The sequence below is a fragment of the Homo sapiens genome, chromosome 6 (assembly GCF_000001405.40).
Source record: "Homo sapiens chromosome 6, GRCh38.p14 Primary Assembly".
Taxonomy (NCBI): Eukaryota; Metazoa; Chordata; class Mammalia; order Primates; family Hominidae; genus Homo; species Homo sapiens.
Genome location: NC_000006.12, coordinates 33477609 through 34018169, shown reverse-complemented (window position 1 = coordinate 34018169; position 540561 = coordinate 33477609). Strand labels below are relative to the sequence as shown.

The following is a 540561-nucleotide window of genomic DNA, read 5'->3' as shown; positions in this document are numbered from 1 at the left end:
AGGGCTGTCTTTTTGCACCAGGAGATGCATTTCCGTCATTATTTTGGTGCTGGTGAGTGGCAGTGGGTGATCCTTCCTTGAGCATCTGAAATCACTCTCCAAGCCTGCAGGCCAGCTGGAACAGGCCGGCCAGCTGCCCACATGGTTTGAGGGAGCCCGCTGCCCCCAAATATCTTCCCAACTCCAGCGTCAGTGCCCAGAATTCTGCAGTTAAAGCCTCAGGCTTCTGAGCCAAGGCATGTTCTCCCAAAACACATCAACCAGCCAGCAACCATACTGGAATTCAGCATCAAGACACCAGCTGCCCTTAAGGTGTGGGACAGGGGACAGGTAAGTTTTGAAAGATCTGGTGTTGAAAGAGCTCCCCAAATTACCCCAGCTCAAGAGCAGGTCCTCCTCCACTTTCTGAATGCCCCTTCAACCCTAGACTTTATCCTATATTCAGAGGGCTTGCTCATAGTGAGAGGTGACAACGTGCTAGCAGCCCTCGCTCGCTCTCAGCACCTCCTCGGCCTCGGCATCCGCTGTGGCCACTCTTGAAGAACCCTTCAGCCTGCCGCTGCACAGTGGGAACCCCTCTCTGGGCCGGCAGAAGCAGGAGCCGGCTCCCTCTGCTTGCGGGGAGGTGTGGGACGAGTGGCGCGGGCGGGAACCATGGCTCCGCGCGGCGCTCGCGGGCTTGGCGGACCCCGCACTGGGAGCCGCCGGCTGGCGCCGCCAGCCCCAGGCAGTGAGGGGCTTAGCACCCAGGCCAGCAGCTTCGGAGGGTGTGCTGGGTCCCCTTGCACTGCTGGCCCACCCGCCCACGTCGTGCTTGAATTCTCACTGGGCCTCAACCGCCTCCCCGCGGGGCAGAGCTTGGGACCTGCAGCCCGCCATGCCCAAGCCGCCCCCCACGCCCCAGGTGGGCTTCCACGCGGCCGGAGCCTCCGCGACAGACGTCGCACCCTGCTTCGCGGTGCCCGGTCCCATCGACCGCCCAAGGGCTGAGGAGTGCTGGCGGACGGCATGGCACTGGTGGGGAGCTCCGCCCTCGGCCGTGATCGGGGATCCACTAGGCAAAGCCAGCTGGGCTCCTGAGTCGGGTGGGGACTTGGAGAACTTTTATGTCTAACTGGAGGATTGCATATACACCAATCAGCACTCTGTGTCAAGCTCAAGGTTTCTAAACGCACCAATCAGCACCCTGTGTCTAGCTAAAAGTTTGTAAATGCACCAATCAGTGCTCTGTGTCTAGCTAATCTGGTGAGGACTTGGAGAACTTTTATATCTAGCTGGAGGATTGTAAATGCACCAATCAGCACTCTGCGTTTAGCTCAGGGATTGTAAACGCACCAATCAGCACCCTGACAAAACAGACCAATCAACTCTCTGTAAAATGGGCCAATCAGCTCTCTGTAAAATGGGCCAATCAGCTCTCTGTAAAATGGGCCAATCAGCAGGATGTGGGTGGGGTTAGATAAGGGAATAAAACAGGCTGCCCCAGCCAGAAGTGGCAAATTGCTCAGGTTCTCTTTAACGGTGTGTAGGCTTTGTTTTTTCACTGTGTGGGATAAATCTTGCTGTTGTTCAGCATTTGGGGCCATACTGCCTTTATGAACTGTAACACTCACCATAAAGGTCTGCAGCTTTGCTCTTGAAGCCAGCAAGACCACGAAACCCCCAGAAGGAACAAACTCCTGACGCATCCAAACCTCAGAAGAAACAAATTCTGGACACACCATCTTTAAGAACGGTGAAACTCACCGAGAGGGTTTGTGGCTTCATTCTTGAAGTCAGCGAGACCAAGAACCCACCAATTCCGGACACAATAGTTTTTACCCACTGCCAGACTGTCAGCCCCCACCAGGGCAGGACATTTCATTGCTGCTGAATCTCAGGGTGTAGGACAGTACCTGGCACATAGCAGGCATACAACAAATGTTTGTTATGGAATGGATACTTACAGGAGCCTATTTAGCTGTATCTCCACCTCTAGCACTCAGCAATATCTGAGTCTCTGCCCGAAGTTAGTTTCTTCACTTAAGCTTCCCAAGGTCTTCCCCAGAGGCCTGATGTAGAGCACGGATGTAGCACGCTTGTCATTGGGTAGAAAGTGACCCCCATGTCCGTCCTAGGATGACAGGCACGCTGGGGTAGAAATCAGGTGACCTGGATTGTAGGTAAGATTCTGCGACCAATGTGCTGTGTGCCCTTGGGCAAGTAGCGTCCCCTCTGGGCCTCATTTTCTTCATCCTTAAAATAAGGGATTGAGCTCTGAGTGTTCAGAGCCTGAGTAAGCAGCCAGCATTCCAGCAGTGCAGAAAAGGGAGGCTACTGCCAAGAAGAGTCTTTTGGGCCAGTTGCTATGGCAACTGTGCATACACTAAGGGGTTGGGGAGGGGCTCAAGTATGCAAATGAGGCCCTTCCTTTGGCTTCGCCAGCCCAGGTTGTCTGTGACTGGAGAAAGGTTTAACGTTTGGAGCAGTGGAGGAGGATGGATAGCCGGTGGGGGTTGTTGGTGGAGGGGATCAGTGAGGATGGGCCCGTCAGCCCTGCACTCTGCCACTCCTTCACTGGCAGGTGAAGAAAGCGTAGAATGAGGGGTAAGCTGGGTGAAGCCCCAAGGACCATCCACTATTCCTCGTCATACACATTAACAGAGGAAACTGAGGCCCAGAGAGTCAGGAGGCTTGTCTAGACTTGAGAGGTCTCGTAAAGCCCCACCTCACATCCTGATTACCTGCCGTCCCTCAATCCGGAAAGTTAGGGGAGTGCATGGTTTTCAGAGGGCCCTGTAAACACACTTCTTTCGGAGCTTGTAATATGCTCTTGGGGAAGCAGGGAGAGGAGCCTGGAGGTAAGGATCCACCTTCGTCCAGCCCATGAAGGTGGTCGGATGCCCCGCTGGGCATAGGCAGGATCTGGGGCCATGCACAGATAAGGCCAACTGAGGAGTCAGGTTAGAGACCCTGGCTTTAGTCTTTTGCAGGTCTCTGTGACTTGGGTACCTAAGCCTCTTAGCTCTCCAAACTTCAGTTTCCCCATCTGTGAAACAAAACAGTATCTACTGAAAATGATTTCAAGACTACAAAATCATTGCATGACCACAGGAGATGGGGAGAGGACGTGAGCCGTACCCTTGACCTTTGGCTGCCTCTCCTTCCAGAGCAGCATGCTCTCTGCGGTCTTCCTACCCGGATCCTCCCTCCTCTGTGGTTTTGGGCTTCTTTTCTTCCACCCACTCCTCAAATGCTAGGCCTCCCTCTGGGGCTCCAGGCCTGGAACTCTTTTCTTCTTTGACTTCAGAAGTTCTATGGCCCCTCTCATTTAAATTCATGGCCTCAGAGCTTTCCAAATATCCCATGTCCTCCTCCTACATTTCCCCGCTTCCCTTGCAGTTGGATTGAGGCCATGTGACTGTTCTGGTCAGTGACCTATGGGTATAAATAATGCCAGTCACTTCTGGACTGAGGCTTGGGTACACCCCTCCACGTCTCTTTCCTCTTGCTGTGCTGACCTGGGAAGTCACATGTTGAAATGGTGGCGCGTAAGATGGAGGATACCTGGGTCCCTGAATCACTGGATGGAGGAGCGCCTCTGCCAACCCACGGTGAACTTTCTATAAACAAGAAATAAACTTATTTTATGCTAACATGCTGAGATTTCAGGGTTTGTTACTAAGTTATAGCTTTTTCTTTCTTTTTTTTTTTTTTGAGATGGAGTCTTGCTCTGTCACCCAACTGGAATACTGTGGCACAGTCTTGGCTCACTGCAACCCCTGCCTCCCAGGTTCAAGCAATTCTCCTGCCTCAGCCTCCCAAGTAGCTGGGATTACAGGTGTCCACCACCACGCTTGGCTAATTTTTGTATTTTTAGTAGAGACGGGGTTTCACCATGTTGGCCAGGCTGGTCTCAAACTCCTGACCTCAAGTGATCCACCTGCCTCGGCCTCCCAAAGTGCTGGGATCACAGGCATGAGCCACTGCCCCCACCCAGTTATATCTCTTTTTTTTTTTTTTTTTTTTTTTTGAGACGGAGTCTCACTCTGTCACCCAGGCGCTGGAGTGCAGTGGCGCGATCTCGGCTCACTGCAAGCTCCGCCTCCCAGGTTCACGCCATTCTCCTGCCTCAGCCTGCGGAGTAGCTGGGACTACAGGCGCCCGCCACCACGCCTGTCTAATTTGTGTGTGTGTGTGTGTGTGTATTTTTAGTAGAGACGGGGTTTCACCGTGTTAGCCAGGATGGTCTCGATCTCCTGACCTTGTGATCAGCCCGCCTCGGCCTCCCAAAGTGCTGAGATTACAGGCATGAGCCACCGCGCCCGGCCCACTTATAGCTTTTTCTATCCTAACTACTATACTATCAAACGAGTGCCAAATTTATATATCTCTCCCAGCTTCCAAACCTCCTTTTGAGCACTCCACTGACTGCTCAGAACTGTCTACGGTGGAACCTATGGTCTTCTCTTAAGTCTTCTTCTTCCTGTCTCCCGTGATCCCCATCTTGGTGACAGCAGCCATGCAAGCCAGAAACCTGTGCCTTATTCTAGGCCCCCTTTCCCACCTCTCATCAGTTGCTAATCCCCAACATTCCCTCTGCCTGCTTCCATGCCCAGGGCCACCTCCTGGATTCATGCCTTCATCACCTCTCTCCCCTGGACAGCTGTCACTGTCTCCCAGCTCCTGCTGCAGCTTTCAGCCTTTATTCCTTGTATATGTATAGATGATTGATAGATAGATAGATAGATAGATAGATAATTGATAGATGACAGATAGATGATAGATAGATAGATAGATAGATGGATGAGAGCTTTCCATGTTGCCCAGCCTGGCCTCGAATGCCTGGCCTCGCCTCCTTATGTGCCAGGAGAACAGACCTGGGCCACCCCGGCTCCCAGCATAGCCTTTATTTCAATGCTTTAAAGGTGTTGCTCCCTGTCTTCTGAATGGCATGGTTCTCAAGGAGCATCCCAATATCTGCCATCACCCTTACTGCTGTCCCTTTGTATATAACACGTTTCTTTCTTCTGGCTGCTTTTAAAGTTTTCTCTTTCTCACTGGTTTTAAACGATTTGGTTATGATGTGCCTTGGTGTAGTTTTCTTCGTGTTTCTTTTTTTTTGAGAGAGTCTTGCTCTGTCGCCAGGCTGGAGTGCAATGGCACGATCTTAGCTCACTGCAACCTCCGCCTCCTGGGTTCAAGTAATTCTCCTGCCTCAGCCTCCCAAGTGGCTGGGACTACAGACGCCCGCCACCACACCTGGCTAATTTTCCTATCTTTAGTAGAGACGGGGTTTCACCATGTTGGCCAGGATGGTCCCGATCTCTTGACCTTGTGATCCGCCTGCCTTGGCCTCCCAAAGTGCTGGGATTACAGGTGTGAGCTGGCCCTCATGTTTCTCTTACTTGGATTTTGGTGAACTTCTTGGATCTGTGGGTTCAAACTTTTCATTATTATTTGGAAAATGTCTGGCTATTATTTCTTCAAGAATGTTTCCGTCTGCCACTCTTATCTGCTCACCTCCAGAAACTTCTATTATACATATATCAGGCCTCGAAGTTGTCTGACAACTGAATAATGCTCTATTCATTTTTTTCCTGGCCTTTTTTCCTTCTGTGTTTCATTTTGTATAGTTTCTATTGCTATGTCTTCGAGTTCACTAACATTTTCTACTGTGGTATCCAACATGCTGTTAATTATATCCGGTGCATTTTTAGAAATATCAGCATTGTAGCTTTCATCACTAGAAGCTCAATGAGATCTTTTCTCTGTCTTCCATATTTCTAGTTAAAAGTTCTTTTTTTCCTTTAGCTTCTTGAACATGTGCAATACAATTATAATAACTGTTTGAATATGCTTGCCTACTAATTCTATCGTGTCATTTCTAGATTGATTTTTTTTTCTCATTATGGGCCACGTTTTCCTCCTCGTTTGTATACCCAATATCTTTCAATGTCTTTCCTTTTTTTTTTGAGATGGAGGCTTCCTCTGTCGCCCAGGCTGGAGTGCAGTGGCGCAGTCTCGGCTCACTGCAATCTCTGTCTCTAAGGTTCAAGTGATTCTCCTGCTTTAGCCTCCCAAGTAGCTGAGACTACAGGCATGCACTACTACGTCCGGATAATTTTTGTGTTTTTAGTAGAGATGGGGTTTCACCATGTTGGCCAGGTTGGTCTCGAACGCCGGACCTCAAGTGATCACCTGCCTTGGCCTCCCCAAAGTGCTGGGATTACAGGCATAAGCCACCACGCCTGGCCCCAAGTAATTTTTTTTATTGGATGCCAGACATTATGAATTTTACTTAATTGGGTGCTGATTATTTTTGTATACGAAGAAATATTCTTGAGGTTTGTCTGGAATGTGGTTAAGTTACTTGGAAATGGTTTGATGCTTTCGGGTCTTGCTTTTAAACTTTGTTACACAGGACCAGAGCAGCATTGAGTCCAGGGCTGATTGTGCCCCACTTCTGAGGCAAATCTTTGTGAGTTCTCTAGCCTGTGCCCTGTGAATTATGAAGTTTTCCACTCTGGCTGGTGGATCATGTGTGAGCTCCAGGGATCGTTCCCTCTAATCAGCCTCAGACAGTTTCCTTACTGGAACCTGATACATGGAGCAGTATTCAGCTGAGAGTTCCAGGAGGACCTGGGGGCTCGCTCTCTGTGAATTCTCTCCTCGCTGCACTCTGGCCTGTGATCTCTAGCCCCCTCGGCCTCCCTGAGCTCCAGCTCAGTCGGCTCTGCCTGAGTCCCCTCCCCCTGTGTACTAAGTGGGACAATGGTAGGCTCATCTCATCTGTTTCCCATCTCTTAGGGATCACTGTCATTCACTGCTTAATGTCCAATGTCTGATGTCCTGAGAACCATGGCTCCATGTGTTTTTTGTTGTTGTTGTTTTGTTTTTTTTTCAGCTGTTTCAGACAAGAAGGTAAATCTGGTGCCTTGTTACAGACTGAATCTCTATGTCCTCCCCAAATTCATATATTAAAATATTATCCCCCAAAGTGGTGGTATTAGGAGGTGGGGGCTTTGGGAGGTGATTAGGATTAGATGAGGTCACAAGGGCAGAGGCCTCAGGAATGGGATTCATGCCTTGTAAGTATCCTGAGAGAGCCTGCCTCTTGCTCTGCTCTCTGACATTGAGGATACAACAAAAAGTGGCTGTCAGCCCTCACCAGAGCCTGACCATACTGGCACCCTGATCTCAGCATTCTAGCCTCCAAAATTGCAAGAAGTAATTTTCTGTTGTTTATATGCCACCCAGTCTGTGGTCATTTGTCACAGCAGCCCAGACTGACTAAGACATCCCTGTCCCTTCATTTCAGTTGGCACTGGGCGTGTCCTCCTGTCTTTCTGGGACACAGATCCCATTAGGCGATTCCGCTGCTCGGTTTCACCTGAGCTTTCTCACTGCCCCCAGTTTAATAACAAGAAGGGCTAATGCAGTGCCAGGCACTATTTTAAGTTTTACATGTATTGAACGGTTTAATCTTTACAACAAGTGTATGGGGGAAGTACTCTTTTTGTTCTCATTTTACAAATGGAGACACTGGAGCTTAAAAAGGTTATATATCTTGCTCAAGTGCACGCAGCAGGAGGAGTTGGAGGTGGGGCTGGGATTTGAACCCAGGCGGTCTGGCTCCAGTCCTCACCCTTAGCCTCTACTCCACACTGCCTCCCTAAGACACTCTGGTTGGTCTCTGCCTCCACCATTCATTTCTCCATTCAATTGTGTTTCAAGCACTACTGTGAGCCCAGATATACTGCAGTTCTTGGAGACATGGAGCAACTAGCTTGAAGAAACAATTATAAAATATGGGGAAGAAGAGAGTGGCTACACACACCAGCAGCTCAGAAAAGGGTCTCTGAGTCAGCTTCCTGAAGGAGTTAACACCTGAGCTTATCCCTAAAGGTCCATCTGGTGGAATGGAGACAGGGAAGGGATTTCAGAGATGAGCAAAGGACAGAGATGATCAACAGCGTATTTGGGAAGAGAGGCCCAGTAGAGATACTGGGAAGACCAAGATGAGCACTCCAGGGGTGACAGATGAGGCTGAAGAGGCGGGCAAAGGCAAGGGGAGGGGGCCTGTGGGCTACACCCAGTGGCCTGGACTTTCTTCTAAGAAGGGAGTGACCTAGGTGGAGCTGTGAATTTGGACAACCTCTCTGTGGGTGGTGGGTTGGAAGGGTCTGGCCTGGAGGCTGGGAGACCTGTTACGAGGCCATTGCTATGGGCCTGGTGAGAGATGAGGGCCTGGGGACGAGGGACTCGGTTGGATGCAGAAGATAACTGAGCAGATGGAGTGGGGCAATGCTGGCATGGATGACTGGATGGTGGAGCTGCCAGAAGGGGAGAGTGAAGACTTGTGCTTCTAGGTGATATCTTTAAAAGGAATGGGCATGTACTCCTTTCAACCCTTTCCTCTCCCCTCCTGCTGGAATGCAGATGTGATGGCAGGAGTGGGAGTAGCCACCTTGAACTCAGAGACTGAAGTCAAGTTTAAGGGATGGCAGAGCTGCACTGTAGCCTGGAAGTACCAAGCTCTGGGCCATTGTGTGTGGAAGAACTCAAGTTCTTACTGGTTTAAGCCATTCTATTTTGGAGTGTCTGTAAGAGCAGCTTAGCATCTACTTGAACTAATGCACCTACATGCCACTGATGCACCAGTGGCATGCTGGTGCACACTGCATGCACCAGTGTTGAGCTTTGTGTAGGCTAATCCCTGTGCCAGGGATGCCATCCCTTCTGGTACCTCCACCTCTACCTGCTTGGACAACGGGCACCATTAAGTCAAGATTGGTGGCTCAAGACTGTAGTCCTAGCTACTCAGGAGGTCGAGGCAGGAGGATTGCTTGAGGCCAAGAGTCTGAGACCAGCCTGGACAATATAGTGAGACCTTGTCTTTAAAATAACAACAATAATATTTTTTGAAAAAAGATTCTACTTTGGCATTCCCTCTTCCAAGAATAGTCCTTCTGCTGTACCTCCACTACACTACATTTTATTGTGCTTTCTTGGCTATTTCTGCATCCCAGACCATAAGCTTCTTGGGGGCCATATCTTATTTCTGCTTGTGGGGTCAGTGCCTTCCTCTCCTAGGGACTCAATATGTGTTGGTTGAATGGTTCTGAGCAGTGGGTGCAGACAGCATGTCACAGGGTTGCTGGAAGAATTAAATGAGTGCAGTGTTATTTGTCATGTGGTCTGGGTTATGCTGTGTGACAGTCAGAAATTCTCAGTGGCTTAAAAGCACAAGATTGTTTTTCCTCACTCACACTATCTATCCGGGGAGGGGGGTCTGCTCATTATAGTGACTCGGGGATTGCAGATGACGCAGGCTCCTCCAATCTTCATGCGAGGCTTCCCTGGCAGGGGAAGAGAATATGGAGAACTGCACGCTGGCTCTTCGTGCTTCCACCTGAAAGCAGCACATGTTCTTTCTCTCATATTTCATTGTCAAAGCAAGTCCTGCAGCCACACCTCAAGAGGGGTGAGGATATGTAATCCTATTGCCTAGAAGAGGAGAACTGGAGCTATTGGTGAGCCATGACAACGGCTACCACAGTTGGGTATGGAAAAGTTTGGCACGGTATCGAGAACATAGCATACCATCAACCAGTGTTTGTTTTGGTTCCCCAGTCACTCATCCAACCGTGTCACAGTGGTGAAAAACAGTTAATGTTCCTTGTCTCATGAAGCTTATGGTCAAGTGGGGAAGAGGGGACAGACATTTCTCAAATCAACATACTCATATCCAGATAATGACAGTTTGTAATAAGAGCTTTAAAAGACATGAACAGGGTCTCTTGAGAGAAAATAATGGTGTGTGTGTGTGCATGTGCGTGTGTGATTACTTTAGAATGGGGAGTCACAGAAGGCCACCTGAGGAGGCAGCGTTTGAGATGAGACCCACAGAAAAAGGAAGAAGTCAGGGAAAGCCCGGGAGAAGGTGTTTCAGGGAAAGGGGATAGCATGTGCTAGGCCCTGGGGTGGGAAGGGGGCTGGTCTGGCAAGTTTAAGAAATTGAAGGAGGCCCGTGAAGCAGCACAGAGGGATTGGGGTGGAGGGCGGAGTGAAGTGAGGGTGGAGAGGCCGGGACCTAGGCATCCACTGGAAGGCCGCTGGGAGGCTTTAAGCAGGATGGGGCCTGACACACACCCTTAGTGACCTGTGAAATGTTTGTGTCTCTGGGCTCAGACCACAGAATCCTTTGCTTCTCCTGCGCTTGCTACCTGGGGGATCTCATCAGATCCTGTGGTTCCAACTCCGAAGTGTGCCTCTCCAGCCCTGTCCTTGCACCTGAACTTGACCCGTGTGGCCCACTGCCTACCCCCAGCTCTGCCAGGCACCTCCAGGTGACCCTCCACCCCCTTTTCCTCCTCCTCCCTCCCCTCCTGCTCTCAGTGAAAGGCCCCACCACCCTCATGGGCAGAAACCTTGGGGCCAACCTTGGCTCCTCCCGCTTCCTCACCCTCCTCATCCATGTGTCTGCAGCTGCCCTTGCCTTGCCTTAGGACACCTCCAGAATCCAACAGCTTCCCTCCACACGGTCCCATCACTGCCATCCTTAGCCTGGGTTCTGAGGGGCCCTCCCAGCGGATCCCCGCTTCAGCTCTTGGCCGTCAGTCAGACCCCCACACAGCAGTCAGAGGGATCCTGTGAAATGTCAATGGATCCTTCCACACTGCTGCTGAAGACCCTCCATGGCAGTCTATGAGACCTTAAACCCAGTCTATGAGACTGCAGGGCCCAGTCCCCGGGCATTTCTCCAGCCTCATCTTCCTTTTTTCTCTTTCTCACTCCAGCCACTTGGGCCTCCTCACTCTTTCCAAACACTCGGCTGCTGTTCCTTCAACAGGGAACGCACTTCCCCCCAATTCTGGCAGGCTCTCCTGAGCTAAGTTGCCTTCACAGAGAGGCATTTCCTGACTGGCCCACCTTAGACAGCACCCACCCCGCATCCCTGCAGCCACCTATGGCTTCATCTTCCCTCCTAGATTTCATCACTCCCTGACAGTAGTTACTGTGTCGCCCTCCCCCAGCAGAACTTAGCACTGCACAGGTAGGAACTTTGATCTGTTTTCTTTTCTTTCTTTCTTTCTTTTTTGAGATGGAGTCTGGCTTCATCACCCAGGTTGGAGTGCAGAGGCACCATCTTGGCTCACTGCAACCTCTGCCTCCTGGGTTCAAGCAATTCTCCTGCCTCAGCCTCCTAAGTAACTGGGATTACAGGCATGTGGCACGACACCCGGCTAATTTTTTTGTATTTTTAGTAGAGATGGAGTTTCACCATGTTGGCCAGGCTGGTCTCGAACTCCTGACCTCAGGTGATCCGCCTACCTCAGCCTCTGAAAGTGCTGGGATTACAGGTATGAGCCACCGCACCCGGCCTGCTTTCTACTGAACTTCCAAATCCTGAAACCGTGCCTGGCACATGGAAGATGTTTTATAAATATTTATTAAATGAATGAATGAATGAATGAATGAATGAAGCAAATGCCTGAAATTCTAGGCGCCATTAGAAGGACAGAGACCTTGCTTTGTTTTATGGAGAGAGAGGCCAACTGGGGTTACTGAAAGTCTGTGTTTCTGGAGGTGCAGAATGAACTACTTTGGAACAGATTCTGTTTGCTTTTTCTTCACTCCAGGTGGGGCCCTTTAGTTCCACACAAGCAAGCCAGAGCCCACCCCCATTTGTTTGCAGAGGAAACTGAAAAGTCATCCACCACAAATTGGAATGCAGATGCTGCAGTTTGCCGCGTCGAGTGTGCTGTTTAGTCATGTAAATTGGGAGCGTCTCTATCCCGGCTGTGCCCTTGAAGCATTAGGGAAATGCTTTTCTCTAAATGCACATTTAGACTGAACTGTGGCTGTCCCAACATGGTGTCACTTTGATGTTGAACAACCAGACTCTGGAGATGTATTTTACAGTTATTATGATTGCCTTGCCTAGTCCCAGAGGCAGTCCTCATTCATTCATTCATTCGTTCAATCATCCATTTATTCATTCAACAAGTCAGTACTGAGCACGTTGTGTGGCCCAGAGTGAACCAGGCTGACACAGACTCTGCAGGAAGCAATGAGTATTCCTGCTGCAGGCATCGCTTGGGTCTAGAGCCATGAGTAGGGAGGGGGGTGCAGGAGAGGACAGCCTGAGGCTGTGAGCCAGGGAGGTGAAGAGACCTGGAGATCTGGAGAGGCAGGAAGTTGTGGAATCAGGCCTTGGCTTCATGGAATCTGGCAGGGGCCACAAGGAGGGTGGGATTTGTGGGTTTGTGAGCCTCAAGAGCAACTGCTGCTGGCAGGCAGGTCACACACTCTCAGGACCCTGCTGATTGTCTCCCAAACCTTCAGTAGCACATGCTCTGGGCTTCCAGCTGCACACTGGTGCAGGGAGAGGGGGTGAAATAAAAAAGGTGGTTACCAGGCAGAGAGAGGCGAGCTGGAGCAGTAAACATTAGAGAGAAGGATGCAGGCACGAGGGACAGTGGATGCCTTGAGGAATCGCCATCCACAGAACACCCAGAAGTGCTCCACAAAATGAAACAACCATTCTTTTTCAATACATGGCTGGGTTTGTAAAATGAATGAATGAATACAAGGAAAACCTTCAGGGTGTCAAACATAAAGAGGGTGCTGGAAGCCTGAGTGTAGGGGACTCTGAAGCTGTTGGGAGGCCTCAGGTGGTTTGCAGATCATGCTTCTCCAAGAACCAGATCCAGGTTTCCCAACAGCAGCATGATGGGCACTTTGGGCCTGATTATTCTTTGTTGTGAGGGGCTGTCCCATGCATTGTAGGATGTCTAGCAGCACCCCTGGCCTCACCCACCAGATGCCCGTAGCACTTTCCTCCTCTAGTGTGACAATCAGAAATGTTGCCAGACTTTGCCAAATGTCTCCTGGGGGACAAAATCGTCCAGGTGGAGAACCACAGGCCTAGAGGCTTGGTTGTAAAGGGCCCCACAAGGAAGAAGGGCTGTGGGCCCAGGGCAGTGGGCAGTTGTAATTGAGAGCTCCACAAAAAAACTAAGACTTTCAAAAGTCTACACTTTTTGTGGAAGGATAGAGAAAAACATCCATTCGGTGGCAAAGAGAAATGATAAGAACATTTGTCTATTTTGGCATGTGCTCTTTGTAGGAAAAAATAAAAGCCTTCTTTAAATTTTGTAATCACAAGCCTGACCACACAGGGGTATAGGTAAATGTTTGCGTTATGTGTGTTCCAGGAAATGCCAGGTGGTGGAACTAACTCCAAGTGTGTTAGTAGCACCTAGCCACCTGGCTGGCAGAAGCAAAAGCAAATTCTCTTGGGAGGGACACACCTTCAACTTTTGCTGTACAAGATTCCCATGGATAGAGACCAGCTAAGCTCAAGTTTACAATACAGAATTACAAAGCATACAGGGAAACAACTGATCACAAGGAAGTCAGTAAAAACCACAAATGGCAGAAGTAGACCTTCAAGACTTAAGATATTGGAATAATCAGATCCAGAGTATATATATGTATATGTGTGTGTGTGTGTATTTTAGAGACAAGGTCTCCATCTGTCACCCAGGGTGGAGTGCAATGATGATGTGATCTTGGCTCACTGAAGCCTCTACCTTCTGGGTTCAAGTGATCCTCTTACCTCAGCTTCCTGAGCAGCTAGGATGACAGGCTCACATCACTGTGCTTGGCTGGGTTTTTTTTTTCTTTTTTTGTAGAGACAAGGTCTCACTATGTCTCATTATGTTGGTGGTCTCAAACTCATGACCTCAAGTGATCCTCCCACCTCAGCCTCCCAAAGTGCTGGTGTTATAGGCATGAGCCAACTGCATCTGGCCCAGAATATTTCTTTTTTAAATATCATATTTAAAATGTTTAAAGAAATAAAGATGCTATCAGGATAACCAAGCAAATTATGAAAATGAACAAATAGACTCAGAAATGAAAATGATAATATTGAAATTTAAAACCCAATAGATGGGTTAGACAGCATATTAGATACACCTGAAGAGATAATTAGTGAACTGGAAAACAGATATGAAGAAATCATTAGCTATAATGCAGCACAGATAGAAAAATATGAACAACAGGAATAAAAATATGGAATACAGAAAGGGGAGTTGAACAAATGTCATCTAGGAATTCCAGAGGAGATCACTGAGAGAATGGGAGAGGCAATATTTAACAATGTGTTGATTAGAAATTTTTCAGAAATGATAAGATAAATCCTGGGAAGGAAATATAAAGATCTGAGCAGAGTAAATAAGGAGAAACCCAGACCTACAAACATCATAGTGAAACTGCAGAAACCTAAAAAGATCTTAAAAGCAGGTGGATAGAAAAAAGTCAGATTACAATGACCCCAGGATGGATCTATGGGACATGAACACTGTTCTGGGGTGCCCAGAAATGACCTAGTGAAGGGGACCCTAGGAGAAATGCTGGATTACTGCTAGCATGAGCAGGTGGGGGCTCAGACCATTACTATTAAAATTAAAAATGTATATCATCTTAATGATCCCTCAAATGGGGCCTGGTGGTTTCACATCCACAGAGGGAACCTCTCACATCCCTTTGGAACACGGGCTGTTGGGGGTTCCTTTTGATTGGAGAGGGTGAGGGCTGCCTTTGCAGCACTGCCTGGCTACAGTCTGGGGAGAGCAGTGGGAGTTGGGGGACTTGGAATTGACCCTAAAGGCAGTGGGAGGCCTGGGGCTGACCCTAGACCTCTGATCTTGCTTGGGACTCTAGTCCCCCCTCAAGGGACTCTGGAGAACACTAAGGGCTGCCTTCCCATCCACAGAGGCTTCATGGAGGAGGTGATGGGCTGTAAGAGGAAGCTGGGAATGGCGGGATGGGGAAAGGTGGGGTGGGGCTAGGGTGTGTGCAACAAATTGGGGACGACAGGGGAGAGGCTGAGAAGGAGAGAGTGCTGAGGGGAAACTCAGGGACTGTCTCTATTTCTGGGTAAAGACAGCACCTCCCCTGGTCCCACACCTTATGCGTACACACCCCCTTGTCCATTCTTGCTATGAATTTCTCACCAAACAAGCTTTATTAATCGTCTAATAACCGGATTAATTAAGGACGCTGAAAGTAAACAGCAAGAAGGTAATTTGCTCCTGAGTACTGTGTAATTGTGGGAGGATGCACTCATTTGCATATGCAAAGAAGGCTCCAGACAGACATGATGATAACGGAAGAAAGTAATTGTGTACCTAAGCGCCAGACCCCAGCTCTTCCTCTTATCTCCCACCTCCTCCAGAGCCCTCCTTAGCCTCAATAGAGAGGCCAGCCCAACTCCCCAGCCCCAACCATCCCAACTCGGGCCCCAGCTCCCCAAGCCCTGTGGCCCAGGCCGGCTCCTCCAGCTCCTTCCCCTAAGGGAAACTGGGAATTCTGGCCTTGACCCTGCCTGAATGACCATGGCAACAAGCCTTTTATCCTTAAGGCCCCCCAGTCTCCGTTTCCTCAACTGTAAAATGGGCTCCTAATTACTCCGCCCCTATCATCATGAAGAGGACTAAGAGCGAACCAGAGAGTCGTTTATAAATTGCAAAGCTCTGGGCAAAAGCTGGCTGGGTCTTATATTTTACCTGAGTCCAGGATTTGCTGAGTGTACCTCTTCAAAGGCCCCTCAGAATCCTACCTCCTTCAGGAAGCCTTCCGGGATTGTGCCCCTCAGGAGACCTGGCTTCCCTATGGGCCGCAGTTTGCTCAATTCTGTAGAAGAGCTGGCGCACAACTCCAGCTAAATCCACGAACCCTGGGGACGGGCGAGGCGTAAAGGCCCTGGAGAGAGGCCACCCTCTCTTCGCCTCACCAAGGCTAGGCTCAGGCTTGGTGGGGGGTACCCTGCGCTGGGGCGTCCCCTTCCCCCCGAGGGCCTCAGACGTCAAATTGTTTTCTTATGGCGGCTGATGTCTCTCCTGAACGCAATTTGCGTTTTCAAAGCAGCTAATAGATTTATTAAAAAATCCATTTCACTCGGGATTGAGTCTGACTGGAGCTAGATCTATCCGGAGAGGCCTCTCCCAGCGCCCTCGCGTCGCCATGGAGACCGCGGAAGCCAGCCCGCCCCACTCTGGAAGCCCGCTCCCAGACCCTGCAGAAAGGCCCCTCAGCTCCAGGACCCCTCTAGCTCTCTTCATCCCGTGGTCGTGGCCCTCGTCCACACCCGCGAGGGTTAGTTAGCTTGCCTCTTCCCATCACGCAGCCTCTTCCCATCACGCAGCTTGTAAACTCTTCTTGAACCCTCCCTGGACAAGTGTGCAAACCAGTTGGAGGGCGAGGGGGAGGCGGCTTGATTTATCGATTGAACTGCCCCCCACCTTTGATTTCAAACCACCTCCTTCCTGCCCGGCCAGATGTGGTCATTGCGTGGCCCTGGGGTTTGAAAGGTCCCCATCGTGCCCCGGGTTCAAATCCCGGGTCTGCCCCTCTCCTTGCCATGAGACCTTGAGCAAGTCACTTCTGCTCTCGGTCCTCATTTTGTCCTCTCTAAAAGCAATACCAATACCTCCCTGCAGGATTAGGGTGAGGCTGAGGGGAGAGCCATGCTTGAGACAGCATAGAAAGATTCTCAACTCTCCCTCTGTTGCTTGGGGGAAACAAGTTTTGCATGTTTATAGACACAATGTGAGACAAGCACGACTTGAGGCAGCCTCTCCCCTACATCCTTCCTAACAGAGGAGCCCCTAGATTGTGATCTTGGTGAAGGCCAAAGATCCTACGTAAATACTTGTGGAACATTCAGTGATGATAGAGGTTCCCCACATTCTCAAATGACAGAAATCAGAAAGTAGGCCAAGCTGGCTACTTGAGTCTGAATCCTGTCTCCATCACTTACTAGCTGTGTCTTCATGCATGTCGGCTTTTTTTTTTTTTTTTTTTTTGACAGAGCCTCTGTTGCTCAGGCTGGAGTGCAGCAGTGGTGGGATCACAGCTCACTGCAGTCTTGACCTCGTGGGCTCAAGCGATCCTCCCACCTCAGCCTCCCTAGTAGCTGGGACTACAGGTGTGTGCCACCATGCCCGGCTAATTTTTGTGTATATTTTCTGTAGAGATGGGATTTACCATGTTGTCCAGGCTGGTCTTGAACTCTTGGGCTCAAGTGATCCTCCTGCCTTGGCCTCCCAAAGTGCTGGGATTACAGGTCTGAGCTACTGTGCCCAGCCAAATGATCCTTATGTGGTAGTTTTAGGGGAGGAGGAAGGCCCTATCCCCAGCCTTCGTCTCTCCTTTTTCCTCTATCCTCTGAGAGCAGCCTCAGCCCAGGAGGTCCTGGCCTCTTGCAGCTTCTCCTTCCAATTACTCTTTGGCCAAAAGGACAAGGCAGGCAAAAGTCTCTAGGGGTTTCCTTCTGTGTTTCTCTAGGGCCTTCCTTCTGTGTTCTAGTCTTTGGGGAGCAGGACATGTGTGGGGGCAGGGCTGTGACCTCCTGTTCCTGTCCACAGCTACTCTCTGCCTCCGACTCTCTGCCTCCTGACTGTCACACCCTCAGCCCCCTGTGCTCCCTCAGTTCTGCCCTCAAGCCCTCTCACTGCCTCTGAAGTCTCTGGGTATTGCTCTGGTCTCCAGAGAGCCCCTCAGTGGGCACGTAGGTCTGGGAGAAGTGGGGATGGAAGGAGGGATGATGGACTTCGCCTGGGTTTTGGAAGAGGCAGTTTCGGGAGCTGGAGAGACATGGAGTGCCCAGGGCAGGACCCTGGTGGCAGTCCAGCACCCCAGGCCAGCACCCCTGGTGGCGGCGGCCCCTTCATTAGCAGGCACCATTGATTTTGTGTGCTCAGCCTGGCACAGCAATTGCCCAGTGTCCCTCCTTGAAAAAAAGCTGCCTTTGAAGGTTCAGGAAAGTGCTTGGGCCTCAGGGCCTCCCCAAGCCCAGCAGGGCTCCCCAGGCTCTGCCTCAACAGGAGGGTCAGTTCCACTTCTTCTGTCTCCACACACCCAGCTCTTTGAACCAAGAACAGGGTGAGTCGCCTTCCCTCTTCGCCTCCTCTCGCAGCCCCCTCCCCTTCCTTCCCTCTGGGGCTCACCATGGGACCTCCAGCTTGGCGGGACAAAGATGTTGGGATGGGCAGAAATACCTCACCAAGTTTTTACCCAGGACCCACAAGTCTTTGGTCTTCACCAAGATCACCATCTAAGGACTCCTCTGTGAGAAAGGGTGTGGGGGAGAGGCTGTCTTGTGTCTGTAAGTATGCCAAACTTATTTTCCCCAAGGCAGAGGGAACTCAGCTTCTGTGAGTAGCCCCCATGCGGTGGCTGCGGAGTTGCTGACCCTGGTGTGAAATGGACATTGAGACATCTAGAGAAGGTGGTAGAAAGGGAATTGGGGTAAGAGAATGTTAAAGAGATCATGACTTTCATGTAAGTAGAAAACTAATACATGTCAAAGACTTTAGCTTACTAGGTAATGAGGGAACCAGTAAGATGTTACAACCAGTTCAAAGGAGAGTCCGAAGAGTAGATCCATTATAGGCCACCAGGAAATGAAGTTGCAAATAGATGAAAAACAGGCCATATCTACAAGCCAATAGTCAACGGCACTTCTATCAGACAAACTTCAGGGACATTTCTATGGACAAGAACTATTTACTTTACCCTCAGTTTTGTGCAACTTACCAAGTTATAAAAGAGCTCAGAGGCAATGAAAGGCAGAAGCCCCTCAGAATCAGATAGCCCAGAGCTGTGCACCAGATGGAACACTTGGTAGACTTTCTCCGATTTCAGAGCCGTTCACCATTTCTTGTGAATGGAGGATGAGTGGGGGACAGGCTAAGGACTCATGAAAGGCATATACCCTCATCTGCTCTCAGGTTTGCCTGGGCTTCCCTGAGCTTTGAAGAAGAGAACCTGAGCCCCGGTTGCCTTAGCATCTATAGCTTCTCTCCTTTCTTTTTAATTATTATTTTAAAAAATCAAATTGTAACGTATCGACCAGGCACAGTGGCTCACACCTGTAATCCCACCACTGTGGGAGGCCAAGCCAGGCAAATCGATTGAGCTCAGGAGTTTGAAACCAGCCTGAGCAACATGGCAAAACCCCATCTCTACCAAAAATACAAAAATTAGTGTCATGATGGTGCACGCCTGCAGTCCCAGCTACTTGGGAGGCTGAAGTCAGGAAGTCAACGCTGCACTGAGCCATGATCACACCGCTGCACTCCAGAGCAAGACACTGTTTCAAAAAAAAAAAAAAAGTTATACACATTTTACAGTAAAGTGCACAAATATAAAGTCTACCGCCTCATGAATTACAGTAAAGTGCACAAATATAAAGTCTACCGCCTCATGAATTTTTACACATGTATACACCCATGTAACCATTATTCAAATCACAGTATAGAACATTTCCAGAATTTCAGAAAGTTTCCTCATGCCCCCGCCTAGTCAATAATTAATCTCCCTGGTTGGGTGCGGTGGCTCACATCTGTAAACCTAGCATGTTGGGAGGCTGAGTTAGGAGGATTGTTTGAGCCCAGGAGTTCAAAACTAGCCTGGGCAACATAGTGAGACCTTGTCTCTACAAAAAAATTAAAACATTAGTGGGGAATCATGGCATGCACCTGAGGCAGGAGAGTAGGGTCTGGAGGCAGGAAACCTAAGGCCAATTCATGCTGATATCCTAGAACTAAATCATAAGGAAAACTCCAACTTTCCACACCCAAGTAACAAAAGGACCAGAGGCTACTTCCCTTTGCAACCGCCCATCCTTTTCTGCATGGCAGATGAAAAATGGAAAGTACCTCTGATTGGTCCCCTCCCACACCCAGTCAGAGTGGTCGTGGGCCTAGTCTTCATATGCATAGGAGTATAACTTTGTAACTTTACTTTAATCAGACTGGTTGTGGGCCACTACTTTATTTACATAGGGTGTACACCAAGTAACCAATGGGAAACCTCTAGAGGGTATTTAAACCCCAGATAATTCTGTAATCAGCACTCTTGAGCTGCCTGCTCGAGCCCAGTCCCACTCGAGTACACTGTGGAGTGTACTTTTGTTTTAGTAAATCTCTGCTTTCCTTGCTTCATTCTTTCCTTGCTTTGTTTGTGCATGTTGTCCAATTATTTGTTCAAAATGCCAAGAACCTGGATGTAACACACCTGTAGTCACAGCTATTCGGGAGGCTGAGGCAGGAGGGTCCCTTGAGCCTGGGAGGTAGAGGCTGCAGTGTGAGCTAGAATCATGCTATTGCACTTTACCCTGGTCAACAGAATGAGATCATCTCAGAAAACAAAAACAATAACAACAACAAAACCCTAACCTCCTTAAGAGGTAACCACCATTCTGACTTCTATCACCACAGATTATTTTTGCCTGTTTTTGAACTTAACATGAATTGAGCCATACGGTACATACAGTATGTATGATTTTGTGTCTGGATTGCTTCATTATAATATTTGTGAGATGCATCCATGTCATTATATATATGAGTAGTTTGTTTATTTTTATTGCTGAGTAGTACTCCATTGTATGATTATTTCATCTCCCTTTGATACAGATTTAGGTTCCCAGTTTTGGCCTGTTCTGAGTAAAGTTGTGGTGAACATTCTTTCATATGTCTTTTTGTAAACGTATGTTTCAAATTCTCTTGAGTAATGTCTAGGAATGGAATTGCTGGGCCATGTATTTGACATATGTTTAGGTTTACTAGACAGAGGCAAGTAGCCCAGGTGGTTGCATCAATTTATATTCCCCTAGCAGTGTAAAAGAGTTCTACTTGCTCTACATCATCACCAGTACTTGGTGTTGTCAGTCTTTCTCTTTTTAGTCAATCTAATGGCTGTATTGTGGTCTCTTATTTTGGCCTTAGTTTGCTTTTTCCATCATTTGTGATCAATGATGTTGAGCATTTTTTCATAGCTTATTGAAAATTTGGATACCTTCCTTTATGGTGTGCCTCCTAAAGTCTTTTGGTCATTTTTGAGTGAGTTGTCTTTTCCTTTTTGATTTGTAGAAACTCTTTATATATTCTGGATATGAGTTTTTGTCAGATCCACATGTAGGTAGATATCTTCTCCCACTCTGTGGCTTGTCTTTTTGCTCTCTTCGTGGTATCTTTTGATGAATAGATGCTTTACATTTCAATGAACCCCAATTTATCAATTGTTTCCTCTGTAGTATTTTCTGTGTTTCAAAAATGTTTCCCTACCCCAAGTTCATGAAAATATTCTCTTATAATCTTTGTCTAGATGCCTTATTGTTTTACCATTCATATTTAGATCTATGATCTACTTAGAATTGTTATTTATGCTATGAGGTGGTCTCAAGCTTCTTTTTTTTCTCTATGATCCAATTCATCCAGCTGACCCAGCATCATGGATGGAAAAGTTGCAGTGGTGTCTTTGTTGCAAATCAATTGACCCACATATACGGGTCTATTTTTGGATTCTCTATAACCTCTCTTATTGGTCCATTTGTCTACCCTTAAGCCAATATCACAGTGTCTTAATTGCTGTAGTTTATAGAAAGTTTTAAAATCAGATAATTTAAGTCGTTCATCTTTGTTCTTCCTGATTGTCTGGGCTATTTTAGGTTCTTCCCATTTTTACATAAATCTTAGAATAAATAGGCTTGTCAATTTCCACAGAAACCTACTGGCATTGTGATTGGGATTGTGTTGAATCTACAGATCATTTTGGGGAGAATTGACATCCTACCAATACTGAGTCTTCCAGTCCAGGAACACAGTACATCTCTTCATCTACGAAGTCCATCCCTAATTTCTCCTGGCATCTTGGCTCATCTTCTAAACCATACTGCACTCCGGGACTGGGTAGGCATTAACTTCCATTCCTTTGACTGCTGTAGGGAGTTCACTATCCAGCTGCAGCACTTCAGGGGGAAACTCAGGCACAAGGCACGAGAGAGGGAGGGGGCAGGTAGAGAGATCTGAGGAGCTAAGAAGGCAAGGGGTCAACGAGGCCCCCAGCCGCAGTCCTACCCCCAGCGCCCCTTCTGAGGAAAGCCTGCTTGGTGGGAGGAGACCTCTAAGCCAGCAGTTGTGCAGAGCAGTCATCTAACCTCCCTGAGCTTCAGTTTTCCTAGTTGTGCAATGGGAGTGTGGTCTCAGCATGAAGAACACATGTCAGGAATGAAGAATGTACATTGCAGGGCACCTATTAGGCGCTCAATAAATAAAAGTGGCATTTGTTTTGCCCTGAAGGGAAGACTGATCTCACCAATGTGGACACAGAACCAGAGAGGGCCAGACCCATGAGGCCCTCTGTGCCAGGCACACTTTTGTCCCTTTTAAGGGCAAACTGAAAGTGCGCCTTAGTAACAAAGAGACGAGAAAAGAAAGGTGATGTGTGTCCAAAAAACTGGACTAGACAAGTGGTTGGTGCCCCAGACCAGAGGGGCTGTCCGGTCCCAGGCTGATCACTCTTCCTATTTGCACAGACTTCCGGATGAGCTCTAAGTGCTAAAAGGAACTAATTAAACCCCTGGCGACTCCTGCTTTGTTTCCCAATCATTGATTTTTGCTGACAGAAGCAGTTTCTTGCCAGATTATTCTTAAAGGGGGCAAACCCTTTTCCTACTGAACATTTTAAATACAATTTCGTGGGAGAGAGTGATTTTAAAATACACTTTACTAAGCACTTTCCTTTTTATTTAAAAAACACTTTTATAGCACTTGTCATGGGCTAAGCACCTTGCAGATCTAATCCCATTTAATCCTCACACTAACCTGTTATTATCATCACCATCTTATCACCTACAGGGTAACTCACTTGCTCATGGTGGGCAGTTAGTGGGCGACAGAGCCAGAATTCAACCCAGGCAGCCTGGCTCTGTGGCCTTGTGATTAACCTGGCCCTGGTGGCCTGCTTGGGAAAGGTCTTTCTCAGATGGCTGGCCTCCGAGGGACATCATTTTAGAAGTCCCTGGGGCTTCCCCTCCTGTAGCCCTCTGCAGCGCCTTTGGCCATGCTCCCAGCTTGCTGCAGAGACCTCATTAACCAGCACCTCCCAGGGCCCGGGGGTGGAGCACCTAGCTTCAAAGTCCTCTCCTCCCTCCCACATCATATCAGGGGACTTGGCCTGCAAATAAGGCAGTGTTATGGATTCCTGGCAGGCAGCAGCAGTGTGGCTACCAGTTAGCCAGGGGGCGCGGCCAGGACTGGCATAGGAGCTCTGGGGCTGCAGGTCGGGGGGACTCAAAGGGAGGAGGCCCCAGGGCAGCCTGCCTGCCTTGTTTCCCTTGAGGCTGGTTCAACATAGTCCTTCTTTCTAGCTGCTGGAGATTGAGAGAGAGAGACCCCCAGGTCTTGGTTCCAGCCTCAGCATTCAGGATACAAGTAGATTCCCACCTCAGGGCCTTTGCACTTGCTGTCACTGCTGCCTGGACCACTTTCTCCAGAAACCAACATGGCTCACCCTTTTACTTCCTTCTAATTTCTGTACAAATGTCACCTCCTCAGAGAGGCCTCCCCTGACTATCCTGTCTAAAATAGTACACACTCTCTAGGCCTCTAGCCCCTGACTGCATTTTCTTCATAAGTGGTATGAAAACATTCTCTGTGTCTGTTGCTTTTTTGCTTCCTGTCTCGCTCTCCCCCAGGAGGCTATACGCTGCCTGAGGACAGGGACTTTTGGCCTTGTTCATCGTTGTATTCTCAGTGCCTAGAACGTGCCTGACGCAGTATGTGCTTGATAAATACTTGTTGAATGACTGATTGGTGAGTGCTGCGAGGCTGGATGTGCTGCCTTGTGTCTCTACCCTCGAGCCTCCTCGTCTATGTAAAGACGAGACAGTGGCTGTTCTCCTATCTGACCAAGGATGTCAGGATAGGCTGTGTTATGCTGCGGAAACAAACAACCCCAGAACCTCAGTGCTGTGCTGACTTCCCTGCCTCTTTCCTCTCCTTGTGATAAGAGAGGTAAGGCCAGTCACATCTATAGGTTGTGAGTCCCTGGATTTGCCCTGCCCCCTCGCCTCGATCTGGTACTTAGAAACAACTCTGGCTTCTTGTCCCACCCATAGGCTTTAGATTCTGGCTTGTGACAGCTGTGTCCTCTTTTGAAAGAAAGCATAGAGACATAATGGTTTACCAGCAGGATGCAAACTGGTTTATTGGCTGAATAGTTATCAGTGAACTCAGCACTTAATTAGGAAAGATGGGCCATGCAGGAGCAGGGAGAATCCCTCCTTCCTCTGTGAACAAGCTCACGATTATGGGGCCCCACGAGTAAACCACGCTGCAACAATGACAGGGTAGGTGTGGGGATGGAGCCCACGGCGGGAGGGCCAGGTAGGGCTTCCTGGAGAAGGCGGTGCCTGGGCTGAACCTTGAAGGATAGAGCTGTAAGGCTGTGAGGGGTGGGGAAGCTGCAGCCTCTAGAGAGGAAGGTGCTGCAGGAGGAAGGGCGGAAGGGAAGAGGAGGCAGGGGGACTGAGCTTCGGAGCGGTGCCCTTAGCGACCGGAGGATTGAGCGAAGCTTCTCTGCAAACTCAATGGAGGAAAAATCGATACCTGGTTGGGTCTCCAGCATCACGCCTGAGTGCCGTGTTCAGAAGCTCCGTGAACAAAGCAGGCCTCAGGAACCTCGCTGTGCAGGGAGGGTGAAGCTGCCACAGCCCCCATGGCGGGGCGGGGGTGGGGGACGGGGTGGGGGGGCGATTTGGCCACACCTTTCAGAATTAAAAATATCTGTTTCTCTTGGCTCTGGCATCCAACATGCCTGGGCGCTGAGGAGAGAGGCACCAAGGCCTGGGCGCCTGAGGCTGACCCAATCCTCTCCAGCCTCACTCTGACACCCCTCCTAATAAGCCTGGCTTCCCCCGTGGCCCCCACCCTGCAGACACTGCAGCCACGCCAGCCCAGTCACCGTTTCCCGAAGGAGGCTGCTCCCTTCCACTTCCCACTCACTCAGCCTGGAACGCAGTTCCTGTCTCCACTGGAGAGCCTGCCTATCTTTTAAGACCTCACCAAGCCATCCCCTCCCTGAGGACTCCCTCCCAGACCCCGTCCGAGTCCATGGCTCCCTCCTCTGGAGTGGGTCACCAGGAGGCCCAACTAGAAAGGGTGGCAAGGAAGCCCATGCACCAAGACCTAGAAGAAACCAAGAGGACCAAGAGCCCAGGCGGCGCACGGGAGGATTCCTCCCGCGCATTTATCCTGAAGCAGGGGGAAGGATAAGGGATTAACAGGAGATGGGTTAACAGCTTTACTGGGAAGGAACCAGCAAGGTTTCATAAGGCCCTCAGGTGGCAGGAAGGTGCTTAGAAGAGGGGATTGCGGGGGAGGGGGGCCCCAACCTCTATCAAGATACAGAAAATTATCATTGCTTCGGAGAGCTTCCCCTGGCCCCTTCCTGGAGAATCTCTGCCAAGAGACCATCCATGGTCCATTTTTTCTAAGACGGCCACCCAGGTAAAGACTACATTTCCCTGTCTGCCATGTGGCTCAGATTGTGGAGGATGAGGGATTAGATTCAATGGGGCTCAATGAGCAGGAGGGTGAGGGTCTGGGGCTGATGGGCAGCTGGGAGGTCTACAGAGGGGCTTCCTCCTTTGATTGCTTGGGGCAGCTCAGGGGGCAGCATTTCAACTGAGAGGTTTCCTTTTTTTTTTTTTTTTTTGAGAAGGAGTTTCATTCTCGTTGCCCAGGCTGGAGTGCAATGGCACTATCTTGGCTCACTCTAAACTCCGCCTCCTGGGTTCAAGCGATTCTCCTGCCTTGGCCTCCCAAGTAGCTGGGATTACAGTGTGCACCATCATGCTCGGCTAGTTTTTTGTATTTTTAGTAAAGACGGGCTTTCACCATGTTGGCCAGGCTCTTCTCGAACTCCTGACCTCAGTTGATCCACCCGCCTTGGCCTCCCAAAGTTCTGGGATTATAGGCGTGAGGCACTGCGCCCGACCCAATTGAGGGGTTTCTCTTAATCAAGGAACAAACAGAGCATGGAACAGTCTGGCGTTTGGGTAAGACAAAGACTGTTGTGTGTCCTTTGCCAACTAGACTATTGCCAACGGGACACGCGAGAAGCTGGTAGGAGGATTTGGGTGGCCAGAGAATAGGATGGAGGCAGGGGACACATTTTCCATAAACATTTTGTTATGAAAATTTCTAAACATAATGGAAAAGTTGGAAGAGTTGAACAAAGAACACATCCATTTGTCCATCACCTCAATTCTACAATGAACAGTTCATGAGATTTACTTTGTTCCACGTATCTCATCCACCCATCCATCTTATTTTTTGAAGCATTTCAAAGTAAGTTGCAGACATCAGTGCACTTCACCCCTAAACATTCAGCATGTGCACTGTTAACTAGAGCTCAATATTTGTTTCCAGTTCCTTTTTTGTGTTTGGTGTTTGTTTAGAGATGTTTAGAGATACTTGCATGAAGCGGAATGTACCAATCTTAAATGGATCATTCCATGAGCTCTTAAAAATGCACCTGTGTAATCCAATCTGTTTTTTTTTTGAGACAGAGTCTCCATCTTGTCCCCCAGGCTGGAGTGCAGTAGTGCAATCTCAGCTCACTGCAACCTCTGCTTCCCGGGTTCAAGCGATTCTCCTGCCTCAGCCTCCAGAGTAGCTGGGATTATAGGCGCCTGCCACCATGCCTGGTTATTTTTGTATTTTTAGTAGAGACAGGGTTTCACCATGTTGGCCAGGCTGGTCTTGAACTCCTGACCTCAAGTGATCTGCCCACCTTGGCCTCCCAAAGTGCTGGAATTACAGGCGTGAGCCACCGCATCTGGCTCAATCTCTATCAAGATACAGAACATTATCGTTGCTTCAGAGAACTCCCCTTTGCCCCTTCAATCTCTGCCAAGAGGCCATCCTTGGTCCATTTTTTGTAAGATGGCTGCCCAGGTGAAGGCTACATTTCCCCATCTGCCATGCAGCTCAGTGTGTTTCTGTGATTAAGTTCTGGTCTACGGAGTGTAAACAGATGCACCAAGTGGCAGCTTCTGAAAACGTTCCTTAAAAGACCTGGTGTGCTCTTGGCCCTTCTTCATCTTCCCTTCTTCCCATTGCCATGGCTGTGGTCTTGGACCATGAAGAAGGGGACACACCCAGGTATGGTGGAACAGTGAGCTGGAAGGTCCCTGACTCCTTAAACTCTTCATGGGTCACTGATCTATGATATTGGTGCTTGGGGGAGGGAAGTGTGGGTGGACAGTCTGGATCGCTTACTCCAGATTTTCATGTGAGAGAGAAATAAACATCTACCTTGTTTCAGCCTCTGTCAATAATAGTCTGCATTCCAGTCAAACTAGTTTTAATTACAAACTTACCTACCTTGTAAATGTTGTACTATATGCATGTATTACCTATTCAAAAAAGTGAATCATAATACAAAATTACATGTAAAATAAATAAAGAGAGGGTCTGCTGCAGAGACTGCCTGCTCTTCCCAACCGGTAGTGGAGGGATGGAGTCACAGCTGGTTCTGTGAGTTAGGACATAGGATTGATGTCACATGGCACAGACTCAAATTAGCAGTAGCTTACACAAGATAGAAGTGTATTTCTCTGCACGTAAAAGCCAAAGCAGCCAATATCCCAGATTAGTGACCCAGCTCCCACCCTCCCATATGTGGTCATCCCATATCTGTTCAATGACCATGGTTTCTGAACACAAAGCCTGAAAATCTCCAGGGGACCCAGGCACCCTCCAGGAGACATAGGCAGCTCTCTGGTCCACACTATAATAAACCCTCTGAGACCTGCCTGTAATCTGGGCAGGGGCTTCTCCTGCCCAAGACAGAACCTCCCACACACGGGGGGCTGCCAGCATCGGGCATCACAGGACTGGACCAGCTCCCCAACCTATGTTTGTGCCCTGGCTCCAAGCTGCCATCTGTGTCTCTAGGTAACCCCCTAGGCCTCCAGGGCCCCCCACCCTGGACCTGGGGATTTGGAGGCAAGTTCTCTTATCTGGCATTGCAGCAGGCTATCCACCAGCCTCCTGCCCTCTCGCTGATGTCCGGTGATGTTGACACACCAAATCTTAATCTTCTTAGGCCATCCTCACTTGCAGCTGTTAGATTCCACACCTGCCACCCTCTCAGCCTTGTGCCTCAGATCCCAGTTGTCACATTTCTGTGCTCCCAACCAAGTCGCAGGAGTCTGACCCTTGGCTAATAGCTCTCATTCTGGGGCCCAGGGGCCATCAGAGGGGCTGCTTGTCTGGCAAATCCATTCCCTAAAAACCATCCTTGGATTTGGGGCTGTCATTAGACTGGCAACAATAATAACTTTAGTCGTAGTAGTAGTAATAATAATAATAATAGAGCTACTGCTTTCTCAATACCTATCAGATGACAGATGCTCTCATTATATTTGTCTGAGGTGGGGCTTGTTTGTCCCCATTTTACAGATGAAGCAAATGAGGGGGCCAGGAACAGTGGCTCACGCCTGTAATCTCAGTACTTTGGGAAACCAAGGCAGGAGGATCGCTCGAGCCCAGGAGATTGAGACCAGCCTGGGCAACATAGTGACACCCTGTCTCTACAAAAAATACAAAAAATTATCCAGGCATGGTGGCGCACACCTATAGTCTCAGCTACTCAGGAGGCTGAGGTGGGAGGATCACTTGAGCTGAGGAGGTAGAGGCTGCAGTGAGCCTTGACTGGGCCACTGCACTCTAGCCTGGGAAACACAGCAAAACCCTGCCTCAAAAATAAAACAAAAGAGAGAGAGCGAGCAAGCGAGAGAGAGAGAGAGAGAGAGAGAAACGGAGGCCCAGAGGTGTTAGCAGACACTTCCATGGCCACATAGCTCAGACGAGGGTGGAGTCCAGGCCTGGCTGCCTCCAGAGTGTCCCAGGCTCTGCAGCTATGTCCTTCCCAAGGTCATGAAAAAGGTCTCGAGTTCAGTCCGGCCCAGATACTCACTGGCTGTGTCACTGCAGGTCAGGCCCTTAGCCTTGCCAGCCTCAGTTTCCTCACCTGTAAAGTGGGAAGGATGATATATGGGGCACAGGGACATATTGAGCCCTTCCTCAGCCATGGTGTGACTGCTTCTCTTCCCTGTATTCCTGGGCTCTTAGGGCAGGGTGCTCCCATGGTCTGGCCCTGTGCCTGGCACCCCCACCCCAGACCTTAGCAAAGCAGAGTTGGTCTGAGCTGCTAGTGCTTCTGTTGGTAGACACGCCTCGGAGGGACCCAAAGGTGGGAAAAGTGTCACAGGGGACGGGGACTGGAAGGTAAGAACAAGGAGGGTGTGGACACCGGTGGGGAGGGTGGGACACAGATTGGGGGCTGAGCCAGAACAAGTTTTAAAGCAGGGCAGAGGTGCTCAGGGCAGGCTGAGGGAGGTGACCTCCAGTGACACACTGTGAGAGAACATGCCGAGATCCAGGGCCAATGGCATGGAGTACGGCTCCTATGGGAGCCACCCTTTGGCAGAGGGTCCTCTGGTCCTGGCTGGCTCTAGGTCACATCTGCCCCCCACAGCCCTGCCCCTCAGTCCTGCTGGCTCCTTCTGAGCCTTGGGCCCTGCCCTTCTCAGGCCTCTGGAACCTCTCAGCATGGTTCTGGCCCTAATGCTCTGGGTAGCTCGTGCAGACACCTTTCCCCCCACCACCCTGATGGCACTCTGGGAGGGGCGTGGGGTGGGCAGTGGGCGGCAGGGGAATGGAGGGAAATGAATTCCAGATGAACCGTCAGCCCTCAGGTGCATCCAGCCTGGGGGCGGGGTGGCAATTAGGAGAGCAAACTCTGGGCTGTTTACCCGCTAGAGCAGCTCGGGTGGTTATTTACTTTTCTGAGATTCTGGGAGAGGAAAAAAATGAGCATGGGGCCTCTAGGGGCCTCAGCAAACAGAAGAGAGGCCTTCGTGTGTTAACTGATTCTGTCAGCTGGCTGCGCTGCTTCCCGGAGGCAACTGGCCTGTCAGCAGGTCTCAGGGAGCCTTGGGGACAACACGGAAGGCCCAGCATGGGCGAGCCAGAGGGAGCAGCGGGGGTCAGAGAAGCTGTGCCACCACCTACCACCCCACTGTCCAGGTGGCCCAGGGAGGGGAGGCCACACAGCCCAACCAGAATGGGACCTGTCCACAGGGCCTGGGTCCCAGGACCAGGAGAAGGAGCTTGGAGGGGAGGTATTACTGGGTGGGGTGGGGCTGGGGTAGCTGGGGCTGTTCAGCCACCAGGTACCCGGGGCCAGAGGGGGCCCTGCTGCCAGGAGCACTGGGCCGTTCTCCAGCTGATCCCGAAGCTCTGGTGTCCAGGACCCTGACAGACCAGAGCTCCAGACCTGGGCAAGCCCTTAACCTCTCGGGGTCCATGTTTCTCTGACCGCAGCCTAGGGATGAGGACAGCTGCTGGCTGTCTCCAGGGGGTAATTGACAGGTCACGGAGCGCAGTCATTTTCCCGCCTCATTTCTGGAGGTTGGCATGATTCTCCTTTTAACAGAGTATGAGGCAGCAGAGTGAGGCGCTGCTTTCTTTGGGCTTCAGCGCCCTCACATGTGAAATGGGTTTGATGACAAAAGCGCCTGCCTCCAGAGTGGCCGTGAGGGTGACATGCGCACAGCAGTGTTGACTCATATTCTATGCATGTGTATCGGGCATCGCCTCTGCCCCAGGACACAGGACAAGTTTATATGGTCCCTGCCTTCAGGGGCTCAGTTCTCAAGGTGTAATCAGAGGACCTCTGGCGGTTCCTAAGACCCTCTCAGGGGGAGGCCTTGAGGTCAGAACTGTTTCTTAATAACGCTAAGATGCTATTTGCCATTTTCACTTTGTTCATCTTTGCCACTGATGCTGCAAAAGCTACCTGCTTCAAAGTGCTGTGGCTTAGCAAGGGTCGAGGTGGTGGCACCAGACCCTCCTAGTAGCCATGGCGTTCTTCACCATCACACGCCTGGAGGCAAGAAAGAAAAGCCAGTTATATTACGAATGTCCTTGATGAACCAATCAAAATAATTAACTTCATTAAATCTCTATCCATGAGTATATGTCTTTTTAGTATTATGTGTAGAGAAATGAGAAGTACATGTGAAGCATTTCTGAAGAATGATGGTTGTCTAAAAGAACAGCATTCATGAGATTGTTTGAGCTGTGAGCTGAAATTGCCATCTTTACCCCCATTGAACACAATTTTTACTTGAGAAAAACAACCGTAGACCAACTATAATTATTCAGTCTTGGTTATTTGGCATACATTTTCTCAAAAATGAATGAAGTGAGCATGTTGCTTCAAGGAAAACAACTGACAGTATTTGTTGCCAATGACAAAAATTTGAGTTTTCAAGCAAAAATTAGAATTTTGGAAAACTTTTATTTGCTGCTATGAGCTTGACAGCTTCCCAATATTTTAAAGAGTTTTATTTCCAAGTGATCAATGCATGCATGATGTTATAAAGTCATGCTTGGGTAAAGATCCATTCAGAGTATAAGACAGACGGATGGATTTTAATATAGCAGAATACGAAAAGTTTGTTGATGAGGCTTTAAATTCCAGACTGCAGGTAACCCTCAAAAATCTACTACTTGATGAGGTTTGGTGTAGTATCAAAGAAGAACGTCCACAACAACTGAAAAGGCCATTAGAATTCTCCTCTGTTCTAACTCCATATCTAAGCAAAGCCAGATTTTCTTTATGTACTTCAACCCAAACAACATATTGCAGGAGATTTAATGTAGAAGCAGATAACAGAGTCTAGCTGTCTTTCATTAAGCCAGACACTTAAGAGATTTGCAAATCTGTAAAGCAATATTGCTCTTCTCTTTTGATTTTGAAAACAGTTATCTTCCACAAACATATATTACTTATATTAACATGAACTGAGTATATTGTTTTTATTTTAAATGAATTAATAAATGAGTATTTAAAAGTTTCTCAGTTTTAATATCAAATATGGCAACTATCAATAAACCCACATAAACCAACCTTCTTTGTGGTCCTCAATAATACTTAAGAGTGTAAAGGGCTCCTGACACCAAAAAGTTCAAGAACTACTGATCTAGTACTGTGGAAACAAGCAAACAGTTATTTGCAGCTGGGTGAGTGTCAATGTGGGTCTGTACAAGGCAGAAGGAAGGTGAAAGGGCAAGCCAGGGTGCCTCCCAGGAGGAGGTGTCCTTATAACACAGCTAAATGTGGCTGACAGGAGATTTTCAGGTTGCTGGAACCGAGAGAGAGGCTGGCATGAAGAATCCCTGGAATAGCAGAAAGATCCTCAGAAACCCATGAGCAGGTGACACCACAGCCATCTGAACAATGATTTGAGCTGTTGCCCCCAGGCCAAGATACCTTGGCACTAATGTACTCATGGACCCAATAAGACTAGGGGTCCCATGTCCACATGTACCTAATGTGGTCAGATCCAGATGCTAGTGGCAGGGACCCTCCCTCTGACCTCTAGCGAAGAGGCCTGCAGGACACCCTGGCTGAAATCAGGGAAGGGGCCATCCACCGACACTATGTCCTCTCCCCTAGTCCTGCCCCCAGGCCCTCACACCAGGGCCAGCACAGGTCTTGCCTTCCTCCTTCCAAGGCCCCCTTTCCCCAACACTTTGTCCATTTCTAATTTGCAGCTAGCCTGGGCTGGTGTGAATGGGCGGGGCCGGGGGAGGAGAAGAAATTCGAAATTCTCGGTGGCAGGAGAGGAGGCAGGCCTTTCCTCACTCCGAGTCACTGGGGCCTCCATCTTCAGCTGAAGCATGAGGGGGCAGACCCTGTGCTCTCCAAGTTGCTCACAGCCCCAGACTCCGCATCATACAAACCCGGCACAGTCGCAGGGTTCCTTGCCTCTCACGGTGGGGCCAGCTGAGTTATCTGCCCAAGAGGGAGCAGCAACAGGAAGAAATCCGGTGAGGCCTCAGTGTCAAATATGTGCGCTCTCACCTCTCTCCGACCTCCCCCGTCGGCTTTGGGAGCCAGGACTCCACAGTCACAGCCTCCACTTCCTCATTTCCCACCCTCCTCGCCTCCTCCACGCGGCCTCCAGCTCCCACTGCTCACTCCAGTGGCTTTAGTGAGTCTCCAGTGACTGCCGACCTCTCGCCCCCAGGGCCTGCCCTTGGCAGTGTTCTGACTTACTTAGACTCCCTCAACTTAACCATGCGGTGCTCCCCAGCCTCCACCCACCATGCCAAACCCCCACCTCTCCAGTGCTTTTGTGAAAGCCCCACCCTCTTGCTGTCTAAATGCTCCAGGACCACCCTTGACCACTGAATCCGCTAGGAAAGTGAGCAGCTGCAATTCAGGAAGACTTGAGTGACAGTGGCGTTTTATTTCTTGCATAACAAGAAGTCTGGAGGTGGGGGTCCTGGGCTGGCTCAGCTGCCCAGGGATGTCACAGTCATCTCTGGCTGCAAGGGAGGCTGTGATGGTGAGTTGCGAGTTTGTTTCTTGGGCACATGGTGTGGATGTGGGGCGGTGGGAAAACTAGCCAGGATCTTCTCTTGGAGAACTAATCCTCCCCTGGCCCCCTCGACACGGATGCCTCCTAGCTTGATTTGAACTACCAGCCTCTCTCCGGGGCTCCAGTTCAGCACTTCCAACTGCCTGGTTCAGTTTTACCTTAAAACCACAGCCCTAACCCAACCAACCCAAACGAGCCTCTCTTCCTAGGTCCATAGCCCTGCCGTCCTCCTGGTTGCCCGAGTTGGAAACAGCAGCCCCTGTTCTCTCTGCTGCACCCGCTGTATGCATGCTGCGCTTCTGCCTGGGCAATGTGGTCCCCAGAGCGGCGGGCCTGAGCCTGCTTCCCCCAGCGCCCCTGGCCTGGCTCAGGCCCAGGACATCTCTGTGCCACTACCATCCCCCGACTCCAGTCCCTCCTCTTCCCTGGGCCAGATCTGTCTAGGGCACACACCTATCTGACCGGAGTACTTCCTGGAATCTGGCCACAGCAGGCTTTCTGGTCTCTTATCGTATTCTATATACAGATCCTCCACATCTCTGAACTCCCCCAGGGACACAGGTGGGCTTCCACTGCCTCTGGACTGCACTTCATTCTCCTCTCGTCACCAGCCAGCTTCCCACTCACTCATGACCCACAGAATGTGCTGCCTTATGGTTTTGATCCTACATGGATCTGATGCCCCATGGCCTCCCCGAGTCCTTCCTCTGCCCCTCCTCTGCGGATCCACTAGTGAATGCCCCTGCACAGTGCTGTGGACAGGTTAATCTCCTGAGCAGATTCCAGGCCAAGCTACGGGGCAAGGCAGCCTCTTCACTAGTTATTGGCTGTCTTGGGTCAGGTGCCTGCCTTGGTGCCATCAACCGAAGCCATGGGGATCATGTAGTTCTCACCAGGCTGACCTTCCAAAGGAGCTTGGGGCAGTGCCACAGAGAGGTAGGGGCAATGACAGACAGCAGTCCTGTACCCATCTCTCCAAGACCTCTGCTCTGCCACTTCAAATGCAGTCTCCTCCCAGAAGCCTCCCTAGACCACCTACCCTACTGCTGAGCCAGGACCCCACAGCTTGGTTCCTCCTGCCCAGGCACTGTGGACACCTTCTTGTAAGAGTGTGCACACCAGTGGGGCCATCTCTGAGTTGTTTACCTTCCTAGCTGGTTTCTGAGCCTCCTCCCACCCACCTATGCAGTGAATACACTAGGTACTCAATAAATGTTGGGGAAGTGATGTGAACAGAACGCCTGACTGCAGGGAACTGACAGCATGTAGTTGCAAACCCAGGGCTTGTGTGTCAAAACCAGCTCTCAGACTGGTTTTGTTGGGCCCCCATTGAAAACGGGCAGATTTCCCATCCAAATCTGGATTTACAGTTTCTCTTGCACAAGCTGGCTCGGGTTCCCCCAGAGCAGAGCCCAAGGCGAGGATAGATTTGTGTGTTTGGGAGACGAGCCCCAGCAGCAGGAGCGAGGGAGGTGGTGGAGTGAGCAGGAAGGAGGAAGAATGGCGAAGGTGCAGGACGGAGCTGGCACTGCTGTGGGCACCAGGGTTCCATCTGCCGGTGGAACTGGAAGCCACGCCTCAGAACTGACCACAGGAAGGAAGAGACTGGGGCACTTGTCCACCAACTCTGTCTTCCATTGGTTGAGAGCTGTCCAGGGTGTTTACCTTCCTTGAACTTCCTGGATGCCTGTCATAAGGGCTGGCTTGGAAAGAAGTCCCGAGGCAGGAAGTGAGAACAGCGCTGGGCTCTCGTGCCTGCTGGGAGAACCTGCAGAAGTGGAGGTGCAGCTCCCTCTTTTTTAATTTTTAATTTTTTTTTTGGTAGAGGCAGGGTGTCAATATGTTGCCCAGGCTGATCTCCAATCTTGGCCTCAAGCAGTCCTCCCACCTCGGCCTCCCAAAGTGTTGGGATTACAGGCGTGAGCCACCCTGCCTGGCAGCTCCCCTTTGGACAGGCACTGCCTCCACCCTGGCCCCATGCCTCATCTTTGTTTCCTTCCATCCTCTGCATGCTGCTGAGTTGGTGAATCTGGTAGGATCCATCAGATCCTTTTATAGAGGGCCCTGAGGCCCCAAGAGGGAAGACCCAGAGACCTCATCCAAGGTCTTGCAGCCATGCACACCGGGCTGGGCCCGGGACCCCTGACTCCTGGGAGAGTGCCCCCTGCCACCCACTTTCCTTTCCTTCCCACCCCAGGCTTGCTGGGGGCTTGACTTCTCTGCCTCAGGAACGAGGCCCTCAGACAAGGATTGTGGGCTGTGAACTCTAGCCCAGGCCTTTCCCCTCTCTCCATAGCTGGCTCGGGACAGGAGCCAGTAAATAACATGCTGCTCATCGATCGAGGTCACTCAGGCCAGGGCCGATCGATGGCCGCAGACAGCTGGGCAGGCGGGTAATGAAGTGCCAGCTCCTTGGCGGGGGCGCTGGCAGCCCTGGGATTTAATCCCCTTGCCTCCTCCATGTGGCTCCAGCTTGGGTGACAGGAGGGAAGACAGATGAGGCTCTGAGGCTGGTGGTGGGGGGTGGTGGGGGAGTGGGATCCAGGAATAGGGATGGGCAGTGGGGGTGTGAAGTTGGTGAGGCTCGCTGAAAACGCAGGCCCTGTTTCTCCTGTGGGCCACCTCCCCAGGCAGGCTTCCCTTGGGGTCGTCCCAGAAGGGCCTGCATCCCCCATCCCCCTTCACACACAAAGCACTTTTCACCCTGTGTGCTTGTGCCTGCAGGCGTAAAGCTGTCTACCCTTCCAAAATGAGGGCTTTAGAGGGCAGAAAAGGGCACAAGAGACTAAATATTGTTGAACACATAAGATGCGCTGACTCAGTGTCTTGGGCTTTGTATCTGTCATCTTATTCGATGTTCACAGCCATCTGGCTTGATAAATATTATTATGTTCATTCCAATAGATAAAGAAACAGGCTCAGAGAGGAAGAGATGGTTAACAGCTAGAGCTGTCCAACAATGGACCAGACCAGGTGGCCTCATGAGGTGGTGAGTTCCCTGTCACTCTGGGTATTCAAGCAGAGATTGAAGGGCTAGCTGTCAAAGGGCTATGGAGGAAATCCTGCAGAAGGTGGGCTTTGGACTACATGGCCATGGGGTCCTTCCCAACTTTGAGCTTGTGTGAGTCTTTGGGAAAGATGGACTAAGCTGGATTTCAGGGGCAGGGCCCCAGGCCCCAAGCGGAAGGATGGCTAAGTGAGAGTGGTCACTACACTGGTGGCTTCCAAACCATGGCTGCAGACCCCTGGGGCACTCTGCAGGGACTTCAGAGTCCACACATGTTTGACTTAAAGTTCACTTTCCGCCGGGTGCGGTGGGTCACGCCTGTAATTCTAGCACTTTGAGAGGCCAAGGTGGGCGGATCACTTGAGGCCAGGAGTTTGAGACCAGCCTGGCCAAGATGGTGAAACCCCGACTCTACTAAAAATACAAAAATTAGAAGGCCTGGTGGCACATGCCTGTAATCCCAACTACTTGGGAGGCTGAGGCAGGAGAATTTCTTAAACCCCGGAGGCGGAGGTTGCAGTGAGCTGAGATGGCGCCACTGCACTCCAGCCTGGGTGACAGAGCAAGACTCTGTCTCAGGAAAAAAAAAAGTTCATTTTCAATACAGTTTTTATGATGAAATAGTATCTAAAAACAAATACAGGCTGGCAATTATGTTATACAATTTTTAACCCACATAAAATCACTAGAAAGGCTGCTTTGGGTGGCTCTGGGGCTAAAGATTCTCCTACATCTGCATTTAATTGAGAGCCTTGCAAGGAGGGAAAATATTGAAAAACAAAAGCCCCTCTTTTAACTTGCACTTCCTTATCTGTATGAATAAGTGATGGCGTACAACACAACACAGTGCAGAAAGAACTCGTAGGCCGAGCCTGATGCAGCATGGAAACCGTCACAGTAATCCCTTATTTCTGTCTCACAGTCAGCAAAACAGCCTTGTTCGCATCTGATCTAATCTTATTATAATGCTGTCTTCTATTACAGTAAGAATAAGGCGTGCATGTGAACATATCCGGCGTTCGTATTCATAGAATATGACTTTTATCTGTTTTACACATTGTGATTCCTCTTAGACTTCATTTGAGAAAAGAGTTTTACTGTTGAACATACTGGGACGCCCCCATGGTGAAGTGGCTGATGCTGCCACTCCAAGTTCTTTCTAAGCAAGGTGGGGTGGGGGTATGGGACCGGGGCCTGCAGCCCCTGCCTCTCCTTACTCTCAGGCCGCCACCTCATGACAGCACCCATGGTGGACGCCTGTCCCTGGGCCCCAAGCCTGACCCCACTGCTGTGGGTGCAGGGGTGAATGGGGTAGCTGGAGCCCCTGGCTGACTCTTCCCCAGGAGGGCAGTGTGAGGAAGAGGCAGTGGTGGTGATGGAGGATGCTCAGCAGCCCACCTGAAGGCCTATGTGATGCCGCGCACGGGAGGCCACGTGTAAGCAGGAGTGAGGCGGGAGCAAGGAGCCACAGATACAGCAAGCATGGGAAGACGTGAGTCCTCGGCCAGGGTTGAAGGGCCGGTGGACAGGAGCTGGTCTCCACCTGGGTGGGAAACACCTCCGCTCCTGTTCCGTGGATCTGACCAAGAGGCCCAGAAGTTGTGCTGCCCTGGGCACTGCACCATCTCCCTGCTAGAATTCCCTTCGGATCTCGCCAGTCTGCCAGGGCTGTTTATGCAGTCTGATGATGCCTATGGCCTCATTTCTATCACATGTGGCTGCCCCTATCGACTCTCCGACCCTCATACCAAAATAACCCACCTGGCCTGACCAGTGAGACCCAAGGCCTCCTCTCCACACAGGCCCCGGGGATGGCCCTGATGAGCCAAAGTTTGGGGGTCAAAACACCAACCTTATCTCATATAATTCATTCCTCTCCCTACCCTTGATCAACCCTGGTCTTAAGTCTGCTGCTCCAACCCCCCAAGCCGCCTCCTGCCCCAGGGCCTTTGAACCTACTCAGTCCTCCTGGAGCTTCTTTCCTTCAGAGCTTTGCACAGTGTGCTGCTTCTTAGCCTCAGGTCACACCTCAGGTGTCACCTCCCCAGACAGCCTCCCCTGACCACCTCTTCCAGTGTAACTACCCCTACTCTGTCACCATTCACACATCCACTTGGATTATCTTTTTTCCATGGCAGCTCGCATTTTCTGCGATTATCTTGTTTACATCTTTTCTAGGGTATTTTGTTTTTCTGCAGCAGAATGTCAGCTCCACAAGGAGCTGTCTTGTTCATTCCTGTGTCTGCTGTCCCTAGCACCATGACTGCACACAGTAGGCACCCAGCCAATGTTTGTGGAGTTAAGGAGCTCAGAGGCTCAAAGCTGTGTGCGCTTTGCAGGAATCATTTCCTGAGAAATGGGTGACTTTATTTTTAAGCACAGAAGTGTGGAGGCTTGAATGAGAAAATAGAGAAAGGGGCTCAGGGAGAGAGGGAAGGTGCTGGTGGGCCATGGTATTTAGGGGTGGCGGTGTTCTGGGCTATGTGAAGATCTAATAGCTGATTTGAGGGGAAGCCAGATGCAAGTGGAAGCATCCATGTCTCAATGATGTGAGAAGAAACCTGGGGCAGAGGGCACAGACAGGGGGAGAAGACCGCCCAGGCTCGGGAGCTGCCTGAGCAGGTCATCATCAGGCCCTGCTCCCCAAGGCAGGGGAGCCCGGAGCTTGCCACTCACTTAACCGAAAGAAACAGGAAAGAGAAATGCAGGCACATTTTTAAAGATCTTTTAAGATCTCAAAATATGATTCAGCCACGTTATTATCCAGTGGACATCGCATTCCTCAGAACCCAAAAGGGAATGTTGTCTTTCCTTGCTGGTGCTCACCCTGCTGAGGAGGGGGCCACCTGCTCTGCTGGGGCCTGGGAGGGTTTCCTTAGAGCTGTGGCTGTTGGTGAGGCCTTGAAGGATGAGGAGTTTTAGCTGGTGAAGGGAGAATGGCATCCCAAGGTGACAGACTGCTGGGGCATGGGCCCACAGGGGAGCCAAAGCTCTACCAGGTGTGGGGAGGTTTGGGGACTCAGGCCTGGGTTCTCTCCCACCCCAGGCGGTGGGGGAGGTGTACGATGCCAGGGCTGAGAGGAGCTGACAGAATTTTGTTTTATCTGCCCCCGCAAGCACCACCCCACCGCCTTCTCAAACACAACCATCCTTTCATCTAGGCTCACCCCGCCCGCCTCCCCACGTCTAATCTCATTTAGAGCGGCAATTAAATTTTAAAGGCCCATCAGCACGGACCCTCAAATGCCAGGTTCTTTCCAGATAGAATTATTTAATAGACTGGATGGCAACTGTGCGGGCTCCGGCTGGCACTGCAGACCCACCGAGGCAGAAAATTAATCAACACAGCAGCCTCTCCCCACCCTCTTGTGGCCAGGCCTGGCCTGCCTCCACTCCCTCTCCCCTGCCTACCTCGGCTGCCATGATCAGTTTCCTGAGCAAGGCGCATCTGTGTTTGTAGGAGGAGGGCAGGAAAGCCTCAGGAACCTGGCAGATGATCTCAGGGGCCTGCCTGAAAGCCCCATTCTGCCACTTATTAGCGAAGCCAGGTGGGACACATTACTTCACCTGTCTGGCCTCAGTCTGCTCATCCGTGTAATGGGGTCACTAGAGGCTCACAGAGGCAATGTATGTACAGCACTCGGCGTGATAGCCAGCTCATTGCAGGAGCTCAGTACACAAAAGTTCCTTCCTCCTCCTTCACAAATAACCACAGCTTGTGTGCTGATGTGTGCTGGTGTCATGGACACCTGGCTGGGGGACAGGGAGAGGAAGGTGGGAGTGGGCCTGAGCGTTCGTGGGTCTGTGGGCTGCCTGCACCTTGGGCATGTGGCATCAGGAAAACGGGTCGCTGAGGTTCGGTGTCCTGGGTAGAATCTCACTTTCTGTGTGTTCTTGGGCAAGCCTCTTAGCCTCTTGGGCCTCAGTTTCCTTGCCTATAAAACAGGGACAGAGTATCTACTGACTTCGCGGGGTCATTGTGGGGTCTGGTAAGGTGATGCGGCTGAGTCCCTGGCACAGCAGTAGGTGCCATGACAGTTCTGCCTGTGTCACCCACTGGGTGCCAGGCAGCCCTCATGCGGGGCAACCCCAGGGGAGAGGAGCAGCCTGGGTGAGCTGGAGAGAGACCAGGTGAGGGTAAGGCACATACCAAGGAAGTGAGTCTCAAGACTCTGGGGACAAGGGCTGTGTCTAAGGGCAGTGGCTCTCCTCGGACTCCCTCCCACCTCCCCTCCAGATCCAACTCCTGCTCGTTGGTGGGGGCTTGAGGATGAAGATGGTGAGAGGGGCTATCTGTGACAAGGGAATCCCGACCTTGATCTCATATTCATCTAACAAATATGGACTGAGCACCTACCCTATGTCAGGCACTGCTCTAGGTGCTACAGGTGCTGAGGACACAGCAGTGACCACAACAAAGATCCTGTCCTGGCCAGGTGTGGTGGCTTACGCCTGTAATCCCAGCACTTTGGGAGGCTGAGGCAGGTGGATCACTTGAGTCCAGGAGTTCCAGCCTAGGCAACATAACAAGACCCTGTCTCTACAGAAAATACACACAAAAAATTAGCCAGGCGTAGTGGCATGCACTTGTAGTTCCAGCTACTCAGGAGGCTGAAGTGGGAGGATTGCTTGAGCCCGAGAGATCAAGGCTACGTTGAGCTTATGAAGCTGGTATTAGACAAATGCTAAAATGACAGTGAGTGCTGTGGACAGGGAAGTGGGGCTGTGAGCAGGGTGGTGGCAGGAAGGAGGTAAGCTTTTTAGATGGGGTGGTCAGGAGGGCCTCTGTGAGACGGTGACCTTTGAGCAGAGGCCTGAAGCAGGCAAGGAGCCTGTGGCTATCTGGGGGAAGAGCATCCAGGTAGAGGGAACAGCCAGTGCAGAGGCCCTGAGGCAGGAGTGAGGTTAGCTGCTTGAAGAGCAGCAAAGAGGCTAAGTGGAAGTTCAGTGCTGGAGGGGAGCGGGAGAGGGGGTCAGTGACGCAGGAGGGGCACAGGCCTCAATGGACACTGTTTCACTTGCCAGAAGTGGACAGCAGGGCAGGGTTCTGAGCAGGACAGCAACAGTATTGGACATGCTTTTGCCAGGGTTTCTGAGACTTCTGAGGGGAAACTGAGAGCAGAGCACAGGCGAGGAAACCAGGGACCAGTGAGAAGACTATGACTGTCCAGGGGGAGGTGGTGATGGGGTCCTGGGCTAGGGTGGGAACAGTGGAGGTGTGGGAAAGCCTGGGATTCTGGATATGTTTTGAAGGTACAAGGGACAGGAAGCGGAGACCCAGGGTTGAGTCTGGGGTGGTCTCCCCAAGACCTGCCACCAGGCTTCTGGCATTCAGCTCCTCCATGCAGCACATCCCCCTCCTTGGCTCTGTTGGACTCCTCCTTGCTGGAACCTTCTGGAAACAGCCCCACGGTGGAGAGGGACTCTTCCCCGCTAGCTGCCCTGGTCAGCTTCTGCCTTTGCAGTCCTGCTGCCCGCCTGGTGCTGAAAGCTGCATTGAGGCTGGGCGGAGGCTGGGCCTCCAGAGCTGGAGGAGGGGATCTGCGTGATTTCTGCCAGAGTGGGAGACCCTGAAGGCTGAGGAGGGGTGATGACAGCAAGAATGAGGAAGCGCAGCCTTTCGGAGAGGCGACCCCCATCCTGACCGCCCGCGGCCTGGGCTGGGAGACCAGAGACACCTCTCCCAGACTGCAGAAGCGGGGCGCAGGCGGGGCGGGGAGGGGAGTGCGGTGCGCCTTCCCCACGTTCCCCCTCCCCAGCCTGCGCGGTCAGGGTTGAGCTCCGCAAACAATCGCGCCGCCGGCCCTGAAATTCAGCAAATTGCCTGGTGTGCTCAAGCCTGCCATTTCCTGTGCGCTCCTGAGCCCCGGCGAATTATCTGAAGAGAAATCAGCCCTGTTTTCCCCTCTCCTCACAAAGGAATAAATGAAAAGGTTTTCAAATTGCTTCTAAATAGAGGGCTCGGCCTCGCTCCCCGCGCAGACGCGGGTGCTGTTCCAAGGCGTCCCACCTGGGCCCCGCGTCTCCCCACCCGCCCACCTGAGAGAGGGAAGGGTGGGGCGTGGGGAGGGGGGAATGGGGACATGGGGCGGTGCCTCCCGATTGGTGGTCCCAATCCGCCTTCCCCTCCCCAGGCCTTTGGGATCATGTTGAAATACAGATTCCCAGGCGGCCGGGAATTCCCAGGCCGGTTCCTGCTAGAAACTGACACCTGCGTTAGTCAGACCCTGTGTGTTCTGAGGTTTACTTTATAATCTAGGTTTTTATTTTATTTTATTTCATTTATTTCATTTTATTTTACTTTGAGACGGAGTCTCACTCTGTAGCCCAGGCTGGAGTGCAGTGGTGCGATCTCAGCTCACTTCAACCTCTGCCTCCAGGTTCAAGCAATTCTCCTGCCTCAGCCTCCCTAGTAGCTGGGATTACAGGCACCTGCCACCACGCCTGGCTAATTTTTGTATTTTTAGCAGAGATGGGGTTTCACCATGTTGGCCAGGTTGGTCTCGAACTCTCGACCTCAAGTGATTTGCCCACCTCGGCCTCCCAAAGTGCTGGGATTACAGGCGTTAACCACTGCTTCGAGCCGACTTTATAATCTAGGTTTTTAAAGACCATGGCGGCTGGGCGCGGTGGTTCACGCCTGTAATCGCAGCACTTTGGGAGGCCGAGGCAAGCGAATCACCTAAGGCCGGAAGTTCAAGACCACCCTGACCAACATGGAGAAACCCCGTCTCTACTAAAAATACAAAATTAGCTGGGCATGGTGGCACATGCCTGTAATCCCAGCTACTCGGGAGGCTGAGGCAGGAGAATCGCTTGAACCTGGGAGGTGGAGGTTGTCATGAGCCGAGATTTTTCCATTGCACTCCAGCCTGGGCAACAGGAGCAAAACTCCGTGTAAAAGAATAAAATAAAAAAGACCAAAAAGACCATGGCAAGTTCAGGGGCAGTAGGAGCAGGGGAGGGGAGGGCTGAATGAGGTGGGCATGGTGGGCAGTTGCCCACTAGCTCCTGGGGCAAACAGGTCAGAGGGCACCTCTCCACACACTTCTCCCCAAAACTCACAAATGCTGGCTGCAGAGGAGCAGAAGGGAAAGGCTACAAGGAAGGGGACCCAGCATAGGCAAAGACCCAGAGGTGGGAGAGAGCAGATTCCTTCACAGAGCAGGGAGAAGGCTAATGTGTTTGGGATGCAGAGTGAAGAGCTGCGGGGGGTGGTGAGGCCGGCAGGTGGGCTGGAGACTCTGCCCATGAAGACTGCCTTTTGTCCAAGACCACTAGGAAGCTAGTAAAGGTTTTCAGCAGCAAAGTGATGTGGTCAAGTTTTTTTAAAAAATTGTTTTAAAAAATTAACATAGTAAAATTGGCTTTTCATAGGGGCTGGCAGTTATGTGAGTTTTAACATAAGTACAGATTCATGTAACCACTACCTCAATCAGGATATGGAACAATTCCACTAGCCCCAAAACTCACCCTTTGTAATCCACTCTCTCCAGCCCCTAAACCCTGGCAACCACTCACCTGTTCTCTGTTGCTATAGCTTTGCCTTTTCCAGAATGTCACATGAATGGAATCATATAGCATATATCCTGTTAAGACTGGCTTCTGTCACTCAGCATAGCGCCTTTGAGATTTGTCCAAGTTGTTGCATGGATCAGTAGTCCCTTTTTATTGGGATTGTTGGGTCATATGATACATGTATATTTAACTTTATGAGAAACTGCCAAACTGTTTTCCCGAGTGGCTGTATCATTTTGCATTCCCACCAGCAATGTATGAGTGTTCCGGTTGCACTGTATCCTCACCCGCATCAGGCATTTTTTTATATTATTTGTTCTGTAGTTATGTAGTGGTATCTCATTGTGGTTTTAATCTGCATTTCCCTAAAATGACACAGAGTAGCTTTTCATGTTTTGTTCTTTTCATGTTCTTTTCTCTCTATTCTGTTCCATTGATTTATATTTGCCATCCATATATCCTGTTTGGTGAAGTATCTAGTCTTTTGACCATTAAAAAAAATTGGGTTGTGTGTTTGATTATTGAGTTTTGAGAGTTCTTTACATATTGTTGATACAAGTCCTTTGTCAGGTATATGGTTTGCAAATATTTTCCTTCTAGTCTGTAGCTTGTCTTTTCACTCTCTTCATAGTGCCTTTCATAAAAGTTTTTAATTCTGATGAAATCCACTTTATTAATTTTTTTATTATATAAATTGTGCTTTTTGTGTCATATCTTAAAACTCTTTGCCTAACTCCAGGTTGTGAAGTTTTTTTTTTCTTTCTTTTCTTTTTTTTTTGAGACTGAGTCTTGCTGTGTTGCCCAGGCTGGAATGCAGAAGCTCGATCTCCGCCTTCTGGGTTCAAGCAATTCTCGTGCCTCAGCCTCCCAAGTAGCTGGGATTACAGGCACGTGCCATCACGCTCTGGTAATTTTTGTATTTTTGGTAGATATGGGATTTCACCTTGTTGGCCAGGCTGGTCCTGAACTCCTAACCTCAAGTGATCCACCTTGGCCTCTTAAAGTGCTGGGATTACAGGCATGAGCCACTGTGCCTGGCCGTGAAGATTTTCTTGAGTGTTTTTTTCTAAAAGTTTTATAGTTTTACTTTTTTCTTTTTTAAGAGACAAAGTCTTGCTTTGTTGCCCAGGTTGTAGTGCAGTGGCATAATCATAGCTTACTGCAGCCTTGACCTCCTAGGCTAGGCTCAAGCGATCCTCCCACTTCAGCCTCCCGAGTAGCTAGGACTACAGGCAGGCACCACTGCACTGGCTATTTTTTTATTTTTATTTTTTGTAGAGACAGGGTCTTACTATGTTAACCAGGCTGGTCTCGAATTCCTGGCCTCAACTGATCCTCCCACTTCAGCCTCCTAAAGTGCTGGATTACAGGTGCCAGACACCGCTCCTGGCTCAATTTTTTCTTTTTCAAAAATGTTTTGGCTATTCTAGTTTCATTGTCTTTATATATACATTTTAAAACCAACTTGAGGCGGGAGAATAGAATCTGTAGGCAGAGAACCTAAGGCCGATTTGGGCTGACTTCCTAGAACTGAGTGAAAAGGAAAACCCCACCTCTTCATGCCCAAGTAACTAAAGGATCAGAGGCTACTCCCTTTGCAACCTGCCCCCACAACCCTGCATCTCAGATGAAAAATGGAAAGTACCTCTGATTGGTCCCCTCCCAAAACCAGTCGCAGATTGGCATAGGGTGTAACTTTGTAACTTCACTTCAGCCTCTAATTGGTTGCCTTTCACAACCAATCAGACTGGTCATGGGCCACTCCTCTATTTACGTAGGATGCAACCAAGTAACCAACGGGAAACCTCTGGAGGGTATTTAAACCTCAGAAAATTCTGTAACTAAGGGCTCTTGAGCTCCTTGCTCAAGCCCACTCCCGCTCTGTGGAGTGTACTTTTGTTTAAATAAATCTATTTGTTTAAACAAAATCTAAATTTTGTTTAAATAAATGAAAAGAATGTTGCTTCATTCTTTTGTTGCTTTGTTTGTGCATTTTGTCCATTTCTTTGTTCAAAACGCCAAGAACCTGGAGGACTCATAGTCAAGATCCCCCACCAGTCACAAACTTACTTATCTCTGCCAAAAAATTCCACTGGGATTTTGATTGGTATTAGGTTAAATCTGTAGATGAGTTTTGAGAGGACATTGAACTTCATTGAGTCTCTCAATTCATGAACAGATAGGTCTCTCTATTTGGTTTTGGATTTCTTATATCAACATTTGTAGCTCTCCCCATACAAATCTTGTATATGTTTTATTATGTTAATACCTATGTATTTTGTTTTGGGGAACAATTATAAAAGGTATTGTTTTTGAAAACACTTTGGTTTCCAGATGTTCATTGCTAGTAGGTAGAAATAGGATTGCTTTTGTGTCTTAACCTTATATTCTGTAACCCTGCTAAACTCCTATTCATTCTAGGAGCTATTTGGGTAGATTCCATGTTTTCTACATAGACAATCATGTTGTCTGTGAACAGGGATCATTTTATTTCTTCTTTGCCAATCTGTGTTGCCTCTTATTTCTTTTTCTTGCCTCATTGCACTGGCTAGGACTTCCTATACCTTGAGACTGTCATTCCTCGAAACTCTCATTGCACTGGCTAGGACTTCCTGTACCACGTGTAACAGGAGAGATAAGAGTGGATCTTCTTGTCTTGTTCCTGATTTTAGAGAAATGCATTCAGTCCTTCACTATTAAGTATGATGTTCGTTGTAGCGTTTTTTCTTTTGGTAGGTACCCTTTATCAAATTAAGGAAGTTCCTTTCTATTCTTAATTTACTGAGAGCTTTTATTATAAATGGATGTTGAAGTTTGTCAAGTGTTTTTTTCTGCCTCAATCAATATGATCATGTGATTTTTCTTCCTTAATCTGTTAATATGGTGAGTTACATTGATTGAATTTCAAATATTGAATCAGCCTGTATTCCTGGAATAAACCCCACTCTGTCATGGTATATTATTCATTTTATATATTACTAAATTCTGTCTGCTAATATTTTGCTGAGGATTTTTCTGTATTCACGAAGGATATTGGTCTGCAGTTATCTTTGACTGTACTCTCTATGCCTGGTTCTGATACCAGAGTAATGATGGCTTCATAAAATAAATTGGGAAATGTTCCCTTTTATTCTGTACTCTGGAAGAGATTGGTGTTGTTTCTTCTTTAAATATTTGATTAAATTTATTAGTGAATGGTTGGGTGCAGTGGCTCACACCTGTCATCTCGGTACTTTGGGAGACCAAGGTAAGAGGATCACTTGAGCCCAGGAGTTCAAGACCAGCCTGGGCAACATACTGAGACCCTGTCTCTATTAAAAATAAAAAGAATTAGCCTGACATGGTAGCACATGCCTGTAGTTCTAGCTACTAGGGAAGTGGGAGAATCACTTGAGTCTGGATGGTTGAGGCTGCAGTGAGTTGTGATTGCACTACTGCAGTCCAGCTTGGGCAACAGAGCAAGACCTTGTCTCAAAAAAAAAAAAACAACAACCAACAACAATAATAACATATATATTTTTTGTTAGTGAAGCTGTCTGGGCTGGGAGATTTCTTTTTTGGAAGGTTTTAAATTACAAAGTGAATTTATTGAGTAGATACAGGACTCTTCAAGTTATCTGCTTTTTGTGTGAGTTTTGGTAGTTTGTGGCTTTCAAGGAATTGGTCCATTTTATCTAAGTTGTTGGGTTGATGTGTATAGAGTTGGGAATAGTATTCTGTCATTATCCTTCTAATGCCAGAGTCTGTAGTGATATATCGATTTTCTTCCTAATATTGGTCATTTGTGTCATTTTTCCTTTGTCAATTTGGCTACAGATTTATCAGTTTTATTGCTTTCTGCTCTTTTCTTAATTCCCTCCTTCTCTTTGCTTTGGCTTTATTTTGCTCTTTTTTTTTTTTTTTTTTTTTTTTTTTGGTGGAGTCTCGCTCTGTCACCCAGGCTGGAGTAGAGTGGCATGATCTTGGCTCACTGCAGCCTCCACCTCCTGGGTTCAAGCAATTCTCCTGCCTTGGCTTCCTGAGTAGCTGGGACTACAGGTGTGTGCCACCACGCCGGGCTAATTTTTTGTATTTTTAGTAGAGACGGGATCTTGCCATGTTGCCCAGGCTGGTGTCAAACTCCAGAGCTCAAGCAATCTGCCCACCTTGGCCTCCCAAAGTGCTGGGATTACAGGCATGAGCCACCGTGCCTGGCCCATTTTGCTCTTTTATTTTTTTCTACTTTTGTAGTTTCTCAAGATGGAACTTGGATTGATAAGACCTTTCTTTTTTTCTAATATACATGTTTTGGTGTTATAAAATGCTCTTTAAACACTACATTAGCTGCATCTCACAAATTTCAGTTTGTTGTGCTTTTATCTTTGTTCAGTTCAAATATCTTCTAATATTCCTTGAGACTTCCTCTGGACCATGAATTATTTTTACGTGTGTTGCTTTATTTCTAGTATTTGGAGGTTTTCCAGTTATATTTTTGTTATTGTCTTTTAATTTAATTCTGTCGTGGTTAGAGAATATACTTAGTATGACTTCAATTTTTAAAGTTTGTTGAAGTTTCTCTTATGACCGAGGAAATGGTCTATATTGGTGAGTGTTCTATGTGCACTTGAAAAGAATGTGTATTCTGCTGTTGATATGTGGAGCATTCTGTAATGCTAATTAGATCCAGTTTGTTGATAGCGTTGTTCAGTTCTTCTACATGCTTGCTAATCTGAAAACTTCTCCTACCAATTACTTAAAGAAGAGTATTGAAATCTCCAACTATAATTACAGATTTTGTCTTTTTCTCTATTCAATTCTATCAGTTTTTGCTTCAGGTATGTTGAAGCGCTGTTGTTAAGTGCATTCTCATTTAAGAGTGTTATGTCTTCTTGGTGACTTGACCCTTTTATCATTGTAAAATGCCCTCCTCTTTATCCCTGGTAATTTTTCTTACTCTGAAATCTAACTTGTTTAATATTAACATTGCCATTCTAGCTTTTTTTTTTTTTTTTTTGGTGAGGCAGAATCTCGCTCTTGTTGCTCAGGCTGGAGTGCAATGGCATGATCTCGGTTCACTGCAACCTCCGCCTCCCGAGTTCAAGCTATTCATTATCCTGCCTCAGCCTCCTGAGTAGCTGGGATTGCAGGCACCCGCCACCACGCCCAGCTAATTTTTTCTAGTTTTAGTAGAGATGGGTTTCACAATGTTGGCCAGGTTGGTTTCGAACTCCTGACCTCAGGTGATCAACTTGCCTTGGCCTCCCAAAGTGCTGGGATTACAGGTGTGAGCCACAGCTCCTGGCCCTAGCTTTTTAAAAAAATTTACATTTGAAAGGCATTTCATTTACTATTATCGTATTTATATCATTATACAGCATATTGTTGGGTCTTGTTTATTTTTTTCATTCTGATAATTTCTGATTTTTAATTGATATGTTTAGATTATTTACATTTAGTGTAATTATTGATATTTTTGAATTTAGAGGTTTCATTATTTGATTTTTATTTCTGCCTTCTGTTATTAGTCCCTGTTTTCTCCTTTCTGCTTTCTTGTGGGTCGACTATTTTTTGTATTCTATTTTAATTTACTTATTAAGTTTTTTAAAAAAACTATATCTTCTTGTATACTTTTTAAAAGTGATGGATCTAGTGATTGCAATATACATACTTAAATTAACTTCATGGTCTACTTAGCAAATTTTGCTTGAACAAGGTCATCAGGCTACAATGTGGGGATGCAGAGAGATCAATTAGGATTAGGAATACCAGATTTAGCAAATAAAAATACAGGATGGTCCTTGAAATAGTTCAAGGAATTCATGGAATTTTAACTAGAAAAAAAAATTAAAAACAGATGTCCAGTTAGATTTAAATTTCAGATAAATCCTGAATAATTGCTTAGTGTGAATATGTCCTGTGCAATAGTTGGGACATACTCATACTTAAAAAAATCATTGTTTATTGGAAATTCAAATTTAACTGGACCTCTTGTACTTTATCTGGTAATCCCAGTTAGGTTGCTATTTTGAGTGAAGATGGCTGAACAAGGCTTGGTGGCGATAAGATAGGGAAAAGTGGACAGATGCAGGAAAGATTTAGGAAGCAAAATCTAGAGGATTTGGTGTAGATGGGATGTTAGGATGAGAAAGAGAAGAGTCCAGGTTGATCCCATGGTGGTGTGTGACTTGCGCCCTCTTTGGATGGAGACTGGTACCCCTGCTGCAATGGGGAATGCAGGAGGAGTGGTAAAAGCTGTAGTGGGAGGTTTTGGATGTACTGATTCTGTGGTAGCTTTGAGATACCCAAATGGAGGTGAAAGCCAGGTGGCAGATATCCGGGTGTTTACTTGAGGGAGTGGTCTGGGTTGGACACACACAGATGCAGATGTCCTGAAGCTACCAGCAAGGGTAAACTCCTAGGAAGAGAGTACACCACATGAGAATACGTGGACATAAGGCCCTCCCCAAGGAACATCAACACGTAGTAGCCACACCAGAAGGGTCTGGCAGAGAAGGCTGAGAAGAGGCATCCCAAGGGGAAAGAGGGAAACCAGCAGAGTGTTGGGAGGTGGAACGAGTGTAGGGAGTGGACAGTAGTGCCAAATACTCTGGAGAGATAGGGAAGATTAGTTCCAGAAGTTAGAGGGAAATGGAGTTGCTGTCACTATGGGCAACTGGTGCTCAATCCCACTGGGACCCTCTGAGGCACCACAGAGTTGTCCCTCAGAAGGATATTTATCTACCCACTCTCTCATCTAAGGAAGACAGGAGAGGTACTGACTCCCACTTGCATCTCTTGTGTCTGCACTGCATGACTCCTGCTCCTGCCCCTTGCCAGCCAAGAGAGTGGCGGGCCGGAGTGGGATGCTTCAGTCTGGAGGAGGAGAACAGTCTGCACAGCTGCAGTTGAAATCTAAGAAGGGCCGATGAGATGAGGAGCAGGACACACAGATCATCTGTTACAGTCAGGAAGCTGAGGGGGTTCTTTTCTACTGGCTTCTCTGGCTCTGGGTAGAAGGAGGGAGGTGCTCTGCTGAGGATAGGGGGAGGTGGTGGAAAGGTCAAGGGGCAGAGGGCAGAAGGTGTGCAGGATGGACCTTGTGTTAGTCTATTCTCACACTGCTGTAAAGAAATACCTGAGACTGGGAATTTATAAAGAAAAGAGGTTTAATTGGCTCGTGGTTCTGCAGGCTGTACAGGAAGCATGGCTAGGGAGGCCTCAGGAAACTTACAATCATGGCAGAAGGGGAAGGGGAAGCAGGCATGTCTTACACGGCCGGGAGAGGAGGAAGAGAGTGAAGGGTGAGGTGCTACACACTTTTAAACAACCAGAACTCATGAGAACTCACTCACTATCAAGAGAACGGCAAGGGGGAAATCCACCCCCATGATCCAGTCATCTCCCACCAGGCCCCTTCTCCAACGCTGGGGATTACAATTCAGCATGAGATTTGGGCTGGGACACAAATCCAAGCCGTTTCAGACCTGTTCATTGCAGAGTGAGAGAGGCCAGATAAAAGCAGGTGGATTTTTGGTCAGGTTGAGGCCAGCTGAGGCTGGTGACCTAGAACCCTGAGTGGTGACAGCTTACCACCTGACTGTGTCTCTGCAGCAGGTGAAGCTTGGAGAAAGAGCTAGGGTCAGCCAGGGCTGGAGTTCCACCAAGCAACTAGCCTGACCCTCTCCTCCTGATATGGGGGCTGGGCTGTGAAGAGTGGGAGTTCTCAGAGAGCCTTCTATGAGGCTCAGAAGTGAGTGCTCCCTGGCACCCTGTGAATGCAGCGAGTCTGGGCTGGAAGGGAATCTTGGGGCCATATGGTACACCCTGCCTCTCCTTGTGAGCAAATCCTGTCATCCCAACCTTTAGAGCCAGAGAAAAGGAAAAAAAAACACAATTCAATGGGGACCACTTATGAAGGTCAGCTTCCTGGAGGAGGTGAGTTTTTACCTAGTGGGAAGGCACAGATCTTTTCAGAAGAAGTAGGGGAAGGCATATCTAATTAGAGAATTTGCTTTTTGGCCAGGCGTGGTGGCTCATGGCCTGTAATCTCAGCACTTTGGGAGGTTGAGGCAAGAAAATTGCTTGAGGCCAGGAGTTCAAGACTAGCCCAGGGCAACATAGCAAGACCCTGTCTCTACAAATAATGTTTTAAAAAGTAGCCTGACATGTTGGCGCATGCCTGTAGTCCTGGCTACTTGGGAGGCTGAGGTGGAAGGATCGCTTGATCCCAGGAGTTCGAGGCTACAGTGAGCCATGATTGTGCCACTGCACTCTAGCCTGGATGATGGAGCAAGACCTTGTCTCTCTCTTTTCTTTCTTTAAGACAAGTCTCTCTACGTCACCCAGGCTGGAGTACAGTGGTGCAATTACAGCTCACTGCCGCCTCAACTTCCTGGGCTCAAGCGATCTTCTCACCTCAGCCTCCCAAGTAGCTGGGACTACAGGCATGTGCCAACACGTTCACGCTTGGCTAATTTTTTTTTAAGTAGAGATGGGGATATTGCTATGTTGCTCAGGCTCTTATCTCTTAAAAAAAAGAAAGAAAGAAAGAAAGAAAGAAAGACCGTGGCTCACACCTGTAATTCCAGTACTTTGGGAGGCCAAGGCGGGCAGATCACAAGGTCAGGAGTTTGAGACCAGCCTGACCAACATAGTGAAACTCTGTCTATACTAAAAATACAAAAAATTAGCTGGGCGTGGTGGCAGGCACCTGTAATCCCAGCTACTCGGGAGGCTGAGGTAGGAGAATCTCTTGAAGCTGGGAGGCGGAGGTTGCAGTGAGCCGAGATCACGCCACTGCACTCCAGCCTGGGAGACAGAGTCAGACTCCGTCTAAGAAAGAAAGAAAGAAGGAAAGGAAGAAAGAAAGGAAGAAGGAAGGAAGGAAAGAAAAGGAAGGAAGGAAGGAAGGAAAGAAAAGGAAGGAAGGAAGGAAGGAAAGAAGGAAAAAGAAAGAAAGAAAGAAAAGAAAGAAAGAAAAAAAGAAAAAAAGGAAAAAGAAAGAAAGGGCTCTTCAATGGTTTGGAGGTGAGACTGAGGCACACAGAGTCAAATCTTCCTGCCACCCCTGTGAACCTGAAAGGCCATCCTGTCCAGGGCTCAAATCCCCTCTGCAGCAGGCATCTGTTTGGCCCTTTGAGCCAAGACTGTGTGCTGGAATGCAACTGGTAGAGACAAGGGGTGGATGTCCCCTGATCACCCAGCCCCTGCAGACACCAGCTGTCCCCTCCTGGGGCATATCAGACAGCAGCACATCACACCATCCTCCTGGAGGCTCCAGGTCCTTCCAGGGTCCTCACATCCACCCCAGCCCTGACCCAGGCTCCTGCGTGCCAGCTTTTCAGCCCTGCCTTCTGCTGAAGGTGCTCATTCTTCACCACCTGAGTATCAGCCAGGATGCTTTTGGCTGCAAGTAACAGGAAAGCCACTCAAAATGGCTTAACCAACAGGAGTTTTTTTAATTACTTCTAGTTATTTAACACCAACAGTGGCAGACATCTGTGCAGGCATATTTTTAAGGGTTTTGCAAATAAATCACTTTTATTCTCATAACAGCCCTGTGAGGTAGGTGCTATTGTTATGCATTCTACAGATGAAGAAGTTGAAGTAGCTGGTTTAAGGTCACAGGCTTGCTTAACAAGATGTCAGGAGGTTGAATACGTCCAGGGCAGGTCCAGCGGTTCAGTACATTATCTTGGGTCCTATTTTTGCTCCTCCCTCCACTCTGCTATTCTCAGCATGTCAGCCATGTTTTTCCTAATGGTCACAAAGTGGCTGCCACATCACACGCTCACACCATAATATCCAAAAGCAGGAAGGGAGAGCTCCTCTCCTAGCATATGGCTCTTTTTATCAGGGAGTAAAATCTTTCCTAGAATCCTTCTAACTGACTTATTTTTATTGTTTATTGGCTGAAATTGGGTCACATGCACACATTTAAGCCAATCACTGGCAAAAGGGAGCAATGGGCTTGCCATGACCGGCTTTGACAATCATGTGTGGCCTCCCTTCTCTGAGCCTCCCCACCAGAAGAAGCGATCTTGTCTGCTGGGTGGGCAACCAGCGGTGTCTGTCACGGACCAACTTCCCAAAGAGCCAAACCCTTCTGTTTCCCAACATTTTGAATCAGTTGGGGAACTCAAAAAAATGTTTAACAGAGTCAAAAATGGCTTCTCCACCTGCATGGGCAACTAATGGTATATTTGGGAGAAATTTAATTTGACTGACTTGGCTGTAGCACAGACCTGGCTGCAGATCCAGGCCTCGAGTCCCCTCCCACCTGTTCAACTGCCACCATTCCTCCAGAATCAGCCCACAGTCCCCTCCCAGCCCCTCACTTCCTCCCACCTGTCCCATGGCATGTTGTATGTACCTTGGGTGTTCACCTCCTGAATTGTGGTAGGTGAGTTATATGTGTCTCTCCTCTACCATCCTCCTCAGTGGGGTTCTTACACACAGGAATGTGTCTCATTGATTCTGGTGCCCATGGAACATGGTGTGGGCACACAGAATAACAGCAATGGCTGAAAGGGCTTTACCCGGTGCCAGGTGCTGGGGGTTTATATTTATTGACTCTTTGGATCTTCCTAAGGACCTGAGGGTGTGTGGCAGAAGCTGCTCTTGGTCATTGATGTCCTCTCCCACTCTCTCCCAGGGCACACCACTGGACCACATCCCCTGGCCACCCTTGCAGCTAGGAGTACCTGTGTAACCCCCTTGTCACCAAAGGAAGCTGGGTGGGAGGGATGCCAGCCAGGCCTTCAGAAAAGTGTCTGATCTGCCTTTAGCAGGGCCCTGGCCCGTGGAGACCACAGGGACCATGGGGACAACAAGGGCAGGGCCCCTGGGGAAGGTGGAGCAACAAGACAGAAAGAGCCTGGGCCCTTTGGTCACTGCTCCGCAGGGGCCCGTCTGCTGGCGTAGGCTGCCCTGCACTGAAACAGGAGTGGGAAAGAAGGTGCAGCTGTGCTTGAGCCAATGCACTCAATGCGCCATGGGCCTGGTACGGCAGCTCAGCCCACCCTGGCTGGTGCAGGTGGCGGCTACAATCATCTCCCACAGGATTATCCCCATTCTAGAAGTAGGGGAACCAAGGCAAGGGGTAGTGGGGGTTGAGTAACTTGCCCTGGGTTACACAGCCAGTAAGTGGCCATGCCAGGTGACCCAGGCAGCATGGCTGCTGTGCTCTGTACCCTCAGCAGGCTCTGATAAAGGCAGGAGCAAAGATGGGGACAGTCAGGACCTGTGGGCTGCAAATGAGGTGGTGAGGAGACTCAGAGAAGAGCAAGGTCAGAAACCGAAGCTGAAGTCAGACCTGAGCTCTGAAAACACCCACAGGAAGGAGCAGGAAGGAGAAATGAGGCCTGAGGAGGGGGTGCTGGATTAGTCGGTGAGGGCCAGGGAGGCGAGAGTGGTGTCTTGAGTCAGCTGCTCCGAGATGCTGGGCCCCGTGGAGCCTAGAGGGCCCCTGGGTGTGGCAACCTGAGGGGGTGTCTGTACAGGTATGAATGTCACTTACAGAACCTATGCTTATAGGACTCAAGGAACCGGGGTGGGCATCCGGCCCAGCCCCTACTGAGGAGGAAACTGGGAGGCGTTAAGAGGCCTGCCAAAAATCCCAGTGTGATTTTTTTCCTTTTAAGTCCAGAAGATGCTTTGTGTGGTAAACATTGGCTCCAGAATCACATCTGGAGCCCAGGAAACCCAGGGCACCCCCGCCAGCCCCCCAGCTCATCGTGGCGTCACTGTGCTATTATTTTAACTATTGCACTCACTGAGAAATACTGCCAGCATGTAAAAGACTGTGTTAATTAATTAACCAGGCACTTCATTGAGAGTCAATGGTGTAATTGTTGTTCGTGGTGGATAAATACTAATTGAATATTAAGAACATATTTGTGCAGAAGGAGCTGCTTCAGGAGCGAGCCGTGCCCTTTGTCAGCCAGATGTTTGGACTCGTTATAGAGGCTGAGTCATTAGCGGGGGGTGCCCTGGCATGTGGGCTCTGCTATTCTGTGTCTGAGAAGGAAGGAAGGCCGCCTGAGGAAGGACTGGCTCCTGGGCAGTGAAAGGTAAGGGATTTCCACAGACAGACCTAGACTGGAAATAGGAGCTGTATTAAGCAGATGACAGGTAAGTGTTAAGCTTTGGCCTAGGCAGTTCCAGGTGTGATTTTTAAAACCTTCATACAGCTGGCTTAGTCCTGGCCAGGGAGGTAGGCAGGGTGGGACGTGTTGATTCCATTTTACAGATGGGGAAGCGGAGGCTCCATGAGCAAGGCCGGTGACTTGCTCAGGATCACAGAGACAGGATCACAGAGCCAGTCTCCCTGCTCCCACTGCAACAGGAGGTTACACAGGTATACCTAGCTGCAAGGGAGGCCAAGAGACGTGGCCCAGTGGTGTGCCTGGGGAGGGGGTGGGAGAGGACATCAATGGCCAAGAGCAGCCACTGGCACACACCCTCAGGTTCTTAGGAAGATCCAGTGAGTAAACAAATATAAACCCCCAGCACCTAGCACCAGGTAAAGCCCTCTTAGCCATTGCCGTTATTCTGTTTGCACCAGGTTCCGTGGACACCCGAGGCAGGCAGCTCAGACTTGGGGCCCCAGACCCCGGGTCAGCTAGGGGAGGTGACCCTCTCCCCCTGCTTCTCTGGAGTCCCTGTGTCCCAGGCCTGACTGGTGCCCAGGAGTTGGAGCCCTCCTGGGGTTTCTAGCTCTCACGATGGCTCTGCCCTGTCAAGGCAGTGTGAGGCAGTATAGTTAGTAATGCAGGCTCTGCAGCCAAAATTCTTAGATTAAGAGCTCAGCACAACCTCCTATGTGCTGAGAAATCTTGGACAAATTACTTAAACTCTCTGTGCCTCTACACTAAAATGGAGACAATGATACAGCTCATAAGCAGGGCAGTGGCTGGCTCACACTATATGGAAAGAACATAGGCTGCACTCTTGGCCAGGTTCCCTTGTGCAGTGAACAACCAACCTGCCTGACTGTATATGGCAGCCCCGTCTACAGGGTTGTTACGAGAGTAAACAAAATGTAATACGGTAAACACCCAATGCACGTTAATAATCTTCCACAGTTTTCGGATCCCATTTCCCTGAGAAGTGGGCATGACTTTGCTGCCACCCACCAGCTGCCAGCCCTTTTAGAAGGGCTGATAAGAAGACATGTAGACCGAGAACACAAGAGGAGATGGCTCCTGTCACAGCACCGACAGCAGCCGAATCTGCAGAGCCTGATAACAAAGTGTCTGCCAAAAGTCCTGGCCCCAGAGCCATCAGAGCGGCTGAAGTCAGACCTTGCCACTGCGCCCTCCACTCCAGCCTCTTAGTCACTGTAGTCACTGGGTCCTGCAGGGAGCTAGCTCACAACTGTGTAGAACTCTTAGTTGGGCCTCCCCAGAGGTGGGCCTTGAGGCAAGGATTCAAATCCAATTGGATTCCAGTTTAATTGGTGGATGTGGGGAGGGAGACAGGAGGGAAGGCAGCTGCTGTGGGCAAGTGGAGCGCGATGCTGCTGGGAATGCTGGGAGGCAGCCAGAACCTGCCCCACAGTTACCGCGCCCAGGGCCTCCCAGCTCCCACTGCTGGGGCTGCCGCGTAGGAGGGCAGCGCAGACTCCAGACGTGGCACTCTGTGAGACTGAGCGCCTGGAAGGCGAGTGGGTGGGCACTGAGTTGAAGAAGGGTGGAGGGGACATGGGCAGCACTGATGGGGTCTGCTCCACCACGAAGCACCTTCCCATTTCTGGCTCATCGGCATGAGGGACTCTTCCACCAGAGAAGCTGGAAGTGGAGGTGGGGCCTGAGTCATCAGTCCAGTCCTTGCCAGGTGCCAGGGGCTGTTGCCCGATGTCATGTCATTGTTGTGAGTTCAGTCTGAGGGAAGAGAGGTTGGTTCTTTCCCACTGTCACAGAGCTTGCAAGCACAGAGGCGTGTGGACCAGGGCCCGTGCTCTTAACCACTGTCCTGCAAGGGCCACACTGTTAAAAACACACTTGGCTCAAAAGGGTCTACAGGGAGCAGCCGACAGAGGCCCTGCAGCACCCTAGTTCCTTCCTTTGGGGACACTGGAGCCCACCTCTGGGGTGAGGGGTGCCATGTGGGCCCCTCCTAGCTCAACTCAGCCCAGTAGCTGGGGGAGGGAGGGTCTGGCCTCAGGTCACGGCCCAGTGCCTTTCTCCCACTGCAAGGCACTCCCGAGTCTGCTATGCAGCCAGGCAACCTGGTCTAACCTCACCATACCTGTTATTAGTCAGGGACTGGGTGAACCCCCAGCAGCTTCCCTCACAGAATCCTGCAGGGGCATCACCAGCAGGCCAAGTCTTCTCCATGCTGGGAGGGAGGAGGGATGGAACCCGAGGCCGCTCCAGGAGCTCCAGGCTGAGGAGGAGGCAGAGCCCTTGAGAATGTCCTGTCTGATGGGCCACCTGGTCCTCAGGGAGCTTCCCTGTGCTGGGGAAGGCACAGCGCCAGCCAGGGGCAGCTCTGCATTCTCCACCTTCCTGACAGGGTAGCATAGTGGGAACAAGCCCACACCCATCCTCAGGAATACCAGACAGGAGCTGGGAACCTGACGTGGGGCATGAGGGAAAGCTCTGTGCTCTCCTCCTGCAGGGGATGAGCCAGGTCTGAGCATCCAGGTAGGGCCAGGCCGAGGAATGTCCAGGTGGCCAGAGCCAGGAGCCATTGTGTCTGTCTCCAGAACCCTCTCTGTGGCTCCTTCCACAGCCCATCTCACAGAGTGGGGAAGCTAAATGAGGCTCCCATCTCCTTATGGTCCCTTGGGGAGGCCCCCCCATAGCTCAGACAGCCCCTGGGCCAGCGGAGCAATTTGTGGATGATGTCCAAGAAGGGTCCCCTTCTAGGTGCCTCAGTGGGGCTCAAGCCCAGGCCTGCACAGCCTGGGGAGTGGGCATCTGTGTGTCCCATGGCAAGACGAGTGGGAGAGGCCAGAACTGCCTGGGGAGTGTTGAGACCTCAGACACATCAAGGTAGCCCCCCTCACCCCTCACCCCCACACTTCAGCCTGCATCCCAGGTCCCCACAGGTACCAGCAAAGCTCTCCTGGGAAGCCGATGACATCAGAAGTGCCCCAGGAAGCCACCGCCCCCGGGGCGACAGACGGGACTATTTATATGGAGGAAGCAGGCCTGTCACCTCCAGCTCCAAGTTACCTCCTGCTTCCCCGCTCCCTCTCTGCTGCTGCCTATATTAGGAGCTTGGCAGATGGAAGGAGCCGGGACCTTCCCCCACGCCCCAAGCTCCCTACACGTGCCAGTGCCACCTTGAGCTAGCAAGGGCCTGGCTCACCCTTCCTCGGCTGCCTGTACCTGCCTCCAACCCTACTAGGTAAGGACCCAGTGCCAGCTGATTCTAGGGGACAAGCCAGAGGGATCCACAGAGGAAGGGGGGCAGAGAGGGTGGGACAATGGTTGGAAGACAGGGAAAAAGGAAAGGGTGGAGGGAACAGTGTGGAAACCCCAGGGGACCAATGAGCAAGGAGGGGAGGTCAGGTCTGAGACAGAGGAGTGGGGCAGAAGGAAGAGCAGGGGGTCTGGGCGCCCCTCCAACAGTGTCTGTGTGCAAATTAGGAAAAGGCGCCCTCTGCAGGCTGATGAATTAGAAGAACGCATAAGTCAGGGGTGCCTCTGTGTGAGGAAAGATACCCTTCTTCCCTGAGGACTTGGCCTCATGCCAGGTCACGGAGCTTGGGGAGAGGGGCATGGGCCTGCCTGTTTCCCCTGCTCCCTGTCATGACCTGCACTGCTGCACCTGGCAGCCTGGCAGCCCTGCTCCCAAGGCCCTAGCAGGAAGAGTGGCTGAGGAAGAAAAGCCTGCCTTGGGGCCTGATCTCCGGGCTGGGGGCCACTGTAGGTCAACCCCAGTGCTCTGCCAGGTTCTGACCCACCAAGTGGCAACTGGTTTAATGATGTTGGCAACCAGACCCCAGGCTCATTAGGAAAGTGCACAGAGTGCTGACCCAGCCAGGCAGAGTGCCCACAGGCGACGACCCGTGAAGCTCTAGCCTGGTCCCCCATGGGGTGACAGTCTGGACCTCCTGCCAGAATTTCCTGCATCGGTGGCCGCCGCTTATGTCTCCCAGCAGCCCCGGAGGGAGGATAAGCACCTGGCTCAGCATCCCAAGCCCACCTGGGGCCCACCCCCCTCTTCCCCATTTCTTTGTACACCCAGCAGATGGGGCCTCTCACCATCCTAGGCGCGGGGTCCTCCGGCTTTCATTCCTGGTTGTGTTCTGTGGCTATGGCACTCAGGAGGTGTCAGAGACTGAAGTGCAATTTGCATTTTAATAAAGAAAGTTGTATTGCAATCATTTGCATTTAAATAAGGTGCTGTTTCCTCCTCCCTTCCTCCCCTGCTGGTGGTGGCACCTTTGGGAGAAGAAGAATCCCCAGGCCTTCCGTTCCTTGTACTCCTCCTCATCCAGCCAACTTCAGTGGGGGATGATGGGAGCGGTGGGAATCTGCCCTCCCAGTACTCGGTCTCTCCCTGCAGAGCTCTTTTGCACAGGCACACACACTCACACACACACACTCACACACACATGTATGTGCAAGTGAATATTCACATGCATCATATGCACACGCATACACAATGCACGTGTGCACACACGTGCATAAGCACATACAAACACACAGCCACCAAAGGCAATAAGATGCCCTCTTGCCTGGTGCTTCCCCAGCTACCTAACCCCTGGTAAACAGCCTGAAGAGGCTCAGGCCTGGGCGGTGACACCCCTGGACCCACTGCATCCAATTTTTGCTGAGTCCTTTCTCTGGACTCCAGTGGGGGCCCATGTAAGTCGGGGAGGGTTGGGGGAGCAGTGGCCTAGTATGAACCCTGTGTCCCTAGGAGCCCCTTCCTCACCCTGGCTGGGCTCAGAGGTGCAGGTCTGCACACTGAAGCCACCTGAGTTCCAGGCTGTCAGCTTCCTTCTTCCTCAACCAACATTTTTTTAGCCAGTGCTTTGGCTTACTGGTGGTTCCCAAGTGGCTGCCAGCTTGCTTTCCTGGCTAAAGCTCTGTCTCCTGAATCAGCACCCGCCCTCATCTCCCTCCAGAGTCCCCAGACTCTACACACTTGCAGTTTCTTCAAGACAGCACTCCCTTTACTTTTTTTTTTTTTGGGGGATGGAGTCTACGCCTCCTCTTCATCCCTGCTCCCCTTCTCCCGGGCGGTGCTGTGGCGCACAGACCCACATCCTGCACGCCTGGCGCTGTCCCTTAGGCTCAGTTTCTCCGTCTCAAAATGGGACAACCTTGCCTGCTCCTTGACTTGTGGGGATTAACCAGTCACAGAGTCACATGCTTGGCACATGGTAGAGGCTCAATAAATGAAGGCTGGTATCCCCACAGAGCCCCCAAATTCACACAGCCTGATCACACTGGGCATAGAAATTTGGCCCCAATAGAACCTCAATAGAACCTCAAGCAATAGAACCTCAGGACCGCCACAGGTTGGTTTAAGCAGACACTGTGTCATATGACTCGGTCCAACAGGAAGGAATGCAGCCTGACACACAGTAAGAAGACCTGGGTGCCATGTCACCTCACCTCTCGGAGCCTTGGATTCTCTGTCTGTAAAATAGGTGGTATAACAGGACAGTGGGAGGGGCCAATGAGCTGCTGGGCATTGGTGTGCTTGGGAGGCTGCAAGGCAGGAGGGTAGGCCCCTGACTGGCTGGAGATCCCACCCCAGAACAACAGGCAGGAAGCCCAGGCAGAGCTGGGCAGGGCCACCGGCCCTCACAGGGCCCCAGTCTCAGTGTACCTGCATGGATAGCACCCTTGTCCTCACAGCCAGCCCCAGGAAGCCGAGCTACTGTCCTATTTACAGATGAGGAAACAGGCTCCAAAGTCATTCCACCACCCCAGCCCCCTGGCGGGACGTGGAGAAGGCTGGAAGTTGTGCCCACATGAGAGGACGTGGCGGCGACAAGCCCTGTGGGCATTTGGGTGTAGAGCATTCCCGGCCAGGGCCCAGAGGCAGGAGCATGCCCCCTGTGCTGGGACAAGGAGGCTGCCAAGAGGCGCGTCCTTCGCCCTGGGGTGCCGGCAAGGCTGGTGGCCTCTCGTGTGGTTGTCCTCTATTTTCTGAGTTAGCTGTGATGGGCAAAAGGTTGGCAAGCTGGGTCTGGGGCAAAAGGTGCCCAGGGGAACGGAGAGGCCAACCTAGGACTCCCCAAGCAGGAAGGGCAAGGAAGCTACCCCCTGGGATGGGGTCTCAGTGAAGAAACAGGGAAACTCAGGCAGCAGGCCAGAACTTGGCCAGTGGAGCCAGGTTTGCCCCAGACCCTCAGGTCCCTTCCTAACGAATCATCCCAGAGGCCTTCCTGGCATTGCCATCCCCACAAATGCTTCCGGACTCACAAGGTAAGGTCTTGGAAGCATCTCCTCCCAGGAGTATGATTAGAATCCCACCTCTGCCCCCCAGAAAAGAATGTCCATGCAGGTGTGTCCCCCAGCCCAGCCTGGACGGACAGTGCTTCCCTCCCCATTTGCAGCCCCTTCCTGTGGTCCAGCCCTGGCCGGCCTGCCCAGAGCCAGTGGGGGCCCTGTTGCCCTAGCATTCGCAGACATATGTAGAGGGAGAGCTGTGCGGGGGCGCCTTTGCCTTCCTGGCTGAGGGGCCAGAGCCATGGACAAAAGCCCAGCACTCTGACCAAATCTGTAGAGTTTATTGCGCACTCACTGTGTCCCAGGCCATGAACCAAGCATACTGTTTTATATTCACAACAACCATATGAAGCAGATGTGATTGTGTCCCATCTTGCAGATGAGGAAACTGCGGCTCTGGGAGGTTATAGAAGGCACCCAAAGCTCCACATTGAAGATGTGATGGAGCCAGGTTCAAACTCAGGGCAGATGGACACAGGCTCTGCCCTCACTGATGAGCTGAGTCTGTTCTGTGCTGAGTCCCTCCTGCTTCCTTCACCTTCCCTTCCTTCCACTGCCATTGATTGAGCTCCAACTTTGCGTTGGGCCCTCTCTGCACACAGTATAATTGCAGACAGGGAACCCTCCCTGTTGCTCTGCCATGGGCTCTTCCCCTCTGGTGTCCGGGGAAGCCTATGGACCCCTTCTCAGAATAGCATTTTTAAGTCCGCAAAATAAAATAGCTAAGATTCAAAGGAAACCAATTATATTAAAATACAGCTATCAAAATATTAGGAAAAAATGGTACTGGAGCAATATATGTGCTTCTTTATTAATGCACTAAAAGAATGAAATTGCGTAGTGGGGCTATCTAAAACCACATCATCTCAAAGTAGGGTTGAGCATGAGTGAGACTTCAAGTTTTCTGCTGCAATTATAATATCATTGAAACGATCTGCACTTTCTATGGGTGACAAAGTCCCAGATTCTGGGACCACCTCTGTGGTTTGTTGCTAATGCATGCAATGGAAACAGGTGCTACGTTCAAATAAAGAGGAGTGAAAATAATGATGTGATTCTTCCCTGTCCACATTCCCAGGCCCCCGGAATTCTATCCAGGGATCTGTAGGGGATCCACAGACCCCAGGTACTACCACTGCTCCAAGGGGTGTAGATGTGGGGAAGACAAAGGAAGAGGAGGGCAGGGAAGGGGCCAGTCCCTGAACAGGAAGTGAGAGAGGGAGGCCATGGCGCTGGGGGAGGAGTAACCAGTGGAGGGAGGTGAGGAGGCCAGCATGGCAGGCACGTGTGAATGGGGAGAGGGTGGTGGCTGGGAGTTTACAGAATGTCTGGCCATGCTAAAATTGTGGATTCAGGCTAGGAATGACAGCCTTGGGACCATGGAGACCAGAGCAGGGATGTGGTCTGATTGATGATCTCAGAGGGTCCCTCCCTAGAGGACAGCCTGTGGGGCAAAGGCGGAGGCAGGGGACCAGTGAGGGGTGATTGCTGTCCTCCAGGCCCCAGCTAGGATGGCAGCAGTGCAGCAAAGTGGTCAGATTTTGGGCACTTTTTTTTTTGAGATGGAATCTTGCTCTGTCCCCAGGCTGGAGTGCGGTGGCACGATCTCAGCTCACTGCAACCTCCGCCTCCCAGGTTCAAGTGATTCCCCTGCCTCAGCCTCCTGAGTAGCTGGGACTATAGGCACGCACCACCACGCCTGGCTAATTTTTTTGTGTGTTTTGGTAGAGATGGGGTTTCAACATGTTGGTCAGGATGGTCTTGATCTCCTGACCTCGTGATCCACCCACCTTGGCCTCCTAAAGTGCTGGGATTACAGGCGTGAGCCACCGTGCCCAGCCAGATTCGAGGAACTTTTTAAAAAATGGCTTTATTGAGATATAAATCACATAGCCTACAATTCACCCATTTAAAGTGTATAATCCAATGGTTTTTAGTATGTTTGCAGAGTGCAAGCATCACCACAATCAAATTTAGGGCATTTTCATCAGAAAGAAACCCCACAACCATCAGCGGTCATTCCCAATTTCTACTCCCCACCCCAACCCTGAAACCTTTCCTCTCCCTCACATCCTCTGGCCGCAGGCAATCACTGATCATTGAATACTTTCTGTCTTTGTACGTTTGCCCGATTCTGGACGTTCCCCCCTCTTATCTAACGGTAATTATATATCCTTTGATCAGCCTCCTCCCATTCCCTCTCCCCCAGGTCACCCCAGCCTCTGGTAACCAAACTCCACTTTCTATGTCTATGAGAATGACTTTTTAGATTCCACACATGAGAATCACGTGTCTTTCTGTGCCTGGTTTATTCCACTTAACATAGTGTTCTCCAGGTTCATCCATGCTGTCACAATGACAAGATTTCCTTCTTTTTTATGGCTGAATAGTACTCCACAGTGTGTATGTACCAATTTTCTGTATCAGTTCATCTGATGAAGGACATTTAGTTTGATTCCATGTCTTGGCTATTGTGAATAGTGCTGCAATAAATATTTGAGTGCAGATATTTTTTCAGCATGCTGATTTTATTTCCTCTGGGTACGTTCCCAGTAGTGAGATTGCTGGATCATATGGTAGTTCTATTTTTAATACGTTGAGGAACCTCCATACTGCTTTCCATAATGGCTGTTCTAATTTACATTTCCACCAACAGTGTGCTAGGGTTTCCTTTTCTCCACATCCTTGCCAACACTTGTTATCTTTTGTCTTTTTGATAATAGCCGTTCTCACAGGAGTAAGGTAATATCTCTTTGTGGTTTTGATAGGCAAAAGACCTGAATAGACATTTCTTAAAAGAAGACATCCAAATGACCAACGGGTATATGAAATCATGCTCAACATCACCAATCATGGGGAAAATGCACATCAAAACCACAATGAGACACATTTTAAAGATAGAGCCAGCAGGATTTCTGATGGGTCGAAGGTGCAGGATGAGGAAAGGAGAGGCACGTGTCCTGCTCCAACCCTGGACCAGCGGCTGGCTCTGGGCAGCTGGTCCCTGCTGTGACAATGGAGCTCTGGTTCCGCTACCTGCCCCCAGCCTGAGAGGTGCCCTGTGGAAGCTGAGGCAGGAGGAGGGACAGCTATGGAGCACCCAACAGGGACCAGATGGCAAGCTCACTTCCTGACTTTTCAAAGCCACTGCACTCTTTCACATCTGTCATTATTGTCTTTTACACCAAGGCTTCCAGGAAACCTTCCTGCTGCCTCGAACACAGTATTGGCTTCGCTACATGACTTTCTTTGCAAAAACACAGGAATTCCCTCAAGAAATTTACTTATCTGCTCTGTGGACCTGGGATGTCCTCTAGTTACTCTCACTTCCTGGGTGACTCGAGAATGTCCTTGGCAACCCCAAACACAACCTTTTTCCTCCAGGAGCATTTCCAAAGGCAGCTGCAAGACCAGGAGGCTTTGTCTCAAACTGAAAAATAAGCCGCCTTTAGCAGATTCTCAAAAAATGTTTGTTGATTGAATGAAAGAGGTGAATAGGGGTGAGGAGAGAAAGACAATTTCTGAGCTCCCTCTGAGTCCCTTCTCTTTGATTTGCTTTGAAGTTCCAGAATATCAGACATGTCCATGGTCCCATATAAGAGCAGGAAACTGTCCCAGGTCCAGGTGCTGAGGCTCAGCACCATTTTGGGTGGTCGTCCTTGTCCTGCCCCAACACAAGTGGGTCGTGGGGCAGCCAGTGGTCCCCCCTTGTCTGTCTCTCTGCTCGCACCCACCCACACCTGCCCCTCAGCCTGGCTCTCTGTCCCTTATGGGCCATGCTTTGTGGCCATTTGGTTCTCTGGTGGAACAGGGTCTGGCACCCCCATTTTTTGAGCTGGACGGAGTTCAGCTCCCAGTCCTCCCTCCCCTGAGGAGTCATATCCCAAGGAAGTTCCCTTTAGAATGCCCAAGACATCCCAAAGTGCTAAGGCCTAGATCAGAGATTGGCAAACTATGGCCCATGGGTCAAATCGGGGCCACTACGTATTTTTATATGGTCTGAGAGCTAAGAATGGGTTTACATCTTTAAATGGGTGAAAATGAATCAAGATAAGAATAATATTTTGTGACGTGAAATTATATGAATTTCAAATTTCGGCATCCATAAATAAAGTTTTCTTGGGACACAGCCGCACATTTGTTACGTATTGTCTCTGGCTGCATTCGCCCTGCATGCGCAGATTAGGCGGCTGTGATGCAGGCGGTGTGGTTGGCAGAGCTCAGTCACGTGCTATTCGGCCCTTTGTAGCACAAGCTTGGGGGCGCCTGGCCCAGAGCACGTGCGGCCCGTGGCACCTGCACCACCTGCTCCTAAGAGTGACTTGGGTTGTGGAAGTGAGTTCCTTAGACCCTTGAGGCATGAGTGTTTTCCCACCTGTAATCCTGCTTCCCGCTGAGGTCGGTCTGAGGGTTTGAGGATTTCATGAGATTGGCTTGTGCCATGAGTGGCCCCAGTGGCTCAGAGCGGTGCCTTTCGGTAGCTCATGCTGCAACCCCTGAGACTTGCCCTTAACAGGCAATGCTGCCCCCAGGCAGGTGGGCCCCTCTCCTGCATGAGAAGTCAAGTTACAGGGACCACGGCAGGTGAGGAGGGCAACCTGGCAAGGGAAATGGAGTCACATGGCTCATCCTAAGAGGCCAGTGACTGGAGATAGCTCCTTACCTTAGACGGGTGAGGAGACCCATCAGGGTGGGCCACTGCCCGGCCCAAGGGGCATGGAACACATGGTCCAAAGAGCACTGTCTTGGTCGGCCCAGGGGCCTTGGGCAAGTTCCTGCCCTCCCCTGGGTGTGTCCTCATTGGCGACTCGGCAGGGGTGGGCTTGCAGCCCCCACCTCCCCCAGTCTGAGGCCAAGTGGCCCTCACCAGCACTCTCCTCCCTGGCATCTTCATATCACCTCTCAGGCATTCATCAGCCCTAACCACCAGCCTCCAGGGCAGGGCCATCTGGGTGTGGCTGGGCCCAGGGGCCCTGGAACTGCTTGAACTCGTGGAGGCAAGGGGGTTGAATCCCTCCCTCTCACCTCCCACTGTGGCTTTATTAATTGTTTATATTGGAGTCTGTTAATTGGCAATAACCAGCATGCTGAAGTGTCTTTTAATCACCCCCTCTCAGGGCCCTGAGGCTGTGAAGAATTGGTGGATTCAATAAAGCAAGAAGGAATTAGCACCCCCCATCCTCTTCATTATCACAGTTAGATAAACTGCCAACACCTGTCATGCAAATGAGCAGGAAAGAAAACCCAGCCCCTCCTCCTGGCCCTGCCAGGAACTTCCCTGGGTGAGGTAAGATGCAGGCCAGGCTATGACAGGCATTGCACACACACACACACACACACACACACACACACTCACACACAGGCATACAGACCCACAGACTCACCTCCTGTGCCGTCCTGACCACACTCACTCACTCACTTAATAGGCGTTTCTTGAGCACCTACTATGTGCCTGGTGCTGAGGAAACTGCAGTTTATCAGGGGACCCAGACCCTAGAGGACAATGACAGAGGCCTCTACAGGGTGCTGTGGGGGCCAGAGGGACAAGGACTCTCTTTTTGGGATGCAGGGAAGGGAGTGAGGGGAGGTTCTGTTGTCCGTGCAAACCTACACCCTCGAGAAGAGTCCTAACATATTGCATAGTGCCCACTCCATCTGCGAAGGCACCTGAAGCTCCCTGACTCTGTCTGTAGGTGAAGAACCACCCCCAGAAGGCTCTGACACACCCACACTCTGGCAGTTACTGGAGGAGCTGTTGCTGGGCTTGGAGACAGGGCAGCCAGGAGAGCTTGCAACAGGCAGGGTTGGAGCTGCAGGTATGGCCTCGGGTTCGAGGGGCTGCGGCGGGAAGCTCTGGCCTGCTGGGTGCTGGTAGGAGGGCCCAGGCCCCTTGTCCTGAAGAATAGCCAGTGGCTCCCCATCACTAGCATCTCAGACTACATTGAAGTCCCTGCCACAGCTGAGTGGGCTCCGCCTCTCCACCAACTCTCCACTGTTCCCAGTGTTCCCATCACCTCCTGTAACACACACCTGAGCTCCAGCCACAGCCGGGCCTTTGCCACCCCACCCCTGGCTGCTCCCGTGCTGCCTCCTGCCCACCCAAATGTTTCCCATTCATCCTGCAAGGCCCTATTTGGTTTTTCTTTGTGGGGAGGGGTCAGTGAAGACAGTGGGTGGGACAGTAGTGGATACAGGATGGGGTCTGTTTCCTGTTCAGCTGTTAGATTGGGTTTGGACCTGATGAGAGGCAAGGGCCAGATGGTGAAGGGATTGTGAGAAGCTGAGGGACTCCATGAGCAGATGAGGGCTTTCAGATTCCGACAGGAGGGTTTACTCATCAATGTGACTATATATTTGTACCAAGAAATGGCTATGGCCACCAAGCTCCTTCTGCATCATAATTGTCTGCAGACCTGACTTGTCCTCCTGGTGGTAAGCTCCCTGGGGGCAGGGACTGAGCTTTATTTATTCCCAAGTCCCAAGCCAAAGTCCTGGGGTCTAACACCACAGAGGAGCTGACAGAGCAGGTTCCACAGCTCACCCATGTTACCCTGGCACCCAAGCAGGTTGGGAACCAACACTGACCCCTGGGTGAGGCCTTTCCCCAAAATGGGACTGCCCCCAGGAGGCCACCGTCTCCCTTTCTCGGCTCTAGCTCCTCTGGTGACCTCCTGTAGCTCCAGCAAAGTGGGAACATTACTGCACATCTGCGTAGAGGCTGAGGCAGGCACCTGGGAGGAAGAACAGAGGAGAGGTTGAGGGGCATCTCTCTGAGAGGCACCCACCCAGAGAGCAGCGTGGGGCCAGCCGGCTGGTGTACTGAGAACCTCTGACAAATGAGGGGCCAGGCCCCAGGCTTCCTGACTTTAAACTCCTGTTTCCTTGTCTGTCAAGCTGGGATCCTAAATCTGACCTCATAGCCTCCCACCTGCAGAATCCCCCAGTGGCCTCCATTGGAAGCTGAGCATCATCTGTAGGCATGCAAGACCCTGGGGGCCTGGCCCTGCTCCCCGTCTTCCTGCACCAGGCCCCCCACACTCCAGTCACGGGGAATTCCTTGCTGTTCCCTGAACGTGCCGCTCTCCCATACTCATCTTTGCCTTTCCCCCGTCTAGAACACTCTCTCCTATCTGGCAAATCCCGCTTGGCCTCCAGGACCCAGTTCTCTGACTTTCCTTCACACCCTGCACACTGCAGCTCTCCCTGCCTCTCATCGTCCCCTCTACATGGAACTTCTGAGGGGCCATGTCTCATTAGCCTCATGTCCGCAAGGCCTGTGTGGAGCAGGTGCACAGTACCTGTTTGCCAAGGGAGCGAGTGATGCTCTCTGGGGTCCCCTCCAGATACAGGATCCTGATGGAGTGGTCTGTGTGCAGGTGTGAGGGGGAGGTAAGAAGGTGGGGGAAGCTGTGTCCCTTAGGGCTGGCCTCAGGCTTTGGAGCTCCAATACCCCCTTCTCAGAAAAGCCCCAGTGCCCCATTGCCCCCAGACCCTTCTTATTGTGCCCCCACAGAGCTTGAGTTCAATAGGATTAGGCTGGACTGGGAGCAACAGGTGTGAACTCTGAATGAGTTAAACAAGATGAAACTGGATTTCTCTCTCATGTAAAAGTCCAGGTAAAGTCTCCCAGGGATGGCACCACAGCTCTGCCCTGTGCAGCCCTCAGCAAGCTAGGCCCTTTTTTTCTTAGTGGCCCCACGATGGCCTCCATCCCAGACCTCACCTCAGGTCACAGTTCCCGGCTTTTGACTGGGGGATCTCCCTACTCTTCTGAGACCACGTGGATTGAGCAGGGCTGATCTCACTCCTGGCTCCAGGTGGACTCCTGGCCCCAGCCTCACAAATTCATTAATGTCAGGGTTTTGGAGAGGTGCCCTCTTTCTGTGAGAGTTTTCTAGCTAGTAGAGTGAACACCTGGGGTTGCCAGGGGCCATCCCTGCCCCCATATGTGAAGCCAGCTCACAGAGGAGTCGGAACAGTCCTGTTGACAAGGCTTGAGCAGCGGGACCCAGCCGTATCTGGAGCTCCAAACTTTGTATTGACCTGGGCCAATACATCCACCCCCATCGTTTTATTTTTCTTTGTTTAATTTGAGTATAGTTCTGTAAAATTTGATTAATACGAAAGCTTAGAATGTCACCCCTCTGCGGATATTTGGATTTAAGTAAAAGAAACTCTGAGATGGAGACACATTGAAACCCCAAAGGAAGAAGCTAGTGAAAGGAGTGCATGAAAATGCAGAGAATAGGCCTGCCCTCTCCAGTGAGCCCTGCGCTGTCGGCTCCATTACCCTTGCTGGCTTCCCCCCAGCTCCCGGCCTCCTCTGTCTCTGCCCAGACCTCCCTCTGGACCCTGCAGCTATGTGCTATGCTCAGCTACCCGCTGGACATGTCTGCTGGGAGAGCCCACACACAGCCCACGTGCCACATCCAAAACCAAACTCATCTGCCCCACCCCTGTAGCCCACTGCCCTCTCCTCCCAGCCCAGTCCCCTCAGGGACACCCCTTACAGTTCTGTGTCCTTCACTTCCTGCCACCTTGGGCTGCTGTAATTCAGTGTGAGCGCCCTCACAGTCTCTCCCAACCTGCAGGCCTGCCCTCTCTCCGTCCACTCACAGCCCAGCTGCCAGGGCCTCATCCTAAAAGCATGCTGGTTTGGGATGGACTCTGTCATCCTGAGGCAGGCAGGGTGCTGTGATCTGGAGGAACTGTGCAGAACGCCCCAACAGGGGAGGCTGGGAACATGGGAAAAGCCTGGTGCATGGCTGCCTCTGAGCAAGAGAGGCCGTGAGTCCTGTCTCCTGCAGAGAGTGATGCCAATCCAGCTGTCATCTTGGGGACCTCCTGAGAGTAGATGGGTCCAGAGAGCTTGCCTCACCCTGCCTTGTTGGGCCCCACTGGGAACGGCTCTGGCCTTCCCAAGAGGCCTCAGCAAACTCAAAGCCCTTGGTCACAAGCTTCAGGTGCAGGCAGAGGTAAAGCTCAGGAAGTCCAGGATGAGGATACTCATCCCTCATTCAAGGACTTCTACTGATTTCTAAAAACCCTGCCCCTAAATGAAAAGCCATTAAATGAAGACATATTTTCATTAATTTTAGAGAAAAAATTACTGTGGTTGCTAACTAATGTCAAGGCATCTAATTTCTCACAGATAGAAAAACAGCAACTGAACATGGAAAACAAGTTTATATAAGTAATAAGTAGCAATATGAGATTAAGCACCACAGTTTGTAACTAAAATGTAATGTGATGAGGGTTTCTCTTTCTTGGGAAAGGAGTGGGTGGTGCCTGATGTCAAGATAGGAGGGGAAAGGGTTCAGTGTCTCTGAGGATCTGCTTTCAGGCAGGAGCTGTTGGGGGTCATGGTTATCTTGCATTGAAAAACAGAGAACAGAGAAGCGTAACTCCAGGGCAAAACCAAGGCTTAACAGAGAGCACTTCCACCAAACAGGTGGAAATGGCCGTGCAGGCAGCAGCCTGAGGAGCCCTGGAAGTCACTGCTCGCATCTCCGGCTCGGTGCCTGATAAAGCAAGGCAGTTTGGCCTGTCCAAACTTGGAACGCAATTCAGATGTATTCCGTGTGTTAACCTCTGCCGAGACACCGTAGAGCGCACTAAACAAGTGGCAATTAGGACTTTTCTCTGGAAGTGTCATGCCAGCCTCCAGGTGAAACCAGCCTCACTGGGAGCAGTTTAACTTTGTATTTTTAAAAATCATGTGAGCCAATAAATCCTCTCTACTGTTTAAGGCAGTATTTTCTGTTACTTGCAATTGAAATATGCACCTGCAGATTCCTCACCCGCAGGCCCTGCATCCATCTGCGGTTTGCCAATTGCCCATTGAAGGTGCAGTGAGGCTTGGATGCTTGTGTCTGTACTGACCATGTGCAGTCTTTTTTCCCCTGCCATTATTTCCTACGTAACACATATAACAACAATTGTATTAGGTATTATAAGTAATCTAGGGACGAATTAAAGCATACGGGAGGATGTGCATAGGTTATGTGCGAATACTATGCCATTTTATTTTTATTTTTTATTTTTTTGAGACTGAGTCTTGCTCTATTGCCCAGGTTGGAGTGCAATGGTGGCATCTTGGCTCACTGCAACCTCTGCCTCCCAGATTCAAGGGATTCTTGTGCCTCAGCCTCCCAAGTAGCTGGGATTACAGGCGCCCACCACCACACCCGGCTAATTTTTGTATTTTCAGTAGAGATGGGGTTTCGCCATGTTGCCCAGGCTGGTCTTGAACTCCTGACCTCAGGTGATCCACCCGCCTTGGCCTCCAAAAGTGCTGGGATTACAGGCATGAGTCACCTCGCCCTGCCATATGCCATTTTATATCAGAGACTTGGGTATCCTTGGAGTCTGGAATCCTCAGGGGTCCTGGAACCAATCCCTTGTGGATACCAAGAGATAAATTTATTTAATTCGTGGGTTTTGGGGTGAAAATGTTTTTATAATGAAAAAGAAGGTGGGAGGGGGAATTGTCAGAAAAGTGGTGTAACTTTTCGAAAGCCAATAGGGTGAAAAGTCGTCAACCGGGGAGCCTGAGGAAGGGTCTGTGTTTTCCCAGGACCGGAGGACTCCTTCCCAGCCCTGTTAGGAGGAATAGACATCTGTCCACCCTGGTGCCCACCAGACCGGGGGTGTGGGCAAGCCGATCCCTACGGTTGGGAAGGGTATCTGCTCTGGGAATCCAGGAGAAACAGAGCTGGGGGTGAAGCACTTGGGTTTCCCCACTGCCCTGCACGGGCGGGCCACGGCTCCCTTCCCCTCCTCATCCCTCACAGAGGCCCTAAAGAGGGAACAATCCCGTGAATGTGGTTGGACTCTGAGCGTTTATAAGATTCAAGCTGAGATATGGGACTATTATTCTGTAAGTTTGTGGGGAGGGGCAAATCTGATTCCCCTCAGCGCCCCTTCCCCCTGTGTGAAGCCTGCGGTTCTGGAGGCCCAGCGTCCCGGCCCCCACTTTACGGCAGTGAAGCTCCTCCCCCATTCTTGGTCACACTGTTTGGATAGGATTGGCTCTCCTCAGCCCAGGAGCGGGGCCTGGGTATTTGCAGCCAATCAAGGAAGCTCCTCAGTCACAGGATTTGGTCCAAATTGGGGACAGGACCCATTCAAGCCAATGAGACACAAGGAAATTGGTGTTGGGGGACTCCGGGGGAAAGGAGCCCCTTTGTTTTTCGGAGCTTTACCGGCAGAGCTGTGCTCGCTGCCGCTGGACTGGAAGGAGGGAGCATATGCCTGTAGCTCCACGAATGCTGACAGCCATCAGCGGGCGGAGCGGGCAGTGTTAGGATAATGCTGACGCCATGGAAGACAGAGAAGATAGATGGGAGTAGGGTCTCCAGTGACACCACTGGGTTGCTGGAGCCAGCCTCACCTGAAGCAGTTTAACTTTGCATTAAAAACAACAACAACAACAACAAAAACATGCCAGCCAATACATCCTGTCTACTGTTTAAGGCAGTATTTTCTGTTACTTGCAATTGAAATATTCCTTCCTGACAATGCCGGTCTCTGCTCCAGTATTGAGGGTAACACCCATGTGGATCAGAAAGAAGGGGCCCCGACACAGGGCAACAGGCAAGGTTACTGATGGCAGAGGGCTGCTGGGCACTTCCCATGCAGGGCTTCGGATCGATGATGGCATCTGATTCATGATGGACATCTCAGACTGTCGGCTGCTTCGTGACTCAGGGTCAGGCATTCAGTCTCCCTACAGCCCATGGTGAGACCCGTTTCCTCAAAGAAGAGTTACTCATTCAGAAGCTCCAGAGACTCCACTGGGAATTTGCGACTGGGGGCTTGTCTCTGGTGAACTCCAAACAGCATTGTGCCCCACCCTGGACATTAAACACCACCACTAGGAAAGGCTGAGGACAAAGGGTCCTGGGCCACAGCTGAGACCCCCTGTAGAGCCTGGCTTTGCTTGGGGCCCCACTCAAAGCTGGATGTTTTCAGGTTGTTTAGAAACCCCTTTTAAGTTGGTAAAAAGAATTGATCTTAAGGCTGCCTTCAAAATCCAAAGAAGTCATGGAGCATTGTGCCTCCTTTTAAGTTCTTCATTTGAAGAGAACTTTCCAACATGTCTCAGACCACTGCACCTGCAGGATCCTCTCTGAGGTGCCAGGGCCTGAGTCACAGCCCAGTCTCTGTCACATGTGCATCTTAACAAGACATCGAGGACACCTGTGACTTCCTTCCAGTTGGACACTATTAGTGTTGTGCGATCAATACAAAGTACGGGCCCATTGGCAGGATGATGCCCGTTGGGATGAGGAGCTGGTCCAGGCTGTGGGAAGAACCAGAAAGCCAGAATTTCCTGAGGCAGAGCTGTACCATTCTGTTCCTCTCTCTGCCAGGGGCAAGCAAACTGCTTCAAGTGTTTTCTGTTTGTCAGGTGGAGTACATTCCATTTTCCAGATCAGCAACTGAATGCCAAGCACAGGGCTGAATTAATTTGCTCTACCAAGGAGCCCACATCTGGAACAGCAACTGCAAATGGAGTGGCCACCCAATTAAGTGTACAACATGCCACTGCTGTTTGCTAAAACCTGGCTATTTTTGACACTAGCCAATCTGGGATAGAAAGGAGATATCGTCAGTATTGTCCCAACTACATCTTTCTGGTGTTGGGTGGTGACACTCAGCCTCGCAGTCCCCTGGGGTTGCAGTGTTGCTTTTGGTTTACTGTATTCATGGGTAGAAGGAGCTCAAGCGACTTCCTCCTGGCCCTTCCTATCACTAAGGCCTTAGTCTTCTGATCAAGAAGCTGATGTGGGTTTTCTCTCCTATAAAGACCTCTATTTCCTTTCAGGAACTTGAGAAGTCATTGCTGGAGGGGGTTGAAGTCCCACTGACCTACTGTAGGGAAGATTCAGGTGGGAACAGTTATCCCTGAGCTCCCAAAGTGCCAGTCTGCCCTAGAGACCACAGTGGCATTCCTGTTCCCAGGAGTTAGAGCTAGCTCAGATAATCCCCTAATCACCCATTCCTCCTGTGATCATGTCTTAGTTCATTTGTGTTGCTATAAAGGAATACCCGAGGCTGGGTAATTTATAAAGAAAAGAGGTTTATTTGTCTCATGATTCTACAGGCTGTAGAAGAAGCATGACGCCAGCATCTGCTCCTGGTTAGGGCTTCAGGAAGCTTCTGCGTATGACAGAAGGCAAAGGGGAGCCAGCTGCAGAGATCACAGGTCAGGAAGCCAGAGAGAGGGAAGAGAGGTGCCAGGCTCTTTTAACGATCAGTTCTCTTGGGAACTAATAGAGTAAGAAAGCACTCACCATGAAGACGGCACCAAGACCTTCATGAGGGGTCCACTTCCATGACCCAAACACCTCTCCCGAGATCCTACCTCCAACATTGGGGATGAAATTTCAACATGAGATTTGGAGAGGACAAATATCCAAACCATGTCAACTTAGTAACCCAGGTAAAGGGCAGCAGCTGTGTTTGGAGGAAGCTCACGGAAGATTTATCATGTCCCGTGTGTGCTGCTATAACAGGTTCTAGCTCAAAGGCCCTGTCTGCCCCTGCATTTGAGAAGCTCTGGGTCTGAACCAACCCTGGACTGGGAATTCCATCTCAGTTACAGGTACTCAAGCAAGCCCTTCATTCACCAAACCTGGAAGATTTTGGTTATAGAATCAAGACCTCAATGGGCTACTTGCTCATTTCATCCCTTCACTGATCAAGGGATGTCTTGATCAATTACCCATACCCAGGGATCACTGCTTTCGGAGTGATTCCCTTAGAACCCATTCCCTGCCTCCTTTTTAGGGGATGGCCATGACCACTATTTTCACATAGTTACTTAACCTGGGCTAGGCCACTAAAGCTCCTCCCACCCACTCTAAGATTAGAAATCCCATTGTAACAGCAGCACTTCTGCTATAATTTCTAACTATTGAGAGTGGGTAACTGAGCCCATTTTACAGATTTGGGAAGGGTTGATATGGAGTTTTATTGGCACTGACCACCAATAAATGGTTATGCATGGCCATGACAATGTGCCTCTCACATCACCTTTTGCGGTGCATGTAATTGACTGCTGGCCCCAGCGGCTGCACTCTGACTCCTCCACTGTGTTTGTACCAACACCACCTGCCCAGGCCTACCTGTGCCCTACAGGGATGCCAGGCAGGCCCAATCCTGTGAGATGCGGGGCTCCTCTTACAGGTGACTGTGGCTCAAGGACTTCCCATCAGCCTTGCGGAAACTTTCTCAGAGCTGCCCAACCACCTGAAACTCTCCTGACCCAGCCTTCCTTCCTTCCTTTGGTCCTTCCCAGTGGTCAGACCTGTGGTGCCATGAGGGCTCTGCCTACTGCCTCCGCCTTTCTCCCCATTTTCCTTTGCAGGAATTTTCTAATCCCTTCTTGGTGTCTGCATCCTGGAGGACCCAAACTAACACATTTCATACCTTAAGTTGGATAAGAGGTTCGTAGATGTTTGTTACATTATTCTTTATATCTTTTGTAAATCTGAAATATGCTATTAATTTTTTGATAATGAAAAGACAATATTATTACCCTTTTTCACTGAGAGCATTCTCAAGGGAAGGAGGAAGGGAGAGGCTCCTGGAATGGATGTGAATTGAGAGATCGAGTCAGCATTCCTCTCTCTAGCTATTTGACTTCTGTTCCTCTAATCATGCCAAGCATTTTCTGGGCCCTTTTTGCCAATTAGTGTGGACCATCATGTGGTCCAGGTTTGCATTAGTGACTTCTGCAAAATGTCAGAACTTCTGCCAACTGCCTGAGAGAACACCCTGAATGCAAAATTTCTGGTGACTGCACCCATACCAATACATGCAGCCAAACCTGTGCTTATATCCCTCCCGCCTTGATAAATGCCCCCTCAAAATCCATTTCTACACATATTCCTCATAACTTAGGAATATAAATTACTGAATTTCTGCAATCCTTTCTGGGTATAACTATTTCCCATCCTGATTCTGAATTTTATCATCTGGATCATGTTTAGTCTGGGTCCTGAATATTCTGGGAGAAACAGTGAAGAGTGAGTCATGAGGGAGCCCGAGGGTGGTGCACTGAGGTACTTGGATGCTTAGGGTCTCCTGAGTCCCTATAATCCTCCCAGATATCACTGTTCCAATAGGATATTGATATTTCCTGGCCAATTCCCTCCACTTCGCAGAAGTCACCTGGTGAGGCTGTGAATTCACTGACACCGTAGTTCACAGTAGCTTCGGAATCAATGTCTAAGTTCATTCTTCAGCAATTTCAGCTCCATGGCTACATGCAATAAAAGATTATTTCAGCATGGTCATATAAGGCTCTGAATTCTATTCTGTGCCTCGAGGTAAACATTTTGACTTGAGCCTGTCATTTTCTTGCTTTAAATTATCTAGTCTTAGGGACAACCATCCAGCCTATGGTCCCAGCACTCATCATCCTTTATAAATTGGTCCATGGCAGCTGCTATAGTCTTTCACTTTAGGTTGGCACATGGTCCCAGGTGACCGGAGGGTATAACATGATTAGTTGTTCACCACTGTGTACCATTGGCAACCACTTTCCTATCCACTAATATGAACCAGAGTCCGACTGATTTTCCCCCATGGAGTTATGAAAACCAATTCCGAGTAGCTCACATATCCCTAAGGGTTTTGCATGAATCCCACGGTTATTCGGCTGCAAGCACCGAAAGTTGACTCTGAAAAAGTGAAACAAGAACAGGGGACTTATTGAGGAGTTACTGAAGGAGGTCACAGAATAGAAGGAGAAGCTAGACAACGGGTCTCAGGATCAACAGGAACCAGGGCAGCTCTGGAGTCTTGAGTAACATTGGCAATCTCTCTAGGGTACAGCCACGAGATGCCTCCGTGCTTACCACCTTCCACCCTGTGTGTCTGCCTCAGAGATTCAGGTTCTGGAGGGAGGTTCTGATTGGGCTAGACTGGGTCATGGACCTGACCCTACCATGAGGGACATAGGCCCAGTGATTCACCACCTCACGGAACCAACACAGGGCCAGGGAAACTGTGGTTTCCCCTAATGAAAAGATGTTGAACAGACAAAACTAGTGTGTGAATTCCATACACCATTTTCTTTCAACTGTGAGCCTTTTCACATTCTGTTCCCTCTTCCTGGAAGGCTCTGCTCCCCTGCAGGCCTTGGCTTAGATGTCACTTCCTCTGGGAAGTTTCCTTGAGCATCCAAGCCTGGGATGGGTGCCCTCCTACGCAATGCCATAGCACTTGTCTCACTATATTGTAGTCGTCTGTTGACTTGTCTTTCTCTTTTGTTGGATGGTGAACTTGATGATCGTAGGGGTCATGTCTACTTTGCTCACAGTTCTCAGCCCCAAGTGACACCATTCATGGCACACAGTAGATCCTCAGGAGCTATTTGTTACATGAATAAACATAAAAATCTGGCTCTCTCACTAACCTGATGTGATCTTAGGGAAGGCCCTTCCCCTCTGGGCTTTAGTTTTCTTATTCCTAAAATGCAGGGTAGCAGTATTTATTGTTTGAGGATAGTTTGATGGCAGGAAACCAAAATCCATCTATGCTAGCTCAACAAAACAGGGAGGGTATTGTGAGGAATCAGGGGTGTCTCATGGAACCTGAGGGCTGTGCTAGGGGCTGACTCAGGAACTGGAAAACATTCTAGAATCAGCGTGGACACTTGTTCATCCTGCTCCTTCTCCTGGGGCCATGTGGTCCTGCCTCTCGCTCCTCTCACAGCACTACAGGTCTCTGCCTCTTCTCTGTTCATGGATGGTAGTGACCATTTCAGCCCACTTGTCTCAGGTCCTTCCAGCTCGTGTGTCCCGGGTTGGATTCCCTGAGGGGCAGACGCTGACATGGAGCTTGTGGAGGATGTTTACTAGGGAGTGTTCCCAGGCTCAACCCCTGTGGGAGGAAAGGGAAGGTGCAGGAGCGGACAGAGGGGGAAGCTGAGGTGTGATGCCATCCCCAAAATGTCCTCTGATCTCGTGGAAAGCCCTGGACCTGGGATAGTGAGGGGACTGAGCCTTTAACCGCTCCTCTGCATTCGGATGTGGGCTGCCCAGGAAAGAGAGCACGGCCATGGGCAAAGCAGCTCTCTTTGGCTGAGGCCATCCTTGATGCACTGACAGCTGGTGATATGGTTTGGATTTGTGTCTCCACTGAAATCTCTTTTGGAATCGTAACCCCCAGTATTGGAGGAGAGGCCTGGTGGGAGTTGATTGGATCATGGGGGTGGATTTCACCCTTGCTGTTCTTGTGATAGTGAGTGAGCTCTTGTGAGATCTGGTTGTTTAAAAGTGTGTAGCACCTCCGCCTTCGCTGTCTTCCTCCTTCCCTGGCCACGTAAGATGTGCCTGCTTTCCCTTCGCCTTCTGCCATGATTGTAAGTTTTCTGAGGCCTCCCCAGCCATGCTTCCTATATAGCATGCAGAACTGTGAGCCAGTTAAACCTCTTTTCTTTATAAATTACCGAGCCTCAGGTAATTCTTTATAGCAATGTGAAAATGGACTAATCCAGCTGGGGAGTGTCTTGTTTCCCAGCACTTTCAGCAGCTAGGGGAATATGCCCTTCATTCCTCAGGGAGATCTGGGCAGTGCATCAAATGTCCTCCACATGAGACTAAGTCCCAGGCCTGGTTCCTCTTCTTGAGGAAGAATCTGATTGGCTCCGCTATTGTTCAGGTGTCCACTCTAAAGCCAAGGCTGTCAAGTTATGTGAGACAGACAGCCCTTCAGTTAGGGATCGGAGGGGACCAAAAAGAGGGGATGTTCAAGGCTGGTGAGGATATGGAGCGACAGGAACTCTCATTCTTGCTAGTGAGAATGCAAATGGTGCAGCAACTCTAGAAGACAGTCTAGAAGTTTCTTACAAAACTAAACATGCTCTTACCACATTCTAGCAATTGTGCGCCTTGGTATTTACCCAAAGGAGTTAAAAACTTATGTCCACACAAAAACTTATACATGATATTTATAGCAGCTTTATTCATAGTTGCAAAACTTGGATGCAACCAACATACCCTTAAGTAAATGAAGGGTAAATAGCTGTGGTACATCCAGACAATGGAATATTATTCTGTGCTAAAAAGAAATAAGCTATGAAGACATAAAAAGACATGGATGGACCTTAAATGCATATTACTAAGTGAAAGAAGCCAATCTGAAAGGGCCACATACTGTATGATTCCAACTAGGTGACATCCCTGAAGAGGCAAAACTATGAACACGATAAAAAGATCAGGGGTTGCCAAGGGTTTAGGGGGTGAGGGGGAGGGAGGAATAGGCAGAGCACAGCAGATTTTTAGGGTAGCAAAAATACTCTATATGATACCACAGTGGTAGATACATGTCATTGTACATTCATCCAAACCCATAAAATGTATATTACCAAGAGTGAATCCTAGTGTAATCTATGACTTTGGGTGATAATGATGTGTCAATGTAGGTTCATTGATTGTAGCACATGTACCACTCTGGTGCAGGGGTTGATAATGGGGAGGCTGTGAATGTAGGGGGCAGGGGTATATAGGAACTCTCTGTATCTTTTTCTTTCGATGTGATCCTAAAACTACTCTTAAAAAATGTCTTTCAAAATAAGTTATGGCATGAAGAGCCTTCAAATTTGTCTTCTACAAACTCAGTGACAGGGAGGACAAGATTGCTAAGATCAGGGGCTCTGGAGCCAAACTGCTTATGGTTGAATCTCATCAGCTAGGAACATATTAGGCAGTAAGTAACAGGAAATGCCTGCAGAGAGACTTAAACAAAGGAGGAGTTTATTTGGCTTGTCCAATAAGAAGTCTGGGAGAAGGCAGTCCTGAGCTGATACAGTAGCTCAAAGATGTCCCTGGGGACGTGGGATCTCTGTTTTCCTGCTCTGTCATAGCTATACATGTCCTCCTCATGGTCACATGGTGGCTGCTGCACCTCTGGTCATCACATCTGTTTCCTGTAAATAAGCAGAAGGGAGAAGAAGTGAGAAACAGGAAGGGCAAAGGGTCTTCCCCTAGCTAGGCTTTGTCTTTTTATTTGGAAAGGAATGGCTGTTCCAAGGACTTTCACTTTTTGCCCGTTGGCCAAAATTGTGTCGCAGGGCTACTCCTAGCAGCAGCAAGGGAAGCTGGGAAGGTGAGCATTTTGGCTTTTTAGCTATTGAGTAAAGGAAGGAAAGAAAAAGGGGGCTTGACAATGGCTTTTGGATAGTTCATCCACTATATGTACCACAACCGCTTACTGCCTGTGTGACCTTGGACAAGTCACTTAACAATAATTTGTTGTTACTCTGGCGATCAGTGATTCCAATGGTGGCATCACAGGCACAGTGGCAGGTGTTGGGGTGAGGTGTGTGCTATGCCCCTTTTCCTGCTGGCATCAGCCTTGGAAAGCACAGTTCACAGAGCATGAGTGTCTTGCCTCGGGGAGGCAGGTGGGCGAGAATTTAGTTTCAATTTGAAATGTTTGAGGTTAGGGCCTAGAGGGGCCCTAGGGTTCAGGGGTGTAGCGGATATGGGTGTGCCCCTATCTTCTGGGGCAGGGCAGCTCAGTCCAGGTGAATAGGGGGTCGCACTGGTCCCCCCCTGCCTGGAAAGGGATCATTTTAATGAGTAAAATTTGGCCCTGGGGGCTGGTGCCGCATTTCTCTTCCTTACTGCTGGGGAATCAGAACAAATCGATTGTGAGCAACCCTAATAAATTGATTCAATTTGGTGACCAGAAAAGACAAAATGAAGGGGAAATATGTATCGCTCCCAGCCATAGCACCAGTGGTTAATCTCAGCTTCATAACCCTGCACTCGTGGTGGCTTAAATAATTAAGTGGAGTGAAGGCTGACTAAATTATTCCTCCTCCCCTGCCCTCTTAGAAGACCAGTGGCCTGAGTAGTCAGCCCACTGTTCCCCAAGCACGCGGGTGCCCTTAGCCACCCAGGGTGGTATGTGGCTGGGCACCCAGGTGGCTTCAGGTAGGCATGCACTTGTCCCAGGCCTACAGATCTGCACACATATATGCCTGCTCACATGTGCACACCCCCCACACACCCTGTACACCTGCATATATCACTGCATACCCACACACTTGCATCCAGCCAAGAAGGAGCCCCTCCTACCTCCAGCACGGAAGAAACAGAAGAGATGAGGGGATCAAGCTAGGGGGCCGGTGGTGCAGTGGCTGAGGGTGGGTGGGCTCTGAGGCCCAGGCGCCCTCTGTTGTTTACCTGCTGCCCTGGCCAGGAGGGCAGCTCCCCGCAGCTGCCTCTGCTGCAGCAGCTCCTCTCTCCCGGGCCCCGCGCTCCAGCTGGCGCCCGCCTTGTTAATAAAGGCAGATTGCTGCTCAGCTCGTCCCCAGCACTCCTGACGGGGCCATTAATATTCCAGGGAAGATTACCTCCCCCTCTGCTCCCGCCCCTGCAGCCACTGGGCCCTGCCTGACAGATGAGGGCCCTGGGCTCAGACAGAGATCCTGGAACCTAGGCAGGGTGCTGCCTGCAATGACCTCTGGAGGTTAGGGACGTTCCTGCCTCCACCTGGCCCTTCCAGGCTTCATTTGTGAAAGTAGCAAAGCATGAATGAGAGGGAGAGCCAGGCAGGCAGGTGGAACCTGGAATGGCATCTTAAGGGATCTAACTCAGTCCTTTTATTTGGCTCAGAGAATGCGAGTGACCTACCTACTGTCACATCGCAGGAGTGGAACCCAGGTCCACTCAGATCCAAGTTCCAAAAAGGCAGACAATGTCCACACACCTTCTATGGAGGCCATGGTGGGGCACAGGGGCAACGAGAATGGCAGCATGATCCTGCCGGGGAGCTGCTGGTGAGGCTGGGGCTCACCAAGCCCTCCCCGCTTCACTGCAGTGGTGGGGGCCTCCTTGTGGACCTGCTGCCGTCAGGAAGTGGGGAGCGGGGCACGGCTGCCCCTGGATGCTGAGCTTGACTCCTCCTCAGAGGTGGTCTCTGGTAGCTCTTTTCCTGCTTGATAGTGTCTGGCTGGGATTTGAAGGTGGCAGAGCTGCTGAAGGAGGAAAAGTGGGAGGCAGCAAAGAAGGGAATCCAGGCCTCAAGGATTCTAATTTAAAGACACAGCCGCCCTGAATCCCACTTCTCTGACAAGCTCCAGCTCCCTCCCATGTGCAGCCACCTTACCACTTCAGGCACACTGCATGTACCACACACACATGCCACCCATGTATACACACACCTGCACATACCACACACACTCAAGGACACACAAGTGTGCACCAAACTCATCCATTCTTGGAGTTTTGATCAGCACTTACTTGTAATAATAAAAACTAAATATTTGCTCTTTGTCCCTGTATGCTGGCACACAGATCCTAAAACTCTTGGAATCTCCAAAGTGGGAAGTGTCTTTTGTATGCTAATGCGATGAGTGGTGGCCCTAGGTAGCTTCAGGATGGAGCTGGTCACCAAAGACCAAGGCATGATTAGAGGGTTGGGACTTTCAGCCCCACCCAATACCTCTGGGGAGGGGAGAGGGCTGGAGGTTGAGTTCAGTCACCAGTGGCCAATGATTTAAACAATCATGCCTATAGGATGAAACCTCCAGAAAGACTCCTAAGTGATGGGACTTGGGGAACTTCTGGGTTGTCACACAAAGGGAGGTGCTGGGAGGGGACACAGCCAGAGAGGGCGTGGAAACTCGCACATCTCCCCTATACCTTGCCTTATGCATCTCTTCTGTGTAGCTGTTCCTGTGTTATATCCTGTATAATAAACCAGTACAGTAAGTAAAAGCGCTTTCCTGAGTTCTGTGAGCCGTTACAGCAAATTATCACAGGGAGGAAGGGGTTGTGGGAACCCCTGATTTAGAGCCGGTTGGTCAGAAGTACAGGTGGTGACCTGCGACTTGCAGATGAGGCCCCCCCGACCCCCAGCTCTGACAACTGAAGTGGGAGAAGTCTTGCAGGACTGAGCTCTTCCCGTGGGATCTGCACTAACTCCAAGGAGTTCATGTCAGAATTGAACTGAGTTGAAGGACATGTTACCGGAAAAATCAAACTGTAAAATATTTTAAAGAGGTGTATTCTGAGCCAATATGAGTGACAGAAGCCCAGAGGACACAGTCACAAGGGGTCCTGAAAAAGTGCACCGGGGCGATCAGGGCACAGATTCATTCCATACCTGTTAGGGAGGCAAAGACATAAATCAGTACATGGGAGGTACACATTGGTTCAGCCCGAAAAGACTGGCTATCTTGATGCAGGGCTGATAGGTTACAGGTAGATTCGGAGATTCCTTAATATACAATTGGTTTAAGGTGTAAGGCTCTGTCTATCTAAACTTGGAGTAAGCAGAAAGGAATGTTCTTTCTTTTGTTCGTTTGAGATAGTCTCCCTGTGTCGCTCAGGGTGGAGTGCAGCGGTGCCATCTCAGCTCACTGAAGCCTCCACCTCCCAGGCTCAAGCGATCCTCTCACCTCAGCCTGTAGCTGGGACCACAGGTGTGCACCACCACGCCTGGCTAATGTTTGTATCTTTTGTAGAAACAGGGTCTCCTTATGTTGCCCAGGCTTGTCTCCAACTCCTGAGTTCAAGCAATCTGCCTGCCTCGTCCTCCCAAAGTGCCTGGCCAGAAAGGAATGTTTTCATTTAAGGATGCCATGTAGTAAGATTGATGGCCTGTGGGTGTGACATAACCCTTGCCTGGCATGGCCTTAGGTCCTGTTTATAATCTTGTATCTTACTGCCACAAAGAGTCTGTTTTGTCAGTCTCGTGATCTCTATCTTAACATCAATGCTGGTCAGTTCTGCCTAAACTCTGAAAGGGAGGGGATATACTGAGGCGTGTCCAACTGCCCTTCCCATCATGACCAGGAACTCCATTTTTTAAGGTTTCTCTGGGGTCCCCTTGGCCAAGAGGGGGTCCATTCAATTGGTGTGGAGCTTAGGATTTTTAGTTTACAAACATCTGGTTGGGTGGCTGGAGAATAAGAGAACTGGCCGTTGAGTGGAAGAAAAACCCACGCATTTGATGTCAGAAGTATTGTGAGTAAAAACAGTCAAAACTCAAAATTTGTGTCTCTGGTCCAGCTGCCCTCCAAGCTACAGTGGCCTATCTTTATGATGGCTGGGTATCCAGTGAGCCATGCCTCCTGGTGTCCATGCCCTGTGTGGTTCCCTACTTTTGAACCTGGATCAGGCGAGCCATGTGTTAGAAGTGATGCTGTGTGACTTTGGAGGCTGGGGAGACCCTAGATTAGAAATGCCTAGGGAAGCCCAGAAAACCCATGCAAAATTGTGTGAAGCCACTCGGTTTTGGGGTGGTTCACAGTAGATCATCAACTACAAGGAGAGCCCAGGTGAGACTTAAGAACAGCTTGGACTTTGGAGAATCCTGGCTGTGACTTTTGTGTGTTGTCTTGTGGGGCCACTGCCAGGGATAGGATGGGTTTCTCCTGAAGTTAGTCAACATTCACTCATCCTGGGTACAGACAGATCTGGACAAAGGAAAGGAGGACTCGGGACCAGGTGTTAGACCAGGGGTGCTGGGGTTAGATTGAGCTGCAAATATACAGGACAGAAAATCCTCAGAGAGCAGATGCTCGTAACAAAGTATGATTCTCTCTCAGTTGCATGATGTTCAGAGGCAGGCAGCGGAGGCTGACGTTTTGCAAGCTTCAGGGGTGCCCTTCGCATGGTATTCTGTGACTGGCACCTTCTGGGACACACCACAGAATGCCATGTGAAGGATGCCCCCTGGAGGTGGGCAGCAAAGGGCACCACCAGGCTTCTGTCTTCTATCTTGTTGCGCCATTGTGCATGGCTTCCATTCCAAGGGCACACCCCTACTCCATGATCCAAGGTGACTGCTGGAGCTCCAGCCATTCCATCTGCTTTCGATCAAGAGGGAAGAATGATGAAGGCCACCCCTCATTCTTTTAAAGACAATTGTTGGAAATGACACTTCCATGTATACCTCATTGGTCACATGACCACATCCAACTGCAAGCAAGGTTGGGAAATTTGTTGTTCTGAATGGGTACCTGCCCAGCTTCAAATCAGGAGTTCATAGAGAAGAGTGGATACTGGGGGACACCAGAAGAGTCTGTGGGAAGAGGAACCCGTACTTTCCAGGTTCAGGGATCAGCCCCAGAAACCACAGTAGAGAGAGGTGGGGGTCAGAGGCCCACAGCCATGTGGGAAGACGCGGAGGGCAAGACTGGGGGTGATGTTGGGAGCTGGTCTCAGAAGAGACCCTTTGGGATGATCACAGTATAGTATCATTCCTAAACCTTCAAGGCCTGTTAAAGTCACACCTAAGACCATACAGGGAGGTGGGGCATCAGGGAAGGGTCTGTCCCATGCTCAGGACAAACAGATGAGAAAAGAGAGGGGCCCCTCCTCAGGTCAGTGGTGGCAAGAAGCCCCAGGGAGCTGTTCCTGAGGACAGCTGAGTCTAGCACCCTGGGGCTTCCCAGAGACAGGGCCTTTCTTCTCACAGTCTGCCGTGGGGCCAATGGGGTTTCTCCACAGATGCCTCAGACCCAGCATATCCAAATAGAGCACTCACCTCCTTCCCTGCTTCTCCCCACTCCAAACCTGCTGTCCCCAGTCCTCAACCTCTCTGGTGTGGCCAGCCACTCTTGAGCCCCAGACAGACACCTGGAGAAACACTACACTCCATCTCTCACCCGCTACCCTCCAGCCCTCAAGCCGGTCCCTCCACCCCTTAGCACTCCTCCCTGTGCTCTGCCCTCTCCCTCTGCTTCCCTGGCCCCTGTAACCTCACCTGGATTACTGCAATCAGGCAGATGACTGGTCTCCTCCTCTGGTCTCCCCTGCTCTACCCACCTGGAGAATGCTGTATGATCAGCGACCTGATACCCAGTTGTAGCTTCCATCCTTGACCATAGCCCTGGCTAGCTCAAGAGTCCTCCAGCCGCTTCTCACTGCCTCCAGGGTAAAGTTGCAGCCCCCATGAGCTGCCTGCTGCCCTCCTCACACCGGCTCATACCTGCCCTTCACTCCCCACACCAGCTGCCCTGGACTGTGGCATCTGGCCCCTTCAGGCCAGAGTCTTGATATGACATACATATTGCGAGTCCTCAGTTCTTCACCGTCTCATGACAGGGTGAAATTGGTTCCCATTTTACATCTGAGGAGACTGAGAGTCAGGGAGGTTAAGAATCTTGCCCAACATCCCAGAGGCTGAGCTGGAATTCAAGCGCAGAGCAGCCTCACTGGGAAGTCGGTGCTGTCTCCTCCAGCTGTGCCCAGTGTGGTCAACCTCCCTCCAGGTCACACACATTCCTAGTCTCTCATGTTCATCAGCACACAGCCCAGTGCTCAGACTGCCCTTCCCTGGGGACCTCATTCTCTTCCACAGACTCATTTTCATATTCTTGCAGGTGGCTCAATATAAAAAATCTTATAGGGCAGGGCATGGTGACTCATGCCTGTAATCCCAGCACTTTGGGAGGCCGAGGTAGGTGGATCCCTTGAGGTCAGGAGTTCAAGACCAGCCTGGCCTACATGGTGAAACCCTGTCTCTAGTAAAAATACAAAAAATTAGCTGGGCATGGTGGCAGGTGCCTATAATCCCAGCTACTCGGGAGGCTGAGGAAAGAGAATCACTTGAACCCAGGAAGTGGAGGTTGTAGTGAGCCGAGATCTCACCACTGTACTCCAGCTTGGGCACAAGAGTGAAACTCTGTCTCAAAAAAAAAAAAAAAAAAAAAAAATCTTACCAATTTCTTCAAACAGAGTCAGCTCCTCTAGCCAACAAAGCTTTCCCCCTTTCCTGGCGTCAGGCCTTCACACCAGCTGTTGCTCCCTGTCTGCCCCGGGAAACTCTCCCCCATTCATTGCATGACTGGCTCCTCCTCATCTGTTAGGTCTCAGCTCAAATGTCACTTCCCCAGGGAATATAAAACAGTGAGACTTCGGAGAGTGGCACAGTCATTTTTACAAAGTTAAACATAAATTCACCATATGACCCAGCAATTCCACTCCTAGCAAATTATCGAAGGCAAATGAAAACACACATCCACACGAGACTTGTGTGTGATGTTCCATTGTGTGGATGACCACATTTTCTTTATCCATTCGTCAGTTACACATTGGGGTTGTTTCCACCTTTTGGCTATTATGACCGATGTTGCTATAAACATTCATGTACAAGTTTCTGTGTAGGCACATGTTTCATTTCTCCTTGGTATATACCTATGAGTGGAACTGTTGGGTCATATGGTAACTCTAATCTTTAATCATGTGAGGAACTGTGACTACTTTCCAAGGTGGCAGTGCGGGGGGATTCGGATCCTTCCACATCCTCACCAACACTTGTTATATGACTTTTTGATACCAGCCTTCCTAGCAGGTGTAAAGTGGTGTCTCCTTGTTTGGATTTGCATTTCCCTGATGACTAATAATGTCAAACACCTTTTCATGTGCTTATTGGCCATTTGTATATCTTCATCAGAGAAATGTCTAATCAGACTTTTTGCCCATTTTTTTTTGCCTTTTTATTATTGCTTTGTGAGAGTTCTTTAGATACAAGTCTCTTATCAGATATATAATTTGCAAATATTTTTTCTTCTTCTTCTTCTTTTTTTTTTTTTTGAGACGATTCTCACTCTGTTGCCCAGGCTGGAGTACGGTGGCGCAATCTCAACTCACTGCAATGTATTGCAATTGTTTGAACCACCTCCTGAGTTCAAACAATTCTCCTGCCTCAGCCTCCTGAATAGCTGGGATTACAGGTGTGTGCCACCACACCCAGCTAATTTTTGTATTTTTAGTAAAGAAAGGATTTCACCATGTTGGCCAGGCTGGTCTCGAACTCCTGACCTCAAGTGATCCACCTGCCTCGGCCTCCCAAAGCGCTGGGGTTACAGGCATAAGCCACCACACCTGGCCTATTTTCTCCCATTCTGTGGGTTGTATTTTTCCTTTCTTGATAATGTCTTTGAAATACACAAGTTTTTAATTTTTATAAATTCAAATTTATTTTTTCTTTTGTTCCTCATTATTTTGGTGTCATATCTATGGATCTGTTGCCAAATCTGAGGTCATGAAAATTCCCCCTATGTTTTCTTTTAAGTTTTATAGTCTTAGTTCTTATATTTAGGGCTTTGATTCATTTTGAGTTAACTTTTGTATATGGTGTGAGGTAAGGGTCCAACTTCATTCTTTTGCTTGTAGCTAACCAGCTGTCCCAGCACCATTTGTTAAAGTCTATTCTCCACTGAATGGTCTTAGCACCCTTGTTGAAAATCAGTTGACAGCAGACACATGGTTTTATTTCTAGACTCTCAGTTCTAGTCCTTTGATCTCTGTGTCTATCCATTGATCCAGACCACATTGTTTTGATCACTGTTGCTTTTCTTCATGACCACATTGCATGGAACAGTGTGGTTCAAATATTTGTTGACTGTTCAAAGCCCAACAACCAAAAACCACCAGGAACACAACCATAGGATTTATTTAGCTTGCTGTAGCAAGGGAGAATGCACCCTGGAGAACTTCCCAAACATCTCAAAAGGAGAGTTATGAAAGGGACCTCTTCCAGGGTTGGGGTTGGTGCTGGGTGACTTTAGGGAGAGGGTGGGGAAGCAGAGGCCAGTCTGGGGTTGGGTGCTTCCAAGAAGTGGGCCAATTTGGTGATAGGGAACTTAATTTTTACATAGGAGGTAGGAGGATTAAAAGAGGGCCAGATTGTCACTAGTGGAGAAGCACTGGTCACTCAAACAGGCTGGTCAGTCATTTTTGTGACCCTGGAGCAGTCTTCTCTAATGTGCTGTCTTGAGCACTGTCTTTTGTTTCTTTGGTCTGGTTGTCAGCAAGGCTGTTTTCCACATTCTGGGAGTAAACAGATGGCCTCTGCTGTGGAACAACTAGAGATTCAGTAGGCCAAGGCAGCCTCCACCCATCCTGTGACATCTAATCCAATGCTTGCTTTAGGGACCAACACATCGGCCAGGGTCAGCTGGGGATAGCAGGAGGTGCCCTCAGTGTATGATGGCCTGTGCCTAGACCACTAACTCACCATGTGGCCTGGGCCTGTTTCCTCATCTGGAATATAGGAAGATTGGAGGGGACAGCACCCCAGCCTCCTTCCAGTTCTTCCTCTGTGATCTAACTGTCTTCTTGTGCTATTTCAAAGACAGGGAAATCTCCCACGATGAGTGTCCTTATTTCACCGGCCAATACCACGTGTGTGCACTCACACACACTCCTGCACACACAGGCAGCTGTGACTCACCCGCTTCAAGTCCCTGATTCAGTCTTCTAGCTCAGCAGCTCCAGACATTTGAATTTCATACCCTGGCAAAATTTCCAAAAAATATTTTTGGGACCAACACAGGGTTGCCAATATTTTATTTTGTCAAATAGGACATTAAAAATAGCAAGTACTACCACCTGCTGCAAACATTGAATCATAAAAGGATAATATAATCAAGGATAATACTTTCAAGTTTCCTGTGTTCTCCTCATTTTTTGGACAAAGATGAAACTCCTGCTGGAAGAGACAATTGTTAGTGTTCCCTGTGTTTGGGAATAGCTGTTTTATCTTTTGACTTTGGGTCTTATTAAAATGCAAATGCTGTCTGAGGGGTAGCCTCAGTTGGCCACAAAGGAGTGAAGGGCTCGTGGGGAGGGGGTGTGGCAGGCCGAAGGAGGGGACAGGAAGGGCTCCGAGCTGAGCCCAGGACACCAGTTCTCCAGAAGCTCAACAAGCCAGAGAGGGAAGAACTCACACCCATGTCCCCACGCACATCTCAACAGCCTCTTTAATTGAGAAGTTTGAAACACAGGCCTGGGAGAAAGTGTTGGGTAACTGGTGAAGCTCTAGTCAAAGGAAGGTTGAACTAGAAATCTCCCCTCTGGCCTTGAAGCTGCGCCCTCTTAACACCTCCCTAGCTGCCACATTCTACTTCCAGTTGTTTGCACCTGAAATGTTTGCCCAAAGCCTATGAGAAATACTGTGTGTGTGTGTGTGTGTGTGTGTGTGTGTGTGTGTGTGCGAGAGAGAGAGAGAGAGAGAAATCTCTGCAACCACCGTAAGTAGCTTTTGTAGAAGAGAGAAAGAAGCGGAAAGTAAGTTGTCCAGCCCCACAACAATGGTGTGAGTTTATTTTTAACTTTTTTGGGTCACAGGACAACACATAGCATTGGTGGTTCACTCTGTCTGGACCGTGCAGAGCCAAATTCAAAGAGTAGACCCCTCCTACCCCCCACCCATTCTCCTAGTGCCTTACGCACTGTGCTACTATTCCTTTAAAATGTGCTTCTGTGTCACCAAAGGGGACCAATCAGCATACAGGGGGAGGAGCTACTTGGGGCCCTGACCACCAGTTGTGCCAATAAAATAAGAGTCTATAGGGACTGCTCTAAGAGTGACAGCCTCCTGAGGAAGCTTGGTGCAAACCTGTTTAAAGGGACAGTGTATCAAAAGGGCCACTCCGGTGGTATAAAGAGTTCAGAGCCCCTGAACTGAGCAGTGCAGCCCCAAAGTGGCTGCCGTCCTTCTGGAAGATGATAATTTGCTGGAAAAGACAAGCGATTTATCTGTCTAATTGGGCTTTTATTTGCATTTTAAATCATGCTCTTTTGCTAAACTAATGGACCCCCTATTTATAGATGACTCCAACACAAAGTGACTACTAATTACTACAATTAATATCACGTTAAGGGCTTGCCAGCCAACTTCACAGCAACTTGTATCGCCTACTCATTTTCAATTAAGGCACATTGACAGGGAGAATACGTGGTTATTAAGAGAGGGCCCTGGGGTGTAATTACTGCTCATGAAGGTCATTAAGCAACTCCCCTGCAGGGTTGGCACCTTGGCGCCCAGGGGCTGGGGCCCAGGTCCACGTCCTACCCGGGAGCCATAAAGGCACAGTGCCCCAGGCTGCCAGGCAGATGGCAAGCCTGGCTCTGACTTGCCTGGAGGTGGAGCAGATGATGCCGGGACGCTGGGGCTGAGATAGCAGAGGCAGGGAGGCTGAGGGGGCCATCCCTCCTCCTCCTGAAGACAGCAGTTGTGGCAGCCACTGGAGAGTTGGCAGGAGCACCACAGCCTCCTTGGAGTGGCACGCAGCAAGTGTCTATGAGGCCTCCTCCGGGACAGACAGGGGGTGGCAGTAGGGGAGCAAGGTTCGGGGGAGGCTGGGAGGCAAATGCTTCAGGGCTGGGAGGGGTCCTGGGCTCCAAATGCTGGGGAACGGCCACTTCTGAGGAGGAGGAGGAGACACTGGGGTGAAGTGAAGCTGTCAGAGAGAGGAAAAGGCCTGGAGGGGTGGGGTAGTAGTTGAAGAAGTTGAAGAACGTGAGCATTTCAAGATTTGGGACCAGGGTGCTTGTGACCAACTGTCCACTGATTCTTCCTGACCTGGCAGCCACAGCCCACATGCCACAGTCAAGGCACGGGCTGTCAGCCCCAGAGCCAAACCCAGGGCCCAAGCAGGGGAAGGCTGGGAACCTATGAGGCACAGGGCCGAGACCTGCTGGTGGTGGGGTGAGGACCTGGGACCGGAGGCGAGCAGCCCCTGGCAGTGGGGTGCTGGAGCTGGGCCTGGGAGCCGGGCCAGGGCCTTCCTGACTTCAAGGACTCTGTGTTTACAACTTGGAATTGGCCAGGGTGGATGATTTAGATCACGAAACACTACAAACCTGCAACTGCCACAAACCAGGTGTTCTCCTTCAGAGAGCTGGGTGTTCAACATTTCCCAGCACACCACAGTCTTGGGGCAACCTGTCAGGGCACTGCGCCCTGGGGACTGCAGTGTGGGGCCTGGTTTATTTCCTTAGCACCTGAACCCACATCCATGTAGTGTACTCAGTAGGAGCTCAGTAGGCATTGACTGCACTGAGTTCGATGGGGATGGAGAGGAAGCCCGCTTCTAAGAAGCGAGCTGCATAGATAGCGTGGCTTCCCAGGAATCAGGTGGGGCTGTGTTCACCTCCAGACCTGGGGTCTAAATTTGGGACAAACCTGCAGGTATGGACAGACACTCCCTCCCCCATGGCCTCAGTCTCCAAGGAGTCCCTCTCTCACCAGACCAGCACCCACACACCACCAGCTGCCTCGTCCGGGAAGGGGATTGGGCCTCCATGGGGAAGTAGGCTCTGGAGTATTGCTGAGTATGGGGAGGGAGGGCCCTCAGCCCTCTGGGGAGGACTGGGTTGGAGGGCCCCTGGGGCAGTGGGCAGGCCCAAATCATGGCTGTCAGGTTCTGCTGGCTGAGTTCCTGGGAAGGCTCTGCCTGTCAGCCCTGCACTAATGAGTCCTCCCCAGGCTCTGTCCTCATGCCTCTGTCCTAGCCACCTTCATTGCCTTGTTCCCAGGTGTCCTCGTCCTTTTCAAATCACCTCCAGTGGCCTCTGTGTCCCTCCTCTATCCTCTCTGCATAGTAGGTCTTCGTCGGCACTGGGAGGGAAGGGAGAGGAGGAGGCAGGGTCTTGGTGCTGTGTGTTAGGATCAGGTTTGCTGCACGAGAATGATGGTGGCTCCCATAAGACGTTTCTCTCTCTCCTTACCATGGGAAGTCCAGGGCTGGGATTGGTGGTGCCAACGCTATCTGGTTGCTCTGCCATTCTCATAACGTGGCTCCCACATCATGGTCCAAGGTGGCAGCCATCGGTCCTGTCTGCCTCTGGCCAGCAAAGCAAAGGAGGAAAGGGCAAGAAGAGGAGCATGCTGGTCCCTTTGAGGCACTTCCTGAAATCCACAGGTGGCAACTATTCTGGCTCTCATGTTCTTGTACCTGAGCTGTGGCCCCCGTGCACTCAGAGAGGAACTTCTTTTGCCTCCAGGTCCAGCCTTTGTCCCAAGAAGGCAGCACTCCACCGGCAGGGGACCCCAGCAAGCCTTGTCCAGGTGCCAGGGGTACACGGCTGTGGGCTCACCTTCCTGCCTGTGGCCCAGGAAGCACTCCCATGTGACCACAGCCTCTGTGGCAGGATGCCAGGCCCCGAGGAGCACACCAGATGCTGGAATTGCCATGGAGCCCACCTTTCCATGGGGGGGACTTTCACATGTGCAGGCTGCCCAGGGCTGGGGGTGTGGAGGGAGCAGTTTACAGTGCCCACCATCCCGTGGGCTGGGTCTTGTGCCCTTAGCAGTCAGCCAGATTGTGCCTGGTAAACCATCTCTACTTCTTTGCTTTCTTCTTTCTAATTTCCTCCAGGAAACTCTCTGAGTGTTTGCTGGGCTAAAACCTGAGGAACTGGGGAGGTGATTAGAAGAGTTTCAGGAACCAGGCACCCAGGGAGGCAGGGCAGATGGTGACCTCCTTACAAGGCCAACAAGACTCCCCCACCTTCCAGGGCTGGGACTCAGCATGGTTCTCCCCAGCTCTGCAGATCCCGGGAGCATCCACTCAGGAGCCGGCCCACCCAGGGTTAGCCCTCCCAGTGGCTCGGCCTCTCGTGTGACTCTTTTTTTTTTTTTTTTTTTTTTTTTGAGAGAGGGAGTCTTGCTCTGTCACCCAGGCTGGAGTAAAGTGGAGCAATCTCGGCTCACTGCAACCTCTGCCTACTGGGTTCAAGCAATTCTCCTGCTTCAGCCTCACGAGTAGCTGGGATAACAGGCGCCCGCCACCAGGCCCAGCTAATTTTTGTATTTTGGTAGAGGTGGGGTTTCACTATGTAGGTCAAGCTGGTCTCAAACTCCTGACCTCAAATGATCCGCCCACCTGGGCCTCCCAAAGTGCTGGGATTACAGGCATGAGCCACTGTGCCCAGCCGAGACTCTTCTTCAGGCCCCATTTCTACCTCCCCCAGCTACCCTTTCTCTTCCCTCCCAAGTAGCCCTTGCCCGCCATCAGGGCTGGTGTCAGGGGCCTCTGTGGATTAGGAATGAGGGCAGCAGCGGGATCATGTCTCTGGGACCCCAGGTGGGCTCACATAGGCTCCCTGGCCTCCTGCTGCTTTTTTGCTTCCTCCACCTCCACTCCCCAGGCTCAGCTCTACGGGGGCTCAGTAGGCAGTTCAAGGAGGGATGCCACCAGGACTGCGCCTCCACTCCGGGCCCAGTGGGGGTTGTGTCTCTGGGCAGAGAGCTTCCCCAGTGGCTGTCCCCATGGGCCCACCAAGCTGTCTCATTCAGAGAGGCTGAGAACTGGCAAGGAGGAGACAGGCTGTCACTTCCCACCGGTTGGAGAAGGCACATAGTAGGCATTAAATAAATGCTATTCTTCCCAGCTTTCTCTTCCCCTGCATAACATGAAGTGCTTTGTGAAAATTTCTGGTTACTCATAAAAATCTTAAATAGCTCTCACTTTATAAGTGTTTAAACAACTTAAAAATGTAACCACCCCATCACCCAGTTTCCTTTTCGTGTGCTAGTTGGGGCTGTGTTTATATACACGGTTATGCTGCTGAAAGAAAGGGTCTCGGTGGCCACGACGCTACAAAGCCGGATGCCTGGGGTTTTGGTAATTGTCTTAGTGTATTTTGTGTTGCTTATAATACAATACCTGAAACTGGGTAATTTATAAAGATAAAGAATGTATTTCTTACAGTTATGGCAGCTGGGAAGTCCCAGGTCGAGGGGCCACATCTGCTGAGGGCCTTCCTGGGGCAGGGCCTCTGCAGAGTTCCCAGGCAGGCCAGCTCAGGTCTCTCTCCCTTTTATTATAAAGCCACCAATCCCACTCCAGTGAAAACCCATTCATCTACTAACCCATTAATCTGTTAATACATGAGTGGATCGATCCTTTCATAAGGGCAGAGACCTCATGACCCAATCACCTCTTAAAAGCCCACCTCCCAATACTGCAGCACTGGGGATTCAGTTTCAACAGGAGTTTCGGCGGTGATAAACATTCCAGCTATAGCAGTAAGGGTAGCTGGTGCAGTGATGTGCTTCATCTCTTCTTGGGCTGGCCTCCATGTCAATGCCCACTGCTGAGGCCACTCCCTGGGGCTCCTCCACTCCCTGATTCTGTCCCACCAGAAAGCGACCCACATCCACCCTTCCTCCTGGGTCCTTCCTCTTTCTCTTGACTGGGGCTCCTGACCTCGCTCTGGTCCTCTGTGCTTCAGGCTGCTGGGCCTGCCTCACCTCCACCCCGCTTGGCCATAGCCCCACACCCATCACATCCATAGTCCGGCTACCCAGTGAGCTGCCTCCATGGCCCGTTCCCAGAGCTGCTGGGCACATAACATATCCTACCTGGAGCAGGCCTATGGGCACCTAGCTGGCCTCTAGTTAGCCCCTTCTCATCCTCAGAGCCCTCTGCCTCTTGGCAGAAACCACACCTCCTATTTCACAGAGAAAGAGAAGCTACAGGAGAGGAACCCTGACCTCCCTCCCATTATTGCCCCTCTTCCTCTCCCCAACCTGCCGTTCCCACCAGTGTTTAAATACCTGAGGCCTCCCTTCCAAATGGGAGCACCTCTCCCAGCCCTCACAGGGCCTAGACGTCAGGGCCGTACTGAAGTCGAATTCTGCCATCACCCCCGCCTCCTCAGGGCCCATGCGATCGAGGCAGCGAGGCCTTGGCTGGCCGTGCCTCTGCTCTGCTGGGATTTCCCCCCTTCGTACCCACATGGCTCCCTCTTCCTCATGGTCCAGCGCAGCTCTGTCCAATTTTCCTCTGGTTTAATTTCCTTTGCTGCACCTGCAGCTCTTGGACATAATATTAACTTGTCGTGCGTTTGTTTTGTGTCTCACCCTTTCAGCAGAACATCAGGTCCAGGAAGGCGAGTGCCTGTCTGTCTTGTACACAGATGTATTCCCAAGGCCTTGGGTGCGTGATTGTGCATCACAAAAGACTTACTCCATGAATGAATGCATGAATAAGTGAATGATCATTATTCTGATTCTATAGGTAAGGAAACTAAAACAGCCCCTCCCTGGCCACTCAAGCCTTCCTGCTTCTACCTGGCACACCCTTCTTCCATCCTGGGCTGCTCTCCTGCCTCTGTCTGCACTCCAGCCCTGGGAAGCCCTGCCCGCACTGGGCTTACCTCCTTTCACTGAGCTCTTCATCCATAGGCTAGCTGGGATTCTTCCTCTGCACAGTCCCTGTTACCGGGCATGGTTCATACCAAAGCTCCTTGAGTTGGTGAAAGAGAAAAGGGGATTTATTAAAACAAACCCCAGTGGCTCACCTGCCTTCAGGAACAGGCCAGGGGTGTCTTAAATGGGCTTGTGAGGTGTCTCAGGACAAGCCATGTGCTGCAACACCCAGAAGCAGGGCTTAACCCTGCCCCTCTCCTCTCTTGGTACCTGGGACAACCCAGGCTGAACTCCTAAAACTCTTAATGGCCGCCTCTCAATGATTCAAAGGTCCTGCATTTTCTGATTCCTCCACCCCGTTCTGCAGGAGCCCAGTGAGAGAGTTTTCTGGGTTAGCCCTGGGGGTGGCTGAACTCATGTTGGAAATGATCCCTAGAGGGGGATGTGTCTGTGATGGGTCAGGGCACTGCCCCAAGCTCATTATTGAGGAGAGCCTGAAAGGCTCCAAGATTCCATCACCTCCTTCCCTGCTAGCCTCAAAACCTCCCAACCAGAGTCTGCTCACAATGAAGCCAGGATGGGCTGGGAGTCAGGAAGGTGCAGGGGGTCAAGGAGATGGGATGGGGCCAAGGAGGCAGTTCCTAGGGAAGGGCTCCAGACACCCACCTGCCACTGGACTCTGCCAGGGCCGGAAGGTGTCTCAAAGGAGAGCTGAGACTCATTTTGCATATTCCTTGCCTTTCACCCGTCTTCCTGGTTCCCAGTGGCAGGATGGTTTCCTCCCTTGCAATGGCCCCTGTACAAACAGCATAACTAGGCGGTGGCTGGATCTTCAGGGACCCTTCCATGCTTTTGGGCCAGATACCCACATCTTCCATCTCTCTTCCTCAGGGGCCTCCAGGGTCTTGCACGCAACCTTTGCAAATGGACATGGCCTCTTCTGCCTATAATTTGCCCCCTTCTTCCATCCTCTCCCTCTGCACAAGCTACCACTGTGCACCTGGTTTCCCCAGGCTCGCATTTTCTCTGTCTCTGTCCATCTCTCTCCCTATGTCTGTCTGTCTGTCTCTCTCTCTCTCACTAGCCACCTCTACCCCTTCATCAGTCTTTAAGCCTTGTGTCTTCCAAGTCTCTGTCTCCATCAGTTTCCCGAGCCCAGCTTCTGTCATCCCTGCTTTATAACCGAAATGGTCTCCTAAACAGCCCTCTGCCTCCAGCCTGGCCTGTGCCACCTGCAGGCCAAGGCCTTTCTCCAGCCCACACCAGATCGTGCCTCTGGTCACTCCTCTTTGCTGGGCCCACAGAGCCCTGTGTACACTGGCCTGCCTGCCCCCAACTTCTTCAGGCAACACCCCAGCTAGTTCCTCCCAGCTCCTAATGTCATCCGCTGCCCTCCCAGATCCTTTCACTTGGCTTGCTCCTGTCCACCCTTGAGGTCTTAGTTTAGACATCTCTACCTCCTGGAAGCTCCCTCTGCCTGTTGCCCCCTCTAGGCTGGGATTTGCTCCTCTCCTTTGTGCTTTCCAATGCGCTGTGTGGCCCCATCCTGAAACACTGCACTGCAGGGCCCTCTTGTAATGGCAGGGACCGTCCTTCTTACCTTCCACCGACTCTGCAGTAACAGCCCAATCGGCAGGAAGGTTGGTGAAGCCACGACTCTGCTCTCAACATGAGGGGCCTTTCCAGGGAGGGAGGAGGGGACAAGGAGGCCTGGGGAAAAGCTGATGGCAGAGGCAGCTACGTCAAGACATGGTCAGGATGCTGTGCCCAGGACCCCTCCTCCCTGGCCATCAGTAGTGACTGCGCTCAGGGAATGTCCAAGGTGGCACTGCTGGAGGAGATGTGAGCAGAAGGTGTGAGGCCTAAACAGGCCCAGCCTGCCTGTTGGCCTCTATCTCTTTCCTCTGGGCATGGGGCCTTGAGGAACATCAGCACTTGTGACCACGAAGATGGAGGTGACACACTAAGGATAGCAGAAAGATGGATGGGGTCCCGATGGCCTGGGCCCCAGCCCTGGACTGCCTACCTCCACATAGCAGTGGGCATGGCTGCTGTGCCTGGCCCATGGAGCAAGTCCCGGGGGAGATTTTCCACTCTCCTGGGATGTCGTGGCTCCTCACTGTGGACATGAGGCATCTCCTCCCCACCGCCCACCCCCCCAACCTGTGCCATCATCCCTGCTCTGGAGACCCCACTCCAGGCACAGTCCTAGGCTGGGAGCACAGTCAGGAGATCCCCAGGCTCTTTGAGTGTCTGTTATTTTATGGTGTAACCTTCAGTCTGGGTTGAGGCTCCCTTAGTTCTCCCCAGCCCTGGAGGAGGGGTTAGTGTGTGATCGCTGACTCTTGTCTGGCCCTACTCCCCTTGGTTGTGGGCTGCCATGGAAACCCACTGACCACAAGGCTTGTCCCCTGACCCTGAGGAGGCAGTCCCCTGACCCAGCCTCCTGAGGTCATCTGGACCCCGAGTTGGGGGCCGTGAGCTGGGGGGTGTGAGCTGGTGGTCGTAAGCCAGGCTCAGCCTCTGAAGTCCAAGCCCAGAGGTGCACATTTGGCTGATCCACCAGACTGTTGGGTCCTAGACCGTCTGGCAGGACACGGGACTTACAGCCCAAGGCCTGGCCGGGGCTGGGCCCCGTTTTTCAATGTCAGCACTTTGCTCCCTGTTTCTCAACACTAAAGACCCTGTCAACACCTTGGAAAAGACCAGGGGATGCTGGCAGCTAAGGAAGCCTCTTGGAGCTTGAAGAGCTACATACCCTGATAATGATGGTGGGCACTAGGCAGCCAGGTCTGCAACCTTTAACCAACACAATGACTGGGTAAAGAAAATGGCATTCCTTTATTTGGTTGACAGCTTTTAAAAAATTGCTCAAATGCCCAGTCTGGTTTAAAGTTCAGTCCCATTTGGAATCAGGAAGAGTCTCCCCAGACCCCAGGTGTGGCTGGCTCCTGTCTGCAGAGAGGGGCTCATTGTCCTCCTGGGTGTGGGTCTTGGCTCCTCCTTCTGGCCAGAACAGCACTCTGGCTGGCGCTCTGAGCTGGTTGTAGTTCCACGCGGTCCAGTCTAGTGTCCACACTGAAGTGACCCCCACCATGCTGGGCACCTCTGTAGCCACACAGCCTTCTGGGTCCTCCTTACAGCATGTGGAATCAGGGCAGGTCAGGAAAACCAAGCCTTAGTGACCTCCTCAGCCTGCCTATGCAAGGTGGCCAAGGGGCAGGTGTGTGCCCAGGTGGCCATAGGGCCACTCGCCCTTCATTGACTTTACTTAGCTTGTGATGGTTCTCCTGCTCTGAAGCAGAAACATGAAGAAGGGTTTTTCTCTTTATTCTCCTTCCCAGAATCCTTTGGTGCAGGCAGGGTCAAGTTTTTCCCTTCTCTTTTCCTACCCAGACCTCACTTAAATAAAAATTCCTTACAGAGTCCAACTCACCAAGCCTGGCCATCAGCAGACTCCTAAAAATGATTCAGGAAGGTAGACCCTCTTCTTTCAGAACCAAAGCCTAGGTTGCTACCTCCTGGGATTGCAGCAAAAGCCTTGCTACAGAACCAGGAGCTGATGATTACCTGCACCACCTCTTTCATTTTTTCTAGAACAAACCAGAATGCTTCCATATCAACTTAGCCATAATGTCAGGCCACCTCTCTCTCCACTTGTGTTGCGGGAAGTCAGGAACCCCAAATGGAGGGACCGGCTGAAGCCATGGCAGAATAATTGTGGATTGTGAAGATTTCATGGACATTTATTAGTTCCCCAAATTAATACTTTTATAATTTCTTACGCCTGTCTTTACTGCAATCTCTGAACATAAATTGTGAAGATTTCATGGACACTTATCACTTCCCCAATCAATACCCTTGTGATTTCCTATGCCTGTCTTTAATCTCTTAATCCCATCATCTTTGTAAAATGAGGAGGATGTATGTCGCCTCAGGACCCTGTGATGATTGCGTTAACTGCACAAATTGTTTGTAGAGCATGTGTGTTTGAACAATATGAAATCTGGGCACCTTGAAAAAAGAACAGGATAACAGCAATGTTCAGGGAGCAAGAGAGATAACCTTAAACTCTGACTGCCGGTGAGCCAGGCAGAACAGAGCCATATTTTTCTTCTTTCAAAAACAAATGGGAGAAATATCGCTAAATTTTTTTTCTCAGCAAGGAACATCCCTGAGAAAGAGAATGTGTCCCTGAGGGTAGGCCTCCGAAATGGCCGCTTCGGGGGGCGGCCGTCTTTTATGGTCAAAGCTGTAGGGATGAAATAAGCCCCAGTCTCCCATAGCGCTCCCAGGCTTATTAGGACGAGGAAATTCCCGCCTAATAAATTTTGGTCAGACCGGTTGTCTGCTCTCAGACCCTGTCTCCTGATAAGATGTTATCAATGAAAATGCATGCCCGAAACTTCATTAGCAATTTTAATTTTGCCCCGGTCCTGTGGTCCTGTGATCTCGCCCTGCCTCCATTTGCCTTGTGATATCTTATTATCTTGTGAAGCATGTGATCTCTGTGACCCACACCCTATTCATACACTCCCCCTCCCCTTTTGAAAATCACGAATAAAAACTTGCTGGTTTTACGGCTCGGGGGGCATCACGGAACCTGCCGACATGTGATGTCTCCCCCAGACACCCAGCTTTAAAATTTCTCTCTTTTGAGCTCTGTCCCTTTATTTCTCAGACCGGCCGACACTTACGGAAAATAGAAAAGAACCTACATGAAATATTGGGGGTGAATTTTGCCCTATGTCTGGCTGAATTTCCCCCAATACAGTTGTATTCCTGGGTTTGTTCCCTTGCTCCCAGATGGCTTTTTCACATGGAAACTGGCTGGTCCGAGACCTTTGTGTGAATTCTCCTTTGTGGAATTCACCATGGTGGTGAATATTACCCTAAGTCCATGAAGACATCAAAGCCCTATCCCACCCTGAAACCACTGGTCCTTGCTCTCGTGTATGGATTCAGAGCCCTGCTACCAGCTCCTCTATACCTCCACACTCTTCAGCCAGGGACAGCATTTTAGTCCCCTTCCTGTTCCCAGCCCAGTCTCCTGGGAAGCAATTCTTGCCTTCTCTGTTACCCCATTCTGCTAATAGGGTGCCCAAGTCCCCACAGTTACTCCTCTGCCTTCCCCACTGTCAGGGTCCCAAGTGCCTGGGTTTCTGCATTGGTGACTATTTTGAGCTAATTCTTAGTTCCCATCCCCCTCAACTTCACCTGCTCTAACTTCCTAAGTCTATGTATCCCCAGAAACCTAAACAGCTTAAGGATGCTTTAACCCCTTAACAAAGATGTTTTGCATCTCAGAAAACCCAATCCCTGATGCTTACAAAAGTGGCATTTCTGAAAACTTTTGAAGTCAGACACCTTAGCTTGGATTCCATTACCCCACCCAGGGGAACCTGTGAACCAGACCATAAAGAGGCAGGATTGTCCCAAGCAGGGCCTTCCTTTGAAGGCCTTTTTTGTTGGCATTCCTGCTCAGAAAACTCCCTCCTGCATCACCCACTGAGGTTTGCATAAGGCCCTCCACCAGGTCTTCTCTGACCTGTGGGAGTTGGGTCCTGAGGCTACTGGGGAGTCTGAATGACCAATACATGGAGCCTGTCACTGCCTCCACCCATCCCCAGCTCTATACCCCAGCTTCCAACTGGGACAGCTGGTCTCACTTTCAATGGGGCCCAGCTGTGCTGCTTGAGTCTCTGATTTTGGCTCCCGTCCAGCCCCACTGACTTCTTGCAGCTTGGGACTCCACATACAATATTCAGGACCAACAAGATTTCAGGTAACCTTCAGGAGACTCCAGAAAATCCAAAGTGAAAACAGAGCCTGAAGACCCATGAAGAATTCAGCTAGAGGAAATGCCCTTCTCACCCGTCGATGTTTCTGGTTGGTCAGAGACAAATGTTTTGTGATCACTTTTGAGATTTCTTGAATCTTTTGAATATCCTTATGCTATCCCCTTCTCTGTTCTTAGCTGAGAAGCATTTAAATTGCACAGGGACTCTGCATTTGACTGGGAGATAGTGAAAACGCAGGGAGCCAGAGCTCCCATCAGCAGCCACTGTGGAGGGGCAGGGAGAGGAACCGCAGAAGGTTGAGTAGGCGGTTGCAGCTGTGAACAGAAGAGGAAGCTGTGATGCAGGGGCAGGCGAGCCCCAAAATTGGGGCTTAGCCCAGGAAGGTTCTTGAGTTCGCTCAGGAAATAATTTGAGGGTGAGCCGGTGGTAGAAGAAAACAGCTTCATTAGGCAGCAGTTTTTCAGCTCCGTGACTGTCCCTGCAGAGCCGGGCTACCCTGTAACCAGCATGTCAAGAGTAGCAGCTCAGGGACAGTTCCACAGTCATTTTGACACCCACTTTTGATCACATGCCAATTGAGGGGTAGATTATGCAGAAATGTCTGGAAAAGGGGTGAGAACTTCTGGGCATTGCCATAGCAATGGTAAACTGTCATGGCACTGGTGGGCATGTCTTATGGAGAGAGAGGTGCTTTTGGTGCCTCTTCTGTGTCAGCCAGTCTTCAATCTGGTCTGAAGTTGAGTCCTGCCTCCTACTTCAACAGGCCTGAGATCCCAAGGCACAAGCAAGAAAGGGACCATGGGGAATGGACCCAAGATCAGAAACAGGGACAGGACCTAACTGGCAAAAGTCCTGTCACTCAGGGGGACAGGGGACAAGGAGTGAGAAGTGACTGCGATGGGGAGCTGGGGTGACATGGGGGCAGATTTGGAGAATGGCTGGTCCATGCAGAGGAAATGTCCAATGGGGCACCTTGTTCCGTTGGAGACGGTAATGTGGGAGATGCTCACCAATTCCGAGCCTGATGGACAAGAGTGAAGCATCCAAAGTCACGGCTCATTCTCCATTTCCTGGATCTAGACACCGAGTCGCAGAGGCTCCTTGAGGCTCAGACTTGAATGTTCTTTGGGGATGCTATGGGATGAGGATGGAAATTCCATTAGTGGTGTGGGGCCCAGCTAAGGCTGGGCAGGCAAAGAAGACGCAGAGGTAGGTGAAGGGCAATCTGCCCTCCTCCACCCTTTCTCTCCTTTGTGGAATTTTGCTCAGCATTGCCCAGCAGACACATTTTCAAGGGAAGGACTTCAGCCCCAAATTTTCCCACTCAGACCAGTGTCAGCTTGAGGCTCCTCTTTCCCAAGCCCAGAAATTTTCTCTCTTAAAAAGAAAAGATTCAAGCTCCCTAGCAAGCATAGAAAAAGGATAGGCACCCCTTAGAAGAAAGACACCAGTGTCATCAGCTAATTCCATGGTGAAGTTCTTAAGATCTTCCCCCGAGGATCCCTGCCCCACTCCTGCCTCCATTTACCAATACTTCCTGAACTCTGAGGTGGGGGAACCCTGTGGGCTGGCGGGTAGAGGGGGATCTCAAGGTAGCCTCTTTTCCTTTAACTCCTTATTGTATTGGGGGCCCTGATGTGGCAGTGATGGTACAGTTAGCTAGGAAAGAAAATGGGGCTGGGACTCTCGTGCTAAAGCTGGAAAGAGGTCAGGGTGAGCCACCATCCAAAATCCCCAAAATGCTCGGGGGCCGGGGCAGACAGGTGTGACAGCCCTGCCTGTGCCTGGGCACCTAACTAAAGGCCTGTCTGGAAACCCTGCTCTCTCCCTGCTGCCCATTGCTAGACAGGCCACTGTCTAGTAAACCCCATAGGTTCACTGTGCACAGCACCACACTTCCCACTCCATCAGAGGCCGGGGACCACGCCTCTCTCTCCCCCACCCTCAGAGTCCCCTCTGCACTGTCTGGCCCTCGAGGGCACCAGGCCTGTGCCTGGGTAGGGGAGCAGGACTACACATTTTTGGTTCTTCTTCTCCCTGCCTCTGGGGGTTCAGGCTCAAATGAAACTTGTGTTGCATCCCATTTCACAGATTGCTTAGCATACCATCTGTCAGGGGGCAAGCAGTGGCCGGCCCAGGCCCAGAATGGATTTTCTACCAGGGCCCAACAGGCCCTCTCCCCAGTGAGCAGCTCCCCCACAGGACAGCTCTATTCTGTCCTGGATGAGAGACAAGGAGGTTTGCTAGGACCCCACCCCAATCCCACCCCACTTGAGACTTGGTGCCTTCCCAAGTGCTGTCATCCACCCACTCATCCATTCAACAAATACTCACTGGCCACTGTCTATGTGGGCCCTGTTCTAGAAGCTGGGGCACAACATGGTCGAGAATGACCACAACCCTGCATGGAGCTTCCCTTCTAAGGAAGCAAGAGAGATACCCAACAAAGAGAAGAGGTGGATGAGATAAATTCAGACAATGATAAGTGCTGTGAAGAAAATACGGGGACCAGTGTGACAGGGCAGCCTTGGGCATGGGCCCAGGAGCCACAGGAACTCAGAGAAGACCTTTTCAAGGGGGATGTCTAAGCTGAGCTGGAGGCATGAGGATGAGCCAGTAGTGCATAGGAGAAAAAGTGTTTCAGGAGCAGCCAGACAGTTTTTGTTCTGGGAATGGATCTATACCTCCTGTGGCTGGAGTAGCAGAAGATCTCACAGGGAGAAAGGGAGAGAGGCCCAGGGGAGGAGGAATGGAGGGTGGAGCAGAGGCCTCCTCCTTAAGGAGAAGCAGCTGGCTGTCCTGGCCTCCTGAGAGGCCTCTCTGGACAGTGTCTGCCTGGCTTGTCTCTGATGGGATCCCTGCCCACGTCCTCTCACCAGGAGCAGCCCCTGCTGCCCTTGGCTCAAACTAGTATCACAAGAGAAGAAGCACAACAGCTTAAACCAAGCCCTGGCTAAAATCACATCTGAGTTCCTGTCCCCTACTTCCAACTCTGTTCTGTTCCCTCCTTAAACCATAAGACAATTTTAAGAAGAATCTATTAATCCCTCATTGTTCAGTTCAATCCCACGTGTCTTTACCGACCACCTGCGATGTGCCCTGTTTTCAGGCATGCCAGAGCCTGGCTGTGGTCCCCAGCTCTAGGCCCTGGAGGGGACGTCCTACCTTCTCTCCCTGTACCCTAAACCTGACCACTTCCCTCCTCAGTTCTGACCTCTGAGCTGAGCTGGCAGGGATAATGACGGATTCTATGTCCCCATGGTCTCGTATGCAAAGCAGTGACTCCAAAGCTCTCAGCCCATCCAATTTAGACAAGAGGTCTGACTTAGGAAGCCTCTTGGATCTGCCTCCTACAGTGTCCGAGCCTACACCCTTCCTGAGCGGACTTTCTCTTCCTGGTCCCCTCACCCCTGACCCTGGGTTGCCTGAGGCTTCTCTACATTCCCTTGAGGTCCCTTGAGGGCCCTAAGCACCCAGTCTAACCCCTTCATCGCCCCTGGAGAACTCATCGCTTCCACCCAGAGATGCCTGCCATCAATCACCCTGTCATCTGCTGTGAGAGCAAATGTCATCGCTGTCTCCAGCAGGTGCCAGGCTTATTCAGTATCCATTAATATTGAACCATCAGCCACCATTACATACGCAGGCAGGTAGCATGTAGGCCAGCTTCCCTGATTGCTACCAAAACCCTTCATTTATCCCCCCAGGTCAGGAGGGGGGTGGTGGGGCAGAACGTCTTGTCCTCAAGAAGTTTATCATCTTGCTAGAAAGAAAAAGAATGCCTAGGGAACTCTTAGAGAGTAAAACAGAGTGACGCCTAAACTGAGCATAATAAAGGCTAAATGAATCTGGGCTGCAAAAAAAGTGGACTGGGGAGACTGTGTGGGCTGGAGTGGACAAAAGGGGTTTCGTGAAGGGGAAGGGCTCCAGCCAGGCCTTAAAGAGTGGACAGAGAATGAGAAAGAAAAGTGGGAAGTCGCAGATTCCTAGATACCAAAGAATAAAAAATGTCGCAGCACTCTTGAATGACACCATGGAATCCCTAGCACCGGGCAGAGGACGATCCAGCGGGAAATGAGGCTCTGCCTCTGTGGTCCTCTGTGTGCCTCCAAAGCCTGTGGTGGTTGGCCTGTGAGTCCACACCAGCTGAGAGCTGCTGGGATAAGGAACGGGTCGGGAGAGGCTCTGGCTGCAGGAGCTCAGGTCACTGGATTTGGGGACAGTCAGAGGGAGACAGGCAGTGTGTGTCCACCTTAGTTTCCAGGGAAGAGGTGCTTACCGCCTGCCTGGGAATGGGCTGACATGGACTGTGGTTGGTGCAGGCAGGCAGGCAGCAGGTAGGGAGGGGAGGGCAGGAGTTGGAGCCACAGCCAGAGACAAGGCCCCCAGAGTAGGCAGCCTGCAGAGCTACAAAAGAGTGGCTGCAGAAGACAGGTTTCTACTGGATTGCTGATCCTTTGGTCACATGTGGTCCAAAAGTGGGCCTCATCTCCCAGGCATCCTTCCCCCCTGCCCCCCCAGGCCCAATGCCCGTCCCTCAGCCTCCCTGAGCTGGCCTGAACCGCCATGGAGGTCTGCATCTTCTCAGGCTGCTTCTCTCGGCCTCCCCCTCGCTATCTCCTTAGCCCCTTTATTCACTTGCTCCTGGATTCCAGGATCTCCAGCTCCAAATCAATCCACACTTAGCAAGCGTCCACTGCCGCCCTCTCCACAGGCCTGAGGCTGTTTCTGGTCACACAGCAGTTCCATTCTATGCCTCCCACCCCATGCCTGGAGATGTGCATTTCAGCCCCAGTGTTTTCATCCTACTCTCCTGTACATCCTCAGTTCCATTGCAAGCTGCAAGACACAGTGGGGCTCTGAGACCAAACGCAAAGGCTGGACGAATGGCTCTAAGCTGCTGGGAGTGAAGCGTGAATCAGGGCAGTTTTTCAACCAAAATAGGAAAAAAATACAAATCAGCATCAAACTGCATGAGATTCTGATGGCCACCAACCCTGTGACAATCAGTGATCAGGAAGACATGGAAAGGCATTCAAAAAGAGGGAGGCAACAACAAAATTGATCTGCCTAATCTGACAACTGACAGGCCTGGGGCGTAGCAGAAAAGGCAAGTATGTAATAATCTCTCCACAAGTGCCACCAGGCTAGAAAAGCAAGTGTTGACACGGAGTGGTTGGCGTGGAGTATCGATGAAGGCGAGTGGAAGAACTCAGGCGTTGGCCTTGGTCAGTGGTGAGTGGCCACAACAGAGTAAAAACTCTGCAGCAAGATAAGAGACTAGGAGGTGCCCACGGGTCGGGTAAACACACAGTTCTACTGTACGTAGATAAGCAAACAGCTGCAGCAAAGCTGTGTCTTCCTTAATCACAATATCCCATCTTATTAATTGCCCTGAAATGTCCCCAAAGCTTCCTAGAAGGCTGTCCTTCCAGGGGCATCACTTTTCTGGGTGATTAGTTCAATGCGTCGTCCCTGGCATGGCCACTCCCACCCACCCTCGGGATGAAATGTCCTTCTCTTGGCTCCGACTGCCAACTCTCTCATGTGGATGACACGCCGAGGTGCGGCTCTTTGTTAAGACACCTGGCAGCGTCCTCAAATATAGAGTTTTCAAATCCACAGAGAGAGGAAAGGAACTGGGCTCATTCTCCAAAGTGACAGACCCTGGAGTAGGAGGGCTCTGTGACGGGGCATTGAGGCTCCCGATGCCCACATAATAATATTTAATGCTGTGGTGGCAGAGTGGGCCCCAAATATACCCCTAAAATACCTCATTTCAGGAAGAGGAATGATGATGAAATGTGGTCATTGGTAAGGAAAAATATCAAAAGGAACTGTTTAAAGAGCAAAAACTCCACAGGAAGCCTTGGAGAATATTTGAAAATGAAAAAAACAAAACAAAGCAAAACAAAACAAAAAGTGTCCTGCAGAACAAAAAGACTAGGCCCATAACTGGATGTCACAGGCAGCTAAATGCAGAGCCTTAGAGGCCACTGGGAGCAGGGAGCCTGCTGGGAAAGAGGGCTGGAGAGGGGGCCTCATTCCCCACCCACACCTGAGGGGCTCCTCACAGACCTCAGAAGCAGGAATTAAAGAATGTTCAGGGCTACAGAAGGGTTCCATCAGGCTAGAATGAGCGCGGGACACACAGAACCCCAGACACACACATTTTGCAAATGAATGACAGACGTCCATCCGGTCTGCCGATGACACACGGAGGTGAGGGAGAAGCAACATGGAGCACCCTGTCCAAATCGGCCTTCTCACATCCAGAGCCTGGCCACCCCGGGTTGTCTTCCAGAAACCTTAGACACTTTAGCCAGGAGTGATGCCTCTACCCTTCTTGCCAGAACTTGGGCAAAGCCCTGGTCACAGATGATGTACACCCAAGAACTTTGAGCACTAGAACCCTCTTTACCCACCATAGGCACTGTGACTATTGTTAATTTAACACTATTATGAAAGCCTCAGAATCCTTTTTCTGGTCCAGACATTGCAAGGCCTCAGAAACATTTGCCCCCAAAACCCGCAGCAGGGCTGTTTTGAATCCACTGCACATCTTTGGGTATATTACAAAAAGGTATCCCCCTCTGGGTGGATCCAGGGCAGCTGGCACCCTGCTCAGCCTGCTGCTTGGGGCTGGGTCTCTGCCCCACAGATGAGCCCCCCAGTGCAGGGTGCAACTTGCAGAGCCATGGGTGGAGAGCAGAGGCTTCCGGAGGGGAAATGGCCTTTCATGTTTACGGTGTGGTTGACCATCTGGATGGAGGGCAGGGGACCGGGACAGAGGCGGAGGCTCTTTCCCCTGAGCAGGGGACAGGAAGGATCACCACCACTTTGACAGTTGCTGTTTCTGGCTGACCACAGGGTGGACCAACATCTATTACAGGTGACTGCAGAAGTGACTGGCCTCGAACCCCAGTGGAATTGCTTCATGTTAGTCTTTTTGGTTTTAAGTCAATTTTTGATGCAAGTAGAACAAACACACAGAAAAATGCACACACGTGTCATAAATTTCCAGGCCAGTGCATTTCAACGACTGACTAGACCCATGTGACTAACATCTAGGTCAGCAATCAGAATAGTACCAGCCTCCCTCCCTGGACTTTCCTGTGACCTCCCTCCCCAAACATAATCATTAACCTGGAATCTAACCCCACAGATTACGTTTGCCTGTTTTTTGAACCTTACACAAATGATTGCTAATAATATTTAGCCCTTTTATGTGGGACAGTTAGGTTTGGAAGCTGTATCATGCAGTTGTATTCCATTGTAGAAATACACAATTTATTTATCCATTATACTGTTAACGGGCATTCAGGCAGTTTGACTTTTCAACTTTTTTTTTCTGACTACAAAGATAATCAAATAGTCATTGTAAAAAAAAAAAAAAAGAAAAAAGTTCCCATTTTCCAACCTCATGGAGGGCTCCAGAGTCTCTCTGGGTTCTCAACATCCAGGCTTCCCTTCCTTCTTTCACTTCTTGGAGCTACTCTCACCAGCATCCACATCGCTGGGCCTTTGTCCCTACAGCTCAGCTCAGCCTCCTTACAATCCCCAACCCAGGCTAGTGTCCGCTCTGCCTTCCCACCCCAGCTCCACAGGCACTCAGGCTGCAGGAAAGCTGCTTCTGCACAGCCACAGCGCCAGGAACCTCTGCCTCCCTCTCCAGCTGGGCCTCGGGGCCTACCCTTCCACTTGCTTTGATCAGCTGCCTCACCTCTTGCAACCTCCTCTGGGCTTTTTGCAACCACTAGCCAGACACTCAGAAAATATCCTCAGCAGCTATTTCACTGAGGACAGTAGGGCCCAGAGCCCAGCGGCCTTCGCCTGCCTCCTGACCTTCCCATGTGCCAGTTGACAGGGCCTCCTCTCTCCCAAGGTCTGGCCCTGGACCCTCCTCCCCAGCCTCTCCAGGATTTGAGCCCTGCAGTCTTCTCCCTCGATCCAGAAATCCTCAACCCCTCTCCTCTCTAGGGCATCTTCCACTAAGGCTGCTAGTGGGCCACTCCTTCCTTCCCTCCTGGTGGCACCAATGCGCCCTCCACTCACCCCACAGCAGCAGCTTGTGCTGAGCTCACCAGCAGCCTTGCTAAATCCACAGGACACTGCTCAGGCCTCCAGCACATAATATTTAGGTGGCATTTGACATTGTCACCCATGCTCTCTGTTGAGACTTGTCCCTTAACTTCCTGGAGTGCCACTTTTCCTAATTGCTCTCTTTCTACACCCGACCCCACCACTTTTTCACCCTTTTTTAACCAGTCCCTCCACCTGCCTCTTAATGACAACTTTCTCCAAAATTCTGGGTTAATCTCTTTCCTTCTGGGGCTTTTCTCTTAAGACAGAATGTGGGAAACTCTCACACCTCTCCCATCCCTGGTCCCACCCTTCTCCCAGAATTCAGGCCTCCTATCCAGCCATTCTACCTAGAGGTCTCAGAAGGGCCTCAGAATCTCAGGGAGTTTCCTTTTGAATCAAAGCATATTAGAATTTTGCATTTAGGAAATAAGCCAACAAGTGTTTTCGCAATACAAGCTACCCAATGTAGAGCTCGGCAAAACCTTGGCAGATGGGCTGCAGAGCAAACAGCCTGTCCTTCCCGAGCCTCCAGGGCGCGAGTCATCCTAGGTGAGGTGCGCTTCCCAAAGTGCCTGAAAGGTGCATTAGAATTGCTGGCAGAGCATGAGGTTTTTCCATTTACGGAGAGGAAACCTGGATTTAAGAGGTTGAGAAACGACACTGGAGAGAAGGACTGTATCCGCCAGGGAGCCAGCAGGAGCCGAGACCCTACCAAACCAGGTATTTTTGGCAGAGCTCAGTGATCTGACTCTTTATCATGACAAAAGTTTGGACCTGCTGCCTTGAGTAGAAGACAACCTGAAAGAGCAAGGGTGTGCAAGGTGGGTAAAGAAGGTTCCATATACAATGAACAGACTCAGAGAGGGCAGCCAGGCCAGAGCCATGCCTTCCCCTGAGGGATGCAGGCAGCCCACGCCAGCCAGCAGGGAGATGCCTGGAGAGATATCTCTCCGACTTCATTCTCCTGGCGCAGCCAGTGCCTCTTCAATGCAAATGCAAGATATTGGGCACAGGGATCTTGCTGGGAACAGGCCCTGGAGAAGAATGTGAGAAAGAGCAGAAACAGGGGGACTATATCAGCACCATTCAAGACACCCAAGACAGACTGAGGATCGTCATGGACACTGCAGTAGGGACCAGGAAGTAAACTAGAAGGACCCAGTGACCTTCCTGGAGCCTTCGTCCCTTCCCCTTATTGACCCTCCTTTTGTATTGTCTGGACGAATTGCCAATGAAGCCCTCACTTGAAAGGGTCTGTGTGTTTGTACCACCGCAGGGAAGGCTAAGGGAAAGGCAGGGGTGGGCAGGATCCAGAGAGCCTGCCTTCCTCCCACCTCAATGCCATCCCTAAACTGTCTGAAAAGTGTCACCTGGCTAAGCAAGAAAGCCACTAGAGGCATGGGGTAAAGATGAAACAGGCAGGTCCCTGGGGGCTGGGTTTTTAAGGAGGAAGCAATCTGAGACAGAAAGATGATGTTTCAAAAATTTGTAAGGATAAGAGAAATGGTTTACCAAAAGCAAAACCCCAAAGCAGGGCTGAGCATGTGTGTTTCTGAGTGCAGAACTGTTACCAGTGGGGTGGTCAGAGGAGGCATGCTGGAACCTGTCTTATTGAATGCTATTTTCAATGGGGAAATGGGATACACAAAAGAGAAATGACAACAGTGGGTGGTTAGATTTTCAACCACAGGGAGAGAAGCTGCAGAAGGACCAGCCCAGGGCGCAGGGAAGTAGAAGACAGATTCCGAGTGGACAAGTGTAAGGTGTGGCCCTGAGATAAGGAGGAGGATCCGGGTGCCGCTGAGCACAGGAGGCCAATAGAATGATGGAGGACGAACAACCAAGCAAAATATAGCCTCATCTGACACTTCACCCAAGCAAGGTGTTTCCGCACAGGAAACCCACTCACTCTGTTGTCGGTGAAGCAAGATGTTACAAGGCTTTTTCTAGTCCAGAGAAGGGTGTCAGGCAGCTGGGGATGGGGGTGTTCTAGAAAGAAGAGGGCTGGGCTGAGCTGTGTGTAGCATCTATCCAGTCTTTTAAGGATATGTCGGCAGGGATCATGAATCAGCCTACGAATACTACAATATCAGGGCTAAGGCATCCCTTGGGCTGCAAGAACCCATTGAATAAAGCAGGTAAGCTCTTCTGTCTGTAGAGTATTCTATGCTAAAAATAAATTTGAAGAAGGGTTTAGATCCACTCAGAGAGAGCCCTATAAGGATAATGGAGGGAGCAGTGGGACCCCGCTGGGAGCTCAGCAGCAGAGAGGCCTAGTCCTGTGGCTGAACTGCAAGTCTGTCTTTAGTGCCCCTGCCCTGGCAGAAGCTCTAGCTATGGCCTTTCTTACAGCTCAGGCCACACAGTGTGCATAGCATTGCTAGCTGCAGGCTCTTCCTGTGTGTGGTGAATGAAAGGCAGGCAAAGGTTTGTGAAAAACCAGAATGGTTTCCAGGCAACTGTGAGACTGCTGGTCCCAGCAGAAAGCAGTGTGCACTCATGAGCTGAGCCCAAGGCTCCAGAATGGGCCGTGACCAAGGCCAAGCCCCGGGAGGGGTGGCTGGGGGGTGTGGCCAGGCAAAAAGTCACTCCACACTTCCAGTTCATGGCCCAGCCTCAAGACACACCTCCCAACCCCCAATAAACCACTGGTGCTATCTGCGAGGCCCTTCTGAGAACCCTAACTGCTCAAACCTCCAGCATTTGCGCAGTGGGGAGGTGGGGAGGAAAAAGGAAGGAGCCCTATTCTCCGCAACGGTGTCCCCTCTTTCTCCTCAAAGGAGCCCCTTGGAGTTTAACTGCAGGTGAGGTGAGCACACGTCCACGTTCCCACTCCCGACCTTGGAAGCAGATCCACTTCCAGGACTTTCTGCTTTCCACCCTTCCACCCTGGACCCTCTTCTAAGCAGCTTTGCACTTTCCCCGCCTGTAATTCTCCCCTACCATGACCTACTGCGGCTCCTCGGGGGCCACCTGCAGACTGGAAGAGTAGATCTTCCTTCCAGCGTCCTCTTTTCCCACCATTGTCTCATTCCCATGCCTCACTTCGTGTTCTCCTTCTCTCCCCTTCCCTGCTGGGAGAAGAAAGGGCAACACCCCATCACCTTCTGGCTGGCTTTCACCCAGCCCTGAGGGCATCCCAAAGGCTTTCCAGGACAAAAGGAGGAAAATATTTCCACCAGTGACTTTCCACACCCCCACAAATGGCTCCTGCCTCTAGCCATTCCAAAAAGACCATTCCAGACTCAGAGCAGCCCACCTGCCCAAGCGGATGTTAGGCGGAGAAGCCAAAGGCTCTAGGTCATCTCCAGCTTCCTTTGGAACCTAAAAAGCAGAACTTGATTGCAATTGTCATGCTGATGGACATGAGTGCATAGGGGACCTGCCACACCCACACCTCAAGGGACAGGGAATGAAGACCAGAATAGTCAAGCCAAATGACGAAGACCAGGATACTCAAGTCAAATGACAAGGTTGGTGGTAGAGGGAACGGGACCGGTGAAAAAGCAGCTGACACTAAAAAGTGGAGCCTCCATCTGAAAAGTAAAATGTGGGAGAGGGCCGGTGTGTCGAGGTGGAAGGAAAGGCAGCCTCCCTGAGAGCCACAGAGCGAGCCCAGGCCATCACCGCCCACCTCCACCCAGGCTCTTCTGCACCACTGACCCACCATTGCCCCCCGGACCTCTTCTTTCTCATGCCTCAGAGTGGCCCAACGACAGGAAGAAGCCATCAGAGGGACTGCTGCCGTCTAACGGGATCCCCTAAGACTTGGTGGAACCAGATGTGTCTAGTGATTGCCCTGCAGTAGCCCTGACTTCTTTGGGGGTCACATTTTCCTCGGGGTATGACTGTCTTCCAGCCCTGCCACTGTGTTCATCTACCTCTTCCCTCAGAAATGTCCTGGGGCTTCTGCTCCTCTGTGTTCACCATGTCTGGCTCCTCACGGAACCCTGTCTCTTGGCACTGTATCTGCTCCACCCGTTCCTCTTTAGCCTTCTTGTTTCTCTGTACTTGCATTCAGTGGGCGAGGGCCAAAATCCAGAGCTGGTCACAAAGGAGAGTGCCATAATCCTGGGGATAGAGCCTTGTGATATCTGAGGACAGATGTCCCCTGCTCTTTACCCTGCCCTTCCCCTTGGCTGGGTAGCAGCCTGTGAGCCCAGAGGGGATTGGGAAGGCAGGCCACGTTGCATGAGGAAGCCGCAGACACTCGCTTCCTGGCGTCTCTTCCCCTTATCCAAAACCTGTCTTTCCCTGAGGGTGGCTCCTCTTCCAAGTCTTCTGAAATTTACAGTAAGGCTCTTCTCTTTTCTATCTTCCCTCAGGCAAGGCCTCCAGGACTGTGCCTTACTGGCTTCTTTCCTCCCGCTCCTGACCATTCTAATTCCTCTTGGTGATGCTTCCTCTTCCTCTTGGAGCCCTCTCATGCCACATGACCATCTCCTTCCCATCTTCATCTATCAACAACCCGATGTACTTCCACATTTACATCCCCACAGGAGCTTATTAGAAGAATGCCTAGCACATAGTAGATGCTCAATAAATATTTGTTGAATGAATGAATGAATGGAGAGCTCTGGCCTCAGACTCACCAGTTTTATCTCTGCCCCATACGGCTCAGCCTAAACAATTGTATCAACCCCCAAGGGGACTTGTTGCTCATCTCCACTTCTGCAACCCATCCCCACAGCCAAACCTTGAACCCAGCATTACCTGTGGATCCCCCGCCTTGGCTTCCCACCACTCCCTTCTCTGGAAACATGTTATGGCTGCTCATCCCAACTTGAAGCCCTTCGGTTACATATCATGTTTTTCTCTACCTCATGGTCAATCTGTTTAAAACCCTTGGTTCCCTTTTCTTTATGCTGGGCTTGCCTTGCTGGTCTCCAGCCTTGGAACAGTGGAACCTTTCATTTTCTCAAGCCTTATACTGTAGCTCTGCTAAGAGAAAAATGCATAACTACCAGTTTCTTCCATCACAAATGTATAGTTCACAGCTCAGCAGGGCAGGGCCCCCTCTGCTGCTGCCTACCAGTCAGTTTTGCTAATTCATGCTGGCCCTTTTCCCCCAATTCCCAGAGTTTATCATTACCCTCAAACTCTCGTCCCTATCAGTTGACAACATCCACTCTTAGTTCACTGATAAACACCTCGGCCATCAATTGTGAACTCCCCCCTAGCCCTCCAGCCTCACGTCATCTGTCCATGTCTCCCATTACCTCCAATGTGCTCCTTGCCCTTTTGTAGGGTTATGCCTTTCCCTGGGCTTTGGGACATGCCAGCCTTTCTGCTTACCCCAGGCTGGCCCTGCAGCCAAGTATCCCTCTCCCCAGATTTATGTTAAGTTCCTTCTGCCCTCACCTCCCTCCCCGACAGCCTACCTCCCATTAGATTTAAACCTTCCCTCCACTACCCCCCTTCCTTAAGCTAGCGTCCTCTTTCAAAATTGCCATTTATCAGAATTATCTGGAGGATCTTCCCAATCTATGGAAGGCCCGCCCACCCTTCCTGTCCATTTCATCTGGCATAATTGGCCTCCTCTCCCACCAGCTCATGGGTCTCATCCCCCAGAGACTCAGTCCCCTCTTCGTTGCCACATCCTACAACCTTTCCTTTTCCTTTTTATTACAGAAGAAATCCATGTTTATTTCAAGAACACTGAAGAGTCAAATGTGTGAGTTCCTCTCACCCTGCCCTGAATGGTGTTAAAGGTGGAGCATGTGTCCTTCCAGAGTTTACTACACGCAAACATAATGTAGTTTTATGCACATAAGTAGGAGTTGGTTTCAAAAACATATATGAGATCCCAGTACACATATTATTCTGCAGCTTGCTTCATTTCAAGCCATGTACCAACATGGTTCCACATCAGATCAGTGTACATGCCCAGCCACACTCTGTGAGACTGCACTGCACCCCATTCTGTGGATGTGCCATGAGTGTAAGGGCTCCCCATTTAGCAGGCACTCAGGTTGTTCCCCGTGTTTTTAAACACTGCCAGGCTGCCACAACTATCCCTTTATGCTTATCCTCATGGCGTTCTGTATTATTTCTGTTGGAGAGAGTCTCAAAAATGGCTCTGCTTTTTATTTCTATTTAAATATTTTTTGTTAGATGGCCCTCCAGAAAGGCTGCACCAGCTTTAAAACCCTCGGTTCCCTTTTCTTTATGCTGGGTGTGCACTTTACCTCAGCCCTCGAGGGTGCCTCTGCCCACACCTGGGCCAGCACCCAATAACGTTTCCCTCGTGGCATCTGCAGCAACAGCCCTGCCCGCCCCTTCCAACTCTGCCCCCAGCCCCCAGCAATGGCACAGACATTTCTCGTTACGTTACTCCTTTGGTCTTCTTCTCGAACCTCCTCTCACTCCCCCTCCCCCGATACTGGGCCATCTTCCTCTGCCAGCCCTTCACTGTTGTTCTGTAAGTTTCTCTGGGTTTCCTCCCCCGTCACCTTTATGCCCATGACAGTCAGACGGGCCTCCCACTCCCTCTGCGCCTCATCCCTCTTCTCTCCCTGGGCCACCTCGCCTCGTGGTACAGGGCAGCCAAGTCATCCAAACCAACTGCCCAATGAACGAGGGCTACACAGGTGAGTGTGCGGAAAAGGAGAGAACTCACATCGACCCTGGCATTCATGCATTCTACAAATATTTATTGAGTACCTATTAAGTGCCAGAGGCCGGGAAAGATGTTCAGCTCAATTAGGTGAGGTCTGTCTTGGAGGCGAGGGAGACATTAATCAAATAATCACACAAATCAATGTTGGGTTTCAAATTGTGCTGGGTGCTATGAGGGAGTGGCTCACAGACATGTCCCTGGCAGCTGCCTTGCCTGAAGGAAACGTGTTATCCAGGGAATGGCATTGGAACTGAGACCTGAACAGAGGGCAGGGTTTGATCAGATGAAGCAGACGATGAAGAGCTCTCCATGTTGCTACAGCAGGCCTGGGCCAGAGGGCCGTGAGGCACTTCATAGAGGCCTTGAGAAGAGGTCTGGGAAGCCCGGGGTAGGACGGTAGGCGGTGGGGGAGAGGAACGTGTATTTATGAGACACGTGCTCTTGGCCCTGCCTGCATTTCTAGCCAATCTAGAAATAACAACAGGAAAGCACTCACTCCCGGCACTGGCCCCTCTGAGACCAGGAGACCTTGGGTTCAGCATGCACTGATGGAGAAGAAGCAGGATGCAGAGGCCTTTACCCCCTCTCTCACTGATTACATGGTTATAGCCCTACACTCTGCCTTTGCAGATGCCATGCTTACCCTTAGCTGGACACTCAGATGCCTCCTACCAGTAACTGGAGAGAGAAAGTAAGCCTCTGGGTCGCAGCAAGGGGGACAGGCAAGGGTCAGGACAGTTTGGCTTTTGACCAATCCACACTTGCCTAGCTAAGCCCACCTCTGGCTTCCAGAGGCATGCCCCCACCATGTCCGGGAATGTGTGTCAGGCAATGCTTTCTTGCTGGATGCATGGGGAAGGGTTCTAGTTTCTCATTCACTTCATGTGTTCTGCTCTTGGAGTAAGGGCACCTCTCAATAGAGGCTAAGAAATGCTGATCCCTGTGGATAAGAGAGCCACTTAACTTGGCCATCGGCCACTGAGCCCATCATCCATCTAAAGTCTCTCCAAATACTGGTCAGATGGAGGTTTCCACAGCTGCCATTCTAAATGACAGGACATGTGACCGAGTCTGGAGCCCCATCCCAGCTACCCCTCAGCCTTCCTTCCAGCCAAGGACAACCCACTCTGCCCAGAGAGGCCACATTGCCCTCCAGCCAAGGGACCCCCTCCTTTCCGCCCTAGGAAAGAAGTTCTGTCCTCTATCCCCAAGGAGACTGCATATCCTTCACCACCTCCACTGAAGTTTCTAATGTTAGATGGTCCTTCTCTTCACAGCACCTGCCCAAGTCTGTGTTTAGATGCCTCGAGCCTGATCCTTCCAACTAACATAGAAATGCCAAGGCCCGGCATACTTCCCTGGCCATCCTACACCCTTGTTGAAAGCCGGAGTCTCATGGACTTAAAAGTTCTTCAAAAATGAAGCCAGCTAGCTTCTACCCCCATGCCACAGCAGCCCTGCACAGATTAGTAAGCCCACTGTGACTCTGCTTAGTCCACCCTCCTGCCCATCCGCACTGATCACCAACCACTAAGCCCTGCCTGCGGGAGTCCAAGGAACTCACTAGGTCTCTGACTCAACCTCTAGTGAAGAGGGGGTTTCCCAGGAGTGAAGTACCTATGAGGGTTACTGCCCCTTCTTTCTGGATTTTGGCTCTGAAAGTGTGGAATAAGAGAGTGCACAGTGACTCTTCCACTTCTCAATCCAAGAGAACTCCATACAGTTCTGTTCTATTCCAATGACCTCTGATCAGAAGGAAAATGGCTATTGCAATAACATAGCACTGAGAGATTCTGAAAGAATCAAGCCAGGCCCTTTTGGAGATCAAAGCTTTCAGGAATTAATGCTCAGGTAATTCACGGAGAAAATGATGTGTGGGTAATTTCTGGAATCTTTTCACCTGGGCAGACACATGACTCCCACCAGAGCTCTCCCACCTGTTGCTTTGGGTGCCAGCCAGAAAGCATTGTCCCCGCCCGGGCTGGATTCTAGCCTTGGGTCAAACGGGCTACAGTGCCAATGAAGATGGTACTCAGCGACCTTGGTTCACCAGCAGAACCTGAGAAACCCTCTTCTACCTGAAAGGAGGAGCAGCCCCTTGAGGGCAGCACCTGCCAGTGAGTGTGGAGCCAGGCCACCCTGTCCTTACAAAACTCTTGCAATGTTTGATAGAGAGTAGACATCCGAGGGTATAAAGTACTTTTCCTGTGCATCTTCTCAATTCCCAGGTAGTCTCAGTGAGCTCGAACTATTCACCCAGAAAAGACAGTATGAACTAGCTTTACCCTGGGCCCCTGACCAGGCCTGGTGGTGGCAGCTCCAACTCCATGCAGACAGGAGCTGGGCTGCCCTACCTGGAGAAGCTAGCCACCTACTCTGCCCAGGAATGTCTTGGGTGTCCCCAGAAGGCCTGCTCCTTCCAAAGTTGAAAGCAATGGTGATCTGCTGAAGACACTGGAACTCCGCAGGAAACTGCTGAGCAAAGGAGGCAAGGAAAAGGATATTCTTGGAATATCCAGAAAACCAAGTCGGGAGGGAGATGCTTAAGGGAAGAGAAGGGGCTATCTCCTAGGGAGTGGTCTAGAATCTTCCCATCACTGACACCCAACTTCTGCCCATTATCGGAGGTGCATCTGTCCCTTGGTGAGGGACAGGTAAGGAGGACTCCAGCAGAGCCTCAGCAAACAAGAGCTGTCTGCCTGCTGCAGGGGAGGGTGTATGTGTGACAGGGAGGGTTGGAGAAGGGGCTGCCTTCCACCACTTGTAGTCCTAGGAATCCATGGACACCCTTATTGTGGCTGCGGGCCAGTGTTCCAGGGGCCCTTGTCCTGGGGTGGGAGGAAGGAGCTGTGAAGATGCCAGCCTACTAGGGACAGGGGTAGGACCAGGTGTGCAGCCTGGAACAAGGGACAGAGGGAGGAAGCAGCACCATCAGCACTTTTTCCTTAACACCTGGGTGTGGGTTTGGGTGTGCATTTCTTAGGCAAAGAGGCATCTCAGTGCATGTTTTAAGCTGCCATCTCCTCCTTTTAAGCCTCCTAGTTAATATCTGCTATGTGAATTATTTACTGGGAACAGATGTTAGAGTTTAAAGAGCACTGAGCAGAGATCTTTGGCTAATCAATTTATTTTAACAGGTTTAAGTCTTTACTACACACCCAATTGGAGATTTCCCTGCCACTGGAAGCCTGTGCTCCTACAAGCCTGTGTTACACATATTTCCAGCTCGCCCCAAGCTTGTTTCCTGCTCTTTAGCCCCTCCCCATCCTGGCCAAAGTGCCTCCTTCTCTTGGTATCCTATTTGATCTGCAGAAGTCTAATTTGACCTGGAGAAAGAATTTTTCCTCCTAACATCAGTCCTCAGGTTGGACTAAATGGTCACTCAGTGAGATCTGGCCATGTCCTTCTAGGCTTTGAGTCATGTTTGCTGAAGCCATGCCAGTAAAATATTTCTGGGATTGAGAAGAAGTCAGCCTGACATTTTAAACAAACAAGGGCTGCAAGACTAAAAGACCCATCTCTGCCTCTCCCCAGGGGCGTTTCTCACGGGGTGGGTAGGGAGGGCTTCGAAGCAGCCTGTGAAGTGTGGGCAGCTTGAAACACACGAGGCAGCAAATCCGAACAGGCAAAGGCCTCACTCTCCAGTGCAGTCTGGGAGGACTGATCAGGGAAGAACAGATCAGGGTGAAGAACAGAAAGGTGAGCTCTGATCCTGGAACTTCTTCCCTGCGCTCTGCCAGCTCCCACCTCGCCACCACCCTGGGTTCTGGAACCACGCCAAGCAGGGCAGAAACCGAAGTGCTTTTGGAAGTCCACAGGGATTCCCACACCCACCACAGCCCAATTTCATCTGCCCACAGTTGCTCCCTGAACTCAGTGGCTCTGCCGCAGCAGGGAGATGGTCTGAAGGACAGGCGTGGGGGCAGAAGAAGGTGAGTCACAGTGGGGTGATGCGCCTCACTACTAATCTATCTTCCCAACATCAATTCCACCCAGGGCCGTGGGCGAGGATCCCCTGGTGGTTCCGTACCATGAGGTTCTGTAGTTGCAGGGTGTGTTCTCCTCCTGCAAGTCCATCTTTACGCAGAAGGCTAAGGGAGGAGGTGGCCAAGAGGCTTGCTTCTGTTTTTGCCTGACCCCCCTGGGGTATCACTGTCCCAGGACCCCTTTTGACATAGCTATCTTATGTTTGGGGCTAAGGTTCATCTGTGGGTCCCACTGTAAATATTTATTGGAGACAAGTATCCAAGGAAGGAAGAAAACAGCAATAACTGAATATGTGGGTTTGCCACCCACAGGATGAGGCCAGGGAGGGTTTCTGTACAGGAACAGGTAGGTAGCTTGGGCTTGCAAGGGTCATACAAGGCGTGATGCCTTCAGACAGCTGACTCCCAAGTTCCATTTTCCCTGCACAGGTAAGGAACCATCACATACTTGACTTTGCCTCCCCAGAGGCCAACTGATGGGGAGGAATGGGCTTCCCTCGCTTCTTCTCAGGCAGAGCTGAGGTGACTGCATGGGGCTGGGGGCTCTGCCTCTCGCTGAAGTCCAGAAGAAAACATGCCTATGGCCTCAGACATGACAGAGTCTCCCTTGGCCTCGGCCAGTATTTGACAGTCTTAACCCCGCCTGTAGAGGTGCCTGTGAGAGGGGTTCTTGTTCCCAGCCCCTAACACAGATGCCATCAGGGACCACTGTCCAGAATTCTCTGATAGTTCTGGAGGGTTTTTGGAGCCCTAATCCCACTGTTTCTTTTCTGTTCTGCTTGTAACAGAGCTCATCTTCTGGGGACTTCTTTCAGTGGGCAAAGCAAGGGGTCATTGTCTGAGTGGGAGCCTGGGCCTCTGCCACATGGGCCAGGAAAAGCTCCCTAGGGTCCTTCTGCCCAGAGGGAATTTGGCCAGGCAGGTGAGGGAGAGTCTGCCTCCGAAGAGGGTCTGAGAAGCAGTCATATTGACCCAACCTTTGCGTGTGGCTTATTGACAGCATCAGCACCCATAGCCCTGATCCACGTCAGAGACTCCCCACTTCAAAGCTCTTAAAGCCCTCACAGCACACATGAGTTCCTGTGGTCCTGGGGCACCCAGTTGCCTCAGGTCTTTGCTAGGGTCTGTTTCCTGGGCCTTGTTGGGACCAAAGTTTCTGCCACAGCCAATGAAACAAGACCAAGAGGAGAACAGCACAGCATCCAGGGAAGGAGGGGGCCTGGAGGCCAACAAGGGCCATTGCCCCTGGTGGGCGGGCAGCTCCAGAGAGCACCAATGGCTGAGAGGCTCAAGTCCCCAGCAAGGCGGCAAGGCCCTTCACTTCTTTCCAAACCTAAGGCTCTATGCACCATCAGGACCATTTGATCCATGCAATTGGTTTCCACCTCAAAGACGTTTCCCTTTCAACTCTAAACTCGGCCGGGCAGGCAGGCTCAGGGCCCCTTTACTTTATGAAATTAACCAAGGCTGACTAGACAGGCAAGGATATGTAGTCTCCATACATTTTTTTTTAGGGAGCAAGAAGATACTTTTGTTGCCGGGGGGTCGGGGGGTGGGGGTCTTACGCCATGGCCCATAGACAATCGATGCCCACCCAGAAATACTCTGTGGTTCAGGAGGAGGGGAATTTCCTGCCGGCTCTTGCATTCCTCAAAGGTATATACAATTAGCTATACGTGTGAACAAATGGGGCCTTCTCAGGGGCCATTCTCCAGTAGTTAAAGCTCAAATTGATCTACTTCCTTGGATGCATTCTAAGATTTCACTTAGTTTCCCACCCTTTCTCTAACCCACTGCTGATGCAGATCCTATTTATGTGCCTCTGGTTCTGGTTCTGGACTTCTTTAACATCTAGTAAGTATGTGCATTGCCAGTGCCAACTATGTGTCAGTTCCATGCCAGGAGCTGCAGGAGGGCCCAGTGAGTAATGAGGCATTCCCTACCCTTTAGGGAGTCTGCTTTTGGGTTGGAAAAGCAGATAAACTTTAAGGGCACAGCACTGCCTCAGCGACCTTGCACGTATCCACATGTGCCACACAGGCAGTCTTGAACCACAGCTAATCTGAATCAAGGCCACAGGAGCAAGGCCTTGACATCCTGTGATCCTCCCAGACCACCAGAGGATGGGAGGCTGGAAGTCCTTGCTCTGAGGCCATCTCCTACTAGAACCTTCTCCCCTGGGAGGCTACCATGAGGCAGTTTCTTATCCTCTCTGGGTTCTAGCTAGAGAATATCACAATGGAAAGAACGACTTTCCAAATTTCAGGATGAAAAAACTGAGGCACGAATAGTCACACTGCTGGATTCAAGCCCTGGTACCCAGAACCTTTGGAACTCAGGGGCAGACTCAAATTTTCCTCTGGTTTATTATGCAAATGAAGGCATTCCTCTGGGTATCTTAGTAGAGAGCCAGTTAAGACCCCAAACTTCCCCTCTTCCCTTTGCTGACAGATTGCAGCACCCCTTTGCTGACAGATTGCCTGGTCAGGAACTGTCCCCCAAATGTAGTTGAGGACTGATAGCAAAAAGCTAATGAGACCACTGGTGCTGGGTGCCTTCTTGGAGCACGTCCCCTTCCTCTTCCCCTCCCCACCCTCCCCCATCCTGTCATCCTATGGCAGCCCCTCCTGTTATTATTTAATAGCCCTGGCTGGCACCTGCCCCCCAACTGGAGTTCATCAGTGTTGAAATCTGATAGAAGCCCATCCATTTTTTTGCTTTTCTCAACCCCCAGGCCCCTCTCTGGTGAGCAGCCACTGACTTCTGCTCTGTAAGAGCACGCTTTAATGCATTCTGAGTATCACACATTCTCCTTTTTGCCTCTTGCCACAGACCCCAAGGCATCTCCCCAAGATGACCACAGTTGTCCCTGAAGAAGCAGTCACAGCAAGCTCACTTCACAGGAACCAAGCTGTGGGCTGATCCTACAGACTTGAAAAGACAACTCAAAAAGGTATAAAGTTGCCAGATCCTCACCCCCAAAGTGTGGCACAATATTAACGCCTCTAGGCAGGCACGACTGCGTGCCTTCCATTTGGGGCGTGAGTCCTGCCTCCCTGGGCTGAGTGGCCTCCATGCCAACATGCTCTGACTAACGTGATGCCCCTGCAATGCCTGCGACCCTGCTGAGGCACAGCCCACCTCCTCTCCCTCTGGGACCAAGGGGTCGGCGAACTGAGAAGTTTTGGGGGTCTCCCTCCAGGTTTCTCAGCCTCCAGGAAAGCATCTCCCGGCCCCGCATCATCCCGCGTCCCCGGCCGAGGGCCCTTCTGGCAATCAAGGCCCGTATTCACCCTCAGAGAGGGAGTTACGGTTCTGCCAGCTCCAACCCTCTAAAGGCCGCGCGGCAGGACGGAGGCAGCCTTTAAGAACAGCAGTTACTCCAAGGCCGCAGCGCGTGGACAGCGGGCGTGTGGGGAGGGACCTGGTGGCCCTCTACGCCCCGGCCCCGCCCCCTCGCCCCGGCCCCGCCCCGGCCCCTCTCCCCACCCCGCGCCAGGCTGCCCCTGCCAACCCCGAGGGGGGAAGACTGTGCTCTGAGGTCCTCGGGGATGGTTGTTGCGGGCCTCGGCCTCCCTAGATTCCTTCCCATCTCCCCAACAGCAATCCTCCCAGGGCCATGGGCCAGGAACCCCTGGTGGTTCTGTATTCTGAGGTTCTGCAGACGCAGGGTGTAGTCTCCTGCGAGTCCATCTTGATTTGGAAGGCTGCGGGAGGAGGTGGCCGAGACCCCTTCCCTAGACCGCGAGGCAGGACGGAGGCAGCCGTTAGGAACGGCCCCACTCCACCAGCCGGCCCCGCGGGACGGTTACTCTGTTCCTGAGGTACCCCCCGAGGTGGGTGTATGGGGACCTCCGCCTCCCTAGACTTCTAGGCCAGGGGCGAGGATCACCTTAGAGGGTTTCCCCAGACGTCCCTGATTTCACATGTCCTGTCCTGCTGGCAGGCTGCGCCTTCTTTCTGCGCTTTGGGGAATGGTGCCTTCACGCACTTTGTAAAGGGTCTGGAACTGAGCTGAAGAGAAGTGATTGAGGGCTATTGTGGAAAGTCTCCGCTAATTCAGGTTTCTTCACCCACCAGATTGTCTGTGGGGTCAGAAACAGCTCTGGAGGGGTCTGCAGAAATTACTTTCCCAAGTCTTTGGGCTGGAAGGAACGAACAGTGCCTGACCAAGGACTTTGAGCAGGAGAGAGATGGGAGCAGAGAGGAGCCAAGGTCTACTATTTTCACTTCTGTCAATTAGATCAAAGCCCTGCCCAGAAGCTTTGAGCGCCGCTGTCAAGTCCCATTCCTCCCCTAAACCATCCAGGTTCCATCTGCCTTGAAGCCAAAGGATCTTCTTAGATTCCTCAAGAAAAATTCAGGCCCCGAGTTTCTCCACCAGCACTCTCCTCTCCCCGAAGGAGTGGGTGGGCTGCATTTCTCTTCATATTCTATTCCATTCCAGACCGTCTTGGACTACCAGCCTGTCCGCCACCCCTCGGGGCCCTCCCTCCTACTCTGCCCTTGCCCGCTGAGGTCCCAAGCTGAGGAGATGAGCCGAGCAGTAAAAAGAGAGGAGGTTTGGAAAAGCAATGTCCTCTCAGTCTTTAATAGGTGGCCCCCCTGGGAACCTGCTGGAAGTGGAAGTTAATAAGCTGAAGGTGGTCACAACCAATCTCTGCCACACTCGCACCCTACCCCACCCCAAATCATTCCTTTTAATTAATAGTGGAAGACCTTTTTAAAAATGTAACATGAATTGGCTATTTCTTGAGGCAAACAAAAGGTGGCTCTGAAGCGATATATTTGTACTCGTATAAATTCATTAAAATAGAAAGCTTATAACCATCCAGGTTTCACTGACAGCCCCAGTCCATCTACATGCAGAAATGGTCCCTCCAAAGCCCTCTACGACAATTATTCTCACAGATCGTCATGATAAACTGTAAGGGAATATACTAAGAAAGAGGGAAGAAGAGAGGAGGAGTCCATTTTTAATTAGTGGTTGGAAATAGAGTAAAAATTAGAGGGCCTTAGGTTTAAAACACAGATGTGCATTGTGATCGTCTGAAGGAAGAGCTGTTGACAGAGAAAACAAGGTGGTGAACTATGCCCTTGGCCTGTGACAGTTAGGTGAGGGTTGCTCACCGCAGAAGACAGACCGGTAGAGCCCAGCAGGAAAGAGGGTATCAGGCTGGAAGAAGTGCAGTTTGGCCCTGGCGGAGTGGTGGAGTGGCTGGAGCGACTGCAGGAGGAGGATAGATCTGGAAGCAGGTCTGGGCTATACTTTGGCCTCAGCCAGGGAGCCAGAGAAGGAAGGCTTGGGTTCGAGGGGGGAAATCATTCTCCCAAATTGCTTTCTCAGAAGCGCCAATTCAGATCACCTGAAGACAGGGTCTGGGCCCCATTACAGCATGGTTCCCAAATGGGAGTGTGCTTGGAAGCCTTGGTGATTAAAGGGTGCTGACTAAAAGAGTCAAACTCTGTAAAATATTTGAAGAGATTTATTCTGAGCCAAATATGAGTGACCATGGCCCATGACACAGCCCTCAGGAGACCCTGAGAACATGTGTTCAAGGTGGTCGGGGTACAGCTTGGTTTTATATGTTTTAGGAAGGCATGAGACTCAATCAAAGACATTTTAAAAATACATTGGTTTGGTTCAGAAAGGTGAGACAACTCAAAGTGGGGGCTTCCAGGCTATAGGTAAATTTAAACATTTTCTGACTGACAATTGGTTGGGTTTATCTGGAGACCTGGGATTAATGGAAAGGAAGGTTCATGTTAAGATACAGAACTGTGGGGACCAAGTTTTATTGTGCAGAGGAATCTCTCAGATAGCAGACTTCAGAGAGAGAGAGAGCAGGTTGTAAAATGTTTCTTATCGGACCTAAAAGGGTACCTGGCTCTTAGTTGATTATCTCCTGGATCTGGGAAGGAAGGAAGGAAAACAAAGGGGAAAGGAAATATTTCCTATAGAATATGGATTTTTCCCACAAGAGACTTTGCAGGACAATTTCGAGATATGGCAAGGAGATTTATTTTGGGGTAAAACATTTTGATTTTCTTCCTTGTTATGCCACAGTCAGATTGGAAAGTCAGTCATGATATACAGGGTCAGATAAAATCCGTCTGATGAGAATGTATGGTTGGTAGGGCATGACTCCCCAGACCCCTTAGATAGGAATCTGGGCAAGATAAAAAATCGGAGCTTAGTCCTCAAGGGAAGGGGCAGCAGCGCTGTTGGCGGGCTCACCAAGCATCAGTACTGGATCACCAGGCTTGGGAGAGTAGGGGTGTCAAGGCCCCAAGAGCAGGGAGGGCCTTGGCCCCACTAGGGGGGCATCAGAAAGCAGGGAGCACTTGTAGTTCACCATGATTCCCCTCAAAGCCCTGGGCCAGCCTCCTGCAGGGAAGGCGGGCAGGAAGTCTTCCCCATAGGGGCAGGCTTGCTTTTTTGGCCAGCCATCCTCTTCATATGAAAAACAGCATCTTGTCATTTCTAGATGTTTCTACTTTGGTTGACTCTTTAATTTTTCTGCAGTTAAAAGCCTTAAAACAGCAAGGAAGCAGGGGACAGGAGGGGAGCCCAGATCTCTCCCAAAGAAAAGGAGAAAGACTGAATCCTTGAGGCCTGCCGTACAAAGGAGTGGTGGGTTGGAGGAGGGTAGGCAGAGACTAGGGTGGTCTGGGACTTTAAGTACAAGGCCCCGTGGATTTCATTGGGGGGCAAGCCATGTGCAACAGGGAAGCTCAGGAACCGGGGGGTTTCGCACAGAGGTCTGGTGCTGTGAGGTACAGGGAAAGAATTAGTGGATCTGGACCAGTGGAACATTGGTTTAGTGTAATCTCTGATTTGTGTTGAGTGAATTTGAGTATAGTCCAACCACCACCCCCCTACCCCAACTAAACCATGTGCCCCTCAGGAGCTGGGACTCTTCTATTTTCTATTCCTTATAGCAGGCTCAGTGCCTGACACACTACGTTGAATTTTATTTTAAACATTTCATTTACATTAAATGGTATATTTGCAAGTTCATTCTTCCAGACCTCAGTTTATTCTTTTATCTAGTCATTTTAAAGGGATTCTCTCAGACCCTCCACTAGCTAAGAGAACCGAACTTTTCTTCCAGAATTGTCAGGAAATGGGACTTACTGACTTAGTGAGCTACTTATTTTATCTAGAATTAACTGTGTCTAATAAAATATATATGCACTTTGGGAATGGATGAGGTGCTACACAAATGAAAGATGGTATTATTCATCATACAGTGTTTTTGATTATAATAGATTATTCTCTGCCAAAACCCAGAAGGGCCAAGTCGAGGTAGGTTGCTGAAAGGGGAGGAAGTCTAAATAGCAGAATCAGACTTTTCCATAAGTTTGCAGTGGCGTATGGACAACACTCAGGCAACCAGCCCTCGGCACAGCAACAGGGGACCCACCTCCTAAGTTGGGGCTGAGTAAAGACATATTCCCGGGGCAAGGCTTTGCCAAGGCAGGCCTCTTCTGAAACATAAGTCCCATCTTTCTCCCGGCCCCGCCACCCCACCTCAGATGTGCTGTCTAGAAGCTGCACATCTGGGGCCGTTCAAACTCCTGGCTCGAATCACTGGAATCATCTGAGCAGGATAATTTTACATTAATGATTAAAAATTGCTCTTCTAGATATAGCCTTGCCTCAGGGTAGCCATTAAGAACATTACTTCGTAATTTAAGAAGCTCAATGTAGGGCGCTTTGGGCATTTGCAAAGAGGGAACTGTACTCATATCTTGATAAATTGCAAAATGTCTCCCACCATCTTCTTGTTCTGTATCTCCTCTTCTGCCTTCTGCCATTGCACTCTCTGGCATATAATCCTTTTAAAGAATAAGAACAAAAACAAAAAAAAAAGGAAGATAATGAAAAGCCTATTGTTTCTTAGTGTCCGCTGATGTTAAACACGCACACGCATGCACAATTATGAATTTTGTGTATTTCTTCCGGGGGATGGAGCCATAAAGGGTTACACTTTGGTATGTGATTTTGGAGCCTACACTTGAAATGGGAATTTGAATGTAGTTGAACAGACTTTTAACATTGCCCCGAGAAGAATGATACTGGCATTTGCTTGTCTGCGGTGTCACACCCCGGAGTGTGGAGGATCCTCACCGGCTCTGTGACTCACCCTGGAAGTTGCACCTTTCTCGGGGGGCAGGGTGGGGAGTTACTTTTTATAAGTAAACCCCAGAGAGCAGTGTTTCCGTATCAATCAGTTTCTCAACAAGTTTGAGAGCAGATTGTGCCTCAATCCCTATCGTTGGGGATGCTCTCCAAGCTCTCCGGGGTGCCGCCAAGCCAGGATCTCCCATTCTGATGCATCCTGGGTCTCCTCTTCCCTTGCCCCTCTTCCTTGTTCTCCACTCTGAGCCAGCTAGACAGGTGAAGCAGAGAACCTGTCTAGTCCAAACTCCTTATTTTACAGATCAGGAGCGTGAGGCCCAGAGAGGGATTGCCCTTACCCCATCCTGCATCCCCTCTCCTCCTCTTCTGCCTTCACCCCAATACCTTCCAGCGTGAATGATGCCCACCCTGTCTCTCTTCTAGCCCCGCATCCTGCATTACTCTTTTCACAATATTTTTGAGTAAGTGGCCTGCTGCAATCTTATATTTGGCATGGCAAAGGCAGACCCCTTTCCCTCCCTCCAGACCCCCAGCTCAGCCACTGTGAGTGCTGTAAGGCCAGTCCCCACCTGTGTCCTTCTATTCATCACAAACTAAGCACATGCTACTTTATCTTTTATCTCCTCGTGTCCACAAAACAGGCCACAACCAAGGTCATGCTGCCAAACAGATCTGGGAGAATGGTAATTGACAATTCACGCTAAAAATTGTGTTGAACAAAAATTCTCTTCTATTAGAAAAATGACAGGAGAGACAACTTTGCCATTATGTTGCTTTCTCCTCAATCGGGACACACAAAAAATCTCAATAAAAATGTTATATCAAAGGCTCGCAAACATCATTCAAATCTTCCCTAACCCATTGCTTTCATTTGAAAAACGAGCATTTCATTAAAGACACTTGACAGGATGTTAATTTGTTGTGGGAATCTGTCAGTGTCCAAACAAATACTTGCATGTTTTGTGCAGATGAGGTAACCGCTTGTAGAATGGCAAAACCAGAAGGCATTTGGGTGACCTGCTTTGGCCTTTTGACTTTACAGAAGAAGAAACTGTTGCCTGGTGAGAGAAAGAGACTTGCCCAGGGCCACTCACTGGTAGTAGAACTGGGACTAGAACGAGAGCCTCCCAACCCCCAGGCAGGGCCCTTCCTTCTCACAATGGCAGAACCACAAGATATTGACAATGGAAAGGATCTTGGAGGTCTCCCTAACACTTCTAAATACTGAAAGGTTGGACCAACCACATCAAGAGAGAGCCAACTACGCTGAAGAACGTGTCATCACCTCCTGAGAGCTGCCTGAATTGGAGGCGCAGGTCCCAGGAAGTAGTGACTCCTCTTCAGAAGCTGGGTCTGCAAGCCTGTGCAAATGTGAGGTTTCCGGTTCCCTCCCTCCTCTGGTGGAAGCTGCTAGAGGGCAGACACTACGTATCTCGATTCTTTGCTGTCACCTTTCAGCTGTCAGCTCTGATGTTTCTTCATCCAACGGGTGCTGATGGAAGCTCCCCAGCTGCTGGGTCAGTCGCCAGCCATCTGAGGTGTCGACAGAGAAAGAGAAAGACCAGGAAACCATTTCTAACATAGTTGGCCCAGAGCAGAGAGTGAATCACCAGAAACAGACTGGAAGAGGCTATAAAACGAAAATAAAACAGGATGGTAATTTATGATGAGCAGTAAAAAGGCCTGGGACGCTGAACAGCTAGTGAAGGTTCATTTCCCTCTACTCTGTGGATCTTTAACCATGCTGAGCATTTCCCTGTCCAGCCTGGCAGCCCCTAAAATTTGGAAAGCCCTCTGTCCCCCACATCAAGGTGAGAAAGTAAGGCTGTCTTGACAGCCCTTGGTATACTGGTTCTCCTCTGCAAAAGCACCTGCCCACAGGGCCCCAAAACCCTTACGATAAAATCCATTTCCATTGTGCAACACCATATAGATGGTGAGGCACATTCCCACCCATTATCTCATTTGATCCTTACAGAAACTCTGGGAGGGGACTTCGTTTTTTTTTTTTTTTAAGAGACGGAGGCTTGCTCTGTCGTTAAGCTGGAGTGCAGTGGTACCATCTTGGCTCACTGCAACCTCCGCCTCCCAGGTTCAAGTAATTCCCCTGCCTCAGCCTCCTGAATAGCTGGGACTACAGGTGTGTGCCACCACACCTGGCTAATTTTGGGAAGGGCCTTTTATGAAGACATAAGGGTACTGAAAATCACTCACAGCAAATCAAAGACCCAAGACCTGACAAACCCCAGACCTGGACTCAGGACGACCCAACAACCTATTTCAAGATCAAAGTCTTTCTCAAACCTGCCCCATGAGCCTTGCTAGGAGCAGAAGACTTTGAAATTTAAGATATTAAGTGTAGGCTGTTCCCCTACTTCTACACTCCTCCCATCCACGAAGCCCCAAAGGCTGGAGCCCAGGTCCAGGACAAAGGGCACCCACAAAGAGCCTAAAGAGCCTCAAGGTGGAGTGAGCCAACTTGAGAGGGAGGCCAGCAAACCTCTCTGATGTCAGAGCCTTCAGGCAGTGATTAGGGCAGGCTACCTCTCTGCCTCTCCCTGGCCCTATCAGGGTGGTCACCCATGAGTCACTGAAGTTTATGGAGCCCATGGGCTGTCCCTGCTCTGAGGAGCCCAGCTGGGTCTCCACAAGGCCTGGCCAGGTATCCCAAAGGGCTAAGCCAGCCTCTTCCCCACTTACTGGTGGGTGTGAATTGCTCCTAGCTGCCTGTACCTGTCGACCTCTCGTCCTGTGCAGGGGGGGTGGTGTGTGCCCTCAAGCTCCCAATCTACAAAGTTCAAAAGTGAGGGCATGCAGCAACTGGTGAGAGGGCATCCTTCCAAGCTGGGTTTAGAAGGTGTCTGAATGAGGAGGGAGGTGCCTGGAAGCAGAGCGGCTCTGGACACCCTCACATTCGTGTGGCTGTTTCTTGGGTTGACCTGGGGGTCTTCCTATGGGACTGTCCCTCTGTAGTATGGTGGAGTAGGAGGGAAGAGGGCCAGAGCTGAGAGCTCTGGGGTGGAGTCCAGTGCCAGTCCTACCACTGACTCATCATGTGAGTCACCTCTCTTGAGACCCAGTCACCTCTACTTGTCCATTTTATAGTACCCTTGGAAAGTTCCCATGAGTTAATGGGTATGGAAGGACCTGGTAAATAAATCAAGTGCCCCTGAGTTGTAGGGTGCTATAACTATCATTAGCTGAGCAAGGAGGTTACCAACAGCCCCATCCCATTCCTGATGCATCTTGGGGCTATTTATGGCGAGTCCCCAGGCCTGCTACCGCCATCGTGTCCTCAGCACATCAGGGCTTGCTTGTTCACATACCCCTCCCTGTGTACAAGCCTGAAACTCAGGGAAAGCAAATGCAACTCCACATCAGGCCAAGGTAGAGGACCCGAGGGTCACTGATCCCGAATATTCCCAAGCCCACTCCCTACCCCCACAGACATCCTTTCTTTTTAATCATCCTCTCCCCATGATTCCTCAGAGGAAGGAGGAGGCCACCCAGCTCAGAGCCCTGTTCTGCTCTCTGCTCATCTACCTGAAGCTCAAACTGTCCTGATCTCCATGCTTTTCAAGAACAGGTGTCAGCAAAGACCTCAGGCATCCTCAGCAGAAGGCCTGAGAGCTATGGTCTCTAATTGAGGCTGTTCACCGGACGCTGACTTACCGGTCTGAAGACCTCAAGACCCAGAAGACCACTTCTGGTTACTAGGCTGGGCAGCAGCTGCCCTAAGCCTCTCTTTGGTATTAATTTCCTAATCTGCCCCAAGAACCCCAGGTTCTTCTTAGGACAGTTTCTGCTGGCTGTTCCCTTTTATTTAACCCAGAGTACCCCTTGGGTCACTTGATACTTGAGAGGAGAATTCTTTGTTAAGCTAGAGCACAGATTTCAAAAGTGATTTTTCAGGGGCGTGGATGCCACCACCAGGATCTTAGGGGATGGCCTCCCCTTGCTCCCCAAATGCCCAAATTCTGAACTCTTGGGTGTCCAACCCCACCCAGCCAGTCCCCAAAAACTGCTTCTCCTTCCTCTCTCTTGCTCCGCAACACCTCCTGGCCCCAACAACGCCACTATTCCTTGAGTGGTTTGACATAAGTGAAGTAACAGGTATAAAACTGAGTTTTGAAGTAATTGACGCAAGAATTTGGACTCTGGAGAACTTCCCAGAGGAATGAAAATCAGCAACGTGGTGGCCTATTTGGAAAAGACCTGCCATGATGAACAAACCCTAACAATGCTAAGCAGGTCTGTCTGCTCCTTCCAATTCCTTTTTTTTTTTTTACATCTATTGTGCACTTTATTTCTATTATTACTACATTGTAATACATAATGAAATAATTACACAAGTCATCATAATGTAGAATCAATGGGAGTCCTGAGCTTGTTTTTCTGCAACTAGATGGTCCCATCGTGAAGAGATAGGAGACAATGACATATCATCAGGCATTAGAGTCTCATAAGGAGCATGTGACCTAGATCCCTTGAACATGCATTTCACAATAGGATTTTCACTCCTATGAGAATCTAATGCCTTTGCTGATCTGACAGGAGGCAGAGCTCAGGTGATAATGTGAGCAACGGGGAGTGGCTGGAAATACAGACGAAGCTTCACTCGCTTGCCTGCCACTCACCTCTTGCTGTGCAGCCTGGTTCCTAATAGGTCATGGACCTGTCCATGGTTTGCAGGCTGGGGACCCCTGCAAGGATCCAGATTTAAATTCAGAAGAAGCTTCATCTACTTCTGTAGTTCCATTTTCTTGCAATACCTGCTGCAGCAAACTTGAACATTGCAGGATTTTCTCAAGCCGCTCAATTTGGTCATCTTGCTTTTTAATAGTTTTTCTTATCACGGCATTTTCTACTTCAAGCCTTATTTTGTGTGCTGCTTCACATTGTATTTTTGTGCATGGCCTTCCGTCTCCATAGTACATCTTATAGTTGCTGTAAGTTGATCCTGTATTTCTTGAAAATTTTATTCTTAGCCTCAATTGCATAATCTTCTGCAGTCTTTCCATATGCATCTCGAGAAAACACATCAGTATTGTGCTGCAGAAGAAGAACGACTATATCTTTTTCTCCAAGATTAACAGCAAGTATGAGGGCTGATCTGCTAAGATAATCAATTGCATTTACATTTGTGTTTTTCTTTAATAAAACTTCCACCATTTTCAGTTTTCTTTGACTCACAGCAAGTAAAAGTGGTTGATATTCATATGAAGGACATTTTCCGGGGTGTCCATGGCCAGAGGACGCTGGCCGGCAGCGGTCAAACTTGAACCGCAAACTAGAAGCCACCGCCAATTCGAATCCCAATTCCTTTTTAAAAACACTATCAAAGAATGTGTGACAGAGAATCCACCCAGACTTGATGATCTGCACCTCTTCAGGGTAGCTGTGCCATAGAAACTGGCAAACTGCTGGCCAGGCGCGGTGGCTCATGCCTGTAATCCTAACACTTTGGGAGGCCGAGGCGGGCAGATCACCTGAGGTCAGGAGTTACAGACCAGCCTGGCCAACATGGTGAAACCCTGTCTCTACTAAAAATACAAAAATTAGCCGGGCATGGTGGTGCATGCCTATAATCCCAGCTACTCAGGAGGCTGAGGCAGGAGAATCACTTGAACCCAGGTGGCAGAGGTTGCAGTGAGCTGAAATTGAGCCATTGCACTCCAGCCTGGGCTACAGAGCGAGACTCCGTGTCAAACAAAACAAAACAAAACTAAACTAAACTAAACTAAACTAAACCTGCAAACTGCTTCTTGGTCTTGGTCTGGGCGTATTCTCCCAAATTCGCTAAAGGAAAGGATAGAAGTTTCTGTGGCCCAGAGCCCAGAACTGAGCATCCTGGAGCCCCTGCCAGAGGGTGCTGGCATCCTGCTAAGCATTCTTCTCCACCCTCCTCCCCAAAGTTCTGCAAAGGAGACCTCATCCAGGTGCTCCCCATGCTGGCTGTGGGCGCCAGGCTGATGGCCCTCCAGAACGGTGCCTTTGGAGGTTTACTGAGGCTGAGTGAAGCCAGAGTTAGTTCCCATCACTTGTGTCGACATGGATAGTTGGACTGCTGCCCTTGCTTAGGGGCCTTTCATTCTTCACTGGAATCCAAGTTACACTTCCGCTTCTTCGCTAGTTGGCTGCTGCATATCTAAGCTGCTCAGAGTCCGGCCACGGCAGTTCGTCCTGCACTTGCCAGGTGTTTGTAGCTCAAAGGCACCATGCTTGGCTCAGGGGGCTCCCACTCCCAGTACTTATGGAGCCCCAAGAAAGGAATGGCTAGGAATCCCACCCACAATGCTCCTGTAAGGCCAAGATAGAAAAGGCTGCCTTCAGGTGAGCCAGCTCGCCAGTCCTAGAATGAAGGCAGAATTCAGCCTAGGCCAATCTGAAGGCAGTTCTTTTTTTTTCTTTGAGACGGAGTCTCACACTCTGTCACCCTAGCTGGAGTGCAGTGGTGCTATCTCGGCTCACTGCAACCTCTGCCTCCTGGGTTCAAGCAATTCTCCTGCCTCAGCCTCCCATGATGGTGATTCTTAATTAGCAGGGCCTGAAGTAATGAGTCTCTCTCCCTTCTTTAACAATGCAGGTGAGACGCTCCCAGGAGCACAGATCCCGATGGGGCTGTCTGGCTTTTCTCTTTGCAGAATGCATTTATCCCCTGCCCCTGTTCCCCTCAACCTCCCTCTGTTTATGTTCAGGCTGATGTTTCTATTGATGTATTGATCTCTGCTAGCTGAGGAACATTTCTGCTGAACACACTCACTTGCTCAGTGGGGGGGCCAGAGGGGCAGGCTCTGCAGGGGGTGCCAGGGACAGCAGCCTCAAGTCTGGCCTAGGGTGGGGAAGGGTGACATCTCTGCCTGGGACAGAGATGTTGATGGGAAACAGAGAAATGATTACTTGTAAAGACAAAAGTGGGCAAAGGGAAGAACTATGATCAACAGCTGTGGCCTCCCATGGATGCCCTGGGGCACGGGGCCTCGTGTGGCATGGAGACGGACTGGCCTGGAATCGTTTTACTCCACTTCACTTTTGAGTGGATGCAGATCAGTCTTCCCACCTGCATAGGGAAGCTTTTTTCTCCTTACTCTTCGTCCATGGTTAAGAGACTCAAAATAACATGGGAATGTGTATTAAAACCTGTAAACTGCCAAAGGAATCAATGTGAGCTAGGATGCCTTGTTGCCACTACCTGAGGACCTGTGAGGTTTTTAGCTGAGTGTGATCTTGAGAGCATAGTTCTCCCCTTAGCAGCTGAATTGTTTGAAATGCTTGTTTTCCGGTGCCGTAAAGAAATCGTACTTGAACATAAATTTATTTAGCAAGGCCATTTTTACTTCCTGGAGGAAGGGTACACTCGCCAGCAGTTTTGCCACGAGTACACCGAACGAAGGAGACAGGGTCATTCATAACCTGACGCGTCCACCCTACTGCTGTATCCGGTTTCCACTGGCTGGAACGGGACCTCACGTTCTGTATTTGTCCTGATTGGCTAGCAACTGAGAACTTTTTAAAAGAGGCAAAGGTAGAGGAGAATAAAGGAAGGAGGAAGTAACTTGTGTAATGCTGAGAAAGGTAAAAACACCTTCAAATAAGGAAGAGGAACAGGCTATGACCTAATGCTTGCTTGGACCAGTATAAGCAACCCAGGACAAATATTTAGGCTAAATTGTGGGAGCTAAGAACATAAAGTATATTGATTTCTTTATTACGGCTAGCAGATATTTAAGAATGTTAGCACAGGTCTTTGAATAAATTTTGCTTCTAAGAGAAGTTACTATTTATTCCTAATTAGACGGGGAGGAAAGTGTTTGATAGAGGAACCTTTACTTTTTACAGGGACCCAGACGGGTCTGCAGCGACAGGCTCACAAAGAGGGCCCATCTGCTGTCCAGAAGAGACATGCTTGTCTCAGCTCGACAAAGCAGTTCCATTGCCACGCTCTCACTGCTGGAGCTCCCCGCCCATCCTCCACCCAGTGGAATTTGGGGTGATCCGAGCAAATCTCTCATTTTTGCAAAATTCCATCAGGCATTTAACCAAAGGCAGATTCAGGCTGAGGGTAGGGGAGAGTGAGGGTAGGGGAGAGGGTAGGGGAGAGAGGGTAGGGGAGAGGGTAGGAGAGGGTAGGGGCACACAAAAGAGGGCAGCTTCCTTGTCTTTAATGTCATGCGCCTCCCTGTGAAGAGACCACCAAACAGGCTTTGTGTGAGCAATAAAGCTTTTTAATCACCTGGGTGCAGTTGGGCTGAGTCCGAAAAGAGTCAGCAAAGGATGATGGGATTTTCATTAGTTCTTCTAGGTTTGGAATAGGTGGTGGAGTTAGGAGCAATTTTTTGTGGGCAGGGGGTGGATCTTACAAAGTATATTCTCAAGGGTGGGGAGAATATTACCAAGCACCTTCCTAAGGGTCGGGGAGTATATTACAAAGTACCTTCTCAAGGGTGGGGAGGGTGTATTGTCACAAAGTCAATTGATCAGTTAGGGTGGGGCAGGAACAAATCACAGTGGTGGAATGTCATCAGTTAAGGCGGTAACAGGCTATTTTCACTTCTTTTGTGGATCTTCAGTTGCTTCAGGCCATCTGGATGTATACGTGCAAATCACAGGGCATATGATGATGGCTTAACTTGGGCTCAGAGGCCTGACATTTAACTTGCCTTCCTCCCTCGAAACATTTCCTTGTTTTGACTTCTAGCTCTAGGTACCTGCTCACAGAGCCCCTGCCCTCAACACTGTGGTCTTTCCACTCAAGGAAGCCTCAGTTGGCTTTTTGTGGGGTGGTAAGACATTGCTTGGTCATGATGTGAAATGCAATGAGACACCACCTTAATTCGGACTCAACGCCATCTGGTAGCCTGGTACTTTCACACACATAACCTGGGAAGAGGTTAGCAAATTGCATGTCAGGAAATGCATGTTCTTATCTTTGTGGCATGAGAAGAAGAAGGAGGCAAGTCCTGGGTCCTAGTTTCAACTCTGCCGTCACTGAGTGGATAAGCAGTTACTTCATGACTCCAACCTTTGGTTTTCTCCAGGGCTGGACTCAAGGCCACTCCCAGAGTCTTTTCTGTGGCTCTGACTTCGGAGGCTTTAAGAGCACTGGGGACCCATTCATCACATTTCAAGTCAACTCCGTGAAGAATCATTTAGTCAGAATTATCCCAGGAGGCTCAGCTCGCCCCCTGAGCAGGTTTCCCAGCAGCACTCCGGCTGGGCCCATTGCACATGCCAGCCCAGAGGACTCATGGTTAATGTCCGGGCGAGAGAAGCTCGGGACGCTTATGGTTGGCAGATTAGCGTTGGGAGGCATGGCAGTGTTGATCAAAGGACAACCTTGGGCTGGGCTCAAAGTGGGAGCAATTGGGAGAAATAATTAGGCAGAGTCAGAAAGAAATGTAAATACACCTGGACCTGCCTCTCCTGTTCACCAGAGTCCTACAGCTGACGCCTGCACATATCTATGACCAGGAGCTAAGTCCCCCATTCACGCTCCTGACCAACATCTGCCTCCTGGGATGGAGTGGGCCCTCCTCCACACACTGGCATCCATTAGGCACACCTTTACACGCTGTACCCCACCCTCTCAGTGTGAGATGTCCTCAAGGTCACCTGATCCAGCAGCCTTGAAAGGAGGCCTCTTCACATGGCATTGTTCCAAACCCCAGCACCTGCAGGCTCATTTTCTCTCAACACTTAATTCCTGGTGGGTATGGTTTAAAGCTACTCAGAGCTCCAGGACAGTGTGTCTGGCCAGCAAGGGGCCAGGAAGCCAGCCTTCCCCTTCCTTATGCCGTGGCCTGCCCTCATTTCCCATATCCCCACTGCTCCCTAGCCCCTCCTTCCCAGGCCTGGCTTCAGCAGCCCATTTGGGCCCTCTTGCCCTCACCCCACCCCACACCCATCAACTGCAAGAGAAGCTTATTGGACATGAACGGTGTCAACACAGAGATGAACAGGACTAAAATTCTTGGGAGAAGAGCTCACGGGAGCTGATGCTTGATCTGGGTCAAAGGAGTAGATAGGAAGGGGGGGTGGGTTCCACTTATTGGCTCAGCCAAGGTGCAGTCTGCCTAGGAACCCTCCCAGAGAGCTGTGGTGGGGGTGGACTCATTAAAGTAGACCGCAGGGGAGCACCCCACCCTGGCCAGGGAACAGACGCAGCTCAAGTTAGCATAGTGCAGTGGCCAGCCTGCCGTGGACGGGTGTAAGGGCTGATCAGATGAGGGAACAATTGATTGTGCCTGACAAGGCCAGGCAAGGCTTCGTGAAGCTGGGCTCTGGCCCAAGTGAGGCCTGGATAGACAGGTCAGTGCAAAGCTGGAAAGGAGCAGAGCCAGCAACTGTTTTTGATGTACAGATGACTGTGCCACTCCCCAGCAGCCCCTTCTTTATTCTGGGTACCTGGACGTCACCATGACAACCAAGCCTCCCTCAGCCTGTGGTGTGGGCTGGGGGCCCACTGAGCTCAGGGTGGGGACCCCCAAGAGGTGGTAGCAGCAGACCTGGGGGAGAGGCAGGAGAAGGGAGGGTTAGAGAGGGCAAGCTGGCTCTGCAGGGGTGGTGGGGCTGGGTGGCTGGGGAGGCTGGAAGAGCAACCCTCTGGTGTGGGGCAGGGAAGTAGGACTGAGAAACACCCACGAGAGCAAGCGAGTTATGGGGCTCTCCTCCCAACCACTCCCCACTTTCAGCACTTGTGTGATGTCATTCTAGGAACACCACCATCACCAGCATGGAGAGCAGCCGGGACCCCATGGGCAGGTCCCTAACCTGGTCCTGGTAGTTGGATTCCACCTCTGGAAGTGAGCATATCTCTCTCTCCTTTGCTTCTGCAAGGAAGGCACAGTCCCAAGCCTTTTCCAGCAGTCCCCAAATTTCACTGACTGCCCCATCCTGACCTTCCTAGCTGTCCTCTACCCTACTGCAGCTTCCACTGCATGCGTGTGCATGCAGTGGTCAGGGCCTCCTGAAGGCAGTTCTGAGGAATGGCTCTGGACAGAAGAGGGAAGGGTACTACATGACTCAATGTGTCCCTGAGCTGTGGCCAGCAGCGGATTGGGGAGGGGGTCTGTCCTGGCCCACCCATGCTTCTCCGTGAAGGTGGCCTTCAGCCTTGCAGTCTGGATTCCTCCCCACTGGAGGGAATAGATTAGGGAATGGTGCATGATGATGGAAGCCGTGTCTGCAGCTGAAAGTCACTTAGGAGAGGGCCCTGCTGTCTGGGTCTCTGTAGCAGGTATAGGGTCAGCGGAAGAGCTCACCTTCCCAGGCACAGACCCAGGTGGTGTATGGTTCCTGCTTTCCAGCCCCATCAGCCTCCCTGGCCATGTGCTTGAAGAGGTGCTTTCCTCTGACAGGTGAAAGACCAGGTGGGTTGCTCCATTAGGGTCCTGCTGGGATGGAGTGTCCTCAGGTCAGACAGACCCAGTGTTGCCTTGTTCAGCAAAAGCGCCAAGATGCCATTTCATCCTGTGCATGGGAACAAGAGTGCCCATTCATTCCTCAGGCTTTCTGAGTCTCTACTCCTACCTGTCACCACTTTCTCCCCTACTTTCTCACCCATCCCAACCCTACCCTGCAGTGGGGAAGTTGTCCTGGCAATTAACTTTCCATTCTTCTACTGGGGCCCTTCAAGTAACGTTTGGAGCTTTTCCCTAAATCCCAGCTTGGATAAATGATCCCCTCACATGTCCCCAAATTCTTGTTTGGTTTCTGAAGTTGGTCAGATGCTGCTTTCTGGACCCCAGGTGTGGGAAGATGCATCCACCTCCTGCCTCTATCATTTCAAGCTTGTTTTCCCAGGGCTTGCCCTGAAGGTATCTGAGATTGCAGGGAAAGATTTCTGCATAGGGAAGGGTCTGCCAGGGGAAGCAATGCAGGATGCTGAGGGCAGGCGGACGTTGGAGCAGAGGGCCTCCCCTCCTGGCGCACCAGATTCTCTCTCCACTCAGGACTGCAGCTGCTGCCTCAGCCATTTATTACTCACCTCTTCCTTTTCTTTCCAGTGATCTTTTTAGCTTCAATGCCCAATGCTAATCACTCATGCTCTGAGTACTTCCCAGATCAACCTTCTGAGAAGCAGAACCCATTTGCCCTGTGTCGTTTCTTCATCCCAGACCACATCTCAGGTTGACGTGCCTTGATGGGCTGCCCTTAGGTCAGCTGGGACCAGGCACAGACAGAGACCTGGGGGTCTCCCGGTGGGACAGAGCAGCTATCTTTAGAAGGAGCCATGTGCCTGGCAAATCAGCAAATGGCATGTCTATTACATTTTCATTAACTTGACAGACACCTGTTGAGCTCCCTCATCACATGGCAAGCACTGTTCTAGGCCCTGGGTAAACCACAGAGGCAAGGACAGGCCCAACAGTGTCCTCCGCTGTGCTTTCCCCAGAGCACAGCCCTTTGGAGTCTAGTGGACTCTTCTCTAAGAAATAGGAGATGGTAGGCCTGGCAGAGCTGGATGACCTCACCCAGCCGCTGCCAGATAAGGAGACAGATGCACAGAGAGGAGGTGTGACAGAGCTCGGTGAGCGTGCAGGCAACAGGGGCTTCATGTCTGTGATGCTGGGGCCGGCCTCTGTCTGTTTTCATTTCAGGGAAGTGTCCCTCAGGCTTCTTCCTCTAGTTGGAGAAAGAGAAGCCCTGATCTCTTGATTCTGCAATTCTTCTGCCCTTGCATCTTCCTCCAACCCACTCTCCCTAGCCCTCTTGGATGGCACCCAGCCTTGGCTGACACTGGTGGGTGTGGTGGGGAGGGTGCTTCAGAACTAGGGCCCAGGGAACCCCACCTGCCAGCTGAGAAACCCAGGGCCAGCCCTCGGCCCTCTGGGAAGCCAGATGGGCTGTCTACCTGACGGTTCAGCCTCCTCCGCTGTCAGCTGTGGGGCCATTTCTGTCACCACATGCTGATAACTGAGTTTTCAACTCTTGTGGGAGGTTCCCTAAAACAGGACACCCTCTTGCATGGATTTGTATGAAAGACAGCTGTGCTGGAGGCATAGGCTTCTAGAAGTTCCTTAGCTCAGAGGGATGTGAGCAGAAGTGCTTTCAAGCGAATCCACTCACTTTATTTTAAGTCCCACATTCCGGGTTTGGCTTCAGCCCAGCAAGTTCCCTCCAACTTGCTGCTGCTTGTGCTTCCATTACAATTCTTCCTGCTTTCTGTGCTCAGCTCCCCAAAGCTGCCTCTGCCCTCACCGTGCTGCAGGGCTGTCCCTTGTCCCCCCAGCACCTCCTGTCCTCCTCACCAGCCTAGACCAGCCAACCCCACTGGCCTCCAGGGTGGGCCAGCAAAGGGAGATGGAGAAAGAATGAGATCCCCTGAAAGCCCAGTCAGCAACGTGGAGACTCAGGTCTGTGTTTCTAACCAGGACTGCAGATCAACCTCACAGGAAACTCTTTTAAAATAAAATACACACACACACACACACACACACACACACACACACTCACATGCCCACACATACACACGTGGGCCACCCCTCAGAGATTTAGATCAGTGGCCCATGTTGCGTCTATCTGTTCTAATTGGTGGATGGGGGGAGAAAAGAGAAAGCCCCCTCTCAGCATACAAATGGCAAAAAAAAAAAAAAAAACACACACACACACACACACAAAAAAAGAGGTGCAGAGAGAAATTGCATTAGGCAACAGTTGCCTGTAATTGTTACCAAACTTTTGGAAAACAAGAAACAACAAAGAAATAAAAGCAGTAGATAATTAAGTACATAATTGTACACACCACTTGTTAATTAAGCTTTTACTCCTAAAACCTGACAGAATCTGCTTACAAGGTGATAACGTGCAGGAACGTGGCATATGGTGAGCCATCTGCAATACAAACGCTTTGTCGATGAAAACTTCCCTGCCCCACAAAAAGAAGGAGATGCTAAATGTAGTTTTCCAGAGCAGAGTGATGTATCTTCATTCCGTGCAGAAAATGAGTTGACGGTACAGTGTGCAGATGAAAGAATGTCAGGAAGGGCCACGCGGCACCCTCTGTCCTCGCTGCGGCTCTGCGTGTTTGGTTTGTGGCCCATGCTAGGGGTTCTGAGAATCGCTCGGTTGGTGTATCTGGTGCCCGAGAGCAGTGTCTTAAGAACAAATGAAAAGCAACACTTCTCTTAAATGCTCCTGTTCTGGGTGTGCAGGGAGCTGAAAAAGACCTATGAAGGTCTTGAGAAAAGTGGGTTGAGGAGCAACGACGGTCCCCGTTTCTCAACTGTAGCCCACTACCCTCTATCCCACCACTGGAGCTGTGGTCTCCAAGCCTCCTAACCTCTTCAAACCTTCCTCGGCTGTAAAATGGAGATAAAGTACTTACCTTGTCAATTGTCCTGGGCTGATGGCAAGCCCTGGTGAGATTGTTCCTGGATCAAACTGAGGGTCGGGCTGCTATTTCTCATGGCCCAATAACGAGATGCAGGTGAACTGGGGAGGAAGAAGTTTTTATTTCTGTAACCGGTTTTAGGTAGAAGGCCTGGAAATTATTGCCAGACCAACTCAAAATTACAAAGTTTTTCAGAGCTTGTATATCTTCTAAGCTATATGGCTATGTATAAGTGCGCATTCTTCTAAAGACATAAGTGATTAACTTCTTTTAATCTATAACTAAGGTCTGAGTCCTGAAGGCCTTCTTCTGGAGCCTTAGTAAATTTACTTAATGTAAATGGGTCCAGGTGCTGGGGTGATTACCCTTATCTTGTCTCCTGCTAAATCACGGAGGTTTGGGGAGTTCCTTCAGATCCCCAACAAACTTGTCTGTGGTGGCCTAGGGAGTTTCTTCAGAACCCCAGTAACGCTTGTTTAATCCTAAATGGGTCCTATTAAGAATTCCCATGTCATGCTTTAAGACCCAGGAAAGGCCACGGCAAAACTCTTGATGGGCTTTTTGTTTCATTCCAGCCTTTGTATAAGGGCACTGACTTTTTTATCTTTTAATATTTCACCACGCAGTCAGTACTCAAACAGTTGTGATGGAGGCCAGTGTTAGTGAAACCTGGTCTGCCACAAGATGATGTAAAAAGCGTATGTCCGGTGTGAGATTTTACATATGTAGGGAATTATTGTTACTAATAATAAGCCCTTGAACCCTGAGTGAGCATACCTTTACTTCAGCTTGATCTTTGACTTGCACCCAGAGCTACACAGCAGGCAGGTCCAGGGCGACAGTCTCGATCCTTGATCTTCCTGGGCTCCCGGGGTCACTGAGGAGGGCTGATCTTTGGGAGATGTGGGAGGATGGAGCACTGGTGCAATGGAAAGGGGCCCTGGGCTCCCACGGTGCCTGCGTCTCCTTCATTCTGAGGGCCTTCCTAGTTCTGCTGCTTGTGTTCTAAGAGGTCTGACAAAGCAGCCCTGCAGAAACTGTGGCAGCTGCAAGAGGGGAGGGCCACCTGGGGGTTGGGGCTTTGGGGCCCTGTGGGCAGGCTGGCCTCCTGGAGATAGCTAGCTCGGAAAGCAGTGGGGCTGGGGAGGCCCTGCCTGCGGCCACCCCAGTCTCCGGGCCTCTGAGTCTCTGCCTTGCCTCTGTGACTCTGCTTCTCCCTCCACCTGCTTCTTCCAGGTCTTCTGAAGGAGGAGGCGTCTGGCCACGCCTGTTAAGAACACATCCTCCCCAGCCCCCACCTGTGGGCCTTGGCCCCTGCCTACCCCAAGAGGGCTGCCTTTGGTCTCACACTCATCCTCATCCCCATCAGTGGGGACACACACTCCAAAGCACAGTGATCCATGTGCATGGGAGCACTCCCACCCTCCTCTTGCCCTGTGGACCTCCTTGTTCAAAACTGTCCTCTGCTCAGACTCAGGCCAGGACCCCAGCTTTTTGCTTCCTGGATCCAAAAGGGGGGACCCCTGCACCTCTGCTGGGGGGCATCCATCATATTCATTGATGATTTTTTTCTCAAGTATTCCATAAAATCCCTTGCCGGGCTGTGGAGACAGGGCTGCGTTGCTCCTGAGCGCCTCACCTCCACCCCTACCTGCCTCTCCTGCGGGGCCCACTGCTCTGTGCTCCGTGGAAGGGCCCACTGTCCCTGGCCTGCTACTGCCCTGGCCCTTCCTTCAGTGATTAATGCTCCTACAGGACGCCTTGGGAAGCCTCCATAGCACCAAGCCTGCTCTTGTCACAAGAGAGGAGCACAGTGCAGACACAGTGTCTACTCCCTGGAAGGCAGGGCCATGTCCTGGTGGTCAGACCCACCAGGTGGATTGAACAGAACAGAGCATAGTCCCGAGGATCTGCATGGGCCTTCCTATGGGCAGGGCATCTGAAGAGGGAGCATCTCGTTTCTTCCTCTCCACAGCCCTGGAGGGAGGCGAGGGGGAAGGGAGCAGCAGGGCTATTGGGGGATGGGCACGGGCAGCCCTGGGTCCCAGGCTGGGATGTGTCTGCACATTGGCACCACTCCCTCAACCAGGGCGCTTTCTCCCTGGAAGTGTGGGTAACAGTGTACACCCCAGAACAGGCAGAGGGAGTGCTCTTGATACTCTATACTTCACACTTCTATGGGTTTCTTAGTCTCCACATCTTGTAAACAAAGGAAACTAGGTCTGCACAATCCCCAACATCATCACAGAAACAGATTCTAAAGCTGGAAGGAATCAGAGATGATGAGGTCCACTCCCCCTCATTTTACAGAAGGAAAACCTGGTCCCCAGGGCAAGAGTGATTTGCTGAATGTCATCAAGGCAATGGGAGGCGTTCCTGCCTTGGGGCCACACTCCTGCTGCTCCAGAACCCCAGTATAGAATAGCAATAGCAGGATGCCTGGTGCAATGAACACCAGACAGGTGGAGAAGATGGCTTCAGCAAGGAAGTAGAAATGGAAGAAAAGCCAATTTCTGGCCACAGCTGGGAAGGCGATGTACTAGGGCAGAACAAGAGGGTCTCCAGGCATGGACAAATGGCTGCTGTATTTCTAAGAACAGAAGCCTTTTTCTGTTGCTAGGGGCGAGAGCTCCTTTTGGGCAAGCTCTTACATGGAATAAAAAGGGTAGAATTAGGGCTTGATGTGGGCTGGGCGGTGAGAAGCAGGCGGGGGGTGGTGGTGTGGCTGAGAGAAGAGCCTGAAGGGAGGCTCAGGTTCTGGCTCAGGCTCCAGAAGGTGGTCCCTGGCCCTGAAGAATGACTGAGCAGAGCCATTGGGGGGCCCCAAAGCCCCGTGCTCAGCTCTAGGCTGGGCAGGGTTTGCAGGGAGTGTCCATCTCAAGGCTCTGCCCAGCTGTGGGGGTGGCATTGAATCAGCACAGATCTTGGGCCGAAGCACCTGGGACGTTCCCAGGAGGCCCCAAGGGCCCCACAAACCCCTCAGAGGGGAGGGGAGGGAGCATACTTGCTCCAGAACTTGGAGCCTCTTGGCTGAAGGGGCTGGAGGAGAGGAGCCCCTGGTACAGGCTTTCAAGTGAGGGGAGGGGCTGGAGAGGGGAAGGAAAGTGATGTGGGAGGAGGGGTGGGGGCAGCATTCTGGGAAGGTGTCCCCACGCAAGGGAGTGGAGGGACAGACACGCATGGCCATGTTCTTGCTCCAGGCCTGGGACCCTCTCCTCACCTTCCAACTCAACTCCTGCAGTTTCAGCCGTCCTCCACAGAGGAGAGGCTGCCTAGTGAAGGCCTGAGTTGGCCAGCAGCAGCACAGAAGTTCCACTGGCCCGTCCACCCTCACCCACACCCCATACTGGGGGAAGCGCAGTTCCCCAGGGCCATCTCACCAGCTAGCCCGGCACTACTGGGAGGTGCAGACAACCTGCCAGTATCCCCATTTTGAATAGACAGCAGAAGTATTTGGGGCTCACACCCACAACTGCTGCCACTGATGCAGTGGGGGGCTCATCCAACAGAGAGCTGGCCCTCGCCCGTGAGCACTAGGGAGTCAGGTCCCTCTCCCCAGCAGAAGGATATGAGGACATTCTCTATGGAGCACCTGCTTGCTGCTCTGGGCCACCTGCCAGGCCCTCTGCCCCTACCCCAAACTCCTCCTCTTGCACTGTCCCAGGGGTCCCTCCAACCCAGGCCTTGATGAGTGGGGAGCTCTGTCCCTAGCAGGACCCCCTGGCCATCCTGCAGCTTTCTCCCTGCACAGGGAAGCACAGGTAGGAGCCGAGGGCCACGTCCAAGAGCTGCTCAGCTGCCAGCCCTTCTCAGCTTCCCGCGACTCCCACCTCCAGGTAGTTTCTTTCTCAGGCCGGTTCTAACACAGAGAAACACGCTGGCAGGCCTGCGGCTCCTCCTGAGCCCCGCAGCTGGCCACAGCCCACCTGCCCTCTGTTCTCTCTCCCTCCCACTGTCCCACTGTGGCCTCCCTACCCCTCTCCTTCCTCTCCCCTCTCCCTTTCCCTCTGCTGCGGGAGAGCAGCACAACCTTTGCATTCCAGGCTGCATGCAGGCTCATTCATCCCACGGTCCCTCTTCAAGCTATGGGGCTTCTGCAGGAATTCCTGTTGGGTCTTTGAGCCCACAGGCCCTCCTCGCTGGTAGCTGCACAGAGTAGAAATGCTGGCCTGGTAGGAAGGATGGGAGGAGACCTGGAACAGGAGTGAAGCAGATGAGGTTGAAATAATGCAACCGTTAGAAGAAACTTCTTGAGTAAATTTGGAGATTAAAAACATTCTCCAGCATAGCCAATGTACTCACTCGAACCCTGGATGGCAGAGATTAATGAACTATGGGATGGAAAGTTAACCTCCAAAGATCTCGCTCAGGAATAATATAAATTTGTTGTCCTGGGTATAGTAATCAAATGGACAGCTAGCGCTATAGTACAAATACTTGTATCTTTTCTTTGGCGGAAGGAACAACATTTGAAAAAAAGGAGCTTATACATTTCCCTCTTTTCTCTTCATACATAAAGAAAAAAGCATTTGATGCCTTTGTTAGGCCTTTTAAAGCAATGCGCACAGGGCAGGACCATCCCATCCCCCGCTGCTTTAATCAATTCTGTGTCTGCTCTCCTTGTTTGACTCCAATCTTAAATCTTCGGGCATCTTCAGGAAAAATTCCCACAAAGGGATCCAGGAGATCATCCCATCCACCCACTACCTGGATTGGCCTCCCAGCCCCATCCCCAGCAAAGGAGCAGTCATCTTGTGCTCAAAAGATTCATTTACCCCTAATCCTCTCCTCACCCAGACTGCTGGACGCCTGTCTTGGGCTAGGAGGACAGGCTCTTCATCCACTTATTCACTCATTCATTCATTTGTCCATCCCACAGTGCAGAACTGGGAGGCACCCAGCGTTCAGCACATTAGCACTGAGGAGCCATGGGTTCTGGACATTCCCAGAGTCCCAATTGAATAAAATTTCATTGTTTTAAAGTGAAGGTTGATGTTTCAATAAATCCTTTAACGGGATTTTAAGCCTTTCTGTGAGTGAATCCACAGTCTACACGTTCTGATTTCTGCTTCTGCTGCATGGTAGCTAAGGAAGAGCCTGTGGCTGTGTGAATGGAAAGGCACCGATGGCTCATGGTCATGGGTGGTGCCAGCTGGGATCCCCACAGGAATCAGCCTTGGTAAAGGGGAACCTAAATGGCTGGCAGCTCAGAAGAACCTGGGCCTAGGGGCATTGTCCAATGGCTGTAGCCTCATGAGAGACCAATTTCTAAACTCAAAATACCAACTATGTCTTGTTTATTATTTTTATTTTTTGAGACAGAGTTTCACTCTGTGACCCAGGCTGCAGTGCAGTGGTGTAATCATAGCTCACTGCAGCTTGTATTTTTTGTGGAGATAGGGTCTCCTGTGTTTCCCAGGCTGGTTTTGAACTCCTGGCCTCAAGTGATCCCCCAACTGCAGCCTGGGATTACATGTGTGAGCCACCATGCACGGCCCCAGTTATTTACTTACCCTGAGAAATATAACTGTCATGGGGACCAGAACCCTCATCAGTGCATTCTCCCTGTAGATTATGGATGGGGGAAGGCGAATCCTAAGTGGAAGCTCAGGGCAGAAGTCAGATTGGACAGAGAGGTGTTTGGAGTTGCACTTGTATAGCTCTTCATTGAGAAGAATGTTGACATTAAACACAACAGCTGTGGAGGATCTTTGGCAACCAGGCAGAGAGAGGCCTGTGGCCACAGTGGGACTGTCTGCCCTTCTTTCTGACTCCAAGCAGCTGAAATCTTCTTATGTGTGGGGACGCTTCCCCACGCTCTATTAAACAGAAAGCCTGCCTCCTTTTACAGAAATGCAAAATCCCAGACACTCACTTTTTCTTTTTTCTTTTCTTTTCCTTTTTTTTTTTTTTTTTGAGACAGAGTCTCTCTCTGTCACTCAGGCTGGAGTGCAGTGGCGCGATCTCGGCTCACTGCAATCTCTGCCGCCCAGGTTCAAGCGATTCTTCTGCCTCAGCCTCCCGAGTAGCTGGGATTACAGGCACCTGTCACCACGCCTGGCTAATTTTTGTAGTTTTTTAGTAGTTACGGGATTTCACCATCTTGGCCAGGCTGGTCTTGAACTCCTGACCTCGTGATCCACCCACCTCGGCCTCCCAAAGTGCTGGGATTACAGGCATGAGCCACCGCGCCCATCCTGTACTCACTTTTTCATACTCCTTTGCAGGTTGGCTGTGATAGGTGTCCCTGGCCACGTCAGTGGAGCACCCAGGCCTCAAGCAGCATGCTGGGGAAGGGAAAACCCCCCATTCTGGTGATGGAGGTGGCCATGACCATGTCTGGTTTTCAAAGGCAGCTTTGTAAGAACAGAAACCAGCAGCTCCCCAACATCTGGCCCTATCTGCTGTGCAAACCACAGGGACCAGGACCTTTCCGGGGTGCCAGTGGCATCCTCTGGAACCAGCTTCTCAGTGGAATTTCAGATGCTATTCCTGGTCAATTGCCTTTGCTATGTGCTATCCTTTAATAAATTCTGTTTCTCCTCATATCCACCTGAGTCATTCTCTGTAACCTGCAAATAAGAACTCTGCCTGGTAGATGACCCTAGGCTCTGCCACTTGTCAGTTGTCCAGAGTCACACAGCTGGTGAGTGGGTAAGCCCAACTCCCTGGACTGCCCCACCTGCCCCACTGTCTACCCGAGGAGTCCTGGATGAAGCTGGTGAGTGCCACGCTGCCAGGTGTGGCAGCCAGAACAGGGATCTTGGAGTGAGTAGGCCAAAGGGTGAGTAAACTCTAAATGGGCTGAGAGCAAAAAGCATGTTTTTGGGGGGAAGAGATGTTCTACCAAGCCTGACTCTTTGGGCAAGGAGAGCTAGGAATGGTTTCAGGGCCAGGGACCCCAGCCTCTGGCTCTGAGCTGACAGCAATAAGGATCCCAAAAAATGAGCACTTAGCAGCAATTAATTGCTAAGATGCAAAGAAAAATTGTTTTGAATATTAAAATTATAGCTATAACACTATTAGGAGCGTGATTCAGAGTTTATGGAAACATTATTTATATTGATTTATTCCCAGAGCCATCAAGACTCCTTGAAAATAATTAATGTTGACATTTCCATTGCTGAAGCTAAATGTTGATATCATATAATGAAAATTATATGCTTGGGATGGGCTGTGCTCTAGAAAGCATTAAAACAAATACCAACATCTACAGATCCCTCCCTACCCCCATTACTAATGACCCAGTAACCAATGGGCAGGGCTCTGAGGCTCTTCACCTACAGGCCTCTAGCCCAGCATAGCCATCAGCCCATCTGAGGACTCTCAGAAGCAAGGGCCAGCACCCCAGGGTAAGCATGGGGCTCATCCAGGGCCATGAGCCAGGAGGTGGGCCAGGATCTAGACAGGAAGCCCCTTTGGCCAGATCCTGGTAGTGACTGAGCCACTGAATTGCTGCTGGCCTCAAGAACTGAGGGAAGGAGAAGGACAAGAGGAGGTGAGGGGAGTGATTTGGCTGTGACTCACTCAAAATCTCATCTTGAATTGTAATAATCCCCACATGTCAAGGGCGGGACCAGGTGGAGATAATTGGATCATGGGGGCAGTTTCCCCCATGCTGTTCTTGTGATAGTGAGTTCTCACAAGATGTGATGGTTTTATAAGGGGCTTCCCCCTTCCCTCACTCTCATTCTCTTTCCTGCCGCCATGTGAAGAAGGACGTGTTTGCTTCCCTTTCTGCCATGTTTGTAAGTTTCCTGAGGCTTTGCCAGCCATGCAAAACTGTGAGTCAATTAAACCTCTTTTCTTTATAAATTACTCAGTCTCAGATATGTCTTTATTAGCACCGTGAGAACAGACTAATACAAGGAGTGAGGAAGAGAGGAAGAATGAAGGGAGTGAGGTCCTCCTCCATGCTTTGGGAAATTCCCTACAATGTGCCTACAAAGCTGTGACCCTCAGGCTGGCAGCAGAATGCCAGTCTCCCCTTTTCTTGGGGCAGCCCATGGCCAATCAAGTCTTCATGGGCTGATGCCTTTATAAGAGCTAGTCGTCTCCACTCAGGGAGCTACACCCTCGCTACACTCTCTCATCCTCATCTCTGCACCTCACCTCTGCCCTTGTTCCTCCACCAAGCACACAGAACAGTTGGCTACTCATATTCACTCTTACAAAGCCCTAGGGAGGGGAGATGCTCAAAGATGATGACTTGAACAGCAAGATAAGAACCCATTCATTGGTGTGTAGTGAAATCAATTTCATGGGCTGTGACCAGCATTACAAAAAAAAAAAAGAGAGAGAGAGAGAAACAAGTAGAATATATCCAAGTGTATGAGTGTGTGACAAGCTGGGAGGAGTAAATTTCTATGAATCCTTGTTTAAGTTATGCGCATGGACATATGGGTCCTGTGTAATGTTTATTTTTCCTAACAGTCTGAAGGCTGTTTCTTGCTCTAGAGTTTTGTCTGGATTTTAACATTTCCATATCAATTTCTGAAGTAGCAGTGGTTGGTTTCGGGGGACAGAAATGGGTATGTTCAACCCTATTATCCCTGTTAATTTCTATTTTGATTCCAGATATGTTCCCAAGGACCAGGGATGGAGTGGTGTGGAGGGATGGAACCAGGTTAAACGACATATATATACACACACACACATTCACACCCCCCCCACACACACTCACACACATACTCCGTCTCACACACTCTCTCTCTCACACACACACTCATCCATACATTCACAACTGATGCATGATTTTTCTCAGCCCATTTCCCAGACTCACGGAAGAGGTGCCCTGTCTACTTGGCCCGCCATACTCAGCCCCTCGCAGGAGCGAGTGAGTGCAGGATCCAGCCGGCCACTCCAAGCACCAACACAGGAGCAAATTCCGTGTGAGGCCTGTGGCCAGACCAGGCGTGTCACCTCAAGGGGAATGCAGCAGCACCCAGGCAAGGATGCCCATGATCTCAAAGACCCAGAGCAGGTGTTAGTGTGCTAATTAGCTCTTTTAGTTCCACCATCCACAGCCTGATGGATGGCGGCATGTTACTAACTCAGTTGGCCCCTGGCCCCATTGCATGGTGTGGCTGGAGGGCAAAGGACCAGTGTGACAGCCTTTCTGAGTACCTGCAATCAGTGGGTCCCAAGCTCTTGTGCAGCATCCCAGAAGAATGAGGTCATGCTGACAGTTGAAGGGTGATGAGAGCAAAGAATTTTACTGAGTGACAGAATCAGCTCTCAGCGGAGAGGGGAGCTGGAGAGGGGATGGGAAAGGCAGGTTGTCTTCCCCGAAGTCAGCTTGTCTCTGTTCCAGAGTCAGGCTGTCTCTTCCCCGAAGTCAGGGTGTCTCTCTCTGAAGTCAAGTCGTCTCTTCCCTGAAGTCAGGCCGTCTCAGTCTCTACCAACTAAGTCTGGGGTCTTTACAGGCACAGGATCGGGGCAGGGCGGGCTGCAGGTAGTATTTGAAAGACAACGTTTGATTGGTAAAAAGGTATTATTAAAAAAAAAAGGCATTATTCAAAAAAAAAAACCAATCAGGAGAGAGCAGGCAAACAGGAGTAGAAGTTCTCACTCTGGGTCTCAGGTTTCAGGCTGTTTTTGGCTTGAATGTGGGGTTTCACCAGGGACCCACCCCTGTCTGCCTAGGATTTCTCTGCCTCTTGCCTCTATCACAACCACACTCACATACCCACACAGTCACACCCATACACCCACACATATACCCACACATTCACATACACACACATCACACATTCACACCCACCCACTCAAGCACACATTTGCACACAATCATCCACACACACTCATACACATATATCCTCTCTCACATATTCACCCACACTCACACCCACACACTCACCTACCCCCCACACACATTCACACCTACCCATTCACGCACACCCGCACACACACACAGACCAGCAGAGATTCAGAATCTGTGATTTGCCTACATGTTCTTCACGTGCATTTATTTTCCCTGCACAACCTCTGCAGGAAAGATTAGTCAAGAAAACAATCCAGGCACCTGGTTTTGTGCTCATTACAGCCCACAAACAAGATCATTCATAATAGACTTTCTCTGACCGGGGACTTCCATGGGCAGGAAGTGTAAAGCCAGCATCCCATGCTGCTGCTATAGAGTTAAGAAACCCCGTTGCCATCAAGGGTCGCCTGGAGGGCTTTGGGGTGGAGAGTGAGCCATCACTGGGTGATACTGCATGTGTGCATTCATTTTTTTCAACAGATTTGAAGCATCTACTGTGTCCCATGCACTGTGTTAATTTGGGGCCATTAGAGCCAGGCCCTGGCCTTGAGTTGCCTCCTGCAGTGGGAGACAGTAGCCAGGCGACCACGGCAGCACAGGGTCCTAAGTGTGGTTAGGGCTGGAGGCAGGTGCCAGCAGCTGTGGGTGCTCCGAGGAGGGGAGGGAGAGGGCAAGGGCATTCCTGGTAAGGGACCGCACATGACACGAAGGCCTGGAAGGCCTAGCATGGGGTAGGAGAGGGTACTTGGCTGACAGAGGCCTCAGGAGCCCACAGGAGGATGTAAGTCCACGGAGCCAGATGAAACCCTTGCAAGGACTGGGTGGCTCCTGGGCAGCATAGAAGGAGCGGGAGAAGGAGCTCCCCAGAGGGAGCAGCCGCTCCACTCTGCAGCTTTCAGAGATTAGTGGGGGGTTCTGGTGAGAACAGCTATCTGGGAGGTGCTCAGGCTTGTGGACAAGATGGCTGCCCTGAAGAAAGAGATTGCATAAATAAAGCGCCTCTCGGTGGGGGTGAGGCTGTGCAGGATGACACAGCAGGCTCCGTGAGGACCAGAGAAATCCACCAAGGGTCCCTCCTCAGAGTGTCTTAGGCCCTTCTCAGGTCTTCCTGTCCACAAGCCTACAGACCTGCCCTTCCTCCTCCACCTCCCCCCAGAATCCTTGTTAAAGCCATTAGGGGTGGGGGCAACGCAACAGGGGCAGCAGGCTGAGAGGGCAAAATGGGCAGGTTCTATGGAGACTGTTTGGCGTGAATGTGAAGACATAAGTTGCCTGAGGGGCCTCTTCCCTAGGATTCTGGGCCCCTCCCTTCACGGCCCTCCCACCCCCAGGCTGAAGGACTGGTCTAGACAGGAGGAATCCTACACAGTGGTCTCCGGGCATCCATGGTGAACACAGGTTCTTCCCCTCAACTTCTCCCCTCCGTCTTTTCCCTCTTCCCAAGAGCCCCTGCTCTCTTTGGGGGGATCCTGGACATCTGGGGAAACACTCACTACCCCCTGCGGTGGAACACATGACCTGGGCTAAGCCAATTGGTGCACCTGGACACCTGGCCCAGAGATGGAGCAGGAGTAGTCATGTGACCTGTATCTGTCCAATGAGAATGTGTCTTAGAACACTGGCTAGGAATGCCGGAATCAAGACTTGGTCCTACCCCACCAGGGAGCTCCCAGCCTGGTTGGTAAGGGTTGTGGGAAGGTGTAGCATTGAGAAGGCATTGAGAATTGAGAATTCTAAGCATTAGAGGAATGTGTACATGAGAAGCACTCCCTCTCACCTGGCTTGCTCTTTCCCTGCCTAATGTTTAATGAAGATGATAGTATTTATTGAACACCTAGTCTGTGTTAAGCCTGTGCTGAGCGTTCCATGTATTAACTCATATCTCCAACTTTATCACAGTCCCCGTGAGAGGCATGATAACAATCTTCATAGATGAGGACCCCAAGACACCAAGCAGAGAGGGAGTGGCTCCTCTCCTGGACCACCACCTTCCTGCATCCTCTTCACACTTCCAGTACCCCTGTCAGAACCTTCACAGTCTTAATATCAACAGGCTTCTTTATTTAAGATGCTGCTGTGGAAAATGTGCTCCTGGGAGTGGCCACAAGCCCAGTCTCCTCCCACCCCAACCTCCCCCAACTCTAGCACCATCTCTGCCCTGATCCTTCTAACCTGGCATCCATGTGACCTTAGGGAATGAGGCCAATGGAACCTGAAGCTAGTCCGGAGATTCTGTGGCCCCTTACTCCCTTAGGTCTCCTGGCAGCCTGTACCCATTCTAGTGCTCTTGAGAGGGCTCTGTGCTTGGCAGCAGACTGGAGCCTACCCCACAGGAAGCTGGCTCATTTCCACACAGGCACCACCACCTCCTGGTCCCTATGTGGACATCACACTTGCTCAGCTACATGCTGGGCTCTGCAGGGCTCCTGCTGCTGAGCATGAGGGCTCTTCTCTGTCCCTAATGGACTCACGTCTGCTTATATGTGGAGCAGCTGACCTGGGGCCCCTGCTTTTAACACTCTGCATCCCTAATCTGAATAGTGGTGCCACTGCCCTCCTCCCCCCTCCATCCAGAGCTGAATGCCGTACCCAACATCAGTCCCTTGGTGCTCCCAGCTCATGGATCTCTCAGGCCCCGGCTCGCCCTCAAGTCCTGCATACCCTGGGGATGTTGTCAGGAGTGGCAGGAAGGCAAGAGGGCAGATGCAACAGCTTGGCCCACCCAACCTGTCTTCCACCTGCAACAGTACTAAGACTTCCTTTACAGCTAGGGTTCCAGGTGTGATTTGGAGTCACCAATATACATGCACCTGCATGAGACTTGACTTTGGAGCTGAGTCATGTGAGGAAAGAGACAGGGTGTGGGGCACTCACTTTTCAGGTGTAGACAGTGGCAGAAGCAGCATGGTTTTGGAACCAGCAACGGTAGCAGCAACTTTTCGATTCAGCAGGTAGTTATCTGACTCAGCAGTTTCCTTACCGTGGCAGGCAGGATGTAATTCTGGAGCCAACAGCTGCAGGAAGCTTCTAGACTCTGCAGCTTCACGATTGCAGAAGAGGCAGCAGCTCTCTTGGCAACCCACTTCTGCATCAAGGCTTCAAGAATTGCTCCTGGAAGCCCAACCCAGAGTCTGTGTCATCAGCCCTTCTGACAATTCTGTGTAAACTAATACCCAGTAGTAAGTCCTTCCTGCTTAAACTAGCTACAGAGGAGTCTTCTCTATCCAATTAAATCCTGAACGACATCCTGTCTGCAGGTAGAAAGCCCATCTGCTTGTGAACTCTCCTAGCTGGAGCCCGGTGGGAACAGCTGCAGGGCTCCAGCATATATGCCCTTTGAGGAGTCTTACATTTCTATGGCTCTGGTCTTCAGAAGGTGTCTAGGGGAACAGCTGAGCACTGGCAACAGCCGTGAGGAAGTCTCTGCTGGGGAGGATGAAGCTGACTGGGCAGTGGCAGCAGGAGGGGCCCCCAGGCCAAGGGGAGGACAGATGAAGGTTGGGACTCTGCTGGGCAGGGTGGAAGGGGTTCTCAGATACAGGTGACAGAATCCCATGATTCTTGTTTAAGGAAAGGGCATTTATCAAGGGGTGTGGATGGCTCACAAAAGCACTAGAAGATCTGAATAAACGAACTAACTGAGCTTCCAGGAACAACTCCCAACAGCACACCCCAGAATGGGGCCGGCAAGCGGGCTGCTGCCTCTGCAGCCTCCGGAAGTTGCAGGATATAAAAGCGGCCTTCAGATGTCCGATGTCATGACTGGCTGTAGTAAAATGGACACCTCATGCCCTTCCTTCCTCCTCTCACAGCTCAGCTCCAAACCAAAGTCTCTTGTGTCAGGTTGGCAGAATCTCAACATGGTTGGAACCCAAGAACCCCAAGAAAGTCTGGGAAGTGTAGTTTTAGCTTTCCAGACTCCCAGGGCAGAAAGGGAAGCCCAGCTAGGGAGAGTAGGAATGGGAAGTGAGTGAGCCAGCACACCATACCCACCACACACCCCTTCCGCTGTCTGCACTCCTCGTCAGTCCTGCGGGGGCTCCAGGGTGGGGAGCAGGGTTGCAGGTTCGGCAGGCCCTGGCCCATGCCCCTCCATGTGGCTTGTGCAGCAGCCCTATGTGAGGTGGTCGTAGGATGAGGGCCCTACCAGCCCAGCTGCTGAACTACCACCCCTGCAACCACCTCCAAGTAGTTTAAGCAGAAAGGGAATTTATTCTAGGATACGTAGCAAGTCACAGAGTCACTGGGAGGGCCTGAGGCCCTTCAGCAGCTACACTATTAGGAATATCGTCTGAAATTACTGCAGGGCCAGATCACAGAGATCCCTCTGCCATGGGAGCAGGCCCCGGCATCCCATCTCACCGCCGTCACGGAGGCTTTGACACTGAAACCCCTGCCACGCCACTGTGCCTGCAGCCACCCTCGCCCCAGCAGCCTGCTCAGGGGCCCTTCTCTCGGGTCCCTTGGTGGAACGTGGCTCTGTGTCTCTGCCCTGGCCACAGCAGGGTCTGGGAAAGCAGCTGTTGGGATTCCACAGTGGGAAACAGGGACATATGGGGTGAGCAGGGGCTTCCTCCAACTTCTTAGGGTCTGAGTGGTCAAAGAGAATGACAAACATCCCCTCCAAAGCCTAGACCAGGTGAGGGTTAAACGAGAAACTGGAGTATGGCTGGGGTATGGCGGCCCTCTTGGGTATACTCTGCCCCTCCAGGACAGGCCCAGGGTGTGTCCTCCATCTTCCCAGCCCTCCTCTGCTCCCTGGTGCTAGCATACTGCCTGGCACCTCGTTGGTGTTGGCTAAATGTTTGGGAATTGAGCTGAACCGTCCACGTAGCTAATCTGCCTGGCTCCTGTCAACATGAGGGCGTTTGCCTGCAGTGGGGCCCAGCCTGTTTTCCACTCAGAAACGCTGTGGTGAGAAGATCTTGCCTGAGCAAGCTTCCCATTAACTGTCACCGTGAACTTAAAGACTGGAGTTGGTTCTGGTGACCGGGGAAGGAGAAATAATATAACACAAATAGCAGCTGCCATCCATTGGACACAGTAGAGCAGCCGCATGGACTGACTGGAGCCAGACTGCCTGAGCGTGCACCCCACCGCCTCCACCAGCTCAGCTCTGGGCAAAGGGCTCGGCCACCCTGTGCTTCCATTACCTCACACATCGAATGGGGATAGCAACAATGACAAAGTGGCAGTGAGTCCTATATGAGTTCATGCAAGAAAGGCCTTTGGAAGGAGGCCTGGCGTAGAGAGCAGGGTAGCACTTTAGTGGTGCCTTCCGGGGCAGTGCTGAGTGCTTGCATTAATACCTCTAAGCCTCACACCCGTCTGGGAGGTCAGCTCATTAGCATCTCTCCTTGAGGCTCAAAAAAGAGCAAGTCACTTACCTAAGGCCACCCAGTCAGTGAGTGGCAGAAGTGGGATTTGAACCCAGGTTTGTCTGACTCCAAATTCTTACCTCGAAGCCCAAGAAAGAGAAGGCATGCTCACACCATGCCCACTCCCCATGCACATCAATACCAGTGTGCCTCCCGCATGCCCGGCACCGCTGGGGCTTGGGGATTCCAAGGGGAAGGGGCCACAGGCCACAGGAGGCTGCCACGATCGGATATTAATAATCCAGGCTGGTTAATGTTGAGGCAGGAGTGGTCTAGGGTCCTGCTGGAGCCGAGCAGAGGGCTCTTAGCCTAGCCTGGGCACCCGGAATGGCTTCCTGGAGGGGATGACCTTGGGCAGAGCTCTTGTTTAAATTGATTTACTGGGGGTATGATTTATAAATAATAAAATGTACCCATTTTAAGTGAACAGTTGGATGAACTTTAACAAATGTGGATACCTGGGTACTCACCATGCCAGTCGAGATATAGAGCAATTCCATCTCCCCCAGAAAGTTCCCTCCGGAAAGTTCTCTCCCGCCCCTTTGCAGTCACTATCCCCCAACTCCCACCCCAGGCTACCACTGTGGGCTGAGCTTTAAAAGATGACTAGGCAGGGAGTGTCTCTGAACCTATTCTGGTTCAAGAGTTGCCAAAAAAATATGTATCAAAAAAAAATAAAAATAAAAGAGAGATGAGTAGGCTTCTTCCCCCTCATTCCCCATCCTTTTGGCTCCAGCTGGGGAAACGGATCCCAAACATCAGCCAAAAACTCCAGGCTGGCTGTGGGCCCTCAGCCAGAATGAGGGAAGCTGTTGGCTGCCCACTTCCTTCCTGGGCCTGACCTCTGACTCCTGCGGGCCCCGGTGCCCCCTCCACCCTAGCTCTGGGTCTCTGAGCTGCCAGCCTGCCCAGTGCCCACCAGTGCTCCAGGAAGACAGGGATGGTGCCCATAGAACCCGGTAGGGAAGTGGGAAGTGCTGAGTGAGTGGATTCAGGTGTGGAGGGGGCTGGGGAGGGCAGCCAGTCCTGATGCCCTGCTGAGTCAGCCTCTGGTCAGGGAAATACTAGGCACTTCTGCTGTATCCCTGCTCCCTACCACTAGGCCAGACCCCCTTCCCAGGCACCTTGGGGTGGGCGGCCTGGGGCAAGGTAAAGGGGTAGTCTCCGGTCTCTCAGCACCCCTTTGGAGACATTCTTGCACTTGGAGCAAGACGAGGGAACGGGCAGGAAGCCTCATTAGTGCCTAGAGCACTGGACTGGGGCTCCCTCATCTGCCACTGACTAGCATGAAGTTTGGAGCCAGCAACCTCCCCACTCCGGACCCCTTCAGCCACACATGGAGAAAGATCTCTAAAGTCCCTGCTAGCCCCAGAGGCGGAAAACCCTCCTTAACCTCAACCGTTCCCTCTGGAAGCCCATAAAGGCATCTAATCTGCAACCCTCCAGCTCGTTGCAAAATCCAATAGTTGGCTCTAGGCTGAGAACCCAGGCTGTGGAACCAAGACCCCATCCACCCTGGGCCAGCCAGAGAGGCAGTTTGACGTAGGGCAAGGCGCTGCTAATGGGCTGTTACAGATACTCAGTGTGCTGGCCAGATAGTTAATTACTCTGGAGGCCAGGGAGGGATGAATACTTCATAAAGCCAGAGCCACCCGTGAATTATTCATCCTCCATTTGTCATAAGGGGGAGAGTGATGGGGCAGCTCGGAGGATGCAGGTGCCCAGACTGGGGGGACGGGGAGCACGTGGTGCTGCCTCCCACTGCACATCCAGAGGGACTGGTTCCTCTCCCACCCCAGCCCTGGCCGGGCCCAGGGGGTCTTGGGCCAGCTGCCTGGGGGACTCTGGGCCCCTCCCTTGCCCTCTCTGGTCTTGGCAATGCATCTGGGCTAGGTGGCATGCTCTGACATGAGTGTTAAATACCTGTGGGGCATCTACCAGGACCCAGCCCAACATCAGGGGAGCCCAGGGGATACAGGGCTTGAGACCTCACCCTGCCACAGGAGCTAGCCACAAGCGTGATAAACTCAAACCAGACCACAGCAGGCAACCGCAGAGAGAGGCCTCAGTGGGGTGGAGAGGCGGATGTGGGCACTGCAGTGTGGCATGTGCCTGTCACCCCTGTCCCCAGCCCTCCCCATGCTCAGGGCTGCAGCAGGTAGGGAGGATGCCCCAGAGATCTCTCAGCCCCTTTCCCCACCCCGGCACTTGTCCATGGCTGCTCCAGGGCCCCCGAGGGCTTGCCAGAGCAGAGGAAAGTGCTGTGTCCTGAAAGCAAGTGCCACCCCTACCCCTGAGCTTCTCCCACTGCCTCCCCAGCCTCAGAACTACCTGAGGGGAGGTTCCACTGTAACCTCAGAGGCCGCTGTCAGCCATGGGTCCAGTTTATCCACCTAAACAACAACCTCCTTCCTTGTAGCCTTTTGATGGGAAGCAGGAGGCAGCTACACAGAAGAGGGCAGCCCACTCTGTACCTGCATGGGGCCCTGGGCTCACGCCAGCTCTTCCTGCGGGTTTCTGGTCTGGTCAGAGAGCTGCAGGTGGGAGTCACTCTTGGAGAGGCCCAGACCCCATCTGCACCAGCTGGGCAGCCCTGAAGCCAACCTTCCTCTCTGGAGATGGTCTCTCTGGACCCGAGGTCCAAGCTCAGCCCAGGGAGCGCTCTGAAGCCTAGGCCTATTCAGATCCTCCCCAGCCAGTGGACCTTGGCCCACTCCAGAGGAATGCATCCTCACAGCACAGAGCCTTGTGTCACTGGACCTGGCACCTCAGGGCTGCGCTGGACAGAAGGGAGTTGGGGAGACCAGGAAGAACTGAGCTCAGGGTGCAGTCTGGGGCCAGGGAGGGAGGGGAGGTTGTTTGGGGAACTCTTACTGCTTCCTTCCTTCCCGGCTGGACTACCATTTCCCTTTCACACCTTCCTCAGACAGTACTAGCAACCTTCCTTTACAGGAACTGAGATCTGGAGGGGAGGACTCAGCTGGGGGCAGGCAGGGACCCACCCTCGGGCCTCCTTTCTGGGGTTTCATTCCCTTCTCCACCACTCCCCTCCCTGCCCTCACCTGGAAAATGGACATTTTGGGCCTGGTGACCTCTAGGGCCCCTTCCTGATTCCCCTGGGGCTTTCTCCCTGTGGGTGAGCTGTATCCTCTCAGGCCCCCGTGTGGATTCCATTTGGTGTCTACCCAGCTTTGCTAACTCAGGTAGGATTTCAGCGTCTCTGAGCCCGTTCATACCTTGGACAACAGGGTAACACCCCTGCTGACCTTGGTTCCTGTGCGCAGGTTAGATGTTATCAAAGATGGGAATGGGGCTTAAAGTCATAAAGCTCCCTGCAGATGTGCAGTAGAAGGTATACATGATTCTGGGGTCTCAAAGTGACAGCCCAGCTCTGCTCTATTTGGCTGCCCCGTGTGATTTCATATTTGCTGCCGTCAGGCAGGACACGTGGCATCCGTTTGCTCCAGGCCTCCCCGTTGCCTACCTCCTAGACTGGTGGGCTGTGTCAGACATCCACCTTGGAGGCTGGCCCTGAGTTTGGTGGTGTCAGAACCCTCACTTCCACCTGGAAGCTTCTGGGTCCTGTGGACACCTCCCAACTGGGAGACCTCACAGCTGGAGTGCACAGCTGGCAGGGGCCAACCCATCCCACCTGTAGCCAGCTGCCTCTGCCCCTCCCCAGTATTCAGGAGCCCCAGCCTCCCGGGCCTGAGGGCAGGAAGGAGCCCACAGGTGCTGCCTCCAGCCACGGCTTATGACAAATTGCTTCCACAGGTCCTGAAGTGGACGCAATGTTTTCCCTATTTCCATTTAGAAATGTGCCAGTTCTCCCCCGGCCTGGTCCCCTCCCCAAATCTAAACCCTGCCTGTGCTCCCCAGACCTTAAAGAATATTTAACCACCTGTTAAATGATTTATCCCATTGAGGCTCCAGAGCTCAGGGCATCTCACGGGCCTCCTCGAGAATTAACTAGAGCCATAAATCAAACCGACATTTGAGAAATTTCCAGCCGCCTCAGACAGCAGGCAGCGGCTCCAGCCCAGACAGGGGAAATGGCATTTAGATGGGGGAAATGGTATTTAGAATGGAGAGGCAAGAGCACGGGCGGGGAGCAGCCTCCAGACCAGCTCAGACGGGGGTGAGGGCCAAGGACATTGTTTCAGAGGGCTCTGTGCCGAGGGAGCCGCAGGCATATCCTCTCCGCCCCTGGTGCATCCAATACAGGCAGCATCTTAACTCCTGGCATGTGCTGAGAGCCCTCCACGGTTGGCAAAGAGCTTTCCCACCTGTTGTCTCATCTGATTTCAAAACAGCGCAGGGAGGCAGGCGCTATGAATGAATACAAGAAGCTCAATGGTGAGGCTCCGGGCATCTGCAGGAGGCAGGGGCAGTCATGACTTGTGGCAGCCCGAGAATGGACGAGTGTGGCAGGACTCAGGGACCAGACAGTGAGATGAGCTGAGGCACAGTGGCAAGAGGGGACCAGGTAGGCTATGTTAAGATTCTGGGTCGGGGGAAGGAAGGAGGGTAAGAGGAGCTGATGTTGAAGACCAGTTATGTGCTAAATCCAGAGCCAAGTGGCAGAGGTGAGCCCTCAAATCCCACAAGAACCTAAGGAGGTAAGTAGTTTGTTTTTTGGGGGGTTTTGGGTTTATTTTATTTTATTTTATTTTTGGAGATGGAGTCTCGCTCTGTCACCCAGGCTGGAGTGCCGTGGTGCGATATCGGCTCACTGCAACCTCCGCCTCCTGGATTCAAGCGATTCTCCTGCCTCATCCTCCCAAATAGCTGGGATTACAGGTGTGCCACCACCATGCCTGGCTAATTTTTGTATTTTTGGTAGAGACGAGGTTTCACCAAGTTGGCCAGGCTGGTCTCAAACCCCTGACCTCAGGTGATCCTCCTGCCTCGGGCTCCCAAATTGTTGGGATTACAGGCATGAGCCACCGTGCCCAGCCAGAGGTAAGTAGTTTTTTAAGCCCCATTTTACAGATGAGCAAACTGAGGTTAACTGACCTGGTCAAGGTCACACAGCCAGCAAGTGTCAGAGCCAAGAATTGAACCTAGATTCATCTGGCTTCAAATTCTGTGCTGTTCTTCTCCACTATCAGATCTGCTAAACATAAGAACTAAATTTGACTGGGCACTTGGCAGTGCACCCAGCAGTGCCCTAAGGGCCTTACCTGCATTATCTCCTGTAGTCTGTCCAATAACCCCAGGAGGTGGGCTCTCCTACTCTTTCCATTTCACAGATGAAGAAATTGAGGCCTCCAACCCTCAGCTCTAAGGAGCAGTGCTAGGGCTTACAGCCAGGCAGGATGACCGCAGAACCTCCCTGCACCCACCACTCACTCAGGTCCCCTGTGCTTGGAGCCCTGAGCTAGCAGCTACGTGTGAAAAGCTTGGCAGCTGTGCTTTCCAGGTAAGAGGGAGACGGTTGAACCGTCAGGCCCTATCTTAGAGGGAGATAATTCCACACAGAGAGGGGCTCAGACCGGATGCTCAAACACCAGGCTAGGGCCAGTAGACAGTGCAGAGCAAGGTGCCTGAGGAGTCCCTAGGAGTTCCGTGGGCCCCCCAGGCCAGGGCTGTTGGCAGCAGACGTAGTGGGCCCCAAGTACCCAGCCATGACTGGCTCCAAAGCAGAGGGGCTGGGCCATGGCCTGGGCTCATCTCCATTCGGGAGCACCCTGAGGAGAATGTCAGGGCCAGCAGGAGCTCAGCATGACCTGTTGGCTCTCTGCAGGGGTGAGGGGTCACCCTGAACCTGAACCACCCTCTCTCCCATTCCTTGAGAGCAAAGGGTCTAGCCCCAGCAGTGAGGGCCTCCCCATGAGGCTGGAGGCAGGGTCCAGTGGACAAGAGTCAGGGCCCTCAATATCCTTCTCTTGCCCCCATTACCCTTGACATGTCCTGGAAAAGCCAGCACTGGGCACCCAGATTCTTTCTCCCACATGGCTTTACCCCAAGAGCAGAACAGAAATTCCTTTTCAGTTATTGAGCCCCAGTTTGTAATTGAGAAATCCCCAGGGTTTTTTTTGTTTGTTTTTTGTTTTTTCTGTTTTTTTGTTTGAGACATCCTGCTCTCTCGCTCAGACTGGAGTGCAGTGGCATGATCTCGGCTCACTGCAACTTGCACTCTGCCTCCCAGATTCAAGCAATTCTCCTGCCTCAGCCTCCCACATAGCTGGGACTACAGGCATGCACCACCACGCCCAGCTAATTTTTGTGTTTTTAGTAGAGACGGGGTTTTACCATGTTGGCCAGACTGGTCTTGAACTCCTGACCTCAAGTGATCCACCCTCTTTGGCTTCCCAAAGTGCTGGGATTATAGGCATGAGGCACCACGCCTGGCCAAAAAATCCCAAATTTGAGAGGATGTCTAATCAGTATGGTCTCTCAGAGGCCCCTGTCCTGTCACTGCATGGCACAGGGAGCGCGGGAAAGTGGCATTAAACACGAATGCTCCAGCACCTGTAGGGCAAGGCGCCCTCTGGGCGAGGTGGCTGCTTTCACCCCAGCCTTGCCCCCATATCTCCCCTCACCCTATCTGAGCCCCTGAGCCTCAGGGTGCTTCATCCCCACCAGGGATGACCCAAGGCTGGTGCCTCCAGGCAGCTGGGATGAGCCGAGTCCACTCCCACATGGGCGTGGTTAGGGGTCCGGCAGGCAGAGGCCCTGGGGCAGGGAGCCGGCTGCTTGCCTCCCACTAGGACGCTGGCCAGCCAGGCCCACCCACCCCAGAAAGCAGGACCTGAACTTGCCCCTCCCCATCTGCCCTTCCTGGAATGTAAATTCAGCCAAGTTTGCAAGGAGCCCAGTGTCCCCTAGTGTCTGCTCAGGGCACAGCCCAGGTTCCTCAGGCTGGAAGCCACTCGCCTGCTGGGAAAAAGGTGAGAGACGTCCCATGAGTCCCAAACACAATGGTGAGGCAAGACAGAGGGTGTCCTCGACCTCACCTCCCCACCTATGGGCCTCGGGCTGCCCTCCTACCACCACCCCCAAACCCCAAACCTCCCACTCTAGCACCCCCTTCACCCCTCCCATCAGATCCTTCCCATTCTGTGCCTAAGTTTTGCTGGTCTAATCCCAGCTGGTCTCTTGACTTGGAATGTCAGGGCCCGAAGGAGCTCAGGGACCCATCACCATCACAGATGTGAAGGCTGAGGCGACCGGGCCAGTGATGCCGGGGTTGGTGCAGGTATATGAAGCCCACTCCGTTGGCTGACACTCAGTTGGCGTCTGGTTTAGAGACGTGATGATGCCCCTGAATCAATTGCTGCAGCTGGGCTCACATGGCTCCCGGGGCCACCACCACCACTGGCCAGAAGGAATCTTTGTGGATTTAGGGTAGCTCATTTCTGCCCCAGAGCCCCTGAAAGTGGACCTAAGAATTGATACTTGGGGCAATAGCCTTCCAGGCAGAGCAAGCCTCCAGGACAAAGACCTTGTGGCCGGAGCGACCCAGGGAGGCCTCTCAGCTGGAGCCAGGTGACTATGCTGGGCTCCTGGGAGTGCGCTCTGAGAGCCGCCACCCTGAGTGATGATATCAGAACCCCCATGGAGAAGCAAACAATTCAGGGGCTTCCAGGCAAGAGAGAGGAAGATCATTCTCACATCGCCTGTCATCTGTCTCTGTCAGGAGAAGGGGCAGGTCTAAAGCCCTGAGCAGAAGTTGGGGTAGGCCCCATACCTTGGACTCGGGACCAGAAAGAAAGTCTGTTTTTTCATGGCTTCTGTCAGTGGAGCCCAGGGTCACCTCCCCCCCCACACCCCAAGAGTGGCTTTGAGAGGCTGACAGGCTGCGTGACACAGCTTGGCAGGTCTCTTAGCAAAGTGCACATGTCACTAGCATGCCAGGTGCTGGAAGGGAGGAACAGGCACCCAGCCCAGCTCTCCTCCCTCACCTCAGGGTTCTCTGGCTAGAAGCTGCACCAGCAGAGGGGATAGAGTGGCTAGAACAGTTACTGCATAGTGCCGGTCACCCTGGGTCTGGATGCTGCGATGGTCCCATTTAATAGCTCAAACTACCGCAGGAAGGGTCTCCAGAGGTCCTGGGAGGTGCTGGTGGAGCAGAGAGGTGGTAGCAGTGATCGGGGGCGGGGGGGTCCTCCCCACAGCCTCTCAGGAGACTGGGAGGCAGCTCTGGTTCCCTCTCCCAGCCCCAGGGCTCAGAAGGAGTGGGGTAAAGGAAGTGTCTGCAGCCAGAATCCCGCCCATGAGGACAAACTTCTATGTAATCTAGGGCACAACTGGAAGGGGCTGATTTTACCTGGAAAGCAGGAGAAACCTAATGCCTGACACAAATATAGAATTTACATATTTCCCAGCTAATAGCTGCTTGTAGCTTATGCTAATTTGGCATCAATTCTCTCTTTGTTATGATTAAAGACCATAACTTGGAGAGCATTAGCAGTGAGCCTAATGAGGAACTGCGGGATAGCATGGCAGCCAGGGTTCTATGAGAGCTGCAGGGCAGAGTGATGACCTCACAGATGAGAAGGCTGAGTCTGAGGCTAAGGCTGAGAGTCGCAAAATGTCTGGCCCAGGGTGGGTCAGGGCAGAGCTGGGACCGGAGCTCACACTCCCTACTCTCATTTTCCCTCCTTTCTGCACTGCCACGGCTCAAGTCCTGGCCTTCAACACAGCACCCACTCATGCAGCCCCCAACCCGGCCCTGACCCCAGTTCTTAACCAAGCAGCTCTCAGAACATATATCCCAACCCTGGCTGAAAGCTTCCTTCAGGTCTTGAATTTGACAGGAATTTGACCAGGAGGTTCTACCCCAATTCCGGTTGAATTTCAGTCCCTAAACCAAACCCTGACACCAATCTCCCCAGCCCACACCCGTCCCAGCTCTGGCCCTGGGCGCGGGAGTGTCCAGCACCTAACCATCAGCAAAGCCCTCCCTAGGATGAGGTCTGGGTCCACCACCCCCTCTCCCCAGGGCAGGGTCTGAGGGATTAGGTGACATATCTAAGGTCACACAGGAATAAGTAGCAGAGTTGGCTGTGGAGCTCAGGTCCCTGTGGCTCTGGAGTCTCCAGGTGGCGGTGGGCAGCAGGAGGCCTGGAAGGTGCCGGGGGATGGTGGCCCCTCCACAGGCACTCCTCTGACAGCACATGGCCTCACAGGAGCCCCACAGCGTCTCGAGAGGTGGGCAGCTCAGAGATCGTTCACCTCCATTTTGCAGATTAGAAGACTGAGGCCCAAGGGGAAAGGCTAAGGTCAGTGGCAGAGCAGAGCAAGAGACCAAGTCCCCTGACAGTCCACCCAAGGCTCTCCCATGGCACCACACTGCCTCCTTCCCACCCTGTAGGGGCTGAGCAGGCAAGTCAGGTGTGGAGGAAAAAATAACGCAGGAAACTGCAAGATCACAGACTCATTTCCAATCCTCATTCCTGGAGAAGTGCCCCAGAATGGCAATGCCAGCTCAGCTGCCTTTAATCGGGAGGCTGCCTGGGCTCCAGAGCAGCCAATCCAGAGTCCCTGCTTGCCAACAGTAGGGTATTGATCAAACGGGTTACCGCCCTGCACTCCCGCTTCCCTGCCTATAAGATGGGACCATGTGGCTCCCCAAGACGTTGCTGAGTGTTGAGATCTGATGATGGATGCACAGCCCCAGCTTGGCACCTGGCTCGTTGTAGGAGCTCCCTGACTTTAGTTCCCTCCACCATCTACACCACTCCGTGTCTGGGAAGGGTCACCTTTGGGCAACACCTCTAGAGCCAGCTGACCTCCCAGTACCATCTACTCAGTTCTGGAACTTGGGCTGAGGAGGTGCCTTGTTCATGCAAATAGTGGTGGGGTGTGAAGATTGACACCCTGAGTCCCTAGGAGCAACCTGGAAGACCAGCTGAGAGTAATTAGCCCTGTCTACCTGCCCACCTCTGGAACACTCTGGTGGGCCACGCAGGTGTATCTGGCAAGGCCCTGAGGCCTGTGTGGAAACATCCAAAGCTTGGAGTAGCCTTGAAGGCTGAAGAATGAAGAGTGACCCCGGGGCACAGGACCCGGCAGCGGGGCCAAAGAAGGGGCCCCTGGGGTGATGGAGACAGTGCTCAGGCCCCAGAAGGAGGAGCAGTAGCAGTCGAGGTTCCCTGGGTAGGCAGAGGGGATCCCACCAGGGAAAGACAAATGGCCAGATGGCAGAGGGAAGGCACCGGCTGCGGCCTCCACTGGGAACATTCATTAAGCCTTCAATTAGAGCAGGCCTGCCCCTGTCAGCTCCAAAGGGTGCCCAGGGCTCCAGTTGCCCTGCCCAAACCAGGAGTTAATAACTCACCCTGTAATGGACTCAACAGAGAAACAGCCAGGAGCACCCACTCATCCATCTGCCTGCCTACCAGGGCTCTGGACAGGAGGGAGAGCTGGGGACACCTCTTTGGATCCCTTTATCCCCCAGAAGCCACATCACAGGCCAGCTGGAGATGGGAAAGCACAGCAGTCCCTCTTGTCCCTCGGGACTGGAGTGTTCACGTACTATTCCCAGAAAAGAAGGAAGCAGAATCTCTGCATCTCAGGGCAGGGAGGCTCCAGGAAGCTTTATTTACTGTCCTGGATGATTTACTGTGTATGGTGCTGGGGACAGAGATGGGTAAGACCCCAGCTCTGCCCTCCAGGAGTCCACATTCAGCTTAGGCAGGGCTGGCCAGGGCAGGAAGTAGGAGGGAGAAAATAGACATGAATCTGACCATAACCATAGGCTTCTATGGCCAGTACTGTCAAGAATAGCAGCACCTTCCAAGAGGTATGAGAGGAGAGTCTCAGCTCGGGGTTAAGGGAGAGCCATGCAGAGGTGGCCAGTAAACTGAGAGGTCAGGGTCATATAGTCCCACTCCTTGTTTTACAAGTGGACAACCTGAGGCCCAGAGAGGGCAGGTGACTGGCACAAGGCCACACAGCTATTCAGGGTCAGAGCCAGAATTAGAACCCTGTCAAGAGTGGGCCTCTCCATGCTAAAGCAGGCAAACTGAGGCCTGGAAAGTCACTTAATTAGGACATTGAATGGAACCCTCTGTCACCCACCCTGTCCTGAGAAAGATTGGCCCTCCAAGGGTCATTTCACATGACAAGCATTGCCTGAGGGTACACATGCGGTCTGTTCTACTGAGAGCACTCTGGAGAGCAGTGGCTCCCCCAGCCTCCCCTGGGTGCCTGGCTCCTCCTGTCCCTTTCAGCCTGCCCCTTCAGCCTCCCCGTCTCCTACTCAGGACCCTCAACCATTCCCCCAGCACCTCAGGCCAAGGCCAACTGGGTGGGCTGCCAAGAATGGTCAAGCTCCAACCTTCCCAGAACCGGCCAGGGCTAGGACTTTTTTTTTTTTTTTTTTTTTTGAAAGGGAGTCTCGCTCTGTCGCCCAGGCTGGAGTGCAGTGGCACAATCTTGGCTCACTGCAACCCCCGCCTCCCGGGTTCAAATGATTCTTCTACCTCAGCCTCTCAAGTAGCTGAGCTAATTTTTTGTATTTTTAGTAGAGATGAAGTTTTGCCACGTTGGCCGGGCTGGTCTCAAACTCCTGACCTCAGGTGATCCACCCACCTCAGCCTCCTAAAGTGCTGGGATTACAGGCATGAGCCACCGCGCCCGGCCCAGGGCCAGGCTTTTAAAGCATGATTGTGACTCAGCCTGCACCAGAATCACCCAGGGAACTTATTAAAATGCAGATTCCTAGGTACTGCCCAGGACCTGGTGATTCAGAGTCTCTGGGAGTGGATCATAGGAATCTGCATTTTAGAATAAACTCCCTGGGTTTTTTTTTTCCCCAAAAAATGATATTAGTGGGTACATAAATGTAGAAAAGTGTAGAAGTAATAGGTGAATTGCTCCATGCGTTTTCACAAACTCCACATCTGCTTAATGTCTACCCAGGTAGAGAAATAGAATATTTACAGGCCCTCACAAACCCCTCATGTCCCTTCCGGTTACTAAGCTGTCCAAACAAGGCCAGTATCCTGACTCCTGACAGCTCAGTTCTGTTTTGCCTGCATTTGAATTTCACGTGTATAGAATTATACAGACACCTGTGTCTGGCTCTTTTTTACTTGACATTATTTGTGAGACTCATTCATACCATTATATGCAGTTGTGGTTTGTTTATTCTCAATGCTGAGTAGCATTCCAGCCTATGATTGTACCACAATTTGTATGCATTCTGCTGTTGATGGGCATTGGGTTGTTTCCAGCTTTGGGATATCAAAAGAGGGCTGCCATGAAAATTCGATGACATGTATCTCTGTGGACATTTGTATACATTTCTGATGGAGATATGTCGATCAGCAGAATTGTGGCATCACAGATAGGATTTGCTTGTGTTCAGGTTTAACAAATACAGCTGAACAATTTTCCAAAGTGGCTGTACCAATTTAGACACCCACCTGCAGTGTCTGAGAGTTCCAGTTGATGCACATCCTCGTCAGCACTGGGCGCATCTCTCTTTTCATCCCAGCCATGCTTGTGGGTGTGGAGTGATACCATTTTATGCTTCAACTTGCATTTCCCTGATGACTAATGATGTTGAGCACATTTTCTTATGTTTATTGGCCATTTGGGCATCCTCTTTTGTGAAGTGCCTCTTCAGATCTTTTGCCAATGTTTTAATCAGATTGTCTTTTTCTTACTGATTTATAGGAGTTCTTTATATATTCTGGGTTCTTGTCCTTTCCTGGCTATGTGTATTGCAAATATCTTCTTCAACTTGCTGTCTTGCCTTTTTACTCTTAATGATGTATTTTGATAAACAAATATTTTATTTTAATATAGTCCAAATAATTTTTTTCCTTTTTGGGGTAACAATGTTTGTGTCTTATGTCCAGGTGGTTCTATGCACCTGAAAGTTTGGGGGGTGGCTGGAGTTCTTCCAGATGGACGACAGGCCTTGTTATTGCTCATCGCCACTTTCTTCTCAGACAGACACAGAATTCCCTTAATCATACGGGCCACACTTGCTGAGCACTTGTCCTGCTTTGGGGCACTTTACATGTGGTAGCAGACATCCTTGTGGGCATCTATTCAGCCTGAGTCCCAGCTGGAGCCCGTTGACTGAGAACTACTCCTGGACAGATGGGCCGTGCTGTGGCAGTCGCACTGGTACGTGACCCTGGCACGCTGGCCACAGCTGATAGGACAGGAACAGACCCTTTCCAAGCTGAACTCATCAGGCTGTCTCTCCTGGGGATCTGGATTTGTCCTGAAGGGTGCTAGACTCAGTTCTGATTGTAGCAAGGAAGAAATGATGAGAACTCAGGAACTGAGGCTGCCATGAGGGCAGGAGAGGGCACATTTGGCCCCACAGCCCTGGAAGCCTGCAGAGGAAGACAGAGGAAGCAGATGTGAGAAGGGGTGGAGTGTGGACACTAAGATATGCTGCACCTTCTGGTTCTTGGCTCTCACGATGCACTCACGCCCTGGGGGCCCCCAAAGATGCCCAACAGCTTTTCAATAAATTCCCCTTTATGTTTAATATGAATCCTGTCCTTGCAACCAAGAAAGTCTTATCTAAGATATGGTTAGCATCTTGAATCTTCAGAACAATGAATTATTCCCTTTTTAGAGATAAAGAAGCTGATTTGGGCTCAGGGAATGATTGCATTTTAAAAAACGAATTTGATTCCATCGTCTAGCTTTGGATGCACTGAGCAAAACACATATGAAACAGGACACTGTTTACTGCAGACCTTTTCAGAGCCTTTGATAGAATGGCACATGGGGATCTGCCAAATGCAGAGTCTCTCTAACTTATCTGACTATGGAACCTCCTTTTGTAAGAGGCATTGTGTGAGACTAATGTTTTATGGAAAATGCTGTGAGGAGCCAAATTTCTCCTCCCTGCCCCAAGGTGTTCTCTCTGGAAGGAGGTGTCCTGGGCAAATACCTGGAAATATTCATCCCCCCAGGTACATGACCCCTCAGTAGATATGATGAGGGAAGGGATCTGTTTTCTAAATCTCTTTCCTGAGGGTTTTTCTAACCTGAAGCAACTGCCCTGGGCCTGGGCCCCGCTAGATTAGTCAACTATAACTGAATTTCAGAACTTTCCAAGTGGTCGGCAGGCCTCATCATGCCTGGGACTCCAGGCTCCACCAAGCCACTGTCATCCCTGGAGCCTGGTCCTTAACCAGCCTGCCCCTTCCCAGTAGGAATGAGGCCAGGAAGGGGCAAAAAAAGAGGAGGGAATCTGGGAAGAAAAGACAAGGTAGAAAAGAGAAAACTGAAGGAAGAGGAAAGGACCGGAGAGGAAGGAAACAGTGAGGAACAGACAGACCCTCAACAGGGGTGCCGGGAGGGTTTCATGAAGGGACTATTTGCCAAAGGTGTGCACAGGATTTTGGAAAACCAATAAAGATGGAGCAGGCTGGGTGTGGTGGCTCACACCTGTAATCCCAGCACTTTGGGAGGCCAAAGCGGGCAGATCACCTGAGGTCAGGAGTTCAAGACCAGCCTGGCCAACATGACAAAACCCCATCTCTACTAAAAATACAAAATTAGCTGGACGTAGTGGTGCACACCTGCAGTCCCAGATAATTGGGAGGCTGAGGCAGGAGAATCCCTTGAACCTGGGAGGCGGAGGTTACAATGAGCCGAGACTGTGCCACTGCACACCAGCCTGGGTGACAAGAGCAAAACTCTGTTTCAAAAGAAAAAAAAAAAAAGATGGAGCGTGCCTAGGAGCCAGCAGCATGGAGAGTCATGACCACCCCTAGGCCTGAAGGGCCAGGGATGGAGTGGACCCGGAGAGGGTGGGTGTATTAGTCTGTTTTCACGCTGCTGATAAAGACTTACTCGAGACTGGGTAATTTATAAAGAAAAAGAGGTTTAATAGACTCACAGTTCCACGTGGCCGGGGAGTCCTTAGAATCATGGCAGGAGGTGAAAGGCACGTCTCACACAGCAGCAGTCGAGAGAATGACAGCCAAGCACAAGAGGTTTCCCCTTATCAAATCATCAGCTCTCATGAGACCTATTCCCTACCACGAGAACAGTATGGGGGAAACCGCCCCATGATTCAATTATGTCCCACTAGGTCCCTCCCACAACATGTGGGAGATATGGGAGCTATAATTCAAGATGAGATTTGGGTGGGGACACAGCCAAACCGTATCAGTGGGTGTGGAGGAGCCAGCTGAGCAGTTGCTGCCAGGGCCTTTGGTGTTAGCAGGCCCGGATCCACCCCATCCGTTGTCCCCCTACCCTCTGATCTCCTGCTGGTGCCTCCCACTGGCCAAACCCCATCAGAGGCCCCCGGTCAGGGAGCAGCTAGTGCAGCCGCACACTCACACTTGCAGGGTAGAGATGGGCAGGAACAGCCGAGGGGAATGGAGACTGCCCGGCGTGGGAGGCTTGGGAGGAGGCTGGGGGAAGCAGAAGGGGAGGGAGGAGAGATGAAAATACAGGTCATCAAAAGGGAGGGCCTTGAAAGAGGCAAGAGCAGAGAGGAGCCTCCGGGCTGGAGGCAGCTTTTCTCTGCGCCCTCCTAGATGCACGGGCTTGTTGCCTCTCCCCAAACCCCCAGATCTCTGAGTATCAGAACGGCCCACACTGGGCAGCAGACATGTGAGCATGGCCCCAGGACAGACAGAGAGCCGGCCTCCTCCCCACTCCTGCCAGCTCCCACAATCGGGTGGGCGGACGGAGCTCTGCTGAGATCAGCTAAACAGGCCCACCTCTGCTGTGTGCAGCCCTCCCTTTATGCAAGCCATGAGTGCCTGAAAGGTTGGGAGCATAAATCAATGCCAGGCAAAGGAGTCCTCGTTGAAATTCACCAGGAAAAAATGCATCGCTGAGGATCCTAGAGTGAGTTCCTCTCCACAGACAACAGTTGTCCCCAACGTGGCTCTTGTCTACGAACACATTGGAGCAGTTGAAAGTGGGCTCACTCTGACTATGAAGCTTCATCAGGAGGATGTTCTGGCCACGCCAGGGTGGGTGATGGGCTGCATCTGCCTCCCAGCCCCCCAGGTTCAGGGAAACTTGCTAGCACTCACACTTCCCTCTCTGCTTCTCTCCTCCACCTTCTGGTAACTCCAAGGGGGGAAAGTGCAGGTGCCTCTCTCCACCCATTCTGCAGAGAGGTGTGCTGATGGGCAGGCACTCAGAGCCACCTCAGGCCTGCCCCTGCCACCACTGAGCCCGCCTCTCTCCACCCCCAGCTCCCCCAGCCTTATGAGCTCTGGGCCCAGCCCCTGTGTTTGAGGGGGCCTGACTCCCTCACTGGCATGACCTCTGAGGGCCTGGCTGGGTGGAGATGATGGGAGAGCCACCTCCCCAGTTCACTCGCAGCAACAGCAGCACTGGGCCTTTGGTGAGATGAACCCCGGAACACCAAGACCAACCCAGGGAAAGGGATGTCTGAGGCAGGGAAATCCTTCATGAAGGGAGGCAGCTACTGTAGATCAAAGCCTGTTTTCTGTGCCTCTACATCATCATTAGCAGAGGGCAGAGATGGGGGAAGAAGGGGGCAGGCACAGGACTGCAGGAGAGCTCTTTGCATCCCCTAGAGTAAAGCTGGTGCCCCTGAGGCATTTGGTGGAGGTGAGGGGGGCAGTGCCAATGCCCTCTGGGTCCAGGGACTTGTGGAGGCCAGAAGAGGGTCTCCAGGACCAGGTCACATGCCAGGGAAGGCTTCCTGGTGGAGAAAGCCTCTGAGCTGAGTCCTGAGGAGGCACTGGTGGTACCTAGGCCACACTTGGGTAGGCCGACCCTGTGTATTCAGAGTGTCTTCACCTATGGGGGACTTAACAGAAAGGCAAGACACCGGAAGGGTCTTGAATCCAGAGACCCACCATGAAGTACCCATTAATAATAGATGGATGCAGCAATCAGGGAAGGCTTCCTGGAGGAGGTGAGCCTAAACAAAGCTTGAAAGGAAGGGAGTTAAGAGAGACCATAGACCCTGGTAGACCCCTCACTTCCATGCCCTCATTGCTCCCAGGATCTTTTTCTCCTCAGCCACTGTCTTGGTTTGAAGTTGTACAATTCTCTAATTGTTTCGTTAATGTCACTGGACTACGGGCTCCAAGGTTTTGCTCACCATTGTGACATAGTGAATGTTCAATCAATGTTTTTGGAAGGAATAAGTGAAAGGATGAGTGAATGACTGTTTGACTAGTCCTAACTTCTATGGTCTGGAAGTGGCGTGGGTCTGTCCCATGGAGGGGTGGGAGGCAGTGGGAGGCCCTGGAGATTCTGCAACATAGCTGGAGCTGCACTGGGCTGGACAGAAGATGGTCTGGGGCAGTGGGACAATAAGTGCAGGGATCCTTGTTCTTGTTTCCAGGGGGAAGTGGGGGCTGGGAAGAGGGCACAAGGCTAGGACCCAATGAAGCATGCCATCTGGAACCGTGGGGTGGCTAGAGCTTGCAGGAGATGGGCTTGGAAGGAAAGGGGGCCCAGGATGGATCCAGACCTCACATAGTGTGCACTCCAACCCCACAGCCCCTCTCCCCAGCCCGGGGTCCTCCAGGAGCTGCTGGACCTCTTTCTCCTGTCTTCCCCACTGCCTCCTTGGTCTGATTGTGCAGAGTGATTTGTGGGCCTGAGAAGCTGAATTGTGGGTAAAGCGCTGTCCAAATGTGGAGCAAATTGGAACTGCAGCTCCAGCTGGCGGGCCATCCATCACAGGAAAGGCTCATCAGAACCTCACTGCCCTGCCCAGCCTGGGCCCCTCACTGTGCCTGCCCCAGGGGTGAAGGGGTCTCCTCCTCTCTCCACCTAGGGTCTGAGGGGGCCATGGGTAGCATGGGAGTGGGGGCCTGGGACTGGGGACCTAACTGGAAGAGAGACAGGGAGGAGGAGGACTGACCATTCCTTGCATTTGTAGGGTCTCCTTTAGGCTTTTCCATAGCATTTTTATGCTGATGAATTTCACAGAAGCCTCCCAAGAGGTGTATTATTTATAAGTTGGGAAACTGAGGCACAGTACAATCAGGTGACAGGCCCAAACTTGCACTGCATTAACAGAGACTGGAGCATGAAATTTACAGCTGGAATACCTGGAATTCTTAACAAAGCAGTAGTTTCTTGCAACACGGAAGAATTCAAAAGCAAATAAATATTCCATCTGGCGCAACTCCTAGTTCCTGGAGCTGACACCTTAGTGGCTCCATTACAGACTGATGAGGTGAAGGAGTCACCAAAACACCTATAACCTGCAGGCCCTGCCTTGAGGTACTGTCTCTCCGTGCCAGGAGCTGTTCCCGTTCTAGGAGAACCCTCTCCCTGCCTTTGCCCTGCCCAGCCTCAGACACCCCATTCCTCAGTCCATGTGACGCAGCTCCTGGCCACAGCTGATTAGGCCAGAGGCGGTCACGTGAGCCAGACTATCTCCTCATAGCCTGGCCCTGACCTCTGACTTGGGACCTGCCTGAAAAAGATGAGCTATGCCAATTAGATGCAAGGAATTTGGAATTGGGACCTTGAGCAACCCAATGAGGTAGCAGAGTGAGCCAAGCTGAAAGGTCCCAGGTAACCTCAGGACTCATCTTTCTGAGAGGCCAAACTATCCAGACCCTGCTTACTTTCCCCTGCCTCTCCCTTAACTCTGGATCCAGAAACCTCTGTGTGTGCGTGGAAGAGGGGAGGAAGATGCCACACTTGCTCTCTGTCATCCCACATGCCCCCAAGCTACCAAACTGTTTATCCACATGAGTCATTTCCGTTTCCCCTTGAGGCCTGGGTTTGGAAACTCAGAACCCAAGCACAGACTGCTGTCTCTCTCTTTATGCTGAGTCATCTCTTCCTTGAGACTACAGCTGAGCTGTCCTGCTGACTACTGAACGGAAGCGGCCAAGGTTGGGGATGGAGAGGAGCCGTGGAATATGAATTAACATTCCTATATGTTATCATGTCACACAAGGTTACCTGTGGCCCAGGACCCCAAATGCGGAAGCATCAGGAAGGGAGAAAGCTCCCCTCTGCATGGGAGGGGTGTGTGTGTGTAGGGGGGCCCTCTCTGCAGACCTCTGTGCTCCCGATTTCATTTTTGTGGAGCCCTTCCTGGTTGCCCTGGCCTGGGCCTCTCATGACCTGTTAGATTAGTGCTAAAAGTCCGACTGTTTGTACAAAGTGCGTTTGTATCTGTTTCAATCAGGGTTTAAGTGCAGGAAACAGAAGGCATGTGGGGATTTGAAGCAGAGAGGCAATTAACATGGGGAATTAGGTGCTTAAAAAGTCATTGGAGGTGCTGTAGCAGTTGGCATTAGGCTTGCACCCAGGAATGAGTATGGAACAGCTGAACTGGCCCCATCAGGAAGGGGAGGAATCAGAGCCACCACCGAACACACCACTCTAGCTGCCATCCATCGTCTGAAGCTGCTGTCACCACCATATGACGTCTGGGCCCCATAAAGCTGGTGCCTGGACATTGGAATGCCATGAAGGAAAATTCGTGTGTCCATGAGCCTACCTGCCACCGGCGAATAGCTAACGGATGAGGAAGCTGGCTCTGCCTCACTTCTGCCCTGCAGGCCTCATGTGGGTGTCTGCATTCAGCAGAACCTAGCTCATTAACAAAAACCCTAGGTGCACGGGAGCCACACTGTTGTTAGCTTTGTAGCCTCTGCAGCAGCAGAAGGCAAGGAATGGATGCTGAGTCCAAGCACATATCTCAGAGCCCAATTCCAGATTCCCAAGAGACCCCACAGGCCGACGTGGCCCATCTTTTGCAGCCAGTGTGGGCTGACTGCTCTCAGTTAAGGCCTCGCCTGGGGGGAAGCTGTGTAAACACAGGAGGGGCAGTGGAAGGGGAGCGAGGACTGAAGAGCGAGGTGCATGACTCTGCGTGTGTGCGCACGTATGCACGTGCATGTGCCTGTCTGGGGAAGAGGAGTGGGGGTGGATCTTAGGGGCTGTGAGATGAAGCCCAGCTCTCCCTACATTCTCACAGGGCCTCTTATAACAGGAGCAGCCAGCAGCCACGGAGGCTTCCATCCAGTGGGGAAGTCAGTGGTGGGGTGGACCTCACCCACTCCCAGTCTCTACCTACCCTGGGTCAGCACAGCCATCTCTGATCAGCTCTCAGGGGAGGCTGAAGTCTTTGTCTCTCCTTGAGCTAATTTCTGGGGATCCCAGCATCTTGTATTAATAAAACCGGAGTACCTAGAATGTCCCTCTCTTCAAAATACAGTTGTGACACAAACACTGTGGCTGCAGGTTCCCTGGGGGAACTTTCGCTGGGGTGAGGTGCACTGAGGCTCAGTTCCCCCTGACAGGGGGCCCTGCCTGCAGGCTGCTAGCCCAGGGCAGGACTGAGGGGTTGAGAGATGCCAACCCCAGGAGCTGCTCGGCCTTGTGGCTGCAGCTCCCTCAGCAGAAACCCTTGCCTGTGGAACTGCTCTCTCCCTTTTGCTTGTTAAAGAGTTCATCTGCTGCTACTCCCCGCTCCTGGAAGATGAAGGAACTACCACTCCGGCAGGCGTGGGGAGGCGGGGAGGTGGGAGGGAGCACACACTCCAGGCCAAACACCCGCCTGCCCTGGCATGCAATCCGCAGGGAGACCCGGGAAAGGGAGGCTGCATTCCACAATGTGTCAGGAAGACAAGACAGGCTCTCTCTGCTCCTCTGCCTTGGAGAAGATCTTAGCCCAGTCTGACTTCAGGGTCGACTTGGCCAGAGCCTCACAGAGCCTCACAGAGCCTCAAAAGCTAATGAAGGACTCATCTCCATCGCCTCAACTCAGGATGTCTCCAAGGGAATGACCCCTCCTCCCTCTGCCCGCAAACTACTGCCTCCTGCCGCCTTCCCTGTCTGTGTCACAGCCCCCTCCCCAGTCTATGAGATCTGCTGCTCCATCCCCTGAGACTCCTCTCAGATGTGGCCCTTGCTTGTCATTCCTACCTTTCAACCCACTCCTCTACCTTCATCACCACACCAGCCACCTCCCCCAGGCCTCCCTGCAGCTCCCCTCTCTCCTGTCCCTGGAGGGTTCCCCTGCTGAACACCCCTGGACACCTCCCATTCCCCCGTGACCTGCTAAATGGAGCCCCAGTGCCTCAGCCTTGTCTCGGAGGCTTTCTGAGGCTCACCCCTGGCAAACCGTTCCAGGCTATCTCCCACACACACCCACATTCTTGCCAAACTATATTATGCATCAATTCTCGAATAGTGGGCACATGATGGAAGCTGGCTAATTAGAGCCCTCTCCTGAGACTTTTGCCTGAACTGGTCCTCTGGGATTTGAGCTGTAAAGGACGGTGTGGTAGACTGAAGAAAATGCCTCTCTCCCAATGATATATGCACTTCCTAATACTTGGAACCTGCAAATATTACCTTACATGCCAAAAAAGCAAATGTTGCCTTATATGGCAAAAGATATAATTAAGTTAAGAATCTTGGAAGGAGAAGCTTATTCTGGATAATTTGGGTAGGTCTCGAATGCCATCACAAGTATCCTTTACACACACACAGAGAAGTTAGACACAAAGGAGAAGGCAATGTGAAAACTGAGCAGACAGAGATGTGGCCACAAGCCAGGACATGCTGACAGCACCAGATGCTGACAGAGGCAAGGCACGGCCTCTTCCCTAGAGTCCCCAGAAGGCACGTGGCCCTGCAGACAACTTGATTTCAGACCTGTGGCCTCCAAAACTGTGAGAGAATAAATTTCTATTGTTTGAAGCCACCAAGTTTCTTGTAATTTGTTATAGCATCCCCAGAAATGGATACAGATGGTGAGTGCTGGAGCTGCTGGAGCCATTTTGTGCCATGTGGAGAGGATGTGGGAAGCCTGAAGCAGATCCAGAAGAAAGCAGAGCTGAGGGATAGAGAGGGGCACAGGGGTCTGGGTAGAGCCCTGAGGACATTGGGTCACCCTGCAGGCAGCCTTCCCTCCCTAGCCTTTTCAGCAACACAAGCCAACATGTTTCCCGTTTTACTTAAGCCAGTTTGAACTGGTTTTCTGTCACTTGCAGCCCAAAGTGTTCTGACTAACACTCTCACCCAGTAATTATTATGAGCCTTAAAAATAGCTCAAATCTTTGACCCAGTGATCCCAGCTTTCTGCCCTAAGAAAATAATCTTTATAAGGACAGTCACAGCAGTGTGAAAAAATAGAAACAACCTATATATGCAACCACAGGACATGCATTCATAAATTATGGGGGGATATTATATAACTATTAAAACTACATTTTCATGCTTATTATAAAGTAATAAGTGAAAGGCAGGACAGCAATAAAAAATACATGCACACACATAAACATACATTTGTATATTTATATATAAAAAGAATAATCTCCATTTTAAAAAATTTTGCTTGAGATAATTTTTTTTTTTGAGACAGAGTCTTGCTCTGTCGCCCAGGCTGGAGTGCAGTGGCGTGATTGCTTGAGATAATTTTTAAGGCAACAAAGCATTACACATACAGTTGAAATCCTTTGTGTACCATCCCTCAATTTCTTACATAGCCTCCTTCCCTCTCCAAAGGTAGCTACCTTATCTAAGTTGGTATCATCCCCATGTATGATTTTAAATACTGCTTATGTATGTATCCATAAGTAATGCATTATATTTACACATCTCTACACTTTAATCTGTAGGATGAGGCTTTCTGCAACTTATCTTTTCTCCACCAACCATACATTTTGCTTTCAGTCCATCTTGATAACATGTTCGTTAGTTTTAGCTGCTGTCAAGAATTCCTTTTCTGAGTGTCCCACACTTTAGTTACCCCTTCTCTGGTTAATAAACGCTGAGCTCATTGGCAATACTTCTTACTCTAAAATGCTGCAGCTCTTATGGTTCCTTGTGTACACACATGAGATTGTCCCCAGGGGTTTACACCCCAAGCGCAGTAGCGGGCGCAGGGTGTGTGTGTCTTCTTCCCTACAATGTGCAGCTGAATTGTCCTCCTAAGGAGTGGTATTAAGAGTGAATAGTTGGCAGGGCACAGTGGCTCACGCCTGTAATCCCAGCACTTTGGGAGGCCGAGGAGGGCAGATCACAAGGTCAGGAGATCAAGACCATCCTGGCTAACGTGGTGAAACCCGTCTCTACTAAAAATACAAAAATTACAAAAATTAGCCGGGCATGGTGGCGCGTGCCTGTAGTCCTAGCTACTCGGGAGGCTGAGGCAGGAGAATTGCTTGAACCTGGGAGGTGGAGGCTACTAACCTGAGATCGCACCACTGCACTCCAGCCTGGGCGACAGAGTGAGACTCCATCCCCCCCGCCCCCCCCGCCCCCCCCCCCGCAAAAAAAAAAGAGTGAGTAGTTTCCATTTTCCATATCCTCAGTGGGGAGACGTTTTTATTTTTGACAATCCAACGGGTAGGAAATTGTATCTCGCCATGTGGTTTGATGTACATTTCCCTTTTTACAGGGCTCTCTATACGCTTTCCATACATTCATATCCCTCTCAGTTTCCTCTTCTGTTCAATGCTTTTGACCACTCTACTGAGGTATTTGTCTTTTGAATGGAAAACATATTCACATGAATTACACTCAAATGTCAACAGTGTCTTAACACTTTTTATTTCTTTTTTATAGTAATAGGACACTTCGTTTGCGGTGGCCCTGTCAGCGTCCCCTGTCTGGAAAACACCCCCTCAGCTTCCCACCTGCTCTGGCCATGTGGTCCAAATTGGAGCCCAACTCTCACCTGATCCTGCCCCACAGGCCACAGGGATTGGTCCAGGGTTAGGCATGTGACCCAGTCAGACCAATCAGAGCCCCTCTCTGGGCTTTTTAACTGGAGCTGGAGGAGAGCAATTCTTTCCTGGTTGATCATGAAAATATGAGGACATGAGGCCAGTATTCCTGCTTCATAGAGACAAACAGCCTGCGACCAAGAAACAAATACCAAGCAAGAGAGGAAGGGAGTGAAAATGGAGAGGGCCTGTAGGCAACCAGACCTACCACACGTGTCCAGACACGCCGCGGCTCTGAGCTCCACTGACTTGCACAGACTCGGGGGCTGAGGCCTGGCCAGAGACCTGCCCCTACCATCAAGGGTTGCCAGCCTTCTGCAGGGCGCCCGCCAGGCTCTGATGTGCCCAGGGTTGGGGAAGACCCTGGCTCTGACCCTTTAAATCCAGGGCTGCAGAGAAGGCTGTTCCTGATGCTGAAGCAGCAACACTGACCAATTCCCAGCAGGGCTTCCGCACAGCGCCTGGGCCTGCTCACCTGTGGGGAGGCGCTGGCCAAGGGCATCCCTCGCCGCTCGCTCCTACCCCCGCGGGCCTCGAACGGCGCCTTCCCACTGAGTCAGAGGCCTAAAATAAGAAGCGTGTTCCAAAAGATGTGGCTTATGGGAAAACTTCAGCCAAATCAATTAATGATAAAACCCTTGAGCAAACACAGCTACTTTTATCATTTTAGAATGTTGTGATTGGAGCAGCAAATGAAATTAAATTAAAAACACAGAGACTTCAGGTCAGAACCCCAGCCGCTCTTGTTGGTTTTTAATCTCCTATTAAACGATATATCTTCTGATGGCTTTTGTCAGCTTATTTAATGTAATAACCCAGGACATGTGGCCCACTGACCTCCTCATTCCCCCCACATGGCTAAGGGGGAGGGTACCGCTGGCAGCCAGGTCCACCCACAAGCTTAAAATGGGGATGGGCAGGTGGGCAACAGTCATGGGGAACGGCAAGGGGCCACAGAGGACCCTGGAGACTGAACTTCGCTAGAGCTCTGTAGGCAAACACAGGGCAGTGAGGTGCCCCGAGGCCGTCTGCTTAGTCCCCTCCATTACAGATGAGTCACCTGGAGCCCAGAAAGCAAAAGCTTTCCCAAGTCACATTCAGAGCCAGGATTGGAACCCAGGCCCCCTGACAGCCAGCCCACAGCTCAGCGTCCAGGAAAAGGGCTGAGTGCAGGGCTGGGAGTGAGGTCCTCAGTTCTCCACCGCCTCTCAGGGCATTAGTAGTGGGGCTCAGTCTGGAAGACAGAATCAGAGTCCCAGTCCCCAGGAGATCCTGGCCTGATGGGAGAGGCCGTTCCCATGCTCGGGGACTTCCCAGTGTGATGATGGAGACACAACCCTGCCCTCAGGAAACTCCCAGTGAGATGGAGACACGGGCAAATACAGATGGCCAAGGAAATTGTTTTGGTGACAACAAGAAAGGGTGGCTTGGAATGTATGTTGGCTTCACCAAGGAAGGCTTCCTGGAGGAGGTGGAGAAAGAGGCAATCTCAAGACAGCTTAGGCCGAGGATTTGTGGCAAGAGAGAGAAGATGCAGTGGGTGAGGGAGAAGAGACACAGGGTGCATTCCCTCTGTAAGTTGCCTGTACCCACACGCAGGCACACACAAACATACTGGCCTGTGTGCACACACTTATGCCTATGTGTACATACAAAACCATGCACTCGCTCTCCCTCTCCCTCTCCCTCTCCCTCTCGTCTCCCTCTCCCCACTGTCTCCCTCTCCCTCTCTTTCCACGGTCTCCCTCTGATGCCGAGCCGAAGCTGGACTGTACTGCTGCCATCTCGGCTCACTACAACCTCCCTGCCTGATTCTCCTGCCTCGGCCTGCAGAGTGCCTGCGATTGCGGGCACGCACCGCCACGCCTGACTGGTTTTCGTATTTTTTTTGATGGAGACGGGGTTTCGCTGTGTTGGCCGGGCTGGTCTCCAGCTCCTGACCGCGAGTAATCCGCCAGCCTCGGCCTCCCGAGGTGCTGGGATTGCAGACGGAGTCTCGTTCACTCAGTGCTCAATGGTGCCCAGGCTGGAGTGCAGTGGCGTGATCTCGGCTCGCTGCAACCTCCACCTCCCAGCCGCCTGCCTTGGCCTCCCAAAGTGCCGAGATTGCAGCCTCTGCCCGGCCGCCACCCCGTCTGGGAAGTGAGGAGCGTCTCTGCCCGGCCGCCCATCTGGGATGTGAGGAGCCCCTCTGCCTGGCTGCCCAGTCTGGAAAGTGAGGAGCGTCTCTGCCCAGCCGCCATCCCATCTAGGAAGTGAGGAGCGCCTCTTCCCGGCCGCCATCACATCTAGGAAGTGAGGAGCCCGGCCGCCCATCGTCTGAGATGTGGGGAGCGCCTCTGCCCCGCCGCCCCGTCTGGGATGTGAGGAGCGCCTCTGCCCGGCCGCGACCCCGTCTGGGAGGTGAGGAGCGTCTCTACCCGGCCGCTCCGTCTGAGAAGTGAGGAGACCCTCTGCCTGGCAACCGCCCCATCTGAGAAGTGAGGAGCCCCTCCGCCCGGCAGCCACCCCGTCTGGGAAGTGAGGAGCGTCTCCGCCCGGCAGCCACCCCGTCCGGGAGGGAGGTGGGGGTCAGCCCCCCGCCCGGCCAGCCGCCCCGTCCAGGAGGTGAGGGGCGCCTCTGCCCGGCCGTCCCTACTGGGAAGTGAGGAGCCCCTCTGCCCGGCCAGCTGCCCTGTCCGGAAGGGAGGTGGGGGGGTCAGCCCCGACCCGGCCAGCCGCCCCGTCCGGGAGGTGAGGGGCGCCTCTGCTCGGCCGCCCCAACTGGGAAGTGAGGAGCCCCTCTGCCCGGCCACCACCCCGTCTGGGAGGTGTGCCCAACAGCTCATTGAGAACGGACCATGATGACAATGGCGGTTTTGTGGAATAGAAAGGGGGGAAAGGTGGGGAAAAGATTGAGAAATCGGATGGTTGCCGTGTCTGTGTAGAAAGAGGTAGACCTGGGAGACTCTTCATTTTGTTCTGTACTAGGAAAAATTCTTCTGCCTTGGGATCCTGTTGATCTGGGACCTTACCCCCAACCCTGTGCTCTCTGAAACATGTGCTGTGTCCACTCAGGGTTAAATGGATTAAGGGCGGTGCAAGATGTGCTTTGTTAAACAGATGCTTGAAGGCAGCATGCTCGTTAAGAGTCATCACCACTCCCTAATCTCAAGGACCCAGGGACACAAACACTGCGGAAGGCCACAGGGTCCTCTGCCTAGGAAAACCAGAGACCTTTGTTCACTTGTTTATCTGCTGACCTTCCCTCCACTATTGTCCTATGACCCTGCCAAACCCCCTCTGCGAGAAACACCCAAGAATGATCAATAAAAAAAAAAAATTTAAAAAAAAAAAAACAAAAAAAAAACACCGTGCACTCAAAAACACAAGCTGACATACGAGGCATAAGGACACATGGGCCTTCTCTTACCATCATGCATGCACACACATGCACACACACACATGCATTTATGCACATACACCTATACATGCAGTCATAGACAGACCTACACGCTGGCCAGGCCCAGGCTTTGTATGAAGTTCAAATATGCTCTGTCTGCTCTGCTCTGCTCTGCACATAGGTATGGGGGCCTGCACTGCCCCCCGCCATGCTTGGGGCCCCCAGCAGCTGTATTGCCTGTTAAAAGTTCCTGAGCCCACCTGCCTGGGCTCTATCGGCATCCCTGCCCCTGCCATGGTCCTGCCCCCTGGTGTACCTGCTGCCTTCTCCCCAGCTCTATGGGTGGGCAGGGAGCTGGGCCTGGCCAGGAGGACACTCCTGGGGGAGCTTCCTAGAGCTACCCACAGGCTAGGGAGAGGTCTCCAGGGCTTGTCTGGGCCACTGCCCAGCCTTGGAGCAGGACGCTCCTTCCCTTGGCAGCCACTTGCTGCCTCCCTCCTTTCCCCTCAAGGTCTCTGACCGGTCAGGTTCTTTCGAAGACAATTCAGAGGAAGATTATGTGCAGGAAGTTTGCTGAGAAGAACACCTGTGGAGAGTGACGCAGGCAGGACTGGACAGACAGAGGGGCTGGGCTGCCCTGTGGTCACAGCAAAGGCCTCAGCCACCCCGGGGAGGACAGAGGAGGGGAGGAGGCCCTGCAGCCTGTCCCACATGGGGCAAGGGGATCTGCCTTCACACTGGTGCATTTACCAGCCGCTGGATGCTGGCTGTCCCCCGAAAATGCTGCAACCTCAAAGGAAGAGACCAAGGATAACCACGAGGAAGAGGAGCTCAGCTTGGCGCAGTCAGCCATTCACGTCCCCCCGTGGCTGGAGAGTGGGCACTGGGGTCCTGAAGGGAGGTACGTGGGCAGCACCTAGGTGGCCACTATAGTCTCCAAAGGATGAGGCGCCCGACCCCCTCCTGCTGTAGGCCTCACTCACGTCCCTCCTGCTGCAGTTGAAGTCTCCTCTCTTGAGTCTTTCTGCACCCTGCTCCCCGTCTGTCCGTCCCACTCCATCCCATCGCCTTATGCTGGTGTGGACGGCTCCACATTGCAGGCTTCAGATTCCCTCGCAGGAAGCCAGAGGGTGAGGCTCCCGCCAGCACCCTCTCTCTCGCCTCTCCTGATGCCCTAAGTCACCTCTGAACACAGGGGTGCTAAGTCATGGGCGAAGCGGTGAGGACACCCCCTCTGACTGAAGTCCTTCGTGAATCAGAGCAGCGGGATAGGGGCTGAGTCTGATTTGCTCTGGGCTGACAAGACAGCGGTGCGGGCTTGTGACTATCATTCAGCAGGCTCTGTGGGTGGCAGAATGACAGGATCCCCTCTTACCTCAGTCCTCTGTTGATGTCCCCACCACCCATTTACTCTCACACACACGGTGCTGGCAGGAGTAGGAGCTGAAAGCCTTTGGATTCGAAGCACACTTTTAATTTCTTCTCCAGGGAAAGTGTGAGCTAGAGAGTGCTGGCTTTGAGACGAAGGGGCTGTTCCACCTAGACTATATTTCATCTGTCCTAAGGAACACATTTGTTTCACACTTTAATATCCCTGAAATTGAAATCTGTCTAACAATTGGTGGCATATCCTAGTTTAATCAGCAGCATTTTCCCCCTTCATGGTAAAATAATGGTTCCTTTAAAAATCACTGGTATCTTAGATTTGATGAGACTGGTACTTTGCATCCACCTGGGAGGCAATGCCGACCTCTCCACCCAGGGACATGAGGGAGGCGAGGGAAGGTGACCGGAGGCTGGGCTGCTTTCAGCACCCAGGGCAGTGAGGGAGGGGAGGAGACAAGGGACTGGGCTGCTTTCAGCACCCAGGGAGGTGAGGAAGAGGAGGGAAGGAACTAGAGGCTGGGCTGCTTTCAGCACCCAGGGATGTGAGGAAGAGGAGGGAAGGAACTAGAGGCTGGGCTGCTTTCAGCACCCAGGGAGGTGAGGAAGAGGAGGGAAGGAACTAGAGGCTGGGCTGCTTTCAGCACCCAGGGAGGTGAGGAAGAGGAGGGAAGGAACTAGAGGCTGGGCTGCTTTCAGCACCCAGGGAGGTGAGGAAGAGGAGGGAAGGAACTAGAGGCTGGGCTGCTTTCAGCACCCAGGGAGGTGAGGGAGGGGAGGGGACAAGAGACTGGGCTGCTTTCAGCACCCAGGGAGGTGAGGGAGGGAAGGGGAGGGGACAAGAGGCTGGGCTGCTTTCAGCACCCAGGGAGGTGAGGGAGGGGAGGGAGGGACTAGAGGCTGGGCTGCTTTCAGCACCCAGGGAGATGAGGGAGGGGAGAGGAGGGGACAAGAGGCTGGGCTGTTTTCAGCACCCAGGGAGGTGAAGGAGGGGAGGGGAGGGGACAAGAGGCTGGGCTGCTTTCAGCATTCCCTGCATCAGGCTTTCACTGGGCAGCTTCGGGATATGGGCCCTCCCAAGGCCTCCTGCAGGCAGATGAAGAGCAGAACCATGTTTTGGAGCCAAACAGAAAATTATTTTTGGAGACTCAGGGCAGAAGTTTACCTCTGGTGCCCTGCAGACCTCAGCTGCTGGCGGCCAAGGTCCTCCTTTTGAAGCCTAAATAAAAGTAGCTGAAGCTAGTCCAGCCTCCGCAGCTGGGGCGATGACAGCGAAGTGAACGTGGGCGCGGATGTTCCAGGGAAGAGGGCTTGGGGCTGCAGCTCCAGGCGAGGCCTGTTGAAGTGTTAATGGGCACCATCTCGAAGTGAGAGAATTAGCCCCATGGGGCAGCCAAATGTAAAAAGCCTGGGAATTTAGAAAGAAAATGCTGCCCTGGAGGAGAGGCAAAATGGGAGAGCTCCGGATGCTGAGCTGAGTGGAGAAGCACGTTCTGGACCTCGTCTGGCACAAGCAGCAGGGAACCCCTGACACTGCACTCAGATGCTGGTTCTCACCGCTCCCCTAGAGGCTTGGTGAGCTCCCAGATGGCCATCTCAGCAGACTCCTGTGGGGCAGGTGGCAGGAGGATGATACTGAGATCCATGCCTCTTTCAACAAGCAGCAGAGACAGGAGAAAGCTACTTTGGCCACAGGGGCAGGGGCGGGAGCAGTTGTGAGCCAGCATCTCCAGAGGGAGACCCCAGGCAGAGAGGAGGCTGAAGGACCTGCCTGGCAATGTAGGCTGAGAGCCCCACTGTGTGAGACACTATGCTCCCTCCTCACCCCCTCCGACCTGAGCAGAAGCAAGAGGGTCTGGGAAGCCTGGTTTGCAGGAGAAGGCCAGGAGAGCAGGGCCCTGGAGCCCAAGCCCTGCAGGACGCCTGGCCAGCCCAAGCCAGCTTCGTTCATTCCTACACCTCATAAATACCTGCTGAGTAGCAAAGCAAACAGGCAAAACAGACTCCTCTGAAGGACTCTACGTTCTAGTGAGGGGAGAAATACATTAAACAAAGTAAACATAGAATGACATTGGTGCTAAGCGCCACAGAGAAAAATACAACAGAATGAGGAGGTTGGAACGAACAGGAATACCTCTTTCTACCACTTGGGCAGGGAAATCCCTCTGGACACATGTGACCAGAGACCTAAATGAAATGAGGGCAGGAGCCCTGGGGGCATCTATGGGAAGCTTCCTTCCACACAGCATGCCAAGCAGTGGTGCAAAGAGTCCTGCCAGGGCGGGACTCGGATGATCCCAGACTAACAAGCAGATCAGCGCTGGAGTGGAAGGAGGCAGTAAGCAAGAGGGACGTGGGCGCAGGGAGGGAAGTGGCATCCAACTCCACAGGGCTTTCTGGGCCATGGAAAGGACTTTGGCTTCCACTCTGAGTGGAAGGGGAGTCTATAGAAGGTTTGAGCAGAAAGGTGTGACCTGGCTTCAGTTTTAACAGGATAACAGACAGCAGGGGCAAAGGGCAGGTGGCAGGGACGCTGTTAGAAAGCCATTGTAATCTCCAAGCAAAAGATGACAGTGGCTGGATTGTGGATATATTTAGATGGCAGAGCTGATGAGATTTGCTGACAGATTGGATTCGGGATGTCTTCCAGTTATCTATTGCTATACAACAAACCACCCCCGATCCTTGGTGGCTTAAAACGACCACAGGCATTTATTTTGCTTATGAATCTGCAAAACGCAGACAGGGCTCAGTGGGGAAGGCTCCTCTCTGCACCACATGATGTCAGCAGGGTGGCCTGGGAAGCAGGATGAGTCCCGTACAGCTGGTGGGCGCAGGCTGATGCTGCAACTGGGGCTTGGCCTGGCCCATCCACCTGAGGTCTCAGCCCCTCCTCATGTGAGCCTCTCCTGGGGCTCCTGGGTTCCAAGAGCAAGCATCTCAGGAAGCCAAGGCAGAAGCTGCAGGGCTTCTTACCATCTAGCCTCAGAAATCCCAGAACATCACTTCCTACTGCCTTCTATTGGTCAAGTGAGTCGCCAAGGCTAGCCCTGATCAAGGGGAGAGGAATTAGACCCCACCATCTCTCAGCGGAGAGAACAAAGAACTTGTGGCCATCATTACTCTGCCACACAGTGTGAAAGAGGTGAGGCGAAGGTGACTGCGGGATTCTTGGCCTGAGCCACTTACGTCCTGGTGTATGCCATTAGTGAGGCAACTGCTTCTCTCTCACCTTACCCTCCAGAGGCCAAGCTGTGGGCCTTGTCCAAGCCCCCTCCCTCACAGGTCTTGTTTCTTCCTGTCAGATAAAGGGTTTGAATGGGAAGACAGTTGTCCCTTCCAGCCCTGGGACACTAGCAACAGGGCTGGGAGCAGCTTCCTTATGGGGCCCAGGAGATGAATGCCCCCTCCTCCCAGGAGCTACTCTTAGAACCTCGGGTGGGAGGCCTGAGACAGGGCTGGGGTGGCTGGCTGGGAGGCACTACAGAGCAGGGGCCTGGCCTGCAGCCGTTCCACTCAGTATCCTGCCTCTGCCTCTGGGCCAGAGCCACCCATGTGTCCTACCTACACTCAGGAAACAGGTGGACAGGCCCTGCCCATGAATGCCAGGTTCTGATTTCCAAGCCTTTATCTCTCAGGGCATGGCCAGGAATCAGGAGACCCAGAGGAAATCAGCCAAGCACCTGCCCACTGCAGCCCCACTCTGAGCCAGGCAGCCTGGGTGGAGGACTCTGACATGCTTTTCCTGATGCAGAAGAGCGCCAGGAGAGGGGGTTGCTGCCCATGGCTGTGAGCACACGGCTCCACCCAGCCTGGTCCCTCACCCTGCACAAACACCTGGGATGGCTGAAGGGTATATGTCTTCCTCCTGCAGGCAAGACTAGCAGAATAGGGACTCCCCACCCTGAAGAAAAGACTCCAGCACAAACTCTCATGTGCCCATGAATGTCCTGGGGTGTATCCTTAAAATACTGAAGCTGATTCAAAGATTCTGCGTTTCTACCCAGTCTCCAGGTGATGCCAACGCTTCTGGGCCACAGGGCAAGGGGCTGGTCTAGCCAGACCTGCGGCTTCCCAGGTGGACACCCCAGAGGACTGCAATACAGACAGCCTGGCTAGAGGGACGATTGTCCAGGCCTCGTCTCACAGATGAAATGGACAGCAGCTGTGGCACGCCAAGCACCTACAATGCTACCATCACCAGCTGGGTTCTGGAGCGAGAACACACAGGTGGATGGGCTCTGTGACCTTGGGCAAATTCCTTTGTCTCTCTGGGTCTCTTTGCTCATCTGCAAAATGGAAAGAACCCTGGAAAGTGGGAGAGAAGGAAGGGTCGGGAGAAAGGGGAGAGGAGGGATGGGGAAGAGTATTGTGCAGGAGACCTGGGGGAGCATTGAAAAGGAGAGGTGAAGGGAGGAGGGGGCAGAGAAAGAAGGGAGGGGAGGAGGGGGCAGGGCGAAGGCAGGCAGTCGGGGAACCTTGAAGGCAAGGGGACTCAACCAGAGTTGTAGCTGTGGGATGGCGCGAGAAGAAGAAAGTGAGGAAGAGTCTGGGGCTGGTTACCAGGGACGGCCTAGGTGTCATGGAGGAGGTAGGCAGAGAGGGTGGGCCCGAGGGGGATGCAGCGCTCTCCCTTCGTCCCAGGCTCTCAGGTGCCAGGGAGAAATGAAATTCTAGCTGCAACCCTTCTGGGAATCATCCTGCCTTTTCATTTATGGGGAATAAGTCGAAAAATGACTGGAGGAGGTGCCACCACATTATTATTATTATTATTATTATTATTATTATTATTATTATCATCATTATTATTATTTTGGCAATTGCCGCAAAAATGTCTCCACTGGGAGTGTAAAGCCTATCAGGATGGTTATGTAATGGCCGGATGCCTTCATCAGGCTCAGCACCCGCAAGCCTTCCTCCACAGGGCCATATTTAACCCAGGGTCTCTGCGGCCCAGACATGCCTGCAGTCCTGCAATGAGCTGCAGGGTGGAGGTAAAACACCCACCACCGGGCCTCTCTCTGGCAAGCCTGGCCCTGGTTCCACCCAGCTCCACAACACAGCCCTGAGAAGGGACACTGAGGCACAGAGACTTCTCAACCCCTTTCTGGACCACCAGACCCACTCATTTGTACTGGCTTTCCCCACCGACTCAGGGGCTTCCTGGGACCGGAGTTGACCTGGGGCCTCCTTGAAGAAAAGAGAAATGGCTCTCTGTGCTTCCTATAGTCCACTCTCCCAATGAAAACGTTCTCTTTTGATTTTTGTCCGAAACAGTTCTTTGTTGTCTAAGACTAGGAGGGGACAGAGAGGAGAGGGCGGTGGCAGTGGGAGGGGGACAGGGGTCCTTGCAGGAAACAGAGGAATGATGTCAATATGCTGCCAAGGGTAGAGGCTGTCATCAAGGGCCTTTACAAGGCACTGTGGCAGTGAGGGTGCAGTGTTACACAGGGTGTAATTCATAAGGGCCCAAACCCAGCAGTGCCTGCAGAGCTCAGCCCAGGGACTGGGGTGGCCCATGCCCTCCTCCAAGGGGGAGCAGCCCCTGCCACCCTTGGCGCACACTGTACCTTGACCTGGAGTGCCCTCTCTCTCCCGTGCAGTTATGACTTTACTCATTTCTCAAGGCCCGGCCCAGATGCCACCTCCTCTCCGGAGCCTACTCTGAGCCTTCCAGCCTAGGTCTCCCACCTTCCCCGCGCTGCCCGAAGCCAGCTCAGAAACGACATCCATGGAAGAAACCCACCATGCCCTGTGGCTGATCTGGCCTCTTTCTCCAAACACACTGGGAGCTCCTTAAGGGCAGTGCGGCCCTCGTCCTGGCTCCTGTGAAGAGCCCTTGGCAACTCCCTCTTCCTGTTTCATAGGAGGAGCCTCACAACTCCAGCACTTCCGCACCCAGCCTCCTGGCCCTAAGCACGGAGAGCCGGAGAGCCGCTGCCTCATTCCCCTTCACGGCCCTTAGCCCCCCTGGCTCTACATATTTTAGCTGTTTTTTGGTTTATTGTCTATTTCTCCTGACTAGAATGTAAACTCTGTCAGGGTGACTGTTTTTGTCTGTTTTCTTCTCTACTGTATGCCCAGCATCTGGAACAGTGCCCAGCACAGAGTAGGTGCTTAGTAAATGTTGGTTACACACAGCTCTTTACAGAGTGAATTATGCAGTAGAGTTTTTTCTTGCCTTGATCCACACACATGCAGCAACCGAAGGGAGGTGATTTGTTCTGCACTGGAAAGGGCAGGGGAGAAGGGAGGTCTTTCATACCACTTTGAGGTCTCATCCCCTTTCCTAGAAAATCTGGAAACTGATAGCATCTCTCCATAGAATTCTCTTTATCCAGAGCATAGGCCCTCAGAGAGCTCCAAGAACAAATATTTTTTTGCTCACATCTTTTTTGGAAAACATTCAGAGAACACCCTGCCTTTTTGAGAGGAGAGAAGTACAGTGACTCCCCCAGTGTCACCACTCAGCAAGTCAGTGGCCCAGCCAGAGCCACCTCCGGCGCCAGGCCAGGGCACTGGCCATGCCCACACTGGCTGTCTCTGCCACCCACTGAGGCTGAGAGAGGCAAAAGACCAGGAAAGGGGCTGACTTTGGAGTTTTGATCCAAAACTGGGGCTGGGGCTCTGGGGAAGGCCCCAGGCCTAGGAGCTTCTGCACAAATAGAGCTGGTTCTCAGGCTGGAAACCAGACCACCTGGGCCAGCGCTGTCACCTGGAGCCTTGTGAGAGCACCACCTCCTGGGATCCAAGCATGGGGTTCAGTAGGAATCTGCATTCCTAACACAAGCTGATGCTGCCAGGAGGAGGACCAGCTTTGAGAACCACTGGCTTAGAGAAAACATTCCCAGCTCTTCCTAGGCTCACGCTGGGGAATTCGACTGGGAATTAAGCTGTGTGAGGGACCTTTGCTTTGTATTTATCCACTTAGGCATTGTTATGAACATTTAAATACCTGTAGAGATTATTTTTGTAATAATTTTCAAAGTTTAAAAAAAAAAACGAACAATTCATGCATGGTATGAATGGCAATTATCTATTCAACCTAACAAGCATTTATTATGTGCCTACTGTGTGCAGGCCAAAATTTTAAATGAGTAAGAGGCAGTCCCCATTGTCTAGACACAAAGCCGTGATGGGGAGTGAGACAAATAAAATAGCATTAATAGAAAGGAGGAGGAACGATGCTAGAGGTGTTTACAGATACAATGGGGACACAGGTGGCAATTAATTCCACCTGAAGAATCAGGAAAAGCAGCCAGAGGAAAGGTAGCATTTTCACTCAGCCTTGAAGGACCCCAGCCAAGGAGAACAGCATGAACACAGCCTGGAGAAAGGCAGGATCTGCATTTTTAAGGAACTGGACCAAAAGCCTGGGGTTGGTCAGATATGGGGGTTGGAAGACGCTGGAGGTGGGCCAGAAAAAGCTGGTGGCGGGCAGGTGCTGAAAGTCCCTAAGTGGCTGTGACTTCACAGAAAGAGGAGCCATCAGGCATTCAGAAGCAAGGCTGAGGGTGGATGGGCTGGCAGGAGGAGGAGAAGAGAGTCTGGAGACCAGGGAGAAAGCAGGTGCAGACATCCCGGAGAGGGGTGATGGGGTCCTGGGTTGGGGACAGTGGAGCAGCAGCACTGGGAACAGACATTGTTGACTCCTGGCCTGAGGGAGGAGGAGGGAGAGAGAGGGGTCCATATGCCCTGAAGTTCCCAGCTTGGCCACAGGGATGTGCCAGCGCCGGGACCTGTATCACATGGTCCCGCCCTATTTCCTCAGCCACAGTTGGTTGGTCCATGTCCAGGCACCTGATCCAATTAGGTGACGAATCCGGGGGTGAGAGGGGCAGCACTGAGATTCTGCCAGAGGCCTGCTCTAGAAGATTCTTTGCAAAATATGTATAACTAAGGCCTCAGCCTTGATACCTGCACCCTCTTGGTCCCAGCACGGGACTGGGGACTCAGCCCTGTAGTCACAGGAAAGGAGGGCAGAAAGGGCTAGTGCAATCCAGGAGGACCTCCTAGAGGAGCCAGCTGGATTTGGATGGGCAGAAGGAAAAGCAGAAGCCATGCAGGAGCACAGGACCGGACAGGACCTCAAAGTCCATCTCTTCCTTTCCAGCCCTCTTCGGGGAGGAGCCCCAGTGCAGCCCAGCACCTCCGGGAAGGGGCTCCAATTCCCTCCTCCTCACCCCTCTAGCCTGGGGTCCCAAGAGTGGCTCTGGTAGGGAGTGTATGGCCTCTCAGCAGATGGGGAAATGAGCCCAGAGAGAGCAGTATCTTAGTTCATTGTGTGTTGCTATAACAGAATACCACAGACAGGGTAATTGATAAACAATAGAAGTTTATATGGTTCACTGTTCTAGAGGCCAATAAGTCCAATATCAAGGTGCCAGCATCTGGTGAGGGCCTCCATGCTGTGTCATCCCATGGCCAAAGGTGGAAGGGCAAGAGGGCACAAGACAGCAAGGGTAAGAGGGGGCTGATCTTGCCTTTATAACAAGCCCACTCGCGAAATAACTAACCCACTCCTTCAATAATGATATTAATCCATTCACGAGGGCAGAGCCTTCATGGCCTAAGCACTTCTTAAAGGTCCCACCTTTCAACACTGTTGCATTGGGGATGAAGTTTCCAACACATGAACTGTGGGGGACACATTCAAACCTTAGCAGGCAGCAACTCACCTCAGGTCACATAGCCAGTTAGTGGTCCTACAGGACCCCAAATTCAGGCCTCTTTCTCCTGGGGAGGTGGGCAGGCTGGGCAGACCTCCATGTGGCAAAATCTCCCAACCTATATAGGACATAGAGGATTGGCCCAGAAATGCTGACTGGGAGCCCCGTGTAGACTTCCTTGGGCACCGAGTCTGAGAAGCCCTGCAAGCCCAGTGCACCCCCTCCTAGAAACTCCTTCAGCTCCAGCCTGGGGTGGGGGTCAGGAGGTTAGCAGCACTGTAGTCTCACAGCATCAGACAAATGCCTTCCTGCTCCCACTTCCAGCTACCTCCCATCTGGCCTGGGGGTGGGTGGCAGGGTTCTCTAAACCCTCCTTCCAGAGTGCCAGCCACAAGCTGCCCGCCACATGGGGAAGAGAGGGAAAGCGGAGAGAAAAGAGGCTCTGCTTGTGCCAGCCCAGGTGCCTGTAGACCGCTTCTTGGTGGCAGGGAGCCACTGCTGTGTCACAGTGGAAGTGACAGCAGTGACAGGGACCTAGTCTGATCCACTGGGATGCAGATGGATGGTAGCATGCTGCATTAGAAGAGGACACAGATGCCCCTGCAACTGGAGTCTCCCCAGGTCAGGACCAAGCCCACTCAGGGCCTGGGTGACAGCAGGAAACCCCAGTTCCTCTGTTTCCTGCCTCGCTGTGTACCAATTCTCCCTCCCACCACACACTCTATCCTTCTTTCTTTTTTCTTCCTCCCATCTCTCTCCCACCTCCCTCAGTTCCCCTGCTTCCCTGCCCCCTCCCTCCTCCTCCATGGTTGTTATTCCTTTCGGTTAAGCAATGCCCTCCCCTTGTGTCCTCTTTGTAAATCCTCCTGGAGAAGTCCTCAGGTTGTTTCAGTGACTTCCCTGGAAGGACACAAATGAGAACACAAAATGGGGGGTGAAGAGCATCTCCCTCCATTCTCCCATTTGGCCTCTTGAGCCCTGCCTTGGGACTGCAACGACAGGAGAAGAAGCCAGAAAAAACAAAGGGGAGGCTGGGAAGCGGAGAAAGCACCAGCACCTGCCCACAGGGAGGAGTGGGGACGGGCAGGGGGAAAACTGGGTCGACCCCAAATTTCAACCCCGGAAGTGCCCAGAGCTCCACTCTGGCAGGGGCAGGGACCTGGGAGAGCCACCTTCCTCCACATCCCTAGCTCTCTCTTGAGCCTGAAGAATATGTGTCACCTGCCTAATGAGGCACAGCAGGTGGAATGGGGTTACGAGGTGTCAATGAAGCCATTCCCCACCATGCACAGCAACCATATGTGGCAGGTCTGTGGCAGGAACTGGCCCGTGATCCCTGTCACCCCACAGTCCACCTCCTGGGGAGCCTGAGGCCACTGCTGTTCATTCCCCAGTGGCTGCTGTCAGCCGGCACGCCCAGCCCCATCTGGCTCGAGAACTGTCAAAGATCTCCTACATCGCACGCCAGCTGAACACGGCCTGCAGACTGAACGTACTGTCCCACACACTTGCACTGCCATTTTTCAGATGTCTAAAGATGCTCTTGTGATTAATAAAATGCAAATGCATCCAAAACGTTGCTGAACCCATAGTGGATTTTTGTCATTGGGAATTTCATACACAGTGACTTGTACTGAAAGCTCAGTTGAAAGTTTTTATTTTCAAAGTGATGCTGGGTTTTATTCTTTTTTGGTTTTCTTTTTAACTTTTTTATTCTGGAGAATTTAAACACACACACACACACACACACACAAGCAGAGATAATTGGGGAGCCCCAGATACCCCTTCCCTAGCATCAGCAGCCCTCAGCTCTTGGCCGGTCTCATTGCATCTACGCCGCAGCCATGTCCCCTGCCTAGTTATTTTGAAGTAAACCCCGGACACCATATCATTTCCTATTTCAATCTTTTACTATAGATCACTAAAAGATAAGGACTTTGTTTTTAAACAGAGTCAAAACACCAATATCACACTTAAAGAAAAAAGCTTAATGGTAATTCTTTCACATCCAGTCGTGTTCAAAGCGGTTGAGACTTTTTTGTCAACCATGGATCTTCATGCTTGAAAAGGCGGGATCCACCGGCCTGTGTGTCCCTCTCGTTTGGTCGTAACTGTGCCTGCTTTTTATTCCTCCCAACCTCCTCCCCATCGTGGTGGGTAAGAACAATCCTGGGCCAGAAACCGAGTCAGAATCCTCTTCCCTTCCAAACCCCCAGAGGAGAAGCGAGTCAGGGCCGCTGCTATGGGCTCCACAGTGGCTGTTCCATAAACACGTGTTCAGTCGAATTGAGCTGCATTTTGATGCTGCAACACAGGTGTAGATCGAAGGCCTCAGCTCAGAGCATAGTGAAAAGCAGTGGGCACCCCACCCCCAGCAGGAGCAGACACTCAGGGAGAAGGTCCAGGTCCAGCACGGGGGTGGGGGCAGTCAGCTTCCCCCTCTAGGTGTCCGGAACAGAGCCCACAGCCTCAACTATTCTGCTGAAGGGTCTTGCCTGCCTGACCTCTGTGCCACTCCATCAGGTCCTGTGAAAAGTTGTGCCTAAGCACCCTCCTCTCTGCTCTACATCGAAATGCCACCTCCTCCTGGGAGCCCTCCTGGAGCCCATCTACCATGAAAGGCCCACTGACCTTTATCCTCTGTGTCCTCTGGACTTTGCCTGGCCCGCCCTTTACTGAGGTTGTGAATCATTTGCTTCCCCTTCGATGTAGCTGTGAGCCCCTGAAGGGCAGGGACAGTGCCTTGTCCATCTCCATATCCCCCATGGAAAGCTCTCAGCAACTGCTAACAGCTGAACAAACAGCAGACCATATTTCTACCTGGAGATGTGCCTTCCTTGCTGAGATATTTCCATCCTTATTGATTTTCTCTACCCCTTTGATCATTTTCTCCCTTTTTAAGCCAGAGCTTCTCACACACAAATCCATTTATTTTGCAAGCTCTTAGTAAGCACCATTGTGTCTCAGGTGCAGGGCTAGGCAGTCACTCTACTAACAGCGAGGCCAGCAGGGGTGCAATGACACGAACAGCGTCACGCATGTGTAGGTATGTATGGATGCAGGTGGCTTCTCCAAACCCTCCACACATGGGTTAGATCCTGCAACCCCTGGGTTCACACAACCCCAGGCCTGGCTCTCCTTCACCTTCAGGTGTTGGCAACTCAAACCTAAATCAGACAGCTGGTCCCGTCCTTGGTGGAGATGACATTTAAGTTGAAGAAAGATTTTCACATCCATGTCTCATTCAATTCTCAGGTCAACCAGGAAGTGAAGGATTGGAAGAGACAAATATGCCCAGTCATCAGTAGATGAAAGTGAAACACAGAGAGGTTGTGCTTTGCCCAAGAAGCACACAGCACAGCAGGGAGGGAGAGTGCCTGGACCTGAATCCAGCTTCAACACATTTCAGGGTCCACGAAGCCAGCCTCCAGGAGACCCCACGTGCACAGTGCTTGGTCTGGTCCCACCCCCAAGCCCTTTGTCATCACCCAGAAAACTCCCTCCTCCCTGTATCTGGTACTAAGAGAGTTGGGAGGGGCCTCCAAAGTCCCCAGCATGGCCTACCCCCTTCCTTACATTAATATTACAGTTGAGGTAACCGAGTCAAGATGGGGAAACGCCTCAGCATGGATTGAGCACCTACCAGACACACCAGCCTCTTGGCATCCATTGTCTATTTAATGCTCACCCCACCCCAGCAAGGCAGACCTTGACCCCATGATCTACATGAAAAGGGGCTCCAGCCAAGCCAAGCCCCAATATTTTTGCAACCTCATTGGCCAGAAATGGGAACAAACTTCTATATCAAAGCTGTCAGCACTTCTCTGATTCGTGTTGTGGAAAGACAGCTCTTCTGTTCTGAGAAAAATAATTTAGCAGATTTTTTTGTGTAAAAGTGCAGCTAAACTCCTCTTCTGGACTGGAGAGAGTGGATTTGATGAGAAGCACATGATTTTGGAGGCAATGTGGCCTCTCTCTCTCTGTCTCTCAGCTCAGCAGAGGTTGGGGATCTGGACCATGGGTCACAGGGTTAGGGCCAAAGGCGCTTTCACTAAAGGTGTAAGTGGCCGCTTGGTATCGGTCCAACCTAAAGTGAGAGCCACCCAGTGGGAGAAGGGTTGGAGAGGTGCCCGTGGAGGCAGGATCAGGGCACCTGCCAGCCAACTTTTCTTTACACTGGCTAAGCCCTAAGTAAAGCTTGTTTAAACCCCAGAGCCTGGTCTTTGCCAGACTTTGCAAATTAAGGGAATTAGGCCGTGTCCCAGCTTGGAAGGAAGGGGTTGAGGAGGAAGGAATTGACCTGAAAGTGCCCACAGTGAAGACATGGCAGGCAGAGACCAGGAACAGCTGTCAGTGGGAGCGAGATGCTGGCAGAGCTGCCACCACGGATTTTGGGAGATGTGCAAGAATTCCTTAGGGATCCCTAGAACTACTTGGGAGGGAAACCTGAAAAAGACTGGACTTGCCACATGGCGGGAATGGGAGGGGCTCAGAGTATCGTCGCCCTGAAAATCACAGACCCCATAGACCGGAGAAGTCGGACACATCTGGGTCACTACCGATGAGAAAACTGAGACCCCTGAGGCCAGATGCATTGCCTAACACTCTCCCAAAGCCCCTGCTCTTCTGGCTGGAATACGAATGCAGCTCTTCTGCTTCAGCCCTGCCAGTTCCTCAGGAGAACCAGTTTCCCCCAGGCTGAGCGGCTGGTTGGCCCAGTTCCTTTGCTCACCATCTCCTTGCCTCTCAGTCAGAGGCTCCTCCACCTCAAGAAGGCATGCGGTTCTTAGCAGGGGCAGCCCGCCCTGACATGCGTGTTTGCCCTCCACCTTGGCTCTGATTGACTTTTTACTTCCTGCCTGTCCAAGCAATAATTAGGATTCCTTTTTCCATATTAAGCAGCTGCTGTCATCACCACTTCACAGCTCTCCTAATCACATTTCCCCTTCTTCTCTTTATTCTGGAGGCAGGTTTCTGACAAGTCCCGTTTCCATTCCCTGCAAATAAAAAAAAAAAAAAGAAAAAGAAAGAAAGGAGAAGGATGTTGAAGATAGAGACTGGAAAGGTGGGGATGGAGGTGGCAGATCTGGGGGTGGCTTTCTTAGAATATGAACAAGTCCAGCTCTGACTTCCAAGGCAGACTCAGCCTGGATGGAACAAAGATCACATCCTGCAGAGGAACTAGGAGGGACCCTCATGAATCCATGGCCCCCAGACTCACCTGTCCCTGATACCCGAATCTCCTCATTATAGATTTATCCTTTTGAATAGGGCTTGTTAGAAATACAGATACTCCTGGGCCAGGCACGGTGGCTCATGCCTGTAATCCCAGCACTTTGGGAGGCTGAGGCAGGCGGATCACCTGAGGTCAGGAGTTCAAAACCAGCCTGGCCAACATGGTGAAACCCCATCTCCACTAAAAATACAAAAACTAGCCGGGCGTGGTAGCACACACCTGTAATCCCAGCTACTCGGGAGGCTGAGGCAGGAGAATCACTTGAACCCAGGGGCCGGAGGTTGCAGTGAGCCGAGATTGTGCCAGTGCACTCCAGCCTGGTTGACAGAGCTAAACTCTGTCTCAAAAATGAAAATAAAAAATAAAAATAAAAATAATACAGATACTCCTGGAGGAAGACTTGTCAAACTCAGAGTGATTTTTGGTGGCATCTGTGAGGATCCTGTGCGCCTGCCCCCTTCCCCTGCTCTGCAATGGATCACAGTGTGCTGCCCCCACAAACTACATTTCCCAGGCTCCCTGCCTGCTGGCTTCCTGTCAGGTTAGACCAATAGCAGTCACTGGCTGGAGGCTGGTAGGAGGGAGAAGAGGAGAAGCCTGGGTATTTCTTCCCACTCCTCTGATCTGTGGTGTCTCTGCCAGTGGCTGTTTATTGGCTTCCAGAGTTTGTCCCTCCACAATTCCAGTTCCAGTTCCAGCCTGGGAGGCCCCTGGGTAGCCCCTTCTCTGCATCCCAGCTCCCACTGGGCAGCCCAGCTCCCAGGCTGTCCCTATTCCTCCAACCTAGGGTGGAGCAGATTCCTGCCATTAGCAATCTTCGGATCTTTCTTTCCCCATCTCCTGCTCAGCTCCCCCAGCACCTCTGGAATTTTTTTGCATATTATATTCCCTGATTGAACTGCCTGGCGAAAGCTCCGTTTTCCTGCTTGGACCGTCACTGATAGAGCTTCTCACCATTAAAATATTCAACACGGAACTGTGGATGCCACCTCGCCTAACACATATCTCTTCCTTCCTCAGTTTTCTCCAGCTGATTAAATACCACCGCCGTCCACACCACACTCAAGTCAGAAATCTAAACATCACCCTTGATTCTTTAATCACCAAATCTGCTTCCAAGTATATATTCTGAATCTTGGGTTTCCATCATCACCATCCTCCCTCCCCTGGCCTGTGGCCTCCCGACTGAGGTCCCTAATTCTCATTTCCTCCCACAATCTTCTTTCCACATGGTACCCCGACCCACACCATGTCTTCTCCCCACCGTCTAATGTCCCTCAGTGGCACCCCCTTCAAACTATCCAGGGTCAACCAGGATGTGTGCCCCCTGTGGAACACCCCCTGCTTCTGGCTATCTTAAGAAAAGAAATGGGGGGCTCAGAAGTGATGACAGGAGGCTCTAGATTTGGAAAACAGGTAAGAGGCATCTGTTAGTGGGAACAGCCTATGCAGAACACCCCCAAAGCTCCCCCATTACCACTGAGAGGGAGCCTGACTTTTTTCCATCTTTGGCCACTTGAGACTCAAAGTCCAGGGCAGAAGTGAGCAGTCAGCCAAGCCAGGTTATGTGGCAAATCCTAGCTGAAAGGGAGAGAGAGAAAGGATGAGTCCAGTCCCTCTAGCTCTCTCCCTCTGCCCCCAGATGGGAGGAAGGGTGGCTGCTGACGGTGGTCAGGGAATGATAAGTGTCCTCATGTGGCTCTTGGGGCCTTGTGGGATGGCGTCTCTCTCCTCCTCTCCACAGCTCATCCACCCACCCGACTGCCCCCCCGGGCCCACTCCACACCATGTGGAATGTCAGTTTCTAGAACACAGCCAAACTCCTTCCTGCCTGTAGAGTTTCCCGGTAGGGCTGCTCCTGGCAGAGGAGTGGCACCCATGGCCCTGGCTGCCCACAGTCCTCTTGCTCGCTCCACTGCCCCTGCTGGAGGGAGCGGTAGGGAGGGTGGGAGGGCCAGGTCTTGCTGCGGTTGGCTGTGTGGGGTGACCCTCATCCAGCCTTTGGGCCAGTGCGTGTGTGAACCCTCAGTGTTGTCAGGGCAGCGCTCCGGCTGCTCCCCCAAGGGAGCGTCCTCTGGTGCCCTCCACCTTCCCCCAAGGCCTGGGATCTGCAGTTGGGGGGGCTTCTCCCAGAGGCAGGGCTCACCTCACTGGGTGTGGAAACCCTGCCTCTCTGTGTCCCATCTCCCAAACACATTCTCTCCCGCCTCCCCCAACCTCCTTTACCACCAACAGCTGCAGAATTTCAGCCCAGAGCATAAAAGACAGGTGATTGTCTTTGCCTTTGTTCTTTTAAGAAGAAAAACAATGAGGAGACAAACCCTAGGAAATCAAGTGAGGGAAAAATCCAATCCTGCTTTCTGAGGAAATGTTAAATCAGCGAACTGAAATGCCGACATGAAAGCAGGAAGGCCGGTGGAACCTGTCACACCCGGGCCAGCAGGTGGGTGGTGGTGGGATGGGGCACAGCTGGGGAAGGGGCCTGCAGCAGCACCAGGCTGAGGCCCCAGAGTTCATACCCCGTGGCTCCCCTTTGGCACTCTCTGGCCCCTGGGCTCTCATAGTCTCTCCCCACCCAGCAATACAGCGTGATTCAGGGAGAACTCTCTTGCTTCAGCCCCTCCCATCACCAAATTATGCTTAAGTCCCCTGCCCCACCCATCGTGGAGGAGAGCACTCCCTCCTGGTGGCCTCAGTGAGTTTGGCCTCCTTGGCCCCCCAGGATTGGCCCCTTAGGCTGCACCTCCTGAGAGAAAGTGGCCCTGTTGCTCTCCGTACCCCCCGAGAGAGTTAGCCCTTGAAGAGAGGACTGCATTCCTGTTTCCTGGGCACCCACCAATGCTCAGTGCCCTGGTCAGCACCTTACAACTTTGGACCTGCTGGACACAGGAGGGATCCGAGTGAAGCACACAGGGGCAGTGAGGAAGGAAAACGTGGCTGCGGTCTGTGAAGAGGGCACATCGGGGGTAGCCACTCAGTGCTAGGCTGTCGGATGGGGTGTGAAGGAGACCAAACGATACTTGGAGAAGAGAACAGCAACCAGGGAGGCAGCACCAAGACGGAGCAGGGTCAATGGGAGGAAGAGGAGGCTGGGGCCCCCTCCCTGGTACTTGAGCTGGGCCCAGGCCTGAAGAGGGCATGCGGGACCTCAGGGATGGCAGCTTGGGGGTGGGAGGGCGAAGGGAAGCCCCTCCGTGTGGTTATCGCCATGCCCAGGCTGTTTTGTCCTCTAACGAGCCATCTCCTCCCCATGCAGCATTGGTCCGTGTGGTTCTGTGTAGAGCTGGCCTCTGTGGGAGCCTCCACACACTAAGCCGGCTGGGGGTCTTTTAGGAGTCCTGGCCCTGTCATCATGAGCTTTTTGGAAAAACACTGGGGGGACAAACTGGACCCCTGTAACAACCTGACAAAGCCAGTGGCTGAGGGGAGGGCTGGACTCGCCATTTCAGCAGCCCCTTCCCTTGGGAGCTAACAGCAAGCCCCCGCCCCCCGCCCCCCGCCCCCCCAGAGGGAGGCTGAGCCCGCCCACGCTCCTCTCTCCAGCTTCCTGAATCTCTTGTTTTCCTGAGTACCCTTGAATGAGGGTAATCATTCCAGAGACTCAGCAGGCGACGTTTGGCTGCCCTTAGGGAAAAGGGAAATATGTCCAAGTCTATTTGTTTAAATTATTCAGCCCTCCAAGTTTCAAAGCTGCGTGAAGGGTGGCCGGAGCCATCAGCACCACGGACAGCGCACTCGGGCCCAAGAGGCCACCAGGTGCCCTGCAGGCTGGAAGCTGGGGAGGGGGTGGCTTCTAGGCCTAAGAAAACCTCACTGCCGAGGCCCTGAGAGCACATCCCTTTGACTGCAGCTTGAAGGGACATCGGATAAGGAATGTCACCGGCGGGCCCAGTTGCCTGGTAATCAACCATCCTCAGTGCCCTGCATGGAAAGGCAATTTAGGCAAGAATTAAAAAGCCATCGCATCATTTAAAATCCAATAACACAGCTGGCCTGAAATGTGTCCCCAGTCTCTGGGGAGGGTGGAGGTGGGGTGTGGGAGATGCTGAGGGCAGAGGGATGTGACAGCGAGGGAAGAGAGAGGCAGATGGGGAGAAGAGGATGGCATGGGCATGGAGGTTCTTGAGGCTGCACACCTTCTCACCACCCAGCTGAAGTCTGCTCACCAGCCCCCTCTTAAGAGCCCTTTCTGATGACTCCAGCCTTAACGATATTCTCTTTTCTGGAGTCCTTCAGAGCTGGCTGCCCATGCTAAGTGCCGTCTCCTTGTATTCAGCATTGATTCCTGGCTGTTCATCTTTCCTTCTCGAGCAGAACAAGTTCTCCTGCAGGGCTAGGCTGTGCTTACAACATCCGTGTGCACACCCTCACCCAGTGCCAAGCACAGAGCTCAACACTAGGTAGTAATTATTCACCACTCACCAGTGGGTCCATTGCTGCACCTTTTACATACTGCTCTGAACTGAACATAGTCCTGACCCACTCTGCATTACCTCTCTGCAACCCAGCAAGGCCATCCCCAAATGAAAATAATAAAACTTGTGTTAATCACAAGTCTGTGTGTTAAATGCAAAACAAGTAAGGGAATTTCCCCGTTTCATTGCCAGTGTCTAAAAAGGGTTCATGCACATTCCTTCAGGTAAAAGCTCTGAATTCACTTAACCCTCCTAAGAGAGCCAGAGAATTCCTAATCTACTAAGATGATGTTAACCCTTTTCACATCAAATAAAGCCCTCCTGCAGGTAATCTTCCTGTCACAAGCTGACTGCCTTGATGTGACTTGGAATTGAGTGGGGATACTCCATTCCCTTTCATATTCCATCCTCCTTGGTAAAACCTGAAAGCAGGAGGATTCAGGTTTGATTGGATCTGTTCTTGCAATTTATGCCTTCAGTCCCTCGAGGGCTTACACGTGTCTATTTTAAATAAACTCCCCCTTTTTTATCTCCTTTTTACAAAGAACAACTCAAATCTTCTCTGAGGAGAGCTTTACTTTGGGATGGATTTCAGTTCTGACAGTCCAACATTCATGAGACAGGCCCTGGGTGAATAATGATTGAATGAATCATCTCTGTGATGGAGTCTTGCTTGAGAGCTGGGGATATTCTCTCAAGGTCCTGCAGCGCTTTTGGCTGTAATTTCCTAATAACTTGGTTGCTCTTTCAAGGAAAATCTTATTCTAAGAAGTGGAGAAGGGAGAAAAGGGATGGATGGTGTCAAGGGAGGGAAGGGTGAGCTCTAATGCCCCTGTCTTCAGAAGTGCTTTGGGCAGCTCTTTCTTGTTTTAGATCTAGGTAAGAGGAGCTGAGGCTTGCCACTATCTAAACTGCTGTCTCCAAATTCATCCTGCCTGCGTCCTGGATGCTGCAGTGTGAACACAAGATCATGCCTCTGGCTCACCCTACTATCCTGCTTGAGATTTCCGGACCTGCCCATTTGCTGCATAGTTAGATGTGGCACACACGAGGCCACAAGGATTAGGAATGGAGGATTGTGGTCATTTATGGTGGCAGATCTGGCCTCTACTTAGCCAGACATCTGTGAAGGGGTTTGGGGCCTGAAGTCCCCAGGGAATGGAAGGTGAGACTGGCCCCTTATACCAGACCTGACCAGCAAACAATTTCACACTCAATTCCTTGGTGAACTCACCCTCCTCCACCAGCCTCTCACACTTCCCCAGATGTGGGGAAAAGCAAGAGAGATCAGATTGTTACTGTGTCTGTGTAGAAAGAAGTAGACATAGGAGACTCCATTTTGTTATGTACTAAGAAAAATTCTTCTGCCTTGAGATTCTGTGACCTTACCCCCAACCCCGTGCTCTCTGAAACATGTGCTGTGTCAACTCAGAGTTGAATGGATTAAGGGCGGTGCAAGATGTGCTTTGTTAAACAGATGCTTGAAGGCAGCATGCTCCTTAAGAGTCATCACCACTCCCTAATCTCAAGTACCCAGGGACACAAAAACTGCGGAAGGCCGCAGGGACCTCTGCCTAGGAAAGCCAGGTATTGTCCAAGGTTTCTCCCCTTGTGATAGTCTGAAATATGGCTTCGTGGGAAGGGAAAGACCTGACCGTCCCCCAGCCCGACACCCGTAAAGGGTCTGTGCTGAGGAGGATTAGTATAAGAGGAAGGCATGCCTCTTTCAGTTGAGACAAGAGGAAGGCATCTGTCTCCTGCCTGTCCCTGGGCAATGGAATGTCTCGGTATAAAACCCGATTGTACGTTCCCTCTACTGAGATAGGGAAAAACCGCCTTAGGGCTGGAGGTGGGACCTGCGGGCAGCAATACTGCTTTGTAAAGCATTGAGATGTTTATGTGTATGCATATCTAAAAGCACAGCACTTAATCCTTTACATTGTCTATGATGCAAAGACCTTTGTTCACGTGTTTGTCTGCTGACCCTCTCCCCACAATTGTCTTGTGACCCTGACACATCCCCCTCTTCGAGAAACACCCACAAATGATCAATAAATACTAAGGGAACTCAGAGGCTGGCGGGATCCTCCATATGCTGAACGCTGGTTTCCCGGGTCCCCTTATTTCTTTCTCTATACTTTGTCTCTGTGTCTTTTTCTTTCCTAAGTCTCTCGTTCCACCTTACGAGAAACACCCACAGGTGTGGAGGGGCAACCCACCCCTACACCCAGATCTCACCCAGCCACCCAGCCCAATCCCTGGACCCCAGAGGAAACAGAATCCTCCCCTTTCTCCTGCCACTCCAGAGTGGGCTGGTTGAAGGAGACCCATGTGACTGCCACCCACAGCTGTCAACGGCAGAGGCTGCATGTGGCCCGCTGTTTCCATTTGCAGCTGCTGGCAGCCCCCCAAATCCAAAAGTCATCAGCCCAGCAGATGTGGGGAAGTCAACAACTGAGGTTTGCTGATGCAATGGAAGAGAAAAAATTTGGACAGCTTGAGTGTTCTACCTGAATCCACCCTGGATAAGACTGACATTTGAAACAACTTTGGCTCCCATCCTCATGGCCTAAAACCTCTACCAAGACTTCTTTCCTTCTTAAACATGAAAGTGCAAACTTTTCTCAACCACAGACTTCAGACTTCCTTAATCATTTATGAAAATGTGTCAGCTGTCCCTGCCTCCTGTTCTAGCGCCTGGTGCCCTCAGGTCAGGGAGCCAGGAGCGCTGCCTGCCCTGAAGGGGTTGAAGAGAAAGAAGAGGCTTTGGCTTACAAGAGGCCAACCTTTCCTTAGAATTAATTCATCACTTCCAAAGCAATCTGCTTTCTCTTCACACGCATCCATCATTGCCATAAAAATATTAAAACTCGATTAAAAGGAGATCTGGTACCACAAGCTCAATTCCCAGAAGAAACAGAAAAAAAAAAAATCCCATAGAAGTCCAGTGCATAGACCCTGCTCTTAGCACCCACACCCCGTCCTTGGAAAAAAAGTTATGTGATCTCTTCTTGAAGTTTTATAGCAGCAGCTTTGGCGATAAGCCCCCATAAATAGAAAGGAAACCCAGAAGCAAGTTGGTGACGGGACATTTCTAGGAGTATTTTAAACCCCCAGGGAAATATTGACTGGGAAATCCGCAGGGATGCTATTGTAAAACTCAGCCGAGTCCCCAGGTTGTGTGCACACTGTCAATAGTCCTTGAGGCTGAACGAAAAAGAAAAGCATTTTATTGGATTGTTTCGGGTCCAGGTTGTCAGTGCACATTGAATGGACTCAACAGGAAATTGGAGATGCAGGAATGTTAATTCAAGTAGCAGATGTAACACACAAACAAGAAGCTCGGAAAATTGGAAATTAATCCTGGCCAGACCCTCTCTGTGTCAGTGTTTTCCTCTCCACTTGCACTGAGTCTGTATCATGGGGCTCTTGGCGTATGGTTTCTGCTGTGTGTCATTTCTCAACAATCATTTGTGAGTTCTGAAAAAAGATCCTGAGCCATAGAAGGAAAAGAATAAAAATACTCCACAGGTCACCAAAGCCTGTGTCCCCTGGGCCAGGACAAAGTCGTTGCCAAAATACATCTCTCAGAGCTTTGCTTGACCCAGTTTTAAACGTCGTCACCATCAACTCGTAATTTTGCTTATGAGTCCAGTTGCACACCTCTGGCTCTGTAAGGGACATCAAGGACTTTAGATGCGAGGGCTCAGCAACAACTCTCTCTCCTCCTGCCCTCCCTCCTACACCTGGGTTCTTTGCCTTGCTTTAGCCTTTGCTTAACATGAGGGATGCACATTTAATTGTTACCAGCGTTCTGGACAAGCCAACCTTTTGAAACCTTTCATTTTTCATTGTTATTCCTTCAGCTTTGGCACTCCTGCAATCCTTAGGCTGTTTTGGCTCCCCTGAACTCTGCCTTTGTCTGGCCGCTGCCCTCTGGCTCATTGAGGAACCCACCTGGAGAACAGGGTGGTGTTCAAGCTGCCCCGCCCGCAGGAGCCCCCAGTTGCACCTTTTCTTCTTGGCTGGTCCCTCCCTGTCACCCATATCCTCCATCCTGTGTCCTCGGGGCCTTGGTGTCATATGTCCAGCAGCCCACCTGGCCATTTCCAGCACGCAGTTCTAACTCCCGACATCTTCTTGTATTAGATCTCTGTCCTCCCTGATGTTTGCTATATCTCCCAATTTAGTATCATCTGCAAATTTAATTAACATGTCGTTGCCTCCCTGTTCCAGACCGTTAATGAAGATGTTATGGCGGTACCTGGCAAACAATATTTTCAAGGTCATGAGGAGAGGAGAGCTAAACTGCTAATACCTCTGCCTGCTGTGGGAGAAAGAAGCAATCAAGTGCTCACATGTGGTTTGAGCCATTTCCTCTGAGTTTTGTCAACTTCCTTTCCCAGATTGGGGTTAGGTTTCTACGCCTCCCCTCTGCCTCGGCTGCTGCATATCCGTGGCAATTCCCACTTGGAAAATGAAGAACATCAGATTATGCCTTCCTTTTATTTTTGTCTGGTTTCTAGCAGGAGAGAAACAGCCACTAATTGAGCATTTGTAGGGAGAGCCAAGGTACATGGTAAAGACAAAGTAGTGGTTATTAAGCTTGTTATCTACCCAGCTCCATTTCTAAAGCACTAATCGTGGCAGTGGAAAATGCCCAACGAGGACCAAGGCACAAACAGGGGAGAGAAGACGTATTCCTGGTGAGATGGTTCCCAAAGGGCTGGCTCACACAGCCTGCAGCCCAGAGGAGTGTGAGGGGAGGCCACTGCATCCCAGCAGCTTGTGACCCCAAAGCAGACCTGGAGCCCCCTGTGAGTCTACATTCCCCTTCTGCATTAGCAGGCATAGCTCATTGTGAACCCTGGTTTGCCTTCCTTCCACACCAAACTGCAGATGTCTCACTGTAATACTGCAAATTACTTGGGTCAGAAACACTGAATCATGGGAGCGATCCAGGTTAGTGCTATTCACGCCCAGAAAATTGATCCCGGGTTATTTACTGTTTCCCGCACTTCCCTTCTCCCCATCCCTCACTACAGGCCTGTCTTGGGCTTGGAGGCTCCTAATCATTTCTCAGACAGAGTGTCTTGGAGGCATCTCTGGACCAGAGCCCAGACTGGCCCAGCAGAGGCAGGGCACGGATCTCAGACCTCCAGTGTGGAGGGGCCCTGGGAAAGTGGCCTCAGATGTCTCCTTGTGCTCAGTGGATAGGCCTGGTCCGCCATCTGCAGTCCTCCTCCCAGCCCAAGCCTGGCATCTCCAAGCCTAAGGACACACAGCACAAGCGGCACTTGTTCCGGTTGGTCAGCTCAGGTTGCCTCATGCTCAGAGACCTCGCAGGGGATGGCTTAAGGAGAGAGTGACAGGTTTGTAGAATTGGTACCAGGCCACTGTTTTGTGTCTTCCCCAGCTATAAACATCCCTATGCACATTCACCAAACAATGAGGGGCAGGAGAACACAGTTATTTAATAAAAAAATAAAAACTTGATTCTGAAGCCAGACTCCCTGAGTTTGAATCCTGGCCTGGCCATTTGAATAGCTGTGTGACCTTGGGTCCGTTGTTCCACCTCAGTTTCCCCACATGTAAGTTGGGATAATAACCACATGAACCTCAGGGCTGTTGTAAGGTTTTAAAAAGCAGATACGTGTAACATCTGGCTGTTATTTATCACATGCTCCAGACACTGTTGAGGTCAGGACCAGCAAACGTTTTCCATAAAGGTCCACACAACAAATATGTTCAGCTTTGTAAGCCATAGGTCTCTGCTACAGCTACTTAAACTCTGCTGTTACAGCCCCAAAGCAGCCATAGGTAACCCAGAAATGAATGAGTGGACCTGTTCCAATAAAACTGTATTTATGAACATGGAAATTAAATTTGCATGTCACTAAATATTCTTTTGATATTTTAATTATTAAAAATATAAAAACAGTTTTTAGCTCACAGACTATAAAAAGAAGTGGCAGGCCGGTTTGGCCCATTTTGCCTGTCCTGGTCTAGGTGCTAGAGATGCAGGTGTGATGTGTCCCATCACAGCAGCCCGTGCTTATGGATGGAGCTCCCCAGAGCATCCCAGAGCTTGAGAAGCTGATAGACTACTTCCCAACTCTCAAGGGACTACTTTGCCCCCACCAAGGTCTGTGACCTTGTCTTTCGGTTTGGTTTTGTTTTTTTTTTCAGACACAGGGTCTCACTCTGTTTCCCAGGAGTGCAGTGGCATGATCATGGCTCACTCTATCCTCCATCTCCCAGGCTCAAATGATCCTCCCACTTCAGCCTGCCGAGTAGCTGAGACCACAGCGCATGCCATCATATCTAGCTAATTGTTTTTATTTTTTGCAGAGATGAGGTCTTGCTATGTTTCCCAAGTTGGTCTTGAACTCCTGGGCCTTAAGCAATCCTCCTGCCTCAGCCTCCCAAAAGCTGGGATTACAGGTGTGAGCCACCTTGCCCAGCCTAGCGACCTCTTCCCAAAAGCCCCTCTTGAAACAGGGACAGTCAGACTCCAATGAGGCCCAAGGTTAAGGGATGGTAACTCTGCTGCAAACCCCCGGCATTTGGAGCTTTAATTCCTGATGTAAGTCTCAGACTTCAGAGCCACACTGCACATCTCACAACAGCCGCTGGTCCAGTGTGCTGGAGTTCTAATGTGGGTGCTGTACACAGAGACCCTGCTGGCAGGAAGCGAGGACACTGAGCTGCCATCTGTTTTCATTAAGCCTTGCTGAGTAGGGAAGGTAGAAATTATCTGTGTTGGGTTTGAAGCACTGCAAACATTTGTTTCTGAGTGGAAGGGCCAGAGCAGACCCAAGGACTGGCTAGGCAGGGTCTCCTGGGCAAGAAATAGTGCCCCTCTGGATGTGTGAGGCAGCGTCTGGATGTGTGGGGAAGGTGCTACTGGCCAACGTATGTCGCCTGGGAAAATGGCCACTGCCCACCCAGACCCTCGGGATTCCACACCCAGACTGTACCCCACCTCAGCCTCTGCCTGGTCCATGACCGGTACCCAGAAAACTAGACATCTTCCAGAGTGATGTTTTTGCCCTAACATCCCCTTCAAGGTATCATGAAGATGCCCAATATTCCATTTCCTCCATCAAATCTAAATCCTTCTGCTTGGTTGCTAAGGGTCCCCACACTCAGACCCGACTGAGCGGCTCCCAGCCCACACAGGGGACCTCCTGTGACACCATTCTAAGCCTGTGTGTGCCCCAAATCTCCAGAAGCCCTCACTCCTGCCCTCTGCTGCACCTGGCCACGTCTGGCCTTCACCCTAGTATAAAGACACCTTGCAGAGGAGTCACAGATGAGCTATTTAGCAGTGCCTCCGTTTCCTTATCTATTGAATGGGGGAAATAAATGCACCCACCTCACGGGGTTGCTGCGTTTAATCAGAACGTTCGTGCTCAGCATTTCCTGGGTAATGCTGCGCTCTGGAATTGGCCCCGCCCAGCCCCAGCAACAGCGAGCCAGGTCTGACTCCAGATCACATTCACCTCTTCCCTCTTCCCTCTTTGAATCTTTACACATACTGTTTGAATTGCATGATTACCATGAAACATTGTCCAGGTAGGTGTCTTTCTCCCCGTTTAGGCTGCAGCGTGCAGACCTCCTACACTGTCACCCCTCTGCATTTCCTCGGTTCCTTCGCGGCATCTGGCCCCACACAGCCTTGGGTCTGGACTCAGTAGTTTTATTTTCATTAATCCACTGAAATGCTGTCACAAACTCCTGAACACTTTCTTTCATGAGGGGCTTCAGGGGGAAGACTGAAGAGAAGTTATCTTTCTAATACAGCGCTCTGACAGGCCGACAGAAAATCTGATCACTAGAGCATTGGCCTGCAGACGCTCACCAATGTCATATATTTAAGGAACAAAAAAAGAAAAGGCTTTGTTAAAATGACCTCTGAGAGGCAGCTGAGTTTTCAGTGGACGGGAGAATGCCATCTGGGTGGGGGCTAGCTTCCACCGAACCCTGACTGTCGCTGTTCCTTCCAGGAAAGCCCTGGAAGCCCATAGCGTGGCTAGCCCTGCCTGGAGTTTCCACGAGCTTCAAGAATCCAGGCTCCCCCTCTGAGGGCCCCCAAAGCTGTGGTCAAAGGTTAATGGGCTCCAAGGGCAGCTCCCAGGGTTGGGAGGTATATAAGAACCCGTCAGATCAGCCGGACACCAGAAGACAAGCAGAGAGACTCCTCCAGACCCACTCAGACCACGTGCACGCCGTAAGTAGCCCTTGGAGAAAGTGGGTGGGGAGTGGTCAGCATAAGCCCTAAAGCAGAACGCTGGTGCAAGCCAGAGCCAGCCTGGTCCAGGGCCCTCTGCCACCTTCCAGTGCCCAGCCGGGCTTCGCACTGAGTGCCCGCGCTGATTCCCAGGGCATCAGTGAGCAGAGGCAGGGCTGAGGCACAGACGCTGGAGGCAAGCAGGTGGGTACAACTCCTGGCAAAGCAGAGGCTGTTGTGGGTGGGTCTGGCACATCCACGGTGGGCCGGGAACCCAAGCCAGAGCTCATCATGGGCGCAGGGCCCCTCTTGGCATGGTGGCTTTGCTCTGGAAAGGTAAGAAAAATTTGGCCCTGCAGTGGCTCATGCCTGTAATCCCAGCATTTTGGGAGACTGAGGTGGGCGGATCACAAGGTCAGGAGTTTGAGACCAGCCAGGCCAATATGGTGACACCCTGTCTCTACTAAAAATACAAAAATTAGCCATGCGAGGTGGCACATGCCTGTAGTCCCAGCTACTCAGGAAGCTGAGGCAGAAGAATCGCTTGAACCTGGGAGGCAGAGGTTGCAGTGAGCCGAGATCGCGCCACTGCACTCTAGCCTGGGAGACAGAGCGAGACTCCATCTCAGAAAAAAAAAAAAAAAAGAAGAAAAGAAAAGGAAAAGAAAAAGTTGACCCCGAGGGAGAGCACATGGGGAGGCAAGGCTAGCCCGGCCAGGGGTGCTGCAAGGGAGGGCAGACGGTCACCCCCTTCATGCAGAGCTGGACACTTGAAGGTTGAAGCCCCCCATCTCTGATGATGGGAAAGGAAAGTTAGTGCCTCACTGTACAATGAAAAGCTCCTTCTCCCACCTCCAGCTCACCAGAACACACATGAACGTAGGTGACATGCCGACTGCCAGTTGGATCAAGAAAATGAGAAGCAATTGGATTTTGCCTTTTTTTTAATTTAAAGTTTTTATTGATTCCTATGGAGTGAATTAAATACACCAGAATGAAACAGGATCTATAGCCTCTCTGTGAAGGAAATGGGATGCCATAAATGTGACACATCCGTCTCTGCTGGGGGGAAAAGCAGGCCCCAGAGACTCTTCAGGGAACGCGCAGGAATGAGAAGGGAAGAACAGTGATGGGTCCCACCCACCTCAACCCATTCTCCGTTCAGCTCAAGCTCCTCTGGGGCTGCACACAAGGCCTCGGCTTCCTGGGAGGTGGTCTTGGGTGGGCGGGTGGTCCTTTCAGCCTGCTGGGAATTTGCATACAGCTGGGATGGGGAGGCTTTCGCTGTCTGAGCTCTGTTGTTCTTGTTCATGGAGTTTGAACAAAATGGAGAGAAAATAGGAAGTGGGAAGAAGAGAGAGCTGGAATAGCAAGAAGGCAGAGGGAGCGTCTGGCGTGGTAGGGTGGTTTCAGATGACTGAGGAGACAGGTCTTGGCTGAGAGGCAGGATGCAAGCCTGCAGCCTTGGAAGGTTCTGTTCAAAGGGGGAGCCAGGTTGAGACCTGCAGAGAAGCCCCGAGGCCTTTCCAGGGCAGACCCTCTCCTGCCGACAGAATCCAGGCTGCCTGGGGACTGGAGGAGCGCTTTATCTGAAACCTTGTAACTACCTCCACCCCTACCCCTACTGCTGGAGGGGCTGTCCCGGCCTCCCCTCCCTGCTTGGAGGCCTGGCCCCTGCACTCAGCAGTCCACCCAGCGCAGGAACAGTGGTGCCCAAGATGCATTCAACAGGCCTGCCCCCTGTGCCTTCCTCTGCCTACTATGGGCAGAGGCAACGTAGAGTGGGGTATTGGGAAAAGCACTGGGCCTCAAAAGGCCAAGGTTCCAGCCCCTGCTGCCTTTGAATGAGTCAACCTTGGCTGGCACTCAGCTAGGCCATCCCACCCCCACCCCAGGACCACCCTGTCCCTGCCCAAAGTCTGCCCAGTGGACCCTTTCTCAAGGCTCTGCACCCCTGCAGTCACCATGCCTACCTGCTCCCTGCCAGGACCCGAGCTCCAAAAGCCCACTAAAGCCCAATGTCCTACCAGCCATTCCACACATACCTGCTTCCTGGTCAGCAATCACTGGGTTCCAGGGTGTGAGGAAAGAGGAAGCCTGCTCCCTGCTGTTTCAGGATGGTGGCCAAAGGCAGCTAGATGCACTGGAGCACGGGGCGGGGGGCTTGTTCCCAAGCCATCGCTCCCCCAACGGGGAAGGGGGTGCCCTCTTGGCTCAGGGATACAGCTCCATGCTGAATTTTTCCATCTGGCTCATCCTTTGCAATGGCAGAGGCTCTACAGACCCAGGGTCCTGGCCTGGCACTTCCAGGCAGAGCCCTGGTCATCTGGGCTTGGGTCCACCCCTTTTGTCATTCTAATAGGCACTGGGGCAGGGAGGTCTCTCTGGGTCTTGGGGCACAGTTCTGTTGATAATCTAGGCATTCCTTCTCTGAAAGATGAGGTCCCTCCTGCCTTATGAGTCCAGCTGACCCCAGAAGACCTTACCTGTAACAAAAGAGAAGGGTGGACAAGTGAAATGATTCCTCCCTGGTGTGTGGCAGGGAGCTGGATGGCCTTTCCCAGGAGCTTGGCCAGCTGCCACAGCTCTGGGGCAGAAAGGTGCTCAGAGCTCATCTGCTCAAGCTCTGATACCAGGCCCAAATCCAGACAGGCTGAGCTTTGGCTGAAGATCACACAGCTAGAGGTAGGGCATGGGCCAGAACTGAGGGCCCCTGCCTCGGACACAGCAGTCTGCCACTGTACCCCAAACTTAGTGACAAGAGCTCCTTGTCATTGTCCAGCTCCAAGATGGTATCCCGTAAGGCTGTGGCTGCTCTGCTGGTGGTGCATGTAGCTGCCATGCTGGCCTCCCAGACGGAAGCCTTCGTCCCCATCTTCACCTATGGCGAACTCCAGAGGATGCAGGTAAGAACCCCCTGCTGCCTGCCCTGCTAGCAAGGCTGAGGTCACTATGACCTATGCCGGTGATACCAAGGAAAGTGTAAAGGACCAGGACCCAAGATAACCCCCAGTTCCAGCCACCTCTCTGGCCACCTTCACGCCTTCACTGGCATCACTCAGATATGTCAGTGGCTCGTATGAGCAACATCTTTCCCACCCCTGCCTATCCTTTGGAGGAAATTTTAAATTAACAAGCCAATAAATATTTACCGAGCTGCTCTGCAGTACAAGAGGCCACCCTGGGCGATGAGCCCGAGCATGCAGAAGAATCTCAGCACCTCCCCATCTCCAGGGAGAAGGCTGGGGTGCCAAGATACGAACATATGAAAAATTAACTAACAGTCGAAGACAAAAGAGAGATGTCACAGGCAGGACATGATGAATTGCCCCATCAGTGGTGCTGATGCTAAGTGCTCAGGTTCAAGGAAGGAGAATCACCAAGGGCTGGAGCGTGCTTGGAAGCCTGCAGGGAAAAGGTGGAACTCAGCTGGGGGCCTTGAGAGATCAAGAGCGAGGGACCAATGGGAGCCAGCGCCCAGAGGCGGGAAACAAGGCTGCGGTCCATGTAGCAGTGGCCAAAGCCTCCTCTTTAGGGCCCAGAAGAAAAAAAGGCAGGCCTCATGGAACTCAGGCAGTGGAGCCTAAGGAAAATGGAACTGCTGGCTCTGCCTCCCTGCTGCCTTTTACTTTAGACTTCAGGGGACGCTGAGTATCTATGCAGATGTTTGGTTCCCTTTAACCTAAGGAGATGAAGAAAGGGACTTTCATGCTCCACCCTGTCTGAAACTGAGACTCCAATAGGGATGAATACATGAGTTAGTGCCCAGGGAGGTCTCGAGGCTCTGGGGCACAGCCTGTCTGCAACTGCCCACTTTATGTGGGGAGGTGTGTGGGGATCCACATTCCCAGTGAACAGGGCTCTTTTTAGAGGCAAGGCTGAATCCAGCTCCCCTTCTGCAAGCAGACATGGGAACTGGGTAGGTACTGCAGCAGGCCCCAACACACTTTCCTCCACGCCAGCACACTCCCCACAGGATGACTGTTTGTTCTAGAATCACCACGTCTCAGGGCAGGCCAACAGCAGAGTCCCAAGAGTGTCATTAGAGAAAGCAAAGGAATGAGGATCTCAGTGCTCAGGGACCTGGCCAGCAGCATGCCGGGCAAGACTGGGGGCTGGACAGGAACAGTCAAACCCAATGGAACATAAACTAGCAAAATAGCAAGCAAAGGACACTGCATTAATCTGCTCCATGGCTTTTCTCCTCATAATTGCCAGGCACCAGGATTTTTATGAAGAAGCTACAAACTCCCTCCTCCATAATTTATCTCTTGTCTTGCCTCTTATAAATCACCTCCCAGGGACTCTGAGTTCCCGGGCCACCCCATGGCACCCTCCCAGGCTAGGCTGTCTCACTACCTTTTTTATAGGCTCTCTGCTAAGAAAGACACATTTTCACACTTAATATGCATGAAGGGCAGGCATTATTTTCAGCTTTTTAAGTTAATTAACAGTAACAATCTGGGTGCAATGTTTTAACTACAAAGGAATGGATTCCTCTTCAAGTTGACCTTGAAGAGCAAGGCCCTTGGTGGGCAACCTCAAGGGACATCCATGAGCCACTAGTTAGTATCTGAGATTCCTCGTGCAGGAGGCTCCTGGAGGAAAGGGTTCTTTCAGTCTGTAGGGAGCTCAGGGCAGACAGCACCCTGGGCAGATGGAGACAGGCAAGGGGCCATCAGCGTGGGTTGAGGGAGGGCGGTTTTGTGCAATTTTCTGTTCTGCCCCTAGGAAAAGGAACGGAATAAAGGGCAAAAGAAATCCCTGAGTGTATGGCAGAGGTCTGGGGAGGAAGGTCCTGTAGACCCTGCGGAGCCCATCAGGGAAGAAGAAAACGAAATGATCAAGGTGAGCAGACAACTGGGACAAAGGAGAGAAACTCAGAGCAGGGCATGCATTCCCCTGCCTGGCCTGGAGGCAGAGCCCACAAGCCACAGTGAGCCTCAGAGTGTCCTAGGATATCGCAGTGAGCAAGACATCCAGGCAATGAGCTCCATCCTCGTAGGGAGAGACGGACTCCAGCAACGAGATAAATCAACCATTTCAGGCACCAGATAAGGAAGTAGGAGAGTGACTGAGTGGGGTTTGGGAGACTGCTTTGTCCCTGAGACGGGTCAGGGAAGGCCTCTTGGAGGAGGTGACATTTGATTTGAAACCTGAATGAAGGGAAGGAGCCACCTGTGCAAACAGCTGGAGCAAGGGCCTCCCGGGAGAAGGAACAGTGAGTGCAAAGACTGAGGAACACCGGTGGGCGACAGGCCCTTGTGGCAGGGGTTAGTCGAGTGGGCGAGAGGTCAGCATGGCCAGCCCAGGCAGGGCCTGCATGCAGCGCCACTGGGGATTCAAAGCAGGGAAGCCACCGGAGCCCTCTTAGAGCTGGGGCAGCATGAGTGGAGGCAAGAAGCCAGGCAGGAGGCGCTACAGTCTTCGGCAAAGAGGTGGCGAGGGTGCCAATTCCTCCCCTCCCAGACAGAAACCCAGGAGCCAGCCACAGGCCTCAACACCCAGGGCCGATTGTTGGGGCTGGGGAGAACCTTGAGCTTGTCCCATGAGCTCTTTTATTTCACAGACTCGTTTATTTGGGTGATCAATAAATGAACCCCTACTAGGTCTGAGGCACTGTTCCAGGCACTGGGGACAGGGTAGTGAACAGACAAAATCTCTGCCCTTGTGGAACTCACACTCCATAGGAAAGAAGAAACAAGATCCTAGGACGACTGAAACAGACCACAAACAAGGTAAAGACAGGAAGCAAACTCAGCAGTGTGGCAGGCAATGACATGTGCTATGGAGGGAAACAGAGCCGCAAGGAGACGCGGTGGGTTATGGATCTCAGTGGGCGACAGCAGGTGTCCTAGGAGACGGTAGCAGCACAAAGACCAGAAGAGAGCAAGGCATGAACCACAAGGATTTCTGGGGGAAGAGCCTTCCAGGTGGAAGCAACAGCCAGTGCCAAGGTCCTGAAGCAGGAGAGGGCCTGGTGCATTCAGGAAGAGTGAGGAGGCCAGAGAGACTGGTAGAGGGGTAGGGGCAGACTGTGGACTTCACAGGCCACTGGACTCTCCATTCATTCTGCTGAAGTGGAGCCTTGGGGGTTTTGAGCAGAGGAGGGATGGGATCTGATTTACATTTTAAAGGGGTCTCTCCAGCTGCTGAGAACAGACTGAAGGGACCGGACAAAGGCAGATTTAGGGAGGCCACTGAGGAGGCTGCTATAGTCTAAGAGAGACAGAGAAAAAGAGAGAGAGAGAGTTCGGCCTCGGGCGGTCTTGGAGGAGGCAGGGCAAGGAGGTTGGATTTTTAAAATATTTTGGAGGTAGAAGCCCACAGGATTTGCTAAAGAATGGATATAGGATGTAAAGAAAAAGTGAAAATTGACTTCAAGGGTTTGGGCCAGAACAACTGAAAGACGGATTTGCCACTCATGGAGACAGAGTAGCCTGTGGTTGGCTGCAGGATGGCAGGAGGAAGATCAGGGAGTCAGATCGGGCCTGAAAACCGAGATGCTCTTGGGCATCCAGGCAGAGACATTGCCCAGGCAGGTGGACACACAAGTTTGGAGTTCAGAAGAGAGGTGAGGGCTGGAGGCTCACATGTAGGAGTCATCCGTGGTTAGAGGGAATTTCAAGCTAGGCCTGGGTGAGCCATTTGAGGGGACAGGTGTGGATGGAAAAGAAGAGGCCCAGACCTGAGTGTGGGTCGCTACCACATAAAGGGGCCTGAGGGGCGAGAAGACTGACATCCAGAGAGAGCAGGGGCCTTGTCACGGTCACACAGGAGTCAGGGCAGAACCCAGCTGGACTCCCACCTCCCACTGGACACAGGCCAGTGATCTTTCCCGGTGCTGTTGGGCCCAGAAAACAACCTGGGTGCTGTTGCCGCACTCTGCACTCAGCGAGGTGGGGCCCCTTTCCCCCCATATCCACTCCGAACTCCCTGGGCTCCTGAGGAGGGAGCTGGGAGGGAATCCAGCAGCTGGTGAGCAGGGAGCACACTCAGAATCACCTCCTAAATGCAGCTGAGTCGGAGTTTGAGGCACTAACTCCAAGGTTGCCCGGGGACATTGTATGTCCATGAAGCCTTCTTGGGGAGGCTTGGGTGGGGCACCTCTCACCTCTTTCCATCTCCTACAACCACAACATACAGAGCTGAGAGGGCCCTTTGGGATTGTCCAGTCCAGCCTCCTTGTGTTAAGTAAGGACCCTGCTGGAGGGTCTAGAGGGAGAGGCATAACCACAGCTGGGAACGGCACAGGCAGAACTGGACTGGGGCCCTTCAGATGCCCTTCAGGCACCCTGAGCCCCCAAGCGTCTAGGAGGCCCATTCCTGGAACCCAGGGAGCCCGGTGGGAGGCAGGGGAGCAGGTGCTGGGACTCCTCCAGGGCAACTCTCCCGAGAGGCCAGGAGTCTCCCAGTCTGCTGGCTAGTTTGTGCAGCAAGAGCATTGATCCAGGAAGCTCTGCGGAGCGGGGACGGGGAGATCAATCAGCGCCCTAGGCTCTGCCTCAAGGCTGCAACTACCTCTTTGGTGGAGAGTCTCCAGACAACAAGAGGAAAGGTAGCCTGGTGGTTGTGGGCACAGACCCTGGAGCCAGGCCCCTTGGGTGTACCGTCTTCTTCCTCTGCTCCTTACCATCTGTGCGGCCTTGAGCAAGTTACTCAATCTCATTGTCCTCAGTTTCCTCATCTGCAAAATGGGAACACTAACCATCCCTACCCCACAGAGCTATTGAGAGGTTAACATACATAAAGCACTTAGAATAAGTGTAAAGCTTAGAATACTGGCTAACACGGTGAAACCCCGTCTCTACTAAAAATACAAAAAATTAGCCGGGCGTGGTAGCGGGCGCCTGTAGTCCCAGCTACTTGGGAGGCTGAGGCAGGAGAATGGCGTGAACCCGGGAGGCGGAGCTTGCAGTGAGCCGAGATCGCGCCACTGCACTCCAGCCTGGGCGACAGAGCAAGACTCCGTCTCAAAAAAAAAAAAAAAAAAGCTTAGAATAAGGGTAAGACTCCACAATGTTGGCTATAATTGTTGAGGTGGGAGTGAATTCCCTCCCCATGAGAAAAGCCTGCTGGGGTTCCTGCTGACCCCACCCCTCCTGTCCCAGCTTCCCCGTTATGGAAGGTGTATTGATCCCCTCAGCAGGACTCAGTGACCTTCAGGATCCAGCCCTCTGGTTAGAATTAGGGGAAGGTGGCAGAATTCCCAGCCATCCCTAGAGGCTCTAGTGGGGTCTGCAGGGTGGTGTGGCTCCCAAGGGTCCCTCCTGCCACCTGTAGTGCACCCAGGGGTTAAGGGCCCTCTCCACCTCTCCCTCGTTGTTAACGCTGCCTTATTTCACAGCTGACTGCTCCTCTGGAAATTGGAATGAGGATGAACTCCAGACAGCTGGAAAAGTACCCGGCCACCCTGGAAGGGCTGCTGAGTGAGATGCTTCCCCAGCATGGTACGGGGAGGGCGGGCATCTCTGTGGCTTGGCCGGCCTCCGCCCACCCTGGCGTTAATACTCCAGAGGCAGGGTTTCAGGGTGGCAATTTGTTTGGCTGCTTTGCACTTGAGAATGTGGAGCCGTCTTCTCCCTGGGCTATGCTGTGATACCTGCTGGTGGCTGCAGCAGTTCTCCAGGGAGGCGGGTCTCAGGCTGGGTTCCCAGCTACCCACCCCACTCCCCTGCTCCAGATATTTTCATTCCCTTCCACAACATCACCACAGGGTGGCTGCTCCGAAGGGAACCTTGGTGAGGCTTTCCCTTCCCCCATTCATTCTGCAGATTAAAGTCCTGAGCCCCATTTGGCCTTGCCCAGTTCAAGGTCTGCCCGAGTTACCTGAGCAAAGCTACATCTCCTCTGACAAACAGCCACTAATTACTTCTCATAGTCCCCAGGAGGAGAGGAGAGACTCGAGGAAGTGCTGTTAGTGATGGAGAAACTGGGAGGTTAAATGACTTGCCCCAGGCTACAGACAGCTTGCAGGCTCCTTGCAAAACTTCCCACCTTCCCGCCCAGCCTGCCCTTGTGCCCCCTCCTCCCTCCGACCTGCAGGCAAGTTTTAGAGGGCAGTTTCATAAGCAGACCTGATGATGGTACTGAGCGCAAACCTCTGCTTTTCTCCAGCAGCCAAGTGATGGCCACGCTGGGGAGAAGGTGGACAGATTTGGGAGGCCCCTCCTGCCCAAGTGAGGCCCTGGGAATTTACAGAGCCTGCCAGCTGGGCTTGGAAGGAAAACACCCTTTCCAAAGCAAATTCCCCTCCAGCAAATAAAGCATGAAATATACAGAAATGACTCTTATTTAATATTTTAATTCCCAAAGGGCAAACTCAGGTCGCAAGAAAAAGGGGGGGAAAGTAAAGCTCAGAGAAAGTTGGCCATAAATGATGCTTACATTAGCATTGTGTGCCTTTTGTGAGGTCTAAGTTCAAATATTAACTCAGATCCAAATAAGTGGAAGAGTACCACTGGCCCTTCCATTATAGGTGAGGAAACTGATCATTTTTTGCCCACACACTGAGTCAGTGACAGAGTGAGGACTGGAATTCAGGTCTCCCGGGTCTCGGTCCATTTCTAGTTTACTGACTAGCTCAAGGTCTAACGGGCCAGAGAATTTTAGGGCCTCCGCACTCAACCCCTTGCCAAGTAACTTCCAACCAGCCCTTTAACCTCAATGAGCCTGTGCAAAACCAAGGTGGTAATATCTGCCTCGAGATCTGGGATGGAGGCACAAGCAAAGAGCAAATTACTATTAGCACCTTGTGACTACCAACTCCAGCATCCGCAGCAAAATTACACAGCCAACCCACTTATTTCTGCCTTCTAAACAAAACTGGATGGGAAATTTCATTCCAATTTAATTTTACATTAATGAATGTTCATGTATTTATAAACTGGGGCCACACTGGAACTGCAGCTCCCTCCATCCATAGGTTACCAGCAATTAGATACAGTGTCCATTCTGCATTTCCACCCAGGCTTAGCCACAGAAAGTAGTTACCAGAACAAGAACTCCACTGCTGAACAAGGCACCCTCATTTGAGGTACTCTGAATTCTCCTGAGAAACACTCAAACCATCCATGGGCTCCCACCCCCGCCACGCTGAACATTCACACGCATTTCCAGCACATATACCGATGAGCCCCAGAGCAGGTGCAGGTTCCCGGGAAATGCTGCCAAGATGCCCGGTAATAGAGAGAGAGGGCTGCAGCAGAAGGGCATGCGGGGGGCAGCGGGGGAGACACAGAAATCTATAAAGCCTGCTGCTGGGAAGATCTGGATCCAAGGCTCCTCCTTGCCCTTCCGAGCTCCACCACGCCAGTTCACCCCATTTTCTGTAACACACTCCAAGAAGCAGAGAAACGAGATGCTCACGGTGGTCCCTTTCCCCGTGGAAAACGCATTTTGTGTCCTTCCCTCACCCTCTGCTGGAATCTGCCTCTGTAGGGAGACCGCCTTCCCCTATCACCAGAGGGGGTGCCCATTTCTGGGTTGGGGGGGAGCCCAGCACTGGCTGGGGAATTTTCCCTGAGATTCTGGGTGTTGAAGAGCCTCTCACTGAAATAGACACCCACCATGGAGGGACATGGGGCCCACAGGAGACTCTGCCCAGGAGGTCTGCACTGTTTAGGTGGGAATGGGTTCAGCAACTACAGCACTGGGGAAGGGAGAGGGTGCTGTCCATTCTGCAGAAAAGCCCCGTTCAAAGCTCAGCATTGCCGCCCGGCAGCCCCAACCCTCACCCCGCGGCCTCTGATGTGCTTCTCAGTAATGAGCCGCAACAGGGACCCAGCTACCACCTACATCTGTATGCACAGTGCCCTGGCTGCTTGTTTAGATGTGTCGGCTCCTTTCTTCTCTCGTTTTCCTCCTCCTGCCACTGTTCGATTTCTCACAATTGGCTCAAATAATTCTTTTTTCACCAACAAGCTCCTCCAGTTTCCAGGACAGCCGACTTGATTGCTTATGGGATATCCACAGCTTTGGAAGAAATTAAAATTGGGAGGAGGTTGGGGAGGATTCTGTGAGCTGAGTGAAGAGAAAATGACTATGTTTTCACAAAACAGAAGAAAAGGAGACATGCTCCTGGTTAAAGCAATAGAATGAGTAGGACCAGAGACCAACCAGGATCAGAGACAGGGAGGGTAGCCAGAGTAACCAGGAGAGCAAAGATGCCATTCCTCTTCACATCTCACCCAGGCTTATCCAGCAACATCTGCAAGAATCTCTCCAGATATCTGGCAATTACAGAGAGGTACGGATTACCCCATGTTCATCTGGAATGTACTTTACACTTAACAGGACTACAGGTCATTACAGTGCAACTTGAACCTAGCTTCACAAAATGGAGATGATGAGGTATTTTCTTGGTAACCACATCGGTGTGATTTTAGCATTACTGCGCTATGTGGATTTGCCATGAAATTGAATAGTTAAAAGCAAAGAGTAATTGCCTGATATCTGTATGCTGTAATTTAGTGTAATCTAATCATGGACAAAGCCCAAAAGAAAATATTCTCAAAGCATTACATTTTTCTTCATACACAATTTGTTATTGACATTCGGTAATATATTCCATGCCTTTGAAGGAACTCTTACTCATGGATATCAAAGTGTGAGAGCAGTCAAAAGAGTGAGAGATTTGTTTAATTTTCAACAGATTATGAAATACCATTCTGGCATTTCTCTGTGACTCCATTTTCCCCCTTAGCTGATGCACCCTCAGACCTAGAGAGAGGAAAAGAGTGTCCTCCTCTTCCATAAGGCACTGAGATGGAGCAGTGAGAAGCTGGGTGTTCCTGGGTCATTCCAGTCAAAATATGAGCCCCACATGGCCCCCACTTTTCAACCACAATCTCCCGGTGCCCTGCCCCCACTGTAATGCCACCTATAATGTAGTTTGAAGGAAGCCCTGAATAGCTGAGGCAATACGTGAGGCCCTCCATGAGGTGGATCAAGGACGATTCCGTGGTCCCTGAGTATCTTTGAGGACCTGATAAATGTGTGCAGGGCTTTTTGCAGGAGGACGAAGAGAATGGAACCCACTAAAAGATTTATGGCTGTGATTATTATAAGGCTCTGCCAAGACAGAGAGAGGTCAACGGGACGGAAGGGAGTATGGCAGCCCCCCGGGAATCCAGAGCGTGCTCAGAGCAGCCCTTCACCTCTGATAAATGTGTGGATGTGGTTACTAAGTAGATTTAGATATTGGAGCTTGTTTTTCCTCTTCTGCCTTTAATACATCAGGAAGACTGACCACAGCCTAAGCTGCTGCTCACCTTAAAAAAAAAACCCACAGCAAAGTGATGAGAAAGGAGGGCATGCAGAGCAGCCTCTGACTTTGCAATATTGCCCTTTTCTTTACAATAAGCCTTCCTGCCATGGACAGGCCCAGCAGGAGAGCCAGGCTGAAGGCACAGAAAGGCTGGCTGCCAGAAGCCCTGGCAGGTTTCGTGGGTAGCTCCCGAAGGGGCAGCAGTGGCAAAGAAGAGCTGAGGTCGAGCCCTTCCAAGTGGAGGGCAGCATGTGGATGGTTGTGTGGAGGAAAGCAAAAAGCAACACGCCAACTTCACTAAACCAAAGAGGGGCTATAAATCTGGGCAGGAACGTGACTGGAGCTGGGAATTCAGGATGAAATGGAAAGGCCCAAAAACTGGGAGGAACGCCTGACTAACTTGTGAGGTTCCTTCTCAGAGGGGGTGGGGAAGGGGAGCATTGATCAGCAAATTTGCAGTTAAGTGGTCACTGGGTGCCCCTTGGTGCACATCCAAAGGCCTGCCTGTAAGATCCTGCAAGACAAGGCCATCCACAGCCAGAAGCCACAATGGAGGTAAAAGGGCTGACCATGGGTGGCCAAAGGCCACAACTCCAAGCACAGTGGGTTCTACACCACAGGGAAGACAACAGGGTTCTGGGGGAGGGGCTGTGGGCCACTTGACCCTACGTGTGTGGAGCGGCAGCAGTGTCCCCAAACACAAGGAAGCTGACAAAGCCCACATTGCGTGCCACCACTGGGGGTGGCTCCAGTTCAGTCCATATTTTTAAATCGCCCTGAGATCCATTGTTATAAAATAGACCATAACTCTGTGAAATGCTGTAACGATAACTTTGTTTAAGCATTAGTTTCAAGCCCTCTTAGAATACATGGGGCCAGTACTGATGCCGAAAGGCTCATTCTTTATATATTGAACCGCACAGCTGCAAGGAGTTGCACAAATGTTACCAACTCATTTGTCATGCAAACAGTGCTTCAGAAAGAAATAAAATACTATTATGTGGTATATGTGTTAGGCAATCACTATATCAAATTCATGGCATTCTGTGCAAACACATGCAGGGAAAAGGAAAACAACACTTGGTGAGAGAAATCACACCACATGGGAGCAGCTAAGTCAGGGGAGATGGGGAGGCTAACAGTGGAAGCTGACCAAGCCGAGGCTGTCATTTTCCCAGCAATTGTGGCCAGTGTTGAATACCCCTGAGGTGGAGCAAGTGGCAGGAATGCAAAACCCAGACAGAGGAGCATAGCATTGCCCAGGGTGTCAGGGAGGGGAGGGAATAAAGTGGGGAATGGGCAAGGGGGCTGTTGGGACAGATACGGGGCAGTTCCAGGGAGGAGGGGCCTGGGGGAAGGGGAGAATGGAATGGCAGGGGTAGAAATGGATGGAACCCATTGGGCCGGCAATAAATGTTTGGGAATGGGAGTTGAGGGATGTGGAAGGAAGATTATAAACTGGTTCTATTTCCAGTTGCCACATTCCCTTGCTTCCCTTAGGGGTTTCCTGCTAAGAGCCTTCATGTAACCAAATCACCTGCCCTGTGGGAGGCTCTACACAGCACTGACACTGCAAAGATGTGGGTTAAGTATAAACACGCATGAACGTGTGCCAGGCACTGTCCCAAGCACCTTAGCCAAACTACCTCTTCTAATCCTCACAGCAACTCTATTGAGGTTTACTGGCAAATAGGCTAACAATGTTAATTGAATATGATCACACATCTAATAGTTGTGAGTAGGGATTTGAAATCGAACTGTCTGGCTCCAAAGCCCACAACCTAAACCACCAGTGAGGCTGCAAGACCGTGTATCTCTGGAGTCTTCTCTCTCCCATGTCTCCTTGTAAAAATCCCATTACGCAGACACAGGCCCTCCGCAGAGAAGCCTCAACTGCCCATTCGAACCCAAGGGCATTTTGCTCCTCTGCCTCCACCATGGATGCTGCGTCTCCTCCAGGCTGGCGCTCCTTGGGGGCCAGTGTCTGTCCTAAGGCAGGGATCGCACCTACTTGGTGCTCAGTGTCGCCCAGTTAACAAGCCCGAAGTCGGGACAGGGTCTTGGAGCATGCCTGGAGTGTACTCTAAGACCCAAATAAAACCGGATCACACATCAGTCCCCAAGCCCAGAGAGGCAAATCATCCTGTCTCTCCATTCGTGGCAGTGGCTTCGTTCACCATTAAGCAATTCATCTATTAAATCAACGCTGACTTTACTGAACGCTTACCACCTGCCAGAGGCAGAGCTAGGGTTGGAGGACTCAGAGATTAATACCGCTTGATCTAACAAACAAAGGGAAGTGGGAGAGCGGAGAGAGAGAGAAAAACAAAACAAAACAAAACAAAACAAAAAATTTAATCCCCCTTGGACCTTCCCACCATGGCGGCTCTAAGAGCCACGTCAGACCGCCTCATCATGGCCGACCAAAGGCCAAGTGCAGACCTTCCCAACATGGCGACCGACCTTCCCATCATGGCGCGTGGCCCCGCCCGCTCCGCCGCGCCTGCGGGAGGGAGCAGTTCCGGGTGCGGTGCGCGCCAGGGGCGGGCGGGGGGCGGCGTCCTGGCCATGGCCGGCCTGTCGGACCTGGAACTGCGGCGGGAGCTGCAGGCCCTGGGCTTCCAGCCAGGACCCATCACCGACACCACCCGGGATGTCTACCGCAACAAGCTGCGCCGCCTGCGGGGCGAGGCCCGGCTGCGCGACGAGGAGCGGCTGCGGGAGGAGGCCCGGCCGCGGGGCGAGGAGCGGTTACGGGAAGAGGCCCGGTTACGCGAGGATGCGCCGCTGCGCGCCCGGCCCGCCGCGGCCTCTCCGCGGGCGGAGCCCTGGCTCTCCCAGCCGGCCTCGGGCTCGGCCTACGCGACCCCTGGGGCCTACGGTGATATCCGGCCCTCCGCGGCTTCCTGGGTAGGGAGCCGCGGCCTCGCCTATCCTGCCCGCCCGGCGCAACTCAGGCGCCGCGCCTCGGTCCGGGGCAGCTCCGAGGAGGACGAGGACGCCCGGACGCCCGACAGGGCCACGCAGGGCCCGGGTCTCGCGGCCCGCCGCTGGTGGGCAGCGTCTCCCGCCCCGGCGCGGCTGCCTTCCTCCCTCCTCGGTCCCGACCCGCGCCCGGGCCTGCGGGCGACTCGAGCGGGCCCTGCTGGCGCGGCGAGGGCCCGGCCTGAGGTGGGGCGCCGGCTGGAGCGCTGGCTCTCTCGGCTTCTGCTCTGGGCCAGCCTAGGGCTACTGCTCGTCTTCCTGGGCATCCTTTGGGTGAAGATGGGCAAGCCCTCAGCGCCGCAGGAGGCGGAGGACAACAGTACGTCCTGGGCCGGCGCAGGGGAGGGCCCTGGGCGCGCGTGTGTCCGCCGGAGGACCCCCCGTTCCTGTCGGCGCCAGGCCGCGCACTTCCGGCCTTGTCAGCTGCCTCTGACTGTCTTCTCATTTCCAGGCCTGCCTTCTTCCAGCTGTGGGAAGAGAGGGCCAAGGCTCCTGCATCTGCAATAATTTCTGCCTTCACTTTCTCCTGTTCTCCTTTTCTGCCCCAGCCCTCCCTTCTAACGTCTCCCTTTCAATCACAAGCTGTAGTCACTGCTCCTCCAACCTCTGGTTTTCTCCCTGGAGAGGAAGCCACACCCCCCTCTAACAGATTCACCCCATCCGTTTGGGTTCTTCCCTTTTGACCTCTGGCTTACACATTTAGTGCCTGTTTGAAGGCACTCCAGATTTCAGTGGCCCACAGATAGGATCTGGTTGGGGGTCCCACCTTTGTAGCACCAAAAAGTCCACTCTCCACTTCTTTGAATCACAGGGCCGCCGCTTTGTCAACAGGAGAATCTACCAGCCTTGCTTGCCAGACAGGTTAAACTGATCGCAACTGGAGGCCCTTATCATTGCTTGTAGCACCCTCATGGAGTGTGTTAAGAGAGAGACTACGACTCAAGGATGCTCACAGCCATCCTTCTGGCCACATTTAAGTTACATGGTTAGATATGCCAATGAGAGGTCTGCAGGATACAGTATGTATCCGGAATAGCTGAGGATTGTGTGTTTTCTGAAAGGAAACATAGAGATCATTTCATTATACATTTAGGTATAAAGGGCCACTGTAGTTCACCAACTTTTAATACTCTTTACAAAGCACGAATGTGACTAATACTGTTCCCAGCTTCCAGCCAAGGCCACATCCTTTCATGCCTAGCAGGAACTGCCAAAATACAGGAAAAAGCTAAAGTATGTCTTAGCTGGTGTGGCAGATGGATGTTTGGGAGTGTACAAGTCTGTGGGCAAGGGTATTAACAGACTCGTGTGCAAACACCCAAATGATTTCCCCACTATGAGAGCATTTATCAACTATGTGAATAGTTTGTCGACCTGCTAGAGAAATTAAGGAGACCTGGGAGTGTCATGGTACTATAACTACACTGGTGATGTCAAACAGTATCACACTGGTACTCACTGCTGAGATGCTTTAAGACAACAGCGCTAGAATGTATGCTGGTATTTACCTGGACTTCCCCTCCCATTACGGTGTTAATCTCTGTTTAACATATCATTGTTTACAAAACTCCTATATTTTGTTTTGTTTGGGCCTAACTCCCTGAGTTAAGCAGGGAAGGCCCATTTGATCCCGTTTTACAGACGAGGAGACAGAGGTTCAGAGTGGTTGAGTTGCCCAAGAAACTTGAGCTAATCATTTTCAGCTGGGACAAGGACCCAGCTATCGTAATTCCTAATCCAGGATTTGGATACCCTTACATTTTGCTGTCTGCATTTTAAAAGTGCCTTCCTTAGATGACATCTTTCTAATCCCCACCCTTGGCTTGGTAATGCTTTACTCCCTCCAAATGTTGTGAGTAGTCTCTTTTTGTATTCCTTTCTCAACCCACACTTAATTTCCTCTGTGTTTCTTTTCTTGGTCTCAGTGAAGTTATTGCCAGTGGACTGTGAGAGAAAAACAGATGAGGTGAGTTTGAGTTTCTCTGGTTTTTATTATTCTTCCTGAGGATATTAGCCTCCATCAGGAGGTAAACTTCCCCAGAAAAAGAATAGGATCATTTTCAGGGAGTGCTTCCTGTAATGTACCAGAGTCACATTGTGTTCTGTGATGTTCTTGTCAGGCTCAATTGTGGCAGTGAAGGAATACTTGAAATAGAATTGACCTCCCAAAATCCAACCCTGGGCTTGTTATGGACACTTTCCCATCAAATGTAGCATCGGGGACTTTGATCTGCCTGAGTCAATCTAGGGGGATGCAGTAGGTTGTTGTTGAAGGACCCTCAAGCTCCCTGGCACTGGGAGGAAGGGCCGGCGTTTCTAAGCATCAGGAGGCCAAGTTCTCAATTCCACATTCTCTGTCTCCAGTGGTGCAGCTGTGGCTCTGAAAATGCTGTTCTGATTTGAAACATAGGGAGTTTGTTTGGAACACATCTTAAGTGGAATTAGCCCTCTTAGTCTACATTTAGATTTGTTTTATGAAGCTCTAATATGGCGAGCAGCCCCATCCATTTATGAATCATGAAAGCAGCATTATCAAGGAGCTGGGATGCTGCTTCTGGTGACAGTCTGGAGAAGATATGGGGCAGTAAATTTTCAGGTCTTAAATTGTACCAGGAGGAGTCTTGTGCTGCCAGAGGGCATGACTTAGTAGTCTAATTAAGTGTGCAATGCCTGGCCTCCCAAGTCCTTAGTTAACATCTCTAGTAGCCCAGGGGCTGGGAAAGAAAATGACGCATGGTCCTCTGGCCAGCCCTGCATTGACTGTCTTACTCATGTAAATGAGGGGGCATCCTGGTGCAGATAACGGCTTTTATTTCTCTTTGGCTTCGGGTGTGTCATAGTTGGGGGTGTTTTATTACATCCATTTATTGGATTCATCCACCAAATATCTTTGCTTCCCAATTGTTTTGTAAAAACAGATTCATAGTAAGTTTAATCTGCCTTCTATCATAAAAACTGTAGTTGATGATGAGAGGAAGTGGCCCAGAAACACAGGCAGCCAGAGGGGAAACTGGAATTTGAAGACTTAAAACAAAAACAGGAAAAAATAACTTTCTGTAAGACTTCTCAGTGCTGTTAGTTTTGTCTTTTAATTAGAAAAAAGTTCCATGGTTTCTATTTCTTGGTCCTTCACATCTCTAAATGAATCAGACCCACAAGTGAATGGCACATTTGTTCCCTGGCCTTCTCTGATCTGGACACACTCAGGCTCCACTTGAGTGAGCCCAGACAGGTACCCTCCAGGTCCTAGCTACAGATGCGCTCCGTGGGCAGACGGCATTCAGCACCTGCCAGCGAGGGCTTCAGACGCAGATATCCCTATTTGTAACCATTCAGACCTTCATCAGAGCATCAGAAAGCAGGGGCTGGGCCATCTCAATGCAGGCTTTGTGGAGCTAAGATTTCATGGGGCACCCTTGGCCTTTCTGGAGGGTGGACACAGGAACAAGCAGGTGGGGACGTGTTTCTTGGCTTTGGTGAGGCTCTTGCTGAAAGTCTTATTCTTTGCATGGCTCCAGGCTTACCGAGATCACAGACGGGCATTTGAATTTCAGATTCATGTTCTTTCCCTTTTCGGTCGTTGAAGACGGTGACACTTTGTGTTTTTCTTTCTGCCTTTGTGCTGCTGAAAACGTGGGGACAGGCTGGGAGTGGGTGTGTTGTCTTAATCAGGCCGTCTCGTTGTCTGGTACCGTCTGTCCTCCTGTTTCCTTTAGGTGGTAGCAGCCTCTGCTGAGTGGTTTGTGTGAGTTCGCACTGAATCCTACCACAATCCTTACTCAGATGAGGGCTCTGAGATTCCACCTAACGGGAGACGAGATGGCAGCTGCTGACATTCTGCCCTGTCTGCAAGCTCTCCTAGCTCTTCCAGCTCTCCCATCTCTGCAAACTCCGACAGCAGTTGCTCTTCCTCTGAGGAAGCTGAGCGACTGCATCATCCCCCGACCACGTCGCCTCTGCTCAGCCCTCTTAATGGCCGTCATTCCAAGGGAAAGGCAGGAGCCAGGAGCCTCTGGGATGCAGCCCCTTGGTTACAGTGTCTGCTTTCAGCTTTGCCTCTGCTTCTCCAGGGTCTTTCTCAGGCAGTTAACCCAATATTTATCAACTCTCTCCCTAGGCCCAGCACTTGGCAGAATTTTTTTCTATTTTGTAAAAGTATGAGATATTCCTTGCTGTTTAGTATTTGACAGTGTGGCTGGAGAAGTAAAGATGGACAGACGGACCCCTCCCACCCACCCCTCCTTGCTGACCACTTGTCCCGTGCCTTTCCAGTTCTGTCAGGCCAAGCAGAAGGCAGCCTTGCTGGAGCTGCTGCATGAACTCTACAATTTCCTGGCCATCCAAGCTGGTGAGTAAGTCACGTAAGTCCTGAGATTCCTCTTGTGAGAGCTATGGGCGGCTGACCCGGTTCATCAGGCTTAGTTACACTGCTGCTGGCCAGCGAGACACTCCCTGGTTGTCTCTCAGAAGGCATATTCAGAAGCCGAGTCTCACCTTCTCGCCTCCTCACTCAGGCACATCTTTTATAAGCCTTGTGTTTGAACAAAACATATTTGATTCTTGCTCCTCTTTAAGGGAGGTCCTGGCATGTGAACAGGCCTTCCTGCAGCTGTTCTTCCTTCTTGGGGATGCCCACTACCTAATGCTTTGGGGGTCTCTGTTGGCATGGGAAGGGGCCAAGCCCCAGGTGTTGTCAGGATCTGTGTCCTTCACCCTAGAGGGACCCTCTGAACCAGGTGGTTGGCTGGGCCCGGGAGAGGCCTCTTGCCTGTGCAAGTAGCAGATAGTCTGTGTAGTGGGCCCTGGTGTCACATCTGGTCCTGATCACCATGTGGCTGTGGGACCTCGGACAAAGTCCCTGATCCTCTCAGGGTCTTCATCTCCCTGTCTGACCAAGGGCTCTTGGGTCTGTCTGTTCTCTACAAATGAGAGTCAAGTGCTGTCCTCTAAAGGAGGGCATTCTCAGCACCTCTGTGAAATGCCCCTGAAAATGCATCCAGAAGATGCATCCCCTACTGTTTTATTTGGTGAAGTTATTCCTTGAGGCCAGAGATACCACCTGCATTATTATGTCCTGCCCGACGCCTGGCATCCAGGAGGCTCTCAAAATCACTTGCAGTTGACATAGGTGAATATCAGCATGTGCGCCTTGTGTTAAATGCGCTGGACACAAGAACCAGACAGAGCAGTTCTATCTTAAGGGATATTCAAGAGGCGCCTCTTACCTGTGGGGTCAGAGGACAGGTCTTAGGATTGTGAGGTCAACCCTTGTCTAAGGTTTCACTGGGAAATTAGGGTCGGGTGGACTTCTCCTGGGCCCTCAGTCCTCAGGGTCAATCTCATGAGCATCAGCTCTTCTGCCTCCTCCCTCTTGAAAGTGAGAGATGAGATGGTAGGGGAGGCATCCATGAGCACTTGGAGGAGAAACAGGTACTGGGGCTCCTGCTCACAGCATCATAGGAATTCCTCTGTACGGCCCAGGTGCTTGGGATGTCAATTCTGACCTAAGAGAGTGTTCCAAACCTTTGTGTCTCAAATGTGGTCCAAGGACCCATAGCATCTGCATCACGTGGGAGCTCACTAGAAATTCAGAATCTCAGGTCTCATGCCAAACCCAGTGAATCAGAGTCTGTATCTTAAGATCCCCAGGGGATTTGAGTGCACCCTAAAGTTGAGAAGCACTGCTCGAAATTGGGTCCTAGTAGATATTTCTCCTCCATCCTACCCTCCATATGTGGTCTTGCCTTATGCCCTCAAGGGCCCTGGCACCTGTTGCCCTCCGACAAGCCTGGGGGGCCGCCTTGAAGGTACATATCTCATTGAGACAGGAGTGTGCCTCACAGAGGCTCCCTAGTAGTCCTCAACCCCTTCCATGCCTCTCCTGTTAGGGATCCGCTGTGGGCTGGGCACTGTGCAGGCCCTTGCAGTGAGATGACTCAGCTCCAGGTCCTGCCTGCAGGGCCCAACCCCGGCTTGGGGTCTACTGGAAGAGACAGGCCACCTACCTCCCTGACCACTGGGTGATATAAAATGTGATTAGACAAGAACCAAGAGGCCAGAAGTTCTGGGAGGCACAATGCCTTTTAGCTGGAGCAGTCAGGAGAGCGTCACAGGAGGTAGCATCTGTGCCAGGCCCTGAAGCCCAGGTAAGACTGGTTACATGTATGTGGGGAAGGACAAGGCAAAGCGGCAGGAAATTACATCTCGAGTGGGAAGCAGCACCTTCATGGAGGAAGGGGAAGATGAGAGAATGAAGTTTGGAAGTGTTGGTTGGGCCCTACCATAGATGGCCTTGGATGCCAGGCCACCAGAGCTTGATCTGGCAGGCAGTGAGGGCCAGAGAGGCTTTGAGCAAGGGAGTATCATGCTGAGAGCCAGGTGCCAGGAAGGTGAATGCGGCAGCAGCTTGAGTAGCACAGTTAAGCAGAATCATTTTCAAGTGTTATTGACAAAACAACTGGATTGGGAAAGGGAGAGGAGGAACCGAATCGAGAGGCCATCTACGTGGTCCAGGCAGGCCTGGCAAGGGCAGGAAGAGTCCTAGTGGGAAAAGGAGGATGCTAGAAGCCACCTGTGTCTCAGGGGACCCCTGGGGTCAAGATCAACTTTGAAGTAGGAGGATCTGGCTGTGTTAGGGGAAGGCGACAGGCTTCAGTTCAGTTTCAAAGTTTTAAAATATGACCTTCAGCTGCTCCCTTCCCCAGCATGCAGAAACACACTCACTGGCCACCCGAAGTCCCCCAGGCTGTGCTGGGTCAGGGCAGTCAGGCCACGCACACGTGTTAAATAGTGTATGCGTGCGTGGCCCTGCACCCTCCCTGCTCTCGGGGAGTCAGGCAAACCACAGCACAGGAGCGAGGACCAAGGGCTATGGCAGGTCACCAAATCTGGGGCCATTTCATCAAACAAAAGGCCCCCAGGGGCTGAGGGCTTCCCAGGGGAGATGGCCCCTGGGCTGGACCGGGGAGGTTGGGCAGGACTAAGTGGGAGGCTGCCAGCTCCATCCTATGGGAGCAGGCCTCCAAAGCCACTCGGGGGAGCTGCCCCTTGGCGTGCTGTGCTGAGGCCCCACTGCCCAGCACACAGACATCCTCTTCCTCCAAGGGGCCCCTCAAGACAATAGACCTGGCATTCCAGGTCGCCTGCCTGTGTCATGAGTCAGAATCCCCGTGGTGCCCATGGCCTCCCTGCCTTTCTTTTTTCTCAGGCTGTGTTTATTTATAGTGCCATTCCGGTACCTTCCGAAGCTATCTGTCTGATTCTTTTAGGGATCAATTGCAAAGAGACCTTGCTATTGGGCAGCTTTTTAGTCATTTAATGCAAAATGCCACACTGCTTTGCAGGTCAGGTTTTAATGATCTGGAATCGATCCAAGCTAAGTGGCTTTTGATCTTGCTGCAGAGTGAAGATGCCCCACAGAAGCCAGGAGCCGCTGGGCAACATGCTCCTTATTAGAGCTGATGGCTTGATTCTTGCTGCATTTTTTAGTCTGTTTCAGAGTGATTTTTCCTTTGTGTTTGAGCATGTGTGGTTTTTTTTCTCCTAGGTAATTTTGAGTGTGGAAATCCAGAGAATCTAAAAAGCAAATGCATTCCTGTTATGGAAGCCCAAGAATATATAGCCGTAAGTAGGCTTCAGTGCTTATACATTCCTGGGAGGGCCTGGTGCTTTCCTATTGGTCTTTCAAGCCCTGTTGGGGTTTTTGTTTTTTGTTTGCTTTGTGGCTTTTGTACTAGGCTACCTTAAGTTAAGGTTTGGTTTATGGCTTTTTGTGCTAGACTACCTTCAGTTAAGGCAGCCATGGTAGTGACTGCCCCAGAGCCAGGCCGCCATGTGCAGTGGGGCGGCTCACTCCTGACTGCTGCACTGTAGGTGTGCCTGTTACCTGCTTCTCCCTTGGTTCACTTTGCTCGTCTTGCCTTCGGCTTTCAGGAGAAACATGCTGTCCCTTCTCCCCCGTATGATTACCATTCAGACTGCCCAGGGGCCGTCTGATTTCCTGTGTGGCCTCAGGATGGTAGATTATAGAACTATGGAGCTGGTATTCCAGGTCGCCTGCCTGTCCAGTAACTTAGGGGTCATCTGGTTCCATTTGCATTTCACAGATGAAGAAACTGAGGCCTGGAGAGGGTCAGGGACTTGCCTGAGGCCAGACCACTTGCACCGGCCACTGGGCTCACCCACCCCCAGCCACAACGCTGTTATTCGCTTTACCCTAAGATGAGCTGCCAGCTCTCTGGCCTGATGCTTCCATCCTCGAGAGAATCATATTCTTTTGGCCGCCTCAGACCCGCACTGTTTTCCTGCTTGTGCTTCCGCATCACCTCCTCTGGTTATAGCCTCTTCCTTGGCTTTCATCAACCCCCGATTTCCTTCCTGCCACTTTGCTGTGCTTTTAGCAGAACAGGGTTTTGGGGCTGTGGAGGACACGGGAGAGGGCTTCCTTAATCCAGCAGCAGAATAATGTTCCAGCTGCTCCGCCCAGACGCCGAACTAACCTTCTCCCGCGCCCTCCCACAGAATGTGACCAGCAGCTCCTCCGCCAAGTTTGAAGCCGCACTGACCTGGATACTGAGCAGTAACAAGGACGTGGGCATCTGGTGAGTGTGGGCAGGGTGGCGACGCAGCATGGGTGCCTGCAACCACTGTCCTCGCTCGTCAGCTAACACCCGTGCTCCAACAGAGCTGTCTCAGGTCTGAAGCTGGAGGCTGGGTCTCCCAGCAGAATCATGTGGGTTAGGATGGAAGTGGGGCAACAAAAGCAAGAAGCATTTGGAATGCAGTGTAAGGAGCAGCTTCAAGATGAGACACAAAATCCAGGTGTTAGGATGTTAGCCTGGTGTTCCAGCTAAATCCTGTCTCAGGTAACTCAGTCTGTGCCTTTCTCATTCATCAACAACACCACATGGTTTGTTGGGGAAGGCATTTTTCTGCACTTCCCCTCCTCGGGAGCTAGTTTTTATTTGTAGATGAAATTATTCTTTCTGTATGTTGGTTTTACTTACTATGGAAATCGCATAAGGAAATACTGGATTTTATTCTGACCAGGCAGTTTCTGCCTCATTTTTATCACTGGTGAGCACTGTTAGAAAAGGTAGCAAACCCTTTCATGAGGCTGAAAGGCTGTATCTGGCGGCTCAGCCCAGGGGGAGGGGCGTGTCAGCCAACAGCCAGGCAGCCTTGAGAGACCTGTCCCCTGCTGGCAGAGCAGCATCACTTCCCCACTTCCCACTCTCGGTGTTTGTGGGGGTCTCTGTTCAGGTTATAGCTCTTGATATTAAAACGTCTCTAGAGTTTTGTTCTTTTCCTCTCTAATCCACCCAAATTACTAATTCCATCAGCACTGCATCCAGCAGAAGCCCCTCGGGCAGCTCCACCTCAAGCTGGATAACTGGATGCATGGCACGATTAAAATTTGTTGGCTTAAAAAAAAAAAAAAGCTGCCCTGAGTAGCTGAGCAATTTTCCTGTGTTAGAAAAGGCGGAGGAGAATACGGATTTTATCCTCAGCAGCAGCGCTCACTGAAGCTGCTAACACAGAAGAATGATGACACTCACCTTTTCATGTTGGGGAAGGCAGCCTGGAGGGTGGCAGAGCCGCTCAGGATGACCATATTGAAAGTGGGTCCTGAGAAATCAGGACACTTGGGATGCCAGCCATTCCAGCATGCAGCCTCAAGAGCATGATATTCTCGCCCTGGGTCACCTAGCTGGAAGAAGGCTCTGGTGTCCCCACCTCTGCAGGTCCTGACACCTCCTGGCCAGAGACCATGGTGGAGGCGCCGTGGCTGGGGTCTGGCCTCGGAGAGCCTGGTGGTTTTCATTCCCCATGAGCCTCACGGATTCCCCATGAGCCTCATGGATGCCCCATGATCTTTACACTTAAACAGCTTATGTGCCTCCTTGTCACCGAGGAAAAGTGCAACCTCCCAGATTCTGTCTTTCAGTTCTTGCCATGCAATTGCAAAGCTAGTGATTCAGTAAACATTTCCATTTCTCTATGCTGGGAGGTGGGAATCCAATTTACAGTTTAATCTCCTGCATGCTGAGAGAGGCTGTCAAAGACCTGACAGGGGGACGTTGCTTTAGCGGTAGGGGTTCAAGCCTGCTGCCGTCTTTAAAGCTTTATTCATTCTAAGTAGCCAATGTGGGAAATTTCTGGAAAGAATGCAGCCAGGATACCAAGCCTATTCTATAAGCAAGTAGAGGCCTTGCGTCCCCACTTTCCTTCGCTTCCTCCTGTTTGAAGTGGGGCTTGCACTGCCTCTCCTTGGAGCTTTCCAACATGTTCAGAGCCCTGTGTCCTGTTTCAGGTTGAAAGGAGAAGACCAGTCTGAATTGGTGACGACTGTGGACAAGGTGGTCTGCCTGGAATCTGCCCACCCCCGCATGGGTGTTGGCTGCCGCCTGAGCCGGGCCTTGCTCACTGCTGTCACCAACGTGCTCATCTTCTTCTGGTGTAAGTCCTCGGCCGCCTTCCCTCCCCTTCTGTGCAGTCAAGCATACTCCTAGGCATGAATGATGAGCTATAGAAATTCCAGGCCCGGAGGGTTCATTTCTGTCTAGTGAACCTGAGGTCTGTCTCATAAAACAGAGGAGATGAACAAGTCAGCCTCTGCCCTGGGTTGTATTTACCTTTGGAGATTGGTGGCAGGAATCCGTGAGGATAACTAGAAAATGTCCTTGATTCAGGGCAGGGGACTGTCAGATTTCCTGAGCGGGAGCCTGGCCTGAGCAGGAGCTGGGCCCCACCCCTTCTGGGCTCTGCAGGGATCCCAGTGTGGACCAGCTTCGAGCAGGAGGCACAGCAGGGGCTTGGCCTACTTTTACTCCCTGAAAAATATAAACATCTCCTGGAGAGCTACAGATACCTGATGAAAGCAAGAAGGACTCAGGGTGCTGCACTGAAAGGAGGGCACCAGTCTTATCCCCTGACATCGGGGGCCGCCTTTGAGCAGAGACCTCAGGGCGTCTCTGAAGGCGAAAGGCCAAGTCACAGAAACCACGGCTTTCCAGAGATAGTTGGAGCTACAAATCACAGACCGCCTCAGTGTGCACACAGCTCCCTCCCCTGTGCCATCAGGCACAGAAATCATTATCGGCAGCAGCATCTCGGAATACAAAGGGCCCCGGCATGTATATATGTATGAAACACTGTGTTCTGGTTCACAAGGGAGGAGATGAAAGCCCCAGAATGAGGTTGGGAGGAGCCGAGATCTGGACGGCTGGGGATGCCGCTGTGGTGACAGCCGGTGGGAGGAAGATGATCACTTAATAATCTGTCGTCCCTCTGCATTTCTGTATCTTTTGTTTCTCGCATGCTGGCCCTGAGCCTGACACATAGTAGGTACCCAAACCCATGTGGTGGATCCCCCACAGCATCCATCACAGCATCTTGTCCATGGTGAGACCCACTGCCAAATGAAGTGTGAGGGATTAACAGTGTTTTGTTCCCTCACAGGCTTGGCTTTTTTGTGGGGGCTCCTAATTCTCCTAAAATATCGGTGGCGAAAGTTAGAAGAGGAGGAACAAGCCATGTATGAGATGGTGAAGAAGATTATAGGTGCGTGGCCCCCTGGTGAATAAAGGGTTGCCGACGCCAGCCAGAGGGTCCTTGCCCTAAATGGTGTGCTCTCTCCTGCAGACGTGGTCCAGGACCATTACGTGGACTGGGAGCAGGACATGGAGCGCTATCCATATGTAGGCATCCTGCACGTGCGCGACAGCTTGATCCCTCCACAGAGCCGGTGAGTCCCTGGCTGGGGCGCTGGGTGTGAGGTAAGATGGGGTCCGACCCCACTGAGCTCCCCAGAAGGAAACCCAGAGCCTTGCATCAGATGTCAGCTGAGGGCAGTGCAGACCCCAGGGCCAAGAGTGGCTCTGCTCCCACTCCTGCTGCTCCCCAGCATGCTCGGCTCTTTATGGCAGGATGAGCTAGAAAAGACATATGAAAGCACAATCCCACACCTCTGTAGAGAGAACACTGGCAGTGGTGATACCAGTTAGGAGGCCTTGGGCTCCAAGTAATAGCAGCTCCCTCCCCCAGGGCACAAGTAGTGAAGGATCTCCTCAGTCTCTGTAAGTGGAAGTTCAGAGCTGCATGGGCTCCAGGCACAGAACAGTCAGGTCTCCGGTTCCATTGCTCTTGTGATTCTCGTGGTCCCACACTCCTCCATGGATGTTATCAACAGACTGGGGTCCCTCATGGTTGCAGATGGTGGCCAACAGCAGCTGGGGCACTGTCTGCCTTGTCACAGCCAGCAGGGGAAAAGTAGGCCTATTGTTGTCTTATAAGCAAGAGAACATGTTCCCAGTAGCCTCCAGTGACACACTCCTTGAGGCTTTATTGACCAGAATCTCTTACATGTCTGTTTATGAATCAGTCACTGGCAAGGAGGAGGAAATTGTTTTTCAAACTTTTTAAACCATGACCTGCAGTCAAAAACACCTGTTACCTGCAACATCATGGTCCAGTTCCCACACACGCATGCGTACACTCATGCATATACATGTAATTGAAAGCAAAGTTTCACAACATGAATGGGGTCAGCTTCCAGGGCACATAGCTTCATGGGAAGGGGTGGCAGGGCCACTGTCATGTGCAGCTGCAGGGCACCTTCCACATGGGCTGTGACTGCTGGAGTTGTACACTGGGGTCCTGACAGAACCAGGGTGGGGGAGGGCAGAGTCCCAGGAGACAGCCAGCAGGGCCCCCCCCAGTGTTGGCTCTGGTTGTGGTCCCTCCCTAGCAGACACTTGCTGTGGTTTCTGGCCAGATGCTGTCATCTGCTGGGTGATGCTGAGAGCTCACCCTTGCTGAGTGCTCCCTGGGAGCCGGGCACTACTTGGAGCTCTCCACAGATGCAAACTCACTCACTTGGTCCTCACCATGGTTCACGCACACAACAGAAGTGGCCCCATTTTACCTATAAGGGAACTGAGGCACAGGGAAGTAGAGGAATGTGCTCAAGAGTCCCATGGCTAGTGGCATTTCCGTGCTCCCGCCACCAGGCTCTACTGTCAACATCATCCCTATCTGCAACCCAAGAGGAATCAGAAAAATAGAGCCGTTAGCAGTCCACTTTAAGTCAGGCACAGTGGCTCACACCTGTAATCCCAGCATTTTGGGAGGCCAAAGTGGGAGGATTGCTTGAGCCCATGAGTTCAAGACCAGCCTGGACAACATAGCAAAACCCCATCTCTACAAAAAATAGATATTAGTGGGCATGGTGACACATGCCTGTAGTCCCAGCTACTCAGGAGGCTGAGGCAGGAGGATCACTCGAGCCCAGGAGGTCGAGGCAACAGTGAGCTATAACTATGCCACTGCACATCAGCCTGGACAACAGAGCAAGACCCTATCTCTTAAAAAAATAAAAAAAAGGTCCATCTTAAACATGAAGGTGCTTGTTGCCTGTCATGCTCACCTCACCCCTGGAAAGGTGGCAGGCAGGAAGTTTAGAGTGAGCAGACTCACAGCAGCATGGGCTGTGCTTGCTCTGAGGAGCGCTTGCTGTTGGTTTCAGCGTGAGGCCCTCTACCTCCCAGGGAGGGTGACTTGGGGTACTCAAACTCCCACCCAATTCCTGGCCCTGGCAGGAGTATCGTGACAATGAGCATCTCAGTCAACCTGTGCCACAGTTTCCTTATCCTAAAATGCAGGTGATCCCGCTGCCTTGCACAGGGCTGTGACGAAGAGACTATCATTCATTCATTCATTCATTCATTCAGTTCCTCCACAAATGTTTATTGAGCACCTACTACATGCCAGACACCCTACTGGGTCACAGGGAGACAGCAGGAAGTGGAAGAAACAAAAATCCCTGTCCAGCTGGAGCATTTGTTCTCAGGAAGGAGACAGATGACAAGATGCATAAGGAAAAGATGTGATATTAGGTAGTGACAAGCCCTAAGGGAAGGGGGGTTGGTATCAGGGTGGTGGCCTCAAAGTTCATTAAGTCACTGCCTAGTAGCCAGGCACGGTGGCTCATGCCTGTAATCTCAGTACTTTGGGAGGCCAAGGTGGGTGGGCCACCTCAGGTCAGGAGTTCGAGACCAGCCTGGGCAACATAGTGAAACCCCATCTTTACTAAAAATACAAAAATTAGCCGGGCATGGTGGCATGCACCTGTAATCCCAGCTACTCAGGAGGCTGAGGCATGAGAATCACTTGAACCCAAGAGGTGGAGGTTGCAGTAAGCCGAGATCATGCCATTGCACACCAGCCCGGGTGACAGAGCGAGACCCTGTCTCAAAAAAAAAAAAAAAAATGGGAGACCAAGGCGGGCAGATCACAAGGTCAGGAGTTTGAGACCAGCCTGGCCAATGTGGTGAAACCCCGTCTCTACTAAAAATACAAAAATTAGCCGGGCATGGTGGCAGTCACCTGTAGTCCCAGCTACTCGGGAGGCTGAGTCAGGAGAATCACTTGAACCCGGGAGGCGGAAGTTGCAGTGAGCTGAGATCACACCACTGCACTCCAGCCTGGGTGACACAGTGAGACTCCATCTCAAAAAAAAAAAAAAAAAAAAAGTCAGTGCCTAGCACGTGGGCATCATCCAAGGGTAGCCATTATGCCTTGGGCTTAAATGATATTCCACACACATATTTGCTTAAATAAGAGCATGAGACGGCACTGCAGCTTGCCTGCAGCCGGAGCTACCACCCAAGCCTTCGTGCATTAGCATAGATACCCAGAGCTGCTGCCACTCAGGTAGCCGGCCCTCAGGGTCAGAGCCATGTGAACCCCAGACGCCCATGCTCTGTTTGCTCTCTTGACTTACCTCCCAAGCCACCCAGTCAGTCCAGGCCAAGCTCCCCACGTCAGGAGACATTGGCTAGCCAGTCAGGTCTGCCCTGTAGATGAGGGCCTGCTTGGGAAAGACTGAGGGAGATGAGAAGAACTGGCCTGGGAAGGAGGGGCTGGAGTGAGACACTGCCCACTCAACACTGGCCGCTTCCTGCTCAGGGACCCAGCACCTTGGAGCTCAGTCCCCAGGGAATGTGTGGCCTCGGCCAGACCAGCCAAGTTGGGGCTGCTGAATAGGCCCATGGGGTTTGGTTGGTGACAGGTCCTGACCCCTGGGGAAGCCCTAGCCCCCCCCCCGCCTCCTGACTCACTGGCCACCTCCGTTTGTCCTCCCCTTCTGCTCCCATGCGTACACACTCACAGTCACTGTCTTTCCACGTGTGGTGTCATGGGGAGGTGGGCTGCAGTGATGAGAAAAGGCTGGGGGCTGTGCAATACCATGCTTCACAAAGGGAGAAGATCAAAGTGACCCTCCCCCATGGCTTTGGAACCTTCTTGTCCAGTCTGGAAGGGGGGAAGAAGAGATGAGGGGAAGGCTGTCCAGGGGGGTGCAAGGCCCTAGAGACCCAGCAGAGAAGGGACTCTGGCCACTGAAGGGGCCCTCCGTTGTGGCTCTGGTTCCCTAGAGCAGCTCCAGCTTCTTGGCCTCCCCCGTCTGATGCTTAGCTCATCCCATCCCCTGGAGTGCTGTGGAGCTTAGATGAAACAGCCCAGTGCTCACTCTTCAATGAGCCCACCCAGAGCAGCATCAAGATGCAGTTGGCGGGGTACTGGAACTGGCTTGGCAAGGGCTGCGCAGGCAACAGGTCCCAGCAAGAGTCAGCTAGCCTAGCACAGCCCTGCACACCTGGAGACCTGGGGGTGCTCCAGACACCTCGGCCCTTTAGCTCCCTTTAATTGAATGTGTTTGGATCAGTGAAGGTTGAGGAATCATTTCTCTATGGCCCAAGACGTTTTTCTCCTCTGCAGTTGTCATGTTAGTACCTGCCAGCTTTTCCTCTCTTACATAAATTCCATGCCAGAGCCTGGAAATGTGTGCCCTTTGTAGGAGGGGCATCCACAGGCTGGCTCACCTCGGCAGTGCCAGGCAGAGCCCCGTCCCTCTCATTGCAGGAGGCGCATGAAGCGTGTCTGGGACCGAGCTGTGGAGTTCCTGGCCTCCAACGAATCCCGGATCCAGACGGAGTCCCACCGCGTTGCAGGAGAGGACATGCTGGTGTGGAGATGGACTAAGCCCTCTTCCTTCTCTGACTCAGAGCGATAAGCCCCGGGCGGGGACTTGTTCCCGGTCAGCCTGTCCCAGGACAGCCCACTCCAGAGGCACAGGAGGGTCACCAGGCCTGCGGTGCTGAATTCACACTTGCCTTGACTTTCAGTCTCGTCCTGACACGATTCCAAAGGTCTGCCATACTCTTCAGAGGAGTTCGGCTCGCAGGAAAATGTGGGCTTCCTTTAAAGGGAGGGGGAGAAGCCAGGGTGATAGCCCAGACTCTGCCCTGTTGTGCTGGCAGAAACGGGGAGAAGGGTTGAGTTTTCATGAATAGAAAACAAGAGCAGCAGCTGTCAGGCCCAGCTGACAAGCGTGGGGCTGGTGGGCTGGGGCATGGCCACGCCAGGGAGTCTGTCACCTGGGAGGTGGGGCAGGGATGGTGTTTCGGGTGGCGGGATGGGGAGCAGCTTGGTCCATGTGCCTTCAGGGGGTTGTTACTTGAGAGCTCCAGGGTGAAGGGAGAAAGCCTGTGCTCTGGCTGGCTGGGCCTCTATCCTGAAGAGGGAAGGTGCTAGAAATTAGAACAAGTGACTGTAGGGGGGACCGTCTAGAAACACCAGGCCCAGACACACGGTCCCTCAGGTCAGGAGGAGTGAGCAGCCGGCACAGCCTCCTGGGAGGATCCCGAAGTAGGGACTGGGGCTGAGAGCAGAGAGGAGGGTCGGGCAGCCCCAGGGCGGGCGGGCCCGCCTCAGTGTTGCTTCTCACAGAAGCTGCGACTCTAGACCAGGCCTGCAGCCAGAACGCCGATTCCGGGAGCTTGGGAGCCCTGCGTCAGGGCCCAGAGCCTCGCACTTGCTGTGTGCGAAGATCGCCTTGCTTTACTGTGACCACAGCCCCGACGCGGGGCTGTTTAACAAGAACTTCAGCGCAGCCGGCGTTTCTGTTACCCCGGCCGCGGCTCTTGGCGGCGGGAGAGGCGCAGTGGCTGCAGGCTGCCCCCTGCCGGCCACAAGGGAGCAGCGTCCGCGCCGCCGCCCACCGGCCCTCCCGCCAGCTCCTCAGCCTGCTCCCTGGGAGGCAGGCTCCAGAAGCACCCCGACGGGGGGCCTTATTAAGTGCGAGAAGCCTCTCCAGCGAGTCTTCCCCGTGTGTCCTCATCTGCGGCAGGCAGGAGAGGGGGAGCAAACAGGAAATTCCACAGCTGCCTCCAGAAACATTAACCACCCCTCTCTAGTCTTACTGGTATTTTTTGTTTCCTTAATAAAGCTCCAGTCTCCCTCATTTGAGCAATACTCTCATTTCCTCTGATGTCTGGATGATCGGCAGGGCAGGAATCTGAGCGCTGGCCCCGTGGTGAGGCCATGTTCTCATAATCAGGCTCCAGCCAGAAAAATAAGAAACACCGCAACAGGCTTCAGTATCAGGGCTGAAACTGCTGGATGAATAAACTATTTATTAAAAACGGATGTTTCTTGCCCATGGTTCTTTCCCTTCCCCCAAAGCTATGTCTAAGGAATGGCAATGTGTGGACTCCTTAAGCACCAGCTCTGGGAGGTGGCTGGAAGGGAAGGTGGGAGAGACAGCAGGACGTGGGCTCTGCAGTTCCTCCCAGACCTCTGGCCTCTGCCACCCAGTGACCAGTTCTCGAGTAAGCTGCATAACTCTCACAGCCTCAGTTTCCACATTTGTAACGTGTGATGACCCTGTCTTACAGAGTGGCTATGAGGATTGCAGCATGCAGGGTGCCTCCTTGGTCCCAGTGGGTGGCCAGAAGTGGGGGCTAGTGGGGCCTTTTTCCTTTGGCTCCATTTCTGCCTCCCCTCAAGACCCAGAGGTTCCCCTCAGGTGCTCAGCACCAGCCCTGGGAGGAGGAGGAAGAAAGAACAGGGTGAGGTTGGATGGGGCTTCCCAGCAGCTGGTAGCGTCCCTTCATGAGGCCGACTTCTTTGTCTCCTCTGAGGCCCAACCATAGGGAAGCCCACTCATTGCCCACCCATGCGGTCTGGCAGGCACATGAGGGTTCCCTTGCCAGGGCTGCTGAGTGTGCTTCTGGATCTCACTGCTGTCCTTCCTTTTGCAGAGGCCCCAAGGTCAGTCACCCCAAGAAGGCAGCCAGTCCTGCCATGCCCCATGGGGCTTGTGGGCTGTTGTGGTCACCTTTCCCGTTCACAGTGAGCACCAGCCTGTTATCCTCGTCACTAGAGTCACACAGTTGGGTCCATAGTCAAAGGACCTGGAAACGCAACTCGGGAAAAAATGAGCCTGTCTTTCCCTTTTCTGTTCCTCATGAAAGACTTTCCCTCTGCCACGTTTTGTTTTAAGCCGAGAAGGGAGCTAATGCAAGGCTCTATTTCTGTGAAGCTGTTTGGAGAGCAGGAGCGAGATCAAAATAAACTAAATAACAAAAGGCCCCTGCCAGCCCAGCTTCTTCCTTTCTGGAACACAGAGCGCCTTGGCGCAGAGGCCCCGAGGTGTGTCCTCGGCCTCACTCAGGCTGCAGACATTTCAGAGCAGGCTTTCCACCTTCCTCAGCTTCTCAGGGCCAAGTCCCCTTTCAAGCAGCTCTTATTTCACAAGGGACAGTATGGGGCGGTGGGTTTGTCCAAGGGCATCTGTGGGCTGGAGTGATTGCTGAGATCCCAGTTTCTCTGCCCAAATCCCTTCAGAGAGCTCCCTGGGCTGCAGACCTGTCTTTTCTCGGTGACAGACGGCCCTCTCGGGCCACAGTGGACACCGATAAAGAAGCTTCAGGGGCAGGGAAGGGGAGGCTGTACCCCACAAATCTCAGCCATGGACATCCACCAAGGAGCTCCAGGCCACCTTCCGGAGTCTCGACTCAAGAAGATGGTAAACATGGCCATTTGTCACTGACTTATCATAAGAGCTGCGGTAGCAGCTGTTCCCCCTTAATTAATACACCATTGACTTTGAGCCTCAAAAAAAAAAAAAATCCCTTTGCTGAGGCAGGTGTGTGGACTCAAATCCATTATCCTGTCGGTCTCCCCCAAAAGGAAGGCGCGGGAGAGCGGTTATACAGTTAAGTCACCCAACTGTTCCAAAACAGTCCTCCCCGGGCAGCCAGGCCAGCCTCTCCACCCATCCCCAGAGAAAGTTCTAGACACAAGCAGAGAGTCTGAACAGAGGGTCCCATGATGTGCAGGGACACAGAGGCAAGGGATGAGGGCAGGTGGGAGGACCCCGTGGGCACCATGCCACCTGGCGCCCCCATGTTTTCCCAGGAGTGACGCTGCACACGGGTGGGGGTGGAGGCCTAGGGCTCAGCATCCTCAGGACCAGCTCTGGCCTTCAGTGGCTGGGATCTTGGGCAAATCACTTTATCCCTGTATCTAGGTGAGTTACTACACAAGCCTCTGTCTGGCTCATTCACTGCTGTGTCCCCAGCAATCAGAACACTGCCAGGCCCACAGGAGGCACTCAATAAATATTCAAGAAATAGATTAATGGAAACCTCGATCCCAGAAGGAGAAGAACCTGGCAATGAGGTTTTTTTGTTTTGTTTTTGAGACAGACTCGCTCTGTTGCCCAGGCTGGAGTGCAATGGTGCAATCACAGCTCACTGCAGCCTCCGTCACTCAAGCAATCCTCCTACCTCAGCCTCCCGGGTAGCTGGGACCACAGGCACATGCCACCATGCTTGATTAATTTTGTCTTTTTGTAGAGACAGGGTTTTACTACGTTGCCCAGGCTGGTCTCAAACTCCAGGGCTCAAGCAATCCTCCTGCCTTGGCCTCTCCAAGTGCTGGAATTGCAGGCATGAGCCACCGTGCCCAACCTGGCACTGAGTTTCTAACGTCTGGATTCCTCCAGTTTCCTTTCAGGCTGGTTTTGTTTACTCGTGTTTCTTTTTCCAATCTGAGTGACTCTGATCTGCCACAGCCCCAGCCCTCCCACTGCCTTGCAGCACACACCCCGCCCCCTGCAGGCTATCTCTGGGAAGGCAGCCTTGTTCTGACCACAGAGGGGACCAGGCTGGACTGTATGAGATGGGACAAGTCTCCCAGACTAGCCAGACAAATTGGCCAGGAGCAGCTGTGTTTACTTGCATTTCCTTGAGTGGAACAGCCAGGGGAGCCCCGAGGACCTGCCTAGCCCCCAGCACCACATGACAGAAGAAGCCGTGGTGAAGATGGTCTAGAGGCCGGGCACAGAACCACACAAACTCCAGGATTTGTATAAGACGCTGGCCAGGAAGGCCCTCTAAAACATGACTTCTCACCAGCCCTGTGAGTGAGAGCTTGAAGCAGGTTTAACTTGGTTTCTAAAGAAAGTGATGGGATGTTTCTTCCTGCCAAGAGTGTGGCCCAGTTCATCACTGAGGCTCCTCCATGAAGTCAGGGTGATTGTCTCAGCATCGTGAAGGTGTGGTGAGATTCCAGGGACGGATGGCTATATTGCAAACCGTGAAAGCGTTACCCACTAAGGGACCAGGACTGGGCTGCCCTGGCCGGGCAGATAAGTAGGAACAGTCCCGAGTACAGTCTTGGAACAGGGAAAGAGCTGAACAACAACCTCTGAGAAGAAAGGGTAAAGGAGGTATCACTGATGATTACAGCCCAATTTCTAAGCTGCTTCTGTTTAGTAAGGAGACAGAGGAAAGTACAGTAATTTTCTTCAATGAAAACAGGCAACAGAATTCCCTTTGCCTCGTTCCCCTTGCAATTAAGCCCTTCTCTGCAAATGAAATGATTTGGTTTTCATGGGGACTAATTTAAGCACACTGGAAGGACCGCTGAACTTTCTGATTGCAAACACCAACATGTGCAAAACAGAATCCAGCAGCTATGCCAGGCTGGTGAGGCTGTCCCACCCGTGGAGCTGAGGGCTTGGATGGGGTGAGGGTGGATGAGCCCTGGCTGGAAGTCCAGCTCTGTCCCTAAGTCCATGACACTTCCCATGTGGCTGACCCTCTTCCTGTCTCCAGCTGCCATCTCCTCATCCCAAGTGAGAAAGTTGGACTAGATCTCAGCTGACAAACTCAGAAGTCTCTGACATACTTGGCAATGGCGGTGGGTTGAAGATGCCACACGTTCCTTGCCACTCCTTTCATCAAGAAGTGGAGTCTATTTTGTCTCCCCTGAATCTGTGCTGGCCCCATGACTGCACTGACCAGTGGAATGTGGTGAGAAGGACACTGGCCAGCTCCGGTCTGAGGCCTCAGGAGGCCTCGTTGCCTCCCCTTTTGCCCTCTTAGGCCTTGAGTCTCCATAGAAAGAGGTCCAGCTGCCCAGCTGGAGATGCCTTGTGGGGAGAGATGCCTGGCCAGCCCCACCGTTCCAGCATCCCAGCTGACACAACAGATGCGTGAGTGCAGCTACTCTGTACCAGCCCAGATGCACCATGTGAAAAGATAAGCTGTTCCCACCACACACTGCCCAAAGGGTGGAAGCATAAGTAAATAATGGTTGTCTTATGCCACCAAATTCCTATTATTACTTTTTAACTTGAAATAGTTTAAGACTCACAAGATGATGCAAAAATAGTACAGAGAGTTCGTGTGTACCCTTCACCCAGCTTCCCCCAATGATAATATCCCACATAACCACAACATACTATCAAAACAAGGAAACTGACCTTGATACAATCCTATTAACTTAGGTGCAGGCCGTATCTGGGTTTCAACAATTTTGTGTGTGTGTGCGTGCGTGTGTGTGTGTGTGTGTGTGTGTGTGTGAAGTTTTTATGAAATGTTATACCATGAAGCTACTAAGTTTGGGGGTAGACTGTTACTCCCAATAGATAATTAACACAAGAATGGACAAGATCCCCCAGAAACACAACTCAGACAAACTTCAGCACAAGGTGAATGTGCTGGCTCACGTAAACCAATCCACTAGAGGCAGGGTGGCAGGCCTCAGAGAAGCTCCACCCAGGGGCAGGGGAAGTATCAGGTCCTGGGCATGAGCCACATTTTCTAGAGGTCCCTTCTAGAGGACACATATGAGACGAAGGAGGGACCCACTTCCCAACCAATCCCTGGGATGGAGCACCATGGTGGGGCACAGGCGGGGGAGGACCGAGCCCCGTGCCTCCGTTGGGTCAGGGCACAGAACCATGCTTGGCGGCTGGTCAGAATCATAAGGGCACAGGGAAGAGGAGCAACCCTCAAAGGAAGGGATGGGCACTGGGAGCAGAAGAGGAGAGGGGAGATATGCATTGCAGAGCAAAGGAGAGCACCCAGGGCAAACCCTGGGTACGCAGACCCCAGGTGGGAGGGGAAGGACATTCTACACTGGACCCAGAATGAGCATCCAAGAGGTATTGTGGGAACTGGGGGCAACCCTGAGGGATAGGAACAGCTCATATACAGAGTAGTCACTGAAGCCATTTGCCAAAATTCTGGCACCAGAAAAGATTAGATTTCCCCACCCCTTTGAAAGTAGGCATGGCCATATGACTTGCTTTAGCCAAAGAAATGTGAACGGAAGCGACAAATGGCACTTCAAGACACAACCATTAAGAGCCCCTTCTTTGCCTCTGTCAGGGCATGGTGCTGCAGCTGGGGGCTGCCCCTCAGCCTGGGTCCCAGAGCAACAGCGACTGGGAGCAGGAGCTCTAGCTGCCCCATAAGGTACCGTGTGATCAAGAAACCAACCGATGTTGTCATAAGCCACCAAGAATCCAGGGTTTGTTACTGCAGCACCCGATGGCCCGTGATAGCCGGCACAGGTAACTGGCCATCGCCATCTTCCGTGAGGGGAGGACACACACTCGCATTGCAGTAGGGGAGGCGGGGGAACACCTGAGTCCTCTACCCACCAACATTCAGTGCCTGGAAGGTGGGGAATGGATGTGAAGACTCCGGAAGGCGTATCCAGGCCGTAGGATGTTTTGGCTCTGCTAAGCCTTGGTGCAGAGACCAGGGCAGTGTCTGGCAGATTCTGTAGTGAGGCACTGCAGCCAATCCCTCCAAGCTGGCTACCCTCGCTGTGCAATTACCACCTACACAAGGTCTGGAGTCCCCTGAAGAGAAGAATGAAAGAAGCGGCGCCCAGTAGGTGCATAGGCAAGGAGTCCTCATGCCACGCAGCCATGCCAGCTCCACCAGCAGCAGCCAGAGCCGCAGCAGAGAGGATGAGGCTGCACGTTTGGGTGCTGCACAGGCAGGTTAGCAGTGAAGGGAGGGCCACACAGCAGTCCCAGGAGAGCCGGGGCCCATGCCAGCCAGTCAGCTTTGACCAAAGCTTGGTGGAAGAAGCCAGCAGGGCCCAACCAGGTCAGTCAGTGGAAGTGGAAGTGAGGTAGGGTGGACATCTCAGAGCGTCCCATCCCACGCAGGGACTCATGTGCACAGCATGCTGCTGCTCAATGCAGGCCCTGTGTGGAGCAGGTGCCCACGATCCCCACCAGGATCTTTTTTTTTTTTTTTTTTTTTTCTTTTTTCTGAGACAGTCTCGCTCTGTCACCCAGGCTGGAGTGCAGTGGCGCGATCTCAGCTCACTGCAAGCTCTGCCTCCCGGGTTCACACCATTCTCCTGCCTCAGTCTCCCGAGTAGCTGGGACTACAGGCGCCCATCACCACACTCGGCTAATTTTTTGTATTTTTAGTAGAGATGGGGTTTCACCATGTTAGCCAGGATGGTCTTGATCTCCTGACCTTGTGATCCGCCCACCTCAGCCTGCCAAAGTACTGCGATTACAGGCCCCACCAGGATCTTGAAGGTGACTGGACAGGAGTGAGGAGCCCGGGCCAGAGAGAGGGAAGTGTGTGCGTGTGCGTGTGTGTGTATGCTCGCATGTAGGCACACTGACACGCACGCGCACGCCTATGCTCCAGCCACCCAGTGGGGGGAGGGGCTTCCTCTGAGACAAACCTGCTCCATGTACTTTATCAAATTTGCAGATGCCACACAGCTGGAGGGAACGATGGCAAATATGCCAGATGACAGAGCTGGGATCTAAAGAGAAGCTGACAGGCGGGAGTGATGAGGTAGATCTAATGAGATGAAACTTAACAGGGACAAACATGTTTATTTCACCTTATTTATTTACTTGTGTCCTGCCTCCATGTGCTGAGGAATTGGGAGGAATGAGGCTCACAGGAGGAAAAAAGTGAAACACCCGCCACCGTCGGGGCCACAGACCTGACTGCACAGGCCTGAGGTGGGGAGTGGGTGGGGGGCTGAGGTTGGTGTGGGCTTGGGGGTTTAATGATGATGGTCAGTTCTATGGGCAACAGTGGCTGGCAGGGGCTGGCAGGGGCAGGGTTGGTCTGCGGCTGCATTAATAAAGGTGTAGCACCCAGGCTGGGGAGGGCAGTGGGGGCTCAGGAGTCAGGGCACCTGGGTTTGAAGCCCAGGATCTGTTGGGCAGGGACACAGCTTCCTCCACACCCTGTCTCTCCTTCCCTGTGGCCCAGGCACCACCAGCCCTCTCTCTCTTTACACATCTCCCTTGCAAGTCTGGCCTGGGCCTCTGAGATCCCCCAAAGTGCAGGGAAAACAGGTCAGTTTTACAAGAACTTTCTCTCCACTCTCCCACCAAAGCTGACAAGGCCGGGCTTGAAGTTTCAGCAGCAGCTGAGGGTTGGGAGTTAGTTACGTTAGATACCTCTCTCCCTTCTGGAGGGCACCTCCCAGTTCTCCAAGGGGGTTCTTACTGGCCCTCTCTCTTGGCTCTGGTTGGGTAGAAGGTTCAGCAGGAAGATGGTCACTTGTTCTAAACATTATAGGAGGGAGGGTTAGGCTGGTTCTGAGGACGCCTAAGGGGGCAGGGCTGGGCTTTGTGAGTGAACACCTCTGAAAACAAACCCCAGCTCTACAGGAGGAGGAAGGCTTTGGGCTGCCCTAAGAGGTAGTGAGGCTTAGGTCACTGGAGGTATGTAAGCAGAGTTACATGGTCACTCGGCAGGGACGCTAGCCCTGAATGGATGGATAGAGCTGGATGCATGCACTGAGGTCTTGCCCTACACTGAGATAGTGTGATTCCAGGCAAGCTTTTGATGAAAGCTGGGCCGAGTTTCTCACCCGCAGGAATCCAAATCCTCCTGAATGTGGTACTTCTCCCTGGGGAGCTGTGTGCCTGGTCTCCGTGTTAAATTGAGAAATGGAAGGGGTTTGAGGTAGCAGCCAGGCTGAAGTTCCTGAGCATGACTGCAGAACTGTGGCCCTGGAGTGTGGCCAAGGGTCACAAAAGGAAGGGGGACTCCAGACCTCTGGGAACCAGAACTGCCCGGAGTCGTCCCACCCCTCATGCTCCCACACAGCTCCTCACTCCGCATGTGACCTTGTGCTCCAGGGAGGCTGGAACCTAGAAAGCCCCTCCATGCCCTTCCCTGTTCCTTGTCCTCTGAGGGGCAATGAAGTCTGTACCCCAGCCCTGCCCTCTCAGCACTACTGAGACCCCAAAAGAACCTGGTGTCTGCTGGGCAGGGCCGGGGCACGAACCTGTAGGAAGATGTCACCCCCATTGCCGCAGCCATGGTCATCTTGCCAAGGGTCAGTGTGAGAGCAAGCCCAGACCAGCCCACCAAATGCAGACTCCCGGGGCCCTGCCAGGCTCTGAGTGAGGACCTCAGGTCTGGAGGAGAGGGGAGCAGTAGGATCAGACCCCTCTTCACTGAAGACCCACTAACACCACATGCAGATATGACCCCATTATCCCCTTCCCTCCTTTTCCCTCCCTGTCAGAAGATAAGGAGGGAGGGGGCAGGTGGCTCACTCCTCACTCTTTGCTGTCCCTGGAGGGCTTCCAGGAGGCAGAGTCAATCCAGCTGCAAGGTCTGGAGGAGGAGGAGGAGTGAGTTCATGTTGGGGCCACAGGGCCTGGTGGGGAAATAAGAACCAGCCAGAGAGGGACAAGCAGATGGTGGGTGTGGGATGGCAGTGCCGTCCACAGCACAGCTGGCAAGGCCTGGGCCCTGGATTCCAATTCCAAGTTCAGTGGCTTCCTGACTTCATGGCTGGGTGGCCTTAGACGACACGCTTTCTCTGGGCCTCACGTTCCCATCTGTATAATGGGAATGACACAGGCACCAATCTCACAGCTGTTGAATGGATTAAATGACATAGTGGACAGCGCCTGGCACACAGACAGTATCTGTTGTTGTTATTGTTATTATGAAAACATGTGACTACAGACAGTATAACTAAGAATAACAGATAGAAGTAACTAATATTCAGACTTCAGCTAATGATAAAGAACTTTTCAGAGAGGCAGAAGTGTCTCTCACTGGAGCAGGCTGTGCAAGGTGCTGAGCCCCCTGTGCTGGGAGCATTCAAGCAGCAGATCCTTGTGGAGAAATGCCTGTGTGGGGAGGGTGTGCGAGGGTAGCCAGCAGGGGTCAGCAGTGCAGCAGGAGGGGAGGAAGGCCAACCTCCCTACCAGTTCTGGGGACAGGAGTGACACCGGGGTCAGGCTGCCTTGCTTCAGGGCAGAGTCCCCAGTCACTGGCCCTAAGCCCAGGCTGACAGCTTCTCACAAGTGTCATGCAGGGGTCAGGCCAGGGCAAGGACAGCAGCCAGGCTGGGCTGGGGCCACGGGAGAGGGGAGCTCTGAGGCCTCCAGTGAGGAGCCCCAGGCTGAACACACAAGGGCTCCGGGCAGGCTGTGGGGCTGAAGCAGGGTTGCTGGCGTCCCAGGAGACAGAGCTCTGGGTTCAGGCCCCCAGAAGGGTCACTCGTGTGGCCAACATGGGGCCTGCTGACCAGGCTCTCTGTGCCTGAGCCTCCCAGCCCTCTGTGCTAGGGCTGAGATCTTCTTCCCCTTCTGAGTGCCACACAGCAGGCTGCCAGGGTCCGTCGAGCCCCATCCCCAGCACTGAGCCCTCTCAGCTCCACTGGGGGTCTCCTGGGGCCAGGAGACTGAGGATGAGGAGACTGGGCCCTGGGAAGGCCAGGGATGCAACCCTGTCCCCAGACCCTCATCCCAGCTGGCTCGGCCAGACAGAGACACCCAGGCTTCTCCCTCTTTGGCCCTGCAGGCCTGCAGAGCATGGGGCCTGAGACAAGGCTGCCCTGGAGAGAAGGTGACAGGCAGAGTATGAAACTGTCCCCCACTCTGGAGAGGAGGGGAGAGCCTGATACATCCCTGCAGCCTGCCCTGGTGCACAAAGCCCCCAGAGCCTACTACTGGGGGCCCCAGCAGAAGATGAGGGGCTTATTGCTGCATCTGACTCTTGGAGGCTCCCATTCAGAGAGAGCAGCTGCATCCCCAGCGACTGAGGTGGGCTAAGTCCAGGTAAGAGCTGGCACTGTCTCACAGCTGTGGAGTCAGATGCAGAGGTGGCTGGGATGCCCTCTGCCCACTGCGGCCTGGCCAGCCCCGGCCCCTCAGGAGTGGGGGTGGATCTTTCCTGGCCTCCCCTGGGGGAGGCTGTATCAGAGCAGGGCAGGCAGGAGAGAAGGGGACGGGCTGAAGGCTCAGCAGAGAGGGCATGGGTCCCTGGCAGGTGGGCTACTTTGGAGCTTAAGGAAGCTGATGTCCCCCACCTCGACTCCCACCCCAGGAAATGCTCTGTCGAAAGGGGAGAGTGACCCAGCTGACAGTTCCAGGAGGGATCTTAGGGCTTCAGGGTGGCTCCAGGGACACAGGGGAGGTTCCCTGCCAAAACCAAGCCAGAGCCAAAACAAATAAAACCTCCCCTAAGAGGAAGAGGCCTGAAATCCCACCGTTAAAGATTCATTCCTTTAGCTTAACACTTTGTCCTTTTTAAAAATGCAAACCTCTCAGAGTCTCACCTACAAGTAGGTTTGTCAAAGGAGAGAAGAGGATGCGTAGTCTCGTGGTGAAGAAGAATGGCAGAGGCCCATCGAGAGAGCAGGCGGGGGCTCCCAGGACTTCCTTTGTGGGCTACACAGCTCTGGCTAACGGCCAGCTCTAAAAACATCTGCAGGGGCCCAGGCGCGATGGCTCACTCCTGTAATCCCAGCACTTTGAGAGGCCGAGGTGGGCAGATCATGAGGTTAAGAGATCGAGACCATCCTGGCCAACATGGCAAAACCCCGTCTCTACTAAAAATACAAAAATTAGCCGGGCATTGTGGTGGGCACCTGTAGTCCCAGCTACTTGGGAGGCTGAGGCAGGAGAATCGCTTGAACCCAGAAGGCAGAGGTTGCAGTGAGCTGAGATCGCACCACTGCTCTCCAGCCTGGCAACAGAGCAAGACTCCATCTCAAACAAAACAAAACAAACAGGAGAAGGAGGCTCTGAGTCTCCCCATTCTGTTCCTGTGTGCAGGGAGTGAACAGACTCACGCCCCTCCACTGAAGACACCATTCACACAGGCACATGCCCTCACATACACGTCAACATGTGCACACCTGTGCACACACGTGCATATGAGAAACTATATATGCAAACCTGCACCCTCACCCTTCAGGTCATGCATTCAACATGGAACCTGGGAAACATAAGACCCTGAGCCTGGATGACCCATGGGGGAAGGGAAGGGGTGCAGTCTCCACTGAGCACTCCTAACACCTCTCCAGGGGTGGCTACCATGAGCTACATCCCACCCAGGGGTTGCTTTCTAATGTAGGGTCAAAGCTTCTAGCTAGTGAGTATATATGGAGCATCAGCAAGCTGCTGAAGAGCCCTTGTGATAGCTGAGAGATGGAGCAATTAACCCCTTAGTGCGGATTAGTTTTTCACATCGGCATCTGTCTCTGACCTCCCGCAGGCTCGCAGGCTCAGTCCCTCTCTGAGTCCTTAGCCATGCCACCTGTGCTGATCCACCTGCACTGCGCATCCTTTGGTGCTTCAGCAGGGCAAGGTGGGGGGTCCACATTGGTGCATGGACCCATATACTAGGGGCTTCTGTTTTTCCTTTCCCCTCCTTTTTTTTTTTTTAGACGGAGTCTCACTCTGTCACCCAGTCTGGAGTTCAGTGGCGCAATCTTGGCTCACTACAACCTCCGCCTCCTGGGTTCACGCCATTCTCCTGCCTCAGCCTCCCAAGTAGCTGGGACTACAGGCACCCGCCACCACGCCCAGCTAGTTTTTTGTTGTTGTTGTTATTTTTAGTAGAGACGGGGTTTCACCGTGTTAACCAGGATGGTCTCGATCTCCTGACCTCATGATCCACCTGCCTTGGCCTTCCAAAGTGCTGGGATTATAGGCATGAGCCACCACGCCCGGCCTTCCCCTCCCTTCTTTTTTTAAAAAGATAAGTTTGTTATAAAAGTGACACATAGCTGGGCACAGTGACTCACGCCTGTAAACCCCACGCTTCGGGAGGCCAAGGCGGGTGGATCGCTTGAGCTCAGGAGTTTGAGACCAGGTCAACATGGCAAAAACCTGTGTATACAAAAAATTAGCCAGGTGTAGTGGTGCGTGCCTGTAGTCTCTCCGCGGGAGGCAGAGGTTGCAGTGAGCCAAGATCGCGCCACTGCACTCCAGCCTGGGTGACAGAGCGAGACTCTGTCTCAAAAAAGAAAAAAGTGACATGGACATAACTTTTAAAAGTCAAATAGGACTTCATGGCTATGAAGAAAGAACATCTGTCCCTTCCCCAGCCCCAGGCTTACTTCCACCTCTGTTGGCCGACTCAGTTCTATGTAATATGCATACACGACAAATTTATGGCTCTTTTATTTTCGATTTTATCTATTGACTTAGCAAAGATTGTATTTTAACTTCCCATTAGGAGGATTTAACGGGCCCACTGCCCACTCCTCCTCCCCCATCCTGCCTCTGTACTTACACTACAGTTTTTATTAACTCAGCATCCCATGTTTACATTAGTGTTACGACACGTAAATATTATTCTAGCTGAGCCATACAGCATATTAGGATTATATTTCCTTTAATGTAAAACTTTTTGGGCAGGGCACAGTGGTTCACGCCTGTAATCCCAGCACTTTGGGAGGCCAAGGCAGGTGGATCCCTTGAGGTCAGGAGTTCAAGACCAGCCTGGCCAACATGGTGAAACATCGTCTCTACTAAAAACACAAAAAGTAGCCAGGTGTGGTGGCACGCACCTGTAATCCCAGCTACTTGAGAAGCTGAGGCAGGAGAATGCTTGAACCTGGGAGGCAGAGGTTGCAGTTAGCCAAGTTCGCGCCACTGCACTCCAGCCTGGAGAACAGAGTGAGACTCTATTTCAAAAACAAAAACAACAACAACAAAAAAAACTTTTTGGTTCCTAAAGTTTAATTTTCCTGTTGGTTGTTGTTTATTCCCTGAGGTTTCTGTTTTTGCTTTTGAGACAGGGTCTCACCCAGGCTGGAGTGCAGTGGTGCCATCATGGCTCACTACAGCCTCAACCTCCCGGGCTCAAGAGATTCTCCCAAGTAGCTGGGACTACAGGACTACAGGCACGTGCCACCACACCTGGCCAGTTTTTTTGTTTTGTTTGTTTGTTTGTTTTTTGAAGAGATGGGTCTCCCTAAATTGCCCAGGCTGGTCTCAAACTCCTGGGCTCAAGTGACCCTCCCACCTTGGCCTCCCAAAGCGCTGGGATTTACAGTCCTGAGCCACCAAGCTCCGGCCCCTGAGCTTTCTATGCATCTTCATCAGTTTATCCCCAAACTCTCTGACCAGACTTTAAACCTCCTCTCCAGGTAGTCACATACCTCCGGTAATCTGATCAGTCTGTTGTTCCTTTGGCGGCACCTTCCCTCCCTGGAGCGCTCTCCAGGCCTGCAGAGCCCTGAGGCCCTGCGACTCGCCTCCACCACTCTCCAGAATTGGACTTCCTGCCTCCCAGACGCCACGCCATTCTCTTTCTTGGCTTCTGTCCTCATTTTGGTGGAGGGCATTATCTGAGAGCTTTCAGCTGATCCCCCCTGCCTCGGATGTATGTGAGGCTTCCAGTTTGAGAGACTTTTACCTTGTTTCTTGTTGGATCCCTTGATGGCCGGCCCGCCTCAGAGTGGAAAAAGCTGGATGGGAGCTAGTTACCACCTGTCTGTCTCTTTTCACCTCTCTGAGCTGCAGTCTCTCATCTGCAGTCTTCTCTGGCTTATTCTCCCTGTCCTTGCAGGCACACACTTTTTCATCCTTTGCTATCACATTTAGTTGGGTTCTTGGATATAGTACTTAGTTCACGGTGGGGATTAACTGGAAGCATATCTCTGATTTCTTATTATAAATCCCACGAGAACTAGCACAGTGCCTGGTACCTAGCAGGTGCTGCATGGATGGATAAATGAACAAATGAAGGAATGACAAAGAGACAATCCTCTACCCTCAAAAAGCTCACGGCCCAATTGGGTGGAGGATGCAGATTGGAGGGAACCAAGGCACCTCTGTACTTACACTACAGTTTTTATTAACTCAGCATCCCATGTTTACATTAGTGTTACGACACATAAATATTATTCTAGCTGTGGCACCAAGGCGCCTCTGGAACTCAGCAGAGGGCAAGAACATCAGCTGCACAAGCAGGGAGGGCTCCCTGGAGGAGATGGCCTGCTGATCAGGATAAAACATGGGAAGGCCAAGAAGAGGAGAGAGGTGGATGGAGGGAGTCGCTGGACAAGGATATCTGGGCAGCCAAGTTCAGGGAGCAGGTGGGGAGGTGAGGGAGGAGGGGCTCTCAGACTGGGGCCAGACTCACCCCATCACCAGGGGAACTGCCACAGCCTGGGTTGGGGCATGAGGAAGGCTGTGCCTCAGAGAGGCCAGGTGTGCAGAGGATAAGGGTGTCCTCCACGTGAGAGGTGAAGGCTGAGGCAGTGGCCGGAGGGGCCTTGCAGCAGGCGAGCAGCAGTGCAGTGAAGACCAGGACAGATAAGTTAGAAGAGGAAGACCTGGAGGTACCTGTGGCCCCCGTACTGGGAAGAGTGCAGCCAGCACGAACCTACAAGTGCCCCGCAGGTGGCGGTGGGGCTGCAGACCAAGACGGTGTTGCAAACACAGCAGGGGACACGCCTTGAACTGGGTTTTCTTCCTGGTTTGGTCACTTACTAGCTGTGTGCTCTTAGGCTAGTGACTTACAGCCCCTAGGACTCAGTTTCTCCATCTATAAAATGGGGATAGTCTAGCCACATCTCTCTACCTCCACTGTCTGCACCCCTGTCACCTCCAGCCTGACAAATGCAAAACATCCTCACTGGCCCCGTTTCATTCCTTGACCCCAAGGCTGGCTTCATGATACACGAAATAAGTTCCATGCTCAGAAGGGCCCCAAGATTTCATTTTGCACTGAGCTTCACAGATTGTTTAGGATTGACCCCTGTCCACTCAAAGGAGAAGCCAAAGAGTCTCTCTCGCTCTCTCTCTGTCTCTCACACACACACACACACAGACCCCTCTGACCCTCTTCTCTACCTCTCTCCCCTGGCTTCCTCTGCTCCAGCCACACTGGCCTCCTGACTCCTGCCCCTGGGCCTTTGCACTTGCAGCGCCTCTTCCTGGCCTCCTCTTCCCACATCTACACACTGGCAATCCTACCTCCTCAAGTCTCTGCTCAAAAGACACCTCCGCCAGGCCTTCCCTGACCCGCTTATTTAACACTGAAACCCCCAATACACCCCATCATTAATTCACTGCATTTTTTTTCTCTACCACACTACCATCTACTTTCTACTTGTTTTACTTTTTAAAAAAATTTTAGGCTGGGCATGGTGGCTCACGCCTGTAATCCAAGCATTTTGGGAGGCCAGGGCAGGTGGATCACCTGAGGTCAGGAGTTCGAGACCAGCCTGACCAACATGGCAAAACCCTGTCTCTACTAAAAATACAAAATTAGCCAGTCATGATGGCACATGCCTGTAATCCCAGCTACTTTGGAGGCTGAGGCAGGAGAACTGCTTGAACCCAGGAGGTGGAGGTTGCAGTGAGCTGAGATTGCACCATTGCACTCCAGCCTGGGTGACAAGAGCAAGACTCCATCTCAAAAAATAAATAAAATAAAATAATAAAAATAAAAAAAATTTAGCTGTCTGCCAGTTAACATCAATGGTTTTTATTGGTTTTGTTCCCTGCTTAACTCCACTACCCAGATCTGTGCCTGGCCTGGAGAGGGAGTGCAGCCATGCGTGCGGAATGAGTAGATGTGGCGATGTCTCCCCAGAGCCTCACAGCGGGGGGGACCCCCAGTGGGTGTGGCAGGCAGCCTGTACATCGGGCTTGGCAGGTGAAGAAACAGGCCTGGAGCTGCAGGGAGGGCCACCACACAAAACACAGGACCCCACTGAAATGTGAGTAGCACGGGATTAAATTCAAATGTGACTGGGTGTCTGGTATTTCTATTTGCTCTCTGGCCACCTTAAGGACTTGCCTGTGGTCACCTCCAATTCAGTCTAGACAATTCAGTCTAGACCCAGCCTCCCAACCCTGCCCCCACACTCTCCATCTGCTCGAGGCTGCCCTTCCCGGCACTGCCTTGGGGACACTGTCACTGCCCCAGTCTGGGAAGGTGAACTGGCTTCTCGCCTTCTAGGCCTAATTTTATCTGCACCTGCAGGGGCTGGAAAGGGCACCAGAGGAGCTCTGGGGGCTGAGCGGGCCCAGGCCTGCAAGTGGCCTCCTCCGGCCTCAGAACTTGGGGTCTGGGTTTCTGCACTGGCCTTGTCCAGGGGTGCAGGCAGTTGGGGCACAGCTAGGCTAAAATAAGAGAGACGTGTGAGGGAGAAAGTCTGCAGGGCCTTAAGGGTCCTCAGGGCTCAAGAGAGCCCCACGACCCTCTGGGACCCCTGTGGCCAGGTCTCACTATGTCTCACCTGATGGCTGCGGCAGCTTCCCAGGGGATTCCCCAGAATCTCAGAACCTCCCAGGGGACTCTCAACCCTGTGTGAGGAGTCAGAAGCCTGTGTCTCAGTTTCCTCATCTGTGCAATCAAGGGATAATAATGGCACTTTCCTCACAAAGTTACTGGAGGATTGACTGAGTTGATACATATTCATGGTTGTAACAGTGCCTGGCACATAATAAGGGCTTTATATGTGTCTGCTGACGTTGTCGTTACAGACGTTGTGATCTGAACCCCTGCTCTCGCCACCAGGCTCCAAGCATCCCCTGCCCTCCTGGGTCTTCCCAGTCCCCTCACTGTCTACAGCAGCCTCCGGGGCCTTCCTGGGGCAGAGATGGGGCCATGGGGAGTGGGATGCCCAGAGAACAAATTCCCTGACCACCAACCTGCCCAGGTGCAGGGCCAGCTGCCAGGGGACAGTGTGTGGGCAGGCCAAGGATGGATAGCAGCTTCAGCCCCGCCAGCCCAGCTCAGCAGAAACCAGGGCCGACAGTAATGGGCTGGCAGCCCCCAGCTGCAACCAACTTCATTTTCTGCCACAATTAAATGATCGCCCGCATTTGCTCACCCTCACTTATTCAATTACTTTAGCGGCCCTGAAGGACTCTCAAATAAACAGCCATAAATAACACGCGTGGCCGCCCCCTAGGCTATCATCCCTGCCCAGCAATCACAGCCCCAGCCCCGCACCTTCCTTCCAGCAGAGAGATGCCGCCTTGCACCTCCCCATTCCCCAAGTTAATCCTCCTCAGCTCCCACCACCCACGTCTGAAAGTCCAACCCCCAGCAGGAGACTCTGCACATCTGGGTCCTCACCTGGCTCTCCCCCGGCCCAGCTGGGTATATCTGGGGGGCCGCTCCCTCTGGGGACTTCTATGTCCTCATCTGTGGAATCCATGTTATTAAAAATAATAGGCCACCGGGCGCGGTGGCTCACGCCTATAATCTCAGCACTTTGGGAGGCCGAGGCAGGCAGATCACGAGGTCAGGAGATCAAGACCATCCTGGCTAACACGGTGAAACCCCGTCTCTACTAAAAAATACAAAAAATTAGCCAGGCATGGTAGCGGGCACCTGTAGTCCCAGCTACTCGGGAGGCTGAGGCAGGAGAATGGCGTGAACCCGGGAGGCAGAGCTTGCAGTGAGCTGAGATCGCGCCACTGCACTCCAGCCTGCACGACACAGCGAGACTCTGTCTCAAAAAATAAAATAAAATAAAATAAAGTAAAGGCCAAGCATGGTGGCTCATGCCTGTAATCCCAGCACTTTGGGAAGCCAGGGCTAGGCAATCCCTTGTGGAAAGAGGAAAAGTCCACGTGAGCTATAAAGTGTTGTCTTGGCAAGGAGCTGCAGTCCTGGCTTCAGTTGAAATGGGCACCCCTGGAGAGGGAGGAGAGATGAGGTATCCTATCTGCCTCCATCCCCACTCCCACCCCAGCCACCTTGAAGCCTTCCAGAAATGCCATGCTCTTCCAGGCCTCTGGGCCTTTGTGGATGCTGTTCCCCTTGCTGTTCCCTTCATTCACTTCTCTGCTTGGAGACTACTACAGGAGTCCTTCAAGGCCCAGCTTGGATGCCCTCTCCCCTAGGAGGCCTGCACTCCACCCCCATGGCAAGTAGATTAATCTCTCCTACCCTCTGCTCCCACAGCAATTTACGTGTCTCTTGGATTTGGGGGACAATGCCAGATTCAAATATTCTGAGCCACGACATAACCATGTCAAGACATAATCCGAAATCACAGTTAGAAAGTATGACAACCTCATTTCCACTTCCAGAGACCAAGCCCCATGTTATTAAAAATAATAGGTCAAGCGTGGTGGCTCATGCCTGTAATTCTAGCACTTTGGGAGGCCAGGGCAGGAAGATCTCTTGAGCCCAGGAGTTCCAGACCAGCCTAGGCAACATAGTGATACCCCCAACTCTACAAAAAAATCCACAGTGGTGCACATCCACAGTCCTGTGTCCTTAGATGGCTGAGGCAGGAAGATCACTTGAGCCCTGCAGTGAGCCATGACTGTGCCACTGCAATCCAGCCTGGGCAACAGAACATGAGCCTGTCTCTAAAATATAAAAAAATTAAAAAATAACAATACTCAAGATTTTGGGGAATGCTGTTTGATACACTGTGCTAAATGCTTTTTACTTGCATTATATCATGGAAACATCACAACAGTCCAAAGAAAATTATCCCCATTTTACAGATAAGGAAACTGAGGCCCAGTGAGGTTAAGACGCCCAGCCATAGTCACATCACCAGGAAATGGCAGAGTGAAGAATGGAGCCCAGGTGAGTCCACATCCACAGTCCAGCCTGGATTCTGTGCAGCAGAAGGAACTGGCCATTCTGAGACTGGGGTTTAGTTCTGGCTCATCCACTAGCCACCCTGCAACCCCAGGCAGGGCCTCTCACCTCTTTGCAGCCTAACTTTGTCTCTCCTCTCCTGGAAAATGAAAGGACTGTTATCAGGTGGCCTCTCAGGGCCCCTCCAGCTGTGGTGTTTCAGGATTTTCTTTCTTTCTCTAAAGGACTGCTCTGAGCAGAGCCAACAAAGCTGTCAAACCAACAAGAGTGGCAGGCTCAGGCATGCCCTGGGGAGATGCTCAGGGCAGGGTCCTCCCAGTCTCCCCCTCGTGCCTGGAAGGCAGGTGGCAGCCTGTTCTCTTGAGGAAAGAGGCCCTCCACCCTAGAGAAGGCAGCAAAGTTCTCCAAGGACCAGTGGGCAGGGCGGGGCCCCAGCTGGCCACCTTCCTCCTGCAGTCCTTGATGTCAGCCACCGTGAAGGCCTTGTAAATGTTACACACAGATTGTTTGTGGGACAAAGGAGACACGGGGTGGAGTATCAACGGCGTGTAATTGGCTTCTCAATGTCACACATTGGCTCTTGCGTGGATTAAAAGTCCACAAGAACCTGACTTCTTGAGCACTGTCCTGGCCTGGGAGGTGGCAGCTTTGGGTCCTCTGCGTCCCAGCTCCCCATGTGACCCTCAGCAGGGATATCTTTTCCCTGGGCCTCAGCCAGATGTGGTGTGGTCTGGGGGGATGTGGATGAATGACCCAGCGCTGCTGGGAGAGCTAGCCCAGTGCCAAGTCCCCAGCCTGTGTCCACATGCAGGGGCAGTCATCTCCTCCCCTCCTCCCAGCCTTCTCCAGGCCCAAACATGGCGCCGGGCTTGGCTGGGGAAGTGGAGGGGTGACCCGTGCCTTCCCCGTTGGGTGGAGACGTGTCTTTGCACCAAGGTGTGACCGAGGGCTGCCGGAAAATGAATCCGTGTTAGGAGTGGGGGCCCCAGATTCAAATCCCGGCTAGGCCACTCTGTTTCCTCTGCTGTGAAATGAGGGGAATGATGGCCCCTCCCTCACAGGGCTATTGTGAGGACCAAACGAGATAAAGTGTGTGAAGAGCTCAGGGCAGGGCCGGCCCTCTGCCCCTAACCTGCTTCTACTGATCATGGCCATAGGGTGGGCATGGTGGCTCCCCTCACACCTCCCATTCCCGGGGCCAAACACACACACACACACACACACACACACACACACACGGCCTGCAGAGGTTGTCTGTCCCTGAGGACCTAAGTGGTAACACCCTTGCTTCCCAGTCAGTGGGGCCATCTGCCTTCCAGAGAGAGTTTATCACCTCCCAGATTTTGCAATCTGTGGCTCAACAGCTCATCCTCCCACATTCCCGGCTGTAGTGGTCTGGGCCGGCCCTTCTACCCCAGTATCTTCAGCTGTTGGGGAGCCCGACAGGGCAGGCTCTGATGCAACGACCTGAACTGGATCCAACACCCAGGCTGGAAGCTCCCAGGTGGGGCTGGGAGCTAGGGGCCAGGTCAGGCCAGCAGGGATGTGATGATAGGGAAGCCACAAGCCGCCTAGCCACAAGGCCCCCCCTTGCTGCAAAGGGCTGGACAGTGACCTCTCTCAGGGCATGCTCCATCCTGCACTTTCTAGGGAGTGGGGCGGCGGGGAGGAGAAGGAAGGGGAAGGTGCTATGCCAAGCTGGGGTGCAGCGAGAGGGGAGCCCAGCATGGGAGGAGGGGCTTTACTGGAACCTGGGCAGGTCTGTAGCCGCCACCCATGTTTACACTGTGGGAAGGGGTGATGACATGTCCTAGAATGAGGTGGAGGTTGTTGTCTCTAGGGCAGGAACACTGGGTCATGGGAGCAGGGACAGGGGCAGCTGTTGAGGAGGGATGATGCCACAGAGCCACAGCAACCGAGCCAAAGGCCCCCATTAACTGGGGTCAGGGAGAGGAAAGGAAACCGCTGTTGTGCAAGCCAGAGCATGGCGAGCCCAGGAGGGAAAGCCAGAGACCCAGAATGTGTCCACGTGTTTATCCACTCATTCATTCATTCACCAAACAAGTACTGGAAGGCTGGCGCTGGGTTACATGCTGAGGACATAGCGTTGAGCAAACTGAGCCAAGTCACCATCCCCAAGGAAGAGAGACAGGCAAGGAGCAAGTCACACACATAAATATGCAACTACAGCTGGCATAAGCACTTCTAAAAAAAGGGACGAGGTGGTGGACTGTGTCAGAAAGGGCGGGGAGGGCTTCCTGGAGGTGGTGACACTGGAGCTGGAGCTGGCATCTGAAGGATGAAGAGGAGTTAACCAGGTGTGAGGTGGGGCTGAGGAGGTGGGCAGGGGCTGAACGCTGGGGGTGAAATTTGGACTTTATTCTAAGGATGGAGCCACTGAAGAGTATTAAGCAGCAAAGTGACGTGACTTGAATTGTTTCTAAACATCACTCTGGGGAGAATGGCTTGTAGGAGCAGGCTTGTAAAGAGATGTGGGAGAACATGAGGAGCTACTGAAGTCATCCATGACCACATGGTGGGCCAGGCCAGGGCCATAGAGATGGAGAAAAGGGGACTAATTTGAGAAATGTTTGGGACATGAAATCCACAGGACATAGTGATGGATGAACAGCCAGGGAAGGCAGCAGTGAAGTGGGAAGTCCTCAAAGGTCAGTCCAGGCTGGGGAGGGAGAGGCCAAGGGGGAGCTGGCCAGAGAGAGACCTGCCCACCAAATAGTAAGTGCATGCCTATGAGCCCAAGGGGTTTTCTCCTCCGAATGGTGGCATCTAAGGGCTGGCCTAGGATGCTCCAGTCCACAGAATAGTGAGTGCCACGCTGGTCAGGACTGATTTCCAGAAGTCAGGACCAGGCTAGGCCACTCTTGTTTCCTCCACTGTGAAATGAGGGGAATGATGGCCCCTCCCTCACAAGGCTATTGTGAGGACCAAACAAGATAAAGTGTGTGAAGAGCTCAGGGCAGGGCCGGCCCTCCCCCTAACCTGCTTCTACTGATCATGGTCATAGGGTGGGCATGGTGGCTCCCCTCACACCTCCCATTCCCGGGGCCGCGCGCACACACACACACACGGCCTGCAGAGGTTGTCTGTCCCTGAGGACCTGAGTGGTGGCACCCCTGCTGCTTCCTAGTCAGTGGGGCCATCTGCCCCACTGACTAGGAAGCAGCAGGGAGCAAGGTGGGTCACAGACATGGCTATGGAAAGATGCATAGCAGCAGGCATCTTGGAAGGGAAGCTGAGCTTTGGGGAAACGACCATGGAGAGAAATTGGCTGAAGTTGGAAAACAGAAATAAAGTGCCCTATTTGATTGCATAAGGAAAGTACCAGTTCTGGACGGTGGGGCCCTGTGTGTGTTTACTGCTGTATGTCTCAGATCACATATTAAGGGCTCGAAAATGTTGTTACATAAATAGAAGAATAAGAAGTCAATATGGAACCTTGCTCTTTACAACAGCAGCAAAACAAACGCAGAAAGCAGGTGGTGGAATGTGGACAGGCCCTCCTGGAGACCTGGGGGCCAGGGCACTCACTGGCCATCTTGCTCAAGTGGGAAGTCCTTCCCCCTCTAGAACCTGAAGGGCCTCCTGCTCATCCCTGTGGTGGTTCTGGGATTCCCAGAATAGGGATGTGAGTCCAGCCTGATAGGGAGAGGAGAGGTGGCGCAGGGCTGGGGGGAAAGGAGGTCATACCCTCTTCCAGGGCCAGGTAACCGGAGCCCAGCACACAGCTGGGCAGGGGGAGGGACAGAGCACACAAGAGGCCATGTGCCTTCCCTGGTGAAATGTGATCAGTCAGTCACCCTGCAGGGGGGAGTCAGGGGGCAGGGAGGGGAGGATCGGATCCCCACCCCACTTTAAACCAGGCTTCAGGGCACCCCAGGAATTCCTGTTATTTCTGTGGGGCTCTTCCCTCTCTGGGTGTGGGGAGGCCCACGTCCATCCACACAGTGGAGATGGGAGAGGAGCTCAGCCACCCGAAGGCAGCTGGGCAGGTAGGTAGCCCCACACAGGCTGCAGCCTCCCCATCACGGGAGGCTTTTTTTTTTTTTTTTTTTTTTTTTGGAGACAGGGTCTCTCTGTGTCGCCCAGCTGGAGCGCAGTGGCATGATCAATTATGGCTTACCACAGCCTCAGCCTTCTGAGCTCAAGCATTCCTCCTGCCTCTGCCTCTGCCTCTCAAAATGTTAGGATTACAGGTGTGAGCCACCGTGCCCAGCCACCCCTTGTTCTCTTGCCGCTAACACATCTGCTGAGCGGCTCCTGCTGTGCTGAGCGTTGAAGTGGGCGTAGAGGGCACTGAATGGACAATGGCTGGCGGGTGAGGGCCAGGAGAATGGGTTCAGTCCACCTGCCCCATCTTACCTCTGTGAAATGAGCGGTGAGGGAGAAGGGGCCGTCCTGGAACATGTTCTCCATGGACATGTGGAAATGGAGTAAGTACTACACCAACAGGTCTGGAGGGACCAGAAGATGGGTAAGGGGGTCCTGGGGGATGAGTCCGAGAGAGGCTGAACCAGACCAGTGGGCAACCTGGGCCCGAGTGGAGCAAGCAGCATCTCTGGCCAGAGAGGAGGCTGAGCCCCTCATCCACATATGGAGCAGCCCAGGAAAGGCAGGTGGGGCACCAGTGCCCAGGGGAACTTCAGCCAGATGTCCAGGGTAGCTTGATCTTCCTAATACTGGTCCAGGGTTACTTGGACCTGAAGCCTGTCCCCTGATGAACCCTGTCCTTTGCTCCCACCCCCTCTCTCCCGGTCCACCAGCCTGATTCCTGAACATCTCAGGAACTCGCCGTCTCCTTCCCCACACTGCCCCCTCTCCCAACCAGGCTAGGACTCTCCCAGAGGACAGCATCTGTCTGCCCACCTTTGAGAGTTTTAAACACAAGCCTGAGCCGACTCTTCCTGGCATAAAGCACCTCAGTTCCTCCCAGAGGCTGAGGACAGAGGCTGGTGAGGCCACCTCGTCCCTGCCCCATCTCTCCCCAGTCCCACTCCCTGCAGCTTCCACCTCCCTGACCCTGCTCCCACCTGCCTCTGGGCCTCTGGGCCTCTGGGCCTCTGCACAGCCTCTCCTGTAGCTAGAGCCCCCTTCTCACCACCCTCCCCCACTCAACCAAATGACCCTGTTTCTCCTTCAGCTCTCAGCCGGTCAGCTCCTCCAGGATGCCCTCCTCACTCTCTGCAAAGTCCTCTATTCTCTCACCAGACACTTATCCTGGAGTTGCCCTCTGACTTGCTGAGCCCCCCAGCTGTAATCCCCTGACACTGGGGGTGCTTGGTCAGCCCTAGCAGGGGGTCTCAAAAAATGCTTGTTGATGGCCTGATTGTCCTCAGTCTAACTGACTGTTGACTGATGGAACGTCTTGCCGCCTGACTTTCCTTCTCTGGCAGCCACAGTATGGGGTAAGCTGCAGTGAGGTTCTTGCAGAGAGGATGGGGCAAGAAGCCCAGCAGAAGGGAGAGCATGAACCCCCCAACCCGAGACTCACCCCTTTCCTTTTGAATTAGGAATCAAAAAATAACCAGGGCCTTGGGGTGATGGGCCCTTGGTGCCCAGGTCCTGACATCTACGTGGGCAGCTGAGCTGAACTCTCCCCTGCCTCAGACCAGTCCTCCTTTCCTCCTCCCCTCTTCTCTCTCCTCCTCTTTGTCCCCTCCCTTCCAGCCCCTCTGGCCCTGCCCCAGAGCAGCAGAACACCCAGCTGACAGCTGGACATGCCAGTCCCCACCAGCCCTTCCCCAGAGGGTCAGGTGACCCTTCCCTCCCCAGGCCACGGCAGCCCGGCCCTCCCGGGCAGACCTCCCGCACCAGGGCTCTGGTGAACAGCAAATGCTCCACGCTGGGACGGGCCATTGCCTGATGCCTGTACATGGTGGGCACTGAGAGACAAGATTCCTGGGCCCTGCCTTCCATACACTCCCCACGATCTCGGAGGAAGCTCTGGTGAGTGCTGCCTTGTAGGCAGGGATGGGCAGGGCCAGCCTCTTTGACGGGGCCTGACTGAGGGGAGAGAGGGTCTCGTGTTCACAGGGCCTGTCTGTACCCTGGGGTCTTGTCTCCATTCCAGGCTGGCCAGGAGTCTGCCCCACGGAGGTGCCAGCGTCTTCGTGGAGGTCTGTCCATCTGTGTGTGGCGGGGGTGGGGTAGGGCGTTGGGACAGTTCAGTGTATAGGAATTCTGGCATCTGTTCCTCTTTCATCCCTCTCCCTTCTCCCAGGGGAATTCCACCCCTCCCCTTCCAGGGGTGCCTGGAGCCCTCTCACTTCAGGGTGGACTGGGACTACAGAGGAAGCTGGGGGGAGGGGCAAGTACCGGGGGCTGCGTTAACCCTTAACAGAGGCCGGTGTCCAAGAAACGCGGGCAGCATCCCCTGGGCACAGGAACAGCATGTCCTAGCCCAGCAGCCCCAGCTTTCCACGGGAGGGGGCAGGAGGCCGGCACCAGGCTGGATGACATCAGCATCTACAGCAGCTGCCTGGGGCCTGGTGCAGGGTGGTGGTAGACCACGGGATGGCGGTCATGGGGGTGGGAGACATGTCTCCACCAAACGGTGGTCCCTGATGCCCTGGGCAGTGGTGGAGTCTTGGCCCCCACCCATGACTCTTCTAGGTACCCTAGTGAACCTGAGAACTGAGCTTGCCTTGGGGGCCTTAAACCCCCCATGCCAGGCCCCTTCCCCTGAAATTCTGATCCCATAGGGAGGGACTCTGCCTTCTACATTTTTAAAAAGCTACCCATTTATTTTTTAACCTTTTATTATGAAAAACTTCAAGCATACAAATAGAGGGAATGATCTCATGCACACTTGTACATCCTGCGCCTGATTTCAGCAGTGGCCCGAGTTTTGTCGTATTTGTTTCATTGAATACGCTACAGCTAGAGTGTTCTGACATCACAGCACGCCTCTCCCCTGCACAAAGTCCTCAGCAGGTCCTCACATAACCCACTGTCCACTAACAAATGAACAACTACCCATGAGCGTCTGCATCCTGTCTGCAGTCTCCTTTCCCCAGCTGGCCCTACATGTCTGTTAATGTTTTGTTAGAAAAGGATCCAGTCAAAAGGCATTGGGTCAGCAGGTCTCTTAAATCTCTTTCAATTAGAAAGAGCCTCTGCCAGCCCCCCGACCCCCCACCATGGTGATTTTTCCCCACCACTTTGCCTTGCTGAATCAAAGGGGGGGTTGTCCCATAGGAGGGTAAGAACATGGCAGGGTCAGACAGCTCTCAGTACAGATAGGGAAGCTGAGGCCCCGAGAGGCAGGCTCAGGGAGCCTGAGGCAGAACCAGGTCTCCTGTCCCCTCCTGGGCCACTTCCCTGCATCCCTGCCCCTCAATGCTCCTGTGGCCTCTGGGGCCCTCCCTGTCCTCTGCTGCTTCCGGGGGTCACAGGCCAGGCCAAGCCCACCCCCTGGCCAGCGGCATCTCCTTCTTTCTCCTGCCCTCCACAGAGCCTGAATAAATCCTTCCCAGGCAGAAACCCGGATGGTTGCTCTCTTGTTCACTAGCAGCCACAGGGAACAGCAATAAACTTTATGAGCATCAGGTCCTTCAGGGAAGAAAGCACGTGCACTGGCTGGGGAGGCGCAGGGTGGCAGCGCGTGCTGGCCCGCGGGCTGCAGTTGCAGTGTGTTACCTTAATAATAGTTACTGCAACTCATCCGGGGCTGGGAGGCCCAGCTGGCAGCTGAGAGGCCTCACCCACCCACCAGGGTGCCACAGCCTGGGCGGGATGGACAGATGGGGTGGAGATCGCTGGAGACCCCATCCTGCTCTGCCCAGATGGGCTCTCAAGTGCCCCACCACCCCCAGCCCATTCCCACCCCCTCCCCTTCAGCCCCTGACCCTGGTTAAGCAGTGGGAGGGGAGGGCAAGAGATGTTATAGAACGTTATGGGGAGAATCCAACCTCAATGATGGCTTCTGAGCTTTTCAAAAACATCTGCCTGGTGGAGGCAGAACTTCAGCTGCCATCGAGGCTCTCTGGGACAGGTCTGGGCAAAGCCAGGCAAACCTAGGGCAGTTCCAAGAATGTGTCCCCCAGTGGCTGGGTGAGGAGGTGGGTGCTGGCTTTAGTTTCCAGTTAATCCCTCTCAGGCATTTGGGGCCTCAACGTGTGTGCTGCTGCCCTCTGGTGGGGAAAAACCTTGCCTGCATTCTCCCTCAGCCACACACTCCCACACACGCACAAGCATTCACACACACTCACACAAACATACAAACACATGCACGCACACACACTCCATCCCATTATTGTGTTTTGACCTTAAAGAGCTGTTCCATCTTGCAACCATAAAACTGCCATGCTAACCGCTGGCAACACCTTACGTCTGTGGCTCATAGGTCTCTTGCACAAGACAGGTGGTGGCTGATCATATTACTTAGAGGAAGGCAGCAGGTGTGGGGCAGGGTGTTGGAGGCTGGGAAATGTGTAGGCAGGTCTGGGTGTTTAGCAATATCCAAAATCCTGGGTGCAGCTTCAAGAGGCAAAGTCCGGAGGAGAAAAGCATGGCTGGGAGGGGCTGTCAAAGCAGTTGCTAACCATGGCTGAGGAGCTGCGTGTCCAGGGGTCAGGATCTATTAGGGGGCCAAGAGGGAGAAGCCCTCGCAGCCTCTGCCTCCCCCAGAGCAGCCCTTCCAGTGGCACTTGACTTCGTGAGTCATCTTGCCCCCATGTTTCTCCCACCTTGACAGCAAGATCAGAACATTGTTGGTGCTGCTAAGTACATTTGTCAGTGGCTGAAGGGTTTCTAAACTAATAATCTCTGTATTAAAATCGTATTTGGTCCTCAAGCTGGAGAAATGTTGGGAGATTTTAAATGTTAAGAAAAAAAAAAGAAAAAAAAAACCCTCTCAAAGGATAAAATCAGCCCCGAAATAAGTTTCTATGACTGAGGAATATGAAGTATTGCTCTGTGATTCTAGAAACCAAGCCTTCTCCAGGGAAGAGATGCTCTCCTAAGCCACATATTTCAGCCACGGCTGGGAAAGTGATGTGTGAAGTCCCCCAGCACTAGGTATTGATCCCACCGAGCCGGAGAGCCACACGGACAGAGGGCGCACCATCCTACAGCCCTTGAGTCATTTTTAGAATGGATTTTAAAACTCCATTTTTCCCCCTGGAAAATAAGCTTGTGCCTTCCAACCTGGATGGCCCCAGATGATGCACAACCCCTCAGCCATGTGAGAAACTCCAAATTTCTCCTGCCCATTACAACCTAAGTGGTTTTAAATGGTTTTTGGGTCCTCTCATCTCTAATAGATTAAAAAATGCTCCCTCGGGCATCACAAAGACATTGAATGGTACTTGTACCAAACCTCTGGCTCCGAGAGACCTGTGAAATGTAAGTTAGAGCTTCAGAGGTGAGAGGGCAGGCCATAAACCATGCTGCTTTGCCGTCTGCCACATTTTATATTACAGTTTTCTTTTGCTACAAGCTGTTTCTTAATTATCTTCTACCCAGAAAGCCCTCTCCCCACCACCTAAGATTTATCGGGATGTGGTCCCGAAGGCTTCAGCACCTTGGTGATCTCAGGGTGCCACCTCCCTGCACTGAGCTGGGGCCCAGGCCAGCATCTCCTCTGGCTGGCCAGGCTGGGCTCACTCTCCGTCCCCCTCCACTGCCGGCTGCCTCTGCAGACGCCCTGCTGCTGCAGCACTGGCAAGGCCAGCCAAGCACTCCCGCATCCTCCTCCTCCACACAACACTCCCCTCCAGCCATCGCCTCCCACCATCTCCTTGCCCTTCCCTATTGCTCCCTGTACACACACTCCCCAAAGCAGGCCCTCCCCAAGCTCCCCAAGGCTGAGCCAACATCTCCCCTCCTCCTGGACTCCTTCCCAGACCCCTCAAACCACCCTGATCTCAGCCAGGAGCAGTACCTCTCCTAACCTCTTCTCCAGGACCCATTTGTCAACACAGTTTTTTCCCTACCAGTCCCTATGCAATACTCATTATACTTTTAGGATCTGTTGATTGAGAAAAATAGACGATGACAAAAACTACTAGGAATTCAATAATGCCTTTAAATGAATTTGTATTTTGTTAATTACCAACATATTTACATACATTTGAGAATTATCGTGCCTCTAGGGGATTACTTTCCTACTCTGCAGATTGTGGTGGTGAGGATTTGGGTAAGGTCTTGGCAGGCCCCCCGGGTGGGAGCCCTCACCCAGGGCCCTAAGAATCCACGCTGCCAAGCACTTCGTTAGACACTGCCCACCAGCAGCATGCTGCCCCTGGGTGTGCGGTTCTTGCTGCCCAGTCAGGTGCAGCTTCTGAAAGCTCCCTATCCTGACACAGGTTACTGAGGCAAACAGCATAAAGAGGGCCCCAGACAGCACCCTGGCCCTAAGAGCCTGACTTGGGTCTTGGTCCTGGGTCTCCGAGACTCCCAGAGACAGCCAGAGCAACTCAGCAGCCACTCCCCGTCCAAGCAGACTGCACGTGGTCAGAATGGGCGTCGACTTCAGAGTGAGACAGACTCATCACGGCCGAGTCCCAGCATTGGTGCCTGATAGCTCTGGACCCCGGGAAAACTCTGCAACCATTCTGACCCTCAGTGTCTCCATCTGAAAATTCCTAGCTGGAGACACAGAGGTGTGATTGTAAAGCCAGGGGTCCAGAGTTGACCCTTAGGAGTGACTATGATATAGGATATGTTTGTGCAATGAACTATTTGAGTACCTGACTCAAGTGAAGTTGCTTTGTTTTTTTTTTTTTTGCTTGTTTTTGTTTATTTTTTTCTGAGATGGAGTTTTGCTGTTGTTGCCCAGGCTGGAGTGCAATGGCACGATCTTGGCTCACCGCAACCTCCGCCTCCCAGGTTCAAGCGATTCTCCTGCCTCAGCCTCCCGAGTAGCTGGGATTACAGGCACGTGTCACCACGCCCTGCTAATTTTGTATTTTTAGTAGAGACAGGGTTTCTCCATGTTGGTCAGGCTGGTCTCGAACTCCTGACCTCAGGTGATCCGCCCACCTTGGCCTCCCAAAGTGCTGGGATTACAGGCGTGAGCCACTGTGCCCGGCTTTTTTTTTTTTTTTTTTTTTTTTTGAGATGGAGTCTCGCTCTGTTGCCCAAGCTGGAGTGCAATGACATGATCTTGGCTCACTGCAACCTCCACCTCCTAGATTCAAGCAATTCCTCTGCCTCAGCCTCCCGAGTAGCTGGGATTACAGGCATGCGCCACCACACCTGGCTACTTTTTAAAATATTTTTAGTAGAGAGGGGGTTTCACCATGTTGGCTTAGGCTAGTCTCGAACTCCTGGCTTCAAGTGATTCACCCGCCTTGGCCTCCTACAGTGCTGGAATTACAGGCGTGAGCCACCACGCCAGGCAAAGTGAAGTTGCTTTCAACTTAAGAGCTCCATACTGGGTGCCTGGCTGTGAGTTAGTGCATCAGGCAGGATGGACTAGGTCCTGCTGCATAACAAGCCACCCCCAAATCTCAGTGACTTCATAGAGTGAAGATTTATTTCCATAATGCTATATATCCAGTATGTACAGTCACTTAGGGACCCTACTGACAGAGGCCACACCTCAGCATGTGCTTCCAAGATCACCATGGCCAGGGAAAGAGAATGGGGGGAACATCTCTTGAAGTTCCCACCCAGAAGTAACACATGGCACCCACCCACGTGATGCTGGCAAAAGCAAATCACGTGAGCCACGCTTACCTTCACAGCTGCAATCATACCACATTCTCACAGGGAAAAACAGAATGTTGTGAACAGCCCTGACAATGGCCACAGTCAGCCAGTCTGTTTGCGGATATAAGAAGCCAGCAGGCTTTGATAAGATATAGTCCATGACTAATCTATTCCTATTTTGAACCCCTACAAGTTTGATTTGTGGTTTCGTCTGCCACCTTCCCTAAAATGGGAGTGTGAGTCCTAAAAGAGATGCATCTTCCGTAATGTTAATGAACTCAGATTTAGCATGTGGAAAGCGGTTATAAGATACAAAGACTCTCCGGAAATAAAAATGTGCCGACGGGTTGTGACAAGTTATGATGCCCTTATCCGCCTCGGCTTGATGGGTGGCATCTGTCATTGTGTCTGGCATCAGCGAGGTCTTGGGGTCTTAGAATCACTGGTATTGTCCTGTGTCTCCACTCTGGAAGCCAAACCCACTCACGGCCCTGCTGTCAGTGACCCTCTTTTCTGACTGGGGAGTGTCTCACAGGCTAGCACAGGCTGGCTGTCACTCAGGCCCTGTGGGGCTGCGGAGCAGGGTCTGTACTGGCACAGACAGCCCAGGGCCTCATTTAACAACCAGCTCGGTGTCTGCGCCCCATCAGCAGAAATTAGCCCTGGAGTCTCCTGGAGTGAGGCCCAGCGTTACTTCATTCAGGACATGATGCAACGACAGGGCAGGAGGACACAGAGACCTGGGGCCATCTGTCCACTTCCTGGTGGTGGCAGGAGTTAGGCAGCCTTTAAGTTGAGCTCTTCTGGCTAGAGGCATCTCACCCTCTTCCCTGCTTTATTCTTACTCCCCCTATGCCTCCCCAAGGAGCCCTAGGGAAGGATGCTGGGCAAGGGGTCTGAGCTGTAGGGATGTGGGAGGAGATGTGGGCTGAAGACAGGGACAACTGTCTCCCTTCAAAGCACTAAAGAGAGCCAAGGATATTTGGCAGCAGGCACCTCACCTGCCATGCAGCACCCAAGTTGACTCATGGAAGTCGGTCCTGAGAATAATGCAGGCAGTGACAGACCCTGCGTGGTGGCAATGCTTGGAAGGAGGACTCCACAAAGGAGTGTCTTCACTTTGTCTTCCGAGCATCATGACAAGGCTGTGGCAGAGGGTGACAAGCCAAGCCTCAGAGCACTTCCCCAGTTCATCTCAGGCCTCAGCAAGCTCCAGGAGCGCCTGGAGTAGACCCTGGACTTCTGACTCTTGCCCAAGGCTCTTAGGAAACAGAACAGGCCCAGGGCGTTGATCAAAGGCAGGGCCCATGCCAACGGCAGAAGTGCCTGCATGTGGCAAAAGGAAGGTCTGGGCTGAGAAAGGTCCTGCCAACTTGAATGATTTAATTGGGACTTGCCCGTGAGGAATGGGAAAAACAGGGGCCTTCCCCAGCTCAATCCCACAGAGCTGGAGGCCACACACAAAGGCAGAAACAGATAAAGAACCCTACTCTTCCTTGGGAATTTGAGGTCAGCATCAGTGCCAAGGGGAAGCCACAGACTGCCTTCCCGAGCAGCGGCGAAACCCACCCTGCCCAGCCCCAGCTGAAGCTCCAGGGGCAGAAGCCACTGCTCCTCCCTCCTCCTTCTGCCCCTTCCCACCAACCTGTGTCAGAATTGCAGACCACACAGCTCAGGAGCAGGAGGCCCTGCAGATGTCACCTAATCTACATCCTAGGCTGACCCCCAAGAGAAAGGGCCTCAGTTTCCCTAGCAGCCAAGTCCAGGTTTTCTTTTTTTTTTCACAGGCTGGCTACCTGGTAGACAATCGCTGCCAATCCGTCCAAGTCCAGGGGCAAGGGAGTTTCCACTGCTGTGCCACAGGCTGCACTGAAGGCCCAGGGGTCTTCCCTGCTCACACTGCGCTCTCTGAGGAGGTACAGCCAGGGTTCCTGAGAACATCTGAGATCAGAGGGGAAGGTTGCAGCAGGAACCAGTTCCCTGCTGGGAATGACAGTGCCTCTCGGGTCTCACTGATACCCCCAGCCAGGAGGCTGTGGGGAAGGTCGATACCAACCCCTGCTCTAGATGGGCCTTCAGCCTGATCCCTTGTGGTGGTTTCTGCAGAGGTAGGAGACAGATGTGCTCCCCTCTCCAGCCCACCCACTCCTAGCCCATGTACTGAATGTCATCAAGTGGGATAGGGGACAGGCCAGGGGGTAGACCAGGCCTGGGAGACAGGAAAACCTGCCCCAGCACTGCCAGTGACTTACAGGTGACTTTGGCCAAGTCCTGGCCTCCTTGTGGCTCAATTTCCTGAAGTTTAAAGTATATAAACAACAACCCTCAGCCCCCTGCAGTGTGGCCGGGACGCACACTCTGGGGCTACCATGCCTGGGTTCAAATCCCTGCTCTTCCTATACTAGCTAGGTGCAGATAGGGAAGCTACTTAACCTCTCTGTGCCTCCGTTTTCTCATCTGTAAAACGGGGCTGGTAACACGAATTGCCTCATAGGGTTATTATGGATTGTAAGGCTTAAATAGGTTACTCTATACAAAGCACTAGAACATGGCTACAGCAAGCGCTGTATGCATGTAACCATTTATTGCCATTATTTCCTTGCCACACCTTGCCGCGGTGACATCCATGTCCTTAGAGCTCTTTGGGAATGTGAGCTGGGGAAAGACGAGGGGTGTGGACTTCCCAGTGCAGCAGCACGAGGCCCAGGTGTGATTTGGCTGGGACGCGGCTGTGGAGCTGGGCTGGCATCCGCTGAGGCCAGGTCTGGCTAGTGTGGGGCCAGCCCTGGGGATACAAGTGTGCGGGGCAGGAGTCTTGCCCCTTCCAAGAGTGGCTATAAATGAACTTTACAGACTAGATGTCCCTGTGGTCACCAAAAGTTTCTCTGCCTGGGGACAGGTCAGCTGGCAAAGGCCGACATGCCAGCAAGCCCAGCGAGAGGGGAGGCATCAGGCTGCCTTGGCTTCTCTGCTCTACTCCTTCTTGCCTTCTCCAAATTTGCAAGTAGGATTGGGTTTACAGGCAACTGGCATATCCTGTCCCATAACCAAAGGGTTAGCAAACTGAAGTTATCAGCTTTTTTTGTGGGCCAATTTTCCTCTGTGTCCAGATACCTGTCACCAACTTCTTTTCTCAGGTCCTGAAACAGCTTCCAGATGGGGCTCACCTCTGTGCCACACTGGAGCAGAGCTGGATCAATGCCTAGGCTGGAGTCTTAGGCCCAGCCCCCTCACCATTAGGCCTCCATCCTCCCACCCGAGCAGCCCCGGTTCACCCAGTCACTCCAGCTACGCAGCCAGCCACAGAAGGCTCACCCCGCATCCTACGTACCAGCCAAAAGCCACACTCCTTCTCCCTCCTATAGAGGCACTTCTGGCCTGTAGGGCAGTAGCCAATGTGGAAGAGGCCCAGTGTTGGGGAATGAACAGGCTGTGTTGAGGTTTTCAATGCCCGAGTGAGCTGGAGGTCCGGGCGGCTGGCAGGAGCCTCTCTGAGCCAGAGGCCTGAACAAATTGATGGGCACTGCTGTGCATGAATCCAGCTGGCTGTGCTCGTGGCCTGGATTGAAGGTCAATTAGAGCGTTAATCATGCCCAGCACTGCCCAGCCTGGTGGCATCCATGACCAGGAGTCCAGCAGAGGGAGCGAGTATTAATAACTCGGTGGTGACAGGCACCACTGTGGGAATGTGCTCTCAGGGCACCGCTGTGGGAATGTGCTCTCAGGGCACCGCTGTGGGAATGTGCTCTCAGGACAGGACGAACAGGGCAGGAAGAGCCTCCCCTTGCAGTGTCTCCTTCGCACTCTCCTGAGACAAAGTCAGGACGTCTTTAGGGGCTGTGTTTCCAGCCCAGAGCGCCAGCTTTTGCCTGAGACCCACAGGCCCACCCTCAGGGAGAGTAAGAGGAGTGGGAGGGGGAGGAGGGGGCCAGGCCTAGAGAAGAGCAGGCCCCGGCTTTACTTCCCACTCTCCTGGCCAGCCGCAACCCTGCGCATGGTACTGTAGGCCTCACTCTCCTCATTTGCAAAGTGGCCTGCCTGTCCTACAACCCAGAGCTGTGAGGAAAATAGGACCAGCATGGCAATAATGCTAGAAATAATGATCAGATTTACTGAACGCTTTGCTCTGGGTGCTGGGCTGTCCTTTCCACGGGCCTTATCTCAACCATGTCCCTAACTCCATGAGGTGGGTATCATTATTATCCTGTTCTACAGAGGGAGAAGGAGAAATTGAGGCCCAGAAAAGTTCAGTAACTTGTCTGAGGTCCCACAGCAATTATGTCATGGTATCATGATGTAAATCAATGATGCACACCCATGCTGTACAAAAATAAAGCACTCCTGGCCGGGCATGGTGGCTCACGCCTGTAATCCCAGCACTTTGGGAGGCCAAGGAGGGTGGATCACCTGAGGTCAGGAGTTCGAGACCAGCCTGGCCAACATGGCGAAACCCTGTCTCTACTAAAAAATACAAAAATTAGCCGGATGTGGTGGCAGGCGCCTGTAATCCCAGCTGCTCGGGAGCCTGAGGCAGGAGAATCGCTTGAACCCGGGAGGCAAAAGTTGCAGTGAGCCGAGATCACACCACTGCACTCCAGCCTGGGCAACAGAGTGAGACTCTGTCTCTAAATAAATAAATAAATAAAGCAAGCAAGCAAGCACTCCCGTACCCATAATCCCCTGCAGGACAGTGAGAGCCCCAGCAGCAGTGGCTCAGCTTGCTTCTTGTTGGGCCTGGGATGAGTGTTCCAGATGAAGGCAGGCAACATGTCAGGTGAAGTTAAGATACAGTCTCTGCACTCTAGAAGCTTAGTATGTTGCTTGAATTTTTAAAATGTTTTAATATTTAAATTCAAAAAGTACAAAACATTATTTAAAGTCTCTGGCTGGGCACAGTGGCTCACGCCTATAATCCTAGCACTTGGGAGGCCAAGGTGGGTGGATCACTTGAGCTCAGGAGTTTGAGACCAGCCCAGGCAACATGGTGAGACCCCGTTTCTACAAAAAATATAAAATTAGTTGGGCATGCTGGCACACACCTGTAGTCCCAGCTACTTGGAGGCTGAGGTGGGAGGATCATTTGAGCCCAGGAGGTCAAGCCTGCAGTGAGCCAAGATCATGCCACTGCACTCCAGCCTGGGCGACAGAGCAAGACCACATCTTAAATAAATAAATAAGTCTCCTTCTCATCCCTGCTCCATGGAGGCAACCACTGTAACTGGTTTCTCATGACAGATTATTCCAGAAGTAATCAATGGATATTTACAGTCCTGTTTAAGGTACCAGTGAGGAACCTGTTCTGGGGTCGAGGCTGTGTGGGCCCTTCCAAGCGCTGCCCTGCCCCAGCCACCACCTCCCTCATATAACTTCCTCCTTCCTCCCCTGCTTTCCAGAGGACCCCGCTGAGAACCCACAGACAGGAGGACAACTGCGCTATGACAGCAATAAAGGCCAAGAAGGAGAAAGTTGAGGACCGCTGACAGCCCCGTGTGCTGTTGGGAGCTGCCCTTTCTACTTCAAACCTTCCTCTAGCAGACTGTGCAGGGACCCCCCACCACCACCATCTGCCGCCATGGTTGTGCAAAACAGCGCAGACGCCGGGGACATGAGGGCAGGCGTGCAGCTGGAGCCCTTCCTGCACCAGGTCGGGGGGCACATGAGCGTGATGAAGTATGACGAGCATACGGTGTGCAAGCCCCTCGTCTCCCGGGAGCAGAGGTTCTATGAATCCCTGCCGCTGGCCATGAAGCGGTTCACCCCACAGTACAAAGGTGAGTGTCTAGGCAGCCAGGCCACGTCTGGGTGCTGCCACACGGGGGCCGGCTCATCCAATGCACCCACCACGTCCTCCTGTGGTGTGGGTGTGTGTAAGGGTTGCCACAGAGACGCGCCCCTCTCCCAGCGGGGCTGGCCTTCTCTGTCCTAGTTTCTCTGAACTCTTCAAGCCTCCAGGTCTGGAGTGTAATGCCGTTTGGTTTCCTTATAAATTAGCTCAAGTCACCAGGCTTTGAGGGATGGAGAGAATAAAACAACACCCTGGTCCCACCCAGTCTCCAAGGCGGCATTCTGGTCTGTGCCTTCCCGGTGCCATAGCCAGCCATCTCATGCTGGCTGTAAACACAGGGCAAAATGGGGCCTCCTTAACCTCCCTCTGAAAGCCAAGGAGGATGGCGGGACCCTCAGGCCTGGGACAGGGCTTGGGATGCTGCGATGTGGCTTGCTTGGGAAGCCAGAACTCCCGCCCTCACCCAGGAAGAGGCAAAGCCAGGGATACGGGCTGCCGCTTGCGTGTAGCTGGGAAACTTCTGCATGGGGCAGCATGTGTCTTGGATCTGAGCACAAGGTGGGTTCTGGGGAAAGAAAGTGGGTGGGGAGGGTGCTGCCTGCTGGCCTTCAGGCAGGGGTCGGGCTCCCCAGGACAGGCTGATTTGTCCACACCCAGCCTTCTGAAAGTGAGGCTCAAAGGGCTCAGCCACACTCTGCCAGGCAGCCGGCCCAGCAGTGAGGTGAGTGCTCAGAGAAATAACCTCTTTAGAGGACGGTAGACCCCATGACTGCAAGCTGCTGCCCTCATTGTCAAAGTATTGGTGGTGAAGGTGACAATAATATCCAAATAAGTCAGTCAAAAACACATTTGCATTTCAATGATTAAGATAACTGGGAAGGATGGGGCCTGGTGTTTCTCAAGTGCAATCTGGCCTGGGAAACCCACTTTACTAGAATCCGGCGTGTATGTGCACAAAGGCGCACAGGTCCCCACGCCCCATGCCAGACCTGTGAATCAGAATCCCCTGGGGTCTTGGGGTGAGGGTCAGGAATTCTCTTTTTTTTTTTTTTTTTTTTTTGAGACGGAGTTTCGGTCTTGTTGCCCAGGCTGGAGTGCAATGGCGCGATCTTGGCTCATTGCAACTTCCGCCTCCCAGGTTCAAGCGATTCTCCTGCCTCAGCCTCCGGAGTAACTGGGATTACAGGCGCCTGCCACCATGCTCGGCCAATTTTTGTATTTTTAGTAGAGACGGGGTTTCTCCATGGTGGTCAGGCTGGTCTCGAACTCCCAACCTCAGGTGATCCACCCACCTCAGCCTCCCAAAGTGTTGGGATTACAGGCGTGAGCCACTGCGCCCAGCCAGGAATTCTTATTTAACACGGTCCAGACCTAATGCCGGTAGGGGGACCAGGGCCTGGAGCCTTGAGCATTGCTTCCAAGCACTGTTTCACACATGCCTGGATTCCAGGCCAGCCTGCCAGGACCTCCTGAGAGTCTAAGACAAGACCGATCAGCGTCACACACGGAGAGACAGGGGAAGATGGTCCATGGGCTGCCTGTGTGGGCCTCCCTCTCCCTGGGGTCTTCCCGGCCCGCAGGCTGGTGTTGCCTGGCTGGTTGTGGGGTCACTTCCCATCTTGTCAGAGCACCCACTGGAATTAATGTCTGTTCCTTCACAACTAAACTTAGCCCAGCAGAGGGGTGGCAGGATCATGTGTGGGGCGGCCTCCTGCCAGCACCATTTCACGCTTGCTCCACACAGCTCTGGGGCTGAGATGGATGCCGGGCAGCCGCAGGCTAAGTGGGAGAGGCAGAGAGGCTGGCCTGGCCTTCAGGAGGCTGTCCTCATCCCCTCCTCTGCTCCCCATCTGCAACGGCCATGAGCCAGTGTGGGTAGGAGGGCCCCACTCTCAGTGCCCTTGAGCACTGATCTCTGTTCAGGCCTCTGCTCCACCCTGCTTTCCCCTTCAGGTCAGCCCCATCCCAGGGCCAGCCCCCTTGGGGCTCTGCTAACTCAGTACATTAATTTGAGCCAAGGCGTCAGAGCTAATTGTATCCATAGCTACAGGGGATGCCTCAGCATCTGCCTTCAGGCTTCACACAGGAGATGATGTTTCTATATAAGCCAGGAGGGACCTGGGTCAGGGCACCCCCTGACACCCTTCAGAAACCACCTAGCCGGCCACCTACTCTGCCTGCAGGTGGAGGCAGACAGAGCCCGTGGGCTGAAGTTTTGATGAAGCAGAAATGCTGATTCACTCACTGACCAGAACACGACTCACACAGGGCCACTGCCCAAGCACTAACTAATGAAATATGCACATTTAAGAAGACTCTAGGAAAAGGCCCAGAACCAGGACTCAGGTGCTCAGATGCCTGGGGTAGGGGAAGGAGGACAGGTGGCTGAGGTCTGCTCGTAGATGGGAAGAGTCCCTGAAAGGGCTCTCGGGTGGTGTAGGCTGCTGCTAAGCAAAGCCACATCTGCTAAACCTCCGTGTCTGCTGTGCCTGACACAACTATAAGCAGCTTCCGTGCACTAATTCACACAATCCTCGCAGCACACTGAGGCAGGGACCTTTATCCGCCCTGTCATAGATGAGGAAGCTGAGGCACAGAGAGGTTACCTGGCATGCCTGAGGCCAACACGGACACTGAGAGGCAGAGCCAGGATTCCAAGCCCTGAGGTCTGGCTCCTGACTGTGGGCTCTTGGCCACATGGGCCAGCTCCACTCAGCTACACTGTTACTAAAGGGGTGGACTCGGGTGTCAGTGTTCAGGGGTCATCTAGCCCAAGGAGGGAGGGGGCGTGACTTGCCCAGGGTCATTCAGCTAGGACCTCAGGTCAGGGGCACTTGAATCCCCACAAGGCTGCCACAAGGGTCTCCTTTTTCTCCCCTATAGGAACAGCCCCCACTGAGAGGGGCCATTTCTGAAGTGGCCACCACATGCCACAGAGTGCATGTTCTCCCTTCTCGCCACCCTGCGCCACGATGGCATCAGGGAGGATGATGGGCAGGGATGCCACTCCAGAGGGCAGCCTCTTGGGTCAGAGTTCGCCTGGGACCTTTGCTGGGCTCCGCAGGCATGATGGTGCCCTGGGGCTGCATCCCTCTCCTGCCAGGCTGCCGGCCAGCACTGGGGAATGAGGACATACTCGTAAGTCCAGTTGGTTAACAATTGACCCGATTCATATTACAGATGGCAGCAAGTAAATGCTCTCATAAACTTAAAAATAAATACATGATAGAATATTCACGGAGGCTCAGGAAGCTACTCGGCCAAACCAAAAGTGCTGAGATGCTCTGGGCATGCCAGTTGTGGCAGTAAGCTCTCTTGTCTGTCCAGCTGGCATGGTCTCGGGTTGAGATGCATGGGGAGGGCTGGGCAGGCAGGAAGACTCTGGCTGGGTCCCACACTCTCCTGGTCAGGAGAGCTCTGGGAACCCGTGGGCCTCCAAGGCCTTGTCCCCACAGACACACAGGGCAAGCTGGAGACCAGGCTGGAGCTTGCATGGCTCTTGAACAGGTCAAGCACCGAGAAGCCTGGATTCCACTGGCATGCTGCTCTGCCAAGGGCAGGCAACTGGAGACTGTTTTTAAGGGGGCTATCTACTTGGGGTCCCCGACTTCAGAGGGAAGGGCTGCGCTGAGCCACAGAGGGTGTGACAGGGAAAGACAGACAAGAGCTGGAGACAGACACAGCCCGTCAGAGGCACGCAGAAAGACAGAGAGGCAGAGATGCAGAGCCTGGCTGTGTAACTCTGACAATATGAGAAATGGAAATGACTTTTGGATTTTATTGGTTTTGGGTTATTTGCACCTCTGCTCTCCTCCATTTACTCAGACACTCAGAACTGATGAGATCAGACAAGTACTGGAGCCTGGAGGAGTGGGTGAAGGTCACGCTTCCTGTCCCTCCAGGGAGACCTCCTGGGCCTGGGGCTCCCAAGACTGTGGTTTCTGGCAGACCTGTCACCATAGCCTCACGTGTGGCAGGGCCAGGGTCACGTGTGGCAGGGCCAGGGGAGTGCTGGAGGGCAGCTTGAATTTTCCAAGACCCAAAAGGGCCCTGCACAGGACCGGCACACCAGGCTCCCCAGGCAGCTAGGAGGCCTCGGGGTTCCCCAGGAACTGCACGAGGCTGCTGGCTCTCTCCCCTTCTCGCACCTGGAAAGATGGGCTTGGGACAGTCATTGGTTTCTGAAAGGTCAGTTCTCCTCCCTAGAACAAAGCACTCCAATCCTCCTTCCCCAAGACACAGGCCTGGAAATGTAAACACCATCTCCTTGCAGCCTGGGCTCCCAGCCCTCAGCGCTGACGACCCTCCCTGAGGGGAGGGAATCACAGCGTCTCTGTTCTCTCCTATGGAACAGAATGACCAGAACAAACATGACAGGGGACACAGCAGGAATGTCCCTAATGCAAACTTGGGGTAAACAGCGTGACAACACCAGACCTTCTGGAACAGCCTGTCCTTTCCTCCATCCCCACGTCTGGCATGGCCCTCCCAGAGCTCCACCCCACACCGACCATGTGACCTTGGGCAGATTATCCCATCTCTCCGAGCCTAGGCGCCCACCGTCAAAACCCTTACAGGCGTACTGTGACTTAGTGGTAGCAAGGGAAAAGCAGCAACATGCCACCCAGCAGGTGGAAGACAGGGTGGCTATGATGCTCTGTGATTCCTTCCTCAACCTGCCGTCAGCCCCTGTCTCACGAGCAGGACAGCGACAGTGGGCTTGGCCTAGGGGTGGACGCTAGTGGCAGGTGAATGGTAAAATGCCAGGTTCAGGGACAGCGTTATCATTATCATCATGATGACTTCACAGGACACGGGAGCCTGGGATGGTGTGAGGAAAGGCAGCACCTTTTAGGAGATGGAGAGAACTGAATGTCACTCTCAGGCTGCAAAATTAGGGCACTGGGAATCTGAGATGACAGGACTGGCCCAGGGAGACCGCTCAGCTAGGCACAGGCAGCTCTGGAGAGTGACTTGCTAAATTATAGAGCAGCCCTGATAACGAGTGTCCACGCTGACCAGCCCAGGAGGGCCCGGCAGGCATGCAAGCCGAGAGATGAGCCGCCTTCACGGCTGGCTCAGCAGAAATTGCCACTTACTCTGAGAAGGTGACCACGTGGCTGGGGGGAGAAATAAACAGCTTGAAGGACATAAAAACATGCGGCCTACCCTCTTTCGGTCAGGGCCCAGCAGAAAACAAAAGGCACACTCAAAGGAGATTAAATGAAGACAACCTTAAAAAGGAACTGTTTGGCAGGGCACGGTGGCTCACACCTGCAATCCCAGCACTTTGGGAGGCCAGGGTGGGTGGATCACAAGGTCAGGAGTTCGACACCAGCCTAGCCAAGATGATGAAACCCCGTCTCTACTAAAAATACAAAAATTAGCCGGGTGCAGTGGCGGGCACCTGTAATCCAAGCTACTCGGAAGGCTGAGGCAAGAGAACTGCTTGAACCCGGGAGGCGGAGGTTGCAGTGAGCCGAGATTGCGCCACTGCACTCCAGCCTGGGCAACAGAGCGAGACTCCATCTCAAAAAAAAAAAGAAAGAAAGAAAGAAAAAAGGAACTGTTTGCAGAAATATATGCAGGATTCAGGGGTACAACCAGGGACTGGGGGGACCCAGGGACCAGCAACACTGGAAAGCTGTCACCACCCCAGGCCAGGAGGGCCACAGAGGAACACAGCAGGGTATGAACATGGTGAAGAGGGGTGGGAACCAGTGGAATAAACGCCCATCCTTTCTCCTCCCACCCTCCCATCTCCTGCCAGTGCCCCCCACTGGGCAAATCCACTGGGAAACTAGAGGGCAAGGGAGCCACTGGTATACTCCATCAGGTCACTCCTTCAGCATAAAGCAGGACAGAGGGGGTGCAGAGTGGGCTGCTGAGGGCAGGCACAGAGAGGGTGAGCGCATTAGGAGAGAGGACATGTATTCTCACCTCCACTTCTCCCAAAACCACAAGGGTGGCCATCTCCTGTGCTACTACCAAGACTCTGGCGAGGCCAGGCACCACTGGAGGCCAAGCTCCACGGAGGAAGGCCTGGGTTCTGCCACCACCAGAGGAAGGACGCTAAAGGGTGGCTACAGAGCTGCTAATGTGCCTGCCACAGCTAATTACTCAAGCCCGACCAATGTCCAGGAGAACACCCCTTAGTATGTAGGGTAAGGGCGTTTCAGATACTCTTCACTTTCACAACCAGTGTTTTTTTGTGCCTCAATGACCAACACCGATGGTAGGATGTACCACAGTTGGGGAAATCTCACAAGGCTTGTTTCATCAAAGAACCATGTTCCACCAATAATCTTCATGTGTGGATGCATCTAACCAGAGGAAATGGCAGGCCATCAGCTCAAGGGCAGACAGACGGGGGAGGGCAAGTGAAGGGGCAAAGGGGAGCCCTGAGCCCTGGAAGGCTGTGAGAGGAAGCCTTCCTGGAAGAAGCAGGTCCGATAAAGACACGTGGGAGGGAGAAGAAGGGTGCTCAGGAGGCAGAGGGCACGGAGGAGGGATGGGATGGGCCCAACTTCCCTCACTGGCACTCTGAGGTGGGCGGCCCCTTCGCAGAGGACCAGCTCCAATGCCCCCAGGTCAGGCAGAGCTGGGTTGGCTGTGGTGTGACTGGGAGGTGTGACTGCGCACAGAGGAACTGGAACGCAAGGACAAAATGTGCGGAGTTGACTTTGTTGAAAGCGCAAAGAGGCAGGGAAGTGCGATAAAGCAGAGGATGTGCCAAGATCAGCCCAAGGCTATTTTCTCCAAGCTCCAGGGCTCATTCTGGGACAGGATCGGTTCAGGCAAAACCAGGCCAGTCCCATAGCTCTTCCTTGAGAGAGGAGCTGGGGAACGGAGGAGGTGGACCAGGGCCATTAAGCTAAATTCCCAACTCGTCATCACTCCTGCATGTCCGTGTGGAGGCTCTCTCAACTGGCTCCTCCCCTCCCCTTCCCTGTGTGTTTGCAGGTACCGTCACAGTGCACCTCTGGAAAGACAGCACAGGCCATCTCAGCTTGGTTGCCAACCCAGTGAAGGAGAGCCAGGAGCCCTTCAAGGTCTCCACAGAGTCGGCGGCGGTGGCCATATGGCAGACGCTCCAGCAGACCACCGGCAGCAATGGCAGCGACTGCACCCTTGCCCAGTGGCCGCATGCCCAGCTGGCACGCTCACCCAAGGAGAGGTGAGGGCACTGGGCAGGATGACAGAAACCCTGTCCCTCGGCAGGGACCGGCACTGCTCCCACCTGTGCCCAAGGCCAACCACTCCCTATTAAGGCTGGTGCTGAGAAAAAGAAATTCAGATGAATGCTCTGTCTAGAATAACCAATGTGACCAAAGAAAGGAATGGATTTTCTTTATGTCACTCCTAGAAGGGAGGATTACGATGCATTTTATCCCAGAAGTTGATGCACAGGCAGAGTTGTCTACTGAGTAGGTATTCAGTACATATTTGTTTAATTAAATATCTGTTTCACTGAGACCATGAAGTGTCTCTGGGGAGGAAGTACACAAAACAGAAACCCTAGAATAGTGTATGTAGAGGAAAAGTGTGGCTAATTGCTCTCAGAAATCACCTCTTTCCCTAGCAGTTGGAAGGGGCCAGGAGGGAGGTCAATGTGGTGCTCAGAGGGTCCCTGGAGATGCAGGAGGCTCAGGTGCCTGAGGTCCCTATCAAAAACCTTTGACAATGTCAGCTGACCTTTCTCAGGTGAAAAGGCTCCCCACGGCTTTTTAAAACATTTATGGGAAACAAAAGGGAGCTAATACAATGAAAATATCTCCCTTCCCAAGGAGTGCTGCAGATCTCATTAAGCCTCTGGGCTTGGAGTCAGGAAGCAGGAGCATTATCTCCATTTCACAGATGGTGACGCCAAGATGCCAAGAGGGCAGGAGAAGAGGGCCGGCCGCTGTCCACGCTCACCACAGCTCCCACCCCACTCCTGTGCCCTTCTGAGGTCTCAGGGAGGTGACGGCCTGCCTGCTGGATTGTCAGAGTCCAACCCCAGGCTTGTGATTCCGGATAGGGCCACTGCCCCCTTAGTGTGTCGCCTCAATAATAAGGCCATTAATAATCCAGATCACTTACAAGTGAGTTTAAATCACCTCAGCCCTCTAAGGGGGCAACATGTTCTAATAAGTTCTCCAGGGTTTGGAGAAGCCCCTTGAGGGCTGCAGTGTGGTGAAATCTGGCCCTAGAACCGGAGTTGGGCAGGGAGGGTGCCCCAGCCTGGTGAGGGCTGCCCTGGAGAGCAGCTGGGACCACCCTTTCAGAGCCCATCTCAGAGAGCCCAGTCAGCCACAGGCAGCGGCGCCCTTCCCCAGACCTCTGCTCTGACCGTCCTGTGCTCCACTCCGCCGCAGCCCGGCCAAGGCTCTTCTGAGGTCCGAGCCCCACCTCAACACTCCAGCCTTCTCGCTGGTGGAAGACACCAACGGAAACCAGGTTGAGAGGAAGAGCTTCAACCCGTGGGGCCTGCAATGCCACCAGGCCCACCTGACCCGCCTGTGCTCCGAGTACCCAGAGAACAAGCGGCATCGTATCCTTGCCATCCCCCTCACATGTGGTCCCAAGGGCGGGGCGACAGAGAGACACAGAGGGGCAGAGGTGGGTAGAGGAAACACACACAAACACGGGGCCAATGGAGGGTAGCAGGGAGAGACAGATGTGAGGGATAGCTGGAAGGCACAAGCCCTCAAACCCGGGTCCTAGAAGAAATCAGGTGCCTCCAAAAGAACAGCTAGACAGTATGGGGAAGGCAGATGGAATTATACTGAGCGCAGTGCCCTGGGGGGGCCCTGGCTGTGTCTTTGCTACTTGGCAGTAAAGATGGGTTGGGATGGGCATGTCTGTGGTTAGACAGGAATAAGGAATGCCATGTTGCGTGGGGGCAGCAGGGGGCTCAGAAAGCTGGATGGGCCCCCAGCCCCAACCTCCCTTCCATCCCTCCAAATTCTCCCTGCAGGCGTCTTCCCATGGGGCCCACACAGTGAGAGGGAAGTGTGGCTCCTCCCTTAGTGGAGCACCCATGGGGTAGACTATGGGAGGAGGTAAGTCCCCCTCCCCTACAGAGTTTTCAGGAAGAAAATTTAGGTTTGAAATACCCCTTCATCACCACTGCTCTGCTCCTTCCTGCAAATGGGTGGCTGGTTTCATAGTATTTACCAAGACACATCTGCAATCCTAATCCCTAAGAAGCTTTTGCAGGATAATTACTCCACTGAAATTAATATTCCTGCAACTCATCTCCAAAGCTAACATCAACCCACTTCTCCCAAAAGGTATTGGTCCATTCAGCAGGACTGAAGGTTTTAGCCTTATGATTTTCTGCCGTAAAATGTAAATTGGGCATGGCCTGCTAGGGATTTCACACTTGCGTTTAAATTTCAACCTCGGAGCAAAATGTAAAAGGAAAAAAAAGCTCACATACTCATAAACTCCCCCTAAATAAATGGACTTATTAAAGCAGCCTGCAAAGCTAATACTTCAAATTCTTAATAGCAAGGATGAGCTTGTCTGTAAGGAAGGCAATGGGAGTGAAGAATGGTGCCCAGAATAGGGAATTTCCAGGCAGCTTCTGAGGCATGCAAACGACCTCTGGCGGAGCAGCAGTTCTGAAGTCCTCAGAGCCTTCCTTAACTTAGTGTGACTAGGGTTCTTGTTGCTGGAAAATGTAGTGTCACAGTACACGCATCCCTGTGTCCTGGATCTGAAGATGGGGACCCGGCAGCACGGCGATGATGCATCGGAGGAGAAGAAGGCCCGCCACATGAGGAAGTGTGCGCAGAGCACCTCAGCCTGCCTGGGTGTGCGCATCTGCGGCATGCAGGTAGGTCGCAGGGGACCCACCACAGGGGGGGACATCCCGGCACGTCCACGGTGGGGCAAGGATATCTCCCATCCAGATGCCACTGCCCCCCTGCAGAGCCCTTCACTCTGGAGGAGCCACAGAGGAGGCCAGGAGCCTCCAACAAGGAAATGCATACCCTGGTCTATGACACACTGGAAATTTTCTTTTTTCTATTTTTTTTTTTTTTTTTTGAGACGGAGTCTTGCTCTGTCGCCCAGGCTGGAGTGCAGTGGCACAATCTCAGCTCACTGCAACCTCCGCCTCCCGGGTTCATGCCATTCTCCTGCCTCAGCCTCCCGAGTAGCTGGGACTACAGGTGCCCACCCCCACGCCTGGCTAATTTTTTGTGTTTTCAGTAGAGATGGGGTTTCACCGTGGTCTCGATCTCCTGACCTCGTGATCTGCCCGCCTTGGCCTCCCAAAGTGCTGGGACTACAGGTGTGAGCCACTGCGCCCGGCCCACACTGGATCTTTCCAAAAGCACCCTTCAGAATAGTGATGTCAAAAACCATCACATTTGAACTTTGTCTCACAATCTTTGGCAGCCGAAACTTTCCACAGTGGCCATGTGGCTCCTGCTCATGTTGTGAGCAGACCTTTGATGCAGTGTGTGAGGCTGGGCTGGGGTAAGGACTAAGAGAAAGGGCTTCTTGGTGCACCCCGTGGCTTCCTGAGTCCTCCTTCTCTTGAATGATAAAGCTGAATTCTCTCCTTCTTAGATGCTGTATGGCAGTCAGCTCTTTAAATTTCTATTAGCCATTTCCCCTTCTTAATCCACCTTTTCTGCTCCTTTTTGCTACCAGTTCTGGTTAATAAAGTGGGAAGCTCATAACCTGCTAACCCTGCAAAGGAATGGTTATTTTCTATAACTCAGACTCCACGCCTCCTTTTTGGGGCTCTGATGTGGCTTATGACAGGGGCTGCAGGAGAACAGGATAAAATAAACTTCCTCTACTCGTTCCCTCTTATAGTCTGTCTGCTCAAAGCAAAACCAGACACTGATTTGACGGTAAACGTTATAGCTTTTCTTAATTGAAACCGCCACCCCTTGAAGCTGGAAGTTGAGTCTATAAATTTGTTGCACAGATGTCCTTTGGAAAGCCGGGAATGTAGTCCTCAAGAGAATGGAGTGTGATGATTTGTGGTGTAAATGGAATCTCTCTCTGGACCTCAAATCTTCTGAAATTGATCTGATTTATTTAGAAAGTGATGCCTGTCAGGTATTTTTGACGGCTGATTTAGCAGCCAATCTGCAGCCCTCCAAAGGCAACACTAAGGCTATCATATCTTTCCGATTTTTTTCAACACTGGTTTTCTATGAACATATCATGTAATCTGAAGGCAGGAAAGACCTGAGAAACTGTCTTGGCCAGGCACAGGCTGCCCCTTCTAGGTATGCCAGGCAGAGGGGTGCCACCCCCCCCCGGCCATGCCCACTGCTGGCCTTAGTTCAGCCTCAGCTGCTGCCTGTGCCATCTGAATGAAATGGGGGTTGCTGCCACTGTCCCCCATCAGTATCTCTCTTCCATCTGCTCCCTTCTGGTGGCCAAGACACAACAGGGGAGGGGAGGAGAGATGGTGCCAAGGAGAGGAGCCACCAGCCCCACAGAGCTGCCATGAACCTCCCTCCTCCACCAGGCTCCCCTCAACTGCACTGGCTGCCTAGAAACCCTGTCCACACCTGACCTAGCCTGTCTTTTTATCTTCAAACAATTCACCCCACTCCACTTCAAGAGGCATTACTGTTGCCTTGGAATCTGCAGAGAAAGGACTTTATAAACTTTGCTGAGGAAATTTTAATCTAGTTGGCTTTCCAAGGCCATTGGCTGTGATTTCAGATTCCTATTAAAGCTTTCTAGCTTGGGTTTGCTAATATTTGAATTGAAGAGGGCCAGGAGCCAGGGCTTAAATCATGATTTGGAGGTTGACATTGGAAATTCACAAGAAAGAAGATCCAAACGTTTTCCTCGTGGGTGGAGGGTCACCTCTGTGGGGTGAAGGATCTTTAGACCTTGGATTACTATTAAAGACTTGCACAGAAAGCATTTTAAAATGTAAAAGCTACTCTGGCACTTGATGGAAGATCATCTTCTGCTCATTTCAGTCACTCTTGCCCTACATCTCCTAAAAATCTGTTCATATATTATCCCAGCTTATGATGCTGCAACCGTACCAGATACAATTTGTTTAAGTTTCCAATCTTCACATTTTCTTTATTCTTTTTAATGTAAGGTTTATCAAACAGATAAGAAGTACTTTCTCTGCAAAGACAAGTACTATGGAAGAAAACTCTCAGTGGAGGGGTTCAGACAAGCCCTCTATCAGTTCCTACATAATGGAAGCCACCTCCGGAGGGAGCTCCTGGAGCCCATCCTGCACCAGCTCCGGGCCCTCCTCTCTGTCATTAGGAGCCAGAGTTCATACCGCTTCTATTCCAGCTCTCTCCTTGTCATCTATGATGGGCAGGAACCACCAGAAAGAGCCCCAGGCAGCCCGCATCCTCACGAGGCTCCCCAGGCAGCCCACGGTAGCTCTCCCGGTGGTCTCACCAAGGTTGACATCCGCATGATTGACTTTGCTCATACCACATACAAGGGCTACTGGAATGAGCACACCACCTACGATGGACCAGACCCTGGCTATATTTTTGGCCTGGAAAACCTCATCAGGATCCTGCAGGATATCCAAGAGGGAGAATGAAACTTCCTGGGCTTATCTGGATTCTTCTGGGCTATAGATCTCAAATAGAGACCTGTTGGTTGCTAGGGTAGTCCAGACACCCCTTAGATGTCTTCATAATAGTCCTATCTACCTTCAAAAACCATCTCTATATATGGCAGACTATATTAACAGCTGCTGAACAAATCAGCTCTGGAGGTGATTCCACATCCCCTGGCATTATGCTCTAATGCTGCTCATCGGAGAACAGACAGCCAGGATAAAGTGGCACCTTCTGGAGTACACTGGAGGGGGCAGCCCAAGTTAGAGGCCAGCATTGCTGACATTCTGGAATATTTGCATCTAAAAATGTTTACTCGTTGCCATGCTGCAGTCCGCACAAGCTGTGAGGCAGAAAACTTGACTTGAAGCAGCCTTGAAGAGTGAGTTCATGAGCTCATGGTTTTTCTCCTTGTATGGACTGCTCGCTCCAAGGGCAGGCAGAGCTCATGAATGCCTCTTATCTTCCTAAGCGGAGTTTTAGGTGACACAGGATGAAGCAGAAGAGATCTACCCATCTCATCTGCTCTGCACCCAGCTTCTAAGTGGACAAAGCCAAGCCCAGGCATGAGCTCTGGCAAAGCAAGACCCCAGATTCTCCATTTTTGCCTGTGGAAAGGAGGGTCCCTTTACAGGCTTTTTTTTCCTTTTTTTCCCCCAAAATCTCTTAAAATGAGGAATCTCTTAGCAGACTTTGGAGTTCCCCATTCTGCCACATTCTGACCATGAGACGCGGCTTGCAGTGGGGGTGAACGCACATAAAAAGGGACCACTGACGTCCTGCTCTACTCTCTGCTTTCTATTTATTTATTTTGGGGGTGGGTTGGGGAGTCAGAAGAACCTGGAGGACGGAGGAAACCAGGGGCAATGTTTACAAGACTGGTGGACAAGTGTAAATATGGAATAAGAACAAACAGTTCTAATTAATTCCTTCTTCTGCAGTATGGAAACCTATTACGATGCCCTTGAGTCAAGCACTGAGATACGTTACCCAATTAGGGAAATAAATTTGTTAATAAAATTGCTGAGGTCACCAGTGATTATTGGTGTGCCTTATTACCCTTTCCATTTGTTTATTCTGATCACACTGTGTGGTAGTTCCAATTTATGAGCGACTAGCATATACCACAAGAACAGTTCACTGATTTCCTACAATCCTTCAGGGAACTCGGGTGGAAATGGTGGCTAATAAAATATTTGCATGTATCTGCAAGGGAGGCACCAGACCTGAGAAGTGGTCCTTTTATTTGAATCTCATACAATGTACAATTAAGTAATTTTTTTATTCTCATGGATAATTACTATCCACACTCCAAAATCCACACTAATAAAAAGAAAGAATGGACTGGATAATTAAAAAAACAAAAACAAAAAAAACAAAACAAAACCTTTTGTTTAATTTTAGAACATACTCTATGGGTTTCTAAGCAGGTTCACTTCCCAAATTATGTTTGGCCAAGGCAATGATGTGATTCATTTGCATGCTGTGTGCCCAAGGTGGGAGAGTTGAGTCAGAGCATGTTGGGCGACAAAAGGGAGTCAGCCTAAAACTAAATATTTGCTAATGACAAAACAGAGCCCTAAATACTGCCTTTTCCAGGCCAGTTCCTTGTTTGAGAATCTGGAACCACATCAACCAAGTCCAAACCCCCTGCTTAGCTTCTCATTTCTCCACCTGTTCTCAGCTCTCAGTGTGAGGGGACTTGCCCGAGGATGGCACAGAGATGATCAGCTGGAATCCAAGTCTTTGGGGGCTGGCCCACCCAGGTCATTAGCTGTGTCACAACTATTCTCTGTGGCTGGGGTCCCAATTCTTGCCCAGGTGATGCCCCCTCTCTCAGCTATTCCTTTACCCCATGGCACCCCTCATGTATGAGGCCTTCTTCTTCCTCCAAATCATTTGAGGCCCAGCCCATGTTCCCATCTCCTCCTAAATATGTCCCTAAAAAAAGTAATTTGTTGTTTAAAAAAAAAAAAGTTGGGGGAACAAAGTTGTCTACTGGTTTTAGCGCATTCTTACTGGACTAACAGACTCCGAGGGGTTGCTGTGATCTGAAAATTTGCGCATGACTCTGCAGATTCAGAAACTCAATGAATTTAGAAACTGAATGAGCCCACCCAGTTGCTCCAATCTGGGAAGCAGGAGAGGAGAAAGGCATGGAAAGAAGAGATGGTGGGGTGTGTATGTTTTTGGTCTCCAATCTGTGTTTACTTGAAAATGGCAAAAAGAGTGAGGGAGCCCTAAATAATCTGGCAGTCAGCAAGAGTACACTGAGCAGCTATTCCTTGCTCATCTCCCGGCTCATGCTGGAGAAGATGCAGCTCTTGGGGAGCCTGTATTCTAGATAGGGAGGCAAGAATAACACACATGAACTGACACAAACCATGCAAGACAGGACCAAGTGAGACAGAGGATCACCTGTGTGGGGCAGACGATCAACCCTATCATTTACAGTTGAAGATGTTCGTTCAGAACAGGGGCATCACTAACACTGTTGACGGAGGTGGAGCTCCATCTGAACCCTGAAGGGTGACAGGAGTGGAGAAGGGCTGGGCGATGGGTGAGGGGAGGGCGGGTGGAGAGTGGGGGAAAGGAAAAGTCCAGCATGCCCATGAGTCTGTAGACAGAACAACCCATTTGGAATGGGGGTTTTGTGGTTGGAAGTAGTAGAAGAGAAATGGAATGAGCCCAGATGGTGGAAACACTTGAAAATCTAGTCAAGTAGATCGTTCATTTGTGATGTCATTATTCTGTCCTTCTTTCCTTCTTTCCTTCCTGCCTTCCCTCCCTCCCTCCTTCCTTCTCACCAAGTATTTACTGAGTGTCTGGTACATACAACACAGTGCTAAGCCCTTGAAAATCTGGCTAAGTAGCTCATTCATTTGTTTGTGATTTCATTAATCAGTCCTCCCTCCCTCCCTCCCTCCCTGACTCCCTCCCTTCCTTCTTGAGTGCCCAGTACAAACAACACAGTGTTAAGGCCTATACAGGAAACAAGGAAGCGTGAGGATCATATCGTTATTGCTAGGAACCTCATAATTTAACAGAGGAGTCAGACCTCCTTATGAAAATCTCACGGGTGCTTCAAGAGGGGATGAGGACCATCTGCTCAGCTGTGCAGTGCTACCCAGAGAGGAGCGGCAGCGAGGGCTCACCGCCTCATGGGGTGATTGCGGAGGTGGTGTTTGAGCTGCAACTTGAAAGAGAGTCAAGTCTGAAACGTGATGAAGAGGGGCAGGTGTTCCAGGAAAAGTATCAACAAGTATGGGAAAGGGGAATCGAGCATTCTGCCCAGGGAATGGCAAGTAACGGTTTGGAGTGGCCACAAGGGGTTGATATACTTGGGCACTGAGAGATTAAGATGGAAATGGAGAAACCCCTGAACATGAAAACTAAAAAGGACCTCTGAAACTTCTACCTCTACGGCTCCCTCTTGTCTGGAAGACTGTAAGAGCCTCTCGGCTGGCTTCCCTTACCCAACTGGGTAAGGGAAGAGCCCTCTTCTTTTTTGAATCGAGGTACACAGGTATTAGTAATTACTAATTGAATAACTGAATTAGTAATACACAGGTATTAGTTGGAGTTAGGCTAACTGCTAACAAACAATCCCCAAGTATCAGCAGCATAATGTTACAATCCAATGTGGTTAGCGGAGAGCCCCCTGCTCCACACAGTCATTCAGGAACCCAGGTTCTTTCCATCATGTGACACCACCCTCTTCAAACACAATCTACAAGGCTGCTGTTGATGGGTAAAAGTCAGACAGCAGGGAGAAGGCACATCTACCTCCCATGGGCAAGAACTAGCCATGTGGCCCCACCCAGATGCCAGGGGGTCTGATGTGTCATATAATTAACTGTGTGCCTAAAAAGAGGAAATAGGTTTGATGAGAACCTCTTTCTCCATAAACCTCAAGTCAAGTTGATACCTGACCTAAGGAGAAACAAAGACATACAGAGCAAGTGGAGAGCGTGAGGGGATGGCAGGGGCCTGGCAGTGCCAGGGCTGCAGGTTCTGACCTAGATCCTTCCTCTGCCCATGTCCTCATACGGTTAGTGTGCTCCGAGTGCTGGTAGATCTCCTAAGCATCTCCCCTACCTCAGTTTCCTCTTCGGTCCCACGGGAACTCTAACTTGGTCCTCCAGATAGGAGATGTGGAAGAGCAAACATGGATCCTTCCCATCTCTGTGGAGCAGGGGCTCAGGGCAGCCTGGGAGATATTCATCCCCCACCGCCACCCCATCCCTCCAGTGTCCCCTGTGTGATTAAAGAGGAGGCTAAAGAGTGGAATGTTATTACAGCTTTTCCATAATGCAATGTCATCAGGAAGCCCTGGGCCTCTGGGCAGCACCCTGGCAGCCCCATCACTCTTCCCAGCTGCACAGAGCTTTTAAACCACGCAGGGAAGGGCAGGATGCAGTCTAATAAAACAAATGGCAAGGCAAGACCACTCATCAGCAGCTCTTCAAAATGATCTAAGCTGACTTTTGATTTAAATCTGCATCCTCTGTGGCCAAAAACATAAAACAGAAGATGAGGAAAAGAACTAAAATGAAAGTGTGCGGTGCCAAGATTTAGAGGGGAGGGAGGGAGGGGGAAAAGCAGCCTGGGACAACACTGAGTTGAGCGCCAGCCAGGCAGGCTGACTTGCAGCCAGGCTCGGGCCATTTTTATTATGCATCCTCAGAACTTCTCCCTTCCACTACTAGACTGCCCTGAAATGGGACAGAAAGTTTGAGAGTCAATCCCAGAGCAGACAGGCGCGGTGGCTTACATCTGTAATCTCGGCACTTTGGAAGGCCGAGGTGGGTGGATCACTTGAGGTCAGGAGTTCAAGACCAGCCTGGACAACATGGTGAAACCCCGTCTCTACTAAAAATAAAAAAACTGGCCGGCATGGTGATGCACGCCTGTAGTCCCAGCTACTCAGGCGGCTGAGGCAGGAGAACAGCTTGAACCCAGGAGACGGAGACTGCAGTGAGCTGAGATCACGCCACTGCACTCCAGCCTGGGTGAAAGAGTGAGACTCTGTCTTAAAAAAAAAAAAAAAAAAAAAAAAATCCCAGAGCAAAACCTGGAAATCTACCTGCTCCCAATTTCCCTTAGCCTTTCTCCCCCAGCCCTCGAAGATGGGCAACTTAAAGGGGAAGGGCTGAGGCTGGGGACAGGGTGGTGGGGGTGCCAGATGACCTGGGCTTATATTCTCAGGTCGTTCATTCTCTTCAGATTCTTTTACTCAACAAATATTTACAGATGAGTGGGTACCAGGCCCTGCTGTCAAACAGTGACCAGTGCTTTGAGGCAAAAGCAAACAAGAGAGAAGAGGCTGCTACTTTAGATGAGGGTCAGGAAACCTGCTCTCAGGTGACATCTACTACGGAACAGATGCAGAGAGGCAGCAGATCCCTGGGGCAGATGACAGGCATCTCAGCAGAACTGAGGGGCTTTGGATATATTCGGCTGCACTTCAGGTCCCCATTGAGCCTATCCCAGCACACCTCAAACACTTACATGTCTTTAAAAAAAGCTCACCTCCAGAATAAGGCAGCAGTCTATTACCAGAGTGACCCTTCCAGCTACCTTTAACAGGAGGCATGAAATGACTCACTATTCTGATGCAAGTCCAGACCCACTTTTTGGGTAACATATCTGGGTATTGCAGCCAATCGTTTCCTCCAGTTGAATAAGGTGAAAGAAGAAAACTCACGCAGTTGTGCTCCACAATGAAGCTAAGTATTTAATTCCTTTTTAATGTTTACATTATTAACACCAGCATTACAAAACGATATTTTTTACTTGCAAGCGATTTAAATGTGCAATTCGGTGTCTCGATTACTGGGATCATTATAACTTGAAAAACCGAAGAAGTGCTCCCTCCCTCCTCTCTCCTCCCCCTGATGGTGCCTAGTTTCTATAAAGAGCAATCAGCGTTCCATAAAGCCCAAATACCCATTCCAAATGACTTGGGAGGTGAGGCCCTGGTGGGGGTTTTCAATGAGGCATTCAGTGTGGAATGAGTGACAGCCGGCAGGTAGGTGTTAAAATGGTCATCAACTCCCCAAGGTGCTGGCACCACCCAGCTGCATTCCAGGCAGTGCCTATTAATGTGCTAGGAATGGCGCTGGGTGATTGACAAGCGGGTCAGTCCAGACTGGCTGAAACCATCTTCAGGCACAGGGAAAGGAAAAGGGCCTAGAAAATGATCAATAAGAGCCACTGCGATGTGTTGGCTTACTTTGTGCTGGCACTGGCCAAGGCTACACCAGGTGTATAAACACACCACGCACATGGTTTACGATGATAATGCTGCAAGGGGGCCTGAAGAGGTGCCTGAGGGAGTGGCCAAGAGCACGGCTCTGAGCCACCCAGCCTGGGCTCAAGTCCTGGCTCTGCCACTTACCAGCTGGTGACCTTATCCTCTCTGTGCCTCAGTTTCCTCAGTTTCTGTAAAAATGGCAGGATAACAGTAGTACATAAATCTGAGAGCCATTGTGAGGACTAAATGAGTCCATACATGTAAGGCATTTAGAATTGTGCCTGGGCTGGGCACAGTGGCTCATGCCTATAATCCCAACACTTTGGGAGGCCAAGCCCAGAGGATTACTTGAGTCCAGGATTCGAGATCAGCCTGGGCAACATAGCGAGACCCCATCTCCACAAAAAATAAAACAATTAACTGGGCATCGTGGTGGCCACCTGCAGTCCCAGCTACTCAGGAGGCTGAGGCTGAAGCAGGAAGATCGCTTGAGCCCAGGAATTCGAGGCTGCAGTGAGCTATGATTGTGCTCCTACACTCCAGCCTGGGTGACAGAGTGAGACCCTGTCTCTAAAAAAGAAAAAATAAAAATAAAAAATTAAAATAAAAAAAATTGTGCTGGCACATAGTAAATACTCGGTGTTAATTTATCATCATAGTTCTCATTTTAAGATGAAGAAACTGAAGCTTACAGCAATTAAATAACCCGCCTGGGGTTGGCTGCTCTGAAGACCTTTGCCTTTGCTGCCCTGTTCCTGGAAGCCTCTCATGCCCATCTTCCCGTGGCTGCCCCCTCAGGTGACTCACAAGCTGCTCAGGGATGGCCTCCAGACCACTGACCCCTCCCCTGCCCCAATCACTGTGGACCCAGCACTCTGCCTTGATCTCTCCTTCGCACTTATCACATCTGAAATTATCTTGTTCATTCAGCAAATGAGCTAATACATATAGAGCACTATTATTATTATATGTTTGCTTGGTTGCTGTCTGTCCTCATAGGGGCAGGGCCCTCACCTGTCTTGTCTACCACATGACAGGAACTCAGAGCCAGCTTCATGGGTGTGTGGCCTGCACAGTCGCCCAGGGCCCTGCACTCAGAAGGGGCTACATTTGCTTTAATGCTCTGCTGTTATTGTCTTGAAATTCTTAACAATTTTTTTAGAGACAAGGTCTCACTCTGTCACCCAGGCTAGAGTGCAGTGGTGTAATCACAGCTCACTACAGCCTCTGACTCCTAGGTTCAAAGCAGTCAAGCCATCCTCCCACACAGCTAAGACTATAGGTGTGCACCACCACATTCAGCTAATTTTTTAAATTTTTGGGGAGATGCGGGTCTCGCTATGTGGCCCAGGCTGGTCTCGAACTCCTGGGCTCAAGTGATCCTCCCGCCTCCAAGTAGCTGTGATTATAGGCACAAGCCACCACGCCCGGCCTTAACAATTTTTTAACAAAGGGCTTTACATTTTCATTTTGCACTGGGCCCCAGAAAATTATACTGATAGAGTGATCAGGGCTATAGATCAGTGAGTAAGTGAATGAATGAATGAATGAATGAATGAATGAATGAGCAAGCCTACATTCCAAACAGGTCTCTCAGACTCCATAACCCTACTACTTAACTACCATGCCAAACAACCTCCATATGGAGGAAGAGAGGTGGGCAGGGCAGTCAGAACCAGGGACAACCACAGCCTGACGGAGAAGCTAGGGTACAGGGGAAGGGAGCACCTTAGGAGGAAGCATCTGTTTGCGCTTCCTCTGGAGCCCAGCATTCTTCTCAACCTCTCATTGTCCTTGTACCTCAAGCAGCATGAAAACCATTTGCTGCCACCTAATGTTACTTTTTGGTTGCCTAAGACAGAGGGACCTTGGCTCTGCCTCCTGGGACAGATGTGGACCAGTCAGGTGCTCTTCAAAGCCACGGCTATGACAGCGCCTCGGGGCACCCAGCACAGCCCTAGGTGCCTGGACCTTGGTAAGTAAATAGATACAATCCTTGCCCTTTGTGCCTTAGGGGTGTCATCAAAACTACATGGCTATGAGGTGAGGATGGAGCAAGGAGGGACTGCTGGGCTGGGAACCTGGTGGGGTTAATCAGGGGAGCTTTCTGGAGAAGGTGCCCTTGGGCGCCTCATTTTCCACTCCCCCTGAACTCTCCTTACCTCAGCGGGCATCACACATTCTGGTCCCCAGAGGTTTTCCTTTAATGGTCTTGACTCCTAACATCTTCGGAACAGTTAAAGCCATTCCAGTTAAAATCACCCATTGATCTTTCCTCAAATTAAACTCCTCCCTCTCTTTCCCATTGCCACCCCAGGCCTGCCTCTGGCTGTTCTTGGAGCCATCCTTGATCTTCTCCCACTCTCCCCTGAACAGCAGACATCTGTTTCTCCAAACTCTCTAGCATTGTCTAACACTTCAGTTAAAGCTCTCGTCATCTGTAACTTTGTGTCCTGGTTATGTACACATTCCCAGACTTGGCCATCAACTTCTTGAAGGCAGGACTCTCCTAGATTCACCTTTAAAATGTAGGTAAGGCAAGAAGGAAAAGGTTTGGAGGAAGCAAAGTTTTGTACACATTGGATGGTCTTGGCTAAATACAGGATAGTGGAGATATACGGGGGGCTGAGGCTTTCTTATGAAAAATGCAGATGGTGGGACAGTCTTTTGAGAACAAAAATTAGTCCACATGGTGATGTAGCTAGAGACATATAAGAGAAGACTTGATAAAACAAACACATTTTAATGGGAGAAAATATTCTGAAATCACATAGCTGTGAAGGGAGTAATATCTGGAATATACAGAGAACTCCTAAAACTCAATAACAACAACAACAAAAAAAAAACCCGATTAAAAACAGGTAAAGGACTTGAATAGATATTTCTCTGAAGATATACAAATGGCTGATAAGCACATAAAAAGATACTCAATATCACTAATCATTAGACAAATGCAAGTCAAAGCTACATTGAGATACAGCCCTCACCCATTATGATGGTTACTATCAAAAAACCAGAAAATAACAAATGTTGGTAAGGATGTGGAGAAATTGGAACCCTTGTGCACCGGTGGTGGGAGTGCAAAATGGTGCAGCTGCTGTGGAAGACAGTATGGCAGTTCCTCAAAAAACTTAAAATAGAATTACCATATGATCCAGCAATTCCGCTTCTGGGTATATACCAAAAGAATTGAAAGCAAGGTCTTGAGATGTCTGTACATCCATGTTCATAGCAGCATTATTCACAAGAGCTAAAACATGGAGGCAACCTAAGTGTCTATCAATGGATGTGTAAACAAAATGTGGTATATACATGCAACGGAATATTACTCAGCCTTAAAAAGGAAGGAAATTCTGACATATGCTACAAAATGAATGAACCTTGAAGTGAAAATATTATGCTAAGCAAAATAAGCCAGTTGCAAAAATACTGCAGGATTCCACTTACATGAGGTACCTAGAGTAGTCAAAATCATACAGACAAAATAGAATGGTCGTTGCCAGGGGCTGGGGGGAGAGGGGGAAATGGGGATTTATTGTTTAATGAGTATGGAGTTTCAGTTTTACAAGAGTTACGGAGATGGTGCGATGGCTGCACAACATTATTCAGTGCTATTTCATACCCATGAACTGTACACTTAAAAATGGCTGGCTGGGCACCGTGGCTCACGCCTGTAATCCCAGCATTTTGGGAGGCCGAGGCAGGTGGATCGCCTGAGGTCAGGAGTTCGAGATCAGCCTGGCCAACATGGTAAAACCCTGTCCCTACTAAAAATACAAAACATAGCCAGGCATGATGGCGGGCGCCTGTAGTCCCAGCTACTTGGGAGGCTGAGGCAGGAGAATCACTTGAACCCGGGAGGCGGAGGTTGCGCCATTCACTGAACACCAGCCTGGGCGACAGAGCCACAGAGCAAGACTCCATCTCAAAATAAATAAATAAATAAATAAAAGGTTAAGGCCAGGTGTGGTGGCTCACACCTGTAATCCCAGCACTTTGGGAGGCCAAGGTGGGAGGATCACTTGAGCCCAGGAGTTTGAGACCAGCATGGGCCACATAGCAAGACCTTGTCTAAAAAAAATGGTTAAGATAGTAAATTTTGTTATGTGTATTTTACCACAATACAAAATAATAAATTGTAAAGAAAAAAAAAGTTTTTCTAGTCTGAATCAACACAGTTGGCATTGCTCATGCTAGAAAACCTGCGCCTCCCAGAGAAAAATGTCTGGCTTATGAGGGGTAGGAAGGGGGGAACAGAAGGGATACTAACAGGGACTGGGCAGAGAAGAACAAGAACTAGGAAGCACTAAAGAAGGAATTGAGGCCGAGTACCAAGGGATAGTGACAGGTACGGGGGCACCCACGAACAACGTTCAAACATATTTTCATCCAGTAACCTGTATTTACATGCAAATATATTGGTTTATGCAAAACAGCGGAGGCCTCGGGGGAGGGTTTTTTAGTCTCAAGCTTGTGCAGTCATTGAAAAAGAGACGCAAAGCTGTCTCTGGGGTACTCCACGTCCGCCTTGCCCCTGGGAGCTGGGCCGGTTCCAGGAGGACGAAGACTGAATTAGCTCGGCTTGCAGAGAAAGGCGAGCAGCGCCCCTACACGGAGAGTAGCGGTGCGCCTACAAAGTCGCGCATGCCCACTCCGGCCTCCCGCTCCACTCCTAAGGCAGGCGGCGAGGCTTAGTGCGCAAGCGCCATTCGTCGGCGCCGACTCCTCCCGCTAAGGCGGGAACACGCGGGGCCCAAGATGGCGGCCAGCCGGTACCGGCGTTTTCTTAAGCTCTGTGAGGAATGGCCAGTGGACGAGACCAAACGGGGCCGGGACTTGGGCGCTTACCTGCGACAGCGGGTAGCACAGGCCTTTCGGGAGGGAGAGAATACCCAGGTGACCGGCGGGGAGGCGGCTGGGACGAGGGGAGGAAAGGACGAGGCAGGGGCGGGGCCAACGAGCGCGCTAGCAGGGGGATCTGCGCATGCGCGCGCCCTCTTTCCAGGCAGCACGTGAGCGCGGACCCCCTTTTTCCCCCAGGGAGCTACTGATAGCGACGCCCGTTGTATTCAGCGCTCTCCCCCGGCTGCACCTTGGAATTGCCGAAGAAGCTTTTTTTAAACTCCAGATGGGCCGGGTGCGGCGGTTCACACCTATAATTCCAGCACTCTTTGAGAGGCCGAGGCGGGAGGATCGCTTGAGCCCAGGATGACCTCCTGGGCAACATAGTGGGACTCCGTCTCTACAAATCAAAAAACAAACAAAAACTTCAAATGCAGAATCTCTAGGGGTGGGGTCTTGACCTCAGAGTTTTAAAAGCTCTCCAGGTGATTCAAGGTGCAGAGAGAGTTGAGACCCACACCACCAGTGGCAGCTGGTGACAGCCTCAGCTTTTTGCTTCCTTGTCACGGTAGCATTACCTCATTATTTCGCAGTGTTGTGTATTGACTGAGCTAATCCCCAGTTAACTCTGCAGGTCCCCGCTAAGCGTTTGCGTTCTTCCTGAGCCCCTGTAAGCCTGTGCAGCAGGTTTGGGTCCTCAGCTCACGCAGCTGTGTGTGAGTAGTAGGCCTATGTTCTTGCTTTCCTCCAGGTTGGCGCTGCAGCTCTGGGATTCATTCATTCATATAGCTCGTATTTATTGAGCACCTACCATATGCCTGGAACGGTGCTAGGGAAACAGCAGTGTTAAACAGGTGAAGTCCTGCCCGCATGAAGTTTTACATTGTAGTTCAGGACACAATAAGCAGGTAAGTGTACGTAAGACAGATAAGTACTGTGATCGATAGAAAATAGGGTAGCGTGATAAAAGGGTAATGTTATTAGTGGGGCCTTTCTGAGGAGATGACACATAGGTGAGACCTAAGGCAAGAGGATGAGCCAGCCATGTACACTTGGCGGGAAGGACATTCCAGACACTGCACATGTCCAGAGGCAGGAGGCAGATTGACATGTTTGAGGACAGAAAGAAAGCCAGAATGGCTGCAGGGTAGTAAGTAAGGTGGAGTTTGCTAAGGTGAAGGTCCGGAGCCAGGCACAGTAGGATATTATCTGTTCTGATTAGCTTTAGACCTCATTATAAGGCCAGTGAGAAGTCACTGGGGATGTTTAGTGAGGGGACTGATGTGCCCTAATTTACTTTTTAAAAGACTATTCTGGTTGTATGTGGTGAGTGGGCTATAGGGGGCAATAACAAAAAAAGAGGCTGGAGAGAAGCCGATTATGGTACTATAAGCGACAGATGGTGGGGGGTTGGATGAGGACGGCAGCACAGAAGATGGAAGTGGTTGGATTCAGGTTATGCGCAGGTTGAGTCAGCAGGACTTGCTGATATATGGGATGTGGGATAAAGGAAAAGAGAGGAACCAAAGATAGCACCTAGATATTTTTTGGCCTGGGCATCTAGGTCTAAGATGGTGCCATTTACTGAGGTAGGAATAGGTGAAGTGTAGGAAGAATATCTCGAGTTCGGTGTTAAGCAGGTTAAACCTGAGATGCCAAGTACACTGATTTCCAAGTGGCAATGTCAAGTAGGCAGTGCTATATTTGAGCCTGGGGCTCGGGCAAGAGACCAGAAATGAAATGAGATAATGAGATGCATATACACACAGTCTGAAGAAATGACTTGTGAAACTTGGCCAAGACTTGTTACAGAAGGAACATGGGTTTTTTTTTTTTCAGCTTAGCCCGAAACAGAGCCAAGCCAGCCCACCTAAAGGAGCAGGAGCACGCCCAGTGGCATCATTGTGACTGTACTGCTGATTGGCTGGCAGCCTGGGGAGTGTCTGGCCCAGGTTATACGATACCCAGGGCCCTCACATTATTCATGGTGGTCTTCACTGGCCCAAAGTGTAAAGATCTTTAAGGCAAGAATCTTATCTAGTCCCAATTCTACAAACCCGTGAACTTTCTAAAGCTGTACTCCCTGCATATTTTTAGTATGAGCTTCCTGAAAATAGAGATGATGCCATTTTTATCTTTCCCTCTCTCCCCTACGAGTGTCTAGCTAGTTCTTGGCCCATAAAAAAACACTCAGTAAATGTCTGAATGGATAAGTAAATAATTGGTTGTGGCTCATGAGACAAAGATAATTTGAATATAGTTTCAGATGTAGCAGAACTAGATGAAGAGAAGTTGTGAAGAGTGAGAAAGGAATATTTGTGTGTCCTGAGTGGTGAGAATTGATTTGAGAGCTTACCATGTTTGGGAAATTGCAGGATCTATGGAGGAAGGCCATAACCTGGCCTTCACCACTGAGGAGCTTACAGTTGAGCAGTCAGCGGCTCCATCCTTGGGGAGGTGAGAGAGCGTAACATTCACTTGCTTGATTGTTAGTGTAAGAGGAGCCAGCAAAGGAGGAAAGAGTTTTCTCTTTCGGAGTTGTCATCACCTAGGGCAATCGTTTCTGATCAGTCAAAGGCCCACACAGGTTTGAGTCCCAGCTGCAGATGCAACTCATGGCTGTGTTAGTGATTCTGTAGCAGCTGATGAATGCATTCCTGGTAGAGTGAACCAGTGCACAATGGCAGCAGGTGCATTACTCAGGACCACTGTTGCGGTACCTCATCCTAATGTCACCTGAGAATGCACCTGGCCTTAGTAAATCTTTGTGGTAATTTTTGAAGGGCGCAATTCCTTGCTGGAATTGAAAACACTATTGTGAGTCACTCCTACTGACACCCCCAGATCATTTATAAAGACCTTGAGAAAGCAAGATGATTCTGGTAGGCTCTTCATTAAACTGGCAGCAGGAGGTGGGGCTTAGATCCAGTTGACTGACTAGTATGGAGCTCCTCCTTGGTTAAGCCGGTTGCCAGAAGACAGAACTGGAGGGGAAAGTAGCTCTGCTCATGCCGTCTTTCCATTTCCGTAGAGGAGAGAGGCAGTCAGTCCTCCTCTCAGCCTCTTGGCTTCCTTCGTCCTAATGATCACCCTGAAAGGTGCACAGTGCACCTTTGCCGGCGTGATCTCATTTAATCCTTAGTACAGCTGAGTGGTAGCCATTACTGTTCCCATTTTACAGATGAGGAAACATCAGAAAAACAAGACAACGCACTGGGGGTTCCGTAGCCATAAGAGACAAGCCAAGTGAGAAACAGACCCAGCCCCTCTGGCCCTAGTGTGCATCGTCTCCTGGGTGCCTGGCCTTTCCTCAGCTGCTGTTCCAAGTTATTGTTAGAACAACCTCTTATTCCATGAACGTCAAACCACTTCCTTCCCCTGGTTGCCCGTTCAAACCTTTTTGGGCCATAGATAGTTTGGGCAGCAAATGGAACTCCCTGTGTTTACCCACCTATTCTTTGCCCCAGCCACTACCAGTCCAGATGGGAAGAAAGATGGTCCTGGGTGGGACACCAGGCGGAGAAAAGCTGGGTTAACTAAAGGGCAAATCAATAATTCATACACAAAACCAGAGTACAAAAACCACTGCCTCCATTTATTCCACCTCAAATTGCCCTCTGGGGAGTCTTGTGGTCCACCCTAAACCCACCAAGTGGGGAGGTGGTGGTGGGAGCGGGAACACATGTAACTCCTCTTACACCCCATATCCTATTGTGTAGTTTTAAAAAGTCAGTGTTTATGGGCTTTGCCAATTTTGAATACAGTTTGTCTAAGAACACGTGTTTCCTACAGCGCTGAGAGCTTAATAAAAGAATTGCAACGTGGGGGAAGGTGGCACAACAAATGTAATTGTTGACCTAACAACAGAGAAAGGAGCAGATCTTTCTAATGAGTTCATTAGGTGCTTCCTAAAAGATCCCGGACTGCACACCAGCACCCACTTATGTAGCACAAGGTGCAACTCCGAGGGGCGTCCTAGAAGAGCTGCTGCTCTTCGCCCACCAGGGAGTTCTAACTGTATTGTATGCAAGTTTAAGTATAATAATATTGGCCCAGTTTGAAAGAAGTTAAACTTTTTCTTGGGTTTCTAATAAGGTAAATGGTATTTCCACCTTCTCAGAGGAGAATTCAAAGGTTTTTTTGATTCTGTTTTCTCAGTCATCCATTTGAGGCCTGGTCCTTGGCATTCCTCAGTGTGGCAGGGAGCTAGCTCCCAAGCCACCTGGCATATGCTGGCCACGGTGAAGCCATCTCAACGTTGCTCACCCCCACTTGTGGGCCCCCTGAAGTTATGCTTTTGAAGAGTGTCCTAAGAACAGATTATCCTATTTTTAATTATGTATTGAGCCCATCGAAAACCTGGAGTTGTAAGGAGAATCATCTCTAAGAGGGAATACAAACATCTCCATCTTTTTTTCTCTCCCAATTCTGAATGGCGCCAGTGTGAGCTAGGGTAGTATTCACACCAAGGGGTGGCGTTTATCTCTGCATATGTAAAGCTGCAGTGCTCCACCTGAAGGGATAAATTCTTGGCCACTTCTGGTGGGTCACTACTTTATTCAAAGATGTTTGGGGTCTGCCCATTGCCTCCTGGGCAGGTGGCAGGCAACTTTGTGAGACCTGCAGTGCCTCTGATCCTTGGTCCCAGCCTGTGTTTCCAACCTTGCCTCGCACCACCCTAACATGAGCCCCAGGCTCAGCAAGGGTGTCTTCTCATGGTCTCCCAAACTGGCCATGGTACAAGCAATTCTGATCCTTTGAGACTTAAGTGCGCTGTGGATCACTGCACCCCTACAACCGCAAAAAACCCAAACACAGAGTTTGTCAAGAATTTGGTGGCTTCCCAGGCTCTTGGAGCCCTCCCTGGGTTCCCCTTAAAAGCCCTGTCTGCCTAAAACACTCTTGTCCTGTGCCTCTTCATGCCTCATCCTCCCAGTCATTTCTGGTCCCTGTGTCACTCATGCCCAGGTTGGCACTCCTCACTCTCTGCACTGTCGCTGCAGTGAAACTCAGCCCTTTCCTGCCACACCTCCCCATCAGCACAGCCAGGTGCCCAACTCCCACCTCGGGTCTCGTGCAGCGGCCCGTGCTCCGCAGATCTGGCTCTCACTTACACATTGCCCCGGGCAGGGTTGGTTTCTAATTCATGTGTATCTTGTCTCTGTAGTGTGCCTGCCAGCTTCTCCACAGCTGGCCTGGGTCGTCGTCTTTGTGGCCCCTCACCGTCCCCTAGTGGAGCACTCTTTCTATAGTAGGTGCTCAAGAAATACATTTTCAACTCAATTGAAGGGAATAGGCTCCCATAACAGAATGAACTCATTTCAGAAGTTCATTACCAAGTCTTGAAAACCTTTTTTTATAGATCCTCCTGGACCGAATCCAGCTCTACCTTAATTAGCAAAGCAATTTGCAACACCCTTTCCCAAAAGTGCTTATGCGTCCCTTTGTGTGACTAGAATAGGGGCCGCTGTACCAATTGCTGTCACCACCCAAAATTCAATTTGCAAAATCGAAATCAGTGCCTGCAGCACTGATGTAGATTTGTATGTATAAAAGTTTAATATGGTAAAGAGAAATTTACTGACGACTGAACAGGGGAAATGCAAAAGGAGCAAAAATAGAGCTATAAAGGACACTCGTCAGATGAACATCTATTTTATTCACATTTGGGGAGCAGTGCTGAATTTTTCATAATGTCCCCACTGCTGCCTTTTCAAACCCAGCACTGCTATTAGTCCTAAAACGTCTGTGATCTCATTAGGTGTGAATGCAAAATCAGGTAATTTAAAGCATGTATTAAGAATATTTCTAAAAATGCACCGTCCATTTCATCAGAAAAACTGCATTTCAGAGCTCAGGAATGTTAGTGCTGGAGTCTGTGAATAAAGTGTAAGCTATAGGAACGTGGTGAGGCTTCTGGAATTCGACAGATGTCTCCACTGACATCCTTTTAAGTAGTAAGCATGACTTTTTTAATTGCTGAGCTTGAGTTATCTGTGGCTAGGAACCCAGCATTGACCAAGGCTTCATCACTCCTCAAGCAGTAAGAACTTGGCTAGAAATGGGCATGTCTCAAACTCCTGTCACCTCCACTGAGCTGCTTTTACAGCCTCAGTTAGACACCTTCTGACCTCAGACGGGAAACTGGATGGCAAGTCTGTTTTAGGACTCAGGTGTTTGGTTTTCTTTCTCAGGTTACAGCTGAGTCCAGGAATTCTGGGAACTCTCTAGGAGACTGTCTCTTTCACACAGGAAGTTTCAGAAGTGAGAGTGGTCGGGTGCGGTGGCTCAAGCCTGTAATCCCAGCACTTTGGGAGGCCGAGGTGGGCGGATCACAAGGTCAGGAGATTGAGACCATCCTGGCTAACACGGTGAAACCCCATCTCTACTAAAAATACAAAAAATTAGCCAGGCGTGGTAGCGGGCGCCTATAGTTCCAGCTACTTGGGAGGCTGAGGCAGGAGAATGGCATGAACCCGGGAGGCGGAGCTTGCAGTGAGCCAAGATTGTGCCAGTGCACTCCAGCCTGGGCGACAGAGTGAGACTCCATCTAAAAAAAAAAAAAAAAAGAAGTGAGAGTACCTGAGGGTCACTTTGCTTTTTGCACTTAGACTTTGTACATTTTGCTCTTATAGGAGCAGCACTCTGCAAGGGTGACCCGCCCCCCATGCCCCTCCTGTCTGTCCTGCTGCTCATCAGGGATGGGACTACGTGGCAAGGAAGGACAGCACCTTATACCACACCTGCTTGAGGGTGTGATACAAGGTTGCTGAGCAACCTACTGGTGACTTCTCACTGCTAGAGAAGTTGGAGCAGGAAGGGAACTTGAGTTGAAAGGTATTTGAGGGTGGGGATCTGGTCAGAATGCAGGTTTATCAGGAAGCAGTGTTAGGAGCCCAGGAGAGAGGCAGAGGCTATGGGAGGAAGGCAGATCAGCTTGTGGACTCCTTTCCTAAGAGCTTGGTTGGGAAGGTGGTGGGGATGGTGGCAGGACGGGAAGGTCCAGATAAGCGGCCATCAGGTGAAGACCAGGTACAGCAAACAGCTGCTCTCTCGGCAGACCATGGAGAGCTCAGTGACTGCTGAGAGCCACCAGGGTCAGTCAGGAGTGAAGCCTCAGCAGTTTTTCATCCTTCCTCACTTCCGTTTCCAGCGCCACCCTCGGCAGTGCACACCAGCCATGCTGATCCACTGGTAACATGCTGACCCATTCCCTGGGCACGGGCTCCACCTGGTCCTGTGCCTGGAGCACCCCACTCCCTTGCCGGTACATGCGCCCATCCTCAGCCACTCATTGTCCAGCACTTCCTGCCTGGCCCCATAGGCCCATAGCACCTTGTACATGCCCCTTCATTCCACTCCCACCAGGGTGGTTCTGAACTGTTCTGTCCTTTCCCCTCTTATTTTATGAGACAGGGGCCTGTGTTTACTACAACTCTTTACTACTAATAACTGTGAGAAAAACTAATCGCTCACATTTATCGGCGTTCCAGGCCCGGAATTCAGAGCAGCCCAAGCGTCACCTCATTTATCCTCACACCACCGGGGACGTAGGGGCTATTATTATATTTTCTTTTAAAAGAAAGGTTAAGTTGGCCAGTATGCTTTAAAAATGTTCAGTGCATGAAAGACAAAGGCCGAGGAACGGTCCCGGATTAAAGGAGACTAAAAGATACATGACTGTTAAATGCAGCAGGACATCCTGTTTTTCCATAGATTATTATTGAGACAATTGACAGAATTGGAATATGGACTGTGCATTAGATAATAGTGTTGTATCGGTGTTAAGTGGCCTGAATTTGATCATTGAACTGTGGTTATATAAGAGAATGTTCTTGTTCTTAGGAAATGCACACTGAAATATTATGGGGTGAAGGGGCATTATGCTCCTACTTTCAAGTGGATCAGAAGAAGGATATGTATGTACAGATACAGAGAAAGATAAACTGTGGCAACTTTTTTTTTTTTTAAGTGTATTTCATGGGGAAGAGTGAGTGGTTTGCCTGACATCACATAGCTGATAAGGGATGGTGCCAGGAGTCAACCCAGGCAGTTTGACTCCCCTGCTCCCTACAGCCTTGGAGATACTCATTCACCCAAGCGTCCCCTGCTCATAGATGGGCCAATCATGCTATAGGGTCTCGATGAATGTCTGTTAAATTTATAAGTGAGCACACTTTGGGAGGCCGAGGTGGGCAAATCACAAGGTCAGGAGTTCGAGACCAGCCTGGCCAACATGGTGAAAGCCTGTCTCTGCTAAAAATACACAAAATTAGCTGGGCGTAGTGGTGGGTACCTGTAATCCCAGCTACTTGGGAGGCTGAAGCAGGAGAATCACTTGAACCCAGGAGGGGAGTTTGCAGTGAGCCGAGATCACGCCATTGCACTCCAGCGTTAGCTCTTGGCTGTGCGTGCCCTGCTGAAGAAATGTTCCAGATGTGTTCGCCCAGATGTGTGCAGAATTCCATTCTAATGGGACTTTCCCTGGACAAGCTGACCAGCAGCAGGGAGACCACAGCCTCATATTTTCCATTCATTCTGTCCACTCAGATAATGACTTTATTATTCAGCAAACGCTGGCCACCTCCTCAGGCCATAATCCTTCCTCTTCTGATGTATCTGGGTGTACATTCTCATGATGAGTAGCCTGAACGCAGGAATGGGTCAGGTAGAACTAAATGATGGATTGTCTTTTTTGTTTGCTGTAAAGTAGGGACCTCATTTGACATGCACAGAGAGGCAGCAGTGGAGCTGCCTATTAAACCACTTTACTACTGATTTATTTATGCTCTGCCTTCTCCAAGGAAGGATTTAAGTTAGGAAAAAATCCATCATTTGAATTCTGGGGGAAAAAATATAAAAGAGAAAGTTTTGTTCTGGGGAGCTTTTCAAAATTCTTGGCAGAAAAATATAAAGAACTATACATAAATAATAGGAAGGACAGAGTAAAGGGAAAGTTAGAAGAGGTGCAAGAGAAAAGACCACACCTCCTCTGTATGCTGCCTGTCTCCCTGAGAAGGTCCAGCAGGGGCACTGCTGTCTCTGGCACCAGAGAATTGACTTACATCACCCTTTCTATGGCAAGGCCTCAGTGTTCTGGGCCATCTCCTTTCTAGCAGGACCTAACTGTGGTCCTGGCTTGGTTCTCCTCAGTTTACACATTTTATCTTAAATGTTGCCTTCTTCATGTTTCTTTCCTTCTTGTAGAGTTTCAGCAGCTCCCCACTTATCATAGATTGAGAACTCAGATGATTTTTTTTTTTTTTGCCTTTGCTAAAAGAATCTGTTGGTCTGAGGCCGGGCATGGTGGCTCATGCCTGTAACCCCAACACTCTGGGAGGCTGAGGCAGGTGGATCGCTTGAGGTCAGGAGTTCGAAACCAGCCTGGCCAGCATGGTGAAACCCTGTCTCTACTAAAAAATACAAAAATTAGCTGGGTGTGGTGGCACATGCCTTTAATCCCAGTTACTCAGGAGGCTGAGGCTGGAGAATTGCTTGAACCCAGGAGGCGGAGGTTGCAGTGAGCCAAGATTGCGCCACTGCACTCCAGCCTGGGCAATAGAGTGAGAGACTGTCTCAAAAAAAACAAAAGAATCTACTGGTCTGGCCTGAAGCATCCCACAGGATTCCTGCCTCCTCTTCCTTGCTGACGGCATCTCCTCCCCCAGGAAGGCCTGCCCTTCTCCCTTCTGCTTGCTGACCTTCTGCTTGCTGACCTTCTGCTGTGCTTCCTTCAGAACCTAGCATTGTCTCACTTCCATCATGCACTGACCACTTGAGCATGCGGGGACTCCCCCACTGAGTCCCTGTAGCCCACTCTGCCCAGCACCCCCTTTGTTAGGCACGCCTTTCCAACCTTACATTTCTATTGTGGCATCTCCCACTGCAGCTGGTGTCGTGGCTCACAAGTCACAGATGCTCAACAAATGCTTGTTTGCTGATTAATTGATCTGATTTTTCTGTAGGTTGGGGAGTTGATGAGGCAGAGCTATGCCTCCAAAAAGTAGTTTCTAATAGCAGAGCTGTAGTCCAGGTTTGCTTCCCGCAGAGTGGAGAAGCCAGTGCTAGCTGCAGGCCTGCTTCATGTGAACGCTTTATTAAGTATGGTCTTTCCTCAAGGTACAGACACTGTGGGAGGCAGGACTCCTTTGCTCACCTCCTTTGGGATTCTTTGCTTTTCAGGTTGCAGAGCCTGAGGCCTGTGATCAGATGTACGAGAGCTTAGCGCGACTCCATTCAAACTACTACAAACACAAGGTGAGTGGGCCACAGTCTTTTATATACCCAGCTTTCTGACGGGACAACTAATAAGAATGAGTGAAAATCTGATTAGGTAATGTTTTGTAAAGACTTGGCTTTGCTGCGTTCAAATGAAACCAGTAATTTCAACCAAGCCAACAGAGGTGCCTGGTAGAGGCTTTTAGGCCACCTAAATAAAAGCTATTTAAAATTGTGAATATAGGGAAGAAACAAAACCAATTATGAATAGAAGCCATGTATTTGATATGCCAGTGTGTGCTCCTGGGAATGTCTGACAGCCATTGGATTTATACCTATTTTCCCATCCACTCTGACGGAACTGACACCTCCCCACATTCTGGTGATAAAGATGGGATGATTGGGAAAGTGCCCTCCTTTTACGGAGCTGGGCCCAACATGATTACTGTCAAATTCCATTTAGAGTGGTTTTTCCCATACTTGAAAAATATGCTCATTAACTCCACAAACATTTGTGGCCATATGCCTATGTGGAAAATTGATTTTTTCTAAATCCTCCCTGCTAACATGTGATCCATGAGCAGCAGCATGGGCATCACCTGGGAACTGGTTAGAAATGCAGAATCAGGGGCCCCACCCATACCTGCGTTTTCCAGGGAGGACTCACGGGTACATTATAGTTGGAGCTGCCTCCTGGAGACTGTACTGGTTCTTGCGAGGCCAAGTCTTGACCTCGAGGTGGCGCTGCTCTTCTCCTTGCTAGGCCTCCTGGCCTCTGGTTGCCCAGGGCCTAGGTGAAATGCAGTTAGAGAGCAGGGCTTGTGTGCTGATCTCTCCCCTCCCTTCACTTCCTTTCTGCCCCGGTGACCAGTACCCTCGCCCCAGAGACACCAGCTTCAGTGGCCTGTCGTTGGAAGAGTACAAGCTGATCCTGTCCACAGGTAATGAAAGCACAGCTGCCTTTTCTCATTGGTTTGCAAATGATTCTGAGTTTGAGTGGCCAAGGGGAATTGTCTAAGAAGACAGTTTTGCTTGATGGAAAGTCTTGTAGAACAGCCCAGAGGAAATTCTGAAGCTACAGGGCGCATGCATTTTGACCATATACTGTGGAGAAGGTCAAAGGCGTTATTTAAAAAAGAAAATCTATCTTTAGGGCTTTTAAATTCAAGGCTGGGCATCAGGGAACAGAGGAATACCTATTTGCCAAATGGAAGTAGTTGAAATCAGGATGGAAGGAAAATAATTTTATTTTTATGGTCTTAAGAGGGCTTTATAAACAATGAAGGTTTTAATTAAAACAAAAAACCATTCAATAAACGTGTTTGGGGATATCCGCCTAAGAGTTATGTGACCCAGGGGACGTGGTCTGTGGGTTAGATATGAGTTTAACTAGGTATGTTTTAGAGTCATTGATAGACTCTGATTATCAAGAAAGGAAACATCCTGCCAAGCCCGTCCTTTCCTTACTTCCCTATCTCCATTGTCCCTAAGGAGGGGGGCCGGAGAGCCAGGGATGAAGTAGGCAGGTACTGGAAAATTACTATTTTTGTTGCCAAGTATATTATATACAAAAATAGGTTAACCTTTTCTGGGAGGGCATGGCCCTGACACATTTCCTTCTGGTATTCTAGAAATGTGTCTTTCCTCTTCTTCTGGCAGCCTTCAGCAACTTAAGTTTTGAGGATTTGGGCTTCTAGAAAACTCTCTTCTGAGATTAAAACCTGGTGGTGTCACCTGCTATTACATGTCAACTCTAACCCTATTTTTATTCCAGTACTCTCTGGGAAACTGTGGTGAAGATATTTTGGCCAGGCAGAATCACTTTATTGGCAATTTTTTTTAATGTGTAAATTTACTCCTATATCCCTGGGTCCGTGTAATTAGCAGCATTGATGCACATTATTGTGAGGGCCCTGGACAGTTTGAGCAAAGTTTGAACTTGAAGTGAGGGCGGAAGTAAGTTCCAGAGGCCCTGCCTCTGCCCTCTGTTTTGTTCACCTCAGGGCAGCCTCTGCAAGTGGAAAACAGGCAGCAACGAAGGCTGGGAGATAGTCCCGCCATTGGTCCGCGCTGCAGCTTGTTCTGGCAGCGAGTTTAGTTCAGGAAATTTGCTGAGAATTTGTTTTCACAGCAAGCCTCATATTTTTGTTGCAAATTGTGTGGCGTAAGCTTACCAAATGTTTCCTCTGACAGGACAAGAAAAGACCTGCAGCACCTTGTAGTGAGAGGCTTTGAGGGCCTGGCAAGTCTGAAATGTGCTGTGTTCTGGGTTATGTGTGTGTCCACCCTGGGATTGGGGTCATGGAAAGCGCCTAAGGGAGGCCTCAGTGTCCACCTGGACACTGGAAACATGGACTTCTGGAAAAGCTCCAGAGCAGGGGCTTTTTTCTGTTACCTTTTTTGGTCAGAAAAGATACTCTTTTTTTCTCCAGTAGTTTTGTTAACGTGAAAATTTAGGCTGGTAAAGCAAAACAATATTATAAGAATATCTAAAATTTAACATGCACGTAAAATTAGATTTCATGGAACATTAGCCCTAGAGACTTTAGACAAATGGTTCCGTACTGGGGGGATGGTTTTGCCCCCCAGGGGACATGTGGCAATGTCTGGAGACATTTTTAGTTGTCACAACTGGTGGTGCGGGCAGCGGTGCTACTGGCATTAGTGGGTAGAGGCCAGGATGCTTTGAAACAGCCTTCAGTGATGCACAGGCCAGCCCACGACGAAAAATTATCTGGCCCAAAGTGTTGGTAGTGCCAAGGCCAAGAAACCCTGCTTTGGTTCCTGGGTGTAGGGACGTGTATGTTCTTAAACAAGAGCCCCTCCCGCCTGCATTGTGGTGGATGATGGCTGCCTTTTCATTGAGTGCGGGCTGTGTGCCAAGCGAGTTACCTCCATGCTTTTCTTTAATCCTTACAACTTTTGAGGTACGTGTGGTTTTTTTTTTCTTACTTTTTCACCTCTCCCCAAGTTGTCTGCAGATGTGTGTTTTTATCTTCATTTTACAGATGAGGAACCCGAAGCGTAGAGGGTTAAGTAATTTGCTTGAGGGGACCCAGAGTGGGAGATGATGGGCTCGGATTCAGGCCCAAGGCCATCCCCCTCCCAGTGCCTGCTCAACTCCACAGCATGTGCTGAGTCCACACACCAGGATTCAAATCCCTGCTCCACTTCCCAGCTGTGCAACCTGAGCAAGTTACTTCACTGCCTCCTGCCTCAGTTTCCACACCTGAAAACTGGGGACAGGAAGGGCTGTGTGGAGCAGGCCAAATTTTGCGATGAAGCATCTGGGTCTGTGGGTTGCACAGCGGACAGCGCAGGGCCATTTCTTTGCCCTCATACGGAGCAGGGCAACGAGCAGCACATCCCGCTTTGATGCCGAGGGTGAGGAGAGGGCAGGAGACCACTGACAGCGTGCTGGGCACAGAGTCTGGCACACAGTGCTCAGTCCCCGCAAGCGGTCACTTCTGTTACCTGTTTGATCTGCTCTTCAGGAGCTGGGTCTCCACCTTTTTCAGGAACACACTGTGTGAAAAGCAAGCCATGCTTGTGTCGGGAAAGCCCAGTGGGTCCAATCTATGTCATCAAGTTTTAGACTTCAGTCCCTCTCTCTTTTTGTCTTCCCCTTTTGCAGACACCTTGGAAGAGCTTAAGGAAATAGATAAAGGCATGTGGAAGAAACTGCAGGAGAAGTTTGCCCCCAAGGGTCCTGAGGAGGATCATAAGGCCTGAGCTCAGGCCTTACCTCGTGCACATACCTAGGTGTGGAGTCTTGTACATTGCCATCGTCAATAAAACTGCCCCAGTTTCCCCTTGACCTTACGGTTTGGGAATCTCCTCTAGCTTTCCCAGAAAGGAAGCCCTTGCTGCTCTAAAGAAAGTTTCAGCCTGAGAAGGGATGGTGATTGAGCTATCTGCTGTGACTGCTGCTCAGGGTAGGGAAATCTCCTGGGGAGAGGAAATGCAGGTTTCCCTCTGGGCCTGATGAGGGTAATGGGGCCTCGGCACAAGGTGCTTCCTGCATTGCCACGGGAGCCCCCGCCCCTCTGGCACGGGTCTGGTGTCTCCTGGCAAGATACTCAGGCTCCCTTTTGTTGTAGGAGCTCCTGGGAGGAAGCCAAAAATAGCAGTAAATACTGAAAAGGGCATCCTGTTGCAAACAGAAAGCAGTAGGGAGGTGTGAGGCCGAGAGAGGCAAAAAGCCTGCTTGGCCCTCATCCCCACTGACTCAGAGAAGGATGGACCTTAGGCCTCTATCCCTGACCTTGCAAAAACCCACATTGCCCAGTTGGCTTAAGGGACAGGGAAGCTATAGACAGGCCTTGGCCAAGCGGGGCCTCAGCTGCAGTTGGCTTCAGCACTGTGGGCAGGTTCTGTAGGTGGCCACAAGTCAGAGGCCCTGCTGGCTGAGGACACACACAGGGTCACCTCATTATTCCATGGAACCTTGGCTCTTACTGATATTGAGCATCCTTCTCTCTGGAACCGTGAGGGACAGGGCTGGGCCCACAGCGGCCCTGGTGGGTACAAAGTGGAAGTGGGTTCTTAACCTCGTCTGTGTCTAGACTCCTCAGGATGTTCTGAAATGCATAAAATAAAATCGACAGGACTGCCGTAGAAACCAGTTATGCCGAAATGCAGTTCTGGGTAGGCAAATCTCAGGGGAGGACCCTTGAGACAGGATGTCACTCAGCGTATCTCCTGAGAGCCTGAGAGGCCAGGCCAGCAGGGAGGGGCTCTTGTTCCTGTCTTCTGCCAGTGTGTCCTGTTAATCCCCACAGCCCCCGGGGGAGTGCAGGAAACACATCCCTTTTTAACGGACTAGATTTCTATTAATTTATTTAAGGCAATTAACATATTAGTTCTCAGGCCAAAGGATTTGTAAAACATTACACCAAAAGGAGAAAAACAAGCGGTCATGAAACAGCCACGCAAGCGCAGCTCAGCCCTTGTTGCCTGGGCGTACAACTCTTCCCCAGGAAGCCTGGGAAGAGGCAGGTCCTGGGAGCAAGATCGTCCATCATGGAGTCACCAGGCCACCTGGAGCCATGCCGGGGGTGGCATGGACACGACAGTGAGGTCTGCACTGGCTACAGCAGATCTGAGGCACGGAGGGAGCTGCACAGCCATGGGCAGGGCTGAGCACAGCACCCTTGAAATAAGTTAAATAACAAAGCCCTAAAATCACTAGTAACAGCATAACTGCCACCTCCCCCAGAGGCCGGCAGCCGCCAAAATGTAGTGCTTGGAGTTAAAGGGGTGACCCCACTCTTAACTACCCACAAGGAGGACTACAAAGAGTTGTCAGTTATTGCTTTAAGGAACAAAGGTCTCTAGGTAGGATTTATCTTCTGCTAAGGCATTAAGGTAAACTGAGTCCCAGTGAACTTTCAAGTCTTTTTAAGGGCTCTAAGCAGGACTGTCAGCTCTGAGGCTCCCCCTCCATGCTCTTCAAAGCCTGGGTGGGTGTCAGGGTGTCTGGCAGAGTGGGAGTGGAGGCTGGCCAGCTGGCTGGGCCACCCAACCCGAGGGAGGGGGCAGTGTTCTTCCCAGTCGCAGTCTCCAGTGATGAGCATCCCCTGTTGGGGCCTTCGGTGGCTCTCCTCAGCGGCTAATGCAGTTCTGGACATCCACAAAGCCTAGGCGTTGCCTGCGTTTCCGCTGCTCCGTCATCTAGGGTTAAGCAGATGCCAACAGGCCTGGTCAGGCCGCCTGGCACCTTCCCTCCATGGGTGCTGTGGAAGAGCTTGGCACCCGTCTTCCCCTGTGGGCCCAGCTGCTATTCGGCACTGGCGGCGGGCCAGGGCCCCTCGGGGTGCTTTAAGGATGTCGATGTCAGCACCAAACCCTTGTTCTCAATTAGCGTGTCACAAACCCTGGATTTGATGCAGCTGGGAAACCAGCCCACTAACAGAGGCTGCCTCATCTTCATGCAGGCACTGCCAGATGCAGAAGAGGATGTCTAGGCAAGAGGGCCTTAAACTCCCCCATCTCCAGTGATGGGGATCCCCTCAAAGGACCTACCTGGCAGCTGTCAGAGGAAGGGGATGAGAGACAGAGGGCCCCACCACCCTGTACTAAAGTTTCCACTTGGCCTTGTCTTTAGCGGCCCAAGGCAGGGGTTGTCAACCCCAGTCTGACTTGCCATGCAGGGGAGAGTGGGTTTGGCACCTGCCTTCTCATCCAGGCCCAGGGCCAGAGGCCAGTGGGGAAGAGGGTGGGTCAGGAAGGATGAAGGCAGGCAGGGACTGCCCAGGGATAGAACCCAGGGTGGGCCTGGGATCAGGCGGGGTGCACACCTGCTCCTTGAGCTCGTTGAGCTGGGCAGTGAGGTGGGACACCAGCTTCATGGTGGAGTTGAGCTTGTCCTGGAGAATCCGAATCTCATTCTGCTCCCCCTCGCCCTCATTGCTGACAAGGGACATGGCCCGCATCCGGGGGAACCAGTCCAGGTTCTTGTTCTGAAAAACATCACCAGTGGGTTAAGCAGGCGTGGGCCCGGCCTAGAAAGGCCTCATTTAGAAAAACAGTAATGTGGGGGGAGGCTTCTGCCACACCCTTAACAAAACTACTCGTCAGGGATGTGTCATGGGAAAATCTGAATTGACCTGGTCCTCCCCGGGGCCAGAGTGAGCTGGCAGTCAACCCTCTTGTCAACCCTCTGCCACCGAGACAGGCTGACTTCCGTTAGGCAGCGTCGGCAGCTGAGTTTGAGTCCTTTGCTGGTATCAGCACCATCTGTTTACTCTCATAACACCCCCTGAGAGGTGGAGGAAGGCCTCTGCACCCAGACAGACCCTGGATCTCCTTCCTTCCTTCCTCCCGCCCGCCTGCCTGACAAGCACGCCCCACGCCCCGGGAAGACGCGAGTCAGACAGATGGCAAATTGAGGGATCAGGAGGCTCCGCTGAGGAGAGCTGGCATCTGACACGTGTCTGGGAGGCAAAGCCACGTTTCCCAGGACAGAGGAGTCGGGGGGGGAGGGGGCACCAAGCAATTCTCAGCTTCCTTGTAGTAAGCTGTGAATTCTCAGACCAACAGATAAACCTGTACACAAAGATCAGTTTGAAATACAGACTAAACGATAAATAATTCCTTCTTTATGATTCATTGCCTTCACTCCATTATTACAGAAATTGGACAGATGACATTTGATTTCTGTAAGTGATTTTTAAAGTTTTTCCAGGCTCCCCTTCAGCCCAGGATCATCTAATTCAGACTTTTTAGGAAGCAGCCTGCCTTCCCACCGAGCTAGAAAACACTCCCTGAGAGCGGCCCACAGATCACTGGCCACGGGCAGGGTCTCCCCAACTCCACCCCTCCTCAGCATCACTGCACGACAGGCCCAGGGATACCACACGTGTTCTTCGGGGCGCATGGGTTTGCTGTGGGATTTTTCCTGACACCCAGAAGTGTGAGGAGGCCCCTCTGCAGCAGCGGCTTCCGTGCAGCCCAGAGCTGCTTCCAGCTGCTGCTCCTCGCCCTGCTGACCTTTCAACAAGTGTCTGCAGCTGTCCGAGCCCCTCTGCCTGGCCTCCTAGGGCCAACAGTCAGATAGGGCCACTCCTCTCCAGGGCCCAGGGTACTCAGAAGCTAAAACCATGAGGCCTCTGGTGCACAGTGATGACTCTAGAATGGCTGGTTTGGGCCCACAGGCCTGGCACAGCCCCTGCTCACACCTTGATCATCTGGGCCACGTAGCTCTCAGGGCCCGTGTAGTCGGTCTTGTTCTTCACGCGGACCAGCACAATGAAGTACAAGTAGTTCCACATGTTGTGCTCCAGCTTGATGTGTTCCTCAAATGACACTGTCTTGTTATCAAACTTGTCCCTCTCCAGACCTGAGGGTGCAGAGGGCGGGAATGAAACCATCAGCCTTCAAGAGCCACTGCAGGGTCACCTGCTGGAGGGGACCCAGCTTCCGGGGGTTGGAGGCATTTGTTCTCGGGATGAGCGCTTCCAACAGCTCGCTCTGGGCTATTTGGGTCACTTCTATTTAAAGCAGCAGCCACTTAGTGGAGATCCTGCCCTGCCGCAGCTGCAGCCCTCCCGCAGCAGCAACCGAGGACTCCAGGAGTAAACGCGAGAATTTCTCGAACTCAGGGGAAGCCCGAATGGCTGAATGAGCGAGGTCCTACAGGCCATACAGGTGACACCTGCCTGAGCCCGAGGTGGCTGGTGAGGGGACTAGCACTTCATTTCAGGGGTAGGAAAAGCACTGGACTGAGACCAGAAGCTCCAGACACTGACTGGGCTCATGTCCTCACCTAGAAACCCCAAGGGTTTACAGGGATGGGCCTGTCCCACTCCTTTCTGACTCCAAGTTCAGGCAGGGTCATGTTCTCCCCAGTTCTGGGATGAGCAAATGCATCAAGTCATCAGCTCCGGGCCAGGGTTCCCCAGGGCAGGAAGGGCCAAACCGCTACTGCCACTGGCATCAGATGACGTTCCAGCCCCGCTGCGGCCTCCACAGAGCAGGAAGCAGCCCTCACCACAGATGAAGCATGTCGTCTTAAGAATCTCCTCCTTCTTCTGCTTCTCACTACGCAGGTCAGCGAAGGTGTCGATGATTACCCCAAAGATGAGGTTCAGCACAATGATGATGACGATGAAGAAGAACAGGAGGTCATAGACCACTCGGGCTGGGAAGAGAGACTCCTGCAGGGGATGAGGCAGGGAGGCTGGGCCCGGTGGTCCCCACATTCACTGGGGCAAGATAGGACTCAGGTTGGGGCCAGGGCTGTGATATTGAGGACCCAGCCCCTAGCAGAAGGAAATGAGGGCCTCTGGCCTGGGGGCCATCAGATGGCAGAGTGGACCCAACCTGGCTCCACAGAGCAAGAATTGCAAGCAGAAGCCCTGAGTTTGGGTTAGGAAAGCGTGGACTCAGGACACGCCGGGGTGGAGGCCTGCAGAAGGAGTCTGGCGGGGAGGTAGGGCTACGAGTCTCGGTGTGTCTCTGCCCCTAACATTGATGAGGGAAAGAGGCAGCTCTGAACACCTCTGCCCACCCTCAGGACGCCTGGCCTCACACATTCCAGAAACCCTCTGTCTGGCCAGGGAGGCGGCCTCTCACTCCCAAGCAACAGGGGAAGGCCTGACATTCGGGAATGTGGCTGCCCAAGCCAAATCATGAGGCCTCCTGATAAAGCTGACTCAGCTCCGCCCTCTGCCCACCTGCTGTGGGCTAGGAAAGCCAGTGGTCACCATCCCTAGCCCTGGGGCAAAGTTTGGTTGCCAAAGTCTTTCCTTATGGAATGGGAGGGTGAGGGGGCAGCTAAGCAGTAATATCATGGAATTGGCCAGGTGTGGAAAGCAGGGAAAAGTGGATACAAGTTCGGGGGAGGGGGTTCAACCCTGAATATCTGACGCGAGGCCAAGGACAGGACTCTCCACAGTTGCTGATCTGGACAGTGGCTTGGGCCCCACAGGTTTGGGAGTGGGCAGGAGTGCTCACATCTTTGGAGGGCTTGCGGAGAATGTCGCCCACGCCACCACCGTTGCGTAGCCCATGGTTCATGACAGTGACGATGCACATCAACAGAGTGTCACAGGCCCGCTCTGTGCTGTCCAGCTCCCTGTCCTCTGCAAGCGGAGAGTGTGCTGAGGCCCGGGCTGCCTGCTCCTCCTACCCCACACAGACTCCTGCACACACACCACCCTCACCTTCCAGGACCTCAGGCACCGAGAGCCCTGAGACACAGTCCATCTTGTCCCCACTGCAGGTGTCCACAAATGCAGCAGCTCCATGTGGCATCCCCAGGGGGCTGGCTGGAGGGGATATGGATGAGATCATCAGGAGGTCCAGTGCCTGGCCTTATCCCCTGGCTCTGTCCCCAGTGTCACATCCTCCAGGAAACCTTCCCTGGTCCTGGATCGCCAGCCCTCCACTGTCCAGCCACAGTGAAGGGTCATCACGCTTCTGCCCCCGACTGGGTTGCACACTAAGGGCAGGGAGGGGTCTCTGTACCCCTAGGCCTGGCACACGGGCAGTTTCTGCAAATACTGGGTTTAACATGAATGACAGTTCAAGGGACTCCAGCCCTCAAGCAAGGGGTTCCTTAGGGGCCAGAGACCCAAGGCTCTCCCACCCACTCAGTGTGTTCCAGAAAAGAGCGAGGCAGACTGGTGTTAGCTAGACGTCCCCAGAAGCCAAGAGGAGAAGCAGACGGGAGCCTGGTGAGGTAAGCGCTGCAGGTCCTGGTCCTGACGCCAGACATTTGTGAGACCCAACCTCATTCCCCACAACCTGCCCAGGAGAGGAAGCCTCCAAGACCTGTGGAGTGGTTGTTGGGCAGCCGGTCGACCTCGAGAATGAAGTCATCCTTGAGGAAGAGGAAGCCGACGATGGAGAAGAGGTAGACCAGGATGAGGGCCAGCAGGGCTGTCAGCAGGATGGAGCGGCCATTGCGGGTCACACTCTTGATGACGTTGAACAGCGTCTCCTCGCGGTAGATGAGGTCAAAGAGCTGCAGGATGGGGTTGAGATAGGGATGGCACCTTGAGGGGCTGGGCCGGCCACTCTCACTGGGGCTGCCACTGGAACCCTGAGGGCTGCCTGGGCTCCAGACAGTTTCCCAAGGCTCCTCCAGGGAGGTCTGCACTTAGTCGTATCCAAGCTGGGTGGGCCTGTCAGGGGAGCTTCTCGAGAAACCTGGAATTCTAAGGTCACAGAAAGGGAGTGGCCCAGGGGAAGGCACGAGGGGTGAAACGGGTGGCTGAATACCAGCCAACTCTTAAAATGTACTTGCTGCATGCCAGGAAACAGTGTAAGTGCTTTCCATGCATTAGCTCATTTCATCTCACAATTATTTTAGAATGCAGGGGCTGTTGTTATCCCCATTTTACAGGTGAGGAAACTGAGGCATGGGGCAGTTAAGAAACTTGCCCAGTTACACAGCTAGTAGTAGCCCAGCTGAGATGCAAAGCCCTGGTCCAGCTCCAGAGTCCAGGCTTGAACCACCACTGTACAGGAGAAAGGGGTCAGATGGCCACCAGGAGTGGCCATCAGGGCCTTGAGGGCCAGGCTTGGGTCAGGCAGATGAAGACTCTGTAATTTCACTGCTCCCAGCCCAGCAGCAAAAGGACTGGACAGACAGACTGGTGCCGGGGAACTGCCAACAACTCATGGGAAGCCCCAACCACCCCATGCCCCCATCCAGCCCCAGCCCACCCAGAAGGCCTCACCAGGATGCTGTAGAACAGCTCATGAGCAAAGAGGCCCAGGACACTGGTCAGGATGTAGCCCACGTGGTAGAGGAATTCCATGTCCATGACCATGGCCTTATAGCCCCGGATGAAGGTGCCACGGTTGCCCACGAAGCTCACCACAAACACGATCTTGTTGGTCAGCTGGGGGCGAGTGCAAGGCATGAGAGTCAGCACCCTACCACCTATGCTGAATCTGCACGCATGTCCCCCAGTGCCCAGCTCAGAGCCTGGGAGGCATGGCATTAATGAAATTGCTTCCAGAAACGCATCTAGGCGCCTGGGACTCAGAATACAGAGGCAGCCCCTTGGGTCCTCAGTTCCAGGAAGACAGTGAGGTACAGGCAACGGAGGATGGGGACAGAGAAGACCACTGACTGGCTCTATCAGGGAAAGGTATTCCTCGCTCAAAGCACTTTATTTCCATCTGTCAGGAGATTGTCATTATGTATGAATCTTCACGTCTGCCGCGTAGCAGTGCCTCTGGGCAGTGCACAGCCCGCACAGTGTGCACAGCCACCCTGACCCTGTTGCTCCAAAGGGACTCTTGAATTTCTGTCTCTGAGTGCCAGCTGCCCTCAGGTGTTGAGGGAAAGGAAGAAGGTACAGAACAGTCCCTGCCACCGGTCTATAAGGAACTTGGGAGCCCAACAGAGAGGAGGGGATGGGACAGAGCAGTGGCTCCTGGAAGCAGCAGGCCAGCTTGCCGTCTGAATGCACAGTGAGCATGAGCTTGTTTGGGAATGGGGGCTCCCTCTGGCACTCACATTGAGGGCACCCAGGATGTTGAGTGTGGGCCCGATGCCCAGATAGTAGATGGAGCGCAGGATGAGCGCCACGATGAGGGGGCGGATGCTGTAGCGCTTGGTGAACAGGGCCGCGATGGAGAAGCAGATGAGGATCCAGAAGAGCAATGAGATGAGAGGGGAGTCCAGCACGCCTGGGGGCCAGGGGCAGGGTGAGCAGGGCTCCCTCAAGCCCACCACGGCCCCAGAGCAGGTCCAACAGGTGCCGAAAAGCCACCTTCTCCTGGCCGCCTTCCCGGTTAAGTTCCTGGTGCCTGGTTTTAGCCTCCTCCATTACACCTGCCTCTCAGGCCTAAGCGGGAGGCCCTGTCCGGCTGCGGCTACCAGGTTTTGTTTCTGGCTGACACATCTATGCGTGTGCACGTGCCTGCATGCGCCATCTCCCATGAGGTCAAAGACCCTGACCATCCCCTTTGACCGCACCTGTGTCTCCATGATGGGGCGAGAGCCCACAGGATGGCGCAGGGGGTGCTTCTGCACACTCTGCATCTGGTGCCCTCAGAGGCCAGCTGGCCTCAAGGCTCTGCCCCAACCCAGGGAGGAAGCATGGCAGGGCCCGGGGAACCTGCCGGCCAGCCCTGTGTTCTCACCTGTGGACGCGCCCTCCATGTAAGGGTAGAAGAAGGCAATGATGATGTTGATAAACACGGCCAGGTTGAAGGAGATGCTGCCCCACAGGGTCATGCGGCGGGAGAACCAGTAGATCAGCGGCATGCCTGAAGAGGAGGGCAACGGTGAGCTGCTGGAGGGCCCTGGTGAGCACCCCCTGCCCCTTGCATGTGGGGCCCCGCTCAGGAGGAAGCCACACATGGAAGAGCCCTTCCTTGGGGTGAGGCGGGGTTGGGCGCAGGGCACCCACAGGCAGGCAAAGGAGGCCGTTATAACAGGGCATCAGTGAACAGCTCCAGACCGCCCCACCCTCCCGCCCGTGGGTCCTCACTGCGGAGCTTGCGCTGCCACTCCATCTCGTTGTGCAGGAAGGAGGACTGGTCGAAGAAGTCGCTCACTTTGCTGCCCTGCTCGTCCTGCTCAGTAGTGGTGAAGAGCCGGTGCTTGGTTTCCTCCGTCAGGAACTGGCAGATGCCGGGCACTGGGAACACGATCTGCTCCATGCTGCGGTCCTGCCGCACAATCTGAGCACACACAGCACATGGTCACGCCCGGCGCAGGCTCCCACGCCCGCCCCTGCTGCCCACAGGCCCACCTCGATCTGGGACGTGTGGTTCTCATAGTAGGCCAGGGGGTCTTCCTCCTCCTCCTGTGCTGGCGCTGAGGACTTGAGCATCTGTGACAGCTGCTTGTTGTTGAGGCTGAGCTGGAGGTGGGGAGGGCGCGGAGGTCAGGCCCCAGCCTCCACATCCAGGCTGGCACTCAGCCCCCACCCTCCCAGGCCTTCGCCTAGCTCTGAACTACACTTCAGCGAGTGTCCCCGCCAAGCCAGAGCAGGCCAAGCCCAGCCCAACTAGGACTGAGCCTTGAGAACCTGGTGCCAAAGGGAGGGGAGTGGGAGAGCCATGACCAGAGAATCCCAGAGGATAGCGGGGGCCTCCTCAGTCCTGCCCAAGTGTAGCCCGGGTCCTGCTTGAAGCTTCCAGACCCACCCTAGACCCACCTGAGCCTTGCTTCCATTTCTGTCTGGGTTTCACCCACGGCTGCCAGTCCCAATCAGCCCCCTGAGCTGTACCCCCAAATTCTAGCCTGGCTCATATTCTAGGGCCTCACTCTGTTCCAGGCCACGCCCTTGGGTCAAGTGTCCTCCCTGGGTTCCAGGCCCCACCCCCACCCCAGTCTCGGGGCCAGCACCCACCATGGAAGAGATACCCTCGGCCTCCTCCTCTTGAATGCGCTTCACCGGCTTCAGCAGGTGCTGCAGCTGTTTATTGTGCCTGGAGAGCTGAGGGAAATGGCAGCACAGTCACCAGGGTGTGGTGGCTGGGGGACATGGTGGCTGGGGGGCGACAATGGCGACTGGGGGATGATGGCAGCTGGGGCGGGGTATGGTGGCCAGGGGGGTGATGGCCGTTGCCACGGGTGGAACTGGTACCTGCAGCGCCAGGATATAGATGTTATGGCCCACTTCACGTGGGCTCACCTCCGAGTTCTCACGCTCTTCCTCCTGCAGGTAGGCCTTCTTGATGACGTCCACCTGGAGGGGCAGTGCCTGTTCCAATGCTCTCTTCCTAGGGCGGTAGGGCCAGCCGGGCCCTCATCCCCATCCCAACACACTCCACCTGGTTCCGCCCGCCTGCCCACCTGCCCAGCCTCACCAGCTCCTGGGGCCGCAGGCTGATGAGGATTCGCTCAGCATTTTCACTGTCATGCCGGCTCTCCATCAGAGCCAGGAGCAGCTTGGAGGCATTGTCCTGGGTGGAGGGGCAGAGGGAGGCAGGCCACAGTCTCAGGACACCATGCCCCTGACAACTTCTCCCTCATTCCTCTCCATAACAGCTCTCCCATCCAACAAAAGGTCAGGTGCCATGACCTTCCCATCCTCCCTCCCCCCGGCTTAATGAGAAGCATCCTGCACAGCCAGCCCACCCATAGGCTTGCCTTCACCCCCGCTGTGGCAAACACTCAGCTACCCAGACAGCAGACACACACATAGCAAGTCCTCAGCTAAACCAGAATATATTTGCATCCAGAGTGAGTGTATGTTCCAGCATGCTTAAACATGCGTATATTACACACACACCCTGCACACACCACACACTTGTGCATCCAGATGATGCCCCATCACACAATGCTAACACCCACATTACACACCACTATGTACACTTGACACACAAGTCACACATACATGCATGCACATCACATGCACACCCAGCACTCACACACCTGCCACTGGGCCCCACCTTGAGCTGCAGCACCAGATCCATGCGGTACTTGCACAGGGGGCTGATGTCATTGAGGATCAGTGCGGTGATGATGTCTATGCCATTGGACTCGTGAGTCACAATGCAAGTCTGGCAGGAGGCAGTGGGGGACACAGGGCCCAGGCCCTCTCAGAATAGTGGCAGCTCCAGAGACCTCAGCCTCTCTCCCTGCCCCAGCTGGCTCCATCTACCCACATGTCCACACTGCCACCCTGGCTGCCACTTATGCCACCAGGACAGCTCACCTGGTTCTCATGGCAGGGGCCCTGGCAGTACTCAGTGAGGGTCTCCAAGGTCTGGATGACGAGGCCCACGTTGTCCTCATTGATGTAGAGCCCCAGCAGCCCCAGGCCGCCCGTGGTGCTGCCGCACATGATGTCCAGGAACTGCAGCGTCTCGCATACCAAGTTGTAGTTGGTTTTGTTGTTCTGACAGCGCAGGAAGTTCTGCGGGGCACAGAAGGGTTGGGCACAGCACAGCTACAGCACGGAGAGGGAGGCTGGCCTGGGAAGCACGATCTTGTGTGCTGCAGGGGTAGGGGAACCACCAGCCACAAAGCAGCAGTGCCCAGGGCAGGGCACACCTGCCATAGAGGGACACCAGCCACACTGCCTAGTCTGCATGCCGGCTGGCCAGCGGGGGAAGGGGCAGGTGTGTGGCGAGGCACTCACCTGCAGGTCCCGGTTGTGGTTCTCACACAGCAGCTGCAGAAAGCGCAGGATGGGCTGCATGATGAGCACGGATGTGCCCATCTCACTGCTCTGCACACGTTCGCTCACCTCGTGCCCCCGGCGCAGGCTGGGGCCCAGCGAGTAGCGGGATGAGGAGCCAGGTATCGAGAAGGAGGCCACGCGGCCTGTGGGCGAGACCTGGTGAGGCTGGAGCTGCCCACCCCCTTGGCCACCCCCCTGCACATCTTATCCTGGGATCCCCGTCACGCCGTGCCTCTGCCTCAGACCCCTGACCTTTGGTGGTGGGGTCGACTGGCTCGCGGTCCTCATGTGGCTGGCTGCCCAGGTCATTCATGTTGACTGCCACCGTGGACTTGGTCTCCTGCTGGGCCCGCTTCATGCGGTCGTGCAGCACCTTGAAGAAGCGCTCTGACTTCTTGTCACTCATCATCAGGTTGTGGAAGGATTTCTGGAGGTGGACAGTGGCCAGGGAACAACCTCAGCACTGGGCCCTGCTCCTACTCAGGGCGTGGGGCAGGCACACCACACTGCTGGGGCCGCTGGGGCTGCAGGGGCCTGGCTGCAGGCCTGGGTGCTGGTGGCTAGCATCCATGGCCACCCATGGGCGGCTCCATGCCCCATATCTGCTCCTGTGTCACGTGGTCCTTTCATCACCCCCGCATACCCCTCTGCCCCAGCCAGGCCTGAGCCCGTCTCCTCACCACCCTGCCCCCATCATGCCCACTCTTCTCACCTCTCAGCCACTGCTCAGGCCTCTCCTCTTTCACACCCTCCTCGGCCTTCAGTGCCCAACTCAAGGCCCACCTCCTCCAAAAAGGGAGGGAGGCAAAGGAGGGCATGTCCAGGCCCCAGGCCCCCCACACCTGGATCTCTGTGTTGCCACCATCCAGCAGGTGGATGGCCAGGCCGATGCTCTCCTGGAAGATCTTCTCGTTCTTGGTGCTGGTGATGAGGTCGCATACCAACTTGGTGGCCCCCTCCTTGTCCAGCCGGCACTGGGTGGCTGCGATTGCCGACCAGTCTGGGTCCAGGCCTGGAGGCGGGACTCGGTTGAGGGAGAGCTGGTGTGACAGGAGAGTGGAAGGGAGGGCCCGGGGGCAGGGGAAGGTGATACTGACCAGTGCCTATGGGGTCGGGAAGGTCCCCCCGCGAGGTGGACTTCCGGTTCTGGAGGTAGTTTTGCAGCAGCATCTTGCGCAGCTGGTTGCCCTGGGGGAGGATGGGAGTGAGGCCCCATTGTGGGTACAGCCCACCACTGACCACTGGCCTGACGGGCTTGACCCTGAGCCCCTGGGTACTCCTGACTGGCCCACCCAGCACTTGCCCCACCAGGGCACTCACCCGGTCCCCGTACTTGGTCTTCTTGAGCAGCATCTGCTGCAGGGTCCGCAGCACCTTGATGCACAGCTTCTCCTCCGACTCCATGAGGTCCTTGGTGTGCTGGATCAGCCTGAGCCGGCCAAGGAGGCAGCTCAGGGCAGCCCCACACTGCCTCCCTCCAGCTACTTCCCCACCCCATCCCAGGCAGGAACACCCCCAGGCCCTCTGACCCAGTGAGCCTGTCTAGTCCCCACCGGGCCCTTCTCTGTCCCCTGCCGCTGCACCCCTGCTGCCCCCATGCCCCAGTGTCTCGCTCACTTGGACAGGAAGCCCCCACTCTCGCAGCGCTGGTAGGCCTCACTGCCCTCCAGGAAGAGCAGCTCAGGCCAGTGCAGGACATCCACCAGCACGGACAGCTCAGCCTGTACCAGGGGCTTCAGCCGCTCCTCCAGGGCTGTGATGATGTCCTGGGGTGGGCAGGGCAGAGTCATTGCCAGGCCCAAGAAATGACCCGGGTGTGACTGCCATTCCTCCGACCCAAACGCCAAACAGCCCCACAGATTGCCCTGCCTCTGTCTGAGGGGCCCACACCCACAGAGACACCCTGAACACAGCGTGATGTCTGTCTGCTCAGAGCCCTGGCTGGGAGCTGCCAAGCCTGGCTTCTCTCCCAGCTCTGTGTGACCTTGGGCAAACCCCTTAGCCTCTCTGAGCCTCAGTCTCCTGCCACGTGGGGAAAATAATCCACCACACCCCCTCTACAGGCCAACGAGACAGCGCACAGAAATGTGCTGCATAGACAGGAGGGCGCTGCAGGAGTGAGGGGTGGTCCCGACCCCCTCATGAGCTCCAACCCCACTAGCAGGCCTCTGGGTTCTCCAGGCTTCCTCTGGAAGGAGGTTCCCCAGTCCCTTGCTGCTGGGTCGGCCCTTAGCAGCCCCAGAGTGTAGAGAAGCCAACCAGCCCCTTCCTGGAAGTGTGGGCAGGACAGGAAGAAACACTCCCCGAGAACTTGCCCCTCCAAAGTAGGGGAGCTGCTGACTCAACCAAGCAGCTCCCGAGGCAGATGCCAGGCAGCCCCACACCCACCTGCAGCTTCTCAATGATGTTCTTGTAGTCCCACTGGTTGGCGGTGGGGGTGACGCGGGGGAAGGCCCGCGTGGTTGCCTTGTAGCTGGAGGCGTTCCGCTGGGCGGCAGCTGCACAGCTGGCTCCACTGCTGAGCATCGAGCTGATGTGGGCATCCAGGTCCATGGGCAGCAAGATGGCCCGGCCCTTGGCTGGGTGGGAAGGGAGGGAGTGCTGGAGTGCTGGTGCGGGGGCAGTTCAGCCAGCCAGAGGCCAGGCTCAGGGCTGCCACACCAGGAGACAGAGTGAACTAGACCAAGGGTCTGGGAGACAGAGACCCCCCCCACCCCGGCCTATGCTTGAGGGACTGAGAGGCTTTCTTCCCCTTGTTGGGTAAAAGGAGTTTCTGCCTCTTTGATTCCCCCCGGCTCTACCCTGACTTCCCCTTCCTCTCTCTCACCTGTCCTCTCTTCTTCCCCAACTGTCCCTAACAATCCACAGGCCTGCTCCTGCCTGAGCCCATCTGCAAATACCCATAAAAAACTAGCTGGAGAATGTCGGCGAGCATCCTTCTCTGGGGAACTGACCCAGAGGAGAAAACAGCTTCTCTCAATTGCCAGGATGAGGCAGACGCCAAGAAGAACTTACTGACAACCACCTGGGAGCAGGAGATGGGCGAGCTTAGGGATAAAGTGTTTATTAGGAGGGCAGGCGTCCCCACTGTGAGCGGCAGGAGGAGTGGTTTGGGGCTGGCCAGTGCCCCGGCACACTCACCCACCATGGCGAGGGTCCGGATGCAGGCCTCCACGGAGCCCTTGTGCTGCTGCTGTAGCCACGGACACTCGAGGAGGCGTGTGGTAGACTGCAGCAGCTGCACCACAATCGTCTGGTGTGTCTGCAAGAAGTCACAGAGCCCGCTGCTGCAGCCCAGGCCCCCACCCTGGGCAACCCCAGGTCCAGGAACCAGGGCCCAATCAGAATGGGCATGGGTGGAGAGACGGAGCCTTCACTAGCCACCATGTGCCTCTGTGCCAGTTGGAAAAAGGTACTTGTATTCCCTTCAGCAGTGCACGACCTGCCCAACTGTACACGGCAGCCCTGTAACTCACCAAGGCCGTGGGCTCATAGCCATGTTGCTGACCCTTTTAAAAAATGTTTAAAAAAATTAATGTCATAAAAAGGTGATGGATTTACATGGTTGAAAAACCAAAAGGTTATTTAAAAGATAACACTTTGAGGCTGGGCGCAGTGGCTCACACGTGTAATGTCAGCACTTTGGGAGGCCAAGGTGGGTGGATGACTTGCGGTCAGGAGTTCGAGACCAGCCTGGCCAACATGGTGAAACCCTGTCTCTACTAAAAATACAAAAATTAGCCGGGCGTGGTGGCGGGTGCCTATAATCCCAGCTACTCAGGAGGCTGAGGCTGGAGAATTGCTTGAACCTGGGAGGCAGGGGTTGCAAGTGAGCCAAGGTTGTGCTACTGCACTCTAGCCTGGGGCACCAAGTGAGACTCCGTCTCAAAAAAAAAAAACATAACACTTTGAGAAGTCTCTCCCCCATCACCCTCATTGCCCTGGAGCTGATCAAGGATGGGGAAAGCTGATATCAATTACCAGAGTTCCATCGTCCCAATGCGATCCCAGGGCCCAAACAATGTGTGTCAAAATACACCACCCTTCCTGAGAAGGCAGGACTCAGCATTTTTCCCCCCAGACTTAGAAGCACGATCCCACCCCACCCCAGCTCCTATGCCCCTAGGTAGCCCCTTTTGTGGGTTTCTTTTGTATCCTTCCAGTGTTTCTTTGATTTCGGTCATGTAGCAGGGCCCTTCCTTAAGGGAACCTGGCTCGCTTTCATTCAGGGGGGCTCTGGGCTGAGCACTGGCTCGAGTCTGGGAATCTGGGGATTGACCAAGGAGCCATGAATCTTTCGAGATTCAAATCAGGCTTCTGTACACTGGCCTGGAGCCCTTCTGCTTAGGCCTTCAGAAGGCTGCCTGCCTATTTCAGTTCTAAGATCACTATGATCAACTAGCCAGCACGAAGGATCCTGCCAGGGAGACTGTCGTGATCCCTGCTTTGGCTGTACCATCCCATGGATGGCACGTCTGCCTTATCTTTGGTGAATAAGTGCTGCCACTCCGGGATCCGCCCACCCACTGGAGTTAGGAGTTCCTGCTGGATGGTACCATTCCCACCGTCATTCTGGCCCACAGAAACTGAGATAGCGAATGCTTGTTGTTTTAACTGCTAGGTTTGGGGATAATTTGTTAACACGGTATAGATAACTAATATACTTAGGCCGGGCGCGGTGGTTCACACCTGTAATCCCAGCACTTTGGGAAGCCGAGGTGGGCGGATCATGAGGTCAGGAGATTGAGACCATCCTGGCTAACACGGTGAAACCCTGTCTCTACTAAAAATGCAAAAATTAGCTGGGCGTGGTGGCGGGCACCTGTAGTCCCAGCTACTCGGGAGGCTGAGGCAGGAGAATGGCGTGAACCCAGGAGGCAGAGCTTGCAGTAAGCAGAGATCGCGCCACTGCACTCCAGCCTGGGCGACAGAGTGAAACTCCATCTCAAAAAAAAAAAAAAAAAAGATAACCAATACACTTATGTATCCTTTTGTTACTTCTTTCTGTACTATAAGCAAATATAAATATGTATTCTTATTTCCCCCCTTCCCTTCACAAAAGCTAGGCAAGTCGGCCCTGGGGTGGTGGGAGAGGAGAAGCTCACCTGCAGGGAAGTGCTGTTCTCAGAGAATGGGGAGCTGAAGAAGGCGTTGATGGTGTCCAGCACAACGCTCAGCACGTACTTCTCCAAGGTGGGGTCAGCCACGCGCTTCTCACGCTTGCTGCAGACCTGAGGCAGGAGAGAGGGATGGCTGGGGGCTCCTCACATGGGGCCCCTCCACTCCCACACCTCCTGGGGGGCTTCACCCACACCCCTCACAGGGACAGACCCGGGCCATGTCCAGGGTGAAGTTCTCAAAGAGCGTCCAGATGTGGTTGCTGGTGTAGATCTCCTTCATCTCCACCTCCGTGTCCACGTAGCAGTGGTTCACGAAGTTCACATAGGCCATTTTCACCTGGGCAGTGGGCGGGAGGTCAGGGGCGCAAGCAGGGCCGCCTGGCCAGGCTCTCCCTGCCACAATGCTCCTGTCCCCTGGCCTCCGGTTCCTGCCCACTTCCCTGGCTTTGCTTCACCCACTCTTCCTGTCCCGTGGCTTTACCCACCCCTTCGCCCCATCTCCAGCCGTCTTGCCCAGTCTCCCGATCCCCACCTCAGTGATGCAGTCCTCATGCGTCACCACAGACACCACGTCCTCCAGCGGCAGCAGGGAGGTGCACTTGATCTCAGTGTAGACGTTTTTGCCCTCGGCACAGGCGGCCAGCAGGTCCACCAGGGAAATGTGGTACATGAGGGGGCTGTGGTCCTCCACGCCGTCGCGGGCGGCCTTCATCATGTCCAGCAGGTGGGCCAGCGATGCCTTATCATTGTAGAACACGACCACATCGTCACCTGCATTGGTCAGCTGCGGGTGGGAGGGGGCACGTGTCACACTCTCTCGGTCCAGCAAGCCCTGGGCTCTCCTCTCCGTTGCTTACCAGGGAGAAACTGGGACTCTGACCACAGCCCTTACCTGAAATCAGGAAAACCCTCCCCTGGCTGGGATTTGGGGGTTCCCCAGCTGATGTCTCAGGCCCTCTGCCAGCAGAGATATTGACCCCATGACCCAGAAAGTCCCCGCTTCTCCCCACTGGAAAGAAGTCCCATAGGGGTCATCTCAGAGGCAGCTTCCTCCAGGAAGCCTCGCTAATCCCGCCTTGCTCACCCCCTCCCTCCCCTGTGCTCCCGCAGCAGTTACTTAAACCCTCCTCACTGAGCACACACCTCTCGTGCCAGCGACTGCATTATTCGCAGTAATATAATAATAGAAATTAATAAAACTAACACTGTACAGCAGTTCCAGCACATCATGTCTTGTTTATGATGTCCTAATCTCCCTTCAGTGTTTGCTTCTTTCTCCCCCTGCCGCCTACACTGTCAGATGCTCAGGGGCAGGGACCACGTCTGTTCCAGATTTAGACTCAGCCCTGTATCCTTCGTGCCTTCACTCAACAGGTGTCTGTTGAGAACCTACTATGCGCCACACACTGGGGCCCTGGCGATGCACACAAAGGATGGGGTCCCTGCCCGTGCCCCCCAGGAGCTGACACTCAGCTGATGTCCCCCATGCATGTACAGTCCGTGGCACGTAGCAGGTGCTTCCTGATTTTAAATAAACGACGACAAGTGACAAGGAATGCATGCTTGATTTCTTTCTGGCCTGTTGTCTGAGTTCTGCTAGGTGCCTGATGCTACTGGGACCCTGCTTGAGTTCTATCAGGCCCACAGGCTGAGTTCTACCACATCTGCAGCCTCACTTCTCCCTCTGCGTCCCCTCCATGGTCAGCAGCTGAGTGTTCCTTTTGTGACCCACCGTCTGACTTCTCTAACTCTGTGGCCTTCCCGCCAAGCCTCTGCTCCGGTCCCCCACCCCAAGATGCCTGAGCACCCCTCAGCCCCGCCCTCACCTCAGTCATGATCATGTCCTGGCACTTCTTGACGTACTTGCCCTCGGCCTTAATGACGGTGTGCAGGAAGTCCAGGTACTGCACATGGCGCCCGTGCGTGGCCAGCAGGTGCACGAAGTGCTGCAACACAGGCTCGCTGATCTCGGAGCAGAGCTGATAGTTGTTCAGGAAGATGTGCTGCATGGTCTCTGCCTCCAGGAGCTGCAGTGGGGGGCATCTGTCAGAAAGAGATCTGGGCCCCGCCCCCACCCCCCATCCCCCGCCTCGTCCAGGTGCTCCCAGCCCTGCACCCTCACCCCTGGCGTGAGGAAGAGGTGCAGGTGTTTGTGCAGCAGGGCCTGGTTGCCGGGGTTCCCTGCACAGAACTTCTGCAGGAACTGGTGCGTGTAGCGCAGGATCTCCATCATCTTGGCATCACCCTGGACACAGGAGTCAGGGAGAGGGTGCTGGGCCCACCAAGGAGGGAGGCGAGGCCCTGGCTGAGCTCTGACAGGAGCAGGGGTGGGTCGGGCTTGGGACTGGGACCGTGAAGAGGCCAGCGTAAAGGGAAAGTGGGGCCCCCAGGTCAGGATGGAAATGTGTGAGGGGCGGGAGCTCAATGGCCAAGATGAGGCTGGAGTTGGGGCAAGGTGAAGTGTCACGGTCAGCGTCAAGGTGAGGCCTGGGACATACTGAGATCAAGATCAGTCATGGCAAGGGGCTGAGGGTCAAAAGGGGAGATGAGACTAAGATTGGAGTCAGGAGCCAGGGTGGGCCTGGGGACAGGTCAGCATAAGATGTCAGGATGAGGAATCAAAACCAGGGGTCAGGACAAGGCCAGCATTGATGTCATGGGTCAAGGAGAGGTTGGGTTCAGTTAGGGTCAACATGGGTCAAGGTAAGGAAGCTGAGGGTCAAAGGTTGAGATGAAGCTGAGATTATCAGGGTTAGGCTGGAGAGGGGGAAGAAAAGGGAGTCAAGGTCAAGAATCAGCATAAGGCTGGGGTCAAATCAAGGTCAAAGGGAATTAGGATGAGGGGTAGAGGGTCAAAGGTTGAACCGATACTAAGACAGGGTTCAGGGGTCAAGGTGTGCCTGCAAACAAACAGGGCAGTGTAAGAGGCCAGGCGAGGCTGGGAGAGGTTGCCTGCATTAGGGCCTAGCATACAGGTCAGGCCGGGGTTCAGGGGGAAGCCACCCTGGGGAGTCAGAGGTCAGAAGTCAGAGCCACCTTGTCATAGGGGATCTGCAGCAGGTCCAGCATGACCTTGTGGGCATCCATGTTCTTCAGCAGCCGTTGCTGCTTCTTCCTCATTTGCTCCCCAACCCCGCACATCTTGTTCAGCCTTTCCAGGATCTGCAGGGGAGGCGGGTGAGCCAGAGCCCCTTCCCTACTTCTCAGGCTGCCCTCTGCCCAGCCCACCACAGCCAAGTTCCAGCTGGCACCCGGGACAGGAAGGGGGAAGGAGGTCACAGGCGCTGAATCAGACCCTTGCAACAGGCTAGGGAAGCACTAAAAAAACCAATTCCACCCATAAAAGTAAATAGAACAATATGACTGTGAAATGGAATTTCATGGAATTCCTTCGGCTTTAAAATAATTCCATCTGGACCTTGGCAGGGCTGTTTTTAATGTGCAGCAAAGGCTGAAAGATGTCTCTTGTGAGGGCCAGTGGCCAGCACAGGGAGAGGCACAGGGGGCCGGGCCAGCGGGAGCCCCCAGGACCACTGGGGCTGCAGATCCCTACCCCGAGGACCCTTGGCCACTCACGCCCTTGACGATCTGGTAGTTCTCACTGCTTTTCTCCCCTGGTGGGTGCAGAAAGCCCTCCTCGTCCGTGGGACGCTGAAAGCAGAGAGAGGAAGGAGATCAGCCAGGCCCAGCCCTCACAGGGAGGCCTGCCCTGGCCCCCTGGAGCCCCACTTACCTCTTTCTTGTCCTTGGCGGCGCCTGCCTCCACCTCCTCACCCTTGCCACTGCCCTTCTTGTCCACCCACAGCTCTGACTTCTCCACCATGGTCCGCAGCCGGTCCAGCTCCGACTTGATCACCTTGTAGTTCTCCACGTCCTGCGCTGAGATCAGCAGCTGAACCTGAAGGTGGAGGATGGGCCTGGCTGGTGAGATGGGCTCCAGGTCCATGCCACTTAGAGACCTCCAGCACCTTCCTTACTCTAGGGTTCCCCTCCTGTAGACCACCACCTGTCCCTCTCCACCGAGCCGATTCCCACTCAATGTTTCTGGCTCTGCCATAAGCCCACCACCTCCAGGAAGCCTTCCCTGCTGGCCACAGGCCTCCCTGCACTGCCTGCCCTGAGCTGCCACATAACCTGGCTTCAGTTACTCACTGACTAGTGTCACATGTGGCTGTGGTCTGTCACTTATCCACTGAGACCCCAAACAGGCAGGGCAAAACATATTGGCAGCCCTGAACCCTGAAAGACCCAGGCCTGCGTCTGACTGCCACCATCCTCGCTCTGGGTCTGTGGGCAATGGAGGAAAGCTCCCTGGGCCTGGATTTCTCCCCGCTCTGGAATGGGAGGGAGAGTAGTAACCTCACTGTCAGGGCTGCTGTGAGAATGCCATGCGATAATGCAAGTCCAGTACTCAGTGCCTGGTACATGGCAGGCACTTATTTTTTTAAAGGCCAACGCCGACTGGTATTGATATTTCACAGGGAGCTGTCGGGACTGCGTGACATCACAATAGCAAATGCCAGTCACGTCAGTGAGGGTTGTCTGCATGCTAGGCATGATTCAAAGCATTTAGCATAGGTGCATATAATAGTTTGCAAGCTGTAAAGTGCTGTCCACATCATAAGAAATGGCAGGCACTGAGCCAGGCCAGGAGACTCAGTCTTCACCTAGGAACTCAGCAAGGCTGAAAACCCCAAATGGGCATCCCAAGTTACCCCTTGAGCTGTGAGCTCCTCAATCATCGTTTACTGTCCCCCCGTGCCTGGTGCAGGCCTCATGCTCAGGGCCAGGGCCAGGTAGTCCCGTCACCTGCTTGAAGGTGTGCATGGCCTCCTGGCGCTGGCTGAAGTGCTTGAAGAGCAGCTGCAGGGCACCCGAGACCAGCGGCGCATAGTCGTGCATGGTGAGGTGGATGAGCACGCGCAGGAACATGCGGCCGCCCTCGTCATCCACCTCCAGCATGCTGCTTGTCTTCCTGCGGGCACAAGGGTGCAGGGCGCATGGGTGAGACTGGCACACTCCCTGCTGTCCGTGGTGGGTAAGGGGCCCTGGCACAAGCACACTCTCCGCCACCCAATTAGCAGATGCAGGGCCAGTCTAAATGTGTTTAAAATATTGACACTTTCTCAGCAGTTTAACAGCCACTCCCCTGAATCTCCGGAGTGACCCGTGTCTCCTGGGATCTCTCGGGACTCCCCTTGATTAAGCAACTGAAGCAAGGACTCTTTTTTTTTTTTTTTGAGACAGAGTCTTGCTCTGTCACCCAGGATGGAATGCAGCCAGTGGCATGATCTTGGCTCACTGCAACCTCCACCTCCCGGATTCAAATGATTCTCCTGCTTCAGCCTCCTGAGTAGCTGGAATTACCAGTGTGTGCCAACACACCCGGCTAATTTTTGTATTTTTAGTAGAGACAGGGTTTCACCATGTTGGCCAGGCTGGTCTCGAACTCCTGACCTCAAGTGATCTGCCCACCTCGGCCTCCCAAAGTGCTGGGATTACAAGCATGAGCGACCACACCTAGCCAGAAACAAGGACTCTTAACACAGATCCCACTGCCACCATGCGGGGGATTCATGGATAGAAGCGGGGCCCATGAACAGAGATGGAGAAAATGTTACATCTTTATTTTTCCCAACCTCTAACCAAAATACAGCATTTCCTTCAGTGAGGAAATATTTGTGGCACCTGTAAGTCTGTCACCAATAAATATAACAGATGTTTTCACATCACCTCAGAGTTGTTAAATCACAAAATATCGTTTATATTCGTCGCTGCCTTGAAGTAGTGGTACTAATTACACCCACCAGTGCAGCTCGCTACTTTACGTATTAGTAAAGAGGCACATACATAACTGTCACTACTAATTTGTTTTCTCCAATATTTTGATAACTCGCTCCAAGCCACTGGTTCCCTTTGTCTTGTTATGTGCTTTATTTTATGAGTTTACAATCACCATTCTGAAAAGCAGTCCATAAGCCCTGCTAGACCCAGGCACAAGCCTGGCCCCAAGATGCTAAAAGCCCCCAGTGAGCCTCTGCCTCCAGCCCCTCAGGGCTTCGGGTGGATGGGATGCATGTCCCCACACTTCCGCCCTGCTGTGGGACTGGGGACGTTGTTCCAGCTGTCCAGCTACCTGACTCAAGTCCACTGCACAAGAGAGGCACACCTGCCCTGAGTAGGGGTGGAAGAATGACGGGATGACTGGGAACCAAAGGGCCCCCCAGATCTCTGGGACTGGGGAGGCAGGGGAGGGGCTGAGCACAAAGCCCGGTGAGGGTCTGCAGAGGGAATGGCAGAGAGGAAGAGCCAGCCCCCAGCCCAGGAACCCAGACCAGACCAAGAGGGGGTGTCGAGCCTCCCAACCCCACACACCCCTGCAGCTCAACCCTGGCCTCACCCCACTCCAAACATGGCCTCCGCCTGCTCCCCGATGCGATCCAGGTTCATGTTGGCAGCTGTGGGGAGAGGGGCAGATGGAAGCAGATTGTAGGCCCAGCCCGGGAAAGAGGGGAGCACAGGGAGACACTCAAACCACCCTCTTCCCTGCACTGGCTGCACAGCAGCTGCTCTGCCTGCCCCTTTCTGGGAAGGAACCAAGTAGGGGAGGAGCCACAGCCCCCTACTCCCCTGCAGGGCAGTACAAAGGGGGCAGAGATCCAGGCTGGGAGTCAGGAGACCAGATCCCGGTCTGGCTCAGCCTCTGACTGGCTGTCACCTCGAGCAAGTCCCTGCTGTTCTGTGAGCCTCAGTTTCCCCATTTGGAAAACGAAGGGAAGGATCCCTGCCCTTCCCCCTCACTGAGGCAATTAAATGAGACAGTGGAAAGAAAAGGCCTTTGCAGACTAGAAAAAGGAGCAGGGCTGAGGAGCTGGCTCCACCCCACTGCTGTGTATCCCTGGGAGAGTCGCACAGCCTCAGCCTGAAGGCAGGGCAGGGGCTTACTGGTAGAGTCGAAGGCAGGGGCTGTGCCATCAGCCCCACTGTCCTGCATGGGAAACACCTCCACAAACTCCTTCTTGAAGACAGACAGCAGGTAGGATATGCGGTAATCCAGGCGGACATTGAGGATGAACTGGAGAAGAGAGGAAAGGTCAGGTGAGGATGGGGTGAGGACTGATCTGAGGTCAGAAGGCCCTTCCTACTTTATGGGGGGCAGGGGGCAGGGAGCCCCCAAATAGGCTCTAGCACTTGGGGCAGCAGGGTCCTCAGCACAGTCATTTGGGATGCTCCAGGATGTCACAGCAAGAAAACAAGACCCCTCTCCCCAGGCCCAGGGTGCCCTCTCCCCAGCTCCTGCCCCAGTGATGGAGTATGAGGGCCTCCTCTCAGCATGAGGCAGCGAGCACCCCTGCGCCCGGCCCACTCAGTCCCTCTTTCCCAAGCTAGACACTGACAGGAAGGGGAATGAAGCCCCCAGGTCCAAAAACTGACTCTTGTCCTCCTATCCTGCTCAGCCAAACAGACCCTGGATACTCATGGGAGGGGAAACTGAGGCCTGTGAGGGAGGAGGAGAGGCTACTGTGGGGCAGACGTGAGGATGCAGGGCTTGCAGACATGGGTGAGTCACACAGTCTCATGGGGCACTGAGCCTTTGGCCAAGCCCCAGGATGCAGACATGGAAGGCCCAGCCCTCAGAATGAGTCAGAAGCTCCCTCCACTCTGACCGCCAGAGGTCCCCCACGGAGGTCACTGCACTACCCTTCCTGCCCTCCGGTGACAGCAAGGCAAAAGCAAGCATCCTCATCCCTCCTCGGGGATGAGCCCCTTCCTGGGGTGTGGCTGGGGAGTCTCAGATGAGACCACAACAGGGATGACTGCATCCACCTTGCCAAGAAATAGGTTCTTAAATCTCTAGCTCTGCTTCAAAATCCCTGTGACCTTGGGAAAGCACCCCCCGGCCCCCGCTTTTACCTCCCCGCTTTTACTTTCCCCATCTGTAAAATGGGAGAATTGAACTAGACTTCAGTGCACCTCAGAATCACCTGGAGGGTTTGTCACAACACAGCCCACAGGGCCCCTCTCCAGTGTTCCTGACTCAGTAGGTCTAGGGTGGGGCCGGAGAATGTGCATTTCTGTTTTTCTTTTTATTTATTTATCGTTATTACTATTTTTTTTAATAGAGACGGGGTCTCACCCAGGCAGGTCTTGAACTCTGAGCTCAAGCAGTCCTCCCACCTTGGCCTCCCAAAGCACTGGGATTACAGGCGTGAGTCACTGCGCACAACCGAGAATGTGCACTTCTAACAAGCTCCCAGGTGAGGCTGGCCCAAGAACCACACTGTGGGAACCGCTGGGCCTGACAGCCAGTCACGATGGAGACTTCCAGTACTAAATACTGAGATCTGAAGGGGTTCGCCCTGCCCAGCCTCCCTGTACCCGCCCCATTACCCTCCCCCTATACCCAACACCTCCCACACGGTCCTGGCCCAGGCACCTGAAGGATTTCCAGGATCTTCAGCTTGGTCTCCATCACCACAATGTCCTCATTCTCCTCAAACTTGCTTCTGTCCAGCGGCTCAGCAGCACTGGCCCCAGCAGACAGGCTGGGGGCACTGAAGACGGACTGCTTGCGGCTCAGCACCATGGTGGACATCATGTGCCCCACGCCCTGGATGGACCGCCGCACATTCTTGCCTGTGGAGGGGGAAGCAGAGGAGGTTGCCAAGGAGGTTGTAGAGGCTGTACACAGGGGTCCCTGGTCTGATGAGGGAGGCAGAGGATGCATAATCTGTTTATGTCAGCTGCAGGGCAAAGCCTTGCTAAGGAAGGGACAGGGCTAACCCAGGAAGGCTTCCTGGAGGACATGAGCTTTAAGCAAATCTGGGAAAAGAAGGAGGTGTCAGGGCAAAGGTGAGCTGTGTGGGGAGATGACTGAGAATTTTCTGTAGGAAACCATGAGAGCAGCTACACAGCCTGGGGGCTGAGAGGACACTGCGGGGAGGACAGCCCCGAAAACCAGTGCCAGGCTCTAGGCACCTTTTGTTTAGATGACTTTATGCAGCCTGGGAGTGTCTGGGAGGGCAGGGCTGCCGCTCAACCCTCAGACAGGCTGTGCCTCCCTCCTCCTCACACACACGATGACAGAGCTGTCTCGCTCCTCCCTCACTATCTCCCCTCAAGACCAAGCAGGGTTGGAAGGCAACTCCCACAGACCCGGGGTCTCCAGGGAGTCCGGGCAGGGACCCCTCTGGTCCTGCTGAGGTGGGAGGGGCTTGGGCCCAAGATATCCCCTTGAGGCAGAGCCAGGTTGGGTGGGGGGAATGCGGGGCTGGGGAAGGTGTTGATCTGAGGGAACTTCCTGTGCTAGGAGGAGGCTGAGGACCACCAGGGTGGCCCGAGCCGGGCAAAGGCCTCACCACCGGGGTCCTCATAGGCCTGCAGCATGGCCGGGGGCCCCTGCACACAGTCGATGATGCCCAGCAGTGTGCGAGTGAGCCGCAGCAGCTCGCTGAAGCTGTAGAAGCCGAAGTAGATGAGATTGTGCGCCAGGCTGACCACCTGCGAAGGGGGCGTGGCCGAGGTGAGGTGGGAGGGGCCGGCGCGTAGGGGCGGGGCTTCGTGGAGGGCAGGCCAGGACTGGGGAAACTAGGGCGAAAGGGGCGTCATGAGGACGGGGTTCCCAGGAGGGAGAGCGGAGCAGGGAGAGGCAGCCCTTTCCCAGGCATTGGAACAGGAGCCTGCCTCTTGGAGAATCCCAGCCTTCTATGCGGTCCCCCTGCACTGGCTGGGGACACAGAAGGAAGTGGGGTCATGGATCCCACAGCCGACTCCTGGGTGAAGACCGAGGCCAGTGTGGGGCCAACAAGAGCTCCACGGACCCCCAGCCCCTGGGCACTCCCCCAGCCACCTCAAAAGTGAGCTTGTTCTTCTCCTCGTTGGCAAAGGGCACGGCCTCGCTGACTACATTGTTGAGGTAGTCCTCCACGAACTCCATGGTGTTGGCAAACTTGTTCTTCTTGTCATCTCGGGACGCGTTGAGGTTGGAATCATAGCTGAGGGTGGAGGCCATGAGGCATGAAGGTCCCCGAGATACACCCACTCCAGCCTCTGCCCCTGCCCCGCCCACCCTGCCTCCACCCCTCTCACTCCTTGATGGTGATGGCTGTGGGGATCTCAGTCCAGAGACGGGCAAACTTGACCGGCGTGACCAGCTCCTGGGGGTCACGGTCCACGTGCACGTGCAGCATCAGGTGGCAGAAGGAGGCGCGCAGGTCAAAGGGCAGCATCTCGTCTGCCATGCACAGGAAAATCAGGTCCACGCCCAGCTGCTGGGAGATCTCGTCGATGGCCAAGTACTGGCGGTCCAAGCACATGCGGGCAAAGAGCTTCAGCTGGTACCTGCAGGACAGGGAGGACTGTGAGGACACGGCAGATGGCAGCCGGGAGGCTGCTGGCACTGGGCACTAGACTTGGTGAGGACTCAGTAAAGTGGCAAAGGGATTAGGTTAAAGATGCGCCAGCTGCAATTCTGAGTTAGAAAGGTGAACGGAAAACCTGTCTGTGATAACCAGTACTTGCAATTCTCCCCCTCCTGGCTAAGGCTCAGCCAGGACAGGTCTTCATGGGAAGAGGGACGTCTGAAAGATGAGGGAAAGGGTGGGAGACAGGGGAGGGCAGTGAGATGAGAAGAGCCAGCCTTGGCCAGGGAGGGTGAGGGCAAGATGGGAGAGGGAGGAGGGGGAGGTGGGGAGGTGGTGAAAGGGGTGCAACCTTGATAGAGGGGATACCAAAATGAGGAACGTGGGAAGCTCTGTGCTGCCCTGGCAATACCAGGCCCTCTGCCTCCTCCTCACAGACATGACTTCCTGGGGGCTCTGGAGCCAGATAGCCTGGGTGTGGGCCCTGGCTCTCTACTGATGGCTGTGTAACCTTGGGCAAGTTCCTTTACCTCTCTCTGCCACTGTTTCCCCAGCTTTACAACAGGAGTAACTATAGTAGCTACAACAAGGGTTGTCATGTGGCTCAAATGAAGGATCAGGACAAGTGCTTAAAAAAGTGCCCACTACGTGGCAAGCATTGTAAGAAGGGCGTCTAAAGAGATTATTATGATGATGATTTGTTTTTTTGAGACAGAGTCTTTCTCTGTAACCCAGGCTGGAGTGCAGTAGTGCGATCTTGGCTCACTGCAACTTCCGCCTCCCAGGTTCAAGCGATTCCCATGCCTCAGCCTGCCAAGTAGCTGGGACTACAGGTGTGCACCACCATGGCTAGCTAATTTGGTGAGATTATTTTAATAATATACATGTTTGAAAACAGTCTGGGTTTCTTTGAAGCCTGGTTCCTGTGCCGAGCCACCCAGTGCTATTCGGGGCACACAGTCCTCTTCACTCAGCCTTCCTGGAATGAGGCTTCGTGGCAGGGGAGTGACAGCAGGGACTCCGCTTCTGAGGAGGCAGGAGCCCCACCTGAGGCTGTCAGAGCTCATCCTCAGCAGGGATTGACTGACGGCCTACTGAGAAGGCCCAAAGGCACAGGAAGAGGGAGGGGAGGAGCTGGGGCGGGGCACCTGTAGTAGCTGAGCACATTCTCGTCGTGGGCGTTGCCGGCCCGCGCCTCCTGGGCCAGCTGCCTCACACTCTTCTCATGATGCTCGTTATTCTTGTCAGTCCACGTGAGCCACACTTCCTCTTCTGAGTACTCGATGCTCAGGTACTCGTGGGATTGGGCCATCTCCTTCACGGGCCGAAGCCTGCAGACCACCAGCAACCTGTCACAGGGAGCCAGGTCCAGGGCACTACGCCTGGACCCCTCCCTGAGCACACCCGGCCACACAGTGCCAGCCACCACGGGGACCCAGAGAGACCATATGCATCTCAAGGGCAGGGTCCGTGGCTCATTCTTTTCTGTGCCCCTTCCCCACTCCCCCACAGTGCCAGGCACACAGCGGGGCACATAACAGGCACAGAGTTCACAGCTGCAGAGAGCAAGGGTGCCAGTTCCAGCCTGAACCCAGACAGGGCCTAAGCTCTAAGACAGCTGGGGGTCAGCAGCGTGGAGCCCAAGTGCGGGCAGGGGGCACAGGGCTCACTCGGTCCGGATGAGAATGTCACTGTTCTTGGGGTCCAGCACACACTTGCAGATGAGCTCTTGGGTGACGGGGATGGCGATGTGGTTGGACACACACAGGTCAGAGAGGTAGTCCAGGAACCTGGGGTGGTGACAGCCAGCGGTGGGAAGAGGGTCTCAGAGGCTGGTCCCTCTAAGGACAGAGCCCACCCTTCCCCTTCCCCAGCTGGCAGCACCGCCACCCTGGAACTAGCTCCCTCCCAAGGCTTAGAGATGGGTGGGATGGACTCCCAGCTCCCCAAGGAGGGAAAGCCCCAGGGCATCACCCTGGGGTCCGGGAAGGCTAGATGGGGGTTCAGACGGACAGGGTGAGGAAGCGCAAGGGCCGAGGTGATATTCAAAATATTTAACAACTGGTTCAATACAGGTTCTGACTTTGTCACTGGAGAAGGTCTTGGGGGCCTCTAGTGGTACAAGGAGTCATTCCCATTGTTGCCAGAGTGGGCCAAATTTTAGGGGATCCCAGAGAAGGGCTAGGGAGGCTAGGGCCTCCCAGTGCTGAGCCACCCAGTGCTATTCAGGGTGGCAGTTACCAACAGGTGCAGGAATAGTTCACACAACCAGCAGAGTTTCTACCCAGGCAAGGGAGGAGGGAGGAGCAGGCGCCGGCCGGGGAGGGGGTTCGGGCCCACCTGGGCTCCCGGTTCTTGCGCACAAGGCTGACGAAGGTCTCCACCTCGGTCTTGGTGATGTGCTTTTCCAGGAGCTTGCGGTTGTTGTGCAGCAGGGCAGTGATGGTGTCCTCGGCCAGGATGTCGTAGCCAATCTGGGACTGCATCATCCCAAACTGCTTGGCAATGTGCTCCTGGGGGGGCAGACAGGCTGGGGGTCACAGAGAGTCACAGGTGGGCCAAGGGCCCAGCTCTGCTCTGGAACGCTGCCCCCAAACCCCGAGGTAAGGACCCAATACCCTAGAAAGGCAGAGGTCCAGGAAAGGAAGCATCGCTGGGCAGAAGAGTGGCTTACATTACATAGTTATTTAGCTTGTGGGCTGTTTCCCACCAGAGCGAAACCTCCACGAGGGCAGGGACCTTGTTTGTGTGGAAGGATTGGCTACATAACTTGTAGGGCCCAGTGCAGAATGAAAGAGCAGGACCCTTGCTCAGCAGCAGAGCATCTAACCCAGTGCAAGGCCCTTGTGAGCACCGGGCCAGGTCCCATTCCCATGAACCCGGCCCTGCTGTCTGGTGCCCTACTGGACCCTAGGCCCCAAAACAGTGCCTGGCACAGCACATGTGCCTGAGGAAATCGCTTGCTGAGGAAGGAACGTGCAGCCAGCGAGTGGGCCAGCAGGGCAGCGGCGCACCTGGTTCTTGCGGTAGTCCTCCTGGGAATGCCGCAACACGCGGTAGCACAGGCGGAACATGTGCTGGTAGGGGGCGTTCTTCTGGTCTGACAGCTCCTCCAGCCGCACCAGGGGACCTTCACCCCCCTTCTCACGGAACGGGGCCTTCAGAATGCCAAAGACCTGGGGGAATACAGAGGGTGAGGACTGATTCCCCAACACCTGTCTGTACCCCTAAGTCATCCCAGGAGTCATCCCTGAGTCCCAACTGACTCTGCCCTAAAGCCAGCCCGGACATCAGCTTCGAGCTGATTCTAAGCTGGACCACAACCCCAGCCCAGCCATCCTCAGCCCCAGCTCTCCCTACTCCTTGTTGGAATCCCGAAGCTGACCCCAGCCTATCCCTCCCTGATGCGGATTCTAATCCCAGCTCAGATCTGGGGCCTGGGGGAGGAGCAGAGGGTCTCGGCAGCTCAGGGTCTAAGGCTAAGAGAAAAGGCAGGCCGGACCGCTGTGGCCAGAGCTTAAGAGATGAGACACAGGCCTGCCTTGTCAAAGTAAAATGTTACATAATTACAAAAATGTTTTAAAGGCTGGGGCTGGGTGGAGAGGTGAAAAATTGTTCTGAAACAGAGACCAAAGTGACAGAGCAACAGAATGGAATGAAAAAACCTTAATTGGATCCTCGTTTCTAAAAAAAAAAAAACAAACTTTACAAAGACATTCTGGGAACATTAGAGAAATGTGATATGGACTTGGTATTGTTGTAATTTTCTTAGGTGTGATCATGTACTATGGTTATGTAAGGCAATGTCCCTATTGTTAGGGATGCCTGCTGAAACTTTTGGGTGTAAAATGCTGCCTATTTTGCAATGTGTGGATGGAAAGACGGATGTGTGAACCGAGCTACATAAAGCCAAGGCAGCAAAACAGTGAGGCACCTTGTTCCCTGTACTATTCTTCCAATACTTTCTCAATATTTGATGATTCTCATAATAAAAAAATTTTTAAAAAAATTTTTTGAAGCACAGCTCTGGACCCAACATCACAAGCTCAAATCCTGGCTGCCGCTTCCTAGCTGTGAGCCCTGGGACAGCGACTCTGGCCTGTGTTTCAGCTTCCTCACCAGTAAAACGGGGTAAGAATCACGGCGCCTCCTCCAGGCAGTGAGGATCAAATTCGTCAACACATGTGGGGTACTTAGGGAAGTCCCTGGCACGTGGTCGTGCCCCATATATACTGATTTTTGTTAAAGCGGGGGATGAGCCTGCAGTTGAAGGCATCCCTCTCCCGGGCACCCGGCCCCTCTGCGTCCCCTCATGGGTGCACACGCACCTGTTTGAGGATGTTCTGCTCCCTCATCAGCTTCTGCCGTTCCCGGTTGGGCTTAGTGACCATGATGTCCAGGACATTCTGCCCATTGTTGGGGACATCGCTGACAAAGAACACCAGGTCTTCCAGCAGCTGGATGACAAACCTGGGTGAGGGGACCCGGGGATGACGAGTGTGAGATACCCACCCAGCAGGTGTCCCTCTTGGGGAGCCAGTCCCTCCCAAAACATGGCTTTCATGAGTTCACTCAGCGGCCCCCAAAGCACAAAACCCATCCTCAGCCTACAATTCCTCTTCCCGGCTTTCCCCTGAAATGCTCTCCAAACACGCCCAGCCCCACCCACCCTGGATTCCAAAGTGGCCCCAAGACACAGAATCTCAGAATATCCCAACCTGGAAAGGAAGTACAGGGCACAAGGCGGGGAGTCTGGTGTGAAGGGGGCTGCATTTGCATCCTGACTCTGCCACTTACTAACTGTGACCCCGAGCAAGTCTCGTAACCTCTCTGAGCCTCAGACCCATCATAACTGGCCTTGAGACCAGGCTCAACACAGTAACCAGCTCCATCATAGGGTTAGTTCTGGGAGTACCTAAGCCGTGAGGCACCCAACTCCAGGGTCCCAGGCTCAGCCAGGGCCCCACAGGGGCCAGTCCCCTACTCTCTCCCCAGTTTGCCCAGCTTCTGCTTCATGACTCCTTTCTTCATGAAATGCAGGCCCTGGGAGGGCAAGATCACTCAGAAAACCCCTGTGCCACTGCAGCCCACCTGCGGTCATTCTGGCTGATGAAGCCCTCGTTGAGTTTCTCCACGGCACTGGCCAGCATGGAGCTGGCGTCATTGGCAAAGTCCAGGTCTCGGATCTCAGACACGGGCACTGACACGATGGCAAAGGCCTCCTTGTCCTCCTTGGTGGGGCAGGTGCCCAGCTGCAGAGACAGGGGTCAGCAGGGCACCTGGGAACAAGCTCCGGCCCTGGCCCCAGCCCCACCCCCACCCCAGGGACACGCACCATGAGCCGGATGGGCCGCTCCTCCTCGATGTCAATGGGCACATTGGTGCTCTGAATCCACGTGTTGGTGCAGAGGTGCCGCAGCCGGACGTACGAGTTCCTGCAGGTGGGTGGGAGGGAAAGGACTCGGGGAGTGCACCACAGAGCACGTCATGCTGCCTGCCGGCCTACCTCCCCAACACTGCCACAGCTGCCACCCTACTCCACACCCTCAACAGCTGTGGGACAGGAGCCACTGGTGCCCCTCCAGATGAGGAGGCTGAAGCCAGATAAGAACAGCCAGAGCTAGCCCTGCGCCCAGGCCCCGTCCTGACCACTGCACTGACACGGGCAGCCTTGTCCACGCTTCCAAAACCAAAGCTTGTTTGTACACTTGGGACCAAAATTCATTTGGACAAATGAGGCTATTTAACTATTTATCCCATTGAATGTCAAGATGCACACATTTCATAGAAACACATGCATTACACAAAAATACTCAATGTCTATGATTACAAAATGCAAGTTTACCTTTCTAAAATGAAAAACAATCTGAATACCAAATCCATCTACCCCCAAGAGTTTCAGGGAAGGGACTGTGGGCCTATGTAGTGACTCAATTAACTCTCCCATTAGCCCTGTTGACAGGGAAACTTGATGTTCCCACTAAAATGATGGAGGCAGAGTGAGTAGCAGCCTGAGGTCATACAGCTAAGGACACGCCAAAGCCTGTACTGACACTTGAGAAGTTTCTTGATGTTCCGTCCTAGAATCTCGGGGTTGGCGGGACCTCAAAGGCCAGAGAGTCTGGCCTTCCCATCCAGTGTTTGGGTTCCCTGTGCTGCTGGTGTCCTAGACAAACTGCCATGCAGCCTGTGCTTGAGCACCCAGACCAACTGGGGCAGGCGCCAGGCACCAGGCAGGCATGCAATGGTGGTCAGCCGCCGACAGACTCAGAGCTAGATCCCCAGAGGGATGGGACCTACAGAGACCCCAGAGGCTAAAGGACCGCAGGAGGGCGGAGGAGTGGGGGATCCAGAGAGTCCCAGAGACAGGAGGGCCCACCCTGAGCACCACCAGTCAACTCCCAGGCACATGGCGCATACCCACCGGGGCACGAAAGAGTCGGTTTTCTGCAAGGTGGTGGGGTCCAGCTCAAAGAGAGAGGCGATGTCATTGCCATGAGGCACAGCCACCAGGCAGTACTTGATCTTCTCCCCAGCATTCCTGCGGCCTGTGCGGCCCTGTGCCCCCTGGATGAGGACCCCAAATCAGGTAGAAGGCCCTCCCTCTTCTCAAGCCCATGAAGCACCTGGGATCCCACCTGAGATCCCATCTGTCTCCCTCCAGCCCACCTCCCAGGTTTTCACGGCCTCCCCTGCCCCCGCCTACCCCCAGGGCAGGCCCATGGTCTCACTGGAGACCTGCTTTGCTCCTCACCATTCCTGCTGCCTTGGGATCTGAGGCATCACCTTTGTAACTGGGGTTCTCCTGGACAGAGATACAAGATGTGGGGGAGCTACTGGACACCAAACTATACCCACACGACCCACTGCAAAACATGGTCACCTACATAGGGCCCTGGGTTTGGGCAGGCAGGCTGCACCCTCCCAGGGGTGCCCATATCATTCCAGGGGAGCCCTTCATGGCCCCTCTCCATAGAACCACAAATGAACATACACACATACACACCAATGCTCCAACACACACAAGTGTGCGCATTACAGACAGACGGGAAATTTTGCTCACTTTGTATCCCCTGTGCCTAGAATAGTGCCTGGCACATAGTAGGAGCACAGTGATATTTATTAGGCTTATTTACAGTCATGCCTTTATTTGATAATATTGGATAAATGCATGAGTGCAGAGAAGTCAGGGTCCATAGGCACATGTGCCACATATGCAAGTATGTGCACACATGTTCCCGCACACCCACGTGTACATGCACACACGAGCCCCAGCATGCCCTCTACCTCCCGCTCACCTCAGCAGCCAGGTAGTTGCCTGTAGCCAGGTGCTTGAAGCGGTACAAGCCATTCCAGTGCCCAGCTCCTCCACGGCAGGGGTCGTGGTGGACCACCTAGGGGCACACAGGTGTGAGGCAGGAAGGAGAGACTGGACAGGCATGGGGAGTCAGACCCCAGGGAGGCCTGGAGATCTCTGGGTGGGTGGGTTCTGGACCCTCTCTGGCCTTTTGACTCTGGAGGGACTCAGAGGGAGGTAGGGGTCAATATCCCACCCTCCAGGATGGTGGGGAAGAGGGAGGGGTGGCATCCAAGGCTGAGTCCGGGGTGCCAGAAGCAGGGCTTTTCTGACCTCCACCTCCCAGAGAGCATTGGAGCTGGTGGCCGAGGTGGCAGACTGGCGCAGTGTAGTTCGCAGGAACACCTGCAGCTTGCCCTTGTACTCGTCACACGTCAGGAACTTCTCCTGCTCCGCATGGAACAGCCGCACCACGTCTCCCTGCAGGCAGCAGGGTGTGGCTCAGGATGGCTGCGGCCCCTCCAGGCTCAAGGACCCACCCAGGGCCCAGCCCCACCTGCCTCAGACAGGGTTGGCTGCTGGCAGGGCCCCTCTTCCAGAGCCAGCACACAGAGAGGGGGATGCAAGCTGAGCCCCCTAGAGAACAGCCAAAGCCCAGGCACTCTGCCCTCAGCCCGCATCCCAGACCCCAAATCCAGAGCTCTCCCAGGCCTTCCCATGTTCAAACCCACCCTGGACCACCTCTCTCCCTATGTGTACCTCTAGACACCCTGCCTAACCTCTAACGGCCCATCTCCAGTCACCCCCTCCATGAAGGAGGGGGACCTTACCCCCTCAGTGTCCCCGGGGCCATGGCTGCCCCTCTCTCAGGGTCCTTTCTGCCTAAATATTGGTAGCTCATGCCCACTTCTTTTGCTCCCCTGTTGGATGGGGGCAGCATGGAGGGCATCTCCATAGCTTTGGACAGAGATACCACGTTTGGATCCTGTCTTTTTTTTTTTTTTTTTTTTTTTTTCAGAGACAGTCACTCTGTTGCCCAGGATGGAGTGCATGGCACGATCTTGGCTCACTGCAACCTTCGCCTCCTGGGTTCAAGTGATTCTCATGCCTCTGCCTCCTGTGTAGCTGGGACCACAGGTGCCTGCCACCACGCCCGGCTAATTTATTTTATTTTTAGTAGAGACGGGGTTTCACCATGTTGCCCAGACTGGCCTCAAACTCCTAAGCTCAGGCAATTCACCCACCTCAGCTTCCCAAAGTGCTAGGATTACAGGCATAAGCCACTGTGCCCGGCCTCTGTCTCTGCTCTTAAAAGCTGTGTGACCTCAGATAAGTTCCTTAACATGTCTGAGCCTCAGTTGCCTCTTCTGTAAAATGGGAATACAATGACCTCCTTGCAGAAATTGTGAGGATTATAATATGCGTGATGAAGTCACACTGCACACTTACCGCGTGCCAGCCACTGTGCAAGCACTTGAAAGCTTTCTCACCTGATCCTCACATCAACCCTCTGGGTAAATACATCATTAGCCCCATTTTATGGGTGGAGAAACTCAGGCATAGAGAAGGTAAGTATCCTGCCGAGGGTCATGCAACTAATGGCAAATGGGACATGAATCTTTGGCCCAGTTCCAGGGCCTGCACCTTAATCATTCCATCACCTTCCTCCCGCTGAGCCTGCCGCCCAGCAGGCACACAATGCATGGCTGCCACTCTTGCTATCATCACTAATGGCACTTTCTGTCTTCCCTCCACTGAACACACACTAGACACAAAGCATTCAGTGAACACCTGCAGAGTGAATGCAGCAGTGAATGCAAGAATGCATGAATGAATGACGATATAAAGATTGGGTCAGTTACTATGGCAGAACCTAGTGACTTCTGTGCCCCAGTAGCGCAGGGCAGGGGCAAAAAAGCAGTGGACTTAGCACCAGAAAGCCTTGCTTCTGAGCTGCCTTGGAACCACGGAGCCATGACGGATTCCCCAGAAATAATTCTATGTAGACCACAGAGTGAGGCCCAAGTGATGCTTCATTTTATTTATTTGTTTGTTTGTTTGCTTGTTTGTTTTTTTTGAGAAGGAGTCTCGCTCTGTCACCCAGGCTGGAGTGCAGTGTGGTGCAATCTTGGCTTACTGCAACCTCCACCTCCCAGGCTCAAGCGATTCTCCTGCCTCAGCCTCCTGAGTAGCTGGGACTACAGGTGCCCACTGCCACGCCTGGCTAATTTTTGTATTTTTAGTAGAGAAGGGCTTTCTCCACGTTGGCCAGGCTGGTCTTGAGCTCCTGACCTCAAGTGATCCACCCGCTTCGGCCTCCCAAAGTGCTGGGATTACAGGCATGAGCCACCCCGCCCGGCCAAGATGCTTCATTTCCTAAGTGCTGCACAGATTCGGGGCTGGAACATTAGGGAAGGCTTCCAGGAGGGGTAGTGCATGGCTGCACCTTGATTAATGTGTGGATGATGTGCAGATTTAAGGGAGGGAGGGAGGGAGAAGGCATTGGGGCAGGGCATGGGTAGACGGGAAGCAGCCCAGGAGGTAAGAAGGATGAGGAGGGTGGGGGACTGAGGCAGCCTGAGCAGGGCAGGAGAGTCTAACAGAGCAGCTCAGCGTGGGGAGGAGGGCAAAGGGAGCCATTGCAGCTTCCGAGCAGGGAGGAGCACCTAAGACTCCTTAGGTGGCTGCTCTCGGGCCTGTCACCTGTCCCTCTAACAGGTTTCACAGCTGATGTTCCTGCCTGCTCCCCTAGCTGGACAGCCTCACACTCTACAGATCTGCCCTCCCTCAAGACCGTCTACACCCCGTCTGCTGGTTCCATCCCTTGCAGCCCCACCCAAGAGACATCTGAACTCTCCTCTCTCGCCCACATCTGCTGTTCAGGGTTTCTTGAATGGTCTCTCTGGTGGCCCCAGACAGCTCCCTCTGCCCTCAGTCCTGGATCCTCCCGAAGTCTTCACTGCAGTATTTCCCAGGCCTCCCTTCTCTCCCAGAGCCCACACCAGCATGTCTGGGACCAGGAAGGAGACAGGCGGTGACCCCTAACTCAGCAGACAGGGCAGCCTCACTCGCTTGCCAATGAGGGCACAGGGCAAGGGGCGGGGGCCTGGTGTGGATCCAGGCAGCAGGAGTTGGGGAGAGGAAGGTGCTCAAAGGCTCTGGGTGGTGGGGGGATGGAGACCCCCAGTCCACTGACACCCCCTTAAACAAGGGAGAAAACAAAGACCAGGCAGGACCCAGGGAGAATGGAGAAGGGAGCTGTGGCCAGAGACGAGAGAAGCGGCAGCCCTGGTAGGGCCATGTGGGTGGGGCCCTGTGGAGGTGGAGGGAGGCTGGGGGGTGCAAAGCTGGGGAGAGGGTAAGGGCCTGAGGCCTGGCGGGTGGAGAAGGCAGGAAGAGGGCCCTGGTGGGGAGGGCTAGGTGGCCAGCTGGGCAGGGCAGGGGTTCCCAGTCCTTACCCCTTTCAACACCTCCTCCAGGTGGTCCCGAAACTGCATAAACAGGTTGATCTTCCAGCTGGTGTTGCAGTTCACAGAATTGACCTGCGGAAGGGTGACAAGACCCGTGACGCCAGGTGGACCCCAGCCACTGAGGGCCCAGAGCAGGGCTGAAGGGAAGAAGCAGCCCAGCCACCATTACAGCACAAGGACAGGGTGTCTTCTCCTAGCCAGGGTCCCCAGACCCCAGCCCGGCTACCTTGGGGCCACCAGCCTGTGGGGTGGAGAATGAGGGCAGTGTTGGGAAATGGATGCAGAAGCCGTGAGGCCCAGCTTGTCCGGCAGGTCAGATGGGGCTGGAGGCAGAGACCATGGCAGGGAGCGGGGTGTCTACACCACCAGGGGTGTGTGGACGTCCCTGCACTGCATGGCTGACCCCCCACCCCCTCACCTCCTTGCAGCCGGCGTTGTCGCTGAGCTCGTAATTGCTGGCATGCAGAGGCTGCCCGGCATTGACAGGATTCAGGATCACCTTGTCCCCCACGACCACCTGAGCAGACAGGTGGGACAGGTTAGGTGGGAAGGGCAGGGCCCTCTTGTCACCACGCCTCCAGGCCTCCCTTTGGTCTCAGTCTGCCCTTCTAAGAAATGGGCATGCCCTTATCCAGTCCCCACACCGAAGACCCTACAGAAGCCCCTCGGGAGTTCCACCAGGCCCCTCCAACCCTGGCCCTGCCCTCACGTTGTCCCCGTTGCTCCGCAGCTTCCAGAAGGGCTGGATGAAGAGCCAGGAACCCTCGTTGCCTGTGGCATCCAGAGTCACCCGCATGGCGTTCTTCTCCAGCAAGGCCGGAAGCCGCTTGTTCACTGTCAGGTACTTGTTGCTCTTCATGTGCAGGAGCTGGGGGTCAGGTGGGGTGCGGGAAGGTCACCGCGCCACAGGAGTCGGCCCATTAGGGAGGGGATATGGGGGGATCCCCTAGACCCTTGGTCACATTCTGGCTGCACACATAGTGTCAGACACCTGTCACAAACATACAGGCTGACACCCACATTCACAACCACAATCACACACAAACGTGCACACAACAGGCACACCCCCATGGACACCCTGGTGATCACAAGAAAGAGGCTGTTCTAAATACTTTACATAGATTAGCTCAAGTAACCTACAACGATCCAAGAGGGAAGTACTATTACTGCCTGATTTCACAGATGGGGAAACCAAGGCGCCAGGGGACGTTAGGTAACTTGCCCAAGTTACACCATTAGGAGTGGCAGAGCCAAGATTTGAATCCAGACAACGTGGCTCCAGACTCCATGCTGATGGCCACCATGCTGTAAACACACCCATGGCACAGCTACTCAGGCCACACAGCAACAGACACACACACAGTCAGACGCACAGCCACACAGGTGGCCCCAGGGCCACTCATTCACCCGGGGACACACATGCACAGAGGGCAATGCCTGCTGGCAGCCCTCACCCAGCACCAGCCCAGCCTCTTAGGCAGGGAGAGGGGCAGGCGGGAGAGAGGCAGGCCAGCCTCACCTGGATCACACTGCCATACTTCACGACATCCCCATGCACCTTCTTGTTCTCCGTGTCATTTTGCTTCTGCTCCATCTGCGCCGCATGCTGCACAGACACACACAGAAGTGAAGGGTGGGCTCAGAAGCTGCTCCTAGAGGAAGACATACCCCAGCCCCACACATGCACGCACACATGCACACAAACACACACACACACACACAGTCACCCTGGACTCCAGGACCCCTTGGACCCCTGCCCCAGCTCTTGGTGCTGCACCCAGAGTGCTGCACTCTGAGTGCAGAAGGCAGCCTGAGGTCTCACAGCACACACAGCCCAGGGAGCCAAATCCCTAACCCTCCCCAGCCACCTCCCCTGGAGAGGGCATGCCAGCAGGACCTTGAGCATCCCCCGCAATCCCCTTACCCCCCCAGGAACCTAAAGCTGTGTGTGTCTCACCACCCACCCCCACCTCACCAGACTCCCAATGCCCCAGACACGGGACCCTTGTCCCAGTCCAAACGCTGGCAGGGGCTGCTTGGTGCCATTTCCTGGCTCCCACCACCACCCCCACTCCTCTGCAACCTTCCCTCCCAAAACTGTGTGCATTCAGCCCACTGCCTCCAGGCAGCCCTCCCTGAGTGGTCACATCCCAGTCTGATGGATCCACTGCTGGTGGCCTTGAGGATTTGGTTTGCATCCCATTAGAGACAGCTTTTTAGGCTCTTCTGTCCTCTGTTAGACTGGAAGCTGCCTAAGGATAGGTGCCCTGCCTCCTTACCAGATTAGGGGTTCCTGGAGGGCAGGAGCCCTGTCCCCTCCATCAGACTGGCACTCTCTGAGAGCAGTGGTCTCTGTCCTTTCCTCCTCCTCAGTCCTTTACTGAGACCGAGGCGAAGGTGGCAGCAGGAGAGCCTTGCCATGGACCATGTGACTTTCCACAAAGCAACAGCATGTGGCTGTGTGACCGCTTGCGGTTCTGATTATGTGGCTCTGCATAGGTGAATGCCCTCCCCCCAGGCCAGATCCCCAGCTCAGCCTCTACCTGCTGGCAGCAGGAAGGAAGCCTGTTGCAGCCCCCATTCCAGGAAGAGAGCTGAGGTATTAATACTAGAGCTCAGGCAGCCCACCTGCAGCTCCCTCTCTCCAGCCCAGTCCACAGCTATAAGGCGCAGCCCAATGTCCCCATTCTAGACCCACCTCCTCTAGGCGTGGGGCTTAGAGGAAGGGGACAGAGAGAAGCAAGGTTTGTATGACAAGGGGTGGGGCAACAGGGCCCAGGGCCCAGGCTACAAAGTTCTTGACCACAGCCAAAGCCTCCCACTCTCTTTGTGGTTTGGGGAACGGGGTTGGGACCCCGAGATCTGCCCAGGATGTGAACTGAGCCACTGCCCACAAGGGGCTCATGAGCGACCACCACATTCCAGCATCATGGCACGATCCACATGTCTGAGGAAGCCAGGGTGAGTCAGAGACCTGGGGGCCATCTAGGCTCTACTGCAGACTTACAGGATGGTCAGACCATGGACAGACCAGTCCCATCTAAGGGCCCCAGGCTCCAACTCTATAAAACAAGGGGAGAGGTTAAGACTAGATCCAGGGCTCCCAAATTGGGTTCCCCAGAGCCACTGTCTCCAGGAGCCACTGGGAACTCCATGGACAGCTGTACAGGTTGTTCACTGCTCTATGGTGTCGACATTCCACTCTCTGAGCCATGCACCCTGGCACAGGGCTGTGCCAGCCTGGAGGAAGGGGCACTTTCTTCTCATTGACACAACAGAGTTACACAGACTGGTGGGTCACTGGGAAGGGATCCTACTCCCCCCACATCCCCTCCTTCACAGCAATTCACACCAATCTCTTGCGTATTGGAATTTATTTTTTTATTTTTATTTTTTATTAATTTTTTGTAGAGATAGGGTCTTGCTATGTTGCCCAAGCTGCTCTCAAACTCCTGGCCTCAAGCAATCCTCCTGCCTTGGCCTCCCAAAGTGCTGGAATTACAGGTGTGAACTGTCACGCCCATACGAGTTTTAGAAACCACTCAGCTCAGCCACAGAGCCCCTACTGGCTCCGACAAGCAGCACCGCTGCTTGTGTACCCAGGTTCCTGGTACATGTGCACAGATGCACGCCTGCACACACACACATACCTGCAGCTTCTGCAGCAACACCACATCAGCGATCTTCTCCTTGTCCTGCTTAGTCTGCTTGGCCTTCCAGTACTGCTTCTGGGCCGAGTAGCGGTTCATGGGGCACACCTTGAAGAGGCAGTCTGTGGTGGGGCAGGTTGGGGGTGAGGGGAATGATTCATCTGGGGCTCAGGGCCCTCCCTGGAGAAAACCCCAGCCTGCAGCTCTTCTCTCCCAACCCTTCCCCACCCCCGTTCCCCGCTGCAGGTAGAGAGGAAGCGGTTGGAAGAACCTCACAGAATTTGGAGCATCCTGGAATATGCTGAGTAGAATGGGGAGGCTCAGAGGCAGGTTTGAGAGCAGTGCATCTCACTTGGTGGGGTGGACACGTGCCCTCTTCCCCTAGGAGATTTACCAGAGGCTGCTGGGGCCTCACCCTTATGCCATGTCTGTGCCCAGCTTTTGTGAGTATTGGCAGCTAACAGCTCACATCTGCATCCTCTTTAGCTAATTGCCTTGGCTGATGGAAACCATCTTGCACACAGATGCCTGGGAAATGACATACCCCTCTTCCCAGGGGCAGCCCCTATCCAGTGACTGACACAGGCATAGAACAGCCCAGCCTCTGGAGGGGACAGTCCGAGGAACAGCTCACAATCCTGAGCTCCCCGAGGGGTCAGGCTGAGGCGCATCTTCCACTGAAACCACACCCTTGCTCAGCTTCTTCTCCTGCCCTATACAAAGAGGAAGAGGCTCCCTCACTGTGTTCTCCTGAGAACTTCCTCAAGAATTCACCCATCTTAGGCTCTGCTTCTAGGAATCTGACCTAAGACAAGGCAAATCCAAATTCCAGAAACATGTTCTCTAGTACAATTTTTATTTTGGCAAGTAGATAAAACAAGTGTCATTCCCATAAGCCTAAGCTGCAGGAAGGGTGTCCAATTTTTCTGCTTATCCAAAGGAGGCAGGAGTTGGAAAAGCCTGTTCGAAAGCTTGGTAGGAGGGGAGGGAGGATTCTGGGTGCTGGTGAGGGGCTGGTGTGGGTGACTGGGCCTGTGTGACAATAGCCTGGGCTGGGCTGGGAAGCAGTGAGCTCCCCATCACAGGAGGGATCCACAGCCTGGGCACGGAGCAGGACTCAGTGGCCCTGAGATCCCTCTCATGCTGCAGCTGTGTGAGTCCCTGATTGTACAATGCTCTGGCAGTGTGGAACAGAAAGGAGATGGCTGTGTGGGGAGACTGGAGAGGAGAGAGCCACTCGAGGGTCCCAGAAACAAAACCCCTTCTTCAGGTCCTTTCCTGTTCCCTCTAAGAAAGCTGTGTCTTTTCTCTGGTCAAAGCTGGTCATCCAGTCCCAAGGGACCAAAGAAAAATTAGATTTTCCATCCAGTTCATAAGGAGGCAAAAGCTCCATGGGACCATCGGGAGTAGAAACAGAGTGAACCAAAGATCAAGGAAGACAGAACTTCCTAGAAAGAAAAGGGAAAAATGGCAATTCCACAAGCAGATGGAGCCACCAAGGGCTGCCCCACCTAGGCCCCTCAGCATTGCCAGCATGAGTGGACATCACTTCCGAAAGAGCACTCAGTTTGTTGGAGAGAGTGTGTCTTTTTTATTTTTTTTATTTTTCTTATTTTTTTTGAGACACGGTCTCACTCTGTAGCTCAGGCTGGAGTGCAGTGATGCAATCTCGGCTCACTGCAACCTCCACCTCCCAGGCTCAAGCAATTCTCCTGTCTCAGCCTCCCAAGTAGCTGGGATTACAGGCATGCACCACCATGCCTGGCTAATTTTTGTATTTTTAGTAGAGACGGGGTTTCGCCATATTGCCCAAGCTGGTCTCAAACTCCTGACCTCAAGTGATCCACCCACTTCGGCCTACAAAAGTGCTGGGATTACAGGCGTGAGCCACCACGCCCGGCAGAGAGTGCATCTTTATGGGTTCGGCTCGGCCCTCAGGAGGCAGCTGGGGTCCTCCTGCCTCTTCAGGCTGGGTTGGCACTCCCAGGGCTTCCCCACATCATTTTGTGGATCTCAGTGCCTTGTTAGAGGCAGGCAATTCCCAACAGAGTGGTGGGGAATGGGACACACCAGGGAATGTTCCGGAAATTCAGTGGGCAGGGAGTGATTTGGGTTGTACCACCAATTGTCACAGTGGCACTTAGTGAGCAGAACAGGGTTGCTGGACGCCTGCACCACAGAGATTATCCTGGGTGATGCCTGATGGCAAATGTCCTGCCCACACGCATAGGTGGACATCTATGAGCAGTGTTCTGGGCCTAGAGCTATACACAGAGGCACAAATTTTTTTGCATGGATTTAGCAAACACTGAATTTTCCAGGAATGCAACTCCAATATAAACTGAGGGAAAGCTGTCCTTTGTGTTGTTCAAATTTTCCCAGGAGTTTTCTGCTATTTCAGAAAATACATCACTCATGGCCACACCAAATGGGTGCATGTGTGGCTGCCACATTCATGATTTAAAGGTAAGTGGGCTGGGCGCAGTGGCTCACGCCTGTAATTCCAGCACTATGGGAAGCCGAGGCAGGAGGATCACTTGAGGCCAGGAGTTCGAGACTGGCCTGGGCAACATGACGAAATCCTGTCTTTACAAAAAAAAAAAAAAAAAGTTAATAAAAAATTATCAACAGGCAGCAAGTGGTGGGAAAAAATAAAAATAATTTAAAAAAATAAAAAATTAGCCAGGCATGGTGGTGTGCATCTGTAATCCCAGCTGCTCAAGAGGCTGAGGCAGGAGGTTCGCTTGAGCCAAGATTTCAAGACCAGCCTTGGCAACATAGCGAGACATTGTCTCTACTAAAATTCAAAAAAATTAGCTGGGCATGGTGGTACATGCCTGTAGTCCCAGCTACTTGGGGGACTAAGGCAGAAGAATCCCTTGAAACCAGGAAGTCAAGGCTGCAGTGAGCCCTGATCATGCCACTGCACTCCAGCCTGAGCGACAGAGCAAGACCCTGTCTAAAAACTAAAATATATATATTTTTAAAGTTACTTTCCTTTCTTTTCTCTTTTTTGTCACACTGAGGACATTAAACTACCTCATTCCCTCCCCCTGGCTCCAGGCTCACTCAGACCCTGGCTCTAGACCGCCACCATTTTGCATTATATAAATATGGATATATAGGCCAGGCACGGTGGCTCATGCCTGTAATCCCAGCACTTTGGGAGGCCAAGGCGGGCAGATCACGAGGTCAGGAGTTCGAGACCAGCCTGACCAACGTGGTGAAACCCCATCTCTACTAAAAATACAAAAATTAGTCGGGCATGGTGGCACGCACCTGTAATCCCAGCTACTCAGGAGGCTGAGGCAGGAGAATCACTTGAACCGGGGGTCGGGGGCAGAGGCTGCAGTGAGCTGAGATCACACCACTGCACTCCAGCCTGGGTGACAGAGCAAGACTTCGTCCCAAAAAATAAAAAATAAAAATATGGATATGGATAGATTATATTATTTATCAATTCCACTTTATGTTTTTTGCTACCCTCACCAGACTCGGGGTGGGCAGGCTGGCAGGGCCTGGTTAAGCTCATCACTGTTTCTCCAGCCCCTAACCTGTTGGCTCAGCATGAATCTGCCGGATGCATACATCAACCCAGAAATTACTTCCTCCTGTATAAGGAGGTAGGGTTTGATTTAGCCTTGGAGGGAGGAAGAGGTTACGAGGCACACAACTGGAGGAAAGAGCAGGAGGTGGGAGAGGATATGGCGCATCTAGAAACAGGACAGAGGTTCCTCCTGGCAGGGGCAGGGAGCTCATGCAGGAAAGAGGGGCCAGGCAAGGGAGGTGCTGAGCTGAGACCGGAAGGGCTGAGAGGTGCAGGGCCCTGTGTCTGAGCCCACAGGTCCTGGGGATTGTCAGCTACTTGGTCTCCACATGGCCCACCAGCCCCTTCGAACCCTAGTCCAGACAGGAGAAAAGGCAGAAAGGGACAGGTACAGCCCCTAGAGCAGGGGTCTCAAGCTTTTCCGACCTTGACTCACCTAAGAAATAAAACTTAGATCACCACTGCTTAAAACGGCATGAGGACTCCCTGTCCCTGGTCATGGTACCAGGCTCCAGGTCCGACAGGGCTGAGAACCATGGTGACCTTCTATGGTGACAGAAAGCAACTAAAACAACTGGATTTTTAAAATGTGTGTTATGCTAAGACTTAAAGAATCAACAAGATGGTGAAGAATTACCCACCAAAAAGAGAAGATAGAAAGGAAAACAAAACAGACATAGAAACACTCAGCTACTTTTGCCTTGAGGCGACTTCCTGATTCCCGGAAGCATGGACTTTTATTTTGACAGCTTCTTCAGATGGAAGGATCAGAGGTCCATGCCCAGGCCCACAGAAGGTGAGGGGTCAACAGAAGACCGGGACCCTATAGGGATACAGTCTCAGACAAGGGCTGAGCCCACAGTAGAACAGCTCATGTCAGGAGCTAAAGATACTAGTTGGAATCCCCCAGATGGTTCAAGTAACCCCAAACGACCTGGGCTTCAAGTGGGCTTGAACTGGCGAGACCCTCAGGAGTCTGGCAGAAGGAACACCAGGGCCTTCCTGGAGGAAGGTACCTTCATCCTAGACTCAAACCAGACTTTTCTTTTTTTTTTTTTTTTTTTGAGACGGAGTCTCACTCTGTCGCCCAGGCTGGAGTGCAGTGGCGCGATCTCGGCTCACTGCAAGCTCCGCCTCCCGGGTTCACACCATTCTCCTGCCTCAGCCTCCTGAGTAGCTGGGATTACAGGCGCGTGCCACCACGCCCGGCTAATTTTTTGTATTTTTCAGTAGAGACGAGGTTTCACCATGTTAGCCAGGATGGTCTCGATCTCCTGACCTCGTGATCCACCCGTCTCGGCCTCCCAAAGTGCTGGGATTACAGGCGTGAACCACCCCGCCCGGCAACTCAAACCAGACTTTTCAAATGCAATAACCAGTATATGCTCAAAGAAAAGCAGGGATCCTTGGGAACCAGACACCGCGAGGGAGAACAAGCCCACAAAATAGACACTAAAAACAGACACAGGCAGAGACTTCAGACGCAGACATCACCTGTAAAACAGATATGTCTTCTCTGCTTCAATCAATTAAAAAAAAAAAAAGCTTGAAGATCCCTGCAGAGAACAGAAAACGATAAAAAAAAATGACATAGCAGACTGAAAAAAGAACCAAGTAGAACTTCTAGAAATAAAAAAAGCTTCAATAACCAAAATTTAAAACTCACTGGACATATTTAACCAGAGAATAGCCAGAGCTGAAGAAAGAATTAATGAAACCATAACAGCCCTTATAGGGTGGATGCATTCCAATTCTACCCTATCCATTTCTGTCGATGATGGCTGAGCCCATTCAAGTGACTTCACAGCCCACTAGCGGGTCAGAGCCTGTGCCTGCATGAGACACACTGCCCTGAAGCATCCCCGGGAGAGCAGTGAAGTCAGAAAAGAGCCCTCCCTGCTCCTCCTGACTCCTCCGTATCTTTCTTGGAAACTTAATAACTGGAACTTGTAAGATTCAACTTTTTCTCTCACATAGATCCTCCCTCAGAGCCTTGCCCACACATACACATGCCAGAAGATGCTGAGTGAATGAATAAACAAGTGGGTAGACTCGGGGCCCGTCGCCATACACATCCCATGCTTCTACTGCGCTGTGCTCCTTGCCCAAAGGCAGCCCTGTCAGAACCCCAGAAGGGGCCTGAGCCTTCCCTGTCACTAAACCACAGGGCTGAAGGGCAGAGAGAAGGAGGGTGGATGGGTAGCCAGGAGACTGGGCCCACACAGGAGTTGCAGCATCAAAGACCATGAGAAAAGGTGGAGGGTCCAGGGAGGTTTCCTAAAGTAAGGATTGTGTGTCCCGGGGTGTGTACCTGTGGATGAAGGGGCACAGGGCTGGTGAGGCTGCAGGCAAGAGGCTATTCATTTATTAAATAAGGTCAGTCAACATTCATCCAATACTGACTAAGGTGCCTACCACTCCAAATGCCCACTGCCACTGCATACCATCATTCCAGGGCAAGGGGGATAGCTTTAAAATACACAAACTCCCAGGTCCTCCACAGATCTTGGCAGGTCTCGGGTGAGGTCTAGGAATATGCATTTTTAAAGGCACCTCTCCCCCACTCCCTTTCTACCCCACATGGTTCTGCTGCTCAATCAAGCACCAGAGTAGAGGATCCAAGTCAAGGACAGAGAGCAAAGCAAGTTATACGGTTGCAGTAATGTAAAAGCTCTGCAAGAAATAATGCCTGCATCTGCTTCCAATCATCTTCAATGTTTAGACTCAACCTATAGAACAAAACACCCAAGATGTCATTGTGGTTACAGAAGAGGATGGAAAGGTCATTCAGTCTTGATGACTTAAAAATAAAAATAGGCTGGGCGCGGTGGCTCACGCCTATAATCCCAGCACTTTGGGAGGCCAAGGCAGGCGGATCACCTGAGGTCAAGAGTTTGAGACTAGCCTGACCAACATGGAGAAACTCAGTCTCTACCAAAAATACAAAATTAGTTGGCCGTGGTGGCAGGCACCTGCAAGCCCAGCTACTTGGGAGACTGAGACAGGAGAATCGCTTGAACCCAGGAGGGAGAGGTTGCAGTGAGCCGAGATCGCACCATTGCATTCTAGCCTGGGCAACAAGAGTGAAACTCCATCTCAAAACAAAAACAAAATAAAAATAAAAATACATGTGGCATAGGCCAGGCGCAATGGCTCACACCTGTAATCCCAGCACTTTGGGAGGCTGAGGCAGGTGGATCACGGGGTCAGGAGTTCAAGACCAGCCTGGCCAAGATGGTGAAACCCGGTCTCTACTGAAAATACAAAAAAATTAGCCAGACATGGTGGCGCAAGCCTATAATCTCAGCTACTCAGGAGGCTGAGGCAGAGAATTGCTTGAACCTGCCTGGGAGGCAGAGGTTGCAGTGAGCCGAGATTGCGCCACTGCACTCCAGCCTGGAAGACAGAGCGAGACTCCGTCTTGGAAAAAAAAAAATACACATGGCAGCCTGGGCGTGGTGGCTCACACCTGTAATCCAAGTACTTTGGAAGTCCAAGGCAAGAGGATCACTGAGCCTAGGAGTTCAAGACCAGCCTGGGCAACTTGGTGAGACCCCCAATTTCTACAAAAAATTTTAAAAACTAGCCGGGTCTGTTGACACGCACCTGTGATCCAGCTACTTGGGAGGCTTGAGGCGGGAGGATTGCTTGAGCCCTGGAGGTCCAGGCTGCAGTGAGCCATGATTGTGCCACTGCACTCCAGACCCTGTCTCAGAAAAGAAAAAAAATACACATGGCAGTAGTGGGAGGGAGACATGGACAGAGTGCTTGGAGGAATTGACAGAATGAGGAAGAAAAAAAAAGGGTAACTGAGACTCTCAGGTTTATAAAGGTGACCCTAGAGAATCTACAGGCCACAGGATGCTGTTGGGAGGATGAGGGGGGCAATGGAAGAGCAGGTCATGAAAGCTAAATTATCATCTATCTTAGAAGGGCACCAACAGATACTCTAAAATTGGTAAATCAAGCAGTAGTGGCCGGGCACTGTGGCTCATGCCTGTAATCCTAACACTCTGGGAGACCAAGGCAAGAGGATTGCTTGAGCCCGGGAATTTGAGACGAGCCTGGGCAACACAGTGAGACCTCGTCTCTACAAAAAATTAAAAAATTAGCCAGGCGTGGTGACGCACACCTGTAATCCCAGCTGCTCAGGAGGCTGAGGTGGGAGGATGGCTTGAGCCTGGGAGGTCAAGGCTGCAGCAAGCCATGATTGCGCCACTGCACTCCAGCCTGGATGACAGAGCAAGACCCTGTCTCAAAAAAAAAAAAAAAAAGAAAAAGAAATAGAATAATCATAACATTTGGAGACACAGGGGTAGCTAGCAGAAGAAACCATGAAAAGAGTTAAAAGGGGTTGCTTTCTCTTATTACATTGCTGGTGAGGGTGCAAAATGATACAACGGCAGCGGGGGGCAAGTGGCAATCACCGAGCTCCCGCCCTCTGCCTCAGCAACCTCAGTGCTGGGCTTGCATTCTCGGAGCGCACCTGCTCTTACATAAAATGACCACAGAAGAGGGTCTTTGCTGCAGCACCAACAGGAATAATAAAAGACTTGAAACAGCCCAAGAGTCCATCAGGGGGACTGCTGAAACAAATTACAATAGAGCCACATAACTCTATGTGTGGAATGCTATGTAACCATAAGAAAGAGAGAAATTCTGACAGATGCTGCAACATGGATGAACCCATTATGCTAAGTGAAATAAGCCAGTCACAAAAGGGCAAACACTGCATGATTCCACTTGTATAAGGTACCAAGAGTAATCAAATTCATAGAAACAGAGAGTAGAATGGTAGTTGCAAGGGCTGGGGGGAGGAGGAAATGGGGAGTTATTGTTTAATGGGTACTGAGTTTCAGTTTTGCAAGATGAAAAAAGGTCTGTGGATGGATGGTGGTAATAGTTGCACAGAAATGAAAATGTACGGAATGCTGCTCAACTGTATGCTTAACGATGGTTAAGATGGGAAACTCCTTGTTATGTGAATCTTACCACAATTAAAAATAAGTGACTTTTGCCAGGCACAGTGGCTCACACCTGTAATCCCAATATTCTGGGAGGTTGAAGCGGGCAGATTGCTTGAGTCCAAGAGTTCGCTTATTTTCCAGCCTAGGCAACACAGTGAAACCCTGTCTCTACAAAAAATAAATAAATTAGCCAAGCATGGTGGCACGCACCTGTAGTCCCAGCTGCTCTGGAAGGTGAGGCAGGATTGCTTGAGTCCAGGAGGTCAGGGTTGCAGTGAACCATGGTGTCACTGCACTCTGACCTGGGCAACAAAGCAAGACCCTGTCTTAATAAATAAATAAATAACCTTTTTTAATATTTAAGACAAATTACTATGTAATTTGTAGGAGACTATTTTCTCATGGTTGTCCACAATATGCAACTAAAATGAATATACTTTTTTTCATCTTTTTTTTTGAGACAGGATCTCACTATGTCGCCCAGGTTGGAAAGCAGTGGTGCAATCACGGCTCACTGCAGACTTGACCTCCTGGCCTCATGCGATCCTCCCACCTCAGTCTCCTGTGTAGCTGAGACTACAGGGGTGTACCACCACATCCAGCTAATTTTTGTATTTTTGTAGGGACGGGGTTTCGCCATGTTGCCCAGGCTGGTCTCAAACTCCTAGGCTCAAGCAATCCACCTACCTGGGTGTCCCAAACTGCTGGGATTACAGGCATGAGCCACCACACCTGGCTAAAGTGAATATAATTAATGAAAGAGAGAGAGAGGAAGTTTGAGCTTCTACATATTCAGAGAGAAAGATCTCCAGAAGGGTCTGTCTACAGCAAGATTTATAAAGCGAAACCAGCAAAAAAACAGAATAGTGTATATAGAATGCTATCTTTCTATAAGAAAAGGGAAAATCTGGATATATGTTTGTATTTGCAGAATGGAACACTGGAAGAGACATAAGCAATTAAAGACAGTGATGACCTAAAGAGGCAGTGGTGGAGGGGGTGGGGGGTGGGAAGAGGGTGGGAGCAGACTCTCAGTCTGTGTTTGTATGGTGTTTTGATGTTTTAACAGAATGAATAAATTACCTAGTTAGATTTTCTTATATGGTTGCCCCTGGAGAAGGGGAAAGGAGGTTGAGTGAGGAGGGTAGAGTGGAGGACCAGGGTAGAGTGGGGGATCCTAGATCATGTATTTGTCTTACTTTTATAAAAAGGAAAAAAAGGAATAAGAGTACATTTTCGGCCAGGTGTGGTGGCTCACGCCTGTAATCCTAACACTTTGGGAGACCGAGGCGGGTGGATCACGGGGTCAGGAGTTCGACACCAGCCTGACCAACATAGTGAAACTCTGTCTCTACTAAAAATACAAAAATTAGCCAGGTGTGGTGGCACGTGCCTGTAATCCCAGCTACTCAGGAGGCTGAGGCTGAAGAATCGCTTGAATCCAGGAGGCAGAGGTTGCAGTGAGCTGAGATCGTGCCATTGCACTCCAGCCTGGGTGACAGAGTGAGACTCCATCTCAAAAAACGAAAGAAAAAAAAAAAGAGTACATTTTCAGTGACCAAAAAACTTATGAAAAGGTGCTCAACCTCACTAGTAGTCAGAGAAATGTAAATTAAAACCACAGTAAGATGCCATTTCACACCCAGCAGGCTGGAAGAAATTTAAGTGGGACAAGACCAAGTGTGGCAAGGATGTGGGCAGAGCGAAGGGAGCTGCCCCCACAGTCGCCACAGGGTCACTTCTCATGCCATGGAGGCGCATTCCTCTCACCTAGTAATCCCCCCACTCAGAACATACCAGAGGAACCCGAGCACACGAGCCTAAGGAGGCTCACTGCAGCATCGCAGGCAATTGCCAAAAGCTGGAAATGAGCTGAAAGTCCATCAACAGGAGTGCCAATGAAGGGATTCAGTTTATCGCCCAATGGAATGCAACATTGCAATTAAACACATGAACTACAGCCATGTGTATCAACTCAGATAAATCTCAAAAACAGTACTGAATTTATTTTTATTTTATTAATTTTTTGTTTGTTTGTTTGAGACAGCGTCTCCCTGTGTCACCCAGGCTGGAGTGCAGTGGCGTGATCTTGGCTCACTGCAACCTCCGCCTCCCGGGTTCAAGCGATTCTCCTGCCTTAGCCTCCTGAGTAGCTGGGAGTACAGGTGCCCACCACCACACCCGGCCAATATTTGTATTTTTAGTAGAGACGGGGGTTTCACCATGTTGGCCTGGCTGGTCTCAAACTCCTGACCTCAGGTGATCCACCTGCCTTGGCCTCCCAAAGTGCTGGGATTATAGGCGTGAGCCACTATGCCTGGCCAGGAACCAGTATAGAATTTAAAAAGTGCAAAAGGATTTGTCCAGGAGGCTACCTTTAATATATGGGGTTTAAAAAATATAAAAACTTAGCCAGGTGCAGTGGCTCATACCTGTAATCCCAACACTTTGGGAGGCCAAGGCAGGTGGATCACCTGAGGTCAGGAGTTTAAGACCAGCCTGGCCAACATGATGAAACCCCATCTGTACTAAAAATACAAAAATTAGCTGGGCGTGGTGGCACGCACCTGTAATCTCAGCTACTTGGGAGGCTGAGGTGGGAGAAACACTTGAACCCGGGAGGGAGAGGTTGCAGTGAGCCTTGATTGCACCATTGTGCTCCAGCCTGGGCAACAGAGCGAGACTCTGTCTCAAAAAAAAAAAAAAAAAAACCTATATTGTGCACAGTTACATCCCTATGCATTAATAGCAAAAGCATTAAAACAGACCCCTGGTCAAAGCTTTGTGTTAGGCATGAGTAAAAAATAAAAATAAAACAGGCCCTTGAATGATGCACACCAATTTCTGACAAGTGTTTACCTCTGGAGAAGGCAGGAGAGGAAGGGGAAGGGAGGAAGATGTAGGGGGCTTCGGCTACAGCTATGTTAATTCTTTAAAAGTAAAAAGATCTGGGCCAGGCGCAGTGGCTCACGCCTGTAATCCCAGCACTTTGGAAGGCCGAGACGGGCGGATTGCCTGAGGTCAGGAGTTCCAGACCAGCCTGGACAACAAGGTGAAACCCCATCTCTACTTAAAAAAAAAAAAAAGTAAAAAGATCTGAAATAAACGTAGCAAAAAGGATTTGACAAAGCTCAGCAGTGGGTGCATGGGGTGTGTGTCACTTTTCTCTTTCTTTTTTTCCCCTGAGACAGAGTCTTGCTCTGTCACCCAGCTTGGAGTGCAGTGGCACAATCTCAGCTCACTGCAAACTCTGCTTCTTGGGTTCAAGCAATTCTTCTGCCTCTGCTTACCAAGTAGCTGGGATTACAGGCACATGCCACCATGCCCGGCTAATTTTTGTGTTCTTAGTAGAGACAGGGTTTCACCATGTTGGCTAGGCTGGTCTCGAACTCTGGACCTCGTGACCTGACTGCCTCGGCCTCCCAAGTGCTGCAGTTACAGGCGTGAGCCACCGCGCCCAGCCCTATTTTTCTCTTTACTATCGTGTAGACTTGAAATATATCTTAATCACAATAACAATAAGCCGGGCTTGGAGCATGGACAGGTAGAGGAGGCGTAGGCTAGGGAAGGGGGCATCCAGTCATGCAAATGGAGGGCAGTCACCTCATCACTCTCCTCCCTGGCACCTGCCCCCACACACATGTCTTGGGGGCACTGGGGCTGGGGGTGCAGGCTCTGAGCTTCCCTGAGGTAGACCTGGAGACAAGGGCTACCCAGGTCCCTTGCCCCAACAGGAGGAGGAAAAGAAGGAAAAAGGGCTAGGAGAGGGAATGTGCCCCAGGCTCAGCCCAGTCAGCAGCTCGGGACTCACGGCAGCCACAGCCCGAAACGTTACAGCCAGGCAGAGTTCAAGGGCTGGCCTAGCGTGGGTGCCACACATAGCAGGGCATCAGCAGCCTGGGCTTCCCAGGGCCTTGCCAGCTCTGGAAATAATTCCCTGAACATGTTGGGGCTTAGGGTGGCTTCGAAGGTGGCTGGAGCTGAAGCCACAAGCAAGGAGCCATGCAGGGATTCCTTCCCGAGGTGGGGGTGGTGGGGGCTTTGCGAGTCCAGCCTCCAGGGTCAGCAAGTGAAAGGGGAGCTGGCAGGGAGCCGGGCAGGGAGCTGGGAGTCCCAGCAATGGCCAGGCTCACCCCAAGATGGTGGGGGGCAGAACTTCTGGGAGTCTTCAGGACAAGGCCATTTCTGATGACCACCAGCCAACTTCTAAAACGCCTGCCATAACCCCACCCCCTTGCTGGGTCCCACCCTCCAGGGCCAGTGGAAACAGTGAAAGCCAGGACTCCTGGCTTGAGGCCAAGCTCCATCTTTGTCTTTTCTGGGCTCCAGTGTCAAAACTGAAGAGGCTATAGTCCATGTCTCTCATCCCACATTCTAATGCCCCAACTTGTACTCGCCAGCCAAAGGGTGTACGGAGGCCTGGCTCTGTTCCAGAAGGTTGGCTCTGCTCAGGTCCCAACAGGGCCATAGGGAGTCCAGAGGGGCCTCTACCCACCTCACCAAGACATCAAGGAACCAGGAGCTGGGGCAGAGAAGAGGGGGAAGGAGATGGAGTCTGAACCTTTCTCTTCCACATCACTTTGCTGGATGGACCCAGCGAGGATATGGGACCACGGGGTGGCCCAGGTATCCTGGGGTGGGCCTCATTCACAGGCTTTGGGAAAATGGAGAAGATGAGATGAGGGGCCTGGGGGAGGAGGGAGAGGGAAGGCGCAATGAGGACAGAGGAGGGCAAGAAGTCAAAGGCGCATTTGTTCTGCTAAGTGGCTTTGTTGTTGTCAAAAATTGGCCCCAAACTGTTCACTAGAAGCTTAGGGCAAGTCTTCCTCGGTCACACCCACCTCCCTGTCACCAGCCTGTCACACCACACAGCTGCCCACACACACCTCGACACACATGCAAAGCTTCCCCTTCCGGTCCTGGCAGAGCCCACCCTTGGGACCCTCACCTCTCTCTCTCTTTCTCTCTGTCTCTAAGTTCTTTCCAAGAACTAGACTAAATCCTCCTACTAGATGGCAATCTAGCCTCCATCTGCAGCCTCAACGCCCTCCCATTTCTGACTCCAGGAGAGGCCCAGGCCTCCTTTCTCTACCCGTCCATCCTTCAGGGAACTGGGACAGGCGAGGTCAGACCTGTGCCTCCAAGTGAGCACATTAAACCCACAGAGCCTGGGCTCCACTGGGGAGATTCTGGGTGGGTCACAACAACAGGACATGGAGCAGCCAGGCCTGAGTGAGGGGCAGGGCAAGAGGACGCTGGGGAGGGGCCCTGTGCATGCATTGATTACTCAAATGTGCTCGGGGATCTGCCGTGTGGCAGACACTGCAGGTAAAACAGCAAACAACAACAACAAAAACACAGAAATCCCTCCCCTGGTGGAACTGACATTCTAGTGGGGCAGAAAAATGGCAAACACAAATAAATAAAATACACTGAGCACAGCAGATTCATGCTACAGAGAAAAAGAAAGCAGGGAAGGGAGGTGGGGCCAGCAGTGCGATTTTGTATTGAGTGGTCAGGGAAGGCCTCGCTGAAGATGTGAGACCTAAAGCTGCTGAGCATCTGGGCTGCGTGGATATTTGGAGAAAGAACGTTCAGGGCAGAGGGAACAGCAAAGATGTGGAGGCGGGAGTGTTGCTGGTGACTGTGAGGAATGGCAGGGAGGCTGGTGTGGTTGCAGGGAAGTGGGAGGGGGCAAGGGGGAGAGGATGAGGTGGAGAGGCAGCAGGGGCCAACGGTGTAGGGTGAAGGGGCCTTATGGTGGTGCGGTTCGTCCAGGGCCAGGGCAGTTCCCACCTAAGACCTCCACCAGCCAAAACCCTCACTCAGAGCCCCGTGATGGAAGCAGGAACAGAATTGCAGACAGGGGGCCCCTCTGCAGGTTCCAAGTGATGGGCAAGGACCCCGGCCGCCAGCCAGCCAGCCAAGGATGCCGCCGGATTGTCTTAAATCCCGCTCCCCTTCCAGCATCCCCCGCGAGGACAATCCCAGCTAAGCTCTCCCCAGAGGAGCAGCCACGCGGGCAGACTTGGTGGCAGCAGGCCCAGCGTGTTGCTGCCTGCTCCCACCCTGCCCAACACGCCCAGGACCTGTCTGTCTGACTGTCAGTCGGTCTCAGCCCTCACAGGTAAGCACAACAATAGCACCTCACCCTGGCTTGGCATAATGACAGCCAGGATATTGTTTAATCCCCACAAAGGCCCTCAGCCTGCTGGGCGGCCCGAGGAGCCCACTGACCACTCAGGACAAGGTCCCGTGAACGAAGTCACTTGCCCAAGGTGAATTCTCACCAACTTCCCACCAAGGGGCTTTGTTATTAGAGCCTCCTGCAGGGCAGGACTCACACACAGGAGGGGGCTGAGGACACAGCCAGGGTCAGAAGAGTTCTGGAAACCATGGGGTCCAAATCTCTTACCATGCAGATGAGGAACTGAGGCACAGGGAAGGGCTGTCACCAGGGCCTCCTAAAGTCTAAGACAATTCTCTTTTCCACCCGTTCCCTCAGAAAACATCCAGTCACACAGACAAAGAAAGCCCTGTGGCTGTGGGGATTTTGGGGGGAGAATGGGCCCCTGGCCAGAAGTGGGTGTGCCCCTGAGAAGTGGGGTGTGGCCCCAGAAAATGAAGGGAATGGCACGTCTGTGCCAAGATGGCAGCAGTGCAAGCCAAGGGGGATTCCGCCGACAGCAGAGTGAGGTCTGCAGGGCAGCGCCACATCTAATCCAGCCACTGGGGCTGAATGCAGTTGAATAAATTCAGTCGCAGGTCCAGAACCCTGCAGCCTGGGAGGGGCGGGGGCAGAGGAAGCGGAGGTCTTACCACGGAACTTCTTAGGGGGGTTGTCCAGGTCCCCGGCCGCGGGCTCCACCACACAGCGGTCATCCACCAGCCTGGGGAACAAAGCAGCTCGGTCAGCAGGAGAGAAGAGACCTATCTCCCACAGTATCCCTTCCCTTAGAGCAGGGGATGCCAGGGTACCAGTGAGCCCCTAAGATAATTCCTCCATCTCTAACAAGCTCCCCACCATCAAGTCATTCTTTCCTGGCACCACCGTTGAAAGGCAAGGTGTCTCTTGGGGGCGGGGAGAACCCCAGGAAGAACACAGAAGCACACCCAGCCCACCCCAGCCCCCTGACTGGAGCTGCAGCTGTCCTGGGGGGACTCTGCCACCAGTCGGGCCTGTCACATGCTGCAGGTGTATCTCCTGTCCCAGCCCTGAGACCCTGCTGCCCTGATGGGATGGGCAGTGGGTGAAGGGGGCAGGAGAGGAGGAGAAAAACAAAAGCATAGAGGAGTGGAAGGGAGGGAGACAGAGAGTCAGAAAGACAAAAAGCATAAGAAACAGAAGCAGAGAGAGACCAAAGACAGACAGATGAGAGAAGCACAGGAGACACCAAACTAGCGGCATGAGTCTTTAGGTCTCCAAGGAAGGATGATGATTCTCACCCCTTCCCAGTCTCAGTCAGGCCTCATTTCATAGTCTCCTCCTTGGTTCACCCTAGGACAATTTCCCTCTTATAGCCATGCTGGCATTAATCTTGCATCTCTTGAGGGCATTCATTTACCCATCCATCTATCCACCCATCCACTCATCCCTCCACCCATCCATCTACCCAGCCCCCAATCATCCATCTATTCATCCACCCACCCATGCACCCATCCATCCACCCATCCACCCATCTACCCATCCAGCCACCCTTCCTGCATTTAAAATTTGTCAATGCCACTCCAGCCTCTAAGATAAAGTGATGCTGATCACCCACCGTGTCAAAGGCCAACTCTGTCTTAACACCCCCATGCCTGTTACCTCTGAATTCTCACCAACTTGCCAGCAAGGGGCTTGTTTTTAGTGCCATTTTACTGAGGAGAAAACCGAATCTGAATATTAAATAACTTGCCTAAACCCACAGAGCTGATTTCAAAGCCCGTGCTCCTTCTGTACCTCCTCTCCCTGGGTTGGTTAACAAGGTCTTTTCTGTTTTTTTTTTTTTTTTTGAGACAGAGTTTCACTCTGTCGACCAGACTGGAGTGCAGTGGCGCAATCTCGACTCACTGCAACCTCTGCCCCCCGGGTTCAAGCAATTCTCCTGCCTCAGCCTCCTGAGTAGCTTGGATTACAGGCACCTGCCACCACGCCTGGCTAATTTTTGTATTTTTAGTAAAGACTGGGTTTCACCATCTTGGCCAGGCTGGTCTCAAACTCCTGACCTCGTGATCCACCTGCCTCAGCCTCCCAAAGTGCTGGGATTACAGGTGTGAGTCACCACGCCCAGTCTAACAAGGTCTTTTGTGATCTGACCTCTACCTACTCCCTAGCTAGCCTCACTATTTCCTTGCCCCAACTCTACTAAACCTCCAGTTGATCCCAAGGTCCCTGGAGCTCTCATCTCTCCAGAGGCAGTCCTGGCAGCCTGCAGTGCCTTAATACTCACTCCACTCTGGCCCCATGAAGCCACAGGCCTAGCAAAACTCCATCCTTCCACCCTCAGCTCTGCTTTCCTACTCTACAAAGCCTTCCTTGGCCAGCCCCTGTGGGCCTCCCTCCTTCATGTTCCGGCACCTGGTCCTGGCAGTGTCTCTCCCCACTTCTTGACTTGCTGTGTCTACACTGTGAGTTCCTTGAGAACGGAGCCCCTGTGTGTTTTCTTTGTAATGATTAACACCTTGCACAATGCAAAGTGTTAATGATATAATAAGAAATATATATTTGGTCTTCATCCCGGCTCCTGGCCAGAGCTCTTAAAGCCCTTGTAACTTCCTAAGTGATAAAGGCAAGAAGAGTTACAATGTTTAGATTTTTGTATGCAGTTCCTGAAATAGATCGGAAGCAATAAAGATGAAATGGCATGAATTTTGTTCATTCCAAGCCTCTTTCAACCACACCTGGTTTTATGTTAATGAGGTGACTTTTGGAAAGCCCCTGAGGATGGGGCTGCCGGGGAATAACCGTGTAATTTGAGGGTTCCCATTTTCAGCCCCACCTCCGTCACGACCTCCTCCTGGAAGGAGAGAGCCGCTGAAGGTTAGGTTGACCACCAATGGCCAATGGTTTAATCAATCATGCCTATGTGGATGGACGCGGTGGCTCATGCCTGTAATCCCTGCACTTTGGGAGGCTGAGGCGGGTGGATCATTAAGTCAGGAGTTCGAGACCCGCCTGACCAACATGGTGAAACCTCATCTCTACTAAAAATACAAAAATTAGCTGGGCGTGGCGGTGCGCGCCTGTAATCCCAGCTACACAGGAAGCTGAGGCAGAAGAATCGCTTGAACCCAGGAGGCAGAGGTTGTGGTGAGCCGAGATCACGCCACTGCACTTCAGCCTGGGCGAAAGAGCAAGACTTCATCTCAACAAAAACAAAACAAAACAAAACAAAACAAAAAACGTGCCTAGGTAAGGCAGCCTCTGTAAAAACCCAAAAGGGGCCAGGCGCCAGTGGCTCACGCCTGTAATCCTAGCACTTTGGGAGGCCGAGGCAGGCTAATCACCTGAGGTCAGGAGTTTGAGACCAACCTGGCCAACATGGCGAATCTCCATCTCTACTAAAAAAAAAAAAAAAGAAAGAAAGAAAAAATTAGCCGGGTGTGGTGGCACACGCACTCTTGTAACCCCAGCTACTCGGGAGGCTGAGGCAAGAGAATCGCTTGAACCCAGGAGGCAGAGTTGCAGTGAGCCGAGATCGAGTCACTGCACTCCAGCCTGGGCAACAGAGCAAAACTCCGTCTAAAAAAAAAAAAATCGCTGGGTGTAGTGGCACACACCTCTAACCCCAGCTACTCAGGAGGCTGAGGCAGGAGAATCGCTTGAACCCTAGAGGCAGAGGTTGCAGTGTGCTGAGATCGAGCCATTGCACTCCAGCCTGGGCAAAAGAGCGGGACTCCGTTAAAAAAACAAACAAACAAGCAAACAAAAAACCAGGTTCAGAGAGCTGGGCTGGTGAACACATGTGGGTACTGGGAGGGGGTCACCCCTGGAGAGGGCCTGGAAGCTCTGTATCTCCTGCTCCATATTAATCTCTTCCATCTGGCTGTTTTCTGAGTTCTGTGAGCCATTCTAGCAAATTATTAAACATAAAGAGGGAGTTGTGGGAACCCCAGATTTATGGCTGTTTGGTCAGAAGCACCAGAAGCCCGGACTTGCAACTGGCATCTGAGGTGATGTTAGTCTTGGGGGACTGAGCTTTCCACCTGTGGGATCTGACACTGACTCCAGGCAGATAGTGTCAGAATTGAATTGAACTGCAGGACATCCAGGTGGTGTCCCCAGAGTACTGGAGAACTACCTCATGTTTTCATATATTGTTATTTAAGTTTCTAATTCTACTTTGTTATTTCCATTTTGCAGGCAGAGAAACCAGGGTATAGAGATGTTAAACAATCCACAGAGCCAGGTTTTGAAGCCAGGCAGCCCGGCGTCAGAGCAGGCGCTGTGCAGGACTGCAGAATGACGGGACGGCAGAGGGTCCTCTGTCTCCTTTTCTCTCCCGGCCTCCAGCACCTGCTTAGTCCCTGGCCCTCTTCCCTTCTCCATCTGCACTCACGTCGTTGGGCATCTTGACCACACTCATGAACTTAAAAGCACCTCCAAAACCTTCACTGAGAACTCCCACATTCACCTCCCATGAACTCCAGCCTCGGAGATCTAACTGCCTACTCGGCATCTCTGCTTGGGTGTCCACAGACATCGCAAACTCAGCCTGTGCAAGCTGAGCTCCTGGCCTCCCACCGGAACATGCTCCTCCAGAGGTCCTCCCCATCTCAGTCGATGGCAACTCCATCCTTCCAACTGCTTGGTCCAAAAACCTTGGACCTATCCTTGGCTCCTCCCTTCCACTCACACCTCACACCTAACCTGTCAGGAAATCCTGTGGGCTGCATCTTCAAAATACACAGTCAGGTACAGAATTGGACCTCTTCTTGTCACTCTCACCACCACATTGTCCAGGCTCCCACCAGCTCTCACCTGGATTTCAGTAACTACCTCCTCACTGGTCTCCTGGGTTCCCCCTTCACTCCCTTCAGCCTATTTCCCACACAGAAGCAGGGGGATCCCTTTAATTTTTTATTTTTTTGAGACAGAGTCTTACTCTGTCACCCGGGCTGGAGTGCAGTGGCATGATCTTGGCTCACTGCAACCTCTGCCTCCAAGGTTCAAGCAATTCTCCTGCCTCAGCCTCCCAAGTAGCTGGGATTACAGGTGCCTGCCACCATGCCCAGCTAATTTTTTTTTTTTTTTTTTTTTTTTTTTTTGTAGAGACAGCGTTTCACCACGTTGGCCAGGCTGGTCTCTATCTCCTGACTTCAGGTGATCCACCTGCATCGGCCTCCCAAAGTGCTGGGATTCCAGGCGTGAGCCACCGAACCCGGCCAGGGGATCCCTTTAAAAGGTAAGTCAAATCAGGCCAGCACTCCACTCAGAACTCACCAGAACCACCCATCTCAGAATAAAACCAAAGAACTTACATGGCCTGAAAGACCCACGTGGTCCACCCCCTCACATCTCTGATCGCATCTCCTCCCCATCCCCCTTCCCCTCACCCCTCTGCTCCAGCCCTGGAGCCCCCTCCAGGCTCCTCAATCCCCCAGGGGAGTGGGCACTGGCTCCTTCCTCTGCCCAGAACCCTCTACCTCCAGGATCCTCACCTCCTTCAGATCTGGGCTCAAACAAGCCTGTTCCCATGGAGACTGGAGACCCTCTCTCCCATTTTTATTAAAAATTGCAAACTGCTTCCTGCCACACTCAGTATGCACCTCCCTGTGTAATTGTTATCCACAGCCTTTATCACCACCTGGTTGGCTAGCTAGTTTACTTATTTTGTTTACTATCCCTTAGCCTGACCCCATGGAATGTTAAGTGCCGTGAGGGCACAGACGTGTCTGTTTTGCTCCCTGCCGTATCCTCAGCACCCAAACCACTGTCTGGTGCAGAGAGGGGACACACAAAATACATACTGAGTTAATTAATTCATTTTACTAGCTGTGCAGTAAAGTACACAAGAAGCAAAAGACAAGGTCCCCGCCTCAGGTAGTTTAAAATCTCATTGGGAAGACAAATCACATACTCAGAAGATAAATAATATAAAGAATATGTATCAGAGCCGACTGGTGGTACCAGCCGTGGGTTTCGTCCGAATTCAGGGAAGGGAGAGGTCACTGCTTGGCCAATCAGAGAAGGTGTGGGAGAAGCAGGAACTGCTCAGAGCCTTGAATAATTCATAGAATTTCCTGTAAGATATTAGTGAATCAGATTAGCTGGTTGTCTCTTAGCAAAGCCCTGAAGGGAGGGGACACAGGATGGATGAATTTTGATGGCGAGAGAAAGAAAGCATTGACTGGGGTGATGGAGCCGCAGGGCAGCATGGAGGTTGTGCAGCTGAAGAGAGGCTGGCGGCAGTCCCCACAGCCCCCATCTTGACCGGTACACAGGGCCTTGTAGCGGGGGAAAGAGGAAGAGGCCGCAGAGTCCCCCTCCTCAGAGGGTCCCTGTCTGAGGAAAAAACTCATCCTCATCCCTGACCCCTCCACGCCTCTCCTGGGAACTCCTTGTCTGGGTCACACATGCAGGAAAGACATGCAAATTTGGGGGCCAAAGCGTTTTTCCTCACCCCTCTGGACAAGCCCACCTGGTCATTAGGTGGATGTCCATTTGTCCGAGCCCACGCTGGCACAGCTTCTGAAGCCCCGCCTCTCCAGCTCAGCCCCTCCCCATGCCAGTGCCCAGCAGTCCACAAAGCAAGGAGTGCAAACAGAAGCCACTTAGAGAAGGGAGGGACCGGTCAGAAGGGGAGCACGGATTCCGGAGGGGAATTCAAACAAGGCTGGGAAGGAAAACATCCCAGATGTGCAGCTGAGCAGACGACAACGGTCTGTGGAAGGGACTGGAGCAGAGAAGCAAGCCCTGGGCAGGGCTACGGAAAGCAGGGAGGGTCGGTCAGGAGTGAGGACTTGGGAGGCAGGAGATGGGACCTTGGGCATTTTCTCCCGGGTCCGCCAGGACCAGCAAAACAGGCATCATCTGGGAATGCTAAGCTCCATTCTGTGTCCCCCAAGAACCTCCAAGAGGTGGCACCTTGCCACCTTGCCTTCCTTGTTTTATTCTCCAGAAGTTGAGCGCAGCCCCCACCTGGTGTGTGTAGATAAAGAAGGTGGCCCTGGGCAGATGTTTGCAGGGTCCCACCGTGCCCCCAAGCTCCCCTCACCCGTGTCTCTGTGCGTACTCATTAGGCCTAAGGGATCCCATGAAGGTGATCTCTGGCGACAGGGGAGCAGGAGGGGACGGGAGGGAGCGTCGCGTGAAGTCATTAACAGATAAGCAAGAAAGCTCTTATCAGATGGCCTGTCGGGAGACCTGGGGCCAGAGGGAGGGCCGAGGGCCGGGACACAAGTTAGGCAAGTTTGCATGGAGAGGGAGCCTCACCGGGCGAGGCCGCGACCTCCCCATCGCTGCGTGGTGGGAGCGGTTCTGGGTCCGCGCGGCTCCGGAGAGCGTAGGTCTGGCCTCCCTGGCCCCGCCCCGGCCCGGCCCGGCCCCGCCCCGCGCCCGCCCCGCGCCCGCCCCGCCCCCAGCCTGGCCCGGCCCGCGAGCTCCGGGCGTCCGGCCCCGGCCCCGGCCCCGCCCCCGCCCCCGCGGCGAAGCGAAACTCGCCGTCCCACGTGCAGCCGTCTCCCACGACGCGCCGCCGCCGCCAAGGGAGGGCCAGCGCGGCCTCGCCCCGGCCTGCCTCCGACTGCCGGCCGCTGCCAGGACGCCGCGCCTCCGCCAGACGCGCCCGGGGGCGGGGCGGGTGATGTGCCGCTGCGCCCGCGCTTTCCTGCTCTCCCCCGCTCGTCTGCCCGCGGAGGGCGGCCCCGGGGTACCCCTCCCCACCTGATGGCACCGACGTCCCTGGCCTTAGCGCCCCACCCCGACTCTTCCTCATGGCGGGCACCTGTGTTTATCAAACTAGCCGGACCACAGGTGCCCTGCTGAGTGCGCACCGGGCGCTGAAACCAGAGCCGCGCTCTACAGGGGTAAGTGGCCGCTTCGCTTCACCCCCCTCTCGCCAACGCCTCCCCACAAGGTCCCTCCACCCACGGGCCCCAGAAAAGACCTGTTCCCACCCTTTACCAGCCCACCGATCTCTCACTGTCCAGCCTCTACTAGGATGACGCCCCATCCCACTCCTGCCATCTCAAGGCCAAGCTGAGGCTCCCGTGTGGTTCCCTGCCCACGCCCCGCTACGCCCACCACCGGCATCGCCCCTCACCTAGAGGCCGGTGGTACCCCAGCCAAGATCACAAAAAAACTGCCCCTCCATCGCGCGACTCTATAGTTTATCAATCGTTTTTACATCCAGTATCTCATTGTGTTCTTACCACAGTCCAGAGTGAGGCCCACAGAGTGGATGGAACCCCTGAGCCACACAGCTGGTCAGAGAATGGCACAGACACAACCCAGGCCTCCATCTACTCGACAGACCTCACCACGAGCCTACTATGTGCTGGGTGTGGTCCCCACCCTCTGGGATCTCCTGCGACCACGCTGAGTGCCGAGGACAGGAGCCCTGTCTACACCTGTGTGTCCCCTTCTCCCCTCCAGGACCAGCCCAGCAGAGGCTCAGGAGCCCAGAGGACAACAGTCCCTGCAGTGCGCCTTCCATCCACTGGGAGGCACAAGACCAGTCTGAACAGCAGAGGGAGCAGGAGGATGGGGCTACAGGGAAAGGGTCCTGGCTGGAGGCCTGTGGGCAGGCAGGGCTGTTCTGGGCCCTCTGGAGAGGAGCTGGTTGACAGCTTGTTCTAGGGTTGCAGGAGGGCACAGTCCCTGAAATGCCCACGGGGTCTACACCCCAAGACCTTGATCTGAGGTAGGAGAGGAAGACAGCTGCATCCCATTCTGCCCCATTCCACCCTGCGTGGACTTTGAGATCCAGGTGGGCGCCATGGGAAAGGTAGCAGGGTGGGTCAGTGCTGTCTGGAAAGATTAGATAAGGAGGAGGAAGGGAGCTAGATAGAAGTGGGGCAGGTGACTATCAAGGAGCCTGACTCAAAACCTACCACCTTGGCCACCATCAGAGCACCATGGGAGGGGGAATGACAGACTGGGGGAATGACAGACTGGGGAAATCCCCGAGGGACCCTGAACAACCCTCCCCCCACCCCCATTCAGCTGTGGATGAGAAAACTGTCCCTGGGGCATGGAGGAGAAACTGACCCGCCCAGGTCACACAAGTTAATGGAACAGCAAGTTCCAGATCCCAGGTCTTCTGGCTCCCAGCCCCAGACACTGGCTGTGGGTGGAGGATTACCCAGGTGCCAAGGCAAGAGACTGAAGGCACAAACTGTTTCAGTATAATAAAAAAAATAGAATAAGAATAGTCATAATACAAATTAGATATAGAGATGATCATGGACAATTAGCAATCACTATTAATCTTTAGCTTTTAATATTACTCTTTGTTGCATTACTAATATAACCTAGGAATAACCGGTGGGTATAGGGTCAGGTGCTGAAGGGACATTGTGAGAAGTGACCTGGAAGGCAAGAGGTGAGCCCTCTGTCACGCCCACATAAGGGCCGCTTGAGGGCTCCTTGGTCAAGTGGTAACGCCAGTGTCTGGGAATGCACCCGTTAATTAGCAGACCGCGAAAGGGAGTCTCCTTTCCTTGGAAGAGTTGGGGAACACTCTGCTCCACCAGCTTCTTGTGGAAGGCTGGATATTATCCAGGCCTGCGCGCAGTCATCCGGAGGCTTAAACCCTTCCCTGTGGTGCTGTGCTTCAATGGTCCCACTCCTTGTCCACTTTCATGCTCCTCCCGTACTCCTGGTTCCTCTTTGAAGAGCGCAGTAGATAGCGGTAGAAGAAATAGTGAAAGTCTTAAAGTCTTCGATCTTTCTTACAAGTGCAGAGAAGAAAACGCTGACATATGCTGCCTTCCCTCTCTGCTTCGGCTACCTAAAAGGGAAGGGCCGCCTATCCTGTAATCACATGACTTGCTTCACCTTGTCAATCACTTAGAAGATTCACCCTCCTTACCCTGCCCCCTTGTCTTGTATGCAATAAATATCAGTGACCCCAGCCGTTCAGGGCCACTACTGGTCTCCGCGTCTTGATGGTAGTGGTCACCCCGGCCCAGGTGTTTTTTCTTTATCTCTTTGTCTTGTGCTTTTATTTATTACAATCTCTCATCTCCGCACATGGGGAGAACACCCACTAAGCCCCGTAGGGCTAGACCCTACAACTGGCCACCACTCCACAGATGCAGGCCAGCCCCAAGGAGGCCACTCCAACAGCAGGCACTGTCAGAACACTGGGATGGGCTGGTGGTGGGTGGGAAGCCTGGGGGGCCCTTTCTCCAGATAGCCAAAGTCACACCTACTAGGCGGAATGTTAAGAGAGAAACCCAGATTCACTGGTTGGGGCTCCTGGCTCATCAGAGAAAAGAAATTAACTCCTGCATCCCTGCAAAAGCAACCATTTCCTTTACCTCTACATATCTTTACCAAGAATCCACCCTGTGCCAACCAACGGGGGGCCAGACAGTATATGGAATATATAGAATTTTAAAACAAGTACAGCTAAAGCCTTCAGAAAGCTTAAAGTCTAGAAAGGACAATAAGCCGCACACGCAGAGAACCCAAATAGTCTCTCCAGGAAGAATGGAGATAGCAAGAACAACTAAACTTGGCCCAGTAGAAATAAAGGTCGGGGCCAGTGTGCCACCCTGCCTCTGCCACAGGCCTGGGTTTCTGGCTGTCAGGGTCAGGCGGGCTGTCTGACAAGTCCTGGGGTCTCTACAGCGGTGCTGGGTGCATGGGAGGACATATCTGTAAGGCCAAGGAGAAGAAAGACAGGGAGCAGGAGACCAAAGGGAAAGCTGGGAAGAGAGGGAGAAAAGGTGCAACCATGGGCCGCCAGCCAGCCCTTGCCTCATATATTTGGCCTGCCAGCCCCAGGCTTGTCTCCCACTCTCCATAACCCAGAACTGGACTCTCTCAGTCTTTCTCACTTGACAGAGTAACTGAGGCTGTAGGACCCTCAGCAGGGCAGACCCTCAGGCCAACTCGCCCTGGCTCCAAACCTCCGCAGAGCTCTCTGGGAAACAAAGCAACAAAGGCAGCCCTGACAAATCAATCCAGAAAGTGAAGCAGCCTACACCACAACCCCGCCTTGCCAGAAACTCAGTGTTCATGGTGGAAAAGGAGATGAGGGCGGGGCGCTGTTTTAGATTAAAGGAAACTGAAGAGGCATAAGAAAATGTAACACGAGTACCTTGACAGGATCTCGATGGTTTTTCTTTTTTTTTGACGGAGTCTCACTCTGTTGCCAGGCTGGAGTGCAGTGGCACGATCTCAGCTCACTGCAACCCCCACCTCCCGGGTTCAAGTGATTCTCCTGCCTCAGCCTCCCGAGTAGCTGGGACCACAGGCATGTGCCACGATGCCCAGCTAATTCTTGTATTTTTAGTAGAGACGGAGTTTCACCACGTTGGCCAGGATGGTCTTGATCTCTTGACCTCGTGATCCGCCTGCCTCAGCCTCCCAAAGAGCTGGGATTACAGGCATGAGCCACTGCGCCTGGCCTAGGATCCTGATTTAAAGAAACCAATGGTCAGGCCCGGCGTGGTGGCTCACGCCTGTAATCCCAACACTTTGGGAGGCTGAGGCGGGCAGATCACCTGAGGTTAGGAGTTCAAGACCAGCCTGCCCAACATGGTGAAACCCGTCTCTACTAAAAATACAAAAATTAGCTGGGCGTGGTGGCTGGCACTGGTAATCCCAGCTACTCTGGAGGCTGAGGCAGGAGAATCACTCGAACCCGGGAGGCAGAGGCTGCAGTGAGCCGAGATTGCACCATTGCACTCTAGCCTGGGCTACAAGAGGGAAACTCCATCTCAAAAAAAAAAAAAAAGAAACCAATGGTCGGTCAAACACAGACAACCTGGGCCCAGTGGCTGTAATCCCAGCACTTTGGGAGGCCAAGACAGGAGGATTGCTTGAGCTCAGGAGTTCGAGGTTACAGTGAACTCTGATCACACCACTGAGGACAATGGGCACATCTGACTATGGATTGGGCCCTGAATGCTATTAGGAAACTATTAATTGGTGTGATCACAACACTGTAGTTACATAGGGATGTATAATAAAATATTTAGAGGTGAAAAAGATGCAATGTATGTAATTTATCATAAAATACTTCAGCAAAAAATACAAATATCAAATGTGACCACTGTAAACAATGATTAAGTCTAGGTGGTAAGCAAATTGGTGTTCTAAATGCTTCCCACTACTTTTCCTGAATTGTATTTATGCCTCAGGCTGTGAGAGCATAGGTAAAGGCCAGGGCCACCCAATGTAAGTGATCTGTAAAGTCTACCCACTGCCATCATCATCATCATCTTTGAGACACAGACTTAATTTTCCCTCCCATTACCTATATCACCCCCATCATCTATTTCTAGACTCATACTGGAGAAGAGGGCTCTCCTGCACTGTGCAGGAAGGGCTAATGGCTGGCTGGCTGGCGGGCTGGCTGGCTGAGCGATGGGGAGAGCAATTTGCTAACCAAATATGCACAGGTGTCTGCCTCAAGCACCTGCAGCTGCTCCTGGACTGAGATTTGTGTTGACAGCCCCTTCCGGCTCTGCCCACCTGCTGACCAAAAAAACATAGCACTCTGGCCATTTTACTCCCTCACTGAAGCCTCTGCAATGAGTCTCTCCTGACTGTCTCCCCAAGTGGAAATCCCTCTGTAATGTGGCATGTGGCTCCACCCAGTTCCATCCCCAGCCCACACCCTGGACTCACTGTGTTGTGAACGCCCAGCCTCATTTCTGCACCCACGATTTCTCTCACAGTCCCTAGCCTGAAAGGCCCTACAAACTTCTCTTCTCAGTCCCCTGCTGCGTGACCCCAAGCTCTCCAAGCCAGGTGTCCTGACTGCAGGGAATTGTGACTGCAGGTACAAATGCTGGGTGTCACTGGCACCTTTCGCATGACCAGCCTGACATACCCAGGGGGCTCAGAGCTCACATTCAGAGGCCTGTGATGAACTTAGTAGAGATCTGCGTTCTGCTTTCCTCCTTCCCCCACCCCAGGTTTCTTCCCTTCCACTCACACAGCCCTCACTCCCAGAGAGGGGTGTCCCAGCCCCACATGGGGTGAAGTCTAGAGAGCAGGGCTGGGGGTGGACATGCAGGGACTCCAGGCATGTGTGCAGAGGTCATCCAAACCCAGAAACCTCCCCCTAAGCTGAAAACAGAAAGCTGGTGTGGCCCCACCCTAAAACTCAGCATGTGTCCCCACCCCCAACCCAAGCCACCGCCCCAGTGGGCCAAGCTAGGGAGGGGATATGGGGTCAGGAATGTAGGGCAGGGCAGAGTGTAATCAAGTGGCTCCAGCAGGATTCTTTCAGGCCGGCAGGATTCAGGCCGAGCAGTTGGATGCAGCCTGAGACCCTGGAGTCTCAAGGTGGATGTGTGGCACTGGTTCTAGGCTGAGCCAACCCCGCGCCACCCCCTCTCCACTTCATCCCTTCTCCATCACATCCTCGCACTGCCTGGGAAGTGCCTAGTACCTAACCTTGAGGGCAGAGGCTGGTCTTACTCCCCACATGCTAGTGCAACACTCACACATGACATGAATCATGTCTGACCCTCTGTGGCACCAAGTTCTGTTCCTATACCCCTCCACCACCACAGAAACACAAAAAGTTAGACAGCCTAAGAGTTAAAGGTGTACCTTGTCTTTGATCTCCATTTCTGGGAACGTATTACCTGAGAGGATAACTATAACTAGACAAGTGTTCAGGCATGCATGCACTAGGATGTTCAGGGCAAATTGTTCTTAACAGCAAAAATTTACAAAGAGCCTGAATGTTGAATACTAGAGTTGCTTAAATAAATTAAGGTACAGCATACCATGGCTGTGCAGCCATAACAATGGTGTGTTGGCATGGGAAAATACAGCTCACTATATATATGCAAAAAAGGACAGGGTACAAAGCCATACGTGCAGTTTGATATTGTTTGTAAATGTTCATTTATGAATATAAAAGGCTAGAAGGTCATAGGGAATGTTCATGTAAGCCATAGTGGTATTACAGATCATTTTTTTGAGTTTTTCACATTTTCTCCATGGAATGTATATTTTTTTTTAATCTGAAAAAATATATATATTTTCAAAAAATGAGTTGCATGGATTAGGCTAAGACCAAGAATCTGCCTTGAGGTACAGAACAGAAGTCTAACATCTTCTTCCAATGAAATCACAATTAAATGAAAGCCAAGCCGGGTACAGTGGCTCATGCCTGTAATCCCAGCACTTTGGGAAGCCGAGGCAGGCAGATCACCTGAGGTCAGCAGTTCAAGACCAGCTTGACCAACATGGAGAAACCCCATCTCTACTAAAAATACAAAAAAATTAGCCGGGCGTGGTGGCACATGCCTGTAATCCCAGCTACTCGGGAGGCTGAGGCAGGAGAATCGCTTGAACCTGGGAGGCGAAGGTTGTGGTGAGCTGAGATTGTGCCATTGTACTCCAGCCTGGAAAACAAGAGCAAAACTCTCTCCAAAAAAATAAAAGAAAGAAAGCCAAGACAGGTCTGAAATCCACCCAGGGAATGCTATCAGCGAGGGAAAGGCAGTCCCCTGCTCCTGGAATTACATGTGTCTCAGACTTAAGGCTCAAAGGGCCCCACTGCACAGAACGGAACAAGCTGGACCTGTGCCTTGGGTACCACTGATTCTGCAGTGCCTAAAACAGTGCCTTGCCTAGCACATGGTAGATGCCTAATAAATGTTTGTTGAATGACATTATGAAGTCTGATGAGGGCAAAGAGATGGGCCTTCTGGGCTGAGGGGCAGGTAGACCTAGCAGGCAGGCTTCCTCACAGCCTGTCAGCCTGGGAGGGCCCCCAGATCAGGGATCCCGGCCCCAGGTACTCATTAAAACCACCTGGAGAACTTTTTAAAAATCTAACACCCAGACCTTAGCCCTAGAGATGGTGATTCAGTTGGTCTGGCATGGGACTTGGGAGCTGAAATTTTTTTTTTAATCCCCAGGTGATTCTCAGGTACAGCCAGAGCACCATAGAGGATAATGCAGGCTGACGGAAACTCACTCTGAGAAGGCAGGGCCTTGTTCAAAGCATCCAGCAACGGCCAGGCACGGCGGCTCATGCCTGTAATCCCAGCACTTTGGGAGGCAGAGGAGGGAGGATCACTTGAGCCCAGGAGTTTTAGATTAGCTTGGGCAGCAAGGGGAGACCCCATCTCTATAAAAAATACAAAAACTAGCCAGATGCGGTAGCACACGCCTGTAGTCCCAGCTACTCGGGCGGCTGAGTTGTAAGGATTGCTTGAGCCTGGGAGATTAAGGCTGCAGTGAACCCAGATCACACTACTGCATTCCAGCCTGGGTGACAAAGACCCCATTTCAAACAAAACAAAACAGAAACCACCCAACAAGTTGGTGATGGAACATGAGACAGACACCCTTCCTGAGAGCTATGCCTCTGAGGTTTCCGACCTAGGGATCCTGAGCCTGGAGACCTGGGGCTTCGTCTATATTCACCCCCATACTTCTTGGGTCCTGACCTCCAGGGAAGCAGGTCAGGCTGGCAGGTAGACAGAGAATCCCATGGGTAAGAGGCAGCATCTCCTACTCACTATGATTACCCAGCCCTGGGTGATCCAGGTCCAGAGGCCCTGAGAGCTCCAAATAGGCTCCAAGGCTGAGCCATGGGTGGGCAGAGGCACTTTGACAAATGTTGAAAGCTCAGCTCCAAGACCCAGTTCACCTGCACTCCCCCAGTTTACTTTCTGTGGGTCTGGGGCTACCTCTCTGGGTACTCATAAGAGATCTTCGCCAGGCACAGTGGCTCGCGGCTGTAATCCCAACACTTTGGGAGGCCGAGGCAGGCGGATCATCTGAGGTCGGGAGTTTGAGACCAGCCTGACCAACATGGAGAAACCCAGTCTCTACTAAAAATACAAAATTAGCTGGGTGTGGAGGCACATGCCTGTAATCCCAGCTACTCGGGAGGCTGAGGCAGAAGAATCGCTTGAACCCAGGAGGCTGAGGTTGCAGTGAACTAAGATCGCCCCATTGTACTCCAGCCTGGGCAACAAGAGTGAAACTCTGTCTCAAAAAAAAAAAAAGAGATCTTCAAGAGATGACTTGAGATCCTGATGGGTCCACCCTGTGTACCCAAGGCCAGTTCTCCCTAGCCACTGGCCTGAGGCCACATTCAATCCTCCACTTTTTGTTGGCCCTAATCAGCTACTCCATCCCTGGCCTCTGCTGCTCCCACCTAGGGTAAGGGATAAAGCAGTGGCATTGGCCTTGCTCTCCTGCCAAGAACAGGCGTGGGCCTGCTTTCCCTTGCTGGCCGGCTGGCAGTCTCAACCGCTCCTGGATCCACTACCCAGATCCCTCCCATCCTTCCCACCTAGAGTTAATGTACAATCTTCACTAGGACCTCTAATTCTCCAGGAGGCTCTAATTGGCCTCGTCCACTTTGCACTGAAGAGCTCTGGCCAGAATCTGAATGCTGCCTCTGCCTCCCTCCCCAACTAATGCCCCCTTCCCATCTCCCAGGTGACCTGGCCCATCTGCCCACCAAGGCCACCCCTGCCTTCAACACATTCATTTTTATCCAGCCCTTACTGGGTACCTCCTGGGGCCCACACACTGGGCACTGGGTTAGCCCAGGAATTCAGTCAAATCAGCCTATGGGTTCACAGACATGGGCACCAACAGCCTCGGGAAAAGCAGAGGGGACCAGAGTTCAGAAAGGAGGCAGAAGGATTCTGAGGAGGATGGGGCAGAGAGAAAATCACTCAGAGCAACGCTCCTCACACTTTAATGCACCAGTCCCCTGGGGATCTTAATAAAATGCAGATTCTCATTCAGTAGGACGGGCACGGGGTCTGAGATTCTGCATTTCTGACAAACTTCCTGGTGACGCTGAAGCTGCTGGACTGATTACTTACAGCACTTACAAATCATTCCTTCTTTGACTCTTAACTTCCAAGGAAGCAGGAAGCACAGCTCCCTTAATCACCACCAAGTCCCCAGCACCCAGTACAGTGCCTGTAGACCTGCTAAATATATGAATGGTGTTAATCCTGGCAAGGTGCCCAGCATTAGATGGGCCTACAGGGAAGCCTCCAATGTGAGGAACACCAGAGAGTGGTTTGTACAAAGCAGTTCAAAAGCATAGAGGACGAAGGGTTAATTCTGCCCTAGGGGTTGGGGAAGCTGGATTTCTCAAAAGAGGCCACTTTGCATTAAGCCTTAGAGGGTGGGACAGATTTACCCAGGTGGAGACTTGCTTGCTAAAGGGCGGGAACAACCCAAGAGCAAAGGTAAAGAGACTGAGAGCGCGGGACAGGTTGCAGTCGTGTGGTGCACCTGGAGTTCCAGGTATGGGAAGGTGAAAAAGCCCCAGAAAATTATGATGCAGACCTGCACAGGCCGATGCTAGAAAGCCATGCTAGGAGGGTGGACATCCGCTGGTGGAACATCAGGAGATGTTGGAGGTGTTTGCAGAGGGAGGGGGTACCCCGGCGTAGAAGGGCTTTCTAGAGGTCACCAGGATCTGCCCCAGGATCAAGGTGGACTGGAGGAAGCAGTTCCTGGGGCAGGAAGGGCCAAGCTGGGAGGAAGTTTTGGAGGCAACAGAGGGAATCCTTTGTGAGGGAGTGAGGCCTGCACAAGGGCAGGGGAAGAAGCAATAAGATGTTTTCCCTGATCTTGTTAAATCTCACAGGTGCTAGGCAGGGCACGGTGGTTCACGCACTTTGGAAGGCTGGGGTGGGCGGATTGCTTGAGCTCAGGAGTTAGAGACCAGCCTGGGCAACATGGTGAAACCCAGTCTCTACAAAAAAAATACAAAAATTAGCCGGGTGTGGTGATGTGCCTGTAGTCCCAGCTAGTTTTGGGAGCTGAGGCAGGAGGATTGCTTGAACCCCAGAGGTCGAGGCTGCAGTAAGCCAAGATTGCATCACTGCATTCTAGCCTGAGTGAGAAAGTGAGACCTTGTCTTAAAAAAAAAAAAAAAAAACAAAACTCACAGGCACTTGAAAATCATCATGTGTTCAGCCCCAAGCCAGGCACTAAGCAACAGAGGTGGTCATTTCCCAAAAGTCCCTGGTGCTCTTCAGACACTAGGAGGGGACTTCCACGATAGATCCCTATGTCCCTCCCAGTCCCCACACCCTCTCCTCCTTCCCTCAGCTTTATCAGAGGTGTTTACTCTGTACCTACTGTGGGCAGCCCTGGCCTCAGGGCAGCCAGGGCCTAGTCACTGCTCTCTGGAGGAGGCCTGCACAAATGCTGGCCCAGATGTGGCTCCACCCCCATCCTCTAGGGAGCTGGGAAGAAGTTAGATCTAGTGGAAGTGGGGACAAATAGGCAGGGATTCCACGTGTGAAGGGGAGGGCACCAGGAGGGACCTGGATGGTTCTGCGAGAAGGCGAGCAGGGCAGGCTGGAATGCCAGGTGAGAACTCCCTGCTTGGCAGAGCCAGCCCTCCAATCCCACAATCCATTCCCTTTACACCAAGATGAAAGCTAAACTCCCAGCAACCCTGGGAGAGACCAGTGACCCCTCACCTCCCAGGCTTGGGGTGAGCCGGGCCCTGTCCAGCATCAGTCCTGAGCTGAGGGTGCCAGGTTGTCCTCCAAGGCCATCAGAAAGAAGGCACCACGCGGCTGGCTGGTCCCACTCAGTGGATCAGCAGAGGAGGGTGGGTGTACCCTAGAGGACAGCCATGTGTGGTTGGGAGGATGAGACAATTTAACCCAGGCCCCCAGACTGTAAACGGGACAAAGATAGCCGACCCTGCCCTGGGGTCTGGCTGGAGAAACCACCTACGCTCCCATCCAGCGAATCACATCCAGCTGCTCCTCTGAAGATAAACCCATCCTCTCTACCTAATTTCTCTCCTGCCCTCTCCCTGCTACAGGCCTGGCCCTCTCCAGGGACGTGAACTGATTCCCTGTTCATCCAGCCCAGACCCTGGGAGGTGGCGGCCAGAATTAATTAATGTTTGTGAAGTGCTGGAGAGAAGCTAGAACCAAGGACCCAAGGGCGCCAGATGACCGGCGCAGGAAATTGAATGGGAGAGGCGGGGAGAAGGGGCAGCTGGCCAGGACCTTGAAGCCTGGAAGGGGAGGGCTGAGAAGACACTCCTACTGAAGCTGGGAAGAACAGGGAGAGAGCTGTGAGGAGAAGGTGCGACCCCTCAAAGGCACCACGGGATCGGTAATAGAGGATTACGGGCTCCAAGCTGAGCCTGCCCACTCCCGACAGCTCCGCCCTACCCTCAGAGCCGGGCACGTCTCGGCCCGGCTGCCCTTCCCCAACTCAGCCTCCAGCCACCCACCTGCCCGCCCCCGGGACCACCTGCAAAGGAAGCCTCCGTCCCTCCGCCCCCTCCAAAGGCGTGCGCGGGAGGGTAGAGGCTGCGCCGCCGAGGGAGGCTCCTCCTGCCAACTCCAGTAGGGAGCCCGAGTCCTACCTGAGCAAACACTTCACTTCCTTTCTGTAAAAGAAGGAGGCGAGCCGTTCCCGCTCCTTGAGACTAGGGGGACGTCCAGGCCTCTATCGGGGGGCGGCGGCTGGACGCACGCAGCTGGCACCAGGGCCCACGGCGCCCCCTCTTTACCCGCGCCCCTCTCGAGCTCGGCTCACTCACCCCAAAGTGCTGATGAAGCCATTGACGGAGCCCTCGGCGTACAGGGAGACGATGTCCCCGATGTGAAGAAAGCTGGACATTTCACTCATGGCTGCGGCCCTCCGGGGCCCAGGGCGTGGGGGGCGCCTAGGGGCGCGTGGCCAAGCTCAGTGCGGAGGACTGAGGCGTCCGGGGAGCGGGGAGGGGTACGCTCCCACCTCGGATCCCGACGCTCGGTGCGGCCGGGGCGGGCTGGCGGCCACGGGAGCCAGGAGGCGGCTCGGCGGGGCCCGGGGTCCGGGTGAGGAGGTGCCCACGTCTTGGCGCGCCCGCCGCCCGCCCGCCCCGCCCGGCCCGCGCGTACCTGCAGCGTAGAAGGAGCAGGAAGTCTGGGGCCACCACACACATGCAAATCCCGCCCGGGAGGCGGGGAGGCCACACCCCGCCCCCCCTCCCCCCGCAGCTCGCCCGCCGGCACCCATGTGCACCCGCCTGCCTTCCCGCGCCCCGCGCTCCTCGCGCGTCCGGGGCCCGGCCTCCCGGACGCCGAATGCGCCGCCAGCCCTCCTGATCTCCAGAGGCGTCCTGCAAGGCACCGGGTCTAGGGGGCTCTCGGAGCTGCCATCCCTGGGAGGCCCAGGCGTAGTGGGGAGCTCTCCGCCCTCGGGGTTCCCGGACTATCTGCACCCGGGCCCTCGGCTGGCTAAGAGCCAGTGCAGGCGCCCGCGGAAGGGGGAGTCCAGCTCTCCGGCGGGCGTCACCCCGGAGCCGCTCGCGGAGGGCGCGCCCTGGAGCGCCCTGGCCGCGGCCGCCCTGCGGCCACCGCGCGGTCTCCGCGCCCAGCTGAGAGCAGGCTGGCGCCCAGAGGCGCGCTCATCCCTTTGCAGAGCAAATTCGGGATTCATTTTTCTCAACGTGAAAAGCCTTTTCATTGCACAATAGAAAGTGCTCAGGCTTGGAGGGGAAATGAAGCAATGGGGTGGGTTTTGTTTTTTTTCTCTCCGCATTCCTGTGTACAAAGAGATCCAACTTCCGAATCAGTTCAGCCGCTCCCTCTCCAGGAGTTGGCTCCAAAACTCTTGGCTCCTTCCGTCTTTCCTTTCAAAAAAAAAAAAAAAGCAGGGATGAAAATTACCTTCGCTAGTTGACAGAGCACCCAAGCGCTAACGATGCCAAGTCTGGGTGCCGGCCCCCTGGGAGTGACCCGCTGCGGCAGCGCCGCCAGGCTCTGGCTCCCGAAGTCCTGCCCTCAAATTCGCGTCCCGGGCTCGCTTACTTTCTGTTCTGTTCCCCGGTGCTTGGGTGTTTGCTTCCTAGTCCTTTATTTGAACGCCTAAGATAGGGTGCCCATTGCCACCGCCATCCGATCACTTTTGCTCCCTTCGGACCCCCCAACCCCACTTCCTGAGTTGTGGGGGGGCGTTTGTCCCTGGGAGAGAGGGAGGAGGGGACTCGGTGACTGAAGCAGGAAGAAGAGAGGCTAGGGGAGGGGTGGAGACAGCTAAAAGCAAAGAGACAGCTGCTGACCCTGGGAGGAGAAGAGCCCCAGGCAGTGGTTTTTTTGTTGTTGTTGTTGTTTTGTTTGTTTGTTTGTTTGTTTGTTTTACGAAGACCCCCAGGAACGATGTGGGAGGGAAGGACACCTCCAGGATCGCTAAGTACCGTGTTTTACAGTTTTGTTTTGTTTTTTCACCATGGCAAACAGTAACAAGTTTTACAGCAGACCAGTCCACACCTTCGTCTATATATAAGCAAAACAATAGATCACCAAACAATACTTACTTTTATGACCTTTGATGCATGCTGATATTTTCTATTCTATTTCAGTTGTGTTCTTGTTGTTGCTTTAATGCTGATTGTAACCCACTGAACTGGTTTTTTTTAATGTCCCAAATGGGTTGCAAACTGCAGTTTAAAAAACCTCATCCAGTCCACTGTGCCAAAAAGAGATGACCAAAGCCCAGAGAAGGAACACCACCCATCAAGGGCACACGGCAGGTTCCTGGCAACTGGAGGCAGAAGCCAACCAAGCCTCTGATTTTTAGCCGGGTATTCTCCTATTACCCCACACCAACTGAGCCACAGCGATGGGTCACTGGAACCTCACTGAGAAGGGGCAGCCCCTGGGACAGTTTCACTTGCTCCCAGGAGTCAGGCCTCCTGTATCATCCCCAAAAGTTAGAAGGGAAAAATATGCCTTCATTCCATAAGCATTTATTGAAGGCCTGTGATGTCAGGCCTCTGCTGGGCACCAGGCTCTGATCAAGCTGTCAGCCTGGGCCCAATTGCCTTTTTCCCTTCCCCAGACCGTGAGGATGAAGAGGGACAAGTTGAAAACTTGCCTCCAGTGGCCACACTCAGAACTTGTGCCACAGCCACACCCAGGAATCCACCTCCTTCCTCCCCTGACATCCATATAGATGGTTCCATAACTCAGCCGAGGTGTAGCAGCCAGGAATGGAGGTCACTCCACTTTGGGTCTCTCTGGACTAAAGCACATGGCCTTGTTTCTCCCCACCCCTCCCCATCCTAGGAATACTTAGAGCCTCTGTCTCTCCACCAACCAGGAGGTCTCAGAGGTGAGGGCTCTGGGCCCCTGTCACCTGCTTCTTCCAAATCAGCTCCACTGTAAGCTATTTTATATACCTGCGTTCTGAGTTAGAATTTGTTTCAAGAAAGTTTCTGTTGGTTAAACAACAACAACAAAGACCAAAGTTTAAGAAACAGATGGTACAGCTCCAATGAGTTCCCTCCCCTGCTTCCTGCTTGAAGCCTTCCTATGCCTCCTCACTGCCCACAGAAGTCTACAGACCTGAGCCCAGCACACTGGACCCTCAAGTCTTGCTGTCCTCCCACCCTCTGCAGAAAACACAATTGCTCCTCAAGGAGGATCCATGCTGTAGACTGGCCAAGAGTGCAGACTCTGGCTCCCTTTTTTTTTTTTTTTTTTTTTTTAGACGGAGTCTCACTCTGTCGCCCAGGCTGGAGTGCAGTGGCGCAATCTCAGCCCACTGCAACCTCCACCTCCCAGGTTCAAGCAATTCTCCTGCTTCGGCCTCCCGAGTAGCTGGGATTACAGGTGCCCGCCACCACACCCGGCTAATTTTTGTATTTTTAGTAGAGACAAGTTTTCACCATGTTGGCCAGGATGGTCTCAATCTCTTGACCTCATGATCCGCCTACTGCGGCCTCCCAAAGTGCTGGGATTACAGGTGTGAGCCACCACGCCTGGCCCGGACTCTGACTCTTACAGGCCTGGATTAGAGTCCCAGCTCTGCCACTTTCTAGCAGGCATTCTCTCAGCCTGTTTGCTCATCTGTTAAATGGAGAGAGTACCATACCAACATGTGAAGGAAGTGTGAGCCATCAGCACAGCATCCCAGGCAGGAAGGACTCAGTGTGTCCCTTCTCATTTCCCCAGGACCTCATCCACTCATACCCCTGTGCCTGCGCTCCTGTGGCTCTCTCTAGCACTTCACCTTTTCAAGTTCCCATGGTCAGAATAAAGTCTTCTTCCCTAAAGTACTGGAGCACTAATCTTTTAAGTACTATTATGAAATATTTTAAGAAGTAATAGATAAAAATACAGTGAGTGCCTGTATCTTTCCTCTAGCTTTGTCAAATCTTTGTATTTTGCCAAATTTGGTTCTTTTTTTTTTTTTTTTTAAGAATTAAAACTTAGGCCGGGCACGGTGGCTCATGCCTATAATCCCAGCACTTTGGGAAGCCAAGGCAGGCAGATCACCTGAGGTCAGTAGTTCACGGCCAGCCTGGCCAACATAGTGAAACCCCATCTCTACCAAAAATACAAAAATTAGCCAGGCATGGTGGCATATGCCTGTAGTCCCAGCTACTCGGGAGGCTGAGGCAAGAGAATCACTTGAACCCAGGAAGTGGAGGTTGCAGTGAGCCGAGATCATGCCACTGCACTGCAGCCTGGGCGACAGAGTGCAGTTCAATCTCAAAAAAAAAAAAAGAATTAAAACTTAAAAAATTTCAGTTGTGTCCAGGCAAGGTGGCTCACATCTAATCCCAGCACTTTGGGAGGCCGAGTCTGGAGGACCACTTTTGCCCGGGAGTTCAAGACCAGCCTGGGCAACATGGCAAAACACTGTCTCTAAAAAAAAAAAAAAAAAAAAATTAGCCAGGCATGGTCGTGTGCACCTGTAGTCCCAGCTACTTGGGAAGCTGAGGTGGGAGAATCACCTGAGCCCAGGGAGATCAAGGAGGCTGCAGTGAGCCATGATTATGCCACCGCACTCCAGTCTGGGTGACAGAGTGAGATCCTGTCTTAAAAAGAAAAAAGATCAGTTGAAGTTCCTTATGCACCCTTCTCCAACTACATTCTCTCCCTCCAGAGACAGCCACTATCCTGATTTGGGTGGGTTTCATTTCATGCAGCTTTTTATGTTTGTATCGCATTTCAATGTATCCATAAAACAATGTATGATATCACATTGCAGGGTCTTATATTTTGTATAAATGTTATCACCCTGTGTGCATCCTTTGACACATAGCTACTGTGTGATAGTCTACTTCCTGACCACATCACAATTGCTTTATCCATTTTGCTGGTGACAGGTCTCAGATAAAGACTTATCAAAGTTTTGCTATTGCAACAGTTTTGCAATAAACATTCTTGTCTCCTTATGCACAGACCTGCGTGTCTCTAGGGCAATGTTGTTCAAACTATGGATTGAGGCCCATTAATGTGTTAGGAAATCAACTTAGTGGGTGAAGATCAGCTTTTTTTTTTTATTTTTTTTTAGATGGAGTCTCGCTCTGTCGCCCAGGCTGGAGTGCAGTGGCACGATCTCAGCTCACTGCAAGCTCCACCTCCCTGGTTCACACCATTCTCCTGCCTCAGCCTCCCGAGTAGCTGGGACTACACGCGCCCGCCACCATGCCCGGCTAATTTTTTATATTTTTAGTAGAGACGGGGTTTCACCATGTTAGCCAGGATAGTCTCGATCTCCTGCCCTCGTGATCCGCCTGCCTTGGCCTCCCAAAGTGCTAGGATTACAGGCATGAGCCACCGTGCCCGGCCAAGATCAGCATTTTTAAAACTCAAAATCGACTAGGAAATATCAATGTTTGTAACACATCATCAGTGTAACTAGTAGGGTGAAAGTTGTCTGTTGTGTGGTATGTGTGCTGTGGGTCACAATATATTTCTTATTGAGGATACTTGTCAAAAAGCCGGAAAAGCCCTGCTCTAGAGTAAAAACTTAGAAAGTACAATTGCTGGATTATAGAGAAGGTGCACTGTCAACCTCCGAGGAGTTGCCAAATTATTGTCCAACTTGGATGTTCTAATTTACCCTCTTGCCAGCTACATGGGAATGTGCCCAGTGAACCATATCCTCACCAACACAGACTTTGTAACATGAGATTTCTTTATTCCCCCACTATCAGAGAACATATCATGAGCCATCTTGGATTGAAACACTCAGTTCTTTCTGGGCTCCCTGAGCCAACTGTTAGCTAGATGAAGGAACACTTCACTTCACTTCACTTTGTGTCTCCAGACCAAGTCAGGAAAATAGTAAGTGCTTGCTTGGCAGGGTGCAGTGGCTCACACCTGTAATCTCAGCACTTTGGGAGGCCAAGGTGGACGGATCACTTGAGGTCAAGAGCTCAAGACCAGCCTGGCAAACGTGGTGAAACCCCATCTCTATTAAAAATACAAAAATTGGCTAGCGGGGTGGCTCACGCCTGTAATCCCGGCACTTTGGGAGGCCGAGGCAGGTGGATCACCTGAGGTCAGGAGATCAAGACCATCCTGGCTAACATGGTGAAACCCCATCTCTACTTAAAATACAAAAAATTAGCTGGGCATGGTGGCAGGTGCCTGTAGTCCCAGCTACTTGGGAGGCTGAGGCAGGAGAATGGTGTGAACCCAGGAGGCGGAGCTTGCAGTGAGCCGAGATCGTGCCACTGCACTCCAGCCTGGGCAACAGAGTGAGACTCCATCTCAAATAAATAAATAAACAAATAAATAAAAAATAAAAATACAAAAATTAGGCCGGGTGCGGTGGCTCACGCCTGTAATCCCAGCACTTTGGGAGGCCGAGGCAGGTGGATCACTTGAGGTCAGGAGTTCGAGATCAACCTGGCCAACATGGTGAAACCCTGTCTCTACTAAAAATACAAAAGTTAGCCAGATGTGGTGGCAGGCGCCTGTAGTCCCAGCTTCTCGGGAGGCTGAGGCAGGAGAATCACTTGAACCCGGGAAGCAGAGGTTGCAGTGAGCCGAGATCGTGCCATTGCACTCCAGCCTGGGTAACAAGAGCAAAATTCCCTCTCAAAAAAAAAAGAAAGAAAATAGTAAGTGCTCAATAAATCTGTGTGGAATTGAACTGTCAGGGAGAAAGAGGTGGGGAAAGTATATAAACTACACCAGGAGATACATACACAAGGAGACTGTGGGAGCCCCAGCTTGGGGTGTCACGTGCCTGGGTCCCCTGGGTGGGGAGTACAGAGCTCCCAGAGATGCTCTAAGGAATTGGGAAGAGCTGATGGGCTGCACCTCTTCTGAGTGGCTTGAGTGGAATGCTGTTAAGCTGGGGCCAAGTTCAGGCCCAGGAAGGAGGTCACCATCATCCCCTTCATGACCAATCTGCCCGGCCCAGGCCCCAACCTCAATGGCTGGGTATCTCCCAGCACCCACTAGCCCCACCTCCCAAAGGGAATAAGAAGCTCTGATTAGGATTCCCAGGAAGCCAGTGATTTTAGGGGTCTCTGCGTGGGAGGTCTGGGGGCCAGAGACTGGTGAAAGGATCACTTTTTACCCTATCTCTTTTTAAAACTTTTTTTTTTGAGACGGAGTTTTGCTCTTGTTGCCCAGGTTGGAGGGCAATGGCATGATTTCGGCTCACTGCAACCTCGCCTCCTGGGTTCAAGCAATTCTCCTACCTCAGCCTCCCAAGTAGCTGGGATTACAGGCATGCACCACCAAGCCCAGCTAATTTTTTGTATTTTTAGTAGAGATGGGGTTTCATCATGTTGGCAGGCTGGTCTCAAACTCCTGTCCTTAGATGATCCACCTGCCTCAGCCTCCCAAAGTGCTGGGATTACAGGTGTGAGCCACTGTGCCCAGCTTTAAAACTTTTACATTTCAGACTATGTGGCTGTATAACCTATAACCAAAAATAGATACAAATAAAGATGTTCAAAGCATTAACCCCAAGCTCCAAGTGCCAGCAGAACGCCCCCAGGAAACCCTCCTCCTACACTCTGCATCCACCCTGGGCCTGAGAAGGCAAGGAAAGGAAGGCAGGCAGTGCCCAGACCTTCTCCCTGACTCAGGAGAGGACACTGGGGCCGGGGAAGGGGACTGGGATCTGGGGAGGGGAAAGCAGCTCTGAACCTAGGTGTCCTCCACCAATGTCCTTCTTTCCCCTCCATCTTCTAGAGACTTGCTCTCAGCTCTGCTGTGTGGCTTTGCACAAGGATCAGACCTCTCTAAGTCTCAGTGTCCACCTTGTTGTAAACAGGGTTCACATCACCTTCCCAGATTCCACCCTTGGCTCTGACTGTTCTTTAAGCTCTGACTGGCCCTCTCTGACTGTGATAGGGAGGCATAGGAGAACACCCTCTTTATGGCAGCTGGCTGTGCAGACAGATAGTCTCGTGGTTGGGGGCAGATAATCGGGAGTTCTCAAGGGCTCCTCTGACCCTCAGTCCTGATTTGACAGCAGGGCCAAGCAGGGCGGGGCGAGGCCGGGCCAGAAGGCCTGACTCAGTGTAGCAGCCATCCGGCTGGGTCACCCGCCGTGGGTGGGGTGCCAATCCAGGCCCGCTGGGGTTCCCAGAGAATTCCTTCCCCATGCCATAAGCTGCCCTGGGCAAGCACCGCAGCCCACAGTAACCATTTAGCCACAGCCAGGGAGAGTGTACAGGGCTTCCTGCCCCAGAAGCCTACACACACACACACACACACACACACACACCGTTATACACTTTCACACTCATACACCAACACTTTCACTCACATACTCTCATCCACATACTCAGACACACTGGCACACCCGATTTCTTGGGAAGGCTAGAAAGGAGACAGAACTTGTTCTGTTTTCCTCACCCCCACCCCCATGCCCCAGTCATCAATGCCACATCTATTTCTTTCAGATATTTGCTAACCACCTACCACATGCAAGGGACTGGAGGAATGCAGCCAGCTAACTCCAACACGTGGTCCTAGCCTGGTGAAGCAAAAGATGAAAGCCAGCCGCTGCCGAGATTCCCACCAGCCACAGAAGAAAGCCTGCCCCTTGCCCTCTTCTGGTGTTGGCCTTGGAATAAGCCCCCTGGTGCTGGAGTCCTGAAACCAAGGGGCCGCTACTCCAGGTCTTCCCCAGGCTGACACTCCATTACTAGGTGCCCCCTCCTCCTCTCCTCTGAGAGGATAGGTCATAGGGTAGGTAACCTATGACATCTCCCGGGGCACCTTCACAGTCACAGTGAAAAACAAGTCCTGGGCTGGGTGCGGTGGCTCACACCTGTAATCCCAGCACTCTGGGAGAATGAGGTGGGTGGATTACAAGGTCAGGAGTTCAAGACCAGCCATGGCCAACAGCCCCATCTCTACTAAAAATACAAAAATTAGCCAGGTGTGGTGGTGGGAGCCTGTATCCCAGCTACTCAGGAGGCTGAGGCAGAGAATTGCTTGAACCCAGGAGGCAGAGGTTGCAGTGAGCCGAGATTGCTCCACTGCACTCCAGCCTGGGCGACAGAGCAAGACTCTGTCAAAAAAAAAAAAAAAAAGAAAGAAAGAAAGAGAGGGAGGGAGGGAGGGAGGGAGGAAGGAAGGAAGGAAGGCAGGCAGGCAGGCAGGCAGGAAGGAAGGAAAGAAAGAAAGAAAAAGAAAAACAAGTCCTGGAGCAAAATTACTGGAGTCCTAGCCCCAGCCACTAACAGGGTAGAGAAGCTCCCAGTCTCTCTGGGTCTCCATTTCCTTCTATGTAAAATAAAAATATAGACCTGTAACTGCCAGGTCCTGGCAGGAAGTTGGCAACACACCCCCAACAGGTGATTAAAGAGAGGTTAGTGGACTGGCATGGTGGCTCATACCTGTAATCCCAGCACTTTGGGAGGCCGAGGCAGGTGGATCACTTGGGGTCAGGAGTTCGAGACCAGCCTGACCAACATAGTGAAAACCTGTCTCTAACTAAAAATACACAAATTAGCCAGGCGTGGTGGTGCATGCCTGTAGTCCCAGCTACTAGGGATGCTGAGGCACAAGAATCATGTGAACCCGGGAAGCGGAGGTTGCAGTGAGCCAAGATCGTACAACTGCACTGCAGCCTGGGTGACAGAGTGAGACTCTGTCTCAAAAAAAAAAAAAAAGAGGTTGGTGAATGGATGGATTTGCAGAGGTGTGGGCACCAAGGGTAGTGCAGCACCCTGGAGCTGGCAACTGCAGGAAGCTGTTACCACTCAGGCCTGAAAAGGCCAAGGAGGGGAATACAGCCTTCCAGAGGGCAAGGACCAGACACTGCCAGCCTGGTCTTGGAAGCAGGGACCTGATGGAACAGATACCCCCACCTCTCTCTCTCCTCCACCCTCCAGTCTCTTACCAGTGCCTCCCATTGGCAGAGCTTAATGAGAAACCAGAGGGCAGGGGAGCTGGGTGATTCAGGCCACAAAAGTCAGCCTTTTGGGGCACAGAGCCAGGGCAGAAGAGTGGGCAGAGGAGCTGGAGGGGCAGATAGAAATATCTAGCATAAGTAACTACTTTGTAAAACACCTAGCTCAGTCAACAAATATTGTCTGTAATTGTCATTATTTGCCTACATCTGAGGATTCTAAAAAAAAAAAGACAAGTGCGTGTAGATCTAAAGGAATGACCATCTAACGGTGGAATTTTGTTTTGTATGGATGACCAAGAATAGGACATGTATAAGGCAAGATTTTATCAAGATCTCCACAAATCAGGCCTCCAAGTCCCCTTCCCTGTTTAGTAATCAGTTTTTGAGTGCCTGTTACACCCGCTGGATAGGAGGAGGAAGCTGGGGGTCTGGGCTGAGCTGCCAAGCCCCCAGAGTTCTGAGTCTGAGTTGGGAGTGGCGGGGATTACAGTGGAGGCTAATTACAGTTCCGAGTTGCCCTCTGAGGTCATCCCATCCTGAAGCCCAGGTTGGCATCCCGGCAGGAGCTCCCAAGGAGAGGGAGTGGCCTCTGGCCATTCTTCCTTTCTCCAGACTCCGAAGGGGGACCCTGCACGAGGAGGGAAGCGGCGCAGGTCTCTGTGAGTGTGCGCAGGCCTTGGCACTTCACCTGCCAACAAGAAAGGTGGGTTGGGAGGGGAAGCATCAGCCCTGTGATCCTGTTGAGAAAGGAGAGCAGCATGGAAAACTTCCCCGGGGGCAGGGCCAGGCACGAAGGAGCAGGCTTTGTCTGACAGAGACAGAGGTGAAAAGCATGACGTCAAGTCCACCTGGGCTGGGCCTGGCCTCTAGCCGCACCCCACCCCACCTTGGCAGGACTAAGGCCCTCCCAGCCAGTCCTTGCCCTGGCTGCCCGGCCAAAGCTGGGAATGGATGAAATAGAGGGGTTCACACACTATACAGGACCTGCTCCTGCGCCGGGTTTGTCAGCCTGTTTCCGAATCATTCAGAAGGAAAAGGTCATGCATCCAGGGCTGTGCCTTCCGAGGGGGCAGGGAGGGGTCACAGCTGAGGCTCCAGAGTGGAGAGGGAGAGAAAGGCCTGCTGTTTGTAAAAGCTGAGCAGACACTGGGGCCCTTGTCCTGGGGCAGCGGGGGAGGCTGCTGGCCAGATGTAGAGCAGGCCTGGCCTGAGCAGTCGGCCTCTTCCTCCCACAGCCCCACCGGCTGCTGGGCCAGCCTAAGAACAGAGGAGACCTGACTGAGGTCTGCAGGAGTGCAACCCCCAACCTCCAGCCAGGCACCAGAATGCCGAGGCAACCAGGGCACTCAGAAGCATCCCCAGGCGCTGAGGCCCTGGCGCTGCAAAAATCCTCAAGAGTCTGGCCTTCAAAGTTGGGCAGGTTTTCTCTGGAAGGGGCTCTCCAGTCTGTGGTTGACCAAACCCAGCCTCTAACTTTTGAGACAAGCAATCTGGGGTGGAGGGCTGCATTCTGCCACTTGACAAATATTTATTGAGTCTGCACTGTGTGCCAAGTGCTGTACAGGATGCTGGGGTACTATAGTGACCCCAAGTAGACGCAGCCCTGCCCTCTTGGAATTCAAGTTTGGGTGCAGGTCTGAATCACTTACCTAAGTTATATTGCAACTTTGCCATGTGCTGTGGGAGAGTACGGTGTGATGATACAAGACTGGAGCTCTCCCAAGGGAGGCTAGAGCAGTAGGGGATGGGTGGGGAGGTAGGGAGAGGCAGGAGGGATTCCCTGAGGAAGTGACACTTGAACTGACATTCCAAGCATTGGGGAATGGAAAGTGAAAAGGCCCAGAGGCAGGAAGGAACACAGTGAACACGCTCCAGGAAGGAGCAAGCAGCGCAGCTGTAATGGAGCAGGAAGGGCCCCGGCAAGAGATGGGGCTGAGGCCAGGCAGGACCTGGAGCCACAGGAAGGGATTGGTCTTTGTCTTAAGCAATGAGAAGCCATGGAGGGCTTTTGCCTGGGAGGACTGGCTGGTAGCTGGGTTTTGAAGCCCACTCCCTGTCTCTGAGTGCAGCACTGCTGGGAGGGGCTGCCACAGGGTCCAGGCAGCAGGTGCTGGGGCTGGGTGTCGGGGAGGGAAACAGGAAAGGAGAGAAGGGGGCAGATTCAAGGGAGTCAAGAGCAAATTACAGCGGTCCTTGGAGATAACAGGATATGGGGTGTGAGGATGACTTTTCTGCCCTCTGGGGCCCCTAGACTGAGGGGGTGATGGGGCATGTCACAGTGTAGGAGCTGACAGAACCAGACAGGCTGTCATGCTTGGGGAGGTGGCTTTCATTCTCTCTCCACACCTGCTTCCCCTCCCCAGCCTCCCAAGGGCCTTGGGACGGGCAGGGCATCCGCCTGGTTCACAGGAAAATTCTAACCTCCTGAGTCCACATTGTGACCACGCCAGTCCCTCCTGGAATCCCGGGCAGGGAAGGAGTCCAGTGGCTTAATCATCCTGCTGATTAACTGATGCATGTGGCAGGCCAGCCAACGTCCTCCTCCCTTCTGACCCTCATCCAGGGTGGGTGGGACTCCTGGGAGAGCAACTCCGAAGAAAGCCCTGCGCTGGCTGCCCACAGATTGCTCTTTTTCTTTTTAATTAAGAGACTTTATTTTTGCAGAACAGTTTTAGGTTTACAGAAAAATTGAGCAGATAATGTAGAGTTGTCATATACCCCCCTCCCCCTCTCACAGATTCCCCTATGATTACCGTGGTGCTCTGGTGTGATATGTGTGTTACAACTGTGGAAACAATATTGATACATTATCATTAATGAAACACCACAGTTTGCATGAGGGCTCATTTTTCTTTTTGTGCAGTTCCATGGCTTCTGAAAAATGTGCAGTGTCATGCATCCATTTTTACAGTATGCAGACAGCTTCACCACCCCAGGAGAGCAATTCCAGAGGAAACCAGCCAGGTGCTCTCAGTCCATAGACTGCACCCCACCCTCCCAGGCAATGCTACCCCGCTACCCTCACCACGGTGGAGAGCAGCCATCATGGAGACACCAGATGAGTGAGGAAATTGAGGCTCAGAGATGTTATTTCATTTGTTCATCATCACATAGCTGGTAGGAGCAAAGCTTGGGACCCTGGGTTCATTTGCGTTCCTCTAAAGTGGACGCTGAGGCCAGGACCTGGGGATAGCGGTTTATTTGGGAGAAGATCTCGGGAAGCACAAGCCTGGTTGGCACAGAGGCTCTACCCTGCTGGCGACATTCTCAGGGGCTATGCCCTACAGCTTCGGGTTGTCCCACCAAGGGGCGGGAGAGCCAAAGTGGGGAGCAGGTTGTTTAACCACTAACTCCTGTGCTTTTTGGTTGAGGGTAGTACTGGGGACGTTAATCCCAGCGTTCCCATGTTCCTGTGGAGAGGGAGGAAGCCCAGGACAGAGGAGCAGCCTAGTAGAGCCCATGGAAGGACTCGGAGGGGCGCTGAGGGCCAGCCTAGGTCCTCTGCTTTTTCCTCGGCATCTCCAATCACTCATTCATCCCATAGACCCTCAGTGGGGGCCTGCTGTGTGCCACCCCTGTGCGGGGCTCATTTCACAGGAAACATTGGGATCCCTGTCACTTTGCTGCAGGAAGCAGCAAAGTGTGGAATCTCAGGGTCCCTGGAAGGGGGTCCCCAGGGATAGAAGGTCCTGTGATCAGTCTCCTTGAGCTCCAAAGGGTGGTTCCTAGAAGACAGAGATGGATTCCTGCCAAGCACTGCCCCCACTCAGCCTGAGTCCCCGGGTGAACCAACCCTGAAGAACCACTGCGCCGGCAGTCTCCTCTCCCCTCCCAGCCAAAGCAGGGGCATGAGGGGGAAGACTCCCCAAGGGCCTTGGTGCCCCTGGTTGCCATGACCCCCAGTTGCAATCCAGCTCCTGACCCCCTGCAAGCCCGTGATAGACATGGATTGGGCCAAGCTGAACATCAGCAGCTCCTTCCTGTGGTTGGCACTGCTGTCATTCTATGCTCTATTTCAAAATGTAGCCACTCCCAGGAGTGACCCCAGCGTACCAGCAGCTCTCTGTGTTTGTCCAGAGTTGGCTGGGAGAGCGGAGAGAAAAGCTACCCAGGGTGAGGCACGTGGGGAGGATTCAGAAGGGAGGAACAAATAACCAACCATCGCCAACACCTGATGCCCGCCCCTAGGTGGTGCCATGGTGCTTGGGTGTGTTGGTGCTTAGTCTTAACTCATTCTAGTCCCCATTTTACAGATGAGGAAACTGAGGCTTACCAAGCTGTTGGGACTTGCTGCTGATCAAACAGCTAATGGATCATTCCCATGCTCCAGATGGGGAATGGAAACTCAGCTGTTTAACAGGTTGGTGAAGGCTGTACAGCCAGCAAGGCATCCTCATTTTTCACATATGGAAAGCTCAGGGAGGTGAAGGGGTTTGCTCAATGTCACAAGCTAATAAGTGACAGAGCTGTGACTTAAACTTGGGTCTGCTTGTCGCCAGAGCCCGGAGGCGTCACCTCCATGCTGCAGAAGGGTCACAGCTGGGGAATCTGGGAGGAGAATCTCTTTTCACTCAGGAGCTATGCCCAGACAAAGGCAGAGCAGCCCGGCAGAGGACCCCTCACAGACCCTGCCCCGAACACTTCCCCAGCAGTGGCTGGGAGGAGCCTCGAAGCTGGGACAGGGACTTCACCAAGGCCTGTCTCCAGCCTCCAACTGCAGCTGCCTCCAAGATCTCTGATTCCACCTTCCAGTGGGGGCCCCTGGCCCACTCCCTCCATCCTGAGCCAGACAGGCCTTTGAACCCAGGGTGAGTTTTCTCTGGCACCACAGTCTGTGGACCACACACAGGCTCCACCTGTCCTGCTCCCAGCCAACTCCAGTGCCAATCACTGAGATTCATTAGCTCTCCCTTTGTCCCACACACAAAAGGCACAGGAGGAAGCCAAGATGTTAGACAGCAGGGAGGACTTCCAGGCTGTCGGGAACGGAGATGTGAAGATTGGGTGACAGAGGTTGTGATGTTCTTTGAAAAAGGAAAATGCAGGAATGCAGCCTGCCTGACTAAAATCCCAAGTTCAGGGGCTCCAGACTCTCCAGACTGATTAACCTTTTTATTTATTTATTATTATTTTTTTTTTTTGGCCTTTCCAGCTCTCTCCCTTCAGGGCCTGGGTGCTGGGATTGGGAACTGGAAGGTTGCCTCTGGAACCTGTTCAGACCTCCAACCAGGACCACACCCGACAGCTCACATTGTTCCCATTCATAGTCAATAATAATTAGCATTTAGTGAACACTTACTACAGGCTCTTTATGTCTATATCAACTCACTTAATCCCCAAATGGCCCTATGGGAGGGGTACTATTATTAGGCCTACTTGACAGATGAGAAAACTGAGGCCGAAGGCCCTCCACAGGACTCTTCATCTTCCCAATGTCTGCCCATCCCTCAAGGCTCAGCTTAAATGTCTCCCTTCCTGAAAGGTCATGCCAGGGACCTCTAGCCTCTCTCTTTTCTGCTCTCCACAATGCAGTCAGTGCTTAGGGACCACCCCTGTTTGGGGCCTAGGCTCTCCAGGCCAACCTGCCACTGCCTAGCTTTTTTTTTTTTTTTTTTTGAGACAGAGTCTTGCTCTGTCACCCAAGCTGGAGTGCAGTGGCGTGATCCTGGCTCACTGCAACCTCCGCCTCCCAGGTTCAAGCGATTCTCCTGCCTCAGCCTCCCCAGTAGTTGGGAATACAGGCACCTGCCTCTGTGCCTGGCTAATTTTTGTATTTTTAGTAGAGACGGGGTTTCACCATGTTGGCCAGGCTGGTCTTGAACTCCTGACCTTGTGATCCATCTGTCTCAGCCTCCCACAGTGCTGGGATTACAGGTGTGAGCCACCACGCCCGGCCAGTATAGCTCTTAACCTTGAACAAAAGCCTTCTCTAAACCTCACCTTTCTTATCTGTCAAATGGGGATTATGAAGTAACAACTGTAGAGGACAGATACTGTTTGGATATCTCATGTTGAAATGTAATCCTCACCAGGGGCAGTGGCTCACGCCTGTAATCCCAGCACTTTGGGAGGTCGAGGTGGGCAGATCACGAGGTCAGGAGTTCGAGACCAGCCTGGCCAACATGGTGATAACCTGTCTCTACTAAAAATACAAAAATTAGCCGAGCATGATGGCACCCACCTGTAGTCCCAGCTACTTGGGAGGCTGAGGCAGGAGAATCGCTTGAACCTGGGAGGCAGAGGTTGCAGTGAGCTGAGATCGCGCCACTGCACTCCAGCCTGGGTAACAGAGCTAGACTCCATCTCAAAAAAAAAAAAAAAAAAAGAAATGTAATCTCCAATGTTGGAGGTGGGGCCTGGTAGGAGGGTGTTTGGGTTAAGGGGGTGTATCCCTCTTGAATGACTGGTGCCCTCATGGTAATGAGTGAGTTCTTACTCTGGGTTTGTACAATATCTGGTTGTTAAAAAAAAATGTGGCACCTCTCTCCTTGCTCTCTCTCTTGCTTCCTCTTTCACCATGTGGTATGCCTGCTCCCCCTCTGCCTTCCACCATGATTGGAAGTTTCCTGAGGCGCTCACCAGGAGCAGATGCTGGTGCCATGCTTCCTGTACAGCCTGCAGAACTGTGAGCCGATTAAACCTGTTTTCTTTATAAATTACATGGTCTTAGGTATTGTTTTAGAGCAATGCAAGAATGGACCAACAGGGGAAGAAAACTGGCACCAAGAGTGGGGCATTGCTATAAAGATACCTGAAGATGTGAAAGTGGCTTTGGAACTGAATAATGGGGTAGAGGTTGGAAGAGTTTGGAGGGCTAAGAGGAAGATAGGAAGTTGAGGGGAAGTTTGGAACTTCTTAGAGACTGGTCAAATGGTTGTGACCAAAATGCTGATAGTGAGATGGATAGTGAATGCCAAGCTGATGAGATGTCAGATGGAAATGAGGAACTTATTGGGAACTGGAGCAAAGGTCACCCGTGTTATGCCCTCGCAAAGAACTTGGTTGCATTGTCTCCATGCTGTAGGGATTTGTGGAAGTTTCAACTTAAGAGTGATGACTGGGGCATCTGGTGGAATAAATTTTTAAGCAGTAAAGCATTCAAGATGTGGCCTGACTGCTTCTAACAACCTATAATCAGATATGGGAGCAAATAAATGACTTAAAGTTGGAACTTATATTTAAAAGGGAAGCAGAGCTTAAAAGTTGGGAAACTTTGCAGCCTGACCATGTGGCAGAGAAAGAAAAAAGCATTTTCTTTTCTTTTCTTGAGATGGAGTTTTGCTCTTGTTTCCCAGGCTGGAGTGCAATGGCATGATCCTGGCTCACTGCAACCTCCGCCTCCTGGGTTCAAGCGATTCTCCTGCTTCAGCCTCCCTAGTAGCTGGGATTGCAGGCGCCCACCACCATGGCGGCTAACTTTTTGTATTTTTAGTAGACTCAAGGTTTCACTATTTTGGCCAGGCTGGTCTTGAACTCCTAACCTCAGGCAATCACCTCAGCCTCCCAAAGTGCTGGGATTACAGGCGTGAGCCACTGTGCCCGGCTCATGAAAAAAGCATTTTCAGAAGAGGAATACATGCAGGCTGTGGAGCAATCACTTGCTAGAGAAAATTTCAAGACTAAAAGGGAGCCAAGTGCTAATATCCAAGACAATGGAAAAAAAGGCCTCGAAGGCATTTCAGAAATCATTAGAGGCAGCCCTCCCATCACAGACCCAGAGGCCTAGGAAGAAAGACTGGTGTCCTGGGCCCGGCCCAGGGTCCTGCTGCCCTGCTCAGCTTTGAGACAGTGCTGCACACATCCCAGCTGCTCCATGTCCAGCTGTGGCTCAAAGGGCACCAGGTATGGCTTGGGCTGCCATTCTGGAGGGTGCAAGCCGTAAGCCTTGGCAGCTTCCATGTGGTGTTAAGTCTGCATGTGAACAGAGTGCAAGCATGAAGGAGGCTTGACAGCTTCCCCCTAGATGTCAGAGAATGTATGAGAACGGCTGGGTGCCCAGGCAGAAGCCTGCCACAGAGGTACAGCCTGCCACAGGGGAGGAAAGATGTGGAAATGGAATCCCCACAGAGTCCCTATCAGGGCACTGCCTAGTGGAGCTGTGGGAAGGAGGCTGCCATGCTCCAGACCTCAGAATGGTAGAGCCACAGGCAGCTTGCATACTGAGCCTGGAAAAGCTGCAGGCACTCAGCTTCAACGAAGAGCACCCACAGGGGCTGCACCCTCCAAAGCCACAAGGGCAGAGCTACCCAGGATGTAGGACATGGAGTCAAAGGAGATTATTTCGGAGCTTTAAGATTTAATGACTGGGCCGGGTTCCGTAGCTCATGCCTATAATCCCAGCACTTTGGGAGGCTGAGGGTGGTGGATCACCTGAGGTCAGGAGTTCCAGACCAGCCTGACCAACAAGGTGAAACTCCGTCTCTATTAAAAATACAAAAATTAGTGGCCGTGGTGGCAGGCACCTGTAGTCCCAGCTACCTGGGAGCCTGAGGCAGGAGAATGGCTGGAACCTGGGAGGCGGAGTTTGCAGTGAGCCAAGATCGCACCATTGCACTCCAGCCTGGGGGACAGAGCGAGACTCTGTCTCAAAAAAAAAAAAAATAATAAAATAAAATAAAATAAAATTTAATGACTGCCCTGCTGGATTTAGGACTTGTGTGAGATGTCTTGACCCTTTCTTTTGGTAAATTTCTCTCTTTGGGAATAAGAATGTTTACCCAATGCCTGTACTACCATTGTATCTGGGAAATAAATAACTTGTCTTTGATTTCACAGGCTCATAGGTGGAAGAAACTCATCTCCGGGTGAGATCTTGGACTTGGGACTTGGGACTTGGGACTTTTGATTGATTGATGGTGGAACAAGTTAAGACTTTTGGGGACTACTGGGAAGGAATGATTGTGTTTTGCAATGTGAGAAGGATATGAGATTGGGGGGTCATGGGGCAATGTGATATGGTTTGGATATCTGTCCCCTCCAAATCTCATGTTGAAATGTAATCCCAAATGTTGGAAGTGGGGACTGGTGGGAGGTGCTTGGGTCATGGGGGTGAATCCCTTATGAATGGCTTGGTGCCCTCCTAGCAGTGATAAGTGAGTTCTTGCTCTGAGTTTGCATGAGATCTGGTTGTTTAAAAAGAGTGTGGCACGGGCCGGGCACGGTGGCTCATGCCTGTAATCCCAGCACTTTGGGAGGCCGAGACAGGCAGATCACCTGAGGTCAGGAGTTTGAGGCCAGCCTGGCTAACACGGTGAAACCCCGTTTCTACTAAAAATACAAAAAATTAGCCAGGTGTGGTGGTGTGTGTCTGTAATCCCAGCTATTTGGGAGGCTGAGACAGGAGAATTGCTTGAACCTGGGAGGTGGAGGTTGCAGTGAGCTGAGATTGTGCCATCACACTTCAGCCTGGGCGACAAGAGCGAGACTCCATCTCAAAAAAAAAAATAGTGTGTGGCACCTACCACCTCTTTCTCTCCCTCACTGTCTCTCTTACCATGTGAGACACCTGCTCCCCCTTTGCCTTCTGCCATGATTGGAAGCTTCTTGAGGCCCTCACCAGGAACAGATGCTGGTGTCATACTTCCTATACAGCCTGCAGAACCATGAGCCAATGAAACTTCTTTTCTTTATAAATTACCCAGTCTCAGGTATTTCTTTATAGCAATGCAAATGGAGTGACACAAGGACTCTGGTGAGTACTCAATAAGATAACAGACATTGAGCCCAGTGATCCGTTCCTGGCACAGAGCCAGTGCTTAAGAGTCAGGTCATCGTGGCTAAATTTATTATATGTGCTCTCTTATTATTAATAGTACTTCATTATCCTAACTCTGTGGATTTCACCTCTCAGTCTGATTATAAGTTTGTTGAAGACTCATCTTGGTATCTCTGTCTTGGTTTGGGGTCCCCAGAATGCAGACCCTGAGACAAAGGTCAGAGGACACACACATGAATGGAGGTGGCCACGGCAAACACCAGCAGAGGAGTGAAGAAGTGAGGCAGCGGAGGGAAGGATGCCAAGAATGGAGGTGTCATCGAACCAGTTACCTCTGGGGAGCTCAGGGAGCCAGGTGAGAATATGCCTCAGAGTTGACCCAAGCAAGCTGCCCGGCAGCAGGGGGTTTCTAGTTTAATTAATTAATCAATTATTTTGAGACAGCGTCTTGCTCTGTCATCCAGGCTGCAGTGCAGTGGCAATATCAAGGGTCACTGTAGTCTCAACCTCCTGGGCTCAAACGATCCTCCTGCCTCAGCCTCCCAAGTAGCTGGGACTATAGGTGCGTGCCACCACGCCCAGATAATTTTTTACTTTTTGTAGAGATGTGATCTCATGTTTCTCAGGCTGGTCTCAAACTCTTGGCCATAAGCAATCCTCCTGCCTCAGCCTCCCAAAGTGCTGGGATTATAGCAATGAGCCACTCTGCACCCGGCCTGTTTTTTTTAGCAATATCTTTTGGCCAGGCACAGTGGCTCATGCTTGTAATCCCAGCACTTTGGGAGGCCAAGGCAGGTGGATCAGCTGAGGTCAGGAGTTCGAGACCAGCCTGGCCAACATGGTGAAACCCCGTATCTACTAAACAAATACAAAAATCAGCTGGGTGTGGTGGCACACGCCTGTAATCCCAGCTACTTGGGAGGCTGAGGCAGGATAATCGTTTGAACCTGGAAGGTGGAGGTTGCAGTGAGCCGAGTCACGCCACTGCACTCCAGCCTGAGCAACAGAGTGAGACTTGGCTGGGTGCGGTGGCTCATGCCTGTAATCCCAGCACTTTGGGAGGCCAAGGCAAGTGGATCACCTGAGGTCGGGAGTTTGAGGCCAGCCTGACCAACATGGAGAAACCCCACCTCTACTAAAAATACAAAATTAGCCGGGCATGGTGGCTCATGCCTGTAATCCCAGCTACTAGGGAGGCTGAGGCAGGAGAATCGCTTGAACCTGGGAGGCAGAGGTTGCGGTGAGCCAAGATCACGCCATTGCACTCCAGCCTGGGCAACAAGAGTGAAACTCAGTCTCAAAAAAAAAAAAAAAAAAAAAGATCTTGCTCTGTTGTCCAGTGGCAGGATTATAGCTCACTGCAGCCTTGGACTCCTGGGCACAAGTGATCCTCCCACCTCAGCCTACCGAGTCACTAGGATTAGTTATGTGCCACCGTGCCCAGCAGGGTTTTTCATCAACTGCTGGTCGGTCATTGCTTGAAGGCTGCTTCTGGGGTCTTAACTCCCTGGCACCTCCAGCCTGCCCTGTGGCCATGACCAGCCAATCTCCCACAGCCAGAAAAAAGACCTTCGGGCAGAGAGTTGCTAAAGAGCTCAGTAAACAGCTTTCATAGGTGGGGCAGAAAGCTGAGGGATGCAGGCAGCGCATCCAGGGCAACTGCTGCAGCTTTCTCCCAGCTGTCATCTATCTGTGTGTTCATGTAAGCATGTATGTGTGTATTTGGACTGGGTTTCACAGTCACAAGGAACGTTCAAGTGGTACAAAGGCAGACAGAGTGCTGGGCATGGTGGCTCACGCCTGTAATCCCAGCACTTTGAGAGGCCGAAGCAGGTGGATCACGAGGTCAAGAGATTGAGACCATCCTGGCCAACATGGTGAAACCCCGTCTCTACTAAAAATACAAAAATTAGCTGGGAGTGGTGGCACGTGCCTGTAGTCCCAGGTACTCAGGAGGCTGAGGCAGGAGAATCGCTTGAAGCTGGGAGGCAGAGGTTGCAGTGAGCCGAGATCGCGCCACTGCACTCCTGCCTGGCAACACAGAAAGACTTCATCTCAAAAAACAACAACAACCAAAAGGCAGACAGGCTGGGCGCGGTGGCTTATGCCTGTAATCCCAGCACTTTGGGAGGCCAACATGGGCAGATCACGAGGTCAGGAGATCGAGACCATCCTGGCTAACACAGTGAAACCCTGTCTCTACTAAAAATACAAAAAAATTAGCCAGGCGTGGTGGCGGGCGCCTGTAGTATCAGCTACTCGGGAGGCTGAGGCAGGAGAATGGCGTGAACCCAGGTGGCGGAGCTTGCAGTGAGCTGAGATCAGATCATGCCACTGCACTCCAGCCTGGGCGACAGAGCGAGACTCCATCTCAAAAAAAAAAAGGTAGACAGAAAAACATCTCCCTCCATCAGCCCTAGACATTCCCTTCCCTCCAGAGGCACCCCTTTTCCCAGCCTCCCTCCCACATGCCCTTCTCTTGCCAGTCAGTCTTTCTAGTGTTTACTCCAGCCCCAGCCACATCTAAGGCCTCAGTTCCCCGAGGCCAGGATCCCTGGTGACAGCTCATCCTGTCTTCATCCGGTTCTCGCCCTGCTCAGCCAGTAGGCCAGGGATAGGAGCTCAGGCCTTGGAGACGTGGGGTGCCAGAGGCTGAGGGCAGGGCCTGGCTAACGGCCAGCATGGGCACAAAGGCAAACATCAGGGACATATTGGTCCTGGCCAAACAGTAGGGACTGGGGTGGGACATGCTGCTAGCGGCTCATCTGTCAGGTGCGTGGCTGCTCACTGCCATCAGGGTTGGCCAAGTGCTTTCTGTTTACCCCCTGGGGGCTGGAGGAATGATGGGCAGCCTGCCTCACTCCCTCACTGCATTTTCAGAGCCCAGTGAGCCATCACCCAGCTTTGGGTCCAGTCCAGCAAGGGTTCAGCCTAGGAGCCGTGGTAGGCAGGGACTAAGGAATGAACCGGGAAGGGCTTTGAGGCAATGTTCTGCTTACTACAGTCGGCCCTCTGTATCTGTGGCTCCACATCCACAGATGTAAACCAACTTCCATTTGAAAATATCTGAAAAAAAAAACACACAAATTTTAAAACAGTACAGTATAACAACCATTTACATAGCATTTAAATTGTATTCAGGGCCGGGCACAGTGACTCACACCTGTAATCCTAGCACTTTGGGAGGCTAAGGCAGGTGGATCACCTGAGGTCAGGAGTTCCAGACCATCCTGGCCAACATAGCAAAGCCCCGTCTCTACTAAAAAATACAAAAATTAGCCGGGTATGGTGGCAGGTGCCTATAATCCCAGCTACTCGGGAGGCTGAGGCAGGAGAATTGCTTGAACCCGGGGGGTGGAGGTTGCAGTGAGCTGAGACTGTGCCACCGCACTCCAGCCTGGGCAACAGAGTGAGACTGTATCAAAAAAAAAAAAAAAAAAAAAAAAAAAAAAGGCCTGTTGGGGTGAGAGGGGCTGGAAACCGACACCTAGTCTCTCAGGTTCAAAAGAAGCTGAGCTGCAGCCAATCATAGAAACCCAGCCAGGGCAGGGACTGTTCACAGCTGTACTCCCAACAGCCTCTCAATAGAGATTTGTTGGCCAGGTGCAGTGGCTCACGCCTGTAATCCCAGCACTTTGGGAGGCAGAGGCAGGCGGACCACCTGAGGTTGGGAGTTCGAGACCAGCCTGACCCACATGGAGAAAACCCATCTCTACTAAAAATACAAAATCAGCCAGGCATGGCGGTGCATGCCTGTAATCCCAGCTACTCAGGAGGCTGAGGCAGGAGAATTGCTTGAACCCAGGAGGGAGAGGTTGCGGTGAGGCGAGATTGCGCCATTGAACTCCATCCTGGGCAACAAGAGCAAAACTCCGTCTCAATCAATCAATAAATAAAAATACAAAAAATTAGCCCGGCATGGTGGGGGGCGCCTATAATCCCAGCTACCCAGGAGGCTGAGGCAGGAGAATAGCTTGAACCCAGGAGGCAGAGGTTGCAGTCAGCCAAGGTCACTCCATTGCACTCTAGCCTGGGCAACAAGAGCGAAACTCTGTCCCAAAAAAAAAAAAATTAAAATAGAGATTTGTTGACTGAATGAGAAGTTTGGGGAGCATGTTGGGGAGGAGTAGGGATCTGTCCTGGCCCCTGCCCCTTGCTCCTCTCTGCCTTGCCTCCGCACAGGGTAGCTGCCAAGGTGGCAAATGCCCAGCCCCTTGCCCACTCCAGGGGCCCATCCAGGCCCTTGGGCACTTCCTGAGTAGCAGGACACGTCCTGCCCTTCGTGCCCATGAAAGGAGGCAGCTTATCAGAGGGGAAAGGACACTCTGTTCAGGCCTGGCCATCTGCCTGGGCTGGAAGAGCCATGTCTAGGAGCTGGTAAGCAGAGCAGACCTGGGTGGAAGGGCCTGGGGAAAGCAGACAATTGAGGCTCTGTGCCCCAGGCCAGGCCAGGACCCTAGCCTCTCTCAGGGTCCACTCAGCCCCTGCACTCCTTTCTACCATCCTATCTTCTCTCCATTCCCTTCCTACTTCTCTGACTCCTAGTAAGGTTTTTCACTCACTCCATTCATTCAAGCACTATTTAAGGAATATTTTATGTTTGATTTTTGTTTGAGACAGTGTCTTGGTATGTTGCCCAGGCTGGTCTTGCTCAAGTGATCCTCTGGCCTCAGCCTCCCAAATAGCTGGGACTACATATGCAAGCTATCACGTCTGGCTCTATTTAAGGAAAACTTTATATATGCTAGGCAGCTGGGCTTACAGCAGCAAACAAAACAGGCAACAATGCCTGCCCTCATGAAACTTACATTCCAGTTAAGAGAGACAGACAATAAGCATATAAATAAATTAAATATATAATATGTTAGATGATGAAAGTGATCTGAGGAAAGATAAAGCAGGGCAAAATAGGCAGGACACGGTGGCTCACGCTGTAATCCCAGCACTTTGGGGGACTGAGGCGGGCAGATCACTTGAGGCCAGGAGTTCAAGACCAGTCTGGCAGCATGGAGACCAGCCTGACCAACGTGGTGAAACGCTGTCTCTACTAAAAATACAGAAATTAGCTGTTGAAGAATAAAAAAATAACCTCGTTGCCCAGGCTGGTCTCAAACTCCTGGGCTCAAGTGATCCACTCACCTTGGCCTCCCAAAGTGCTGGGACTGATTGCAAGTGTGAGCCATGGCACCCACTGCCTTTTTTTTTTTAAACATTATGTGGTTTAGAAATACCCCTTTAGAAAGTGACAGCTGAGCAGAGGCCTCAGGAAGTGAGGTAGTGAATCACATAGACTCCCAGAGGCAGGGCCTCCAAGGCCGAGCGAACAGCAAGGGCAAAGGCCCTGAGACAGGATAAGCTGGGTGTGGGCAAGGAACAGCAAAGAACCCAGGGTGCGACTGGGCACAGTGGCTCACACCTGTAATTCCAGCACTTTGGGAGGCTGAGGCGGGTGGATCATTTGAGGTTAGGAGTTCGAGACCAGCCTGGCCAATATGGTGAAATCCCATCTCTACTAAAAATACAAAAATTAGCCAAGCATGTTGGCACATGCCTGTAATCCCAGCTACTTGGGAGGCTGGGGCAGGAGAATTGCTTGAACTCGGGAGGCGGAGGCGGAACCCAGGAGCCAAGATTGTGTCACTGCACTCCAGCCTGGGCAACAGAGCAAGTGAGACTCCATCTCAAAAAAAAAAAAAAAAAAAAAGAACCCAGGGTGGACAGAGCACGTAGAACAAGAAGGAGAGCAATAGGAGATGGGGTCATAGACGTAGGAAGAGCCAGATGCCAGGGGCCTTGTCAGCCCTTGAAGGACTGGGGTGATGTGGAGTCAGCACAGGAGTCTGGACAGAGGCCTGATGCTTTAAAATCACAGTAGTTCAGGGACATAGTGCTTACTATGTGTCAGTCTCCTTCCTAGGCACTGAACATGCATTCAACCACTTAATCCTCCCAATTCTTTATTAAAGATGAGGAAAGCCTGGTGCGGTGGCTCACGCCTGTAATCCCAACACTTTGGAAGGCTGAGGCGGGCAGACCACCTGAGGTTGGAAGTTCGAGACTAGCCTGACCAACATGAAGAAACCCCGTCTCTGCTAAAAAAAAAAATACAAAATTAGCCAGGCATGGTGGCGCATGCCTGTAGTCCCAGCTACTTGGGAGGCTGAGGCAGGAGAATCGCTTGAACTCAGGAGGCAGAGGTTGCAGTGAGCTGAGATTGCACCATTGCACTCCAGCCTGGACAACAATAGCAAAACTCTGTCTCAAAAAAAAAAATAGATAAATAAATAAATAAATAAAAAGGTCAGGAAACCGGCTGGGCGCAGTGGCTCACACCTATAATCCCAGCACTTTGGGAAGCCGAGGCAGGCAGATCACCTGAGGTCAGGAGTTGGAGACCAGCCTGACCAAATGGAGAAACCCCATCTCTACTAAAAATACAAAACTAGCTGGGTGTGGCGGTGCATGCCTGTAATCCCAGCTACTTGAGAGGCTGAGGCAGGAGAATCGCTTGAACCTGGGAGGCAGAGGTTGCGGTGAGCCAAGATCACACCATTGCACTCCAGCCTGGGCAACAAGAGCAAAACTCCGTCTCAAAAAAACAAAAAAAAAACCCAACCAAACAAAAAACAAACAAAAAAAAAAGATGAGGAAACCGATGTGCACAGAGGTTGAGTGACTCGCTCAGGGTTATTACATGGCTAAAATACAGAAGAGTCAGGCCTCAGCGTGGCTCCAAGAGTTCAGGCTGAGATGCGCTCCATTTCCCTCCATCCAGCAGGCGATTCTCTGGGCTTTCCTCTAGGGCAGGGTTTCTCACCCTCAGCACTGTTGACACTTTAGGCCAGCTCATTCCTTGTCATGGGGGGCTGTCCCGTGCATTGTAGGATATTTAGCAGCATCTCTGGCCTCTACCCATTTGATGCCAGTAGCACTCCCCCAGTTGCGACACCAAGATGTCTCCAGGCAATGCTAAATGTTTCGAGGGGCGGGGGTAAAATTGCCCCCAGTTGAGAACCACTTCTCCTCTGTTTTCCTGTCCACTCCACCTGCCACTGTCCCAGCTCAGGTCCACTCCTCTCTCACTGTGACCATTGTGAAGGCCTCCACATTAGCCCCTGCCCCCTCGCTGTACATCTTACCAGGCCACTCTCCCAGGTCTCCGGCCCTCGCTCCCATTGCCCTGAGGATGAACGCCAAGCTGCTTAAGTTGGCTTTTAAGGCCCTATGTAATCCAGCCCCTGCCTGCTTCCCCCGCTCTCACCCACCCCTATTCACAAGCGTCCTTCTGCAAGCCACCCTCTGCTCATTCAGTCTAGTGCCATATATTGAATCTGACACCATGCTGGACACTGCAGACAATGGAAACAAAGCTCCCCCAAAACCCCCGCCCGCACCCCCAGGGCCTGCCTTCATGCTGTGTTTGTCTCCCCTGGGGAGAGCAAGTAAACACATGCAGTGAATCCTGTTAGCCCTAAAACCAGGGAGCTGTGAGGAAACCAGGGCTGGAGTAGGTGCCATGGCTGAGCTGTACAGGATGGGTAGGGGTTATAGAGGGGGAGAGAGGAAGAGAGCCAACGGCACCCTGGCAGTGGTGAGGCAGATGCAGTGAGAGGATGGAAGGCTAGGGCGGTGATTTAGGGCTCCAGCAAAGGCAGTGAGAGTGGGGGTGTTGAGCGGGATAGATGGTAGAGAGAAAATAAGCTAAACATAAATGGGTGGGCTGGGTGTGGTGGCTCATGCCCTTAATCCCAACACTGTGGGAGGCCAAGGAGGGCAGATCACCTGAGGTCAGGAGTTCGAGACCAGCCTGGCCAACATGGTGAAACTCCATCTCTACTAAAAATACAAAAATTAGCCAGGCACACTAACACGGTGAAACCCTGTCTCTACTGAAAATACAAAAAATTAGCCGGGCATGGTGGCGGGCACCTGTAGTCCCAGCTACTTGGGAGGCTGAGGCAGGAGAATGGCGTGAACCTGGGAGGCGGAGCTTGCAGTGAGCCGAGATCGCGCCACTGCACTCCAGCCTGGGCGACAGAGCAAGACTCCGTCAAAAAAAAAAAAAAAAAAAAAAGGCAGGGTGCGGTGGCTTCCACCTGTAATCCCAGCACTTTGGGAGGACAAGATGGGCAGATCACGAGGTCAAGAGATCGAGACCATCCTGGCCAACATGGTGAAACCCCTTCTCTACTAAAAAAAATAGAAAAAATTAGCCGGGTGTCACGATGCGTGCCTGTAGTCCCAGCTACTCAGGAGTCTGAGGCAGGAGAATTGCTTGAACCCGAGAGGCAGAGGTTGCAGTGAGCCGAAAAAGCTCCACTGCATTCCAGCCTGCTCCAGCCTGGCAACAGAGTGAGACTCTGTCTCAAAAAATAATAATAATAATAAATAAAGTAGACAGGCGCGGTGGCAGGTGCCTGTAATCCCAGCTACTCAGGAGGCTGAGGCAGGCGAATCGCTTGAACCCAGAGGCAGAGGTTGCAGTGAGCAGAGATCGCGCCACTGCACTCCAGCCTGGGCGACAGAGCGGGACTCCATCTCATAAAATGAAATGAAATGAAATGAAATAAATAAAATAAAATAAGATAATATAAAATAAAATAAAATAAAATAAAAGGGTGGACTAAACAAGGAGGCCCAGGACAATAGAGGAGTCCAAATGGTTCCTACTTGGTCAGGAAGGTGGACAGTGGGGTCATGGTGCAGACTGGACACTTCCCAATCACAGACTGTTCGCCTGGCAGGCATGCCCTCCCCTTATTTCACCTGTCAACTTCCTCCTCCTGATACAAGCCCAAATCATAAATGGTGCCTTCTCCTGGAAGCCTTCTGGATTCCTCCCTGCTGGCATTGCTTGCTTCCTTCTCTGCACTCTCCAAACTATACTACAGCAACATCATCATCTGGTTCTTAACTGCGCGGGTCTGTTACGGCCCTCCCACCACTGACTGTGAGTTTCTGGAGGCCAGGGAGCTGCCTTCAGCACAGGAGGCCCCGCGCTCCGCCGCCGGTCGACCCCTGAGGGCGAGGCCAGAGGGAACGGAAATGTGGCACGGTTCGGCAGTTCTCAGATGCGAGCGCCTGCGCAGGTACGCACGCTCCGCTGGAGCCTGGGGTGGCCTGGCAGTCGTGGCCGAGACGTGTTTGCTGCACTTCGGTGCGCACAGGCACTGCGGTGCCAACCTCTTGGTTCCGCCCTCCCCCCGCAGGCGCCCACGCGTGACCTCGGCCGCCCACAGGCCTTCGACTCTTCCCGGACTCCAGGTCCCAGGCCGCCCCGCTCCACCCTGCGGATGATGGAGACAAAGTCCCCCACAAGCCCCTCATATGGGGCAAGGGGGAAGGTACCACCTGGGGCGGGGCCTGGCTCCCCACTGAGCAGAGGTGCTGGCCAAGGCGCTCCCCTTAGTGGTAAGTACCCTCTTGGTTCCCCCTCATACTCTCTGCAGTAAGTCACAGCCAGACGACCCCGCCCCACGCCTGCGGCAGCCTCGGAACCTGCCTCCCTGTTTCAGGCCCCGCCCCCTACAGCCTTTCCTCCTCGGCAGCCCAGGGAGCTTTAAATATGCAAACCACATCGCATCACTCCACACTGGATCCGAGAAACCCAAGCCTGGTGCGGTGGCGCGCGCCTGCAGTCCTCGCTGAGGCGGGAGGATCGCCTGAGCCCAGGAGTGGAGGTTGCAGTGAGCTGTCATCGCGTCACTGCACTCCAGCCCGAGCGACAGAGATAAAAAGAGAAAGAAACAAACCCCCAAACCCATGATCAGCAAAGCGCATCTCCACATTTCCTTTCTGACCTCACCTCCTGTCCCACCCCCTCCCACGTATGCCTTTCCAGCTCCACGGATCCCTTTCCTCAAACCCACCAGTCCTGCTCCTGCCTCAGGGCGACGCACTTGCTGTGCCCATGGCTGCCCTTCCCCCAGATGGCTCCCTCCCTGGCTTCCGGCACACGACCTCCTCAGCAAGGCCTCCTCATCCCTCTGTGATATCCCCCCAACTATCCAGTCTCAGCTTTCTTCATAGCACCTCTCACCCTGGCGTATCTGTTGTTTATCTCACTAGCAATAATGTAAGCCCCCCAAAGTGGAGGTTGTGTATGTCTTGCTCATTGCTCTATTCCCCAGTGCCTAGAACAGGACTAGGATGTAGTCGATGCTTCATAAAAATGGTTCCATGGATTCTTATTTTTTAGACGGAGTTTCACTCTTGTCGCCCACGTTGGAGTGCAATGGCGTGATCTCGGCTCACTGCAACCTCCACCTCCCAGGTTCAAGTGATTCTCCTGCCTCAGCCTCCCGAGTAGCTGGGATTACAGGTGCCCACCACCATGCCCAGTTAATTTATTTGTATTTTTAGTAGAGATAGGGTTTCATCATTTTGACCAGGCGGGTCTCGAACTCCTGACCTCAGGTGATCCACCAGCCATGGCCCCCAAAGTGCTGGGATTGCAGGCGTGAGCCACTGTGCCCGGCCCCACGGATTCTTTGAGAATCTTCTACGAGCCAAGCAGCTCTTCATTCACCCATTGCACAGACGTGGAGACTGAGATTCAGAGAGATATGAGACTTGTCTGCCGTCATATGAGCTTGCTGCAGTGGGAGCCAGGTTTCAACCCAGCTGAGTCTCTCCCCTCTGCCTCTCTGCTTTCCAGCTCATCTCCCAGTTGAGAAGGGGAGCAAAATCTCCGGTTTTGCCCTCCCTTCACCCTAGTGTAGGCCAGGCTGACCCCCAGTGACCCCAGACAGGGCCTGAGGCACCATCTCCCTGGGAGGTCTTGGCCAGGGGGCCACAGGAGGGGGATCATACAGTCTCCTGAGGTGGATAGGCCCACCTTTGGCCCTGCCCACATTTTCCTGGGACCACCCACCCTGACCCCCAGCTCCTAAATGACCCAACCCACTGCCTTCCTTTCAGCCACCACTGAGTCCCTAAACTCTCTCAGAATGGACCTGGGTGCCTCTTTGCTTTTGCCTTCATCCCACCTGAGATACAGTGAGAGAGACAGAGACACTGGGAGACATGGGGAGACAGGGCAGAGACAGAAACACACACACAGGGACACATTTATATACCAACAGGGAGAGACCAGGAGAGTGACAGAGATTTGGCAAGTCCCTTCGCAATGCTCCAAACCTCATGGACCCAATCAGGGCCACTGCCAGCCCATTGTCCCTTTTGAACAAGTTAGGAAAGGCACCCTCCGGGGGGATGCTACCCCTCCCAGGGCCTGGTGAGTGAGTGTGATGGGCTGGGCTTCAGTCCCGCTGGCCCTTCGGCCGAGTGAGTGTGCTGGTGCAGGAGGGGCCGTGGAAGCTGTCCCCAGATGTCTCTATGCAAGGGGGAGAAGGCAATGCTGCAATGCTCCCCAGTCCTCGGGCCCACCCCACAGGCCTGCCCTTGTAGTGTTCTCTGAGGCGTTTCAGGATCCCCAGTCCTCAGCCCCGCCCTGCAGGCCTGCGCCTGCAGTGTTCTCTGAGGCCTTTCAGGAACGCTTGGGCTCTCACCATTCTAGCCTTGACCCGAGCCCAGCCCTCTGCCCTCACCCACGGGGCCTTCCCCCACAGCAGGTCCTTGGGTCACCTCTGCCTTCACCACCCAGAAATGTCAAGCCAGGCCCTTCCGCAGAAACCAGCCCAGGACACTGTGTGTCTGGGAAGAGGCCCTCAGGCCTGCTCCAGCACACAGACCCCCTCCTGCTCCAGGGACAGCGCCAGCACACCACACTTCCCAGCCTCACAGACCCCCGCAGTTCAGAGGAATCCCAGGAGTGGACAAGAAGGTGCCATGGGCCTCACTGGAGAGACAGGGAAAATGAGGAACAGAGAGGAAGGGTGACCAGCCCAGGGTCCCACACCCCGAACCAAGGTTTCTGCCCCCCTCTGCCCCTCCCCCCTCATCCAGGTGCTCCCAGGGAAGCCCTGCAAGGCCCCACCCTTCCCAACAGAGAACACTCTGGGAGGAAATGATTAACAGGGCAATTAGGGCACAGGTGAGTCATCTGGTCACAAGGCTGCCTCCTGGCTGACTCAGGGGGGCAGTCCAGATGGGCCCTTCCACCCGGCCCCAGCTCGGGGTCTGAGTCAAGGACACCATGGGCTCTGGCCAGGAAGTCCAGGAGAAAGCCTTCAGCCCTCTCCAGGCTCCACCCACACCCTGCAGGCTGGGGGACAGAGGCAGGGACTCCCACCTTCACTGGGCTGGCCTGGGCCAGGGCAGGGGACCAGGCTGCTACAGTTTCTGTCTCCCCACGCCAAGTCTGTGGCCACAGGGCCGGCCATCCAACCAACAGCTGTTGTTATCAATCACCGCGATTACTAAGAATAGCCATCATGTTCTGATACTGAACTTCAGCTCTGCAACAGGCCTCGGGCTAGACACAGTGGGGACCCATGGGGACCATCAGACAAGCATCCATGGATAGCAGTCATGTTGAAAAGAGCTGGGGACAGTGAGCTCTTTTTCTCATACATCTGCTGAGGGGTCTCAGAGCCTGGACCCAGGCAGAAAGAAAGGAAGGAACGGGGGACCCCACAGGGAAGCCAGCAGGACCTTCTGGTGAACAGCACCTCCTGGTGTCCAAACTAGGCCTGGCCCTGCTGCCCATCTCATCTCTGGGAAGCCAGGTGTGTCGGTCTCCTTCCCTGGCCAGTAAGGCCCATCATTATGCACTCCATCCCAAGCCCACCCTTACTTTTGAGATTAGGCAACACTGGACACCAGGGACCCCTGGCTTACCCAGGCCCGCCCTCCCGAGGCAGATCCCCCATCCCAGGGCCTCTTTCCTGGCTTTGTCCTTGGGCTGGCTGGGCAGGAACTTCCTGCTGGAGAATTCCCGGATCCTCCCTAGGAGGCTGCAGCACAGCCTGGGAACTTAGGGAGGGAGGGAAGTCAGGGACACCCCTCCTAACAGGGGCACGGCTTGTGGGCAGCAGGGTCCCCTGGCACTCTGGGCCTTGGGTCCTTCCCCAGCCCTAGGTCAGGCCAACTAGACCTCCTGCCCTCTCTGCACAGATGCCCTGCTGCAACCCCTCCACTCTGCAGCAGGGCAGCCCTAGCAGCCCCATGGGCACAGACTGGGGACTAGATCAAGACCTCAGATAGACTGGGCTTGCTCCAGGGTTGAAGATTGGGGGTTGGGGTCCAAAGACAGCCAACAATGAGGCCAAAGTCAAAGCACATTTTTATTAATAACATCACAGGCCTGAGTTGGCTGGGTGGGATAGAATTTGGGGCAGGCCCATCCTACAGACACATGGACACTGTGTCTCAAGACCCGCTGGCCACAGGGGATCCTTAGATGTACCCTAAGAAAAGACATACTCCATGTACCAGCTCCGGGGATCTGGGCAGGGCAGACTCAGGGCCAGCACCGGCTTCACTCTGGAGGCCAGTTTCCCATCTCACCTTTCTCCTCAAGAAGCAGGCACTGGGCGACAGAAATGGGTGAAGGAAGATGCCTCAGTCTTCTCTGCACCTCATAACCTTCTCCCTGCCCCCAGAGACAAGCACCCGAGGACACCTTTCCGCCACCTCCCCTCGGCTGGCACAGCTCCACCAACCCTGAGCCACCTCCCTGCCACAAAATGGAGAATCCTTTCTCCTTCCAACTTGGGGGGTTCCTTGGAAGCCCCAGGAGTCAGCACCGCAGCCAGTCCCTCCCCTCCCTCACTTCTGGACACGACCCCAAGGGGGGTCTGTGCCCTCCCCTCAAGCCCAAGGTGGTGCTGCTGCTTCCTCCGTGCTCCTCCCTAGGTCTCCAGCATTCTCCAAAGGCTCGGGGGCAGCCTCCTTCCCCCTCAGCACAGTGTCCCTGAGGGCAGTAAGGGGAGATGGGAATGGTGATGAGGACAGGACCTTTGAAATGTTGTGCACATGTACCCTAGAACTTAAAGTATAATAATGAGAAAAAAAAAGAAGGTAATGAACCTAAATAATAATAAAGGTAATAGTAATAAGATAATAAACCTAACAGAAAAAAACAAAACACCCACTGGGGAAAGGTATTCTTAAGGCAGCTCTGTCCCCAAAGTGAGGACTGGGCTGAGCCCTTACTTGCCACCACCCAGAAATGACCCAGGCCTCTCAGCGCTACTCAGGCAACCCCAGGACTGTGACTCCTGGGACAGGGCAGGCTGGCTGGGGAGGGGATGAGAAGAAGGAGGAGGGACCAGAAAGGGCAGATACCAAGATTCAAACCCTTCGATGTGAAAAGACAAAAGTGAGGGGCTCTGCCAGGTGCTGACAACCTACGTGGCTGTGGATGAGGTAACACAGAGGCCTCCTGTGACATGGACATGCATGCGGGCTTGGGGCAATTAGAAGGATGCCCCTCAGTGCCCAGCAGGCATGTTTCTTTTTTTGTTTGAGACAGGGTCTCGCTCTATTGCCCAGGCTGGAGTGCAGTGACACTCTCATAGCTCACTGCAGCCTCAACTGCCGGGGCTCAAGTGATCCTCCCACCTCAGTCTCCCAAGTAGCTGGGACCACACGTGCACGCCACCATGCCTGGTTAATTTTTGTATTTTTTGTAGAGACAAGGTTTCACCATGTTGCCCAGGCTTTTCTCAAACTCCTGAGCTCAAGCAATCCGCCCACCTCAGCCTCCGAAAGTGCTAGGATTATAGGCGTGAGCCACTGCACCCAGCCCCAGGTGGCAAGTCTTTCTGATAGGCACTGCTCCAAAGTGAATCACACTGTGCTAAGCCCCCGCAAGGGAGTGCCTTTGCAGCTTACAGCTGCACACTCGTCATCTCAGGAGGTCCTTGCAACAGTCCCCTTTCACGGGTAAAGAAACTGAGGCCTCTACTCAACCTCACAGAGCAAGCTAATGCCAGACTAAAACCTCTGGCCTCCAAACCCCATGCCCTTTCTTTTTGTAAGCTACACAGACTGTCAGGGCAAATGTCCACTGGATAAAAGCATGAGATGATGAATGGACGGAAATTAACCAAAAAGGTCATCAACACATTTTCAACAGATCCATCAATGTGCACTCAAAGAAGCTGAGACAGGCCTAACCTTTAAAGGCTGATGTCAAGGAAGGGGAGCAGCAGGATGGTACTCGGTCTGACCCAGCGGGGTCGCTCCCCTGAGCCTATGTGTGTTTGGAGTGGACGAGAATGGGAGAGAGATTAGAAAAACAGCAGCATCATGTGAATTACAGATGCACAGGAAAGCTTACAGCCTGTCTAGACAAATTCACTTATGTTACAGATGAGGAAACTGAGGCTCAGAAAGAGGAAGGGACTTGCCCAAGGCCACATAGCAAAGGAATAGCAAAGTTGAGACAAAAATAATGGACATTGTGACTCTGAGTCAAGTGAGAAACAGAGAGACTGATGGAGAAGTGTGTGTGTGTGTGTGTGTGTGTGTGTGTTTATGTGCATGCAGTGTGCACTCACTCAGGGGGCCAGGGTCCTGAATTTAGAAACACTACCACCAAGAAGGCATTATGCCTACCCTACCCAGGCAGTGGGGGCTGGAGCCAGGGCCTGGGGGCTGGAACCAGGGCCCAGGGCCTGGAGGGGATGGTAAGCCTCCAGCCCCACCTTCTCCAGGAAGGGGTTGGTGGTCTGGCACGGGCCAAGCGTACCTGGCCATCCACAATGCTCACCTCCACCACGGTGATCTCTGGCCGGGTAAGCAGCTCTCGGCCCTCTTGGCTGCCTAGCTTCCAGAGGCGGGACTCTTGCTGCATTCCCAGAAGCTTCTTCAACTCCGACTCCAGGAAACCTGAGAGCCAGAGAGATGGCAAGGGACAGGGAGATGGCAGGGAACAGGCAGGAGTAGGATGGAGCAGCCCACTGGGAACCCAAGGACCCGGAGGTGCAACCGCTCCCTGAGCCTCATCCCAGCTCTGTGTGGTTCCTGCTCACCCTCAGCCACAGCCCTCTCTTCTTCCAGGACGTAGAGCCAGCCAGGTACCACCCCTCCTTCGCCCTGCCTTCCCCAGGAAGCTCACTCTTTGAGGGCCTTCTCTGGCAGCGGCAGCATGAGAGCCTGCGTCTTCACCCACTGGGGACAGCATGCAAAGGGCAGGTATTTGCCCCCACCACCAACCAACTCAAGAGCCTGGATCTGGAACCCAAACTGCCTGCACTCAAGTCCCAGCTCTGCCCATCACTAGCTGTGTGACATCGGGCAAGTTCTCACTGTGAACTGGAGATGGCAATAGGACCTACCTCAGAGTCGTAAAATGCAGGATTTTATGAAAAGTGCTTAAAGAGGGTCTGCCCCATTAATGGCTATGTAAATGTGAACCACGATTTTCATCATATTATGTATGCTATCACCACTAACCCAACTGCTGTCCATGTCTGGGCTGCCCGGGGCTCTACTGGCAGAGAGGACCCTCTGGGGCTCTGTCACAGCAGTGCATGATGGGAAAACCAGGGATGGAGGCAGCCACTGAAGGCGTTAGAAGCCTCTGGGCTGGGGGAAAGGGTGGTGCTTGAGTAGTACCACCCCCGCAGTCACCACTTCCCAAACCCAGAGGAAGACCCGTTACACCTAGTGTGGCCTCCAGCCCAGCCACACGCTGCTCCCTGGTCTCGGGTGGTCCTCTTAGGTCCTCTGGTACCATCTGGTGGTACCTGCTGGTATTGCACCCCTGAGCCGCCGGCCAAAGCGAGGCTTCCTGGACCTGGGGGCACGTGGGAGGGGAAGGGCGGAAGCCCTTACCCACTGTGTCTGTGGATCTGAAAGCCTTGTTCGGTGGCGACTGGAGGGCAACAATGCCTGGGACACAGAGCTTGAATGAGCTGTCCTCTTCCTTCATTTTCTCTTCCTCACTTTTCTCCTCGCTGGGCAAACCTTGGAGAGGAGTCCAGCCAGTCTCTGAGCAGGTGAGGAGGCCCAGGACCCCAGGCCTGCAGCCCCACCCCACCCCTAGGCAAGACAGGAAGCAGGAGGCAACATGTCCCTAAAGGCTAAGAAAGGGGACTGCTCCTTCCAGGCCCAGGCCACATATTCTGGGGCCCAGCCTGATGTGGGAAAGGCCCCAACCCATGCCTCATGACCCCATCACCCACAGACCTTGGCCATGGCCGAGTTTTGAAGCTCCTTGTCCAAACTGTGGAAGTGGTTCCAAGGAGTTGCCTCCACCCTGGAAGAGGCCAACACGCAGTCTCCTGTGAATGGGTGGTGGTCACTGACAGGCTGGCAGCAAGTGGGGTGGTCCAGGCCTTGGAGGGCAAGCACACAGGGGGCTGAGTTGTGGGTGGGGTTGTCTTGTTTTCTTTAGCAAATGCCTACTGTGTGCCACACACCGTTCTGGGCATTTTACAAAGAGTATCTCAGTTCATCCTTGCAACTTCCTTCAAGGATAGCTACTATTATATTCCCACTTTAAAGACGAGGAAACAGACGCAGAGAGGTTGAGCAAGCTGCCACCCATCGCACGGCTCAGCATGTTAGAACTGGCATTTGAACCCAGGCAGTCTGACTCCAGCAGTCCCTCAAAATGTGTCCCGTGTCCTGCCAGGCCCCACACCCCTAAGAAGTTCTACAGGAAGAGGGTCCGTTTCTGGCGCTTCCCCTATGCCTATGGCCACCACACTCACCTTCAAGCAGACACTCCTTCTCCCTGGTGGAGGGCTCAGGGCTGACCTCACGGGGCCCTGTGGCTCTCTGCAGGTATTCTTCCTTCAACTGCAGGATCTGGATAAAGTGGCTGCTAATCCCAAAGCACAGTCAGGTGAGGGAGGCAGGTGGGGCTCAGAGATGTGACAGAGACCCCCTAAACCTCCCCCAAGGCTCACCTACAGGTCTGCTGGCCCTCTGCAGCCTTCCTCTCCCATCAGCCCCCTGCTCTGCATCTGGGGTCCTCATCATAGAGGGGGATTATCGCTCTCAAAAGTAGGGTGATGAGGGGGTGGGGAACAGAGAGAGGTGGGTCCCTGTCCTCACAGGGGATGGCTGCCAGGCCTGTAGAAGGAGCTGGGAGCAACAGGACCCCCCGTCCCTCTGGCCCTGGCATATTCCCTTTCTACTCCCTAGCCTGTCCTCTTTCATATCTGGTATCCCCCATCCACAACCCCTCACTTGTGGGAGGACCCCATCTCTCCCTCCTTCCCAAACCAAATCCCCATCTCCAGCCTCCTCCCCACCAGATGCTTCTGTCCGTTGGCCCCACCCACATCTCCCTGTCCTTCCCCACCAGGTGCCCTGTTCCAGACCTTTACCCACCCAAGGCCTCCCTCCCCAGACCCTCCCCAGCATGGGTCCCCCATCTCAGGCCCATGCCCTTCCCCCATCTCATGTCCAGGCCTCTTCTCAGTACCTCTGTCCCAGGCCTTGCCAACCTGGGTACCCCCCAATTCCAGCCCCTCACCTGTCTGAGGCCCCTGTTTTCCCAGAGGCGTCCCCTGCTGGCTCCTTCCCCTCCTTCTCAGGCAGGTTGCCCAACACCTCCTGGCTTGCTATGGGCAGAACTGACTTCACCTCTCCGCCAGGCCTTCTTGCTCTTGCAGGTGTAGGTCACCATACGCCCCATGCCCAGCTTTAAGGGAGGCTGCTGTGACCGTTTTGAGAAGCCCCTGGGTATGGCCACAGAGAAGGGGTGGGGCGGCAAGGCAGATGGTCCCGGCCCCCTCCTCCTCACATGTCCCTCTTGGCTCATCATCAGGGAAATGGCACCCTGGTGGCGGAACATGGAGGAGCAGCCTGAAATTCATGATCAGGGCTTCGGAGCTGGGGCCTCCATCCTGAGAAGGTCCCCAATTCAGATCCTGTAACAGCCACCCCAGGACCAACTGCTTAAGAACAGGAAGAGTTTTCAAATTAAAACCTCCAGTTGGAAACTTCCCAGAATTCTGGGAAGCAAAGACTGGGGAGGATGGGAGGTTGGGGGAGATTAGTTGGAGGTAGAGGGGGCAGGGGTTTGATGAAGCAGGGAAGGAGGTGTGGGGGGCAGGCAGGGATTTTGGGGGAAAGGGGGTGGAGACTTGGAGGAAAAGATGTGAGAGCCCCAGGAAGCTTGGCAGGGAGCAAACAGGGAGAGGCAGGGAGGGAACTGAACCCTGAGGGCAGGGGCTATTGAGGACTGCACACACCTCTGTCCTTCCTGGGTTTGTTCTGTCCTCAAGAACACTCCCAGCAGCCAGACAGTATCTGTCTTCCCTCTTAGCATCCAGGTTTTGTGTCCAGGTGGTAGCACAGACCCCACTAAGTCTATTTATTTATTTGTTTTTATTTTTATTTATTTATTTTTTTGAGACAGAGTCTCGCTCTGTCGCCCAGGCTGGAGTGCAGTGGGCTATCTCGGCTCACTGCAAGCTCTGCCTCCTGGGTTCACGCCATTCTCCTGCCTCAGCCTCCCAAGCAGCTGGAACTATAGGCGCTTGCTACGGCGCCCAGCTAATTTTTTGTATTTTTAGTAGAGATGGGGTTTCACCGTGTTAGCCAGGATGGTCTCGATCTCCTGACCTCGTGATCCACCCGCCTCGGCCTCCCAAAGTGCTGGGATTACAGGCGAGAGCCACCGGGCCCGGCCTTGTTTTTATTTTTATTTTTAATTTCTTGAGATGGAGTCTAGCTCTGTCGCCAGGCAGGAGTGCAGTGGCACAATCTTGGCTCACTGCAACCTCCGCCTCCTGGCTTCAAGCGATTCTCCTGCCTCAGCCTCCTGAGTAGCTGGGACTACAGGTACCCGCCATCACGCCCGGCTAATTTTTGTATTTTTAGTAGAGACAGGGTTTCACCATGTTGGCCAGGATGGTCTCGACCTCTTGACCTTGTGATCCACCTACCTCGGCTTCCCAAAGTGCTGGGATTACAGGCATGAGCCACCGTGCCCGGCCCTATTTTTATTTTATTTTTTTGAGATGGGGTTTCACTCTTGTCACCCAGGCTGGAGTGCAGTGGTACAATCTCAGCTCACTGCAACCTCCGCCTCCTGGGTTCAGCAATTCTCCTGCCTCAACCTCCCAAGTAGCTGGGATTATAGGCGCACGCCACCACAACCGGCTTTATTTTATTTATTTATTATTATTATTATTTTTTGAGATGGAGTTTCGCTCTTGTTGACCAGGCTGGAGTGCAATGGCGCAATCGCAGCTTACCACAACTCTGCCTCCCGGGTTCAAGCAATTCTCCTGCCTCAGCCTCCAGAGTAGCTGGGATTACAGGCATGCGCCACCACGCCTGGCTAATTTTGTATTTTTAATAGGGGTGGAGTTTCTCCACGTTGGTCAGGCTGGTCTCGAACTTCCAACCTCAGGTGATCAGCCAGCCTCGGCCTCCCAAAGTGCTGGGATTACAGGCGTGAGCCACCGTGCCCGACCAATTTTTTTTTTTTTTTTTTGAGACGGAGTCTCATTCTGTCACCCAGGCTGGAGTGCAGTGGCGTGATCTCGGCTCACTGCAAGCTCTGCCTCCTGAGTTCACGCCATTCTCCTGCCTCAGCCTCCCATGTAGCTGGGACTACAGGCGCCTGCCACCATGCCCGGCTAATTTTTTTGTATTTTTAGTAGAGACGGGGTTTCACCATGTTAGCCAGGATGGTCTCAATCTCCTGACCTCAGGTGATCCACCTGCCTTGGCCTCCCTTTTGTGTATTTTTAAAAGAGACGGGGTTTCGCCATGTTAGGCAAGCTGGTCTTGAACTCCTGACCTCAGGTGATCTGCCTGCCTCGGGCTCCCAAAGTGCTGGGATGGGATTACAGGCGTGAGCCACCGTGCCCGGCCTTTTTTTTTTTTTTTTTTTTTTTTCTAGAGACAGACTCTCCCTCTGTTGCCCTGGTGCAATCATAGCTTACTGCAGCCTCGACCTCCTGGGCTCAAGCAATCCTCCCACCTCAGCCTCCCCAGTAGCTAAGACCACAGGCATACAACACCATGCCTTGCTAATTTTTTTTTTTTTTTTTTTTTTTTTTGGTATAAGCAGGGTATTGCTGTTGCCCAGGCTGGCCTGGAACTCCTGCACCTGGCCTCAAGCGATCCTCTTGCCTTGGCCTCCCAAATGGCTGGGATGGGATTCTAGGCGTGACACACCGCAGCTGGCTGCCTTTTTTGTTGTTGTTGAGACAAGGTCTTGCTCTGTTGCCCAGGGCGGAATGCAGTGGTGCAAACATGGCTCACTGTGGCCTCGACTTCCTGTGCTCAGGTGATCCTCCTGCCTCAGCCTCCTAGGTAGCTGGGACCACCAAATGCACAGGTGTGCACTACCATACCCAGCTAATTTCTAATTTTTTTTTGTAGAGACATGGTCTCACTTTGTTGCCCAGGCTGGTCTTGAACTCCTGGGCTCAAGCAATCCTCCCACCTCAGCCTTCCAAAGTGTTGGGATTACAGGCGTGAGCCACTGGGCCCAGCCTCTATTGAGTTTTAATCTCCGTTTACTTGACTATCACCTTCAGGATTTCAAACATCCAGAGACCACCAAGGTGCATGGTGCACAGGTCTAAATTGCAGGTTGAATCTCAATCTAGTATTAGTATTCCCCAATGCGACTACAGAACTGATTATTACTATTTATTTTTTTTGAGATGGAGTCTTGCACTGTCACCAGGGCTGGAGTGCAATGGCGCAATCCTGGTTTACTGCAACCTCCACCTCCCAGGTTCAAGGGATTCTCCTGCCTCAGCCTTCCAACTAGCTGGGATTACAGGCGCCCGCCACCACACCCAGCTAATTTTTTGTATTTTTAGTAGAGACGGGGTTTCACCATGTTAGCCAGAATGGTCTCGATCTCTTGACCTCGTGATCTGCCTGCCTCAGCCTCCCAAGGTGCTGGGATTATAGGCGTGAGCCACCGCGCCTGGCCCAGAACTGATGATTAACCCAGCTGAGCCTCTGTTCATCTGAATGGGTATTGTCAACAGCACTCACTTACAAGAGTTGCTGAGAAGATCCAATGAGACAAATAGTTGCTAAAGTGCCAGGCATGCAGCAGTGCTTAAGAAACTTCTCACCCTGGGTTTTTTATTGGTATTGATTGATGTAGAGGTGGGGGAGAAGATCAAAGACAAGGATTGAGAATCAGGGATGGGAAAAGCAGTGGGCCACTGACAGCCGCCCTGCCTGCCTGGGAGGTGGGGTGGGGAAAGTGGGCGGGACATGCTCCTGGGCCTGGCCCACCCAGATCACCCTACAGGCTGTCGGCCTGTGCGTCTGCATCCGGTGGCCACAGAGCAACTTCCTCTAGAGGGAGCTGATTGGAGCCGGGTGCCGCTGGCACCTCTATGATCACTGGAGTCTCGCGGGTCCCTCGGGCTGCACAGGGACAAGTAAAGGCTACATCCAGATGCCGGGAATGCACTGACGCCCATTCCTGGAAACTGGGCTCCCACTCAGCCCCTGGGAGCAGCAGCCGCCAGCCCCTCGGGACCTCCATCTCCACCCTGCTGAGCCACCCGGGTTGGGCCAGGATCCCGGCAGGTAAGCTGGAAGGGTCTTGTCCATCCTCCCAGATCTCAGCAGCCCCAGCCCCAGGGTGGGGCAGGGAGCCTGCCGGGAGCCGGGTGGGGAAGGGGAAGCTCAAGGCTTCCCTGGGCAGGTCTGCCGCCCCGGCTGGGGACCTGATCCTGCCATGCCTGCCTCTGGCTGCCCCTCACAGCTTCCCCTCTTGGCCCAGCCCTGGATGCCGGAGAACTGTAAGAACTGGGTCCTTTAACAGTCTGGGAGATGGGAGTGGAGGTCAGAGCCAAGGTCAAGGGCAGAGAGAGAACTTTCTCAGCGCTTGCTGCTGCCCAACATCCCTAGACTGGGTCCAGGGCCTGGCCAGGCATGTATCCCTGGGCAACATTCATCGGGGCCCAGCAAGCCCAGGAAGTCGGGGGTGGCTCCCCTCACCGGGAATTTAGGCCACTTGGATGGGGGAGGCAGAGCTAGGCCTGAGTCAGCATAGGTTGCTGGCCTTGGTGGGTGTTCTGAGGCTCTACCTGCTCCCCTCGGAAGCCTGGGGTGTTGGTAGAGGGAGTTGGAGGTGCAGTCAGCATCCTCCAGCCCTACTGTCCTGGGGGTGCCGGGTCCTGGAGACTGGGGAAGAAGGAAGGCCATCTTATGTAAGGAGCTACGGGGGGTGGGAGGCAAGCAAAACTCTTTTTTTTTGTTTTTTGAAATGGAGTCTCGCTCTGTTGCCCAGGCTGGAGTGCAGTGGCGCAATCTCGGCTGACCGCAACCTCCGCCTCCAAGGTTCAAGCGATTCTCCTGCCTCAGCCTCCCGAGTAGCTGGGACTACAGGCGCACGCCACCATGCCCAGCTAATTTTTGTATTTTTAGTAGAGATGGGGTTTCATTATGTTGGCCAAGCTGGTCTTGAACTTCTGACCTCGTGGGCCACTATGCCCGGCTGCAAAGTTCTGTTTTAACAAGGCCTTGCCCCTAGAGGTGGAGGAGAGGAAGGTCTGCCTTCACCCTGTCCCTGTCCGGCAGATCGAGGAGGAGTGGGGAGCTGGGTGAGGGCACAGGTGGTCCAGCCCTCCTCCACCCCTTCTTGAGAGCTCTTGGGGCACTTTCGAAAACACTCCCAGGCCTAGCGGAAGGAGGGTGGGCGAAGGTCCCCAGGCCCTGGGCGGTGGGGGTGGGGCTGTGTGCTTGGCCCAGGGTGGGGCTGCACACCCCCTCCCTCTGGGATAGGAGGAGGGCGCTCTCCTTCTGAGGGCTGGAGGCTGCCTGGGGAAATGGGGCTCTGGGAGGGGTGCAAACTGAAAGTGAAACAGCTGACATCCAGGAAACACTCGCCCTGATGAGGGGTCACAGCAGGTTGGGGCTGCGGTCAGGACCAGGCAAAGAGGAAAATTGGGGCCGGGGACAGAAGACCAGGTGTGTGGTGGGAGTACGAGGCAGGTTATGGGGCTTCAAAGAAGGCCCTGATCCTGAGGGCTCCCTCCGGTCACTGCAAGGCAGCAGTGGGGAAGGCACAGACAGGAGGTAAATAGGGAAAGTTGCCCTGAGAAAGAACACACTCTGAGGTCCACAAACTGGAAAAGAAATCTTGCATGCGTGTTGAGTACATGGACTCACGGAGATTCAGACAAACAACCTGACTTTCCGTGACTAACGATGTGACCTCGGGCACTCAACTCTTTGTGCCTCACTTTTCCTGCCTGTAAAGTGGGTATGATGGCGCTCACCCTGCTGGGTTCATGTGAGTTTCCAGTGTTCACCACCCACAGAGTGCTCCTAAGTGGGAGAGTATATCTTAGGCTCTCAGGAAATGTTTGCGGCTAACAGCCCAGAGTTAAAAAACAGGTGTGTTCTGGCCAGCCAGAGGGAAGTAGGGCCTCTGAGGACAGCCTTCATGGGCCATTGGCTGGGCAGTGGCTCGCTTGCAATAAGCATGTGCTGGGTGGGCTGCAGGAGGCCCCAGGAACAGCTAAAAACCCCCCAGGCTCTTGCCCCAGGAGTGGCATGAACTTGAGAGCCAGCGGGCACTGCTGCAGCCACACCCTCCTCGATGGTGCAGATACCTCAGTCTGCCCTTGGCTGCCTCACCTTCTTACCCTGTCTCCCTCAAAGAGGGAGTGTTCAGTAAGTTGTTTCCTCCCAGCAGACTTCACTGGGACCCATGCTGGAGTAAGAATAAAAAGTCCCAGAGGAGGCCAGGCACGGTGGCTCACACCTGTAATCCCAGCACTGTGGATGGCCGAGGCAGACTCACGAGGTCAGGAGTTTGAGACCGGCCTGGCCAAAGTCCCAGAGGACTAAGGGCCTTTCTGGGAATGGGGGATCCTCTCTCCTATGTGGACATGGCAACCTGTATGGGGTCCCCAGTCACAGGTCTGTGCTCACCCCCATCTCTGCTTTTTCTCGCCCTTCCCCGCAGGCTGATCCCGTCCTCCACTGAGACCTGAAAAATGGCTTCGGGGCAAGGCCCAGGTCCTCCCAGGCAGGAGTGCGGAGAGCCTGCCCTGCCCTCTGCTTCTGGTAAGGGTCTTCCTGCCCCCTCACCCATCCCATAACCATGAGTGCTGTCGTGAGGATGGAAGGAGCAGGACTCAGGCAGGCTCCTTCGCCTCGGTTCACCCACTGTGGGTGGGGAATACTCTTCCCCACCCACGGGCTCAGAGGCTGGAGCTGCTGTCAAGGTTAAGCCCAGGAGGGGGAGGAGTCTGGACTGGGGAGGGCCTGGAGGTTGGGAGAGGCCAGGAAGTGAGTGTAAGGTAGGCACAGTGCCACCGGGGCAGAGGGCTGGGTCACGGGCGAGGGAGGCAGGAATTAGAGTGGGGCCTGGCTGCTGTATCCCTCCAGCGGGAGAAATAAGGAAGTAAGCTGGCCAATCACCCAGTCAGGTCTGCTCAACAGGGAACGCAATTATTGTGACTTGGGGAGGAAGTAAGATGGCTGCCCTCCTTCCCTCTTCCCAGGGGATAGCCAGGGAAGCCCCAGCTCACACCTCACGGCGGGCTGTTCCCTGGACTTGGGAATCAGGTCCCAGGTCTGTCACTATCTCCCTGTGTGACTTTTCTGGGCCGCAGCTACAAATTCAGATTTTGTTTCCCACATTTCCCTGCACGCAAAGGGCTGCGGAGCTGAGATGTACTAATGTAGACTCAGGACCCCAAATGCCCGGGACTGTCCCGGTTCCCCGGCTTGTTCTGGCTGTATGACCTTGCACACGTTACTCAGACACCCTGTGCCATTTTCCCCCTGCCAGCTGGGGATTGCCTGCTCCCAGGGCTACTGTGAGGACTCAATGCAAGTGCCGGAACAACTCTCCACACAGCATAAGCTCTAGGGGCGGCTAAGGTGCTGAAGTAGGGATATTTCTTTTCTTTTTTTTTTTTTTGTTTTTTTTGTTGTTGTTGTTTTGTTTTGTTTTGTTTTTTGAGATGGAGTCTCGCTCTATTGCCCAGGCTGGAGTGCAGTGGCGTGATCTAGGCTCACTGCAAGCTCCAACTCCCGGGTTCACGCCATTCTCCTGCCTCAGCCTCCCGAGTAGCTGGGACTACAGGCGCCTCCCACCACGCCTGGCTAATTTTTTGTATTTTGTTTAGTAGAGACGGGGTTTCACCATGTTAGCCAGGATGGTCTCAATCTCCTGACCTCGTGATCCGCCCGCCTTGGCCTCCCAAAGTGCTGGGATTACAGGCATGAGCCACCACACCCGGCCATTTTTTTTTTTTTTTTGAGACAGAGTTTCGCTCTTGTTGCCTAGGCTGGAGTGCAGTGGCACGATCTCCGCTCACCGCAACCTCCGCCTCCCGGGGTCAAGTAATTCTCCTGCCTCAGCCTCTTCTTGAGTAGGTGGGATTACAGGCATGTGCCACCACACCCGGCTAATTTTGTATTTTTAGTAGAGACAGAGTTTCTCCATGTTGGTCAGGCTGGTCTTGAACTCCCGACCTCAGGTGATCTGCCCACCTCGGCCTCCCAAAGTGCTGGGATTATAGGCGTGAGCCACCGCACCTGGTTGGGATATTTCTTTCCATGGGTGAGGACAGCTATGGCCTTAGGAAGAGTGAATCCCCTATAAGGCATGGGGCTGCCAGGGTTCGGCCCTCTCTCCCTGACTCCCAGCTTTGATCCTCAGAGGAGCAGGTAGCCCAGGACACAGAGGAGGTTTTCCGCAGCTACGTTTTTTACCGCCATCAGCAGGAACAGGAGGCTGAAGGGGTGGCTGCCCCTGCCGACCCAGAGATGGTCACCTTACCTCTGCAACCTAGCAGGTGAGCTACAACCGCTGGGCCCACAAGGACATCTTCAGGGAGGCAGTAGCTCGCATGGGTCTCTGTGCAGGTCCTGGGAGCTGGGGAGGCCTCGGGGGTCTTGCCCTTCTCTCATGGTTGCTCCTCTTTTATGTTGGGCTCCCACCCCCATCCAGGACCTTGTATCCTTTTTAGCCCATGCCTGCCCCTTCTCCTGGAGCCCAGCACTCATGTCTTAGAACACTGTCAGGGACCTCCAAGAAGGGATGCACAGGGCCATGGACAGCTCAGGCAGAACCCCTCTGCCATGAGCCAGGGCCTGGTCCCGACTGCCTGGTTACTGGCTCACCTGCATGCCTCCTGCTCCTACAGCACCATGGGGCAGGTGGGACGGCAGCTCGCCATCATCGGGGACGACATCAACCGACGCTATGACTCAGAGTTCCAGACCATGTTGCAGCACCTGCAGCCCACGGCAGAGAATGCCTATGAGTACTTCACCAAGATTGCCACCAGGTACCCCAGCCACCTCCCTGCCAGCTCCAGTCACTCCTCTGTCATGTCACAACCATACCATACCCTGCCTGCATGATGCTCTCCTGGCATGGGGAGAAGCCTTCTGTCAGTGTCCAATGTCTGCTGTGAACTCACATGTGGTCTCGGCCCCCTATTTTTCTCTTTCGGGGTCCCAGACTTGTATTTTGGGCATTAGCTCACAGCTCTTTTGAGCTCTGACTCCAAGGTCTTGACTGGTTAGATCAGGACTCTAGAGGGGGCCTGAGGTGGGGACGTCCCCCACAGCTCCCCAGCCCAGCTGGGACATAGCTGTCCTTCATAGTTCCAATTTGAAACCACATATCACACTGAAGATGGTGAGGGTGCTAACCTCTGCCAGGTCCTAGAAATGGCTCCTACTTGCTATAATCTGGCATCCAAGTGGTTAAAGACACCGAATATTTGGGTGCAAATCCAAGCTTTGCCACTTACTGCCTTCGTGAAGCTTCCTAGCCCTTAGTCTCCTGGTTTGTAAAATAGGGAAAATATGCTTAGATTAGTGTCCACCTTACAAAGTGTTAGCCATTGCTACCACCAGAGTTAGGGAAGTCAGTGTCGGAGTAGATTTGAAACTGGAGGTGAAGGTAGGAGTAAGTGATAGATTTTAGAATTAGTGCTCAGAGCTGAAATATCCAGTCCGTGAACTTAGAGGCCAGCCTTCATACCACTGTGATGACAGGAACTACCCTAATCTTTTCTGTCCTTTTCTCTCTGCTGTCCCTCGGGCTGCCAGGCCAGCAGCAACACCCACAGGTAATCTCCCCGCTGACTCCATCCACTTGCTCTGCCCTCTGCCCTCTCTGTGCCCCGTTGCACCTGAGCGTACACCCCAGCAGTGGCATCCAGCTCATCTGCCCCTGAGCTTTCTCCTTTCGCAGAGACCCAGGTTGTTCCCAAATACAGGCCAGGTTGGGGCAGCCTCTGCGGCCTTAATTCACAGCTAAGCTATTTAGCTTCCAGCTGGGAGAGGGGTGGGAGAGGCCAGGCAGGCTGAAGGGCTTCCTGGGGGCTCTCCACCAATGCTATGGGATGCTCTGCCCACAGCCTGTTTGAGAGTGGCATCAATTGGGGCCGTGTGGTGGCTCTTCTGGGCTTCGGCTACCGTCTGGCCCTACACGTCTACCAGCATGGCCTGACTGGCTTCCTAGGCCAGGTGACCCGCTTCGTGGTCGACTTCATGCTGCATCACTGCATTGCCCGGTGGATTGCACAGAGGGGTGGCTGGGTGAGTATCCAAGGACTGCAATGTCCTCCCTGCTGTTGGGGCTGCCCCTCTCCCAGGCCCCACCCCTTCCTCGGGTTCCTATATCTTCTGCTAGCCTCTCTGTGACCACCTTGTTTCTCCCGGCAGGTGGCAGCCCTGAACTTGGGCAATGGTCCCATCCTGAACGTGCTGGTGGTTCTGGGTGTGGTTCTGTTGGGCCAGTTTGTGGTACGAAGATTCTTCAAATCATGACTCCCAAGGGTGCCCTTTGGGGTCCCGGTTCAGACCCCTGCCTGGACTTAAGCGAAGTCTTTGCCTTCTCTGTTCCCTTGCAGGGGTCCCCCCTCAAGAGTACAGAAGCTTTAGCAAGTGTGCACTCCAGCTTCGGAGGGCCCCTGCGTGGGGGCCAGTCAGGCTGCAGAGGCACCTCAACATTGCATGGTGCTAGTGGGCCCTCTCTCTGGGCCCAGGGGCTGTGGCCGTCTCCTCCCTCAGCTCTCTGGGACCTCCTTAGCCCTGTCTGCTAGGCGCTGGGGAGACTGATAACTTGGGGAGGCAAGAGACTGGGAGCCACTTCTCCCCAGAAAGTGTTTAACGGTTTTAGCTTTTTATAATACCCTTGTGAGAGCCCATTCCCACCATTCTACCTGAGGCCAGGACGTCTGGGGTGTGGGGATTGGTGGGTCTATGTTCCCCAGGATTCAGCTATTCTGGAAGATCAGCACCCTAAGAGATGGGACTAGGACCTGAGCCTGGTCCTGGCCGTCCCTAAGCATGTGTCCCAGGAGCAGGACCTACTAGGAGAGGGGGGCCAAGGTCCTGCTCAACTCTACCCCTGCTCCCATTCCTCCCTCCGGCCATACTGCCTTTGCAGTTGGACTCTCAGGGATTCTGGGCTTGGGGTGTGGGGTGGGGTGGAGTCGCAGACCAGAGCTGTCTGAACTCACGTGTCAGAAGCCTCCAAGCCTGCCTCCCAAGGTCCTCTCAGTTCTCTCCCTTCCTCTCTCCTTATAGACACTTGCTCCCAACCCATTCACTACAGGTGAAGGCTCTCACCCCCATCCCTGGGGGCCTTGGGTGAGTGGCCTGCTAAGGCTCCTCCTTGCCCAGACTACAGGGCTTAGGACTTGGTTTGTTATATCAGGGAAAAGGAGTAGGGAGTTCATCTGGAGGGTTCTAAGTGGGAGAAGGACTATCAACACCACTAGGAATCCCAGAGGTGGGATCCTCCCTCATGGCTCTGGCACAGTGTAATCCAGGGGTGTAGATGGGGGAACTGTGAATACTTGAACTCTGTTCCCCCACCCTCCATGCTCCTCACCTGTCTAGGTCTCCTCAGGGTGGGGGGTGACAGTGCCTTCTCTATTGGGCACAGCCTAGGGTCTTGGGGGTCAGGGGGGAGAAGTTCTTGATTCAGCCAAATGCAGGGAGGGGAGGCAGATGGAGCCCATAGGCCACCCCCTATCCTCTGAGTGTTTGGAAATAAACTGTGCAATCCCCTCACCCTGACTTAGTTTTTGTATTCTCTGCTACCCCTCTTTCCATCAGGCCAGACTGTGGGAACCTGGGCACGCCTGGCATACATCTGGCTTATTACTGAATAAAACCTCACACTAGGCCTCTAGAATCCCATAGAGGCCTGAGTATGGTTCTGCAGCCCCCACTCCGATGGAAGGCGTTCGCCCCTCCCCATGAACTTCTCTCATCTCGTTGGGTTTCATGCAGTTTCCACCCTTTAGGAAGTCTGGGAGGTCCTTTAGCTACAGAGCTGGTGGAGCAGCTGCACATATCTGAGGACCCCCACAGGCTACCTCTGACCTGGGCTGAATTCTTCTCCCACCCTGGGGCTACCACCCACGCTGGTCCAAAAGGCCCTTCTCCCCCACATTTAGCTCTGCCTGGGACACAATGTCCCAGCTCCCCCTTCCTGATGTCTCCACAGTCAGCACACACGCAGGGCTTTCATTCTAGTTTTATGCTGCTTGGGAGTCCCTATGGGTACCCAGCCAGGGGTGATAAAAATAACAAGCATGGGGGCGTTTAAATGTTCCAAAATCTACAGTCTTTCCAGTCCTGGGCACCCTGGTCTGTGTTTCTGACGCCCTTCCAAAAGGGTCACATGCAAGTCCAAGAGAACTCGTGAGTTTCACCTTCACCCTCCTGGGGTGGGCTTGCCAAGCCCCTTTTCCCTCCACAAGGTCTTCAGAGTCTAGTACAGACGCGATCTTGGAAAAGGGAAAAGGCGGCGCTGCAGGCAGTGGTGGCTGGAAGGTGGTTGCTACAAGGCACCCCGCAGTGTACAGGAAAAGCTCACAGACAACATTTATAGAACACATACTGTGTGCCAGGCTTTATGCTGAGAGTTCATCATCTGCCCAAATAATAGGTAGGAGACGGGGGTGGGGGTACTCAAACTACTATTTACAGATAAGGAAACGGGTGCTTTCTCAGAGTCACCCAAGGAGTGAGGACTTGCCACCAGGAAACTGGCTCGAGTTTTACGTGGAGGCCGGAGAGCAATGTGGGGCTCGCGAGCACAGGTTTAAGAGGCCCAGAGTGCGGGGTCGCCTCCCTCCCGGAGCGATGCCATAGAGGTTAGAAGTGGGCGGCTGCCCGAGTCCAAGATGGCCGCCGCCGCGAGCACGCAAGCGTGCCCTTCCTTGGGCGGGGCCTTTGGGGCGCACCCACTCCAGCCTCTGGGCTTTGAACAGCATGCGGCATTGAGCGGCGAACAGATCGTTGCATCGCTGGAAGAAAGGCGGGTGGGCTGTGGTTAGCCTACTCGTCTAAGGAGCTGCAACGCTAACCGGAAAGGCATGGGTGGGGCAGCCCAAAAAGTTTTGGCCTGCACCGCCCCCCAACGCCCTCTATTCCGCTGCCAGGATATTCTGAAACCAGGGGGCGAGAAGTTAGGTCGGACACAGTCAGCCAGGGGCTGCGAGGATAACGGGAGTGTAGGGGCTCTGTGGGTATTAGGGAAGAGAAACCAAAAAAACTCATTTCTACTCAAACTGTGCGCTGCTTCTGAGATTGTGGCTTGGTTTCCACCAAATACGTCTGGGTTCGTCACAGTCTGTGATGTCACTGAGCTGGGGCAGCCCGGCCAGGGAAAGGAGCGGTGTGCAGCTGTCACCTGCTTAGTTCTGCAGTTTCAGTATGAATACCCGCCCTTCCTTGCACACAACAGCCTCACATTCTCCCCACCCCCACCCTGCCGTTTTACCTTCACGTATTTATTTTTACCTCCTCTGAAGAGTATATTTTAGAGAGTCACCGAGTGTCCATCCAAACCCTTTCATTTGAAAAAATCCTTCCTTAGCCTAAAATCACTCAGTATATTGAACAAGTTATTATGACATAGTCACCTGAATGCATTAAAATAAATTTACATGTATTCATTAAACTTAAACCACCATATCCACTAGTTTTTTTTGTTTTTGTTTTGTTTTTTCACCCGTGACAAAAATGTACCCCTCCTGCTCCAGTTGTATGCACTTCAGATGTAGAGGCCCCATTTTGTAAGATGCTTGTAAAATGTGGATTTAATTTTTTTTTTTTTTTTGAGACAGAGTCTCGCTCTGTCACCTAGGTTGGATGGAGTGCAGTGGCACAATCTCGGCTCACTACAACCTCCGCCTCCCGGGTTCAAGCGATTCTCCTGCCTTAGCCTCCCGAGTAGCTGAGACTACAGGCACGCGCCACCATGCCCGGCTAATTTTTTTTGTTGTTGTTGTATTTTTAGTAGAGACGGCGTTTCACCATTCTGGCCAGGCTGGTCTCGAACTCCTGACCTCATGATCTGCCCACCTTGGCCTCCCAAAGTTCTAGGATTACAGGCGTGAGCCACAGTGCGAGGCCCAAATGTGGATTTAATTCTATCTGAGCTGAACAGATAAGGATAATCATGATTTCGTGTGTGTGTGTGCGTGCGTGCATGCGTGTGTATGTGTGCGTGCATGCATGCGTGTGTGTGTGTGTGGAGAGAGAGAAAGAGAAGGGAGTTATTGAAGGTTGCTGGAGGTGCCCAAAGGTCAGGAACCAGAATCAGCAAAACCCAGCTTCTCCTGGGGTGTGTTGAGCTGTTGCTGGACACGTTAAAGGTGAACACTGGACTCCTGGGATATAAAAGTAAGACGTGAGAGGACAGGGGATTCAGTTCACTAGAAAATAATACAACAGGCTGGGCGCAGTGGCTCATGCCTGAATCCCAGCACTTTGGGAGGCCAAGGTGGGCAGATCATGAGGTCAGGAGTTCGAGATCGGCCTGACCAACATCGAGAAACCCTGTCTCTACTAAAAATACAAAAAATTAGCCGGGCATGGTGGTGCATGCCTCTAATTCCAGCTACTGTGGAGGCTGAGGCAGGAGAATCGCTTGAACTCGGGAGGCAGAGGTTGCAGTGAGCTGAGATAGTGCCATTGCACTCTAGCCTGGGCAACAAGAGTGAAACTCTGTCTCAAAAAAAAAAGAGAGAGAACAAAAAGTAATGATTTGGCCTACTGAAGCAGATCCCTGGCATATTTTATGAGTGATCCAATGAAGGGGCACCCCGCCCCCATTACCAAGATCAGGTGATGGACTAACAGGCAAAAACTGGACTTTTCTAGGAAAGGCCACTTCATAGCTGAAGAGACTGAAACCATACAACCTCCCTTTACCTGGAGTATGGGATTTGGCAATGGACGTGGGCAGGCACCAAATGGATGCATGTGAGAGTGTGAACGTGCGTGTGGCTAAGTGTGTATGTGGCATCTGGTGAGTAACATGTGAGTGGGCATGGGTTGTTGGAATCAAAGTATGAATCAATACATCTCTTAGCTCCATTTATCTCAACTCTTCCTTTGCAATCTTGGAATCATTCCTGGTGTCCAATGTCACAATTTTTTCCAAACAGCTTTGGCTAAGGACACACTGAAGGCTCCACTGAACCTTGAGGTGAACCTACTTTGTGAAGTTCATGGCACAGACTTTTGTGATAGCTGTGTGGGGCTGGGCTCACCAACCTTCTCATGTTCTAACCTGACCTGCTCTAAGCTGACCTCTGACCCCACTGAGGGCAGCTTATCCAGTTAATTTCCAGCGGATGGTTAGGCTTCCTCAAGTGTGTGAATATTTTTTTGCTAAAGTCTCAGGTGGGCCATACTGAGGAAAGGCAAGATGCATTTGGCATGTCTGGTGTCTCTGAAATTTGGAAGCTGTGAATTAGAGTGCAAGAGGCACTTCGATGTTGGTTACCATGTCTGCTAAAAAAAAAAAAAAAAAACAGATTTGCAGGAACCTAAATAACACTACTACCAGGCTATGTGTGAGAGGGGCTGTGGGCAGGTTAAAAGCCGAGTGCTGTCCTGGTAAGGGCATGGGGGATCCCCCTGCTTGTAATGCCTAGTAGAATGGGTGAGTGTCTTTTTTTTTTTTTTTTTTTGAGATGGAATCTCACTCTGTTGCCCAGACTGGAGTCCAGTGGCACAATCTCGGCTCACTGCAACCTCTGCCTCCTGGGTTCAAGCGATTCTCCTGCCTCAGCCTCCAGCTGGGATTACAGGCTCACTCTACCACGCCAGGCTAATTTTTGTATTTTTAGTAGAGACGGGGTTTCGTCATGTTGGCCTGGCTGGTCTTGAACCCTTGACAACTGATCCGCCCCTCAGCCTCCCAAAGTGCTTGGATTACAGGCGTGAGCCACCGCGCCCGGCCGGATGAGTGTCTTAACGTGAGCTTGGACTTTCATTCTGGGTGGCCTGCAGAATGCGCTAACTAGGAATAGCCCTTCCTTTTCCTGGCAAGAGGGGGCACATCCACGCTCAGTTCACCAGGAGACTGGGGATTCTTCTGAGTATTCCATGCATGCTTTTCCGTCTCCCCAGCCCCCTCCACCAGTGGGAGGCACTGCGATGTCTACAGGACTAGGGTGTTCAAATGCTGGTGTTCTCAGACAGCTCCTGTAATGGGCTGGCACCCCAAATCTAGACTGCATGGTGCCAAGCAGCCTGGGGTACCTCCACTGACAAAGCTGCTTTTTCATGCCAGCTCTACACAAAGGCAGCGTGATGGCAGGAAGGCCCTCCCACTGGAATGCACACTGGAAGAGCGCTCGGCTGCTCTGGCTCGGGGCCCTCCCCACCCTCGCGGCAAACCCCCACCCCCAGCAGGGTGGGGAGGGTGATGAGAGGAGGGTCAAGGAACCCATGCTGCTTCTCTTGATGATTTGTTGTCTTCTCTTCCCCCAGTAAAGCCTATTCCTAGGCTGTGTCACGCTGTGGAATTTGTCTCAAACCCAGGTGCCTGACAGAGAGACCCCGAAGGGTGCTGTCCAGTGGGAAAAGTAACTTGTAGAGGGTAGAGGAGGAAGAGCTGAAAGCACACAACGTTGGGCAGGGAGGAGGCAGGTCCGTGCCTTACATGAATTTCTCTTCCTTGCTGCTCACCAGTCTCTGAAGCCACTGTGCCTTCCTCTGCTCATGGCCACCCTGAGTCAGAGGCCGCTCCTGTAGACGGTCACTCCTTAGCTGCCCATCTCTGCCTTCCCATTGCCACTGCCAAGGCTGTGGGGTATATTCTTAACTTCTAGGTTTTTTGGTAATGGCCCTGCCTTAGGTCCCCCCCAGTTCAAAGTGTCCCCAGCACACCACCACCACCACCACGACCAAACTGGTTTCACAAAACATCGTCTTGATCCCCACTGAAAATCCATGAGGTGCATGATATTCATTACATTCGCCTCCTCCTTGCCCATCCCTGGTAGGAGCACAGGAGTGTTGAAGGGTCTGCCCTCAGGCAGCTTACATAGCCATGGAGGAGGAGGCATCAAGCAGTAATCTGAGTGGGACGCAGGGAATTTGGTGCCCCAGAAAAAATGTGCCAGGTTGGCCTGGTCTGGGAGTACCCAGGGAGGCTTTTCAGGAGGGGACACATAAACCATTTCCTTGAACAAACTCATCATGTTCAGGCAGGCACTCAAGGCCTTCTCAGTGGCTTTCCAGACTTTTTTCTGACTCTTGCCTTTGCTACAGCCGGATGGTCCAGGCACCACTCTGGGCTCTCCCGAGCTCCTTCCACCTCTCTCCTCCTCTCAACCCACAGGACATTTTACAGGATCTGCTTCTCCCCTGGAATGTCTCCTCTGACTCATCTCCTTTCTGTTTCAATGTGCTTTCCCATTTCTTAACATCCAATGATAATTCCCTGTGGGTCAGTCTCTCCCCTTCTCACCACCAATGGCCCTTGGGATCTGATCCACTCATTGGCCAGTTAATGGCCTTGTTGAGTTGGAAACAGCATTTCATTTATTAAATAAAAATTATAGAAAGCCATCAGCCTAGGCAACACAGTGAGACCCCCCCTTGTCTACCAAAAAAAAAAAAAAAAAAAACATTAGTCACACATGGTGGCACACGCCTATAGTCCTAGCTAGGACTGAGGGGGAGGAAGGCTTGAGCCCAGGAGTTCAAGGCTGCAATGAGCCGTGATTGTGCCACTGCACTCCAGCCTGGGCGACAGAATGAGACAAATGGTGGAAGGGAGCGAGGGAGGGAGGAACGGGGGAAGGAAGGGAGGGAGAGAGAGAGGGAGAGAAGGAAGGGAGGGAGGGAGGGAGGGAGGGAAGGAGGGAGGGACGGGACTGCACTAGGTCAAAACAGATAGAACTAAAACTCAAGATGGAGTCACCCATGCTAAACTAAGTTGTTATCCGACATTCTGAAAAATAAGGAGAGAGAGATAACAGCCAATTTCTCAAAAAGATCAGTTTAAATCTTTAACCACATGATAATGAAGTTCTGTTTTAATCCTTAAACAAAAAAAAGGCTTAAAGAACCTGAAGAGACCCGATGTTAACTAATCAGTTGTTTTTCCAATTGTTTTGCGTCCCTTTCCCCCACCTTACAAGAAAAAAATAACTTTGAAGTCTGGGTGGTGCCTCACACCTATAATCCCAGCACTTTGGGAGGCTGAGGTAGGAGGATTGCTTGAGGTCAGGAGTTTGAGACCAGACTGGGCAACAAAGCAAGACCCTGTCTCTAAGAAAAAGAAAAAGAAGGCCAGGCGTGGTGGCTGACGCCTGTAATCCCAGCACTTTGGGAAGCCAAGGTGAACGGATCACCTGAGGTTGGGAGTTTAAGACCAGCCTGACCAACATGGAGAAACCCTGTCTCTACTAAAAATACAAAATTAGCTGGGCGTAGTAGCGCATGCCTGTAATCCCAGCTATGCGGGAGGCTGAGGCAGGAGAATCGCTTGAACCCGGGAGGCGGAGGTTGCGGTGAGCCAAGACTGTGCCATTGCACTCCAGCCTGGGCAACAAAGCCTGGAGCGAAACTCCATCTCAAAAAAAAAAAGAAAGAAAAAAAAAACTTTGAAAAGTAACTTAATACATTCTTCCTTACTTCTGCTTTCTTCAGCTCTTCTGTGTTTATAAAACCAACTTCAGTCCAGGTGCGGTGGCTCACGCCTGTAATCCCAACACTTAGGGAGGCCAAGGTGGGTGGATCACCCGAGGTCAGGAGTTCGAGACCAGCCTGGCCAACATGGTGAAACCCCGTCTCTACTAAAAATACAAAAATTAGCTGGACATGGTGGCACACACCTATAATTCCAGCTACTTAGGAGGCTGAGGCAGGAGAGTCGCCTGAACTTCGCTTGAACCCAGGAGACAGAGGTTGCAGTGAACCGAGATCACGCCACTGCACTCTGGCCTGGGTGACAGAGTAAGACTCCATCTCAAAAAAAAAAGGCAACATCTTCTGCTGAGCTCATGGAACATTTATTCTATTTTACGGAATGAAGTGTTGCCTGATTCTAGAATCGAAAATAATGCCAACTGAGATCTTTAAGCTAAATTTGTTATAATGTTGTCCTTTGACATGGCTTAAGTTGTGGGACCTGTGTATAAGTTCAAGTCTGCCTCTTAAATAGTTTTAGGGCCAATTCCTCTAATATGAAATCAAATGAGAATTCTGGCTTTCTTTCATTCATTCAGCAAACATTTATTGAGTGCCTTGAAGCCTCAATAAACAAACTCAAATAGAATGGGGAGAGTATTAGGATTTAGCTCCGGTATTTGTACTTGTCATGTGCAGTATATGACTTGAGGGCACAATCTCTGAGTGTATCTGTTGTGTGTGTTTTTGTTTTTGACAGAGTTTGCTCTTGTTGCATAGGCTGGAGTGCAATGGCACAATCTTGGCTCACTCCAAACTCCACTTCCCGGGTTCAAGCGATTCTCCTGCCTCAGCCTCCCGAGTAGCTGGCATTACAGGCATGCACCACCACACCCAGCTAATTTTGTATTTTTAGTAGAGACAGGGTTTCTCCATGTTGGTCAGGCTGGTCTCGATCTCCCAACCTCAGGTGATCTGCCCGCCTCAGCCTCCCAAAGTGCAGGGATTACAGGCCACGTGAGCCCCCGCACCCAGCAATTATTATTAGTATTATTTTTTTGGAGACAGGGTCTTTCTCTATCGCCAAGGCTGGAGTGCAATCAAGGCTCACTGCAGCCTTGACCTCCTGGGCTTAAGCAATCCTCCTGCCTCAGCCTCCTGAGGCAAAAATTAGTGGGGCAAAAATTAGCAGCCAGGCGTGGTGGCTCACGCCTGTAATCCCAGAATTTTGGGAGGCCGAGGGGGGTAGATCATGAGGTCAGGAGTTCGAGACCAGCCTGACCGACATGGTGAAACCTCTGTCTTTACTAAAAATACAAAAATTATCCGGACATGGTGGTGAATGCCTGTAATCCCAGCTACTCGGGAGTCTGAGGCAGGAGAATCGCTTGAACCTGGGAGGCAGAGATTGCGGTGAGCCAAGATCACATCACACCATTGCACTCCAGCCTGGGCAACAAGAGTGAAACTCTGTCTCAAAAAAAAAAAAAAAGAAAGAAAAGAAAGAAATGGCTTCTAGTTGCTGTAATCTGACATCCAAGTGGTTAAAGACACCAAATATTTGGGTGCAAATCCAAGCTTTGCCACTTACCGCCTTTGTGAAAAAAAAATTTAACCATGGGTGGTGGCATGCTATTTTTTTTTTTTTTTTTTAGATGGAGTCTCTCTCTGTCACCCAGACTGGCATGCAATGGTGCAGTCTTGTCTTACCGAAACCTCTGCCTCCCAGGTTAAAGCAATTCTCCTGCCTTAGTCTCCTGAGTAGCTGGGATTACAGGTGCCCGCCACCACGCCCAGCTAATTTTTGTATTTTTAGTAGAGACGGGGGTTTCACCATGTTGGCCAGGCTGGTCTCAAACTCCTGCCCTCGTGGTCCACACATCTCGGCCTCCCAAAGTGCTGGGATTACAGGCTTGAGCCACCTCACCTGGCTGGTTAAATTTTTTATAGAGATGGGGTCTCCTGATGTTGGCCAGGCTGGTCTTGACCTCCTATACTCAAGCAATCCTCCCACCTCAGCCTCCCAAAGTACTGGGATAACAAGTGCAGGCCACCATGCCCAGCCAAAAATATTTTAATATAAAGAAAATAGGCTGGGCGCGGTGGCTCACACCTGTAATCCCAGCACTTTGGGAGGCCGAGGTAGGTGGATCACCTGAGGTCAGGAGTTTCAGACCAGCTTGACCAACAAGGTGAAACCCCGTCTCCACTAAAAATACAAAAATTACCCGGGCGTGGTGGTGTGCACCTGTAATCCCAGCTACTTGGGAGGCTGAGGCAGGAGAATTGCTTGAACCCGGGAAGCGGAGGTTGCAGTGAGCCAAGATGGCACCATTGCACTCTAGCCTGGGCAACAGAGTGAGACTCCATCTCAAAAAAGAAAAAAAAAGAAAGAAAAGAAAATAGGGACTGGGCATGGTGGTTCATGCCTGTATTTCCAGCACTTTGGGAGGCTGAGGTGGGCTGATCACCTGAGAGACCAGCCTGGGCAACATAGGGAACCCTGTCTCTACAGAAAAAAAAAGAAAGAAAGAAAGAAAGAAAAAAGTCTGGGTGCGGTGGCTCACACCTATAATCTCAGCACTTTGGGAGGCTGAGGTGGGTGAATGGCTTGAGCCCAGGAGTTCTAGACCAGCCTGGGCAACATAGGGAGACCCTGTCTCTTAAAAAACATACAAAAATAGCCGGGTGCAGTGGCTCAAGCCTGTAATCCCAGCACTTTGGGAGGCTGAGGCAGGTGTATCACCTGAGATCAGGAGTTCAAGACCAGCCTGGTCAACATGGCGAAACCCCATCTCTACTAAAAATACACACACACACACACACAATTAGCCAGGCACGGTGGCATGCGCCTGTAATCCCAGCTACTCAGGAGGCTGAGGCAGGAGAATCGCTTGAACCTGGGAGGCGGAGGTTGTGGTGAGCTGAGATCGCACCACTGCGCTCCAGTCTGGGTGACAGAGTGAGGCTCCATCTCAAAACATAAATAAATAAATAAATAAATAAATAAATAAATAAAATTAGCACGGTGTGGTGGCACGTGCCTGAGGTCCCAGCTACTCAAGAGGTGGAGGTGGGAGGATTGCTTGAGCCCAGGAAGCAGAGGTTGAAGTGAGTCATAATCACACCACTGCACTCCAGCCTGGGTGACAGAGTAAGACCCTGTTTCAGAAAAAAAGAAAAGAAAAAGAAAATAGCTAGGGACTTTGTTGAGTTTGTACTATGTGTGCCTGCTACTGCACTATACTGTTTATCTACTTTATCTTATTTAATTTTCACAAGTTTTTGCAGTATGCCCATTTAGCAGATAAAGAAATTGAAGTTTAGCTGTGCAGGGTGGTGGCTCCTAATCCAAGCTACTTGGGAGGCTGAGGTGGAAGCCTCACTTGAGTGAGCGTGGGAGGTTGAGGCTGTAGTGAGTTGTGATCCAGCCCCTGCACTCCAGCCTGGGCAATGGAGTGAGACCCTGTCTCAAAAAAAAAAAAAAAAAAAAAAAAAAAAAGACACCGTCTGAAAAAAAACTTTGTAGTCAGCTGAGGGTTGTCTAGGATAGCCTCAGCTGAAACAAGTCAGCTTTCTTCCATGTGTCATTCATGTCCCTTCAGCAGGTCAACCTGGGAATGTTCTGGGTGTGTTCTCATGGTGATCACCGAGGAGCAAGAGAAGAAGCAGAAACACACAGGTGGTTTTTCTTTTTCTTTTTTTGAGACGGAGTTTCGCTCTTGTTGCCCAGGCTGGAGTGCAATGGCGCGATCTCGGCTCACCGCAACCTCGGCCTTCAGGGTTCAAATGATTCTTCTGCCTCAGCCTCCGGAGTTGCTGGGATTACAGGCATGCGCCACCATGCCCAGCTAATTGTTTTGTATTTTTAGTAGAGATGGGGTTTCTCCTTGTTGGTCAGGCTGGTCTCCAACTCCCGAACTCAGGTAATCCGCCCGCCTCAGCCTCCCAAAGTGCTGGGATTACAGGCGTGAACCACTGCGTCCGGCCAGTTTTTCAAACCTCTACTTGTGTCAAGTCAGCTAACATCGTAATGGCTAAAGCAAGTCACATGGCTAAGCTCAGATTCTTCAAGAAGGTGGGGAAATAGACTCTACTTCTATTATGAAAGAAATTGCCGGGCGCGGTGGCTCACGCTTGTAATCCCAGCACTTTGGGAGGCCGAGGCGGGCAGATCACAAGGTCAGGAGATCTAGACCACGGTGAAACCCCGTCTCTACCAAAAATACAAAAAATTAGCCGGGCGTGGTGGCGGGCGCCTGTAGTCCCAGCTACTCGGAGACGCTGGGGCAGAAGAATGGCGTGAACCCGGGAGGCGGAGCTTGCAGTGAGCCAAGATCGCACCACTGCGCTCCAGCCTGGGTGACAGAGCGAGACTCCATCTCGGAAAAAAAAAAAAAAAAAAAAGGAAGAAATTGCAAATTCACACGGCAAAGGGTGTGGAGACAGGGAGGGGTGAAGACTCGGAGCCATTAATGCAATCAATATACCACAGTCTGCCCTCTGGCCACAGGATTTTTTTTTTTTTCCGAGACAGGGTCTCACTCTGTTGCGGACGCTGGAGTGCCGCGAAGGTATCACAGCTTACTGCAGCCTCGAACTCCTGCGTTCAAGTGATCCTTCCACTTTAGCCACCTGAGTAGCTGGGACCACAAGTGCGTGCCACCACGCCCAGCTAATTTTTTATTTAAATCTTTTGTAGAGACAAGGTCTCTACAAAATGTTGCCCAGGCTGGTCTCAAACTCCTGGCCTCAAGCGATCCTTCTGCCTCCATCCTGCAAAGTGCTGGGATTACAGGCATGAGCCACCACACCTGGCCTCTCTAGACACGATTACTTATGTTTTTTCTATATGCAAAATATGCTCATTCCCCATTGCAGGACCCCCAAAAGACTCATCCAATCCTGACATTAGGGTGAAAGTCCAGGATCTTGTGATCTATATCAGGCCTAGATGTGGTACTTTCTTTTTTTTGTTTTTGAGATGGAATCTTGCTTTGTCACCCAGGCTGGAGTGCAATGGCACAATCTCAGCTCACTGCAACCTCCATCTCCCAGGTTCAAGCGATTCTCCTGCCTCAGCCTCCCGAGTAGCTGAGATTACAGGCGCCTACCACCACGCCCAGCTAATTTTGTATTTTTAGTATTTTCACCATGTTGGTCAGGCTGGTCTCGAACTCCTGACCTCAGGTGATCCACCCCCCTTGGCCTTCCAAAGTGCTGGGATTACAGGCGTGAGCCACCTCGCCCGGCCGAGGCAGGCTTTGATGGTGGCTGAGATGCTTTCTCAGCTTCCTTCCTCCTGATGGAAAGCAGGCAACCCAGAGGTCTTTGTACAGTTTGAACAGTCTCAGCCCCTTTGTGTCTAGATTAGCAGTGCGGTTGTGGGTGCAATATCCTTAAAAACTTTGGAGTTTTGAGTATATCTGTATGATTAGAGTCCACCTTATGCATCAAGAACCACACCCCAAATTTTCTCGAGATATGTTTCTTTGTTGACTTAAGTCTCCACTAACTAGGTATCAACTAACTGTGTGAGGGTGCTGTGGGAGTCATGCTTTTAAAATTCACAGATGTCCTTTTGTCAGAGGGTCTACTAGGCACTGTCTTGATATTCCCAGAGAATTTAACAGTCTTCAGCCATGCCCTAGAGTGCATTTCTTTACTGGGCTAAGAGGCTAGAAATGAGAAATAAATTTTCTCTTGAGACAGTCTTGCTCTGTCACCCAGGCTGGAGTACGGTGGTGAGATCTCAGCTCACCGTAACCTCTACTTCCCAGGTTCAAGTGATTCTCCTGCCTCAGCCTTCTGAGTAGCTGGGACTACAGGGGCATGCTACCACACCCAGCTAATTTTTGTATTTTTAGTAGAGACGGGGTTTCATCATGTTGACCAGGCTGGTCTGGAACTCCGGACCTCAAGTGATCTGCCTGTCTCAGCCTCCCAAAGTGCTGGGATTACAGGTGTGAATGACCAGGCCCAGCAGGGAAGTAATTTTGTTTTTCCAACCCAGAAAATGCTGCACCCTCCACATTTCCTCTGAATTCAGCTTGCAAATTGACTAGTTCATCTCTTTAGCTCACCTCTTGTAAAAAAATTTTTTGAGATGGGGTCACCCAGGCTGGAGTACAGAGGCACGATCATGGTTCACTGCAGCCTTGACCTCCTAGGCTCAAGTAATCCTCCCACCTCAGCCTCCGGAGTACCTGTAACCACAGGAACCTGCCAGCATGCCTGGCTAATTTTAAAATTTTTTTTGTACAGATGAGATCTGTCTACATGGGCCAGACTAGTTTCGAACTCCTAGCCTCAAAGGATCCTCCTGCCTTGGCCTCCACAAGTGTTGGGATTACAGACATGAGCCATGGATCCAGCTTAGAAAACGTTATCAAGGGCTGGGCATGGTGGCTCACGCCTGTAATCCCAACACTTTGGGAGGCCCAGGCAGGTGGATCACCTGAGGTCAGGAGTTCAAGACCAGCCTGGCCAACATGGGGAAACCCCATCTTTACTAAAAAAAATACAAAAATTAGCTGGGCGTTGTGACATGCACCTGTAATCCCAGATACTCAGGAGGCTGAGGCAGGAGAATCACTTGAACCCGGGAGGCGGAGGTTGAGCCTAGATCGTGCCATTGCACTCCAGCCCTGGCAAGAGAGCAAGACTCTGTGTCAAAAAAAAAAAAAGAAAGAAAACTTTATCAAACACAGATGGTAAAAGCCAATGGACACTTTCAACATTCTGACTGGAGATTTCTTTGCTCAAATCTACAAGTTCGTTTGGTATATTTTCTTTCTTTCTTTCTTTCTTTTTTTGAGACGGACTCTCGCTCTGTCACCCAGGCTGGAGTGCAGTGGCATGGTCTCGGATCACTGCACTCCGCCTCCCGGCTTCACGCCATTCTCTTGCCTCAGTCTCTCCAAGTAACTGGGACTACAGGCGGCCACCACCATGCCCGGCTAATTTTTGTATTTTTAGTAGAGACAGGGTTTCACCGTGTTAGCCAGGATGGTCTTGATCTCCTGACCTTGTGATCTGCCCACCTCGGCCTCCCAAAGTGCTGGGATTACAGGCATAAGCCACCATGCCTGGCGGGAGTTTTGCTCTTGTTGACCAGGCTGGAGTGTGCAATGGTGCGATCTCGGCTCACCGCAACCTGGGTTCAAATGATTCTCCTACCTCAGCCTCCCGAGTAGCTGGGATTACAGGCATGTGCCTCCACCATGCCTGACTAATATTTTGTGTTTTAGTAGAGACAGGGTTTCCCCATGTTGCTCAGGGTGGTCTTAAACTCTTGAGCACAGGCGATTTGCCCACCTCGGCCTCCCGAAGTGCTGGGATTACAGGTGTAAGCCACCACGCCCAGCCACTGATGTTGTTTTTGAGACAGGGTCTTGTTCTGTCACCCAGGCTGGAGTTTCAGTGGCATTATCTCAGCTCACTGCAACCTCCACCTCTGAGGCTCAAGCGGTCCTCCTGTCTCAGCCTCCCCAGTAGCTGGGACCACAGGTCCCAGGTGCCATGATGCCTGGCTAATTTTTGTATATTTTGTAGAGACAGGTTTCATCATGTTGCCCAGGCTTGAAACTGCCTTTGTAAAAAAAAAAATGGGCACAAGGTTAGAATTATGGTTTGGGAGTCATGCAGCTAGAGGTTACAAGGTTTGTAACTTTCTCAATTGCTCCTATGGATAACATTACTATTGTAAATCCTAGGACTAGTGCTTGAGGTATTTTTCAGACCCTGCATTCTGATGGACCAGCTGACACTGCCCAAACCAGTAACCTTTACCAATAAACTGACACAGTAGGTTTCTGACCCCTATAGGAATTGATTCAGCATAAGAAGACAGCTTCATCCCCCTACGATTTCATTCCCAACCCAACCAATCAGCATTTCCCATTCCCTAGCCCCCTGCCCACCAAACTATCCTTAAAAATCCCTGGATTCCAAATTCTCAGGGAAGCAGATTTGATAAACATCTTCCATCCTTCAGCCTGGTTGGCCCTGTGATTAAACTTTCTCTACTGCAATTCCTGGTGTTCTCCGTGTTTGGCTTTTCTGGGCAGCAGGCAGGAAGAACCCAGGTGGGCAATTACAGTGGTCATAAAACCATTTATGATTTCTTCCAGCCAATGTCAACTGAGCAGTTCCGCTGACTGGGCTTGTTCATGCATCTTTTTTCTTTCTTTCTTTCTTTTTTTTTGAGACAGAGTTTTGCTCTTGTTGCCCAGGCTGCAGTGCAATGGTGCGATCTCGGCTCACTGCAAACTCCATCTCCTGGGTTTAAGGGATTCTCCTGCCTCAGCCTCCCGAGTAGCTGGGATTACAGGCATGCGCCACCACACCTGGCTAATTTTGTATTTTTAGTAGAGACAGGGTTTCCCCATGTTGGTCGGCTGGTCTTGAACTCCCGACCTCGGGTGATCCGCCCTCCTTGGCCTCCCAAAGTGCTGGGATTACAGGCGTGAGCCACCATGCCTGGCTGCACTCATGCATCTTTAATCAGGTGATTGAGGACTCCCTGGGACCTGGCTGGTATAGGATGGCCTCCCCTGCACAGCTGGGGTTCCCTCCATGTGTCTCTCTCACATCCCTCCAGCTAGCTGGCCCAGATATGACTCAGGTTAGACTGAGCATGTTTTCATGACAATTGCACGCAAGCAGGAGAGGAAGTGCAAACAAGTGCAAACACGAAAGCACTTGTTTAATCATCTGCTGGCATCAAACCTGCTAGCATTCTTTCTGAGCAGAGTCAGAAAAAAAAATTAATAAAAATAAAAAATAAATAAAAATAATGGGCCGGGCATGGTGGCTCACGCCTATAAGCCCAGCACTTTGGGAAGCTGAGGTGGGCAGGTCACTTGAGGTCAGGAGTTCCAGACCAGCCTGGCCAACATGGTGAAACCCATGTCTCTACCAAATATATATGTATGACAAATATATACATATATATATATATATATATATATATATATATATATACACATACACACACACACACACACACACACACACACACAAATTAGCCAGGCATGGTGGCACATACCTGTATTCCTAGCTACTCAGGAGGCTGAGGTAGGAGGATTGCTTGAGTCCAGGAGGCGGAGGTTGCACCACTGCAGTACCACTGCACTCTAGCCTGGATGACAAAGTGAGACTTTCTTTCTTTCTTTTTTTTTTTTTGAGGCAGAGTTTCTCTTGTGTTGCCCAGGCTGGAGTGCAGTGGCAGCAATCTGAGCTCACTGCAACCTCCACTTTCTGGTTTCAAGCAATTCTCCTGCCTCAGCCTCCCAAGTAGCTGGGATTACAGAAGCCCCCCAACATGCCCAGCTAATTTTTGTATTTTTAGTAGAGACAGGGTTTCACCATGTTGGCCGGGCTGGTCTCAAACTCCTGACCTCGTGATCCGCCCGCCTCGGCCTCCCAAAGTGCTGGGATTACAGGTGTAAGCCACCGCACCTGGCTGAGGCTATATTTCAAAAACATAAATAAATAAATAAAATCTGCGTAAATAAATGATTATTTAAGTTTTTCTTATACTCCTTAACATATCCTTTAAACAAAAGAGACAGTTGTACATACTATTTCTATTTTTGAAAACAGGAAACAGGACTGGCATGGTGGCCTGTAATCCCAGCACTTTAAGAGGTCAAGGCAGGCAAATCACCTGAGGTCGGGAGTTCAAGACCAGCATGACCAACGTGGAGAAACCCCATCTCTACTAAAAATACAAAATTAGCAGGGCGTGGTGGCACATGCCTGTAATCCCAGCTATTTGGGAGGCTGAGGCAGGAGAATTGCTTGAACCCGGGAGGCGGAGGTTGCGCTGAGCCGAGATCGCACCATTGCACTCCAGCCTGGGCAACAAGAGCAAAACAAGAGCAAGGAGAGGGTGTCTTTTTGAAGACATTTTTCTTCCTTTTCACGATACTCCCTCTCAGATATGCCTCCCTTCCCAGCTGGGCGCAGCGGCTCACGCCTGTAATCCCAGCACTTTGGGAGGTCAAGATGGGTGGATCACTTGAGGTCAGGAATTTGAGACCAGCCTGGTCAACATGGAGAAACCCCATCTCTACTAAATACACAAAAATTAGCTGGGTGTGGTGGCAGACGCCTGTAATCCCAGCTACTCTGGAGGCTGAGGCAGGAGAAAGAATCGCTTGAACCCAGGAGGCAGAGGTTGCAGTGAGCTGAGACTGTGACACTGCACTACTTAAAAACAAAAACAAAAACAAAAAACGCCTCCCTTCTCCCACTTTCTTTTTTTTTTTTTTGAGATGGAGTCTTGCTCTGTTGCCCAGGCTGGAGTGCAGTGACACTATCTTGGCTCACTGCAACATCTGCCTCCCAGGTTCAAGCAATTATCTTGCTTCAGCCTCCTGAAGAGCTGGGATTACAGGTGCATGCCACTATGCCCGGCTAATTTTTGTATTTTTAGTAGAGACGGGGTTTCACCATGTTGGACCAAGCTGGTCTCGAACACCTGACCTCAGGTGAATTGCCCGCCTTGACCTCCCAAAGTGCTGGGATTACAGGCATGAGACACCACGCCTGGCCCCTTCTCCCACTTTCTAAGAAGAGACTCTGAGATTTTTTTTTTTTTTTAGAAATGTAAATTTCTAAATGTAAACTAGGCTGAGGTCAGTGGATCACACCTATAATCCCAGCACTTTGGGAGGCCGAGGTAGGAGGATCCCTTTAGGCTGGGAGTTTGAGACCAGCCTTGGCAACACAGTGAGACCCCATCTTTACAAAAAAATTTTTTTTTACTTAGCCGAGCATGATGGTGCACGCCTGTAGTACTAGCTACTTGGGAGGCTGAGGTGGGAGGAACCCCTTCAGCCCAGGAGTTCAAGGTTACAGTGAGCTATGATCCTGTCACAGCGCTCCAGCCTAGGCAGCAAAAGGAGACCCTGTCTCTAAGGAAAGAAAAAAGGTAACTTTAAAATTCATTTAGGTAATTATCAGACTTCTTTTTAGTTGTAGGGGCAAATCAATAAGACCATTGTAGAATTATGGCAAGAAAAATATGAACTAAAAGTACTTTATTACTTTGGGAAGGAAAATAGAAATGATCAAATAAAAAAAAACACAAGATTTTTTTCTTTTTTTTAAGCTGGGACTACAGGCACACAGCCCTGAGCCCAGCATAATGTTACTTTTTTTTTTCTTTTGAGACAGAGTCTCGCTTTGTTGCCCAGGCTCGAGTGCAATGGCGAGGTCTCGGCTCACTGCAACCTCTGCTTACCGGGTTCGAGCGATTCTCCTGCCTCAGCCTCCCGAGTAGCTGGGATTACAGGTGCCTGCCATTGCGCCCAGCTAATTTTTTTATTTTTAGTAGAGATGGGGTTTCACCATCTTGGCCAGGCTGGTCTTAAACTTGTGACCTCGTGATCCACCCGCCTTGGCCTCCCAAAGTGTTGGGATTACAGGCATTAGCCACCGTGCCCGGCCCATAATGTTACTTTTTTAATGTAAAGGTTAGAAAAGAGATTTTGGAAGACTGAGATATTCTGTGTGTGTGTTTGGTTTGTTTTGTTTTTTTGAGACGGAGTCTTGCTCTGTCGCAGGCTGGTGTGCAGTGGCGTGATCTCAGCTCACTGCAATCTCTGCCTCCTGGGTTCAAGTGATTCTCCTGCTTCAGCCTCTCGAGTAGCTGGGACTACAGGTGCGCACCACCACGCCCAGCTAATTTTTGTATTTTTAGTAGAGACAGGGTTTCACCATGTTGGCCAGGATGGTCTCGATTTCTTGACCTCGTCATCTGCCTGCCTGGGCCTCCCAAAGTGCTGGGATTACAAGCATGAGCCACTATCCCCGGGCTGGAATCTTCAAGATAACTTGACTTGCCACATTTAAGAGTCTGAATTATTAGGTTTATGAGAATTATTTACATGCTGAATACTTCCTTCTTGTTTGACTTGTAAATCTACCCTGAGGAATTGGAAGTGGTTGGGAAAAAAATCAAGTATATTAAATTTGTAAATGTAGTTTAAATATTTAAGAGAATTTAATTAACTAAGTTTGTAAATGCTATGAGTAATGTTCAAGCAAATTAAATATGTCAAGCCCATGGGCTAATTGTGTATTAATCAAAGAACAAGTTATTACTCTTACTTTTATCCAAAACCTGCAAGATTTCTAAATAGAATATCAGGATATGGAAGTTAAACTTAAAAACATAAGAAGATCTGTTTTTAAGCTTACAACATTAATTGAAGATTAATTTAGGCTAGGGGCAGTGGTGCAAGCCTGTAATCCCAGCACTTTGGGAGGCTGAGGTGGGAGGATCAGTGGAGCTCAGGAGTTCGAGATCAGCCTAGGTAACATCATGAAACTCTGTCTCTACAGAAAATACAAAAATTAGCCAGGCATGTGTGGTGCGCGACTGCAGTCCCAACTACTCCTCAGGTTGAGGTGGGGGGAAGGCTTGAGCCCAGGAGGTTGAGGCTGCAGTGAGCTGTGATTGTGCCACTGTACTCCAGCCTGGGTGACAGAGTAAGACACTGTCTCTCTTTTTTTTTTTTTTTTTGAGACAGAGTCTGGCTGTGTCACCCAGGCTGGAGTGCAATGCTGCAATTTTGGCTCACTGCCATCTCTGCCTCCCGGATTTAAGCAATTCTCCTGCCTCAGCCTTCCAGGTAGCTGGGATTACAGGCGAGTGCCATCATGCCCAGCTAATTTTTTTCAATTTTTTTGGAGATGAGGTCTCACTCTGTTGCCAGGGCTGATCTTGAACTCCTGGGCTCAAAAGATTCTCCCACCTCCGCCTCCCAAAGTGCTGAGATTATAGGGCTGAGCCACCTTCCAGGCCTTAACTTTTGTAAGAATACACATTTTGGCCGGGCGCAGTGGCTCAGGCCTGTAATCCCAGCACTTTGGGAGCTCAAGGTGGGTGGATCTCTTGAGGTCAGGAGTTCGAGACCAGCCTGGGCAACATGGTGAAACCACATCTCTATTAAAAATACAAAAATTAGCCAGGAATAGTGGCACACGCCTGTAGTCCCAGCTACTCAGGAGGCTGAGGCAGGAGAATCGCTTGAACCCGGGAGGCGGAGGTTGCAGTGAGCTGAGATCGAGCCACTGCACTCCAGCCTGGGCGACAAAGCGAGACTCTGTCTAAAATAAACAAATACATACATACACATTTTGTCAGAGTAGTTTGAGGGTAGGATCCAATGAAGGGCTTAGCAAGTACCTGGCATGAAATAAAGTAAATAAATTTGCTGACTGTGCTTGCTCATGCATCTTTTTTTTTTTTTTTTTTTTTTTTTGAGATGGAGTTTTGGTCTTGCTCTTTTTGGTTATCACCTCTATATTCCACAGCACCCACAAGCTTCAATGCTTACTCTTTCAATGGTCTTTCTCTTGGTCCAGTATTTAGAAATTTGGCTTATATAATAGTAAAATCGAAATAAAAAAAATACTTTAGGCCAGATGCAGTAGCTCACACCTGCAATCCCAGCACTTTTTTTTTTTTTGAGACAGGGTCTCACTCTGTCACCCAGGCTGCAGTGTAGTGGTGCGATCTTGGCTCACTGCAGCCTTGACCTCTCAATCTTAGCCTCCCGAGTAGCTGGGACTATACGTGTGCACCACCACGCCCGGCTAATTTGTTGTTGTAGAGAAGGGTTTTCGCCACGTTGCCCATGCTGGTCTTGAACCCCTGGACTCAATCCTCCCACCTCCGTCTCCCAAAGTACTAGTATTACAGGCATGAGCCACCACATTCGGCCAATTCCAGAACTTTGGAAGGCCAAGGGCTGGTGGATTGCTTGAGCCCAGGAATTCAGGATCAGCCTGAGCAATATAGTGAGACCCAGTCTCTATCAGAATTTTTAAAAAATTAGCCAGGCTGGTGGCATGAACCCGTGGTCCCAGTTACTTGGGAGGCTGAGGTAGGAGGATTGCTTCAGCCTGGCAGTCGAGGCTGCACAGAGCTGTGATTGCACCACTGCATTCCTGCCTGGGCAGCAGAGAGAGACTCTTCTCAAAACAAAAAGAAAAAACCACACACACACAAACAAAAGTATTTGATGCTAAAAGATGTTAATTCCTGGCAAAATCTCAATTAACCAAAGATTAGGATAGTAAGGAAAAACACTAGGGAAATGGTTGTGCAAATTTGTCTCTAAAAGGATTTATGCTGTTTGCAATACCTTTAAAACAAAACAAGAAAGATAAGGCAAGGGGAAAACAAAGATAGCAAAGTGGGAGGGGGAAGATTAACAGAATGGAAAAAAAAATGCACATTCTAACATCATGTATCCTTCCTTGCCCTATAAAATTAGCTCTAAGCTTTCTTTCTTTCTGTTTTTGTTTTTTTTTTTTTAAGACAGAGTCTCTCACTGTCGCCCCGGCTGGAGTCTGGAGTACAGCGGCACGATCTCAGCTCACTGCAACCTCTGCCTCCGCCTCCCGGGTTCAAGCCATTCTCCTGTCTCAGCTTTCCGAGCAGCTGGGATTACAGGCGCCCGCCACCACGCCCAGCTAATGTTTGTATTTTTAGCAGAGACAGGGTTTCACCGTGTTGGCTAGGCTGGTCTCAAACTCCCGACCTCGTGATTCACCTGCCTCGGCCTCCCAAAGTGTTGGGATTACAGGCATGAGCCACCATGCCCAGCTTTTTTTTTTTTTTTTTTTTTTTTTTTTTTGAGACAGAGTCTCCCTCTGTTGCCCAGGCTAGAGGAAGTCGCTTGATCTCAACTCACTGCAACCTCCACCTGCTGAGTTCAAGCGACTATCGTGCCTCAACCTCCCCAGTAGCTGGGATTCCAGGTGTGTGCCACCACACCCAGCTAATTTTTTGTATTATTATTATTATTTGTATTTTTAGTAGAGACGGGTTTCACCATGTTGGCCAGGCTGGTCTCAAACTCCTGATCTCAGATGATCCACCTGCCTTGGCTTCCCAAAGTGCTGGGATTACAAGCGTGAGCCACCGTGCCCCGCCTATATTCAGTATTTAGTAGTCACATGCTATACAGGTTTGTAGCCTTGGAGCAACAGGTTTACCATAATAGTCTAGGTGTGTAGTAGACTATACTAGCTAGGTTTGTATAAGTGTACTCCATAATGTTGGTAGGACAACTGATTTGCTTAACACTGCATTTCTCGGGGCTGGGAGCAGTGGCTCACACCTGTAATCCCAGCACTTTGGGAGGCAGAGGTGGGTGGATCAACTGAGGTCAGGAGTTCGAGACCAGCCTGGCCAACATGACAAAATCCCGTTTCTACTAAAAATACAAAAATTAGCCAGGCGTGGTGGCGCACACCTGTAATCCCAGCTACTTGGGAGGCTGAAGCAGGAGAATCGCTTGAACCCAGGAGGCGGAGGTCACAATGAGCCGAGATCAAGACACTGCACTCCAGCCTGGGCAACAGAGCAAGAGTCCATCTAAAAATAAATAAATAAATAAAATAAAACAATGCGTTTCTGAGAATGTATCCCCATCATTAAGCAACACACAACTGTAGCTGAGATCCCTCAGAACTGCCCTCTTTTAACAGATAAGAATCAGTCATGAGGTTGTCCCAGCTGCTCAGGAGGCTGAGCCAGGAGGACTCTGCTCGGGCCTAGGAGTTCAAGGCTGTAATGTACTGTGATCATACCTGGGATACCTGAGAAGAGCCACTGCATTCCAGCTGGGGCAACACAGCAAGATCTGTCTGAAAAAAAAAAAAAGAATCAGACATGAGTATAGAAGTAGAAATAATATCTTACCACTAGGACCTCAAGGCTCTCCCAGGTAATAGGGGGTTCAGGAACAGCTCTAACCACCAGTGCTCTGGCCAACAGAGGGCTTGCCATACCAATAAGGGGCACAGAGGCACAGGCAAATTATCTTTCTCTCTCTCTTTTTTTTTTTTTTTTTTTTTGAGACAGAGTCTTGCTCTGTCACTCCAGCCTCCAGGCTGGAGTGCAATGGCGCACTCTCAGCTTACTGCAACCTCTGCCTTCCGGGCTCCAGCAATTCTCCTGCCCCAGCCTCCTGAGTAGCTGGCATGTACCATGACACCCAACTAATTTTTGTATTTTTAGTAGAGTCAAGGTTTTGCCATGTTGGCCAGGCTTGTCTCGAATGCCTGATCTTAAGTGATCTACCCGCCTTGGACTCCCAAAGTGCTGGGATTACAGGCTTGAGCTATCACGCCCGACCTGGCACAGGCAAATTCTAAGCCTTTTGTCTGACACAAAAATAAGACTGCTTACTAAGATAACAAGCTAAGAGGTCTAGTTTGACACATCCTACAACGTGCGGGAGGAAGAATGGGGAAGAGCCCACAGCTGGTAAGAAACTGCAGGTAAGTCCTCCAGTCAGAGGCTGTGAGTCACAGGAAAGTCCTTACTCCATAATTCTCACTAGGTGCAGTGGCTCACGCATTTAATCCCAAGACTTTGGGAGGCCAAGGCGGGAGGTGTTGCTTGAGCCCTGGAGTTCAAGACCACAGGAAGGACTTACAACATAGGAAGAGGCGTCTCTATAGAGGCTCATAAATTAACCAGGCCTGGTGGCGCACATCTTTAGTCCCAACTATTTGGGAGGCTTGAGGCAGGAGAATCCCTTGAACCCGGGAGGCAGAGGCTGCAGTGAGCTGAGATCGCGCCACTGCACTCCAGCCTGGGTGACAGAGGGAGATTCCGTCTTGAAAATAAATAAATAAAAATAAATACTGAATATAATAATACCATGGTAGGTATTTGTGTATCTAAACATGGAAAAGGTACAGTAAAAATACCACATTATAATCTTATGAGACCACCTTCTGTCATTGACCAAAACGGTAATGGGGTGCATGACTATGTTGCTTGCTTTTCTCACACCTGGAGTCTCTGTGGGTTGTCTGCACAGCAGGAGCCCAGCCCTGGGACTGACTGTAGGCTTCCAGGGTGGCCGCTCACCGCCACTGTCCTTCAGGTCATCCTAGACACACAAGAAGGACGTGCCCAGCAGGACTATATTGTTTTCCACACCTCAGAGTATAGCCTGACCCCTGAGAGAGCTTATTTCTCCAACTTCCTCAAATAGATGAAATGATTTTTTAGCTCTTTTTTGTCACTCTACTCTTGTATTGAAATGATTTAATTAGATTAAAATTGGGGGGACATTAAGGTAGAAGACTCCTACCTACAGTTTGCCAGCCCCTCATACTTTGTAGTTCAAAGAGAAGTCTCCCTATTGTTGGAGAAAGGATGAAAGGACGGGGTGGGGGTTAACTCCACCCCTGATATGAATGTGATAGAAAAGAGATTCTCAGGATATCATCTAAAAATGAAAGCAGGAAACAGATTCAGCTTTAACTACCCATTGTCAGTATTTTTGTGGTCACTAGGAGAAAAACTTTTTTTTTTTTTTTGAGACGGAGTCTCACTCACTTGTCACCCAGGCTGGAGTGCAGTGGTGCAATCTCGGCTCACTGCAACCTCCGCCTCCTGGGCTCAAACAATTCTCCTGCCTCAGACTCCCAAGTAGCTGGGTTACAGGCACAAGCCACCATGCCCAGTTTTGTATTTTTAGTAGAGACAGGGTTTCACCATGTTGGCCAGGCTGGTCTCGAGCTCCTGACCTCAAGTGATTCTCCCACCTCGGCCTCCCAAAGTGCTGGGATTACAGGCGTAAGCCACTGCGCCCAGGCTAGAAAAACATTTATCCGAGAAGTCCTTTTAGGCTAGTTTAGACTGGAAGAAAGTGGAGAGGTAGGGAGTCTTTGGCTCATCATGGGGAGAAGGAATCCTGAAATAATTGGCTGGGGTAGCTCCACCCCTAAGGAAGCAAATGGAGTATCTAGAACCAGGGGGAAGGGGCTAAGGGGTGGGAGCAGAAAAGATCACAGCTAGTTCTTGTGGGGCCAGGAGTGAAGGGGCTAACCAGCAGAGATTTGGCCTGAGATGCCTGTGCTTAACACTCAGACCCTTTTCCTTGTCCACAAACAGGATTTTCAGCTGATAAACCTGAGGTGATAAACCAGTTGGAAAGGAGAGGTCTTGTGTATCCAGGCTCGACAAAGCCACACCAGATGCCAAGAGATAGCCAGACAGGAAAATGCAGGAAGGCCTCTGGGGCCCTGTCTGTTCTGCTCTCGACTTGTACTAATCAAGACAAATAGTTGTAAAGGCTTCTGAGTTATTGCTAAGAGTATAAGCTCATTTTAATTAGTTTTATCTTCCTGATTGATTTTACAATTACCAGTGATTATCCTTTCAGGCCGTGCTCTGATTCAGGGTTACGATGAAGGAAGGTTAAGATGGGTTACTTGGGCCGAGCGCAGTGGCTCACGCCTGTAATCTCAGCACTTTAGGAGGCCGAGGTGGGTGGATCACGAGGTCAGGAGTTCGAGACCAGTCTGGCCAACATAGTGAAACCCTATCTCTACTAAAAATACAAGAAGTTAGCCAGGCATGGTGGTGTGTACCAGTAATCCCAGCTACTCGGGAGGCTGAGGCAGGCGAATTGGGTGAACCCAGGAGGTGGAGCTTGCAGTGAGCCAAGATCTTGCCATTGCACTCCAGCCTGGGCGACAGTGTGAGACACCATCACAAAAAAAAAAAAAAAAAAACAAAAAAGAAAAAACGTGGGTTTCTTGGTCAGGTGGGGTAGCTTACGCCTATAATCTCAGCACTTTAGGAGGCTGAGGTGGGAGGATCACTTGAGACCAAGAGCTCGAGGCTAGTCTGTACAACATGGTGAAACTCCTTTTCTAGAAAAAATTTTAAAAATTAGCTGGGTGTGGTGGTGCATGCCTATAGTCCCAGCAACTCCTGAAGCTGAGGAGGCAGGAGGATTGTTTGAGTCCAGGATTTTGAGGCTGCAGTAAGCTATGATTGCACCACTGCACCTCTGCCTTGGGCGACAGAGCAAGACCCTGTCTCTAAAAAAATAAAATAAAATTAAAATGTTTAGGATGTCCTGGCTAACACGGTGAAACCCCGTCTCTACTAAATATACAAAAAATTAGCCGGGCGTTGTGGCAGGCGCCTGTAGTCCCAGATACAGGCAGGAGAATGGCGTGAACCCAGGGGGCGGAGCTTGCAGTGAGCCGAGATCACGCCATTGCACTCCAGCCTGGGCGACAGAGCGAGACTCCGTCTCAAAAAAAAAAAAATGTTTAGGATGAGTTTCTTTCCACCTTCATCAGGTGGAATCCCAGTTCTCAGTGGACTTGGGATTTTGAAGTGAGCAGAGGGTCGTTCTCAGGGTTCTTGTTGTTTAGTATCTGTGTCTTTGTTTTTTTGGAAATGGAAGAAGCATAGAGAATGGGACTTTGGATCTGGAACCTCCAAATTCTCAAAAACTCTCATGTTCAGTAAGCACTGCTCTGAATCCAGTGGCCCCTCTTCTGGCATTGAGACTAAGAAAAGGGTGTCAGAGTGATGGCAATAGGACCTCCAAACCTCCTTCCTCATCTGTGCCTTAGTGAATTCCTAGGGACTGGGAAGACAATCCAGGCAGTCGTCCTAACAGAAAAAGCTGTTTTGCCCTTTTTTTTCTTTTTTCTTTTTTCTTTTTTCTTTTTTTGAGACAGAGCCTTGCTTTGTCGCCCAGGCTGGAATGCAGTGGCATGGTCTCGGCTCACTGCAACCTCTGTCTCCTGGGTTCAAGCGATTCTCATGCCTCAGCCTCCCAAGAGGCTAAGAGGCTGGGATTACAGGCGTGCAACACCACACCCGGCTAATTTTTGTATTTTTAGTAGAGATGGGGTTTCGCCATGTTGGCCAGGCTGGTCTTGAACTCCTGGCTTCAATTGATCTGCCTGCCTCGGTCTCCCAAAGTGCCGGGATTACAGGCATGAGCCACCGCGCCTGGCCTGTTTTGCCCTCTTGAAGATGAAGACCTTCCCTGGCTCTTGTGTTTGGGGGGCCAGGAGCCCAGGACTCTTCTACACTTTCCTGCTTGCCGAGGTTGGGGCCTGATACAGTACAGTATTGATGTGAACCCTACCATCCAGGCCTCTTGGGTCAGTTCTCTCCATGGGTTTGCTAAAGGCAACATAATAACCTCAGCCACCAGACGTGTAAACGGTTGAGGCTTTATTGCTTATGAAGTTAACTTAAACATTAGACAGTCAAATTCTGTTTAAAAACTAAATCCAGGCTGGATGCGGTGGCTCATGCCTGTAATCCCAGCACTGTGGGAGGCTGAGGTGGGCGGATCACTTGAGGTCAGGAGTCCAGCCTGGCCAACATGGTGAAACCCCAGCTCTACTAAAATACAAAAATTAGCCAGTCATGGTGGCGGGCGCCTGTAATCCCAACTATTCAGCAGGCTGAGGCAGGAGAATCGCTTGAACCCCGGAGACGGAGGTTGCAGTGAGCCAAGACTGCGCTACTGCACTCCAGCCTGGGCTACAGAGCGAGACCCTGTCTCAAGGAAAAAAACAAATCCAGTAGAGTCCATCCTTATTTCCATTCATTTTCACCTCCATACTCTTATGAGGAGAGAGGTTGGTTGCTAATAATGAGCCTCTCCTGGTTTAAATGAAAAACCACACCTTCCAGAAAGCAGCATATCTATTTAAATAGCATTTCCAGGACTACAAATCATTAAGAAACCTATCAGCATTGCCGACTTTTTAGAAGTCAGAGGTTACTTTCCCTGGACATAGTAGCAATCTCTGAAGTCTAAGAGTCTTGAAAGACTCTTTAAAAATAACCTCAGCAAGAGCAGTTTTATGACATTGAATATTTGCTTTCTGCAATTGTAGGAGAAGAGAGAATTTTTCCCCTTGTAATCTTGATGAGATTTTTCACTAGCATTTACGAAAGCCTGGCTTGGAATTCCATTAATTAGTACCAGAGAAGGGAAAAGAGAGGCAAATCTGATAAGCTCAAGTCTCATAACTTGAGAAAACGTCTGGATGAGATAATTATCTTTTTTTTTTTTTTTTTGAGACATAGTCTTGCTCTGTCACCCAGGCTGGAGTGCAGTGGCATGATCTCGGCTCACCGCAACCTCTGCCTCCCGGGTTCAAGCGATTCTCCTTCCTCAGCCTCCCAGGCACACGCCACCACACCAGGCTGATTTTTTGTATTTTAGTAATTTTAGTAGAGACAGGGTTTCACCACGTTGGCGAGGCTGCTCTCGAACTCCTGACCTCAAGCGATCCGCCTGCCTCAGCCTCCCAAAATGCTGGGTTATAGGCTTGAGCCACCACGCCTGGCCTTGGATGGGATAATTATCAAACAGAACACAGGAATATTTATAGATTTATTTTTTCTGTACACTCCAGTTTTGGCTTTTATTTAACATTGACTATGTAATACTCTGATACTACCACATGCTTACAACCCAGAAAGGTATACTTTTATATTAGTGTCTATAAAGACGGATTTAAAATGTGTATTTTAAACACAGCAGTTGAGCTGAGTGCATTTTATATAATATGCTGAGGTTTACCTATCCTACTTCAAACAAATTCTCAATTCCCAAGAACACGGGAATACAGTGGAGTCATGTTTTCTGCCTGTAGAATCTGCAGGATGCGTGTTAGGTAGAACACACATCAAATATAAGTTGAGTCTCAGCTGGTCCCAGCTGCTCATGTGGCCCTTAGGCCTGTGATCACAGCCTCTCCTGTCACTGCCACACAGGTGGCTCCTGGGCCAAAGGCCAAACAGTAACCCCTGGGGTCCCATGAAGAAAGGAGAGCAGAAGCTGGCTGGTGGGACAGCCCCAGGCCCAGTTCATTCCAAGTGGAGCTGTTCAGACAACAGCTCCCCGAGCTCGGGGCTGGCGTGGTATCACTCTTGTAGGGAGGAACCAGGGGCTGTGTGTCAAAGATGAACTAATTTCTACTCCATTTCCTTCTCAAACGCTTTTCCCTGTCTCTGGGAACTAGTGCCCTTGCCCTGGCTGTAGAGGCTCTCCTGCTTTCTGTTCAGGATTCCGGAGAGGAAAATTCTAAGCTCCTGTGTGTAGTAAGCCCTTGTGATAGGTCTTCTGGATTATTTAGTAGCATATGGTGGTTTGAAGATTTATTTCTGCCACGTAAGTAGATAGTTTTCAGGTGAAGCGCTGGAATTTACACTAGCCTTTGGGAACACTTTCATTTTAGTAGGGTGGCCATATGTCCCAATTTGTCTGGAGACAATGCCGGTTAAGACCCAATGTGCCAGTATAATTATTTTTATTTTCTCTGTGCCTATGCATACCCAAGTGTAATTATTAAAACTACTCCCTTTCATTCTTAGAAGTAGCCCATTGGAACCGTAAGCCATGTGGTCACTGGAATTCTAGGACAGATTTCATTTGCCCTGGTCTCGGTTCCTACTCCCTGAACCCCCTCCCCAGTCATTCTCTCTCCGACTTAACCAGTCCCGCTAATTTACCTCCAGGGCCCCTCAACTGTGCAGCCCAGGAAGCCCTTTTCACCACAGGTTGGTTGTGTAATTGGCTTCTGTCATTACTGTGGCCTGTGATGCTATGTGAGGATGAAAACCATATACTTTAATTACCTCCTGCCTAAAGGAATCATGAAAAATAGATGAATCCCAGTTGTAAACACCCTGAGGAAGATGGAGCACTGAGTGGCTGTCCTGTGCAACTAACTTCCTGAAGAGTTGTCATCACTTTAACTTGTTTTTTATTTCTGACTACGTTAAGACAAAACTCAGGGCAGCTTCAGGGCCAATGTGGGTTGTTAGGCCAGCCCAGGGTCTTGAAGAAAGTTCAACTGAGGTACAGTCACGCGCTGAATAACAGCGTTTCGGTCAATGACAGACCACATATACGATGGTGGTCTCATAAGCTTATAGTGGAGTGAAAAAACTGCTGTTGCCTAGTGGTGTCTTGGCTGTGGTAATGCCATGGAATGATGACTTAATTTTATTATTTCTGTTTTACTTTATTTATTATTATTTTGAGACAGAGTCTCACTCTGTCGTCCAGGCTGGAGTGCAGTGGCGCGATCTCGGCTCACTGCAACCTCCGCCTCCTGGGTTCAAGCGATTCTCCTGCCTCAGCCTCCCGAGTAGCTGAGGTTACAGGCACGCACCACCACGTCTGGCTAATTCTTTTTTGTATTTTTAGTAGAGATGGGGTTTCACCATGTTGGCCAGGCTGGCCTCAAACTCCTGACCTCAGGTGATCCACCCGCCTCAGCCTCCCAAAGTGCTGGGATTACAGGGGTGAGCCACCGTGCCCGGCCCATTTTATTTTATTATTTTAGTATTGTTATTTACTATTATTTTTTGAGACAGAGTCTCACTCTGTTACCCAGGCTGGAGTATAGTGGTATGATCTCGGCTCACTGCAACCTCTGCTTCCCGGGTTCAAGGGATTCTCATGCCTCAGGCTCCTGACTGGCTGGGATTATAGGCGCACACCACCATGCCTGGCTATTTTTTTTTTTTTTTTGTACAGATGGGGTTTCACCATGTTGGTTAGGCTGGTCTTGAACTCCTGGCCTCAGTGATCGACCTGCCTCGGCCTCCCAAAGTCTTGGGATTACAGGCGTGAGCCACTGTGCCTGGTCCTTTATTATTATTTTTTTTAGAGATGGGGTCTTGTTCTGTCGCCCAGGCTGGAGTTCAGTGGCATTATCATAGCTCACTGCAGCCTTGAACTCCTGGGCTCAAGTGATCCTCGCACATCAGCCTCAGAGGTAGCTAGGACTACAGGCACGTGCCACTGTGCCTGGCTAATTTTTTTTTTTTTATATTTGAGATGGAGTCTTGCTCTGTCACCCAGGCTGGAGTGCAATGGTGTGATCTCGGCTCACTGCAGCCTCCACTTCCCAGGTTCAAGCAATTCTCCTGCCTTAGCCTCCCAAGTAGATGGTATTTACAGGTGCCCAACACCATGCCTGGCTAATTTTTTGTATTTTTAGTAGAGACAGGATTTCACCATGTTGGCCAGGCTGATCTTGAACTCTTGACCTCAGGTGATCTGCCCACTTTGGCTTCTCACAGTGTTGGGATTACAGGCGTGAGCCACCGCTCCTGGCCGTTTTTGTTTTGTTTTGTTTAGTTTTTTTTTTGGGGGAGAGAGTCTCACTCTATCACCCAGGCTGGAGTACAGAGGCACCATCTCAGCTCACTGCAACCTCCGCCTCCTGGGTTCAAGTAATTCTCCTGCCTCAGCCCCCCGAGTAGCTGGGATTACAGGCACGCACCACCACACCCAGCTAGTTTTTATATTTTAAGTAGAGGGGATTTTGCCATGTTGGCCAGGTTGGTCTCAAACTCCTGACCTCAGGCATTCTGCCCACCTCGGCCTCCCAAAGTGCTGAGATTATAGGCATGAGCCACTGCACTGGCCTACATTTTTTATTTTTAGTAGAGACAGGGTTTCACCATGTTGGCCAGGCTGGTCTCAAACTCCTGACCTCAAGTGATCCACCTGCCTTGGCCTCCCAGAGTGCTGAGATTACAGGCAAGCCACCAGGCCTGGCCTAATTTTTGTATTTTTAGTAGAGACAGGGTTTCACCATTTTGGCCAGGTTGGTCTCAAACTCCAGACCTCAAGTGATCCACCCACCTTGGCCACCCAAATTTCTGCGATTACAGGCGTGAGCCACCGTGCCCAGTTTATTTTTAATTTTTTTGTAGAGATGGGGGTCTCCCTATGTTGCCCAGGCTGATCTTGAAGTCCTGGCCTCAAGTAATTCTCCCACCTCAGCCTTCCAAAGCACTGGGATGGCAAGAGTGAACCACTTTGCCCAGCCTATTCTTTTTTAAGAGATGGGGGTCTTGCTATGTTGCCCAGGCTGGAGTGCAGTGGTTCACAAATGCTATCCCACTACTGATTAGCATGGGAGTCCTGACCAGCTCTGTTTCCTACCTGGGCCAGTTCACCCCTTCTTAGGCAACCTAATGGTCCCCAGCTCCAGGGAAGTCACTATATTAATGTTGAACTTAGTGCTGACACCAGATCAGGATAGCTCACTACAGCCCAGAAATCCTTTGCTCAAGCAATCCTCCTGCCTCAGCCTCCCTCAGCCTCTAGAGTAGCTGGGACTCAAGGTGCATGCCATGGCGCCTGACTGCTTAATTTCTTTCTTTCTTTTTGAGATGGAGTCTCACACTGTCGCCTGGGCTGGAGTGCAATGGCTTGATTTCGGCTCACTGCAACCTCCACCTCCTGGGTTCACGCAATTCTCCTGCCTCAGCCTCCCGAGTAGCTGGGATTACAGGTGCACACCACCACACCCGGCTAATTTTTTGTATTTTTAGTAGAGACAGGGTTTCACTATGTTGGCTAGACTGGTCTCGAGCTCCTCACCTCGTGATCCACCCACCTCGGCCTCCCAAAGTGCTGGGATTACAGGCATGAGCCACCGTGCCTGGCCACTTAATTTCTTTATAAATTTAGTGTAGCCTAAGTGTACAGTGTTCATGAAGTCTGTAGTAGTGTACGGTAATGTCCCAGGCCTCACTACTCACTGAATGACTCACCCACAGCGAATTCCAGTCCTGCAAGCTCCATTCATGTTAAGTGCCCTATATAGGTGTACCATTTTTTAATCCTTTATGCCATATTTTTACTGTACCTTTTCTATGTTTAGATACACAAATACCATTGTGTTACAACTGTCTACAGTATTCAGTACAGTGCTGTACAGGTTTGTAGCCTAGGAGCAACAGGCTAGACAATCTAGCCTAGGTGTGCTGTAGGCTGTACCAGCTAGGTGTGAGTAAAGACACCCTGTGGTGTTTGCACAACAATGTATTTCTCAGAACATGTCCCTGTCATAATGGGGCGATGACAGTGCTTCCAGAGAGGCCTCCCTCTCCAGGAGCCACAGCTCCCATCGTTTCTTTCCCAGCTGCTTCACTCAGTTTACCATTCCCGCCTGGTGCCTAAAAAGTCTGAGTTTGTGAACTCAGCTCTAAATTTCCCTTCCTGTCTTTGTTACCTATCGTTCACGCTGGAATGAATGGAAAAGGCTTGAAGGAAAGCCTGCCAGCCGCTCAGATTGACTTTGCAAGGGGGATCACCACAGGTAAGACAGGCCTGACCCTAAGACTCAAACCACCCTATTCGCAAAGATGTCAGTGATATTAGCTAACCTTTGCTAAGTAACTCCTACTTGCCAGTCACTATTCTAGGCATTTTCCTGCTGACAACCTTAAGGGGAATGTGATTTTATTATCCCCATTTTATAGGTAAAGAAAGTGGCTGGCTGGGCGCGGTGGCTCACGCCTATAATCCCAACACTTTGGGAGGCTGAGGCGGGCAGATCACGAGGTCCAGAGATCGAGACTATCTTCGCCAACATGATGAAACCCCCTGTCTACTAAAAATACAAAAATTAGCTTGGCATGGTGGCACACGCCTGTAGTCCTAGCTACTCCGGAGGCTGAGGCAGGAGAATTGCTTGAACCCAGGAGGCAAAGGTTGCAGCGAGCCAAGATCATGCCGCTGCACTCCAGCCTGGGTGACAGAACGAGACTCTGTCTCAAAAAAAAAATTGCTCTTTATTTTCTGATTTTTTTTTTTTTTTTTTTTTTGAGATGGAGTCTGGCTCTGTCGCCCAGGCTGGAGTGCAGTGGAGCGATCTCGGCTCACCGCAAACTCCGCCTCCCAGGTTCATGCCATTCTCCTGCATCAGCCTCCTAAGTAGCTGGGACTACAGGCGCCCGCCACTGCACCTGGCTAATTTTTTGTATTTTTAGTAGAGACGGGGTTTCACCGTGTTAGGCAGGATGGTCTTGATCTCCTGACCTCGTGATCTGCCCGCCTCGGCCTCCCAAAGTGCTGGGATTACAGGCATGAGCCACAGCGCCTTATTTTCTGATTATAGAAGTAATTGTTCATTATAGAAAAATTGGAAAGTACAGAAAAATAAAGACATACATTTGCAAAATTACAAAATAAAACAAGTTATCTCTATTTCCACCCTGAAATATAATCCCATATTTAGTAAGGGTTCTTCCAGGCCTTTTTTTATTCCTGAGTATATGTATTTCTAAACACAGCTGGGATCATTTGACACATCTGTTTTGCATCCTGATTTTTAAAATGTCTTCTATTTTCCCATGGCATGTTCTGCTCTTTTACATTACTGTTATTATTTTTAAAATTAGAGACATGGTCTTGCTATGTTTCTGCCCAGGCTGGTCTTGAACTCCTGGGTTCAAGTGATCCTGCCATCTCAGCCTCCCGAGTAGCTGTGACTACAGGCATGCAGCACTCCACCCAGCTTCTTTTATATCGTTTTTAAATGGTTGCAAAGTCTTATATTATATATATATGTACTGTGATGAATTTTCTTCTTAACTGATTCCCTATTGTTGGACATTTATGTAACTTCCAAGCTGTTATTATTAACCAGCATGCCAATTTTCGATGAGAAATGTATCTGGCAAGTAAATAAGACTATTCTGCAAGTTGATCACACATCTTTTCCCTATGAGAAAGGATGTGGAAAATCTAACTGTATCACAGAATTCAAAAAAGAGGCATTGATTGATCCTAGTAACTGGAGTCAGGAAGCTGTGTCATAGCCTGTTAATATTGTATTTGGACATATATTCTGATAACATTATCTACATTGCAGCCTTCCAAATTACATCAAAGACAATGCCCTAATCATGTCAAGTTCTCCTCCACACCGTTAGAGATAGCTGGAGCTGAATGGGTTCTGCTGGTGATTAATCTTACCTCTCCTGCCACTCTCAGGGTCCTGAGTGCCCTTCACCATCATCCCCATGGACTGACACCTACACATCTTACATACTTGTCCTTTGTGTATACACACTACCTTGCAATCTTTTCCCGCATAACTTACATCTCATTTCTTTGTGTGGAAAGAATCCATATCTTTGTACCATTTCAGTATTCAATTGACAAACTGTAGCAGCTTTATACACTATTAGATGAATGTATAGATTAGTGGAAACCTGTTCACTATCCTTTTCTCTTGGAAGCATTTACAAAATGGTTTAACGCGTGTCTTTGTTTTTGTTTTTTGTTTTGTTTTGTTTTGTTTTAGTTGGAGTCTCGCTCTGTCGCCCAGGCTGGAGTGCAATGGCACAATCTCGACTCACTGCAACCTCTGCCTCCCAGGTTCAAGCAATTCTCCTGCCTCAGCCTCCTGAGTAGCTGGGATTACAGGTGCCCACCACCACACCTGGCTAATTTTTGTATTTTTAGTAGAGACAGGGTTTCACCATATTGGCCAGGCTGGTCTCTTGGCCAGGCTGGTCTCGAACTCCTGACCTCGTGATCCGCCCGCCTCGGCCTCCCAAAGTCCTGTGATTACAGGCGTGAGCCACTGCACCTGGCCTGTGTATTTTTCTTTCTTTCTTTCTTTTTAAATCAAGGTGACTTTGCAGATCTAAGCAGACTTTTTTTTTCTTGCACACCTAATATGTGCCAGATACTGTTCTAAGATGCTTGGGATCATCAGTGAACAAAAAACAAAAACAAAAACAAAAATCCCTCCCCTCATGAGTTTAAATTCTAGAGGGCGGGTACTGTTGGATTTCACTGTGTGGTATCAATATACTAGCATCTGCTTAGCCATACTCTTATTCCAGTTTCAGTGAGTTCTGCCAGTTTGGATTGTGGCATAGACATTTTAACTTAGCTATATTTACAAGATAGCTTAAATAGTGTGGCTTTTTTAATTAAATAAATTTTCTGACTGGGCAAGGTGGCTCATGCCTGTAATCCCAGCACATGGGGAGGAGAGGCAGGAGGATCACTTGAGCCCAGGAGTGTTGGTACATATCTGTAGTCCCAGCTACTCAGGAGGCCGAGGCGAAGGCATTGCCTGAGCCCAGAACATTGAGGCTGCACTGAGCTATAATCACACCACTGCACTCCAGCCTGGGCAACCTCGCAAGATCCTGTCTCAAAAATAAAATAACAATACATAAATTTTTTTTTTTTTTGAGACAGAGTTTTGCTCTTGTTGCCCAGGCTGGAGTGCAATGGCGAGATCTCTGCTCACTGCAACCTCTGCCTCCCGAGTTCAAGCAATTCTTCTGCCTCAGTCTCCCAAGTAGCTGGGGTTACAGGCGCCCACCACCACACCTAGCTAATGTCTGTATTTTTAGTAGAAACGGTGTTTCACCATGTTGGCCAGGCTGGTCTCAAACTCCTGACCTCAGGCAATATGCCTGCCTCGGCCTCCCAAAGTGCTGGGATTACAGGCGTGAGCCGCTGCACCCGGCCAAAATTTTCTACTTATGTATGAAGAGCATGGAGAGTAGAGTAAGAAGACAAGAAGAAAAGGACACGTACACAACAGGACGCTACAGTTTTCTTAAATATTAAGTATGTTGGTTGCAGTGGCTTATGCTGTAATCCCAACACTTTGGGAAGCGGAGGCAGGCAGATCACTTGAGGCCAGAAGTTCAAGGCAAACCTTGGCAACATAGCAAGACTTCATCTCTACAAAATATTTTACAAACTAGCCAGGCATAGTGGCACGCCTGTAGTCCCAGCTACTCAGGAGGCTAAGGCTGAAGGACGGCTTGAGCCCAGGAGTTGGAGGTTAAGGTGAGCTAGGATTGAGCCACTGCACTCCAGCCTGGGCAACAGAATGGCACCTTGTCTCTGAAAAATAAATAAATAAATCTCATTTATCTTTTTCACTCAGTACTGTATTTAAAAAAAAATTTTTTTTTAATTTTATTTTAGAGATAGAAGTCTACCTCTGTTGCTCAAGCTGGTCTTGAACTCCTGGCCCCAAGTGATCCTCCTGCCTCAGCCTCCCAACTTGCTGGATTACAGGCATGAGCTGCTGCACCTGCCCAGGTACTGCATCTTAAAGAACCATCCCACAGAATTTGAGGGAAAGTGGTTTAAAAAAAAAAAATCCTTGTTGCTCTGTGTTCATCCTTCCCATGTTTCTAACTGCTGTAAAGTGTTTCACAGCAAATATCCTCCTTCATCCTCCTTCCTTTACCCATCTTCTTTCCAGGACAAGAGACAGGGTGCCAAGATCGTTCCAACTCCCTGTCCCACAGCTACAACTTATTCAAAAAAGTTCCCAGCCTGTAATCCCAGCACTTTGGGAGGCTGAGCCGAGGGGATCATTTGAGCCCGGGAGGTTGAGACCAGCCCAGGCAACATAGTAAGACCTCATCTCTACAAAAAATAAATAATAAAAAAATTAGCTGGGTGTAGTGGTGTACACCTGTAGTCCCAGCTACTTGGGAGGCTAAAGAGGAGGGATCACTTCAGCCCAGGGAGATTGAGGCTGCAGTGAGCAGTGATTGAGCCACTGCAATCCAGCTTTGGCAACAGCGAGATCCTGCCTCAAAAAAAAAAAAAAAACCCTACAAAACCCAACATGTGCCCTTAGGCCCTGTCCCTGGGTGCAGCCTTGCTGGGTCACAGGGCTTGTGGGCCTGTGGGTACTTATTTTACTTTAGTTATTGAGTCAGCTCTCCCTTCCCACTGGAGCACGGAAGGGCCCTGCATTCCCCTATTCTCCCCAGTGTATGGCACCATCCCACTTTCTAACTCGCCAGTCTCATAGATATAAAGTGGATCTCATTTTAATTTTGCATGTCTCTAATCATTTTGAGTATCTAATGATTTTGAGTATTTCTATATGATGATTAACTTTTTTGGTTTCCTTGACTGTAGATTGCCTGTTCATATCCTTTGCCAATTTTCCCATTGGAGTTGTTCTTGTCTGGTTAATTGGTGAGAGCTTCCAGATATTAACCTCTTGTCAGTTTTTTAATTGAGATATAATTCATATACCAAAACATTCACCCTTTCTAAAAATTTGTTTTATTTTTTTTAGAGGCAGTCTCACCATGTTGCCTAGGCTGGTTTCAAACTCCTGGGCTCAAGCGATCCTCCTGCCTCAGCCTCCGGAAGTGCTGGGATTACAGGTGTGAGCCACTGGGCCTGGCCTTCACCCTTTTAAAATATACAATTCAGTAGGGTTTTAAAGTTTATTTACAGAGTTGTGCAACCATCATCATAATCTTAGAACATTTTCATCATCTCCAAAAGAAGTCATGTACCCACTAGCAGCCGCTCCCTCTCCTCCCCTTTTCTTTTTTGAGACGGAGTTTTGTGCCTGTTGCCCAGGCTGGAGTGCAATGGCAAGATCTCTCTGCTCACTGCAACCTCTGCCTCCCAGGTTCAAGCGATTCTCCTGCCTCAGGAGAGAAACTCTGGAAACCACTAATTTACTGTCTCTACCATTTTGCCTATTCTAGACATTTTATATAAATGGACTCATACAGTATATGGCCTTTTGGGTCTTGCTCTCTCACCCAGGCTGGAGTGCAGTGGCACGATCATGGCTCACTGCAGCTTTGAACTCCTGGGTTCAAGCAATCCTCCTGCCTCAATCTTCCAAGTGGCTGGGTTACAGGTGTGCATCACCATGCCTAGCTGTTCCTTATTAGTTTTAAACATTTCATTTCCCCCCCCAGCATCAAGTATCTTGTCCACAATATCTACATTGAACAGAAATCCTTAATATTGATAAAATAAAATTCAGTTATGTTTCTTTTTCTTGGGATCTGTACTTTTGCATTTCTGGTTAAGAACTTCTTTACTCTTAGGCCGGGCGCGGTGGCTCACGCCTGTCATTCCAGCACCTTGGTAGGCCGAGGCGGGCCAATCACCAGGTCAGGAGATCAAGACTATTCTGGCTAACAGGATGAAACCCCATCTCTACTAAAAAAACACAAAAAATTAGCCGGGCGCAGTGGTGGGTGCCTGTAGTCCCAGCTACTAGGGAGGCTGAGGCAGGAGAATGGTGTGAACCCAGGAGGCAGAGCTTTCAGTGACCCGAGATCACGCCACCGCACTCCAGCCTGGGCAACAGAGCAAGACTATCTCAAAAAACAAAGAAACAAACAAAAAAAAACTTCTTTACTCTTAGGTGACAAAAATAGAGACTTACTGTTTTGCCCAGACTGGAGTTCAGTGGCACGATCATGGCTCACTGTAGCTTCAACCTCCTGGGCTCAAACAGTCCCCCACCTCATTCTCCTTCATAGGTGGGACTACAGGCACATGCCACTGTGTCCGGAGTTGGTGGGTTCTTGGTCTGACTGACTTGAAGAACGAAGCCGCGGACCCTCATGGTGAGTGTTACAGCTCTTAAGGTGGCACGTCTGGAGTCTGTTCCTTCTGATGTTCAGATGTGGTCGGAGTTTCTTTCTTCTGGTGGGTTTGTGGTCTCGCTGGCTCAGGAGTGAAGCTGTAGACTTTCGTGGTGAGTGTTACAGCTCTTAAGGCAGCGCGTCTGGAGTTGTTTTTCCTCCCGCTGACCTCGTGGTCTCGCCGGGCTCAGGAGTGAACCTACAGAGTGAACCTACAGATCTTCGCAGACAATGTTACAGCTCATGAAAGCAACGTGGACCCAAAGAGTGAACAGTAGCAAGATTTATTGCAAAGAACAAAAGAACAAAGAAACCTTCCACAGTGTTGAAGAAAACCCGAGTAGGTTGTCACTGCTGGCTCTGGCAGCCTGCTTTTATCCTCTTATCTGGCCCCACCCACATCCTGCTGATTGGTAGAGCCGAGCGGCCTGTTTTGTCAGGGCGCTGATTGGTGCGTTTACAATCCCTGAGCTAGATACAAAGGTTCTCCACATCCCCATCAGATTAGTTAGATACAGAGTTTTGACACACGGGTTCTCCAAGGCCCCACCAGAGCAGCTAGATACAGAGTGTCGATTGGTGCACTCACAAACCTTGAGCTAAACACAGGGTGCTGATTGGTGTATTTACAATCCCTGAGCTAGATATAAAGGTTCTCCAAGACCCCACCAGATGCAGCTAGATACAGTGTGGATTGGTGCATTCACAAACCTTGAGCTAAACACAGGATGGTGATTGGTGTATTTACAATCCCTGAGCTAGACATAAAGACTCTCCACGTCCCCACCAGACTCAGGAGCCCAGCTGGCTTCACCCAGTGGATCCCGCACTGGGGCTGCAGGTGGAGCTGCCTGCCAGTCCTGCGCCGTGCGCTCGCACTCCTCAGCCCTTGGGTGGTCAATGGGACTGGCCGCCCTGGAGCAGGGGGTGGTGCTCGTCCGGGAGGCTCGGGCGGCACAGGAGCCCATGGAGTGGGTGGGAGGCTCAGGCATGGCGGGCTGCAGGTCCTGAGCCCTGCCCCGCGGGAAGGCAGCTAAGGCCCAGCGAGAAATCGAGCACAGCGCCGGTGGGCCGGCACTGCTGGGGGACCCAGTACACCCTCCGCAGCCACTGGCCCGGGTGCTAAGTCCCTCATTGCCCGGGGCCAGCAGGGCTGGCTGGCTGCTCCGAGTGCGGGGCCCACCAAGCCCACGCCCACCTGGAACTTCAGCTGGCCCGGCAGCGCCGCAGGAAGCCCTGGTTCATGCTCGCGCCTCTCCCTCCATACCTCCCTGCAAGCTGAGGGAGTGGGCTCCAGCCTTGGCCAGCCCAGAAAGGGGCTCCCACAGTGCAGTGGGGGGCTGAAGGGCTCCTCAAATGCCGCCAAAGTGGGAGCCCAGGCAGGGGAGGTGCCGAGAGTAAGCGAGGGCTCTGAGGACTGCCAGCACGCTGTCACCTCTCACCACCATGCCTGGCTAATTTTTTTTTTTTTTTTTTTGAGACCAAGTCTCGCTCTGTCACCCAGGCTGGAATGCAGTGGCGCAATCTCGGCTCACTGCAACCTCTGCCCCCAGGGTTCTAGCAATTCTCCTACCTCAGCCTCCTGAGTAGCTGGGATTACAGGCGCCTGCCACCATGCCCGGCTAATTTTTTTTGTATTTGTAGTAGAGACGGGGTTTCGCCATGTTGGCCAGGCTGGGCTTGAACTCTTGACCTCAGGTGATCCACCTGTCTTGGCCTCCCAAAATGCTGGGATTACAGGCACAAACCACTGTGCCTGGCCTTTTTTTTTTTTTTTTTTAATTTTGTTATTGTCTGTCAACTTATACCTAACCAGCCAAGTTTTGCATTTTTTATAGAGATGGGGTTTTGCCATGTTGCTCAGACTGGTCTCAAACTCCTGAGCTCAAGTGATCCACCTGCCTTAGCCTCCCAAAGTGTTGGGATTACAGGCGTGAGCCACACAACCCAAAATATTATTTTTTATTTTCTCTTACATTTAAGTTTTTTTTTTTTTTTCTTGAGACGGATTCTTGCTCTGTCACCCAGGCTGGAGTGCAGTGGTGCGATCTCAGCTCACTGCAACCTCTGCCTCCTGGGTTCAAGCGATTCTCCTGCTTCAGCCTCCTGAGTAGCTGGGACTACAAGCGCGTGCCACCATCCAGCTAATTTTTTGTATTTTCAGTAGAGACGGGGTTTCACCGTTTTAGCCAGGATGGTCTTGATCTCCTGACGTCGTGATCCCAGCCTCCCAAAGTGCTGGGATTACAGGCGTGAGCCACCGCGCCCGGCCCTTAAGTTTTTAATCCATCTGGTTTCCTCTTGTACATGGTGTTGGGTAGGATCCAGTTTTATGTGCCTCTGGATAGTGAGCTAATCTTCCAGCGCTATATCCGAACAGTCCGTTCCTGTCTCAGTGATCTGTGCTGCCACTGTTATTCTGTATTAAGCTCCCACATATGTGTCTCTAGCTTCTCTTTTCTTTTATTCTTTTTCTAGATGAAGTCTTACTCTGTTGCCCAGGCTGGAGTGCAGTGGCGCAATCTTGGCTCACTGCAACCTCCACCTCCTGGGTTCAAGTGATTCTCCTGCCTCAGCCTCCCAAGTAGCTGGGACTACATGCATGCACTATCAGGCCTGGCTAATTTTTTGTATTTAGTAGAAACAGGGTTTCACCATGTTGGTCAGGCTGGTCTCCAACTCCTGACCTCAGGTGATCCACCCCCCTCAGCCTCCCAAAGTGCTGGGATTACAGGGGTGAGCCACCATGCCCAGCCAATATTTTTTAGTTTTGCTAGTGTGAATAGAATATTTTTTTGGGGGGGTTATATTTCTAGTTGATTTTTTGCTGATGTGGAAATAAATGTTATTGCTTGATTTTTTTATCCAGCTACTTTGCTAAATTCTCTTATTAGCAATAATAATTTATCTCTAATCATTTTTTTATTGTTGTTGATTCTGGTTTATTTTCTTTCTTTATTTTTCTTTATTTTTTTGAGATGGAGTCTCACCCTGTCACTCAGGCTGGAGTGCAGTGGTGCAATCTCAGCTCACTGCAGCCTCAGCCTCCCAGGTTCAAGTGATCCTTCCACCTCAGCCTCCCAAGTAGCTGGGATTGCAGGTGCCTGCCATCATGCCTGGCTAATTTTTGTATTTTTAGTAGAGATGGGGTTTCACCATGTTGGCCAGGCTGATCTTGAACTCCTGGCCTCAAGTGATCCACCCACCTTGGCCTCCCAGAGTGCTGGAATCAAAGGTGTGAGCCACTGCACCTAGCCTATTTTCTTTCTTTCTTTCTTTCTTTTTTTTTTGGTTGAGATGGAGTTTCACTCTGCTGCCCAGGCTGGAGCACTGTGATGTGATCTCAGCTCACTGCAATCTTCACCTCCCAAGTAGCTGGGACTACAGGCAGGCACCACCACACCTGGCTAATTTTTGGATTTTTAATAGAGATGGGGTTTCATGGTGTTGCCCAGGCTGGTCTCGAACTGCTGATTTCAAGTGATCTGCCCGCCTCAGCCTCCCAAAGTGCTGGAATTACAGGCATGAACCACCACGCCTGGCCCAATTCTGGTTGATTTTCTGTATAATTAGATATCTGCAAATAATGAATTTGCCTCTTTTTTTTTTTTTTTTTTTTTGAAATGGAGTCTCGCTCTGTCACCAGGCTGGAGTGCAGTGGCGCGACCTTGACTCGCTGCAACCTCTGCCTCCTGGATTCAAGTGATTCTCCTGTCTCAGCCTCCCGAGTAGCTGGGATTACAGGCATGTGCCACCACGCCCTGCTAATTTTTGTATTTTTAGTAGAGACAGGGTTACACCATGTTGGCCAGAATGGTCTTGATCTCTTGACCTCGTGATCTGCCCGCCTCGGCCTCCCAAAGTGCTGGGATTATAGGCATGAGCCACCGCACCTGGCCTTGCCTCTTGGTTTTGTTTGTTTGAGACAGAGTCTCACTCTGTTGCCCAGGCAGGAGTACAGTGGCATAATCATGAGTCACTGCAGCCTTGGCCTCCTAGGCTCAACTGATTCTCTCATCTCAGCCTTCCAAGTAGCTGGGACCACAGGCACACACCACCGTGCCCAGCTAAGTTTTGTAATTTTTGTAGCGATGGGGTCTCACCCTGTTGCCCAGGCTGATCTTGAACTCCTGGGCTTAAGTGATCCTCCCACTTCTGCCTCCCAAAGTGCTGGGATTATAGGCATGAGCCACCGTGCCTAGTCTCAAATTCTTTATACAACAAATCTTTGGAAGCATTTCTGAAAAGAGCAGAACATTGTTTATTGAGTATGTCTGAGATTTGACCTATTCCAGATTATTTCCAGGGTTTAGATATCTTAACTCCCAAAACAACACGGTGATTAAATATATATATATATGTTTTGGCATAAAAGGGAATGGTTTGTAATATGGGACATAAGGTATTATAAGAAATAAACACATTTTAAAACATAGTGCCTCCAGAAAGTATATCAGAGTGTGACTCATTAGGACATCTTAAATGGCTGATATTCTGTATAGATGGAAAACATGTCCATGTTTACCTAAAATTAGAAAAGAATAATACGTTACATAAAACAGGAAATACTTAATGTAAAAACAGAATATATCGTATTTACCAATTCTCATACTAGAAAACACGTAGAGCAATAGTAAAGTGGTATCTGAACTCCCCTTTCCTAGGATTCTTGTTGATCTGAAACACGAGCGTGAAGAAAGGTCAGATTTGGCACCAGCTGCAGGCTGAGAAGCGCGCAGAGCTACAGCCAGCCTGCAGGGTGGTCTGCTCTTGCTTCGGGCTTTCTCTGAGTCTGTACATCTGGAGTGGCCTTCTTCGTAGTAAGTGTACACAGTAGAGGTTGTTCTCTTGTGTTAAAGAAGTCTGGAGGCTCATTTCCAGGCAGTGTGGTGGCTCCCTGAGGCTATCAGTGCCCCAGGCTCCTTCTGTTTTTTTTCCACTGCCATCCTCAGCCTGTGGCTTCTTTAAGGTCACACCACATGTGGAAGATGGCCCCTTTAGCTCCAGCCATCACATCCACATTCCAGTCAGGAAGAAAGAGGAAGCCAAGTCAGCTCCCCTTAAAGCATCACTCTCCAACTTTAGCTCAACATGTGTAACTCAACAGGGGGTCTTGTTATAATATAGATTCAGATTCAGTAGGTCTGGGCTGGGGCCCAAGATTCTGCATTTCTAACAAAGTACCACACTTGGAGTAACAAGGCTTTAAAGAACTTTCTGGAAGCTCTGCTCAGTGACTTCTGCTCTCATTTCACTGGCTAAAACTGCATCATATAACCAGATTCATTGGTACCCACAGAAAATTGGAAAACTGCTTGGTGTGGGGACCACTCCACTTCCCAAATCTGGTGTCAGAAATGATACCACCACAAAGAAGATGAGGAAAAAATAATTTAAAGAAAAAAAAAGTGACATGGTTTGGAAGTATTGTGTGTCACGAGTGAGAGTATAGAAGAAAACTGAAAACTCGGCTGGGCACGGTGGCTCACCCCTGTAATCCCAGCACTTTGGGAGGCCAAGGCAGGCAGATCACAAGGTCAGGAGTTTGAGACCAGCCTGGCCAAGATAGTGAAACCCCATCTCTACTAAAAATACAAAAATTAGTCGGGCATGGTGGTGTGTGCCTGTAGTCCCAGCTACTTGGGAGGCTGAAGCAGGAGAATTGCTTGAACCCGGGAGACGAAGGTTGTGGTGAGCCAAGATTGCGCCACTGCACTCCAGCCTGGGCAACAGAGCGAGACTCCATCTCAAAAAAGAAAACTGAAAACTCTTTTTCCCTCGCAGTGGCCTGTGAGAGGGGCTAGGGTAATGTTCTGAAGGGCTAAGAAAGACTCGTCCCCTGGCTTGGTCTTGCATGTATTCTTCATATTCAGCTTGTGGTGGTTTTTAACTCCACATATAAACCTCCAAGATCCTGTAGCTCTACAACTATATCGATATGAAAAGCTTTGGCTGGCACGGTGGCTCATGCCTGTAATCCCAGCACTTCGGGAGGCTGAGGCGGCAGATCATGAGGTCAGGAGTTTGAGATCAACCTGACCAACATGGTGAAACCCCGTCTCTACTAAAAATACAAAAACTAGCTGGGTGTGGTGGCAGGCACCTGTAATCCCAGCTACTCAGGAGGCCGAGGCAAGAGAATCGCTTGAACCCAGGAGATGGAGGTTTCAGTGAGCCGAGATTGCGCCACTGCACTCCGGCCTGGGTGACAGACAGAGATTCCGTCTTAAAAAAAGATAGAAAGAAAGAAATCTTTAAAAAAATCTTCAGGAGGCCGGGCACGGTGGCTCACGCCTGTAATCTCAGCACACTTTGGGAGGCTGAGGCAGGTGGATCACCTGAGGTCGAGAGTTTGAGACCAGCCTGACTAACATGGAGAAACCCCCTCTTTACTAAAAATACAAAATTAGCCGGGCATGGTGGCACGTGCCTGTAATCCCAGCTACTCGGGAGGCTGAGGCAGGAGGATCACTTGAACCCAGAGGCAGAGGTTGCAGTGAGCCGAGATTGTGCCATTGCACTCCAGTCTGGACAACAGCGAAACTCCATCTCCAAAAAAAAAAAAAAATCTTCAGGATCCTAATCCAACAGTAAAAAGATTGAGACATTCGTGATCATCAAGGGCAACAGATGAAACAAGAATGACAGGAGGTTTATGACTGTGCAGTTTGCTCTCTTTTATGAATCTGAATATTTTTCAAGAAAAAAAATTCAAAGATATCCAGAATATATAAAGAATTCCTACAATCCAACAACAACAAAAAGCAACCTGGTTAAAATACTAACTGCACAACAGTTAGGATGGCTATTTTTTTTTTTTTTGAGACTGCATCTCGCTCTGTTGCCCAGGCTGTAGTGCATGGTGCAATGATAGCTCACTGCAGCCTTGCGCTCCTGGGCTCAAGTGATTCTCCTGGCTCAGCCTCCCAAGTAACTGGGACTACAGGTGCGCCACCACACCTGGCTAATTATTTTTTTATTTTTTGTGGAGACGGTGTTTCACCATGTTGCCCAGGCTGGTCTTGAACTCCTGGGCTTAAGCAATCCTCCCACCTCGGCCTCCCGAAGTGTTGGGATTACAGGTGTGAGCCACCACTTCCAGCCCAGGATGGCTATTATAAAACAAAGAGAATCCCAGAAAATAACAGGTGGTGAGGATATAGATTGGAACTCTTGTGCATTGCTGGTCATTCGCAGAGGAACTGTAAAATGACACAGCCTCTGAGAATATAGGTACAGAAACCAAACCAAACTGTTTTTGCTATTCTCTCATGACGATCAACACAGAAGACTTCTGTGGCCTCTGGTCACTAAGAAGTGCATGCAGAGTTCTCCCTACTAGTAACCAATCAATCAATTCTATAGCAAACACCAGCTGGGTGTCCTCCAAATCAATTCCAACACTGTCTTTGTGGAGATAGCAACAGATCCCACAGGTTGAGGGCTCAGTCCCACAAGACCGCCCCCCGCTTCTTTTTTTTTTTTTTTTTTAATTTATTTTTTTATTGATAATTCTTGGGTGTTTCTCACAGAGGGGGATTTGGCAGGGTCATGGGACAATAGTGGAGGGAAGGTCAGCAGATAAACAAGTGAACAAAGGTCTCTGGTTTTCCTAGGCAGAGGACCCTTTGGCCTTCCGCAGTGTTTGTGTCCCTGATTACTTGAGATTAGGGATTCGTGATGACTCTTAACGAGCATGCTGCCTTCAAGCATCTGTTTAACAAAGCACATCTTGCACCGCCCTTAATCCATTTAACCCTGAGTGGACACAGCACATGTTTCAGAGAGCACAGGGTTGGGGGTAAGGTCACAGATCAACAGGATCCCAAGGCAGAGGAATTTTTCTTAGTGCAGAACAAAATGAAAAGTCTCCCATGTCTACTTCTTTCTACACAGACACGGCAACCATCCGATTTCTCAATCTTTTCCCCACCTTTCCCGCCTTTCTATTCCACAAAGTCGCCATTGTCATCCTGGCCCGTTCTCAATGAGCTGTTGGGCACACCTCCCAGACGGGGTGGTGGCCGGGCAGAGGGGCTCCTCACTTCCCAGTAGGGGCGGCCGGGCAGAGGCGCCCCTCACCTCCCGGACGGGGCGGCTGGCCGGGCGGGGGGGCTGACCCCCCCCCACCTCCCTCCCGGACGGGGCAGCTGGCCGGGCGGGGGGCTGACCCCCCCACCTCCCTCCCGGACGGGGCGGCTGGCCGGGCAGAGGGGCTCCTCACTTCCCAGTAGGGGCGGCCGGGCAGAGGCGCCCCTCACCTCCCGGACGCGCCCCCCGCTTCTGATGCCAATTGTAAGCTCCAGGTTGTCTAGCCTGTGCTTCCAACCAAGGGGCTATAAATCAGAGTTCCCATGACCCTCTCCTTGCATTCTATTAATCTGCTGGAGTGGCTCACAGAACTCAGGGAAACACGTGCTTATGTTTACCAGTTTATTATGTTGACCTAAGGAAAGAAACTGAGGCAAAATAGATATAGAGAGTTTATTTGGGCCAAGGTTGAGGACTGCAGCCTGGGAAACACTGGGAAGTGGCCCAGAGAACAAAGGAGAGGGTGTTTGTTTGTTTGTTTGTTTGTTTGTTGAGACAGTCTCGCTCTGTTGCCCAGGCTGGAGTGCAGTGGCGCGATCTCGGTTCACTGCAACCCCTGCCTCCCGGGTTCAAGCGATTCTCCTGCCTCAGCCTCCTGAGTACCTGGGATTACAGGTGCCCACCATCACGCCTGGATAATTTTTGTATTTTTAGTAGAGACAGGGTTTCCCTATGTTGGCCAGGCTAGTCTCGAACTCCTGACTTCATGATCCACCTGCGTCAGCCTCCCAAAGTGTTGGGATTACAGGTGTGAGCCACCGCGCCCAGCCTGATAATTTTTTAAATTAATTTTTTGTTTTGTTTTGAGACAGGGTCTCACTCTGTCATCCAGGCTGGAATGCAGTGGTGTGATCATTGCTCACTGCAGCCTCTACTTCCCAGGCTCAAGTGATTCTCCCACCTCAGCCTCCTGAGTAACTGGGACTACAGGTGTGCATCACCCTGCCTGACTAATTTTTTTCTATTTTTTGTAGAGATGGGGTCTCCCTATGTTGCCCAGGCTTGTCTCGAACTCCTGGGCTTAAGCGATCCATCCACCTGGGCCTGCCAAAGTGCTAGGATTAAAGGCATGAGCTACTGTGCTGGGGCTGGGACTGATCATTTAAAGGGGGCTGGCATTCCTCACATAAGTTTCTTTCTCACTTACAAAGGATATTACTAAGGATACTGATGAACACCAGATGAAGAGATGAATAGGGTAATCTATGAGGGAAGGAGTGTGGAGCTTCCATGCCCTCTCCAGGTGCCCCACCCCTCCAGGAACCTCCAGGTGTTCAGCATGGAGGCTTCATTACTTAGGCATGATTGGTTAAATCGTTGGCCCTTGGTGATCAACTCAACCTTCAGCCCTCTCCCCTCCCTGGAAGTTTGGGGTCGTGCTAAAAGTCTCAAACTTCTAACCATGCCTTGGTCTTTCCGGTGACCAATCCCCATCCTGAAGCTACCTAGGGGCTACCAGCTACCAGCCAACTTATTAGCATACAAAAAGACACTTGTATTTTGAAGATTTCAAGGTTTCTAGGAGTTATATGTAAGGAGACCAAGTATATATTTCACAATATCACAAGCCACTGCGTAAAACAGTATGGCGGTTCCTCAAAAAATCGAACATAGAATTACAACATGATCCAGCAATTCCACTTCTGGGTATGTACCCAGAAGAATTGAAAAGAATTCAAAAGAATTGAGGCCGGGCATGGTGGCTCACGCCTGTAATCCCAGCACTTTGGGAGGCTGAGGCAGGCGGATCACCTGAGGTTAGGAGTTCGAGACCAGCCTGGCCAACATGGTGAAACCCCGTCTCTACTAAAAATACAAAAAATTAGCCGCGCGTGGTGGCAGGCGCCTGTCATCCCAGCTACTCAGGAGACTGAGGAATCACTTGAACCCGGGAGGCGGAGGTTGCAGTGAGCTGAGATTGTGCCACTGCACTCCAGTCTGGGCAAAAGGAGAGAAACTCCGTCTCAAAAAAAAAAAAAAATGAAAGCAGGGACTCAGATATTGGTACACTCAAGTTTATAGCAGCATTATTCACAACAGTCAAAAGAGGGAAGCAACCCAAGCATCCACCGATGGATGAATGGATAAACAAAATGTGGCATATGCATGCGATGGAATATTACTCAGCCTTAAAAAGGAAGGCGGTTCTGGCACATGCTACAACATGGATGAACCTTGAAGACACTATGCTAAGTGATATAAGCCCGTGACAAAATTATTGTATGATTCCACTTATATGAGGTACTTAGAGTAGTCACATTCATAGACACACAAAGTACAAGGGTGGTCGCCAGGGGCTGGAGAGAAGGGAATGAAGAGTATTCAGTTTAGCCTAAAGCTGCCTCCTTACAGTATAAGCTTGGCATAAAGGTTTCTCTGGCTGCGCATGGTGGCTCATGCCTGTAATCCCAGCACTTTGGGAGGCCGAAGTGGGCGCATCACCTGAGGTTGGGAGTTTGAGACCAGCCTAACCAACATGGAGAAACCCCATCTCTATTAAAAGTACAAAATTAGCTATGCGCGGTGGCACATGCCTGTAATCCCAGCTACTCAGGAGGCTGAGGCAGGAGAATCGCTTGAAGCGGGGATGCGGAGGTTGCAGTGAGCCGAGATTGCACCATTGCACTCCAGCCTGGGTAAGAAGAGCGAAACTCCGTCTAAAAAATAAAGAAATAAAAATTTAAAAAAAAAGGTTTCTCTGTACATAGTGAACTGTAACCTAACTGGATGTGTAAACAGCCTGTACCAATCATGGAGTTTTGTACCAATCATGGAGTTTTAGCCAATAGGAAGCAGCCAGCTGTTCAAATGGTTCAAACAAGGCCAATGCCAAGCTGTAGCCAATCCAGCTGTTTCTATGCCTCACTTGCACTTTCTGCACGCTACTTGCTTTTTTCTGTTCACGCACCGTAGTCCTTTCTGGCCGCTGAGGCAGCACGGAGTCCTCTGAAATCTGGTGGTTCTGGGGGCTGCCGTGATGCAGGAATCATCCTTTGTTCAGTTAGACTCTGCTAAATTTAATTTGTCTTAAGTTTTTCTTTGAACAGGAGTTACTGTTTAATGGGTACAGAGTTGCAGTTTGGGAAGGAAAAAAAACATCTGAAAACGTATGGTAGTGACCATCGTGCAACCAGGTCAGTGTACTTAATGCCACAAAATGTGCACTTAGTGGCATTTGCGGAGCCTGTTTGCTTCTCTCAGCAGCCCCGACTGTCCTCTTCCCGCTGGAGGGATGTCTCCCTAGGCTTGGTTGCTGGCCTCTTGTTCTGCAGCTCTTCCTGCTCATTGGACACTCAACACTAACTCGAAGCCCGCCCTTTTACTCTGGGGAAGGTGGTTGTGCTCCTCAGGGATTATTTCTCTGGCAGCTGCAGAAATCATGTGTCTCAGGATTGGGTGATTTTTGAGGTGTGTGAGGATGTACTCGTGTACTTCACTCATGGGGAATGGCACCATCTCACCCCTCCGAGAGGAATCTCCACAGCATGTGATGATAAAGAATTTCAGGAAGGTGGTATTGAGAGGTGACAGCGTGCTGGCGGCCCTCGCTCGCGCTCAGCACCTCCTCGGCCTCAGCATCTGCTCTGGCCACGCTTGAGGAGCCCTTCAGCCCGCCACTGCACTGTGGGAGCCCTTCTCTGGGCGGGCCGAGGCCAGAGCCGGCTCCCTCTGCTTGCGAGAAGGTGTGGAGGGAGAGGCGCAGGCGGGAACCAGGGCTGCGCGCCAGCTCGAGTTCCGGGTGGGCGCGGGCTCGGCAGACCCCACACTCGGAGCAGCCGGCTGGCCCCGGGCAGCGAGGGGTTTAGCACCCGGGCCAGCAGCTGTGGAGGGGGCGCCGGGTCCCCCAGCACTGCCGGGCCGCCCGCGCCGCGCTCAAATTCTGGCTGGGCCTCAGCCGTCTCCCCGCAGGGCAGGGCTCCGGACCTGCAGCCCTCCATGCCCGAGCCCCTCCCACGCGATGGGCTCCCGTGAGGCCAGAGCCTCCCCGACGGGCGCCGCCCCTTGCTCTGCGGCCCTCAGTCCCATTGACTGCCCAAGAATTGAGAAGTGTAGGCACCAGGCGTGGGACTGGGAAGCAACTCCGCTGTGGCGTGGGATCCACTAGGCAAAGCCAGCTGGGCTCCTGAGTCGGGTGGGGACTTGGAGAATTTTTACGTCTAGCTGGAGGATTGTATATGCACCAATCAGCACTCTGTGTCTAGCTAATCTAGTGGGGACTTGGGGAACTTTTATGTCTAACTAAAGGATTGTAAATGCACCAATCAGCACTCTGTGTCTAGCTCAAGGTTTGTAAACACACCAATCAGCACTCTGTGTCTAGCTCAAGGTTTGTAAACGCACCAATCAGTGCTCTGTGTCTAGCTAATCTAGTGGGGACTTGGACAGTTTTTGTGTCTAGCTAAAGGATTATAAATACACCAATCAGGACTCTGTGTCTAGCTCAGGGATTGTAAACGCACCAATCAGCACCCTGTCAAAACAGACCAATCAGTTCTCTGTAAAATGGGCCAATCAGCAGGATGTGTGTGTGTGGGCGGGGGGGGGGGGGGGGGGTGGTGGTGGTGTCGGATAAGGGAATAAAAGCAGGCTGCAATCTGCTCAGGTCTTTTCAACATTGTGGTAGCTTTGTTGTTTTGTTGCTTGGAATAAATTTTACTGTTGGTCACTTTTTGGGTCCAGAGTGCCTTTATGAGCTATAACACACATTGAGAAGATTTGCAGCTGTAGTCCTGAGGCCAGTGAGACCATGAACCCACTGGGAGAAATGAACAACTCCAGCTGTGCTACATTAAGAGCTGAAGGTCTGCAGCTTCACTCCTGAACCTAGCAAGACCATGAAGCCACCAGAAGGAAGAAACTGTGAAGACATCCGCACATCAAAAGGAACAAACTCCGCACACACCATCCTTAAGAATTGTAACACTCAACCGTGAGGGTCTGTGGCTTCATTCTCTAAGTCAGTGAGACCATAGAACCCACCAATTTTGGACACAGTATGATCTGACTGCCTTGGGAATTCTCTGACTGTAAATTCATGTATTGCTAACTAAATCACTGCTGCTGCCAGGTGTGGTGGCTCATGCCTGTAATCCTATCACTTTGGCAGGCTGAGGTGGGCAGGTCACCTGAGGTCAGGAGTTCGAGACCAGCCTGGCAAACATGGTGAAACTCCATCTCTACTAAAAATACAAAATTTAGCCAGGCATGATGGGGCGTACCTGTAATCCCAGCTACTGGGAGGCTGAGGCAGGAGAATTGCTTGAACCCAGAAGGCTAGAGGTTGCAGTGAGCCGAGATCGTGCCACGGTATTCCAACCTGGGCAACACGGTGAGACTCTGTCTCAGAAATCATTGGTGCTGCCCATTGTTGGTAGTGGTCTGGTCTAAAGGTTCCAGTTTTGTTGATTTTAGTTTCTAAATCCGTGCAAGCTGCGTGGTCCCTCTCCATGAAAAGTGGAGTATTCCTGCTTCCCGCTAATGCTGGGTTCTGCTATTTCCCTTGCCGGAAATTGGACGCTTTCTTACTTTCTTGTGCTGAGTCTTGACTGTCACCTCCCGGCACCCCAGTGATTTTCACTGGTATTGAAGCCCTGCCCTGTGGAGTTTTACTTCCTGGCCTATTACAGAGTAGCTGTGTCTGTGCTTTGCCACCAAGTTCTTTCTTTTTTTTTTTTTTTTTTTTGAGATGGAGTTTTGCTCTCATTCCCCAGGCTGGAGCGCAATGGCGCAATCTCAGCTCACTGCAACCTCCGTCTCCCAGGTTCAAGCAATTCTCCTGCCTCAGCCTCCCAAGTAGCTGGGATTACAGTCATGCGCCACCACGCCTGGCGAATTTTGTATTTTTAGTAGAGATGGGGTTTCTCCATGTTGGCCAGGCTGGTCCCTAACTCCCAGCCTCAGGTGTTCCACCCGCCTCAGCCTCCCAAAATGCTGGGATTACAGGCGTGAACCACCGCACCCGGCCTGCCACCAAGTTCTTTAGTGGTCTGCCTGGCCATGTCTGTTTCCCAGAGACAGAATGGCTCAGACTGCGTTGGGTTCATTATCTTCCCTTTCCTCTTTTCAGCGTTATGAACAGAACTTTATTTTTTCCAACCTAAACCAATCATCCTGCATTGGGATGGATGGATTGAGGGAAAGATCATGGTACCAGATCTGCAGGCAGCTGGGGACAGAAGTCTTCACTTGCATGGGTGAGTGAGACGCTGTAGCATCTCTCTTTGTTGCAGCTCCTTCCCTGCACCATTAAAAATGCTGAAGAGCTCAGGGAAAAAGGCTGTCGAGTCCTTGTTTTCTCTCTTGGTCTCTAAGCTGCCATGCAGAAACCCAGTTGCAACCCTAAAGAAGGCACGCTCCTTTCCTCTGGGTTAGCCAGTGGCCTGACGTGGTGGCCTCTGCTTGGTCCACTGCCTGTGGTGAAGACACAAGGCCTTCCACACTCATGGCCCTTCCCCTTTTCCTCTTTTTGGTTTTCTTGCCTCTTTCCATTTAGGTGTTGACTTCGTCTCACACACGAGATGACAGCCTCACTTACTCCCCAATGCCTCCTAGCCTCTCTGTTCCCCCTCTCATTCTCCTTCATACATTACCAGTATTCTCAGCCGCCCTTGTCTGCTGGCCCTTGGAGGGTTTCATTTCTGACACCAATCCCTACTCTTTTTTTTTTTTTTTTTTTTTTTAGAGTGTTTTCGCTCTTGTTGTCCAGGCTAGAGTGCAATGGCACAGTCTCGGCTCACTGCCACTTCGGCTCACCATCTCAGCTCACTGCCGACTCCTGGGTTCAAGTGATTCTCCTGCCTCAGCCTCCCGAGTAGCTGGGATTACAGGCGCCCACCACCACGCCTGGCTAATTTTTTTGTATTTTTAATACAGACGGGGTTTCACCATGTTGGCCAGGTTGGTTTCAAACTCCTGACCTCAAGTGATCTGCCCACCTTGGCCTCCCAAAGAAGTGCTGGGATTACAGGCGCGCGCCATCGTGCCCAGCTGTTTTTTGTTTTTGTGTGTTTTTTTTTTTTTTTTTTTGAGACGGAGTTTTGCTCTGGTCACCCAGGTTGGAGTGCAATGGCGTGATCTCGGCTCACTGCAACCTCTGCCTCCTGGGTTCAAGCGATTCTCCTGCCTCAGCCTCCCAAGTAGCTGAAATTACAGGCGCCTGCCACCATGCCCAGATAATTTTTATATTTTTAGTAGAGATGGGGTTTCATCACATTGACGAGGCTGGTCTCAAACTCCTGACCTCAGGTGATCCGCCTGCCTCGGCCTCCCAAAGTGCTGGGCCAATCCCTACTCTATTAAGGGTTGTGAAGATAAGTGCCATACCATAACTGTCCTCTTTTTGCTGTACTTGATTATTCTGTTCTTTGAAAAAAAATTTTTTTAAATTTATTTTGAGATAGGGTTTCACTCTGTTGCCCAGGCAACACTGCTCACTGCAACCTCAACTTCCCAGGCTCAGGTGATTCTCCCACCTCAGCCTCCCAGGTAGCTGGCACTACAGACATGTGCCACCATGCACAGCTGATTTTTTTTTTTTAATTTTTTGTAGAGATGGGGTTTCACCATGTTAGCCAGGCTGGTCTCGAACTCCTGGGCTCAAGTGATCTGCTCACCTCAGCCTCCCAAGTGCTGAGATTACAGGCTTGAGCCACTTCGTCCAGCCGGAGTACTCTGTTCTTCTCAAGTTGATTTTTGTGCAGAATGGGGATCAGGTCATGTTGTGTTTTTCCTTGCCAGGTGGTGAGAGCAGAACTGAGAAGGTGGGGTCAACTTTAAAGATGGGCATTTCCAAGGACACGGAGTATTGAGCATTGAGTCCACTGGGAGGACACCAAACGCCAGGCTCCAGAGATCCAAATTTGTAGAATCGCATGAATCCCAAGAAATCACAAGAGATCTTAGAAGAAAAGGATCCTTCAAGTGTGGTGAGTGCAGTAAGGGATCTAGTAGGAAGTCACATCTTGCTGTTTGCAGAGTAAAGACGTGTGAAGAAGCCCTGAAGAACAGCCACAAGTTCTCCCACAGCCGTGCACTGCTCCAGGGAAAACCCACACCTGCAGTGAGCGCAGGAACATCACTGTGTGACGACGTGGCCGTCCGCTGCAGAGAAGGCCCAGGAGTGTGTGGAAAGCCTCCACAGATGTAGCCCACATGGAAGAGCCTAGCAGATGATGAGGCCCTTTCCTCCCACCACAGAGCACGTGTGAGAATGGAGCGCAGGCACCTTCTCTCAGAAGGCCATTGTTGTTGATCAGGCGGTCCACTCTGGAGACTTTGGAAGCTGTCTAGGATGTAAAGAATGCAGGAATGATTTCAGAGAGGGATCACACCTCACTGCACGCCAGAGAGTTCAGGCTCCAATGAGCCATATATGTGCAGGAGGTGTGGAAGAGCTTTTGTGTGTGTTATACTGCAGAACTGGAGGGACGCCATCAGTGTACCTGAGTGGCAAAGCCTTTAGGGAGAGCTCCCAAGTCCTGGCTCATCAGTGCATTCACACAAGGGGAAAAGCCTTTTACAGGTGGGGAGGCCTTCAGGGATCAGCCTCACGTCATTGTCAGAGTTTTCATTTTGGGAAGAAGCCTTTACATTTTTATTTTTTGAGACAGTGTAACTCTGTCGACCAGGCTGGAGTGCAGTTGTGCAATCACAGCTCACTGCAGTCTTGACTTCCTGGGCTCAAGTCATCCTCCCACCTCAGCCTACTGAGTAGCTGGGACTACAGGTACACACCACCATGCCCAGCTAAGGAAGGAGCCTTAAGAATGCCAGAGGTCAACCAGGCACAGTGGCACACGCCTGCAATCCCAGCACTTTGAGAGGCCAAGGCGGACGGATCACCTGAGGTCAGGAGTTTGAGACTAGCCTGACCAACATGGAGAAACCTCGTCTCTACCAAAAAGACGAAATTAGCCAGGCGTGGTGGCGCATTCCTGTAATCCCAGCTACTTGGGAGGCTGAGGCAGGAGAATCACTTGACCCCGGAAGGCAGAGGTTGCGGTGAGCCGAGATCGTGCCATTGCACTCCAGTCTGGGTGACAGAGCAAGACTCTGTCTCCAAAAAAAAAAAAAAAAAAAAAAAAAAGGCCAGGTGCCGCGGCTCACGCCTGTAATCCCAACACTTTGGGAGGCCGAGGTGGGTGGATCACTTGAGGTCAGGAGTTCAAGACCAGCCTGGCTAACATGGTGAAACCCCGTCTCTACTAAAATACAAAAAAATTAGCTGGGCTTGGTGTCACACGCCTGTAATCCCAGCTACTCAGGAGGCTGAGGCAGGAGAATTGCTTGAACCTGGGAGGTGGAGGTTGCAGTGAACTGTCATCATGCCACTGCACTCCAGCCTGGGTGACAGAGCGAGACTGCGTCTCAAAAAATAAATAAATAAATAAGAAAGAAAGAATGCCAGAGGTGTGGACAAGTGTTCAGACATAACTAGAATCTCATGGCCCATCAGAGTCCACATAAGAGAGAAGCCTGGGAATGCCATCAGTGTGGCTGGACAAGGAATACCAGCCTTATAAATCATCAGACTCCACTCTGGGGAGAGACATTGACTGGGAGGGAGGAGGGAAGAAAGGCTGTGGATAATCATGGGGACCTTCATTAACATAGTAGAATTCACACAGTTTCAAATCCCATGAGTGTAATGAGTGGGAAAGCAGAAAAAAGATCACACCTTACTCTACCCTAGAATTCATGTAGGAGAGAGATGGTACAAACAAACCACAGAGAGAAAAGCCTTCACTTGTAGCTAATTCATTCCAGAGAAGGGCTTGGCAAGCTGTTTTTGTAAAGGACCAGAGAGTAAATCTGTTTAGGCTTTGGGGGCCGTGTGGTCTCTGCTGTAACTGCTTAGCTGTACTGGGAGCACAAAGATGGCCACAGATAGCATGTGTGCAAATGGGCATGGTTGAGTTCCGGTAAAGCTTAGCTTTCTTCTTGTTTTTTTCTTTCTTTCTTTCTTTTCTTTTCTTTTCTTTTTTTTTTTTTTTTTTTTTTTTTGAGACAGGGTCTCACTTTGTCGCCCAGGCTGGAGTACAGTGGCGCCATCATGGTTCACTGCAGCCTCAACCTCCCAGACTCATGTGATCCTCCCACCTCAGCTTCCTGGGTAGCTCGGACTATAGGCACCAGCCACCCCGCCCAGCTAATTTTTGTATTTTTAGTAGAGACAGGGTTTCACCATGTCACCCAGGCTGGTCTCGAACTCCTGAGCTCAAGGAATCTGCCCGACTCAGCCTCCCAAAGTGCTGGGATTACAGGCGTGAGCCACCGCATCTGGCCTCAGTGAAGCTTTTTTTCCAAAACAAGTGGCCACTCAGGTTTGGCCAAGGGGTGTACTTTGCCAACGCCTGTTCTAGAGGTTTGAGGGGAGGAGTCACACTAGATGGGGGCTCCTGCAGAGAAATCTCACAGGAGCAAGGTTAGTGTAGCAGAACCTGCAGGGCTGCCCGCCTTATCAGGGGGGTCTAGCAGGAGACACATGGACGGTCCAGAGACCTGAGTTCTGCCATGAAATAGCTGAAGGACTAGCCCCCCGTCTCTCAAAAGCATGGGGCTTCTATGAGAAGCAAAATAATGTATCTGCACATGCATTTGTTTGTTTGTTTGTTTGTTTTTGAGACAGTCTTGCTCTGTCGCCCAGGCTGGAGTGCAGTGGTGCAATCTCGGCTCACTGCAACTTCCACCTTCCAGGTTCAAGCGATTCTCCTTCCTCAGCCTCAGGAGTAGCTGGGATTACAGGTACCCGCCACCATGCCCAGCTAATTTTTGTATTTTTAGTAGAGACAGGTTTCACGATGTTGGTCAGGCTGGTCTCGAACTCCTGACTTCAGGTGATCCACCCGCCTCGGTCTCTCAAAATGCTGGGATTACAGGCATGAGCCAATGTGCCCGGCCGGCACATGCTTTGGAAGTAATATGGTAAGTACACCTAAAATGGTGATTTATGTGAAAAGAGTCACTCTTTCTCTAAATAGTTGTTGAGCCCCTGCTCTGTGCCACCTTCCTGCCAGAGGTAAATTCAGGAGTGTCAGAATGCATATGGTGTCTAGAGCCACAAACTAGATGATTTCGAGGGGACCCACGAAGGTTGAGCTGCAGACCCTAACACTTAAGAGGGAAGTGACAGATCCAGCATGGAAGTTGTGACGACGCCCTGTGGAGTCGGCAGAGCAGTGTGAAGGAAGGGTCTCAGGAGGGCTGGGATGGCCATCGCCTCCAAGTTCTGCCAGTGGGTGGGTAAGGGCAGGCTTGGGAATTTGCCACCGGATTGGTCAAAGGGACTCCATTGGTCTCCTAGGGCTGCTGTAACCAATGGCCACAAACTGGGTGGCTTAAAACAACAGAACTATATTCTCTCATGGTTCTGGAGGCTGGAAGTTCAAAGTTAAGGTGCCAGCAGGCTGCGCTCCAAATGCTTGAGGGGAGATTCCTTTGCCTCTTCCAGTTTCTGGTGGCTCCAGGTGGTCCTTGGTTTGTGGCTGCAGAACTCCATCCTCTGCCTCTGTCTTCACCTGGCCATCTCCTCTGTCTGTGTCTCTCCTCTGTGTGTCTCTCGTGACACTTGTCATTGAATTTAGGGCTCGTTCAGATATGATATGATCTTCAGATTCTTAATTGTGTCTGTAAACACCCTTTTTCCAAATTAGTTCATGTTCCTAGGTTCCAGATTTGCGAAGTGAACATATCTTTTAGTGGTGGAAGGATCTTTCAACCCACTAGACATGGTGTCAGTGGAGGAACACGTGGTGGACTCTGGAGAGAATAGGGTGGAGGGATGCAGACAGCAAGCCTGTCTAGAGCCAGAGGATGAGGCTGTGCTACACCTGCCTGGTAGAAGCCAGGATCCAATCCTACCCAACTCAAGCGGCCTCCTAGACATGCCCCTCGCTGCACACACACACCTTTGCTCAGAAGGCAGCAGGTGGAGGGGGGGGGGGACTTGTATTGCAGTACTCCTGTTACACAGCTTTTGTAACAGCCTTTCTGGAATTAGCAATTGCAGTATGTGCCTTGCTTCTGGGTCTCTAGGTGCTTAAAGGACACATGAGCTTGGTTGGGACTAGGATGGGGCTAGCATCACGAAGGCTGCAGGACAGGAGGTAGAAAAGAACAAACTTGCAATGGCCTGAGCTGCCCTCTGGGGCTGCTGGCTGCTGCACACTCAAACCTATGGCACAGCTGCCTGTTCCTTAAGGCTGCACTGGGGACTTGCAGAAACTGGGTTGCCTGCAGTGCTGAGGTGGCTCTCCATAAAACAAACTGTGTGACCTCCCTACAGCCACCCCCACTTTTTCCACAGGAAACTTGTCCTCCTGTAGCTAAACCCAACCTCTGTCCCAAGCTTCCAGGGTAAAGGAGAGGCTGTCTTCCAGCTAAATGTGGGGCACCCACATCAGGCTTGGCATCAAAGCCACTGCCCAGATGCCCCCATGGCAAAAGCCCACCCTAGCTGTTTTGCATAGGATTTCTTAAACAGGCACACAAATAGTTGGTGTGCTTTGGGAACAGTGAGCTGTAAACTCAGCCTTGAACAAAAGAGAACTAAAAGGAAGGTCTTAGGAAGGAGGCCTTGGCCAGAATGCCAAGTTTCCAAGTGATGCCAGGATGAAGTTACTTATTGGAAAGGGATAGTACCTTGGGGGAGATGTTGGTCAGGGAAGGGGGATGTATTTGAAACTTAGTTTACATTTGGCTTGCAAAAAGGCTTTCCTTGAAACAGACCTCCCTAAATAAGTTGGGTCCCCTGTTCTTCCATTTCACTTGTTCAGTGTCCATCATCGCCCTAGGAGGGCAGCTCTGCCATGACAGGGACTGGCCCAGCCTGTCTGCCTAATGCATGGCTGACACTGGGTGAATTGGAGGAGAAGGGTGGGGAGAAATAGTCAATGTTATCTGTATCTCAGGCCTGGGTCCCTGGGAGAGGGCTTTCCTCTGAGTGGTTGCTGTCTGACATCCCTCTCTGCCCGTGCCCTAGAAGGATGGCTGATGCTGTCTGCCTGCAGGAGCTGTCAGCACCTGGCCCTGCCCTGCCCTGCCCTCCCCCTAGCCCATAACACTGCGGGGGATGGAGAAGGGCCGACCCTCGGATGCTCACCTGGAGTAACGGAGGATGAGTGAGTGCCACCCTGCCCCCCTCCCTGTGATGACTTCTGCTGATAAGTTTGCCACAAGGGCCTCCTCTGTTGTCACCACAGCTATCACTTGCCACCTCCCAGCTCTTCCTCTTCCCTGTTCCTTCCCTTTATCAGCGGACTCCAGCTGAAGGAATGCCGCAGGGGCCGGCAGCATGCTGTCCCCAGTGGCAGCATAGGACCATACACCTCATTCCATCCTGTCCTCCCAGCAGTCGGATGTATTTGAAACCATCTGATGGAAGCACACAGTCTTTTTTTTTTTTTTTTTCTTGAGACAGAGTCTTGCTCTGTTGCCCAAGGTGGAGTGCAGTGGCGCAATCTCAGCTCACTGCAAGCTCCGCCTCCCGGGTTCACACCATTCTTCTGCCTCAGCCTCCAGTGGCGCGATCTCAGCTCACTGCAAGCTCTGCCTCCCAGTTCACACCATTCTCCTGCCTCAGCCTCCCGAGGAGCTGGGACTATAGGCGCCCGCCACCACACCTGGCTTTTTTTTTTTTTTTTTTTTTTTTGGTAGAGACAGGGTTTCACCATGTTAGTCAGGATGGTCTCGATCTCCTGACCTCATGATCCGCCCGCCTCGGCCTCTCAAAGTGCTAGGATTACAGGCGTGAGCCACCGCACAAGGCCATGGAAGCACACAGTCTTACCCATGTTACACACACATCTGGGAGAGGGTTTCTGCACTGGCGTTTCTCTAGAGGATGGACCAGGCCTCAGCTGTTTCTGAGGTTTGTTTCCAGAGATGGGATTACCAGAGAGGCCCACTTTCTATGTCCTGGACTGCTCTGGTTTGACTTTTTTTTTTTTTTTTTTTTTTTTTTTAACAGAGTCTTTCTCTGTCTACCAGGCTGGAGTGCAGTGGTGCGATCTCAGCTCACTGCAACCTGTGTCTTCTGGGCTCAAGAAATTCTCCCACCTCAGCCTCCCAAGTAGCTGGAACTATAGGCGTGTACCACTATGCCTGGCTAATTTTTGTATTTTTAGTAGAGACGGGGTTTCACCATGTTGGCCAGGCTGGATGGCCTTTCTTAAATAAACATTTTGTTTCAGAATAAAAATAAATAAAATATGGAAAATATGGCCAGGTGTGTGGCTCATACCTGTAATCCCAGCACTTTGGGAGGCCAAAGCGGGTAGATCCCCTGAGTCCAGGAGTTCGAGACCAGCCTGGGCAATATGGCAAAATCCCGTCTCTATAGAAAATAAGAAAATTAGCTGGGCATGGTGGCTCATGCCTCTGGTTGCAGCTATTCATGAAGCTAAGGTGGGAGGATCACCTGAGCCCAGGAGGTCAAGGCTGCTCCTGTAAGCCATGATCACATCCAGCCTGAGTAAGCCCCTGTCTCAAAAAAAAAAAAAAAAAAAGGAAATATATGGGCATTGTTTGCTAATTATTGGTTACTAATATCTTTTTTTTCCTTTTGGTTACAAGTAACAGCTAGTATCTTTCATAGTTATGTTTTCAGGATTAGGGCTGTGCTTAACTGACCTTTCCATAATGTCTATATTTCTTTTGAAATTTGACACATTTTCTAAAAAAGTCCACATGTTTTGTAAAGCACAAATTTAAAACAATTTTTTAACCTATTTTTGGCCAATAGTTATAGGCAAATAGTTCCTATCTAACTGAATAGTCTTTTTTGACTATTAAAGCCTAGCTCCAATGGCTTTATTGGATCATACACACTGAAAAGCGTGTATCATCTTGGAATATTTGAGAAGTGTCTGTTTCATTGCTTACTGTTTTACCAATTGCAAAGTTTTTTCTAAGTGATGTTTATTTCACACTTTTGGAGGGAGGAGAATGTCCCACAGCCAGTCACTTGGGGCCTTGTTTCCAGAAGTGGAGTCCTGGAAATAACCACATCTGTGAGCAGTGGGTGTCTCATGGTATAATGTTACGGTCAGTGTGGCCTAGAAGTGAGCTCCAGCACCCTGCCACCCTCCCGACACAGGACACTAAATATGTAACCAGAAAATAGAAACAAGAATGGCTCCTGTTTCTAGACTACTTAAAAGGAGGGAATCTCTTATTTTTAGATTTAAATTTAAACTTTATTTTTTTTAGAGACAGGGTCTCGTTTTGTCACCCAGGCTGGAGTGCAGTGACACCATCATAGCTCACTGCAACCTTGAACTCCTGGGCTCAAGTGATTCTCTCACCTCAGCCTCCCTAATAGGACTGCAAGCACATGCCACCACACCTGGCTGATTTTTAAACCTTTTTATGGAGACAGGTTCTCCCTATGTTGCCCAGGCTGGTCTTGAACTCTTGAACTCAAGTGATCCTCCCACCTTGGCCTCCCAAAGTGCTGGGATTATAGGCATGAGCCACTGTCGAAAGGAGAGAAACCTTTGCAATGTGAATAGACTTTTCTAAAAGCACACTTGGCTTCATCCCTCAAACTTACTTGATTCTGATGCTTTTTCTCACTCCATAAACTCTTTTACAAAGTTGAATTTACCTGTGTCGTTAAGATAGGTAATTTCCACTGTTAGATCCTTCTTAGAGGTCACTTCCCCTTACCTACTGCTTAATACGACTTTTTTGAGGGGGTGTGATTAAGGACATCATGGGACTAGACTGAGCTTTTTGAAAGCAGGGGCCATTTCTTAGTCATCTTGGGTATCTGCAGCACTTGTTGTGAGTGAAGGAATGAATGAGGATGGAATGAGTGATGCCTGCTCTGCTTTCACATGGCCATAAAGCAGCCATCCAGGTGCCCATTCCCAGGAGGAGGTGGGGTCCATAGTCTCCACCCCCAAGCCCCCACCCCTTCCTGGACCCTGGTGGGAGCCCAAGTGTAAAGCAGCCCAACCCAGGGAAGGGGTTACAGCTGGACAGCCCCCAAAACACAGGAGGGCAGATTGCTCGAGCACCCCAGTCTGAGAACAGTGGGGGCAACATGCCAGAATGGAGGTGAAGGGAACGGAGGGGCAGGGGCGTGAGCTCACCTCCACCCTGTGGCCAAGGAACAGGGGCACAGGGAAAAAGGGAAGGAAACGTCCTGGGCTTAGCAGGAGAGCGCAGACCTGTGAGAGAAAGCGAGGAAGAGCTTGCAATGTTGGGAGGAGAGGCAGGAAAAAAGTTTCCTTTCCTCAGAGGAAAAGGAAGGAGAGCCCAGTTTTAAAAACAAAACCCTCAGCTGCATCCTCTATTACCAAAGATCCCGGGACGCTGATCCTCAACAGCGGAGAGTGGGCTGGGACACAGAGTGGTTCATCCGCCCCCGAACTGCAGACAGCAAGCTGTGGGAGGAGCAGGTTTATGGGCCTTGAAACCCTCTGAGATGGGAGAGATAATTTCCATAAAATCCAGGATTGCTAGAGAGTCGCAGACTTGCTTCTCTAAATGGCTGAAAATAGAAAGTAGGAAGTGAAATTAATAGAGCTGGGAATGAGAAAGAAACAAGGCCATGTGTGCGTATCTTTAAAGCTAGAAAATAATAACCACATCTTCTGAACATATTACATTCCCGATGCCGAACTAAGCAATTTGCACTTATTTAATCCTCATATAACAATCTAAGAAGACGGATATTACAATCTTGTTTTATTGGTGAGGAAATTCTCTCAGAGAAGTTGTTACCACACCTGTAATCCCAGCACTTTGGGAGGCCGAGACGGGCAGATCACCTGAGGTCGGGAGTTTGAGACTAGCCTGACCAACATGGAGAAACCCCGTCACTACTAAAAATAGAAAAATTAGCCAAGCATGGTGGCACATGCCTGTAATCCCAGCTACTCGGGAGGCTGAGGCAGGAGAATCACTTGAACCCCGGAAGCGGAGGTTGTGGTGAGCCGAGGTCGCGCCCTTGCACTCCAGCCTGGGCAACAAGAGCGAAACTCTGTCTCAAAAAAAAAGAAGTTAAGTTACTTGCCCGAAGCCACATAGCTGAGCCCAGTTCCAGCTGACTCAAAAGGGTACGAATTTAGTCACTATGTCGGTTAATTTCAAACTTTGTTTCTTTGTTTGTTTTTGAGACAGATTTTGCTCCTGTTGCCTAGGCTGGAGTGCAATGGTGCAATCTCGGCTCACTGCACCCTCCGCCTCCCGGGTTCAGGCGATTCTCCTGCCTCAGCCTCCTAAATAACTGGGATTACAGGCATGTGCCACCACACCCAGCTAATTTTTTGTACTTAGTAAAGATGGGGTTTCACCATGTTGGTCAGGCTGGTCCTGAACTCCTGACCTCAGGTAATCCACCCACCTTGGGCCTCCCAAAGTGCTGGGATTACAGGCGTGAGCCGTGCCTGGCCTGCTTTCAAACTTTTTTGACTAGGACCCACAGTAAGAAATATATTTTAGACAGGGCCCAGTGGCTCACGTCTGTAATCCCAGCACTTTGGGAGGCCGAAGCAGGCAGATCACCTGGGGTCAGGAGTTCAAGACCAGCCTGGCCAACATGGCGAAAACCCATCTCTCCTAAAAATACAAAAACTAACTGGGCCTGCTTTCAAACTTTTTTGACTAGGACCCACAGTAAGAAATATATTTTAGACAGGGCCCAGTGGCTCACGTCTGTAATCCCAGCACTTTGGGAGGCCGAAGCAGGCAGATCACCTGGGGTCAGGAGTTCAAGACCAGCCTGGCCAACATGGCGAAAACCCATCTCTCCTAAAAATACAAAAACTAACTGGGCGTGGTGTTGAACGCCTGTAATCCCAGCTATTCAGGAGGCTGAGGCAGGAGAATTGCTTGAACCTGGGAGACAGAGATTGCAGTGAGCCAAGATCGCGCCACTGCACTCCAGTGTGGGTGACAGAGTGAGACTCTGTCTCAAAAAAAAAAAGGAAAGATATTTTAGATTCTAAGCCAGCACACATACATATAATTGATAACTAAAAGGAAAATTTTTATAAAATGCATGTACCCTTACTACTTATTATTTAAAGAAGAACCTTAGTCAATAAAATTTAGCAGAGTTTATTTGAGCAAATAATGATTCATGCTAGGTGTGGTGACTAATGCCTGCAATCCAGCACTTTGGGAGGCTGAGGTGGGAGGATCACTTGAACCCAGCAGTTTGAGACCAGTCTGGGCAATATAGTAAAACCCTGTTTCTAAAAACAAACAAACACGCAAACAAAAAAACGCTCTTCCATCACTTGAGGTCAGGAATTCGAGACCAGGCTGACCAACATCATGAAACCATATCTCTATTAAAAATACAAAAAAATTATTCAGGCATGGTGGTGCACACCCGTAGTCCCAGTTACTCGGGAGGCTGAGGTGGGAGAATCACTGGAACCTGGGAGGCAGAGGTTGCAGTGAGCTGAGATCGTGCCATTGCACTCCAGCCTGGGCAACAGAGTAAGACTTTGTCTCAAAAAAAAAAAAAAAAAAGAGAGAGAGAGAATCCATGAAAGAGTGGTTTGTAAAAAAAGCACTCACAAGTGTAAGTTGTAATTTATATCTTATGTATAATTTTTTTATGGGGGACAGAGTCCTGTTCTGTTGCCCAGGCTAGAGTGCAGTGGCGAGATCTCGGCTCACTGCAACTTCCACCTCCCAGGTTCAAGTGATTCTCCTGCCTCAGCCTCCCAAGTAGCTGGCATTACAGATGCGTGCCACCACACCTTGCTAATTTTTATATTTTTAGTAGAGACGGGGTTTCACCATGTTGGCCAGGCTGGTCTTGAACGCCTGAACTCAAGTGATCCACCCGCCTTAGCCTCCCAAAGTGCTGGGATTACAGGTGTGAGCCATATCGCCTGGCCTATATCACATATATATAATTGCCTCTGTCCCCTCCACTAGAATGTGAACCCTTCAAGAGTGGAGAATTCTTTCATTCGCTACCTTGTATTTCCAGCACTTAGCCTAGGGCCAGCCATTTAGATGCTCCTCAATACATTTTGGAGGAATGCTATCATTAATTAATCAATATCTGCCTGAAAGAGGACTCTGGGGGCATGGGCCAGGGCTTCAGCCTTAGTCGTCTTATGTTCAGCATTTTTCTCAGCTACTTGGACATGGAAATGGATGACATATTTATCAAAGTTTCAGGTGGCGAAAAACTGGGGCAGCCAAAGTACTGGATGACAGAATCAGGGTCCAAAAATAACTTAGCAGCCTGGAATGGTGGGCTGAACGAAGATAAAGAATAATAGAGATCTGTATTTTGCCTTTCTGTCTAAAACTTAGCTTCATAAGCACACGATGAGGGGGTAGATGATTTAACAGCAATACATGTGAGGGACTTGTGGTTTTTATTGCAAGCTAATGAATGAAGCAGCAGTATGATAAGGTCACCACCTCTGCAGACTTAGACTGCAAATACAGACTCAGTGAACAAAAGAGGGAGACCAGAGTCCCTCTACTTTATGCGGGTCAAATGACACTGGAAAAACTGGCTTTGTCTGAATGACAATTATTAAGGAAGACATCGACAAATTGCAAACCTTTTTAGAGAACAATATGTTGAACTTGTCTGCAGCACAATTAAGAATTCCTGTTAAGTATAAGACACCATAAAGGTATTGGATGAATAACAAACTAGGAAAAGATATAACGTGTAAAACTAACACATAATTAATATCTAGAGTATTTAAGGAATGTCCGCAAATCAACAAGAGAAAGCCAGGAGCCTGTAAGAGTAAAGGTCACAGGGAATGAGTAGTCATTTCACAGAAGAGGAAGCTTGAACTGTTACCAATATAAGAAAAGACACTAGGATTCACCACTAATCAGATAAATTAAATGAAAACAACAGGACTTCCTTTTTCTGGTAATAGGAGTATAACTCTCTCAAGCAACCCTCCAGCTGAAAACAACTAAATAGTTGAATAAAATACTGAAAACAGGCTAGGCATGGTGGCTCATGCCTATATTCCCAGCACTTTGGGAGGCCAAGGCGGGTGGATCACCTGAGGTCAGGAGTTCGAGACCAGCCTGGACAACATGGTGAAGCCTTATCTCTACTAAAAATTCAAAAAATCAGCCAGGCGTGGTGGCGGGCACCTGTAATCTCAGCTACTCGGGAGGCTGAGACAAGAGAATTGCTTGAACCCGGGAGGCAGAGGTTGCAGTGAGCCAAGATCACACCACTGCACTCCAGCATGGGCAACAGAGTGAGACTCTGTCTCAAAAAAAAAAAAAAAAAAAATACTGAAAACATCTTCTGTAAAGAATTGACAAGGTGGGACAGCATCACTCTGTAGGCAAAGGAGAGAGGAGTCCAGAAGCTGTTCTTTCTCCAGGAACCTTCACCCATTAGGGGAGGGTGGAGGGTTGAGCTTCTGCTGATGATGTATTTTTCCCTGCCTCCCTCCCTCTTTCTTTCTTCCTCTCTCTTTCTTCTTTTCTTTTCTTTTTGTAGAGAAGCCTCACTATGTTGCCCAGGCTGGTCTTGATCTCCTGGCCTCAAGCAATCCTCCTGCTTTGGCCTCCCAAAGTGCTGAGAACCACTGCATCCAGCCCAATGGCCTCTTTCAATGAAAGGATCTGTATCACAGCCCAGCGCTATCCTAGGTGGGAAACCTATCAGGACATCCCCTTTTCCCCAGTGAACTAAAAGTGGACCAACCTGCCAGAATTACAGCCTGGCTCTATTTGCCTGGATAATCCAGGGAACCCCCAAGCCTTGACTTTGGGTAGCCCAAGACTGACAGTGCTCCCAAGCTCCTAGCAGATGCAAACACAAATTCTCTGCAGAGGAAATCACCTTCATCTTGGCCCTTAAATTATTCCCACAAATAATTTTTCAAATATAATGACTAGCATACAGTCAAAGATAACTAGGGACACAAGGAAATTAAGCTTCAGGTCACTGCCCTAGAAGTCCAATTTCTGCAGCTGTGGGACTCCAAATCTAACACCTGGGGGCAGGGATATCATAGAGTCTCTGGCCACCAACAGCTATGTGCCCCAGGACCCAGAGACTGCATGAGTGAGAGAGAGTGTGGGTACATGTGTGTGCCACAATGCTGGAAAGTTCTGCCTGGCAGAGCTGGTATGGTTTTGTGGCATAATATAACTTTTGCAGAGATCCAGAGCTTATGCCTATAATGCCAGCACTTTGGGAGGCTGAGGTGGATCACTTGAAGCCAGGAGTTCAAGACCAGCCTGGGAAACATAGTGACCCTGTCTCTACAAAAAACATTAAAAAAAATTAGCCAGGTGTGGTGGTATGTGCCAGCTACTTGGAGGGCTGAGGTAAGAGGATTGCTTGACTCCAGGGAGGTCAAGGCAGCAGTAAGACATGATTGCACCACTGTAGTCCAGCCTGGGAGACAGAATGAGACCCTATCTCCAAAAAAAAAAAAAACCACCACGTTGTAATTTGTGTAAAGGTGCGAAGGTGCTCTAAGGCCTAGTGGCAGCCCCATGTACATACATTAAATATTACAACTATCTGGCTGGACACAGTGGTTCACACCTGTAATCCCAGTGTGTCCAGAATTGGTGGGTTTTTGGTATCACTGACTTCAAGAATGAAGCCATGGACCCTTGCAATGAGTGTTACAGTTCTTAAAGATGGGGTGTTTGGAGTTTGTTCCTTCTGATGTTCGGACATGTTCGGAGTTTCCTCTGGTGGATTTGTGGTCTCACTGGCTTCAAAACTGAAGCTGCAGACCTTCTCAGTGAGTGTTACAGGTCTTAAGGCAGTGCATCCGAAGTTGTTCATTTCTCATGGTGGGTTCATTGGTTCATGATGTCACTGGCCTTAGGAGTGAAGCTGCAAACATTCATGTTGAGTATTACAGCTCATAAAAGCAGTGCAGACCCAAAGAGTGAGCAGCAGCAAGATTTATTGCAAAACACAAAAGAACAAAGCTTCCCCATTATTAAAGAGGACCCAAGCAGATTGCCACTGCTGGCTCAGGCAGCCTGCTTTTATTTTCTTATCTGACCCCACCCACATCCTGCTGATTGGTCCATTTTACAGAGAGCTGATTGGTCTGTTTTACAGAGAGCTGATTGGTGCATTTACAATCCCTGAGCTAGACACAAAAGTTCTCCAAGTCCCCACTAGATTAGCTAGACACAGAGCACTGATTGGTGCATTTACAAACCTTCAGCTAGACACAGGGTGCTGATTGGTGTATTTACAAACCTTGAGCTAGACACAGAGTGCTGATTGGTGTATTTACAATTCCTTAGCTAGACATACAGGTTCTCCAAGTCCCCACCAGCTTAGCCAGATAGAGAGTGCTGAGTGGTGCATTTACAAACCTTGAGCTAGACACAGAGTGCTGATTGGTGCATTTACAAACCTTGACCTAGACACAGAGTGTTGATTGGTGTATCTACAATCCCTTAGCTAGACATAAAGGTTCTCCAAGTCCCTACTAGACTCAGGAGCCCAGCTGGCTTCACCTAATGGATCCTGCAGGGGGCCACAGGCGGAACTGCCTGCCAGTCCCGGCCGTGCACCCACACTCCTCAGCTCTTGGGTGGGCGATGGGACCAGGTGCCACGGAGGAGGGGACAGTGTTCGTTGGGGAGGCTTGGGCATGGCAGGTTGCAGGTCCCAAACCCTGCCCCTCAGGGAGGCAGCTGAGGCCGGGCTAGAATTCGAGTGCCGTGCTGGCGGGCCAGCACTGCTGGGGGACCCAGCGCACCCTCTGCAGCTGCTGGCCTGGGTGCTAAGCTCCTCACTGCCCCAGGGCCAGTGGCGCTGGCCGGCCACTCCGAGTGTGGGGCCACACCCACCTGGAACTCGCGCTGGCCCGTGATCGTCTCCCACGCCTCTCCCTCCACATCTTCCTGCAAGCAGAGGGAGCCGGCTCCGACCTCGGCCAGCCCAGAGAGGGGCTCCCACAGTGCGGCGGCGGGCTGAAGGGCTCTTCAAGCACGGTCAGAGTGGGCGTCGAGGCCGAGCAGACACCAAGAGCGAGCGAGGGCTGCCAGCACGATGTCACCTCTCACCAGCACTTTGGGAAGCCAAGGCAGGTGGATCACCTGAGGTCAGGAGCTCAAGACCAGCCTGTCCAGCATTGTGAAACCTCTTCTCTACTAAAAATACACACAGACACACACACACACACACACACACACAAATAGCCAGGTGTGGTGGTGCATGCCTGTAATCCCAGCTACCTGGGAGGCTGAGGCAGGAGAATAACTTGAATCTGGGAGGGAAAGGTTTGCAGTAAGCTGAGATTATGCCACTGCATTCCAGCCTGGATGACAGAGTGAGACTCCATCTCAAAAAATAAAATCAAATATTACAACTGTCTGTTACATACTACATGGTGGCTTATGCCTTTAATCTCAGCAGTTTGGGAAGCTGAGGTGGGAGTATCACTTGAGGCCAGGAGTTTGAGACCAGCCTGGACAACATCATGAGACCCTGTCTCTACAAAAAATAAAAATAAAAAAATTAGCTGAGCATGGTGGTGCATGGGAGGCTGAGGCAGGAAGATCCCTTGAGTCCAAGAAGTTGAGGCTGCAGTGAAATGTGTTCATGCCACTGTACTTCAGTCTGGGTGACAGAGTGAGACGAAGTCTCAAAAAAATGTTTTTAAGTTCATATAATAAAATGTAGCCTAAAGCCAAATCTGAGATGTGAAGACCATATGTTAAATTTATATCGAATAATGAACAAACACTCACTATTTTGTGGAAAGTTGATTAAGAGACCCAAAGCAGTACTTTAAACACATTCATAACATATGTTTAAAACAGTAAATTGAATCTATCTTATTAAAATCAGATCCCCTAACTCCATATACCAGATGCAATTTGTGCTGATAATATTTAAAACAGTTTGCAATTCCTGAACATCCCTGGCTGGTCCCTGGAAGATGATCCTTGGGAAAGTTCTATGGGTGGAGGTGGGGGCTGCCTAGAACCTGACATTCAGGCTGGGCACATCTGGCAGCCTGTCTGGGCCTGGATAACAGAGGATTGACTACTGAAATGTATTGCCACCCATCAGCTTTCGTATTTCTTGGTTTGTTGCTGTAAAATTGTTTATGTTGAGGCTACATTTGCAAACTCCTTATTAAAGGATTAAAATTACACTGATTTGCTTTGTTGTATTTGGAATGCAAAGCTCAGATACATTTTTATTGGATTCTGGAAGCCCTAGGGGTTTCTCATAAGTAAGCTGCTTGTTAATTGCCTTTTTTGTACATAAACAAAATCCCAAATTGGAAAAATAAAAGAAAATGGAGAACTAAACTTTCTCTACTTTAAAGGCAATTTATATAGTTTTATGTATTATTTTCCCCTTTCCATTAATTATTTAACACATTTTATGATACATGGGGGTAATTGGCCTGCTTTAAAATTAAAACTGAGAAAAAATACTTATGAGATCCAAATGATGGTGTTTTTTCCCATAATAGTTCTGAGATACGATGGGATGCATTTGAAAGAGTATGAACTTTACAATCACTCAGACCTGGGTTTTAACTGGGGTTTCTCCATTAGCTATAAATTAATGACCCTTTTGCAGTTTCTGCTCTGTGAAATGGGACTATCACTCCCCTTGCAGTTGTTATGAAGGTAAAAGATAATATGAGTAAAGTGCCTGGCATATGAGAGACAATTTTTTTGTTTTTTTTTTTTTGTAGAGACAGGATCTCACTCTGTTGCCCAGGCTGGAGTGCAGTGGCGCCATCACAGCTCACTGCAGCTTTGACCTCCTGGGCTCAAGCGTTCCTCCCACTTCAGCCTCCTGAGTAGCTGGGACTACAGACATGTGCCACTACACCAGGCTAATTTTTTATTTCTCATTTTTGTAGAGATGGGGTCTTGCTTGTTGCCCGGGTTTGTCTCGAACTCCTGGCCTCGAGTAATCCTCCTACTATTCAGCCTCCTGAGTGGCTGGGATTACAGGCATGAGCCACCGTGCCTGTAAATTCTTTCCAGTGTGACTTCATTTCCCCCGAACCTAACATTTTCATATGAATTAATTAATCTAATCTATATAATAGTCTATGAAGGTCTTTCTCAAGACCATGAATATGAACTTATAATTAAAAACTAGAAAATTAACAAAGAAATAATCCACCACAAATTAGACTTTGTTTACACCACAAACAGTGCAGGATTAGACCCATAAGCACTTCAGATAATGAAATTACAAGATTTAGCCTGTAAGTATGTTAAAAATTATTGAGGTTATAAAACAAAGAATCAAAAGAGAAATAAACAGAATGCTATTGGAAAATTAGGTATCATTTTCAAAATTATTATTATAAACAGTGAATGGGTTAAGCAGATGATTAGAAGTAGCAGAGAGGCTAGGTGCAGTGGCTTACTCCTGTAATCCCAGCACTTTGGGAGGCCGAGGCAGGAGGATCACTTGAGCCCAGGAGTTTGAGACCAGTCTGGGTAATGTAGCGATACCTTGTTTCTACAGATAATTTTAAAATTAGGTGGGTGTGCTGGCATATGCTTATAGTGGCAGCTACTTGGGAGGCTGAGGTGGGAGGATCACTTGAGCATGGGAGGTCAAGACTGTGGTGGGCCATGATTGTGCCACTGCACTCCATCCTAGGTTACACAGCGAGACCCTTCCTGTCTCTTAAAAAAGAACAGAAGTCACTGAGGACAGCGATGGATGCTAGAAGATAAATCTGACAAAATTATCTAAAATGTAGCATAGAAATATACAGAGATGAAAAATGTGTGAAAGAGATGAAGAGGCATGGTGGATAGCATGAGATATTCCAATAAATATCTGAAAAACGTTTGAGCAGGAGAGAATAGAGAGAAGATGAGTGGAGAAAATGCTCATTTACAAAATCATTCAGCTGTTTAGAAGCATCTAATGTGTGCCAGGCACTATTCTAGGCTCTTAGAACATATAAGGAGATAAAAAGAAGAGATCAGAGCTGATCATCCTCCAGAACTGACTTTGGACAATAATTCTCTTTCAGGAAATGTGTCCCAAGATACACTAGATTATCACCTGGGCACATAGAGAAACTGAAGGACTCAAAGATGGAGATGGGGTTAAAAAATAAGAAAGCAGGATGGGTTCTGTGGCTCACGCCTGTAATCCCGGCACTTTTGGAGGCCAAGGCAGTCAGGAGTTCAAGACAAGCCTGGCCAACATGGTGAAAATACTACTAAAAATACAAGAATTAGCTGGGAGCAGTGGCGTACGCCTGTAGTCCCAGCTACTTGGGAGGCTGAGGCAGAAGAATCACTTGAACCTGGCAGGCGGAGGTTGCAGTGAGCAGAGATTGTGCCACTGCACTCCAGCCTGGGCGACAGAGCGAGACTCCATCTCAAAAAAAAAAAAAAAAAAAAAAAACAAGAAAGCAAACACATTTCCTACAAAGCAACAATGCCTGGACAGGTGACAAACTTCTCAACAGCTGCTATAGAAATTAGAAGACAAGGGAATACAGTCTTCATAGTTCTTAGAGAAAGTATCTGGCAACATAGACCATAAAACCCAACTAATCCATCCTTTGACATGGAAGGTGACTTGAACTAATAACCAGTATACAGTCAACTCTGGTTTAGATTTACCCAAATCCTTACAAACTTTTTGGACAGCTGGAGGAATGTGAATATAGACTATATTAGATAGTTTAAGGAATTACTGTTATTTTTAGTGATATAATATTGTGGTTAAGTAGATGTCTTTAATTTCATAAGACAAACACTCAAGAATATTAGGTGAAACGTCACAATGTTACAGCATCTTTGGGGTGTCGATTTTCTTCCCGGAAACCTTTGTGGCTGGTGGTGTCTTTGGAGACTTTGCCCATGTTCTTGTCCTGTGTCCAGGTACACAGAGAAGCAAAGGGTGAAGAAGATGAAGAGGACCTTTATTTAGTGTTAGAACAGGTCAGAGGAGACCCACAGTGGGTAGCTCCTCTCTGTAGACAGGTTGTTCTGTCGAGTGTTCAGCTCTCAGCAGAGAAGGCCCTGGAGTGGGTAGCTCCTCTCTGCCCATGGTCATCTGCTGCCCTCAGCAGAGAGGAGGCCCTAGACAGAGTGGCTCCTGTCCATAGACAGGTCATTCAGACATCTCCACAGGCCTCTGAAGGTCTCAGCAGAGAGGGTAGCTCCTCTCTGCAGCTGGTCATCCTGTCGTCTCTCTGTCCTCTGCCCTCTGCCCTGCTCTGGCTGAGTCTAGGGCTTTTATGGAATGAGAGGGGAGAAAGTGCCTGCCAGTGGGTCATGGGCAGCCATGGGTGGTCCTGGAGGAGGCACCACAAGTGCTCACTCTGGTAGGCAGAACTGAATGACTGGCCCCCAGCCTTCAGGCCCTCCCTGGCCTGAAAGTGGGGCCTTACTGAGGACCCCCTTCCACCCAGGGCTGTGCCTCCCACTGCCATTCAAAGCCCTAGGACTGGCCCCAACCCGGTTCCCACTGGAGCTGCCGGGGAGAGGAGAGAGGCCAGGCAGTGGGAAGGCTGAGTGGGGTGGGGCGGGCTGCAGAGATGCCCAGGTCCTGCGCCTGGGAGGGCAGCTGCAGCTGCAACCAGGGAGCTCCCACCCTGCCAATTTGGAAGGGGCAGGTTTCCTGATTGTCCCCAGCTCCTGCCTGTTCCATGGAGCAGGAGGCCCAGGTCTGCAGCTGGGGGTCAGGAGGCTGCAGCTGCAACCCGAAGGGCTGATCCTGCCTGCTCTTGCCCCCTCCAAGAGCACAGAGAGGCTGGGATCCACAGCCACAGTTTGGGCTCCGTAGAGCAGGAGGCCGAGGTCCACAGCCAGGGTTTCGGTGGCTGCAGTGGCACCAGGGAAGCTCGCGCCCCAGGTCAGAAGGGGCAGGGCACCCACTGGCTTCATGGAGTGGGCAGCCCCAGCCAGACCTCCTCGCTGCAGCCGGCATGATGGCAGCAGCCACTGCCATCAATCACGTGTGAAATAATTTTTTTAAAACCATAATGAGATATTGTTTCACATAATTATATTGGCTAAAGTAAAAAAATCTGAAAATACCAAGTGTTGGGGAAAAGAAATGCCTTACATGCTACTGGAGGAGGTGTAAATGGGCTAATTAGAGAGCAATTTGAGACTAAGTGGTAAAGTTGAAGATGTAATCTCCTTCTACTCAGTAATTCTGCTCTTTAAGTTTATAGCTTAGAAAAATTCTCCTGCATATACAGAGGCATCTTCCAAGTGGTCCCAATGAGTGCCGCCTAGAGGTTGTATGTGTATGGCCCTTTATCCCCAGCATGCATTTTCCAACATTCTTCCTTGTCTCTTGCTTTTTTTTTTTTTAGACAGAGTTTCACTGTTGTTGCCCAGGCTGGAGTACAATGGTGCGATCTTGGCTCACCGCAACTTCCGCCTCCCAGGTTCAAGCGATTCTTCTGCCTCAGCCTCCCGCGTAGCTGGGATTACAGGTGAGGAGCAAGCAAGGGCCGTGAGGGCTGCCAGCACGCTGTCACCTCTCAATGGCAGGCGCCTGTAGTCCCAGCTACTAGGGAGGCTGAGTTGGGAGGATCTCTTGAGCCCGGGAGTCAGAGGTTGCAGTGAGCCAAGATGGCGCCGCTGCACTCTAGCCTGGGCGACAGAGCCAGACTCTGTCTCAAGAAGAACTATTCTGATGTGAATATTGCACCACCTATGATGTGATCAGCCAATAATGTTTGATATGAATCCAATGAAAACTTTGGATCTAATTTACAATTTATAGGAAATATAGAGGAAAGAGGAATGTGCTAACCACTATCACAGGAAGCAGTCGGACCCCGGAGGTGGGAAACTCTGTAGAACAGCCTACCCTGTCTCTTCAGCCAGTGAGCACTATGAAAAAAGGGCTGTCCAAGACTAAAAGAGACTAACAGGCATACTAAATAAACTGACAGTATGTGGTTCTGGATTGGATCTGAACTGAAAAAGCAAACACTATTGGGATAATTGGGAATCTTTGAATATGGAATGGATATTAGATGATACTAAGAAATTGTTTATTTTGTTAGATGTGTTTATGTTTATTTGACTAAGAAAAAGTTCTTTTTTAATATAGACAAATTATACTTAAGGTTGGAATATCAAGTCATCTAAAATTCTGGATTTTTAAAATATAAAGCAAGTTAAAAAATGTTTTAAATGAAGGTGAAGTCGAGTCATTTTTATTCAAAGAAAACAGTTTATCACCTACACAGCCTCAGTGAAGGATTTCTAAGAGATGTATTTCAAGATGAAGAAAGCTGAACGTTAAGATGCAGGAGAGAGGAGTCTACGAATAAATCAGTAAGAACTTGAGTACGTTTAAAGAGGAGCTGACTGTACAAAGCAAGAATAATAATATCATCAATCTGGGGCATAAAAAATAAGATACAGCGATAACGCTGGACACCAGATGGAAGGGAGGTGGTCAGCGTGGTAGCGTTCAGAGGCCCTTTACTCTTCTGAAAGAAGGCACTGAAGTTGATCAACTTTACACTTGGTCAAGTGTGCATATTAAAATATTAAAGATAGGTCAGGCGCAGTGGCTCATGCCTGTAATCCCAGCACTTTGGGAGGCCGAGGCGGGCAGATCACAAGGTCAGGAGATCGAGATCATCCTGGCCAACATGGTGAAACCCCGTCTCTACTAAAATACAAAAAAAAAAAAAAATCATCTGGGCATAGTGGTGCACACCTGTAGTCCCAGCTACTCGGGAGGCTGAGGCAGGGGAATAGCTTGAACCTGGGAGGCGGAGGTTGCAGTGAGCTGAGATCATGCCAGTGCCCTCCAGCCTGGCAACAGAGGGAGACTCTGTCTCAAAAAATAATAATAATAATAATAAAATAAAATATAAAAGATATTTACCAAGAGAATAGAAACAGAAAGTTAACTTCAAACCAGTAGAGAGAAAATAAGGGAAAAAAATAAAACATAGTAATTCCAAATTATTATCATGAGGTCAGGAGTTTGAGACCAGCCTGACCAACATGGTGAAACCTTGTCTCTACTAAAAATACAAAAATTAGCCAGACATGGTGGCGGGAGCCTGTAATCCCAGCTACTCGGGAGGCTGAGGCAGGAGAATTGCTTGAACCCAGGAGGCGGAGGTTGCAGTGAGCCAAGATCGTGCCATAGCACTCCAGCCTGGGTGACAGAGCAAGACTCTGTTTCAAAAATAAATAAATAAATAAATAAATAAATCCAAATAGTCACCAATAAGTATAATTTTCCCATCATTCCAAGGATTAGTGGGTTGAATGATTTTTAAATAACAAGCTATGTGCTATTTACTAGATCACATTTAAAACAAAGAAGCTATTTTCAGAAAACTTGAAAATAAATGGATGGAAAAAGATATAGTAGACAAAGAGCTAACCAAACAAAAGGATTATTAGGGTGGGAGCAGTGGCTCACGCCTGTAATCCCAGCACTTTGGGAGGTCGAGGTGGGCAGATCACAAGGTCAGGAGCTTGAGACCAGCCTGGCCAACATGGTGAAACCCCATCTCCACTAAAAATACAAAAAATTAGCCAGGCGTGGTGGCGGGCGCCTGAAATCCCAGCTACTTGGGAGGCTGAGGCAGGAGAATTGCTTGAACCTGGGAGGCAGAGGTTGCAGTGAGCCGAGATCGCGCCACTGCACTCCAGCCTGGGCGATAGAGCAAGACTCTGTCTCAGACACACACACACAAACACACACACACACACACACACGATCCCGTGGATCAGAGCTGTTAGCAAATATGTCTATTATAATTTCACATTCAGGAACCTGGGAAATAACCACATGGTGAGTTCACGGCCCAACCGGGCCTGCCTGTTCTGAGTCAGACTGGAATTGAGAGTCCATCCATCACTTGACCACCATAACCCCTATTTGTTTTATTGTTTGTTTGTTTGTTTTTAAGAATCAGGATCTCACTCTGTCTCCCAGGATGAAGTGCAGTGGTGCGATCATAGCTCACTGCAGCCTTGATCTCCTGGACTCAAGCAATCCTCTCACCTCAGCCACTTGAGTAGCTGGGACAACAGGCTTGCGCCATCACTGGAGCTGTTCTTAAATTTTTTTAGAGTTGGGGATTTTGCTATGTTGCTCAGGCTAGTCCCAAACTCCTGACCTCAAGGAATCTCCTGCCTCAGCCTTCTGAGTCACTGGGATTACAGGTGTGAGCCACTGTGCTGGCTCCCATATATCCCTACTTGGAATAGCATTTTGAATCCCCAGAATTGGCATTAATGCAGAGCCAGTGTCCAATAATCCCCAAAAGGTCTGGGTATTTCCTTTTTTGCAAGGCATAGTCACTCTAGGAAATGCCTGCAGATTCCTTTAGGGAATGCTTGGAAAATGTTTTATGTAGTTGTTGGTGTTCTTTGTTTTGTTTTGTTTTGTTTTTGAGACAAGGTCTTGTTCTGTTCCCCAGGCTGGAGTGCAGTGGTGCAATCTCGGCTCACTGCAACCTCGACCTCCTACAGTCAAGCTATCCTCCTACCTCAGCTCTCAAGTAGCTGGGACTACAGGCACACACCACCACACCTGCTAATTTTTTGTTTATTTTTTGTAGAGATGAGGTCTCACTATTTTGCCCAGGCTGGTCCCGAACTCCTGAGTTCAAGTGATCCTCCCGCCTCAGCCTCCCAAAATGCTGGGATTACAGGTGTGAGCCACTATGCCCAGCCAGAATGCTTAGAAGATGAAGGTGTTCCCTCCCTCCCTTTCTTTTTTTTTCCTTTTTCTTTCTTTCTTTTTCTTTTTCTTTCTTTCTTTTCTTTCTTTTCTTTCTTTTCCTTCTTTCTTTCTTTTCCTTCTTTCTTTCTTTCTCTTTCTTTCTTTCTTTCTTTCTTTCTTTCTTTCTTTCTTTCTTTCTTTCTTTCTTTCTTTCTTTCTTTCTTTCTTTCTTTCTCTCCTTCCTTCTTTCTTTCTTTCTTTCTTTTTGAGGCAGAATCTCGCTCTCTCACCCAGGCTGGAGTGCAGTGGTGCGATCTCGGCTCATTGCAACCTCTGCCTCCCGGGTTCAAGCGACCTTCTGCCTCAGCCTCCTGAGTAGCTGGGATTACAGGTGCATGCCACCACACCCAGCTAATTTTTGTATTTTAGTAGAGACGGGGTTTCACCATGTTGGCCAGGATGGTCTCGATCTCCTGAAATCGTGATCCACCTGCCTTGGCCTCACAAAGTGCTGGGATTATAGGCATGAGCCACTGCGCCTGGCTTCAGGTGTTTTCTTATAGCAGTGTTACGAGGTCCTGCAAGATCTTCAAGGGAACCTAGCCTCCTATTCAAGCAAAGGTTCTGAATCAGTGAACCAACTTCACTCTGAATCAGTGAACCAACTTAAGCCTGGAAACTGAGTGAGAGGCCACCATTCACCATTGTTATGACTCAAATCAATGCCTGACTCAAATCAGGTATTTGGCTGCTGGACATAGAGTTTTCCTATTATATAGATCAGTTAAGATCTCTGTAGGCCAAAGTGTTTTGATTGCTGAAACATTTCTGATGCCCTTTATGGTTGATGTGCCCACCTTGTCTTTGTTGGTTAAGTGCTTCAACTTGGCCTCTGCTACAATGCAATACCGTCATCCCCACTGAAATTAGGGGGCCCATCTTAAAGTTGGAACCACCTACAGCCTGGCCTAACAAAGGGAATAACCACAGAACTTGTCAAAGACACAGGTGCTCCCCTGACAAATGTATTTTTTAATGCCTTGGTAAAGGGAGTATCTTCTTGGGTCTTCACATAGAATATAGTTAGGGAATAAGTCACACATGATCAATCCACTCCAACATTGCCATCTCCCGGTGCTCTTGGATTTCTTCTTTCACGACACACCAGCAAAGCTCTGGCGTCTTAACCTCATTAAATTAGACCTCATGAAACTTGAATTTTGAGTTCAAGTTTCAGTCAATCAACAAAATAAGCAGTTAGATTCACCTTTATCTACACAAGCTAATACTTTACATTCAGAATTCTAGTAAGCACACTCACGTAAAAGGATTTGGCCTGATATTGTGTTATATTTTGCCCTCTGATCTACCAACCTCAGAATCCATTCCTATGTATAGTCACCAGATTACTACTAATATATGTTAGCAAGGCCCTGCAATCCTTTTCGTGCCTAAGCTGTCTCCTCCTGGGTCTTAAGTCCTCCTGTCCCTCTGGAGCATGCTAAGACTTTGTGGGTCTGGTGGCCACAGGGTATGGCTATGGTGGGTCTAGTGGAGAATGAGCATCCCTATTCAAGGCGTCTGCCTCAAGCAAGGTTGTCACAAGGATTTCAAGCAGAACAAAGGTAACGTCCTCAGACACCAGAGGGCAACCTACTTCTGCTGGTCAGGGGACTCAGAACGACCCCCTGATAATCTTGGATCTCAAGACTATGGGCTTCATTTGGATGTCTCAATTCATTTGAGTTGTCTCAGTTCATTTGAGATGTCTTGATTACAAGGTTCAGGATCCCATTCTTTCCTTATCAGTGCCCTAACTTTCACATTAAAAACTTGGCAAGACTGTGAACTGAAATGTCATTATTATTCAGCAACCTGCACAATTAAATTTTATTTTTGGTCTTCAGCAATATCAGCCCTGGATCTACAAGAAAGATTCCTAAAAATAATTTTTTTTAGAGACAAGATCTCGCTATGCTGCCCAAGCTGGTCTTAAACTCCTGGCCTCAAGCAATGCTCCTGCCTCAGCCTCCCGAGTTGCTGGGATTATAGGCATGAGTCACGTTCCCGGCAAGGTTCTTTTTAGGGTCATCATGGAAGCTTTCTGGTTCTCACTTCAAGACTTGAACTGAAAGGTAACAGACAGGAGCTTGTCATTTTTTCTCTTATGAGCTCCCAAGTACGCTGGAAAGAACTGTCCCACACCTTAGAGCTTATAGTCATTATTACTGTCATAATGGTGCAGGGTAGCAGCCATATGGGCTCCTGAGGCATGTGCTTCCTTCCGTTGGCACTCTATAAAAATCAACCACAGATGATGGCTTGACTAGTTGTGACGCCATTGCACGCCCATTTCTCATGGACAAGGAGGTTAGTACTGTGCTCAAGCCCAAGGACACAAACAAACCAATGCCCACATCTCACGTTTATCAGTCTATTCCTGGGACCACTCCTGGGACTGAATTTTTTTTTTTTTTATGAAGTTTTTGCTTTTTGTCACCCAGCCTAGAGTGCAATGGCACGATCTGGGCTCACTGCAACCTCCGCCTCCCAGGTTCCAGTGATTCTCCTGCCTCAGCCTCCCAAGTAGCTGGGATTACAGGTGTGTGCCACCACGCCCTGCTAATTTTTATATTTTTAGTAGAGATGGGGTTTCGCCATGTTGGTCAGGCTAGTGTCGAACTCCTGACCTCCAGTGATCCACCCACCTCGGCCTCCCAAAGTGCTGGGATTACAGGTGTGAGCCACCGCACCCGGCCAGGACCGATTTTTTATCAGTCTGTGTCCAATTAGTAGACAGAAACCATCCAGTAACTTAAACAGAGTGGCTTAATATAAAGAATTACTAAATGATGACAGGATGGTAACTATAAAGATGTGAAAAAAGCTCTAAAGGGTATTGTGGAGTGGAGGGAGAATACTACCAAGGCCCTGGTTGAGACCTTATTGGAGAAGCTGCGGCTGCAGTCCACTGGATGGCGGAAAGGTCTGCCACATGCCCAGGCCAGAGCTAGTCAGCAATCAGCAGGCAAGCAGGAAACAACCCCCAGGGTGCCAGGGGAATGAGGCTGATGGACAGGCCTGCATGGAGAGCTTGGCTGCTTGGAGCACGTGGTGTCCACATCAGGAGGGTTGCGAGGTGAGCTGAGGCCAGTGGACAGGCATGCAGAGACAGTGAGGGCACCACTACGGCTGTGCGGTCTGGAGTGTGCTAAATCTGCATTGGCAGCAGCAAGGTGGTCTCTGGGCCCACACTGGGGCCTCATGGTAGCTTATTTATAGTGTGCAGCTGAGGGGCTGCATTCCCATTCTTGGTGCACACAGCTTGAACAGAGCACTCGTAGATAGTCCCCACCATCGGCATACACTCATTGCTGTTAGACAATGGAAGAGGAGCAATAAAAGCAAAATGCAGCACACTGGAACTAGGAAGAGAAGCTCCCTTCCTTCTACAGTATCCCTCCTGTGCCCTCTACTGAAAAAGCTCAACATCACGCTCCTTGCAAAGGAGAAATGCTTACATAGTCCAGTCTTTAACAGTGCTTTGATAGGGCCAGGTGCAGTGACTCATACCTGTAGTCCCAGCTGCTTCAGAGGCTGAGGCAGGAGGATCACTTGAGCCCAGGAATTAAACACCAGCCTGGACAACATAGTGAGAGCCCATCTAAAAAAAAAAATCCTGTCGTAGTGGCATTCTGGCTGTCACATCTTTCCTGAGTTTGTGGCTGGTTAGCTTCAATCTGTCATTTTCTTCATTCAGCATATCAATGGCACTTAACAGCAACCTAATAAGGTATAAGATATACAGATTAGAAAGGAAAAAATAAAACTGACATCATTCATAGACGACATAGAAAATCCAAAAGAGTTCACAAAAACTGTTAAAATTAAGAAGTAAATTTAGCATAATCTTTAAAACAATTTTTTAATTTTTAATTTTTTTTTTTGAGACAGAATTTTGCTCTTGTTGCCCAGGCTGGAGTTCAGTGGTGTGATCTCGGCTCACTGCAGCCTCCACCTCCTGGGTTCAAGTGATTCTCCTGTCTCAGCCTCCCAAGTAGCTGGAATTACAGGCACTTGCCACGATGCCCGGCTAATTTTTGTATTTTTAGTAGAGATGGGGTTTTGCCATGTTGGCAAGGCTGGTCTCGAACTCCTGACCTCAGGTGATCCACCCGCCTCAGCCTCCCAAAGTGCTGGGATTACAGGCGTGAGCCACTGCGCCCAGCCTCATCAATATTTTTTACAAGTACCTTTTTACATGCCAGTAACTGTCAATTAGAAAATGAGATTTTTTAAAAAATACAATCCAGGCACAGTGGCTGATGCTTATAATGCCAGTGCTTTGGAGGCTGAAGCAGGAGGTTTGCTTGAAGCCAGGAGTTCAAGACCAGCCTGAGCAACATAGTGAGATCTCATCTCTACAAAAAATTAATAAAATTAGTCAGGCATGATGGCACGTACCTGTGGTCCCAGCTACTCAGGAGGCTGAGGCAGGAGGATCACTTGAGCCCAGGAGTTTGGGCTGTAGCGAGCTATGATCGCACTTTTTCATTCCAGCCTGGGTGACAGAACAAGACACTGTCTCTTAAAAAGAAAAAAATAATAATTACAATTGCATCAAATACCAAGAAAAATATCTAACACAGTATCTAACCCAGAACGATATCTAACAAAAGACATGCAAGATCTTTACAAAACATCACTAACAGTGACACTAGTAAAAATGGTGGAGGGGGAACCTCTGGAGGCCACCCCTCCCCAGAGACACCCAAAAAAACTATCAAGAATTGTCAGAATCAACCTTATCAAACTCTAAAATATAGTCAAAGGTTTACCGCAACCAAGCAAATGCTTAACCAGAAAAGCTACTGTAAGGGAAGGAGAGTGTCAAGGTGTTATTTTGTGTTTTGTTTTGTTTTGTTTTGTTTTGTTTTGTTTTGTTTTGTTTGTGAGACAGAGTCTTGCTCTGTCGCCCAGGCTGGAGTGCAGTGGCGTGATCTCGGCTCACTGCAGCCTCCGCCTCCCAGGTTCAAGTGATTCTCCTGCCTCAGCCTCCTGAGTAGCGTGGCCTACAGGTGCGTGCCACCACGCCTGGCTAACTTTTTGTATTTTTAGTAGAGATGGGGTTTCACCATGTTAGCCAGGATGGTCTCGATCTCCTAACCTCGTGATCCTCCCACCTCGGCTTCCCAGAATGCTGGGATTACAGGCGTGAGCCACTGTGCCCGGCCCCTCGAGATGTTTTAAACGAGCCTTTCCCCACACCCCTCCTTGGCATGGAAGATGGCGGCTGGCGTTCCTGATAACTGGTTCCAGAGGGAACAGAGTGGACTTTGTTCCCAAGAAGTTGTGTTTATCTGTTTTCACCTGATGGGTTTCCCTGAAGGATTGATATAAGAGGCTTCTCTTTGTTTTGCCTAACTCAGAAATCTATCAGGGTGGAGCAGCTGTGCAGAGGGCATTCTTTGAAAACTGAAAGATAAATGAACTAGCTGCTGCCACCCAGGGCAAAACGTAACATTGGGGCAAAGAAGACATGAAGAAAGCCTGGGGGGAAAAGCTGGAGAGTGAGATTTTGGGGAAATAGGAGGTCTGGAAAATCTCCTCTGTATACTGGGGAACCTAGAAATCCACACACATGCCCAAGGCAGGATGCATGCCCAGAAAAGACCTGAGAAGAGCACAAGCATTCACCTCCAAATGGTCTTTAGGCTCAGAAGAAACAGAAAGTGAAGGCTAAGAAAGAGTTGTAAATGGCCAGGTTAGGCATTGAAAAAGTTCTCCCAACACAGAGCCAATCTGCAAACACCTAGAGAGTAATTTTGCTTTGCCTGCCTTTCTTTCCTTCCTTCTTTCTTTCTCTCTCTCTTCTTTCTTTCTCTCTCTCTCTTTCTTTTTCCCTCTCTTTCTTTCTTTCTTTCTCTACCTCCCGGGTTCAAGCGATTCTCCTGCCTCAGCCTTCCAAGTAGCTGGGGTTACAGGCACCCACCACCATGCCCAGGTAATTTTTTAATTTTTAGTAGAGGCAGGGTTTCACCATGTTGTCCAGGCTGGTCTCGAACTCCTGACATCAGGTGGTCTGCCCGCCTTGGCCTCCCAAAGTGCTGAGATTACAGGTGTGAGCCACCACACCTGGCGCCCTTTCCTTCCTTTTTAGTCATATCATAATATTAAAGGTGTCGGCCAGGCACAGTGGTTCACACCTGTAATCCCAGCACTTTGGGAGGCCAAGGCAGGTGGATCACCAGAGGTCAGGAGTTAGAGACCAGCCTGGGCAACACGGTGAAACCCTGTCTCTACTAAAAATGCAAAATTAGCCAGGTGTCATGGCAAGCGCCTGTAATCCCAGCTACTTGGGAGGCTGGAGCAGAAGAATCACCTGAACCTGGGAAGTGGAGGTTGCAGTGAGTCAAGATTGCACCACTGCACTCCAGCCTGGGTGATAGAGGGAGACTGTGTCTCTAATAATAATAATAATAATTTAAAAAATACAAAATACAAAAAATAAAAATATAAAAATTAGCCAGGCATGGTGGCAGGCACCTGTAATCCCAGCTACTCAGGAGGCTGAGGCAGGAGAATCACTTGAACCTGGGAGGTGGAGGTTGCAGTGAGCCAAGATTGTGCCATTGCACTCCAGCCTGGGCAACAAGAGTGAGACTCCATCTCAAAATATAAATACATATATATATATAAATAAATGTATGGTGTCTAGTTTTCTTTTTATTTAATTTTTTTTCTAGATAGGGTCTCACTCTGTTGCCCAGGCTGGAGTGCAGTGATGTGATCTCAGCTCACTGCAACCTCTGCCTCTCCAGCTCAAGCAATCCTCCACCTCAGTCTCCAGAGTAGCTGGGACTACAGGTGCATGACACCACACCCAGCTAATTTTTATATTTTTTGTAGAGATGAGAGGCTGATGCAGGAGGATTACTTGAGCCTCCTGCTGCAGTGAGCCATGATCATGCCACTGTACTGTAGCCTGGGTGACAGAGTGAGACCCTTTCTCCAAAAAGATAGAAAGGGAGAAAGAGAGAAGGAAGGAAGGAAAGGAAGGAAGGAAGGTAGAAAGAAAGACAGAAAGAAAGAAAGAAATGAACAGAGCCTAGGAGACTTGTGAGGCACCATTAAACATGTCAATCTAGGCATAATGAGAATGTAAGAAACAGAAGAGATAGAAAGAGGCATAAAGAATATTTGAAGAGCTCTCCCTCTCCCTCTCCCTGTCTTTCCACGGTCTCCCTCTCCCTGTCTTTCCACGGTCTCCCTCTCCCTGTCTTTCCACGGTCTCCCTCTTCCTCTCTTTCCACGGTCTCCCTCTCCCTCTCTTTCCACGGTCTCCCTCTCCCTCTCTTTCCACAGTCTCCCTCTCCCTCTCTTTCCACGGTCTCCCTCTGATGCCGAGCCGAAGCTGGACTGTGCTGCTGCCATCTTGGCTCACTGCAACCTCCCTGCCTGATTCTCCTGCCTCAGCCTGCCGAGTGCCTGCGATTGCAGGAGCGCACCGCCACGCCTGACTGGTTTTCGTATTTTTTTGGTGGAGACGGGGTTTCGCTGTGTTGGCCAGGCAGGTCTCCAGCTCCTAACCGCGAGTGATCCGCCAGCCTCGGCCCCCCGAGGTGCCGGGATTGCAGACGGAGTCTCCTTCACTCAGTGCTCAATGGTGCCCAGGCTGGAGTGCAGTGGCGTGATCTCGGCTCGCTACAACCTCCACCTCCCAGCCGCCTGCCTTGGCCCCCCAAAGTGCCAAGATTGCAGCCTCTGCCTGGCCGCCACCCCGTCTGGGAAGTGAGGAGCGTCTCTGCCTGGCCGCCCATCGTCTGGGATGTGAGGAGCCCCTCTGCCTGGCTGCCCAGTCTGGAAAGTGAGGAGTGTCTCTGCCCGGCCGCCATCCCATCTAGGAAGTGAGGAGCGCCTCTTCCTGGCTGCCATCCCATCAAGGAAGTGAGGAGCGTCTCTGCCCGGCCACCCATCATCTGAGATGTGGGGAGCGCCTCTGCCCCTGCCCGCCACCCCTTCTGGGATGTGAGGAGCACCTCTGCCCGGCCGCGACCCCGTCTGGGAGGTGAGGAGTGTCTCTGCCCTGCCGCCCCGTCTGAGAAGTGAGGAGACCCTCTGCCTGGCAGCCACCCCGTCTGGGAAGTGAGGAGCGTCTCCGCCCGGCAGCCGCCCCGTCTGGGAGGGAGGTGGGGGGGTCAGCCCCCCGCCCAGCCAGCCGCCCCGTCCGGGGGGGGGGCCGGCCCCCCACCCGGCCAGCTGCCCCGTCCGGGAGGTGAGGGGCGCCTCTGCCTGGCCGCCCCTACTGAGAAGTGAGGAGCCCCTCTGCCCGGCCACCACCCCATCTGGGAGGTGTACCCAACAGCTCATTGAGAACGGGCCATGATGACAATGGCGGTTTTGTGGGATAGAAAAGGGGGAAAGGTGGGGAAAAGATTGAGAAATCAGATGGTTGCTGTGTCTGTGTAGAAAGAAGTAGACATGGGAGACTTTTCATTTTGTTCTGTACTAAGAAAAATTCTTCTGCCTTGGGATCCTGTTGATCTATGACCTTACCCCCAACCCTGTGCTCTCTGAAACATGTGCTGTGTCCACTCAGGGTTGAATGGATTAAGGGCGGTGCAAGATGTGCTTTGTTAAACAGATGCTTGAAGGCAGCATGCTCGATAAGAGTCATCACCACTCCCTGAACCCAAGTAACCAGGGACACAAACACTGCGGAAGGCCGCAGGGTCCTCTGCCTAGGAAAACCAGAGACCTTTGTTCACTTGTTTATCTGCTGACCTTCCCTCCACTATTGTCCTATGACCCTGCCAAATCCCCCTCTGCGAGAAACACCCAAGAATGATCAATAAAAAAAAATAAAAAAAGAATATTTGAAGAATTAACCTAGGCATTACCATTCAGGACATAGGCATGGGCAAGGACTTCATGTCTAAAACACCAAAAGCAATGGCAACAAGAGCTAAAATGGACAAATGGGATCTAATTAAACTAAAGAGCTTCTGCACAGCAAAAGAAACTACCATCAGAGTGAACAGGCAACCTACAAAATAGGAGAAAATTTTCGCAACCTACTCATCTGACAAAGGGCTAATATCCAGAATCTACAATGAACTCAAACAAATTTACAAGAAAAAAACAAACAACCCCATCAAAAAGTGGGCGAAGGACATGAACAGACACTTCTCAAAAGAAGACATTTATGCAGCCAAAAAACACGTGAAAAAATGCTCACCATCACTGGCCATCAGAGAAATGCAAATCAAAACCACAATGAGATACCATCTCACACCAGTTAGAATGGCAATCATTAAAAAGTCAGGAAACAACAGGTGCTGGAGAGGATGTGGAGAAATAGGAACACTTTTACACTGTTGGTGGGACTGTAAACTAGTTCAACCATTGTGGAAGTCAGTGTGGCGATTCCTCAGGGATCTAGAACTAGAAATACCATTTGACCCAGCCATCCCATTACTGGGTATATACCCAAAGGACTATAAATCATGCTGCTATAAAGACACATGCACACGTATGTTTATTGAGGCATTATTCACAATAGCAAAGACTTGGAACCAATCCAAATGTCCAACAACTGTAGACTGGATTAAGAAAATGTGGCACATATACACCATGGAACACTATGCAGCCATAAAAAATGATGAGTTCATGTCCTTTGTAGGGACATGGATGAAACTGGAAATCATCATTCTCAGCAAACTATCGCAAGGACAAAAAACCAAACACCGCATGTTCTCACTCATAGGTGGGAATTGAACAATGAGAACACATGGACACAGGAAGGGGAACATCACACTCTGGGGACTGTTGTGGGGTGGGGGGAGGGGGGAGGGATAGCATTAGGAGGTAAACCTAATGCTAAATGACGAGTTAATGGGTGCAGCACACCAGCATGGCACATGTATACATATGTAACTAACCTGCACATTGTGCATATGTACCCTAAAACGTAAAGTATAATAATAACAATAAAAAAAAGAATATTTGAAGAATTAATGCCCCAAAATTTGATAAAAGACATGAATCTACACATCCAAGAAGCTCAACAAACTCCTAAACTCAAAGAGATCCACATTGAGACAGATCATCAAACTGTTGAAAGCCAAATATAAAGACACAAACTTGAAAGCAGAGAGAAGTGAATCATAATGTGCAAGGGATAATCAATAAGTATAACAGCCAGTTTCTCATTAGAAACGATTAAGGCCAGAAGGCAGTGGAATGACATATTTAAAGAACTAAAAGAAAAAAAGCTGTCTACCAAGAATTCTATTCCAGTCAAACTATCCTTCAAGAATTTAGAAGAAATTAAGACACTCCCAGATAAACAAAAGCTGAGAGTTTATTACCATTAGTCTGGACCTATAAAAAAAGTTATTGGGAGTTCCTTGGGGCAAAAGGAAAGGAACCTACACAATAATGAATTTGGACACTTATTCCATAAGGACACCATAAATAAAAATTAACTAAAAATCGGTCAAAAACCTGAAAGTCAGAACTAACACTATACAATTATTAGAAGAAAACTTAGGGAGAAATCTTCATGACGTTGGATTTGGCAATGGTTTCTAAAATATGACACCAAAAGCACAAGCAACAAAAGAAAAAATAGGTAAGTTGGACTTCATCAAAATTAAAAACTGTTTGCATCAAAAGACACTATAAAGAAAATGAAAAGATAATATTTTCTCCCAGACAGAGCCTGCGAGACTTGTGAGACCATTAAGCGTACCAACTTAGGCCTAATGAGAATGCAAGACAGAGAAGAGGCAGAAAGTGGCAATAGAAGGGGAGAAAATATTTGCATATTAAACATCTGATAAGGGTCTAGTATCCAGCCTATATAAAGAACTCTCAGCCGGGCACAGTGGCTCATGCCTGTAATCCCAACTACTTGGGAGGCTGAGGCAGGAGAATCGCTTGAACCCAGGAGGCGGAGGTTGCAGTGAGCCAAGTTCGCGCCATTGCACTCCAGCCTGGGCAACAAGAGTGAAACTCTGTCTCTCAAAATAAATAAATAAATAGATAGGTAGGTAGATAGATAGATAGATAGATAGATAAATAGATAGATAGATAGATAGATAGATAGATAGATAGATAGATAGATAAAATAGAACTCTCACAATTCAACAGCCAAAAGACAAACAACCCAATTAAAACATGGGCCAAAGTGCATTGCTGGTGGGAATGGGACATAAAACGATGCAGCTGCTGTGGATAGCAGCATGGCAGTTTCTCAAAAAATTAAATGTAGAGCTACCATATGGTTCAGTAATTCCACTTCTGGGTATATATCCAAAAGAATTGAAAGCAGAGCCTGGAATAGATATTTGTACACCAATGTTCACAGTGGCATTATTCACAGAAGCCAACAGGTGAAAACAACCCAAATGTCATCTACAGATGAATAGATAAACAAAATGTGTTATATACATACAATGGAATATTATTCATCCATAAAAATACCATCTACAACATGGATGAACCTTGAAAACATGCAAAATGAAAGAAACCAATCACAACAGGCCACATATTATGTGATTCTATTTATATGAAATGTCCAGAATAGGCAAAGCCACAGAGACAGAAGCCGATTGCAGAAGCTGGATGCATGGGGGAAATGAGGGGCGACTGCTTCATGAGTACAGGGTTTCTGTTGAGTAATGAAAAATTTCTGGAACTAGATAGTGGTGATGGTTGTGTAGCATTCTGAATGTATTTAACACCACTATATCACTTTAAAATTGTTAAAATGGTAAATTTTGTTGTATGTATTTTACCACAATTTAAAACTAACTGTTTTTTTCTTCTTTTTTTAAGACACAGGGTCCTGCTTTGTTGCCCAGGCTGGAGTGCAGTGGCACGATGATTGCTCACTGCTGCCTCGACCTCCTGGACTCAAGCAATACTCCTGCCTCAGCCTCCTGAGTAGCTTGGACCAGAGGTGCCAGCCACTGCGCCTGGCTTATTTTTAAATGTTTTGTGGAAGGCCAGGTGCTCACACCTATAATCCCAGCACTTTGGGAGGCCAAGGCGGGTGGATCTCTTGAGGCCAGGAGTTCAAGACCAGCCTAGCCAACATGGTGAAACCCCATCTCTACTAAAACTATAAAAATGAGCCAGGCATGGTGATGCACACCTGTAATCCCAACTACTTGGGAGGCTGAGGCAGGAGAATTGCTTGAACCTGGGAGGCAGAGGTTGCAGTAAGCAGAGATTGTGCCACTGCACTCCAGCCTGGGTGACAGAGCAAGACACTGTCTAAAAAAACAAACAAACAAAAAACACCTTTTTTTTTTTTTTTTTTATGTAGAGACAGAGTCTATCTATGTTGTCTGGAGTGGTCTTGAACTCCTGGCCTCAAGTGATCCTCCTGCCTCAGCCTCCCAAAGTGTTGAGATTACAGGTGTGAGCCACTGTGCCTGGCCACAAACTAATTATTAATGTGAATAATGCTGGAGTGAACATGGGAGTGCAGATATTTTACAAGGTGGTGATTTCATCTCTGGGCGTATACCCAGCAGAGGGGGTTGCTGGGTCATAAGGTAGTTCTATTTTCAACTTCTTTAGGAGTCTCTGCACTGTTTCCCATAGTGGTTGTACCAATCTACATTCCCAACAACAGTGTGCCAGGTTCCCTTTTCTCCATACCCTCACCAACATTTATTATCTCCTGTCTTCCTGATAATAGCCATCCTTATGGGTGTAAGGTGGTATCTCATAGTGGTTTTAACTTGCACTTCCCTTATGGATGAACGGATAAAGAAAATGTGTGTGTGGGGGGGGGTGTGTGTATGTGTATGTCACAAATATATATAATGGAATATTATTTGGCCTTTAAAAAGGAGATCCTGCCATTTGCCACAACATGGATGGACCTGAAGGACATTATGCTAAGCGAAATAAGCCAGACAGAGAAAGAAAATATTGCATGAGCTCACTTATATGTGGAATATTTTTAAAAAGAGCTCAACTACAGACATAGAGAATGAGAGAGTGGTTCAGGGAGGGGGAGGAAATGGGAAGATATAAGTCAAAGGATACAAAGTAGCAGATACGTAAGATAAACAAGTGTAGACAGCTAATGTACAGCATGAAGACTAAAGTTCATAAAATTAATTATTACTAAGAATTTATTATTATTTTGTTTTGAGACAGAGTCTCGTTGTCAGCCCGGGCTGGAGTGCAATGGCACGATCTCGGCTCACTGCAACCTCCACCTGCTGGGTTCCAGCAATTCTCCTGCCTCAACCTCCAGAGTAGCTGAGATTACAGGCGCCCGGCACCACGCCCAGCTAATTTTTGTGTATTTTTAGTAGATATGGGGTTTCACCATGTTGGCCAGGCTGGTCTCAAACTCCTGACCTCAGGTGATCCACCCTCCTTGGCCTCCCAAAGTGCTGGGATTACAGGTGTGAGCCACCACACCCGGCTAAGAATTTATTATTTGTTAAATAAATAGATCTCAGCTGCTTTTGTCACAAGAAAAAGTAACCACATGAGAGGACAGACATGTTAACTTGCTTCATTATTGTAATCATTTTACTATCCATGTGTATCCCACAACATCATGTAGTAAATCTGAAATATACACAATAAAATTTATTTTTAAAAATAATTGCTATTAGCCACGCATGGTGGCACGTGCCTGTAATCCCAGCTACTCAGGAGGCTGAGGCAGGAGAATCACTTGAACTCAGGAGGCGAAAGTTGCAGTGAGCCAAGATCGCACCACTGCACTCCAGCCTGGGCGACAGAAAGAGACTCTGTCTCAAAATAATAATAATAATAATAATAATAATAATAATAATAATAATAATAGTTAAAAAATAGTAAGGACTTAAATAAATGAAAGGCTATACCACATGAATGGGAAAATGCAATATTATAAAGATATCACTTCTGAAATCTCTAAAAATAAATATAAACAAACAAATGGAATTGATTCAAAAATGTATATGGAATTACAAAGAGCAAGGAATGGCAAACACAATCTTGAAGTAAAAGAACAAATTTGGAGGTCCTACACTAATAGATATCATAAAGCTATAATATTTAAGACAGTGTGGTATGGGTGAAAAGATAGACAGACTAATGTTATGCATTTTCTGTGTCAGTTCGCCACATTACAAAATGAAACAACTGAAGTGAACACTGTGAGGAAAGCAGGTGAACTGAAAACACTAAAGAATCATGTATATTGGAAAAGATAAATTATATTAGGAGGTGAAGGCATAAAAAGATATATACTTGGCCATGCACATGTTCCATCTCCTGTGCATACCTTATTTTCTGCGTGTGAGAAAATAAAGACAAATTATTAAAATAATTGTGGATCTGGAAAGCTGTGCAATCATCACCACCTTCTAGCTTACTGTGTTCCTTTCAAAAAATGCATTGATTTAGAAGGAATAATGCTGGAAGGAGCTAAGCTGGAGGAAGAGGAGAGTTATGGATGGAACTGTGTCCCTCGACCCTCTCAAATTTTTATATTGAAGCCCTCACCCTCAATGTGACTGATTTTAGAGGTACAACCTTTAAAAAGGTGACTCAGGTTAAATGAGGACATAAGGATGAGACAGACCCTAATGCAATAGAACCGGAGTCCTTATAAGAAAGAATAAGCTGGGTGCAGTGGTTCACGCCTGTAATCCCAGCACTTTGGGAGGCCAAGGCGGGTGGATCACCTGAGGTCGGGAGTTCGAGACCAGCCTGACCAATATGGAGAAACCCTATCTCTACTAAATACAAAAAATTAGCTGGGCGTGGTGGCGGGAGCCTGTATTCCCAGCTACTCAGGAGGCTGAGGCAGGAGAATCGCTTGAACACCGAGGTTGCAGTCAGCCGAGATCACACCACTGCACTCCAGCCTGGCAACAGAGTAAGACTTCATCTCAAAAAAGAAAAAAAAAATCTAGAATAAAAGACACCAGTGATGTGCACACACTGGGGAAAGACCATGAGAAGACACAGTGAAAAGGCAGTCAACAAGCCAAGGAGAGAGACCTCAGAAGAAGCCAAACCTGCTGGGACCTCAATACTGAACGTCCGGCCTCCAGGACTGTGGGAAAATAAATCTCTGCTGTTTAAGACCCACAGTCTGGGGCATTTTGTTATGACAGCCCTAGCAAACTAATACAAGGAGACACTAATAACTGATGACAAATTTTTAAAGGAAATTTTAATCATGAAGACAGAATGATCGCTGTTTGCTTATAAGAGATTATGATCAGCTGGGTGTGGTGGCTCACGCTTGTAATCCCAGCACTTTGGGAGGCTGAGGCAGGCAGATCACGAGGTCAGGAGTTCAAGACCAGCCTGGCCAACACAGTGAAACCCCGTCTCTACTAAAGACACAAAAATCAGCTGGCCGAGGTGGCGCGCACCTGTAATCCCAACTACTCCCAACTGGGGAGGCTGAGACAGGAGAATTGCTTGAACCAGGGAGGTGGAGGTTGCAGTGAGCCGAGCTGATGCCACTGCACTCCAGCCTGGGTGACAGAGCTAGACTCTGCCTCAAAAAAGAAAAAAAGAGAGAGAGAGAGATTATGATCACAGCAAGAGGACAAAAATCACATTCAAAAATGCATTATGGCACAGTCTAGGGTTATCAGAAGCTGCATGACACAAGCAAAAGGAATGGGACACTTGTCCATTTTGAGTTTCTTGTGATGCTTTGTCAATACTTTCAGAAGATAATTAACAATCATCCACTTCTGAAGACTCCATTGCCAAGAAAGAAAAACAGACTGTCCGTCAGCTTCTTGGATCTGAATATGGATGAACCCCAGGCATTCACTGTTTCACTCACTCCTTCCACAGCTCATTTTGTTCGCTTTTATCTTCCGCTAACAGCAACAGGGACCACAGCCTCCATATCTACATATCCCTTCTCATCTCTAAACCTCACTCACTTCACTCTTCACTAACCAACTTGCTTTTAAAAGCAAGTCAAAAAACTTGCTTCATTTTATTATTGCTAAGTGTTATTTACCTTCATTATGTGTCTTTCACACATTATTTCACTGTTCACATTTGTTGCAGTTAAAGGAAAACATAATTTGTATCTTGTTACTACACAAATAAACTAATGAGTTAATTTAGTGTTAAACAATTATGCTATTGGTGTTTTAAAGGCTTTATATTAAGCAGAAAAATCTTATATATATACGTATATATAGAAAATGGTTGGGGTTTTTAGATGTGCTGGGAATACATTATCATTTTTTTCCCATTTAAAATAATGACATACAGACTCCCACTATCGAAAATTCACTATCCAGCGTGTTTTTAGGAATGGATTAGAAT

At 51.5% G+C, this 540561-nt stretch overlaps 6 protein-coding genes, 14 long non-coding RNA genes, 3 other non-coding genes and 2 pseudogenes across 56 annotated transcripts, besides 110 other annotated features; 13 read left to right on the top strand and 12 right to left on the bottom strand.

The window, feature by feature from the left end:
- Positions 11144-12026: an enhancer, noted in NCBI's record as "OCT4-NANOG-H3K27ac-H3K4me1 hESC enhancer chr6:33973921-33974803 (GRCh37/hg19 assembly coordinates)". NCBI's record gives its function as "activates a minimal SCP1, AML or CMV promoter by ChIP-STARR-seq in naive H9 embryonic stem cells {active_cell/tissue: H9 hESC(naive)}" and the evidence as "EXISTENCE:reporter gene assay evidence [ECO:0000049][PMID:30033119]".
- Positions 17765-18266: an enhancer, noted in NCBI's record as "H3K4me1 hESC enhancer chr6:33967681-33968182 (GRCh37/hg19 assembly coordinates)". NCBI's record gives its function as "activates a minimal SCP1, AML or CMV promoter by ChIP-STARR-seq in naive H9 embryonic stem cells {active_cell/tissue: H9 hESC(naive)}" and the evidence as "EXISTENCE:reporter gene assay evidence [ECO:0000049][PMID:30033119]".
- Positions 18119-18198, top strand: MIR1275 (microRNA 1275). The gene has a single exon (NR_031681.1). It is a non-coding gene; the product is annotated as a microRNA 1275 (primary transcript).
- Positions 23781-24553: an enhancer, noted in NCBI's record as "H3K4me1 hESC enhancer chr6:33961394-33962166 (GRCh37/hg19 assembly coordinates)". NCBI's record gives its function as "activates a minimal SCP1, AML or CMV promoter by ChIP-STARR-seq in primed H9 embryonic stem cells {active_cell/tissue: H9 hESC(primed)}" and the evidence as "EXISTENCE:reporter gene assay evidence [ECO:0000049][PMID:30033119]".
- Positions 58852-59591: an enhancer, noted in NCBI's record as "H3K4me1 hESC enhancer chr6:33926356-33927095 (GRCh37/hg19 assembly coordinates)". NCBI's record gives its function as "activates a minimal SCP1, AML or CMV promoter by ChIP-STARR-seq in naive H9 embryonic stem cells {active_cell/tissue: H9 hESC(naive)}" and the evidence as "EXISTENCE:reporter gene assay evidence [ECO:0000049][PMID:30033119]".
- Positions 59592-60332: an enhancer, noted in NCBI's record as "H3K4me1 hESC enhancer chr6:33925615-33926355 (GRCh37/hg19 assembly coordinates)". NCBI's record gives its function as "activates a minimal SCP1, AML or CMV promoter by ChIP-STARR-seq in naive H9 embryonic stem cells {active_cell/tissue: H9 hESC(naive)}" and the evidence as "EXISTENCE:reporter gene assay evidence [ECO:0000049][PMID:30033119]".
- Positions 63242-63742: an enhancer, noted in NCBI's record as "H3K4me1 hESC enhancer chr6:33922205-33922705 (GRCh37/hg19 assembly coordinates)". NCBI's record gives its function as "activates a minimal SCP1, AML or CMV promoter by ChIP-STARR-seq in naive H9 embryonic stem cells {active_cell/tissue: H9 hESC(naive)}" and the evidence as "EXISTENCE:reporter gene assay evidence [ECO:0000049][PMID:30033119]".
- On the bottom strand, positions 80978-82948 carry LOC124901308 (uncharacterized). Its single transcript, XR_007059557.1, has 2 exons — positions 82885-82948; positions 80978-81170 (listed from the first exon to the last, which is right to left on the bottom strand). It is a non-coding gene; the product is annotated as an uncharacterized LOC124901308 (long non-coding RNA).
- Positions 91384-91678: an enhancer, noted in NCBI's record as "tiled region #1001; HepG2 Activating non-DNase unmatched - State 20:ReprD, and K562 Activating DNase unmatched - State 9:DNaseU". NCBI's record gives its function as "activates a minimal TATA promoter and a strong SV40 promoter by Sharpr-MPRA in HepG2 and K562 cells {active_cell/tissue: HepG2 | K562}" and the evidence as "EXISTENCE:reporter gene assay evidence [ECO:0000049][PMID:27701403]".
- On the bottom strand, positions 93474-97932 carry LOC124901307 (uncharacterized). Its single transcript, XR_007059556.1, has 4 exons — positions 97814-97932; positions 97156-97244; positions 93721-93836; positions 93474-93610 (listed from the first exon to the last, which is right to left on the bottom strand). It is a non-coding gene; the product is annotated as an uncharacterized LOC124901307 (long non-coding RNA).
- Positions 97933-99969: 2037 nt separating this feature from the next.
- LOC105375026 (uncharacterized) lies at positions 99970-125041 on the bottom strand. Of its 2 annotated transcripts, none has more exons than NR_187841.1 (3): positions 124780-125041; positions 103959-104082; positions 99970-103713 (listed from the first exon to the last, which is right to left on the bottom strand). It is a non-coding gene; the product is annotated as an uncharacterized LOC105375026 (long non-coding RNA). The 2 variants fall into 2 exon arrangements; NR_187840.1 differs by having other exon boundaries at positions 99970-103444.
- Positions 103170-103319: an enhancer, noted in NCBI's record as "active region_24374". NCBI's record gives its function as "activates an Ori minimal core promoter by ATAC-STARR-seq in GM12878 lymphoblastoid cells {active_cell/tissue: GM12878}" and the evidence as "EXISTENCE:reporter gene assay evidence [ECO:0000049][PMID:35858748]".
- Positions 103460-103529: an enhancer, noted in NCBI's record as "active region_24373". NCBI's record gives its function as "activates an Ori minimal core promoter by ATAC-STARR-seq in GM12878 lymphoblastoid cells {active_cell/tissue: GM12878}" and the evidence as "EXISTENCE:reporter gene assay evidence [ECO:0000049][PMID:35858748]".
- Positions 111329-115600, top strand: LOC107986590 (uncharacterized). Its single transcript, XR_001744097.2, has 2 exons — positions 111329-113171; positions 114118-115600. It is a non-coding gene; the product is annotated as an uncharacterized LOC107986590 (long non-coding RNA).
- Positions 113062-113111: an enhancer, noted in NCBI's record as "active region_24372". NCBI's record gives its function as "activates an Ori minimal core promoter by ATAC-STARR-seq in GM12878 lymphoblastoid cells {active_cell/tissue: GM12878}" and the evidence as "EXISTENCE:reporter gene assay evidence [ECO:0000049][PMID:35858748]".
- Positions 113192-113341: an enhancer, noted in NCBI's record as "active region_24371". NCBI's record gives its function as "activates an Ori minimal core promoter by ATAC-STARR-seq in GM12878 lymphoblastoid cells {active_cell/tissue: GM12878}" and the evidence as "EXISTENCE:reporter gene assay evidence [ECO:0000049][PMID:35858748]".
- On the bottom strand, positions 118970-119035 carry MIR7159 (microRNA 7159). Its single transcript, NR_106982.1, has one exon. It is a non-coding gene; the product is annotated as a microRNA 7159 (primary transcript).
- On the top strand, positions 121263-128659 carry LINC01016 (long intergenic non-protein coding RNA 1016). Its single transcript, NR_038989.1, has 3 exons — positions 121263-121351; positions 124471-124591; positions 125719-128659. It is a non-coding gene; the product is annotated as a long intergenic non-protein coding RNA 1016 (long non-coding RNA).
- A 9332-nt stretch (positions 128660-137991) lies between these two features.
- Positions 137992-161968, bottom strand: LOC105375027 (uncharacterized). 5 transcript variants are annotated; one of them, XR_007059554.1, is made up of 5 exons: positions 161732-161967; positions 148147-148309; positions 144894-145008; positions 144111-144217; positions 143532-143880 (listed from the first exon to the last, which is right to left on the bottom strand). It is a non-coding gene; the product is annotated as an uncharacterized LOC105375027 (long non-coding RNA). The 5 variants fall into 5 exon arrangements; XR_002956341.2 differs by lacking the exons at positions 143532-143880; positions 161732-161967 and adding exons at positions 137992-140289; positions 141046-141253 and having other exon boundaries at positions 144894-152811; XR_007059555.1 differs by lacking the exon at positions 144894-145008 and having other exon boundaries at positions 161732-161968.
- Positions 139067-139567: an enhancer, noted in NCBI's record as "H3K4me1 hESC enhancer chr6:33846380-33846880 (GRCh37/hg19 assembly coordinates)". NCBI's record gives its function as "activates a minimal SCP1, AML or CMV promoter by ChIP-STARR-seq in primed H9 embryonic stem cells {active_cell/tissue: H9 hESC(primed)}" and the evidence as "EXISTENCE:reporter gene assay evidence [ECO:0000049][PMID:30033119]".
- Positions 154689-155189: an enhancer, noted in NCBI's record as "H3K4me1 hESC enhancer chr6:33830758-33831258 (GRCh37/hg19 assembly coordinates)". NCBI's record gives its function as "activates a minimal SCP1, AML or CMV promoter by ChIP-STARR-seq in naive H9 embryonic stem cells {active_cell/tissue: H9 hESC(naive)}" and the evidence as "EXISTENCE:reporter gene assay evidence [ECO:0000049][PMID:30033119]".
- Positions 156993-157042: an enhancer, noted in NCBI's record as "active region_24370". NCBI's record gives its function as "activates an Ori minimal core promoter by ATAC-STARR-seq in GM12878 lymphoblastoid cells {active_cell/tissue: GM12878}" and the evidence as "EXISTENCE:reporter gene assay evidence [ECO:0000049][PMID:35858748]".
- Positions 164398-165180: an enhancer, noted in NCBI's record as "H3K4me1 hESC enhancer chr6:33820767-33821549 (GRCh37/hg19 assembly coordinates)". NCBI's record gives its function as "activates a minimal SCP1, AML or CMV promoter by ChIP-STARR-seq in primed H9 embryonic stem cells {active_cell/tissue: H9 hESC(primed)}" and the evidence as "EXISTENCE:reporter gene assay evidence [ECO:0000049][PMID:30033119]".
- Positions 167595-168125: an enhancer, noted in NCBI's record as "H3K4me1 hESC enhancer chr6:33817822-33818352 (GRCh37/hg19 assembly coordinates)". NCBI's record gives its function as "activates a minimal SCP1, AML or CMV promoter by ChIP-STARR-seq in primed H9 embryonic stem cells {active_cell/tissue: H9 hESC(primed)}" and the evidence as "EXISTENCE:reporter gene assay evidence [ECO:0000049][PMID:30033119]".
- On the bottom strand, positions 171338-174166 carry LOC124901306 (uncharacterized). The gene is made up of 2 exons (XR_007059551.1): positions 174085-174166; positions 171338-172561 (listed from the first exon to the last, which is right to left on the bottom strand). It is a non-coding gene; the product is annotated as an uncharacterized LOC124901306 (long non-coding RNA).
- Positions 176350-177284: an enhancer, noted in NCBI's record as "H3K27ac-H3K4me1 hESC enhancer chr6:33808663-33809597 (GRCh37/hg19 assembly coordinates)". NCBI's record gives its function as "activates a minimal SCP1, AML or CMV promoter by ChIP-STARR-seq in naive H9 embryonic stem cells {active_cell/tissue: H9 hESC(naive)}" and the evidence as "EXISTENCE:reporter gene assay evidence [ECO:0000049][PMID:30033119]".
- Positions 177324-178523: an enhancer, noted in NCBI's record as "P300/CBP strongly-dependent group 1 enhancer chr6:33807424-33808623 (GRCh37/hg19 assembly coordinates)". NCBI's record gives its function as "activates an origin of replication core promoter dependent on BRD2, BRD4, P300/CBP, MED14 and CDK7 cofactors, with strong dependence on P300/CBP, by STARR-seq in HCT116 cells {active_cell/tissue: HCT116}" and the evidence as "EXISTENCE:reporter gene assay evidence [ECO:0000049][PMID:35650434]".
- Positions 177324-179154: a biological region, named in NCBI's record as "P300/CBP strongly-dependent group 1 enhancer GRCh37_chr6:33807424-33808623".
- Positions 178220-179154: an enhancer, noted in NCBI's record as "H3K27ac-H3K4me1 hESC enhancer chr6:33806793-33807727 (GRCh37/hg19 assembly coordinates)". NCBI's record gives its function as "activates a minimal SCP1, AML or CMV promoter by ChIP-STARR-seq in naive H9 embryonic stem cells {active_cell/tissue: H9 hESC(naive)}" and the evidence as "EXISTENCE:reporter gene assay evidence [ECO:0000049][PMID:30033119]".
- Positions 188844-189138: a silencer, noted in NCBI's record as "tiled region #9014; K562 Repressive non-DNase unmatched - State 20:ReprD". NCBI's record gives its function as "represses a minimal TATA promoter and a strong SV40 promoter by Sharpr-MPRA in K562 cells {active_cell/tissue: K562}" and the evidence as "EXISTENCE:reporter gene assay evidence [ECO:0000049][PMID:27701403]".
- On the top strand, positions 196038-197870 carry LOC105375025 (uncharacterized). 2 transcript variants are annotated; one of them, XR_926711.1, is made up of 3 exons: positions 196038-196126; positions 196822-196954; positions 197728-197870. It is a non-coding gene; the product is annotated as an uncharacterized LOC105375025 (long non-coding RNA). The 2 variants fall into 2 exon arrangements; XR_926710.1 differs by having other exon boundaries at positions 196691-196954.
- Positions 198751-199252: an enhancer, noted in NCBI's record as "H3K4me1 hESC enhancer chr6:33786695-33787196 (GRCh37/hg19 assembly coordinates)". NCBI's record gives its function as "activates a minimal SCP1, AML or CMV promoter by ChIP-STARR-seq in naive H9 embryonic stem cells {active_cell/tissue: H9 hESC(naive)}" and the evidence as "EXISTENCE:reporter gene assay evidence [ECO:0000049][PMID:30033119]".
- Positions 204641-205401: an enhancer, noted in NCBI's record as "NANOG-H3K27ac-H3K4me1 hESC enhancer chr6:33780546-33781306 (GRCh37/hg19 assembly coordinates)". NCBI's record gives its function as "activates a minimal SCP1, AML or CMV promoter by ChIP-STARR-seq in naive H9 embryonic stem cells {active_cell/tissue: H9 hESC(naive)}" and the evidence as "EXISTENCE:reporter gene assay evidence [ECO:0000049][PMID:30033119]".
- Positions 205402-206163: an enhancer, noted in NCBI's record as "NANOG-H3K4me1 hESC enhancer chr6:33779784-33780545 (GRCh37/hg19 assembly coordinates)". NCBI's record gives its function as "activates a minimal SCP1, AML or CMV promoter by ChIP-STARR-seq in naive H9 embryonic stem cells {active_cell/tissue: H9 hESC(naive)}" and the evidence as "EXISTENCE:reporter gene assay evidence [ECO:0000049][PMID:30033119]".
- Positions 206925-207686: an enhancer, noted in NCBI's record as "OCT4-NANOG-H3K27ac hESC enhancer chr6:33778261-33779022 (GRCh37/hg19 assembly coordinates)". NCBI's record gives its function as "activates a minimal SCP1, AML or CMV promoter by ChIP-STARR-seq in primed H9 embryonic stem cells {active_cell/tissue: H9 hESC(primed)}" and the evidence as "EXISTENCE:reporter gene assay evidence [ECO:0000049][PMID:30033119]".
- Positions 209498-209998: an enhancer, noted in NCBI's record as "H3K4me1 hESC enhancer chr6:33775949-33776449 (GRCh37/hg19 assembly coordinates)". NCBI's record gives its function as "activates a minimal SCP1, AML or CMV promoter by ChIP-STARR-seq in naive H9 embryonic stem cells {active_cell/tissue: H9 hESC(naive)}" and the evidence as "EXISTENCE:reporter gene assay evidence [ECO:0000049][PMID:30033119]".
- On the top strand, positions 214167-223497 carry MLN (motilin). Of its 3 annotated transcripts, none has more exons than NM_001184698.2 (5): positions 214167-214217; positions 217000-217123; positions 218949-219065; positions 222565-222646; positions 223335-223497. In NM_001184698.2, the coding sequence occupies exons 2-5, from the start codon at positions 217007-217009 to the stop codon at positions 223343-223345; spliced, it is 327 nt and encodes a 108-aa protein (NP_001171627.1). In that variant the 5' UTR covers positions 214167-214217; positions 217000-217006; the 3' UTR covers positions 223346-223497. The 3 variants fall into 3 exon arrangements, with proteins under 3 accessions (NP_001171627.1, NP_001035198.1, NP_002409.1); NM_001040109.2 differs by having other exon boundaries at positions 222565-222667; positions 223338-223497; NM_002418.3 differs by having other exon boundaries at positions 222565-222667.
- LOC105375024 (uncharacterized) lies at positions 215144-228792 on the bottom strand. Its single transcript, XR_926707.3, has 3 exons — positions 225015-228792; positions 216263-216703; positions 215144-215691 (listed from the first exon to the last, which is right to left on the bottom strand). It is a non-coding gene; the product is annotated as an uncharacterized LOC105375024 (long non-coding RNA).
- Positions 227011-227614: an enhancer, noted in NCBI's record as "H3K4me1 hESC enhancer chr6:33758333-33758936 (GRCh37/hg19 assembly coordinates)". NCBI's record gives its function as "activates a minimal SCP1, AML or CMV promoter by ChIP-STARR-seq in naive H9 embryonic stem cells {active_cell/tissue: H9 hESC(naive)}" and the evidence as "EXISTENCE:reporter gene assay evidence [ECO:0000049][PMID:30033119]".
- Positions 228825-228914: an enhancer, noted in NCBI's record as "active region_24369". NCBI's record gives its function as "activates an Ori minimal core promoter by ATAC-STARR-seq in GM12878 lymphoblastoid cells {active_cell/tissue: GM12878}" and the evidence as "EXISTENCE:reporter gene assay evidence [ECO:0000049][PMID:35858748]".
- Positions 229005-229384: a silencer, noted in NCBI's record as "silent region_17057". NCBI's record gives its function as "represses an Ori minimal core promoter by ATAC-STARR-seq in GM12878 lymphoblastoid cells {active_cell/tissue: GM12878}" and the evidence as "EXISTENCE:reporter gene assay evidence [ECO:0000049][PMID:35858748]".
- On the top strand, positions 229040-246957 carry LEMD2 (LEM domain nuclear envelope protein 2). 6 transcript variants are annotated; one of them, NM_001348710.2, is made up of 9 exons: positions 229040-229395; positions 231401-231436; positions 233743-233818; positions 237017-237093; positions 237991-238070; positions 239783-239928; positions 240931-241032; positions 241114-241216; positions 245392-246957. In NM_001348710.2, exons 1-9 carry the CDS (start codon positions 229054-229056, stop codon positions 245540-245542), a joined length of 1113 nt encoding a protein of 370 aa, NP_001335639.1. In that variant the 5' UTR covers positions 229040-229053; the 3' UTR covers positions 245543-246957. The 6 variants fall into 6 exon arrangements, with proteins under 6 accessions (NP_001335639.1, NP_001335638.1, NP_851853.1 ...); NM_001348709.2 differs by having other exon boundaries at positions 231396-231436; NM_181336.4 differs by having other exon boundaries at positions 229040-229789; positions 231396-231436.
- Positions 229425-229874: a silencer, noted in NCBI's record as "silent region_17056". NCBI's record gives its function as "represses an Ori minimal core promoter by ATAC-STARR-seq in GM12878 lymphoblastoid cells {active_cell/tissue: GM12878}" and the evidence as "EXISTENCE:reporter gene assay evidence [ECO:0000049][PMID:35858748]".
- Positions 229425-230076: a biological region, named in NCBI's record as "H3K27ac hESC enhancer GRCh37_chr6:33755871-33756420".
- Positions 229527-230076: an enhancer, noted in NCBI's record as "H3K27ac hESC enhancer chr6:33755871-33756420 (GRCh37/hg19 assembly coordinates)". NCBI's record gives its function as "activates a minimal SCP1, AML or CMV promoter by ChIP-STARR-seq in primed H9 embryonic stem cells {active_cell/tissue: H9 hESC(primed)}" and the evidence as "EXISTENCE:reporter gene assay evidence [ECO:0000049][PMID:30033119]".
- Positions 234812-235750: an enhancer, noted in NCBI's record as "H3K27ac-H3K4me1 hESC enhancer chr6:33750197-33751135 (GRCh37/hg19 assembly coordinates)". NCBI's record gives its function as "activates a minimal SCP1, AML or CMV promoter by ChIP-STARR-seq in primed H9 embryonic stem cells {active_cell/tissue: H9 hESC(primed)}" and the evidence as "EXISTENCE:reporter gene assay evidence [ECO:0000049][PMID:30033119]".
- Positions 236691-237630: an enhancer, noted in NCBI's record as "OCT4-NANOG-H3K27ac-H3K4me1 hESC enhancer chr6:33748317-33749256 (GRCh37/hg19 assembly coordinates)". NCBI's record gives its function as "activates a minimal SCP1, AML or CMV promoter by ChIP-STARR-seq in primed H9 embryonic stem cells {active_cell/tissue: H9 hESC(primed)}" and the evidence as "EXISTENCE:reporter gene assay evidence [ECO:0000049][PMID:30033119]".
- Positions 237631-238571: an enhancer, noted in NCBI's record as "H3K27ac-H3K4me1 hESC enhancer chr6:33747376-33748316 (GRCh37/hg19 assembly coordinates)". NCBI's record gives its function as "activates a minimal SCP1, AML or CMV promoter by ChIP-STARR-seq in naive H9 embryonic stem cells {active_cell/tissue: H9 hESC(naive)}" and the evidence as "EXISTENCE:reporter gene assay evidence [ECO:0000049][PMID:30033119]".
- Positions 244627-245325: an enhancer, noted in NCBI's record as "H3K4me1 hESC enhancer chr6:33740622-33741320 (GRCh37/hg19 assembly coordinates)". NCBI's record gives its function as "activates a minimal SCP1, AML or CMV promoter by ChIP-STARR-seq in primed H9 embryonic stem cells {active_cell/tissue: H9 hESC(primed)}" and the evidence as "EXISTENCE:reporter gene assay evidence [ECO:0000049][PMID:30033119]".
- Positions 246443-246512: a silencer, noted in NCBI's record as "silent region_17055". NCBI's record gives its function as "represses an Ori minimal core promoter by ATAC-STARR-seq in GM12878 lymphoblastoid cells {active_cell/tissue: GM12878}" and the evidence as "EXISTENCE:reporter gene assay evidence [ECO:0000049][PMID:35858748]".
- Positions 246533-246582: a silencer, noted in NCBI's record as "silent region_17054". NCBI's record gives its function as "represses an Ori minimal core promoter by ATAC-STARR-seq in GM12878 lymphoblastoid cells {active_cell/tissue: GM12878}" and the evidence as "EXISTENCE:reporter gene assay evidence [ECO:0000049][PMID:35858748]".
- Positions 247724-248018: a silencer, noted in NCBI's record as "tiled region #8162; K562 Repressive non-DNase unmatched - State 20:ReprD". NCBI's record gives its function as "represses a minimal TATA promoter and a strong SV40 promoter by Sharpr-MPRA in K562 cells {active_cell/tissue: K562}" and the evidence as "EXISTENCE:reporter gene assay evidence [ECO:0000049][PMID:27701403]".
- Positions 247724-248394: a biological region, named in NCBI's record as "Sharpr-MPRA regulatory region 8162".
- Positions 247860-248394: an enhancer, noted in NCBI's record as "H3K27ac-H3K4me1 hESC enhancer chr6:33737553-33738087 (GRCh37/hg19 assembly coordinates)". NCBI's record gives its function as "activates a minimal SCP1, AML or CMV promoter by ChIP-STARR-seq in primed H9 embryonic stem cells {active_cell/tissue: H9 hESC(primed)}" and the evidence as "EXISTENCE:reporter gene assay evidence [ECO:0000049][PMID:30033119]".
- IP6K3 (inositol hexakisphosphate kinase 3) lies at positions 256025-296508 on the top strand. 9 transcript variants are annotated; one of them, XM_024446324.2, is made up of 9 exons: positions 256025-256687; positions 262396-262593; positions 265349-265433; positions 278909-279037; positions 282515-282892; positions 289870-290083; positions 291264-291439; positions 292554-292729; positions 294983-296508. In XM_024446324.2, the coding sequence occupies exons 5-9, from the start codon at positions 282694-282696 to the stop codon at positions 295448-295450; spliced, it is 1233 nt and encodes a 410-aa protein (XP_024302092.1). In that variant the 5' UTR covers positions 256025-256687; positions 262396-262593; positions 265349-265433; positions 278909-279037; positions 282515-282693; the 3' UTR covers positions 295451-296508. The 9 variants fall into 9 exon arrangements, with proteins under 9 accessions (XP_024302092.1, XP_047274124.1, XP_024302093.1 ...); XM_024446323.2 differs by lacking the exons at positions 256025-256687; positions 262396-262593; positions 265349-265433 and adding exons at positions 271265-271412; positions 271537-271582; XM_047418168.1 differs by lacking the exons at positions 256025-256687; positions 262396-262593; positions 265349-265433 and adding an exon at positions 269348-269458.
- Positions 256397-257000: an enhancer, noted in NCBI's record as "H3K4me1 hESC enhancer chr6:33728947-33729550 (GRCh37/hg19 assembly coordinates)". NCBI's record gives its function as "activates a minimal SCP1, AML or CMV promoter by ChIP-STARR-seq in naive H9 embryonic stem cells {active_cell/tissue: H9 hESC(naive)}" and the evidence as "EXISTENCE:reporter gene assay evidence [ECO:0000049][PMID:30033119]".
- Positions 265686-266244: an enhancer, noted in NCBI's record as "H3K27ac-H3K4me1 hESC enhancer chr6:33719703-33720261 (GRCh37/hg19 assembly coordinates)". NCBI's record gives its function as "activates a minimal SCP1, AML or CMV promoter by ChIP-STARR-seq in naive H9 embryonic stem cells {active_cell/tissue: H9 hESC(naive)}" and the evidence as "EXISTENCE:reporter gene assay evidence [ECO:0000049][PMID:30033119]".
- Positions 266803-267362: an enhancer, noted in NCBI's record as "H3K4me1 hESC enhancer chr6:33718585-33719144 (GRCh37/hg19 assembly coordinates)". NCBI's record gives its function as "activates a minimal SCP1, AML or CMV promoter by ChIP-STARR-seq in primed H9 embryonic stem cells {active_cell/tissue: H9 hESC(primed)}" and the evidence as "EXISTENCE:reporter gene assay evidence [ECO:0000049][PMID:30033119]".
- Positions 271645-272538: an enhancer, noted in NCBI's record as "H3K27ac-H3K4me1 hESC enhancer chr6:33713409-33714302 (GRCh37/hg19 assembly coordinates)". NCBI's record gives its function as "activates a minimal SCP1, AML or CMV promoter by ChIP-STARR-seq in primed H9 embryonic stem cells {active_cell/tissue: H9 hESC(primed)}" and the evidence as "EXISTENCE:reporter gene assay evidence [ECO:0000049][PMID:30033119]".
- Positions 272539-273431: an enhancer, noted in NCBI's record as "H3K4me1 hESC enhancer chr6:33712516-33713408 (GRCh37/hg19 assembly coordinates)". NCBI's record gives its function as "activates a minimal SCP1, AML or CMV promoter by ChIP-STARR-seq in primed H9 embryonic stem cells {active_cell/tissue: H9 hESC(primed)}" and the evidence as "EXISTENCE:reporter gene assay evidence [ECO:0000049][PMID:30033119]".
- Positions 273432-274325: an enhancer, noted in NCBI's record as "H3K4me1 hESC enhancer chr6:33711622-33712515 (GRCh37/hg19 assembly coordinates)". NCBI's record gives its function as "activates a minimal SCP1, AML or CMV promoter by ChIP-STARR-seq in primed H9 embryonic stem cells {active_cell/tissue: H9 hESC(primed)}" and the evidence as "EXISTENCE:reporter gene assay evidence [ECO:0000049][PMID:30033119]".
- Positions 273537-273666: a silencer, noted in NCBI's record as "silent region_17053". NCBI's record gives its function as "represses an Ori minimal core promoter by ATAC-STARR-seq in GM12878 lymphoblastoid cells {active_cell/tissue: GM12878}" and the evidence as "EXISTENCE:reporter gene assay evidence [ECO:0000049][PMID:35858748]".
- Positions 274584-275273: an enhancer, noted in NCBI's record as "H3K4me1 hESC enhancer chr6:33710674-33711363 (GRCh37/hg19 assembly coordinates)". NCBI's record gives its function as "activates a minimal SCP1, AML or CMV promoter by ChIP-STARR-seq in naive H9 embryonic stem cells {active_cell/tissue: H9 hESC(naive)}" and the evidence as "EXISTENCE:reporter gene assay evidence [ECO:0000049][PMID:30033119]".
- Positions 282288-282542: a silencer, noted in NCBI's record as "fragment chr6:33703405-33703659 (GRCh37/hg19 assembly coordinates)". NCBI's record gives its function as "represses an EF-1alpha promoter that drives an FKBP-Casp9 reporter gene in an ReSE screen in HepG2 liver carcinoma cells {active_cell/tissue: HepG2}" and the evidence as "EXISTENCE:reporter gene assay evidence [ECO:0000049][PMID:32094911]".
- Positions 288959-289737: an enhancer, noted in NCBI's record as "H3K4me1 hESC enhancer chr6:33696210-33696988 (GRCh37/hg19 assembly coordinates)". NCBI's record gives its function as "activates a minimal SCP1, AML or CMV promoter by ChIP-STARR-seq in primed H9 embryonic stem cells {active_cell/tissue: H9 hESC(primed)}" and the evidence as "EXISTENCE:reporter gene assay evidence [ECO:0000049][PMID:30033119]".
- Positions 289738-290517: an enhancer, noted in NCBI's record as "H3K4me1 hESC enhancer chr6:33695430-33696209 (GRCh37/hg19 assembly coordinates)". NCBI's record gives its function as "activates a minimal SCP1, AML or CMV promoter by ChIP-STARR-seq in primed H9 embryonic stem cells {active_cell/tissue: H9 hESC(primed)}" and the evidence as "EXISTENCE:reporter gene assay evidence [ECO:0000049][PMID:30033119]".
- Positions 292923-293673: an enhancer, noted in NCBI's record as "NANOG-H3K4me1 hESC enhancer chr6:33692274-33693024 (GRCh37/hg19 assembly coordinates)". NCBI's record gives its function as "activates a minimal SCP1, AML or CMV promoter by ChIP-STARR-seq in naive H9 embryonic stem cells {active_cell/tissue: H9 hESC(naive)}" and the evidence as "EXISTENCE:reporter gene assay evidence [ECO:0000049][PMID:30033119]".
- Positions 303464-303758: a silencer, noted in NCBI's record as "tiled region #11056; HepG2 Repressive DNase matched - State 8:EnhW, and K562 Repressive non-DNase unmatched - State 20:ReprD". NCBI's record gives its function as "represses a minimal TATA promoter and a strong SV40 promoter by Sharpr-MPRA in HepG2 and K562 cells {active_cell/tissue: HepG2 | K562}" and the evidence as "EXISTENCE:reporter gene assay evidence [ECO:0000049][PMID:27701403]".
- On the top strand, positions 306470-321406 carry UQCC2 (ubiquinol-cytochrome c reductase complex assembly factor 2). Its single transcript, NM_032340.4, has 4 exons — positions 306470-306621; positions 316750-316824; positions 317657-317726; positions 320420-321406. The coding sequence occupies exons 1-4, from the start codon at positions 306484-306486 to the stop codon at positions 320515-320517; spliced, it is 381 nt and encodes a 126-aa protein (NP_115716.1). The 5' UTR covers positions 306470-306483; the 3' UTR covers positions 320518-321406.
- Positions 306721-308591, top strand: LOC124901304 (uncharacterized). Of its 2 annotated transcripts, none has more exons than XR_007059548.1 (3): positions 306721-306862; positions 307319-307475; positions 308407-308591. It is a non-coding gene; the product is annotated as an uncharacterized LOC124901304 (long non-coding RNA). The 2 variants fall into 2 exon arrangements; XR_007059549.1 differs by lacking the exon at positions 306721-306862 and adding an exon at positions 306923-307135.
- Positions 306901-306950: an enhancer, noted in NCBI's record as "active region_24368". NCBI's record gives its function as "activates an Ori minimal core promoter by ATAC-STARR-seq in GM12878 lymphoblastoid cells {active_cell/tissue: GM12878}" and the evidence as "EXISTENCE:reporter gene assay evidence [ECO:0000049][PMID:35858748]".
- Positions 306977-307874: an enhancer, noted in NCBI's record as "NANOG-H3K27ac-H3K4me1 hESC enhancer chr6:33678073-33678970 (GRCh37/hg19 assembly coordinates)". NCBI's record gives its function as "activates a minimal SCP1, AML or CMV promoter by ChIP-STARR-seq in naive H9 embryonic stem cells {active_cell/tissue: H9 hESC(naive)}" and the evidence as "EXISTENCE:reporter gene assay evidence [ECO:0000049][PMID:30033119]".
- Positions 313283-313782: an enhancer, noted in NCBI's record as "H3K4me1 hESC enhancer chr6:33672165-33672664 (GRCh37/hg19 assembly coordinates)". NCBI's record gives its function as "activates a minimal SCP1, AML or CMV promoter by ChIP-STARR-seq in primed H9 embryonic stem cells {active_cell/tissue: H9 hESC(primed)}" and the evidence as "EXISTENCE:reporter gene assay evidence [ECO:0000049][PMID:30033119]".
- Positions 319639-320614: an enhancer, noted in NCBI's record as "H3K27ac-H3K4me1 hESC enhancer chr6:33665333-33666308 (GRCh37/hg19 assembly coordinates)". NCBI's record gives its function as "activates a minimal SCP1, AML or CMV promoter by ChIP-STARR-seq in naive H9 embryonic stem cells {active_cell/tissue: H9 hESC(naive)}" and the evidence as "EXISTENCE:reporter gene assay evidence [ECO:0000049][PMID:30033119]".
- MIR3934 (microRNA 3934) lies at positions 319936-320042 on the bottom strand. The gene has a single exon (NR_037498.1). It is a non-coding gene; the product is annotated as a microRNA 3934 (primary transcript).
- Positions 321608-396848, bottom strand: ITPR3 (inositol 1,4,5-trisphosphate receptor type 3). Of its 7 annotated transcripts, XM_047418731.1 has the most exons (59): positions 396822-396848; positions 396479-396604; positions 377616-377686; positions 362283-362404; positions 360152-360238; positions 359342-359500; positions 359051-359149; positions 358621-358704; positions 355496-355642; positions 355164-355259; positions 354620-354670; positions 354290-354432; positions 353201-353300; positions 352957-353117; positions 352194-352335; positions 350880-351041; positions 350206-350378; positions 349536-349655; positions 349014-349196; positions 347594-347845; positions 347355-347499; positions 346864-347005; positions 345942-346141; positions 344450-344579; positions 343905-343962; positions 342314-342479; positions 341238-341402; positions 341081-341155; positions 340541-340666; positions 339627-339749; positions 339331-339531; positions 338037-338288; positions 337716-337841; positions 337490-337615; positions 335526-335646; positions 334773-334963; positions 334002-334150; positions 333705-333813; positions 333482-333572; positions 333227-333396; positions 332637-332811; positions 332343-332527; positions 331917-332117; positions 331651-331761; positions 331066-331161; positions 330843-330944; positions 330606-330692; positions 330003-330113; positions 329739-329931; positions 329389-329514; positions 328760-328932; positions 327972-328136; positions 327061-327253; positions 326451-326555; positions 326242-326369; positions 325277-325442; positions 324465-324625; positions 323085-323246; positions 321608-322458 (listed from the first exon to the last, which is right to left on the bottom strand). In XM_047418731.1, the coding sequence occupies exons 2-59, from the start codon at positions 396565-396567 to the stop codon at positions 322390-322392; spliced, it is 8016 nt and encodes a 2671-aa protein (XP_047274687.1). In that variant the 5' UTR covers positions 396568-396604; positions 396822-396848; the 3' UTR covers positions 321608-322389. The 7 variants fall into 7 exon arrangements, with proteins under 7 accessions (XP_047274687.1, NP_002215.2, XP_047274688.1 ...); NM_002224.4 differs by having other exon boundaries at positions 396479-396848; XM_047418732.1 differs by lacking the exons at positions 396479-396604; positions 396822-396848 and adding an exon at positions 396302-396381.
- Positions 322511-323710: an enhancer, noted in NCBI's record as "CDK7 strongly-dependent group 2 enhancer chr6:33662237-33663436 (GRCh37/hg19 assembly coordinates)". NCBI's record gives its function as "activates an origin of replication core promoter dependent on BRD2, BRD4, P300/CBP, MED14 and CDK7 cofactors, with strong dependence on CDK7, by STARR-seq in HCT116 cells {active_cell/tissue: HCT116}" and the evidence as "EXISTENCE:reporter gene assay evidence [ECO:0000049][PMID:35650434]".
- Positions 324523-325500: an enhancer, noted in NCBI's record as "H3K27ac-H3K4me1 hESC enhancer chr6:33660447-33661424 (GRCh37/hg19 assembly coordinates)". NCBI's record gives its function as "activates a minimal SCP1, AML or CMV promoter by ChIP-STARR-seq in primed H9 embryonic stem cells {active_cell/tissue: H9 hESC(primed)}" and the evidence as "EXISTENCE:reporter gene assay evidence [ECO:0000049][PMID:30033119]".
- Positions 324523-325506: a biological region, named in NCBI's record as "H3K27ac-H3K4me1 hESC enhancer GRCh37_chr6:33660447-33661424".
- Positions 325337-325506: an enhancer, noted in NCBI's record as "active region_24367". NCBI's record gives its function as "activates an Ori minimal core promoter by ATAC-STARR-seq in GM12878 lymphoblastoid cells {active_cell/tissue: GM12878}" and the evidence as "EXISTENCE:reporter gene assay evidence [ECO:0000049][PMID:35858748]".
- Positions 325501-326476: an enhancer, noted in NCBI's record as "H3K27ac-H3K4me1 hESC enhancer chr6:33659471-33660446 (GRCh37/hg19 assembly coordinates)". NCBI's record gives its function as "activates a minimal SCP1, AML or CMV promoter by ChIP-STARR-seq in naive H9 embryonic stem cells {active_cell/tissue: H9 hESC(naive)}" and the evidence as "EXISTENCE:reporter gene assay evidence [ECO:0000049][PMID:30033119]".
- Positions 326477-327454: an enhancer, noted in NCBI's record as "H3K4me1 hESC enhancer chr6:33658493-33659470 (GRCh37/hg19 assembly coordinates)". NCBI's record gives its function as "activates a minimal SCP1, AML or CMV promoter by ChIP-STARR-seq in naive H9 embryonic stem cells {active_cell/tissue: H9 hESC(naive)}" and the evidence as "EXISTENCE:reporter gene assay evidence [ECO:0000049][PMID:30033119]".
- Positions 344413-344934: an enhancer, noted in NCBI's record as "H3K4me1 hESC enhancer chr6:33641013-33641534 (GRCh37/hg19 assembly coordinates)". NCBI's record gives its function as "activates a minimal SCP1, AML or CMV promoter by ChIP-STARR-seq in primed H9 embryonic stem cells {active_cell/tissue: H9 hESC(primed)}" and the evidence as "EXISTENCE:reporter gene assay evidence [ECO:0000049][PMID:30033119]".
- Positions 348640-349270: an enhancer, noted in NCBI's record as "H3K4me1 hESC enhancer chr6:33636677-33637307 (GRCh37/hg19 assembly coordinates)". NCBI's record gives its function as "activates a minimal SCP1, AML or CMV promoter by ChIP-STARR-seq in naive H9 embryonic stem cells {active_cell/tissue: H9 hESC(naive)}" and the evidence as "EXISTENCE:reporter gene assay evidence [ECO:0000049][PMID:30033119]".
- Positions 348905-349091: a silencer, noted in NCBI's record as "fragment chr6:33636856-33637042 (GRCh37/hg19 assembly coordinates)". NCBI's record gives its function as "represses an EF-1alpha promoter that drives an FKBP-Casp9 reporter gene in an ReSE screen in HepG2 liver carcinoma cells {active_cell/tissue: HepG2}" and the evidence as "EXISTENCE:reporter gene assay evidence [ECO:0000049][PMID:32094911]".
- Positions 349271-349902: an enhancer, noted in NCBI's record as "H3K4me1 hESC enhancer chr6:33636045-33636676 (GRCh37/hg19 assembly coordinates)". NCBI's record gives its function as "activates a minimal SCP1, AML or CMV promoter by ChIP-STARR-seq in naive H9 embryonic stem cells {active_cell/tissue: H9 hESC(naive)}" and the evidence as "EXISTENCE:reporter gene assay evidence [ECO:0000049][PMID:30033119]".
- Positions 358531-359041: an enhancer, noted in NCBI's record as "H3K4me1 hESC enhancer chr6:33626906-33627416 (GRCh37/hg19 assembly coordinates)". NCBI's record gives its function as "activates a minimal SCP1, AML or CMV promoter by ChIP-STARR-seq in primed H9 embryonic stem cells {active_cell/tissue: H9 hESC(primed)}" and the evidence as "EXISTENCE:reporter gene assay evidence [ECO:0000049][PMID:30033119]".
- Positions 359682-360216: an enhancer, noted in NCBI's record as "H3K27ac-H3K4me1 hESC enhancer chr6:33625731-33626265 (GRCh37/hg19 assembly coordinates)". NCBI's record gives its function as "activates a minimal SCP1, AML or CMV promoter by ChIP-STARR-seq in primed H9 embryonic stem cells {active_cell/tissue: H9 hESC(primed)}" and the evidence as "EXISTENCE:reporter gene assay evidence [ECO:0000049][PMID:30033119]".
- Positions 361289-361825: an enhancer, noted in NCBI's record as "H3K27ac-H3K4me1 hESC enhancer chr6:33624122-33624658 (GRCh37/hg19 assembly coordinates)". NCBI's record gives its function as "activates a minimal SCP1, AML or CMV promoter by ChIP-STARR-seq in primed H9 embryonic stem cells {active_cell/tissue: H9 hESC(primed)}" and the evidence as "EXISTENCE:reporter gene assay evidence [ECO:0000049][PMID:30033119]".
- Positions 366528-367028: an enhancer, noted in NCBI's record as "H3K4me1 hESC enhancer chr6:33618919-33619419 (GRCh37/hg19 assembly coordinates)". NCBI's record gives its function as "activates a minimal SCP1, AML or CMV promoter by ChIP-STARR-seq in primed H9 embryonic stem cells {active_cell/tissue: H9 hESC(primed)}" and the evidence as "EXISTENCE:reporter gene assay evidence [ECO:0000049][PMID:30033119]".
- Positions 367029-367529: an enhancer, noted in NCBI's record as "H3K4me1 hESC enhancer chr6:33618418-33618918 (GRCh37/hg19 assembly coordinates)". NCBI's record gives its function as "activates a minimal SCP1, AML or CMV promoter by ChIP-STARR-seq in primed H9 embryonic stem cells {active_cell/tissue: H9 hESC(primed)}" and the evidence as "EXISTENCE:reporter gene assay evidence [ECO:0000049][PMID:30033119]".
- Positions 383052-383598: an enhancer, noted in NCBI's record as "H3K4me1 hESC enhancer chr6:33602349-33602895 (GRCh37/hg19 assembly coordinates)". NCBI's record gives its function as "activates a minimal SCP1, AML or CMV promoter by ChIP-STARR-seq in primed H9 embryonic stem cells {active_cell/tissue: H9 hESC(primed)}" and the evidence as "EXISTENCE:reporter gene assay evidence [ECO:0000049][PMID:30033119]".
- Positions 384306-384635: a silencer, noted in NCBI's record as "silent region_17052". NCBI's record gives its function as "represses an Ori minimal core promoter by ATAC-STARR-seq in GM12878 lymphoblastoid cells {active_cell/tissue: GM12878}" and the evidence as "EXISTENCE:reporter gene assay evidence [ECO:0000049][PMID:35858748]".
- Positions 384425-386926, top strand: ITPR3-AS1 (ITPR3 antisense RNA 1). The gene is made up of 2 exons (NR_134628.1): positions 384425-384806; positions 385157-386926. It is a non-coding gene; the product is annotated as an ITPR3 antisense RNA 1 (long non-coding RNA).
- On the bottom strand, positions 386199-388132 carry LOC124901305 (uncharacterized). The gene is made up of 2 exons (XR_007059550.1): positions 387786-388132; positions 386199-386731 (listed from the first exon to the last, which is right to left on the bottom strand). It is a non-coding gene; the product is annotated as an uncharacterized LOC124901305 (long non-coding RNA).
- Positions 388044-388920: an enhancer, noted in NCBI's record as "H3K4me1 hESC enhancer chr6:33597027-33597903 (GRCh37/hg19 assembly coordinates)". NCBI's record gives its function as "activates a minimal SCP1, AML or CMV promoter by ChIP-STARR-seq in primed H9 embryonic stem cells {active_cell/tissue: H9 hESC(primed)}" and the evidence as "EXISTENCE:reporter gene assay evidence [ECO:0000049][PMID:30033119]".
- Positions 389513-389562: a silencer, noted in NCBI's record as "silent region_17051". NCBI's record gives its function as "represses an Ori minimal core promoter by ATAC-STARR-seq in GM12878 lymphoblastoid cells {active_cell/tissue: GM12878}" and the evidence as "EXISTENCE:reporter gene assay evidence [ECO:0000049][PMID:35858748]".
- Positions 394826-395374: an enhancer, noted in NCBI's record as "H3K4me1 hESC enhancer chr6:33590573-33591121 (GRCh37/hg19 assembly coordinates)". NCBI's record gives its function as "activates a minimal SCP1, AML or CMV promoter by ChIP-STARR-seq in primed H9 embryonic stem cells {active_cell/tissue: H9 hESC(primed)}" and the evidence as "EXISTENCE:reporter gene assay evidence [ECO:0000049][PMID:30033119]".
- Positions 395375-395924: an enhancer, noted in NCBI's record as "H3K4me1 hESC enhancer chr6:33590023-33590572 (GRCh37/hg19 assembly coordinates)". NCBI's record gives its function as "activates a minimal SCP1, AML or CMV promoter by ChIP-STARR-seq in primed H9 embryonic stem cells {active_cell/tissue: H9 hESC(primed)}" and the evidence as "EXISTENCE:reporter gene assay evidence [ECO:0000049][PMID:30033119]".
- Positions 396446-396631: a silencer, noted in NCBI's record as "fragment chr6:33589316-33589501 (GRCh37/hg19 assembly coordinates)". NCBI's record gives its function as "represses an EF-1alpha promoter that drives an FKBP-Casp9 reporter gene in an ReSE screen in K562 erythroleukemia cells {active_cell/tissue: K562}" and the evidence as "EXISTENCE:reporter gene assay evidence [ECO:0000049][PMID:32094911]".
- Positions 396446-396660: a biological region, named in NCBI's record as "ReSE screen-validated silencer GRCh37_chr6:33589316-33589501".
- Positions 396511-396660: a silencer, noted in NCBI's record as "silent region_17050". NCBI's record gives its function as "represses an Ori minimal core promoter by ATAC-STARR-seq in GM12878 lymphoblastoid cells {active_cell/tissue: GM12878}" and the evidence as "EXISTENCE:reporter gene assay evidence [ECO:0000049][PMID:35858748]".
- Positions 396671-396840: a silencer, noted in NCBI's record as "silent region_17049". NCBI's record gives its function as "represses an Ori minimal core promoter by ATAC-STARR-seq in GM12878 lymphoblastoid cells {active_cell/tissue: GM12878}" and the evidence as "EXISTENCE:reporter gene assay evidence [ECO:0000049][PMID:35858748]".
- Positions 396891-397010: a silencer, noted in NCBI's record as "silent region_17048". NCBI's record gives its function as "represses an Ori minimal core promoter by ATAC-STARR-seq in GM12878 lymphoblastoid cells {active_cell/tissue: GM12878}" and the evidence as "EXISTENCE:reporter gene assay evidence [ECO:0000049][PMID:35858748]".
- Positions 397041-397350: a silencer, noted in NCBI's record as "silent region_17047". NCBI's record gives its function as "represses an Ori minimal core promoter by ATAC-STARR-seq in GM12878 lymphoblastoid cells {active_cell/tissue: GM12878}" and the evidence as "EXISTENCE:reporter gene assay evidence [ECO:0000049][PMID:35858748]".
- Positions 407529-408114: an enhancer, noted in NCBI's record as "H3K4me1 hESC enhancer chr6:33577833-33578418 (GRCh37/hg19 assembly coordinates)". NCBI's record gives its function as "activates a minimal SCP1, AML or CMV promoter by ChIP-STARR-seq in primed H9 embryonic stem cells {active_cell/tissue: H9 hESC(primed)}" and the evidence as "EXISTENCE:reporter gene assay evidence [ECO:0000049][PMID:30033119]".
- Positions 408115-408701: an enhancer, noted in NCBI's record as "H3K4me1 hESC enhancer chr6:33577246-33577832 (GRCh37/hg19 assembly coordinates)". NCBI's record gives its function as "activates a minimal SCP1, AML or CMV promoter by ChIP-STARR-seq in primed H9 embryonic stem cells {active_cell/tissue: H9 hESC(primed)}" and the evidence as "EXISTENCE:reporter gene assay evidence [ECO:0000049][PMID:30033119]".
- Positions 409630-410172: an enhancer, noted in NCBI's record as "H3K27ac-H3K4me1 hESC enhancer chr6:33575775-33576317 (GRCh37/hg19 assembly coordinates)". NCBI's record gives its function as "activates a minimal SCP1, AML or CMV promoter by ChIP-STARR-seq in primed H9 embryonic stem cells {active_cell/tissue: H9 hESC(primed)}" and the evidence as "EXISTENCE:reporter gene assay evidence [ECO:0000049][PMID:30033119]".
- Positions 410773-411279: an enhancer, noted in NCBI's record as "NANOG-H3K4me1 hESC enhancer chr6:33574668-33575174 (GRCh37/hg19 assembly coordinates)". NCBI's record gives its function as "activates a minimal SCP1, AML or CMV promoter by ChIP-STARR-seq in primed H9 embryonic stem cells {active_cell/tissue: H9 hESC(primed)}" and the evidence as "EXISTENCE:reporter gene assay evidence [ECO:0000049][PMID:30033119]".
- Positions 413443-413942: an enhancer, noted in NCBI's record as "H3K4me1 hESC enhancer chr6:33572005-33572504 (GRCh37/hg19 assembly coordinates)". NCBI's record gives its function as "activates a minimal SCP1, AML or CMV promoter by ChIP-STARR-seq in primed H9 embryonic stem cells {active_cell/tissue: H9 hESC(primed)}" and the evidence as "EXISTENCE:reporter gene assay evidence [ECO:0000049][PMID:30033119]".
- Positions 413943-414444: an enhancer, noted in NCBI's record as "H3K4me1 hESC enhancer chr6:33571503-33572004 (GRCh37/hg19 assembly coordinates)". NCBI's record gives its function as "activates a minimal SCP1, AML or CMV promoter by ChIP-STARR-seq in primed H9 embryonic stem cells {active_cell/tissue: H9 hESC(primed)}" and the evidence as "EXISTENCE:reporter gene assay evidence [ECO:0000049][PMID:30033119]".
- Positions 417950-418450: an enhancer, noted in NCBI's record as "H3K4me1 hESC enhancer chr6:33567497-33567997 (GRCh37/hg19 assembly coordinates)". NCBI's record gives its function as "activates a minimal SCP1, AML or CMV promoter by ChIP-STARR-seq in naive H9 embryonic stem cells {active_cell/tissue: H9 hESC(naive)}" and the evidence as "EXISTENCE:reporter gene assay evidence [ECO:0000049][PMID:30033119]".
- Positions 418451-418951: an enhancer, noted in NCBI's record as "H3K4me1 hESC enhancer chr6:33566996-33567496 (GRCh37/hg19 assembly coordinates)". NCBI's record gives its function as "activates a minimal SCP1, AML or CMV promoter by ChIP-STARR-seq in naive H9 embryonic stem cells {active_cell/tissue: H9 hESC(naive)}" and the evidence as "EXISTENCE:reporter gene assay evidence [ECO:0000049][PMID:30033119]".
- Positions 421126-421175: an enhancer, noted in NCBI's record as "active region_24366". NCBI's record gives its function as "activates an Ori minimal core promoter by ATAC-STARR-seq in GM12878 lymphoblastoid cells {active_cell/tissue: GM12878}" and the evidence as "EXISTENCE:reporter gene assay evidence [ECO:0000049][PMID:35858748]".
- Positions 424363-425002: an enhancer, noted in NCBI's record as "H3K27ac-H3K4me1 hESC enhancer chr6:33560945-33561584 (GRCh37/hg19 assembly coordinates)". NCBI's record gives its function as "activates a minimal SCP1, AML or CMV promoter by ChIP-STARR-seq in naive H9 embryonic stem cells {active_cell/tissue: H9 hESC(naive)}" and the evidence as "EXISTENCE:reporter gene assay evidence [ECO:0000049][PMID:30033119]".
- On the top strand, positions 424832-432066 carry LINC00336 (long intergenic non-protein coding RNA 336). The gene is made up of 2 exons (NR_027908.2): positions 424832-425173; positions 430300-432066. It is a non-coding gene; the product is annotated as a long intergenic non-protein coding RNA 336 (long non-coding RNA).
- Positions 426283-426922: an enhancer, noted in NCBI's record as "H3K27ac-H3K4me1 hESC enhancer chr6:33559025-33559664 (GRCh37/hg19 assembly coordinates)". NCBI's record gives its function as "activates a minimal SCP1, AML or CMV promoter by ChIP-STARR-seq in primed H9 embryonic stem cells {active_cell/tissue: H9 hESC(primed)}" and the evidence as "EXISTENCE:reporter gene assay evidence [ECO:0000049][PMID:30033119]".
- Positions 427076-428275: an enhancer, noted in NCBI's record as "P300/CBP strongly-dependent group 1 enhancer chr6:33557672-33558871 (GRCh37/hg19 assembly coordinates)". NCBI's record gives its function as "activates an origin of replication core promoter dependent on BRD2, BRD4, P300/CBP, MED14 and CDK7 cofactors, with strong dependence on P300/CBP, by STARR-seq in HCT116 cells {active_cell/tissue: HCT116}" and the evidence as "EXISTENCE:reporter gene assay evidence [ECO:0000049][PMID:35650434]".
- Positions 427306-427415: an enhancer, noted in NCBI's record as "active region_24365". NCBI's record gives its function as "activates an Ori minimal core promoter by ATAC-STARR-seq in GM12878 lymphoblastoid cells {active_cell/tissue: GM12878}" and the evidence as "EXISTENCE:reporter gene assay evidence [ECO:0000049][PMID:35858748]".
- Positions 427906-427975: an enhancer, noted in NCBI's record as "active region_24364". NCBI's record gives its function as "activates an Ori minimal core promoter by ATAC-STARR-seq in GM12878 lymphoblastoid cells {active_cell/tissue: GM12878}" and the evidence as "EXISTENCE:reporter gene assay evidence [ECO:0000049][PMID:35858748]".
- Positions 428096-428145: an enhancer, noted in NCBI's record as "active region_24363". NCBI's record gives its function as "activates an Ori minimal core promoter by ATAC-STARR-seq in GM12878 lymphoblastoid cells {active_cell/tissue: GM12878}" and the evidence as "EXISTENCE:reporter gene assay evidence [ECO:0000049][PMID:35858748]".
- On the bottom strand, positions 429144-434471 carry GGNBP1 (gametogenetin binding protein 1 (pseudogene); annotated as a pseudogene). Its single transcript, NR_028361.1, has 6 exons — positions 434100-434471; positions 433330-433442; positions 432803-432951; positions 432449-432580; positions 431382-431500; positions 429144-429257 (listed from the first exon to the last, which is right to left on the bottom strand). The product of NR_028361.1 is annotated as a gametogenetin binding protein 1 (pseudogene) (transcript).
- Positions 432073-432162: an enhancer, noted in NCBI's record as "active region_24362". NCBI's record gives its function as "activates an Ori minimal core promoter by ATAC-STARR-seq in GM12878 lymphoblastoid cells {active_cell/tissue: GM12878}" and the evidence as "EXISTENCE:reporter gene assay evidence [ECO:0000049][PMID:35858748]".
- Positions 432073-433079: a biological region, named in NCBI's record as "H3K4me1 hESC enhancer GRCh37_chr6:33552868-33553862".
- Positions 432085-433079: an enhancer, noted in NCBI's record as "H3K4me1 hESC enhancer chr6:33552868-33553862 (GRCh37/hg19 assembly coordinates)". NCBI's record gives its function as "activates a minimal SCP1, AML or CMV promoter by ChIP-STARR-seq in primed H9 embryonic stem cells {active_cell/tissue: H9 hESC(primed)}" and the evidence as "EXISTENCE:reporter gene assay evidence [ECO:0000049][PMID:30033119]".
- Positions 434472-437893: 3422 nt separating the features above from the next.
- Positions 437894-445618, top strand: BAK1 (BCL2 antagonist/killer 1). Of its 5 annotated transcripts, XM_011514779.4 has the most exons (7): positions 437894-438145; positions 440262-440372; positions 440535-440635; positions 442242-442377; positions 442729-442872; positions 443956-444136; positions 444263-445618. In XM_011514779.4, exons 3-7 carry the CDS (start codon positions 440566-440568, stop codon positions 444365-444367), a joined length of 636 nt encoding a protein of 211 aa, XP_011513081.1. In that variant the 5' UTR covers positions 437894-438145; positions 440262-440372; positions 440535-440565; the 3' UTR covers positions 444368-445618. The 5 variants fall into 5 exon arrangements, with proteins under 5 accessions (XP_011513081.1, NP_001179.1, XP_047275150.1 ...); NM_001188.4 differs by lacking the exon at positions 440262-440372; XM_047419194.1 differs by lacking the exons at positions 440262-440372; positions 443956-444136; positions 444263-445618 and adding an exon at positions 443645-443949.
- Positions 438675-439320: an enhancer, noted in NCBI's record as "H3K27ac-H3K4me1 hESC enhancer chr6:33546627-33547272 (GRCh37/hg19 assembly coordinates)". NCBI's record gives its function as "activates a minimal SCP1, AML or CMV promoter by ChIP-STARR-seq in naive H9 embryonic stem cells {active_cell/tissue: H9 hESC(naive)}" and the evidence as "EXISTENCE:reporter gene assay evidence [ECO:0000049][PMID:30033119]".
- Positions 438675-439338: a biological region, named in NCBI's record as "H3K27ac-H3K4me1 hESC enhancer GRCh37_chr6:33546627-33547272".
- Positions 439229-439338: a silencer, noted in NCBI's record as "silent region_17046". NCBI's record gives its function as "represses an Ori minimal core promoter by ATAC-STARR-seq in GM12878 lymphoblastoid cells {active_cell/tissue: GM12878}" and the evidence as "EXISTENCE:reporter gene assay evidence [ECO:0000049][PMID:35858748]".
- Positions 446464-446753: an enhancer, noted in NCBI's record as "active region_24361". NCBI's record gives its function as "activates an Ori minimal core promoter by ATAC-STARR-seq in GM12878 lymphoblastoid cells {active_cell/tissue: GM12878}" and the evidence as "EXISTENCE:reporter gene assay evidence [ECO:0000049][PMID:35858748]".
- Positions 455517-455686: an enhancer, noted in NCBI's record as "experimental_91454 CRE fragment used in MPRA reporter constructs". NCBI's record gives its function as "activates a minimal promoter by MPRAs in K562 erythroleukemia cells, with activity observed for both the introgressed and non-introgressed 6:33530346 variant alleles {active_cell/tissue: K562}" and the evidence as "EXISTENCE:reporter gene assay evidence [ECO:0000049][PMID:34662402]".
- Positions 474727-474896: an enhancer, noted in NCBI's record as "experimental_91452 CRE fragment used in MPRA reporter constructs". NCBI's record gives its function as "activates a minimal promoter by MPRAs in K562 erythroleukemia cells, with activity observed for both the introgressed and non-introgressed 6:33511136 variant alleles {active_cell/tissue: K562}" and the evidence as "EXISTENCE:reporter gene assay evidence [ECO:0000049][PMID:34662402]".
- Positions 477170-477472, bottom strand: RN7SL26P (RNA, 7SL, cytoplasmic 26, pseudogene; annotated as a pseudogene).
- Positions 482183-501242, top strand: LOC107986537 (uncharacterized). The gene is made up of 3 exons (XR_001743876.1): positions 482183-482199; positions 498679-498805; positions 500349-501242. It is a non-coding gene; the product is annotated as an uncharacterized LOC107986537 (long non-coding RNA).
- Positions 485651-486255: an enhancer, noted in NCBI's record as "H3K27ac-H3K4me1 hESC enhancer chr6:33499692-33500296 (GRCh37/hg19 assembly coordinates)". NCBI's record gives its function as "activates a minimal SCP1, AML or CMV promoter by ChIP-STARR-seq in naive H9 embryonic stem cells {active_cell/tissue: H9 hESC(naive)}" and the evidence as "EXISTENCE:reporter gene assay evidence [ECO:0000049][PMID:30033119]".
- Positions 501243-540561: the final 39319 nt, after the last annotated feature.

What these genes read in the sequence shown, in the direction of transcription:
- LEMD2 (NM_181336.4), top strand. Translation starts at nt 229,054, where the DNA reads ATGGCCGGCCTGTCGGACCTGGAACTGCGGCGGGAGCTGCAGGCCCTG. An exon ending in GCAGGAGGCGGAGGACAACA is followed by an intron (nt 229,790 to 231,395) that starts GTACGTCCTGGG and finishes TCTTGGTCTCAG; the next exon opens with TGAAGTTATTGCCAGTGGAC. An exon ending in GTGAGAGAAAAACAGATGAG is followed by an intron (nt 231,437 to 233,742) that starts GTGAGTTTGAGT and finishes GTGCCTTTCCAG; the next exon opens with TTCTGTCAGGCCAAGCAGAA.
- ITPR3 (NM_002224.4), bottom strand. Translation starts at nt 396,567, where the DNA reads ATGAGTGAAATGTCCAGCTTTCTTCACATCGGGGACATCGTCTCCCTG. An exon ending in ATGCTCTCTGGGAGGTGGAG is followed by an intron (nt 355,260 to 355,495) that starts GTCAGAAAAGCC and finishes GTGTGCCCCTAG; the next exon opens with GTGGTCCACCACGACCCCTG. An exon ending in GACGACATGCTTCATCTGTG is followed by an intron (nt 324,626 to 325,276) that starts GTGAGGGCTGCT and finishes CTGCACCCTCAG; the next exon opens with GTCTGGAGAGGGACAAGTTT.
- BAK1 (NM_001188.4), top strand. Translation starts at nt 440,566, where the DNA reads ATGGCTTCGGGGCAAGGCCCAGGTCCTCCCAGGCAGGAGTGCGGAGAG. An exon ending in TTCACCAAGATTGCCACCAG is followed by an intron (nt 442,873 to 443,955) that starts GTACCCCAGCCA and finishes CTCTGCCCACAG; the next exon opens with CCTGTTTGAGAGTGGCATCA. An exon ending in TTGCACAGAGGGGTGGCTGG is followed by an intron (nt 444,137 to 444,262) that starts GTGAGTATCCAA and finishes TTCTCCCGGCAG; the next exon opens with GTGGCAGCCCTGAACTTGGG.
- UQCC2 (NM_032340.4), top strand. Translation starts at nt 306,484, where the DNA reads ATGGCGGCCAGCCGGTACCGGCGTTTTCTTAAGCTCTGTGAGGAATGG. An exon ending in GGGAGGGAGAGAATACCCAG is followed by an intron (nt 306,622 to 316,749) that starts GTGACCGGCGGG and finishes TTTGCTTTTCAG; the next exon opens with GTTGCAGAGCCTGAGGCCTG. An exon ending in CAAACTACTACAAACACAAG is followed by an intron (nt 316,825 to 317,656) that starts GTGAGTGGGCCA and finishes CCCGGTGACCAG; the next exon opens with TACCCTCGCCCCAGAGACAC.
- MLN (NM_002418.3), top strand. Translation starts at nt 217,007, where the DNA reads ATGGTATCCCGTAAGGCTGTGGCTGCTCTGCTGGTGGTGCATGTAGCT. An exon ending in GCGAACTCCAGAGGATGCAG is followed by an intron (nt 217,124 to 218,948) that starts GTAAGAACCCCC and finishes TTCTGCCCCTAG; the next exon opens with GAAAAGGAACGGAATAAAGG. An exon ending in AAGAAAACGAAATGATCAAG is followed by an intron (nt 219,066 to 222,564) that starts GTGAGCAGACAA and finishes CTTATTTCACAG; the next exon opens with CTGACTGCTCCTCTGGAAAT.
- IP6K3 (XM_024446324.2), top strand. Translation starts at nt 282,694, where the DNA reads ATGGTTGTGCAAAACAGCGCAGACGCCGGGGACATGAGGGCAGGCGTG. An exon ending in GCACGCTCACCCAAGGAGAG is followed by an intron (nt 290,084 to 291,263) that starts GTGAGGGCACTG and finishes ACTCCGCCGCAG; the next exon opens with CCCGGCCAAGGCTCTTCTGA. An exon ending in CCCAGAGAACAAGCGGCATC is followed by an intron (nt 291,440 to 292,553) that starts GTATCCTTGCCA and finishes TAGTGTGACTAG; the next exon opens with GGTTCTTGTTGCTGGAAAAT.